The sequence below is a fragment of the Strigops habroptila genome, chromosome 5, assembly GCF_004027225.2.
Source record: "Strigops habroptila isolate Jane chromosome 5, bStrHab1.2.pri, whole genome shotgun sequence".
Taxonomy (NCBI): domain Eukaryota; kingdom Metazoa; phylum Chordata; class Aves; order Psittaciformes; family Psittacidae; genus Strigops; species Strigops habroptila.
This window is the reverse complement of record NC_044281.2, coordinates 21685973-22227981: the sequence shown is the minus strand read 5'-3', so window position 1 is coordinate 22227981 and position 542009 is coordinate 21685973. Positions and strand designations below refer to the sequence as shown.

At 36.8% G+C, this 542009-nt stretch overlaps 7 protein-coding genes and 1 long non-coding RNA gene across 27 annotated transcripts; 3 read left to right on the top strand and 5 right to left on the bottom strand.

Moving 5' to 3' along the window:
- Positions 1 to 26362: 26362 nt before the first annotated feature.
- On the bottom strand, positions 26363 to 51710 carry SLC38A11 (solute carrier family 38 member 11). 2 transcript variants are annotated; one of them, XM_030488142.1, is made up of 12 exons: positions 51437 to 51710; positions 48725 to 48836; positions 48232 to 48306; positions 45859 to 45993; positions 43580 to 43645; positions 41719 to 41825; positions 41097 to 41176; positions 33119 to 33189; positions 32060 to 32221; positions 30232 to 30344; positions 29447 to 29578; positions 26363 to 26808 (listed from the first exon to the last, which is right to left on the bottom strand). In XM_030488142.1, the coding sequence occupies exons 1-12, from the start codon at positions 51479 to 51481 to the stop codon at positions 26563 to 26565; spliced, it is 1344 nt and encodes a 447-aa protein (XP_030344002.1). In that variant the 5' UTR covers positions 51482 to 51710; the 3' UTR covers positions 26363 to 26562. The 2 variants fall into 2 exon arrangements, with proteins under 2 accessions (XP_030344002.1, XP_030344003.1); XM_030488143.1 differs by lacking the exon at positions 32060 to 32221.
- A 50444-nt stretch (positions 51711 to 102154) lies between these two features.
- On the bottom strand, positions 102155 to 174650 carry LOC115609097 (sodium channel protein type 2 subunit alpha-like). Of its 4 annotated transcripts, none has more exons than XM_030488824.1 (29): positions 174419 to 174650; positions 165921 to 166164; positions 165093 to 165346; positions 159111 to 159427; positions 155518 to 155636; positions 154546 to 154635; positions 152808 to 152936; positions 152023 to 152114; positions 150893 to 151165; positions 150537 to 150600; positions 149513 to 149654; positions 149156 to 149362; positions 148487 to 148786; positions 144316 to 144663; positions 142272 to 142404; positions 139531 to 139769; positions 136442 to 136615; positions 134799 to 135155; positions 133254 to 133739; positions 122990 to 123110; positions 122244 to 122398; positions 121108 to 121281; positions 115558 to 115680; positions 113358 to 113639; positions 110503 to 110556; positions 109436 to 109573; positions 107630 to 107734; positions 106276 to 106546; positions 102155 to 105427 (listed from the first exon to the last, which is right to left on the bottom strand). In XM_030488824.1, the coding sequence occupies exons 4-29, from the start codon at positions 159375 to 159377 to the stop codon at positions 104235 to 104237; spliced, it is 6036 nt and encodes a 2011-aa protein (XP_030344684.1). In that variant the 5' UTR covers positions 159378 to 159427; positions 165093 to 165346; positions 165921 to 166164; positions 174419 to 174650; the 3' UTR covers positions 102155 to 104234. The 4 variants fall into 4 exon arrangements, with proteins under 4 accessions (XP_030344684.1, XP_030344685.1, XP_030344686.1 ...); XM_030488825.1 differs by lacking the exon at positions 152023 to 152114 and adding an exon at positions 152211 to 152302 and having other exon boundaries at positions 102162 to 105427; XM_030488826.1 differs by having other exon boundaries at positions 102162 to 105427; positions 159111 to 159386.
- Positions 174651 to 183712: 9062 nt separating this feature from the next.
- SCN2A (sodium voltage-gated channel alpha subunit 2) lies at positions 183713 to 262900 on the top strand. Of its 6 annotated transcripts, none has more exons than XM_030488813.1 (27): positions 183713 to 183976; positions 205039 to 205357; positions 208316 to 208434; positions 210969 to 211058; positions 212769 to 212897; positions 213383 to 213474; positions 214560 to 214832; positions 218346 to 218409; positions 218979 to 219120; positions 219945 to 220151; positions 221563 to 221853; positions 225044 to 225424; positions 226438 to 226570; positions 228230 to 228468; positions 229388 to 229561; positions 231239 to 231595; positions 233608 to 234087; positions 244819 to 244939; positions 245213 to 245367; positions 246350 to 246523; positions 248894 to 249016; positions 253680 to 253961; positions 254502 to 254555; positions 255610 to 255747; positions 256841 to 256945; positions 257987 to 258257; positions 259572 to 262900. In XM_030488813.1, the coding sequence occupies exons 2-27, from the start codon at positions 205091 to 205093 to the stop codon at positions 260765 to 260767; spliced, it is 6057 nt and encodes a 2018-aa protein (XP_030344673.1). In that variant the 5' UTR covers positions 183713 to 183976; positions 205039 to 205090; the 3' UTR covers positions 260768 to 262900. The 6 variants fall into 6 exon arrangements, with proteins under 6 accessions (XP_030344673.1, XP_030344676.1, XP_030344674.1 ...); XM_030488816.1 differs by lacking the exon at positions 213383 to 213474 and adding an exon at positions 213571 to 213662 and having other exon boundaries at positions 225044 to 225391; positions 259572 to 262867; XM_030488814.1 differs by lacking the exon at positions 213383 to 213474 and adding an exon at positions 213571 to 213662 and having other exon boundaries at positions 259572 to 262867.
- Positions 262901 to 265132: 2232 nt separating this feature from the next.
- On the top strand, positions 265133 to 372714 carry CSRNP3 (cysteine and serine rich nuclear protein 3). 6 transcript variants are annotated; one of them, XM_030488835.1, is made up of 7 exons: positions 265133 to 265240; positions 295915 to 296085; positions 307575 to 307658; positions 339609 to 339779; positions 354866 to 355125; positions 360870 to 361166; positions 362613 to 372714. In XM_030488835.1, the coding sequence occupies exons 4-7, from the start codon at positions 339632 to 339634 to the stop codon at positions 363654 to 363656; spliced, it is 1749 nt and encodes a 582-aa protein (XP_030344695.1). In that variant the 5' UTR covers positions 265133 to 265240; positions 295915 to 296085; positions 307575 to 307658; positions 339609 to 339631; the 3' UTR covers positions 363657 to 372714. The 6 variants fall into 6 exon arrangements, with proteins under 6 accessions (XP_030344695.1, XP_030344692.1, XP_030344693.1 ...); XM_030488832.1 differs by lacking the exon at positions 307575 to 307658 and having other exon boundaries at positions 265148 to 265240; XM_030488833.1 differs by lacking the exons at positions 265133 to 265240; positions 307575 to 307658 and adding an exon at positions 265468 to 265530.
- Positions 372715 to 380237: 7523 nt separating this feature from the next.
- Positions 380238 to 401019, bottom strand: GALNT3 (polypeptide N-acetylgalactosaminyltransferase 3). 2 transcript variants are annotated; one of them, XR_003991745.1, is made up of 12 exons: positions 400548 to 401019; positions 391033 to 391626; positions 389499 to 389671; positions 388150 to 388299; positions 387650 to 387884; positions 387148 to 387265; positions 386556 to 386756; positions 385376 to 385507; positions 384337 to 384438; positions 383602 to 383955; positions 381595 to 381747; positions 380238 to 381132 (listed from the first exon to the last, which is right to left on the bottom strand). XR_003991745.1 is itself a non-coding variant. In XM_030488837.1 (11 exons), exons 2-11 carry the CDS (start codon positions 391542 to 391544, stop codon positions 381010 to 381012), a joined length of 1899 nt encoding a protein of 632 aa, XP_030344697.1. In that variant the 5' UTR covers positions 391545 to 391626; positions 400548 to 400614; the 3' UTR covers positions 380238 to 381009. The 2 variants fall into 2 exon arrangements, 1 of the variants encoding a protein (XP_030344697.1); XM_030488837.1 differs by lacking the exon at positions 383602 to 383955 and having other exon boundaries at positions 400548 to 400614.
- Positions 401020 to 404038: 3019 nt separating this feature from the next.
- On the bottom strand, positions 404039 to 446240 carry TTC21B (tetratricopeptide repeat domain 21B). Of its 2 annotated transcripts, XM_030488829.1 has the most exons (29): positions 446171 to 446240; positions 445833 to 445962; positions 444864 to 444974; positions 442780 to 442946; positions 440659 to 440781; positions 438524 to 438681; positions 438051 to 438135; positions 436711 to 436809; positions 435925 to 436117; positions 435114 to 435211; positions 434414 to 434614; positions 432414 to 432543; positions 431817 to 431974; positions 431187 to 431411; positions 430165 to 430403; positions 429771 to 429843; positions 428621 to 428731; positions 425363 to 425501; positions 423355 to 423461; positions 420827 to 421015; positions 417716 to 417826; positions 416606 to 416687; positions 415672 to 415822; positions 415025 to 415186; positions 414426 to 414621; positions 412393 to 412617; positions 410285 to 410405; positions 406448 to 406515; positions 404039 to 405477 (listed from the first exon to the last, which is right to left on the bottom strand). In XM_030488829.1, the coding sequence occupies exons 1-29, from the start codon at positions 446189 to 446191 to the stop codon at positions 405400 to 405402; spliced, it is 3951 nt and encodes a 1316-aa protein (XP_030344689.1). In that variant the 5' UTR covers positions 446192 to 446240; the 3' UTR covers positions 404039 to 405399. The 2 variants fall into 2 exon arrangements, with proteins under 2 accessions (XP_030344689.1, XP_030344690.1); XM_030488830.1 differs by lacking the exon at positions 420827 to 421015 and having other exon boundaries at positions 404822 to 405477.
- Positions 446241 to 448474: 2234 nt separating this feature from the next.
- SCN1A (sodium voltage-gated channel alpha subunit 1) lies at positions 448475 to 541453 on the bottom strand. 4 transcript variants are annotated; one of them, XM_030488820.1, is made up of 28 exons: positions 541049 to 541453; positions 508504 to 508819; positions 501876 to 501994; positions 496952 to 497041; positions 496052 to 496180; positions 495449 to 495540; positions 494085 to 494357; positions 489439 to 489502; positions 488691 to 488832; positions 488335 to 488541; positions 487564 to 487869; positions 486505 to 486852; positions 485166 to 485298; positions 484193 to 484431; positions 481481 to 481654; positions 480520 to 480876; positions 479332 to 479814; positions 477768 to 477885; positions 476275 to 476429; positions 473378 to 473551; positions 472480 to 472602; positions 461370 to 461651; positions 457249 to 457284; positions 454335 to 454388; positions 453868 to 454005; positions 452733 to 452837; positions 452077 to 452347; positions 448475 to 451709 (listed from the first exon to the last, which is right to left on the bottom strand). In XM_030488820.1, exons 2-28 carry the CDS (start codon positions 508765 to 508767, stop codon positions 450544 to 450546), a joined length of 6042 nt encoding a protein of 2013 aa, XP_030344680.1. In that variant the 5' UTR covers positions 508768 to 508819; positions 541049 to 541453; the 3' UTR covers positions 448475 to 450543. The 4 variants fall into 4 exon arrangements, with proteins under 4 accessions (XP_030344680.1, XP_030344681.1, XP_030344682.1 ...); XM_030488821.2 differs by lacking the exon at positions 541049 to 541453 and adding an exon at positions 534027 to 534099 and having other exon boundaries at positions 448477 to 451709; XM_030488822.2 differs by lacking the exon at positions 457249 to 457284 and having other exon boundaries at positions 448477 to 451709; positions 541049 to 541452.
- On the top strand, positions 523137 to 530472 carry LOC115609101. Its single transcript, XR_003991746.1, has 3 exons — positions 523137 to 523224; positions 527682 to 527854; positions 530141 to 530472. It is a non-coding gene; the product is annotated as an uncharacterized LOC115609101 (long non-coding RNA).
- Positions 541454 to 542009: the final 556 nt, after the last annotated feature.

Here is a 542009-nt window from a genome sequence, read left to right as displayed (position 1 = left end):
GTCTTTAAAATCTCATTTGAAAACCAGTATATACTATAGTCTAATTCTTTTGGCAAGTGCTAATGCCATGAAGATTGCAATCTATTGAATAGCTCGCATGGGCTAATAAAAGAAACTCAGTAAAGCCACGGAGGAAAGTGATAGCAGGGAAATAACCTAAAAAATTGTTAGTGGTGGCAATTTCCAAGAGACTGGGGAATTATCTGAAAAAGCAGTTCACTGAATAATGCCAACTTCGCTTAACAAGGGGGAGGTTATGCTTGTTTAATTACACTACCACTTCTCTTATTCAAATCTCGGTTGTTAACTAAGCATGTCTGAAATACTAATCACTAGAAACACTGTAGGCTCTAAACTTGAGTGCCTGCAGGCCATGTTCTGCAGTGACAGTTTTATGATGACTAGACTTAAAATCGTTTGGTTTTATGAGATACTGGAGACAACATTTGTCCTAGGGATCTGTTTTAAAAAACAAGTTCTGGATGGCTATGGCACTTTGGTTTTTTAACAACAGAAAATCAGTTCTGTGTTCCAGTTTCAACAGATGTTGACAGTCAGATACTCTTTTTTTTTTCTTTATTTTCTATTTTTATAAAGTTCCCAACTTTGTCCTGAACTCAGAATGTTGCTCATATAGAGCAAATGTAACTCTCATACACAAAGAATACCAAGTGGGTTATTAACACACTATTCATGTGTCTCTTGAATTTTCAAAAAAAACCCCAAACATTTAAAGAAAAGTTCCCTAGCTTTTTCACGCTGATCTATGAAGATATCGTTGTAGCAGTTAATGAAGTGACAGGTTATTAATTGCACAGCTGCAACAATGTAATCCTTTGTCTATGGTTTCAGCTAAAACAATCATTTATCTGGAGGCATTAATCCCCGTGACAAGTAGCCATGCACTGCACTTGGGGAACATATTTGGTGCCATTGTATATTCAGTATAAATGTTTGCAGATTAATACCTAGTTCTGATAACTGTTAGTATAACCTTCAAGTCATGCTTCTAGTGACAACTGGTAATTGCAATTGCTATTTGAAGGAGAACCTCTATCTTAGGTATAGATGCAGAGTTCCAGGCAGCTTACTAACTGTGGGGTTTTCATACAAGTTAAATTACTAAAAACAAAGTCCTGCCTACTCTGAAAAAGCAGTAATATCCCATGGCGTTTTTTGTGACAGTCAGGAGTTGTCCTAGGTGGCTTTGGGAAAATCTCCATGCCTTCACCCACACAGTAGGATAGTGCTGCTAGTTGCTCTCCTCTGTTCAAGAGGTTGCCAGAAATGTGGAATACAAATATTTTGGGATGAAAGTTGCTGTAGAAATGTAATAGATTTTCAAACAAGTATGCCTATTATTGCCTGTGGTGAAAGCCATTAGAAATGTTAAACAGACCACAGGAGCCTTACAGTACTTTTCACTGTTGTAAAGGTCTGGTTACAAGGTATTTATTTTTAAATTTATTAATATATAACTACATATTAGCAGCCTATGAAGATTTAAGGATGTAATCTGAATGCTCTCTTAATGTAGTTTTGTACATAGAAAAACATTACTGTAGCACAAAGTACTTGTTTTGAATAATATTGTGCAAAATAGGTGTGAAATAGAATATGGAACTGAAGGGTGTTTTCCTTGTTAAATTAATTTTATGATGCGTAATTAAAATGTATTAGAAAGCTGAGCTGGTTTATTCTGTATAGCAGATAGGATGAAAATCAGGTTTTTCACCCTTATGGTATAATGATAAAACAAGGAATTTATATGATTCTTGGTTTTGTTTAAATGAAAACTAAACCTGTATATAATTTTTTTCTACAGCGCAGACAATCAACTTACATTGCATGCTGTTGAACTTTTCTGTGTTTGCATTCCAGCCTGTGGGTGAGGTTTTGGGAAGCATGCACACACATGCATATAGCCACTGAAAGTATTGCTGCAGGCACAGAGACAGGTTTTTGTGCCCCTCTAAACTATGTGCTTAATTGAAGAACACTATCCCCCTGTACTCAGCGCTGATGAGGCCGCACCTCTAATACTGTGTTCAGTTTTGGGCCCCTCACTACAAGAAAGACATCTCTGAGATGCTGGAGCATGTCTAAAGAGCAACAAAGCTGGGGAAGGGTCTAGAGAACAAGTGTGATGAGGAACTGAGGTTGTTTAGCCTAGAGAAAAGGAGGCTCAGGGGAGACCTTACCACTCTCTACAACTACCCAAAAGGAGGTTGTAGCTAGGAGGGTGTCTGTCTCTTCTCCCAAGTAGCAAGTGATAGGACAAAAGGAAATGGCCTCAAGTTGTGCCAGGGGAGGTTCAGATTGGATATTAGGAAAAAAGTCTTCACGGAAAGGGTTATCAGGCATTTGAACAGACTGCCCAGGGAAGCATTTGAGTCACCATCCCTGGAGGTGGCACCTAAGGACATGTTTTAGTGGTGGACTTGGAAATGCTAGGTTAACATTGGACTCAATGATCTGAAAGGTCTTTTCCAACCTAAATGATTCTATGATCTCATCTATAAATACACAAAAGGAATAGTAAGCATTTTGTTAACACATTTTTTGTAAGGAGGTTAGGGAGCATTTCTAAATAGTGAAATGTTACAGCCATAAAGAAGTTAAAATTTTTATTTCTATTTCTCATGTTAAATAACCTCAGTGCCTAGAGATGATGCAATTTGCTAAAATCTCAGCTAGTTAACAGCACAATTGGGATAGCGCTATTTTATATCACAACTAGTTGTATTCTCTACTTTCATCAGCAGATGATCTAAAAGAAAATTTGATTACAATAATAAAAGGCACCTGCCTAGGTGGATGCTATATTTTTAAGTACATGGGAAATTATAGAACTTGTTTTATAATGAGTAGGCTCAATATTTGCATCAGTGATTTACTAAGTAGGGCACTGATACATGGATTTGATAAACATCTGAGCATAAAGACATCCTATGCAATATGTTGATGGATATGTCTCACTGTACAATAACACAAGAAACATAATCTCCTTTTTCTATTAGAAAAATAGACTTAAATCCGAAAGAGATGTGGAAATTTCTTTATCAGAGATACAGAAAATGTAGCACTAGTAAGCTGTCACAGAGGATATCTTAGGTCCTGAAACCTATATAGTTATGGTTATACTGCATCATGAAAGCAAGGTGTATTAGCCCAGGAGTAGCTTTATGCTGCACAAATTTGTATCTCTTGGTATTTCAGCTAGCCTGCTCAGAACTAGCCTGGGTAACTACAGGGCTCATGCTTTCTGGACTTCCTTTGAGGCACTGCATACATTTACATGGAATCTAGTGCCATATGTTAAGATGCTTTTCAAGCATGGAGAGGGAGTTAGTTAACTCAGATGTTATGAACTGCATGCTCTGATTAAACAACTGAATAAGTGGGGAGGAAAGAGGGAAGAGGTGCTCCTCTCCTGGAATGCTAACAAGAAAGAGATGCTGCCCTGTGTACAGCACTCATTCAGGTATGCTCTAGGGACCTACCATTGGAATGGGCCCCACAACATTGCTCCAGAGGAAAGTATTTATCATGTCTATTTTAAACAAAGGATGGTACTGCAGTTTTCAGCACAGACAAATCCAGGATAATTCTGGTCACATATGTGCATACACTAAATTCTGGGGACCTGGAAAAAATCTATTTGTCGAAGAAGAAAGGCTCATCCCACCTTCAGATGGTGGCAGTTTCAAGAATACAATACTGCACTATTTATGTTACACTGTAGGCACATATGCCATTTCACAAATCCAGAAATTATTAGTGGTCTAAGCTTTTAGAAAGCTGGATTATATTTTTTTTCCTCAATAAACATTTGAATAAAAGTCATGAAGAGGTACTTACATAAAGGTTTCAGCCACAGTATCTGGCAGAGTTTACCAACTGTGACAATTCCCACAACCTTTTCAAACACATTTTCCAACTATATCACTTATCACTATGATTCTAAGAAGCAAGAATGAACACAGACATGTTTTTACACAGCTCAAGGCTGTGTACAGGCTAAATATGGCTTTATGCCTAGTATTTCCCTCATCAGAGGGAAGTGAAATATCGGTTGCAGAAATTCTTTGAGGTCTTCAGCTGAAAATTATTACTGATCTGAGTTTGAGAGTTTGCATAAATAATTTCAAGTCATTTCAAAGCCCAGCTCTGACTCGTGTTCCTTTTCTGCAGTTTGCCAGTGTCTCCATACAGAATTACCTCAGTAGTGAGCATCTATGTATAGTTAACGCAGCTTGTGCAGGCATGTCAAAGACAATTTGAAACTAGCAGCTGCTTGAAGCTCAGCACGGGCTAACAACTACTTTTCAGAGCCAGGTTTCCTGGAGAAGCAAAATTCTTTATTTCTTTGGCCATTCTTAGTAGCAGTACACAGGACAGGTTAGCTCAAGGATAGCACAAGTATATATTCTCTGATATGTATGCACCAGTATATATATCACTGCATTTGCCCTGTAAACAGAAAATGGTAATTAAGCAGCAAAGTAGTCTCACAAATAACAATAAACTCATGGCAACATGGACTGAGAAAGCTGTCTAGCCTTTGTGTGTGTTGCATAAAAAATGTAACTTGTAGGCATACCTGTTTGCTATTGATTTACCAAACCACAGTGTATATATTTAGCACATCAAAATGCTTCTAATTTAAGCAGCTAATTTTTAGCTGAGTTTAATTTTTTTTTGAGAAATGTATGGAGCACTTTCTAGCACTAGTTTTCCCATTTTTTTCAATCGAGGGGATTGTGTATATACACCATAGGAAGCACTCTTCCTGACATGAGAGCTGATTAGAGGAGCTTTCGTTCTTCCCTCTAAACTGCTATGCTAAAGTCATTGCTTACTATCCAATGAGTATGGCATGGCTTGGAAAGTTTCATTCATCTCTTGACCCAGTCAGGATGGAAAAAAAGTTTAACAATCTAGTTTGGGTTTTTTCTGTTTACTATGGCATAAAATCAAATATAATGATGCTTAGAATTCTCACGTTAATTACTATGTATACATGCATAGTTTACATTGGTTATTACTGTACATTAATATCTATTAATTCACTCTAGCTAAGTACTGTATACTAATCAGAGACAAAGGTTGCATTAAATTGTCCAGATAGTTCTATTAAAGTAAAAAAATAAACAAGCTGGGCTAAAGCTTTAAATGCTCCACATGAAACCAGTCAACAGAAATGCCCTTACCTCAACCAATTTGACTTGGGCATTAGACCAGATTTAGAAGACTGTGCAATGTTTTATGCACAGCAGTACCACTGCACAATTAAAAGATCCGAAGAGTCAACTTTTAAGTAGCTCATTAGAGGTATTGTTAACCTTCTCCTTTGAAAAGAAAATAAACAACTAAACACAGCAGAAAGATTTTGAATACATCAGCCAGTCCCACTCCACGCCCAACGTGCAGCTCCACTGACACACATTTATGCCAGATGTGACATTGCCATCATCATTCTATTCTAAGCCGTAGGCCACTTAGCTGCTGTAAGAGCACTACAGCTATTTCTGACTTTGTGGAATGGGGCCAATATTTTCCCCAGAAATAAAAGTTAGAAAATGAAAAGGGCACCAGCTTTATCTCTCCTATCTCTTCCTGGAGAAGACTGGGCAAGTTAATGGGAAAGAAATCCATCAAGAGTTATTAAATACAAAGCACTGTCTCTGGCTCAGGAAGTTCCTGAACCACAGATTGCTTGATGATAGGAATATTTGTGGACGTATATAGTGTTCCATCAACATCCATTTTTGGACATTGTCTGAGATACTGGGCTAGATAAGGCATTCAATCTGACACAGAGAGGCCATTCTTATGCTCTGAGGTTCTTGAGATATATTTGGAGGTCTGACTTTGAAATAGAAAGGCCTGATTTTTAATAAAGGTAAAGGAGTGCTATAGATGTCTGTGGTTTCTTTGAACCTACTATAATTATTATTTCAGGATTTTGCCTTCAGTCTTATTTTTTACATTGTAATGCACCACACCTTCCAAATATTAGGCATTCAAGGAGCTGGTAAAGGCAGTTTGGTGGTGTTAGAAGGTAAGCTACAGCTCTGCTGAATGGTTTGCTCGGGTATTGACTTTAGAAGCTCTATGTAAAGCAGTGATGCTGAATGGCCTTATTAACAACTCTGAGGCCAGTGTGTGTGAAAGTGACAGCACTGGGACAAGGAGATGTTTTATCTCTCCCTAGCAGTGAATGAAATGCTTGTTGACCTGGTTGAACCTTAAAAGTCAGCTCATTATAGTCAAATACAAGTTCTTGGGCTTCATTCCAGGTTAAAGATGCACAAAGATAAGCATGTATATGCTATTTAAATGCATCGGAGTCTATTTAGGCCAAACAGTTAAAGAGCAAAGTTTGAAACAGGGTTGAGCTGCCCAGATGCAAAAGCAGAAGAAAACAGGCAAAACAGTCACCCTAAATGGTTTGTACTCTTTTTTATTTTCCTACTTATGAAACTGCATTTGAGAAATAAGCAGCTGTACACTCTGGCCAACATGGCATCAATTTGGATTGAGTCACACTAACATCTTTCAAGTGAACTAACTCTTGTCTCTTGATTTTACAGACGGAACCCCGCTGCATAACCTGTTTTAAGCAATTCAAGATGCACCTCAGAAAATCCTTGGCCCAAGGGCAGAAAATTTTTAAAACATTTAAAGTGAATGAAAAAAACAGGGAGATAAAGCTGCACAGTGGCTTAGGAGATAAATTCCTGGAAGGGCAAAAGGAAATTGTTTTAAAACATCGACTGTGATTATCAACGTTAAAAGGAAACATGACATTTTTCAGCGTAAGACTGAGATGACAGGAAGAGAACCAAGAGGTAAAAATGTCCAGCAAGGCCAGACTACATGTTAAGGAACATGAAAGTACGGGAACAGATTCATGGCACAAGTAAAAATAATGTCCTTGGGCTGGACAGATGGTTAACCATGCATACTAAGGCTTTAATCTCCAACTCACTCTGTCCTCTCTACATCAGAGTGACTATTAGGCTAGGCTGTGTAACTATTCATCATCATTTCTAGCAAATAAAATATCCCTATAAAATATTATTTTCTTTTTTCTTTTCAAGCCACCTTTTTTCCACGTCACATGCCACTGATGAAGAAAAAAATAAAAATGCAGAGTGCATAAAGAAAAGTGCAGTACAAATTTTGCCACAATTTCATCCTTGGTTAAGACAGAGAGAGTTTAATGCTGGTACTCTTCAAGGTCTGTGCTCCAATGACTCTGATCAACTGTTTAAGCCTGAGTCAGGAAATCAAATTTGTTACTGTGTTAATGTATTTTAAGAACCAAAGCAGGATGCAGCTTCATCAAGCAGCTATCATTCACATATAAACCTAAAAAGTAGTGAATGTGAATCTGAATTTAGGTCTTTCAAACTGAGATGGCAGAGACAACTATATCTAATTATCTAGACTACTGCAATTTTTGGTTGGAATTACTGAATACAAAACGACATCATTTTTGCCCATAATTTTCAATGAAATACCAGATTTTTAATCCTTTTTATGATCCAGAATAAAAGTGTAGCTGACAAGTAAACTCTAGTTCATGAAGATTTAAATCACCAATAATTAACCTGAATACATCTTTATTCAGTTAATAGGATGCTTATGAATTGCAAATCAGGCTAAATATATGTTCTGTTGAAAGCAGAACAAACAATAAAAGTGAATCTGTTGTATTCTAAGAGTCAAGGAGGCACAGAAACATGTATTGCTTCTCCAGTAAAACAAAGTATTACTTCTACAAAGAAGAAAACGTACTGATTCACCAATGCAGAACACAAAGACACGCTGGATGAACTCCAACCAAGGGCAATATCCTTTGTGATCCTTAAACGTTCAAATGTATGTGATGTTTCAAGGTTCAAGCATAGGTGTTTTCAAGGTTTACCTTCTTCCTACCATTCAGGCTAAGAAGTCTAATTTTTCAAAGGTCACATTTAAGTCCACATTTCTAATTAAATTAGTGCACAAAAGGAAGTAAAAGACAGGACTTTTAGACAGAGATCACTTATATGGGGAATAATGAGGAAGGGGGAATTGTCTTAAACTATTTTAAATATATGAGGAAACTTTTGGCTTTTTTCCCCTTTCTTTTTCCTAATAAATTTTATTATTGTGGACAACATTACTGTGCTTTATACATCATATAATGCTACCTTGCACACTTTTTCTTTTATTAAGACTTTTAGTCCTGATGCTGCTTACAGCAGGTTTTTTGTGTGTAGTTTATGATGGAGACTTTAATCATAAGCCTGTTCACCTGCATGAGGCAGACAGCTGGAAACTGCCGTGCTATCTTCTGAGAGAATTTGTACTAGGATTTCCATCTGTGCTATATACGTGCCTGGAAGGGTACCAATAACAATTACTGATCATTGCAAAGATCATCCCTAACTGATGGCTCTTTCAGTGTCATTTTTGAACACATTCCAGTTTTCTCTAAGTTCAGAGAGAGACTTGAACCACAGTGCTGGGGGAGAAAAAAAGCCAGGAGGCAGATTTCAGACGAACAGCTTTGTAATATATTGAAGTTCTATCCTTACACATGTCCATTTTTGTAGTTTTAACTGAGTCTCTCTCTTAACTCCAAATCAAATCACGAGATATATTCTGAAAGTGAATATATATTCACTTCAGTGAAAGAATCCTAGACATCTGGGGCCTATGATAAGAAAAGAAGCACTTTGCAATCTTCAGCAAAATAGAACATGGGGGAGATAGTGAGGGCAGTGTTCAGAATTCATTATCACAGTCACTGTGAAGAGAATCTTCTCTTAAGCGCTGTAGCAATTATGTGTAGCTGTTACAAACAGGAATCTGAGTTGTATACAGTTCCTTAAAAAAAGACTGAAATCTGAAAGCTTGTCTGATGACTGTGCAAGTCAAATATCATCCAGGTAAAAAACAAAAGTACAGCACAGAAAAGGTATCTGAGGTCAGTATGATATGACAAAGAATACCAGCAATCTGAAATGTGTTTAAGTCATGGCAACTTCAACCTGATGCCGGGAAGAAAAAAGTGAAATAATATTTCTCAAGCCCTTCCATGCCACACAGCTTACTCCTTGTGTTTATCCAGCAAACCTGCTTTTCCAGAGATCTCTCCAGGTTGCACCAGATAGCAGCAAGTATCACACATTGCAAAATGCCATAGTAGACAGCAATCTGATTAGAATTGTAGCATTTCTTTTGCAAACAGTCTACTTCAGTTACAGATTAACAGAAAGGATTTAATTTATTAAAGGAGAAAATTAGTAGCTGGTACAAGCGAGGTACAAAAAAAAGCATGACGGAAATTACAGGAAAACCTCAGGACTTGATTTCAGTATATGTTTTAGCTTTTGCATACAGCTTATCATTTTTAGGTGAGAAGTCTCATCAAGGCCAAATAAACTTTCCAGAGATTATTAAAGGTTTCACCTTGTCCAGTGGAAAACCACAGTGATTTTACTGAATTGTAAAAGTCAGCTCAACACCCCTGAAGTCAGGCCTCAAATTTACATAGTAAGCATAACAAAAAAAGGACCTAGTTGGAAGAGTGGAATTATAAACTAATCTATTAAACTTTTCATGACTGCCACGTTGGAACATGGTGGTAAAGGAATGGGGTGGTAATGCCTTTTCCCACTTCTGCTAGAAATCTCACTTATCTGCTTCAGCAGATCCTGCTTGATCCTGCAGATCCAGCAGATCCTGTGTGAATAGTATTCGTGTTTAATCTGCAGTACAGGAAACAGAAAAGAGGAATAATAAAATGGGTAGAATTCCCTGCCAAACTCATAACAAACAACAAGTTCCAACAACTCCTCCTGTCCTCCCTTTCACTACCCAGAGGCATACGAAAGTCAGGTAACTTGCAATTTAATCTCTTTAGCAACATCTGACCCAGCAGACTTAAGAGTATTTTTTGTATTCCCATACACAGACAAATTCACTAGGCATCATAAGCCTAATTTACTAGAATGTTATAGAGCCCATTGTAAGGATGGGGGGATTCTATAGAAAGAGATCTCTGTGTCAGCCAGCAAGAAAAGCTTTCCTGAATTTCTTTCACCTGGCAATCACTGTAACCCTAGTCACTTTTCAAATCGTTAAGGCTCATAAACTATTTTACTGGAAGTGTGAATAAGCAGAAAGGGCTCTGTATTAAAAACATGATTGGCAGCAACAAGTCTTAGCACACCATCTGCAGTGATTGCACTCAAATATTTATTATGTAAGTTCCACTACGGAATAGTCAATAAGCTTTGTCAGAGAGCTGATGAGAGTTCAGAGGAGAATGCTGTGTGTCAAGCAGCTTGTGACAGTATAAAGAGACTACAGAAATATATGCATCCAAGGGGAGAGCTGTCAGGCACTTAGAAGTTGGAATATAGCATTCAGTCACTCTCAGTTTCATGAATACGCACTGGATTATTACATGAAAGGAAACTGCAGTTCTAGCGATACTGTGGTCTGCAATACAGGTGCGTGTGCTGCCAAGGATGACCTTCCTGACAAGCACCTTATCCTCATCTCAATGCCCTGGATTCTCAGTGACATACTTCATGGTCACTTTGACATAATGAATACAGACTTCCTCAGAATATTGTCTTAAACCTTGAACGTCCAAAAGTAGAATGACTAGTCTCAAAAAGAGGCAGAAACTCCTCTTGTTCCTCTCTTTTTCTATTTCTTAAAGCTCTGTTCTGAACTGTTATAGACTGCTAACTTTATAACAGCCTCATTTTCTCTTCCTGAGGCATCTAAGGATCAACAACTATCTCATGAATAGGATCTGGAGTGTTCTGTGCTTCAGGTTGTCTCTTGTGCAGACTAATACTGCCCTGTCAGTGTTTGTTCAGCAGCCGCCATTGTCTAATACAATAGGCCTGGGTTACCATTTATCAGACCTGTTCTTCCAGCTAGTCTACATTCTGTGCCCTGGCCACTTCCAGGATGGGAAGATTCTTTATGAAGATACTTCCTGAGCCTCCCAAAGGGACATGTTCCTTTTTCAAGAAAATGACAATAATCACATTCATAATAAATTTAAAACTGAAACAGATGCTCTGAAAAGTGTTTTGATTAATAGCCCTGATATAATGACTTTTTTTTTCCTTTTAAGCTTCTTGGTTCCAAGAAAATAAAATACCATCTTTCTTTTTATCTTTTCCAAAATTTTCATATTTGCAACTTCAGCTGCTCTCTGCAAGTTCAGAGCAAGCTCTGTGGAGTAGCTTTATTGAAAAAGAGTTAAAAACTCTAGCACTATGCACAAGTTAAGTGTAAAAGTTCATTAAAATGGAAAGGGGTAAAAATTAGTAATAAAAAGAATTTTTAAAACTTCATAATTAAAATTAAAAAGTTCAGCAAGCAAAATAGTGTTTTTGCTTAGGAAAATATCTGACCAGCTCTTATAACTCTTCTCATAGAATCACAGAATTGCTCATGAGCGCATTTTTCAGCTCTTTCATATATGCCCAGCTATAGGTTCTTAGATTCTGTGCAGAAGGCAGGTATGCTCAGTAAACCAAGTACCACAAAGCTCCTGATTCATGTACCCTTAACTGAGATGACCATAAATAATCCCTTGAATTCACTGTGAACTGGAGAGAAATGATGTACTGAATAGTATGAATGCCCTCTGCAGGTAGAACAAGAAACCACTGTAATTCTGGGATTGATTTCAGTTGTTCTATTTATGAAGCAGGTTCTAAATAAACAAGTCTATATTAGTCCTTATTAGCCTCTTCTGACATTGTCTGAAAATTGTAAACGGTACAGTGGTATCTCCTGATAGCATTGATAGACTGTTGATAATCTACCACAGACTTTTCAAGTCATAAAAACAGGCTGTGTCTCTAGTGCTGAATTACATAGGAACATGGAGCAAGATTGAACTCTGCACCCTTGTTAATCAATGCTGCTTAATTGTTACAACACTCCTGGCATGGTGTAACTGTATCAGCTAGTATTCTTTCCTATACCCTCTGTGTAATGCTATCTGTGAGTCCCATGAGCTGCTGCACATCCTTCACATCATTCTAAATATTTTGAGCTGAAAAAAAGTCTCACACACAGACATGCATGCACGCACAAATTATGCCTAAAGCCAGAGCAGTACTCTATTTTGTCCAGGGGACATACAGGGCCAGCTGATACATATTTGTACTGCAGATATAACCAGTTCTGTGCCATTTGGCCTCTGATCAGGAGACCAGTCCCCTCTCTCTAAAGCCTCTAAAACCTACTGCGAGAGCCAGGTTTTGAGGTAATCAATACTGCATTTCCCTGAAGGGTCAATTTAGTGTGGGGGACACCATATGTTAGGTAGCCCACAAGCATCAGATGAAAATAGCTTCCTGTTGAAGCAGTTATCAAAACGCATGCTAAACCACCAGGCTTATATAGGCCTGCTCTGATCCTACTGCTACATGTTGCCAGAGATTTCAGAGCCTCTGTCATAGTAGCAATCCCCTATTCTTCACAGGAAAATAGCAGTCAGCAACTATTGCATGCCTGAACTCTGTGACATTCAGCCCCATGACCTCCATCTCAGCATATCCATGCTGGTTTTCCGATTGGCCAAGCTTACTGTGGATGAGATCAACAAAAATAAAAATATATGCACTCAATTTAAGAGAAGAATGATCTCATCCCCTAGCCAAAGATGAATGTGAATAAAACTGTTTGAAGACTATTATGAATTCAGAGCAGGAAACAAGACCTTTAAACACAGTTGTTACTGGAATAAGAGGACTGATGGACACCATGTGGAGTGCAGTAAATGTCATCTGCAACAAGAGTAAAAAAGCAACAAAATTACTAAAAATCAAAACCAAAAAGGATGGTGGTGTGACAAAGAAACATCTATGGCCATACTTAATTTCAGTAGTTGCCATCATCCTTGTTATTCCCAAAGGAGCTCCTGACCACTTCCATGAGAACATGCCCCAAACATCTTGCTACGGGGTAGATTCACTCAAACAAATGGCCTTGATTTCAAGCTGCACATAAGCTGCGGTTCTAAATTCACATGCAGTACAGAGTAAGAGCTGCATTCAAAGACTCCAGCTGTATGGACTTGCTTGTATTTGTCCCTATCTCTGCCATGGAAGTTCAGGTAATGCATACAGTCCACAAAATCAATATACACCATTACGGTGCTTGTCTTTTCACTAAAAACAAGAACAAATGACTTCATTCCTGTATTTCGGAAAGCAATGAGAGGTGTTCTACATACAGGATCCTAAGCTCCCAGCAGAGTAAGAACTGAGGAGCGGAGAACTGTTTGATCAGCTTTGAGTTCAAAGACGTGTCACAGCATATGTAACTTACAAACTGGATTATTCTGACAGTGGCAGTTATAAAAATACCTTTCTTTTCCTGTTCATAACTACAGCATACTTGAAAGTCAGTCTCCATATATACGGCTTTGGACTTGCTGGGTAGTCTGATTCATTCTCAGTCCACCAAAGATTTTAAGTCATATTTAAGGTCCATGAAAAACACATTGTATGAATGCTTATACAGTTTTGAATCCTAGTTTACATTTTAGTTGGGTTTTTTTTTGTTTGTTTTTTCCTGCTGGAAATGCAGCAATCTCAGTAGCTTACAGCAGAAAACCTAGTGCAGAGACATGCTTCTCATGGATGCTACAGGTGTGCCAAGCACTGAGGAGTATACAGAGCACCTATAAGAGCTCTGATTATTTGAAAATGCTTTTTTGAAGGTCCTGTATTAATGCCCCTCCTTTTATGTGCAACCTAACAGACAGCAGATAAAGCTTTACTTTTTTTTCCTGATCCATCTGTTAAAACACTAATGGAAAGTTTATTTTTAAGAGTAAAAGTCTGTAACAATGAGCTTAGCAGCAAGAGATCGGTTCCTTGGTTTATTTGCATGCTGTGTAACTTATCTGTTTTGCAAGTTTGTCCTGTTTCTAAATTGTATTTTCTCCTTTCCAAAGAATGCACGGGTGGTTTTGGGGTTTTTTTGTATGTTTGGTTGTGAGTGGGGTTTTTTTTGTGTGTGTATGCACACATATCATGTCTACTTCGTAAATGCCACTATAGTTCAAACTCTATTTGATTTTCCTGGAATTTATGTAACCCAAAATTTGATACTTACCATAAACTTCTTACATTAATTGTGAGTTCTGTAGCTGTCTCCACTGATATGCAAGCTAGCACTGTCTACATCCCTGTCCTGCTGAAGACTAGTCTAATTCATCTTTCCTTCACAAAATGCCATCACCACTATACCATTTGTCACTTTTTTGATTCTTTGTCAAATCTTTTCTTTCCAGTACAGCTACCTCAAGGCAGTTACTGCCAATGTTAAGCTTTTACTATTCAAACAAACCAGCTTAATTAACTTGCCAATACATTTAATTAAAACCAGACTATACACCTTGGGTGGGTTTTGGCAAAGCTCCCGAGCTAGGCTCCTTTTCACACCCTGTTGCATTAACTGAAGTGGACATTTATCGAGGTGTCTGCAAGTGAAATATCCAAGAAAGCAGGGACTGTAAAGCTGCCAGTTTTCGAAGTACCTGGGCATATCATTCAGAGTATCTAGAATGTAACATGTCAACAGGTTGTCACAGCCACAGACTGAGACTTAACAGGATGGCAGAGCATGGTAACTTTACTGCATTTTTAACATAGGCCAATGCTTACTTTGTGAATATGAAATTAACATTGAATTTTCTGATTTGCAGGAGGTTTTATGATTAATACAGTGTGCATAAGATTCTCAAGACTCTTAAGATTCCTGGTGTATCTTTGCAGCTTAACTTAATTTCAAGCTGGGATTTTTTTTTTTTTTTTTCATTTTTATTATTTAAGAACTATCATCTGCAGCTCCCATCACCCCTCCAAATATCATTACAATTATTCTTAAACCTACAAGGCAAACCATCTCAGTCTGATTAGGAGGAAGACTAAAGTTTTAGCATAAAACTGTTAACATCTGAATTGAAAGTAAGTAATATAAATGATGAAATTAAACCCAACAATGATTATTGCTAGAAGAAAACTAGTAAGGATTCAGAGACTGATTTCCAAGAACTGTTGGGTATTCTGTTCCTCCATACTTATTCACATTTCCATGCAATTAAGAAATGTGTGTAATAACTATTCTGTAAAGAACAAAAAAGAAAAATAAATGAATTGACAATGCACTATCACAACTCAGATATGCTGCAATTAATTTTTGAGCACCATCTGCTGGTTTGCTTCTAAAACAACAACTACATTCCTCAACTGCTGGTAACACTTGTATACTTATCAGGTCTCTACTGACCTAATACTTATTTTGTTGCATATTTACTAAAAGTTCCTACGAGTCATGCATTATCATCATACTAGTGGAAATAACAGAACTCATGGAATAATGGATGGATATAGAGGAGATGTGTTGCAAAAGTTAAAATCGCTTCTCTGTTGTTAACATAGGTTGAAGCCTGTCACAGTCATGTTTTTAAGCTGAAAAGGTTTCTAAAGTACACTGAAAATGAAAGCAACTTGCCCACTGTTTTTGTCTTAACATACTGTATGTCACCACTACCACAACTCTTCTCAGCAAGGAAAGAAGAGGTATCACTGCCATCTTTTATTTCTTGCAGATTCTCAGACACTACTGGAAAGAGTTACAGAGAAATCCACAAAGACAGAACCTCACCTTCAAATATATTATTATGATTACTTCTTGCTCACCTCTTGCTCCTAGCAATACAGTGCCATCTGCTTTTTTTTTTGGTCTTTCTCTTTACTCCTTTCCAGTAAGAGAAAGATCTACCATTTCCTTTAGGACAGGTTGACAAGGTCCTATGTTAGGAGCCTGGATTCTGACAGGGTTAACTATTAGCAAATCTGGAGTCTTATTCTTTTCTCCTTCTCCCTGAACACTAAATAAATATTTGCTTAGGTTGCATTTACCAAAATATTTTGTAATAGAACAAATTTTTACTTGCTTTCTGTTAAAGATAATTTGTTTCCAGTTTGAATTGACTTGTAACGTCCAGTTTCGAAGACGGAATTTGAATCTTGCCACTTTCTTCCTATGCTTCCAACAAATATACTTAAATACCAGAAACACATATAATGAACTGAAGTATTTTTAAAATATCAAATAATTTAAATAAAAATTAGTTTCAGTATCAAACTGAAGGTATAACCTGCAAGGCCTAGATATAAAATGCTAGTCTGTGGATATGCTGAACAGCTATTTACTCAATTTGAATACTAAATTATTGAATAGTCACTAACAATTTTCAATTGAAATATTAATTTATTTATATCCCACAATTGCTTTGTCTAGTGCCCAGAATATTGTAGTCAGTCTGGGTATATTCTGTGTAATGGTCAATATTTCACTATAGACTGTTGTCAAGAGTAAAATCATGCTTCCTACAATATGCCAACAAATACTTAAACCTTTTTTCTTTTTTCATGTTAAGTAAATAGGACTGCTTCTGCATTTTTAGTTAACCATACATGTTCAGAACTGAGACTTTGGATCCCTGTGGAGGCTCACAAAAATTCAAATCCAAGTAAAATAGCATGCAGACTGCTACTGTTCATGAATGGAGTCTTTTCAGAATTAAAATATGCTTCATACTTCAAGGAACACTAACACTTTTTACAGGAGAAAAAAAACCCACCCAAGTTGTTAGTCTGTATCAAAACGGTTCTAAAAAGAGAAAAAGCAGAGAATTCTTAATGCCCATTAGTAATTTGCAGGAATCCCAAGGGCATCGATAAGAGTTTAATTTACAAGAATACTGATAGTAGAGTTAGTCCAAAAGTGAAGATCCTGGAATAAACATACATAGAAATGTTTCTGCAATTCTTTTACATTCCAATTAAGACATTATTTTTGCATCTGCAAAACAGCAGTTTAAAGGTTTGTTTTGTGCTCTCTCGTTTTTTCTAAAAGGGGTAGGTCTACTATGATGAAACTATGTAAACCACTTTTTATTTATCATAGTTCTATAGAGAAAGTTAACTAAAAATTTTAACACAACAGTTTATCTAGTTGCCTGGTTGTATCCAGTTCACTTCATCTTTTCCCACTAACAACTTTTTTCTCTTGGGTCACAGCGATATTCTTCATAAACCTGTACCAGTCCCATGATACTCTGCCTAGCACCTAGTGACATCCTGATGCATGGGATCTGTTTTAGAATACAACACTGGCACCATTCCATTTGTAGGAAATGGCTAGGAGCTGTTGCACAAGTTACGAACTATCACCATAAACCATCATTACTTGTAAAACATTCTCAAGTTTAAAAATACAGTCCAATAAAATGTGATTTACATTGTTAAAGTACTGATGTTACAAATGAGTTCCCAGTGAATTCCCAGCTTATAGCTAACTATAGAACCAACAAACACAATGTTGGGTTTTTTTGGCTCTAGTTTTGGAAGCATTCACCATCAGTTGGGAATGTCTGCAAATTTTCAACAAAGTTCCTTCCTCAGTTCTAGGAGGCTCCTCTTTTGATGCCCTACTAAAGGTTCAGGATGTTTTTTTCTGTTGCATCCTGCTTTAGGTCCAAGACAAAAGCTCTCTTGGAAGCCCCCTACAAGTTTCACATTCTTCCAAGGGAAAAAATTACAATAGAATGTCCATCTAAGGAAGAGCTGCATCCTAATAAAAGAAGGTGGGAACAGACTGCCAGCAATTAATAATATAAAGTAGCATGCAACAGAACTTGGAAGAATCTTTTAGAGCTAATTTTGCTCCAAGAAGTCCACAGTTCTTTATTGTCACAGATTGAGTGAATGTGTGTATTAGAATTTTCCTCTCTATTAAAGAAGACTTGCATTTTAAATGTTTACATTGATTTCCTGATTCAGCTGTTGTTTAATAACAGCAGATATCAGAAAGACTAGTTTCAAGTCTCCTTGCATATTTCTGCATTGCCCTGACCTTTTTAGTCAATAGTTACAGTCGACTTCAGAATAGACATAGATGACTAAATCAATTCCAAAAGTTTGCATTTGTTTACAGCAAGTAGAATTGTTAGTATCTTTACCATTGGTATTCTTAGGCAATACAAGATTGGATATTTGCAGAAAGCAGATAAAAGTATCAGTTCTTAATTTAAAACAACAAACTTCCTGTGCCACATTATCTGTGTTTTGCACGTGCAAGAAATGAAACAGGGTCTCTTGTCTCACAGCTACTCAGTTTCATAACGAGTAACTTGAAGTATAATGGCATGTCTTCAGTGCACCTGCAGATTCACAGGACCAACAGCTACACCATTCCACTCTTGTCTCTACCTACAAGGTTAGAATACCATTCCAGCTCACTCACTCTAACGGTCTTTTCCTATTACAGTGCTTTGTAAATCACTTAATGCAACAGACTGGAAACACATGGTTAAAGGAGGAAATATATATTATGCCATTGATTCCCACTGCTTTTGTAGCTAAACTCAAATTAAGAAAATTGGCAGTGCTTCACACCTCTAGGGTCCAGCTCCCCTTCCTCTCTCCAACATGCTGATTTAAGACTGCTGCATCCACATGCTTCTCCCACAGTTTGGACAAGTACAACAGAGCCTACCAGCAATGATTTGATATGCCATCAATTACACATTTGCATTTCACCATTGAGGCCTATCATTCTTTTATAAAACCTGAATTAAATTACATCTCATTTCTGAATGACTTAAAATGTCAATTATGCTATGGTAACTTGTCCCAGCTCTCCAGGCAGGCTTCATGATGGCTTATGAAGTCTCTGGAAGGACAAGCACACTATAATCTGTTCTTTCATAATCATAATTGCAGAAATCTTTAGGATTCCTGCACAAAATAGAATCATAGAATCAGCTAGGTTGGAAAAGACCTTTAAGATCATCAAGTTCAACCATTACCCTAGGGCTGCCAAGACCACCACTAAACCATGTCACCGAGGGTCTCATCTACACATTTTTTTAAACACTTCCAGGGACAGTGATTCAACCGGTTCCCTGGGCAGCCTGTTCCAATGCCTGACCAGCCTTTCTGTGGAGAAATTTTTCCTAATATCCAATCTAAACCTCCACAATGCAGCTTAAGGCTGTTACCTCTTCACTTGTTACTTGGGAGAAGAGACCAACCCCGACCTTGCTATAAACTCCTTTCAGGTAGGAGTAGAGAATGATAAGGTCCCCCCTGAGCCTTCTCCAGACTAAATAACCCCAGTTCCCTCAGCCATTCCTCATCAGACTTGTGCTCCAGACCCTTCTCCAGCTTTGTTGCTCTTTTCTGGACCCACTCCAGCACCTCAATGCCTCTCTTGTAGTGAAGGGCCCAGAACTGAACACAGTACTCGAGGCGCAGCCTCACCAGTGCCCAGTACAGGGGGATGATCACTGCCCTGGCCTTGCTAGATACACTATTGCTGATACAGGCCAGGACGCTGTTGGCCTTCTTGGCTGCCTGGGCACAAGCTGGCTCATGTTCAGCAGCTGTTAATCAGCACCCCCAGGTCCTTTTCCATGAGCAGATTTCCAGCCACTCTTCCCCAAGCCTGTAGCATTCCATGGGGTTGTTATGGCCCAAATGCAGGACCCAGCACATTGCCTTGTTGAACCGCATACCACTGGCTGCAGCCTGTCAATCTAGCCTGTCCAGATCCCTCTGCAGAGCACTTCTACCCTCCAGCAGATCAACACTCCCAGCCAACTTGGTGTTGTCCGCAAATTTGCTGAGGGTGCACCCAATCCCCTCATCCAGATCATCAGTGAAGATATTAAACAACACTGGCCCTAACACCGAGCCCTGAGGGACAGCACTAGTGACCGGTCATCAACTAGATATGATACAATATACCACCACTATTTGGGCTCTGCCATCCAGCCAGTTTCCAACCCAGCAAAGAATCCACCTATCCAGGGCACGAGCAGCTAGTTTCTCCAGGAGAACACTGTGGGAGTCAGTGTCAAATGCTTTACTTAAGTCCAAATAGACAATGTCAACAGCCTTTCCCTCATAAACCATGCGGGACACCTTATCATAGAAGATCGGTTTGGTTAAGCAGGACCTGCCCTTCATGACCCCATGCTGACTAGGCCTGATCCCCCCCTTTTCCCACATGTGCTTTGTGATCCCACTTAGGACCATCTGCTCCATGACCTTCCCCAGCTCTGAGGTCAGGCTGGCAGGCTTGTAGTTTCTGGGGTCCTCCTTCCTGCCTTTTTTATAGAGAGGCAAAAATGGGCTATACCATAATCTTTTTGTACAGTTTAAAAAATACTGTCTTATTAGAAGAAACAATCTTTTTTTTTTTCATCCCACTGCCCGGTCATTGGATGGGAACAGATTTAATATATGCTTTTAAATACACGAATGGAGTCCAAGAGCATCATTTGTCTCACACTGTAGGCAGACTAGCACTGTTACAAATGTTTAGTGTCAGTATACAGCATGCCACTAATTTAAAATGTTGTAAAACACTCTGTTATGGTATTGTTTTATATCCTACCTCCCTCAAAATTTAATTTTAGGGATTTATCTCTTCTCTGGAAGACAGCTAGCTACATAGTCCTGGGAAAGCAATAATCCTTCTGTGAAAACTCATGTTATTTTAAGACATCTATTATTCTGTAGTAGGCCGGTGCCAAGAATTTTAAGGTAAAGAAAAATAGATGGAAGAGAAAAGACTTTGTGCTTCGTACATGAGAAAACTATGCTGGGCTCAGATTCAAAAGACAGACAATGCTTTCCATGAAAAAAATGAAACAGAAAGACGGAAAGAGAAGTAGTAAATGAGCAGAAGTGAATTTATGTAACCTGAACATTGTTTAAATAGGCTCACATTTCATCATCTCTTCTCAATTTTTTTGGTGGTGTTTTTGTTTGTTTTGGTTTTTGTTTTGGTTTTGTTTGGTTTTTTTATTTGTTTTGGGGTTTTTTTTTGTGTGTGTGTGGTTTGGTTGGCATTTTTTTGAGGGGGAAGGCAGGTGTTGTATGTTAGTGCCTAGCCAAGTGACTTCTTCAGTCAAACAGTGTAGGAAGATACTTTTATTTGCCTCTTCTCAGTTAACATACCTCTTGCAGTAGGACAGAAAAGAGCCTGAAACCTACTTGCTGAAGTTCATTAGAAATATTCCTTTTCTATGATATATAAAAGTGGGATGAAAGGAAAAAGCTAGTGCTCAGTATAAGGGAAACAGTTTTAAATACAGCTCTGTAATCATGCAACTTTTTTCCCCCTAGGGTCTTAATCATTTACATTTAATCCAAGCAGTTTAGGCTTTAAAAGAAAATATATGTCTTTTGCCCTCAAAATTATCTTTCAAAATGAGTTGATAGGAAAGAAGGCCAAAATTAGACAGCTATCACTTCATCAAATGTTACATGACCCCAGCCATGCCTCCTTTGATGAGTTAATTAGCATTCCAAGAGGGCTATGCCTGCCCTGTATTAGAACATATTCTGTATAATAGGCAGGGTGCTGCTTTTTCACAAGAGTTCTCATAAGCACTACAAAAACTAGAATAAGTACTAAACATTTTGGCTACATAAATAAGATATTTGACACTTGTGTCCTTTTCAGAAGAGCCACGAAATGCAATGAACCAGGTATGGAGACATCTTCTAAGTGTTTTTTCCCCAAAAAATATTTGACCCAAAAATAAAAGCAAAGGGACTCTCTGTTACCCAGTGATGTATTTATGTTACTCATTCATGATGGAGACAAAGTATAACAATAGCGAAACAGTACAATATGGCCAAGGTATAATGATTGCTGTTTATATTACTACAACACATAAGAGGCCTTGTGATCAATCAGAAGCCACTGTACTAAGAAGTATATGAACATACACACACGAAAAGATACTCCCTGCGTCTAGAAACAAAAGTCACGAAAGACGTGTACAACATACCACCACAAAATCTCAGTCAGTCAGTCTTGGCAGGGCAGCAATATCACCACTGTCAGTTTTCCCTGCCACCACCGAGACAAAGAGCACTGCTGAAGAGTCAGAGGAAAACAGGGGATAACTGGAGCAGGCTGTGTGGAATTATTTTAGTATAAAGCTTTTTACTTGCCACAGCTGAGCCTGCTAAGTGAACTGCTTGAACATAAGCTTCCCACTTAAAGCTAATTTGCATGATCCCTCCTAATGCAGATTTTACAGAATGACATCTACAATTCATTCCTACAGTGTCTAATAGTAATTTTCACTTAGTTTCCAACTTTCTTTTTATCTTCAGCTCATTACTTCAGTACTTGTATTAATTCAGTAAGTCCATGAATTTTATTGGGAATTTCCAGGGTTTAGTGGCCATTGCCTCCTTTAGGAAACCACATATGAAAAACAAGACCTTCCTGAAGTTTTCTTGGATACCCCACTGCACGTGATTTTGGAATTCTATATGGCAACTATAGCTTTTCCATACATTGTCTTATGAAGCATCTAGAATCAACATTTAGCTAGGAGGGAACAGCAAAATAAGCAGAAAGAGGAATAAGCAAATAATCTAATTTATCTCCATAAAGAGTTTTGAGTCATGTTGAATTTGTACTAAGCCTGTACCTGAATCTCATCTTCAATAGCACTGGATGACAGAAACTGGAAAGCTTCTGCTTATTTCCTTCACCAGCCTGAATTCAAATCCTTTACATTGTAGAATTTATGCCAACTCTAAGAAAAATCCAAACCACAAATGTTGCAACACAGTTTCTAGGCTGAAACTCAAGAATTGCTTTTTAAAATTATATCTCCATGTTACAGAACAACTATAAAATTATAAACCTCTGTGCGTTATGTTTGTGGTTTTTTGTTTTCTCCTTTCTTCCTGCTATGTAAATGTGTCCAATTTCATGTTTTGCACACAATACATTTGTTTAGTCTGTCACTTTTTTGTCTTTCTCCCTAACTTCTATTCAGTGCTCACACTAGAGAGAGTCCAAATAAATCCTAACCCTACATTTAATTTTTTTTGCTACTGAGTCACAAATACTAAATAGTTTATCTAATAAACAGAAAAATATCCTTCCTGTATCAGATCCAGATAACATATGTGATATGAGATATAAAGATTTTGTGTGTGAAAATATATAGGATTATGGCCATTTAGCAAACCTGAGCCATTCTGCTCCCCCACCATAGAGAAACTTGAGGAGGGAGGAAGGAAGATTCTCCAGGAAGTCTATGGTAGTACATGTGGTTTGCTCATCTGACAAACTTTCAGGACAAAGTATTTTGTGAATGTGCAAGTCTCTGACTGGTAAAAAGCACACTGCTCAAGAAAGTCAGAAACTGTCTGCTCAGCTTCTGTAAGAATGGTAATTGTACATCTGGTGTCCTGAAATGCCTTCTCAGCCAGAGCGGAACTTGGAAGAAATAGTGAGTCACACTACCAGCTTTTGATGTGAAAAAACTGCCAGTAAGTGCTTGGGGAATATTGCTGCTCTCCTTCTGCCTGGATTCCATTAAGTCCTGTCACCACAGAACATTTGGAGTCAGCGATATCACTACTTCCAGCACTCCTTCCACTTTTGTGCACAGCACACCTCTGCTTGAAGTGCTACGGATCCTTCACATACTGAGGCCAGTGAGAGCATCCCAACGAATTTTATGAAGCTAGAACAAACTCCAGTTTGCACAGTTAACAAGCCAAAACAAGATAAAATTTGAAAAGATATGGAGATGAAAAAGAAAACTTTATCATACTGAAATACCAAGAGCCAGAGGGTGGGATTTGTTCAGTAGTTAAGCAATGCTAAATCCCTCTAGTTTACCAACCAAATCTGCTTTATAACTACAAATCTAAAGTATACTCTTCAGTGCAAAAGTCTATTCAGTAATATAAAACAGGTAGTAACTACTTTTCATTAATTCTCAATGAGCTCCATTAAAACTACGAGATTGTAAATTGCTGCTTTTGCCTCTTTTTTTTAGTCACAGAAAGATGTTTGTTTGAAGTTTAAAGTATATTCACTAGTAATTCTTTGGTGCAGTTGTAATTTCTTTGCTGTAATATTTCCTTTTAAGTTTTCATATGTTTACTATTGCAACAAGATTCATCTACTGTCATATTTATACCAGCTTTATTTTTATATCTTTAAATGATTTCTGTATTGCTTTAGTGATACGTACAACTCTATTTTGGGGGAGTCTTAACTGCTTCCAAAAAACATCGACTATCACAGTTTTTATTATGAAATAAAAAGGTGCTTCTTTCTGTATTCAGACCTCCTAGCTCCTAAGAAAGCATATAGCAGGTTATTGTTACTTACCACTTCAATAAAAGTAAGCTACACTATTTAATATTGGAAAGGAAGAAACCATAGCTCCTATAAAGCCATTAGCCAAATAGCAGTTAACTTTAAATTCTAGCATCCATGACGTCTGACCTCCCTTTTTCAGTATACTTATGGTTGAGACAGCCCCATCATCACCTGGCAAATTCACGAATGATAATCACTGAGAATATGATTACATGAATGCAATTAGTTTTGGCAAAAGAAACTTTTAAGAGCAAAAGAAGCTTTATCATCAGTTAAAACACTTAACTGAACATTACTACCTGAGACTTTATACTTTTCAAATTACAAAGCATCATGAAACAAATTTTCTTTAAATCTGCAGTTATAAAGTACAAAGTCATAGAAAGACTTGCCCTTCATAAAGTTCAGGTAAATGTGTTTTAATATTGACACAGAATCTTCAAGTTGAACAGGCAATACTACAATGCATCCTATAAATTATTCCATTGACCCTCTAAAGCAGGGATAGCTTACAATTAATACTTGAAACAGGGGTAACATATTTAAAAACAAAAAAGCTTATTAGATCAGAAGGATCTAATTAACCTTCTCAAGGAAATATTTAATTCTATTTGGCACAGAAGGAGATGAATCTATCCAGTGACTACTCACCCACAGCTAAGACAAAATCAGTTATTGCTGGATCTACTGTGGTAGGTCTATCTACTGGCGAAAAATATTCTCTGTCAACAGTACCATGTACCTGGACAACAGATAAATTATCACCCTTAAAGCTGACTCTGTGTAGAGAAATTAAAGCAGAATAACACTTCCAGGTCTCTCTTTATGACTTAAAAAGGAACAAAAAAACCCCACCACCCCAAAAACTCCAACAATACTTAAAACAAGCTTTCAGAAGAAGTGTGTTATTCTTATGAGTATTATCACCATCTAGCAACCCTTGCTTAAAGATCTATTTAGCTACCAGCTTGAAAAAAATGTCTTTGTCATGCAGGACAAACTGAAGACAAAAACTATCACCACCTCATTTAGCACCATAAAAATGAAGCAGCATTACACATGTAGTTGTCAAGGAATGGTGGGCAAAAGGAACCACAATGATCACAATAAAGCAAAAACTAACTGAAAGTACACAGTTTGATTTGATAACAAAACATTTTCAAAATCTCAGCACTGATACTGAGGATACTAATATTACTCATTCTCAACTTTAAATTACTCATATTCTATAGACATATCTGTGTGTGCATTTGTATATATATGTATATTTGTACATATATATGCATATATATACACACACATGAATCCTTAATGTTGAATGAACTTTGGAGAACATAAAAAAAAAAAATCACCAAAATTTAACAAACCATGACAAAATCAATCGCCATATAACGAAAAGAAACAGAGGACTAGAATGATAACCAAGTTCAGAATGTTTTCTTACAGATTTTGTTCAAGCTGCACAGGCCTAGCACATAGCAATGGTTCAATCAACCTTCAGAAATAAACAATAGGGTTATAAATGTAAGAACCAAGCTCTGTTTCTTACACACATTTTCTTCTCTGTCAATCCTGAAATTTTTACAAAGACTGTTTACTTGAATCTTTTAAAATTCACCTGTGTATATTTTTTCATGCAGTATCTTTTAATTAGAAGACAAGTTGCAACAATTACAGTTGAATTGTATCAGTTACAGTTCAGTCAGAATACAAAATTGCTCTTGATTCAAGAGCCAGTACAAAGGATGCTTTCAGCACTACAGGACAGTTATGGCAAAATCAAAGACACAATTAATAGGGCTCTTCCAACTGAAGAGCAGAAGTTTAATACACAGAGAGAGACCCAGGCATACTTTTTTTTTCAGGACTTCAAAAGAACCCCATACTATAGTGTGCTAATAAATATACATTAAAAGATTTTAAAATTAGTAAAAACCAAACTACAGCGATGAAACATTTGAGATGTCTACATTCCTAAACGTTTCATTTACAGTTTTTAAACAGCTGTAAGATTAAGTTAAAAAAAAAAGATGCAGCCTTTTTTGACAGGTTTGCAAGTTATTCAAGTAATGTCTACTGAAAGGCACCTCTGAGAATTTCTGTTTCAACAGCTAAAACTTACCTGGAAAAAGATGGCAGCATAAAACCAAGTATGTAATTACAGTTACACAGTTTAAAATTCTTAGTGCATATCAAAACATAAAAGCTCTTTGTTCCACTCTCATTTAAACTGGCATGTATAGCTTGCTGTGAGGTGTACCTGACCTAGTCTGCAGATTGGTGTGCTACCTATGGTGGAAGTGTACTGTTGTGAGAAGAAATATTACTAGGGAAGCAGTAGAACATTTCTTTTCCATGGCTACACTCCTGGGGATGCAATATAGTCAAAACAAACCCAACTGTCATCACTAGCACACCGACAGCAAGAATCACGCAGGATATGAGGTTATCTGAATGATTCCATCGCTCTTCGGACAACCTTAGGTAACACGCTGCTGGGATGATAAAAACAAGTGGGGTAGCACTCAGAACTCCCTGTGTGTGGGAAACAACAATAGAAAAAACCCTCATAAGCATATATATTTAGATGCGAAGAACAAACCCCTAAATTTTTAAATGGTTGTGATTAGACTGATAACAACGGTAAAGTCAGAGAATAGAGGCCTTTGCCACTGTTGCTATACGCAAACCTTTCTTTTCAAAGTAAAAAGTTACTTGCAGGAATATCTGTAAAATGATTTGAAATAATTCAAATTCATTTAAATGCTTTTTCTTTGCTGATACAGAGTAATATTTTCTGCTGCAAGTACTATTAATTCTGGTTATCAGAAGTTTCTCGGCTTCAAAAGTACAGTAAAAGTCCAAACATACTGGCTCTGCAATACTATAACTGACTTAAAATATTTAAGATCACTCCATGTAGGAGATATAATACACCTTAAAAAAAAAAAAAAAAGTGGAAACATCATGTAGCAGTTCAAAGAATTCTGATCAATTTCTACATTTATGACCTGATTTGGGTTGACTTCCCTAGGAAAGCAAAGCTCCCTTTGAGAGAATTAAAAATTCAACTCCTCTTTAAATGCTCTCTTAGATAGGGACAGATAAAAAGCACCTGCTTAAATACTTTTTATGGTAAAGCTACTGCAAAGTAACATACGAATTACATGCCAAAAGAGAGCATTTTAATGCAGAAATTCCAAATGTTTACTTTGTCACATACTTAACGAACACTATGTTTCAACTTAATTATGGTGAGGTAGCAATCCAGCTTACTGAATATCTTTGCATCATTGTTTGTACAAACATTTGTGTTACAGGTAGAACGTGTTAAAAGTGATCAGTACAGATAACAAAAATCTTGTGGAGAAGAGAAGGCTGTGCGGAGACCTCATAGCAGCCTTCCAGTATCTGAAGGGGGCCTACAAAGATGCTGGGGAGGGACTCTTCATTAGGGACTGTAGCGATAAGACAAGGGGTAATGGGTTTAAACATAAACAGGGGAAGTTTAGGTAAGATATAAGGAAGAAGTTCTTTACCGTGAGGGTGGTGAGGCACTGGAATGGGTTGCCCAAGGAAGCTGTGAATGCTCCATCCCCGGCAGTGTTCAAGACCAGGTTGGATGGAGTCTTGGGTGACATGGTCTAGTGTGAGGTGTCCCTGCCCATGGCAGGGGGGTAGGAACTACATGATCTTAAGGTCCTTTCCAACCCTAACTATTCTAGCATTCTATGATTCTATATCTATTCATGCTAGAAAGACTCACTGGCAGTTCTCTGGCATAAATTTATTCTTAATATAGTATACCATATCATAAATGTAAAACATATGTATATTATATGGGCACACGAATTTAATTAGGTTCATTATACCAGTATTGAGATATTTGCCCAGAATATGCATGTATGTATGCACACATTTAAATACTTTTATTGGTGTGTATATATACACACACAGGTGAATTTTCCACACTTGTAATGTAAAAACAGAAGGGAAAAAGATGGAAAAGAAATTACCAACAGATGCCATGAGTGAGAAAATTTTAATGGAAACATGCATCCTGACCAAACCAATAGGAACAGTGTTTATTTTGAACTAGTTATGATCTGTTATGTAGGTAATTATTTAAAAATTGAGGGTAATTAGATAACATCTGAATATTCAGACCTGTTCTATAATATTAGTACAAACAAAACCCGTTAAAATCACAGCTACAAAATCACTCATTACTGTTCAGTTAGCAGATAAACTGCACTGTGGATCAAAACAGTGTACTTGTACCATAATGTACATACAAGTACGTGTATCACATAGCATAAATAACTCCCTCTATTTCGTTCCATCAATAAGCATGCAATATATGGCTTGAAAATATCAATGAATGCATGGACAGGGACGTAAGAAAGCAATTCCAAAATACTTCTATAAAGAAGTAAAGGCTGTCCTTAAAAAGTTTTCTCCATGTTCTAACTTTCATATCCTGGAGTATATTTCCACATCTTCTTTATTTATTAGTAATAACTGAGTACTGTGTACAGTTCTGGTGTCCCCAACATAATAAGGAGATAGAACTGTTGGAGCAAGTCCAGAGGAGGGCCACGATAAGGGGGCTTGAGCACCTCCCATACGAAGACAGTCTAAGAAAATTGGGCCTGTTCGGGCTGGAGAAGAGAAGGCTGCATGGAGACCTCAGGGAAAAATTCCAGTTACTAATTCTGTGGTCTCACTACTACTGGTTCTTTCTTTATCCCTCTGTTTGTTTGTTGTCTCTTTGGCACAAGGCAATCTTTAGGATCTCATCCAGTGTTTAGTAATTTGCCAACTTCATCAGAAGCAGAGACAAACATGCTAGATTCAGTCCTGCAATACAGTTAGGATGAGTATTTTAGTGACTTCCACTGCACTTAAGATACATTTGGTAAGTCACAGCCATTTGCCGTATCTCCAGAACCACTCTGAAAGCCCTCCCCAACTATATGAACTTTACTTCTGACCTCTCTTTCTCCTGTAATTATCCAATTTTGAAGAAATGAATAATTCCCTTTTTTCCTACTAACATTTCTACTGACCAGTATGGTGAATTACATAAGATTTTCAGTAGAGCTGTGGATTTTTCATAGTTCTGTTTTATAAAAAAGTGATTTATTAAACAAGAGTATACAAGTTCACTTACATTGAGCTCTAAAACTATTCCGAGGCAATCATACACTAATGAAACACCAGTCGCCACAGCAATGATTACTACTGTCACAACAATATGGAAAACTGTGGAGAGGTTCCCATGGAAAAACACATTGGCAATCACCTGAAATAGAACCACAATTTTAAACCTTGGTTTTGCTCTTTATGTTAACAAACAGCCTATTCCAAATCTTCCAACATTAGGAAACTAAATGAATAGGTGAGAATACACTGACCAAACTCTACCTATTTTGCTTCAAGAAATCATCTTCATCCACTTCCAAAAATAACTCATAAAAAGCATTACTACAATTGCAGAACACATGCAAGGCTGACTTAGTTATACCTGCAGGATTTAGGGTATACTTACTTTCTTCTCATTTGCCCACTACAGAATAAAAAATTACCATTACTTACTGAATAGATGGATTTCCTAGATGGAGATACCTTCACAAATCAAAACTATTAAGCACGATAAATATACTATTTTTGGCTACTCTCAACATAATAACAACAGTGGTATTTATGTCAACCTTCGAATTTTAAGCAGTCTTGCTATTAATATTGGATAATATTATAATAAACGTAATACAGCATTATGTTAGCAGAATCCAAACAGTACAATTTGTACCTCATACTCATTGTATGTAACAGAATAGGATATGATGACATTTATTACAGATCGACACTGACTTCAGCTACAATATGTATTAATAATGTGAGAATAATATTGATATATCTCAACATTGTTAATGGGGGAATGTAGCAAATTCTTACCTCTCTGGTCACAAAACATTCAAGGGGGAAGGTCAGAATTACAGTAACTCCATAACAAAATCTTCCAAATGTAGCAAGACTGTCATCTCTACAGTAGTTTTCAAATAGATCTCCTGAGGCATAGTAAAACATCAGTTAGTTTCAACTTCATGTCACTGGCCTATTTGCAACTTGAAGTGTAAGCTACTGGAGTAATCGAGACTCTCTGATCCTCTTTCCTGACTCACCTCTAAAAACTGTGTTTACAGTCACAAATTACATCCAGGAGGAACCATCACCTTATCCTGCTAGTAGTAGTGTTTTTATTTCAAGTAGCATTTATCTTTCAAAAATATTTTAACATATACACCCTAGAGTTTGTCATCTGTTATTTTCCCCTTAACACAGATTTTGTATGAGATGCTGGTGTTTGTTTAAGTAAATATGTGACAGATTCAGAAAGAAAGCTTGTATGTGAAAGATATATTTCCTTTAAAAATGTAATTCCTATAACAACAATTACACAAAGACAACCAGAGAGTTACCTCTGGAGAAATGCTTTTTTTGGTAGTATCTAATCACAGCTGGTAAGCTGCAGTAAAGAATTTCAAATATTCTAACCCCGAAAGGCCATTATAAACATATAGATTATTACTTAGCAAATGTTCTTACATCTAACAACAAAAGCATTGCTAGAGAATTCAGATCATCATCTTCCTTAGAGGTTACAAAGACTCTGGAATAATGATCTCTGAAGCACAACAGACACTGCAAGACAGTGATCAGATGATCTATCTGGTCTTTTCTACCTGATTACTATAATGTCTTATGATTTACTACTTTTAGAATCAAAACAGCACTGAAGAAGCAATAAGGTGTACTTCAGAGAAAACAGACAAAAGATTTTGACAGGGGAAACAGAAAGTAAGATGGAACCTGATTGCAGTAGAGTCATATGCTGAGGGACAGCTGTAGTCAGAGCTTTCTATGCTTGAAATACCTCAGCCAGTTTGCACTTAGTCTAGTTACAGGTGCATGTAGGACAGCAAGTTATTCAGCATAAACAGTACAAGAGGCAGGAAAAAAAGGACAGATCAACCAGTAACCTATACCCTACAATTCCTGTTCTCAACTAGATGCTGCTGCTTGTCAGGAAAGGAAAAGCTTGGAAGCCGCCTATGATTTGAAACAGCACTATTAAATAACAGAAAATCTGCTTGCTTATGAAATGTGTATTTTTCCTGAAGAAGCTAATGCATTGAACAAATTTACATGCCTTGTTCTTCTGAAAGCACTTTTTCTACTTCAACAAAATGATGTTAAATAATATGATGTAACATTGATTAGATATATTTGTACATATATGTATATTCATATACCCATAGAAGTGACAGTAGGATTAGTTACACCAAAACAGCTGTTGTAAAGATAGGAAATATCTCGAAGTCAGAGGTAGGATGCTGTATTAGCACAGACAGGGAAAAAATACAGAATGTACAGAAATATATGCCAGGCACCCTGTAGAAAAATCAAAGCAATTTTTGTTCTTACTGCTCTCTGCTAAATTATATGGCTAAATTATAGATGCTTAGTCCTCAGAAGTATTCTGATTATGGAAGTATTCAAAGACTTACACTTGGGAATCTGACACCTATTAGCATGCAGCTAACATCTTTGTATCCTGTTTTGGTTGTTGGGGAACTACAAGGAATGTCCTAACTATTTCTCTCCAAACAGTATGATTTTGGCATTTTTAGAATCACTAAGATATTAGCAGCAAAAGTCAGACAAAAAGGCAGAAATGTAAGGATTACAGAAAGCACCAAAATTGAGGTATCAAGCAGTTTACCTTCTGTGTATCCTGTAAAAGTCACATATCCACATGCAGAAAACACTACACTGATAATAACAGCAAGTGAAACAGACACATGTGTGACTCGAGACCAGTTCTTTAATGTGGGTTCTTCCAGAGACCCATATATTAAAAAGCTGTTATGGTTGCAGATGAACACTGAAACACACGACAGTTGAAGCAAATGTATGAATTCATGCATATAAAATAAATTCCAAGGTAGGGGAGAGACAGCACAGTTTGAATCCACTCATTATTAAATACAAACATTAATCCTGCAATGAGTGGCAAAGATAAATGGCTTGAACTTCTACTTATTTGATTTGATGAGCCTTATATTCATCCTGCAATGATTCTGATTTCATTACCCTAAAATGCCATGCTGTTTCCCACCCTCCACACCTCCATTCCACCTCTATTTCCTCTTCTTGCTCTTTGCTTAAGAACCCAACAGCAGTTTTGTTTTTTTTTTAAACCACAGACCCATTTGCTACTTTCAGACTTCCTATGACATCCATTTTAGGCGTCAGATTATCACAGCATTAACAAGTAGTAATAGACTGGATCCTGCAGACAGGAACAGATTTTACAATGAGGATAACGGAAGCGAGTTGAGATTCACCTGAATGTTTCACTGTGAGAGACAGGAAGTAACAGGCACTCTCTAGTGAACGGATGAATTGCAGTCTAAGATTTTTTTTGTTAGCGGTTATCCAAGAGAACACAGAATGATGACTTCCTCTTCAGTTTATCGGTTATACTAACCCTGTTGGTGCAGGTGTTTTAGGATGACCTGGACAGTTGAGCTGGATTCACATGCCACACCACTGTCTGTGCTACATTGGCAATAGCCTCTAGGGAATTATGGGAATAATGGGAATAATGTCTTAAATCTTAACAATTAAATTCATATGGATGTCTCAAAGCCAATTTCATTTTTTTCTAAACCATCTTAGCACGAATACATTAAAAAAAAAAGCAATTTCTAGGTCCAAAATATTAAAGACTTTGTTAAGAGTTGATCTGAATATTGAAAATATAAAAAAAATTACTTACCAAATGACATCACCCCAACAGCTTGTACTGCATTTGATTTTGCAAATATCCATGCATTTTCTGATTTGGGTCTAAAACAGACATTTGTTTTAACAGATTATCCCCTCTTCAAGTATCAGTTATTAAAAATAACTCAAAATACCATGTTGTAATACAGAACTGCTAGTCAGATCTCCAGAACTCTCTCAAGTAGGCCAGTGTGTGCATCAACAATAAGTTGAAACTAGGGAGATCCCTTCTCACCTCCCTTGTTTTGACTAAAGTATTTCTGTAACCAGTTTTTACAGCCAAAATGTCAGCTTGTTTCAGTTTTGTAAATAAAACTCTTCAAGTCATCATATACCAAGCAACAGGGAAGGTTAAAGCTGTTACTGATTCTGACTAAGGTTATCTCAACCCAAAATCTCTTCTAGCTACTTAGAGGCAATTTCTTCCTTTGAATTTGCACATGTAATCCATGCAGTCTAGATGCTTTTTTTCCTAGTCTACTAATCAAGTAAGGCAGTTTGCCTTTCTTTACACTTGTTCCAAATATTCCTCATAGTAAAGGGATTCTGCTAGTTCCCAAAGGAGTGATACATCAGGCAAGAATGTAATATCACTCACATCTACTCTTATAAGTTATGCTCACAATTTTGGACCTGTGGTAATTGTAATTCTTAGAGGAGGACCACACAAAACCATCAGCAAACTTTGTTAAAACCCATTTGATATACAAACTTCCTCTCTGAATAAAGAGCAAAAATGAAGGAAAGGAGGACACAAGACATCATTTTCCAGAACTGCAATTTGCTAAAAATATGAAATGAAATTCACAAGCCAGTTGAACATTGTGTTTGTAATTAATAAAAAAACACAGACAAAAGGAATAGCACAGAGAACTTGCTCTTAAAAAGTTGGCTGCTGCTAACTTTGCTCTGTTTTTATTTAGAGGGAAAGCTGCTGCCACCTGAGGCCTTAGCTGCTACTTTCCTACTGCCCTAGAAAGCAGTATGGCACTCATGCCAGTTCTGTGATGGCAACAAAGGCAGCTTTGTCTCTCCCTCTATCTGGTGGCATAGTGGCATATGCTATGCTAGGTTTCATTGCTTTCAAATGTTTAAAATCCACTCCCAATCCCTAAAAAACAAAAAAAAAAGAGACAAAAAAATGTTGCTCTTGCCTCTTTCAGAACTCGTATCTTACTGTTTCTAGAGAGCTCAGTCAATCCTTCCTTTTCCATATTAAAAAAAACCCCAAAACATATTCAATGCACATTCAGTTAAGACTTAGAGCATCTTTTCGGCTCTTAAGCGGTGGTTGCTAAGCTTAACTTTGAAGTGGACAGAACCTGAGCATCAAAATGAAGTTCAGTTTTTTGCCCTCAGATGCAGCATGTTGTCTTGACTACCGTAACGCACTGCTTCTAGTTTTAAGCAGCTGAATATGGCCCTTCTAAAACATTCTCAGACTCGGCATGTAGATGTAATAAATGCTATAGATGAAATAGAGATATCTGGCATTTGTCTGGTGAAATAGGAGCTCCAAATTGCTCTAGCTGCTGTAGTTCCTTGTATAGAGTAGCCTTCCTTAACTTGATGCCACTGATATCAAATCACTAGAGATGTCTGTGGACAATTCATATCCACAATTCTGAATGTATTATTTTTCAGGAAAACATTCACACCTGATTCGAAGAAAACCAATAATATCTCGAAATAAAAACAGAATATAGAAAGCCAACATTACAACTGTTCCGATCGTTAACCACTAGAGGTCATCTTTGATATCAAACATACAGAATGAAAATTTCTTTTATATTATCCTTTGACAACAGAATTTGTGAAAGTCTCCTTATCCCCTTTTCTATCAATAATTAACATTTATGTTATGTAATGCCCTATAAATCAATCCACAGAAATAAAGAATGCTTTTGTCTGAAGCACATAATTTCTGTGAAAATGGTACCTCCCATGTAACAGCATAGCTATATTATGAGCTTCTACAAATAGGGATTTAAAAGAAATAAATGTAGAAAGCATGTGAATTTCAGTCTAAACATTTTCAATAAATTGGCCAAATAATCAATTAAAAAAATAAAAACACATCACAGGAGCTAGTTCTCCCCCTGCACAATGTTACTTTATGCACTAGCAATACGCAACAGAACAAAATACAGCTTTGCTTTACAGCTAAATGACAAATCAGATTAGGAGCATTATTTGGGGGGGAAAAAATATACAAAAGAACAAAATCCTCCTTATTTAGAAGCCTAAGAAGATAAATTCCTTCCATTCTAGTTGCGGAACTGAGGAAGAGTATCAGATCCACGATTTGAATACTACCAGCAGATTGCAATGGCGTACAATGCATGGTGGTACAGATTACATATGCAACAGCACATGACTCTTTCTTACAGTAAATCATATACTGCTGCATGCATCTAGAAAAACATTTTCATACCCTAGGAACACAGGGATCTCACACAGATGTGATACATAAACTAAGAGAAAGCAACACAGTAAGAAATTCAATTTCTGAGTGATTAGAACTAAGAGTCAACAACTCTAGAGTTCTAACCATATCAACAACAAATCAGCCCCAAGTCCAGTCTGCAGGACGTACAAACTTATGCAAAGCTCATGGAAAGGGGCGCAGCTGACATGAAAGTGTCTATATAAAATAAGACTTCTGACTGTGAAAGACAAAATTGTGTCAATAAACTACCTGTTAGTTATGGAAGAGCCACACAGTGAGTAATTACATAAAATTACTCACAAGACAAAGGGCACCTAATGGCAATATCAAGTATCAAGTGTCAAGGTGAACATGCACACATTCACATATAATATGTGTGTCTGTAGGGAGATGCATACACAGGCTGAAAGTGTCTTATGACAAGAATACCAGGTAATACTATGCCTGTTCGGCGTTTTCAATCCTGCTGCTACTGTTCAAGATTGAATTTTGGTTTGTTTGGGTTTTTTTGTTTGGTTTGCTTGGGTTTTTTTTATTGTTTAGTTTTTTGAGAAGGACCTTTGTTCTGACCAGTTTGACCTACATTCTTCTTAAGAATTGTTAGGGGAAGATTTTAACTGCTGCTTATACATTAATAGAATAGCTATGAACGTTCATGAATAACAAAACCAGCTAACTTACTGATCCTCAGTTGGTATATAAAAGCTGGAGAAGAAGTAGTTAGATAAAACACAGTAAAAGTTACAGAGTAAATACATTTGTGATACTAAATGCACTTGTTGAGAGCTGTACTGCCTATCATACGGCAGAAGTTGTAACACAACATAAAAACTGAGAGGTAATGTAACTGCGATTCTTGGAACGAAAATAGTAAAAGATTGAACAAAAGACATTCCAAAGGAGACCCCAGACAGGAAAAAGTCTTAGCTGAAAGTAAAACAACAGCAAGATAGACTGACAATAAGAACTGCCCGTAAGAAGGTGATAAAGCCTAGCGATGAAGAAAGCCTAGAGGTTAAGAAAATTACTCGGTCTTCAGTGTACCTAATGGAAAGTATAGCATATAAACGTGCTAACGAGTTTAAAAAAGTTTTGAAAATATTCGTGTTTATCTACATAAGAACAAGGGAAAATGAAAAGAACAAATGAACCAGGCAAAGTTAAGACTTTCTAACACGGTAAAACAGGGCATTTCACATCCAGATTACAAGTAAGATTTTGTAATCTTTTTGCAAATTTGTTTGGCAGTTTAAACAGCATATCTTCTACTTCTTGTAAAACATTTACAATATAACTTTCCTTAAGATCCATGCTATGCAAAAATCTTTTCTGTCATTTATGTAGAAATGCTGTGAAATGCAGTGCAGCAGCAGAGTGCACCTGAAGCAAAATACCTTTACAGAGAGCAAGAGAAACATGGGTCTCTGATCTCAACCCAGCTTGCAGGTATGAAACATTGACTGGAAAAAAAAAAAAAAAAGGTAATTTGTGTAGAGAGGAAGCAAAGTTCTATGTTTGACAGGGGAGCTACATGTTGAATGAGCAAAAGACTTCCATTGTTTTGGATTGAACATCAGTGACAAACCTCCAAGTTTAGGTGCAAACTGGCGGTTATCAAAATAATCCAGGAACAGATGGCAGATTAATTCAGGTTTAAGACAACGATTTAGACATTTAGGAAATTAAGTGTAAAATTTCAGTTCAGTTCTAAGGTAAAATACGTTTTTAGTTTTTCTTTAAACTTCAAAAGTTGAAAGATACTGAAAAAATTTATACATGTTGAATATAACTTTCATCAATATAATGGAAAGAAAATGAGTAATGCTCACATCAGCCTGGAATTTTATGTTAATCAAAGTAATCTTGGTTGTTAAAGAACACATACAAGGCAAAGCTACAGGTCAGCCCCACTTAGTTACAGCTGCTTTAATGCCTCTTTTTTCCTTAATGAACTACTTAGCAGTTCTGTAAATATATGGTAGTTTAGTTTTATTTTTTAATTTCATCACACATTAAAGTTTCTTTACTTACTATTGGATTATTTATATGAAGGAAAGAATCAACTTTCTACTTTCAAGTTATTTTCCTGAACACTTGGTGTTTCATCCCTGTGATCGGCTGCCAGCTGAGTAATTCTCACATCTTATTTATGTGTAGCAGATGCTCTTGAAGTTTTTCCTAGAGATTTATGTATTATGCAGACACTGACATCATGGCATTCTTTCCAAAAGAACACAAAATTAAAATGATCCATCTTTATAAGCTACATAAAATATTGCTTTTTACAGCAATGGATGTTAGTTTCACCTTTGAAGCATGAAGTTTTATACTGTATTAACATACAGCACGTTTACAGTCCGAGACAATTCTAACCCATTGTTTTTGATCACAGTAGAAAAAAACCCATCTAGAAGCAGGTGGAAATAAAGAATAGATTATCAAAATGTGGTTTTATCCAGCATCTTAAGCTATTGAGAGTAAACTCTGGGTCCAGAACATGGGATTTTATCTGCAGGTTCATATGTCCTTCAGGCAAACAACAACTATATGGATGATATTAATCAAAAGCAAAACTGGGCAGGAAGTACCTCAGTTTCATATTTGTCATACAAGGAAATGAGTTAAATCAAGTAATCCTTCATCACAAATATATAGGGTTTTTTCATGAGAACTAATTAGAAAATAACATTCCTAAAATGTTCCTGGACAACTCACTCCATTCCCAAAGCAACTAAAAAAAACCCAAAAAACGAACACTCAAAAGACTTATAATTGCTCTTTTTCAGCCTACAGTTTCAAGCTCATCAAATCATTAAAAATAATAATAATGTTGTTTTGCTGATGGACTAACACATTGCAGAAAGTTTCTAGAAAATATAATATTCTCTGTTGTCCATATAATAGATAAAATTTTCAACTAGAGCATGGATTGCATCTAAGAAAAAAGACAGTTTTATCATCCCCAGATGATCTTGTTGTACCTCTTCAAAGGGAAACAATCTTCACTTTGAAAAATCTAAAGGTAAGTGAAAACTGATTACTACTCAGAGAGTAATTATCAAAGTGAGAATCCACAGGATTGCAGTGGAACCTGACCAGAGTCCAGTACTTTTGAATATGCAGTAACTTGAATGATGGAACATTTAAGCAGTAACTTGAAGGATGGAACAAAACGTAAGAAGCATCCTTAATAGAAAGCATCTACAGAGAAGGCCTTGCTGCTTCTATTAGACTGCAAACTTAAGGCATGCCCACAGTGTCATGCTACTTTTCAAAGAGGCAAACATCAAACTAGTTTACATAAACATAAGTGTGGTGGTCCCCAAAAGATACAGTTGAAAGAGACCTCAGAACGCTTTGCATGTAAGATACATGAATCTTTCTTCTCTGCTCGTCAACGGCAGTTGGGGTACCATAATCTAACCTTAATTTGCAGAGAGTTAAGGCAGCTGTTCAGAATGATCAGTAGCACAGGAAATGATGAGAAACACTAAAGGAACCGTGTTTTAGTCTATAGAAAAGATCACCAAAGGCGAACAAGTTACAGCTCTTTACAGGTGTTTTTTAAACATTTGAAAAAGAATGAACAGTTTCCTGTACGTACCCACTGTGGTTAGGCCAAGAGGAAATCAACATGAAATGCAGTAAGAGAGACATATAATACACATTTAGGAAGAATTCAGAAGAAAAGGCTAGTTAAGAGCTGGAATGGGACATCGTATTGGAATTGCTAAGAACAAACTAGACAATCATTTGTCATCAATGACAAGCATACAATCAGTTCTGCTGTGTAATAATGGGATTAAGCATTCCCTTTTGGCCCCATCAAGCCTTTATCTCAGATTGTACAAATTCTTTTCCTATATGACAAATCTGAGAACTATGTTTCATAATCATGATTTTTAAAAAATCTCTTTTAAAACTCTAGCTTCTACTGTATTTTAATAAAGATTCACAGTAAGTACATCATCTACTTGTTTCACTTGTTATAATATTATGATGGGACCCATATTAAAATATATTCATGTTCCTCATTCTCACTGGGAAAAAAAAAAAAGAAAGAGATGGTATAGCATTATACCATTAATAAATATTAGGAGAGGGTTTTAATAATTAAAGCATAGGTCTAATTCCCACTGTAAAATATAAATAGTGAAAATAGACATTGATAGAATGTTTGCGATGCAAACGATTCTGATTAACAGTTTATCAACTTGCTAGATGCATTTCTGAAAACAAGATGAGGACAGGCAAAAATGGAAGTCTCTCAAGAATTAAAAAGTGAAACTTCAAGAACCCAACATTAGTTACTGTAAGAAAAAATAAACCCATTCCATATTTTTCAGTGCATCACAACTGTTGAGAAGAAATGTTACCATAGTAACAAGGTCATCGGTAATCATTACATGTAGCTTCTTCCTTTTTTGGCAAAGGATTTTGATATTACCCTTTCAAATACCCCTTTAACACATAGTATGAAAAACCTGCTTTCTTTTTCAAGGCGGGGGGGAAGGGAGGGAGAGAGAGGGAGAGTCCCACACAGTTCCAAGTGCATCATTTTATGGAAAATAGACAATATCATCTGGTACAATTTTAGAAACTGCTATTCCAGTTATCTTCCTAGCATTAAACACAAATACCCTGCAACTAACCCACATATCGCAGCAGTAAAACAAATTAATAACTATGCATAACACTGCTGAAACAATCATGGTGGAAAAATACAATTCTTCTTAGAGAAACACTAGAAATACCATTAAAACTGTTCTAATAAATAAAAAAGCACTTTCAGAAACAGTTTGTTGTCTTTATTAATACATCTTCACATTTAAAGGACAAGGAAAAGGCAGACCTTCTAGGCCATAAAGGAAAAACAATAGATTCATAACACTTTCTTGCAATGTAATTAGAAAAATATTGCCACAACACATATTCATGTGTACTAAATTGTCTAGAATACTCTGATGTCCAATGTTAAATACTACTTTCAGAGTATGAGTACTGCTGCAAAAGTTTTGCACACTTATATTGCTGTTTTCTCAAATGACAGAATAAAGTTTTTATTATTGTATTATCTTTTTTCTTTCCATTATCTGTATTGTTTTTATTATGAAATCACTATATTAACATAAAAAGAAGTATCACTAAGATGTTATGTATTTTAAGATTGTAAATAAAGGCCATCTGACCGTAATGGACAAAATTCAAGATTTTGTCAGACAATCTCACATGCCCATCATAAGCCACCTGCTATTAGCAATATCCCCCAGTTTCCAACTAATACGTAGCTTTTTTTAGGCTTTTCCTAAGTTTGCTTATGTGCAAAAGAGAGGCGAAAAAAAGGGATAACATACGTTTTAGCAGTTCATTTTATATTACTGTTAATACAAATTTATTTTTTAAATTATCTATCTCTCCCAAAACAGCCATAGTCCAAAACTACGCAGATATAACGCAATAGTGAAATAACAAATTACATACGATCAGAAATTCACTTTGTGGCAAGTGTAAGAATACTCACACTTGTGGACTGAATGTTACTGTTCTCACCATCACAATAATCAGGATGATAATGGTTAAAATCAGAGAAATAAGAGATACCTGTAAAGGTAAAAACACTACTTTAGTCAGAAAGCTGCTGAAAGGCTTTTCTTCAACAGTATAATGTGCTTTTTTTTCCCCCCCCTAAGAATAATAACCAAGTAAAGTTTTAAATATCACGTCAAATATTTATAATTAGAAAGCTTGTCCTATATCGTAATATTTTAATTTGTTATTCTTTTAAAGTAACTAGCCAATTACAACTACTTGTCTAATTTTAACTGGTATTTCCATTTAAACGTTTCTAATCAAGGGTGCTCAGCATTTCAAGATCAGGCCCATACCACCCAGTGCTTTGCAAGATTTGAGTTCTACTACTAGTAGATGGAAAAATTCCAACAATTCATGGAGACCAAAATTTTTCTTAAACTATTCCAAGTTTGCCAATATTTCTGGGGACAGAAGATAACCTGAACTTCTAAAACATTCAACATTCTTTAGACAGATATAATTAATTTCAAATACATTAAATTATGACTAGCACTTATTTTCTAATTGCATACAGAAAAGCAAACCAAAAATCAACTGCTATTATGATTTACCTTTCCTAGTTTTGCTATGTCTCGATATAATGATATAGGCAAGGTAAAGATGATGGTGGTAAGAAGGATTATGAAGTGACGGTCGGTAAGCACGTTATCTGGTCCAACTAAAGCAAAAAAGAAAATAATTTATTTCCCTAAGAGGCTGACATGAGAAACTGTCCAGTTACATTTGAAAGTCTAGAAGTAACAAACTCTGATATTAACCATGCTTTTATCCCCTTTACTCAAGCTAAGTAATACTGAAATAATGACTAGGCATTAGCTAACCTTGAGGAAGCCATTCACAGCATGTGCATAATCACAAGAATTCTACAAATTCAAAACAAATGTATAACATATGGGATATATTATACCAAACTTTGTGAGTCTGGCATTTCTACATATAGATTAGTAATAATTTCTTTCATCATGCCTGGGTCAGTGTTGGCAGACTGCAAGTAAAACATTCCACTACTTCTTTCTGCCATTTACTCTTGAGGATTTTTTGACACTGTGTGTTGACTTCAATCACTGTGCTGTTGAAAAGAAGCAAATTCTTAAAAAGAATTATCCTAAAATAAGTTAATTTTTAGATTTCTTTTGAGCACCTCCTTTCTTGCTGTCAGCTGGCTTACATTGCAAAATACAGATTACCATGTGAAGGCAAAAATAATGTTATGATATTCCCAGCAATCAGTGGGATTTATTTGTACAACTGGTGGGTTTTCTTTTTAAAAGCTAATGACAACTTAAAATAAAACATAATTCAGTTTCAGTCAGGCTACCATGAATCATGGGCTTGAATGAAAGCCTGCTGAATAATTATGGTTGAAAAGTGATTGGCAATTGACATGGAAGCATGTGTTCAGTTCCCTCTAATCTTTGGGAGATTATAATGCTTTCCCACCTCTTTCTAGGCAGGCATTCTACCAGTCAGGTGAAAAGATGTGCCGGGGGTTCCTCTTATTACAGAAGTCATATTGCATATAAATTATTAGATATTCACTGTCACTATCAACCCAATCAGGTATTCACAGAACAACAGTGTGACAGTTAAAACTGCATCCACACTTTGCAGGCTTCACCTGTTGAAATTTATAGTCCTGAGGTGGAAATCAAACATTTTATACAAATACTAATTTCCACTTCATAGCAGACATGTTCTTTTCAGTTTAATCTCCCAGTGAAAAATCCTTTAACTTAGCTGGCTTTGTGCTGAAGTAGATGGCAAACATGCAAACAAATTGTTCCACTGCTTCTGCTGTGAAAATTTACAGCAGAAGGGTAACAAGTGCATGAGTTAAATAGTTCAAATTGCCACATTTGGTTTTGCAGTGAATATCTAATAGAACTGAAAGTTACATATGCAGTTCATGACCAACTATTAAAACACGCTCTCAAGTAAGGATTAAATCCATTATATTATTTGCAAGTCATCCAGAACTATTCAATAGACAAAGTGCAGCTTTGGTATTCAAAACATTGTTATTAATATAGGAAATATGTAAAAAAAGATAGCAAAATATGATGACCTTGTAAATATATTACTGTGGAAGACGACTCCTATTTGCTTAGTATTCCACGGAAGCATGTGGTCTCCCACTGACACTGCGTCCAATAATAACCAAGGACTAGGATTCATAGTTTTTATTTGAGAAAGACTTATTAACAACAACAAGAAACCCCAAACAAACCCCCCCCAAAAAAAACAAACCCGAAACAACACAAAAAACCTACTTGCACAAATATGCTTCAAGTTCTTAACTCGAACTATATTTAAGAGTAATTCAGAAGCAATGTAACAGGTAATCCTTAACTATTTGTTCTGTATTCCTATCGAATACATTTTTCCCATCCGAATTTTTAAAATGCATCTTACCTCCAGGAATTCTCTGAAAAACTTTAGTTAAAGTGTCTCCTGTTATTATGTTGTAACTGATCATAGCTTAAAGAAAATACAATTTTTTTGTTAGTACAAGTCAAATATGAAATATCTGATAAACATTTAATACACATTTTGTAGATTTCAGGATTATATGCCACTCTCCCTCTTGGATGAATTCTGGCTAGCATCAACATCTTCTAAGGGTTTTTTTTTTTGGGGGGGGGCGGGTGTATTTTTTTTTAAACAGGTACAACCTAAGCAAGAATCCAGCTGATCAGCAAGGCAGTTGTGCTAATTTGCCATATAAGCTTACTGCAGAAGAGCGAAAAAAGGCTTTTTAAATTGTTTGTTTCTAGCAGCAATTCTTTGTCAGTTTATTTTCAAACTTGTTTCTAATTAGTAAATTTCCTGTGTTAGTCTACTGATCAGCCCTACAATCAAAAGCTCATGTAAAAAGTTAGCAAAATCTTTAAACCAGAAGAAAAGAGGAGGAAATAGATAAAGGTATCAGATATAGACTTCCATTCCTTCCTCTCATTAATAAGAATTGTAGCCTCAACATTCACATTTCATTCTTACCTTATTCTACACTAGAAGTGTGCATATGTGTACATGGATGTGTACACACAAAATATATTTATTTATTTTGAAGACTCATGGGGTTTTCACCATTTACACGGCATACATATAGGTACCTTTGTTAGTGACAGTAGGATTGAGTGCATCCTCAGTAAGTCTGCAGATGACACCAAGCTGTGTGGTGCAGTTGACAAGCTAGAGGGAAGGGATGCCATCCAGAGGTGGGCCAGTGCAAACCTCATGAAGTTCAACAAGGCCAAGTGCAAGGGCCCCCAACACAAGAAGGATGTGGAGTCCAGAGGAGGGCCAGGAAGATGATCAGACTGAGACAGTTGGGGTTGTTCAACCTAAAGAAAAGGCTCTGGGGAGACCTGATAGCAGCCTTCCAGTACCTAAAGGAGGCCTTCCAGAAAGCTGGAGAGGTACTTTTTACGAAGGCCTGTAGTGATGGAACAAGGGGGAATGGCTTTAAACCGAAAAAGGGTAGATTTATGTTAAATATTAGAAACAAGTTCTTTACCATGAGGGGGGTGAGGCACTGGAACAGCTTGCCCAGAGAAGTTGTGGCTGCTCCATCCCTGGGTGTTCAAGGCCAGGCTGGATGAAGCTTTGAGTGACCTGGTCTAGTGGAAGGTGTCCCTGCCCATAGCAGGGGGTTGGAACTAGATGGTCTTTAAGGATTCTAGGTACTGACCTCAACTAATGTATAAATATTCACTATTGTGAAACTGTAAGTCACTAGCACTACTTAGAGAAACAAATTGAAGCACATACACATGCATCACTAGTCCATGGTAAGGACTGAGATCTTTACGATTCTCTTCCATGTTCTCTATGAAGTAGTAATTACACTCTTTAAGTCAACATGTATAGCATCGTTGCCTGCAGTGACAGTAACTTGACTCCCTGAAAAATCTCAGCGACCTGTAATAAGTTCAGACTGATTATTCCCAAAGTAGGAATTTTGATCTGGGACTTTTCAGTCACAAAAGTCTTGCTATCTCAAGTCACCAACTCTTATAGGCCCATGTGTGAAAACAACAAGCTTATTTAGGACTTGATTGAATTGTAGGTGACAGATTCAGAATATCCCTTTATTTTAAACTTATGGTCTAATTAATTCCTGCCCAGATTATAGCTGTTTGTTTTTTTACTATTTCTTCTTCAAAGGGGTCTTGACTGCCCAATTTCCTAGTAGCTCATTGGGCATGAGGCTGTTGAAGAGCAATGATAGCACATATTACTCAAGCGAGATCTGATAAGCAGTTTCTCCAATGAGAAAAATACTACATCTTTGGAAAAATATTAATTCAATATACTCCTAAAGTTATCTTTTCCTTTTGTTTCAGGCACATCAACTTTGTGCTCTGTTATTCATTGTAGAACAGAATCTCTTGTTTGCTATTTCTCATAGCTACCTTTGTCATTAATTTTTAAGTGTGTGATCACGAATTTCTCTGCTATTGCATTTCAGTTAATTTCTATTATTCTGGTCCTCCAATTCATTGAATCCTTCCTTAGTGGTTCTTCAGAACACGCTAAGTAATTACTATTTTTTTTTTTTTAATCGGAAAGAGGCATATATAGTATATTCTTTTCAGAGTTCTTAATATTTAACCAGTGAAATAATGAGCTAATGTAAAAAAGTTTGGTTTTTATAAAACTTTAACATTTATATTTTTATGTAATCTTACCAATAAATGGATATAAAAATTGAAGAGTTGAAAGAATTAGATAACCTACAAGCCCATATGTTTTTCTGACCAGGTCTTGATAGGTGTTGGCACTGGAGAGGTTTCCCCCTTTGATCAGTAATATAATAGAATAATCTGTTAAAATAGAAAATTAGTGTTAAAAATATGAACCAACTTGTGGTTGCTGTTCATCTTTTTCACTCCTTAAAAAAAATTTTAAAAAGGGTCTGTAAAAAGAAGAACAGTGGCACTGGGAAGAGCAGGGATGAAAAATCTCAAAGGATCTCAATATACCAAACCCAGGAATTCAGGCTTATAGTAGAAGTTCCAGCTTTCTCTATTAGGGACAGCAGAAAGTCTCATTTTCACTGGTTTCCAGCATGGTCAAATGGAATGAGAACTGTCACAAGCACCAAAAAAGGAAAATTCAACTAACACCACAGAGGTCTCCTGAATGAATGGAGCATTTGATTATAGCCTGAAAGGGGGTAAAATGCAAGAACTGTGCCATGGTGCTAGGACTCTCAATCACTTTACTCAGTTATTTATCTAAGTTTATGAAAGATAAAGCCTGGTTAGTATTTTGCATCTTCTCCATTGTTTAGAATAAAATACTCTATAAACATTTTTCTTGGATGCATAAAATATAACACATGCAAAGTGATTTTTCTAGAAACCCACGAAGCAACATGCCTTGACACAGAGCTGATGTCTCAAGCAGAATTACTCCCACATTGAACCTCAACTTTTTATGAGGAACTACAAAATATTGTAGTTATGTCAAGCTATGCTTTTGAATTTATTTGAGCACCATGGGATTTTCCAGTCCAGCACAAAATTTATTACCTTAGTACAGATGTCTTGACAGACAGTAGCTAGACCTCGTCTATTCCTCATCTGTCTTTCACTTAGTTTGTAATTTGTGCTGCGATAGGAACAGTTCCTTTCTGTGAACAGTATCAGTTTTTATTATCTTCTAGGAATAACTAAAATTTATGAAGGAGATTTCTACCATGTGTTAAAGTGAAAGCCAATCCAGAGATTCACATGAGCATATGCAATTCTTACACAATATATACTCACACTATAATCGGGAGCAGAGAAAAAGAGAAGTACAGAATTGTTCATTATCAATTATGTTGCATGCTGAGCTGATCTTGCACAAGAAATATTAAGTCTTTGTAGCAAGGGATCTTAGACCCACAAAACTTTGAAACAGATTTACCATATCATATCATTTGTATTTGTCTGTCAAACTAGGACTACACTCAATATAATTAAAAAACATCCCCCAAAATGAAATACAATGAGAATTGCTCAATAACAGCTACTCACCAATTATTTAGTAAAATCTATGGAAAATAAATGCTAATGTTAGATATTTAGCCGGTATTTTAAACGCTACAAGTTGAAAAGTTGTAACTCTAGTTATAATTTGCTTGTGCAAGATATATTGAGCCAAATCTTCAACATAATAAAATGCTAAGTTTAATTCACAGGTTCTGGGCCTATGGCTATAAAGCCTTCAAAATACTTAGAAATACAATGGACAAATCAGATTTTCTACAGAAAAGTAACTGAATTTTCTCAGCTATGTTTATTATATGATTTCATTAATGTATTTTGCCATCAGCAATAGAGAAAATTCGCCATTCATAAGGAACATATTTCTTATGTTATATTGCTCTCCAGTCAAACCTCAGTCATTTATGCAGACCCTTACATGATATTTTAAGCAATGAAAAACATTAACTGCTGCTCAGCACACAAGTTACAGGGTCTGTAACATTCATGTTGACCTAGTTCATAATTTTAAGACTTGAATCCACAGTCTTTACAGAAATTTGCCTTTGATGTAAGTGGATTTATCTATGTTTATTTACCATGTGATTTCAAACTCTGTCCCTTTTTGAAGATAAATCCATTATCTTTTTTATGAATGATAACTAAATAAAATATTCAAAATCATAGTACAACCAAAGGTTTTCATTCTGTGGTATATTTTTAAAAAACATATATATTTTTTAAAATATACAACCCCCTCAAGGATCAGTCTCTTAATTAGGGTAAAAGCAGTGGACTAAACCAGGTGATTATGAGGCACAAATAAGAGTTATTCTTCCAAAAATCACCTTGACCTAGTCTAAGAAACTATGCTTTACGAAAACAAAATGCACACAAAAAGCAGCTTTATATGTTGTACAGTATAATTCTCTACTTTTACTAATCTGCTCAAGAGATTAGTGAGGTAAGGAAAAAATCTGTCATTTTAATTATTATACATATACTTGTTTAAGGTATTATTAAGCTCAAGATAAGCTAAATGTTGCAAGGCTAATTTTCACTTTACAACAGAAACTGCTTTTAAAGTACCTGTGATATAGGCAACCCCAAATAAAAGCAGTACTCCTAGTGGAAAACCAGCTTCCTTCATTGAATATGGCAATCCTGTAAATAACAAGAGGAGAGATTATAGAAAAACCTTCCCAAATACTTATTTGTGATAACCAAAATAAAGAAATATTCAGATTAAAAAAAATAATTCTATCAATCGCCCAAAATGGACCAGAATGCTTAATAACCTCAGAAAGATCATTTTTAGTGAACAAAGTGTTGCCCAGGTGTGAAGTTCAGTTAGCACTTGCCCAACCCATTCTCTTATTATGGCAAAGAGGCTGTAGGGTATTTATCACTGAGAGACATGAGCTCAGCTGACACCTCTGCATTTTTGCATAGTAAGCAAATAAAAACAGAGAAAAACTCTTTAGGAACAACAGAAGACAGTAAGATGACAGTGTTATTCTCCAAACTGGATAGTCATGCATGTATAAAGAAGGCTGAACACAGAATAGCGAAGCATACTTACCTATTATTCCTGATCCTATGATAGAGTTGATAATGTTAAATCCAGCTGATGCCAGATCACCTTTTCCTCCTTTCTTCCTGGGTTTACTAACAAGGGTTGTTTGGTCATCTGCCTATTTCAGAAAGACAATAATAACATTATACATGAGAAAAATAGGTGAGAACAGGGATTTTACAGATAGTCTATTCAAGATTAAAAAAAAAAATAAATAAATGTCAGACTCAGATTTGTAGAGGTATTTTGATACCTAAATCCCATTTTTTTCAGTGAGAAATCAAAGGGATGTTAGGCATCTAATTCCTGTATAAGTCTGACCCAGAATCCTCTAATTAATGCTCCTCTGGAAAAAAAAAAAAAAAAAAAAAAAAAAAGAAAAAGTGAAAGGACAGAAATGTATAAAAACTCAGAGGCACGTTGTTAAACAAACAGCTTTTTAGTCACTTTCCAAAGGCAGAAGTGTGAATCAACTAGTTTTGAAAGTATCTTGGCTAATAAGACTGGTTAGTAAAAATGGGCCACTGAATCAGGGGAATTAAATGTCAAGAGTTACTAGTAAAGTATGCCAACATCTGAAGATGCTCTAATTCAAGGTTTTATCCAGCATTTTAAATATTCCTGCATCATCCAATGGTTTCGTTCATTATGAACTATAAATGACATCATAAAATTGGCTAGCACCAGAAAATTTCTGTGGGAAGGTCTGGTACAAACCAAAGCACAATTTGTAGCCAATAGCTTCAAAAATGAAAACTTTTATCTTCAAAAAGCATTTCTTCATAAGCATGTAGTGGTCCTCTCCTCAGATCACCACTCTGCTGCCAGAGAACAGTTGAGAGTCATTCATTAGAAGGCCAGTATTTTAAATGAAGTTGTGTAACTCAAAAGAGGAACCTGCATTTAATGAAGAAAATCCTCATCTGTGTGCTGCAAAAGCAAAACATTGTGCACTTTCCATGAAAATAAAACCACTATTTCATGGATGCAGGAGCCTATTTAACATATATAGCTGGTAGTACAAACTCAGATGCTTGTCACTAATACTCCTGGAAAAAAAATTAAATTACTGACAAAGCTAACTCATCTGTAGATAGTGGTATAAGCTGACAAACATGGGTGCCTCAAAGCGGGCTACATATTAAAGTGAAACTTGTAATCCTTAAGCAGTACTAAAAGTACTAACTAGAAAAGTCATACTGGCTGACATCAAAAGCTAGTATAGCCTAGCATCCTGTATCTGAGAGTGGCCATAGAAAACACTTAGACAAGAAAAAACCATACCAAACACCTTCCCTGTCCCAGCTTTCATCAGGTTTCATATCCCAGACTTCCTCAAAGCAGATATGTTCACAGTGCATCACATCCCTTAATGGATTGCTCCTTGAATTTGCCCCTTTTCTGAAGCCATGTACATTTTTTAGCATCTACAACATCATAGAATCATGGAATGGTTAAAGTTGGAAAGGACCTTAAGATCATCTAGTTCCAACCACCCTGCCATAGGCAGGGATACCTCACTAGACCATGCCACCCAAGGCTCTGTCCAACCTGGCCTTGAACACTGCCAGGGATAGAGCATATCATGGGGCAATGAATGCCACATCTTAACTATGCATCACATGAAGAGACAGCCACTCTTCTTTATTAAATATTTCCACTTGAGTTTCCCAAAATTTTTTATATCATCACAGACAACCCAACCCCTATTTCCTACTTACCTTCTCCATATCACATGTAGTTTTATTGGTAGCATTCTCCCTCAGCATTTCTCATCCAGACTTACAGGTGCTACATTTTACTTCACCACTGATTTAAGCAACAAAACCATCACTCTCATTCTCTCTTACAATTTTAATGCTCTCTGCTACTTATAGAACAATGCACATGAAATTGCACTGAACTAGAACGGTCCAGTTGCCACTCTCCAGTTGTTACAAGAAAAGGTGCATTGTACAGCTCAAAGACTCTTATCATGGACACTGGTCCCCTCCCCAACAGGAAGAGACACATCTGAATGGGCAAAAAAGACAGGAAAGGGCAACCGAAATTGTGCCACAGGTGAAATGGTTCCTGTGTGAAGACTAGCAGTGCTCTTGAAGGTGCACCTGCACTCCAGAGGGGGGACGAAATGCCTGTTAGGAGGCAAGCTATGACATGTGGAAGGCTATTGAAGAGGTGAATGGAATGTATTGGTCCTCTCCCACAGACGAGTTGCAAGCCAGGAGACAGCCAGGGCCACTCACTATCGCACTGTTAGCAGCAGGCCCACCAGGAGGTAGGGTGCTCAAGTTCTAGTCCTCAAGCAACATGGAATTTTAGCTGTGCTGAGCAGCCACAATTCCCCCACCTCACACAAATAAGGTTCATCAGATCGTAGTGGGTTTTTTTTTTTTCCTGCATGGCACCTGTAAGTCTGTCTTCCTCATCCAAATTAGGAGGGAACTACACAGAGATAAATAAGCCGTAAGTGTCGTGACCTCGTCCGCACAGCCAGGCTGAAGCGCCGACCCGCCCGAGCTACTTCACGCAGCTGGTCGCTATAAAGCCCTTCATAACCGGCCACGGTGCCCCTCAAACGTTCCTACCCCACTAATGTCCCGCAACTAGGGACTGAGGAAAGTAAAGAGAAACCAGGTGAATGCCGCTGGGCTTGCTGAGCTGCGGGGAGCCTGCCACCTCGCCTATCCCCGTCGACACTGATCTCGGTCCCGGTACCTGTTGAGCAGCGGCCGGCAGCGGCTCCGGCCAGCCGCGCTCCATCGCTGTTGCCGCGGGGGAGGAGTGTCGCTTCCGAGCTGCTGCCTGAACCCTGCGGGGCCCGGAGGAGGGAGCGGAGTGACGCGGCGGGCAGCGGCGCGGGCCGCTTGTCAGGCGGGCTCTGGAGGGTGCCGCGGCACCTCCATGGGTTTGGGAAAACTGAGAGCTGCCGCGGCTGGCCCGCCCGCCCGCGCCCTGCCTGGACCGGCGCCAGGGGCTGGGCGGAGTGCCGGCGCCCCGCGCGGGAGGGCGCGCGCTGCGTCAGGGCGGTGAGGCGGCGGCCGGGAGGCTCTGGCGCTAGGGTTCGGTGCTGCGTCTGAAACTGGGCGGAAAAGTAAGCACCTTGTGTTCGGCAGGCACCGGGTTTACAAAGTGCTCGTTTATTCTGAATGCACGAGGGCTGCTCTCTGTGCAGGGAAACCCGGCTCCAATGTCTTAAGTTACTCATTTGTAGTTGCTTTTCAATGCTGGTGTTATTTATGAGGCTGCGCTACTGCAGTCATCGTTTTCCCCTGGGAGGGCAAGCTAGTGTAAAGAGTGCTAAGCCAGCAAAACGGGGATAAGGCGGATGAAGATCATACTGGGGTTACGGTGAAAGTATAGGAAGAGGCCAAACTAATTAAAAGATGCAAAATGACAGCGCTGGAAGTTTGTAGATAGCTCAGTTACCTTGAGCGGAGACCAGGCAGTCTCCAGCAGAAAGGCGTTCTCTAAGCGTAGAACATTGCACATAAACAAATGTACATCTTAAATGAAAACATGTAGGAAGTAGTAAGCGATAGTAAAAACATTGGAGACAGTAATTAATGTTATGAAGTATTACTGGATGTAAAATTTAGGCCCTCTAAGAGTAAAAAAATAACTTTGGGAACTTAATCCAGTTACTGGAGGGCCCCATCAGTAGAATGTGGACCCAAAATTTTCAACAAGATTAAATCATTATGGGAAAATAAAGACCCTGAGAGATGACAACTAAATAGCAAAAGAAAATAAGGTATGCTAATTTGCTTTCTATAGTCTTAAGAACATTCAGTAATACTTTGCTAGGGTAAACTGCAGTGGTTAAAGGAGTGCATGTGGTGTGCATCAGTAATTTTGTCCTTAAAGATCTATGCTGCATATGATTTAATACAGAGAATGAAGTGCACATAAAGAGCATATATGACATTTTTGTCCAATAGCGTAAGCGTATTAGCTTCAGCTCCTTGAAAAATAATCTCTAATCAGCTCCATGACAAGCTACAAACTGGCATATATTCTTGTGTGACCAGTCAGGTGACATGACTGGGCAGAGAAAATTTGAGAGGCCTGAGGTACAGGGAAAGTTATTGTGATTTAGTAGCAACATTTTTTTTTCTTGGACTGTACAAAGGGTTCTGTGTAAAAACATGGAATTAAGCTGTTTTAAAGCAGTGTGTAAAAAAGTGTGTAGTAGGTTTTCATAACAGTATTCTACCAGACTCTATGTTTAAGTACTGTAGCAAGTTCCCCACAAAGCCTTTTTAGCTAACACCTACATGCTCTACAGTAGTCCCTCTGAGTTACGTGATTTTGTTTCAATTTCAGTTTGGAGTGTGCATTTGTTACCTTAGAAAAGAATTTGTTTTGTGCAAATGCTCTCTCCTGTATGTCCTTGTTATTAATATTTCTTATTAATAATTCTTTAGGCGTTTATTTGACTCAAATTAAGTCAAGCCCCATGATGCAGCTCTTATTGTATGAGGGGGCTGGTGCCTGAATGTGGCACCCACCTACTTAAGAGTCCTAGAATTTTACTTGTGTCCTTCATACTGGCGTGATTCTGAGCAGTGTTAGTAAACTAAAGTTTTAATTCAGTATAGCAACACTGAACTAGGGAAAGGAATTGGCAATTCCTAGAAGATTGTGTAGAGGGTCTTTCTCCTGTGCTGTGAGAGTACTCTTTGATCATTTGGATTGCTCTGTGCTCATTCATGTGCTTTGGGATGTGGTTGTATGAAAAGCTTACTACTGGTTTTCATCTTAGCAATGAGACTGGTAGTACATTGTGAAATAAAATTACAGGGTGCACTGAAAACTCATAATTCAGTGTTTGCATTATGTTCCTTGGTAGTTTGCAGAAGGACGGTTTGTGCGATGGTTTACTCCTGTGGTTGCAGGAGTGGAGGGCCAAGCTCTGAAGGGTGCCAACACAATTGAAACATAGGGGTAGGGCAATTATTTAAAAAAAAAAAAAAGGGGGGGTGTCATTTTCCAAAAAGGACACAAAGGAAGCTGTGTCCAAAAAGGAAACAGAAAGGATCATAGGTCTTTGTGAAATGTGGAAGCACATTAAAGCAGGCTAAAATGGGTTAGAACAACAACCCAGCAAAAAGGAATCAAAACTAGTAACTTTGGTGTTTATGAGCAGAAATCCCGATAAAGAATCCTGAGGATCTGCAGAGAGTTAAGGTTGGGTGGGAACAGCAATCGTAATAGAACCAGAACATAGAAAATAAGTTGTGGGCTTTTTTGGGGGAAGATTTCCACAGCAGAACTCTTCCTGTATGGAAGACCAGGGAATATGCCTTAAACTGAATTATCAATAGAGTGAACAGAAAAGATAAGCAAAAATGATTTGGGATGATGAGATATATTAATTGTGGAATCATAAGTTAATTTGTAGCTGGCGAAAAGAGACTGCTATGTTTTTGCTTACTATCCATGATACTAAGTGGTATTGGAAAATAGCAAATGTGACACAAATATGACTGCCTAGAAGGACTCCAGGAATGAGCCAGGAAACTACATACCAATATGAATATGCCTGACATCTCCACTGGCCAAGGTAGTAGAAATTATAATAAATAATAGGATGAGATGGCATTAAGCTGTGTTGGCAGAGCTTTGTGGAGATGCCTGCACTGTTACAGCTTTTGCTTTGCAAGTGTTACTGCTGGAGAACTAAATTTTTAAAAGCCAATAAACCCACTGTTATCTTTCACAAGCATTATGTATATTAAAGCAAACAAGGCATTAAAAAGACAGAAAATTCGATACTGTAAGCTCTTTGTGCACTCCAAGGATGTGGTCTAGATCATCTGAAAACATATGAGAGAAAAGCTGTAAGAAACATCAGACTCAAAGCAGGCCTGGAAAAATAAAGCCATGTGATGTGAACTGACAAACATGAGAGAGGTTCGATTTCCTTTTATCTCTTTCTTTAAACGAATGAATTAAAAAAAAAAAGTGCTCCCTTTTTTTTTTTTTTTGGTAGAGAATGGTTGTTATAATCAGAGGACACTTTAATGTCAGACTTATCAGACTGATTAGTCCTTCCTGAAAAGGTCAGTAACCTTTTACTTTCTAATAGTGTCTTTGTCCATGAAGCAAACATATTAAAAAAGAACTACTGTTTTCAACAGTAAATTTAATTTAGCTGAGATACCTAATAGTCTGTAAGTAAGAGTTGTTATGGATCACTTTTAAAAATCTTTTAAAAATGATTTTATGGAGAAATTAGCTTTTGTGATGTGTCTGAGGAAAATGGAATGAAATCTACCTAGCTTAATCAACCTCCCCTGCAAGGATGGTCAGGACTACAGGGGAATGTAACCTCCTGATTACACACAGCTGTAAGCTGTCTGCTTGTGTTGCTTAGTTGACAAGCTTAATAAACACCAAACACCAGCTCTCCAGAAGCAGTAAATATAGCATTACAGAAGCTGCTTAAAAGAATTATGTTTTCAGGAAATTGTTTATGCTCTAAAAATTCTAATGTGGCCTTCATAAGAACCTCTAGTCTTTGTGAAGTTAGTGGACAAATGCTAGAAGTCATCAGTACAGGTTTTCCTCTCCTGTTAGTTGTAGCTACTGTTATCTGTTTTGGAGATTTTTGGAGTCTTTAAGCTTATAGGTGATAAATCTTGTGTAGGCAATGTTTGTAACCTTTTGATGATGGCTTTTATTGTGGATCTTGGGTCTTTTGTGACAATGATAATTTTCTGCATCATGTATAACGTGTCCTGCACAGTTGTTGTCAAAAGAAGGATCTGGAGGGAAAAAATGTTGAACTGCAACTGGATATGCCTTACTAGTTGGTTGTGACAAATTATATAATATTTATTTTATTTAAATCTGACACCCAGCTAAATAAGAGAATAGATGGTTGCTTCATATTCAGATGAGTTTAGGTGAACAGCATGTGAGTGCAGCTAACTGTGCTTGTGCTTACCTAGGGGTTTAGGATTGAAGTTAGTATCGCACTTTTACCTGCTGGACTACCTACATTTGAGGGGTGGGGAAAGAGAAGCTGTGAAAACAGATGCCAGTTATGTCTGCTTGATTGTTTACCTGGGTATGAATTTGAATGTGAGTGAGGAGAAAGTTGTGATAATTGGGATTTGCTTGAGGTGTTGCTCTAGCAAGTCTGGGTATCTCTGTTTGTGCTGTTTGAACAGGTTTGAAAGGGTAGGAGAAAGGCCAAGTGTGGCCCCCACCACAAGATGAAAAATCTTTCATCCTTAGTCTGATTCAGAACAAATATGACTTTCTTACAAATCATAACAATAGTAGTGAAATTGTTATGTCATGTGCCTGAAACTTGTTGCCTATTTAAAGATACAATGTAATATGGTCATCAAAGGTATTAATGTAGCTGTGAATCTTTCTCATGGATTGTTGCATCTGGCTAATTCCCTCTCCATCTGAGTGTTGGATACATAGATATCTGTAAATTGTGAGACAGATTAAAGGTATTGCCTGGTTTACAAGAAATTTGATTTCAGTATCCTTACACTGTGGTCCTGAATGTGCGGAGGAGGGTGTTGAGGGCACAGATTTAACAGTTCAAAGAAGTCTGCAAGCTTTATTTAGTAGGGTTCTTGGGTTATAGGAAAGTTTTCTATTTTTCTATTTGTCGTGGTTTGAGCCCAGCCGGTAACTCAGAACCACACAGCCGCTCGCTCACTCCCCCCTCCCCCCTTCTTCCTCCCCCCGCTCCCGGAGGGATGGGGAGGAGAATGGGAAGAATGCAACTCCCACGGGTTGAGATAAGAGCAGTCCCGCAACTAAGGTATAACACAAAACCACTACTGCTACCACCAATGATAATAACGATTAGTGAAATAACAAGGGGAGAGGATACAATTGCTCACCACCCGCCGACCGATACCCAGCCCGACCCGAGCAGTGATCTGGGCCTTCCGGGTAACTCCCCCCGGTTTATATACTGGGCATGACGTGCTGTGGCATGGAATACCCCTTTGGCTAGTTTGGGTCAGGTGTCCTGTCTCTGCTTCCTCCCGGCTTCCCCTCCTCCCTGGCAAAGCATGAGACTGAGAAAGTCCTTGGTTGGAATAAACATTACTTAGCAACAACTAAAAACATCGGTGTTATCAGCGTTGTTCCCAGGCTGAAAGTTAAAAAACACAGCACTGCACCAGCTACTAAGCAGGAGAAAAATGACTGCTATAGCTGAACCCAGGACAGTATCCACCCCTTATTCCATACCATTCACGTCATGCTCAGATCCCACATCTCTCAGCACACCATCACCCCTGTCCCATATATACACATATATATACACCCACACCCACACACAGAGAAAGATATCGTTCCCTAGTCCATGGACCAATCCCTGTAAAATTGCTGAACTCATCCAGTCCATGATGTCAGGTTCCATCTCTTGTAATAGTCTTTCAGGGCAGGAGGGACGGTACATAGTGTTGGGTTGTTGCCTGCTGATGATACCGCCAAACTCATCTGGTCACTGCTGAGCTCGTCTGGTTTCCTCAAAATTCATTCTTTGTTGAGGTGATGATCGGAGGGAAGTCAGGGTCAATGGCTGGTGACCTGAAGATATCTAGCTGGTGGGCTATAAAAGTGTTATAGAGCAGGCAACAGCGTACAATTGAGTTCATTGGCTGTTTTCCCCCAAAATCAAATCCCCTTGAGGTACACATCGGACTTCCCCATCTTCCCGCATTACCCACCAAGTATATCCAGGTCCCTGAGCAAAAGCAACCCCACGAGTGGGTTTGCCTTTACCTGAAGCAGGAATAACCCAGACTGTCTTCCCCAACAAATTCTTTATGTGCACCACAGGAACTTTATCCCCCTCTACAGTACGTAAAAGTTCTGATTGGGCTGGGCCAGCCCTGTTGGCAGATCCCCTACTGTTGACCAACCAGGTGGCTTTTGGTAAATGTGTATCCCAGTGTTTGAAAGTCCCACCACCCATTGCTCTCAGTGTAGTTTTTAACAGCCCATTGTACCGTTCGATTTTCCCAGAGGCTGGTGCATGGTAGGGGATGTGGTATACCCACTCAATGCCATGCTCTTTGGCCCAAGTGTCTATGAGGTTGTTCCGGAAATGAGTCCCATTGTCTGACTCAATTCTCTCTGGGGTGCCGTGTCGCCACAAGACTTGTTTCTCAAGGCCCAGGATAGTGTTCCGGGCAGTGGCATGGGACACAGCGTATGTTTCCAGCCAGCCGGTGGTTGCTTCCACCATGGTAAGCACATAGCGCTTGCCCTGGCGGGTTGGTGGGAGTGTGATATAGTCAATCTGCCAGGCCTCCCCATATTTGTACTTCAGCCATCGTCCTCCATACCAGAGAGGCTTTAACCGCTTGGCTTGCTTAATTGCAGCACATGTTTCACATTCGTGAATAACCTGGGCAATAGTGTCCATCGTTAAGTCCACCCCTCGATGACGAGCCCATCTATATGTTGCATCTCTGCCTTGATGGCCTGAGGTGTCATGGGCCCACCGGGCTAAAAATAATTCACCTTTATGTTGCCAATCCAAGTCCATCTGAGCCACTTTAATCTTAGCAGCTTTATCCACTTGCTGGTTATTCTGGTGTTCCTCAGTGGCCCGACTCTTGGGTACATGAGCATCTACGTGGCGTACCTTCACCACCAGGTTCTGCACCCGAGCAGCGATATCTTGCCACAATGCAGCAGCCCAGATGGGTTTACTTCTGCGTTGCCAGTTGCTCTGCTTCCATTGCTGCAACCACCCCCACAAGGCATTTGCCACCATCCATGAGTCAGTATAGAGATAAAGTACTGGCCATTTTTCTCGTTCAGCAATGTCCAAGGCCAGCTGGATGGCTTTCACCTCTGCAAATTGACTCGATTCACCCTCTCCCTCAGCAGTTTCTGCAACTTGTCGCAGGGGACTCCACACAGCTGCCTTCCATCTCCGATGCTTTCCCACAATACGGCAGGACCCATCAGTAAACAAGGCATATTGCTTTTCACTCTCTGACAGTTCATTATATGGTGGGGCCTCTTCAGCACGCGTCACCTCCTCTTCTGGTGACATCCCAAAATCTTTGCCCTCTGGCCAGTCCATGATGACTTCTAGAATTCCTGGACGACTGGGATTTCCTATTCGAGCTCGTTGTGTAATTAGTGCGGCCCACTTACTCCATGTAGCATCAGTTGCATGATGTGTAGAGGAGACCCTGCCTTTGAACATCCAGCCCAGCACAGGCAACCGGGGTGCCAGGAGGAGCTGCGCTTCAGTTCCAATCACTTCTGAGGCAGCTCGAACCCCTTCATAGGCTGCCAGTATCTCTTTTTCAGTGGGAGTGTAGCTGGCCTCGGATCCTTTATATCCCCGACTCCAAAAGCCAAGGGGTCGACCTCGAGTCTCCCCTGGAGCTTTCTGCCAGAGGCTCCAGGTAGGACCATTCTCCCCAGCTGCGGTATAGAGCACATTTTTCACATCTGGCCCGGCCCGGACTGGTCCAAGGGCTACTGCATGAACTATTTCTCGTTTAATTTGTTCAAAGGCTTGTTGTTGCTCAGGGCCCCATTTGAAATCATTCTTCTTCCGGGTCACGTGGTAGAGAGGGCTTACAATCAGACTGTAATTTGGGATGTGCATTCTCCAGAACCCCACAACACCTAAGAAAGCTTGTGTTTCTTTCTTGTTAGTTGGTGGAGACATTGCTGTTATCTTGTTGATCACGTCTGTGGGGATCTGGCGGCGTCCATCTTGCCATTTTATTCCCAAAAATTGAATCTCCTGTGCAGGTCCCTTGACCTTATTCCGTTTTATGGCAAAACCGGCCTTCAGCAGGATTTGGATTATTTTCCTCCCTTTCTCAAAAACTTCTTCCGCTGTATCACCCCACACGATGATGTCATCAATGTATTGCAGGTGTTCTGGAGCTTGCCCCTGTTCCAGTGCAGTCTGGATCAATCCATGGCAGATGGTAGGGCTGTGTTTCCACCCCTGGGGCAGTCGGTTCCAAGTGTACTGGACGCCCCTCCAAGTGAAAGCAAACTGTGGCCTGCATTCTGCTGCCAAAGGGATTGAGAAAAATGCATTGGCAATGTCAATTGTGGCATACCACTTGGCTGCCTTTGACTCCAGTTCATACTGAAGTTCTAACATGTCCGGTACGGCAGCACTCAATGGTGGTGTGACTTCGTTCAGGCCACGATAGTCTACTGTTAATCTCCACTCTCCATTAGACTTTTGCACTGGCCATATGGGGCTATTACAGGGTGAGCGGGTCCTGCTGATCACTCCTTGGCTCTCCAGTCTGCGGATCAGCTTATGGATGGGAATCAAGGAGTCTCGGTTGGTGCGATATTGCCGCCGGTGCACTGTTGTGGTCGCAATTGGCACTTGTTGTTCTTCGACCTTCAGCAACCCCACAACAGAAGGATCCTCTGAGAGACCGGGTAAGGTGGACAGCTGCTTAATTTCCTCTGTCTCCAAGGCAGCGATACCAAAAGCCCATCTATACCCTTTTGGGTCTTTGAAATACCCTCTCCTGAGATAGTCTATGCCAAGGATGCATGGAGCCCCTGGGCCAGTTACAATGGGGTGCTTTTGCCACTTCCTCCCAGTCAGGCTGATTTCAGCTTCCAGCATAGTTAACGCTTGGGATCCTCCTGTCACTCCAGAAATAGAAATGGGTTTCACCCCTTGATAGCTTGATGGCATCAGAGTACACTGTGCACCGGTATCTACTAGAGCCTTATACTTCTGTGGGACTGATGTGCCAGGCCATCTGATCCACACAGTCCAGTAAACCCGATTATCCCTCTCCTCCACCTGGCTGGAGGCAGGGCCCCTCTAATAGTGATCACAAAATTCTCCACTTCTGTCTTGTAGAAAGGGATTAGTATTCCTTATCACAGGAGCTGGAGTAAAATCAGCTCTTTCGCTCCATCTGGGAAACTGCTCGCCAGAGACTGGAGCAGCAGCTTTCCTGGGAGGATCATCCTTGACCATTGTTCTCCTCTTCAGTTCACGCACCCGTTGCTCCAGAGCTGAAGTAGGTTTTCCATCCCACTTTCTCATGTCTTCTCCATGATCCCGCAGGTAAAACCATAGGGTGGCCCGTGGCGTGTACCTCCTATATTTTCTTTCTCGAGCAGTAGGGCGCCTTCTGTTGATAGCTGAGACATGGGTTGGTACGCGTGGAGAGCTGGATAGATCGGATAAATCGTCTCTCAATTGTTTGAACTCCTGGGACAGTTTTTCCACAGCTGAAATGATGGAAGGGGTGAGATTGTCTTCGAACTCTCGGAGTTGACGAATCAGGAAATCCACTGTTGGTGATACTCCGTCATTCCAGGTCATTGATGCCAATGTGTGGGCATATGATGATGGCGCACTCCGTGTAAGTTTCCGCCACATGGGTCGTGTACATTCGACTTCATCTGGGTCTACGGATGTGTTCCTGGAATCCGGCCTACGATAGATCATCTCTATAATGGCTGATTCCCTCAGGGACTGGATGCCTTTCTCTATCGTGGTCCAGTTGGCTGAGCGATTCGTAATATCGTCTTTGTAGGGAAACCTTTCCTTCACAGCTGCCAGGAGCCGCCTCCAAAGACTGAGGGCTCGCTTCTCTCTTGCAATCGCTTTGTCAATTCCTCCTTCCTTAGCAAGTGATCCCAGCTGCTTGGCTTCCCTACCTTCTAGTTCATGACCGTCGGCCCCATTGTCCCAGCACCGGAGCAACCAGGTGACAATGTGCTCCCCTGGAAGACGGGTGAAATCTTTTCGCATATTCCGTAGTTCGGTTGAGGTCCGGGGTCGAGAAGTGACCTCTTCTTCTTCTTCCTCTTCCTCTGACCCACGTAGTAGTAACTCTTGTTCAGGTGCTGTTGCATATAGTAATGGCACTGGGTCTTCATCTTTCTTCGCTTCGCGGGTTGCTCTTTGTGCCTTTCGTTTGCTTTTGCTTACAGGGGCAACAGACATTGTCACAAACTGGACATTTGGTTTAGCTGCAGTGTTTGTCACTGTGGTTGGAGTGGCTGCAGTGTCTGCCACTAGGATTGGAGTGGTTGCAATGTCTATTGCTGGGGTTGGTGCAGCTGTTGTGCTTGGGAGTTGAGTAACACCAACAGCTGCATTATCTGTTGCTGTCGGGGTTTGAGTAGCTACTGTGCTTGTCACTGGGGTTGGTGTAGCTGCAGTGCTTGGAGTAGCCATATTGTCTGTTGCTGTCGGGGTTTGAATAGCTACTGTGCATGTCACTGGGGTTGGTGTAGCTGTGGTGCTTGGAGTAGCTATATTGTCTGTTGCTGTCGGGGTTTGAGTAGCTACTGTGCTTGTCACTGGGGTTGGTGTGGCTGTGGTGCTTGGAGTAGCCACATTGTCTGTTGCTGTGCCATCAGATCCAGAGACATTTTTTTCCCTTTGAAGGTGCTGGATAGCGTTGAGCAGGGCTCTGTAGGCATAGGCCAAGCCCCAGCACGTTGCCAAAATTTGTCCCTCTCTGGTATAACCAGGACGACAGCACACCTCGTTTAAGTGTTTTACTAGTTTTTCCGGATGTTGCACTTGTTCAGTGGTGAAGTTCCAAAGCACTGGAGGGGCCCACTGGCCTAGGTACTTGCCCATACTATCCCACACACCCTGCCACTCATAACTGTCCAGCCTCAGGGAAAATCTCCTGGTGGTCCTCCTATATCGTCGTCTAACCCTAGACCAGATTCGAACCTGATACTGCTGAATTTTTGACATTAAACGAAATAGGATGTTCCTACGACGGGATGGCCATGGGTAAAACACACTCCGTATGTTTGCCAACATGCTGATCCCCAGCACAATCAGCAGGCAGGTTTCAAGGGTACTCAAAGGCCATCTAAAACCTTCAGAACTCTCAATTGCTGTTGCAAATAGGCTGGTGGGGGAACGGGGGGTGAAAGAGAATGCTTCCTTCGTAAGTTTACCCCCCGAGGAGAAAAAAAAAGATATGCAATTGCTAAAATATTTCATTATATACCTCCCAATGTATAGTGGTGATGGCCACGCTGGAAGCACAAACCAGACCAGTTTCATGATCAATGAGTCTATTGTATTACAAGTCATTACCATGAAGTACAGTGAAACAAGAACCTTAGCCCAGGCCCCCCAGCCGATAAACGCTAAAACAGCAAATAGTGGCTGTAAGTAAGGTACAACATGCTGAAACTCTGAGATCAAGCGCAACACGTCTGAGAGCCAAATAATCACCATTGTGATGAGTAGTAACAATGAATGCTTATCACAAATATGATTAAACACACTCTGGTCAGATCTGTCGTTATCTCAACCTTTCGAGCCCCACGTTGGGCGCCAAAAAGAACTGTCGTGGTTTGAGCCCAGCCGGTAACTCAGAACCACACAGCCGCTCGCTCACTCCCCCCTCCCCCCTTCTTCCTCCCCCCGCTCCCGGAGGGATGGGGAGGAGAATGGGAAGAATGCAACTCCCACGGGTTGAGATAAGAGCAGTCCCGCAACTAAGGTATAACACAAAACCACTACTGCTACCACCAATGATAATAACGATTAGTGAAATAACAAGGGGAGAGGATACAATTGCTCACCACCCGCCGACCGATACCCAGCCCGACCCGAGCAGTGATCTGGGCCTTCCGGGTAACTCCCCCCGGTTTATATACTGGGCATGACGTGCTGTGGCATGGAATACCCCTTTGGCTAGTTTGGGTCAGGTGTCCTGTCTCTGCTTCCTCCCGGCTTCCCCTCCTCCCTGGCAAAGCATGAGACTGAGAAAGTCCTTGGTTGGAATAAACATTACTTAGCAACAACTAAAAACATCGGTGTTATCAGCGTTGTTCCCAGGCTGAAAGTTAAAAAACACAGCACTGCACCAGCTACTAAGCAGGAGAAAAATGACTGCTATAGCTGAACCCAGGACACTATTTCTATATTTCTAATATAAAACTTTATACAAAATCTGCAACTGGGGGGGGAAAAACCACCCTAAAAGGGCACTGTGAACTGATTGTGTTCATAAACGTAGTTGGGTATTAGTGAGGAAGGCAAGAGAGAGAAACAGGGCCTGTCCATATCACTGAGGACTTTATAAATGGGTGTGAAGTTGTGAACCATTTGGAACAGTTGGGAACCTTTGGGACTGGTGAGTTACATTCTGCCAAGACAAAGTAATGAGGCAAAATGTCAGACAGGTTAGATTTTTTTTTTTCCCCTCCAATTTTACTTTGCTATTTCACACTAAAATTGTCAGTTTTATCTGGAGCTGAAAGTAAATGGTAGCAGGCACTGGTTCCTACAAACCAGACAGGATTTTAGAAAGCTAATGTTCTTGAGAAGACTTTTACAATTTTTTGTAATTTTTTTTTTTTTTTATGCAGTGGTTTTGGTCTCTCAAAAGCCAGGTCTACAAAAAAAGTATAAAAAACCCTATCTAAATAGCTCATATTCTGTGGATAAGTTTTTATGCTTGTGGCTGGTGAGGGAAGTTGACTAGTTGTCAGGAAAAAAATATTAAAGCAATTCTAATTCATGAAGACATATAAGAACTGATTTAGGTAGCTGCCTGAAGCTGTCACCATAATAAAACTAGCTTACACAGTTATGTCACTCTGTGCGCCTTCAGTGTTGACTAAATGAAGACAATGCTATTTAGCTACAGCCTTGTCTTATTAAATAGGCTGGCTCATCCTGCTTCTCCACTGAAGGCTTCAGCTTTTAGTATCACTATCTTTTTCCTCTTATCCTGGATCTTACAGTTTTGTTTTATAATAATCTGTGGTGTTCTTCATACATGTTTATGTTACTTGAAGCTGTTAATGTCAGATTTTTTTTTTCCTGGATGGTAGATATTGGTACGCTGATCATGTTTAAAGAAATTATAATGTGCAGTCTATATCATAGGTTGCTTACTGAATGTGCAATAGCAGATGAATTGGTGTTGTCATGAGGAGTCAAAATGTGGGACCTTCAGGCTTTTTGTTTAAATTTCTTTTCTGACTACAGGATTATAGACATAAAAAAATAATACTACAGAATTATTTTAGATGAAAGAATATAGACATGATAAAGACAAGTAGGAGATCTGGAGGCAAGAGAGTAAGGTGTGACTGATAAGATGCCAGCCAGCAGCTAGCCTGGAGGCATTCAGCATTCAGAGAATGAAAGGTAAGGACACAGAGACATCTGTGGCAGGCATATATATTTGTGTATAAAGGGTGTTTTTGTGAAGTGTGTTAGGTTTCTTTGCCACATTCATAGATTGGATATATGCTGAGTGTAACAGCATTGTGCTTACCAGTTGGTTAGCTTAATTGGTTCAATTCTCTTTTTGAACTGTATCAGAAGATGGTGATACTGCAAGTGCTGATATTCTGCTGGAAAACTTTCTGTTCATGATTCACTGATGACATGAAACCAAGTGCAATCCTAGAGCTTTTACTATAATATTTCTCCAGTGCCTTAACATATCCTATACAGAAATAAAGCAAGTTGCTTTGATTACTATATATGTGCTTTTGTTTTCAAAGGATTAAACTTGTGTTATTGTATTAATTTCTGTTACTAGTGCTTGCTTTTTTGGCGCTGCTTTTCTGTGCTTTAATCCTTGAATGTCTTCAGAATGAATGCTAATCAATGGCGAGATTCGCTAGCTTTTTAGGGAATCTCTCCTGTATTTTCTGAAGTGGATGGTGAACTAAATGTATACTTGCAGTAGCTTGATACTGCCTCTAATATGATAAGCTATGGGCTCATTTGGAAGGCTAAGGTCAATTTACTCAGTACTTCTAGTACAATATACTTTGAGTAGAAAAAGACCCTTATTCCTCATATTTTGATATGCATATCCCTTGTATCCATAAGATATGATAGTAATTCTTTCCTAAAGTTCTTTGCTAATGTTTTTCATTCCTCTTTGCAGAATTAAGGGTTCTTACCAGGTATATACTGATGCAGCTCATTCTTAAGCTATATTGTGAGGAACTCACCCAGCAAGGGTTAAGGAGCACAGCTTTTTGCTGGGTGTTGGAGTTAGTGCGTATTACCACAATCCTCTATGCTTCCGCTGCAAATTCCCATCAAAAGACTATTGTTAAGGTGTAATGTACAAAGTCAGTTGTTCATAAACGACGTGCTTGGTCCCGCAGGCACTAGGGGGCAATATTTGACTTCTTTTAGGTGTGTACTGCAAAGTGCTAACGAACCCTTATGGCCTATCGAGATGTATAGCTTCATATAGGCGATACCTTGTAAGCACTGAAATCAGTGTCAGGATTCTCACTTCATTTACTGCTTATAGAGGCCCCAGGGGAAAAGTTTTCTACAAACACAATGACAGTTGAAAACAAATGGTGAGGAAAACAGCATCTGAACTTAAGATCCATTGTGGGCATTTTGACATGCTTGAAGATTTGTCAGGGATGGAAAATAAAAATAAAATCAAGTGATACTGTTTGAATTCTTTTTCTCAAAAGAGTGTCATATTAGAAATATGACAAAAGTACAGAAAGTGATACTTGTGTCCTTTTGTCTTCTGTTTGTTTGTTCATGACAGCCTCAGTAATGACATTCTTTGTAACTGTTTGTCCGTTTATGAGTCCTAATCATAGAATGGTTTGGGTTGGAAGGGACCTTAAAGATCATTTAGTTCCAACCCCACTGCTGCAGGCAGAGACATCTTCCACTAGATCAAGTTGCTCAAAGCCCCGTCCAACCTGGCCTTGAACACTTCCAGGATGGGGCAGCCACAGCTTCTCTTAATCATGTTCAGTCTCTTGTTCCTCTTTGTTTCTATGCAGAGGGTGGGGACATACAGTGTTGCAAATATGATAAAGGAAGTTGGTATTTGAATCATGCTACATAGGTATTTAAGATATTTACAGTGTAAAATATTAGAGGCAATAAACATTATAGTTATTTATGATCATAGAATCATAGAATAGGTAGGGTTGGAAAGGACCTTAAGATCATCTAGTTCCAACTCCCTTGCATGAGCAGGAACACCTCACACTAGACCATGCTGCTCAAGGCTCTGTTCAACCTGGCCTTGAACACTGCCAGGGATGGAGCATTCACCACTTCTTTGCACAACCTGTTCCAGTGCCTCGCCACCCTCACAGTAAAGAGCTGCTTCCTTATATTTAACCTGAACTTCACCTGTTTAAACCCATTACTTCTTATTCTATCACTACAGTCCCTGATGAAGAGTCCCTCTCTGGCATCCTTGTAGGCCCCCTTCAGATATTGGAGGGCTGCTCTGAGGTCTCCACGCAACCTTCTCTTCTCCAGTCTGAACAGCCCCAACTTTCTCAGCCTGTCTTGATAAGGGTGCTGGAGCACCTCCCATATGATCCTTGTGGCCCTCCTCTAGGCTTGCTCCAACAGCTCCATGTCCTTCTTATGTTGAGGACACCAGAACTGTGCACAATACTCCAAGTGAGGTCTCAGGAGAGCAGAGTAGAGGGGCAGGATCACCTCCTTCGGCCTGTTGGTCACACTTCTTTTGATGCTGCCCGGTATATGATGTACCAAGAGACTGAACATTTTTGCTATGCTTTGGGAAACTGTGAAATCCCCACAAGTTTTTGTTTGTTATTTTAAAATCTGAGTCATGGATAGAATATTGATAATAAAATCTTGGGGAAGTCAATGCTGTAACTCCTAAACGCTCTGTGGTATTGTATGAATATAGCATAAGAGCTAACCAATTACATACATCTGGAGGGTATAATGGATTATTTTGTTATGCTTCTTGTGTGTTTTTGTTTCTGGTATATCTGACAGACTTGTTTGTATGTGTGAAGTCCTGTAGAAGGTTCTACAGTAATACAGGTTTGGAGTGGTTAGTAAGTGAAAGGAGTAGAAGAACAGGTAGTTTTTGTTTTGTCAAAAGGACTAGCAAGGGGAAGGAGGAAAGAAGGGAAAAACTAGAAGTGGCCTGTTGGAAGTGACAATTTTAAAATGATAGGACAAAAATAAGTAGGAGGTTCTCAGGCTTGTCAAATGCTGTTTTGCTAATGATTTCCCTACCATTTAGTTTCTCTTTTGATTGTGTTTGCAGCCCCTCAGATTTTTCTTTCCAGAAGTATTTTTTGATTTGCCACTCCTAATGTTTTATCTTAGTTAAGCGATTAAGTGCTTCCCAATCACCATTCCATTTGTAATCACATCTGATTGCTCATTTTAACCCTAAATTAATACATCTCATTGTGAAAAGCAGCCAAGAAGTTTTTGGCAACAGTTTCTGATTTTATTTCAGAGTGAGGAGGAAGAGCTACATGCAAATATGGTTTCCTTATTTTTTCATTATTATAAATTGAAAAGTGAAGAAAGAGGAAGGGTCTCTAAAGGAAAGAAACAAGAAAAGTCTAGCAGATTTCCAGTGTGTTGTCAATACGTCCATTTAAAATTCAGTGAAACAGTAAATCTCCTTAAAAGTATTTACTTGATATGATCCAAGGGGTTTGATAAACATAGAGAAAGCAATGTTTAATCAAATATACCCCTACTGCTCTGTAGGAGCTCCATATAATCAAATATAGAAATTTTTCCATTAGCAGTAGGATGTGGATGTGCCTTACAAGTTTCTCTTCTGTGTCAAAGCATAAATGGCAGATGGTATCAGTGACACCTTAGTTCTGTCTCCCGCTTCAAAATAGACTTGCTGTCAATTAATTTGGACTAGAGGTGAGTTAAATTTGGTTATGTATTTTCATTTGGTTACTTAATACTTACTATTTTTACCATTTCCAACTTGTTCTTTTGTTAATGTTTGGCAGAATGAATCCTGACCCATTATGTGGGCTCCTAGCCATAAAGGTAGTGTGATGATGAAGATCAAATAACAAAGTTGCATTTAGCATTCCATTTAATTGGTGTCATGCAACAGCAGTAAGAATATGTAGCAGTATTTTCCAAAACACTGAAAGAATTAGGAATGAGAAATATTGTACTTTCAGAAAACTATTCCTGATTTCAGCATTATTTCTTGTGATGTTGAACATGCAGTACACTTTCTTGTGCCTGAGTTCCCTATTGCTAAAATGAGGATAACGATATTTTCTGCTTTACAGAATTGTGAAGAAAATGCCAGTAATATTTTTCACAGATATCAATGTGATAGATACTATAGAAAATGATAGAAACAAAGAACAACCACAGAAACCTATTAGCTTTATTTGAATTTTAAAAAAGTGTGTTTTCAGCAAGAAGTTGAAGAATAAATTTCCTTGTAGCAGTGAGCTGAATTTATTTCACTTTTGATCCATTTGGAGAGTGACTTATGTAGGAAGAAATCTGAGAGAAGTTAGAAGTTGCTAATGTGGAGCCTGCATGAAGTTGCTAAAAAGGAAAGCTATGTAGGAAGAGCCTATAATTTTCATTCCTATCTTTGGACTTGGATTAATGCCCAGAATAGTGACAAATCTGACGTCACTGAGGAAGGACTAAGGATCATCTCTGCTGGCAATAACAACTAACTAAAGGAATGGATAACTGCATGCAATTATAATAAAGTATTTGCTAATAAAAACAATCTTTTTCTATTTTCAGTACAGATAACTGACAAGAGACTTTTTTAACACTCAAAGTAGCATTTTCAAGGGGGGAAGAAAAAGAAATGTTGATAACTGTATGTACAACTGTGAGCATATATGCATGATATATATACATATGTCTATGTTCAACAGACAAATTCAGCTGAAGGTATTACAAAATATAGTTTCCTTCTCAAGGCCAAACCCATACTTTCTCTAGGAGAGTTATTGAAGAGGCACCTTTTTGAAGAGTTTGGCATACAAGATGCATAATTTACCTGAGAATGCCTTTTTGATAGAAATAGGGTTGGCATGTAATGCAATTGTATTTATTTAATTTATCCCCTCTGTCATTTAATCTTCTTAAAAAAAAAAAAAAGGCACATACAGTACACTCTGGTGTAAGTACTTCTCCACGTACTTAGTCCCATGTTGCTATCCCTTGCTCAGCCTGACTTTACCCTCTGCTTCTCAAGAACAACTGCCTTACCTACCTCCCCAATTCTGCCTTCTTTCCAAAGGCCTACAGAAAACCTCCTTGTGCTGAGCTGATAATATCCTTGGAGAAAATGGGTAATGGGCTTTTCTGGCTGTCTTTGGAGCCTGACGGAATAACAGTGGTCCTGTAGTTCTCACCTCCCTTATTCAAGATTCAAGTCATTATTTCTGTCTGGTTTCATAGAATCACAGAATGGTTTGGGTTGGAAGGGACCTCAAAGCTCATTTATTTTCAACCCCACAGTCAAAGGCAGAGGCACCTTCCACTAGACCAGGTTGCGCAAAGCTCCATCCAAACTGGCCTTGAACATTTTCAGGGATGGGGCAGCTACAGCTTCTCTGGGCAACCTGTGCCAGGTTTGGGAGTAAAGTATTTGTGACTGTAAGATGCAGTGGTTATGTCATTTGGAAGGGTTTAAGAAACCGAGGCTCTGGCAGAAGAATAACAAAAAGAGAGCCAAATGGAGCAAAATAGTAGTATTTTGTAATGAATAGATGCATAAATGATTTTTTTTTAAGTGTGTTTTGTTGTTGTTGTTTTTGTTGGGTTTGTTTTGGTTTTGCGGGAGGTTTTGTTGTTTGGTGGGTGTTTTTTTGGTTTGGTTTGGTTTTTTTATTTTTTTTTTTTTAGCATGGTTGTATATATAGAAAAGGGAAGCAGGTCATACCAGCTAGGTTTGTGTATGAAACAAGATGTTGCCATAGTACTGCATGAACAGAAGTTCCCCTTGTGTGCTGAGATATTAGTTGTATTAAGTTTGGGGTTTTTTGGCTTCCTTGCAGTGCTTTTTAAGCATGCTCAATCTAAAAGGAATTGTAAGAAGTCTGCTGCTAATATTGGCCAAATAACATTCAGAAACAAGATGTGTATTTGAACAATAGACATATTTTTCTCATTGAATAGAGAATTTACTTACAGAGATGTCAGCTTTTCAGTATTCCTGATGCTGTAGTATTCTCTAGCCTCATGTCTTTCCTCATTTCTGAACGTGGTTACTGTTTTTAGGACAGGAATAAATTATAGATGATAGAGTGTCTATTTAGATTGGGTCTATGCTGAGAGACCAGCTGACTTCACTGAATCTGCTTCATGCTTAGTATAACAAAAGTAGTCTTTCAACACCTCTTTCTTTATTATACAAAAGTATGCTAATGCAAACATGTATCTAAAGTTAGATACATTCTTTTTTAAAATCATTGCATATCCTGCACTTCTTTCCTAGTGAATATAAAATTTGAGTGTGACTATTAAACAATGTCATTTTCTACAAAGAATTTCAGTCTTGACTCTTCTATTTGGGGCACTCCCAAATAGAGGGCACATGGAGTAAAATTGAGTAAAATATAGTAAATACAAAGTTTTAAAATAAAAACCATCATTTATGTTTATAGGAGTAATTTTCCATATGTGATCAAATATTTTAGGCAGTGTGACATATCTGCCACGCTTTTACATATAAAGAGGCACTATTATTTAAAGCAAGCCTATATATATATATGCATATGTATATTTTTCTACTGGAACTGAGGTTTAATAGGTACCTGGCTTAGTACTGGCTGGCAGTGATCTACTTTTGGGTTGAAAGACTGCAGTGACTCATACTGGTGACACTGCTTGGGAAGTAAAGACATGTTTTAAATATTAACTGATATGAAATATCTTGTTGAAGGCTGTTGACACACATTATTCAACAACAACAAGAGTCTGTTTGCAAGCAGAAATAGGAACATGTGACGATACAGCTGAGGAAAATAGTTCTCCATATTATGTGCAGTTACTAAGGACATAAACCTATCAGTGATATGTCATTTTAGGAGTTCAGAGAATGAATAATAGCTCTATGACTAACTATTAATGATATGGGCTGAAAAAGAAGAACTGTTGGGTAACAGAAGGTAGAATGATTTTACTATATGCAGTGATGAACATTACCTTGCACAAGCAGTACAGACTTGCAGTAGGGTGGGTGGAGGTGCAGTTGGGTGGGAGGCAGAAAAGAGGATTGAGAGAATATGATTTATGGGTGAGAAATATAATCCTGTAAATAAAATTTAACATTAGAAATTTAACACTAGAGATGCTGCAGACTGGGCTTTGAGCTTCCAGATGCTCATTGCTTGCAGTTTTGGATTAATGACATTGTTATTTCCACAGCAACCATTAGTGACATTGCAGAAAGGACTGCAGCTAGAGTTTCCGTTAATATAGTTATGGATTACTGCTATTGTAGTTCTAACTATTTAAAATTATCTTCTATCAATTCCTTTTCTCTTTTCCTCACTACATTTTTTTACTAGCATAACATATGCAAATAAACATCTAGTTTGTGTAACTGAAAACTAGCCTAACAGCCTTGCCCAGGCTTTCCAAATGTTGATTTCCTGGCATAGCAGTAGAAATATCATATTATTTAAATGCCTTTAAAGATGATTTAAAGATTATCGGTCCTACCTTAAAAACATAAACACAACTAATTATAAAATTGGAAATGTCTGCATGATCCAGGTAATGTGCAGCAGATTATTAGTACAGTTTACCACATTTGGTTAAGTGCACTAATGTGGTCACAATCATTGTAGGCAGGATAAGCATAGAGCTGCTTAAAGTGAGGAAATGCACATTACTGTAAAGGAGTTGAATACCTTGATTCCTGTTACAGCCAAGAGACCGGATTGCATAATGAGTTATTTCAGGTTATTTCCACTTAAAATGGGAATACTCTTTTTCATGATCATTCTATGAATAATTATTATTGAACCATAATATGATATTTAAAGCTTGTCTGTCTGACTGCTTTCTCTTGTCTGTTTTATTTGCAAAATAAATATATAGTAGTCCTGATCTACAGTGCTGGTTCAGAAAAGAAAGCTTGCAGGTGTATTAAATCTGTTTTTCTTGCTGACTTCTCCAGCAGCAGCAAATTAAGGCCAAGGAGTGCTCTCCCATGCATGCAGCTGCTATGTCACTCCTTTCCCATTGTGCATCTCTGTTGAAGAACCCGCATACTATTGAGTCATCTTGAACTATTGCATTACCATACTAGCTCACAAGAGTGCAGCGTAGGGGTGGCTGAAAGGATGTCGCAGCCAAGAATTGAAACATAACTGATAGAGTAAGTCTAATTTTAGGTGCAAAAGTCTCAACAGTTTCTGTACAAATAATGAGAAACAGACTTAAAATTATCTCAGTAGATACACATGAGAAATGTTCTTTTCAGTGTCATTTTTTTATCTAATTTTTATTTTGTACATGTATTTGTATACTTTTTTTAAAAAAAAAAAGTTACTTCATTTTTTCTTCTCAAATTGTAAGATATTTCAGTCATGATACCCATAGATATTTTGCAGCTATCTGGATGTTTTAATACATTCCACTGTGTTATATTTTTTTTAACTGATATTTAATAATGTATTTATTTTGCTGAAGATTCACATAATCTGCCAAGCAGATATCTAACATGATACATTTTAAAAATGTTGTCTTGTGGGCTTTGTTTTGAATAGCTAATTCTGAGAATTTTATTTCATTTAAAATAACAGCAGCTGTTGTATGTACAGCATTTTTAAGGTGTTAAGTCATTTAATGAAGTACTGCAGCAGATCTAGTACATACAGAGATATAAATACTCTGAGTGGGAAGAGAATAACACCCAGCTAGATACAAGTGCAAAATGCATGCTACAGTACTGATCAAATCCCTTAACATCTACAAATAGCAAGGAATCAATTTATTATACAGTATGAATCTAGTTATTGGGCTGGGCAGCCTTGGCTCTAGAAATGTAGCTTACACACTACTTTTACCCTGCTGATTGCATACATTGGACTCAGCAAAGTGAAATTCTCTATGCCTTGAGCTAGATGAAGGACCTTGTGAATCCTTGACAGCAGAACTCTGGTTAGTATTGTAGAAGCTGACCTAGCATAATCCAGTTTCTGACTTTGATCCTTCCAGAGCTGCCTGACATCACTTAGGGCATGGAGGAATTTTAAAAAAAAAAAAAATCTATATTTTTACAAGGATATTTCTTGGCTGTTACTTCATTTCTCCCTCACATCCCCAAGCTGAAAGACCAGTGAATGGTGTTGGTGATTGTTTGTGGTGTTTTTTGGTTTTTTTTGGTGTTTTTGGGTTTTTGGGGTTTTTGTGTGTGTGTGGTTGTTTTTTGGTGTGGGATTTTTTTTTTATTTTTTATTTTATTTCTTTATTCTTTATTTATTTTTTAAAATTGAGTTTACCTTTAGATCTGTTTAGTCTAAAGGGCACTTGATGCAGTTAAGAGTCTAGTGACATAGACCTTGATGGTGTTGGAGCACCTGAATTTACCTGCAGAAAATCTTGATACCAGGAATGTGGTATCAGTAACTTTAAGTATTCCTCTGGATCATGGTCTTAAAAAATACTTAATAAATATCAGGGACTGCATAAACTAAATGAATTAAAATGTCGGATTATGAATAGTAAGACTCTTTGGTCTTATGACAAAGGTCCTATAGCCTATAAAGTCAGAATTCAAGCATGTTCCCACATGCTTTACTAGCAGGTCTAAGTGGAAAAAGGGGTTTGTGACAGCAAAACGGCAGCTTTGCTTTCAAAAGTAAAGGGTCTTACAAATTTTGGCTTCTTCTGGTGTTACTAATATCAAAAAGAAAATCCAGTGTAATGTCCTTATGTAATTCAAGGCCAATAATGGTAAAAACAATGATAAAGTTTTAGCTTGTATATGCTGCCCAACATTTCAGATGTTTGTTTTCAAGCACTTTCAGTCTGCTTCCAGATCTGTATGTGTTTATGGAGACCCAGTTCTGTCAAAAGGGAAATGGTGATAAAATATGCATAGTATTGTTAATAGTACAAAGATAACACAGTATAAAAACATCTTTAGGAATTAGTGCCACAGATAGAGGACACAATAACTTCAACCTGTGTTTAGGTAGTCTCTACTTTAAATCCATGTGCTCTTGGGCTTTGTAGTGCTTGGATTTCCTCTCCATTTTGCTTCAGAAAGTTGTTTTGAGTGCAGATTGTCAAATAGGAAAACATTACTCAAAAGTTATTTAATTGATAGTTGTGTATTAATATTTATGGAATTTGTTGAACCAAGGAAAAAAAAAAATAAATAATAAATTTGAAGCAAGCAAACAGAAGTTCTTTTGTTACTTGCGGAAGAATAATGTTATAGCACAAAGTTCAGCTGAAGGCAAGTCACTATTGGTGTGTACCCCAGGGACTGATACTGAGGCCAGTACTGTTCAACCTCTTCATTTATATCCTGGTGATGGGATAGAGTGCACCCTCAGCAAATTTGCAGAATGATGAGGAGCTACTACACAATACCATACACCAAGTGGTTGAGCTGCCATTCACATGGATCTGAACAGGCTGGAGAATTGAGCAGAGAGGAATCTCATGGTGTTCACCAAAGGGCAGTGCCAAGTCCTGCCAGTACCTGTTGAGGCCAAATGGCTGGAAAGCAGCCCTGCAGAGTGGGATTTTGGGGATTTTCTGGTGGATAGTAAGTTGAACATGAACCAGCAATGTGCTCGCACGCAAAGGAAGCCAACATCCTGCGCTGCACTAGGAAGAGCACTGACAGCCGGCTGAGGCAGGTGATCTTTTTCCTCTGTATTTAGCATTGGTGAGGTCATATCTGGGGTACCATGGCTGCTTCTGGGCTTCCAAGTATAAGAAATATGTGGACTTCCAGGAATGAGTCCATAAAAGGACCACAACAATCATCAAGGGATTGGAGCATCTGTCATCAGAAGAGAGGCTGAGAGAACTGGGACTTTCAGTTTGGAGAAGAGAAGGCTCAGTGGAGGTCTTAGATACCTCCAGGGAGAGAATGAAGCAGAGGGAGCTAGTCTCTTGTCGGCAGTGCCTACTTGTAGGACAAGAGGTGATGGGCACAAATTAAAACACTTGAAATTCCTTCTGAACAAAAGAAAAACCTTTTTTGCTGTGACAGTGGTCAAACTTTGGAACAGGCTGCTTGGAGAGCTTGTGGAGTCTCCATCTGTGGAGATACCGAAAAGCTGTCTGGACACAGTCCTGCACAACCTAGTCTGGGTGATCCTGCTTGCACGGGGGGGTTGAACTAGATGATCTCAAGAGGTCCCTTTTAACCTAAGTGATTCTGCAATTTCTCTTACCTTCAGATAATATAGTGGGAAAAAAATTATCACAATGGCTGAGTATGTACATAAATAGCAGGCAGCTGTTCTTATTGAAATTGCAGTGGAATCCATCATTGCAGCAGCAATGCATCCTGTGCTCATGTGCTTCCCCATAAACTGATAGAATTGTGCTTAGACCAGTGGATTCTGGTATCTTTCCTACTGCTCTGTAGAGATCCAGGAAATTAATTTTCCAATTTCAGCTTTCATAGGTCCAGTCTGTCAGCAGGTGATGGGAAATGTTCATCTGGCACTGCAGTGTGATGGTAAAAAGAATGGCCTAATAAAATGTGTGCACAGCACAATTTTCACTTAATATAAGCAGGTTTGATGGAAACACAGACAATCCGAGATACTTAATGCTTTGAGAAATTATAAACTGAGAACTAAACTAGTCATAACAGCTAGGTGGCCACTGTAACACGTTTTTTTGCTGTCAAGCCTACAGATCTCAGGTTGTCCCTTTTTCAGATTTTAAAGACCTATTTGTACAGATAGGTAAAATCCTCTAGTAAGGATTTTCGTTAAATGTTTTTATTCATCAGCACCATCCAAGTGAGATAAGATTTTGTGGTGTATGAAAATTCGTATCTAAAACCTGATTTTTATTGTATTTATTAAAAATGCTTTTATTCTTTTTGCTAGGCATTTCTGCCTAGTTGCAAGCATGTATAAAGTGTCGGTTTTCTGCTATAGTAGCTAGAAATTTTCTGCGCTTGTAATCTACTGCCAGTGGTGCAGCTACTGGCAGTAGATAATGTTTTAAGCATTTGCATCAGTGAGCACATTTTACAGGCACTTGGAGCTATCCTACCATGCATTTGAAGGAAACTGTGTCTCTTTTGACCACAAATTGAATTTACTTGCAGGTCTCCATTTTCTAAAATATAAAAAGATGGGGACAGAGTAGGGGAGGTGGGAATAAGGGGAGAGAGCAGGGCTAGAGCTGTAGAATTGTTTTTAAGTAAAACCATGATATGCTTTAAAAACTAAGAAATCTACTCCATTTATGCAAGCATCTGCAAACAATCATTGATACTGCAATGGAATGTCCCCCTCTGCAGACATAAAGAGGGGATTCTATGTGTATCAAATTCCCTGTGTTTCTGTATTGGGATCAAAGTTCTAGTTGATTCTAGTTTCTAAATTTGCCAGCAGTGATTAGCATAACTTTCAGATACTTAGTGCACAGCTGACTAATAAGTTCATATGTGTAATTTTGATCAATATGGAATTTAACTAGATTCAAATCTTTCTAATATTAGTAAACTATTCCATAACCTTAGTAAGATTTCAGTCATCTAATTTACCCTTCAATAGTTGTGTCCCATTTCAGTACAGTTAATTGTGAAATGTGTAGTGAATGAATCTTGCAGTTTCACCAGAAATAGTCTGTATTCACAAACATGTAGAATTCAAACCTAAAAGCTGGTGGGAAAATCCTCCTCCCTGTTCTCCCCTCTCTCTCGTTTTCGTTTTTTTTTTTTTTTTTTTTTTTTTTCCCCCCTGATTATTCAAACCAACTCTTTTCTATTGTCCCATTAGGTGCTGTGTCATGAAGAGTGAAGTTCTGGTGGGTCCAGTGCTGAGTGCCATTCACCAACAACTCCCATTAAAACCGACAAGGAACAAATATACTGAGGAAGGAGGAGTTTCAGGATCTGTAGAAGTGATGCAGCTCATTATGTGCTTCAGCAAAGTAAGTTAGTTTTGGTGTATTTTTAGAGGATATCACAAATAACTTTTACAGAGACTTTTTTAACTGTGTGCAAGCAGTACTTGTTCAAGTCTAAGAAACGTTAAAAAGGCAATGTTAGCCTAGAAGGGAGGATGTGCACAGGATGGAATTCTGTGAATTCCTGGAGTATATCAAAGTTTAGGGAGCGATTAGGATGCTGCAGAACATCTTGGTTTGCAACTATCCTTGTTTATGATGATTTATTCTTTGAAAAAAAAACCAAAACCAAAAAATCCCCAATGTATTTCTTTAAGCATTGATTTGTTTTTCACTGTAAAATGGCCTAGCTGATCCTTCCGTAGGTCAGGAGAGTGAGTATGCTTCCTGTGGGTATTGATAGGTATGTAAAATCTTAAAATGGTTGGCTGTATATTCATGTAAATAAAATGGAGGAAAAAGGCACTTACTCTGGAGGAGATCAAGTATATAACCAGTCAGAAAATTTCATGAAGAAACTGTTCCCCTTTCTAGGATTGAGTTAATTTAAATACATTGTCTGAATACATACTGTGAACCTATTTACAGTGGAAAGCATCCTTCTTTCAGGAAACAGAATTTAGATATAACAGGAATGAAACACTGGTAACTTTGTTCTCCTTGCTAAGCTAGAATAACTAACTAGGAAGGTAAGGGTATACTGGGACAATACAAATTGTAAGGACTTTTCAACATTTAATTCTGTTAATTTCTTTCCTTGTTAGTTCAATCATTTTGTAGATGGTGTCATATGAAAGCATTTTCAGATAGGTTATTGTTTAATTCAGTAATTCAGCTAAATGTTTTCTTACTATAAATTACTAAATTTGCTTACCCTTCTAGAAGGGTTATCTGTTTCTTAAAGGCGAGTAGTGTTTTTTGATTCACAATATCATAAACATAAAAATGCAGACTAAAAATGTAACAGAATGTTTTATTTTTACAGATGTCCCCCAGAATACTAGAATTTAATTTTTTTAGAGGTACTAAAATGCATTTTAAATAGTTGCCAAATAACATAAGTCTTTTATAAAATATCAGAACAACTATAAAGTTGTATTTGATGGTAATATATGTTACAAAAAGTGCATTGTTTGTGTTGAAGTTGGAGAGGAAACAATTAAACTTGAAATCTCTGTACAACTTCTGTACTTACTTGATCCAAATTATTTTAAGCCCATAGGGTATCAATGTAGATTTTGAATTGTGTTTTGGTTTTATTTTCTCATCTTCCAATGAAGTAAATTAGCCTAACAGGAGAGGGGGGGAGGGGGAAAAATCCCTTTTTTCCCAGTGTGATTTAGGAATATTGGGAGGAAATACTCAACAGAAGCTATGAAAACTTTCTTCACAGACTGATTATTCGCGTTTATCATTCGGAGATGCAATAATAATAATAATAATAATAAAAAACATAGCTTTTTTGAAATCATTATGTCAGATTTTTTTTCCCTTATACTAAGTCAATCAGACTTCTCACATTTCCCCTGTAATGCTAAACCATGGGCGATTAGATGGAGAAATCCTTCAAACTTTTGTCCTGGGTTCAGCTCAAACGACGACACTTTCTTTATAGTTCTCCATTATAGGATAGAATATTTATTCCAGCTTCTTCATGATGGCAAAGGAGAATACACTTCTAATAAGTTTATAATACTCTTCCGGTTCATTCAGGGACTCTAATTCAGATCTTGCAAAACTTGAATCTCTTTATAGATTTTTCCACAGGTCCATCTTCCCATACACTGTATTTACAATAGTATAGGTCGAACTCAACTCATGTCCTTGAGTCACACTGATTTATCTGAACCTACCTTGCCAAATGTATTGCATCTAAAGTGGTTTTCAAGGGAAACTTATAAAAAATACTCTTTTCTGCTGTATGAAAAGCAATACATGATAAAACCAAAAGCCTCGACAGATAAATGAGTCTTCCTTGCAAGACTTTTCTCTTTTGGGGGCTGTAAAGGTAATATCTAGCTGTTTGTTTAGTTGACATCTTTTTAGAAATGTTCTATAAGTCATTAAAAGTAAACACATACCTGATGTTTTACTGCTCTGAGGCTGTTCTATTGTGCTGGTATATTGAGCACTGTTGTTACTTTTTAATTCCTTTAACAGTGCACTTTTTCTAACACTAATTTCTGTGTTTATAAACCTGAGGCATCCTACCTATTTTGAATATTTCCTGTCCTACAGAATTTGAAAAGAAAGATTTCCCTTTTAGATGTTCCCCATCTGTTTAGTGAGTTCTACATTATTGTCAGGAAACTGGGTGGAAGAGAGGCAAATTTTTATCGTTGCTCTTATCACTGAAAACAAGCTATAAGAATTATTTCCTTTCACTGTTATGATTATCTGAAGAGATTTTTTTTCTTGTTTCTTAGAAACTTCAGAAACTAGTAGGTGATGTAAATCATTAATAGTGAATAGGAGAAGGGTGTTTGAAATGGGCCATATTTGAATTGTTTCTTTTGTAACTTTGGACTCTTGAATTAAGAGAAAAAAAACTGTCTAAAGTATCATTTAAAGGCGCAAGAAATGCTTGATGAATGTTGATACAGTAAGGAATTATTTGTATAGTCTATTTTCTTATTTATATGCTAAAAATAAAATACTTGGAGATTTGGAATCCAGTGAATTTTTTTTTTCCTGTTTCTTAAGAATTTTTTCTTCTTTATCAGGTTGATTACAGGTACCAATGAAATCCAAAATACAGGCATTAGAATTAGTTGCATGTATTTTGAAATTATTCAGCAGATATATTATAGTAGTAAGCACCCCAGAGGCTGGGGAATGTGACCAAACAGTTATTCAGTCTTAGAGGTACTTAGTGTTTATTTCTACATATAAATTTTCCAGATTAACATTTTTAAAGCAGCACACCCCATCAACATTAAAAAACAAAGTGGGAGCTGATTCTGAAACAGAGGCAACAACAAAAAAGCAGTGGGCAGAGATCAAAATATAGCTGGCGATGGTTGAGGGCAAACAAGGGAAATCTAAAAATCCTGTCAGCTTGTATCTTGCTAATATGTCCTAATGACTTAGAAATAATACAATCATGATGCAAAACTCTAGGTGTTGGTTTTTTTCTTGAGTACTAAAACATAATCACAATTTAGTGAGTTTTTAGTAAAGAGCAGCTAAACAAATGGCTTTCCGCTCTTTTGATTACCATGTAATGTAGTCCAGTGGCGTTGGAAGTTTATGGGTCCTGTCTTAGAGCACTTAGTTATTGCTTTCCCTGCTTCTTAGAGCACTAGTGGTCTATATTTATTCTGCTAACCCTGTATCTAAGCCTGTCCTCCCTCTCTCCATATCCTGTAGGGCTTGTAAGGTTCCAGTCCTAGGAAGATTTATTTGTGTGATGCTATATATAATAAGTTTTTTGTGTGTTGTACAGTTGAGCAACCTCAAGAGTAACTTGCTTAAAATTTATGGATCTGCCAAATATCATTAAAATTTATAATATATCCTTTATTTAAACCTAGATAGAACTTTTGGATCTGAATCTTATGCTCCCAAAGTTACTTAAGTCACTTTTTTGCCTTAGAAAAGGTGCATTTCCTTTTGAAATTACAAATTTAAAATGCTTTAGCTTATAGAACTTAACTACTTGTCATTGAAGTTAAAAAAGAGGTCTAATTTAATATTTTTTTTATGGAGCAAGATCTGTTCATAAGTCTCTTTTCAGTGCCTTAAGAAATCTTTGCAAAGTCATTTGCTCTCCTTCATAAAAAACATCCATATGTGAAATTAATATGTATCTCATGACTTGTGATGCCTTTTTCCTCAGGGCATTCTAATTTTTTGTCAAACTGAATTTTACAATGTAGATTTTTAATACACATGCTTAACTTTTACGCTCTGAAAATGAAACTACTACTAAAGTTGATTCTATGGGGTAGCAGAGTGTAGCGGAAAGTGAGTGTTCACCTGCTAAAAGTTCCCAGCTCTAATGTAAAGTGAACAGGGAGAAAATAAAAGGATCATGTCAACAATCTGTCAGCTAACCCAGTAAACGGAGATGAAATGTCAGCAGCTTATCTGCCAGGAGGGATGAATCACTTGTCTCCCTGTCTGGGGAGAATCAGGATGGAGTGAACTGGCTTGCCAGACCATCTGCCCAGAGGTGCTGCTCTAGAAGGGAAATGGTCTGCTGGCTAATAGGTTCCAGAATGCTAACCTGTAATCTTTTCTTAGGTACCATAAGCAAATGAATTACGTAAGAGAATAAGGGAATGGTAAAAAAGAGAAATCCAAACATAATTTACACTAAGGCAGAATTCTTTGGTAACAAGATGAATGTGATTTAAAGAAATATCTTTTAGGATATAAAGCTGTGCTAATGGTGAGAAGCATACTGGAATCAGGCAATTTTAATTCCAATGTATGTAATCTCAGGTGCATGATAATATAATGAATCTGAGAAGTTTGTAAGATTTATTTTTTTTTTTAACCTTTTAATTCTTCTTGTTTTCTATTTCTCAAGGGGGTTTTGATGCTAGTATTTTGTCTAGTATTCTAGTAATAATTCTAGTAAATCCTCCACATAAAAGTAGGTATAAAAATCATATTTAAAGAAGAGAGGTGACTTTACAGAGCTGTAGTTAAAACTTTTTGTATGCACATGTTCTACAAGAATTCCAAGATTCTGTCTTAGGCTGTGCATCCATTCCTAGATTACGATACTAAAGTGAATAGTGTGCAAACCATATTATCTCATAACACTTCGCATCTTAAAAAGTAAACTGAATCTCTTCATGTAAGAATTTGTAGATGACAATCACATTGCTTCAGTATTCAGGTGGATAAAATAATTTACTCAGAACAGTTTGTCACTATAACATACAAGTTCTGGCACCTTTGTCTTCCAGAACATTTTTCAGGACACTGGGATGTATAAATTACTGGGGTTCTTTAGCTTCCTTGAAAAATGGGTGCCCTTTGGTTCTTTGACAGTTTTTCCTGTGTTTCCCTGTGTTTGCCTGGCTACGAGCTCTTCGGAACAGAAATTGTTTGGGTTTGTGTATCACTTTTCAGCTTGTAATAAGTAACACGTACAATAAATAGCAGTGAATACATCCAGAAATGCATAGCTAAATAATAACAGATGCAGATGCAATGAGAAAAAATTACAAATAGAAGAAAACAAGAATAAGTTTGCCTAGGTAAATACTGATGTTTAAAAGTCAGTTTTCATGTGAAGTGTTTGTCTTCTGCAAGTTGAGTGGCTGGATTTTTAATTAATTCCATACAAAAATATATAGGTTGCTTTTTTCATGAGCTCAGAGCTTATTACTTGAAGGATGTTCTGTGGAATTACACTTCCTTTACATGGTTTATGATTGAAAAGAATTATCCAAGCAAGTCTGCTCAGATGTTTACCTCTATTGTTCTTGTATATTTCTGCATATATTTTAATGTTGGTTTGTGATTTGTTTGAATCTCAAAGAATATGACTGTTAATTATCCTCTGTTATTGTGAATTCTGATGTGGCTTTTAATTGAATATTAGTTAATGCATAACTGTTTTTTTTTCCACAGAAATTCAAGGAAAATAAGAGTCTGTTTCACACTTGTTTAAATTTTAATTGCCTTTTCAAGTAACAAACAAGCTTCAAGCTAAGACTTGCAGATGTTGAAAACTAGGTCATCTTGTTTATACACAAACTCTGCTTGCTGTACTGCAGAGTGATGGTCTATAAAAACAAATTAAAGGATTTTCCTAGGATTAGGCGAGTCGATAAGAATGTTAGAGTATCCTTATTGCATCCTGCCATGAACTAACCATTATTTTTTATTAGTTATTCACCTATTATAATTCTCGTTTTTACTTACTTGGATTTACCTTAACTATCAGACTCTGGGTGAGTCATTTTTGAGGAGATTCTTCACTGAAAATCTAACCCACGGAATCTAAGACTGGTATTTCATCAGGATTGATCCAGTGCTTTCTATAATTTGGTCTCCTTTGCATGGTAACTTTACACACGACTGGTCACCATGAAGAGAACAGAATTGTGCCAGATTATAGTCATACCATCTTTTTAACCACAAGATTAATTTGAAATGTAGTGACATAAATCTGTTTCCTTCCTTCACCTCATGTTAGTCATACCATATCCCATGTAAGCCATTCAGTTTGCTGAAGTGGAGCATATAAACAGGCTAATAGTTCTTGTCTTCACTGCAAAACCTTATTATATCAAGTCCATGGGACCTGATGAAATCCATCCGTGGGTCCTGAAGCAGCTGGCGAATGAAGTTGCTAAACCACTGTCCATCATATTCGAAAAATCCTGGCAGTCAGGTGAAGTTCCCAATGACTGGAAGAAGGGTAATATAACCCCCATTTTCAAGAAGGGGAAGGTGGAAGACCCGGGGAACTACAGACCAGTCAGTCTCACCTCTGTGCCTGGCAAAATCTTGGAACAGTTTCTCCTGGAAAACATGCTAAGGCACATGAAAAACAATGAGGTGGTTGGTGACAGCCAACATGGCTTCACTAAGGGGAAATCCTGCCTGACCAATTTGGTGGCCTTCTATGATGGAGCCACGGAACTGATGGACAGAGGCAGAGCAGTTGACGTCATTTACCTGGACTTGTGCAAAGCGTTCGACACTGTCCCGCACGACATCCTTGTCTCTAAATTGGAGAGACATCAATTTGATAGATGGACCACTCGGTGGATCAAAAACTGGCTCGATGGCCGCACGCAAAGAGTTGTGGTAAATGGCTTGATGTCCAGTTGGAAACCTGTAATGAGTGGTGAGCCTCAGGGATTGGTGTTGGGACCGGTCCTGTTCAACATCTTTGTCGGCGACATGGACAGTGGGATTGAGTGCGCCCTCAGCAAGTTTGCCGACGACACCAAGCTGTGTGGTTCGGTTGATACGCTGGAGGGAAGGGATGCCATCCAGAGGGACCTTGACACGCTTGTGAGGTGGGCCGATGCCAACCTTATGAAGTTTAACCAAGCCAAGTGTAAGGTCCTACACCTGGGTAGGGGCAATCCCAGGCACTGCTACAGGTTGAGCGGAGAATTGATTCAGAGCAGCCCTGCAGAGAAGGACTTGGGGGTGTTGGTTGACGAGAAGCTTAACATGAGCCTGCAGTGTGCGCTTGCAGCCCAGAAAGCCAACCGTATCCTGGGCTGCATCAAAAGAAGCGTGACCAGCAGGTCAAAGGAGGTGATCCTGCCCCTCTAACTCTGCTCTTTGAGACCTCACTTGGAGTACTGCGTACAGTTCTGGCGTCCTCAACATAAAAAGGACATGGAGCTGTTGGAGCGAGTCCAGAGGAGGGCCACGAGGATGATAAGAGGGCTGGAGCACCTCCCGTATGAAGACAGGCTGAGAGAGTTGGGGCTGTTCAGCCTGGAGAAGAGAAGGCTGCGTGGTGACCTCATAGCAGCCTTCCAGTATCTGAAGGGGGTCTATAAGCATGCTGGGGAAGGACTCTTCCTTAGGGACTGTAGTGGTAGGACGAGGGGTAATAGGTTCAAACTTAAACAGGGGAAGTTTAGACTAGATATAAGGAAGAAGTTCTTTACAGTGAGGGTGGTGAAGCACTGGAATGGGTTGCCCAGGGAGGTTGTGGATGCTCCATCCCTGGCGGTGTTCAAGGCCAGGTTGGACAGAGCCTTGGACCACATGGTTTAGGGCAAGGTGTCCCTGCCCATGGCAGGAGGATTGGAACTAGATGATCTTAAGGTCCTTTCCAACCCTTACTATTCTATGATTCTATGATTATTTAACTATTAGTCAGGACTATGAGGGTAAGTGTAAAATGCTGACATCACAACTGGTTATATGGACACTACATAGGAAAATGATGTTTAGTGTCATGGTAACAGGTCATACTTAGCTTGTACTGGTTTTAAGATTTAATCTCTCATTTGTTGAGAGAGAGTAGAAATTTCGGGATCACATGTGGTAAACTAGGGTTAACACTCAAAAGGCACGGTGAGAGTTCTGAAAATTTTGGTCCACCTTATCTATGCTGCCTGTTCACAGCCAGTATTTTCAGTGAGGTGATTTTACTGAGTTAAAATTCAACCTGGTTTCCTAATGAAGACCTACTTACAGTTCGGTTTTGTTTACTTTTTCTGAATCTCTTACGTCTTTACGGCAGTAATAAGAAAGATATCAAATTTCAGAAAATTTTGAGATTTCAGTGCTTTTCATGTCAGCTCAATAAATAGCACAAGATGAGCACTTTGTTTACCCCCGCTAGTTTTCAGTCTTCTTCAGAACAAAAATGCAGTTTCATGATACCTGAAAATTGTTAATATTTATTAATCTGAAGTTTTCCATATTAATTTCAGACTCTGTAAATGATTAGAGTGCTCATGCAAAAGTCTGTATTAATGCCAACCTAAGAGACTGAGCATTTGTCTCTGTGAGATATCTTTCTTTTGCATTTTTCACCTACTTATTACTCAGAAATTGTATAGGAATAGATATAATAGAATCTTACTGCAGTGCTTGGTAGGTTGAGTAGCTTGTCCACATGAAAGGCTTATTATCTCTTTCGGTTTCCCTGCCTCCTCCTGTTCTGCCTGTTCTCTTGTCTACTTCTATTTTAGAAACACATGAATATATGTAAATAGACGATCTTGTACAATTTGTGATTTATTTAGCAAGTCCTTCACTTTCCAATAGTGTGTGGGGTTTACTCAAAACATTAGCACTTTAAACTCACTGGGGTGATATAGAACAGAAATGGAAGAAGTTTGCTTTGTTATTTAGAGCATTGCTTCACTTGGAAAATTCATTTAAGAGAGAATTTGCAAAAATTACTAGGCTAGGTTGATAGTGTCCTGTTTTTCGCTGGATGATTGGATTTTTAACAAAGCCTGTATGGCAAATGGCTAGCTCTTTTAAACCTAAATAACTAAAACCTGAAAAGGGTCCAGTTTTCATCTGAAATTTTCAGTGCTTCAATATAATAAGTAAATAATTATCAATTTTGATGCCACTGCTGTAATTTTCCTTTGTACACTTGGTTCTTTGACTCCACTACATATGCAAACTGAATCTTACTCTCCCTTCTTTCCCCCACCATGAGTGAAGAAATAATATTTTCTAGTTATTTTATACATTGCTCGTTTACAGATCAAAACATATTACAAAGAAAAGCTTAAGGCTTGAGGCAAAGACCACATTCAATAGCAGCCATGTGACTCAACTGTCCAAGGATTAAAACAGAATTTAACTCTTGCTAGCATTTTATTGAAGTTTTAACCTGTGATGTCTTTTATTCATTTATGCACAAATCTCAGTTGCAGCACTTGAGCAGCTATGCAACGCAATCTGTACAAATGCCATAAAATAATTTGAGAGGATGTATAAAGTGGGGCAGTAATGTCTTCATCTCTGTCTCATTCTGAATTATTAAAACAGCTACAGAAGTTGTTGATAAAACTGGCTGCATATATCTTACCAAATGCTAGGTTGGAATTGTAGGTAGAGGTGATTGTTTTCTTGGAACAATTAGTACAGTTGGCGAAGTGGCATTTGGTCACAGAAATGCCTCTTTTTTGGATCTGAAAGAGAAACAACGAACTTCAAATTTAGATACCATTGAGAATAATTGGTCTCGGCTTCTATGAGAAAAGAGATAGCTGCTTGCTATGGAGTGAAGTGTAAGAGGGAGGATATAAGCAGGAAGAGAGGTGCCAAGGTGATCTTTTACTTGGGGAGAGTGATAGGTAAATTATAGCCTGTGGGACATGAACATGTTTCAATTGGAGTCAGTAGAGAAGCCAGAAATAACTTAGCTTGACCTTTAAATTCTGTTTCCAGAATTTGAATTTGGAAATGAAGGGAAACAAACAAAAGAACACAACTTAGCGAATGATTTAAGCTTACTTGATTTGCAATCTGAGTAAATGTAATATACATCAGAAGCACTGAAGCAACAATATTATTTTAGTGCAATTTTAAAGGCATTTTCATCAGAGGAGGTTTGCCGTTGATCAAATTGATCTGAAACATATTTCATGTATTGTCTGTTAATTTTTTGCAAATAAAATACGAGGCTGTTGAATGGGCTGGAATTTTTTGTTTTGGTGTGTTTGGGGGTTTTAGTTTTGGGGTGGGTTTTTTTTTTTTCCTGACAGAAATATTCTTGACTGCATTTGTCCTCTTATAATACTGTTGCCTTGCTTTAGAGATTACGTATCTTGAGTATGTGTATCACACATAGACCCCCTGAAGTGTCTTGAAATCAAAGTAGTTAATAGTTAATGACAGTGTATTATGCATTGTACTGTAATACTGGCTGCTGATTCTATTTGCAGAATATCTGTTTTGGGCTAAAAGTAGCTAAGTGCATGAACTGTCTTGTTTTTTCCTTTACAGCTGTAGTGGTGGTATTTATTAATTTTCTCAGATATTCATGACGTGTTGTAAAAGGCATTGAATTAGAGTAATTTACACTGTTGTGTTTTGATACTGTTGTTCAGATTTTACTAGTGGTGTTACATGTTCTTGTTCATGGATGATTTGGTTTAAAAATTTTTTTGGCATCAGTTTAATATCTTTTCTTAAAAAAAATTAAATAATTTTTTTTTCTACATAGTTTGCTGTTTCTGTGTGCCAGATGTTGTCATGCACATTGCCTCTAGAATATGCTTACAATATTTAAGAAAAGTGTTTGGGAGAGGGATGTGGTATTTTCATAGCTCATCAATATTAGAACTTACTAAAATTACTATATCTCTTGATCCAAATGAATCTGAAGTACACAGTATGACTCGGTGATTTGGATAGCACTGGCTCATTAGTATTTGCAGAAGAAAAATCCCACATAATGTACTGCAGATAGGGCGTAACTATTTTGGAGGTTATTTCTCTTCTTTTGATTCATACAAAACTGAACTCACTACCTGTTTGCCATGGCAACTATCTCTTGATAAACCTGTTGCCTTATCTGTGTGAGTCATTCTTGACAGGAGTGATCTGACTTGTCCTAAATAGTGTAGAAGCATCCTTAAGCTCGGTAATGGTCAGGCACGAGGCATGCTCACATGTAAAGTGGTAAGGAAAACAGAATCCCTATATTCAGGTTACAGATTCAGATGTAACGTCTGTTTTGACCGTGGGCAGATATCCATATATTCTCTACTACCTATGAATGAGACATTGTTGTCACCTTTGTGAAACACGCTGAATCCTGGTATATGAAATTCTGAACTGCATTTTGTATATATAATAAATGCACATAATAAGGAAAGACAAAGTTATCTATAACTAAGGAAATTGATCTCATTTGATATTCAGTGTCATTGTGGGAAGCATTTTTAGAATATATTTATATTCAGGTATCACATCAAAATCGGTGTAGGATGCCATGATTGGTGCAGGGAAATGGTGAGAATTTATATTCAAAATCACATCCCATATACAGAGTTCAGATTTGCAAACAATACTTCATTTTAAAATGAACTGAACCAAAGTCTTGGCAGTAATTCTCCCAGGAGATTTGTAGCTCAAAATCAATGTCTTTTTTAGTGTCTCTTTTTCTTTTCCATTTCTGATGATATTTAACTGAAATTAGGCAATGCCCCATGTTGTAACTGATAGAACACTCATGAAGTGTAGTGGAAACAAGCCAGGGAGATTGTACAAATAAATTATCCATTTTCTGCTGCATCTGTCATATCTGAATTTGTATATCTCATAGCATTTTCTTCTTCAAAAGTGAGAAAAGGCATTCTTGTCTTTGACCTGACATGTATAATCCTTTTTTGCATGGGTAAGGAAGAATTTTGACTCAACAGTCTACCAAGCTACTCTGCCATGGAAATATTTACTATCATCATTAAATCAAGCTTATCCTATTTGCCTGTCCCACTGCCTCCAAATCAGCTACACTGGAGGTGAGAGGTTACCAAAATGAGGTCTTCTGCTGATCTTGTCTTCCCTTTTACATAGTTTTTATACCCAGCCCAATTAATTCAAGGATTCAAAACCAACAACATACCTGCCGTGCTGTCTTGTCTACCTACTGCTAGGATTGTTATCTTTGGGTAAACAGCCAAAAGCTCTGTAGACTTTTTTCTCAGCCTGAAAATATATCCCAAATGTTCACTACAAAGCCCTTTCCCTTTCCCTTTCCCTTTCCCTTTCCCTTTCCCTTTCCCTTTCCCTTTCCCTTTCCCTTTCCCTTTCCCTTTCCCTTTCCCTTTCCTCTTCTCCTCCGTTCTCCTCCGTTCTCCTCCGTTCTCCTCCGTTCTCCTCCGTTCTCCTCCGTTCTCCTTTCTTTTTTCTTTTCTTCTCTTTTCATCGCTTTTTTTGTTTGTTTGTTTGGAAGGACATAATAAACTATTGAGCCATACTTTGTATTGCTGTTTCTTCAGTCTTTTTCTCACTTCCTTGAGTGAAGCTGGCTATTTTGCTTTAGCCTATAATGATTCAAGGTTTTTAACCCAAGAATGAAGCTAATTCCTCAATCCAGTGTAAGAAAAAAGTGAGTCTCTTCCGCAATACTTACATCAGTGACACACATCATGGCTCTAACCATTGTGGTTTAAAGTGCTGTTTGCTCATGCTTTGAGTAATGGATTCATAGAATGCCAGCTTGGAAGGGACCTCACGGATCATCTGGTCCAACCTTTCTAGGCAAAGCATGACCTAGACTAGATGTCCCAGCACTCCGTCCAGCTGAATCTTAAATGTGTCTAGTGCTGGGGAATGCACCACTTCCCTGGGGAGATTCTTCCAATGGCTGATTCTTCTCATTGTGAAATATTTTCCTCTAGTGTCCAACTGGAATCTTCCTGGGATTAGATTGTACCCATTACCCTTTGTCTTTTCCATGTAACTCCTTGTAAAAAGGGAGTCTCCACCTTCTTTGTAGCCACCCTTTAAATACTGGAATATGGCGATGTGGTCTCCCCTAAGCTTTCACTTCTCAACGCTGAATGAGTCCATCTTATTGTTTTAATTTAAGCACCCTAGCTACTTTTTTAAGACATAATCATAATTTTGATTTCTAATTGTTCAAAAAGTGAAAGGTATTAGACATGCGACATCTCTATACCAAGAGTATTACTTCTGTCACTCCTATGAAAGCATCACAGAAGACTTATAGCTTTTCAAATAGTAATTATGATCAGAGATGAGGAAAAGTGTCTTAATGAAAGATTACATTGAAATACCTTATCTGTATTTAAAGTAGAATCAAGTTCTACTGTTATTTTTGTAAAGAGTTTCCACAAGTTACAACTGGAGAGATTTTTCATTAGAATTAAAACAAATAATGCATGTGAAGCATGATAGCAGTTTGGGAGTTCCTGCCAGGGACCAAGATTTCACAACACTGTTGAAACTAGTCACCAATAGAACAAATGCAATTTAATGACGTTGTTATGTACTAGTGTAACAATATTCCACACAGGAAAGAAAGAAGGGTTGTTTGCATTTTAGAGCAGTATTTAAGCACATCTGAGAATTTATCTTTTTCTTCGGTCATAATTTTCTGACAGTTGTATATCTCTGGACAAATCCTTCTGATGTTTGTGGTGTTGCGGGTGTCATTTGGGCTCTACTTTTGCACTGATGCTTGTTCTATTCTACACCCAATTTAACTGTCAGCCAAAGCAATAACGAAGTTGTTACTCAGCAACTCATGAAAATGTACTTTACAACTTGTGTTAAGACCAAATGCAATAGTAGTTCCAGGTAGATTTAATTTATTAATGGATAAGTTTATTAGCCAAAAATAAACCCAGAGTCTTATTTACAGCTAGATAAAATTCACTGCTAGGTTTTGATTCCATTTCACAATGAAGACATGACAAGGTTTCTTGACTGATCTTTTTACCTGTGTTTGGAAGAAGTCTGACTTGATTTTTTCTTTTTTTTTCTTTTTTCTTTTTTCCTTTTTTTCTTTTTCCTTTCCCCCCCTTTCCCCCCCTTTACCCCCCTTTCCCCCCCTTTCCCCCCCTTTCCCCCCCTTTCCCCCCCTTCCCCCCTTTCCCCCCTTTCCCCCCTTTCCCCCCTTTCCCCCCTTCCCCCCCCTTCCCCCCCTTTCCCCCCCTTCCCCCCACTTTCCCCCCTTCCCCCCCCTTTTCCCCCCTCCTTTCCCTCCTTTCCCCCCTTTCCCCCCTTTTTTTCTGTTTTTTTTCTTTTTCTATTATGCTAATTTATGATGTTGTTAAATCATTGTTTTTAACTGTATTGTTCAGAGTTACCAAGAGTGTAGCCTAGAGTGTCTGCCCAGCTAGAATTAGTACTGTATCTTGGGCAATGTAGCTCTGCGGTTACTTCTTTAGGGTGTATAATACTCATTCTGTATGTCTTAGCTACCAGATGGTAGATTGTGTTTGCATCTCCCATTTTTCTTCCAGAAATCTTTTACTGTCTATTCTTAGGCAGTTAATATATAAATACAAGATACTAATTTGTCTGTAAGAAACAGTATAGTAGATAGATAATAAAAAAAAGGTGTGTTGTGGTATATACCCACAAGATGGCAGATTAACTTTAGTATATGTGACCTTCAGCATTTGCTGAATTTTGGTTTTAGATATGAAGCTTTAATGTTTTATTGGTTCCAGAAAGCTTCTGCCTGCCTGTTAAAGGGGTATATGCTGGAAATGGAGTGGCAATAGCCAGAGTGCATAGCACCTCCCCTTTGTGCAATGGTATTAGTCAAAATTGAACCAATAACATATCTTGAGAGCACAGAACAACTCTTTTTTTCCTAGCTTCATCAAAACTCTGACTTCTCTGCTAATCATTTAAAAAAAAAAAAGTGCTTACAAACCATGTAGTAAAGGATGGAAGAATATCTAACCTGATTTCCCTTTATGACAAGGTGACCTGCTTAGTGGATGCGGGAAAGGCTGTGGGTGTTTCCCACCTAGACTTTAGTAAAGCCTTTGACACTGTCTCATCCTCCTGGAGAAACTGGCTGCTTATGCCCTGGAAGGGCATATACTTTGCTAGGTAAAAAACCAGCTGGATGGCCAAGCCCAAAGAGTTGTGGTGGATAGAATTAAATCCAGTTGGTGGCCAGTCACAAGTGGTGTCCCTCAGGGCTCAGTACTGGTACCTGTTCTGTTTAAGAACTTTATCAGCTACCAGGATGAGGGGATTGAGAGCACCCTCAGTAAATTTGCAGATGACATCAAGCTGGGTGGGATTGCTGATCTGCTTGAGTGTAGGAATGCTCTGCTGAGGGATCTGGGCTGGCCTCAGCACATTGATCCAGTCTACTGTGTGAGGTTCAACAAGGCTCATCGCTGGGTTGTGTCACAACAACCCCATATAATGCTACAGGCTTGGGGAAGAGTAGCTGGAAAGCTGCCCTGTGGAAAAGGACCGGGAGGTGCTGGTTGACAGCCAGTTAATATGAGCCAGCTTGTGCCCAGGTAGCCAAGGCCAACATCATCCTGGCTTGTATCAGAAATAGTGTGGCTAGCAGGTCTAGGGAAGTGATTGTCCTCCTGTACTCAGCACTGATGAGGCTGCACCTTGAATACTGTGTTCAGTTTTGGGTCCCTCACTAACAAGAAAGACGTGAAGGTGCTGGAGCATGTCCAGTGAAGGGCAATGAAGCTGGTGAAGGGCCTAGAGCACATGTCTGATGAGGAGCAACTAAAGGAACTAGGGTTGTTTAGCCTGGAGAAAAGGAGACTTGGGGGAGATCTTATTGCTCACTACAACTGCCTGAAAGAAGGTTGTAGTGAGGTGGCTGTCAGTCTTCTCCCAAATAATAACCGATAGGACAAGTGGCCTCAAGTTGTGCCAGGGGAGGTTTAGATTGGGTATTGGGAAAAATTTCTTTACAGGAAGGATTGTGAAACATTGGAACAGGCTGCCTAGGGAGTGACAGAACCTCCATTCCTGGAGGTGTTTGAAAGATGTCTAGGTGCAGTGCTTTTAGTGGTGGATTTGACAGTATTAGGTTAATAGTTGGACTTGATGATCTTACAGGTGTTTTACAACCTTAATTCTATGGACTTCCACACTGAAAAAAGTAATCTGCAGTCTTGGGAAAGCTAGTGCATATGAATGGATCCACAGGAGCTCTAGGTGTCCAGTAGCTCCTGCCCATTCAGGGAAATAGAGTTCCAACGCATTTCAGCAGCACAGCCTTTGGAAGATCCATGTATTTTCTCTGACATAGATACATCTAAATCACAAGACGGAGATTTCTGCAACTTGCTGTTTAGTCCTCACCTTCCAGTCATCCATTTTAGGGAACCTATTGAACACTAAAAATCCCTAGCAGCCTGCATTTCTTTCCTTGGGAAACAAAGTGTACTGGGAAGAGAAGAGAAAGGAGATAATCACTGTGTCTTGCCCAGTGTAAGGTCAAGCTAAGGCAGGGTCATACTTCCACATCTGAAAGCTATAAGGTACTGCTTAATTCCACAATGTATGCATAACCTGAGGGATAGCCTAGATATACAGGATAAGGAGGAGGAGTTCTGTTTAGGCTGTCTCCTGTCTGTGCTGGGATGCATTTTGCCTGCTTATTTCATTATTTATACTGTTTACTTCTTCACTTCACTGCGTGGTACCATGATAGTAGTTTAGCCAGTTTCTCTGTGATTTTTGGTCAGCTGATGTTTAGAGTCTCATAAACTGGCAAAATGCTGCAAGCTGGACACTGTTAACTGCAGGTGAACAGTATATAATCTTTGTGGGTTTCCCCTGCAATAAAAGCAATGTGTAATAACAATTGCAGCCCATCATAAAATCTGTTTCTGTAATGCCTGCATTTTAGATGTTTGGACATAAAGCATTCCTTTTATGATTTTTATGCTCAAAATTGCATTTTGAAGAATATGAAACATGTCCATAAAACACTGGGGGGTTTTATTCATTTTCATAAGCCTTATTAATTAATCTGGAACTTTCTGCAGATTTATACCTTGAAAACTGTTTTCCTTTTCTTTGGTTTCTGTTGGGATCAGACAATTTGGAAATGTGCTGTATGCATTCAGCAGCAGCAGCATAACAAAGCTTTGTATTCTGGCTCATCGCCTCCATTGCAGGGGCAGACAGGTGGTGATGTCCTGTCACCATGACTACATGCAGCCCTTAGGGAAAGCTCTTGTAAGATGATAGTAATTCCTGGATGGGGGAAGGGCGTCAAGATATACTCCTTCTAGCTGTGGGCTCTTTTGTATGGGTTGCACTTGAAGACACGCCTGCCCCTGTCGCATGCGTGTCTGCTCCCTGAAATGCAGGAATTGGAAAGAATGCATCACTGCAGACAGTGCATCAGGGGCTGCTTACATTTACCATTTACACTAAAAGTCTTCACATGGATTAGAAAGGCAAAAGAACAATTACAATCAGACTGCCTGAGCTTCTGCATTTTATTGACCATAGGCTTTCCCAGAGTTAGGCATTTCAGAAGGAAAGGTATACCTGTGCTGAGGTGAAAGCAGGTTAAATCTAGCAGTGGTTTAGGGCATTGGTCTAAATGGGAAGGGGGACTCTGTGGCTGTGGCCACATCTAGTGAAAGAAAGTAGACATGCCGTAGTGGGAAGTGTTAGTGAGGGTAAATGGAAAAAGACCTTCAGCTCTGTCCTCTATAGCAGCAATTTAGGTAAGTAGAACTAAGAAGCTGTGTCTAGCACGACAGACCACCAGCTTTCTCTTGTAAAAGAGGTCTAATAGTATTTGCAGTGATTACATGTGGTTTGACCTTGTTGATGTCATAGCTGAAAAATGGGATTGCCTCATCTTTGGCTTCAGATTCGAATGGCTTAAAAAGTAATTTTTAAGTGAATTGCCAGTATTGTCCTTCTACATGTTTTTATGTGGCCTGGCCTGGCACGGCCTTACTGAAAATTCGGGGATCTGCCAAGACCGCAGCTGGAGTTGGTGTTGCTGCAGGATACTTGTCATTTCAGTTCCACTGTTCCCCTGCAGGAGCGCAGGTAAACGTCTCTGCTACTGGAGTGTTTGAGTAATGTGACAGAAACTTGAGAGGGATGTAAGAGAGTTAAATAACATAAACCAAAAAATCATTACAGTCATAGTTTGGGTTGGAAGGGACCTTAAAGATCACCTAGTTTTAACCCTTTTAACCCACCTGTCATGGGAAGGAACACCTTCCACTAGACCAGGTTGCTCAAAGCCCCATCCAACCTGGCCATCAGACTTGAAGGGACAGAACAAGCAAAATGAGAGCTGGCCTTGTGGTTCAGAAGGAATTTTTTTTTTGTTGTTTTTTACATGACTGAAATTTTACTTTAAGGAAAACACAGCTGTCACTGTGTATGTCTACATGTAATAACTGGTCAAGAAGAGTTCTGGAAAAGAGTTTGTAATCTGTGATGTTACTAATACTATTCAGCATTGGGATTTTCAGTCAGAAGTTCAGCCAAGAATGCTGTACACAGAAAATGAGAAGGTCTCACTGATTCAAATTTAACGTGGGCTGACAGAAAGAATGAGAATTTAGTGAATGAGGAGTGTAAAGAAGGAAAGAAACCCTGCCTTTTTAATGGAAATTACATAGAACTGGCTAAATAGAAGAAAAGACTAGTTAATACTTCCTTCAAGTGTTTAGGTAAGTCCCCATAGTGAATGGATAAGAGTTACCACCTGGATTTTAATTTCACAAGGGAAGAGACTCTGTGTATGTTTCCAGTGCTGTGGAGGAGTGCAGGAGCAGTGGTGAGCTGCGGAGAATGATTGGTCTCCTTTGTACTCCATCTTCAGATGCAGCAGTTCCTTCAGCCTGCTGTTTGCTCCTAATGATTCAAGAACAGAAAGAAGCAGTGACCTAGAAAATATAGAAATATAATTTTACTGTAAAATATTTACAGTCTCTAGCTTCAGCTAGGCAAATTCTGCAGAATGATGAATTGGGAGCAGCCTTGCTAGTAAAGTGTCTTCTAAAATTATCAGGTACATATTTTAATCTGAAGTACAACAAGGAGCATTCTTGTATATGCATACAGTCTGAAAAATAGAAGTAGAATGGTTAGAACAAAAAATACAGGCTTGCCAAATAGCTTTGAAAATTTACTAGCTCAGCCACCAAATTGCCCTGCCTGCTCCATTGACAATTAAATAGCATAAATCACCTATCTAAAAACCATTACTTGTTCTGGGCAAGTATTCTGAAACGAACAAAACAACAGCGGGCTTTGTATTTTAGTTACCTCCTAAGTTTTAGGACTTGTTCTTGCATGTCAATCATGAAGACATACAAGATGTTCACATCAGAGTTCTGATGAACTCGGATCACGGTATGCAAAAATGCTATAGTCATGCTGGGTCTGAGCACAAGCATGGGGAATTCCGCTATAGGGCTGCCCAATGAAGGCCAAGTACCAATAGAGGCAAGGCTCTTTGCACTCAGTATGTATTTCTATGTATATGGCCAGCAAGTGAGATGTTGCTTCATGTCCCCATTCGGAACTCTTGAAATTCTTCGCTGTGTATCAGAAACCTGAAGGGCACGGGCAGAGGATGCAGGTAATTTAAATACCACTGCTTCCCTTCTGTATTTCCTATTGCACAGCTTGGATGAACCAGTTAATTTGTTCTCTTTCCTTGGAAGAAAAGAAAAATAAAACGAGGGAAACAAAATTGTGCTAAATGGACCAGTTACAGGTTTTTGTCTAAAACATGTAATTGAAAATACATGTGAAAATGTTTAAAAAATTAAGCATTTAAAAATATAGACTCTGGGTTAAAATGCTGCATTATAAAATGAAGATAACAGTAACATAAAAATAATTGCTTGTCCTCATTTCTGCATAAACTCTGCAACACATGAATTAAGGATGTGCCTGGTGCAGATGGGAGATGTTAGTAACATCATTTCTACACAGCACACATTCATGGAAGTAGCATATGCTCTGCCAGTTTTGTCCCTTGTCACTTTCAGAGTTTGAAAAGAATGTGCTGTTCCCTGGTGCTTGGAGTTGCAGCAGCAAAATCCCATCCAAAAAATGAATGATACCTAGGATATGTCCCCCACATGTTAGGATCTGATTATGCCAATTAAAGCCACCATCCCTTTTCTCTTCTAAATCTTTTTGTACTGACATATTTTTTTTTTTCAATGTTTCTCAGTTAAGAGAGAGAATTTATACAGCTTTCCTGTTGCAGACTTTCACAAGCTTCTCAGATCTTTCTCTGCTTATTTGCATGAAGGGGTAGGATAAGGCCTTTGGTATTCAGCAGAGACAAAAAGCTGGTGTTTTTTTTTTTTCTGGGTCAATCAATTTCCTTCCTTAGATCAGAGCTCTCTTAAGTGTATACTAGAACTGAGCTTCCTGCTGTTGTAAAATTAGACCCATCACTGTCATCCCCCTGTAATAGCAACAAGAGAGAAAAATGTGAACAAGTGTATGTTTTTGTGACTGATAAACTCAGTCAATCAGTTCCAGTTCTCTGGGAAAGAAACTCATAATACAACCACTTACAGTGTGTGTATGACATAATTAAAACACCTGTGCATGTTATCTTTGAATATAGCTGCTGTTATATGGCATGTTGTTAAACTGCTTCTTTTGGTTTGCTGGATTTGATATCACTGCATTAGACCGAGGGACAAAACAGCATGACCCACTTTGATTTAGGATGGCCGACTTCACTCATTAAGACCATACTTTGCTTGTGCTTTGCTGTAAGCACGTACCTGGGGCTATGCATTCTGAAAGCAAACCCAACACTGCTACTTCAGAAGACTGGTGGGACAGAGTGTTTGTGATTCATGTACAGGCTATATGGGGTTTAAAATAAAGAGTAAATAACCCTCTGATACTGAAATTCTCAGGAGGCTTACAGTCTTACAAAAAAAAACAAACCAAAAAACCAACAAAAACAAAACAGGCGTGCCATGTAAGGTCTGGTAAATGCATTTTGTATTTGTAATATGTGTTTACTATAACAAGGAAGGATACCTTTTAGGGCTGATACCATTTTTCCCCTTACCCCTTAATATAGGTTATGAGAAAAAACATTAAATGGCTTTTGTTATACAGGAATTCTACTTGAAGTGTAGAATGCTTGGGAATGGATGCCTGCTTTACTGCTATAAATTGTTCATGATATGTCTTTTCTTATATGCATCAAACATAGCAGTTGCTGCAGAGATGCATGTGGTCCATCTTCTGGGAGATGGTAATTTGCTTCAGTCTGCCTAGGCTACTGCTGTACAATTTGTTTTCTTAGCTTAGCTGAGGCTCATGTTGCATCATGTTTTCTTCTATGGGGGTGAAGTATTTAATTTGTAAAGTGGTGGAGAGTATGTGTTGCATTACAAAGCACATCCCTGCACTGTGGTGTTTAGTGGAAACAGATCACAGCACTCCACCATCCCGCTTTACCTTATCCTCTCTAAGTTATTAAATTGTACATGAACTAATCATGATCTTTTAGAAAGCATCCGTTGTAACTAGCTCAGTAATTTGAGCACATGAGTAATGAACTGTGGTTACTATTTGCTTTGTCTATTTATAATGAATTATTTCTGAGGTTTCCAGCTTCAGTCACATGGTGTTATTTCTGTTTTGTCTATGCTTGGATAACCAAACATTCTTCAAAGAGGCAACAAATAAAAATAATGAAAACATTTTAAGTATCAGGTTTTGTTGTTATTTCAGTGATTTTTTTTTTTTTCCTGCTCAGATTTCTTTATGTTTTTTTTTAATTTACCTATCTAGATGAAGAACTAAAGAGATGAACATAAAATATCACAACAAATGGCACTCTTCAATATAGAAGTACTCAGACAATTGTAACAATTCATGTGGCAATAATAATGATGTACCATGCAAGTCATATACTGGAGATGAACCCCCTGAGTGAGGGCTTTCTTGATTTTATTAATTCCTTTCATAATTGTACTGTCTAAATGATTGATTTGTTTTTTCTTTTTTCAATAAAGCAATTTATAATTGGCTAAGAAGTGCTGAGTACTTACAATTTCCTTTAATAGACTAATGAATTTCACGGTAAATACATTTGACTGTTGGGGATCTTAACTTGTCATAATGGCAGTCCTGTTTATTATAACTGTAGCCAATCCGCTCCTTCTTGGAGGAAGTGTTGGGGGTGGGGGTTGATGTGTGTGACTGTTTTTTGGATGGGTTTTTGGTTTTGGTGGGTGGGTGGTTTTTTGGGGTTTTTTTGTATGTTTTTTGTTTGGTTTTGCTACCATATACTGAGCGTTCCTCCTTTGTTAATATTTTCAGTGCTGAAATAGCTTCAGTTAATTCTGCAGGCTCGTTACTCTTTTATGACTGTGCACATGTTAGTACTGCTCATGTGAGGCACTAGGACTTCTGGGAACACTTGCTTGGGAACACATTAAGCTGTGCTGCCCTGTGAATTAATTTGCAATGTACTGAACAGAAATATGTCTCATTTCTGGGCATCCACGTGGAAATTTTTTCATCAAAAAACTCGTTAAATAAAAGCAGCAAGTAATGAACTTATACTATGAGAGTGACCCAGCTCTACTGTGAGCATTGCTAATACTCTCATTATGGCAATACACGACAGATAAGAGGTTTAATACAGAGTAGAAGGCATTTTGTCTGTGGTTGGACACATTGAAAATTCAACTGTTCATGGACATGGACCAATACAGTCATGAGGATTAAGTCATGAGGAATTTAGGGGCCAAGAAAGGGATACTCCTTTGACTGGAAACTGTGGAGAAGGGGCTACATGCACAATGGTAGCGGTAATGTGGAATATAAACCCACGCTTGAGTGGGATAACCGTCACTACTAGATTGCCGAGTAGCATGCAGGGAGTTCTTTCAAATAGCATTTCTGTTCAAATGGTCTGGAAGCACAGGAGAGGAGTATGTAATGTGGGATTTAAATTATACAAACTATTTAAATGATAAAACCCCTATTAATATATTTCTGTGGAAAAGGGAATAGGTTAGAAGGCAAGAAGTTCACAAAAGCAGCAAAGCATAATTAGACAGACATGCCCTCAAAGCAGCGAGCCTATTTATAGTTTAGGTTAAACCAAGACCCTCAGCTCTTCCTGCTGGTCCAGGCCAAAAGCATTGTTAATGTTTTCCCACATACAGTTCTTGGTAGTGAAGTTGGGTACAGTAATCTTATTTCTACAGAGTACTGTAAGAGACTTCAGGTTCCTGAAAGTCAATGATGAACTGTCATGCCTCATCAGAACACTTGCCAACGTGTTCACAGAGCAAAAGTTCTGCAAATTTTAGGTGATTTTTTGAACAGTAATATGAATAGGTATGAGTAAAATGGAATTGCTAATTGTGAAGTCAGGGACCAAAGAAGCAGAAGAGCTCTAAAAGTCTCTGGAAGTAAATTGAATCATTTATGAGGTTAGATAAGGTAGGTAGAGGAGTGCTGGAATAAATAATGGACGTAACTTTGACTTAAAAGATTTTCATATTGACATTAACAGGATGTGATTAGATGATTCTCTAATTTCAGCCTGGAGGACAGGTACTTGTAAGGATGCCTGTGGAAGACAGTGTCTTGAGCTTTAACCCTGTATTCTTACAAGGCCAGGGACCAGGTCCAGGAACTAATCGTATGAGCAGGCTAGACAATTCCATGTGTTCTTGGTAAGGCATTTTTTCTGGTGTAGGTAAAGCCATTCATGTAAGCAAATATGGGTTCCCTATTTCATGGTGTACCAACTCGGAGACTCGGCTGCAGCGATTGTTGATGCTTATCATATCAGAGATCTTAATAGATTTAATATTTAGCCAAAGTATGGCTTATATGGTATAAGATGATGAAATGCTGAAAATATGGCAGTAAGCAAACTCCAGGAATATTCTACTTATTGCTAATTTTAAAATATGATATTTTAAATCAGATAATGTGTTTCAATGTACTACATCTTTCTGCCCTTGAACAGCATGAAGTCAAAAGTTCTAGTGCCAAAAAAAAAGTTATGAGTCAAAAGTTATGGTATAACATCTGGGTATTATGACTATGCACACTACTTAACACAGCTGAGTTTCAGTGCAGTCCCTTTCTTGGGAGATCAAGTGACATGGTATTTATTACTTTTGAGAATTACTGGAATAAAAAGAATCATGGTACAATTAAAACCAATTTTCATGTCTTTATGATGAGCCCTTTGGTTGAATGTTATACAGGACCTAACAGAGGAACTTTGTTGGAGAGTTTGTTTGCATATTTAAGACTCATAAAGTGTGAGCAGCTTTGGTAGCAGCAATCTGGCAAACTAAAACAATACCGACCTTAGATACCGACCAGTGCCTTTATGCTTCAGAAGGGCTCTTGCGGGTTGTCAGAAAGGCTGCTGGGGCAGAATGTGTAGGTGTCCTGTGTTATCCCCAGACAGCATGCTGGTGACAAAGAAGTAGAAATCAATGCGGTGGGGTCAAAATTATCAGATTTTTTGTTTTAAATTGTTTTACATAAAAATTAAAATGTGAAGAATAACGTATTTGGTTCTCGTGATAAAGAAAACATTCTTTATTTGTACCAAAGCCAGTTTTTGTCTTGCTTTAACCAAGAAAAGGACAAAGAGGAAAAAAAAAAACCCTAAACCAAAACCAAACAATAAAAAAATGAAATCTTTATTTTTTGGCTCATTTGTAATATTGTTTACGCTGTTCATGATAATAGCAATTTCCTGCATGCATTTCACCAACACATTACAAGTCAAAAACATTTGTAAAAGAAAGATTCTACATTTAATGTTAGCTTGTGTATGAAACACAAAATGTCCTGATGTCCTTGATTATACAAATGTGCCATTTTGTTCTTGGGAAATATTGTGGATCCTAGTTTTACAAGTCTAGTGCAGCGTGATTCAAAAAGAATAAGAATAGGCTATGTAAACAGACACTGCAAGATAGCAAGGATTTAATGAACAATGAGACTATCTTGGAACTTCTGATTCAAACCCCTAGAAATTTGCACATTCCTCTAATACTTTCCTTGCTATGTCCTGTTACCAGATATAACTATTTGGAAACAAGCTGGGTTCCAGATTTACACAATTTACTTCACATTTAAACATATTCAAATATAATATTAAAACAAGATAGTCTATGAATACTCTTTTTTTTTTTTCTGAGTGTGATGATGCCAGTTTGAAATAACTGTGGTTAAAAAGTAAGCCAAGTGAATGAGGAAAGAAATATAAGAAACAGTGATCTAAACTTGAAGACACTTTTCTTATATACAAAACGGTTGCCAAATGGTATTTCTTTACATTATTTATATATGTTAACCACATTTTCAACAGGTTAAACAGTTTATAATATGGCCTGTACAGTCTGATTCTACACCACTTCAATTTTAAAATGCAAAACTAAAGCAGCTCATAAATATCTGCAAACTATTGCTTAATGATATGAAAGAATGAGGTCTGCTTGGACAATTTGATTCACTTAACCACTGACACATGGTTTCCTATAGTGGAGACTGTCGACAGTGGAAGGAGCAAGATACAGCAGCAAAAGCATTGACATGCATCAGTGATACTCTCCAAACTAACTATAATGACACAGAAGACAACATGTCCTGTTGAGCTCTTGCAAATTATCCATACTGTGGTACATATCTGATGGAATTCAATGTGGCAAAGCCATTTAATTCTATGCTCAAATATGCACAACAGTATACCATTAATATTTACATGGAAAAGGGTATTATTGATTCATTGGATGTTGGCTATAATGAGAGAAGGCAGTAACTAAAGAGCAATCCAGGAAAAAACTCGAGCTGTTTAAAAAAAAAAGAAAACAGAAGAACTTTCAGGTATATTTTGGCAAAGCTATTTTTCCAGTGCAGAAACCATACAATATTTTTTAACAAAACCAAGAACTTGTGCATGTTTAATGATTTGCATAAAAATAAGTCATTGCAGATTCCTGTAAATTAGAGGAGACTTTTCAGGCACATTAATCTGGATGCAGTCATACAAGTAGTTAAAACGCCTCAAGTTTAAGAGCAACCCTGAAACGTGGAAGTTCTTAAAATCTTTAGCTTTGTGCAATGTCATATTTTCATTTATGCATGATTGACAAGTGCAGCATGCCTATGCAAATCACTTCTCTCTGTACATTATAGAGAATCTGAGAGTAGAACACCTGATCCTCATACCTCTTTCCCCAACATAAAACCTACTACAAAAATAGTCACATGTAATAGTAAACAACTTGTGAATTAAAAAATAATAAATATGCTAACACTGTTTTGTAAAAATCTGACAAATGTAGCAGCTACATTACAAACAGTGAAGAGAATTACTATTCTATGTGTTTTGCAGAATGTGAAGCAAAAAAGTATTGTTTTGCACTCATTTCATGCTCCATGTTCTCTGTGGAGCCACTTTTTCCCTTATTCTCAGCAGTGTCAGCTGTAGTGAAAACAGTAACCTCTTGTCAAGTTTGTTACCCTGATTCACAGAGTCACAGTTTGATGATGAAGGTTCACTGCTTTGTTATAGGCACTGACCTTAAGTATATATATAATGTATATATATGCACACACACGCGCGCGCACACACACACACATATATATGTGTAAAAACTGTCAGTTTGGCATAAATCTCCTGCAGGAGTCCAGTTGATGCTTCATTCTCAAAGACTGTAAACAAGTTGTCCAACAAGCAGAATTCATAGATCTTTATTTTTTATGTTCCCTGACATCTTTACCTTTGTAGTTCTTTTCTGCTTTATCTTTTTCATATTTTTCTTTCTCTGGCTTTGTTACACTGTCATAAGAAGGTGGGGAAGTTGTAGAGGAACTCTCATCTGTCTTTTCTGGAGTGGAGTTCCCATTTAGTTTATCAATAATTATCTCTTTTATAACTGGTCCATCTCCTTCTTTGTTTTTGTTTCTGTTATATATACTAGACACCTGTTTAACTTTTTGCCTTAAAAGGTAATGCCTGTAAGCACGCTGAATAATGACAGCAGATACCTCCTCCTGTTTTCGTTTTAATGTGGTTGTAATTGGTTCATATGAGACTTTAGAAGGATTGGCTGCCATAAACCGATCTTCCATCTGTATTCTGAGGGCGTCCATCTCCCCACTTTCCCCCAAAACACGCTTTGTGAAAGCAAATAAGATGTCAAGGCAGTGAATTCTGTCGCCGCTTACCATGGGCAGATCCATTGCAATAAGCTGGACTTTGTTTGGTTTTGCTATGAGAAGAGGAGGATCTAACGAAGCTGCAAAATCTGACAGCTTACTGTATTCTATGAATTGTGTGGCATCGGGATCAAACTTCTCCCAGACTTCATAGAACATCTCAAAGTCATCCTCACTCAAGGGTTCAGCGCTTTCTTCAGTAGCAACACTGAAGTTCTCCAAAATCACAGCAATGTACATGTTCACCACTACCAGAAATGATATGATAATGTAGCTGACAAAGAAGAAAATCCCAACAGAAGGGTTGCCACAGTCACCTTTAACGGAGCTCCCTGGATGGTCTTTATGGGGATCACAGTCTGGTTCCCCACTGTTAAGAATTGGAGCTAGCAAACCATCCCAGCCTGCAGATGTAGTAATTTGAAAAAGGCAGATCATGCTGTTGCCAAACGTTTCAAAGTTGAACATATCATCAATCCCAACTTCCCTCTTAACATAGGCAAAGTTGGACATGCCAAATATCGCATAGATAAACATGACCAGGAACAGCAGCAGACCAATGTTGAACAAAGCAGGAAGAGACATCATCAAAGCAAAAAGCAGAGTGCGGATTCCCTTAGCGCCTTTAATGAGACGCAGGATTCGGCCAATTCTGGCAAGTCGGATGACTCTGAATAGCGTTGGGGACACAAAATATTTCTCAATCATCTCAGCTAAGAACATACCTAGAGAAAAAAAGTGAATATTTAAAATGTAATTTTAAATTTATTAATTCACTGCCCATATAAAGATTTATTTATTGCTGTCTAAAACAATCAGTATAGGGAGCCTATAGTTATAGCAAAACAATAATACAAATTATTCCATTTTATTGAAAGCACCTTCCTGATGTTGGAATGTTATCTAGGAGAAGGAAAATAAGTAAAAGTTGACTCGCTTGTGGCAAGGTAGATGGGGTCTGCCTAAGGTTTCAGTTATTCCTAAAGCAGCCTGGAAAGAAAAGTTTCTGTCTTAGGTATAATTAGTTCTTGGAGCCAAGCCTATTACTACTGTCTTTTGTGAACAATTATATTACTTAATTTCTGCAAATTAGTAATTTATCTTTTTTTTTTTAACCTGAGGATCTACACTGTATCAGCACAGCCTCGCTCAGGTGAATGACTCTTTAAGGTTTGTCACACAACTCATTTGCATTTTGGAGAGTCATTAGCTTTTAGTTGACAGAAATCTAAATATTCACCAAGTCCTTAGTTATCAAAAGCAATTAAAAATCTCACCCCCTTCACATACTTTTCAGTTTTAGTACTGAAAACAAATTTGTGGTTAGTTCACATACACCACTAAACATTCCCTGTTAATCTAATGTGCCAAATAGTTCCTTTATATCTTCTGATGTGGAAGATGACAGCAAATCTAATGGAAGAGATAAAAATCTTACATGCAACATTTCATCTGAATCAACATTTAAGTCATACAGGAAACAGAAAATTTCATATTCATTATTATAACATTCCTGTAACAAATGTTCCCTTTCCCTTCCACTAGTTATTTCTTGAAAGGGAATTGCTCTTACCTACTATGGAGAGAATCACAACCACAAAATCAAAAATATTCCAGCCTAGAGTGAAGTAGTAATGGCGAAGTGAAATCAATTTCAGGACACATTCTCCAGTGAAAAGGATAATGAACACAAGGTTAATCCGGGATAAAATTGTTTCCATTTCTTTACTCTGGTCGTCTGTTTCTACCATCATTGTGACCATGTTAAGGCAGATGAGTATCATGATGCTGATGTCAAATACTTGTTTGGTTACAAAATCAAAGACCATGCCTTGGAATTTGTTCTGCAAAACCAGAGATGGGATACAGTTTATAGTCTGAAAACATTTGTCTTTACAAATGCCAAATGGGAAAGCAAGTCCCTACAAGATTTAGGAGTGCAGAGCAAGACCCATTCATGACACATCTGTTAAGACATACTAAACGCATGCTGGTTTGTGTCTCACTCTGTGAGATCATTTTGAGAGCAGATCAAGAAGTGTACCACTGTTGGCTGAAGTGATAGGAAGGGAAACAATGCAATAATAACAGAAATAACATTGACGATTGATTCCATTGGTGTAAAAAAGGTGGTATAACTTGACAGCCAGCAAAAGCACTAGCCAAATAGAAACTGATTATTCTTAGGTGGTTTGTAATACTAATCCCCAGAGAGGCCTCTCTCTTTCTTAACCTAATTGTGCTTGGTGAGATCGTTGACATGCTGAAGTTACATGTCTCCAACACAGCATGACTGCAATATCCTAGTTTTTCTTTAGTACTTAGCTAAATGTTTCTTGCCATATGTCTCTACTCAGAAAGACTATTTTTAACCACTTGGTGCATAAGGTGCAACAAGTATTTTATTTTTTCCAAACACTGTAAGAGTACAGTAAATAGCAGCTTCTTATCTTAGAGACAGATTTATCCTAGTTTATGCTCCCTACGGCATCCTTTTATCCTGTAAGATTATCTGCATCTTTCTCATTAAGTGACCACTGCTCCCTTCTGTCTTCAGCAAGGGCTAGTGCCTCCCCATTTCCTACACATTATCTGGGAGGAGAAAACAGAAAATTAAGTTTATCTGGGGGTAACAAGAACCAATAAATGATACAATCAACTGTACTTTTCTAGGACTTAAGGAATTATGAAATTTATCACATTAACCTTATTAAAACCTGCAGTTCATACTTAAGAGTGTATGTTTTTAAATGAAACATGAACAATCTAGTCCACTGAATGAAGAAAAAAAGGGACAAATTCTACCTTTACAATAAAATAAATAGAAAGAATATTTTCTTTCCAGACATATAGCCTTTTCTTGTTGGCTAAAATAATATTCCCCAATGAATATTTAATATTAGGGGGTTTAAAATCAAATCACTTACCACTGGCCTTGGTATAGGTTTCTGTGGCTTTTTGGATCCCAGTTTCTTCATCGCATTGTAGTATTTCTTCTGTTCTTCTGTCATAAATATATCCTGACCTCCAAAGTAAACAAATAGTATCAAAACTAATTACTGTCATGTCCATGCATACATCATTTAACTACAGTATGTCTCTCTGTAATACAATATCACAGTATGTCTCTTTGTAATATATTTGATTTAGATAACAAAAGTGATGTTTTTCAGGTATTTATAGTGTGGATGCTCATATGCATTCCTAACACACAAAACCTCCCCTTTGTCAGGCTGAGAGTTGAGTTTTTCTTCATGCTCACTTTTGCTGACAAGGCTAAAATGTCTATTTTACTATAAAATTACTATACTGATGCTGTTAAATAACTTGCTGATTTAGTACATATGAGCGTGATTGGTGCCGCATGTGTCCTAAATTCTAGACAGACTTTTAGGATTACAGATAGGATACAGATCTAAAATGAGTAACTTTGAGGCACAGGTTGTGTCAAGGGAGAGTATTTGGGTCTAACCTGAGGAGTTTAATCACCTATGATACAAATTTAGGAAAAGTAGTCCAAAACATGCCACAGCAAATTATTAATCAAAACATCACTGGAACCTTGTCTAACTCAAATTAGCCTTTGTTTGCAGAGGCAAATGCTGCCAGTCAGATGTGCAACTGACCGACTGAATTTCAGTATAAAGTAAATTGTGCTTATTGGTGAATGAACTAAGTTAGATAGATAGAAACATAATGATAAAGTCTCTGTCTGCTAAACTGGATATCAAAGTCCAAAGCATAGCATAACTGATATAAATGGAGGAAGTAGCCTCAGGTGTATTTATGGCTCTTATAAGAACATTTTCACAAGGAAAAATTTCTGTAGTTCGCAATTGATTTTAACCATAGATTCTGTTTAGTACTGCTGCTTTTTACTTGGTGACCGGATAAACCCAAATCATATAAAACTGCTTTTTCACAGCATACAGAGATTTAAAATGATCCTGAGGTTCTAGTTCTTTTTGGCAGCTGAAGGCTGAGAATCATGAGGCTTCAAAATATTTTAAATGTGATTATTTGTATTTTTTTATTTTTAAAATTATTAAAAACCTATGTGCATTATCAATATAATTTTTTAAAGACTTGTATGTCAAATGTATAGAAATAGATCTCCTTCCTTTTATACCTTTGCTTTATTATTGCTAATAAATTATAGATTGTATTTGTGTCTAACAAGTTCATCTAATTTCTCACAAAATTGTTAGAAAAATAGAGTTCTTTTGTACACATTTTTACTTGTATCTTTAAGCCTATTCATATGAAGTCTACCAAACTTACTTTTAACCCACTATTTAATCAATTTGCAGAACTATTATCTATTGTATGAAAACAATGCCATATTATATTATCATTAAGTGCCAAGAGTCTATAAGTTTAATTAAAATTATCTTGATTTTCAAAAGTTAATTAAAAGATTAATATGGCAGATATTGTTACATCTAATCAAAAGAATAATGCACATTCCCTTTTTGCATTTTCATTTTAGCTCTTACACAATTTTCAAACTATTATGAATCAGCTCCTGATTTCTCCCTTTTCACTTGTCAAAATGATGAAGTGCAAAGGTCAAAATCACGCGCACAGATTCAACATAGATTGTGTTAAAAAAAGAGACATTTTTATTCAAGGAATCAAAATTACTTTTGATTTTTATTAGCTTTACATAAATAAGTTATTAATTCATTATAGTTAATAATTTATAGAACTATGGAAACATTTTAAATACTTATCTTCTTTTTTTGTTGGTTGAAGTTGTCTATAATGACACCAATGAAAAGGTTCAAGGTAAAGAATGATCCAAATATGATAAAGATGACAAAATAAAGATACATATACAAGTTGTCCTCATACTTAGGTTGATCTTTTACCTGCAAAACATTATAAATTTTATTAACCATGAGAATACTAGATGTAAAAACACAATGCATAGAATTTATGAATAGGTATATGCTATCTTAGCTAGAAAATCTATAAACTGTACTCAGTTATTAAAAAAACTAAACATGTCCATTCCACTCAATATTTGGAAAACTGGAGGTTGTCAGAATGATTAGTCATATGGAATTTTAGACTACATATGCACACAGATATGTTTACGTATGTACATATACACAAAGTTCCTCGTGTAGAAGAACCAATGTGGGACTGAGAGCAGTCATTAATACTTAAAGTTTTAACAGCACAAATCTAAATATTTTATATTATGTTCGGTATATTTTCATGCAACAGAATCAATCAATTTTACTATCACCTAAATCTCCCTGGAATTCTTTTGGGCTTACATATTTAGTTCTGTAGCCAACTTAAAATTCTAATTCCTAGAAAACAAACAGGTGTTCTGCAACCTTAGAATCTAATTGAACTTAAATATATAGATAAAGGAAGTGCTCATACCTAAACAAACAATGAAATGCAGTTATACATTATAAAACAAGATTAATATGTTCAATATGTAAAAATGACATTATATAATCTTAAATTAATTCATACTGAGGATTACCAAAGGAAGTGGTTAAAAACCCTCTTTTTTTTTTTTTAAATTAACATTAGCTTTTTAAAGAAAGTCCCATTATGTTAACTTCTCTTATTTGCCTAAACAGAAGGAAGTGGGATTAATCCTTTCTACTACAAATTCTAAGATTCATGAAATTAGATAAAAGTTCCTTTCTAGACTAAATGTATCTAGAAAAATATGTACTAGTGCTGATTATAATTCTTAATGTTATTGTATGTGTAGCTGTTTATACTCTATATCAGAACATGGCCAACAGATGATCTTTGAAAGTCTTACACTTACATCTCGTGAATCAACAGCAGCATACATAATATCCATCCATCCTTTGAAAGTAGCCTAGAAATAAAATACAGTTGTTTGTCTTCCTTATAAAAATTCATAATGTGGAAAATAACTAGGTCACAGCATTTGGGCCTTAACTTTTAGTAAAATAATATCTAAATATATAAACCACATTTAATAACACGGGTATATTTTTATAATAATACTATATTTTTTTTGAGAAGTTATTTTTCAGTTATTAAAAATCAGTCTCTGAAGGTCTCCACAGGGGCAAAGTGTGTTTGGAGCTGCAGATTCTTGCTTTGCAGGTCAAGAATGGTAGGTTTGGATAAACATTAATGCTGGAGATCTTCAAGTAAAATTTACTAGAATCACTCATGCTAACAAACATTTTATCAAATGCACAGTATGAATTGATGGACTCAGCAATACAACTTCTGAACAGATATGAACATGCATCTGAATTTTTTTGCTATGGCTAAACTACCATGGTATTTTTAGAAATGTTTTAATCCCACATAACTAAAAGGAATAGACTCCATTAAAAAAAAAAAAAAGAAAAAAAAGAAAAAGAAAAAAGAAGATATATATATATACACACACATTGTTCCTTGAGGAATAAGATTTCCAGAAGACCAAAAAGTGAACTGTGATAGAACTGAGATTAACTTCTACAAAACTCTGGGCTGAGTTCCTATAGAGACTTCGAGTAGAATAGAGGAAAATAAGATCTGCCATCATTGCTCTAAGGTGGTGATTTTCATGGACATGCAGTGTCCACTTTCTGAGGAACACCAAAAGGTTGGTGTGACATTCTAGTTGAAAGCATGAGTGCCCACTCATATTAGCCAGGGTTTCCAAGCTTATTCACAATAAAGAAAAAAAGAGCTAAAAGGCCTGTTAAATGAACAGATAAAAAGGATCTCTCCTTAGGAGATTCAGGAGAGGAACCACCCCAAGGGGTATATTTGCATCTGTGCTTTCCAGAAGTAGCTCTGGTCCTTTGGTACGGCTGCTACTTTCCCCAGCGGAAAACTTGCATTCTTGGAGTTTTCGTGTCCTGAATCTTGCAGTACAATACAGATATATATTAAGAAGGTATGCTTGGAACCAGGTTTCATAGATCTTTGTGGCTCAGTTGACAATTGGCAGCCATTTGGTGCACTTTTGCATAGCAATATTAGAAGAGGATTAGAGTTTGGTAAGAGCAATAAACACAGAAGAGTGGAGGGAGAATGTTAATGGGAACAATCAACTGAAGAGGTGACATGATACACGCTCAAGGATCCTTTAATCTCTGCAGGAAAAGTAAAGGGCAGAAGGGAATATGTGAAAAGGAAAAGAATCAGAATAAAAAGAATTAAAGAGAAGCAGAATGAAAGGTCCATGGTAGTGATGTAGTAATTAAAGACCAACACTGTCTGCATGAATGACACAGATGACATTCAGACACAGTTTCAAGAGACTAGAAGTTTTCTTTGTACATCTTCAGAGTCAAGTATCAGTAATAAGACGGTTTAATCTTTAGTGCAAGGGTAGCAATGAGATCTGGTCAGAGAATTAGGATCATCATTCAGTACTACTATTCACGACATGAGAGTGCTGACTTTACAGACTTTGAATATGTAGCAGTAATTAATAGAATATGCCATGCAATACAGTAACATCCAATACTTCACAAGGAGAATAGTATAAATAACATAATTAAGTATATTATAATGACTCTTTAACATGCATTAATGGAATATAATAGTTATAAATCATGAGTATTTTTTGTCATAAAAGTATTTTACATTTTCCTGTTTTAGGCACAGTTCAATGTCTTTGTAGTTTCATGTATTTCTTAATGAAAAATATTTATTTTAGTAGCAAGTACTGTTTATCTGCCAACATCAAAAGAAAGCGTTATATGATTAATCAGACCTAATACTCAATCAGAATCTGTCTGTCTATTATTCTTCCCATGGGCGGCTTCTACTTCTCTTAGAGGATTTCAGACCTCTTACACAAGTATTATGATAATAGATAATGGCTCCATGGTACATGAAACATTGGGTGCCCCAATCTCAGATCTTGCATCGTTTATGATTTCTTTCCCCAAACCCACTTCCAGGTCTTGAAACTCAAGGCTCTATTAAACAAATATTTTCACTGGAGACACTGGGTTGGTATATTTTTATTTTTACCATCTAACTTATATACTGGTTCCTTAGATGACTATAAACATGAAGGAAAATCCACTTTACCTTGATCACGCTGTTGACAAAAGAAAAATTATTTTGCAATGCCAAAGTGCCTAGATTAATGGATTTTGACTGTGAAAGCATTTTGCTGTGGATGTGTAATGATCACAATCACAGAATCATTAGGGTTGGAAGCAACCTCTGGAACGTAGGAGGCATTGGCAGTAATTTCTCACTTCAGACCAGACAGTTAGTTGTCTGCCCACTTTTAAGCTGCTATCTGCCTTCCTGTCTTACAAGGTAACTGTGCTTATAAAGGAGGGGAGAGACCTTTTTAATAATTAGAGGGACCTCTGAGCTTGCCCACCATGGCAGGACTCAAGAGATGCATTCCTGAAGTTTATATTGTGCAGCACTAAAAATATTCTTGTACCTTTTACACTTATTATTTTCACATTGTTATCATCATCATGACACTGTATTCCCTAGCCTTGGAATGGAAAGTTACTTTACTATCATTAATACAAAAAATATAGGTAACAATGCAGTAGAGTTATGTAAGCTGTACATCATTGCTATGAAGAAATTATTCCACTACTTAACAGTCTTAACCTGCCCACTTTTGTAGACTTCTTTAAAAAGATCAAAAAGAAATTATATAAATTTACTTACTACTTGAAGAAGAGCAAGGTATCCAGCTCCTACATTATCAAAGTTAACTTTCACATTTTTCCATCGGGCACTTTGATTGTTTTTTATGAGTTCCTCACACTGAGTATAATTGTTGACATCACTGACATCAAACATCTCACCAGTTGTGGTGTTGACACAGTGATAGAATTTGCCAGCAAACAGATTCACTCCCATGATGCTGAAGATGAGCCAGAATATAAGACAAACCAGCAATACATTCATGATAGATGGAATTGCTCCTACAAGGGCATTTACAACCACCTAGTGTACAAATTAGACAAAATAGCCATTTAGTTTGTGAGCAGAAAAATAAAAATACTTTAAAAATGTTAAAACAGTATTAATATGGAATGGACAGTTAAAATGTTACACTAAAATTTATGGGGAAACGTTATTTAAGATTCAATAAAAACACTAATGAGATTGCAAAAAGCAAGAAATAAAATAATATGGAAACCAATACAATGCAAAAGTCTGAAAAAAAAAATCAAAAAGCAAAAGAAAACCTGTTAGTAGCAAGATGGATTCTTAGAATTTGTGTGCTCTAGAGAAAAAGAGAGAAATAAATGTTAAATTCCAACAATACAAATCAAAATCTATAAATAGAAAATAAACCAGAAAAAGATCATAGAATGATGATGTGGAAGACTGAATAAAAATGTCTACATGTAAAAATATCATTATTAATGATTTTATTCTCAGAAACTCTAAGAATATATTGGCACCAGTGTATTTTAGCATCTACATACAATATAACATAATTAAGCATGTCTAAGTTAGTTTTTATTAACAGCATCTGCTATAAGTCTTGGGTTTAAATTGCCTGGCTCACTAATCTTACACTTAGATTTTTTTTTACTTGGTTGCATTTAATACAGTTGAGCCAATCTATATGGGCAAGGGCAGTAAAAGATAGATGAAATCCCTTAACAAAAATTTCCTCTTACTTCTTGTGATTGAACTAAAAGAAAGCTGCAGATATTCACATGGTAATTTTCTACCAAATCAGTAGAGGCAGTTGTTTGTAGTTTTTTGTGTATGGTTTTGAAAATAGCAGTATTTTTCAATACACTAATTTGACTGGAAGTAGTCTAATATCAATAGAGGTTTTGCCTGTTTATTAGATAGAAACTTATGTGTAGTTTGCAATGCAAATCACACCCTACCCTGGCTAGTTTGGCCACCTCTAGAATATCAGCAGCCTCAACCTAGACAGGAACCATGCTATTTCTTTGGAACCTTTAGACCCACAACCAAACTGTAAGTTTGTGTTGCAGCGTCTGGGTGTTTCGAGGTAAAAGATTAAAAGGAGATTTCTTAGTAACATTACCATGTTAAATTTTTATGCATCAATTTTTCCAGGAGATAGCATAGTCTGCATTTTCAGCAGACAGCTTGCAATAGTTTGGGAGTTTGGGGATTTTTGTCAGATTGGCAGAATATGAAGATACTTTCCTCAACAGGAAGGATTTAAGCTGTGTAGGAGGAGAGGTAAGATGGCAGCAGATACATTCATACGAAGTAAAGGACATTAGCTGAGAAAATTATTTCCCATCTCTCCTTTTCTATACTTCCAACCCCACAGTTATCAGAGAACCTTTCCCTAACAATATAGCATTTATTATGGGATTTTTTTCCCCAGGAAGGTAGACAGGGAGCCACAGGGAGGCTATAGGAGGCTATAGGGAGGCTATATAGATGTGTCACTGTTGTCAGTTTCTTCACCTTTTGTTTTGTTTTGTTTTGCTTTGCTTTGTTTTATTTTGCTTTGCTTTATTTTGTTTTGTTTTCCAGGTAATCCTGTTCCACCTAAACCACTGACAAACTGACAGAGAAGTGAGCTACAGAAATGTGTAACATAAAGTTCCCAGCTAAACTGGAGGAAACCCCTCCTACCCTCTGTTCTAAAATCTCTCATGTCCTACTTTTCTATATAGATCTACAAATCAATGGAAAACACAACTATGCAGCAGTCAGCAGACAAATTTAATGAGCTCAAAGTCTCATCTCCAAATGTAAGCTGTACACATCTTGTGTATAAGGACATGTTGGAAGGCTTTTTCCATACATTTTTGCATGCATTCCCATTCTGGAGTTCTTTGCAGAAGGCATGAGTGTCAAACTTCTACATTACTTTTTGTATGCATGTATTCATTTACACTTTTTCATTTTATCTCACCCTCATTCCTTCAAATCGTGACAAGGCTCTTAAAGGTCTTAAAGCTCGTAATGTCCGAAGCGATTTAATGGCACCAAGTTCAGAATAGCCCAAAGCATTGGCTATTAAACTAACCAATGAGACCTATAAAAAACACAGAAAAAAAATTATTATGAAATTTGTTCTACACTGTTTATTTAAAAAGAATACAGATTCAATCAACAGAAATATCAACAGTGACATCATTCTTGCTTATAGTGACTTTGGACGCCCAATCCCACAATTTTCATACTTGCTGGAAGGTCAAGAAGTCATATGAAGGCATGTTTGAAAAAGGAATATATGCTGTTAAATGCGTGTTATAGCTGGATAGGATTTAACAGTCAGATGGAAGCTCGCTGTTGGTGAAGGATATAAAATTTTCAGTAGTACTTAAAGATAAAATAGCCATATTTTCAGTAACTTCATTAAGGTTCAACCTTTCAAGCAATTTAAAATTCCAAATACATTAGGATAGTTTATTAACTACTGACAATATTATTAATATCTATAATCACTAATAAGATGCTACATAATGTAGTGGTTAATTAGCTTTTCTTATAAATATTAATTCTAAGTCACTCTGTTCATACCAACAATAACCAGGGTATCTATGGAGCATATAGACAGGACTTTTACTTTCTCACTTGCCTGACAACTATCTTTTTTTTTTCCCCCCTCTCTTCTAAATATAGGAAAATATTATGAGATATATATTAACAGGTGCTAGCATTATAACAGTAAGTGCTTTGTTATCAACAACAGTAGTGAGCTCCTGATTCATGTGACTGGGATTTTATCATAAACGAATCCACTTGAGGAAAGAGCAATTAATTCGCTTCTTAAATAGTATGGTATTTTAAACAGTGTTTAAATTTATTTCAATTTAATTGAATTTACTTTGAGCAGTTTTGCAGACAGGAGTAAGGAAATATACCCTACTTATTCAGTTCTACCACCAAAACCATAGAATACACATAAATGAACATAGGCATATTTCAGTTCTTGAGAAAATCCTTCAAATATTCATTGCAAAGTACCTGGATCTAGAGAGTTCTTCAAATAATTGGCTGTACAGAAATAGGCATTCACTGATAATGGTGGTAAGATTTTGCCCATTATATGAAAAGTTAGTTTCCTATGTTACTTGTACCCATAAAGAACAATTAGATGAATCAGAAACACAAGAGTTAGTTACAAAATCGTGTCTCAAAAGGACAATCTGAGAGCAGATAGAAATCAATTATTCATTACTATGATGCTATGTATATTAGTCTAACAAAAATTGTGTTTTAGTGAATTCATATCACTGTACCTTTCAACTGGATTACATGTAAGGATGTAATTCTTTTTATCAAAGGAAAGGCTTATTGCCGTAATGGATAAGTTTAAAGGAACTTGCTATGATTTATAAACGTAATAAGAAGAAAATCTTATTGACTTTCTGTAGCCTGTAACTTAAGTCTGTTCACTTACAAGAGATAACATTACTGTTTCTGCCATTACATTAATTATTGTCATTGATATTAATAATGATCATTAATACAATTTATTTGTCCTGTGATTCTACAGTGAAAGGGGTTTTTTAATCCATTTTTAATATATTCCAGAGATAACAAGACATTAAATTCTCTGTATTATTCATAGAATGTTCATCATGATTCACGCACATCAACAAGATACCCAGACATGACAATAAACTTTGGTGTAAAGACAGCACATTGTATGTATTAAAATGCATGCAGATACCGTAATTTTAAGAAATGAAAAGGAACTCAAATTTTTACATTAATCTCCTAAAAATGGAGGGTCATATGTCCATATTTTTGTGTATGGATCTTCTAAGGTTGCAAAAAAAGTTTTGAAACTTAGCAGTCATAATTAGTTCTGCTCAAGATCTTCAGTTAGGGTTGTCATCCAAGCCAGATCATTGGTCATACACTCCACACTGACTTTATTTCTATTTAAGTGCACGTTTTTACTCAATATGAATTCTGTGCTACTTGGTGAGGTAGCTTATATATGTGATTTTATTACAGCTCCTCAGTTCCAACACTGCTTATTGTACCTTTCTTGTAGTTTAAGTGTTCAGGTATTACACTTTACTAGGAATAAAAGTAAACTGCAAGATGTAAGGAAACAAAAAAAACCCCAAACCAAACAACAACAACAACAAAAAAAAAAAAAACCCAACTAAAGATTTTTCTTTCTATTGAGAAGTTAATGCTTTTTCTTGTTTTTTGGAAGATAGATACTATATTATTGGCTTTCCAGGTACGCATTTTTGACACTCTCAGAGAGAGGATACTGGACCCAGTGTAGCCTTTCTTATGCTTTATGTAGCCTTTCTTATGTTATTGTCCTATGCTAAATAATATATTTTTTCAATATGTACTTGGTGAATAACTCTTAATTTATGTTATTTTACTGGAAAGTATTCAAAATTAATTTTGTTTAGATGCATAATTACAAGCTATGATTCTGTTCCCTAACTCACAGAACAAGAGCACTAGGTTTCATACATATATCATCTCAATATCCCTTTGAATTAATTAACTAATTTCATTAATTTTTGGATTATCCAATGTTATCATAGAGTACAATGTTAGGATACACATAAAGACATATAAGACTATCTAGGAAGACAAAGTGACGTCTCTTTCTGTATCTGGTCCCCCAACACATCAATATGCTCATCTTATTTACTCTTATTTTGATTATGAAGTTGTCAAGGCAGCAGTTGCCTCTTACTCTGTGCATACAGCATTTAGCATATTAGTATAATGCGACCCTGATCTTTTTCAGAATTTTGTTGCTGAGTTAATTGCGCTGAAAAACTAATAAAAAGTTTGACAGCATGGTTGAATTAAATGAACTGTTTTTACAAAAAGCATGAAATGTTTTTAGCTATATGAAGAAATATTATATAAGCCATCAACACGACCAATTTTAATGTACTATACAATAGGCCAAATTGGAGGGTTTTCTTGCTACATTTAAATGTTCAAAAATTGTACCCACTGGAATTTTATCAGGCATGAGCAATTTCAGGAAGGTCAAAGTTTTCCTTCCACTTACACATTCATTACTGCTCCACAGTATTTGGCAAATACATGTTTTGTTTTAAACATTATTTCCATTTGATTCAAGTGCAATTTATTAACACAATAATTTAGAAATAAAGTGTCTATACCAAAATATAGGACTAGCTTATAAAGTTTAAAAATACACAGCATAAACTATATCCACTTAACACTAAGATTACATATCCTAGCAGAAAACTACACAAACAAATTTAATAACTGACAAACTCATTGGGTGTTCCCAGATTCCTTATCTCCTTCCCTGATGTCCCATCTCCTAGCTTCGTATGTGGCAAAGACAACTTAGGGTCATTACAGCTATACATCAAAACCTAGACAAAATAAACTTATGACAGATGGCTTCTAGAAAAAGTAGTAAGAGCAAAAACCAAGGCACAAGATGACATGTTCTATAGCATCTAGTTGTACTGTGTTAAGATATTCTTGTCTCAAGCCTTTACTGTATATCTCTGCCAGAATTAGTCTCCCCTAAAAAAGTGAGTTTGTCCCTGCCTGTCAGCTGCTTGACCAAAATTCAGTCTCTTTGCTTAAACCACTGAACTAATTTACCAGCCTGTGAGTTTGGGTAGATAAGGCACTCCATGCAAATATCTGCTCCTTGCTACAGACATTGTTGGATGTAGCATAAGAGTGGGGCAGAGAGATGGCATGATAAGGTCTTAAACTGAGGTAGCCAAATGTACCAAGAGTCATCTGTCATGGCTGTAAACTGACAGAGCTGAAAATTGCCATTTCTTTGTGTAATTCTTAAAACTAATTTGGTCAAAATCACAGAGCGCAACTATGGCTGTTTCTCACAATGAGGGACTTAGGTATATAAGATATTAAAGGTCAAAGCCATGAAGGACTATCAATGTTTACGCTTGAATAATTTTAGAGGATGGAATTAAACAATTTGATTAACTGGAGTCACTTCTAGTGAAGAAGGGCTCACTGGCATTCTCACTGGGAGAATGCCACTGAATCATACCTGTTTAAACTGCCTGTTAAAGCAGTGTAGATTCTCTGCTTTTCTCTGGAAAGATAACATGAGTTAATGTATTTCTTTTAAGTGCTGCCTGGTGGTGTTGAAAGAAATGCTGCATTAGCCTTAGGCACATTTTTTACCACCTTCTGGAACACTGAATATAATTCTTCAAAAGTAGAAGGTACCAATCTCATTTAGTCATGATTTTGTTTATAAAATTAAAAATTATGGGTAAAAAGTTAGCAAAATAAGCTGCTTTACTTACAGTGATGTTCTTAATAATCCCGAGAGCTCGCTCCCATAACAGCATCTCTAAGCCTAAACTATTATTAAGAAACCATGAAGTATGTCTTAGAATAATCTGTTTAGCTTTATGTTACAAAAAGAATAATTGAAACATGAGTTGTAGTTTATCTAAAAACACTCTTAACATCATCTTGGAAGGGACATCTCTTCTGCATTAACATCCTCTTAAGGAAACTATTCCAGAGTAGGTCTTCGTTACTGAGATAGAGATTAACAGTATAACAAAACTAACTTGGGCAATTTAAAAAACTGAGGTCTTCCATTTTGAGTTATGGGCCAATCTAAATAGGTGTTTTTCTCTCTGGGAGTCAAAAATCTGATACATTTATATATTTTTAAAGAATAAGTATTTATGGAACCAGGATTTATGCAAACTTCCCAATTAATACAGTAGCTTAGGCAGAAATAACTATAAAGCCACATTTGCCGTGAAATGCCATCTCTCAGTTCCACACTGTGGACACGTATAGCCAGTGAACTGGGTCACATAATGTGTGAAGGCAAGAGACCAAAATATTCTGGGAGTAAAACCAGCTTTGATCCCTAAGCAAGGCCTTTGCACAGAGTGTATCACAGCTGGGAAGGCAGCCAAGAAACCTTGTATTCTCTTCTGTCATAAACCCTGCCAAGTTACATTTTAACTATTGCAGATTGGCAGCCCTTTAAAACTAATGAATTTTTAGACCAAATAGCCACCATGTTTCTGTTTTACTAAAAATTATAAAAGAATAGTTTTGGGGGACAAAGTACTGAGAAATTGGATGAAATCTGGACCAAGTGTATTGTTTCACTTGCAAAGTTGCAGTGTTTGTAAGAAGAAACTTACACAATGTAGTGTCTTATTTGCTAAGTAATAAGGTAGTATGACCAGAGTCCATTAAAAATAGCATGTTTCAAAATTAGGTTTTGTCCTCGTAAAAATCTCAAGTTTGATACATCCTATGTATGAAATTATTAACCATGAGGAATGAACAAACTGATGGCCAGCCATCCTTTTCCTTCTGGCATATAAATCTGCTTTAAATAACACATCTGGATCACTGTAGGCTGTGAATTGTTTTTGCATGTTTATAAGACTGCTTGGTAGTAAAAAGTTTTACAACATAAAGGACTTAACTACAGTGAATTTTACAATATTAAAGTCTGTGTACTTACATCAACAATCAGGAAGTCCAGCCAGCACCAGGCATTAGTAAAATATATTTGAAAACCATATGCTACCCATTTTAAAAGCATTTCCAAAATGAAAATATACGTAAAAACTTTGTCAGCATATTCCAGCATTGTCTTGATAGTTTTGCGCTGTTCAATATATATATCTTCAAAAGCCTATAAAAAAATACATTCAGGTATTACTAATGTTTCACAGAATGCACATGATAAAAATAAGCTAATTTTTCCCCTTATTCTTCTTCATATTTCCCATCTTTAACTGTACTACAAATTGGAGCAACTTGCCCTGTGTGAAGTTGGATATATGTATATGTATATATACTATTTTACTAATGAATGAAGAAATAAACTCAAAACACAAATTTTCATCCAATGTGGTATTAAGAAACTTTCACATACACACAAAAACCCTCTCCATTCTTAAACAAAATCTGTTCCAGATATGTATATTCCATTCTAGAAAGCAATTAGGCAGATTACATTTCTATCCTCCATCAATCAAACTTATGTCTAACAGTCAAACTAAAGAGCAATGTATTTGCTAGAATGTACACTTTGATACCGTAGCAAATATTAAGTAAAGCTGGAGAGGTGGGTAATGTAAATCTTGTTGGAAAGAAGTTGTTAGGTTTAATTTGTTATCACACTCTTCCCTATCTTCTGTGTCCAAAAAGGAACAGAATGAAGTAATTATTTCATTTTTTGTATGGTCTTTCATAAGCAAAATCCAAGAAGCCACTGAGCCTAGAAGGAACTAAGAACTTAAAATCATGCATTTAGCTATATATTCAGTTTACAACGGTCCTTTGTACTCAAATCTCTTGACGAACATGATGAAAGTTGGCAGGCAATTTAAATCTGGAGTAGCTATGCTGGCTTAAATAAAACTGTTCCAGCTTTACAGTGGTAAATCAAAAGTATGACTAAAAAAGTGCATGTGAAATTTAACAAATTTCTCAAGTTTGGGCCAAGTTTCATTCCATCTTGAAATGATGGAATGCAGGTAGTTTTATTCAGCTCGAAGTAAAACGAGTCTTTCTGAAGCAAATCTGAAGTTTGCTGTTGCTTCTAAGGAGATATGTAAATATTTCAGCATCTGCAATTTTTTTTCTACTTACTAGTGCTCCACTGCTGAGGAGAATCATGAAGACAATGAAAGTCTCAAACCAGTTGTGCTCAACGATGCTGTAGCAAGTTTTTCTGAGATTCCACCAAATTTTTCCTTTGCCATCCTCTATACTTACTTGACAACATGGAAATTTCTTTACGCAACCTGCATTAGATTAAGAGACATTAAGATCCAAAAGCAAATTATTTCAAAGTCAATATTTACTGTGGTATCAACATTGTTAGAAGCTTTAACAAACTTTATAATAATTTTCTAAATTAAAGACTGGAATCCTCTTTTATAGGATGCTGAATATCCAAATTTAGATAAGTAATTTGAAGAGAAACCACACAACAGTGAACATACAGTATGAGTAAGCAATCAAAAAAACCCCACTGATATTTTTGACTGCTGGCATGTAAACTGTTCCATTTGTTGACGGACTACGACAAAGATGAATTTGTTCCAAATTTCAGGGGCCCTTCCAAATCAGTGTAAAGTGTTTTAAAAGTAGAAAAGTTAATAAAGGTTCTTAGTTACAAGATGTACACAGTGGCCAGGCAGATAAAGTTTCTCAAAGCCTAGGGAAACCGTGTTTTGATTTCCATCTGATTTCCACCATTCTAGGTTGAGTATTTTCTTTCAGTTGTTGAGAACATGAAGGTCCACCAGATTTGAAAGCCCCAAGAACTTAAATATACCCAGTAATAATGCCATTTTACTAATACGTCTGTTAAAGCACAGTTATTCTACAACCTTCTGTAAAACAGGCTTCTGGTTCAAGAGCTTCTTCACTTTCAATTTCTGCTTGCTCGCCCTCTCCAGGAGGAGCAATATCAACTGTGCTGCCTTCTGATGAACTGGATGCATTTAGTTTCTGAAATAAAATTCCACAGAACAATTTTTTCTCATTAGATAGATATTCTGTAAAAAATTTTACTGAATCAAATCATGCCAGTCTGACTTTTGAAGAATGCTAGATTTATACTGATAAATGTGCATCACCATAAGTAAAAGTATAGTAATGACACGTGCATTGTATAGTTCTGTTTCCCAGTTTATCTTCTCATAGGGAACAATTAAATATAACTTGTCTACTAACCTGGTCCACGTATAAGTCTTCTGAAGAATTCTCAGTAGTATTAAAACTGGAGAGCTTGCATGTACCACACTCTCGAGTTATTTCATTTTACTGGATTACACTGAAAATGTGTCTTAATTTTCCCAGCGAAATGAACTAACAGAAAGCTCCACATATATCTTCATGTCCTCTACAGATGGTGTTTTCATAAACATACACCATATCTGGATTAAAAATTTGTAAATTTAATGGCATTTAATGGCAAATTTCTCCACAATTTAATTTTTGCAGAAAGCACAAATTACCAGATCCTAAATACCGTCTTTGCATTCCAGTCTCCTGTGCATACTGAGAGACCCCCTGAGGTCCTTTCCTCAGGTCCTTTCAATCCTGAATTTTTCTATCATTCTACTACTTTTTTGTTCAGTAAAATACTACATTGCTTACTACGGTAAAAGCTTAGTGATATAAAGCAACTGAAATTAGGTAACCTTTTACCAAGTACATTGAAATTTGGATCAGGTCAAGCTGTTTATCAGACATGCAAGACTGCCCATAATTTTGTCCTTTTAAGAAAGCATATTTTGAAAGGACAGACTTGCCAAAGATGCACACAACTAATGCAATAATCAGACATAGAGTTGTAACTTGTATTCAGTTGTCAGTACTGTGTGTCTTTAATTGCTTTCATCCAAAATATGTTGTCTTTTACTGTGAAGTAAGTCTTGTAATCAGAAAGCAACATTAAAAAAAACACGTCAGTGAAATACTTCTGTTTCATACCATGTAGCAGTAATGCACAGGAATTTCAAGGGGGATAGAGAATGCACCTCTAAGTAGTTCAAATTGTACAGGCATTGATGTAACAAATGGGCATTTGGTCACAGACTAGATTTATTGTTTCAGCTAAGCAGACCTGGTCATGCCCTTTGACCTATATGAAGAACTTTCAATAAAAATTTTTTGAGAGAATGCTTAATACAAGTTACTTTTCATATTTAGTTTTCAAGATAGTGACCTTTTAGGAATATATATAAAGAAATAGTGTTCAGATGATTTGAATGATTTTGCAACAAATAATAAAGAATAACTTTTTATAGAGCATTTCCATGTATTCTCTTCTTCAGAGACACTGCTGCAAATTAAAACTAGTTATTTAACTCTTCAGTCCCTTCAGGAAAATGCATCAGGAACTAAGGGCTTTTTTTCTGCCAGAAATTAAGTAAATGGCACATATATCTTTATATAGTTTGGTAAGCAATTCTTTCCTCATATTCAACTCTTACATGACATGAATGAAGTTTAAAAAAATATTAATGTTGGGTGATGGATAATTTCAGGGTTAAGTTTCAAGAAGCTGCCCTTCACACACATGTGCAAATGCAGTCAGTACAGGGTCACTCACACTCAGACTGCATGGCTGTTACTGCATTGTGACCAAAAATAAAGGACTTGTTGCGTAATAGACAAGATTTCTGACAAGCACACAGGTATGAGTTTGAAAAACATTCTTTCCCCTCCTAAATATTGTGATGTCATACATGGAAAATCATGCTGACAAATGTGAAAAGATTTGGATAAATACATTGAGATTTGGACGTTGGTTATTTTTTTCTTAGTAAACTTGTAAAAAATATCATGTTTTCCTTTTCATACTGCACTTCCTCTATAATTTCCAAAACTTATGTAAGTAAAATAATTACAGCCATATTGTCTCTAAATAGAATTTTATTACTTGTCATGGAGATCAATAACTTTGAAATATTATGTACCTCTCATTGTGAGAGTATTTTAAACTTTGCTTTCTGTATTACATTTACAGACCAAAATACACATTCATGTACACTATATTAAGTATTAATAGCACACCACCTTATTATACACACATAACGCTCTCTTTTATAAAGGAAATAAGATTTGTGAATTAACTTTATTGTTATATATCATTGTAATACAAAGAAATAAGAAGTCTTAAACCTGTCACTGAAATTATAGGCAGTTTCTTCATTAAATAAAAACCAAATATTGTGAAAATAAGAATCTGTCACATTCAAGTTAGGAAAATTAAAACTAATTCATGGCCTGATCCATCATTACTAAATCAATTACTGACTTCATAGTAGCAGGATAGAGGTTCATAGTAGGCATCAATTATTAATCTATATGAGTGCCAATTACAGAATTAAAAGGCACTAAATTTTTTAACTGCATCTTCCCATGTAAACTCTGTTGCAGATAGTCTTGTCAGCATAGTTGCTAAAAAACAAATGACAGAAGTGCAGTTTATAATCAGTACAAACAAAACCTACTATAATTCTCTTCACTTTTTTTTCACATAAAGCATTCTATTCATTTTTTTTCCAAATCATTTTAAACAATCATGTTATAAAAAGAAACTCATAAAGTTAATAAAACTTCTCTTTGCTTCAAGATCCAAAATTAGAAAAGAATCATTACATTTTAAATAAGGTGACTTTAATGATGTTTTTTTTTCTAGCAATAAAACCAATAAAGCTAATTGGAAACTCAAGATACATGATGGATTAACACAGTCTTCTTTTCACCTCATAAATGTGATTATCAGCCTCTTGAACATGCCATGCCCTATAAATACTTATTTGCAACTTCAGTGATATCACATTTTCCTCTACAAGGATACATTTGAAAGCAATTGCTTATGATGCAGCATTCTCAAGGCCTGAATCAGCAAAACAACATGCTTGACTACAGCAGAAGCCTGAGCAATACTGTGGAAATAACACACAAAAATAAAATAGAAAATAAGACTACCTCAGTGGGATTGTTTGGTTTTTTTCTGAAAATAGTATTGTGTATTAATATTATTGCATAGGATATTAAAAAAAAAAAAAAAGCTTCATCACCAACCCAAATACTTGGTTAATATATGTATAATCAGCCTCCATTCTGTCCTTTCAGAGCAGTGCATCTCTTTTAGCTTTGATCATTAAAACAAGCTTTGACCAACAGCATGTTAATGTGCCCATTTACAGGAAAATGCATTCACCTAAGACCTGGTCTTGCTCTCATTTGATTTTATTCTAGATTTCAATAAGAGCAAGAGCAGGATACTAAAATTTTAAGCTTTACAAACGGCTTCATGATTCAAGTGACAATAAAATAAAGGGATTCAGCCATTATAAATTGCCTTTAATAATTCAGCCATGTGGTTTTATCCTTTGGGTCTTGAAAGCTGCACTGTAATTGAATGACAAAATATAAAACAATGGGGATCAATGATTCCAAAGTGATTCTAAACTGACTTTCAATCTCAGATATTATGATATTTAACTTTTATATAATATTAAGGAAGCCACTTTAAAAATCTATTTCCTTAGAGTTTTATTTAATGTTCAAAGCATATCTTGGTTTAAAATTTGATCAGTAAAATCTGAGAATTTTCAGAATAGGCATCAATATTAATTTCTTTTGGCATATCTGGAAAATTTATACAACAGTATAGTATAGGTAGATCATACTAAACTATAATCAGTAGTACAAAATGAACTATTTGGTTATCCTTTTGAAGCCAGCGAGACTCTGCCTGATGGAAACAGCTTTGCATCTTGCTGTAGGACTGAAATCTCAATCCCAACAAAATTTTGACACCTAGCTTTACTAGGATAACTTGGCCTCCTTTGTTTCATATAACTTTAGCTCCTATGCAATATTTGCTGTCCCTGTTCCTGAAAGCTCTGCCAGTTATGCATCATGGAGATTATACTTGCCTATAATTAAAAAAACCCCAAAACAAAACCAAAACCAAACCCCTAAAAACCTAGGGTAAATATACATGGAATTTTATAAAATATTATGCTGGCTACTTCATAGTCTTTGTAATTTACACCAAGTGAAGTCCTCCAACTCAGTCACAGACTGCTATCACGAAACACCGCTGTTTATGAAGGAGTTTAAGAAAAGGAGTTTAAGAAAAGAGCATTTGTAAAATGCTTTGCTTTGACAGATTTTTAAGGAGGGTTATTTACTAAGTATAATTTTAGCAATTATGAAACTATTTACTCTGCTTACAGTTCATAAAACTCAAGATATGCACTGCCCAAATGAATATAGAATGTAGTTTGTAGCATCTTTAAGATTTGCATTACAGTGCGTCGTAGATTTAAAAGTATAATTTGCAGGCAAGTAGCTACTGCAATAATTTAAATGTTATTCATGAAGGAGCTGAAGTTGTGGCAGTAATCATTACAAAAACCACTTAACACATTTCATTAAATATTTACATTTATAAGGGCTGAATCAAAAAGGGCTGTTTTTATTTTTTAAAAACTATGCATGCTCCCTTTTTCTTTGGCCTCTTTAACGTATAACATTCCAGTACTATTATGATCCATACTTCAAAACCTGTAGAGCATGCAGTTATTGCTAAAGACTGTATTAAAATATTCAGAAAAATCATTAGCAGGTTAAAAAATGTATGTTGGGGTTGCCAATCCCACCTGACCATGCTGTGATGTGAGTCCCATGACTCAGCAGAGAGCAGCTGTGCATTTTTGTACTGTCTTGCAATGGATAGGGAAGGTACATAGCTGAATAGCATGCAGGCCAGTCAAAATCCATTATAAAGTGATTATATATATATATACATATATATGTATAACTTGCTTAGGTAACCTGTGTGAAAGTGGTGACACGTTGCTCTACCTGGTTAAAAAGCACCAGAGCTGCATTCTTGATTGCTCCAGCTTGGTTTTACCCCTGTGAGAAGTAAGAATGGTAGGTAGTGAAGTTCAAGACATAGGATCTCTAGTTTTCCTCTTTTTGGAATCTCTAATTCATACATGGCTTTAACACAATTAAAACAGAATTATTAATTATTTTATGATCAGTTGGCAAAAAGGGAAATACATACCACCTGAAATGTTCAACAAACTTTTTCTACAGAACTTGTTTATTTTGGAGAAATAAATGCAGAAGCTATACCTAATAAACCACACTCTGAAATTGTGATTCATAAATAAAAATAGAATGAATTCAATTAATAAAGACATGGTTAGCAGATTTGTAAAGTATTCCAGTATTTATGTAGTACTTAATACATATTAATAAAATTTTAAGGTTTTTTTTTTTTGGTTTAATGTTGTAGTCTTCATTTAAGTGACTATGTGATTATATCTTTTATTTGAAAAAAATGTACATGCAGTAAGCAAAATACATTGAAGATGTATGTCTTCCCATTCCTCCTTCATCCCCTAATAATAGTGATAGAATTTTTGGGTCTGAATGGAAATAAACCTCCTTAATTTCTGTTTAAATGAAATGTCCTGAAGTATCATATTGTATAAGTTTAGATTGAGTATGCTGTATACTTCCAACTCTATAATCTCTCTCTAATTCTCAAAAGAGGATTGGATTGGTGTCTGGATGGAGGCCCATCGGTGTGTCCAGAGATGTGGTCTCATTCATTAAGTATCCACAGCTAGTCCATATCTTAAAGAATCTGTGACTTTTGAAGACATCATCCCAGAACTGGTCAGTTATAGAAAAGAGAAATTTAGATTGTTGGATATTTTAAAGAAATGTTTTAAAAGTAATCCAACGAACTGATCAAATCACTGCAGGGTATGTTTTGGCTAAGAAATTTATTGAAGCCCAATGACAATGCTTAACTTTGGGGAATGCAGTAGGTATGTTCCTGTCTTCACCTAGTCACAAAAGCACTAATGAAGCCAATCAGAAAACTGAACTTATTCCTTGTTTTGAAAATTTAGTGGATTAGGTGATGAAGGATATTTTTAATTTTATTAAAAGCACCTGGTGCAATTTCAGAAGTTAATTGAGCAGTCTTACTTCTCCAATCTGAATTTGTACTTACTGTACATATACTGTAGACAGAAAGGCTTTTGGAATTCTGAATGATAGAGGCCTGTAGGTGTATGTATTTCTTTAGTTGTGAAATAAGCTTTCCATTACTGATGAATATCTTTGAAATTACTTTTCCATGTTGAAATCCAAACCTTATTCATAAAGTTGTGATTCAGATAGAATGAACAGTTGTTAAGCGGTACAGAAATACAAGTAGGTACGGAGTTTTATGTTTGGTAAGATTAACAGAGTCTATTAATTTCACTGATTAGCAGGCATATTTTATAATAGAAACAGCAGCCCCAATGCTAAATTTACAACCACCAAATTATCCTCTTTAGTTATTTCTAATTTTCTTACTATCTTCATAGTTAAGTATCTTGAGTATCTTCTTTTCAGAGCAGAAATCAGTTATTTCTGATGGTTATTTCACTGGGTATCACCTCTATTTTCTGTAGCAGATATTAAAAAAAATCCTCCTTCAAAGTATCAATGAAATATTCGCTTCTTTCGGGTACTTTCTGCCAACTATTATTATAAAGCAGTGGGTAACTTAGAAATCTAATAAATGTTATTGTTCTGTTTCATCCAAATGGAGACTTCCCAAAATTTCTAGTGATACATGTGAGAAAGATCTTCTTTAGGTCTGGAACATGCAATCAGGCTCCAGAATAAATTCTGGCAGATTTGGCAAGTTACTAACTAGCAAATTAATTAGAAAGTGTTTTGATGAAGGGAGGAAGGGAGTAGAAAAAATTACAATTTGTTCCTCACTTGCCTTGCTCTTGGCATATTCCTCATCGAGGAATATGCCCTGTTCTTGGCATATTCCTCAGGGGCACACAGACTCTGCCTCACCTCTAGCATGACCTGTTATTGCTGACAGATTTTAAATAATCATTCTGCTCTTAGCATTAGTGACAGTCAGTAGGACACAAGAAAATGGGTCATTTTACAGTTCCTGTGCAGATCTAGTTTCCAACAACTCTGTTGTTAAATAAAAAGTTACTAAAGAGGATACCTCCTGAGGGTATTTTAAGTGCTAAGTACTGCCACAGTTAAGGCAGGGAAAGTTCTGCCTTATCTCTTACACCTCCTTTTGAAGACTAGGCCTTCTCCTAGCAGGAATGTTGTCTCAGTGGTACCCCTTGAGAGGCAAAATAAAGTAAATGATGGTGTGCTGTTCTAGAGAGGTAACTTAAACACTGCACCAATATACTCCTCCAAAGACAATCAGGAGGCAGCAAAAGATTCAACAGTACTGTTGACTTGGTAGGAGAAGATTGGGAATCTTCACAAATTCCTGTCACACACCAGAACATTTGTTCATATATTATCAAAGTGGATTTTTATGCACACAATTAAAAAAAAGAGCATACAATCCTTCCCCTAAAAATCATCCAGGAGGAATAGAATAAGGAAACCAAAACAGAAACTGCAATACAGAATTAACAATTTACAGGGTAGTGGTAGTAAATTCCTGTCTTATTACACACCATTCACAACATTCACACTTGTACTGTACAAATACCTGTCAAACAGTTAAATGCTAAACAGCTGTGTGTGAGCAGAACTTGCGAGAAGCACTATTGCTCCTGCTTCGCAATGGTAGTGATTATTACATTCTACAGAAACCTTGAGGCTCCATGGAAATCCTAAATTTATCCTATACCCATTGAAAATTTCTGCACAAGTTCTTAAGATAAACACCATCATCATTTACTGTGAGACTTCCCACAGTCACCTGAAATTTTCACCTTCAAATTCTTTATAGAGACTTCTGGATTTGGTTTCTCTTCCTGAAGACATACAGATATATCTAAAGTCTGTAAAACAAGGCAAAATCCCTCTTGGTTTATTATAGTCCTGAAACTTCAGGATGGTCATAGAAGAAAAAGCATGATGCCTGAACCTAGCAAAGATGGGAATGAACAGAGAAATTCACTTGTGATGTCACCTTGAAACTGGTATAATTCAGAACTTCTCAGCACAGCAAGGGCTTTTACTCCATTTTCTTAGGGTGTATTTACATCATATATTCACTTGAAAAGCAGAGGAGTTTCTGCCTTTGCACTGCATTTTGTTTTGTCCTCAGCTGTTCTGATAGAATATATGGCAATACGCTGTAAACTGAATCATTCAATCTCTCTTAAAGAAGAAATAAACAAATAACACCTATGGGATGATGTTATTTAATTTACACCGCTCCAGTGACATGCCTGATAGAACAGACACACAAGCACTGCAGCAGTGAAAGTGCTAAAGACTGCCAGGGGAACAGGACCCAGGTGTGGATGGGAACTTCCCAAGCCAGCTCTGCTGCTGACGCTAACATATCACGTAACTGCACATTTAGCATCTGCACAGCTTATAAGCATACCAACTTCCTGATGCATATTACAAACACTTTTTAAAGTAACATATTCAGGAAACGTTTAGGCATGTAACTTCATAAGATGGAGTTACTCGGAAGGCACTCATCACTGTATTTATCGAAAATACTCAGAAGGAAAGCAGAAAAAAGTTAGTAAAATGTCATTTTAAAGAACATCAGAATACATGAAAATACTTAGAAGTCTTTGCTAAGTCTTTTGCTAATGGAAAAGACAACTTTTATTAGAACAGTTTATGTCAAAAATACTTAATTTTCAGACACAGTCATTCTGAAAACTTTTTTTCTATATTAGTTGATCACATAAATTATATCACTTTACACTTCCTGTATCTCTTATATTCTTAAATTGTCATGGAAAAGCACTACTGCTATACTATCTTATACGTCTGCATTAAAAATATTTGTCTCATAACTGAGCAGCTCAGTCTGGTGATAGAATATCTTGCTCTTAATCTTACAGTTGTTATGCAGAATAACCTTCTTTGCAGTTGCAAGTAAACACACACTTTGTATGTTTCTTTATGTTCTTTAGCAAAAAAAAAAAAAAACATACTATGATTAACTGGATCATGGTTATCCATTAATGTTATGTGATGTAGCTTGCTATTGCTGAGGAATACAGCATTATTTGCAAATACGGTAGCTCTACAGCTATCATAGAGTCATGAACACGGGGCTTCTTTATAGAAGAGCTTTCTTTATGGTAAACAAACCCTTTTGTATTAATGAGTTAACCACATAACATCATAGCTTCTCATCTAGTTGAAAACATTTACCAACGGTCCTTATCCCTTAGACCTCACAGTTCCTATATTTCTAATGGCATTGAATATAGTTATATTCTGCTATATGCATTTATTAGCTAAATGTTAAATTAGCTAAATCTAATGCATTTATTAGCTTGTCATTGATCATTATTCCAATATACAGAGTTTTCCTTGAATACCATTACAACCTGTTCATGATCACTTCTGGTATTTGAGCCCCTTATATTTTGAGGCACATGGCTTCTGGGGTTTTTTTGTCTCTTTGCACAATAATAATATCGTAAGGCTTTCCCATAAACTGTTTCCAAATGCATCTATATTACAAGATCATTCTGCACTCACGGATATTTTGAGATACTGCTTTACCATGACACTGGTTGGTATCTGGATTACTTCAGTTAATCCAGCCATAGTCTATGAACCCAAAATCTGTAAGAATTACAGACCTAAGAAAGATTACTCACAAAACTTATTAGATAATCCAGAATACATCACTGATGTCTTAGGGTTCATTTTTAGAACTGCTCTATATATATAATTTTTTTCTCCACTTACATCTCATTGAGTATGCAAAGCTGTATACATTTAATTTTTCTTTAGCCTTCTACAGTAGTCTGATTCCATAAATCCTGATCGCATTATAGGTACTACAGAAAGAATGCTTTATGAAAAGTGCGCTAGTCCTAAAACCTCATAAAGTTGTTAAAGGAACAATCATATTTAAAGTTATACATCTGCTAAATGCTAATAGAGTACTAAAAATGTAAACTCTAAGGATCCACTAGTATACCATCACACAGGGTAATATTTTTTACAATTAACATTACATAAAATACTAAAATATAAAATGTATTTACATGGGATAAGACAGTTTTAAAACAATTCTAAATATATAAATGCATAACAACGTAATTGTTAAGATCCAAAAAATCCTACCTGTTTGCTTTCTTCCATATCAGATTCACTGCTAAATTCTTCTGTATTTAAATTTTCAAAATCTGATTCTCCAACTGCAATGGGCACTGTCACAGTGAGACCTGGGTTGTTTATGAATGACATGTAATCGTTTTCATCAATTACGCATTTTTCCACACTGCTGCCTGTTCCTACACCACTGGTGGTTCCATTCCCATCTTTAAGATAATTCATATCTTTGCTTATTTCAACAGCAGTATGATTGGAAATGCAGCTGCCTTTCTTGTTGTTTAACTCTTCAAGTGCTTTGATTTCCTCTAAAGCTTTCTGCTTTCTAATGAAGGCTTTTTGGATGAATTCCTGTATCTTTTTTTTAACATAATCTATTCCCTTCTGAATCCTTGCCACAGCAATCTGGAGATTGTTCATTTCATTATCATCATCGGTAGCAGCAAGGTTGTCTGAACTAAATGAGCTCAGCAGCAAGGCCAGAAATAGGTTCAATACCTAAAAGATGAGAAAATACAGCTGTAGAGTAAATACATACATGTAAGAAGTGGTGGACTTAGCAGTGCCAGGTTAACAGTTGGACCTAATGATCTTAAAGGTCTTTTCCAATTTAAATGACTCTATGATTCTAAAAAAATAGTAGAGCAGGTTACTGATCATAAATAACTGCCTGGGGCTCTGCACATTTCTGCTGAGATAATGTCAAGATTGCAACGTCATGCAGACAACTAGGATAAGAACATTTTTAATTCTATTTTATAAAAAATTAAATTGTGTTAAAATATATCACTAAAGAAAAATAATTTTGACAGTTAATGAAATGTAGTTTTTAGGCATATCAGAATTAACTGCAAGGATTAACAGTAAACAACACTTTAAAGTAAAATTGTAAATGGTATGTTCCAGTTATAATCCTGATTTCTAAGAAGTTCTCACTAATTCAATATTTACTAATTGAACCTTTGGCATTTTAACTTGTTGGCTTGAATTAAAATTTTTCTAGAAAGGTTTCTTCTATAATTTAGAGTTAGAAGCTGTATTTTGGTTTTGGTTTTTATACCTAAACAGGCCCAAAAGTTCAATACTTACATTCAAGATATTCTGTATAAGAGCAGCTACATTATACTTAATTATTAAGTAGAAGTATTAGTGCTGGAATCAGCTGTAATGGGTGTAAGAAAGCTAGATTTTTTTTCTCTGAAGATGCAGCTGCCCAAAAGCTGATGCAGCATAAGCTTTATTATTTCAAGAGTAGTTAGGAAGACATTTGGATTTAAACAGCACCTCTAAAATAGCTGCAGCTATTTTATGATAGGGTGTTTGATTTGACATTTTGGTATATTCCTAAACTCTTGAACCCATACTGAGAGTACTCCACTATATCAAAATGAGTGAAAAGGGGGAAAACACAATCATTCTGTGTTTTTATCCAAAATCTAGCACATTCAGATTTATTTTTTAATTATAAACAGAATTATGACATTCTCATTCCCTAGCTGTAACTTATGTACAGTTTTGCATCAGATGATTGAATGCTCAAAAACATTCATCACGTACCACAAGGTTTCCAATCACCATGACCAGCATGAAAACAATAAGGCACATGGTTTGGCCTGCAACTTCCATGCAGTCCCACATTGTTTCTATCCATTCTCCACACAGCACACGGAATACAATCAGGAAAGAGTGGAAAAAATCATGCATGTGCCAGCGTGGAAGTTCACAGTCACTGGAGATCTTGCAGACACATTCCTTGTAGCTTTTCCCAAACAGCTGCATCCCAACCACAGCGAAAATGAACACAATGATGGCCAGCACCAGGGTCAGATTCCCCAGAGCACCCACTGAGTTGCCAATAATCTTAATCAGCATATTTAGAGTGGGCCAAGATTTTGCCAATTTGAAAACTCGCAACTGAAAAACAAAAACGCAGAGGAATAAATAGTGTTACCTATGCAACAGAAGCTAGGTCCAAACTGTTTAGCAGAGCATATCAGTTTCTGTAGATTAATTTGTTCTTCAGTAGGAACATGTTATTATTTTAATAGAAAGGAGGGAGCATGGAGTATTTGCCTAAACTGCAGTGTTCAGCATTTCATCTTAGTGGTGTGCATAGAAGAAAACCCATAATTTGTTTTGTACCACATTTGATTTGAATATTTTTAAACATCCGCTTACAGATGATTACTGAACAATTCTTAAAGACATTTTAGAAGTTTTTACTCTTTTCATCACCTTCAGTACACTCTCTTTTCTGGCTTGGTTCCATGTTTCCCTCAGTGCCACATCAGGTCTTCCAGGCTTAGAGAACGATTTTTTTAAGCAACAATTTGGTGCTGATATTGTGATGTCCATTCAAATCATAAATACTAACTTAAAAATAATATTCAGTAACCAAACTGTGGTATGTTAAGTTGGGTACCATTGCAACTGGTCCTAATAAACTAAGTCACAAACTAAGTCACTACTTCCTGCTCTCTATATTAAGAATTAACCTAGTTTTTCAAGTAATGTGATAACTATTAGTAATACAGACTTCTAAATCATGAATGTTGTGCCTCCAGTAAACATACCTATAAATTAGCTTCTGTATGGTGCTAACTGCTATAAAAAAGACATTTCTAGTAGAAGCTCAATATTTCAATTTAAGCGTTATGCTTAAAGTCAATCTGACTTTATTCAGCTTGACTCTGTTATATGCAATGGACTTACTAAATGTTTATTCTCGGTGCCCATTAAAATAAATGTTGTGAAGAGAGGATCTGCTTAGGAGCTTTATGAGTAACACACAGCAATGTTCACAATAAAAAGACTAAATATGTTATGATTCTTTATGCTGGTGGCAATACATATATTTTCAGAGATATTCAGCTTGGATGAATCTTGATGAAATCAGTATAATGAAGATTTACAAAATTCTCAAAAAGGTAGCATTTAGTCTTATGCTGGCAAAGGATATCAGTAGGATAGGATATCAATAGGATAATTTGATACCAAAACATATCAAAGGACATAAATTGACAAACACCTTAAACTTGTCCTTACCAAAAATGGCTTGCAAATTAGGTATATATGAAAAATAGTGTGAGCCATACAAGTATATATCTTTACAATACTGGCAATTGTTACAGAAATCAGCACTTTTTTTTTTTTTCCCCTGAGACTATTGCATGCAGATATTTAATTATCAAGGTATTTACCAATCTGAATGACCGAAGAACAGATAATCCTTCAACATTTGCAAGACCAAGCTCCATTAAACTAAGGCTAACAATAATACCATCAAAAATATTCCAGCCTTCTTGGAAATAATAATAAGGGTCCATGGCAATTATCTTTAGTACCATTTCTGCTGTGAATATCCCGGTGAATACCTAAAACAAAATGTAATTAATTAGTTGAGTTGTTATGAGAAATTTATATACCTGAGTAAATATTTCTAATCAAGCTTGAGTTGTCATACCTCTTACTTTTACCTGTCACTATAAAAAGCAGCTGACTGCTATCTCCAAATGGCATTGAAGTATTTCTAAACACTGAAAACTGATCATTAAAAACAAATTACTAAATCAGATCAGCTAAAGGAAGGCAAGGGTTTGATAAACCTATAAAAAGCTATTCACCAGTCAGAAACTTAGCTCTGATTCATATTTGACTGAAATGTGCTGGACTGTCCATCCAGAAGATGATGTGGTATGATCCGGTGTTTTCAGTTCTGTTTCTGGAGAATAGTCCAAGTAAAGCAAAAAAAAAGACTGGACAGTATTTTTTTTCCTTGCTCATAGTCTAAGCAGAAGTGCTAGAAGAAACTCTCTAAAGTTAGACTCTCAAAGTACAGACTCTCTAAGGTCTGTCTTTTAGGTCAGAGTTGAAAAGTATAAGTGGAATAGACAGGGGAAGTTGGAGTTTCTTGCACTGAGCTTTTTGTAAGGACATAGAGGTTTCACACACAGCTACTCTTCTGTGTGACAGCTATTTCCTTTTGGGAAAAATAGCTTGATGATGATAACGTGCCTTGAAATATCTCAAAGTGCCAAATGTGAAATTATCAATGCTCCTTAGAATTTTAATGTCCAGAATTTAACCCATTTAAATTTCTTGCAATGACTATTGATCAGTGGATTGTGCAGCATAAAAGAAAGTTTTGGAGCATAATACAAAACCACTAAAAACATGCCAGTATTTTGCACAACACTCAAAGGATATCCTAGATAATCCAAAAGCCTACTAAAGTACTCCAACATACTCTGCCATCGTGATAGTTTTTTACCCAGCTTGTCCTCAGTCTTCCTACAGTGAGCTTTATGGAAGCAAAGCTGACTTTTTACAACACTATATAACTACACTCATGATTACCTTTTAATTTAAGATTAGGAGGTGGATATAATGTTGTGGAAACATTCACCATTGTCAAAGTGTAAAAGCTGTATACTTTTCAAAAAATGGAAGTACAGCAGGAAACACTTTACTTTTTAAAATTGAGATATAAGAGATGTTACCATATATTCAGAAGAATGTAACAGATATTGCTATGTGTGGTAAAGAGACTGAAACAAAGCAGATTATTCTGGACAAAACTGTCATATTTGTCAAAGAAATTTGGAAAAAGGCAATGAAAAACATTTCATTTTAAAATAGTTCCTTCACAAAATAACCCATTCCATCCACAAACTACTTTTTCTTGAGCATATAATTGCAACCCCAAATACACAAATATACATTTTAACAGAAGTAAACTCAAGTTTTCTTATAATTACTTAGGACTTTTGAATACTGAGTGGATTTTAGTATTATGAAAATGAATCATTGTGTTTTAGAACTATTTCTTCCTTCTCATTAAAATGCTACAGAAAAGGCAGAGTCGTATTTGTCATATTTAATTTATCCTCAAACAGACCATGATGTCACAAGCAAAGAGTAAATGAACATATTTTTGAATGGAAATCACAAAATCAAGGCTAATAGATTAGTACAGTGAGGAACAGAGAATTTGAATTAAACGAGCAGGAATAATATTCACTGCATATGTATAATAGTCATATTTAAGGATACTGGTTTGTTACAAAGATAGTTAAATACATGACTGCTGCTAGCTTAGAGTAGAAGAAATAAACATGAGATGGGAAAAGGCAGACGAAGTTGAAAGTGTAAATGTTTGGAGAGAAATACTTCTAACAATATGGCAGAGCCACATTTTAAAAAACAATATTTTGTAATCTGTGATGAATATAAGAATATCCCTGTAATTAGATCTTTGTGCAGGAGAAAGAAAACCATAATGCACACAAGAACACGTAGGTAGTAAGTGCAATTTTAGTTCTATTTTTTTAAAAAGTCAGAAGGCTATAAGGAAAGTGTTTAGACTTTAGAGCATACTCTGACCGAGAAATCTATTGCTTCATTTAAACATTAGCAGATTTTAAAAAACTAATCTTTTTGAGTGATTAGTTCAGAACACTTGATTGGTTTTGATTTTCAGGACTGCATGCTGTGTCAGTCAATCCAGACCTCTCCTGTCTAAACTATTGGTACTTATGTGTGCTGGCAAAAGATTAAAAATGTATGAGTCTTCTGAAACAGTTGCAAGGTTCTGTCTTCTGCTTCCTGAACATTAGAAGCAAATGGAGAGAAACAGACAAGGATATTTGAGTGTTATGCCACATTTAGGTATCTGCTCAGAAAAGGAATTGCATGTAACCCTAAATCTCTGGATCAGCTTAAAATCAGGAAAGGCATAACTAATAAACTTACAGATACAAGGTGCTTTTTGTTAGAGAATAAATAATAATCTTCCAGTTTATTAAGTACTTTTTAGTTACCTAAAAAGGCAAGGACTACTGGTAACAAGAAATGTACTTTCCTTTCTTGGAAAAGTAGTGTAACTGAAAATAAATCAAAGAGAAATTCTGACATCTGAATATTTCATCAAATTCTCACAGAAGAAAAATATTTTCTGTGATGAAATATCAGTACTTTGGTAAAAATTAGATAATCTACCATAACATTTTAAAGAAAAAGCCCAAGGTAGACCTCAAGAAATCTGACAATCCAGTGAAGATTGCACTTCTAGACAGGTTCAGTTATACCATTATAGTAGTTAGAAAATAGATTAATGAAATTTAAAGGCTCCAGCAAAAATCACTTTATCTATGAAAATCATATACACAGTTTCTAAACTGATTATAAAAAACAACCTGGAATAAATTTAAAACCAATGCAATGCATTTATGCATTATTTCTTTTAGGAAAGGGTACTTTTACACCAAGTAGTGCATAACAAACCACTTACCAGGTTCCCCACAGAAAGGACACTGCTAAACTGTTCTGTCATTGGGTGATGTTCCATGGCCATAAACAATGTGTTTAAAACAATGCAAATAGTTATAGCAAGATCAACAAATGGATCCATCACAACTAAATTGACAACATGTTTTACTTTTAACCAGGGACTCCAGCAATCCCAGATCAAGAAAGTGTTCGCAAATCTGTACCAGCATGGTGGGCACTTCTGTCTGGATTCTTCAAGCTCTGAAAAAGAAAAACAACAGAAAAACATTAACAAATAATGAATATCCCAATTACATCCTCTGAAAGTTCTTGTTTAAAATATGTAAAAAGATTAAATCATTCAAATAAACAGCTCACATTAACGTGCCATTTCCTTCACCTATGTTTAGCCATCTTAAAGTTAAGCATCTAATTTATTTAAGCTTCTCTACAATCAGTAGACAGTGAAATTATCTCTAAGGAGTGAATCACCTCAGACATCTATGTGAAGAGAGAAATGTGTTTGTCTCTTTCCCATGAAAGTAGGGAGAGTCTAGACATTTAGTTTAGGTTAGTTGACTTGCTTACAGCAGATGTCTTTTGGATATTAAAAGTTAACATGACTCAATCGTTAGCTGATGTATATAAATTGTATAAGCTTCATAAAATATAAAATTTTTGTGTTACGTATATGCATACATATCTTGATTTGAGCTACTAAAAGCATTATATTTGCTACTACACTAATCCACTACAGTATCATAACAGAGACATAATTTGGTATGCATACCTATCATTGATTATCTGAGTCAATATTTTTAATATACAGAATGCCTGTTTTGCTATTTTAAAAATTATCACTTGATTTGTACAGATGTGGTGTCTATCAATTGAGAAACAGAACAATGTTAGTATTAGCAGAACAACTCTGCCCTCAATTAGAATCTTTACAAACTATGTTTTCTTCCATTTCACTGTCAATATTGTCAAGGTTACAGAGGAACAGTATCTTCTACTGAGTTAATAATAGAAAGGATGGATCTCTAATGTGATGGGATGTTTGAGGGCAGCCCAGAAAGAAGACTGATATTTGCCTAAGTGAGAAATACTTAAACTGTAAAATACATAAGAAATGGACACAACTGTTTCAATAAAACTTCTGCATAGTGGCATCAACCCAAATCTGAAATTTGTCAGTTTTCAGGCATCATTTAGAGCACAGGGAAATCTCCATCATCATGACACTTCTAGATGATTTTGCTAAAATAGCAAACATAGAATCATAGAATCATAGAATGGTTAGGGTTAGAAAGGACCTTAAGATCATCTAGTTCCAACCCCACTGCCATGGGCAAGGACACCTCACATTAGACCATGTTGCCCAAGGCCCTATCCAACCTGGCCTTGAAAACATGCTGAAATAGAGTATTTGCTAATAAGGATCTAGTGCTAAGTTCTACACTTTGAGGACAGTGGATTGATTTTTGCTTCTAATATTGTCCTGTATGGGTGGAATTACAGGAAGTTAAAAGCTCAGTTCCCACAGCTCTCGAATTCATCGAAACTAGCAAGCTCTCCCCTTACATCAGACTGTAGCCTCGAGGCAGAAAAGGGTGTCGTCAGTAGAAAAAGTCTTTTATAATATTGACGTGTTTTTTTTCTGGCCAGAAGAATGGAGGACAAAGTATTCACCTGGAAGAAGAGAGTAGCACCCTCTAAGGAGATATCCTTCCTACCTGAGAGGAGAGCTAAGAATTGCGCACCAAGAATCAAGAGGTACCAACAGTTCCTGCTTGCACTAAAGTAAAAAGATATACTCAGAAAGATACATGTTTGTGAGAATGGTTTGCGAATACTTTTAGAAGAAAATAGGTGATATAAACCTTATATTTCTGACTACAATTGGTTTGGTGTCTCTTTATTTATCTGAGAGCAAAGGGCTTCAGAACTCACTTTCAAAGGTATATTTCAATTATGGCTTAAATTAATCTTAAGAACACTGTAAATTTTATTGGCAATTTCTTGTCCTTTTAGAATATGTGTTGTAGGACATCCTCAGGGTTTGTGTGACTGCAGCAGCTGTCACACTGTGCCAGTATCCAGTGGATAGATCCTTTAAGTTTATAAAAGTACTTTAATGGCATATGTTTGCAATGTGAGTGTACTCAGTTTCCATTATGTAAGCAAAACAATTCTTACAATGCATGCTTTTTTGTATAGGAAATATTTTTTTTATCTTTGATATACTTACCTGTGAAAGTTTAAGCAATGCTTGAGGAAGGCAGTTCATGTGCATTGCCATGGGCTGATTATAGTTGATTGTTTTCTTTAAAACTATCTTTTTCATTCCAATTTCCTATTGTCTATGGTTAGATATTAAATCTAAGGAAAATGGCTGTTCTAGAACATCACTGCCTTTATCATAGCAATTTCTGTGTATCTTGATTGATCTTTCCTGCTGATACCTTATAGGAAGAAAATCCCTGTATTCTCTGTTTGAGGATCTGGCAGTCCCCTAGCTATAATTATTTTGGGTCTGTTAGTCCACTCAATAGAGTAATAATTTGGAAGATGCCACAAAAAAATAAATGACTAACCATTTAGAATGTGTGAACGGTCTTAGAAATGCTCAAAAGCCTTCTATATCTGATGTACAGTGATTTCACTTGTCCATTTACAAAGGAAATTATGTAAATAATTGCTCTGTACATATATTTAGCTGAAATTCACTGAATTGCCTGTCAGATAAAATGCATCAAATACCTTCCATTGTATTTGTAAGTATGCTGGCTATACTCATTGCTCTTTGTCTTGCAGCAGAATCTTCTAGCATTTCCATGGAAATTTGATAAGAACTCAGTCGTCTTTTTCTTATCTCTGTTTCTGTAGTGGTGCCCTGTAAATGAAATACTGAGGAATTAAACCATCCTTTTCAACAAAAATTAACAGTATTTACTGTATAAGTATTGTAGTCATAATCAAAATCAAGTTTGTGCAGCACACTATACTTTTGTTACATACTGCAGTTTTCTGTTCATGTAGGAATTATTTTGTTCTTTATTGAGGAACTCAGTGGGAATTTTGTACAGTTCTGCAAATAATCAACTGGGGGACAACATATCAAGGCAATGTCGGACCAAAGGTGATGCTTATTTAAATCATAGAATCGTAGAACAGTTTGTGTTGGAAGGGATCTTAAAGATCATCTAGTTCCAACACTCCTGCCATGGGCAGGGACACCTGCCACCAGACCAGGTTGCATGAATAAAAATTATGCTAGGTATCTTTTTGCTAATGATGATTATTCAGTTAAGAAAAAATGATCAAAATTGGAACCTGTCACCTTAATTTCCAACAGCTAGACATATTAAATAATTAAAGTGCAAGCACAGAAAGAAGTTAACCATTATTTAAGAGAGTAATTTTCCTACAAGAAACATGAATATAATTCTAGGAATTCATTATCTCTTTAATACTATGCACTGCTTTCCTAACCTGATAAGCGTGCTTGGAATTTTTTTTAGGAGGGGAAAAAAAAAAATCACATCTTATTTAATAATTCTTCTACCTAATTCTCACCCACTGCAATGTTCATACAGAATTTGTGATATGTTCTTGCAATAGATCTGCAAGTCCTTTCTGTTTTGTATGGCTTCTAATTATCTTTTCAAAGCAATAATGCCTGGTTCTGATTTCGATGTGTCTAATGTGTCACTACTTTGTGGCATGTAGCTGTCTTTGCTTTGCTTTTCTTCTGGAGTGTGGCCTAGGGATCTAAACACAGGAGTGGGATTAAAAAGTTCCTAAATCTTAGTGGCTGGTCTACCACTAATTCTGTGATTCACAGAAATCACTCTTTTCCTCGTTACTCTGTTCCTACCCAGAAAAAGAATAAAAAAGCCTGCAGAACTCCTAAGGGATTTCAAGGTTATCTTAGTAGGAAGATGAAAAACCATTTTCAAGCATTCACTAGTACTGTTTCTTTACTGAAGACTCTTGAGTTAAATGGCTAATTTCAAGTGAAAGTATTTCTGAAATAGAAATATATGCACATAACCTCTGCAGTAATCTGACTGATTTCTGGTATGAAGGTCTATATCAAGATAGCAGAGAAACAAAAAAGTAAAAAGAAATGTGTAATAGAAGTAGTGAAATCTCAATACTTATTTATGATGAAAATATTTTTCAGGGTAATTACAGTGGTATTATAGCTACCAAAATGCCATAGTGAATCCATACTAAAATACTATCAAATGAAAAAGTTTGCTTTTTTGAAAGTTTGAAAGAACATCTTAGCTTACAGCAGTCTGAAACTAGGACTGAAATGTAAAGTAATTGCAAAGATACATAGAAATTATATGTATTTTTCTCATGAAAGTTAGGAGAAAAATTTCTTCAAAATAAATTCAGTAAGGGGTATTTCTACAAATTGTCATGGGAGTAGTAAATGCATTCTGCTTAATTTTGCAGGTGTTTTCCTATGCATATTTCCATTATATCCTTAGTTCTATATCAAATGTCTGCCTTTGTTGATGAGGTGAAACTATATAGAAATTGTCAAATTCAGTTTATGGGGTTTTTTTCTTTTTATGTGCAGATCTCTTGCTGAAGGCAGGGAGAATATAATACTTTACTGAAGCTCGTACAGCAGGTTGAGGACTTTTTTTCTTTATATTCTATTGTTTAGAAACTATTGCAAGTTATTTCTCACAGCTGTAAGAAATGATAAAGCATGCAGAGGTGAGCAGTAAGAGAAAAAACCATGCCTGAACAAAACTATAATAATTACTGATCTACTTCTAATTACCTCTGGTACAAGCTGACCAGCAGGTGAAGTTAAAGGTGAAGGTCCTCCAACTAAGGAAACTACTCCATTGCAATCCACAGTGCTGTGCATCTTTCCATTTACTGGAAGAGCTGGTACCATTCTAGATGATACACTGGCTTGACTAATGTTGCTGTTGCGCCGTTCTCCGTGTCGATTTGGAACAAAGAGTGAATCTCTTCTGCTCTCATTGTCTTCAAGAGTGCTATGCTCATCATCAGCAAAGTCATTTTCTGATCCTACATCCTTTGCATGACCTCTGAAACTGAAAATGCTTGTTTTGCTGTTGCGCCTTGGAGAAAACAGGGAACCACGTATGCTTAGCAAAGACTGTAAAAGATTAAAACCAAAACAAAACAGCATTAGAATTGAAGTTCTAAGTTTGTGACTTTTCGAGGAAAAGTTACAGTGCTGGAGGAAGGATAGTCACTTTTTTCTTCAATAGTATCAGTGTGCTCAAATAGGGCAATGTGCTCATTAGGGGACCTAAAGTGGAGGTGAAAAATTCTTTTTAAGGACTGAGGAAAAGTTGTGCAGAAGGCATAAGTAAGGTTGGACAGTTTTGAGCAAAGAAGGCAGGCTGAATTGGCATGGATCCATGACTCTGCTGGAAACAGTTCTCAACTTCACTATCAAGGCTTTGCAGGTATTTGTCTTTTATTCCTTCTATTAGAGGACAGAACTAAAAATCTTTACTTCCCTTCTTCATCACCTGGATTCCCCTGGGTAACAACTGATAATGCTCACTGATCATTGCTTTCTAGTTTATTTATTTGGTCTTAAGTTTGGCACTAAATTCAGCCTAAGTTGATGTAAAGAACTTTTCTCCCCTCTTCATAGTAGGCTCAATAGCATGGGAACAACATACGCAGTACTCTAAAACTAGAAGGCAGAAGCAACAGCTTGGGCAAGCTCTGGAGGTAGAGTGTGAACATGACTAGTAGTACTCTTGGGCATAGCACTCTGGGGGCTGTGCCCACTGGCACACCTACCAGAAGATATCACTTGGCCATCAAGCGGCTCAATTCAAGCATTCATCAGGGACACAGTTACATAAAGATATCCTCTTACAAATGCGAAAAATAAATCAGTGGTTGTTGGTAATTCATCTTTTAATTACAGTAGAAGCTCATTAATGGAATGTTCTCTCCCTTGCTACATATTTTATTAACAGCATTCATGAATAAATAAAACGAGTACTAATTGTGGAAAAGAGAAACCTTGCATTATGCTTTCTTCAATTCCACATTTGTACAAATGTTCACATCTTAGTACATCAAAAACCTGGTTTCAGATGATTCTCAATTTTTCACTAGTTTTGCAGGTGGAAAGTGCTCATTTGTAATAGCAGTGGTTTTTATCCCAGATTAATTAAAGTGAAAGCAAAAACTGCATTATAATATATAAGCCTATATTAATACTCTGAAAACCAATCACTGAATACATATATATATGGATCCATATATATCTTGGGATGTATGTACTCAGATTTATATGTACGTGTGCTGAACTGGTAGTACTGCCTGTTATAAAGGCTGGCAGGAGTTCACCATTATGAGATTTTTTTTTCTGCTTTTACAGCTACCCCAAATTTTAATAATTTGGGATGAAATTTTCTATGCTGGCTGTCAGCGTAAGGCTGAGTTACTTGAAGAATATCAGCCAAATGGTTTTGCTAACCCATTTATGTAAACTTGGAGAAAAAGTGCTGTTCTGCTTATGCTGAAAGATAATTTTATCCAAAAAGAAGCTCTAGCTGCTAGAGAGCATGACACTGAATTCTGACAAAGTGGTAAATTAATTACTGCACCCTTTTTACATTTCTTTGTAAATGTATTTGGTCAACCTACAGTCCTTTGAAAAATCACATGCTCGCTAGGTTTCCTCTGACTACCACTGTTACCTTTGTTTTTTTAGAGAATGTTTCCATGGCTGCTATGTATATTTGTAGCCCAATCTTTCAAATACACGTTATCATGCTCTGAGCACAGCTGAATGGATCAGGCCCCTCAGGGATTTGGGAGGAGTACTGCTCTGCAGGTCCCAGCTGGATTGAGATAAAAGAGATAAGCCAGAATGTCTGCAATTCCAACACATATAGAGGCAGAGATACATGTGTCTACGTGCTCCTGGAAAGTAAAGTCTGAAAGGGAAGCTTGGCTCTTCTTGTAGGCTGCATCATTTATTTGCATGTGGAATATTGTGTCAAAGGACAAAACCTTTACAGGGGCCAATTGGGCAGATCATCTCCATTTACCATTCTACTGCACTGTTTCACTGTCTGCCACCCTGTTTCACCATCTGCCACCCTGTTTCACCAGGGAGCTCACTGCATGGTTGTGGTGGTGCATCCCCCCGCCTCCTCCCTCCCAGATCCCTCTGTTTCCCCAAGAATTCCTGTTAGGCCCTAGCTTTTGCACAGGAAGCACAGCTGGGTGCTTCCTGGCCATACCATGAATAATAATTGCCTAACAAAGGTGGGAAGAGGCACACAGCTATCAGGAAGGTTGGATACTCCCTGATCATATCAGGAGCTCTTTTGGGATGATAAATCTGACAACCTGAAACAAAAAACACAGAACTGAGGCCAGGATGAAAATTTGCTAATGAATAAAGCCAATCACCTTATGACCCTATAAATAGTGATCCCGAGAGAGAGCCTGTGAGCTCTCCTCAACTGCAGCAGGCTGCGACTGGTATCTCCCTCTGAGTGGGATGCCCCTCGGAGCCTGTAAACTCTCAAGTTCACGAAATGGGGGAATTATCTGCCTGGGCTGTTACTTCTGCTCACTGACACTCAACCCTTCACCCGTTGAGGAATGCTGAGAAAGCTGATGTGGTATGGACACTTACATAGATATCTAAGTGAGGCAGAACTGTAGAGTCTAAGATGAGATCTTTGGCTGCAGCTCCTTTGTATAAGGCCGACTCAAAGCCCATTCCAATTAATGAAAGATTTTTTGGAGCAGTGTTGGCCGGCCAAAACTGATAGTACATTTTATTAGACTGGAGAGACACCTTTACAATATTACTCAAAGAAGTTGAGATAGATTTAATAATTTGCTTTTCTTACATTTGATTTATTTCTTATCCAGAGAACCTGGTCATTCTTCTTAATTATAATAAACATCACTTTCTTAGAAATGCAAATGTATCCTTTCCAGACCAGGCATCATCCTTTATACTTGACTAATTACTGAGACTTTGTCTCAAATTAAGCTTTCCTCCTCTCTGTGCATGTATTTCTGTGTGAAGTATTTCTGTCACTGAATCTCATGTTTTATATGAGTCTGTAAACTAGCACATTGGAGATGTACATTAAATAGGATAAACATTGGTCATTAAAGGTGGGTAGTATTGGTAGGTACATGTCATCTATTGGCTCAGACCAATGATCATGTTGAAGAATGCATTTGAGTGACTTTTCTGCAAATACCATAACTGTGTGTAGACTTGAAATAAGCAAGTTACCCTCAAGTGATGGAAGAAATCCTTTGATTTAAGGGAACTTTGAAGTTTGGACTAAGTGATTTCCGGAGGTCCTTCCTAAACTACTTTTCTGTCATTGCATGATTCTCCATCTTGTGTAATGAATTTCTAATGAAAAAGAACAGTATAACTAAATTCTTATAAGCCCAAATGATCCCTATGTAGTGTGTCTTTATCATGGAGTACTGGAGTTACTTTTCTCATTATCTGCCATTTAAAGAAGCTAATTAAGGAAAACAATAGCAAGTAATGGTAATGTGGAATTTCCTATGCAGGGTATTCTGATCACGTGGTCTGCTAAACCCCCCCACATATTTGTATAGTTTTGAAATGAATGCAGTACAGAGAACTTATCATTAATGCAAATATATGAGTACTAATCAAAGAGTCTTTGATTCTTCCTCCAATCTACCAGATACATCTTTAGAAATACATTTTCAGAAATTTTTTAATTTAGTTTACAATTATCTGTGCTATGTTCTTTTTGTGGATTTGCTAATACAACGGATCAAACTGTATCAAACTTAACACTGTTAACAGTACTAACACTGTTCTTTTCCTTCACTCACCTTTTACATAACTTCCAATATGTAAAGCTGTTGTAATGTCAGTCAAAACCAAATTAGAGTAGACATACATGATTTAATAAAAAAGAGTCCTGTACCTGGTGAGGAGATGTGAACCTTTTTTCATATGTCAGTTGATTTCCTTCTGTGGAGAAGCGGAAACTCTTCCTTCTGATACTGTCTTCTGACTCGGACTTGGGGAACTTATCAATATCTCCTTTGTCCTCTGCTTCAGACATTTCTTTCTGTCGTCTTTTCTTCCTTCTGTTTCTTCTTTCCTTAGCACTCTTTGAGCTCAACTTTGATGCTTCTGAAGAACTTTCCAAGAGTTCTCCTAATCCCCCTACACCACTGAAATCTCTTGATGCAACTGATGCTGCTGCTACTGCTGCTGTTGCCTGTCAGGTTACAAAGCAAGTATTCTTAGTAGGCCAAAAATGAGCAGTTTTACAGCCTTTACCGACTGTTTTTATTATCACTGTGGTAATACTGCTGGTTGTACACACCTGAGTATGCAAATATACACAAATAAATTGAACTGAAGATAAATTGAGTTGTATAGCTCCTCATTGTTTAGTAGCATGAGCTACTTGAAGCATCGACTTCATGATAACAATGATATCACTGTTCCTTACAGACCTGCTGCACAAGACACTGGTCTAAAATTCTGTAATTCATTGCACAATTTATACATGTTCTAATTCATAAAAGATTATTATCCTTGCCTTAAAAGCAAGGCTGTTCAGAAAGTAAATTTCTGTCATTACCTGAGCTTCTTCTTGTTGCTTCTTCAGTTGTTCTAACATCTGTTGAAATTCTGCTTCTTTCTGCTCTGCTTCTTCCATGGTCGCTTGATTCTGTTCTTCGTAGGCCATGGCAACCACAGCCAGGATCAAGTTGATCAGATAGAAAGACCCCAGAAAAATCACCAGAACAAAAAATATCATGTATGTTTTCCCAGCAGCACGTAGTGTCTAAGGAGTAGAAAGAATATCTAAATATTATTCTGCCACTTGTCTTTGTTAGTACAACAGCATTATGCTTTCAACTCATGTATAAATAAGCCTATTTATATAATTTTGTATGTTACCTACAGTTCACTTTTTGTCATAAAAATTTCTTACCAGCTGATACAGGTTTTCCCAGAAGTCCTGAGTCATTAGACGAAAGAGTGACAAAAAAGCCCAACTGAAGGTGTCAAAACTTGTGTAGCCATAGTTGGGGTTTCTACCAGCTTTCACACAGATATATCCCTCTGGACACTGCCTATGTGAAAACCAAACAACAGGTACTTAGTCATAACTTTTATTTCTTCTAGAACAGATTTATTATCTTCTGGAACAATATGCATTATTTTTTCTACAAGAAAGCCATGAATTACAGTTAAATTAATTCAGAAAACAAGTCCTAAGAAACTAACTAATAAGATAGTAAATGAAAGATATCCTTTCCATCCGTTCACTGGTTGAAATGACCTAAATATCTAAATTCTCCTCAGTCACATTTTGCAAATAGATTCCTTATTCCAAATGAATTTCCTGGTAGAAATAATTGCTAAAATGCTGTTAAGGTTACAGACAGATTAAACAATATTATTAGCTAAATCCAATTGTACTGTTAAGGATCTCCCACATAATGCTGAGATTATTATTATTTTTAATAAGCTTTTTCACTGTTGCCAGTTAGGTATTGGAATTCAGCTAACAATTCCAGGCTCATAATTGGGCACATATGTATGGCAAAATTTGCCAGTAACGAAGAAGAGCTAGGCTTGAAGAAAAAGATTCCATCTGGAACTATGAAGTCACTACTCTGCTTTCTAAATATTTTGTGTATTCTCTTTCTCGGTTCTGACCTTTGCTTTCATCCTACTTTCTTCAACCAGTACATCTCCAAAACAGATTTTACGAGAGTTCAGATTTCATCATTAACGCCAACATCACTTTCCAATCGAGCAGGAAGAAAGGCTGTTACTGCGTATTTTGTTTAGCCAGAGAGTAAAATATTTTGACTTAAGTAAGAAATCATTGCTTAGCAGCAAAACTGTGTAAATTCTGTAACACTACTAAATATGGAGTTGAAACTGCTATGGGTAGGTTTCATATTGCTTTTTCTACGAACATGAGAGGATTTTTGAATGGGTCTTACCCTGCATCAGAGCTATTACCACAAAGTAGGGCATCTCTTTGTCCTTCCAAAGTGTAAAAATGAGCTGTGTAGAAAGCATTAGAAATACATGTGAATAAATCAAATGTACCTGAAAGTACTACAAAGTAAAATAACAATAAATTGTAATAAAATCAAAGTGGGCAGCTGCTGGTCACTTTGTAGTTTGATTAGGAACTCTTCTGCTCATTGTATTTTTTATTGTATGTATTTGATCTCAGTGACTGTAAGCCTTTTTACATAAGGCAGAAATATAACTGTTCAATGTTCTTTGATCACAAATAGTTACATACTATAACCACAAATATATTAAGAATAGTTATATCAGAAATTCTTACTTTCATCCTCAATGTAATCCTTCCAGTTAAATGTGCTCACTGTCATATTAATAAGTGTACCATTTTCATTTATTGTGCTGTTGAAGTAGGAAATAACGTTTATTTCAAAAGTAGAATTGTCTGGAGGCCACTGCAGGCATTTATTCCTCAAGTTGCCCATGAACAGCTGCAGCCCTATTAGTGCAAATACACTCAGACAAAACACAGTCAGGATCATTACGTCCGAGAGCTTCTTCACAGACTGAATTAGGGCTCCTACAATAGTCTTTAGGCCTGCAAAGAGAAAAGATCCATAGATTTGTCAAAGAGTATCTTTGCCCTTCCCATGTAATTAAGATGTCATGCAGGCACTTACTTAAAAAGAAATTATTTTTTATTTTTCAAAAAGTAAAGCTTCATGAGCAGCCTCAGAGCTTGTGAAGATGAATGAAAGAAAAAGATTCTTTTTTATGAATATGCAATGTACATATATTCCACTAAATTGGATATATAATGTTATTCTCAAGCAGGAAATTTTATCAATAATGCTTTCTTGTTATAGATTTAATTTTTTTTTTTATTTTTCTCTGCATTTAATATTCTGCCAATAATTCAGTTTGCAGTTAATATTAACTATGACTTCACAACAGTATGAAGATAGTATGAGATAGATAGAAATTAAAGAATTTTGAGAAAAAAAAATCATTTGCATTTGATAAATTTTCCTGTGCAATATTTATCTCCTTTTTGGTAGCTGCTTTTGTTGTTACTTGGTTGTCTTTAAGGCTAAAGTTCATTTTAAGTGGAAAATAAAGGAAAAGATTCAAAATCAAGAAAGCCATAGCACTAAAGCTTTTTTAATGTATAGGCAACTTCTTGTGATAAAATGCAGAAAACCAAAGCAAAATAACCCATAGGCCTCATATTTTATGTTTCATGCAAGAATCTGTTAAACTCAAAGGCTGATTTTGCAAAACAAAAGAAGCTAATTCTGAAAAGGCAAAGCATCATAATCCAGGCTGATGATCCATGCCTTCTTTTTTTTTTCCCTTTGGCAACACAAGCAGTGAACAGCAAGACTTATGCTCAAAAGAGGTGAATTCAACTTCAATGGAACGAAAGTCAGCCTCTGTGTTTAACCTCACTCTCACCTGGAATGACTGATATTGTTTTCAAAGCTCGGAGAACTCTGAATGTTCTCAACGCTGAGACATTGCCCAGGTCCACAAACTCTGTCACATATCTGTAATAGGGGAGTTCACACACAAACACAATGACAGCACACAAATAACAGTTGGAGATATGAGGGGCCTAACACCTTACACCAACTACTTCTTACCTGGAATTACAGAAATAGTTTTCAAAGCTCTCAATACTCTGAAAGTTCGAAGAGCTGAAACATTGCCTAGGTTTACAAATTCTGTTACATACCTGTAGGATTAAATCACAGTTATTCAGAATTGAGGCAGAGCTTATACTAATTATGTGGGTCTTCAAAACCTCTGTGGCAATATTAGCACTCATACTTCAAAATTTGCCTGTGTCTTCAGTACACCTCACTTTTATAAATTTTCATCATTCTGCTTAAATTTCATTGAAGTGAAACTCACTGATTTGTATTTGAACAGCTAATTAAACTAATTAGCTTGTCATAGGATGGTGACATGAAGTCAAAGGGATGGCTTCCATTCTTGTGAGCAGAAAAATGTAGGACATGAAATTAGTGTCCCTCAGCAGTATTTACACTAGTGGCTAACATTCTATACTAGCTCCTGCCATATATTACTTTGATTTATAAGTACTAAAATGTGTGATATGGTGTCTAAACTTCACAGGTTTCAGAATATAAATACTTTTAAATAAATATATTTTATTATTATAGTATTTGCCACTAATTTCATGCCCTAAAAGCTTTAAAAATTCTTGAGCCACTTACGCCATTAAAATGACACTGAAGTCAAGCCAGTTCCATGGGTCTCGCAGAAAAGTAAAACCTTCTAAGCAGAAGCCCCTTGCAAGAATTTTGATAAGTGATTCAAAGGTATAAATTCCAGTGAAAGTGTACCTGAAAAGCATCAGAGCAGGAATAATGGATTTTTGCATATTTATGTTTATAGACAGTGCCATTCTTTATCACATACGTTTTGCAAGAAAAGCATTTAGAAGTAAAAGGAGGAAATCATTAACTTTACTTGACCCAAACACGTAAGAATGTAATTGAAATTTGAACCTAACACATATATACTATTAATTTTCTAAAACATAGATTTAATCACAGTTTTTGTGCTTGCAAATTATTTCAGACTCTAGATACATTTCAGGCTTTGATTTTTATATATACATTCTCTGGCACTCACAGGGCTGCCTCTTGGCTTGCATTCACAAATCAGGTGTCTAAATATTACAAAGAAAGAACTACAACAAAATAATCTTTTTCAAGTCAAAATCAGAGTTTTGTCAAAATCAGTTCTGGATAATAACTACATTCATGCTTATAATACAGGTTTATTTCATAAATAATCATTAAATATAACAAAGTATGCCCAGACTGTTATTCTTGAAGATGTGGAGTGTGATTACCAATTCACCTGGTGTGGCAACTACTATTCATTTAAAAACATAGAATAGTCAGTTATAACCAGTGTAATGCAGGGACTTCCTGAGATCCATGTGGATCTGTGAGGACCTCTACAATAAAGGAAATCTATCTACAGATGCTACTGGTCTCCTTTCAGACTCTCAGCCATTGTCACTGTTGAGCATACTGGGAAAAGGTGAATATTAGTGCAGTTCCTAAATATAGTATTCAAAGTAAGATTTCTTAATGCAGTGAAACAAATAAATATAAATCAATAATGGCTTTTGGAGAACAAGAGGGAATGAAGTGGTTAGAGCCAGGTTTTTCATGAGTAGTATTATTTCAAAGAAAAATATAATCTTCAAAGGAAAATGCACATCTGTTTGAGAATATGTATAACAATGAAGAAAAAGAAACAGAGATACTTTATGGTTTCCTCACTTCTGTCAGCTCTTTGTTACTCCTTCATAGGTAAGGCCCTTTCCTCAGCAGTTTGAGTTTCTTGTGATTTGGGCGTTGTATGTGTTTGCTGCAGCTGGCACTTGTAAGCACACATCAGTGAGCCACAATAGATCATAGAATCGTATCGTAGAATGGTTTGGGTTGGAAGGGACCTTAATGATCATCTAATTCCAACACCCCTGTCCCAAGGCAGAGACACCTTCCACTAGACCAGGTTACTCAAAGCTCTATCCAACCCAGACTTGAACGCTTCCAGGAAAGGGTCATCCACTGTGCTAAGATCATGGATACTCAAGCAATATATGGCTGGCCTCACCTATGGCATGCAACAATTTTACACAGACATTTGTAGTTCTGCAGCTCCTTTTTCAATTTACAGCTCAGAACACCCAAGGATGAGAGCTCGTGTTCATACTTTGCAGTAGAACTTCTGATATTCCTTAGACATAAAGAACAAGGTATTACTCTTAAACCATTTATTCAGAGGAAACCAGAAAGATATTGATAGCGTGGCATCTGATTCTTCATAACTCTGGAAAGCCTATTCTGGCATGTAACTTCCCATAAATGCTTCTTGTTTGGAATCACACGAAAACAAAGACATAAAAAAAGAGAATAAAAATGTGTAACTTACTCTACATTCTTTGTCCAGTCTGGAGGGTTACTCATGGTCATAAATACACAGTTGGTCAAAATAGTGCACATGATAAGCATGCTGAATAATGTAGGTTGTAGTCAAGGCATGTAAGTCACATAAGTTTGACAGTTTTATAACACTGAAATAGTTTAAAATATTAAGTGTATAAAAATATGTACAAATAATGAGACATTCTAAATCAAATCTAAAATTAAAGCTTTGCACATGATTTTATCTGTTTTAAATGGTAAGCCATCTGGCATGTTATGATGCAGTTACTGTAAAACAATGCATTACTTTTATAATTCTGGCAGGTTTAGGATTTAAATGAAATTTAAACACATCCTTAAGTCTGTAAAAATATGAAATGAGTCCCCAAGCATAATTACTCATTGGAGCCAGGCAGATCATTCTAAGAGATCTTTAGGCAGAGGTTGGTTGTTTACGCCCAAGTTGTTCTTTGGACATGATTGAAACATATTTGAAAATATACTCCTTTATTCTGACCTGGATCTTTTATGGGACACCTACCCCAGTGCTGAAAACACAATGCTGAAAAAGTATGTCTAAAAAGCAGCTCTTTTCTCATGTTCTTTTGTCCTTGCTAAGTGAGTCTAGTTCATGACTAGTGCTACTGGTCTTGGTAGAAGTTTGACCTTAGATATGTTCAAGTGCAATGGTTTGTTACTAATTTGGACTTCGCTGCAGGGCTTAGTATGGGATCAGGTCTCCTTTTGTATGTAAAGCCTGATATTTAAACTCTGACAGCTTAAGAGGTTCAGTAGAAAATTCCCTCAGTAGGAATGAAGATCATATTGCAATTCACATGTGATATTTCTGCTTTTAAAGTGTGACCAGCATAGTATACCACATGGACATAATATGTTCATCAATATGTAAAGTATTATTTCAGTAATTAAATAGTTTTAAATGGCAACCCTTAAATCAACATGAAGAAAAAAAGGATATGAATGTACCAAAATCTTGATGGCAATTTTTCTGATGGGATTGAAGGGAGTTAAAATGTACAAGGCAGATGTGGCACTGAATCGGAAAATTGCCTTTCCTTTATTCAATACTATGAAAGTCTGAAAGAAAGAAATACAAAATTAAAATGCAGTGTTGACTACATAAATGTCTTTACTTCCTTCTAAAGGATTCCATTCTCTATGCCTCCATTCTACTGTCTACCTGTGGTAGGAAAATAACTTATTTCTATGAATACAGTGGATTAAGTCTTCCACAGCCAATTCTCCAACTTGCTAAATTCCCCAGCATGTGGACTGAACTCTGATGTTATTAAAATTGGTGTGAATTATCAACATCAATGTCAGTTTATCAGTAACTGAAAATTTGGCATTTCATCACTAAAATATTTTCAATTTTATTTCTAACGAAGTCTCTGATTAAATTCAGAGTTTCAAGCTAATCAAATACATTCTACCTCGTGAGTAAACATGCAACAAAACCAGCAAAAGGGCAATTCAAAGCACCAGTTTGTATTTGGAACAAACACTTGACAGAATTATATACCGCATATATATGGTGACAAGGACAAACATCTGTTACTAAACAATTAACCTTAACTTTAAAATAGTTTTGCTTTCATTTTAGATTTTTAAATACTACCAATATCAATTATATGACTTAAAAAAATATATCTGTGAAAAAAAAATAAAAAGGATTAATACATTTCCAGCTGACATCATTCTGAGCAGTCAGACAAACATACGCCAGAATTTGGCATCCTGTAACAACAAATCCTTTCTTCAAAAAAATGCTGATTTCATTTTTAATAATATTCTCTTATTTTTCCCTACATGTGAGCACGAAATTTAGGTAGTTATTATCTCTTAAAATTTGACCTGATAAACGTACAGATTGTGTTCATTTCATTCTGTCCCTGTTGGCAGTCATCGCCTAAGTGTTTTCATTTTTATTCCAAGTGTATTTGTGCGTGAAGTTTACTTGCATCTTTGGTGCTGTTTGAAATTTCTTCGGGACATGACTATTCTTCATTCCTTTTGCTCTTTGTCAATGGTAATGGCTCTCCTTTGTGTTACCATAATAGACTCTGTTATGCTCTCAGCAGAGCTATACAGTATCACTGCTCTCCATGTTGATTTCCATTATCTGTAAAAACTTGGCTGTGATCAGAAAAATGCTGCCCTCTCTGCAGTCTTTATTGCCTATCTGGTCTGCCATCTCTGGTAGAGAAAGCAAACCTCTCTACAGTGGGAAAGGAATGTTGACAGTGCCTGTTCACAGAATAACATCAAGCATAGCACTGAGGATGACAGAGAATGGACTCTCACTCATTGGCATTTCTCTCTGCCCTAAACTCCTTCAGCCAGCCAGAAATGCTAGAAAGATGTTGCCTGTCCCAAGCTCACTGCTGCAGCAGATCCTGAAGACAGACTACGATTCACATATGATTTTCCCTTCATTGACAAGTCTATGATTAAGAGTAGTTTCCATTGTATACTGGAGGAGGGATGACTAATTCTAGTTCATCATTTAAGATGTCCACTTGTTTTCTGTTGAGCACATTAGGTTGGTATGTAACATAAATACAGATGTCCTGTGACAAAAGATTCTACAGTTTACTAATTACTCTCATAGACTAGCAAGTCCATCAATAGTCTGAGTTTTTACACTTTTGTTCAAAAAAATCTGACTACTTTTTCTGATCGTTGGAGGCTAGAAAATATACTTCAGTACTTCAGGCTTTCTGATACTTCATTTGTAGAAGACTCGTTTAGAAAACCCTATTCCTGAACTTATTTATGCAACTTTATTCCTGATTTTTTTACAGCTAGTGGAGAAAAGGGCTCAGTGCACACAATTATATTGTGTATTAGAATCTGCATGGATACAACCAAAAACATATAAATGAAAATAACCCTTGGCAACTCTTCTTCTCTGAGCTTTCATTTCTTTAAATTTCCTTAATAATGCTAATATTTGTATTATCTACAGCACTGTTACACAAATATTAATGTAGGCTATACAGTTACATATGGATTCTGCTTAATTTTCTATTCCTATTACTGAAGTCATAATTTTAAAGACAATTTTGTGAAACAAAGTCAACTACAAACTTAGCCACAAAATTGAGAGTACTATTAGCATGACTTTTTCCTAACAAACAGAATGAGGTTTTTTACAGTTTAAAAGATTTTATGTCTTCATTTTTTTATAGTTGCTCGGTGTCAAGTTTCTTATCTCAATTGCAGCCTGGAATGCTTCAAACTGTCATCAGAGCAACTGTGTCTGTTTCCTTCTCTGAGAGAGACAGGAAAAGATAATCCCAAGCACTTGTCCATAAAACACTTTCTGCGTTTTTGAATTTAGGGGTATTATCCTGCTTCATCTTCATCTTTCTTCACTCTCCTTACCCACAATATTTTGCAGGTTTATCAGGAACCGAGAGAACATCTTGATGCTGCTGAAGGAGCATGCAAAACTAAGCAGATAAGGAGTACAGACAAGAGAGAACCTGCTGTCAGCTGTACCTTTTACTAATCTGTAAAGGATACAAGGTATTTTTAACTATCCCCAGGCCGCACTATTTCAGATCCTGGAGGAGTTTAGCACAGTTCACAACTAATCCCAGCTACAGTGATATACTTGTTTGTCAAGGGGCAAATATTTTAGTTGAATTGATCTGTTTGAACTAGCTTTTCTATTTCCAAGTCCCTAGCTTGTGGGTCATGTGAAAATAAGGACTTTGTATGACTGTGCAAATCAGAAGGGGAAGTACGTCTCTTTTAGGAATTTGCATTCTTCAGGGAGCACAACCATGCTATTAGAGGTCCAGCTGTGTTATAGCCTCGCACATGTAACTCAGGAGCATAACTTTTCTCTCACGACATGCAACTCTTCACTCTGCTGTTTCTGTATGAAAACTCTCAACCAGTCTTCAGAACAACAAAACTGTCTTTTTTTGATTCTTTCCTCAAAACCCAGCTTTCCTGTGGTGTCTGCCACAGACTTCTAATTGACAGCTGTGCAGCAGAGATCTGTCATAGCAATCCCAAGCACCTAAACAACAGTGTTCATTGTGGTAGTTTTATATGACCCAAAATTTACACAGAGTCTCTATATGCTACCTATATAGGGATATATATATTTTATATGTACATATATAGATATATGTTTACATACTTTATACAGCTATAACAGAGGAATACAGCTACAGTTCTTTATTTCACTAACATGAATGGATGCTACCTGGTTATCTACAACCATCTCCACTGCAAAACCTTTCTTGGAACACCTCACTTGTCATATCCAGTCTTATTACTACATTGAAATCAGGAAAAATTCAGCCATGTTCTCAAATTCAGGCAAACTCAAGGAACCTATATCTTCCTTACAATGATGTAAATAACAAGTAACCGTTGAAGGAATCACGATATAGAAGAGCATAAATCAGTTCTGTTAAACAAAAGGATGTTTCTGCATATTTAGGGGCTTGATGGGTCCAACCATATTTTGTGATTAAACTTTTCTAGTGCAGAAAATTATCTTCTATTTTGTGCAAAAGATTGTTCACTCACTTTTTTATTGATATAATATGGGTCCAGGTCTTCCAAAGGTTCAGACACCATTCCTGGAGGTATGTCACCGTAAATAAATGGCAGTGTCTTTCCTGCCTCCAAGTCACTGTTTGGTTTTGGACCATTTTCGTCATCATCATCTGTGTGTTCTTGCTTGGGCTTTTTAGCTTTCTCTTCTGCACAACGCTTCTCAATAGCTGTGAGAGAATCTCTAGTAAAATAGCGGAAACTTTCAGGTCCTGGTGGTACCAGCAGTGCCTGTGCCATGTTTTCATCCTGCAAATTTAATTACTTTTAGCCTCTTGCATAAGAATGACCTATAAAAGAAAATTGGGTAATTTAGGTAAGCTAGTTGTACCAAGAGAAAAGAAAAAAAATTTGCTCAGAAACCCTTTCCAGGCCTGAAATAGAAGCAGCATATTTCAAGGCTGAATGAAAGAAAGAAACAATTGCTCAGAATTTATTTAGATATTTTATAAATTATTTTTCAGCTTTTTCCTGCTGATCTAGAAAAATACACTACTTCTGCCCACAAACACTACTTTGCCTATGTCCGTAGACTTGCCCAGTTAGAGCAAAATACGGATACGAGTGTTTTAAAAGTGTATCTTTTTTTAACAGCAAGTATAAACGCATATTCTATGAGGTACTCTTGAAAATTGTAAACCTGTATTTTACTAATCAATACGCTTTATCTTTCCATCTTTTTTCAAGTATTAATTAAACTTTACAAATATAAATATTTTCATTACATGAAAAAGAAGTTTTTATGATTAGTGCTGTTTAAATGACAGCAACTGAATTATGGAAGCAACAAGCATAAGTCCATCTTACTGACAGTTTACCACAATGAAGGGTAATGTTAGATACCAAAGCAGGTTAGGTTGCATTTATTGACTGACTGTGAGCTGTGAATCAAACCTACAGGCCTTTCAAGTAAAAGGAAATAGGATGTACGATCAAGACTAGGCAGAAAAGAATCCTGCTTCTAATTCTTTGCAAGGCAAGTGTCATAATATTATTTCAGACTAAAACTAGCTTGAAATCTAAGTCTCTGGTTCCCTATGAATGTCTTTGGTGCCAATGCTGGATGATGTAGTCCCTGCTGCTACAACAACCCGGTAGAGTTCCCGCTCTCTGCACCAAACTATGCATTGCAGAACAGGTCTCTTTATGAAGCCCTGCAGTGCATCAGCTGAAAGTAATGTTCTTTTCTCTCTTCCAAGTCCTTCTGCAGCAGGATCAGTTGCTTAAACTTATGCACAGTGTAGAGGTTTGAATGGCTGGAGGGAGAGGATGGCAGAAGGAAGGCAGATCTTGTTATGGAGCAGTGCCACCGAGTAAGAAATGATAGCCTAATTTGATGTCCACTTTGCAATAGTTTGTGACCTAGTGTAGTAACAATTTTAATTATGAAACCCAATTTTTAAGAGTGAGTTTCAGTGCCTTCAATGAGTTCTAATTGTGTTTTCTGTACATGAAGCCATGTAGCCTTCCTTACATTACTTCCTGAATGTGCAAAATCTGTATTCTGGAGTTGCCACATCTGGATTTGAGACATAATATTGTATTCATTTGCACATTCATTCAACAGTCTTTCTCCTAAACCTTCTTGCCTGTCTGGAGCAGTTTGCAGAAATCATGCACATGTACAGACACACAAAAAGTGCTACAGTAATGATCTTATGAAATAATGGATTCCTTTTCAAATGACCCCCCAAACCCAAAATCCTGTGTGAAGGTAGAGGGGAATGTTAAAAAGTGCTGGAAGAATCTACAGAAAACTGGAGGAAAGAAATTAAACTGCATATTCCTAAATCTGAATTACCTGTTGACCTAGGTGGCTTTTCTATGAAACTAGTGTTAAAAGGTACACCCCCCGAGAGTCATCATGGGTCTGCCTTTATGTTCAGTGCATTTGTGTAGGCTGCTTTTCATCTGTTAACAGTTATAATTACAAATGCTGTAACAAAATACATTGTCCTCACTAGAAATATATGTGTTTGTATTGCTAGAAGTCCACAAAGGGGCTAATGAATGACTAGGAAAAGTAATATTAGCAGACTTGGGGTTTCATGGTATTTCTCAGACAGTCATAAAACATCCTTTAAAAAAGTGTTCTTCTTCACAAGTTGGAAACAACACTTCAGTCCTGCCTCCACTACTGTCTAGTGCAGTTACATCTTTCCTGTGTGCTGCTATTACACAAGAAGGTTTTTCCTGTACTAAATATGCTTCAAGTATTTTCATTCATATTACAAAGCTTAAAAGAACAACCACAAATATGTATTTGATTACTGTTGCTATATGGCAATTTAACAGAACAAAGAAACAAAAGTAATTCTGTTCCCTGCACTGAGCCCTGAACAAGCTCTTAGCAATCCTTGAACTATAAACCACTCATTTGTTAGTGATAGCTTCTCTCTTCTTCCTTCACTGGTTTTACAATTCCTTGTTACCTAGTAACTAAATGGCCAGGACATGAATGATACTGGGCAGAATTCAGATAAAGAATTCTGTAGATCTAATAATTTCAGAATAACTTTCGTTAAAACCCAGTCTTTAAAAGAATAGTCTCAAAAATGCATGTGGTCCAGGCCCCTCAGAACCAGATAGTGTTCAACAAAAAGGATTTCAAGTTTTGAAATATAATTTGGGCCTAGATATTGTATGTATAAAGATTTACAAGTCTATAGATTTCATTAGAAAAAAGTAAGGTCTGATTTATTAAAGACATAGTTTTGCCAAATAAATCCATTTAATTATATTTGAGCACTGCATTCCATAAATCTTTCTCCAGTTTTTCTTCAGTCTCTTCCTTTGAATAATAATACTGAGCAATAAACAGTACCCATATGTTCTTAATTTTACGCATATTTCAGTTAATTATATTATGTCCATGGATAACTTGTTAAATTTGATTTTTGGCTATAATTATCTTCTCACCATTTACACAGAAGATGACTCAGAAAGTGAAATATCTGTGCTAACGATGTCAAATTAGTTTTGTGTGTTTCTGAAAAAGCCAGAAGAAGTGGCCTGAAGGTACCTATTTTTATGATATCTTAAATCAGACAAATAGTAAAAGTGCAAGTATCAGTGTAAGAACCAGGTGGATACTGTGATTACTTAGTAAAATCATCAGGTTATCTAACAGGTTATTTGCATTCTGCATGAGACGGTCCACATGCATACTTTTCAAGGCAGAGAAATAGCAAACCTTGCAGTTTTTCTTATGGATTTTTTTTTTCTTTTTTTTTTTTTCTTTTAGAACATTGGATTAGAATTATCTTCATGCTAAAACCTAGAAAAAGCTGACTACTGAGATTTTCATTCCATAAAACTGAAACACTGGCACACAAACATGCATTTGATTAGAGTTGGAATAAATGCAAGGATAGCAAATGGAATCTGTAAAATGACCAACCATCATATTTTTCTTATGCTAATCTTTTATTCGAGAGGCTGTAATTTGGGAATAATATCTACTTCTGCGCCAAGCACAGCAATAGCCTCTCAGATGCTAAAACCTGGATTAAAACCTCTGCTCTAAATCACTAATGTTAATAAGACTAGCTGGCTCATATTAGGCCAGTAAAGATATTTGTCCAAATCAAAAAGGTGGGGCTCCCATGCTAGGAGAGAACAGGGCTAATGGCACTTCACAAGTAAAAAGTGTAGCTGTTGTGTGCTGATGTTGTGAGAAAATTACCCCAAGTCAAACTACCACTGTCCCAAGGAGGAAAGGACTACAGAGGGTGGGTATGCCGGAAGAGTCTAAAGAAGCGAGTCATCTTAACTCCCTCTCTTAGTATTTGGGAAGCTGCTTTGCAAAATTCAGGTACTAGTTTTCTGGAAGTGAATATAAATTATGTTTAAGTTACTATACAATAATCGAATTCCAAATTGGGTAATACTGCACTCAATTTTTCCTAAAAACAAAAGGATGGGTAAATACAATTTCATTGTGAAAATGATCTAAAATAAAATATTTTTATTTAAATTTCTCATGGTATTTGTGCACAGAGGCTAATGTCACAAAGAAAAACCCATCTCCTTACGTGCTGAAGTGCTTTAAAGTATTTTTTTACAGTTACAGATTATTATCTTTTCATAACTGACATTTGCCTTGTTTTTCCTGGCATCCTTGCACTATTTTTTAATGCTTTAAAAATATTTGAATAAGAAACGGAACTCCAAAAAGAATAAATGAGCCCAAACTGTCACTGCTGTAATTCAAAATGGTAAATGTAAAATGCAATGCACAGTTAATTCAGATATCTAAAGAGATATCAAGTGAAAAATATCCATGTGTCCTAAGCCAAGGAATCCTTGAATGTTCGTTCCACAAAAGTTGGTATTTTCAAGGAAATGAGTGAACTTCCTCAAAGCTGAAAATAGCCTCCAGCATTTAGCACCTGCTCAGAACCTGCCTCTTTAAACCGTAATCTACTAATTTAAACTATGATAATTTTTGTTTACAGATCCTAACTGACTAATATGTAGGGTTTGTTGTCTTTTTTTCCATTCTTTCCAACATTTATCACTCATCTATTGTGTCATTTTCCTTAGACTGTAATTTATCTGTAGCAATGACTATAATTTTTGTCTAGATTTGTACACTCAGCTTCAGTAGCCTATAGGCATTAGTGGTATGTAACTATGCAAAATAAAAATAACAAAATCACCACCAGGTATTTATTAGTAAAATTAATAAATCATGGAAGACAAAAATACTTACTTGTTATGAGAGTATGAAATCAACTAAAGGATATGTAACAGAAATATTATTTCCTTAATAAAAAATTACTTAAAAGGATTTAGAATGGGGTAGTGATAAGTGGCCGAATATGAATTGTAGTTCACGGTGGATGAAACCTGGCCAAAGAAGAGTAAATACAGCAAATATTAATGAACTGATACTAATGTGGTGCTTCAGGGATGTTACATGCAATTTTATTGAATGTCCTCAGTAATGACTTGCAATAAGGTGTCAAAACACATTAACTAAATCTTAAGAACCTAAACCTAAACAAAAGAAAGTACTGTAAGAGTCTGGAGATCTGGGTAGAATATAATGCATGAGGTTCAATCTGACTGGTGAAAGACTAGGCAAATGGGAAAACACTCAAAGCAGAGACTGGAAAGCAAACTCAGACCTGCCTGAAAGATCCAGAAGCTGCTTCTTGGGAGGGTATCTTTGGACACTGCTCTCTTCCTCACCAAGACATTGCTATGGATAGTCTTTCCCTCTGCTTATTTGCCTGTTTGTGACCACTGCTGTTCCACAATCATCTATTCCCTCTCTACCTCATTGCTACATTCACTTTTGAATTAATTTGTTCCTATTTCTTCTTTCCCCCTGTTTAGGAGAGGAAATAGTGGATTAAGAATCTTACATCAAGGCCAACATGTGCTGTACGTAGTAAAATGGAGCAATAAAAAATAGATATGTAAAGAAATGAACCTGGATTTCTCAGATACATACCTGCAAGTTTTTGACCCCCCCCCCCCCCCCAAAATCGTTTGACCCATTTATTTATGAAAACTGATCAAAACCTCTAGGAATTCTTTACATGCAGGCCCACCTTATATTTTCTTTAACACCATAAGTTGCCCCTGAGAAGGTGTGAAAAGAGATCAAGTCTGAATACTTAAGTATTGGAGAAACCTGAACGTGGCCAAATGAAAACCATATGCAGTTTAAGAGGAAGAGAAAGGGTCTCTTTCTTAGCCCATCAACCCAGTTGTAATACAGTATTTGCTTAATATTTTGCAAATACCTTCCAGCATTAAGGATCCTTACATTCTAATGAAAAATAGATACAATACCTGTAACACAAATTTCTGCAGCTAGACTTCACTAAAGATGATCACTCCATTTTCTCACTGGTATTTTAGTGAAGATACATAGTGCTATATTTAGTAGCCATCTTATGAAGTGAAACATTATTTCTGGCTGAGAAGAAAAGATAGTCTTACCTTTCTTTTTCTAAGAAATGCCAAATCTCAGAAAGTAGCCACTGGATCTTTTGCTATCATGAAAATAAAAAGGCTGCATTTCTAGCAGAAAATGGAAATGGTAATAAAAGTTTCTCCCTGGAAGCTGAAGCTTCTTCAAGACTGGAGTTTCTTCAAGAATCTCTCATTCTTTGTTTCTGTGTCCAAAGCTTCTCAAAAGTAGTTGTGGTAGACAAAGATAAGTCTACATATTCATGGAGGTACATTTTTCCAACCTAAGAGCAAAGAGATATAGGAAAAGCAGGATGAAACATGGGTTAGTCCACAAAACCTAACACAGACCAAAAGTGCATTAAAGAATATTCTTTAAACTATATGAGTTAAAAAATTCAATTTATTCTTTTACATGCATGCTTTAATTAAAAGGGAAAAATGGGTCTTGTTGAGATTTCTATATGACTAATGCAGTCTTTAGTAGATACGGAATAACAGTGCCCAGGCTAATGGGAGTGTTCTCATTTGTCACTTGCGGAACTGCACAATATATCATTACTCCCCACTGGATTTACTGTCTTTAATCAGGAACAGCGGTTAATTCAGTCTATATTCGCATGAAAATATGGATACTTCTTCATGTCATTTATCTTAGAGAATGTCAGTATAAATGTTTGTCTTTGTGGACAAAATTTTTCATCCACCTCAAGCAATCTGTAGCAGAAAAAGTCAATTTCTTCAATTTAAATCTTGCATCATTACAAGAGCTCACCAAAGGTTGGTGTTGGCTTCCTCAGTCTTTAAAGCTTTAATAAACTGAGTATTTAGTTCACTAAATTTAAATAGTCTACTTACAGATTGCAAACTTTAGTCTTCAGCCATTGAGATAGAGATGAGATGTCTTTGAGACATTTATTCTTGATTGAACTAAATACTCTGGCTCTTTTAGTACTTCTTTATGTTATTGTTATTTTGTTCTTACTCCTAGAGAAGAAAAGAAAAAGAAGACATCCCTCTCTTTTAGGTCTCCGCTCCTGCCATAGCAGCCCTTAATATTTTCCTCCAAATATAGTGAGAATGAGCAGCCACTGTAGAAACCCTGTAGATAAAATAAAGAAAAATCTGTGTAGACACAGAAAGGGTCAAAGAGTACACAGAAGGTGGGAAAACAGAAAGCAAAAGCTTTTCACTAGACCACTGCTTCTCTTGTTTATAAAGATAGAAGATCTCCAAGAACTCCTACAGAAAATGCATTACAAAAACTAACCTAGAATTTACCTACTAACAGTTACTATTAATCTAGAATTACATTTTTCCAAAGATGAAGTAAGTGGTACCACCATTAGAGCTTCTATTTGCTTAATAACGTAACATAAGGTCATGCCAACAATTGCTAACAGCAAACTCTTTCAAAGTCCTGGTCATTTTGAGTAAGACACTGATTCAGCACAACTTACTGTGGTGAGTCACTACTGGAGAGGCTCCACTGAAGACATCTGAAAGCTGTGTCTCCAGCACTAACCTCAGGGGATCATGACTCTCATACTGCCACCAATGATACTTATTTACCAATGCATATTTTACAATGAATGTAGCTTTCCCTGGGGGTATGTAGAGGATTTCCCCATCCCTTTGCCTATTGGGTGCATCTGGATTCTGCCTCTGCAGTTGCACTGTGGCTGAAATCTGATCTCATGGTCAGATACAGCGCAAATAAGCAAAATCTGTAAGCGCTGTTGCTTGCAAGTTTTAAAATAACATGAAAGGGATACTATAACTTTCTAATAAAAGAGTAATCTTTTAATTTTAATTTAACTTATATTAAGCATTCATATGCATTTGTTTTTCAAAAGGGGAGTGTAACTTCTATCCAGCTGTTAAAATATTGCCAGTTTACAAAATGTAAAATGAGGAATTCATCTTTAATGTGAAAATTGTTATTAACACTACCAGTGCAGAGTATTTCAATAAATCTGTATTTTGAATTATAGCACAATGCAAAGTACCTTTTTTCACATGTAAGCTTATCACCTAGACTCCACCTCCCTATTTGTTATATTTTATGTCTCTTTGTACTGGCCATATCTCCAATACATAGGAGATACAGCTTTGTATCTACTAATGCTATACATCATGGTAGTATAGTAGTTATCAAGGTAGTTACAGCAAAGGAATGAGGTTAGCAGAATTGCAAGGCCTTTGTCCTGAATTTATAATAGGCCTAGGCCATAGCAGAGTAATTTAATTACAGAATTTCAATTAATAACTCATGTCATATGGTTTTTAGCATTTTTTTCTGTATAATGCAGATATTTGCAATACTCTAAAAAAAATACTTTGGGGGTTTTTTAATGTCTTTTTTTCTCACCCCAACACTAGAAATTTTCATAGGCAGGTTTATGGATTATAGAGTTTTACTATAGTTGAAGGTGATGATAGAGAATTATTTGGCTGATATCATGTTGACCAAAGTAATTTTTATTTGGGTAGATTATTCCAATTCAGCTTTCAAGAGTGAATCATAGGTAAAATCTCAGGTCTAGTCAGAGGTGTTTCCTGATGGACAGACTGTATATATTCTTTCCTGTGGGACTCCTGCCTGAACTCTTCCTCCTCTATGGCATTCTTCCTCTATCAGCATTTATTTTAAAACTGGTTAGAATATCCTTCAAACTCTGAGACATGATATTGCTTCAAAAAAATTTACAGACTATATCCTCATGCACTTGAAATCCCTTTCAGTGTAATGATGAGCTGGAAAAGATAGTTGCATATTATTGTCACATTGACCTGTGGCAAAATGTGTGATTCCATCTGAAATGTGATTTAGAAATGAAATGGCATCATTTGAAATTAGATACTCTTAAAAAGACCCTTATAGAACAATATGCCAGTGATGGATTCAGCTAAGTGAAATACCATGGCAGAGACAAAAGCCAGACAATGAACAGAAATTGTGGGCAACCATATGGACATCTAAAGTGTTACGTGATTATAAAAATGTTAACCCAGTCTTAGATTAACAAGAGACAGAGCTATCCACAAAATTAATTGTCCAGATTCAGAATTATTTGTTGCATGTTCTCCATTATCTAGATTCAACTAATTCTTAATGTTTTTTTGTACTCAAATTAAAATGTAAATGTGCTATCAAGTGAAATATTGGAACACACACCAGTATCCACTGGTGCGGAGGTATTAAAGAAGTTACAATAAAACATCACTTAGCAATACCTAAGTACACCACAGTATCTATTTTGCTTTGAAAAAAAAAAGCAAGCTCTGTAAAGTAATACTCTTTTCTAAATTTTTCTATGGAAACTTAAGAAAATGCATTTGTAACAGAAAATATTGCTTATAAACCTAAAAAGAAATAACAAATTGAACTCAGAAAATTAACTGAATCATTAAGAACCATGCAGCTGGAACACTTACTTTCCTAGTCTTACTAAGCCGCAGAAACTAATCAATACAAAACATGAAAGAACAAACTTTGTATAGCACGAGATTAATGGACTGTATTTAGACTTTGACAGTTGTCTAGGAAACCAAAAGGGAAAAATTGGAACTTCTGGCTGAGAGGCTTACATACAATTCTCAACTGCATATGATCGTTACTACACAAGGAGCAAAATGCACAGAAAGTCAGCATGAAAATAGAGTGCTTTATACCTGTGGTTTAACACAGCATATGAAAAATGTATATGATTTCTTCAAGGCGTTCATTCAGGCATCATGGTAGTACCTAATAAAACTTAACCAAGCCCTCAATTTGGAATGTTTTCCAAATGGATTATGGAAGTATGACTTTGATCTAGTCACTATCTGCATGTAATAAATCCAAAGGAGGAAAGCCTATGAGTTACAAGTTCTACCACCCTTTAAAAGGTGTCTCTTGTAATGCTGAAATTTAAGTATATTAATGAAATATTGTACTAATTAGAGACCTATGACTTTAAGTAATATACACTAGAGAATGATAGCTAGTGTTATAGCAGCTACTAGAATTTTAGTATTCTTCCTATTATAACACAAACTAAAGCAAGTTGATATGTAGGAAATACATGGCAAGCAACTTAAACAGCTGTTAGTAAAAACCTTTCAGGAAGTCTCCTTTAATACTCAGTTACAGATTCACCCAGTAGGAGGAAATTCCTCCCTAACACAGGTTGAATTTTTTTTATATCGTTTTTGGTCAGAACTTGTGTCTCAGGCCTGGCTTCTTCATATGAACTTTTTGGCCTTAAATTTAGTGACAGGCTTTTCTTTAGACACTTCATCTGAATGAACGTAAACATGAGGATTGCCCTCTTTCAGTTAAATCTGACATTGGACTACTGGGGCCTTTTGAGATTAACTACTTATTTCTGCCATGAAGTTTATTCTGCTCAGACCTAAAATAACACCATAAATAGATTGTCTTTCCTACCATAAACCCTAGCACTTTTGCTTTCATCTGTCATACACCAGTTTTACAGATGATTGGGCATTAAAATAAAGTTAAACAGAATTTTTGAAAAAGATTCAAAGCTGTTTGTGATGAGTGGAATGTGTCTTGCTCCTTGATAGGGTACATTAACGCATACACCTTCACTCATTTGAAAGGGCTCTCTCTCTCTAACATAGAAGTTAGCACAGGAAACTCGAATTTTTTGAAACAGTTTAAATTTAGGGAATTCCTTCCCTCTAAAGAGTGCTTTTCAATAGAAAACACATTCAAATATATAGTAAAATAACTATTTATCTGTGGTGAAAAATATCTTGCTTTGACTGTCACTGTGGAGTTAGGTTAACTTTTCTAAAATATACAGGGCTTCTTAATTCCCATGGCTTACTATCCTAATCAGGTAGTCTACCAGCTTGATCCTTCTTACTTAACCATTGCACAATCACATACACATTCAAAGTAAATGCTCTTAACAATAGTAACTGCAGAGAAATTTCAGTACTCAAGGAAATCAAGTTGGTATCACGTTACCTGCATCTGAGAAAAAAAAATCCTCTGTGGAACAGAAGCAAATTCACCTTCAGGTTTCCAAGATGGCCACACATATATTTCAGATATGAATAAGACATAAAAATGCTTTTGAGAAGGGCTTTTGAGAAGGCAGTGAGAGTTGTTAAGACAGTGCATCAACAGTGCATTCATTTCAACATCTGAAAACTTCTTATTTGGACATACTTAAAATTAGACCAAGAACTTTGGTTTTCTGAGAGTATATTTTTAACCAACATAAATCTGGAATTCCTTAGTGTGTCTAAATATTAAAAGATAATAGTTACACAAAAGAAAGGGCAGACTTTAAGGAAACTTGAACCAATGTAGGCAAAAATCTGGAACATGTTGGCCCAAATTCAGACTCCATGGGTTCAGGTAATTTCTACTCCCATCCCAGGACTACCAGCCAGAGAAAGGTCATGATTTCTGAGAAATGATGGCAGTTTTTTCCTCAATGAATAGGTAGCCAGGCCGCATAGTGCTATGTTGCCCTATATAAAAGGAACTATTTTTCCTGTGAACAAATAATTTCCTTTTATTCCTTGCTCATTTTAATTCTTCATAATTCTTCTTCCTGTTAAGTGATTATACTGGGGAATACTAAAGGGCATCACAAAGCCAATAGTACCGATACTCTTCTCAGCCATTTTCCATACTGGCATTTGTGATATCCTTTCAGATTTACTAGTGTCCCTCATACTTTCATTCAGGAAATCCTGCACAGCTCTATGTGCTGTTCGGATGGTCTATACATATGTAGCAACTTCAACACATGTGAAACATCAGCTTTGCTGAGCAGGTAGTTCAACAATACAGCATGTATGCAATTGATATGTCTGGAATGTGCCAGACTTGCTGCATACGGACTACACAGTCAACATATACATTTTCAAAACATGATCAGTTGATAAGGATATCTGACATCCAGCAAACCGATAGATCAAGTCAGGAACCCAGAGAAGCATCAGGAAAAACAATTCCAGGTTGAAAAAGGGACCTGTGCGCATGGTAGCTCTATGATTATACTCGCCTAAGTAAAACTAGTTAGTAGAGAAGAAATCAATAGCAATAAAGAATTAATAACTAGACAAATAATTAATCTGAGCATAAATAACCTTTTCCTTAAGGTTTTTACATGTGAAAGAGCCTCATAGAAGCTTAAGTTCTTTAATTAAACTTTAACATTTTGGTTGCATTTTTAACTGTAAAACATATTCCATTATTTGTCTTAGTTGTTAGAGTAAATGAACAGTATTTTATTTGTAGGTAAACCTTACAAAGATTGGTGACCACTTTAAAGTTTAGCAATAATTTGAAATTAGTTTTGGGATAGGTCGGCTGGTGCTTCTGGCTTTTTTTTCTTTTTTTTTTTTCCTTTTTTGTGGAAAGAAATAGTTTTGGGATGGATAATGAACAAATGAGAGAACACATACTACTGTGACCTAGTATTTAACTTGCTTACTCCTGTTTAGGATTACAGTGATAGTACGCTCACATTATGGTTACTCAAGAGCATATGGTGCTCCTACTCTATATTTTTATTTTGAAGTAATAGAGTCCCTGCCTGAGCTGCTCTTACCCGTACTCCCTCTGTCATAAAACATATCACAGTATATACTAGGGATTCCAGTTGTTCATTAGGAAAATTTTGATGAAAGCAGATGAACTGGTTGTAAGATATCTGTTCCAATTTCAAGGTCCTATGGGAGAGCAGTTAATACCAAATTTAGAGATGCCACTGGCAATGTGCTTCAGAGCTTTTAATCAGGAGTAGTAGCTGTAATGAGTATCAGCAGCTTTCCAGTGAAGGGGATGCAGTTTCCTATAGATGGATTTTATGGTCGTTGACGCATGATTTGATGGACTCACTAAAGCCACAGCTCAGAATGTGTACATTTGTTCTGTAAGCAGTCTGAGCTAGTGAGCATCAATTTTATTATGATATTTTAAACCTTTCATTTATTCATGTGAGGATGAAAAAAACATTCCCTGCAAATGGTAACAGTATATATTACTGATTAACAGTTATAAGGTAAAAAAAAAATATAGAAGAGTTACACTGAATGGCAAATAAGCTAATTAGACTTTTGAAAGTTAAGTTTCTAACTTCTAACTAGAATTTCTTGATAAAGAACAGAGTAACTGTAACTTCCTGAAACTTATTTTCAACAGTAATTTTCAGAGTTCAACAAACATATCTTAACAAATAAAAGTACTAAATATCAGAAAGTTGCATTTATTTCCCTAATAGGTTTAAATCAGGCAGAGTTCAACCAATTTTTTCATTTGTCACCTTTTGGCAAGAATAACATATAGGCAAAAAGGGCGAGGATTTGCACTTTAGAGAACAACGTCATACCTTTCTTGCCTTCTACAAAGAACTCTCTTAGTATCTGCTAGTCTCTGATCCATTAAAAGTTGTGGGACTCCAGCAATGTAATTAATACATAGCATACACATAACAAATTGTATAGGGCTGAGAATATGAGCAGCAGAAGGAAATGGACCAGTCAGACCACCAGTTAGAAAGTTCCATCTTACATCCCACCATCCTTTTTGCTTCTAAAATCCTTATTCTTCTGAAGGCAAAAAAATTTATCTCCATGTCTAATCTTTATAAGGTACAAATTAACTAATGTAATGCTATCTGATGAAGAAAAAGAGGTGAAAACACAAGATGTGTCATCAGGATATTGATTTAAACCCCCATACTTTCTACATTTTCTCCTTTCCCTTCATCCCTCCCCACTCCAGGTTACCTGATAATAAATGGAAATGACCAAACTACCACTCCAACAGACTCTGAGAGAGCACAGGGGAATTGTTTAATGTTCTCCAATGAAAATGTTAAAAGTCTTTACCTCTGCTTGCATCTAGTATTAGCTAAACAGAACTTTACAATGCAGAGCTTAATTGGCACAGCGAAGAAAATCAGTATGGGCTCTTCTGCTCATTAGAGGGAAAAAACATAGGCTAACAACACAAGCATAATTTCTATAAATATCAAGGCTAAACAACATATCTGTTTAACAGGTGCCATAAAGCTTCAAATTACAGCAGCAGCTCACATTCTAGACTTTAACAATCTTTCCTCCCAAAATGGAGATGTGCAAGAGAGCAAAAATTAAATATTAAACTGTTAGAATTAAAAAGCCTGAAACTGTTTTCTTGACAAATCAATTAGGAAAGCACAAACATGGTATGTTTTAAAAACAAACATGATAATTATTATTATTTATTTATTTTGAAGTTATACAAGGACATCACAGACACATTGATTTGGCACCATAAAAAATACAAATTAAAAACTTTATCTTTTCATATCACTACTTCAGGTACAGGCCTCACTTGCTACTCTAAGTACCACCTGAGACCAAATCCTGCTTTCTTTTTCTTATATGCACCGAGATGGTGATTTGTAAATAGTGGACTCCCTATTTTTTGGCATTTTTTTATTTCTACTGTTTTCTCTTAGAAATAATTCCTAAACTGATACTATGGTAACACATAGTTTTAATGTTAATGTGTGCCTGTATAATCGCTACTGAAAACAGAATTCACATAGCAAAAAGTGATCTTCAATTGATATTTTCCTTTTACCTTCAATAACTGACAGCTTTAATAATTACTGACAACAATGAATGAGACAATAGGTAAATGGACAATAACATGAAGAATTATAATAAGTCTTGTGATTTCTTCAAACAGTCCTATTAAGAAGCATATATTAATTAAGACAGTAATATTACAGACAAAATTTTAACTGTATCATCAGTGTGGACCTTTGATTAATTAACAGTTGGTGAGCCCATTCTCTCATACACGCAGACATGCAGCCATGCAAAAAAATGGCACAGAAAGAAAAAATTTCCTTATAGATCTTTTATAAAATCCAGCCAATAAGGGAATTTCTTCAAATACAATATGTATATTGAAAATACAGTAACAAACCACATAGATTTTATTCCTGGATCATCAGAATCTTATGAGACCTGCTGTTCCTGAGCCTGAATATTACCAGATTTTTCTTCTTAGGAAACAAGGTCACTTCTATAAAATGCTAGGAATTAATTTAGTATACCTTCATTATAAAATGATCTGATTTTACAAGTGAGACTACTGCATCACAGCATCACATTAAGAGTCTGAGGCCAGATATCAGATTTAATGAGGTTAAATGAAAAAAATCACACCATCATCACAACCAGACAGTACAAAATGGCTTTGAATTCCCCATTTCATCTTTTGCTCTTCCTTAACAGCAAACCAGAGGGTACAATCTGATTCCAAAATGTGGAAAAGATCATATTGCTAAGATTTATTATGGGTACAATGAAATGTTTTGCCAGCTTACCTGATTGAAAGAGAATGACAAATCACTGCATAGCCCAGCATCCAAAAATGATGTGATAATATATGTCTCCTCCTGAAATAGTCCAGATTTCCATCCACAAAGCTTTACTAATTATTTATAATTTCTGTATTCTCAGTGAAAAAGAAAACACAGAGACCTTTCCAGAATCCTCTCTGATTCTGCCTCCGCTTCCTGTTCTCAGTCTCACTCTATGGTACCCAACATATACCAGAAAACAGCTTATTAGGAGAAGGAGGGGGTGAAGGGTGGGGGAATGGAGGGGGAGCAGAAGTGAAAAAAATGCAGCACCTAACGTGGCAGCTCCACCTACTGGTAAAGATAATGAATCAAAACGTACAAAGCATCAGTTTATGAGGCGTCTTTATCCCAGTTTGTTCTGACCTACACATCCGAGAGTTCCTGTGTAGTAAGTTCCTCCAGGCAAGAAGCAGAACAGACCAACAAACCCACACGGATTATTGAATCACCATTTTAAAGATTTTTTCTTAAAATGATTAAATTTAAAGCCAGATATCTATATATATTCAGCAGAGAATTAGTTTGAAATGTGCTCTTTCCTTTAAAAAGCCATGGGAAGATTCCAGAGCATGGACACTGACTTCACCCCTAACTTGTGTATGCTGAATTTGTATCATGAACCTGTGTTATTCATTAAATACTACCATGCATTTTTGGCATCATGTTAATTTCTTTTATGTGTGTAAAATGTACAATACATATGTAAAAAGCACAGCTCAAAGTCTTTCCTTAGACAGCATTCCTGGGCATGTGCAAATTTACATCCGCTTACTGAGGATTCCTCTGGCCATCCTGAGAAGAATTATGAGGACAGTGGCTCCAGCATCACCTGGTCCATGGACAACAGCATTGAGTGAATAATGTGCTTCAGGCAACATATTTTGTCCTGCATGTCAATACACTGTGTATGTAGAAATGCTGAGCAATGTCAGCAAGTGTGTGTAATGTATTGACTCATAGCCTTGGGTTAGAGCTCACTACAGTTCCCAACTAATTTAAAATCAACCTACTGGCTTTGTTCAGTCAGGTGGGATTTAATGAACAAACATTATTCCACAAAACAAGAAAAAAGAGTATAGGAAACAACGAAAATTTTGCTCTCTGGTAGCTTCTGTATTTTCTTTCAGTAGCTCTTCAGTAGTGTCTAGAGACAGCCCCATTCTCTATCCCACCAGTCACATACGTTGTTCTGGATGCAAGGACACCAGGGCAGCCAGCACATATCCAGCCTGATGGCCACTACGAAATCACAACTACACAAAGCAGCAGCAGTGGTGACAACTGCATACAACTGATGTCCCTTTTCTCTAACATCATACAAATATCCCTATTTAAATTAGCATACTTAAAACACAATCCTTAAACATTTCTATCAATCTGTGAGTAGTCCTTTTAATTTCAGTTAAGCTTGCTGCATGCTTGACAAATATAAATACCGAATTCCTGAATTTGGCTAATAAAGCAAAGAGAAATAAATTTTCAGATGTATGCATTTTGTATGTACAGAATAATCTCTGTATACTAAGAAAAAGAGATGTGCCCCCAGCTTGCAAATGCAGCCGCATTACTTTCCTTGTTTGTTTTTGTAGAACCAGATCACACTGTTCAAGCAAATCCCCCCTTTTATTTCAGAGACTTTGTGGCTGTGAACATATAGCACAGTTTTTCTAAGGGGAAAAAGAAAGATTTGTTCTCCCTTTGATTTTAATATTTACATTTTCAAACTTGCAGAAGTTAAGAAGGAATGTATTTTTAATAAAAAAATGTTCATTGTCCCTAGAGCATTGGGTTTGCTTTCATAGGATTATGTTAATTTAGCAAACCAAAGAATAAAGAGAAGCTGGTGCCTTGATTTTAAACTGCTTAGGAACACTGTTTTGCAAACGTATTGTGTTTTGAAAATCAAACCAGTCCTTGGATAGGACTTTCACTTGCTTATATGCTGCATTTTTTTTTTTTTATTATTATTATTTTAATCTTAAAAATTTTTCTTAGTGGTCTTTGGAAGTTTTCTTTAGAAAGTCTTTATGTCATAGTCCAAATGTAATCATCATCTCATAACACTGTAGTTAGGAGTGGGTTATACATGTCGAGTCTGTTTCTTCTGGAAATATAAGAAAGATATATGCGGTACCTACCATGCATATCAAATGCGTACATGCTCATGTGTAAAAAATCTCTCTCCCTCCTTTCCTCTGCCTCACTAGATGCCACAGAACAGTCGACTGCCAGATATGAAAATCAGAAGAGGTCATTCAAAAGACAACCACAAATAGACTGCTTTGACAAAAGTAATTTATAACAATGCCAGCCTGGCACTTGTTTCCATCCAAATTATTAGTATAACTTTTAATGAATCATCACTGAAAGTTCATTTCTGAAATTACATTTAAAAGTATAACTTGACAAGCTCTGACATTTCTAAATAATCCGATTGTCTGGGAATCCTGCCCCAGGTGCAGTTATGCTCTCAGTAATGAGTGAATAAATGCAAAGCTATTCAGTCACTTTTAACTAAACAGCTGAAACAGAAATGCTGAAGTATCTTAGTTGCAAAGAGAAAAATGATTTTGAAGTGTTAAACATGAATGAATGCAGGCCTTGTATGAGGTTTCATAACATAAAGGCAAGCCTTGTACATAGCTCACATGTAACTTCTCAGCAATGCTAGTTTTAACATCAAGTATTTTGTTTGGTTAATACCATTATTTTTGGACAATAATTCTCTTTAGTGATTCTCAGGCGCTTTTGTGAACATTAACATGTACTTAAAGGCACCAAAATATAAGACATGCTGTCATATCTATTCCTTCAACCATTTACCTGTATTAGCCTTTGCAAGTGACCTAACTTGCAGTATTTAGCTAAGTGTGATGGATCTGACTTTAATTCAAGTTCAAGACTGGCTGATACCAGTGTATAAACCTTTGGTTTCTTTCTTTTTTCCTCCCTTTTATCTCTAGAGTGAGGAATCAAAAAATTGCTTGTAATAAATTTTGTACCAATGTTACTAATGCATATTTACAAGCCATGGACCTGACGTAGTGGCTTTTTGGCTTATAATCTGCACTTTTACTTGGGAATCTATTTTTATTTAACTGCTGCGTAGTGTGGTAAGCAAAATTTAGGGAAGGCAATACACTCAACTGCAATAGAACAATCTGGTCTAACATTTAAGGAAGATCAGTGGCAGACTCAACTTGCAAAGGAGTTTCTACAGTTCTTTTTATTCAAAAACTTGTGGGTTACACGTGGAATTTCAAAGCTGGGAAAGAAAATACAAATGTGGCAAGCAGTCAAATGCTATAGAACAGAACTGCAGAATTTCTTGGGATAAAGAGGGGCCTGAGGATATGCCTCAAGTCCATGTCTTCCCTGTATCACCAGTAATAACACAAAATTTTCTCTGTATATGGCCACTTAAAAGTATAACGACTTCACAATAAGTGAAGCCTTTGATGGTTAGATATTTTAACAGGCCACAGAGCATACTATCTGAAAAATTATTTGCTTTAAGATATACATAATAATGTCATGAAAAAGATATGTGATCAGCAGTCTGTACTTTAACGGTTGTAGCTTTCAGCTATAACAAAATTATTTTAACATTAACATTACTAAATAATAGTTAGACCCCTCCTAGTCTTGTTGAAAACAATATGAAGGACATACACAAATGGCCTCTGTCCCAGTAATTCCAAATTTTTAGTAAAAATTAATTAAAATACATCTCAAAGTATAAACCACTCCAACCACCTTCTATATGTGCCTAAGTGCTTCTAAAATACTGACCTCTAGTTACAACTTTCCTGTCGTTCAGATGACTACAATCACAATTATAAATTAGGAGTGGAGCAAAATGTACACAACAATCACAGCTTAGGGATGTCAAAAAATACTCACATGATATATAAAGTATATATATGCACACACTTTGTGTATATATATAGAAAGAGTAAGGATCTTGTGTATCTACGTTTTGAATAAATCAGATCATCATGTGAGACTGATACCTGTTTAGTCAGTGGTCTAACAGTGCTCAGTTTCACAGGTTTCTAAGTTTAAGATCATTAGCAGCAGACGATGATAAAATAAATGATCAATAAAAAGATTTTTTCTTATGCCAGTGATCCTGGAGCAAGAGGTGGGCCTAGCTGGCACACCAGTTGGTTGCAGGAGCTCCATAATCAACTTCATCTGGCATTGTTAACTACTTAGTGAGAGAGTTGGTGAAAAGTTCCATAGGTTATTGGGAAAGATGTAGCTTTCCCCCCATATATGTGCTAGATGTTTCCACTCTCTAGCATGTAGCAGGCACAGCATCTGCTGCCACTACAGAAGTTTAGGAATTTCTGAGTGCTAGAAGAAACATTCCTTCTGATCTTGTTAATCTTGCTTGATAAGAATTTTTATTTTATGTCTATTTCAGCACAATAAAGGAGAGTCATAGAAGGCAACTAATTCATAAGGAAATACTTTTTTGCATGACATACAATATACCTTAAAAGCTTACAGATATACAAGCCAACAGCTTAGGAGGATCCTGAAAAACACTAGATATTTATGTGAGTAATAAGAGTTAGAACAGGGAGCAGGTGCTGAATCAGATAATAAGGATTCAGTATCTAAGGCTTGCAAGCTTCTTGTGTAACTTCCTGAACATAACATATGTTCGTATCTCAGTTCCTCACTATGGAATGGAGATACTAATTCCTGACTTCAGAAAGGGCTATACAATAAACTAATTTTGTTAGCCAAACATGCTGTAAAGAACAAAACTGAAGAAGTATTTTAACATTCCTTGTAATGTTCAAAGAGGCCAGCCAGGCCTGGGAAGCTATTATTTTAGGCATTGTATATTCACAGGACACAGACTATGTTCAAAAGAAGCTACTGTACGTATATGACCAGACCAATAAACAAAGAGGAAATGCAAGCAAGCAATTTCAGAGTGAACAAATACAATTTCAGATAGACAGATTTTAAGAGGTGGACAAATGAATTAAATGATACCTCAGCAACAAGTGCAGTAGTGCTCTCAGAGCTAGTAACAAAATCTAATAATGTTCTCCCAGGACACCTATAAACGGAGAGATTGCATTCATATGTTTTCATTCCATTTATTGCTACTGAGTCATGTGGTTTAATTGGTCAGATGAAAGGTAATCATCACTTGGAGAGAGGGGAGGTTTTGTTAAGCAAACCTCAAGTTATGATTTATTTATTTGCTAGTCTTTAAAAGCTAGAATGCCTAGAAGAATTGGTCTGTTTAATAACATATGCTTGCCAAGTTGATTTTGCATTAGAAAGTTTCTCTGCATCTCACAGTATGCCTAGCAGTTATCTGCACTAAAAATTGTACCTTTATAATCAAAGCGTGAAAATGCAATACACTGAGAGAGATGATACAAAATTTCAAACAACAGACTCTAATATGTTAAGGAAAAATAACTTTACCTTGATCTGCTTTCAGCCAAGGATGATAAAGATACAGAACATTTAAACTGTTTGGTGCACTGAATCGTGAAGTAAGCACCAGTTAATGACTTAATGGTTCTGGCTATAGGCATACTAATGTCTCAGAGCAAAGATGGAAGGGATAGATCCTTTCAAAAACTTTTGTACACATTCTTTTTCAAATCTGTCTTCCCCATTGGTCATTAAAAGTGACTTCAGGGTTAGCACGAGGCAGCCAAGAAATGACTGGCTTTACATTTTGAAAATATTATGAACATGATTTAAAATATCCTCTTCTTCTAAAGTAATTATCAAGACCAAATAGTTTTCATTATGTAGAAAAATGTTCAGAAATCTTTTAAATTCCAAAGCTATCTTCCTTCTTAGGTGGAGGTAAAAAACTGGTAATACAGCTCGGATGCAAAGATTTTAGACATGAAAGAAATGTAACAAAATTAAAAGATTGCTGATGTTTAGTAGTCACCAGGGTAATTTCTGTTAAACTAATTCTGGAGCAGGGAGAAAAATATGCTTTATATTTAGAATCATCCCAAAGTTCATTTTCACTTCAATGAGTAATTTGCAAAGGTGACTTTCAGACTTTGAAGGCAAGAACGACAGACTTTATGATTTCATCAGAACTAAATAATAAAGGCTGTTAACTTCTGATTGAGATTAATTTATGACTTTTAATTTATGACACATCAAGGAACCATGAACCTGTTCACTCTTCAGACCTGTCTTTTTCCATAGCAATTTACAGATTTGGGTCTAGAGTTTGAGAGTTAAGAGATTTATGGATAGACAAGACAAAAAAAGAAAAGTAAGGGTTCTAAATATGTGAAATAGCTGTTTCTTTGAGGCATGTAAAGGACAGGCGTAGATAAGTGTCAGTTGGCCAGAATAGCTACTGGCATTGCTCCTTAGGCTTAACATCCCATGCGCTGTGGAAACTGGAGTTTGACCTTTTGCTCCATCTCTTCTGGGTAAATGTTTTTGCATGATTTAATAGAATGGTTATTTTTTATGCAGATAACTGTTCGCCGTGCTCTGAGAGGCAAAGAGAAATTTCTGGTAGAAACGAGCTCTATCAGCAATGGTTGAATAAGCAGAAAGATTCTTCCAGCTATCCTAGTTTTAAGACACTTGAAAAAAAATCAGAAAATGAAATTTGTTCAAGGGATATTTGTTTTCATTCCTATGTAGTTACTACTAATATGATTAATAAAACCCAGAATAAACCATGTTTGTAGCTGTTGCTGGAGAGCTTTAATGGATTTACAATCAGTTCCGAGAGATTTATCAGAATTTGTGATTCTCACAGTGCTTTTCTGAATTTTTCATAGAGAAAAAACCTTTATTTTCTCACATACATGTAACTGGGCAAGTTTGTACCACTGGCAAATTCAGGTTTTATAAGAAAATATAAACTTAGAAAATTCCTGTGAATTTCAACAGTTAATTTTTTATTGTCTTTGAGTTCTTGTGGCATTTTATTATGGTGTATGCGAGATACTATTATCTTTCATTTTCATTGTACTCTTCACAGAGGATACAGAAAAGCAAAGCTGTCTTTGCCAACGATTTTTGCCATTCAGATGTAATTGTCACAAATTACAAAAAGTGAGAAAGTGATAGACTGTAGAAGGATTAAGATTACAGAATATAAAAAAGAATAAAAGTTTCTCAGAGTTTGGGAGAGAGAAAATAGTGTTTATAATGAAGATGAAATGCATGCTTCTTCCCAGTATTCCTTTAATTAAATGGTTATTCGACAGCTAAGAATTAAATATTAATGTTATTAAAAGTAATAAAGATTCATGCAATCTCCATATCTCTTCTATCTCACTTTTAATATTTCAGATTTTATTAATTCAAATGATCTTTTTTTTTTTTAGAAAGCATAGAAATTCTTGTTTGGTTTCTGAAGTAGTTTAAATTAATATTCAAAACTTTAATGTTACATATTCCAGTGAAAAGATCATTTTGTGAAAAGTAAATTCAGTAAGTGCCTTAGTGAAAGTAGGCTTTAGAATATCAGCTTCACCAGTTTAGGCTGATAGTAGGCCTATATTCATCCATGGTGCATTTCCATATGTATACAAATTTGTCAAAGTATATCCAAAAGTACTTCACTTTACACGCACATTGCACTCCGGGCATTTTGAAGTGCCAAGTCTCCGCGGAACGCCAAGATGCGCTCCAGCACCACGGACAGAGCCGACACCCCGCTGCAGTGTGAAAACTGGCTGTAGAACGATAGAATCATAGAATGGTTTGGGTTGGAAGGGGCATTAAAGATCATCTGGTTCCAACCCCCTGCCATGGGCCGGGATGCTTTCCACTAGACCAGGCTGCTCAACGCTGCATCCAACCATATTATTTTTTAAAATATAAAATAGTATTTTATAACAAAATATCATTAAACCAAGTTCAAATTAGAATATATTTTTTGTGACAATACGATTTCTAAAACACTCAGCCCATGCTTACACAATAGGTATTTTGATCTATTACTATCTTTACTTGAACTACTTTAGTACTTTGGAGTTCTTTCATGGTCAAAGATCCTATTGTAGGGATTGAACAAGCATAGAAATTTATCTTTTTCCTGAAAAACAGACACTCCAAGGGTTTGTGATAACTGTAATGAATGGTTTAAACTGATACAAATAGAAGTTGCTACTGAAAGGGACAGTCTCCCCAGCAATTTCCTTATGTTGATGTTATTGATTTTTGTGATGCGTTAGATTATGGATCCTAATTAAAAATTCCATGGCTTTCATCTAGATCCATTCCTAGATAACTCTTGCACTTTTTCCTCCCCAAACCCTATGGTTTAGTGTGATGAAATTTTCCTCCACAGCAAATAATTTTTGAGGCAGTCCTGCATGCAGGTGGCTGGTAGCTATTTGATGTGACAGAGCAGGTATACGTGACAGAAAACTTTCAAGGAAATAGAGAGATAAAGGTAGACACACTCAACTATACAGCGTTCCAGTATAAGGGATCCTTTAGTAAATCAAGCATTGCTATCATGGGAATCATGGCTAGAGACACCTGGGATCAGGCAGTCAACTTGCATATTAGTCTTTTACAACTACTAATATCCAGAGTATCGAAGACAGTTTCAAGATGCTACAAAATACAGAAGAGCGCCTTGGATGAAAATAAGTAAAAGAGATCACCATAAAAGCTCTTTATTGGGCAATAATCTAACAGTCCTGGCTAAACTCCAGCATCCATTCCTTTTTTCTTATGTAACTTTTTTTCTTTTTTCCCCCTCAGGCTTTCAATGAAGCTACAAATGTAATTTATATTTTGCAGAATCAATAATCAAAGAGGAAAAAAGCAGGCACACATTTTCTACTACTTCATAGTGGTGGGTTCTGAATAGAGAATGACTTATTATTAAACATACTGCATTATTACATAGTAAAATACAGATATCTGGCAGAACCAAGAGCTTTCTGCAATTATTTGTATATGGACTTATCCAAATGCTTCATTATTAAAACAAGAAAAAAAAAAAAAAAAAAAGAAAAAGTTGTGCAGACTAAATCTCAAACCAACTTTGAAAAATTTAGGCATTCATTAGTCCTAACCTACTTACTTCATTTTAAAGCTGTATAATCAAGGGCTAATACGCAATTTAAAACTAAAATACAGTTGTTTTGGTAGGGTAAGGATCCAGCCGAGACCACTTTCTTGCCAGTAGGTGGAGCCAGCACGTAATATGCTGCCTCCTTGTTTCCTCCCCCTTATCTTTCCCCCCTCCCCTTTTTTCCCCCCCTCACAACCAATTTTCTGATCGATGCTGGGATTCAAAGAGTGAATCTCAGAACAGGAAGCAGGCGAAGACACTACAGACTACTGCAGAGGTTCCTTTGTTGCTTTGATGGGGAGGTTCTTTCTTTATTTCTTTCCTTTTTCATTTCAGTGAAATTAAGAGTTTACAAGATTCTTTGCCCAGGAGTGTGAACCTGCAGTAAGAAGGAGCCTCATCATCTATAAGTGTTTGGATATTCCTTATGCCATGATTTGTAATTCTCTTTTAATCAGGTAAGACAACATGATATTTAACAAAAATGCTTAGGCAACAAATTCCTGTTGTTTTGTATGAAGAATCTTCTCTTGTGGTGCCACACCTAGTTTTCAATTAATATTAATAGACCAAGAGGAGAGGAAATAATAGCCATCTTTGCCACTGCATGGATTTTTCATAGTATGTAATTAGATCTCAGCACAATAACAAAAAATGTTGTTCTTTGAAGTTCTCTGCCCCTGTTTTTTTAAGATTGTATGTTTATCATGAAAATTACTTTGGGGCTTGTATTTTTCATCCTAATTGTGGTAATTTGGTGCTGTTGTTTTGAGGTGGCCATCCACAAGTGTTTTTTTTTTTACTGGAGGTTATATTGGTGCTGTATCCAGAATACAAATTGGAGTGTATTTTAAAGCATACAAATACCTCCCTGGGATTGCCCAGTTTTAATGCAGAAATGTGCTGTTGCTTCTTTATACCACCTTCAGTCAGAGGCTTTCTTTACTTCCTAAATTCATCATTTTGTTTCTGTGAGGTACAGGGAATTTACAGGATTCTCCCCTCCCTCATCTCCCAAAACAGCCTCTCCCTGTTCTGGAAGACAGAATGGAGGACTTGTCTGTGACTAAACATGGGTTTGCACTGCTGCAAATATCATAGGAAACACATGTGCTTTGTGAACCATTTTATATATAGAAAAATGATTTTTTTTTTCTTATTGTGAAAAAAATCATTCCATGTTGCATGAGAAAGGAAAAAAATATTCCTTTTTTTTTTTTTTCTTTTTTTGATACATGATACACACTGGGAGAGACAGCAGAATGACTCAGGAGGTGGGAAGCTCATGCAGCACCCCCTGACTCTTCTTTCAAACCTTCTGGTTTGTTTTTTATTTTGGGTTTTGTTTTGTTTGGGGTTTTTTTACCTTAATTACAGCAATAATTTATTTAGTTGGGAAAAAGAACATAGAAATGCATTGACTTACACAGTCACAGATTAGAGAAAGGTCTCAGTAGCCAGTATGTGAGGAAAAAAGAATGTGTGATTAGTTTAAATGCATTTTGCTTTCTATTGTAAGGTGGTAAGTAGGAAAGCACTTAATCAGAATTTTCACACCTGTGTAAAGGTAAACTTTTTTTTTAGTGTGATTAGGGAAGGAACAGCAAATTGCCTGTTGAGATTTGAATGCTAGATGCTATCTTGACTTAACATGACTCCTTAGATATATGTGAAATGTTAAGAAGGTTCACATGCATCCTTGCCATCTATGCATGTTGCCTGCTTAGTTGTATTTTTCTGATCGATGTTTACAATATGTATATATGGGTCTAGCTCAGGCATTATAGTATCTGAAGATCTCTTCACTAGATGGTAAAGGATCATCCATTCTTGAACAGATCTGGAGAAAAGATGAATAATCGTGTCCAAATGATCTGCAGTTTCCTCCAGAGACAAGTGCATTAAATAAATGATGCTCTCATGTCTATAGGCCCCAATTCAACAACAAAAAGGCATGTCAATGGAATGACTCACATTCTTAATATCAGACAAGTAGATAAGCACCTGGCTATGTTCTCTTGGTTTTTAAACTGCACCAATGTTCAGGGAGAGAGTAACTTTTTCTTAATCAGAGAAATTTTGCAGTGTTCATAAAATGCAGTTAGTAGGCCAAATGAGCATACAGCTTCAAAGACAAGCTACAGGTTTAGTTTTACATTTAAAAAAATGAAAATCCATCGAGTTGTTACAAGCCTTAAAAGAAAATCTGAAGCTGAATTCTTACAGATTTTGAGTACATTAATTGTGAACATCAGTCTTTGTGAAATACAAGCACATAAATGGCCATATCATATCAAAGCATGATCCAGTTACCTTTCAGTAGCAATGAAGTCGATGTTTCTAGAGGAGTTCAAAAGAAAGTTGACCCTAAGAGAAAGCTGGCCATCCCTACCTCCTGTGAAACTTAATTTTGAGGGATATGTAAGCCTTCTTATTTTTGTTCATCTGAATTATTCTACTTGAAGTATACTCTGTGCACATCTAAGCATCAGATCTCTGCAGCAGAGACCAGCAGACCCAATCTGCAGCGAAAGCAAGAACCCAGCAGCCATCATGCTGCCAGCACTGCTTGCTCAGTTTTTTCATCACAGACCTTGATGAATGGATTTGCTAGGTCACTACCTGTATCCCTGCTCTACCCCTGAGTAGCCCCTAAACTCTCCTGCCAAGGGGATAGAGAGGACACAGAAATCTAATATACCCTACTATGCTTGAATCATACTAGGCATGAACAAATGCAACTGTAATTCCTTTTTATGCATGCAGCTCTCAGCTGGAGCACAAGAATCACAAACAAGCTTTTTACTGTGTTGCTTCCATTTTTTAAGGCCACGCACACTCATGCTGACTCCTCCAAAGGACAGTGTGGATCAGCAGCAGACCCTCATTCTGTACTCTCTCAGAGCAGGGGCAGCCTCTCCTCCAACAAAGCCCCCTTGTTCTTTGCCTTTCCTCTCAGCCCCAGCTTGCTGAGCAGGCATCGGGGATCCCAGAGGCCTCCTTTCTAGAGGCTTCCTGAAGTCACTTGAAAGAATCCATTTGTTGTGCCTCCTCTCCTCTCGCTGACACCTACCAGTCTCAGAAATGCTGAGTTAAAAGACATTTCTGACAATGGTGGCTGAATCTCTTGTTCTTCTGTTACTGTCTTTGAAAGACAAATAATGTACCTGATTTCAAAGATGTGTTAATGAGGAGAAGAAAATGGTGTTGTGAATCACTAAATACCATTAGGATAAGAATCATAAATAAGGCTAAGGAGAATATTAGTAATTCTGTAATCACTGCATGTATGGGAAGATAGGTAGTAAAGACTGCTTGGGACCAAAATACTGAAAGAGGACCATTTATAGAAACATTGAACAACTATATTCATGTTACTGAGTTCAAATTCCTATTTGTTTCCAAGCTTGCAACTTAACCTCTCTTATTTCTGCTCCTAAACCTATGAATATTCCTATTTCTACCCTTATGTTCAATTTAAGTTAGGCTGCTTCCTCTTCCTGCCTCTAACTGGTTTGGGACCAGCAGGAGGGCTTTTCCTCTGCTCCTGGTCTCAGCATTTCATGCCTCAGCAGCTACCGCTATCAATTGCACTGAAAGGGCTTTTAACGCTAGGCAGAAACACAGTCAACAAGTGGCAGCTCTGTAGGTATTTAGTGCAAGCCACTAAGAAGCTTTTTCTGAGCATATTTAGAAATTATTTTAGAGAAGTGCTGACTGGCCAGATTTCAATAAATTTAAACAGGAGCAACGCAAACTCTTACATTGCCTGAGCAGCCTACTTGACAAAATTCAGAGTAAAGAGATTGTAGCAAAAGTTCTCCAAAAAAACGGCTGGAAATATATTTTAGTGCTGCAGTATTACCAATATACTCATTAAATAATTGCAAAAATGGTTTTTAATCTTCCTATTTAAAAAAAACCCAACAACATAGATTCACTGTTCTTGTCTTTTGTTTTTGAAACTTGCAGGTTAGTGAAACAATACTTTCAAACTTTTCCCAATAAGCAGATTAAAAATGTACTTTTTCTATTAAATGGTGAAGTTTTTGCTGTTACAAGTGTTCAAGCTGAAAGAAAAAAGAAGCATCATGAGAACACATGGATCTTGCATTGTCAAGTTTTTCTAACTTCATTGAAAGAAGTATCTCACCATTTACAGTGTCATTAACGAAAGAAATCAGCATGAGGCCAGCAGCATAAATAAACAACAATTAATATTTGGCAAAGCAGAAAGCATAAGGAAGAGAGTCTCATGATGGAAACTCTTAAGGAAACTCTTAATTCTTAGGATTCAAAACTCTGTAAGCTCTGTTCATACTGTACAGAAAACAGTTCAAAAATTACTTCAAAATCAGCAATAACTTATTTTTTTACATCTCTAAGTTCAGTGATTGTTTCTATATGAAGTTTTCTTAGGTTTTATCTAACTGTGATTGCAGTTGCTTCTTAATTTTTAGCTCAGCTTCCCTTAAATGTGAGCAGAATCTGATTTTGGCCAGATGAATTGTTCTTGAACTGCTATGCTAGCCGGTTCTCACCCATCTTTCTGGAGATCCCCACAGGTACTTCCTATTATGCAGTGAAAATGCAGGCTTCCCCCATCAAGAAAGATTATCATGCTCAATAAGATAATGATTGCTCTATGCAGTGTATAGTTACCTTATTTGTACAAACTGATAACACATAACATTAGCACACATGCATTTTAAGATGATGGATGTCCAGGTTTCTTGTGGTCTAACATGGAACTTGGCATATGACAGGAGATCCCTGGGTTTTATGCCATATGGTACTGCTTGTCTGGTCTTAAATGGAGTTGTAAGGTACAGCTTTTGTGTACAGTTGGAAGATGTCAAATGACCCATTCTACCAAAAAAAAATTGGGTACCATTCAACCCTGCAGTAAAAAGCATGACTGCAGTAGGTTTAGCCCGCTCTCAGCTTAGTCCTTGGGTTTCAAAGGTAGTGTATGTGCTTTATGGAACAGTACAAACCCACCTGATTATTTTGGCTACTCATTTGGCCTTCTAACCTGTCACTCCGTAGCTTTCTGGTTACTGATACTCAGCTAACTAAATTAAAACTACAATATTTCTGCATCTACCGCTGTCATTGCTCCGCTGGCAGTGCAAATTTTCCTTTAGATAAAATATTAACAGCAGGCTTTCAGAGTGGGGCAGAAACTGTCTTCCTGTTTGAATGGGTGTCATTTATACATTTTCTTTTCTGTACCATCCTCACCATATCTCACCATCCTCAGTGTAACTGCAAAATTCTCAGCCGACTTTGACCCCAGTGTAGTTTCGTTTGATGATGAATGTAAATGACTCACTCTGAAATTAGGAATCTGACTCACGTTCTCTAAAGCCATACACTGTGTTCTAGACTCACCAACTTGTCTCGGTAGGATCACAGATATATTAGGAGTCAGATTCCACATATGTATACAAAATGGAGCGAGATGCATGCAGAAAAATTTGTCAGTCTGTGATTTCAGGAATAATAGTGGCCAGGGTTTAATGCATCGTAAACCACATACAGATAGAGCATGGTCAGAAAGAACTGACCTTTCCCTAGACACAGTGGTCTGAATTTGCTGTTTAAAAATGAGTTCCATAAACAGGTAACAATAAAAAGAAGGTTGAAGTAGCACCCAAGTATCTAAACAGACCATGTGCTTACAGGGAAGTGTATGGCAAATTTCTATACAACCACAACTATTATGAAAAAAGTACTCTGCCCAGGATATCTGAAATTTGACGGCCTATCTCTGAGTATACTTACTGTATTTTGCTTATTAATAAATATTTGTACTAAATCCAAAACAGTGGGAAATCCCACCTCTTGGGCTGCAAAGCAAGCTTTGTTAGATCAGTTTTCCCCACTAGAAATCTCTGATGTGGTTATTCTAACGGGGACTGTGGCATGCAAGGTCATATTGCAAAGTATAACAGGTGTACTTGCAGAGCATGTGAGCTCCATGTGTTTTCTCTTTACTGAGAGTCAATAATGAAACCATGGAAACTAAAAGATAAGTACTGGTACCAGGCAGAATGAAAAAAATCTTCCATCTGTAATGATGCTAACCTGAAAACAGACACAGGCCAAACACTGCGAGACTGTTTCCAGGTTGAGGCATCAGTGATGGCTGCACAAACATCCTGATGGCAAATGCATTCACACAGGTTAGATTCTGCAGTGCAGGGGCAGGTTTCCATTTTGTAGAATGGGAAGTACCACAGAAGTGCTGATGGTAGACAGCCTCCTAGGTACCACGGTAATACTACTGTAAAATTCTACTAGTGAAGCAATGAGGCTATGCTTTGAAAATACTGGGGTGTGGGATGAGCTAACTTTTTTAATTTGGCTTCTGGAAAATACTAATAGAGAAAATAAAAATCACCCAATTTTACTGTCAGTAGCAATGGTAGACTGCAAATCTTTAAAGTTATTAAGGAAATCAATTTGATTAGGAAGCAATAGACTGTTACTGTGCCACGTTTGTGAGAGTCACTTTTCAATAGAATAACATTTCACATCTTGCAAACAGTTTGCTTTTGTAATTTTGTTGGCTAAACACATGCAACAGTCGGAACATTTTTCAAGAGTTATTGTTTCCAATGATTTTTTTTACAATATTTTCAGTTAGAGTTAACATTTAAAGCGCTCCACAGCCTTTACAACATTTGTGACTGTAAAAAGATGTCTGTGCTTTTGCCAGCTGTAGTTTTTATGAATTACATGATCTTTGATCTGAAGCAAAGCTTCAGCCCTCTAAGCCAAGCTGAAGGCAAGCTAGTCTTTGCACAGAGAGAAATCTGTTACTCTGCTCCACCAGTATCCTTCGGGGGGAGAAGAGCGGGGAATTGTTAAATCTGAATGTAAGCCTCACGGTATGAAAATGGTGACCTTTAATATTATATAGGACACTTGGGTGCTGTTACTCAGGCTGATATCTTGTGCTGTGGAGCAGCAGAGGCTGGGAACACAGAAGCATTCTCCATTTCTGGGAAAGGGATTATACAGCTTTTCTCAGTATTGACCTCACTTCCAAATTAGTTTAAGGATTCACACATTCTCAAAATAATCTGTCCTTAGTGAGAAAGACGATGGATATGATGCAGAAATTGAGTGCGCTGATATAAATATTGTGAAGATGGGCAAGCAGATCTGAAACTGTGATAAGGAAAGGAAATATCCCCTGAGAATCTAGAGAACAGTGATTCATGGAGGGGAAAGCAATCAAAGGAGGAGGAGGGGGAAGAGAAATTTTAGGAGGGTGCGCAAATTCATACAAGGAAAAGTTCATACAAGGAAAAAAGTAGACTCCATTGTAAAGCAAATATTGAAATGCGTATCTGTATGGAGGGGAGCAGCATGGTGTGCATGGCTCCAGTGGGAAGATCTCTTTACAGTGGTACAGTACTAGGTCACAGGTGACGCTGCGTGCAAGGAATGCTTGTAAGAACTCTTTGGGGAGCTCCTGTATTCCCTCTAATCAGAACCCATTTTGCTGGCTCAAACATAGTGGGAAAGGAAAAACTCTCCTGAGGAGGTTTTCAACATCTGCTCCCTTGCTTTATTCACATGTACCAACAAATGCAAATGGAATATACTAAAGAAAATTTACAGTTAGTAAATTATTTCGACCTGGAGTAGATTGTCAAACTCCACTGAACAAATCTCAGTTCCAAATCACCCACCTATAATGGGCTGCAGTTGTATTTTAGCCCAGGTTTTTGTAGATTATCCTGAGCGATCCTTTTTTTCCCCATAGTTATGATACTATCATGAACAAGCCCCCCCCCCGGGTTTTTTTTTTAAAGTTACCTTGAAACGGAATCTGCTTTTTTAAAGAAAGACAGTGACTGAACTTCACAGCTGTTGGTTCTCTGTGGTTTCTTTCATGATGTATTTCCCCTCTTATGAAAAAATTCAGGAGCTAAGATAGATTAATTTGGGGCAGATATATGGTGTAACTGTTCAGCTTTCCATTTCCGGGACATTCCTTTAGTTAAAAGGACAAGTGGCACAGAAGTTTTCTTAACTTCACTAGCCAGGAAAGTGATGTCTAAGTATAAAACAAGGCACCCATTTTATTGCAATAATACTATGCCACCAGGTAACTTACAATGGGATTCTCATGAATTCAGTGTGTTCCAGTTGAGGTTCATGTTAAATCAGGGGACTGTTATAAGCCATACCATGCAGAATTTCAGAATAAACACTCATAACAATCTCCTCTGATCCTACATTTATGAATATGTGTTGCTCCCTTAGGCCTTTCAACTTTCTTGATGGAATAGTGATATTATCTTTCTGCTCTTACTTAACTGCACATCTGCCATATGCACTTTGTCTCTCAGGATAACCTGATCCGTAAAGATGTTCTTACAGTGTTCAGAAGATTCTCAATTAATGTCTTGATATGGCAGTTAGGTTATCAGGACACTATAAAAGGCAAGCAGAAACTGGGCCTGGCAAGCTGTTTTGGGGGCAGGGGGTTTAATGGCATTTCTATTTAATTGTGGGCCAATTAACTACTTGGTTTTTTCTTTCAGATTAAAAAAAAAAATCTTCTGAATTTAATAGAGAGTTGTTTAATGCTTCCTAATGTCATATATCTGACTGAGCTTTTCATTACCCAGAGAAACAAACATGCTGGTCATGTCACCAGGGAGTAGCGGTGATGTTGCTGTCTTCCTTTGCATGGGAGGCTGGGGGGATGAAGCTGTAGCACTTGTTTTCTGATGGTTCCTGCATGATGGTCTGGGAAATGCTATATAACCACTCGGCTGTGTTCTGCACCTCACCAACCATATTATTCATCATGGAATCTAATTTTATGCTGTTTGGTTTAATATTTCCTTTTTGGTTGCCAAACTTTGAATATACAACCAGCCTTATGTGCCTCACACTGTGACATCTTCATTTAAAAGACGTACTCAATTACAGAGATACCTGTAGTGTGAAGTTCTGGACAGTTGGCAGAACTGTAAACATAACTATTAAAATTACAGTAACTAATATGTATGCTAAGTACTGTAACAGGAATATTCAATTCTCACCCTGTCTCTGTTAATGTGTATCAGTATGCAAACTACATATATTTTACTATGTCATTCTGTTTCCGAAACCACAGATGGTTCTGTTTCTCAAAATGTAAAGTGAGAATAATGTTAATAGGTGCAAAATAGGTGCCTGATATTTAATGAAGATGTTTGGAAGTACAGGATTCCACTAAATAGTTTACATTTACAAAACTGCATTAAAAATATGTAAGTGGCAGAGCTGAGCAGTCATTTGTGGGACACTGAATTAAGACTGTCTTTACGTTCTGCAAATCAGACATACCATTCGTAGCCACCTACAAATTTCAGTGAATTGAGCGACTAAATTGAGTGAATTGCCTGCCATCATACTGGAGTACTGAGTAGGAGTCATCTCATCTCTCTGCCTTTATTGTCAGTGGAGAGAAACAGGCACTTCGAGGGCACAATTTGCCTCATCTTAAGCTAGGTACCTAAAATAGGTCAGAGGAATTGACTTTTAAAGGACCCATTTTTCTCCAGTGAATATGAAAGGAGCTCAGACTAGCTCAGATGTGGATGCCTACAGATACAGACATCTGACGCCAGGAAAGGTGAATCCTACTCATGACACAGGCAGAGGTGACATCCAGTTCTCCAAAATAGAATTCTGGCCTTACACAGAGGAAAGTATGCTTTACCCAAGTAGTTATTGTACTTTTTCCTCTTCCCACTAGTCACTTCTCCCAATCCATGTGCAGCACCAACGAATCAGCAAAGTCTCCTCCAAAACAAATCTCAGTGCTTCAAAGAGCTCATTGATACTGTGTACCTCAGAAGGCAGTAAATGCCGGATTATAGTATCTGCTGACAAATGGACCAAAAGTAAGGCAGATCTCAATTCTAGCATGTGCTGCCATTCGAGTCCTCCTTCTTGAAGTAATAGGTGGGGTTTTTTATTGGAGTATTTGTACACAATTTTAGGGTGACCATACTGATACCCATACGAACAATCTGGAGTTACTGAAGGTGTGTTTACATATATGTCAGACCTTGAACTTGTCATCTTTATAGTTCTCTATAAACTCATTTTCAGATCTTATTGTCCATCCTTCCGATTAATTCCAGTCCAGTTATCTCAGCTTTTTATTCCTCTCTTGCCCACTTAAGTCCAAGCTTTTTTGCTTTGTCCTGTCTCAGCTTCTGCCATTATACTGGCTCCCTCCCACCCCTCTTCCCTTTTCCTTCACTTTTTCCCAGCCTGGTCTCCTGTGAGGTCAAACAGATCAACCTAGATGATTTTCTTGGTCATAAGAATCTACAAGTCTTTCAGCTTTTTGCGTCTCTCCACACAGCCTCCAGCACTACTACAGCTAACTTTGAGTCATTCTCGTTATCCAAGTAGACAGTTCTTTCACATATAATTTCCCTGGAGGTTTTTTCTTCAATCCCAGATATGTCTCCCTTTCTTCCTACCTCCCCCCTTTTCCTTCTGTATTTCCTTCTGTAGTTTTGGGGGGGTTTTTTTAAACCAATGTATAAGATCATTAAGAACACAAAGCCGAAATCATTCCCACTCTTAGGTCAGCACAGTCCACAAAGACACAGACTTCAGCACAGGAAGATGTCGGCTGGACACTGAAACATTAACAGGAAAGGCATTATCTCGGGAATTCACACCTTTAAACCTCTGGGGTGTTCTTCTGAGTATGTGAAAACTGACTTTTCAAAATCTTCCAACTCTAGGCAAGAATCACAGATACCACTCCAACAGAAAAGTCCAAAATTCAGAATGCTGTTCCGCAAAAAAGTTCTGCAGGACTTCATGCTTTGAAAAATGGCAGCTATAAAATTTTAAAGACAAATACATATACATAGCTTTTTCTTGGAAATGGTTGCATCATTTGAGCTGAAGCTTCCCTGCAAAAATCAGCCTGAGGCAAAAATGGAAAATTTTAGCCCTGGTACTTCAAGTTTGGCATAAGTAAGCAAGGGAAGGGGAGGAGGTGGGGATAGAAATAAAAGGAAAAGAGGACAGGTCAGGCATGTCAGTAATAAACAGTACTGCCAGCCCCATCTGTAATTATCACAAAACATGACAACCTGTAACTAGTAGCTGGCTTGGACCCATCTGCACTCTATCCCTAAGGATATAGTAACAACTGCTAACCCATAAATCATCATAAGACTAGAAGAATTATTTAAAAGCAAATATGGGACCTCATCCATGACTTTAATTTCCAGAATCACTCAAATCACTTTGCTTTTGGCTTGACTGCAGTGGAACTTCCCTGGAAAAAAGCCAGCTCTTCCAGTCCAGTGGCAAAGTGAATCTGGTGGAGACCATGCATGGGGGAGTGGCGCTTTTTAGTTGCCTTTTTGCTATTTCTATCTGTTTTGGAGACCTTGATACGTTTCCAGATGCAGCTACGTAGTAGGATAGTCAGGTAGGGGCATGAGTAGTGCTCATGAGGAAACACAGTCTGTGGCATCCTGCCCTTGGAGGCTGATGGATATCCAGGGAGTTAATGCTTCTTTCAAGCTGCATTAACTCCTGCAGGATCCCCTCAGCAGCTGGTGCTGGGCAGCTGCAAGGGAGCTTGTCAGCAACAGTGCAGTTCCCAGGGGGGAAATTCTCATATGTTATCAATGGAGATGTTTGTTCCCCCATGTGGGATGGTCCTCACGCCTTCTGCGTCTATTGTGTTTTGGTTTTAGAAATAAGTTCCTCAAGCGGCAGTTGTGTTTGTCACTAATAAAGTACCTTTGCAATTGCAGGCCTATTTAGAGAATACTCCATTTAGATTCAGATTCTCTTTGTTTATTTTGCAGAATTACAAATTAGATACGTACCTCCTGATGCTCTCTCACATATACCAAACCTTGGTTTATTTGGCATGTGGTAGAGATTATTTTTTCTTAAAAACATACCTACAGCTTGAAATAAGGGCTACATCTTTTAAAAGCGGAGATGATGGAAAAACTGCCCCAGCACCTCACTCCCCATGTTTCTATGCTTTTACAGTCCCCATTTCCTATTTAAAAACCCCAACAAACTAACAATAAATAACCCCAAACCAGCAAAACCCCCACATGAAAAAGGGAATGGGCTGCCTGTAGACAGTAAGCAGCATGGCTGACTGTATCCCATACAGACAGTAAACAAATGCAACAGAAGGGAGGAATGATGAGCCCCCGTTCCTTCCGGCCTTGGTGTAAAGCTTGGATGCAGCACCATTCCTGCTCAGCTCCAAGGTCAGGGGGGACCTCCCTCGGGGCTGGCCCAGGGCCTCAGCTGTTCCTCGCTGGTGACGGAAAGGCGGATTCACCTCATCCCCACGGAGTGAGGCCCCCCTTCTCCACAGCAAGCCCCCCTCCCACTGCTGCTTGTCTGTAACCCCGCTGCTATCTACCCTACGCTAAATGCCTGCTCTTTCCCGTCACTCCTGCTCCTCCCGTTTGATCAGGTCCTGCTGAAGCAGGCGGGGGAACATTTTTCCTTCTGGAAAAAGAGATCTGCTAGAGGCAGGTTTTCGCGGGGAGTCTCGGGCGCTGCCGCTGCGCCGCGCCGCGCTGTGCTGTCTGCCAGGCCGCAGCGCGGGTGCCGCAGCCGCCGGGCCGGTTGCTAGGCAACCTCCCACCACCACCACCCCCGCTCCCCTCGGCGCCGCTCCGTGCCGGCGTGCCCCGCCGCCATTGCAGAGCCGCGTCCCTTCGCAGCTCAGCAGCTCCCCGTCCGTCTCCGCACCCGCCTTTTCACTCGGTGTTGTCGTTTCGAGCGACATCGGGCTGTCCGTCTCCCCTCGCTGCACCGGTGCGGCAAGGGGAGGTGTCGAGCCCCAAGGCGGGAATCCCCTGCCGTACCTGAGGCGAGCGGGGGAGGTGGCACCGCGGGCGGGCTGGGCTCAGCAGCGCGGCCGGCGCTCCGCCCTGCCGTCCCCCGCGGCTGTCCGCAACGCCCATGCTACCTGCTTGTTGGCTTCGCGGGCTTAAAAGGAGCCCGTGGAAGTGGTTCGGGGTTGGAGGGGGAGCTGGTTGCGGTAGTTTACTGAGGTGGAGGGGTCCTTGCCCCTTTTTCCTCGACTTGAGGGGAGTTTGGGCTCAGCTTTGCTGTCAGAGCCCGACCTGGGCTTATGTAAGCGATAAGTGGAGGGGAAAAAAAAAAAAAAAAGGCAGTTTTGTTCATAGGTTGTGTTTGCAATAGAGGACAGTAAGAGGCTACAAAAGTGGAAATGCACAGTATTTTCCACAATCACTTGTCAGTAGGGTCAGAATCATGATTTATGTTCTTCATCTTTAGTTGCTAGGCAGTTGTTAGAGATATATTAACATCTCCTATATACCTGGTGTCTTTTATTCAAAAGGATATAAATTATATATGATTGAATTTGCTGTAGCTATGCTGTGGTTAAGATTAATGGAGATTTCATTCTAAGCATCTTTATATAATGCCCATACTGGGAATGTTAGACTCAGGGTTCTGGTTTGTCAGGAAAGAAATCACAGCATGTTTTATTAACAGCATAAGTAGTCAGCACATTCTCCTATTCAGGCATCTGGAAATATCTAGCTCATCCCATACATATGGCACTTCTGTTATCATTACATCTTTGAATTGTATAGTCACTCTCCCCACACAAACACACTAAAAATGGGTACATCTGAGCCTGACACTCACTTAAACAAGAATGTACTTGTGGGGATACATTTCTTACAACGGATATTAGGGCAGAGATTGATTTGATGAAAAGCCCACCTCGGCTAGATGGCTGAAAGGCCTTAATCACTTAACCAGCTTCATTAGGGGTTTACTGAATGCTCTTCTCGTATTACTTTGTCTCCCACGTTGCTGTTTGCTTTGGAGACAGTATATTTCTAATTTTGTAAAGGGAAACTTGAACTGTTGTTTTGAATCTTTCTCAGGTGTGAATTGTCCTTTGTTTTTCCCTCTGGTCATGAAGCACCAGAGAAGCTCATCAGAGTCTGGCAGAAAGCTTATTTCACGGTATACAAAAAAAGTCAAGAGTGGTACTTTCATCAAGTGAAAAAACCAAATTGTCTCATGCTAGAAAGGAGGACTTAAGGGCCTCTCATCGGAAAAAAACGCCTTTTTGTTCACTCACTGGCATTTGATTGAAAATCAGCAATTGTTCAAACACCATTTCTGATGAAAGAGGAAAACAAAGTATGTAACTATGACCAAATGCAAGTCATTGCCAGTTATTGGATAACGATAAGTAAAGATAACGATCAACTGATTTTTACCAATGTATTTTTCATACTTCCTTGGAGTACATCCTGGCATAGCCCTGTGGGCAGCACCCTGAAATAAGTTTTAGAGTGATAAAATTTACCTGAAGGAAACCGCAAACTTTCCCAACAGATGTCTTTGTATGTCTATTTTCACATTCGATGATCCTTGCCACACATTTTGCATAAAATGCTGTCATGATGTCCATGCTGAAAGGCAGAGTGTGATCCTGGTCGCCTCCTGATCTTGGCAGAACAGTCCTGAGGCTGCTGTAACTGAATGCTAGCTCAGTTTGATCCCGAGATTTGCTAGTGTTTGGGCGTTTTAATAAACCTTTTTGCTTTTTTATCCTACCTGTACTGGGTTCCACACCAGGTACAGGATGTCAACTGCACAATCGTTCAGCCCAGCATTCAAGCACCAAAAATCTGTTTATTTATACTCTGGTGCCGTAAGCCTTATTGAGCTTTGCACTTGGGAGAAGCACTAAAATTTGGAAGACACTGCAAGTAGTCAGCTAATCCTTTGCACTCTAAAAGTAAGGGACATATTAAGCTTCTTAATTTCTGTAGTGTGATGGATCAGCTCTTTCATCTGTCTGAAATCCAGCCACTTATTTGTACTTTTCAGCCAGACCAGTGAGCTGTTGCAGAAGTGCTCAAGCCAGCATAGTGGGAAATGACCAGGATAAGAGTCATGGAGAATGGGGCTGTCCCTTCTGACAGCACCATCTCATATTGGCTTAAGATTTTCAGAAACTGCATTTTCAAAGGTGACTTGCTAGTTATACATCCATTTAAAATGTTAGAAAATGTGTAGGAAGCTGCATTTTTATATAGCTCTTCTAAGAGCCATTTGGGAAAAAATGTTGTGTAGAAACACCTACTGTTCAAATCTTTCAGCGCATAGATACTGTATGAAGAGCCCCCCGTCAGAGCTCTGACTACTGAATATACAATGCAGAGTAGTATGAAACACACAAACCTCAAGCACAAGAAAACTGTTTTTTATTTGCTGTCTACTGATTTCAGCAGTGGAGCAGTGAGACCATAAATCTTAACAGAGATACTACTCCAGCTGTAAACCTTCCACCTTCAGACAAGGCAATCGCATGTTACACAATCTTTCATGCAGTGCCGTGAGGTGCCAACACATCCAGAAGGGCTGTACCCCTTTGACACAAACAAGGCTTTTTCCAGCGTTTATTTCACCCATGTATAGGAATAGCAGTGATGCGAGGTGCAAGTAAGAGAATGGACTATGAAATAGCTTTTCTAAACTTGGTTGTTTTAATTTCTTTTTGTCACGCTAGAGGGAAAGAAAAATACTGGAAGGAGAGAGGTGAGTAAAGAAAAACTGCGGGCAGATCTCTCCTATTCCACACCAATGCTTCCTTAGGCACTCTTGTCCTTTGGGACTTCCCTGCATGTGATGTCACTTTTTTCTATCCTACACCCCGGTGGGTCTTCAAGAACTTTCTCAGCCAACAGTGACTGAAACCCAACCCCCTTTCTTTTATGCTTCTCTGGTATATAAACAATAAGCTTTTGCTCCCTCGAGGCCTGGGGAGAAACATAACAGATGGAGCAGCACAAAACAATGAGAAACTTACACTTGTTAAGACCCTAAAACAGTGAGGGTCTGTTACAACTTTCTTGATTCTCATCCTGATTAGTTTTGCTGCAAATCTCACACTCATCACTGATCTTTCTTTTTACAAGGCCTAACCTTTCTTAAAGCCCTCGAATGATTGCAGTGTATCTACTCTGTTCATTCTCTATTTTCACTGTTAAGAGGTTTTTCTAAAAATCCCTCTTGCTGCAGTTTAACCCAACCTGTTTGCGTACATGCCAGATAAACAAAAACAGATTCCTCCTTTTCCTTGGAGGAGCTTTCTAAACCTATAAAGACTGTCACCGTGTCTTCCATCAATCTTTTCAATGTAGAATTAAGACAGAAAGCACTCAAATCCCACAATTCCTTGGATATTTTCTCCCGAGTTACGTTTATATTGCTGTGGTCTGAATTCTTTCCAGGTGGCCCTCATATTTTTGGAAATGTAGTACTCAAGTTCGATGCACTGCTCCAACTAGAGGCGTAGAAGATCATTCCACAAGTTTATAAATCCAAGTACTTTTTGGTTTTTTGCAAGACTGACAGTTTTCACTCACTTGGTTTGTGATGCAGCAAGTACTCTAGATCTTCTCCTGCAGAGCTATTGGTGGGGTTTTGTGCCTCGTGCTGTAATTTTTCAATTATTCTTGCCTCAATATAAAATGTAGGACTGTAGGATTTGTATCTCTTGGATTGCATTATTTTTTGAGACCATTTGTTATTTGTCAGGACATTATAAATTCTAATACTGTCCTCCTGTTTACCTGTAGCCCTCCCAGTTTCATGTCATCTGCAAAGCTAGCAAACATGTTTTTCAGTCATCTGAATCACCATGAATAATTTAGTAGTATAGTAAGTGTTTTAAGTGGCATGGGGAGAAGAGGTGATAGGTATTTCTTTAGATTCAGTATATTTGATTAAGTGTGTACTATTTGAAAGATTAAGCATATAATATTTATAAGAAGAAAAAGCTCCCTTTTCTCTCTCCTACCTCTTTTGCCCTTTAAATTAAAAAAAATACTAATTAATTTTAGAGCATAAACTTCAGATTTTTTTAAGATTAAAGTTTTTGCAGTAGTATCAACATATCTACAGCAAATACCACAGTAACCTACACTTTGGTCCAAGTTGCCCGTCACTGTTATAATTTTGGGACAGATCTTATTTAAAATATAATTAATTGTTTCAGCAAAGAAAGGGGAGATATGCCAATGTAATTTGCTCCTATCACAAAGTTGGGAGGCGTTGTCAAAGAACAAGCAAGCTATTACAGAGGAAGAACTAGATGAGCTTGATGACTGGTGTTACTGGAACGAGATGAAATTCAGAACCATAAATGAAAAGTCATGCACTTAGGGACAATTTAATACAGTACAGGAACACACAGCTGGAGAGTGAAAGGATCACAGAACCACAGAATGACAGCAAGTTGCCACTTGTGCATTTTAGTGCTCTGCTTTAACATTGAACAAAGACAGTTAATTTTTACAGATTTCTGAGGAGAAGCTGGTAATCTGTTTTCCTTCTGATTTTATTAATCAGGATTGTCTGTAGATGAAGGGCTCGTAGACAGCCAGGAAAAGACTCTCAAGTTTTTCTCAGCTCTGTCCTGTCAAAAATCATTCACCCTCATGTAGAGTTTCTTTACATATGACACTGTGCACTTCTCCAACTGTACCCTTTATATGGGCCATGAGTGTTTTGCAAAATGATTAAAAGACAAAGTCCACTTCAAGCTTTCAGATGTGCCATAATAGTGGGAAGGTGGATACCACTGAGGATAAAATTATTCATAAAATGTGCCCATGGCTATAGGTAAGAAGCTAGACAACAGTTGAAAGTTACCTGCTACCAGAATTATTCTTATTCTTAAAAATTCTTATTATTCTTAAAAAATACCATGTTTATATTTTAGTTAAATTGTGACCACGTTTGATCAGTGGTTTTTAATAGTAGGTTATGTTGGATTGGTTTCTGATTGCTATTTACTATTTGATTTGATCTCCTATCTCTTCTAATTTTATCTGTTACATTTGCTATGTAGCATCTAATTATTTGACTATGTTTTAAGAATTATTACTAGCTTTTCTGGATGTACTACAGCAGTCTCCTCTTTAGAAGTATATATATTTCTCTTATAGACTGCAAAGATTTCCTGCATTTCCTGTCCATTCTGTGTCTCTAAAACACTTGTTCTTTTCAACTTACAGCCTCATAAGTCTGTAGAACCAAGCATCTAAGGCAATGGGATATAATGTCCCACTGGCTGTTTCCATTTTGTCTTTACTTTGCACTGTCCTTCCTAACACTATGAATATAACTGTAAAGCACTGTTGGAAATCAGTTTGGGATCTCAGGTAATTTTAGACCCATGCAATAAGAAACAAATAATCAGACATTTTAATTTACTATGCTATTAACAGCAGCATCAGGCTGCTTTTCCATATTGTGTGAATTAGCCCAGTTTTTCAGGTACTTGGTTTACTGTAACTTCCGTAAGCAGCTGCATAAGCACATATGTATATATTCACACATATAAATAATCAAAATAGTTTGTAGTTAGACTCTCCTTTCCTTCTGTGAATCTGTGCTCTCATCATTTTCTTATTTTGAGACTGCAGAGCAGCTCCAAGTAAACCACAGCCCTAATGAGAGCCAGCCAGAAGCTTTCATCCAAAGCTATGTAACACCAACAGAAAAAGAGGTTACATGGAATTGTTTTCAAAATTTTTATTGATTTCATTGAATCATTGGTGAAATTAGAAAAACCTGTCAACTAAAAGACTTTTCTAGAAAGGCTTTTAGAATGATTTTAAAATATTGTGTAATGTTTAAGTGGTTAAAACTCACATCAATACTTCTCATGTGGTTAAATTATAGTTCTCATTCAACATATTTTTTCTTAGTTGTTGAAAATTTCAAAACCACTACTTTGATGCAGACTGTTCATTCTCTCACCCCTATTACCAAAGAACCAAATTATCAATATTTGTCCCTCTCTTCATTGTCTTTTTTTCAAAGCCACAGTGGCATTCCTTCAGCTGCTGTGTTCTTTCCTTCTCCAACCTTTTTCACTTTGGAATGACCCTTTGCTTTTTATTACTTTTCACAGCTTCTTTAGTCCCCTTCACAGCTGAAAGAAAGGATATGGCAGAGGGACTGCCTGAACAGCTGAATCTATAGATTGGAATGTGTTGCTTGAAAAGTTTGAAAGAGATTGTGTATGCATGAGTGAAGAAGGGAAGAGCAGAAGGCCAGTGGTGGGGAAAGAGGCTAAAAAGCTTTATTAGTGCAGCAAGAGAAAAAGTAGGAAAATCAATAAGCATAGAAAATATGGAGAAAGCAGGAGAGTGGAAGGAAGTAGGATGGCATTTCAGTGGAGTGGTGCCAAAAGGTGATGTCTTATTGATTTGCCACAAAGGAGGGGCTTACGGCACTCCTGATCATCTAGTCTTGCTCCCTGCTACTTGTGGGTGATTTCTGTACAGGAATTCACTGCAGTGAACACTCCAAACTGACACCCTTGCTGCTCATCGCTAGCTTTCCCAGATTGGGGAAGAATACACATCAGGTATATTGTAAAATTTATTTTAGAAAACTGATACAAAATGTAATTTAAAATAATCCAGGCTGCTGATAAACCAGTCTCAGCAACTGCTGTGGTTGTACACTGCCTGTGCAACCTCCATTTTTCTATTTCTCTTACTTTGCTGCCCCTCCTACTTTCTTTCTGTGTGACCTTCACAGTTTTAACAGCTATGGTCTCATCAGCAGTAGCTGCTATATATTCAAAAGAATCTTTGAGAATCCTGAGACCTGGCTGGTTATATAAAATCGTGTATTTTCGTCCCAGAGTCTCAGTTTAAGTGCTTCAGCATGCAAAAATTCTTTACCGACAAGAATTTATGGATGTATATTAGTACCATCTAGTGTTAGTAAGAATTACAGCACTTTTAGGTTCTCACAGGAAACGCCAGTTTTGACTTCAATAACCAGGATCCTTCAGCAGGAAGTTAGGTGTGGTCTGTAGAAGGAGAATTTTTTTTTCGGGGGGGGGGGGGGGGGGGATGGGGAAGAAAAGGAAAAGACATGATGGAATTTTAGCTGCAGTCTTCCTTGGTGCCATTCCAAACCCACCTAAGTGCAAGATTCTTCACTGGTAATGAATTTTTAATTGTTTCATGCAGTATTAAAATAGGATTATGCCTTTTTCCTTCACCCCTCCTGTAGTTAACAATAAAATGTAACAGGATTCTGCTACAGGACCACTTTCATGTTGCTAATTAACCCTTCTGCTGCTCCTAGTCAGTGCAGCTTCCAGCAGCAGTTTGCTACGGACCGCCCATGGCGGAATGCACCAGGTGCATTTGCCCGCAATGGAAGAGCATGCTCACAGGGAGACCTGCAGGAGTTGGGATGCATGTGGGTGTCTGTGTAGGTGTAAATGACTGTGTGCATAGGGTGGGAAAGGAGGAGAAAGCATTGTGTTGCTGTTTATTTAGCACGCCTCAGAAATATGCATTTGTTGCAGCTGTGCTGGAGTATGTGTATTTAGCAGACAGTAAAATAGGATCATGCTGATTATATTCTAACTATTGTATCATTTTAATTTGATAACTGTTTCTAGGTATATTTTCATAGAAGTTGTTACTTTTTTATTGCATTTGCTGAATTTTTAATGTGCTTACTCAAGAAGAAAATTCTTAGGCTATGTTTGAGATCTCATTTATGATTCCAGATCAAAGTATTTATACTGGGAATATTTTCCACCTCTTTTTTTTTAACTCAACTGTCTGGAGACATGTAGAAGAGGTGTTTCTGTTCTTGTTTGTGAAAATTGTGAAAAATATATATATACAACTGTATATAGATTCATATGTAAAAGATCTAAGTGCAGTATGTAACGATCTCAAGAGCATTTTTGTTTAATTCAGCAATTCTTCCAGCGCACAGTGTGTTGCCAGGCAGGAGATCTGAATGCAGGTGCTTATACCTGAATCTTGTTTCCTGAGCTGGCAGCTCTGCAAAGACAGCATATTTGTACCCGAGGAGAAGCACCTTACATTGCTTTCAACTGATCCCTCCAGCCTTACATGGCAGTAGTGGATTCTAGGAGTCATTTCTGGCCCTTATAGCTAGAGGGAGGATTGATCCAAGGTGCAGCTTTCAGGATTATAAGGAGGTGAACTGTCTGGAGTCTCACTTCTCAACACCAAACTAGAAATATTTCAGAACTGTTGATTCCTTATACTGAACGTGGTGGAAAAGATCTGCTACTTTATTCAGTGGAATGGATACATTACCCTTGATAAAGGCAAGATGTTACTGTATTGTATGTGACATTTTTTTAATACAGTCTGTACAATTGCCAGTCTATCATCACAAGCACTAAGTAAATTTTAAATGAAATGTTTTAAGAATTGATACCTTCAAGACAACTCTAAGAGACCAGTTGCAAAGGAAAATGGTTTGTCTTGAAATAAAACAAAAAAATCTGTTTCACTGCAGCTCCTCTTGGATGATAATTACTGAATAACAAGATGTCCCACAGAAAATTCTGTGAAGGTATATTGTAGCTATTTGTGTTGCTCTGATTTCTTTCTTTGTTTTTTTATATTTTTAGCACTTTTTTATGAGAGAGGCTAAACAGTAATTAAGAGGTACAGGATGAAAAGATGGCACAATCAGTGCTGGTACCACCAGGACCTGACAGCTTCCGCTATTTCACAAGAGAATCACTTGCAGCTATTGAGCAGCGTGTCAATGAGGAAAAAGCTAAAAAATCCAAACAAGAACGCAAAGATGATGATGATGAAGATGGCCCAAAGCCAAATAGCGACTTGGAGGCAGGAAAGACACTGCCATTTATTTACGGCGACATACCTCCAGGGATGGTGTCTGAGCCCTTGGAAGACCTGGACCCATATTATATCAATAAAAAAGTGAGTGTGTTGTATATTTCTACCAGACTTTAAGAAGATTAAAATACAAGGAGCCCTCTCACAGATATAGTATTTCTAGTGTTTTGGCCCCATTGTTTATGTATAATACATTCCCCCTGCAGCTGATTTCATTGGCAGAAATCTCAATTGTAAGAACAGAAGTTAGTAATGAAAGTTACTAACTGGTCTGTGGGTAGAGATGCATTTAGATTTATTTTAATATATCTGGCATTTTACTAAAGCTTGTAACTTACAGTGTTTTACACACAAGAGAACTGAAGAGGTAGCAGAGGGGTTGTCTTTAGAATTAGTATTTTATTAATTGCCCTATTACAGATTTGAAACAAGCAGCTTTTCACTATGAAACCCATCTCAAAGGTAGCTAGACACCTCCCTAGCTTTCTTCACTGTCACATGGTTGCATTCTCTTGTTGCTGGGAAGGATAGGGAAGTAGGTAAAGGTATTTCTCACGATATGCTGAAGATCATTCTTTTTCATTTTATACTCTGTAGAGGTATCATATCTCTGACTTAGTCTGGGTGAAAAATTTTTCATATCCAGATTTATATTATTCTATGACTGTTATCAAAGAGGAGGTGTTTAAAAGATGGACATAAATAAGGAGGAGGTAGGAATTCCTCTTGGAGTGTTGACAGAATGTTATGTAATTTTGAAATTATTTTATAGAGATGTTATTTAAAAAAAAACCCCACATATTTTCTTTTTGCTTAAAGTAACAGCAAAGATTTTTGTGGCCAAGAATAAAAGTGCTGAAGTTAAGACTTTTGACCAGATGGCCTTGGGTTTCCTCCAGAATTCCAGTCCCTCAGGTTTTGGCATCATATATATCGCACCCTCATTATTCTGCCAGTAAAGAAGAAATTACCGATATTTTATTTATTTTTCTGTCTTCATTTTTTTTTATGTGCTTTCTTTTATTTTCTGAGGAAATTAACTAGCAAATTTAAAACAAACAAACAAATAAACCCCCCCCCCCCCAAACCAAACTAAAAAACCCAAAAGAACATGAAAGCAAAAAAACTACTTCAAAGAAAAAGGGCGGAAACCCCCAAGAATTGCTGGGAATAAAACTCGAACTAAGTAAAAAAAAAAAAAGAAAAAAAGATATATCCTGCAGGAATTAGGGGTATTCCTCATCACTAATATGTTGAAACAATAACAATACAGGCATCCCATGATAAACGGGCAGAACAGCTTTAAAAAAATCAGCTATACCTTAAATGCCCATTGCAGAATTTCTAACACTCAATTCATGATATGGAGAATCATGAGTTAAATTTGAAAACAAGGTTTCCAATTAAATGCAATGTTCTGCTCCTGTTACTCAAGTGATTTACCCAGTTGAAGTCTGGATATAAGGCAAATGGAATTTGGGTCAAAGTGCTGATCCCTTTCCTTCCTTCTTTCCCAGTTCTGCAGTAGTAAAAATCTAAATTCAGTGCTGGGAATTCTAAAGTTAGCACATGTATTATCATGCTTTGGAAAGTGGAAAAGCAATTCTGAAACTAACTGTGGACATGAAGTAAAATCCTGCTGAATTGTGTGTTCCTGACTGAGAAATGCTCAGCTTTTGTCTTGATCTTTTCCAAAAGCATAGTAGTTTCTAGTAGGGGATATAAGACTCCAAACTATACATGCATTGCAGTCACAATTTTTGCTTTTCTTTTTCTTGGTGTTCTCCGCATATCTTTGAACATCCAGGTTTAGGTCAGCTCTATTTTAATTTTTTAATATGTCTTGATGAGTCAGCATCGCACAAATGATGCTTCATCAGATGTTTTGTCAGGGTAAAGGGAACAGAAAAGATTTGGAAAACTCTGATTTGAGGGCATGTTTATTTGAACTCCTGGAAGAATAGTAATAGAGTTGAAAAGCAATGGTAGCAAAGCATACCTTACAGACCAGTCCTTTCTCCTCTGTAATATGGCATACAATAAAGTATGGCTTGAGAATCAATGAGTTTCTGGGAAAGCAAGTATATTCAGTTTGGAAGCGCTGAAATTTATGATTTCAGTCAGGGGGAGGCATTGTGTTTTCAGGATTTCAGCTGCTGTATTTGGCACACCTGCTCAGAAAGTAGAGAATAATCTTTACAAATGCTGCCCTCTGGTTCCAGCTGAGGCAGATCATGACTACTGGCTGTGCTACAGGTTTGCACGGCTTATGTTCCCTTGGGCTTGTTAGGGCTGCCACAGTGCTAGCTGGATCCACTTACCTTCAATGAGCATGAACTTTCACCCATGTGTGGAAAGCAGAGATGACAGAAATAGATAGGAATTTCCACAAATGCATGGAAATCTGATTTTAAAACTTACTCCATGTTAAATTCTTCTTTATTTCTCAGCTTTAAAGAAAAATATTACATCCAGTAATGCTTTTTTAAACACTGGTAGTACTCATGAGTTATTGCTGAAACTACGGACATTGAAAATATATCAACTATTGAATTCTGTATAAGGTAAAAGTAAAGCATCATAATAAGAAAAATAGAATTGCAGATGTGAAACTCACAAGAAATAGCTGAAAAGAGAAGCAATGTGTTACTCAGAGTACAGCAGAAATTCAGTGCATTAGTGTTAAACTGGTTATTGAACACAGTTTCTTTATTTTCACGAAAATCACTCTTGAAATTTAGATCACTTTGTAGTACTGTTGTCTTAGTACTTTGATGTGATAATTAATGCTGCTTATTTGATTCAGGGAATGTTGAAGCTTTAATGGCTCTCATTGCAATTATATTTATAATAGTTTGGCTGGACTCTACAATGTGTGAACCAGACAAGGGGATTATGATCCTGAGGGAGGTGTAAATGGAAGAAGAGTTTGACCAAATATGATTAATGATGAAATTAAAATGATTCTGGGTTTGAACTTGTAACTTGTTTGTAACTTGGTTATCTTTTAAATGCTATTTTTCATTCTCTGTTTTTTTCCAGACCTTTATAGTATTGAATAAAGGGAAGGCAATATTCCGTTTCAGTGCCACCTCTGCCCTGTACATGTTAACTCCTTTCAACCCTCTTAGAAAAATAGCTATTAAGATTTTGGTACATTCATATCCTTTTCAAGTGGCTAGTCTAAAACTTTAGTAAATGAGATGTTACTTAGTATTTAAATGATTCTCTGGCATGTGTCCCAGGATTAATATGATCTATAGTACTTTGTTCCTCTTCTCTCTATTATTTCTGTCTTCTGTTCTTTTTCTGATTCGCTTTTTACATTTGTATTCATTGCTGGATCTTAATATAGTAGTATCAGAAACCAGACAACCAGTCATGGTCCTTTACAGTTTTTTCTTGTGTCTTTTTTCTTTCCCCACTGTTTTGTTTTTTTTTTCTTTCCCTCCTATTTCTCCTGTAATCATCACATCTTTTTTTCATTTTTCCCTTCCTCCATGTTTTTCATAAACTGCAGATATAGTCCTCAAAATATTTCCAGTTCTTAACTGACACTTTGTGTTAAAAATCAAATCTTTGATCCCAGGTTTCTGCTTGCATGAATATTTAGTGAAAATATGGTTTCATTATTCTTTTTCATTTTCTGATTCAGATCACGGTTGCAGAAGGATAGGTTGATAAAAGAGCTTAGGTTTCTTGTTTTATTATACATTCGCAGTGCTCTGTGTATCTTACCTATTTTCTTTCTTGATCATTATTGCATTATGCACTTGTAATCCTGTAGATGTTTTAATTTCAGTCTTCAAGTAGGTCATGAGATTTCCATATTGCAGGTAGGTATTTGCCAAGCTAAATGATCATGATGACTTATCTATTATTTTGGTTTTTTCAGTGTTTTGATAGCTGACTATAGTAAGCATCCCACTGGTCTGATCCCGAATGCTGATATGAGCAATCAGGGCATTGACTTCAGCAAGTCTACTTACTTGAGGAGCAAATGCAGATGTTTGCACAATTAGATTTTACAAGTCTAACATAAGCACACTGAAAGTAGTTTTGTGTGTAGCATTACATATAGTGATCCTAAGATAATGCAGAATGAATATTGAAAGGAATTTTTTCAATCTTGGTATGGTAGAAGTCTGATAATTACAATGGTTGTTATGTGTTGGATGTTGTTATCTATGGCTAGCTTGAAAATGACTTCAGAATCAATCATGACACTACATAGGCTATTTTATATCTTGCTACAGGTGTCACTACACATAATTATTTGTCAATTGTACGACAGTCCTGAGCATGTTATAGAGCATGATTACATGGAATAAATGGAAAATCATGGGACTGAGATGGCAATGAAGAGCTAGATTGGCTGAAGTCAGAGTGTTAGAAAACATTTAAAATTGTGGGAGAGGATATTCAAGTTATTTCTCTGCTGATGAAAGAATAGTGAGGATTTGCAACTCTGAGAGGACATTTAATCAAGAGGATTTTGAAAGCCTGTGTAAAACACAGGATTGTGAAACACTCTCATAAGACATTATTTATTATGGTCTTAAAAATACCTTTCATTCTCTTCTGCTCCATTCATATATAAATTACATAGTGAGAAGCTAGATTACGAGTAATGGATGTGAAATATATTTACTGAGCAGAAAAGCCGAAGAATTGATGAACGTAATGCCACAATTGTTTCACAGTTCCAAAGGCAGAGGTATTTACTATCGCTTGAGGTTTTTCCAGTTGATGTAGACATGCATAGAAAACTTCGTGAGGGAAACCTCACAGTACTTCCCACCCCATTATAGTCGGATTTCTATTTAGGAGCACCATGTGAGCCTAGTTACAGAAGCTAGAGGTCTTCTCAAAATCGAGTATTGCCGTCTTTCTAGTTTTGGGTGATAGTGCCATCATGTGGACATTTTGGGCATCATCTGTGTGGTTTTCATTTGAGTGTTTATTGCCATTTTCTACGAGGAAAGTCATCAGTCCTGAGTGAAAGGTTTTAGATACAGAGCAATTCTGTTAAAAATCAGTGAAATATTTTTGACGTGTACCTGTTTTGGAATTCTTTTTAGATTTCTTTTTTTTTTTTTTTTTGAGAATATGCCCTCTGCTCCGTTGGCATTCATATTACTAAAGCCATACAAAGCGATACTTTTCTCCCTAAAATTTCCCTATGCTCTCCCCTGCTACATGATAACTAGCTTTCAAAATGTGTATTATAATAAGCAAAAATGTTGATATATGCCAAATTCTACGGTGAAACATAAAATGAGAAAAGTGAAGAAAATTTATTTTTCACTGGTTTGTATGCATGCAGTAGATCAGATTTGTCTAGATTATCCAAAACAAATTCTTTTTGTGTTATTCCACTAAATTGGAAGTTACTACTTCAAACATTCACATTTTTATTCAAAAGAAAAAAAAACATCTAAGGTCTTCTTAAAATTAAGGGTTGGGGTTTTTATATACCTTTAAGAGTTTTTTTTAATTTTTAGTATGTGATTGTTCTCTTTTAGCTATAAAGCAGTGACTGTGACATCTTTAACATATTCATGTCTTTTCTTTGAGTGTTACCAGAGCAGTGGAGGGATAAATAGGTCCTGATAGTGGAAATCTGCCAAAGCAGTGTTATTTGATACTCTTTTAATGAGATTTTCTGGCTTACATTCCTTAACTCTTAACCTACATTATTCAGCATGCTTATCATGTGCACTATTTTGACCAACTGTGTATTTATGACCATGAGTAACCCTCCAGACTGGACAAAGAATGTAGAGTAAGTTAAATGGATTTTCTTTGAATAATATTCAGTAATCTGAAATAAACTGCTGTAAATGATTTTGTATTAGGATGACATGCACTGGCAGCAGCTACCTTGTTGGGATATGCTTTCAACAGCTATTCTGATGGTAGTTTCTTCTGTGTAATATTAAATACATATATTTTGCAACACTTGCCTCATTGCAAGTTGTTCAATGTCCATCCTCTGTTTGCAGTACTAGATGGGGAATATAAGATTAGAAGCTAGTGTTCTGACCAAGCAAAAAATAGATTATAAATATTTTCCACTGCATTTGATGTTATATCTGTGCAAGAATGTGGAGAAATACACTCTTCCATCTCTACTGCATTAACCATTGCAGGTAAAAGGATTGTCTAATGGATGCCTGTGTTCACCATAGTGCAGCTTTCCGTCACCAAAGACAATCTAACAATGGAAAGCTTGTATGAAAAATAAGCTATTAGAAAAGTGTTTAAGTGGTTGGCTGATCTTCCTATAGGAAGAGAAAAGGTCAAATATGATCAACAACTTGATGCTGATATACATTTGGTGCATGTTTTTTGATAGTTCCAAGGCTGTAGACCACAGTGTTAAACAGTTCATGGTTAAACAGCTTCATTTTTGCAATAGCATTTTATGCTTCTGCTTCTTCTTCATTCCCCACTGCTTTGGATGATATGTAACTCTTTAATCTTTAGTAATCAAAAGTGAAATCATAGGAGTTTGGAGTCAGTGGAGGCATTCTCATTCTGAGTTCAGTATGAACATATATAGTAAATATTCATGAGTAAAGATAGCTAGCCTGAATATTTCTTCATATCATCATATTGTGCCATTTAGATGTGCAACAGAAGTCCTTCTCGTCTGATGAGTAAAGTTGTGCAGGAAAGAAAATTTTTAGTAATTGAACTGAAAAAATTTTGGAAAACTGGTTTCAGGTTGGCTCAAATCTGAAAAACAGTTCAAGCTTTTTAAGCAATTTAATCTGGATTCTTTTCCATTAAAAATAGAAATGAAATGAAATTTCAAGATGACATAATTTAGAGAAAGAAAATTGAAATTACTCAGAATGCCCAAATTAAATAATTTTACATTTCAACAAGAGTTTTTTCTCAAAGTGAGTACCTGTATTTTAGTGGTAGTTGTAAATATTTCTGGTGGTTCTTGCACAGGATTTTGCATCTGAAAACACTGGTTTCATTCCAGTACCATGCCTGTCTTGCTGAAGGTGAAGTACTGGGTACACCTACTCTGTAACCAAGTCAGTGAGGACTGATGATGGTTGGCGTATTGCCAGCTCATGGTACTAAGCAACATTTCAGCATAAAAATAACACTGAAGAAATAAATTTTTAGTCTGGAAGCAACTTCTGAAATCCTGACATAATCCGTGTACTTTGTTATAACATGGATTCAGATTGGACATAAACATGCACTAATGTAATTGGGAATTTTGCAACTGTTTTACTGATATAGATTATAGAATTTGAACTTAAGCTAGGGGTTGTCATTTAGTCTTTTATTCATAATTTCATTCCTCCGTCCTTATGGTACAAATTTTGCAGATGTTTAAATTTGCTTGTAACTTCCATTAAATTCTTATGTCACTTAAAGAGAAGAAAATGAGAATAAAGCAATTTGGGAGCAAAATGTGTAAAGATAATGCCTGTGTTTCTATAAACTCTGTCTTGCATATTTTCCTCAGATACACATTCACTGGAATTTATACCTTTGAATCACTTATTAAAATTCTTGCAAGGGGCTTCTGTTTAGAAGATTTTACATTTCTTCGAGACCCATGGAACTGGCTAGATTTCACTGTCATTACATTTGCGTAAGTCTCCTACCTTTTTTTTGATAGAAAAAGTGTTCCTGCTAGCATGAAATTAGTGACTAAAAATTGCCTCATATTTTGTCAGCCAGAACATTTGGAGCCTGGACTTCCTGCGGTTTCAATATGTTTCTTCTACCTCTTTTACACATTTTAGTATTTCTAACTAAGCATGTGCTGCAGAGGCCAGCATAGTGTGCCAGCCCATTAGGATTGTGAATGCCATCAGCCTGAACTGTTCATATTCTGTCTCCTTTCTGCATACCAGAATAAAAGGAATCCTTTTGACTTCCTGATATAAGATGACCAAATTTCAAACATCAAGTCAATGTGGTTTATTTTGATAAAACTTAATTTAAATTTATGGTCAGAAGCATATTTATAACACAGGCAAAATACAGTGAACGGTGAAGAGGTCTTTATCAAAGACCCAAGCAAATAGGATAAAATCTGCCTCAATTCTGAGTAACTGTGGTTTAATCCTACAGGTATGTAACAGAATTTGTAAACCTAGGCAATGTTTCAGCTCTTCGAACTTTCAGAGTATTGAGAGCTTTGAAAACTATTTCTGTAATTCCAGGTAAGAAGTAGTTGGTGTAAGGTGTTAGGCCCCTCATATCTCCAACTGTTATTTGTGTGCTGTCATTGTGTTTGTGTGTGAACTCCCCTATTACAGATATGTGACAGAGTTTGTGGACCTGGGCAATGTCTCAGCGTTGAGAACATTCAGAGTTCTCCGAGCTTTGAAAACAATATCAGTCATTCCAGGTGAGAGCTAGGTTAAACACTGAGGCTGACTTTTGTTCTACAAAGGCTATACTGATGTTTTTAAAGCATAAGCCTTGTTTGCTACACATTTTTGACGAAATAAAAAAGCAGGAATCAAGACATGTAATTTTACTTCAACTGATTCTTGCTTATATTAGTGGTATTTTTCTTTCAAAAAAAAAAATCAGCCTTTGAGTTTAACAAATTCTTGCATGAGATACTTGCAGTAAACAGCCTATGTGATTTGCATCTGATGACATCAAGCTTTCCTTTACATGTTTTAAATGTTAATTTTAAGCTTTCATACTGATGCAAATTTTATCATTTATTGCAGGCACTTGATATAGTGACTTAATTCAGTTTTAAGTCATGTATAAAAAATTAAACTCTAAAGGATAGCATGGGCCATGCATGGGGTATTGTTTTAAAGATGTCTTTCTTCTCCAAACCATCACCCCTCTTATACTGTAAGATTATTATTATATCATTCAAATATGCACTTATAATGTCTTTATAATGGGTTTACTAATGCAGAATATTTAAAAGGTTCATTTAAGAAAGGTTTGGGCAAGAAGCATCAGCAAAAGCAAATGATGCTTTTCTATGTAGGGTTGAGATATAGCATGAATAATAAAATCACTTATTTTGGCATAAACATAAATGTGGTATTATCTACTTTTTATTTCTGTACACTATAAAATAAGCATAAACTTACAGCTTTTCATTCATCTTCACAAGTAATAAGGCTTTTCGTGAAAATTATTGTATCACAAATACTCAACTCAGTTGTCATTTTGCATGAAATCTTTATCTTGTCAGGAAAAACCACATGATTGTTTTTTGTTTTGGTGTTTTATATCTGTTTAATGCCATAATAAAAATCTTTTCTCTTTGCAGGCTTGAAGACAATCGTGGGCGCCCTAATTCAGTCTGTGAAGAAGCTCTCAGATGTTATGATCCTGACTGTATTTTGTCTGAGTGTATTTGCACTAATAGGGCTGCAGCTGTTCATGGGCAACTTGAGGAATAAATGCCTGCAGTGGCCTCCAGACAATTCTACATTTGAAACAACTGTTATTTCCTACTTTAATAGCTCTATAGGTGAAAATGGCACATTTATTAATATGACAATGACAACATTTAACTGGGATGAGTACATCGAAGACAGAAGTAAGAGTTAATTATATCACCTACTGCATTGATTTTCTGAATTTTTTTTTTTAACAGAAACATAAGCATCAGTATCTTTTCATGACATTTTAAATGGTGTAATCTGGCCAAGAGACATAAAAATACTTTTGTTGTATAGTAAATAAAAGAACAGTCATAATGCAGTTTAACATGCTTATAATATTGTACTGGGTACCAAAACATCTTTTTACTTTTTACTGAATATGACTTTTAGAGTAAAACCACATTGCAGCACAAAGCAGAAATTTCTGTGCTAGCTTCAAGCCTCCTGAAATAGTGTGACTGTCCTAATGTGGGATCTGAAATCGTATAGCTAATTTGTGCAAGATAATGTCCAATATCATAAATCCCCATTTGAACATCAATTAGCTCATGAATCCTGCCATAGCATGTAGATGGAGCTGCATTGCTTCTTTTGGAACTTGGTCACCACACCACGTTCCCATGCACAGCACAGACGTACCTTTATGAGAATACTAGTGATTTATCTCATGCTTCTTATTCTAGTAAAATAAGAACTATATTCCATATTATGTATCTTTTACTTTGCTTCTTATCTGTGGAAAATCAAGAAATTAGCATTTTGGTCTGTTATGTTACCTCATAATACAGTATTTTCACCATTTTAGGCAGTTAATGTCAATACTGTGTTAAAAGAAATTACTCTAAAATATAGATACTGAAAGTATCTATAGTAGATTGCTGTTCTGTCTTTCATAATGGTAAATAGCTTCAGAAGCTCCTATTTATCTATTCAGTCCCTCCTATTTATTTTAGTGTAATTAGGGTTTTAACTTCATAATTAGGCATGATCTTAGTTTTTCCTAAAGGCTTTATAAATCTCATAACTAATATCTGTACCACTGAAAGTTAGGGAACCTCAGTTTAACAACTAAATGCTTTTTGATCCAAGTCTCATTGCCTTATAATCTTTTAATATACTTATCATCTCAGCATACTTGTAGTATCATAGAAATGTCATCTTGGAGATTTGGATGATAACATATTCTTAAAAACATCCGAAAACAGATTCCATTCCCTTTTAGCTGCTTCTATTTAGAAGCATACAAATAGGAAGTTTTTTCTAAATATCTGACCTAAATTTTCCGAATTTCAGATTTGATATGTTACTGCTTCTCCTGTGGATTTAGAAATAAGATAAATCATAGACTATATTAGTCTTTATGATACTTTAAAACCATTATCTTCTTTATTTCTGGTCTTTTCTAAGCCAAGCAATCCTATTTTGTTTTGCATTTTCTACACATCTTTTCACTTTTTTTTTTTGCCTCTTTTGGAATCTTTCCAATTAGTCTGGGATTTTGGGTATGTTGGGAGGTTTTTTCTTATGGTCCTTGTTTGTTCGGGGTTTTTTTATGAGATACTCAAATCATACTTACTCCTCTAGCAAAGGCACAAATTAGAAGTAATTACCTTATGTGCCATATATACAACATTCCTATTAAAATATCTCAAAATTGAATATTTTTTTATATCAGCACTGTATTGTTGATTCACAGTCAATTTGTGGTTTGTGACAGTCACTGCATCTTTTTGTACAGCACAGGCTGTGGCCAGATCCTGTCTATTTTGCATTTACGTATTTGATTTTGCCTTGTCAACTGTAGCATTTTCTACTTGTCTCTGTTGAAATAAATCCAATTGCTTTTGGACCAGCCTGTCAGTTTGTAAAGGTCATTCTAAATTTCAATCATCTTCTCTCCTAGCTTGATGTCTTCAGAATACTTGATGCATTTTTTTCTATTATTTCATGTCTTGAGTTGGTAATGAAAATTGTTATGAAAACCGTGTATAGCACAGATCCCTGAAGGATCTTCAAAAAGATGCCCTTATGAACTGACATTGAGCCACTGGCAACTGCCCTCCAAGAATCTTTTTTCAAGTATTTTGTGATGATTCCAATCAGAACATATGTATGTCCTTTATTTGCTTATGAAAGTGTACAGCTTGTACCTATGACTGTTGTCCTGTTATTAAGTTGGCAGGAGACAGGAATAGTTTTAATACATGGCATATTTTTTACAAACACATATTGACTATTTTTATTACTTTATCATTATCATCTTTGTATTGAAAAATTTATTATTTAAATGTTTTCTAAAACAGTGGGCTGAGAGTTGAGTTGACTGGATGGTTTAACTGGATCCTCTGCTTACCAGAGGAGGAACTGTGTCACATAAGAATGTGAATTAGGCGTACAGACAATTTTGAAAATCCAGCTTGGAGCCTATCTACATCTGTATGCTTTTTAAGTAGGGTTTAGATCTCTCACAGGGTTTGACTATGTGAGTTCCAGAATGTCTGAAAATCTACTGTTTTCTTATATGATACCTAAGAATATATTGCAGATGCATAAGTTATGCACATAATCTCTCTCTCTCTCTCTTTAAAATAAGCAGATTTTATGCTGTCTCTATCGTATGCTGGTGGTGACAGAGTAGAAGCAGTCAATAGGAACTGGTTGCAATTCCCTGCTTGTCTCTTCAGCATTAGCCCTCAGTTAGTTCATGCCAGCTAAGCTAGTCCATGCCAGCTGGCAGTGAATCTCAAGGAACCATCTGCTTCCTGGGAACAGCCAGAACATACCTAATTCTGGCAACGTTAGCTTAATATGCCACCTGACCCAAAAATCTCCACTAGAGATTCCCATTTTACCACAAGAATCCCAAACTGGGAATTGATGGCAAATTGGTTTTCCCTTTCTGCCTCAAAGCAGAACAAAGAAAAGAATGTGCCAGAGGCTTTTAAGACTTCAATCTCTTTAAATTATGTTTTACTTAATTTTAATAGTTAGCCTATTAACAAAATACATATAGACACTTCAAGTACATTCCTCTGCTATAGAACTTTGTGTAGTAAATTTTTGTAATGTACAATAAAAGCTTGGTTTCTTCCTCAGCTGCTCAAATCAAGATGCAGTTAGCAATTTCTTGTGCATGCTGTGTTATCTTTCCATGCTGAAAAAATTTCAGTAGTTTTTGAGGTAATATTTGGATAAAATAGCATGTAATTAATAGTTCTAAATGAAGAAATGGCATATATCAAAATGCATGAGCAAAGACAGGGTATCGACCTTATCCTTTGTCTTGTTTTCCTGGTATTCACTCATTTGCTGATATACACAATTCTGTATTCTACTCATTGTATCTTATTCATTTGGGTAGGTTACTGAGAATTAGCTGTACAACTACCTTGCTATTTTCTAAAGGCCAACTTCAGGGCTGTACAGGAAGTAATTTTCCTGTCAAAACAGTATTTTCCATGCTTTTTTTCATTCCTAATCATTATATATTGTGGTTAAACTGTTTGTTAGCTCCGCTTATTTCTTTGAAGTGTTGTATCATGGCTCAGTTTTCATTATGTATAAATGATGTCTTTCTCATCACCTTTTCTTTTTTTCTTTTTTTTTTTTTTTTTTTTTTTTTTGTTTTTGTTTTTGTTTGGGGGTTTTGTGGTTTTTTTTTTAAACAGGTCATTTCTACTTCTTGGAAGGCCAAAATGATGCTTTGCTGTGTGGCAATAGCTCAGATGCAGGGTAAGAAAACCATCGTCATTTTTCATTATACATCAAGAAAAAACATTTAACTACTTAGAATAGCTCAGGTGGTCAACTCTAGTATCAACTGTACTTGAGAGTTGCAAATTACTGATGTTTTGCAATCGAAGCTATAATGAAATATAACTATCTATGTATGTGATTTGATTTTACACAGGCACTTTTGTCAGCATCTTAGGGTAATTTTGTAAAGGTAACCACATGAATGCTATGTGCATGAATGTTGCTGCCAGCTTGCTGGCAACTGTGTATCATGAGCCATGCTAGTTGACATTCTTTTGTCCTAGTGGAGATATGTTGATATGACAAATTGTGGGGAAGGGTAGATTACTATTAGTTATTTATTAAAGCATTGAAATATCATTAGGAAGTGGAATTAAAAATTGAAAAGCAATAAGATACATAGTTTTATTTTAGATATTTAGAATAAAATTTTACTTGTTCATAATTTCATTACCAACTGGTACTCCTGAACAATTTTGTGATTTACTATAGCATATCGTAATTTAGAGTAGTTGTTAAAAATAGCATTTCCTCTTCTTTTGTAGTCAATGTCCAGAAGGATATATATGTGTGAAAGCTGGTAGAAACCCCAACTATGGCTACACAAGTTTTGATACATTCAGTTGGGCATTCTTGTCACTGTTTCGATTGATGACTCAGGACTTTTGGGAGAATCTTTACCAGCTGGTGAGGACTTATTAAAATAAACAGCACCATCACCAATACCATTACTACATAGTACTTGTATAGTTATTTTCATTCATGTATCCCTAAGGCCTTTAGGACAGAAATCATCTTTTATCTCATATATGTAAGCGGTCTAAAACAACAGGGCCCTTATTAATGATTTAGGTTCCCGTGTGCTACTCAAATATATAGTAAGAAATAGCAGCTATTTCATTAAGGTGGTTAATCATTATGGTTTCTTTTCACAAATGAGTAAATGAAGTTAAGTTGTTAAAGCTTCTTACCCAGACATGCACTAAATAGATGCTAGCTAAATTGATTTGTAGTCTAATACAAGTATGTTGTCGTTGAAAAGGTTAAATCTTGTCTCTGAACTACACATATCCTTAAGCTGAAGGACAGTGATGGTGTACAGCGTGACATTTTGTATACTGCACTGTCTTTGTGGCATTGTAGTTTGGGACTGATGAGACAAGAAGGTAAGATGCTGATTAGTGGCCCCACTACTGTTAGATTTAAAGTTATAATACAAAGATCTAAAGTGGGGGCAGCAACTACTAGTACAGATTCTCATTGGTAGAAGTTCTGAGGTATTCAAGCTACAGAATCTTATTTACCTTGGCCATACCAGACACAAAACTTGGATTTTTGCACGTGTAGCCAGGATATAGTACTATTCATATATGGAAAAAGTAACTAAATAACCTTGTTCTAACAGAAAGCAATCTTATAATGTATTTCTAGATTATAAAACAGATATTGTGATATTATGCAACAGTATTTAAAAGTCTGCTAAAAAATGTGCATTTTCTCTTTTCCTCCAGACACTACGTGCTGCTGGGAAAACATACATGATATTTTTTGTTTTGGTCATTTTCCTGGGTTCTTTCTACCTGATTAACTTGATCCTGGCTGTGGTTGCCATGGCCTACGAAGAACAGAATCAAGCAACCATGGAAGAAGCAGAACAGAAAGAAGCAGAATTTCAGCAAATGCTGGAACAACTGAAAAAGCAACAGGAAGAAGCTCAGGTATCCCTGTAAAATAAAATTCCTTTTTCCATTCATGATTGTGATCGGATGCTTTATGTCCACATATGAGAATACTTCTATTCCCCTACTCCTAGCAAGACATTACCTTCAGTCTTACAAATTCCTTCACTTTGCAAGCAATCTTTAAAGTTTTCCATTGGTCCGTTTCTGCTGGCTTGAGTGAACCTGTTAATTTATGGCGAAAATTATAACCACTAAGCTAAAATACTGGATTATTAAATTGGAGATGGAAATTAACATTTTGCTGAGCCCTTGAACAAGTTGCTCAGAGTGCTTGTGGAATCACCATCCTTGGAGATAATAAAAAAACCATCTGAACATGGTCCTGGGAAACCTGCTTTAGGTGACCCTGTCTGTGCTGGGGAGTTGGACATAATAACCTCCAGAGGTTCGTTTCCAACATCAACCATTCTGTGATTCTGTGAAATGAAGATGGAGATGTGGGGAAAAAAGCCCCAGGAATTCTGCTTATTTAAATAACAGAAGCAAAACTATTATAGGGAGAAATATTTTGCTTCAGCAACATTTGGCTTTTTCTGCTCCTTCCCCAGCTCTCACAGCAAAAAGCCACAGTGTTCCAATTTTAAAGAAAACTAGAAAAAGTGGAGAAACTGGAGAAAACGCTTCTGTGGTACAGGCATCGTGATTGCATACTGCTTTGAAATTCCTTTTCATTTTTTGAAGACTCTGAAATCTTTAATAGGATAATTGATAATGTCTGCTTGGCATGTGGCCACATAGAGCAGAAGTTGAACTATGTCTTCCATGTAAGCACATGACTAGTCAGCAATAGGAGTTTCTTGTTTGGTTGATTAGTTGATATCTGGGAATTTTTTACCAAAACTTGTAAATCAATGTTAATCAAGTGCTCCACAAATGTCTGAAACTTCAAAAAGCGACAGGTCTCTAATGGCCTGCAGTTTAACTCAAATTGCTGATTATGGTTTGCAAAACTGAGATTAAAAATGTTACACCAGAGCTTTAATAGACTAGAGAGTATTCAAAATCCAGAAAAATGGTGTAAGCAAGTGTAGCTTCCTGTTAATAGGGATTTTTTCTGTTTGAGCCTTGATTCCTTACTTTTACATAGTATTTCAGGTGAAAAATCCATTACAACATATTGCTCCAATCTAAAACAGATGTTTGTTAGCTTGGTTCTCTGACAGCACAGTTTTCCCTTGGGTTGCTCTAACTCCTGGCTTATAGAGCAGTGTAAAATTATGGGTCCTGTGGTATTTCACAAATTCTACTTCTTATGGTATGCTGGGTTTAGTAAAGTGGGATCATTGCTTTTACTTAAAAATCATTATTTTTTTAAGCATGGCAATAAATTTTAAATAGTGTATGTTTGTATAAATGTTGTAAATTGCATATGTGCTTGTACGTATAGGCAGCAGCAGCAGCTGCAGCAGCTGACTCAAGAGATTATAGTGGAGTAGGTGGAATAGGTGGATTCTCCGAAAGTTCTTCAGAGGCATCAAAACTGAGCTCAAAAAGTGCTAAAGAGAGAAGGAATAGAAGAAAGAAAAAAAAGCAAAAAGAACAATCTGAAGGCGAGGAGAAGGATGGGGAAGAATTTCACAAATCTGAATCAGAGGACAGCATCAAAAGGAAAGGTTTCCGATTTTCCATTGAGGGGAATAGACTGACATACGAAAAGAGATTCTCTTCCCCACACCAGGTACCATAGTATTATTACCTCTTAAACACCTTTATTTTCGACTCATCATATAAACAAAACCTTGTAAAGTACTTTAGTCAATTCTTGCAAAAGGTTTCACAGATTCTTTAATATCTTGAATCAAGTATGACCAAGTTAATACTTGCAGACAAAGATGAAACTGTAAGAATTTGAGAGGTTTTGTTTTTGTTCTGAATTTATGTGTAAAGAATCAAAATAATGTGTATTAATTAAAATCAGTCGTATTTCAAGTTTCCTAATGAAAATGGACCTATTTCCCCATCAGGATCAGTGTATTCAGCATGATCAGTGACTTCAAAATTTGGTGCACACATAAAAAGGAATTTCATGTTTTAAATGAGAAAAGTATCAAAATTTGAGATGCAAAAACTCCAGTAGAAATTGTGTAAATGTTCATGTGAAATTTGACAAATTAATTGATGTGAGACCATGAATCGTGTTATCTTAAAGAAGGTGGAACTATGTGTGGCAATGTGTCCTTGCATGTGTTCTTTTACATTGAAACACCAGTGACTCAGAGTGCCATCTGCATCTCCCATCCAGACGTTTATTTCATTTGATAGTTTTATGTCATCCCTTTTACAGTTTTCAGAGCTCCTCTTCATTTGCCCACCTCTGACTCTCCCCTCAGCACTTCATGTCCAGGTCTCACATCCATCCTGTCCTTTTTCTGCCCCTTTGTGTGCCTCAATATGCTTCTTCCTTTTGTCCCCACCTTCTTGATTCTCCCTCGTCTTTGACTTGCTTTCACCCTCTTTTTAGTCACTATTACTAAACTCTTCCTTCCTTTTTAATCCTCTTCTGTTAGAGTCTCTGGAAAGCCTGTTTTGTCCCTAAATAGGTCATGAACACTCATATTCTCTTCATGTATCACTTTCTCCAACTCCCATTCTCAAAGAAGCTCAGACCCCTTCATCCAATATTTTCTTACTAAGAACTGTCCTCCTTAGATCTGACTGTGGTGGGAATAAAATTTTTCTAGCTTCCTATTTCTGCCAAGTTAACTCCTCCTTCTACTTACTTCCTAACATACTTCCTTTTTTTAGTAGTACTGCATCCTTCCCTCCTCCCCATCCCCTGCCCTTGGTCTGCCACCGATTTACATTGCTAACTGTCTAACTAACCTCTGTAAGATTTCATTGCTGAATTTAGTTAGTTCATGATTCATTCTGCTCCATATACAGATTTTCACACCTATATCCATTGACTGTGTTGAAGACCCATGTGATCCCTGGGGTGCATATCCTTGCTTGTGTCTTCATTCAAACTGCAGCCTTTTTCAACTGCAGCTCAACTCATCCATCTTGTAATAAACGAAGCATTCCTCATACAATTTGCTTCTCTTTTACCTTTTCATCTCCAAGTTCATTTACAGCTGTTTACTATGACAGTCTAGCAATCACCTCCCCTCTGTTTTCCCAACTCTAGCTCCTTTTCACTCTAGATTCTAGCCACTAATCAGAAATACCACTTGCCAGTTCTTAATAACCTTTTCCTAGACAAAACTCAGATTTAGATCTCATCTTTGACTTTTTCCTTGACATTTCATTTGCCTTCAGTGTCCTTGAACTGTTATGTTCTCTTGAAAACTTATGCTTCCTAACATTCATAGTTTCATCTCCTACCAATTCTCCTGATTTAGTTGCGCTTTAGAAGACTCTTTTTTCCCTTTGGCAGTTTTCTAAGGGATTTCCACAAGGCCTTTTGCTAGTTCAGTTCTCTCCCCCTCTCTCTCTTTTTTTCTTTTTTTTCTTTTCTTTTTTTTTCTTTACTCGACTCTGGACCCACAACTGTGAATCATTTTTTAACTTGGACCTCTTTCCATGTCACAGTTACTGCTGTATTCGTCAAGAATGTGGTTGCAAGGAACACTAACCTATCTCATTGCTTTACCTAATCTGCTAGTAAACATATCTACCAAAAGATATTTTTTAATACCATAAAACATACCGTGCCTAAAATTCCTCCCAACTCACCTTGTCTACTTAGAGTAAACAAGTCCCAGCTTTGACTGACCCATCCATAACCTCCTGTTAAATTTTCAAACTAGTTTCTTTGAGCTCTTTCTGTTATGCTGCCCCTCATGCTTGGAAGAAGCTCCCATGAGTTTCCACAGAACACTTCATTGCTTTCCTCAAATCCCTCTTTAAAACTCTCTTTTACCATGCTGCCTACAGAAAGCTTGACAGGGAAGTGACTTCAGGTGAGCTAAGACCACTGTTTATCATACCCATCAATTTTACCTCCTTGTATTCCCTCTCTTTTTGTATCCATCTGTTGTGTTACACTTAGATGATAAATTCTTTGCAGAGTGCCTTTTTGTTCTGCATTTCGCAGTGCCTAGAACAATGGGGTTCAGGTCCATAAAGATAAGTTGCAGAAGAGAAACAAAGACACTGCTTTGTTACGTATCATCTCTGCTGTTCATAGAGGTCTTGGTTGAAATCAGGTGTTAATCAATCAAGTCAAGAGAATCACTTGAATTAAAGTTAAGAACATGTATAATTATTTGCGAGCTTAGAGCATTATTGTGTCTCTTATCCTGAAAAGATCCTTTCATAACAGAACATTTACTTACATGAGTAAACTGATGAAGATTAGTGAGACTTCATACAAAATTACAGACATAACTTTTCATATTTAGGATAGCTGAAACTTTAAAAAAAAGAAATAAAACCTTATTGTGGCCTACTTGACTAGTATCTGAAAAAATATGGTTTTTAAAATCAGGCAGTATTTGGGAGCCACCTCTGTGCGCAGACTGAGTCATGGGAAATTTGCCTAAAATTTTATTTGCTCAGCCTGACAGACTAATGCCAACCTGAGGTAAACAGTGTCTAGATTTGCTTCCTCAGTTTATGAACAGTTGGTAATAAAACAGGCAGAATGGCAGAGGAAACAATTCTGTCAAGCAGTTTCTTTTACTCTAATTAAACCAATTGATTTCATATATCCAAAGTAGTAAAATAACTAGTCTTTGTCTGTCACTTACGTGCTCTTTGTTTACTACCCAAAAGGGAGTGTATTTGGGGGTGGATGTGCCAGTTCATTTCTTTGTAGATAACCTTACCCTATAAGACATATTAACACTGTGTTTTTTTCCTCTGTATGAAAACATTATATTTGAAAGAATTTTCATTGGATACTCATTGTTTTTATTTGCCTGCAGTCTTTGCTGAGCATTCGAGGCTCCCTGTTTTCTCCAAGGCGCAACAGCAGAACAAGCCTTTTCAGCTTCAGAGGTCGAGCAAAGGACGTAGGATCAGAAAATGACTTTGCTGATGATGAGCACAGCACTTTTGAAGACAATGAGAGCAGAAGAGATTCTCTCTTTGTTCCTCATAGACATGGTGAACGGCGCAACAGTAACATTAGCCAGGCCAGCAGGTCATCCAGGACAGTAGCTCCACTTCCAGCGAATGGGAAGATGCACAGCACTGTGGATTGCAATGGAGTAGTTTCTTTAGTCGGTGGGCCACCAGCTTTGACGTCACCTACTGGACAGCTTCTGCCAGAGGTGATGATTGATAAAGCAGCCACTGCTAGCAATGTAAGGAAGTCTGCAATAGTTTAGGCATGATGTCTTCTCCCTGTATGATCAGCTACTGTTTTAAAAAAATGTAGTCACTTGGGAATGATTCCCGTTCTGGCTAAGCTGTGAATGCTCCTTTCATATATTCCAGTTATAAGCTAAAGTAAAAACTGAAGTTGTCTAGCTCTCATTACCTAAATATGTGAAAATATATGCTAATTTACTGGGAATTAAAAGAATAAAATAATAAACCATTTCATAAATGTACCATTACACCCATTGATTCATTATGCTAACTGAAGACTTAACTGGAAGGTTCTGTATTTGTAGATCAGACAGGATATCAAAATGAAAAAATATAAAAAATATAAAAAATAATTATATTTAATTAATGGAATATATTAAATGAGTATTCAACTTCACACTGACTATGTATGAAACTTTTGATGTAACACTGATAGTACGTCTTACGCGGGTTGCGATAGTGTTCCTGTAACATAGTTAATTTTTGTAGGGATTTTTTTCTTTTTAAAAGTCAACATTATTAAATATTTTTTTTCTTTTATTTTGTTTGAAAGCATGTGCTAGGAAATTGATAATTTATTCTAAATTAAGAGTTATCTTAAGAAAATACACTTACTCTTTGTGCTTTTACTGCTAGCTGTGTGGGCTGTACTTTTCTGTGTTTAGAAAAAGACTTCACTGCCTAATTAGAAAGATATTTATGGCAGACCACATTGACAAGCATTGTGGAACTTTTTATAGTGTAAAATCTGTTTTAATGGCTCAGCCCAGTTTCAGCAAAATACTTGAAAACATATTCTTTAAGCACAAGAGCAATGCTACTGATGTATTGACCATTTGCTATATACAAAATTAGGCAAACATTAGGTTATTGCAAAACTGCAACATAAATAGAGGATGGTGCAGAAAAGCAGTGTTTTAAAATATTATATTTCTATAACAATTTGCAGTACTATTATTATTAAATGAACAATCAATAGGCTATTTTATCAGTGTTTTATTTTCAGGGCACGACTACAGAAACTGATTTAAGAAAGAGACGGTCTAGTTCTTATCATGCTCCTATGGACTACTTAACAGATCCTAGTGCAAGGCAAAGAGCCATGAGTATAGCCAGCATGCTTACAAACACAATGGAAGGTATGTAACACAGAATTTTTTATGACAATACCATAAAATGCTATTAAATGTATGCTACATTAAGTAGTAGTGGTATTTTATGACAGCTATTTAAGCCTAAAAGGTACAGGTAAAATGAGATTTGTATACAGTGGTAGTAGGTTGGTTTTTTTTTTTTTCCCAAAGATGGAATGATATATTTGGAAAAGCAGGCAAGCTTTCAAAATACTAATAGGTTTGAGGAGGAAGCAGCAAACTTCCAAGGTAAATGCAAGCAGAAGGTGATTGGTCAATGGAGAGTTTCTCTAGAAATGTTATGTTTTGCTGAAAAAGCTCTTTTTAGATTACTGAAATGGCTATGCTTCTTGCAGTAGAACAATCCCCTTCTGCCAGTTGAACAGACATGCTGTTTCACAAAGGAAGGATCACGTCGTTCTTTCCATAAGGCTAAATACAATGAATCTGAATCATGGAAGTAAGCAACTAGTTGTAAGAAAGGGCAAACATTACTTTGAGGCTTAAACAACTATGCCAAAAATAGCAAATAGGAAGGAAATAATGAGCAGTTTTGCACATGTGGACCATAACACTGTCTAAATAGTTGTCTGAGTTCAGGTTTGTTCTAGCTATTTATCTTTCAGAAGGAAACTTTTAAATATTTTTTTCATTCTAGGTATAGAATCATAGAAGGTTTTGAGTTGGAATGGACCAACTAGATCATCTAGCTCCAACCCCCCTTCCACAGCCAGGAACACCTTCCACTAGATCAGCTTGCTCTAAGCCCCATCCAACCTGACCTTGAACACTACAAGGGTTGGGGAACCCACAACTTCTCTGGGCAGCTGCTTCTGGTTGCAACCTCAGCATAAAGAATTTCTTCCTAATATCTAATCTAAATCTACCCTCTTTCAGTTTAAAACTGTTACCCCTCATACTATCCCTATCCTACCTGATATAAAGTCCCTGCCCATCTTCCCTATAGTCCCCCTTTAAGTACCGGAAGGCATCTCTAAGCCTTCTCTTCTCCAGGCTGAACAAGCCCAACTCTCCCAGCCTGTCTTCATAGGAGAGGTGCTCCAGCCCTCTGAGCATCTTCATGGCCCTCCTCTGGACTTGCTCTAACAAGTCCACGTCCTTCTTATGCTGGGGACCCAAGAGCTGCATGCAGTATTCCAGGTGGGGTCTCACCAGAGCAGAGCAGAGGGGAAGAATCACCCCACTCAACCTAATGGCTTCTTGTGATGCAGCCCAGGATGAGATTGGCTTTCATGGCTGCACGTGCATATTGCCAGGTCATATTCAGTTTTTCATCCACCAATACTCCCAAGTCTTTCTCTGCAGGGGTGCTCTCAATCCACTCATTGCCTATCCTGTATGACAGATTTCTAAGACAAATTTCTATTTTGCATCCTATGTAGCGTTTTCTTGTGAATAGTTATTTTATTTATTTGTGAATATGTAGTATTCTTTTTACATCAAATTTAAAACATAGTGGGGCAGATTGGTTTTAACTGTAATTTATTTTGCCTGGCAGTACCCTTCGTTTCAAAAGATCTATAATGTCAACATGGTTTATCAACAGTACCATGGAAAACAGTATTTAGGCCTCAAAGAAATACCCAGATTATACTGGAATAGAGAAATATGTTTAAAATCTTATATTCTTTTTTTTCTTTCTAGAATTGGAAGAATCCAGACAGAAATGCCCACCATGCTGGTATAAATTTGCTAACACTTGCTTGATTTGGGACTGCTGTACTCCCTGGCTGAAAGTGAAACATATTGTAAATTTGATTGTGATGGACCCATTTGTTGATCTGGCTATTACTATCTGCATTGTCCTAAACACCCTATTCATGGCAATGGAGCACTATCCAATGACAGAACAATTTAGTGGTGTGCTTTCAGTAGGAAACCTTGTAAGTCTTTCATTATGTGCCATGTATGTAAAATGCATTTTTCTTAAATAATTCTTCTGTGACTTATGTACATATATTTAAAGAAAATGTTGACTAGTCCTTTATATGCTTGGGATCATTGAATTTATATTTAAGCTGTACTGAATCCCACTTTGTTGACATTTGTGAGTTTTGCAACTCTTGCTTTATGGAGCAAAAGATATTAAGATCTATTAAGTCAATATACATTTTGGCTTTTAAAACCTTCAGCTTCTGTCATTGAAGCTGTTTAAAGGAATTTATCTTTTTTTTTTTTTTTTTCTTGGATGGATACTTTCAAATCCTAAGAACTTCCAGTTCCATTCTCACGCCTGTTCTGCTCCTCATAAGGTCCTGGGTGTTCAGGGAATTGTAGAGGGGAAAGACCCCGTAAGCATGGCAGATTCACTGCAGCTCCACAGGAAACGGTGAAATGGCATGACAGTGTCTTCTGCAGGTCATCCTGAAGAAAAGCAGTTCTGCTCAACTTTCAGTAGAAATTTTTTTCTTGATAAAATAATTGTCCCTCTCATAAACATATCTTTGTCCCTAGAAGCAAAAAGATGTCCCAAGGGCAAAGATGAGATCTAAGGAGGAAAAACTAAGCATTAAAATCAGAAGAGATTCAGTATTAATACATGCATATTAGCAGGCTAGATAAAAAACATATTTTTCCCAATTACCTCTTTTCCTTTGGAAACTAAACATTGTGATGCATATGTAAGCTTCAAATCTGAATTTAATTCCTAACTCCAACGTATGTCAATATAAAGAAGCTATTAAGATTTATCATGGATTGCTTGCTGAAGATGTAACTCACCAGAAGTTGATACTATTAGTTTGGGGGAGGGGGTAATATTTTCTCATTGAACTGGAGTAAGAAACTGTATTTTCCTTGCAGGTGTTTACTGGAATTTTCACAGCAGAAATGTTTCTCAAGATAATTGCCATGGATCCTTATTATTATTTCCAGGAGGGCTGGAATATTTTTGATGGTTTTATTGTGAGTCTTAGTTTAATGGAGCTTGGCCTTGCAAATGTAGAAGGATTATCTGTCCTTCGATCATTCCGATTGGTAAATATACTAAACAAACTATGTTGATATGTTGTATTTTTGTATTTCTGCATGTATGTTGCGCATTTTTAATTTGTACATTTTATATTTGGTTAAGACAGAAGATCATTTCAGAGGAAATTACAAAATACTAAATTTCATACTCACTAAATGGCATGTATCTATTGTGTTAAATTTGTTTTACGTATTATCTTAGTAATATCTGTTTCTTCTTCAAGACATTGTCAGCATCAGTTCTGTTCTTGCAGTGAATGTGCTTTAAGGATTACCTCTTTTTTAATAGTTGTATCTCAGACTCTTTTTCTCATTAGGTGAGGGAATAAAAAATTCACAGTCACACTACCTGTGACTGAAGATTATTAAATTGCTTAGTAAATAATGGATTAGCTAATGAAAGTTTATTAACAGTTTTATCTGATAGACTTCCATTACCAGTTGGCTTACATGGTTAGTTTTAGAAGAGAGTAGTGTTAAGATTTTTCTTTGGATAAAGATTTTTCATCACTACCAGCCTTCTCCTTATCATCCTCTGCAAGGGTCCATCTGTCTAACAGGTTTTCTGTTCAGAAGTCACTACATTATCTCTATCTGTATGAAATATCTCTGTCATGAATAGGAACCTGAAAAACTGGTCTTGCCAAAGACTAGGCTAGCATGCAAGTTGATGTTCACATTCTCTTCTGAAAAGACCTACACAGTAAGAGACAAGAAGTTAGAGCTCCTATTCATCAAGCTCAACTTTTCCCGAAATAAAGCAAAAAAACATGTTACTTTCATTTAGTTACATAAACCCCTTTAAAAAAAAAAAGAGGACATTTAAATTCACCCGTTTGCTGGTTCTGTACATAGCTTTACATTGTATTTTGCCTGAAGTCTAATATCTGTCTGGATTGACTTCTCCCTCAGTAATAGAATTCTCTTTTTAACTTCGCACGTATACATTTTATTTACATCATCCCGTGAAATAATGTTTAGATTTAGATTCATTTTATATTCTCCTCTTTCAATTGTCTGAACTCTTGCTGTGTATTTCCAAATAATTTCATTTTTGTCTGTTTTGTTTAATATAATGCTTTCCTTTGGTTTTTTCAGTGTTGTATGAAAAACTTTTTCAGACACTTTTTTTTGCTTATATTAAATGACAGAAAACACATTGTTAGATACTTGTGAGTAACTTCTACGCCTGTCATTAACAACTCCAGCTTGTTTCTCTTTCTAGGAAAGCTATTTCTTCCATCTCTCTGCCACTGAAGATGAAAGAGATCTGGAAGTGTCTATACACGTACAGTCCTGTTAAACTGATCACATTTCATATGTGCTGGTTTATTTTTAGTAATATTCTCTTAGAGTTAACTAAAGGAGAAATACTGTTTTGTCCAACAAGTACAACTTGTTTATAGGTATCTACAGTCACCAAAAGAGGCAAAGTCTGAATAGGAGACTTCGTGATAATTACAATGTAATTGAAATGAGCATACAGACAATATTTTTGATTTCTTATAACTGCTGATGTCTAGTATTGTGCAAAAAACCTAGAAACAAATTTTGTAACTGAAGTTTCTAAAGGTTACATGCGACATGATTTAGACACAGGGTAACTGAAGTATGAAATGTATAGCAATGATTTCATTACAATTAGTAACATGAATAACTGTATACTATTCTTCTGTTTTGCAGCTTCGAGTTTTCAAATTGGCAAAATCTTGGCCCACTCTAAATATGCTGATTAAGATTATTGGCAACTCAGTGGGGGCTCTGGGGAATCTGACGCTGGTGCTGGCCATCATTGTGTTCATTTTTGCTGTGGTTGGGATGCAGCTGTTTGGGAAAAGCTACAAGGAATGTGTCTGCAAGATCTCCAGTGACTGTGAACTTCCACGCTGGCACATGCATGATTTTTTCCACTCTTTCCTGATTGTATTCCGAGTGCTGTGTGGAGAATGGATAGAAACGATGTGGGACTGCATGGAGGTTGCAGGCCAAACTATGTGCCTTACTGTCTTCATGATGGTCATGGTGATTGGAAATCTTGTGGTATGTAATCAGTGGATTTTTTTAAAAAGTATTAGAATGTATTTCCTATTTTTCATGATTTAGAAATCAGAGATGGAGACTGGAGAAGAAATTCAGGAAATCATGTAATTCATTTGCCCTTTCTCTAAACCAGGTTCAAATCATAGAATCATAGAATGGTTTGGGTTGGAAGGGACCATAAAGATCATCTAGTTTCAACCCCCCTGCCGCAGGCAGGGAGACCTTCCACTAGACCAGGTTGCTCAAAGCCCCATCCAACCTGGTCTTGAACACTACCAGGGAAGGAGCAGCCACAACTTCTTGGGGCAACTTGTTCCAGTCTTGCCACACTCACAGTGAAGAATTTCTGCCTTATATTTTATCTAAATCTACCCTCCTTCAGTTTAAAGCCATTACCCCTTGTCCTATCCTACATGCCCTTGTAAAAAGTCCCTCTCTAGCTTTCTTTTAGTCTCCCTTTAGGTACTGGAAGGCTGCTATCAGGTCTCTCCTGAGCCTTCTCTTCTCCAGGCTGAACAACCCCAACAACCTTGATCATTCGTGAAAAATGTTTGTCTATTTTTTCTTTTACATCTTCAGTAAGGTTATAACCTCTTTAAGATCAGTGCTGAATTATGCTTATAGTTAAAAATGCCTTTCAAAAAACCATCTAACTTCAATCACCTATTACAGCCAATTAAACTGGTCTCAATAGGGATGAAAAATAGTTGGTCTTCATGACATTTGTAATACTTAAAGGCTGAAAGTTTCTACTTTCAGTCTTTTCTTTCTGAAACAAAGTAAGTCCAGCTGTTCAATTTTTTCTCATAGGTGCTGATTTCTAAACTACTTACCCCTTTTGCTACTGGCCTCTGAATTCCTCTCATGCAGCATATTAGATAGAGATACAAGTACCAGATAATGTGGAATAATTATACTCCCACGGCTTACACCCAACATTCCTTATGGTACATCCCTAAATGACACATGACATTTCTGTACCAGCGTTGTTTTTTGATGCAGCCTATATGCCCTTTTCTGCACTGCTTCCACCTTGCCAGTTTTCACACCTTCTGTATATGTAGTTTTCATTTTTTGCAGCCAACATTTTCCACTCCAGTACTTCAGAATTAAATGCCATACTAATTTTGAATCATTTCACCAATTTACATGCTTATGCCTAATTACAGTTTTTTCTTGTCAAGTGCTAGCACCCCTTCTCTTTTTAGTATCATCCACAAATTTTCTAAATGTGCTTATTCATAGACATACATACAAAGTTTAACTGGACTAATGTGACACTCCTGTGGTACACCTTCCAAAATATTCCACAATTTTGAACAGGAAGAATTGAGAAATATAATTGAAATATTATTATTGATCGGTTTTGCATATAGTCTGTCATAATTACATGTAGTCTAAATTTCTCTTGTATGTTTGTAAAATGTCATGCAAGAAAATCTGAAATAGTTTCCTAAAACTGAGGTGTATCACATCTGTGGACTTTTTATCTCTTCCCTAGTTCACCTGCCCAAAACAAAAATAGACTAATATATTTTTGGCAAATACAGAAGTTTGTTATATTCTGAATTAAAGACACTGAAACTATGGTCTGTTGAACTGGATTCTGCCTGTATACCCCTCACCTATGAACACTACAGCAAATGTAGCTTCCATAAATTACTATGTAATGTTGTGTCCTGCTTCCTTATGTCATTCTCCATTTTGAGGAGCAAACCTGTGCTACTTGCAGTGTGGAGGAGAAAGTCAAGGAACAGCTCAGATTTTCACAAATATTAGTCAAGCTAAAAATGTTTTTGGCAACTTATAATGAAATATGGGGGACAGGGATTATGGACTGGAAACAACAACAACAGAAAGGTGGGTTGAAATAAAGTGCTAGCTGTAAAACAAAAACCATTGTCTTATTAAACAATCTATAGTGGATTGTCTTATTAAACAATCTATAGTGGAATTATTTTTATGACCTAAGAATAAGAGATCCAGTATATTTTCTCCTTACTGTCTTGTAGGTACTCAACCTCTTTTTGGCCTTGCTGCTGAGCTCATTTAGTTCAGACAACCTTGCTGCTACAGATGATGATAACGAAATGAACAATCTACAGATTGCTGTGGCAAGGATACAGAAAGGCATAGATTATGTGAAGAGAAAAGTGCGTGAATTTATCCAAAAAGCCTTTGTTAGAAAGCAGAAAGTTTTAGATGAAATCAAGCCTCTTGAAGACCTAAACAACAAAAAAGACAGCTGTATTTCCAACCACACAATAGTAGAAATAGGTAAAAACCTTGCCTATCTTAAAGAGGGGAATGGAACTACCAGTGGCATAGGCAGCAGCGTGGAAAAATATGTTGTTGATGAAAGTGATTACATGTCATTCATAAACAACCCAAGCCTCACTGTGACAGTGCCAATTGCTGTCGGGGAATCAGATTTTGAAAATTTAAATACAGAGGAGTTCAGCAGCGAGTCAGACCTGGAAGAAAGCAAAGAGGTAAGCCTATTTCTATATTTTAAATATTCTGATGCTTTTCTTTATTTCCTAAGGTTACTACTGTTGAATTCAAATCTCTGTTGAATTCCTGTATAACAGCGTATACAAGCTTGTAATGGTATTTAAGGTAAATTGATGTAAGATTGTGAGAACTGAATGAGATGGTAGTACAGTATTGCATTTACTGTAATAAGCAAGATGCATGTGACAATTTTTTAGAAAATTCATACTTTTTTTTCTATTTTATTTAGTTAAATCGTTAACAAGAAAATGAACCAATTTAATAGCCAAGGATACCAGAAGTCTTACAAAATGTGTGTGGGTTGTGCAAGTTTCTGCATGCTTATTTCATCAGTGCATTTTATTTACTCTTTTGTCTGCTTTCTGGAGTGCCTCCTGTCAAATTAGTAGTTCATTCTGATGCTTTTAACCTTTTTGATATAGTCAAAATGCATCTAGATACATTATAAGTACCTTTGAATACTGGACCAGTGTCACTAGATGATTTCATATAAATCACTAATAATCCATCTGATAGTAGCAGAACCACTGAAGAAGTGAAGTAATGGCCTTATGGTAAAAAAGTTATGAAGCTTTATTTCTCAGTGTTAGGTCCTTTCCTATGGCGATCCATTGTCATTTTCAAAGCTTTAAGATACTTGAATCTGTTACCTATTGTGACTGTAGTAGAATGTACCTTTTTCTGGCACAATGTGGTGCCAAATGGGCAAATCCAAGCTAGCAGTTAGTGAGTTACAGTGGATGCTGAAGCCATTATTATCATGTTAACCCAATGCCCTGTCCTGCGCAATTGTACATGGTGGAGGCACACTCCCTTAAGTGCAGTAAATCTATGGTCTGCTTCGTACCAATGCGAGTTCGTTCAGCATTAGCATTGATATTTTTTTAACAGTATTGCACGCTACAGTGTAGACATAAACTAACATAAAGGTTTTCATAAGTGATTTCCTCATGCTTGAGGGTATAAATATGGATAAGATTCTAGTAATTCTCACCCTGAAATCCTTTTCTGTACAGACTGCTATACTCAGTCATATTTTCTTGTTTCTATTAAAAATATCTTTATCGTTCTTTAAAATATTTATTTTTGCAGATTGTGTTAGTATTTATCTTACTCTTCAAAAGCATGATTTGAGTGTAGAACAAAGCGGAAGTTATTGTAGTTTAACTTTTAATTGTTGTATGTAATGAAGAGGGTGACTATATGAAAGTTTCTTGGTCTGAATATAGTATTTTTGTTGATTCTATTCTATCTTTGTACACAGGATATAAAAAGGAATCTTCTTCAGGCAATTTTACACCACATAGGGCTACTGCATTGTTCTGTTCTTCCATTGTTCTGCTGTTCTCTTGTTCTATTGTCCCATTGTTAACTGTTTCAAAATTTACTGCTGCCAAAGAAGTAGCAAATTCTACTGCTAATCTCGTCAAATTCCACCTATTAGTGAGATCATCCATAATGATTGCATATGACAGCAATGGCACAGGTTATTTTTCTTTCTGTATATCATGTAGTTTCTTGGCATAAGTATGGTCCTTCAGGGTTTGTTCTTTTTTCCTGCAAACCATCTTCAGGTCTATCTATCACTTTCAGCCTTCTCTCTGTTTAGCAACTAGTGATAGCCAGATGATGTACTGAAAGTTGGGGCATAAAGTATCTTAAGTTGCAGAATAAAGTGTCTTAAGTTAAAGTTCAGTACTAGGAAACAGAATACTTCATATTTCTTCATCACAAAATATTTATTGCTATCTTGCTGGAGTAACAAATACGTATCTGTCATTCCATATTTGCTTGTAAATTTAGTATAGTACTTTCTGTTTCAAGGGTGCTGTCAACCTAAACCTGTAATTTTTCATAAAACATTCTAAATGGCTCAATTGAAAAGTGTGAAGAAAATACTGTTAGTTTATTCTGCAGATACTGTAACTAGCAATGATGCTTCAGATGATATTACTGTATGAATGACACTAAAAGAACATCTTCTGATGCAGATACAGTCTGGGATGTTGAACGTGAAGTCCCAATACGATGAGAAGGATGCACTCAGGAAAACTCTATTCACTTCTTCTTTGGCGATCCCACCTATATCAGATTAATTTTGATAATTACTGATTCTGATACCACCACTACTCATGGTTAGCAGTAGACCATGTTTTAAATTGAACTATATACTTTTCCTGTACTTGTTCTTTTTTAAAAGTTATGAAGTTATGTACGTATTAACTGAAGTTATATCAAAATAGATGATATCTCTTTCTTACAATTTTTAATTGACAACTTCTCTGCAAAAAGTAATTTGGAAGTGTAATTGGATCTACTAATTTAAATACTATATGTCATTAACATTACTGAGAAAGAAGTAATTTAAAATTTTCATTAGCGATTATTAGATTAATTAGCTGCTGAAGTCTGTTTTTAAATGTAATCACAGGACTTATGTACTAGTGCAATATTCTCCATTTCTTGTGCTGAAGATACAATTGTGCAGAAAATAATTTGTGATTCACTGTACAGTGGTAGCAAGAAGGAATGTGACTTTTGGTAGTGCCTAATGATTTAGGCATCTGTTTTGAGAAAGAAATCTTTCCTTGCTACAAAATCTGTTCATAATTTTTTAAGTCAATAGTCAGCGGCTAAAATGTAGAAATTGCCTTGAAATAGGGCACCGGAACCTGAATTTCCCATATGAATTCCCTGATAACCAACATTCTCGCTTTTTTGCTTCTTTTTGTAGCTTGCACAATCTTTAACTATTTACTACACAAGAGCATTACGTCAGTAAAAGAGATGGAGGATGCACCTGAATGCTCACCACTCAAATCTATAGGCTGCTGGTGAGCAGGACTGAGTATGATCACAGCGATAATGGTGCATCTATTCTTTATTGTATAACAGGATGGTATAACTGCTGACTATCTTTAGTAGCCAAATCTTTCTTTTTCCCATTGGAAGGGCCCCAATTGCGTTATTCTACAAGGTGAACAAAATACTGGTTTGAATTCCTATAGGGAAAATTTTAAAGTGGATTATCCCACATTTGAGGCATAAGCAACAGTCATTAAGCTTCCACCATAAAAGAAAGGCTTTCTCCTCTAGATACAGTATTTAAAAGAAAACAGTGTCCTCATTGCATTTTTGGAGGCACTTAATCCTGTAAATGTCTGTGTTAATCATGGTTCAGGAAACCTGCAAAGTGAGCTGGTGATAAGACAAAGAAATTGCATTATCAGGAATGAGCTAGTGCCAAACAGTTTTGACTGGTCAAGCCTGAAACTATTCTGAGCATACTCGGGACCAAAATTCCTTACTTTTCCAGAAGTTAAAGGTGAAAAATTGAAGGGAAATGTTTACAAATTTCAGGCACCCTCAAGAGAGACACAGTAGTTAAGCAAAGACATTGCAAGCATATTTCTTATGTAAGTGCCTAAATTTCAAATAGATTTTAATCGCAAAAGTGTGTATCTTTATCTTAATCCTACTTCCTACTCTTCACTTAACTGGTGTTATCCTCTGTGGTTTTTATGTAGAGAAGACTGATGGCTTGTTATTCATAGGACCAACAGTCTTGTCATCAAAATGATCCATGGCAAAAGAAAGCACTTTTTAAATTAAAAAAATGACTGCAAATGGCTTTTTGTTTGAGGCCTCCTCTTATTTGTCATGCCATAATGTGCCTTGCATTTCTGCCCTCTCATGTTTTCTCATTTATATGATTCTGCTGTTGCTGAGTGTTGATCTGCCAGTTACTTCATAGCTTATACTACAAATTGAAAGAACTGAAGTTAGAAACTGCCACCAAACCATGTTCAATTAGCAGTATTCCAAATGAAAGGCAGCTTAGGCATCCAGGTACTGTGAGAACACTCTGCACAAGATAGCCAGATGCTAATGTGTGTGTGTCTGTGTGCTTTTGCTTTTCTCTTTGTATACACATGCATACACGTATTCACTGTGGTACAGGGCAATAAGCTGAATTTCTACACAGTAATTATCATTTATTAGCAATTTTAAATTAAGTTATTAATGTTTAGTGGATAACATACATCTTTTGCTTTATTTTGATGGAAATGTTATCTAGATTATGCCTCTCTATAAACAATACATAGTAGTACGTGCTAGTAAGTGTGAATTTACAAGGAATTTTCTAGGAAATTGACCAAAACCTAAGATAGTGTTAGTTATGAGAACATTGTGTCTGTAAGAATGGTAGTGGGGGAAAACAATGTAGTAAGGGAATTAGAGAACAAATCCTAAATAAAACTTTATCTTGGAAGTAAGGCCATTAACTAATATGGGGCCACTGTGCTGAGTCTGTTGTCCTATATGTAAAGGTCCGTGGACCTGAGCCACGTTAGTGCTATCCAGTACAGAAACTATAAAAATAATTTTTCCTTTTTAGGTCCTTAAGTACTACAGGAATGGTTTATATAGAAAATTTTATAGTGCATGTATAGCTGTGTAATAATCAGTTACAATAATAATAACTGTGTAATAACTAATTTATGCAAAGTGTAACTTCTAGGCTAGTAATTACATCCAGATATACCAAATTACAGGACATTTTTAAATGCCTTGAAACGTATGAGATCTCCTAATGCTGTTGCAGACACCTTAATAATGTGTATTTTACTTTAATCAGTATTCAGTGCAAAAAAGCAGAGGTGCTGTGTCGTGAACTTCATTTCCTACCATTCTTACTTCTCACAGGAGTAGAACCAAGCTGGATCAGTCAAGCGGGCAGCTCTGGTGCCTTTTAGCGAGGCAGAGCATCGTGTCACCAATTTTACCCAGGTTACCTAAGCAAGTTATACATCTATATGTATATACTATATAATCACTTTTTAATGGATATTGACTGGCCTGCATGCTCTTCAGCTATGATCCTGTCCCATTCGTTGCAATAAAGTACAAACATGCACAGCTGCTCTCTGCTGAGTCACAGGACTCCCATCACAGCATGGTCAGGCGAGATCAGCAGCCCCAATATTTCTGTGGTTCAGATGCTATACTTTCCATGATATTTTAATAATTTTTTGCAGTGCATGCTATGTGCCTTTCCCGGTCTTGATGGTAAAGTTTCAGGATTCTCTTTTTGAAGGGTTTTCCTTCATTTTGAAGGAAGACAGAATATGTAACACATAAGCTATATTTCTCATCAGAAGCTTACATAAGTCCATCTGTAAATTGTGCTAATAATGAAAAGCTGCTAGCTGTTTTGGAATATGTTCCTACTACTGTATTTTAGCTTACAATGGAGGTAACTTGCAAACTCATGATAGTCACTTCTTTATTTTTCACATTTCTTTTTAGAAGTGCTTTTCTTCAGTACTTATATAAGCATTTAGTTATTTTGGAGATTAACATGCAGAACATGAAGAACCATTAAGCATGAAATTCATTTAATTTCCAGTCTAAGCATGTGACCATCATCTGGTTTAAAAAGTTCATACAAAATTGGTATTTGGCTGGTCAAACATTCAGAGATCAGTTCTGCTCTTCCTTACACCCACACTTACAAGTGTAGAGGTGCAAAGAGAAAACTGATAGCAAGATCTGGCCCAATTCAGTCTTACCATAGCTCTTCAATTTATGCTTACAAATTGTCATACCTCCCCAAGCATCTAAAGTTGTCTGCCCTGACAAATTTATTCTCATCAGTAATAAATAAAGTTCCACACTCAAGTGAATAAGTTACTGATGTTGGACCAAAAGGTTCTGAGCTTTAGTACTAATTACATCTCACCTATTAAACATTGCCATAATATTTACGACACCATAGTTCTATGATGCTGCTTTCAGTTTGGTAAATCAGTGGAGTTAAAATATTATTATTGCATAGCTTTTTGTCTTACGCTTTATGAGGAATAATTTATGTTCTAAGTCATATTTTTATTTTAAAATAATAATTATTCAGAATCCTTTGATACTCTGAAGAATTTAGGTTTGGGATTGTTTGTGAATTGGTCACATCGTATTGGCATATTGTGATTTACAGTGGATGATATTGTTAATATTAGAGTTAATTGGAGTTAGCTTAATTGATCCTTACAAACAGCAGTCCCTTGCTCTGTGTCAGAAATATCCTTTCACAATTGCTTGTGTGAATCAAAGAGCCTTTTTAAGTAGCTTCCAGTGGGAGTGCTTTTGCAAATATTTCCACTGCTATTTATGATGCTTTTGCTTTCATCCAACATTCTTGCAAATATTTTCATTTATGAAATGCTCATAAATAAGTAGATCAAAGGAATTATAAATAGCAACAAAGTACAGAGTGTACTATAATTTAGTGAACCTGTTTTTCTGCAGTATTTGCAAACAATAATCATCACAGAATTGTTTTGCTTTGATTTAAAATGTTCTGGTTTTTTGAACTGATAAAGTTATTATGCCTGGCTGTATAAACACTAGAAAGAGTGATATCCAGATTCCACGAATTATACCAGTGGAACTATGATGATATTTACCACTTGGTCAATTTTATAGGTGATATACCTGTACTGAAAAAAGACTGGGTAAGTTTGTCTATAGTATTGCCATTTATATTACAGAACATCTCATTTTCATACTGACATCCACACAGCACTGACAAAATAAAACCAATACCATTTCCATTATTTAACATTTTCACAGGCATTTGTGAGGAAAGGAAATTAAAAGCAAAACCAAAATGGTGGTTTCTCTTGGCATCATCTTCCTGCTTATGTCTGTTCTGCTCTTTGCTCCTTCAGTCACTTAAATTACAATTTCAACAGCTATTAGTGGCATCCTGGGCAATCATGAAATTTCAGGCTTTGTCAAAAATCTTAACCTAAGAGCTGTTCAGCTACTCTCAGATAATCATCTTTGAAAGAAAGAAAGAAATGTTAGAAGCTATAAGTGTCCTGGCTGTAAGTGAAGCAGAATTGTATGAATCTATGAGATGTTGCCGTGGTTCAGAAAGTAATTATGTCAAAAACTTCCTGACCTAATCTTGGCCGCTGCTTTTGCAATGCTGCTCTGATAGGCAAGCTGCTTTCCACTTTCAGTTTCTATCTTGAACCTAAACCAAAATCTGTATCTCATACTATACTGGATTGCTGACTAAAGCATGACTGGCGAGGCTGTTGGTAGATGTGACAAAAAAGATATCTTTCAGCATTAATCAGTATACTGCTGCTTTAGAACCATGTAAGTACTTTTGTCCCCTTACTGTTTTCTGTGGAAAGGAGATGGAATATGTACATTTTGAGGTTTTGCCAAGTAGATTTCTCAGAATAATTTCCTTAGCATACTTTTCAGAAAGAATCTAGCATCCTAACTGTGAGAGTGTCTAATACTTGGCCCTCTAAATATCTTTTAATCTGAGTGACTCAATACTTTTGAAACCTAAAACCATGGCATAAAAAAGGCTTAAAAAGGACTTACAATTATATTACTATTACTATTATATTAAAGAGAACTTTTGGATCTGATGATTCTCTTGTTTCTGCAGGCTTATTTTTTTAAAAAGCTGTATACATGTTAAGTATATAGCAATGCCTAAATGCAGTTTTTGTAATGCTGGTGAGCAGAGAAGAATTTACCAAGTACAAAGGTAACTTTGAGATATGCTAAGGTAAAGAACTGCAACATACGGTATATACTTAACATATCAGAGTCTGCAATTAGGGATAGTCTAGCTATCCAGCTGGATCCCATATGTATGAACACTGGCAAGACATACTAAGTGGTAGAAAAAGTCTTCCTATATATTAAAGCATATGGAAAAAACATAATCAGCAATAACATGGTCCATTCCCATATGGTGTTGTGTTGAATACGTAGAAATCAGTACAACATCCCTGTGTCAGTTGCTTTATACCAGAGCAGAAGTTTGCTGTGGAAATAGTGATTGTTCTTGAAAAGTTCTACTAGTATACTGAACTTAACTGATTTGCTAAAATCTTAAGGTTTTGTATCATAAAACCTTCCTAGCTGTTTCTAATACATACTAAATTTTATAAATATTGTATAGAATGCCATATAATAAATTCAATGTTAAAAATAAAAGAGAAACAAACAAACAGAAAAAGTAACTATGTTGAAAATTCTTAATTTTTCTTCCCCAAATGATACTGAATTATTACAGATTGAGTTTGTTGAATAATTTTTATAATATGCATCTTCATATACTGATCAGATTGGAGCTAAATTCAGGTATAGCAGAAGAGCATGCTAAGGAAATACTCCATCACATCAACGACAGAAGAGTAACGGAATTCTCAGCGGGCTAAGTTATTTAATTATTGTGTTTCAAGTATCAGTTGCTGTTGATTCATTTTAGGATTTTTCTGTTTAGCTTAACTCCTGTGATTATTATTACAGCTCTTTAAAAGAAGCATACCTGATTTTCAGTGAGAAGAGACTTGTAAGCTACAACTCACCATACATACTACCCCCCATAAATAGGTGGCTTTCTGATGTTCCTATAATTGACTGTTCTACTGATAATTTTCTACTTTTTCTACCTGATCTTATTGATCTCTTCTTATAGTGGATATCTCTAATCTTCCATCTTGAGCTGACTGTTAGTCTTATGCCATTCCAATAATAGGAATTCACTCCCCCTTCTTAACTTTTGCTGATTAAACTAACTGCGTAATATCTGAGCTACTGAAATCTTCATTTTCCTATAAAATAATGGGCAGTAGGTTGTTCAAAATTGTGGTTTAACCAGTTCATAATTTTCCTTTGCTCTGCTACTATACAGCATTCTGCTAGAAATGCTGTCCAGATTGGAATGATGCAAGCAACATTTTAAGAAAACTCTACATAATGCAAACAGATAATCACTTCTCGGTTTAAAATATATTTACAGTATTGTATTGATAAACGTTGATTTTTAACACCATATATAAATTTCTTTGGAATGTACCTTGTGTTTATGGTATTTCTGGCCTCTCCTCAAACTGATGACTGATTTCCACTGATGTTTAAATTCTGTGGTACTTGAGAACTACAGTATTTATCTTATAGGTTCCAGTTTCTCCATTTTAGAGGCAGTATTCCACAATGACCAAACTGCCATGCATTATCTATAATTTGGATATGTTACAATGAGGAGTTTGTAAATAATAATCTCCAGAAAAGTATGCATCCATGTTTCTGTATGTTGGACCTAACCTCGTAGATGCTAAAGCTTATGCACAAACATAAGACATGAATGTGTAAGCTGGGATTTTCAAAGAAACAAAGGAAGTAGGTGCGCAGATATCACTGAAATTGCGTGCATAATACACTATACAATAAATGTTTCCATTTGTTTGGTATTCCTCTAAAATGTGGGCTATAGCGTACCATAGAACACAAAAATTAAAGTTAAGCCTATGTCAAAATGACAACACAATATATTGTCAGTGTGATTCAATAAAATCAGAGTGGGGGAGAAAGGAATTAATCTTTTTTGTTTGAGGAACATTCTTAATATTGTCTGCAATGTAAAATTCCATTAAATCTTATGGTACTTTCTGTATTCACATACTAATATTGTTTACATTTTCTTAAAAAAAAAAAAAGAAATGTATACAATTTGGAGCTTCTCAAACATGTTTTAAAGGAATAATGCCTCTAACTGAAGTTTTAAGTGTCAGCAAAGATATATCTTTAATTTTATCATGGACTCTCTCTGTGTCTAATATTACTTCTCTATAGACTGTATTCTAAATCTGCTTACATCATTCCCTTTATAAAATTAGCTACTTATCAATGCAGCCATTTTACTGATGTTATACTCCACATAGTGATAACATTAGAAGAGTCATAGAATGCCGTGATCAAACTACTTTTACTTACTATAGTACTCATACTTGTTTGTTGCCAATATAATGTGACAGTGTGAAAGAATCATTTTGAAGATTTGATTATCAGCATGATTCATTGGTGTAGTATTGTTTTATGACAGTACTGTTTTAAAAGCACTTTTTTTTTTTTTTAAATTTAGTCTTCCAAAAATAATAAAAAAAAGTAGGGGCTTTTATAGGGATTGGACATGTATGTGTACTGTCCCAAAGTAATAAGTAGTTTCAAAATGCACAATAAATTCAGAAAATGCATTGGCAAGTGAGAATGCAAAATATCAGCTACTGCTCTTAAAGTAATATGCTGCTCTTTTGGAAATAAAGAGAATCAAATTATCCTATGCAACTCATAATATGTGTTTTCATGTCAATGATAATGAAAAGCTTGTATTTGAACTTTTTAGATTTTACAGACTTGACAGCATAACATTTACTTGAGACATGAAAATACATCTGTGCAGCTTGCTGTTGGTTTGGTCATGATGTTGGAAAATTATTTGTATTAACACATGCTATCTGAAGTGTAATCTAAAATGCAGCCACATGATTGGAATAATTAAACAGTACAAAGTGTGGAAGGCACCCATTCCTAACTTACTGAAATTTCATTTCAGAATTCTTATGTGTGGCTCAGAATAGTAGTCTAATGTCAGCAATTCCTTGTATGAAAATATCAACATATTTTCAATAGGGAAAATGCACATGAGGTAGTTTCTAATCTTGTGACCTCACCTGTAGTAGAGCAATTTGGCATTATAGACTATAGATAAGAAATTATTTTAATGTCAAAGCACGGAATAGTTGCAAAATATTTTGGTATGCATTTCAAACATGAACTTCTATTCAAAATAGATAAAATTAAAAAAAAAAAAAAATGTGGGGTTTCATTCACAGAAATTAAATGCATCCAGTTCATCAGAAGGCAGCACAGTTGATATCGGACTACCTCCAGAAGGGGAACAGCCAGAAGCAGAACCCGAAGAAGTTCTGGAGCCAGAGGCTTGTTTTACAGAAGGTAGGCAAAGCAAAAAACATGCAAGGTTGATTACTCCTAACTGTGTTGGTTTGGGCTGGATTCCATTTTTATTCAAAATCAAGGAGAAGCTTTATTTTGGAAGATGTTATATGAGTTACAAAACTTCAAATATTGAAACGAAAATCCTCAAATAGGAGATACTTATTTACAAGCATCTATTGCAGTAGCACTGAAATAAACCAAATTAATTTGGTTCATTGTGATTCCTAATAAATACTTACCTTATTCTGATAAATGTATTATTGCACTTAGGCTGTGTGCGGAGATTCAAATGCTGTCAAGTCAGTGTAGAAGATGGGAAAGGGAAAATCTGGTGGAATCTTAGGAAAACCTGCTATAAGATTGTTGAACACAACTGGTTTGAGACCTTCATTGTCTTCATGATTCTTCTCAGCAGCGGTGCTCTGGTAAATTCTATGTGAAACTATTGTGTCAATTTTAATCAGTAAGCATTTAGAATTACAGTTAATTATACAGCTGCATGCAACATATCAGAATTTAATATCCAGTTCATAAATGTTCTAAGATCAACATACATCAAAAAATATTTGGCATGTTTTGTAGGATATGTAAGAATTTGCTCACAGGCTATGAAACAAATTGTTTCGCAAGTTCAAAATGTAGTGTTGACGGAAATAAGACATTAGTTATATCAGATTGGTATTCACATGTATTCATATTGATGATATTATATTTTTTTGTTGTTGTCTTATACGCAGTTAAAGTAAAGCATAGCTGAGCTAGGAACTTATGAACAGTAACTTAAATTGTCAAACTGAGATGTAAGGTGCCAATGGGATTCCGTCAGGTATTGAACCAGATTGATGTTAAATCAGGTGCGCTCAGCAGTTCCTCATAGCAGCAGCAAAATACAGTGTACTTGCTACACCTGGGACAATGCACGGTGATTTACTGACAATGTAGTCAGTTGTGGGTTTTTTTTAAGAGAGTTATTAATCTCTGTTCAGGATTGCTTTATGGGTTAGTGTGTATAGTTTGGTTTCAATTATTAATTCCTCAAAAAATTCTGTATCACAGAGTAATTTTTAAATACCTCATATATTTTTGATATAAAGTTATAGCTACCACAAATAAATCCATATGTCAATAAGCCATCGCTATCCATGGAAATTACTAAATGAGATTTGAAGGTATTACAGAAGTTTTGTGGATCACTGTTCAGCTACACTGAAAGCTGGATACTATGTTTGGACCCAGCTTTATGAAAAGACTACAGTAAGGAGTGAAGGCAAAAGCTGTGCTTGAGGGAAAGATATATGTCTTATCATCCCATATAACTTTCCAATTCAATTTTTTTCTTGGCTACTATATGCCACATTGCAAATTGTGAAAACATTTAATTACATCTTCAAAAATCTTTTTTCACAGGCATTTGAAGATATATACATAGAGCAACGTAAAACTATCAAAACCATGCTGGAATATGCTGACAAAGTTTTTACTTACATCTTCATTCTGGAAATGCTTTTAAAGTGGGTGGCTTATGGCTTTCAAACCTATTTCACTAATGCGTGGTGCTGGCTGGACTTCCTGATTGTTGATGTATGTATTCTTTCTCATGTCCTATAAGACAGGCTCTAAAAATCACAATATTATGGTTTCAGGATAAGCCTTCTGTTCTATTCAATGGAAACTATTTTAAAACTATTGCTGTGGTATGGTTTATAACTCTGTTCAGAAAAGTAAAACTATTTATATATACTTATTACTCTAGAGATGTTTTGTTAATATTCTCTAGTTTTATGAAGTTGTAATGCTTATTGAAATAATTTACTGAAATAATGCTTTTATTATTTTTTTTCCTGGTATGGAAAGGATGCTGTTCATCCTTTTCATTTTTTTGCTGTATAGGGAATTTACATATTTCAAAGCAATTTCTTTAGAGCTTTGTAACATTCTAATGAATTACTATAAGTGTCCTGTCACTTACTCTGTGTAATACGAAAGGAAAATACTGCTAGGAACTCTCACATCCATTATACTATTCAGTGCTATTAACACTTTTCACTGCATCGCATGGGTGACCTTAAAGAGACATTTGGAGAACTGTAGATGAGCTCCCTTAGAATGGGCTTTCAAAATGATTGATTGATTTTCAAAAGGCTGCACCACCAATGGGCAGATGCACATTGTCTTTAGGAGATGCAGTGAGAAGCACCCTGTAATTTCAAGTTTACATGCTCAACTATGTATGCACAGTACTGGGTAGCATAAATGGAAGTCTACAGATCTTTAATCATATAGCAGACATTCATTTCCCTTCCACCCCCAATAGCCTGACTACATCTGTCTGTGCTAGTAGGGTATCTCTCAGTTCCACATATGTAATTCCCATAGAATGCAAGGTAAGAATATGTCTTGAATCACTTGTTCCCTCATTCCAAAAGCAGCAGAAGCCTATAGAAACCTCTATGTATCTCCCTAAAACTATAATGATATGATAGACCATGAAGTCTTTACTATACAGAGGTTGGAAAACATTAAACTTTTAAATCCATACCAACATTAGAGATCCTACGATAAAACATGACTGTATGCACACATAGTATTCTGTGGTTGAGTCTGTACCCTTGTAAAAGATTTAATTTTGAGGCTCAATCATCCCATGTGTAAATTACCACAACTAGCAGAACTTTAGAGACACTGTGGACAATATATTACAGTCATTATGTTTATTGTATCTATCAAAAAATATTTAATTCTTATTTGATAATCTGTGCTTTAGTTGCTTCTGTGAACTTTGTAAATAACTTTATTAGACTTCCATGGCACCCTCACCCTGGTGCAATTTTTTTCATGCAAAAAAATTTGATCTCTGAAGCATTTTGAATTTCTGGATTTTGAATGCCCCATCCCCGGCAGTGTTTGAGGCCAGGTTGGATGGGACTTTGAGCAACCTGGTCTAGTGGAAGGTGTCCCTGCTTAGGGCAGGGGTTGGAACTAGATGATCTTTACAGTCACTTCCAACCCAAACCACTCTATGATTCTCTGGTTTTTGTTTTTTTTTTTTTTACTCTTTAGTGAGAGAATTGAGGTAACAAAGTGAAAAGTTTAATATGGTAATGAATGAACTAAGAGAAGAGGAAGAATGGAAGGGAAGGGCATTAAACAGAAGGAAATAGAAGATGGTTTATTTTGGTTTGGTTTGTTTGTTTGTTTTCTTTACTAGGGCCACTCCTTCCCAATGGTTTACTATAAATACATTTCTAAGAATTATTGAAAGATAATTGTATTATTTATTTTACAGCTATTCTAGTTTACTTATTCATCTGCCTGCAGACCAGACCAGCGTTATGTGAGCCAGAATTGATGAAGTGGTTAAAGGAGTCACAGGGAGTTTAATGAAATGTGGATATGCCTAACAAGGAAGCATCTACCACTGTCTAACAAACAGTTGATTATCAGTCTTGATTATCTGGTTAAATATAAACAGATCTGGTAGATATGGCTGTTGAATAAGTTTTTTCTTGACACCAGAAAGTTACATTTGACCAAAGGCCAGGTCTGGATATGGTTTTTGAGAGCTTTTACATGCTCATCAAGTTCTGAAGATACTACGGGAAATCCTGACCTAAATTGACGATTCTAATGCACCCAACTTTTGCGAGTTTTCTTTTTGCATGTGACTTCATTTTTCTTTAAATACCACCAAGTGTTGACTGGTTTATATGAATTTAGAAGGCCTTTTTTTATACCATTCTACCAACATGATTTCATCAACAGGTACTTAGAATATACCTTTATTCTACTTTGTCTGACTTGAAAGTTCTTTCTGCATTATAGAGGGATTCCTGGAGAAAGAGGTCCAGCCTTGAATCTTCTTGAGAAGTTCAGGGCACACATCATTCCCGCCATATGTTCGAAAGGATATATAAGCTAAATGAGCAATATTGCCTTTCTGTTTTTGTGTAGGTCTCTTTGGTTAGCTTAACAGCTAATGCCTTGGGCTACTCAGAACTTGGTGCGATTAAATCCCTTAGGACACTAAGAGCTTTGAGACCTCTAAGAGCCTTGTCGCGATTTGAAGGGATGAGGGTAAGACAAAATGAAAGAATCTGAAACTATGCATGCATAGAAAGAATACATGCATGCAGAATAATCAGTGACAAATCCATGCAGAAATGCTACACTATCATTGTATATATTTTACATTTATCACTAACATATAAGCAAAAGGCTTCATCTGCTTATATGAATTCATGTGTTATTGCGCACATTGTTACACTTATGTAGGCTCCTTGGCCTTTCACCCTATTTCGTATTTTCATGGAGGGCCCAAGGATCAACTGCATGGATCTATGCAATGTTACTACAAAACTGAATTTATCCCACACAAATAAATCCTGCTGTAGTCAGAACAGTTTTAAAAAAACAATACTTCCTCATAAAAGTGTGTGCACATATACACACATACATATGCACGTCTTCCTTACTAGTATAGAATATCATGCAGTCTATCAAATATCTTTTAACCCACTATACTGTAAATATTAACTGGGAAATTCTGTTACAATTTAAAAGTTTTGTAACAATTTCCTATGTTAATAAGTAAATTGGCAGTGTTAAAATACCTCCTCTTTCAGAATAGAGCTATTGCATTCTATTTAAAACAACTTTTCTAGTATATCAAAGATGGAGCTGGCTTTGTTTCTGGCCTAAATTGGTGGCTTACTGCTTTCCCTATTGATTTTAAATTGTTGATTATAATCTATAGACCACTAAGCAGCCTGCAAACATATCAGAAGACTTTTGCTGACACAGTTGGGTATATTTGAGAAGTTACTGTCCCCAGCTGTTTGTTATATCAGTTATCTGCTGCCCAACTAGGCTTTCTCAGTCTATTCCAGTGCAAAGTCAAACTGATTAGTTTAGATCACTTCCTTAGTGCACTGAAATGGACAAAGACCTTATGTACTCTGCTATGACATGAAAACTCAAAAATAGTTCTCTTAAGGGCAGTAGTCAACAACTGGAGATGGTATATAACTCTAGCTCCAGACAAAAGAAGTTGTCTGACTTATACCTTCAGGGTCCATCTGTCTGCCTTGGACATAGATCTAATCAGCAGATGTACCTGAGCTGAAACCCTATTGCTGTAATTAAAAAGGATCCTTGTGTGAGCTCCCTACTGTAATCACTGGTTTTTGGGCACCCCAGGTTATAAACTGATAATCAAATTTCTAAGTCAACTACAAATTGGTGAGCTTCTGAAGAAAATGTGCTGCTCTGTGTGTGTGGAAAGTAAAAGACTTCAACAGGCTTTGATGGAAGGTTATAAATTCAAATAGAAAATACCACTTCCTTGCCTCCAACAAATGGCTGGAACTTTGCTAAAGCAAATTTGAACATTTGAGATGCTTATATCAGACATAAGGGCTGTCTAAAACATCAGTAGTCTCTTGCTAAAGAGCACATTAGCTGTTGGAGTTTTTTATGCGAATGATTATCAAAGAAAAAAAAATCCTAAATGCAAAATATTACAAATTTTATATGCACAGTAAATTGCTTAAGTGGCAATCTAATGTGGCAAGCTAAAAACAATCACTTTGTCATGAAGGCTTATGGGTAATTGTCAATCCCATAACTTCCGTGTTGGTCTAAACTTTACCTACTGATTTGACATGATCTGCTGCATCTCTTTGTAAAATACCCAGATAAGAAGGAGATACATGCCTTCAGCAAAAGATATAATAAAAAGTAATGGCTGAAGTTAGATAACTTTTATTAATCAGATAATTAACCACTGAATTTGAAATTTTCCTATGGATATAATGCATTTGCTTTATTTAAACTAATTAAATTCAGGCTTAATGTCTTTAAAGATACAGTAGCTCAGGCTGGTGAAGAAATTAGTGTGAGATGATTTTAAGATCTGGTACACGGAATTCAAGATGTCTGTTCCTAACATAGTAATTTCACTAGTGTTTAACATCTGTTAACTGAAAATATGACAATATAGTATGGTGCACATTTTTGCACAGACACTTAAAATTACTTCCAGTGAGCATTATACTTCCTATATACAAAGAAGAAATTCCATTCTACACATCTAAAATTTTTAATCCACTATACTATTCTCTAGGTTCAGGAGTTGTGGCTGCCCAGACTAATACTAGATAAAAACCATTGCCCCTATGGAAAACATTATGTTTCCCCTGCATCTTCCCACCACTATTGCTAGGGGAAATACACTTTGCACTTGAGACTTCATGAAAGTAACCTGTGGGAGCATAATTAATCTGTCTGTGCTCCGTACCAAGCAGTATCACTCACTGCTGTATGGTGCTAGGGCCATACTACCTTTTTTTTTTTTTTGAAACAATATTTTTAATGTCTTTCTAATGCTTTCCCTACTTTCACTTGCTGTCAGGCCTTGCCGTCTTTTCTTACGCCCCTGCTGCCAATGGATCAGTGTTTCCAGTGATGCTCAACAGGATGTTTTGAGTGTCTTCAAATGATCCATATTAAACACTGGTCCTGCTGTAGCTTCAGGACTCAGACTAAATACAGAGAAAGTAGGTCAGCTGTAGAAATCCAGCAATTAAAGAAAGAAGAACATGACTGGACCTGCAGCTATAGCAGAAAGAGGAACAAAATTCTCGGGTGTAATGAGACTGAAAGCTTGAGGACACATATTTTCACTTCATTAACTATCCCTTTATCTCTCAAGAATTATTCCTGATGGATTCTATTATTAAATTTAAGAAACCTACTTACATTTTTAAGTAGAAGAATTGAGATACCTTTAAATAGAAATAATGTGAAAATAATAACTAATAATGTGAAAATAATAACTAATATTTGGAAAATATTCCCAAACTGGGAAAAAAATGATGTTGCCATTTATTATTCCAGTCAAACTTCCCACTAAAACCAGTGAGTTAATGGATTTCCAATTTAAGCTAATTCAGCATTATTATGAAACTATTCATTTGTTCAGGTCAAACTACTCCTCATGGCCTTCCACTGTCATGTCATTGACAAAGCTGAGAGTATAGGTCTGTCAGTGTAAGACAGCACTGTTGAAATAGTCAGAATAGATTTATCCATTAGTCAGGAAATCCTCTCTGCCTGGCTGATGAGTGATAAAATGCTATATTGTTTTTGTTTATTGATTTATAATAGGTATTGATAAGGAGATTATTAGTATAAGAAACAATTCTTTTTTTTTTTACTTTCCCTGTAAGAAATAAACACTTATTACAACATTTGATTTAAAATATGTGGCAAAGAAAAGCATGGAAGCTTTGGACTCCATCCACCATTCTGTGCTTTTATAGAGTCAGAGAGTAATTTACACTGAAAGGGACTTCGTTTGGTCCAGCTCCTAAATTTAACATAACAAGAATTTAATCGAGGTCCTATTGTCCAAAGTGTGTATCACCCTAAAGAGGTATTGTTTTGGCAGGAATAGTGCCCTGAGAGTAAAACAAGTATTTCTCCTTTCCTTCAGCCCAAGTCTACTATGTTGTATATATGGTGGTGGTTCATCACCTACTCTTAACATTCAAAGGTTTTATTTTCTATTCTGTAAAATGGCAAGGAATGGCTATTTTTTACAAGTAATTGATTCTATGGAACCTATTAATTGTAGATACAAATGTAACGCCAAAATATTTTACAGGCTTAAGCTACATATTTGTATTTCAAATAGAAATAAATGCCATAGTGTGCTAAGGGATCTGCTTAGTGCCTACATCATATACACTAAATGAATTATAAACAATTACAGCTACATAATACCTAATGTCCTGCATTTTTAAAACAAAATCTTCATTAGGTTCTAAGGATCTGATTCAGTTGTTTTGGCAAAATTGACAGTGGTGCTCCATAGCTATTAAATTCTATATTGTTAGACTTACAATCAGATTTAAAATAGGAGTTAGCTAATTTAGCAGTTCATCAATTCCATCATTATAATTAAATCACTCTCATTCAGAATGGACCTACTTTCTCCCTAATTTTATTTTCTTTACTATTTTATTTTTATTCTGGCATGGATTTTATCATTGTTTATCATCATACATGAACTCATTTTCCTATATTTCTTCCCTGATTTTCCCAAAAATTCATTTCGGAATTACATCAAGTCTCTTCCTTCTTTAAGTCTTATCTGCCGCTTGCCTGAACACTACCAGCAATTCTGTGTTCAGATGAACATGCCTGCTTTTCTGATTTTATACATAACCTTTCAAATGAACATGCATATATCCCTCAGTTTTATTTAAAGGAAATCTTAAAATGACTTTCAAATAAAAACCTGCTCAGTAGTAATAATGATTTGGACTGTTTATGCAGTAAACATGTAATAGAAAAAATTTTGTTGTTTTTGTTGCAGTCATTAGAAATATTATGGGTATGGTTTTGCAGACATACATTAAGTAAATATTTTATAAAAAACAGTATATGATGATTTTTGTTTGTGAGGTGATATTTTTTTTTAGTTAATTTTTCCTGTTTGTTCTTTTTCCCATTCTTTAAAGCCACCACTTGCTACTGTTTGTATGGTTTTCCTTCTAACTACGTTGACATTTTGTCTTTCCTCTATACTGCTTTTCTTACTTGTTACTCTCAACAATTAAAAAAGTGTAACACAGCTTTTAGAGTTAAAATAAAGTGTTACATTTAAGAAAGGCTGATGAAGCATTTGTAAGATACTGGTACCTGGGTTCTTACGCTGTCTCTCTTTGTACTGTAGGTGGTTGTAAATGCCCTGTTAGGAGCAATTCCATCCATTATGAATGTGCTTCTTGTTTGCCTTATATTCTGGCTGATCTTCAGTATCATGGGAGTAAATCTATTTGCTGGAAAATTTTACTACTGTGTTAACACTACAACTGATGAGAGGTTCGATATCAGCCAAATCAACAATTATAGTCAATGTGAGGAGCTCATAAAAAACAATGAAACTGCCCGATGGAAGAATGTGAAGGTTAACTTTGATAATGTAGGCCTTGGTTATCTTTCTCTGCTTCAAGTGGTAAGTCACCATTCCTTAATTTCTATTTCTCTTTCTATATCAGTATTGCTTACTTGTAGAGTAAAAAATAATTTTTCATTGTTTCTTTCATTTGGAAATCTTGTCTCTCACTTCTTGGTTTGGAATTATATTGTGTGAGATAAATCCGTGACTCTACAAAAATAATGCAAAGCATAGAGGCTATGCTGACCATGAGAAAAAATACATACTTCAAAACTAATTTGCCTGCATTGAATCTATATCAAGTGCACCTGCTTTTCTCATACACAGAAAAATAACTTTCATATCAGATATTATTCATAGTTGATAAAAGTTCTTAATAAATGCTCTGTTGTCTATAGTCAGGTATTAGAATTTGCTTGCAATTCTTGTATATGAGTAAAATATACAATAGTAGGGAAGAGTCACCTGTTAACATTGCACTGTGTTGGTGTTTATGATGAGCACTTAAAGAAACTTAGTCTTTAGCTCTCAAACAATGTTTCTGACAAGCCATTTTCCAGGAAAAGCATGAGGTAAATACCAGTGTTCTGTTTATAGGCTACATTTAAAGGATGGATGGATATCATGTACGCAGCTGTGGATTCTCGTAATGTAAGTATAGTCCTTTGAGTCCATTTGTTTTGACTGTACGAGCTCCAAGATTTAAGAATATGATTTTAACATCTTTCAGAAATAACAGTAAAGATGAGAGAACAAGGAGTTTTTATAGTTTTGTAGTTAAAAAAAATGGAAACAGAGGAAAAATACAAGAGACAAAGAAAGCAGAGGAGCAGTCCTAAAGGATTCCATGTTCTCTATGGTGCAGTTGGACCAAAATTCCTCATTTCCACAGTAGACTTATCTATTGCCATGAAATGCTTTTTCCTCCTTTCATTATGTGCATTGGGGCATCATTTACATTTGGAAACAGGCACTGATACCCAGCTTAGAGAAGATTTTTTGTAGCACTGATCTTTTTTTAAAGTTGAGACTTTCACTGTCTGCAAACTGCCCAACTCCTTTCTTCAGGGCATAGGTCCTGTCCTTAACTTGGTCTGCCTGTTACTTTCTTACCCTTTTGCCTTCCTCTTGCTCTCTTGGTGCAAGTTGTCATCTAATTCTAAGTGGACAACTGAATATACTGGCAAAGCTCCAGGTTTTCTGACAAGCTACACTCACAGTGGGAGGCCTGTTGTAGTAATAGTAAATATGCATAGCTGTACCAAGAAAATACGCTTACTCTAAACACGGCTTGGATGCCTCTCTTCCATAATTCGGGACAGTTCCTGAGTACCTATACCAGTGAAAGCTCCACAAGCCCACATCAGGGGCTTCCCATGAGATATACAGAAATTTTGCAGCTTTATAGGCTGGTGTTTCATGTTGTCTGTAGACTTTGACAGATGGTACTGTACTAGTTTAAACCATTGTGTCTTTGGTATTTATTCTGTGCTCATACAGGCCAGTTACATTTTTTAAAATGAATTATCAAGTTTGATAGCAAAGTTCTTTGTCAAGAATGTAACATTGAAGATCAGTGGGATAGATATGTGAGAACTTGACCATAAGAGGCAAAGATCAGAGTGACAAAGCCCTAAATTCTATCCAGATATTGATTCTGTGCTCACAGTTAAACTAAGGCTTAGTTTTTATGCCTTTTTTGCAGGTTTTGGATCAGCCTAAGTATGAAGATAACCTGTACATGTATCTTTACTTTGTTATCTTTATCATCTTTGGATCATTCTTTACCTTGAACCTTTTCATTGGTGTCATCATAGACAATTTCAACCAGCAGAAAAAGAAGATAAGTACTTCCTCGTTATTCTGAAAAGAAAGCTAAAAAATTGCTTATTTTTAGTCCACACACAATAACTTCATTCATATTTTTTTTAATTTATAATAAATTAATATGGGCTCTGCATATTGAATATGTTAAATTATTAAAGCTTATGATTTGGCTTGATGTGGGTTTAAGGGACAAGTGACAACATATGTCTGTCCATGGTTAGTGAAATACTCAATGTCACGTTTGTAAAAATGTGGATTTGGGGCTGGAGTCATAAAAAGACTAACCACTGAAATAGCTAAATGTAGCTATAAAAACTCTTAGCTATACTACCTTTATGTGTCAGAGCTCAGCAGTGTAGATTTCTGAACACTAGCAATAAACATTTTATTACCTTTATTTGTACTTTTTTTAGTATGTGTTTTGTCAACATCGCCTTAAAAGGTATCAGTGTTTCAGCTGCAGAACTTAAGTAAAGTACCTGGCTACACAAAGTGTTATTAGAGTGGTGGAAGCTGGAGTATTATTGGAGCTGTTGGATTCATGTGCTTAAATAGGTTGAGATGGAGAGAAATTGATTTTTTTTCTACTTGTTCCATATATTAGTTCCAGGATCTCCTACTTCAAGTCCTGCCCCAGTGGAGGGAGAAGAGATTGTGAAATATGACTGTCTAGATACTTTGTAATTGTCCTTTGCTATCATAGATGTCAGTTCTGAAATTTTGCCAAAAAATTGGAAAAACAAGAGAAGGGGATTAGAATATTTTATTAGTTTGTGCCTCTGTAATAACCGATGAAACTTAGTAGAATAAAGAAAAAGCACCTCTCCTTCCTCTATATCTCCCTGTCCCCAAAGAAAAGCAGAGGTTTATCACAAACAATGCAAGTTCAAAAGCCTCTCAGAAAAACATCCTAAACATTAAAAGTGGAATATGTAAAGCAATTTTTCTGTTGCGAAAGTACTAATAATCATAACAGGGGATTTTTATGTCTGTCTGAACTTTTCCCACAGATGAAAACGTGAACAAGAGTGATTATTACTATTCAGTATCGTTTATAAATAATCAATAGAAATATGTGATTGTAACCAGTTTTTGTCTCTTCGGTTTACTTTGGAGGTCAAGACATTTTTATGACAGAAGAACAGAAGAAATACTACAATGCAATGAAAAAATTGGGTTCAAAGAAACCACAAAAGCCAATACCTCGACCAGCAGTAAGAATAATAATAGTTTCTGATATTTTTACATTTATTTAAAATTGGGATTGTTTCAGTTATGCCTTAGGCTGAATTAAGTTGTAAGCTAAAAAGTCATATAAGAAAAGCCTTATTCATATGAAATCCAGTTTTTTTTTTCCCTCTTTGTCTGAATATGGCAGACTCTTCCCTTTCTTTTTTTTTTTTTCCTTATTCTTTCTCTGCTGATAGCAATGACATTTTATGTGGCATTTTTTCAAAATACTGGTTTGATTAGAACAATTAAATGTGGCAGTGTATTTGTCAAAAATATGTGAAAACCTTAGGGTACAGGCTTTTTCAGTCACCAAGGAAGACTCTGAAACTGCTGTATGAGGGCAGGTTACTGTATCATTGCCTCAAAAATAAGCCCTTTTGCCCTTCACACTCCTGTTGCACAATCCATATAATGGTTCGCTCTCCTCAGCAGGCCTAACCTAGCACTACAGAGCAGGGTTTGGCTGAAGCAGAGTGATTCCAGCTCTGCAGTTCTACTTTGGATTGTGGAACCTGCTCAGTGGCCAGTCCATCCATCAATAAATTCTCTATAGCTGAAAAATGGAAGATATTGTTTTGAAGGTCATTTTGGTAGCATGAAGAGCACTGAACTCAGGGCTCGAAAACTCAGTGAATTTTCTGGCAAATTAAATGTTACTAACTCGCAGCCTGCTTACACTTACCCACCTTAGGTTTTTTTGCCAAGCTAAGCATTCAGTTAATAGTCTGTGTCACAAAAGGTTACAGTGCACTGCTTCAGGGTGGCAAAGTCTCCTTTGCAGCTTCAGAAAAATGCACCATGCATGTTTTGAAATCATCCCTTTAATGCTTATAAACACAGTAGTTGTATTTCTATTTAATTTGTGTTTACATGTATGATCTAGAAAATTCATAGAAATGGAGGACTTCATGGGAGACAGGCTATCCCCTTCATACTAGATTTGGGTAATTTGTAGCAATTTCAAAGAAAAGAAATTTTACCCAATGCGTTTTGTAATGAATCTTATTTGTTTCCCTCCCCAGAACAAATTCCAAGGCATGGTCTTTGATTTTGTAACAAAACAAGCGTTTGATATCAGTATCATGATACTTATCTGCCTTAACATGGTCACAATGATGGTAGAAACAGATGATCAGAGTGAAGACATGGAAAACATTCTATATTGGATTAACCTGGTGTTTATTGTACTTTTCACTGGAGAATTTGTCCTGAAATTGATTTCACTTCGCCATTACTACTTTACTGTAGGCTGGAATATTTTTGATTTTGTGGTTGTCATTCTCTCGATAGTAGGTAAGAATAATTCTTTTTTATGAAATGGCTAATTCTGTGGAAACTGAAACATTTTTGGCGTGTAAAGTCTATTTATATTTTGGTTCAATATTGTCACTAGAAAGTCTGACCACAGTTTTAATTTCTTCTGATTTCATGTTATCCATAAGATAACTGAACAGTATGGTAAGACATTTTTTAGCAATAGGTTTCACAACTCTCACTTTTCTATTAGTTGAAATTAGATGTTTATTCTGAATGTAGTAGAAATTCCTCAGCATAGAAACAAACCCATACATGAAAGCTAATTTTGATATAAACTAACAGTGGCAGTTGCAGGAAGAGTCCAACAATCAAAAATCCAGGAGAAAAACCTCTGTGGGACTGCTGCTAGGCTAGCATGCAAGCAGCCCAGAAAGCAGGGTAAAACCCTCAGCTTGCTTCAGAGTTTTGTTTGATCCTGAGAGGTTTTATGTCTGAGCTAGAGTGAGCGACTGGAGAAGCAGAGCTGAAACCAATGTAGTAATAAATACACGGCTCCACTAATCTTTGCTTTATCTAAAGCAGAAAACCTGAAAGAACTTGAGTAAAAATTCTGTCATTTTAACTTCTCAGAACTTTTAAATATGCAAATAGGTTTGCCATTTTTGTATGGAAACAGGATGTAATTATTTTTTTCTGCTTTGAGGTACATAATATAATGCTCAATTCTTCTGCTCCTCAGTGAGTTCCAAGCAACCTTTTTATCATCAGTTTCTTTATGTTTGGAATTGCTGTGTCATTAATACTAGACTTGCAGTCACACCATTTCATGTGTGATTAAGTTGTTATCTTCAAACATACATATTTTCTTTGAATACCATAACTTGATTATGTGGAACTTTAATATTATTATAAGTATGATCTTCAGATTAACTGAGATTATTTTTGTTACAGTTCAACAGAAAGCTGTTCTGATCTCAGCATTCGCTACTCCAAATACATTAGTCATAAGTTTGTCCTAAAAAATATTGATTTTGTGTATTTGTGCATCTTTTTGCATACTCAGTCCTACAATTAATACTTAAAAACATAATTGATGCAGTTTTTTGTTATCCGGCAAATTACTTCAGAATTTCTCTTGGGATTTATGGGTTTCTAAAGCATACCAAACTTACAAGTTTTTGTAAGGTTTTACAAGGGTTTTGTAAAAATAACTGAATGGCTAATTTCTAAACTCTGTTCAAATATCCTAGTCTTCTTAAAGTTACACAGTGTTTGTAGGATAAGTCTTTATAAGTGGTTTTTAAATGTAATAATAATATTATTTACTAATTTAACTTGTTTTTTCAACAGGTATGTTCTTAGCTGAGATGATTGAAAAGTATTTTGTGTCCCCAACGCTATTCAGAGTCATCCGACTTGCCAGAATTGGCCGAATCCTGCGTCTCATTAAAGGCGCTAAGGGAATCCGCACTCTGCTTTTTGCTTTGATGATGTCTCTTCCTGCTTTGTTCAACATTGGTCTGCTGCTGTTCCTGGTCATGTTTATCTATGCGATATTTGGAATGTCCAACTTTGCCTATGTTAAGAGGGAAGTTGGGATTGATGATATGTTCAACTTTGAAACGTTTGGCAACAGCATGATCTGCCTGTTTCAAATTACTACATCTGCAGGCTGGGATGGTTTGCTAGCTCCAATTCTTAACAGTGGGGAACCAGACTGTGATCCCTATAAAGACCATCCAGGGAGCTCCGTTAAGGGTGACTGTGGCAACCCTTCTGTTGGGATTTTCTTCTTTGTCAGCTACATTATCATATCATTTCTGGTAGTGGTGAACATGTACATTGCTGTGATTTTGGAGAACTTCAGTGTTGCTACTGAAGAAAGCGCTGAACCCTTGAGTGAGGATGACTTTGAGATGTTCTACGAAGTCTGGGAGAAGTTTGATCCCGATGCCACACAATTCATAGAGTTCAGTAAGCTGTCAGATTTTGCAGCTTCGTTAGATCCTCCTCTTCTCATAGCAAAGCCAAACAAAGTCCAGCTTATTGCAATGGATCTGCCCATGGTAAGCGGCGACAGAATTCACTGCCTTGACATCTTGTTTGCTTTCACGAAGCGTGTTTTGGGGGAAAGTGGGGAGATGGACGCCCTCAGAATACAGATGGAAGATCGGTTTATGGCAGCCAATCCTTCTAAAGTCTCATATGAACCAATTACAACCACATTAAAACGAAAACAGGAGGAGGTATCTGCTGTCATTATTCAGCGTGCTTACAGACGTCATCTTTTAAGGCAAAAAGTCAAAAAGGTTTCATGTATATTTAATCAGGATAAAGGTAAAGATGAGGACAATCTGCCCATGAAAGGAGATATGATTATGGATAAACTAAATGAGAACTCTACTCCAGAAAAAACAGATATGACCCCATCCACAACCTCCCCACCATCCTATGATAGTGTAACAAAGCCAGACAAGGATAAATATGAAAAAGACAAATCAGAAAAAGAAGATAAAGGTAAAGACAGCAGGGAAAATAAAAAGTAACACAGAATTCTGTTTGTGATAAACTGTTTACAGCCTGAGAAAGTATGTATTTGTGTCAACAGGACTCCTGTAGGAGGTACATGCCAAACTGACAGTTTTTACATATATAAATATATATATAATTATATATATATATAAAAGGTCAGTGCCTATAACAAGACAGTGACCCCTCGTCATCAAACTGCAACTCTGTAAAACAGGGTAACATCTTGACAGGAGGTTGTTGTTTTTATTACCAGCTGACACTGCTGAAGAGAAGATAAAATGGCCAATCAGATTGTAGGGACCAGTTAAAAAAACAAAGGTGCGAACCTATGAATCTCTGTGTTTCACATGAAACACGCAGTACAAAAATTGTATCCACTGTTTGCATTTCAACAGCCACATTTGCCATATTTTTACAAAAATCAGTGTTGGTGAACTTATCATTTTTTAATTCACAGGTTGTTTACTATTATATGTGACTATTTTTGTAAATGGGTTTTATGTTGGGGAAGGGGGTATGAGAACCAGGTGTTCTACTCTCGGATTCTCTATAATGTACAGACAGAAGTGATTTGCATGAAGGCATGCTGCACTTGTAGTTCATGCATGGGAAAACATGACGTCGCACAAAGCAGCAGAGTCTGACTACTTCCATGTTTCAGGGTGGCTCTATATTTTGAGGTGCTTAATAACAGTATCCATTTAGTATCTCATCCAGACAAATCTTAATGTGCCTGTAAAGTCCCATAGAGTCTACAATAATAGAACAGATGTTTTATTTTTTCATAAGTCATTTAACTGTAGTTGAACAAACTCTGCATAGATAATTTACTGAGGGACATAGAGTCCATTTTTCTTCTGTAGAAAACGGCTTACCTGAACTTGGGAAATTGAATTTACCAAAAACCTGCAAAACTTAAGGATTATGAAGTTGTTCTGCTTCACCCTGCAGTATCGTTTAGCCATCTTCTGCTCTCAGCAAGGTTGACATCATATGTGTTGATTAAAAAAGTACCGTCTATGTAAATAGTTATTTTATCCCGTGGTGCATGTTTGAGCAAAGAAATAATGACCTGTGCACAATATTTATTGCATCAAATATGTACCACAGTAAGTGTAGTTTGCAAGCTTTCAACAGCTAATATGAAGTATTCCGTACCATTATAGATAGTTTGGAAGCTATCACTGATGCATGTTTATCTTGCCTTTGCTGCTGTAATTTTACTCCTTCCACTGTTAAAAGTCTAATATGGGAAGCCATATCTCAGTGGTTAAGTGAAACAAATTGTTCAATCGGTTGTCATTCTTTCATGACATCAAGCAATAGTTTGCAGCTATTTAAAAGCTTCTTGCTTTGCATTCTAAAATTTTAAGTGACTCCTGTACGGTGTATAGTCAGACTGTACAGGATATGTTGCAAACGGCTTAATCTGTTGAAACATACATGGATAGAATTTTCTAAGAAAATATAAATATTGTAAAAAATACCATTTTATTTTATTTTTCAGCGTTTTGTACATAAAATAAGAAATGAGAATTATCTCCAGGTTCATGTCACTGTCACTTTTGTTACTTTCTATCCATAGCACTTTTTAATTCAAAACTTCACAAAATAAGAAACAAAGGAAAGAATGGAGTAGCTTTAGGTTTCTGCTTTTTTATTAGTACTGTATTTTTGCACACATTTTAATGTGAAATATAAGTTTCAAACTGAGTCCAAAATGCACTTGCTTCCAAATAGATATAACTCGTAATTGAAATGTGTTGGGGAAGACTTGTTTAAAATTCTAGCACTGCCTGCATCAGAAGTTTCAAGGTAGTCTTTTTATTCATGAAATCTTTACCAGTGTTTGTTTACATAGACTATTCTTCTTGTTGATTCATGCTGCACTAGAACTGTTCTAAATATAATATGGGATCCACAATGTATTTTTTTCCACAGGAATTAAATAGCAAACTTGTATAATTGATCACATCAGGACATTTTGTGTTTCTTACACAAGCAAAAATTCGATGTTGACTCCTCCTTTTACAAAAATATTGACTTGTGTGTCGGTGAACTGCATGCAGGAAAATGCTATTACCATAAAGAACAGTAAATCACATTACAGTTGAGCCAAAAGAATAAAGAGTTCATTTTTTATTGTATTTAATTGTTCTGTCTTTGTTTTCATCGCTAAAAACTGTTGGCTATCAAGAGGTGTTATGAAAATAAAATATGAATATATAAAGTGTTAGAAATAAGGAATAGCAATTAAAACTTACTTATAATACTAGGTATGTTAAAGTAATAAATTGAAGCTGTATGCTTTTACAAAGATCTTTAACGTGAATTGGATTTACACTCTTCAGCTTGTTAATCCTACTTAAAAGTAGTATTCTGTAGGATAATGTTTATGTGTACATGATGATTAAACCCCTTTTTCATGTCAGGCATTCTGAGACAACTAGAAAAAACAGAAAACTATAGTTAAAGAAACTATCTAGCTCTCAAGGCTGAAAACCAGTATGTATAATTTCAATGACATTTTACATTTGAAGTGAAAAGTTATCTTTGTGTTATAACAAAAATTTTGTTTACTATATAATTTGTAAAATACTTATCATCTGTTATTTTGCTTTAAGACATGAGGGGTAGAAGTCAGCAGAAACTTTGCTGGAAGTTTTGGTAAAGTATCAAATTTGGTTTTTTTTTTTTGGGGGGGTGTTTTTGGTTTTTTTTAACGTTAGGGTGTTGAATGCAATTATAATGTGAAAAATACTATAATTTTAAACTTCTGTGGTGAATCTACAGAGTACTCTCCACTGTCAGGTTGCTGGCATACATAGGGCAATGCATACATACCCATGGAAGGGCTGATACCAGAATCCAGGAGGTAGATGTAGAACAGTCATTGCAAGAGTGTTGGCAGTGGAACTGAGAATTTTGAGGGAATTACTATAAATAAGTATTTATTGTGTCAGTCTTGTCATGCAAATTACCTAATCTGTCTCCACTTTACAGAGTTCCTCATGAGATGCTTACAAGTATGTTGGAAAAATGCCAGGTATCGAAGTATTTCTTTTTCCCCTAACAGGGCTTCCTATGAGACACAAATCAGTTTCCTGAAAAACTGAGGGACAAGAAATTGTCACTAGGCTTTATTTTAACTATGTCATATGACTGTCTTCTCAACGCATTAAAATTACATTTCACTTACATCGTTGCAAAGTCATCTCTGATCCTGTAAAACATGCTAAAATTGGTTCTGAATAAAATAGCATTTGCCAAACTGAAAGCAAGAAAGTTGATTTTTTAGGTAGCAATCACATTTGAGTGCTATTTCTAAAAAGGATTTTTCTCTGTTGTAAATGTAAAGTAATGCCCTGAAGGTACAAATTAAAAGCTAAGGAAAACACGCACTCGTCACAGGTGTGCAGACATGTATCTCTGTAGAGCATCAGGAAAACCAGATACACCCAAAGCTGTACATGATGTGCAAGTCTTGGCTTTGAGGACCCCAGGACAAACACTTCCAAATGGAGCAGTCGGATGGCGCCCGTCATCTCCCCACAGTTTTCAACCATTAATGGTCTGTCAAGATTGTTTGCACCAAAAATGACGATTACTATACTAATGTGGCAAGCTCTCAGGCTGCAGTGTTGCAATTTGATTTTCTACCTCTGCCTATGAAAAAACCCAGTTCTTAGGGTAGGGTCTAAGGTAAGAAAAGATGAGAGAATCTGAAATTCTGTAATTTAAGGACCAGAGCTATGGCTGTTTGGTCCTTTGGAGGGAGAGGTATTGAAAAAAATGCAGTTACATATAGTTGTATGAATTCGACCATTCAGAAAATAATCATCATTTTTCTTGCAGGGATTTATACTTAACAGGCGGCTAGTGCAAATGAGAAAAATAATTAAATAGCTCAAAACTGACACAAGCAGGTATAGTTTTGCTTGGGCCTCCTTGCCACTTCTCTTTTTACGTGTCTGTAGGTTTACTGAAAACACCTGCTAACCGGCTGAAAACCAATTACGCACAGGCTTGTTCACCGCAGCCACCTCCTGCATTTCACCCATTCTGTTACGGAAGGACCCCACTCTCCGTGGCGGTGGTCTGAGACACGCAGAGGCTGGACGCTCGAGTAGCACCATGAGCCCACCCCTTCATGCGGGTTATGTAGCCGCGTTGGTCTCCCTATCTGCCCCCTCCCCCCTCCGGGAGCGGAGCGGCCCGGGCCGGGCGGAGGCCGCTGGGCTGCCCTCGCCGCCTGCCGGCACGCAGCTCCCGCGGGCCCCCACTCTCTCCACCCGGCCGCAGCACAGCGCCGCCTGTCGGCCGCTCAGCGCGGTGCGCCTCGGCCAGCACCGCCCATCCTCCGCCCGGACCGCAGGCGCGGCGGATGGGGGCCGCCTCCCGGGCGGGTGGGTAACGAGCGCCCGCTCCGAAGCCGGCGGACGTCGGGTGCCTCGGGAGTTGTCCGCGCCTGCAGCCGCCGGGGGCAGGTACGGGCAGCGCGGGGCGGGGGGGGGCGCGGCGTGTGATGCGCGCGGCTGCGGGCCGGGGGCTGCCGCTGCCGGGGAGAGCGCGAGCCCCGAGCGGCACCTCTGCGCACGGCCCGGGGAGGGCGCGCGGCGGCCCCGGCCCAACGGGTGGTGAAGCGGCTCGCGGGTGCCGCGCGGCGCGGGGCTCCCCGCCGGCGCCGGAGAGCAGGGGCCAGGCGCGCCCGTTACCTGCTATTCCTGGCTGAGCAGCCCGGGCGGCGGCAGGATTAGCTGGAGTACCGGTTTTTCAGGTGAGGGCTCGTAAACGCGCTGGGTGTTCCTGACCGCAGGGGAGGCTGCGGAGCAAGGATGCACCCGTGGTTAGCCCGGGAGCTGGGGGTTCTTCCTGAGGAGGAGAACGAGTTTGCGGTTGTTGCCTGGAGAGAGCAGCTGTCTGCACTAGATCCTCGCCGGTAAAACCATTTGCCCCTCCTGGCGTTCCTGACACCAAGGGCTGAGGCGAGGTGGCCTGCGGCACCCCCCAGCGCTCGGGGTTTCCGCTGTCCCCAGGCGCTGCAGGTGCCCCAGCCCCTTGGCTCCCGGCTGCGCGGGGCGGCTCGGGTCTGCCGTGCCGTGCCAGGCCGGGTAACGGGAGCGCTGGAGTGCCGGTGGGCATCCAGGCCGGCCGGCCCCCCTGCACGGGTGGCGGCGGAGCGCTGCGAGGGCAGCCGGGTAGCCTGTGTAGCCAGAGCTGTCCGTTGGGGTAGCGAATAAATGGGAACCATTTCAAAAGGTTTCTGTGGTTCTGGATAAATCCTGTGCTGCTACAAGAGTGTGCTAGTCCTGTGTGAGAAACTGTTCTGAATCTGCTCAGCACAGCAAACTCCGGAGCAACAGATAGAACCCATTCTTTCTTTGCCTGAGTAGGTAGGAAAGGCAAACTGTTCGGCAGTGGCTGACGCAGACTAGTAGAGCTACAGAATAAACAGGTTGCTTCAGGAGGAAAGTCATGCTCCGTTCCCCATGTCTTTCACTCATATTAGTGAATTGTACCCATCTGATTTTGCAGTGCTTTGAATGAGGATGTGTTTTACTGGAGGAAGGTTTCTTAACTGAAGTCCACCACAAATGACTGCACATCCATGTTTGTTGCCTTTGTTTCACTAGTGTGCAAGTTTGAGAATCAAGTTTTTATGTAGTATGCGTGGGGGGAAAATGAAGCTCTAAGAAGTTTGTAAATTTGAATATATTTACTCTGGGAGGTGGTAAAGTAAATATAGACACAAGAGCAAAGGTGCCAGAGTGGCATACCCTAGGGTGGCTCCAGGACAACTGCTGTGCTCTTTAGTCTTGTCACAGGGAAGCAAGCCATAGTAATCTCTTAAATAGCACTTTTAATAATGGACTATGAGGAGAGGTCTGCCCTTTCTGTACGCCTGTCCTTTTCTGTGGGGTTTTTTTGTTGTTGTTGTTCTAATATGTTACTGTTGTGTTTATTGTATGAAGCATAATTCAGGTTAGCCTCACTAGTTGAGGGTGACTCACTAAAAATCTCATCTAGCATTTCTTTTAGAGAATGCAATAAATAGAAGGAAAACCAGGGAACTCAGAGAGAATGTGTCTATTTAGCTTTGCAACTAAGCAGCCTTTATTTTAAAGTGATCTTGTATATCTTCGATGGAGCTCTTCAGATCTGTCCAGCTTTTGTCATGAAATAAACACAACTTTCTGCAGTATGTGGTGTAGGTTTGGTCAAATGTAGAGAAATCTACTTGTAATTTGAGGTAGGTAGTCTCAGATTTCTGGATTATGAAGCTTTTCATTGTAGGCTGGCTTCTTCCGTCTGTGGGGACCCTTACTTGCATTTGCAGCATGCAGTGTTACCTTACTGTGAATTAATCCTTGTTCTAGGTCTTGTGCCTTTCTGTTTAGATTTTGGATTCTGTCAGGTCATTCTAATGACAATTTAATATCATTTCCTGCCTCTGTGATTGCATAGCAACAACAGCTTGGAAAGAAATAAGCAATAAGCTACTGCAGGAGGTTGTAATTGTGTTGTTACAACATATCTGCTATTGTAATTTGTTGTACTTTGGAAACAAATAGCCTTGTAGAGAGGTTGCAGATCGGAATACAGCCCAGTTTGGTGTTTGTCACACTGATAGTGCAGCAGTAGAAGTAGCAGCTTGCTTTAACCACAGACAGATGTTGCAGCACTGATGTAATACATTGATCCACTTGTTCAAAGAGGAGAGGGGGCGAATGGGGTTGAACGGGGGTTTGTTTTCTTTTCTAAATAGCCAAGTATAAATAGGGCAATCTTCTACAGGTGGTTGATGGTGACTAATTTAGAGAAACAGTGAGCCAGAGGACAAGGGGAGTTGGATGTCCCTGGCAGTGAAGACATCTGCCTAACATTTGTATGAATTGAGAAATGCAGAGCATCCACATTACTGAAATAATGACTTGGCAAATAGAAGTAGTGTTAAGTGAAGGACTGGTATATGCAGATAAAATGAACTAGGAGATTAAATATTTTCCTGTGGTTTTTACTGTTTGTAGTATACTTTGTTGTACTAGTTACTTTCTTACTGGACAGCCCCTTTTTCCTCACGAGTCACCACTGAGGAAAAGACACTGGTATTTTTGCTAATTCTAAAAACTTGTCAAATGAACAATGTCACACCATTCTCAGTATAAAATTTTACCATTAGAAGCTTTGCATACTTAACTGTTTCACTTTGTTGTAAACTGCTTGGCTTCTTGAGCCCAATTTAAATGCTTTTGCAAGCCAATAATAAAGATGCAGGTGTCATCTCACTTCCCCCATCCATCATCCTGTTTATCTATGGCTTTGTCAGGCAAAAAAGAAAAAGCCTGTTGCATTTCCCAGGTGTGAACACACTCTCCATTGGAAGTGCCTTCCATTACTCTCAATGTCCTCAGTTATTTGATGAGTTGTCCAAGCATTTCACCAGACCTGTGCAGTTCTGTGCCAGGGCATGCAGGCTAGGTCAAAAAGGAGAGTGGGCATGTCTAAATTGTAGGCAGCTGCTCTAATCTGCACTCTGGGGCAGGGGATGAAATGAAGAGTTAATCAAAAGTAATTGGTTTCAGTGTTGCTATGTTCTGTGTAATGTGCTGTCTGATAAGCAAGTGTTAGAACAGATAAAAAAGTGTGTGTTGAAGAACAGATAAAAAAGAATGTATTTCCTTATTAATGGTTCCGCAGAGCCATCTGGAACCATGAACTGCAGATAGGACTTGTACTCCGTTTCCAAGGTTTCTTTTTAAAGTAGTTTTTCATAATCTGATACTTAAGTGGTTATAATGTTAAAATAAAAATGTATTTCCATTATATATTGAGACTGCTTGGATGTGCAAAGGCAATTTTTGCAAATACTTTTCTGCAAAACTGTTTTCTCCAGGGATCTTCCCAGCTTTGTGGTTGCATTACAAATCAGCATATGGCCTAGAGATCACATCATTTCAACGCAGCACTTCTCATCTGGCATTCTCGAGACATTTTATATCATACACATTTGACAGGAAAATAAATCTAGCACCTCTGTAAGATTTATAATGGGGTGCTGAAAAGGGTATGTTTGTAGTATGAATTCCATGTTATTACACGGATCCTTTGATCAGCGTGTTGGTTTTTTTACTCACACTTCTGGGAACTGTTTGTGTTCAAGTGGGAATTGCATGACTCTAGATTTGACACTGATTTTTCACTTTGCTTTGAAGTGCCAACAGCCTTCTCAAAAGGCTTGATATCCTATTTTAATAATCAAACGTTAATTTTTGTTACCTGGTGAGAACACAGATGCAAAGGGCAAATTGCATGATAACTAACCTTGAAATATTGTTTTAAACAATTGCATTGTAAATCTTGCTTTATACATCCTGTCTTATGCAATATTGTTTTTCTGTGTGCCTATCAGCAAGTGCTTTAGGGTTTTTTTTTGTTGTTATTTTTAAGGATCTGTTTATTGTCTTGTGCGTAGATGAACTAAGCAATATCATTAGTGTACGCTTTATACCAAGTAGATCTGGAAAAGACATACGTACAAGTTGGTATTCTTGAATTGTATATAGTAAATCTTAACCACTAATTTGCTTACCTTCCTTTGTATAAACAATAGATTTATATAGGAGCAGCTTTTAGTGAAAATTTGCAAAATACCTGTGGAAGGAGAGTTTGGAAGTAAGAGTTGAGGTTTGTTTTCAGGTTGCAAATACCCAAGCATTTTTGACACAAAAACCTGGACTACTGGTAATTTCCCAGCAGACATGTTTCTGTTGTGGCCTTGCTATGACATGACTGGCTTTTTTTGCAGTTCCCATGGCAACGAGGATTTTTGATCTGCAAAGCAGAATAATGTGTATGGTTTGAGGAGGTATAAATTTTTTTTTATTGCAGAGGAAATCTTGATCCATGAAAGCTGATCAGGCACCCTGCTTCCCCCACTTCCCCCCCGTCTCACCCCTTAATAATCTGTGTTTTGCCCATAAGATTACATTTAAATGTGAAATCCTAACAAGAATACAGTTACTTGTTCTATTTTTTGACACAGCACAAGAGATGGTGGAAAATCTGTAAAGGCTTACTGTAGTGATAGCATGGAAAACATGTCATCTTCCAGGTGGAGTCTTGGCAAACTGGAGGCCATTGTACATGCATATAAATTTTAATGTGTATGTGTTTGTGAGCATTGTGTATGCGTATAAGGGGGGAATGAGAGTTCAAGTTGCTCAGGATTTGCGTTGGCTTCTGCTGATGTTTTCTTTGGCTTGGACTCATGTCCAGGGTGTATTCATAAAATACTTTTTAAATGGACTTACACATTTTAACTAAAGAACCTCAAAATACTGTGTCTGATTCACAAACAAAAAATTAACAGTGGTAATAATTTTGTGCGTGTGTGAGCTCTATCCTTCACATTCTCAAATGAACGCAAGGGTAGTATGGGAACAAAATAATTACAGGAGAGGCCTCGACAGAGTAACTATGCTTAGGGCATGGGTTGTTTTTTCTAGAGTTTTCTTTGTTACTATGTTTCTTTTTGAACACTCTTTCCAAAAAGAAGCCAGTTCAAATTTGTCAAGTTCCCTCCAAATCCACTTTCTTTGTTTTTATTTGTTTGGTTTTTTGTGGGTTTTCTTGTTAATTGGTAAAAAAGAAAATGGGACTGATGTGGTTATTGAAACAAACAGCATAGGCAAAGAAGGTAATTACTGTTTATGTTGTAAAAGCCTCTCAATAGTTAGTACATCTAAGAAAGATATCTTTGTAACACCTGAAAGGCAATTTAGAGATGCATTAAAAATAAATTTGGAAAGTCAAGCCTGCTGCCACTGGCCTGCTGGTCTTCATGTGGTTTGTGCTGCAAGACCTCTCTCCCACAGCCACCATCACCACACACACAGGTAGGATAATTCTGAAATCATGAAAAGGAAAAAAAAAACCACTGCACTGATCTCTGCAAGTGAAGCTACTCATCCAAAGAAGTACAGTTATGCCAGAGAAGTATTGTACAGGTGTACGGCAACCTAGTATTTAGGTAATAACTTCATCCAAACACCTGCTTGTGAAAGATTTTTTCACTAGTGCTATCACCTGTGTATGTTGTAGCTGTGACAAAATAACTTGCATATACAAGAGACAGAAATTGAGCTCAACACCCATACCCAGACATACATACCTTGAATGAATATCAGGCTTCTTTCAAGTGAAGCTACAAGTTCTGAAATTACTATTTTATTTTTCCTCTCACTCCCCCAGCTTCTAAGGGATAGATTGAACAGGGGAGGTGAATGTAACTTAGACCTCTGTCACTCTTCTCATGAAGAACATCTTTCAAGTCCGTTCAGTCCTAATGCTGGAAAAAAAGCTTAGAGCCTGCAGTAGTGTGTCATTCATAATGCTGTAGGTGATTCTGGAGCATCCTTATGTTGGGAATTCAAGAAAATTGAGATAAGAAAACTGGAATTTTGAACCAGGTCTGCAAAGATTTATGGCAACTGATAGCATCTGGCAATGTATTGCGTAACGCCCCGTCCCCTGCCTCCCACCACAACCTCAGCTTATTTGTAAGAGCTTGAAGGTTTATTTTAATATTTGTTTTTCTGGCTTTGCTTGTAATCCTAGGCAGTGCAGTGTTTCACTGACTAATTTCATAGAATTGTAGAATATCAGGTTGGAAGAGACCTCAAGGATCATCTGGTCCAACCTTTCTTGGGTAGGCATAACCTAGACTAAATGTCCCAGCACCCTGTCCAGCTGAATCTTAAAAGTATCCAGTGTTGGGGAATTCATCACTTCCCTGGGGAGATCATTCCAGTAGCTAATTGTTCTCATTATGAAAAATTTTCCTCTGTGTCCAGTCAGAATCTCCCCAGGATTAACTTGTGCCCATTATCCCTCATCTTTTCCATGTGACTCCTTGTAAGAAGAGAGTATCCGTCTTTGTAGCCACCCTTTAAATACAGTATTTTGTCCAGTGCTCCCCAAGAATTCAAGAGAAACGATGGTTTCCAGCTTGGACTTTATGCTTGAGGAACGTGCAAAGTTTCGGAGAAGGGATCCCTTAAATGCAATTAAAGAATAAGAAGAGTTGTGAATTGCCGTGTCAGGTATTTTCTATTATTTATGGAGAGGATGTGGGGCTGGTGATCCTGCGTGAAGCTGGCTGAATAGGTCAAACAGCCAGCTTCTACATCTCTGTTGAGACACATTAGGAGGAGTGACAATACGATGACATAATCACTGACCCCAGATTGTTCTCAGCTATAAATCCTCTGGTTGCAGTCTCCACTGTTCCTCAGCATGTGCCGTTCACGTTTAAGGGCTTTTCAGATCATCTCCACCACCATCTGCTACATAATGGAAACAAAACAATTGTGCTGCGTGTGGAGCCAGCTGACTCCCTGAGCGGGGATGGAGGTTTGCAAAATACATCTCGGCTCTGAGAACTTGTTTGTCTGATTGGTCTCATTGACAAACTGTGCACTAGTCACTAGGCTGTTGTGATGGATGAAAAACCAAGGTAGTGACTCTCAGGGACATACATGTTTTTCAAGCAGGTCAGATACTGCATAATATATTGTGTGTTCTCGTGCTTGTGTGCAAGAAATACTGCATTTCCTAATGTATCTCTAATTAGAAGAAGGGAAAGGCAGTCTGTGTGTGAAGCATCTTATCAGCGTGAATATATTGGTAACAGTTGTCCTTCATGGGCAGAAAAGATAAGCAACAGATTTCTTAACTGCAAGTATTCACTAGGTGTCAGTGCATGATCACACTGAACTGATGTTCTCAATGAGAAGTTCTTTGAGGATTGTGGTGCCTTCCTTATGAACAGGGATTTTAAAGAAAATAACTACGTTTGTCTACGGAATGCAGTGTGGATTAAATTTAAGAACAACTAATGATTAAAAGTCTTGTTTTTTTAGGAGCAGTCTGATAAAAATGCTGATTTAAAAACAAATCCCACCATGTTTTGTGCTTAAGAAACGTAATTTAAAGACTTCAAATAAGCTGCTGTGTTGACCATTATCTAGCTTTCTTGTCAATATCTGGCGTATTACTGATCAAACACTCTGTGTGATAATGATGCTGCTCCCAGGTGTGACTAAAATTCCTATAAGGAAAAATTACAGTTTTCATAGTGATATGTTATCTGTATCACAACACATTCATGTAATTATTTGCAAAGCTGTTGTTTTCCTTAAGAGATGTAAGAGATTGAGTCTGTAAATGTCAGTTGAAGTGGAGGAAAACCCAGTGAATATAGCTAAAATTTCCTGGATTTCTGGAAGAAAATGTTCTCTTACCATGTCATGTCACTGGAATGGAATATCATGTTTATTAGAATATCTCGTATTACTTGCATCACAGTATTACATTTTTAAAAATTATTTTTAAACTCATTTGAATTCATAATATTTAGTCTAGTTTTAGAGATATATGACTAGGGAATGTATCTTTTCAATAGAGTGAACAGCATTCATCTAGAACTTTAAATTGTTACAAAACGGGTATTTTCCGTCTTGTATGTGAAAGTATTCAGCGAGAACTATATATTAGTAGGTCCAAATAGCAAAAATAGTCATACACTTGATAAATACAAATATTTGAAATGGCTTTTGTGTACCTTCTAGTTAGTACTGAAGTTTTGCTATTATATTGTAATATGTAGCACTTGGTGAATGGCAAAAATATTTACATGTTACTCTTTTATATCTGATTTACAAGTGAGGCCTTTTTTAGCACTATTCCCTGGTACTCTAAGGAAAATGTTAATACTTGTGCTAATAGTTAAGTGAAGTTAGCTTGATTACAAATATACATTTTTTGATTTAGGATTAACACTATATTGGTACATATTCAGTGTTCAGCTGAAATACTGATGTGATTGTTCAATGGCCAACCTTCAGTATTTTCCCTATAGTTACAGCCGTACAAGAGGACCATCTTTGGTGCCATCTTTGTTTATTCATACCACTTAACTGTCAGATAGAAACTATCTGATTGTCAGACAAAGGCATATTTCTTCCACCCTGGTGTCCCTACAGTTACATCATGCAGTGGCATTTAAGCACTGCATCTTTCATCATGGGACACAGCTACCTGCCTGGCCAGATTTTAAGACAAGTTACGATCAAGCTTGTTTAAGGTCCATAAGACATATGGTAGGAAGACCATAGAGATTAAAATAGACCATTGTTCAACATACACTTCTCCCTTACACAGACATACTGAATATTAACACATTTAACAAGTTCTAAATAAAGGAGAGCTTGAGTGGCTTCTTGTTACATATGGCTCTCTGTGTCTCTGAGCATCAAATGAAGGCACATTCTCCATCTTTAGTTGCTCCTTAACTTCACCAGAATTATTACCTATTCACAATGATGCAAAATAAAGCAGATTCTGTCACTTTCTTAAAAAATGTTCCTAGCCAAGGTGTAACAATTTATTTATATGAAATGCTGATTTTTGCTTTTAATGACAACTTTGGGATTCTTGCAGGACCTCTCTTCTGAAGCTGGTCTATCTGAAAAGAGATCTCTGCCAAGTGACAAAATTTTTATCTTCCCTTGTTTGACATGTCTTGAGAAATTTATTTAAAATAACTTGAGATGCTTGCTTTCTACAGTCCTGCTTTCCATTGCTAACCATGACATTCTGTTGGTATGGTTCCTCTGAAGTTCATGATGCTACAAAGCATTTTCTTGCAGGCCTCCTGCTGCACTAAAGGTGATTAAAAAGGCATTTGCAACTCAGGAAATCAATTTGATGGTTCTCTGCAGCTGCAACTTTTAAAGTAATACATACTGTGTTTTTAGCATAGAAAATAGAGGTTGTCTCTCTGCAAAATACGCAAAGAGAAATTTGGTCATCCTGCATTTCACTGGGGTTTCTACCTTGCTGAAATGGACGTACTAGCACAGTAGGGTGTCTGAATTTCTGAGCTTCTTTAGAGTAGCTGTGTGCACTGGGAATCAAAAGCATGGAACGCTCTTCTGTGGACTGTTAATGTAATAGATTTTCTCTTTACCAATGATAGACATGTGCTTGTTTAAAATAATTGAGAGCATTTCCTAGCAAAGTGAGAGACTTGGTTACTGTTCTTTCCTCTGCCTGAAGGTGTTCAAATCCACGCCTGCATCTTACAGAAGTGTACCATAAGTGACAAGCTATAAAATAATCTGGGGAAGACAGTGCTAAACAGGGGTCTGTCTTTTTTATTTTGGGTGATACTGGATGAAAAGGGGAATAACACTCTAACTTAATATTGGGCCATTCATTTGTGTGGAGGGATAGCATCAGCAGCACTAGGGAAGGAGAGTGAGTACTATCAATAGCAACAGTGATGCATAGTGTAAAGAAGGAGCTCATTCAGTGACTTCTGCAATTGAATTTTACAGAAGTGCAGTTTAAAATTTAGTACTTGCATTGGTAAAAATGTAAAACAATGGGGATTTTGTTTGTTTGTTTTTTAACCAGAAATTAATGAAAAAAATACATGTTTTGTGCTTGTATAATGTACTCGAGGACCAGATTCACGATTTGGTCCCTTCTCTTTGATCACTGGTTGGCATATGGATATGCTGGAAATCCAGCATCTGATACAGAAGAAAGGTGACTTTCAAATACTAGCGTAGCCCCGTAAGCCCTCTGGTAATGTATGTGGACTGATCGTGGGCAATCCCCCAATATTAACTGTGCCAGGGTATAAAGCTGCTTTTAAGTGAATGCAACCAACATATGAGGCTGAGGACAGGATAACTAGAGAGTTATGCATGAAGCTGGACTGGATGGAGAGAGCAGAAGGTTGTGGGGAAAAACAAATTAAGAGGGCTAGAACACTGCATGTGGTTGGAATCGGGATGGTAGCACACAGGGCATAATTGATCCAATATACATTTAGTTGATTTTTAATTTTATTCTTTGAAAGTTGAGAGATGCCCACAATGCTAACTCGGGATCATCATCCAGTGTTCAGAGGAAATGTATTTTGATATTATCTCTGTTCTTAATATTTTTCCACCTTTCCTATCTGAATTAGATGTTTGTAACTAAGAGTATAGGTGCTTAGGTTCAGAATATTTGGCTTCACACATTTATGTTTCTGGACTTTTTCTGCAATACAGATATCTGAAAGAACTACTAAACCCTGTCAAAAAAGAAAAAATATTTATAGTATCTGTTATTTAACAAACTTCCAAGGACATTTCAATACACACATGTGCGCATATGATCTCCTCAGTCAAATGTCAGTTGTTTCCTCTAAATGCAGGTTTGGTAATAACATCTGTGAGAATCAATTACCATGAGCATTCCGTGTAAACCATGCTTGCATTTGAATAGGAACTTCGATCCCATGATAGAAATAAAGATATTAAAGACTGATTTTTGTAGTTTCTTCATCAATAAAATTCCTTATTAATGGTCCTAATGGGGGGATATTTTATACTTTGTATGTATGGTCTTTGGTATTTATTAATTATTAATAAAAGAATTAAAGTCTCCAGGCAACCTGGGACGCATGGCAGCATATTTTTTTAGTCGTCTTTATGCGTAATTGCCAGCTAGGTCAGAACTGGATCGACTTAAAATCAGCTTAAAGTTTTCATCAAGTCAGTGCATTAGGAGAAGAAAAAGGAATATAAATAAAAGAAGAACCTAGTCTGACCTGCAAAATAAGCAGAAAGAAAAAGAGCCCTTATTAATCTTCCAGGTACTCAGCTGTGGTGACTAAGTAAAAATCTCATAAGGTGCCTGTCATAGCAGTGAAAAGTGTTATTCCTCCCTGATCTAGTTGTCAGTCTGTGTCTGTGTTCCTTCCAAAAGGGGTAGTACCTCATCTTTTTTCTTACTGTGCCGTGTCAGCATTATGCTCCTCACTGAAGCAGATATGGCTGAAAAGCAATAATTATTTTTTTTTTAACAGCTAATAAAAACTGGGTTAGTAAACTTGTTCAGGTTTGCTTAATTTTCCCTTTCAGTCATGAAGCTTAGATTATGGTTCAAAAGAAACTTGTTTTTAAAGTCTGATGTTTCAGGCTTGTGTACTGTTACTTACTTGTGAGAAGACGATTCCTGATTCTGTGAGAAGTCGATTCATGATTTTTGGGAAGAACTTACCTGACTTAGTTGTTGGTATGTAAATAAGCAAAATTGGAAATACTTTCCATGAAGGTAGTCACAGATGAATTAATGGAAATCCACGTATACTTTTGTGCTTTGCTTACCTTTTTCTGTCATTTATTATACCACTTGTGATTTCACTGAAGGCAGATGATTGTACTCTTGGGCTGATTGAAGAAATATAAATTGATCTTGGTAAGTGGGTGGGAGTCTGAGGAAGTCGAAATTTATGTAACTTGCATTTCTAAGGGGTGAAAATTACTCTGCCTTGAATATGTTACTCTATTTTGCCCTGAGATTTGTTCCCACCTGGTCCTATTTTCATGGAAGTTTCCGGTTTTGTTGTGGTAGGGTGTGGGTTTTTTTGTATGGTGTTGGGGTTTTTTGGGGGTGGGTTGGTTGGTTGGTTGGGGGTTTTTTTGTTTGGTTTTGTTGTTGTTTGTTTTTCACAAGCTATTATTTTGGGGTTTTTTTAAGTGGAAAGGAGATTTTGTTTTGCTTGGGTTAGTTTATCAAAGAGTAAAGAAACACTCGCTTGTTGTAACAGAGGTACTGCAGTACTGTTTCTCTTAGAACTAAGGAAGGAACTAACTGCATTTGGCCTGCGCAAGAAGCGTAGTCTCTCCCCCACCTCAAGCCCCCCCTTTGAATAGTTTTTACAGCTCCTTGATAGATAATTCCTACTAAACTAACGTGTCAGATCCCCACTAACCAGCATAGTCACTTTCTAGAATCCTCGTGTGCCATATAAAAAGGGCTTTGTTTGTTACTGTTCTGAACTGGCACAGCTGCTTCAGAGATGGCACAGCATTCTAGGTTCTATTAAAGAGTAAAAACATATGAATGCTGTGGTAAAGTATTCCTATTCTTCTTTCCTGAAGCAGTTTCGATTTTCAAACTAAAGGGTGATGTGTTTTCACTGTGCATCGCCCGTAATTATCCAGCTGCTTCTCCAACCTAACAGTCATCCCTTTAGGCTTCATTAAATGTAGTCAGTAGGGCATTGAAGCCAATATAGCTTGTTGTATGGCTTCTGCATTTTAATATGTTGCTATTTTGGACTGTGCAGTCCTGTTTCTCTAAGACTCATGGAAGCTGTATCACGCACATCCTATTTGATAGCTTCTCCCTAATTAAACCTCAGACTACTGGAATCCTACATGCTTTGAGAGATTTCTGAGGCTAGTAGGTGATGGCATCTGTCCACCATTTGTGAGAAAGAAATGTCAGTTATCCGTTTGTTTTCAGTCATATATCATAAGTAATTTCCTTGCAATGGCAGCAACTTCAAATTAAGGAAATCTTGGCCTGGATTTCATAGTCAAGGATCAGTGGGTTCCAGTTCTTTTGACCACACAGGAATTTTCTAGTCAGCCACCCTCAGTGCACGCCAGTAAGTCATGCATAGTTCATTTGTCACTTTCTTATTTTTCCCTCTGTCAGTGTTTACTGTGCTTGGGGACCATGTTTTCACATGTCTTAATGACACTGGATCCTGAGTTGCCACATGGAATTGGCAGTGGCAGTGAAATGTTGATGCCTTACAAGCTTGGTCACTCCTTCAAGGATCTTTCCACAGAAATGGATGTAAGATGCTGAGAAACAAGGTGTTGCAATGTCTCTTTCCATTCAGGAAATCTAGTAGATCTAACCTGTAGAATGTGACATACCTTCCTGGGATCTTGCTAGTAGAACAGTAAATAAGATCCTTATTTCTAGACCATGTGTGAAAAAATTGTTCCGATGTCCTAGTTACAGTCTTTCAGGAGAGTGATTATGCTGTAGGAGGTCTGAGCTCTTCGAGCATTAACAGGTGATGTGACAACTCTTTTGCTCTGGAGCTGGGCAGTAGCCACCATTTTTCTTAGGCAAATGCCTGATCCTGCAATCGGTAGGCTGGTGAACAAATGGGTAAGTCTCAAATGTCTGCCTGTAGCTTTCACTAAATATCAAGCTCCACCTATGTCGTCTTCATTAAGCAGAATATTAGAGCTGATCTCGCACTTGACAGATCTACCATAGTTGGCTTCTAATGAAGGACTGTGATCAATTATCACAGTTACACAACCTGAGGATACCTACTGGCAGCCATGTGCTGTAAGAATGCCTGCATGGGTGAGGGAGTGGAGATCAAGAGAGGGGTTATTACCAGTAATCCGAGTTCTTTGAGATATGTAAATCTACAAGGACCCTTTGCCCCTTGCCATTGTTTCCTTCTTTCTCTCCTACTTGCGAAGATTTGCATTTCGGAAGAAACTAAAATGTTGCAGAAGGTGCTACCCAGTATCCTGAACATGAGAGCAGGCAGAAATCAGCGCATCCTGTACTCAATGGCAGAAAGAAAAGGTGGTCTAGTCTTGAAGTAAATATACGTGAACCATAGGAAACTACAGTTACTGGTGAGCTCTTATCCCCATCTCACTATGTACCTTTTTTTTCTTTTTCAAAATTTGAAATAAAGGGCATTAGTGGAAAACTGGATGCAGAATTTAACAAATTAAGGATCTTTAATATATGCAAGCAATTTTTAGTATTGATTCAGCTTTAAAGAATTTTAACTCCTCTGTCCTTAAGTAAATCCTTCATGGTTCTAGAAAAGAAACTGGTATGTGCACTAAGAAAGCAATCCCATGGACCAGATGTGGGATACAATAAAAGAGAGAGAGGAGAATAATCGGATAAACCAGAACAGCTGCAAATATTTTTCATTACAAAAAAAAAAAAAAGGATGTAAAAAAAACCATAAGGCCTAAAGAGAAAGATAAATGGACTACTAAGAGAGCCTACCAAGGGAGGGAAGTGGGCCCAATTAGCTCTGCTAAAGGAAGTGGATGAAAGCAGATACCATGTTTAGTTTTAGCAGTGTATGTTATGAAATATGAGAGATTTGTTTGAGGTTCTTGTTATTTACTAAGCTGTGTCAGTTCACCTTTACAATAAGGGTTGTCTAAAGCCTTAAGATAAACACAGGTTCTGTTTGTTTTTTCCAGTATCCCTGAGTGTGGAAGTGAGCATTGTTTAATCATCATCATAAATAACTTGTACTGTATATATTTGTGTGATATATACGATATATGTGATATACACACTACATCACTGTATATGTCATACATACTAAAGTGTCATTTTGCTTGTCTCCCATGGGTGTGTGCAGCACCTCTCAGCTTTCTGTCCACCTTAGCTTATCAATAACTCTGGAGTGGGAAGAAAAATCTTGACTGATAAGCCTGGATGTCACAAAAAACTGTGAGTTGCAAGTGAAGCCTGAACTGGGATCCATGAATGGTTTGTAGTGAACCAAACCAAGCCAGGAACTGGTGGCATAGCTATATAGATTTAGTCAAAGGACCCTGGCAGCCTTGCAGTTTCTGATTTCAACTTACTTATATTCTTTTAATTTACTCGATCAGTACCATTATCTGGTATGGCAGAGTGGATTACTGAGGTGTGATTTATATATAGTTTCTAAATTTTTTCTTTGAAGCTTTTGTCAGAAAGAAGTGATCCTGTAGCATGTTATCCTTTCATAAAGGGATTGCCAAAGAAGCTTCTTTCTTGCATTGAAGGAAATACTTTAGTAGCAATAGACATAATCGGGGAAAGGAGAAGTGAAGAATCATCAGGAATCTGCTTCCTGATAAAGTCTTCCTTTTGTCCAGTGTAATAGCTCTGGAGAGAGAAAAAAACCAAAACCAACCAACCAAACAAAAAACCCCATATGTTGTAAAGGTGCATTAAGTATAGAGAAGTTAAAAAAAGCTGTAATGGCCAAACAGATACAAGCACACCGACTCATCTCTTGGGTCACATCAGGGACTAGGTGCAAACGTGAATTCAAAAAGGATCCAATTTCCCTTTTTCCATCTCAGTGTGTATGTGATTAATTAGTCCAATAATGGCACTTTGGAGCCGGAAAGCACTGTTAAGACTTTGCAGGTGGTGTCTCTGGAAAGGGATAGTCAGGTTCAGGTGCCGTGCTGGGGAGCAGCCAGGGCAGCAGGCAGCTTGGAAAGGGCAGGCGAGCCAGAAGCCGAGAGCAGCCCAACAGTACTGAGTGGGTGAGGCGGAGGGGTGGCTGCCAGGCTGAGACAGGAGCCCAGTGGCCGGTCTGCAGTGGAGAGGCAGGTCTATGGTCAGCCTCTTGGGGTCTGGGTCAAGTGGGTGCCTGGCCAGGTCCAGGCATGGCTGTAGCCGAGTGGTAGCATTGCTTGGGCAGGGGCCAAGGGCAAGAGGCTGAATTTCAGCACTGTGCTGTCTGTAAGTTGGCCTTCTGCCCAGGCTGCCAAACCCCTCACCCCGCACAGGGGAATGTCTTCAGCACCCTGATCAATTAGATGAAGTGAATTTCATATATTTAAAATTCATTTATCAGGCCAATGACTTAATTTTTGATGTGCAAGTTGGGGCAGATTTCACAAGGACTGATGTTATGTAAAATTCGGAAGAAACTGGCAAGTGTAGGTTACAGATTGCACAGAAACTGCTCTGCTGGGGAGGCTTGTGTGTGCAGCACTTGTAAAGTGAGGGGGAAACATCAGCCTGTTTAATGATGGTAATTTTTTGTAGCAAGGCTATTTGTGTTTTATTTAGAAACACTGACTGTATTAGAGTTGATTCATTCTCAGACTATTTTAGGGATGTTGGGTTTTTGGTTGTTAATAACCTCCTTTTTTTTCATAGTAGATTTTGCAGGGCATTCTGATTTACTTGTTTGTACTGCCCATTTCTGTGTGATTATTTATTCTGATAGTGCTTCAGGGCTGGAACAGTGTTGCACCTTCCATCTGTACTGAAAAGATTTCTATTTAATCCTGTTCTGACACTACAGTTCAGTATGTCTGTGCGTTTCCTTCAGTAGTCAGGCTGGTTGAGAGGTGGAGCCTTAGTGCTCAACTCCCAGATTTCTTTCTACAGATAAAAAAGAAAATAAAGTTGAAGATGTCTTCCAGCCAATTGCTTATCAGGGCAAAATGTCTGGTTAGGTTTTCCTCGGTGCTCCCCACAGTTCCTTTCCACTAAAGAAAATTGTATTATCACAGAATCATAGAATAGTTAGGGTCGGAAAGGACCTGGATCTGAAACCTAATCGTTATTTTAGGTTTTTAATGCTTGCAGGAATGGATTTAAATTTTTCCAGGCATCTAAGAAGAGGTTTTATATTAAACTGAGGTAATTTGATTAAAAAGACACCCCCTTTACTTGTTAAGACAGAATCTGAATGTTATACACGGGATCCACTGGCAGTTTGTTATAAGACTAACAGCTAATTTTTTCAGAAGCTAAACCAGCTATTACTTCATAGTGAAAGTATGCTGATTGCTATAATCTTGCTGTGGTTAAAGACTGATAATTCAGTGAAGAGGATAGATGCTCTTATTTAAAGGAATTCACAGTTAATTTTATTGGAAAGCTATAGCTGAAGATTGAAATTTGTAAACACAAAGGTATTTGTCAGCTTCTGCTGCTTAACATTTTCCCTTCAAGGGGAAATCCTGGACTACAAATGCTTTGATGTGGCAGTAAACATTACCTTAGCTAAGACTGAAGACTCATTACTGATTTTAATTTTAATTAAACTGTCATAAAGTAAACCTGATGCTGTTGTTTTCAACTAAGTGGAAACCTGATTTATATGGATATATACAAAATAAAAATTCCCTAATCTTGGAAATATTTTTTTTTTTTACTAGATTTAAGGGGCTACAAATAATAGCACATTTAAAGTGCACAAATTGAAAATTGTTCACCCAGTCATTTTTTGCATTTGAATTCTTATTTAGGTAGAAAGTTTTACATGGACAAAGTTCATGCAGTACATTGGATTTTGGCTACTGTATTATAAATTCAGTAAAATAAATGCATACACACCAATTATACAGGTAGAGCTTTACATTGATAAAACTTCAAGAAAAAGTACCTTGGAATTATTCTCTTTCAGGTATTTTATCAATAATGCCTCAAACAGAAAATTTATATAGTAGGAAATTATTGGCATCCATCTCTGATTTATTCTAATTTACACTAATATTTCAGAGTCTTGCATTCTATAAAAGCACCACTGTTATTTTGATAATCACAAAATTTCCTAAAGACACAGCAGCACTTTTCAGTAAAGATCTGGATGGCTGAGTCAGGCTCAAAGAATGTATACAGGCAATAACTGTGTTCCTACAGCTGTTTGCCTTTTTTTCCTTACAAAGAGGAGCTGAAAGGGAGAATTGCTATTCACTAGTGGAGCTGAAGGTTATTAATAGAGAGACTTATTTTTTTTCTTGTCTTTAAATTTTGTCATTACCTTCCAGTGCAGAGCATCCTTACTGATTACTAAGTAGCTCATTAAAGCTGTTTTTCAGATGTGCTTTTTTGTTCTGTTTTCTTCTTGCTGTTTTCCGATTTTGTTAGCATGCAAATGGGGGTGGGGAGTGGGAAATAAGGGAGAGAGCATGTTCCAGAGGATGCCAGGATGACTTCAGTTATTGGATGACTGCTGTCTGATGGATGGAAAAAGGAGGAGTAAGCCTTTCAGTCTGCACTGACGGAGCTGAAACACAGAAACCCGATTTACAGGTAAGGGTGAAAAAAATTCCTGATCTGAATAGCTATTCTTGATCCAACATTTTTTGGGTATAAAAAATGTGCAAGCTTCCTCTTTGCTCCTCATTAATGACTTTGAAGCAGCTTTTTAGGTTATTGTTTCTCCTGCCTAGGAGGCTTCAGCCGCTGTGAGATCCATAGACAGTGAAATCATAGGCATGCCTGATGCTATCTGACAACTTTCTCATGTGAGGGTATAGGCATTGCACCTCATTGATGCTGAAGTTGTGCAGTAAGCTGTAGGGAAATAAGGGAGAGAGCATGTTTTTTGTGATGGAAATACTTGCTTTTGAAAATAGTATATGCTACCAGCAGGAAAATAGTGCTGGAAGATCTAAAAATGTTTTCTTTGAGTTTGGATAGGAAAAGGTCTTACAAATGAACTGCTTCTGAAACTGGATGTGTCTTCTTTAGTGTTGAATATACAGTAAGAATGGCTTATCAGAGCAACACTTAAAAGGTTTTTGTGGATTTTTGCATTATTTTCAGGTTTGGAATTTCATTTATAATTCAGTCATAAAATGATCTTTGTCATAAAGAAAAAACATGATGCATATAATTGTGTGTACAAGACAGATAAATCTTGTGTATCTACAGCAGTTACATACCAGTTCTAATAAGCTATTGTAACAGCTTGTATGAAACATGTTCTGCTGAGTTTATGTGTTATTAGCAGCTATTAGTTCACAGGCCCTGGAGATGGCAATTGGCAAATAACTTACTTGGTACAGAAAATAGATTTGTTTATGTCCTCAAATAATGTGACTTGATAGGACTACAGGCAGAAGTCCTGGCCTCACTGAAAGAACTGGAGATTTTGATGTTGGCCTCACTGGGGCAAGGATTTCAACACGTCAGCTCTCTATTGACTTATTTATGCATTTTAGCATGTAGCAAATAATTGTACTGTATACAGGACCCTGTTTTGCTGGTTTGAAGCAGAAATCTTCATTGAAATACATGAATTGTGATTATCATTGGTGTGAGAGTATATAGTCATAAAATATATTTATAATTCTAAAATGTTGGAATTTAGTTTTAATCAAGTTCAGAGATTAAAATCAGTAAATGCTTGTATCCATTTTTGTTGTATTCATTGAGTGAATTTGCTTAAAGAAGACCCAAAATTATTAAAAGATGATGTTATTAAAGAAAAACTGGACAAAGTCAACAGAACTCTTACTGAGTATTAGGACTGGAAGAAGCTTTGCCCTCTGTCCAGTTATTTATACACCTTACCAGCTGCAAGTGTCTGCTGTGATGTCCTTTTTTCCTAGCTAGTTTTTTCAGAGAATGGAGCCCGGTATGTTTGCTAAACAAACAATCAAAAAAAAAAAGTAAATAATGTGCAGCAAATGTCAGTGATTCACAAAAATATTCTGTAAGACCGATCTCTCTCTCTTTTTAATACTGGAATGTGAACACTGACCAAATAATACTGACTGAAAAATAGATTAGTTGCATCTTCCATTTGTTATTTGTAGGGAATGGATATGTATCGGAAAGCATAGGCACAACTGTTGAATTACAATCTCAGATCTATATATTCCAATCACTTTTCTTTTTCCTCCCACAAATGAGAAATCCAACTTGAAGCAGATCCATGTTGATGAAAAGGAGTTGATGAAAACAGAGATGTAGTTCCACATGTATTTAAATTATTCTGTCTCCTTGGAAACGCTGCTGCTGCAGATGGATTTGGCTTTTGGTAGCTAAAAATATCTACCACTTAATAATGACAGCATGAAAGATACTGGATAAAACTACTGTGTTGTCACTAGTTTTCAAGTTCCCTAATGATTCAGGTATTCTACATGAACTACAGATTTGCATTTTCTGTTCTGTATTCTCTATCAGCTGTTGCCAGCACTCACCAGCATGGTGGAAATGAGATAAGCTCATTAGCCTTGGTTGGAGACACTACTGAGAAAGGAGCGTGTTTATGGCAGGTAGGCTAGCCAGACAGTTTGAAAGCAGGTAGAAAGTTTGAGGCAGGGGGGCGGGTGGAGTTATGGTGGTAGTTTGGGTATGTGTTGTGTAATATTTGAGGCTTATTCTCAGGGAAGTCTATGATAGGAAAAGTATGCTTACGCCCTGCATTTGTAAATTAACAATTTGTAAATAAAAGAATGTCTTTTTTATTTATTGCAGGGTCATTAGTGATAATTTCCTTCTCAGTTGTATGTGGAGGTGAACGAAATATCACACAAACCATTAAAAGTCAAATATTAAATTACCTTAAACAAAAGCCAAAATCTAGCTTACTAAAGAACTTGTAAGAAAGAAATAGTATTACATGAAGAAATTTCATCCTTCAAAGAATTAATTCTTTTCAATTACGAAAATGTAGCCACTACTTCTTTTTCATCCAGTTCTTTATTTTTTATTCCTTCCATAAATCACAACTACTTTTGCTGCTAGCTGTTATTCAGTACATATGAAAAATACCATTTCTTTTTTTTTGATCTATCCTTCATTTCCATTGGATGCCTTCCTGCTTGTGCCTGGAAAATGGAACGAATGACAAATATTTACCTCAGTGCTGCATGGTGGGCTAAATATGCCTCTCTTATTATTTTGTTTAGCATAGATCAAAATTGCTGATTATTTTTGATTACTGAATGAGGTATTTTTTCCTGTTCTGCAGTGTCTTAGAGACAACACTAAAATATTACGAAGTATTATTACAGATATGAATAAGTAGTCCTCTGTAAATTAATACCAAAACGCATTTTTAGCTGATAACACAAATACCAAAGGTCATTTAAAGTAAAAGTTGAATACTTGGCTTTGATTAATTGAAATAAGTAGGAAAGGATCTGGTATCTTTTATTCTGTAGGAGACTATTGACATATTAATAAGGCAGATTATTAAATGGATTATAGAAACTTTTCTGTGAGCACAATAAAATTTAATCATAGCCACCTTATTGAGAATAATTTGTTTTGTATTAAGATGAGCAAGGTCTAGTTGCTTTAATTTTAACCCCCCTTTCCTATAGTATGTGATTTAAGATTCCATAGAAATAAGTAAATCTAAACATTGTTTGAGGAAGTAAAGGTGTGATAAGATGCTGGAAGTAACATCTGTGTGTTTTGCAGCAGTAGTCAAGTTGTGACAATTTGATATGAATCTTTCGATTTCAGGATATAGAAGCAGGAGTTCTCATCCACTGAAAATAGTAATGAGAAGGTTTGTTACGCATTTCCTATCATTATGTCTAGGTTGTGGAAGATACTGATGATAACACAGAAAGTACTGCTTTTTCAAAAAACCCCAAACTATCCATTAGTCTTGTTTCTAAACTCTAATCTCCTAAAGTTAGACATTTTGACCTTGTCACTCATAATTAGTGCCATTATTGTCAATGATTACGGCAAGAGCAAGGTATGAAGGATTTGGTCAGTTATCTAAAATTTGCATCTACCCTCTGTGCTCTCCCTGAAATATGCGCACACACCCCTCCATACATAAACCATTAAGCTGGAAGAGTTTTCTCCTGTCGTTTTAAATAAAAGAGGTAAACCTAGTTCAGAGTTGCTGTTGCAAGTATGTTCCAGTACATTTTTGTGTCAAAAGTTCATACTGCACTTTTCAGAGCTCAGATGTTCTGATTTTGGGGGTGTTCAGGGTTTTTGTGTGTATTTTTTTTTTTCTGTTTGTTTGTTGGTTGGTTTTTGTTCTTGTTTTGAAACTCTGTTAACACTACAGATTTTGGAGGAGAGTGGCTAATCTTATATCAAGATGTAGAGATCATGGAGCAGAAGGGGAGAGCTGCTGAATTCATGCTCTCTCTGCTGGCTTTGGCAACAGTGAATGAACAGCCAGGCTGCGTGTTAAATAGGGAGCTAAGTATCATGCATCAGGGCTGCAGAGGTGTGAAGGCCCTTTTGGTCTGTACCAGTCTTGACCATGCTGTGCTTTGGCAGGAGCAGACTGAGATACACAAGAGAGCCTACCATGTTGTGTAGTTCCTCTGTAGGCAGTGCGCAAGATTGATGTTCATGAAAGAACAATGTGGAAGATCAGTACTGAAATAGTACACAGACATGTCACAGTGCCAATTAGAATTACTATCTGGGCTAATCTGGGCAATACTTATATTACGTACCTCTTATTTCCAGCACTCTGTAAGATGATGGCATTTCCAATCTCTACTACAGAGCTGAACCCTACTGCCATTCTTCTGGCTGGGAGCAGAATAATGCAAAGCCACTGTACCAGAAACATGCAGAAAACACTACTGCAAGTCTCAGAACCTCACTCCAGTTATTGAGGAGGGGCTAAGCAAGCCAAACGTTGTCTGTTCTTTTGCAAAGAGGTATAGTAAGGATGTATTGTTAGTATGCCATCTCCCATATTGCAGACAGACGGGTTCTTTCCATCACCTGCATGCACTCTTCTCTAAAAGGCTGTGTATCTGTAGAAGTCAGTAGGACTGGTGGCACTGTTCTTCTGTTTTTACATTTCAATTTCTATGAAGAGTTTTGATTTCTCCTGGCCAGAGCTGTGCTGCAAGCAGTTATGCAAGACAGTCTAAGAAGCAGTAAGTCTTTTCTGGGAGCCCACATACAAACTTAAAAATTTCTTCTGGGATACAGATACTTCTGTTGTGGATGTCAAATACATTGCACTGTATTTATTTTTTTTTTTTTTTTTTTCCTTCAAACAGAAGCAAGAGAAAATCTTCCACAGATATTTGGGATTAAGACATTTTAATTGATGAAATTTGATCATCAAAGCTTAAAACCTAGAAGTGGCCAATACAAGGTCTTCAGCAGTTTTACCCAAAGACTTTGGGAAGGACTTTATGACAGGCCCTGCCAAAAGTGTCCTAGATTTAGGCAGAGTTTAGGCATTATGAACCTGAGTTTGTGACCCAGCTTCAGCATGGCTTTTCTCCTGAATCTTCTGTTTATCTCTAGGACTCAGTGTCATTTATGCATCTTCCACTCTTGTAGAAGTGTGTCTTGCTGCAGCAAGCTTAGAAAATTGTTATAAATGAAACATAAGCTCAAACTAAACAGCTTTTGTGGGCAAATCCTGTCTTGACAGGAAAGCTCTCTTGCTGAATGCCTCTGAATTCCCTTCTACAAGGTTGCGCCTTTGTCATTGGAGACCTAAATTTTAAGCTCCTTGATGCCTGGTTGAATTATTACTGCCTCTTACTCATCTCATTTTGCTCTCTGGGGAGCATGCTGAGAGGCTTAGGAGAACTAGGCTAGAATTTTCTTCTGTTGGCTGAATTATACAAGCATTTCGTTTAACAGTTGGTATCGATTGATGTAGCTAAGAATTGAACTTGGGCATCAGAAGGCCATTTCACTGCCACTGATACATGGGAGTCTTGTATTCGAATGGTGGAGAGGGGGATATTTACATGCTTGATGCATGTAGGACCTTGTGAGATACTTCTGGAGGACTAAGGGAGCTAGATCTACCACCATTGCATCTGTAGTGCATGTAGAGACAGTAGGCGAGCATATGCCAACATCCTTTTTGCATTCAAAATTCATTGCCAGTGGAGCTAGTTGGCATGTATTAGAGTGTAGAACAATGTGTAGGCAGTCTAGAAGGTTAGTGGATTAGTACTCAAGTGTGAAATCAGGAGTGGTGTAGAGTAATGGTATAGAAACCCTGCAAAGAGCAGACTTGGCAGGATTTGGCTTGCAATACCAGAACAGATTCCCCAAGTTGAACTGTGCAGCCTTATCCTGCAGGATTTACTTAGAGCTATGGATTTAGCTAGACTGAAGCAAGCAAGCAAAGAAAGACTTTTCCTAGTTTATGTCTGTGTAACTTGACCACTGCTGTAGGCACAAATTTATGAGTAAGATTATACTACTGGTATTCCCTGTGCCTATACAGAACAGTCTCTTAAGTGAAATTAGCTTGCTATGTGCTTTTAATTTTTACAGACTGTAGTAGTGAAACTGTCTACAGCCTACCTCTGGCAACTGGTGCTTGTGATTAGAGCTGCCAAATACAGCAAAACATGTATTGCAAACATTAATTTGAATTCTGAACAGCTGTTTGATTCATGTTCATGTACCTCTGTTGTTCACTGTTTGCAAGCATTCATGCAAATGGATTTTTGTCTGCATTAATGCAGTCCTTTACATGAATAGTCATTTTCACAAGCAAATAATATTCTTTGTGTGAGTGATGTTGTCACTGTAGGTGCTTTTGGTTTTGAGTCTTCCCACCCTTCCCCCCCTTTAAAACTGTCTGTTACACAAAGAGCAAAATAATTGAGTGCAATATGTGGAACTAAGCAAACACCTTGATTAATTCACAACCGTCTCTGCTGCTGACGTTTATTCAGCAGGTAAGAAAAATGTCTTTGAAAAAATCAAGCTTTGTTTGCAAGCTAAGAAAAAGACCTAAATTCAAAAAGAATATTAATCACAACAAATAACCCAAACATCTCTGCTTGTGAGCATCAATATTCATGATTTCACTGGGAAATTATTTGCCAAGTCTCCCTAGCATGTTATAGTACATGCTGACTGGCCAGTGGGTGGGAGTTGTTTGTGATGAGTACTTTGCAGTAATGTTTTATGTGTAACATCTGTTTTCTGCATCCTCCTGTTCAGTTTGCAGTCATCTGCATAGAAGTGTTTTTTTGTTTGGAAGCAAATCTGTATTGCTACTACATACTTTGTCAAAATTTTTCCATGCTTTCAGCTGATACATTTGAGACAATGTAAAATGCAGCGTGACTCATAGGTCAAATCTTTGTTTGATGCCTGCCTTTTATTTTTGTCTTTATTTTCAGATCAGAATTTTTATGCAGGTAGCTTTATCATGGTATATGATCAGCTCTCAAGAAGGAATTAATGCAAAACAAGGTTTCATAAATGATTGAAAGGAGCAATTAATTGTTGTTGGTCTGTCCCGCGTTACTTCCCCCCTAGCTCCCCCCCCTTCCCCATGCTAGTGTGTTCTTGGACTTTTTCTCTTTTTTTTTCCCTAGCTTTAGTCAGTAACTGATTCCTATAGTGAGACTTTTCTCTAAATCATGCGGATCTATAATCTGAGGCAGGGTCCTATTTTATTATTTCGGATCTGTTTTATGCTTACTGCATATGGTACACACTTGATGTTTATGTCTTCATAGGTCTGTTCCATACTTGTTCAATTTCTCATGTGATTTGTATGAGCTATATACTATAGTGCTGAACTTTACAAAAGAGTCATTTATTTTAAGATTTTGACTAGGATGAAAATGTCTTTGGAGCTTTCTTTGTCTCTCCACAAAGATTTTGTTGATTCCCCATTTCCATATTACAGCTTGTTGTCTGTTTTATTAGTATCTTTTTGCACATTTCAAAGCAATGACTGAAGTGCAAGTTGGGAGAAATGGTTTTTACCTCTTCCTGTAGTGCCCGTTTACTGTGATCCTGTCACTTTCGTTGTGTGGACTATTTTTCTGTTTTACTGTTTTCTGTCCGTGGGTGTCAGTGATACACTGAGGATATGGCAACTTAAAGTTGCATTTTGTAGAGCAAGTTTAGCAGTGTACATTATGGGGATAACATCATAAGAAGCTTCTCCTGGAAGCACAAGTAATGCACTGTCACCCCTTCCCTCCACTCAGTAACTCTTTTTGGGCTTTTCACTGGGATTTGGAGATACGTGCTTTCTAAAGGACTGCTGCAATGAGACTGTTACCATGGTTTTCTAAGACTTCCAGCCTTTTCAGGTACAAGAGAAAATCAATCCAACCAGGCTTTTACATTATTTTACTTTGTAGGTTCCAGGTAGTATTGTGACTGTGTTAAATATATCCCCCACGTTTACATGGGATTTTTGTCTTCTGGTAATAACATGTTGCCTCTGAACTCTTTAAATGGATGGTGCCTGCCAATTGTTTGGCGTTGTAGCAAGGCAAAGCCTGTTGCCATGGAGCTTTGAGGACTTGCTTCACTAGTCAGCATACCTGCAGCTAGAGAACTGGTTAAATGATCTCTTTGTAGGAGTAGTTTCTTCAGGGTGGATTAAAACTAGGAAAGAAGGGAGGAAAGAATGGATGGGGGTGTCTAAGAAAGATATATCCTTCTCACAGCCCACATCCATCATGTTTCTGCTGTGTCAAGTTGCCGTTTCCTTGAAGAATCCTTAATTGTGTCAGGCAATTGGTGTTTGACTTAAAGCTCACAACACTGTGTGTAGCTGATTTTCCTTACGTTAATACTGCTCCCCCTGTTTCAAATTTGTTTTGCTTTGCTGTGGATTAATGCCATGTTAGCATGGTGAGGAGCATGGCAGAGGATGGTGTATCACATCCTGTGCAAGGATTTTTTTGTGAAGGATATATCAACAGGAAAGCTTCCAGTGCTTGCTTGTTACTCAGTTGTGTGCATCAGCAGGATGCTGCTCCAAATCAATCTCAGCTACTAGGCAGCTATTTAATAATTATCTGGAAAGGTCTGTTTCTCATTGAACTTTTCAAGCCAACTTTCTCCGTTTTTCACCTAGACTGACAAGTTTGATGTAGCAGATCTCTAGCTGTAGCTGGTGGTTGATTTTCTGGAGGCTGGACCTTACTGGTGTCTTACTGGAAGTCCAAAAATACTGACACTGTGTTTGTTTTTCTTAGTCAAGTGATGTAGTTTGGTTCCTATAATTAGTCGTGGACTTCTGTGTACTGGATTTTATACAGAAATACATACATTTTCTCATTTTTCTGCAGAATATACACATTGCTGTAGTACTTATGTGTGTCTGAGATCATTCCCATCCTATATGATGTATTGTCTTGCATGCCATAAATGACTTTTGTGTTAGCAAGATTGTACCACTGTGTAGTTATATTACCCTTATAACTCCTGTTACCAAATAATGGGGTGTATTTCTAGTTTTACTTTCCATTCACATATTGAAAATTTGACTTGTGTAAGTCTTCGGTGTGTTGTTCCCTAAACCTGGAGATTCTTCAGTTCAAATGAGGTTGGATTCAGATTTCTGTGTGACTGCAGTTGCTTCCATTCGATTCCCCAAAACCTGAAATTACTGATTCAGTCATAGCTTGGGTGCAGGAAAAAGAACAATTCAATATGAATTTCCTGTCCTGGTTCCCTCATTCAGGACGTAGGGAATCTGTTGACTTATCACAAACTTTATGGCCTCATTGCTATTATAAGTTTGGCTGTTGCTTATTCCTGTTGTTTTCTGTTTTCCACTAGAATATATCACATGTGTCACTGTATTTATTATCTCCTAGTTCCTGGAGATGTGGCTCTTGCTCAGGTACTACAGGATGCCCATGTAAATGGGGCATGGGTTAAACATATCAGCCTTATACACTGCTCTGCAGATGTGCCTCCTTCTGAAGAATATTGGCTTATGGTGTGGCAGCTGTTTATACAGATGTTATTCTAAAGGGATCTCCTGCTGGTACATAGTGTGTACAAACAGTTTCAGATACTCTTTAATCTATCTCTCTGATAGCCAAGCTCTTGAGTAATGGAAGTATCTCTTTTCCCCAGTGTAGTGTTTTCCTGGGGAGACCTGATAGCAGAGAGACTAGAACCAACAGATCTCAGGGAAGTGGCAACACCTAAAGTTTATCACGACGACTGCTTCGTCAAACAACCTTCTTGATAATCTTCCTGGAAGAGATTCATGACAAAAATCAGGCAACAGTGATACTAAATATATATAATGGATAGCTACGCCCTCTTTATGTGTTGTGGTGATATTCAGGCAGTATTCCCATACTCCTGGCTTATCTTAATCAGCTAGCTGGGCATGGAGCTAACCTGTATGTCACTTCCAAGGATCCTGGGAATCATTTCTTATGGTTCATTTCATACACATTCCTAATAAAATGGATTTGCTTCTACCAGGTCATGACACTTGGTACAAACGTAAGCTACGCTAAATGCAAGCAAATTTAAAACCCTTTGATGTGAAAAATACTTGTTTCTGCTACTAACTGTGAACTTTTCTGGCTATTGAGACTGTCACTATCTGCAACGACTTTACTAATGTGCAAGATGCCTGTTAGTCATCCAGTCCTGATATACTTGCAGAAGACAATGTCTGACAAAAGGGCTGCTGTTTGTTGTCTGGAAATCATCTCAAGCTATGAGAGTTGTTGCTTTCTGACAGTCTGCACACTAGTGATGATTGCAGTTATTAGGCTTGCCTTGCAGTGCAGTTATGACTGAGGTTCTTTGAACATAGAACTTCGTGATTCCTGTAGCCACAATTTCAAAGGGCTTGGACATGGGTTTGGCCCAGGTCTCACTTGTACAACAAACTCTTTGTCAGCCCATTTCTCTCTCCCTTTACTGAGATGTTTGAGTGTAAGCATTTTCTTTCTTGCACTCCAGCTGCTTCTTCACCCTCTTCTGCAGTCAAGCTATAATCCTGTGGATTTGATATTGCAGGCTGTTGCCATGGAAATAATGGTGATTTCACAATTTCAGTGCTGTAAGCACTGCGGGAGGCAATGGAAAAGGTGGTTGGCAACAGATATAGTGAGGATGTGGCGGACAGTTCAGGGGAGTTGTTTATGAACCTTATTTGGGGGGGGGGGGGGGGTGTTCTTCCCATCTCTATTATTGTGATTTTTTCAGTGTTTGTTCTTTTTTTTTTTTTCCTTTTTTTTTTTTTTTTTTTTAAATGGGATTTTATTAAAGGTTGATGCTTAACAATTTCATGTATTCTTACTTTTTTTTTTGCAGAGGTTATTGCTAAATGTTCTTTCCTTTTCCTCAGAATAAAATACAATGCTTTCTTTGCAGCTGATAATAACTCATTTCTGGACAAAGGCTAAAGGTTGATATGTAAGCACATTCTGTTTAAGTCACATCTTTAGCCTGAAGAAGTCCCTATCAGGAAAACTGGAGTGGGTTTTTTTTGGGCGTTGGTTGGTTTGTTTGGTTTGTTTGGTTTTTGGTGGTTTTTTCTGTGGGGTTTGTTTTTTTTTTTTTTCATAAACAGTAAATCAAGCCGAGAACATCATGTCAGGCACATGCATTTAAAGCTCTCTGTGTGACTGACAGTATTCAAACCTAATACATTCATTATTTAATTTTTAGTGTGCTCTGCATACAAAAAAGTTCGGTGCTGAAAATCATCTTATGCAGCATCTGTTCTTAGCATTATGTTGTGATTCCACATCTATACTGAAATCTTTTCTCTAAATTAGTCACATCCATAAAGGTAGTATGCAACTTACTGCAGAAATCAACTTTGTTACAAAATGAATCAGCAACTTAATAAGCTGAAGGCAAATGGCATTCAGAAGAATGAGAATTTTTGGTACTATATGCTTGAAAGCATCAAGCAGCAGCCTTTTTTCCCCAGCAACTTACAACAATGTTCTACTGATTAGCATAGTCAGAGAGTAGACATTATCTGTAACTTTTAATTTAAGATCTTAGAATTAATTTTCAGTCTTCAGTAGGATGTCATCAGTAACGATGGTGACAGTAAACTTTAAGATCTTTTTTTAATTAAATTGAGAAAAAATGTTTCAGCCTATCAGATGCATTAAAATGATCTAGGAATTGCTTTAAAAATATTTTTGATCTTTTTCTGCTTGGTATTCCATAAATGGAGAGAAGAAGATCAGCTGTTACGTATGAAAGGGAAACAATAAGGAATGTTCAACATGACTCTGGCTTTGTTGGGCAGTGTTATTAGGAAGCCCACAGGAAGTTCATAAGGATAGATTAGGAAGTCCATTAGGAACTTCATAAGGATAGATTCAGTCCCTTGATACTTTGTGTGAATGGAAATAGAATACATGTGTGCCAGTACTCATATCTGAAATTCACAAATGCCTTGCAAGAAACTTGTGCATAAATTAAAATGACAAAATGAGCCAGAAATATGGTTACAGGGCCTGGCCTAAAAAGATGCTAACTATTTCATGCTCTTAAATCTAACTGAGAATGTGAGCATTCGATAGTACCGAGTATTACATAAACCAGACCTTTAAAATAAATCAAGAGAGAGAACATTTCCTCTCTGAACTATATTTTTTAGTGAACGCTGATTTATCATGTAATGTCTCCTGGTGCCAACTAAGTTTTTAAGTGTTGTATAAAGGCGCATTTCTGCTGAATTGTACTGGATTATATATACTTTATGCTTGGCCCAAATTTGTTGCATAACTGAAAAATTTGCATTTTTTCATGCATGAGATTGGTTATAAAATTTTGCCTGTGTTGGTATAATACAGGTAGCATTTACCTTCTGTCTTAAGAACAGAAGCCTGCCTGTAAGAAAGTCAGCGAGGTAATGAATATACTGACCATGACTATTTTTTTAGTTCTTCATGGAAAAGTTATTTAAAACTCTTGGTAAGGAGCCGTTTAGCTACAGGTGGTATCTGATTGATATATGAACTCCTCCGTGGTAAAGGAATTTGAAGACCTGGACAACAGGCAGGTGTTTCGTGCCTCATTGCCTCTGTTCCTGTTACAGGTGCATGTGACAGCATTGCAGCAATGAGTGGAATTTTAAAGAGGAAGTTTGAAGAAGTTGATGGCACTTCACCTTGTTCCTGTGTGTGGGAATCAGATGATGACATTTCTAGCAGTGAAAGTGCTGACAGTGGGAGTAATGTCCATCCATCCACTTCTAATCATTTTACGCGTAAGTACTAAAGTGATGTGTAGGCCATGATACGCCTTTTTATACCAGCTAAGAAAGGTTCATCTTATGTGGAAGAAATACAGTGTAGACTATCTGATTCTATTTTGAAGCATTTTTCTGTTTTATTACATTTAAATGTTGACACTGTATGGAAGTACTTATTTTTGAAAAATAACTATTTCCTCTTGTTCATGTAAAAAAATTTGTATATCAGAGTGAGTTTCAGAGGAAACTCCACTTATACTGTATCACTTACATCTAGATAGTGTAAAATGTTTTAAGTATAGAGGAGAACATCTTCCATTTTGGGTGATGATTTGGGGGAAACAGGAAAATCAGCAGTAACGATGTTTGAACACCAGTGCTTCTGCATAACCCAATCTGTTCAGAGTTGAGTAGTGTGCACGATCTGTGACAGAAAAGCTGATTCCTCAGATCATTCATTCTGCTGCTTAAGCCAATGCAACCACACAGCCCTCAGTCCTTTCATTGCATGCATTACAGGAGTAAACAGAGGAAATGTGTAATTCTCCCTGAGAAGATGTTAGATTCATATTTGATGTCTCCAGGATACACTTGAACAGAAATCTTGTTCCCACTCAACCAACTGAACAGGAATAGTTAATTTACAGAATATTTTTCTTTTGACTTCTCAGGTTGAGGTTACCAGTTACTAAACTTGCATAATTTGTGGAATCTACATAAAGCCTCATATCTTCAGTAAACTATGTGTGTAAATGAGTAGCAGTAAGTGATCTGGACTTTATCTTGCAATTCGTATGTAGCAGCCAGAAGGCTTTCTTCATTTCTGGGTTTTTATTTTTTGGTTTTTTTTAATTGCCTAATAAGCCTAGGCTAGAGCTGTTTATGAATTACAGCTGGCAATAGGGTCAGTGTAGTTCCTTATCTAAAAACACATAAGGAAGAGCCGAAAACTCCCCCAGCAGCACACACAGAAGGGAGGGGGACCAATAATGCGGAAGAATGGAAGCTTGCAATGGTAAGGACCAGCAGAAGGAAGAGACTTCCCACAAAGCCTGAGGTGCCTTAGCAAAACTGCTGTGCCACTCTGCAGGCTGAAGAGGAAAGATCCATCATATCAGGAGACATGCTGGAGCTGAGTCTGATCTGCTCTGGTACAGAAACATAGAATGGGTTGGGTTGGAAAAGACCTTAAGATCATCTAGTTTCAGCCCCCCTGCCATAGGCAGGGACACCTCCACACTAGACCGTGTCGCCCAAGACCTTGTCCATCCTGGCCTTGAACACTGCCAGGGACCATTGCAACTAAAAAAAGGCACCATGATAGTAGTAGACAGCTCTCTTCTGAGGACCACAGAGGCACCCATTTTCTAGCCTGATGCATGCTCTAGAGAAGTGTGCTGCTTCTCATACTAGAGAAGGGTGCTTGTATCAGGGATGTTATTCAGAGACTACCAAGCCTCACTAAGCCCACTTACTGCTATCTGCGTCTGTTGTTTCATATGGGCACCAGTGATACAGCCAGGAGCAGTCTCAGGAGTATCAAGGATTACAGAGCTCTGGGATCTATTTGCCACTTCCTACTGCCAAATCTCTGTGTACATCCGGTGTTCTGATTTGATACTTTGAGTACTGCTGCCTCACCTCTGAGTGCAGATGGCAGCCCAGTTCTGAGTGGTTTTGCAATGCCCAGGTTTTCTGTAGGCTTCTTGCTGAATTTAGAGTGCTAGTGGAAAGAGACTGGGATTATTTGAGACACAAGTAGATGAGATATGTCCTACTCCTTCCCCCTCCCCAACTCATTACCCTGCTTTGATTGTGTTTGAGGCTCTTGCTGTTGGAACTTGGACTCTCCAAATTTAGCGATGGAATTTTCAGCCTGGAATTTCTTCCACTTGGAAGTCTGCCAGTGCTTTTGTCTACTGAATAGGCTTCAGGGCACGACGCATATACATTTATTTTGCTTAGCTGTCATTTGTTTTCCATTTGAATTTGTTTTTTTGGTTTGGTGGTGGGGGGTTTTTTGTGTGTGTGTGTATTTGCGTTTTGGTTTTTGGTTTTGTTTTTTTTTTTTCATATTCATTATTTCATCCTTGACAAAGCCACAATCCATTTGCTCATGTTTCTGTAGGCAATGGCAGTACTTTTCTAATGCAACTGTCTCGGTAAGTATTTTGTGTGATTTTTTTTCTTTTTTTTTTTTTTTTTTTTTTTTTCTGTGGGGGTAAAAAACCCAAAACATCCTGGCTGCTGTGACAGCAGACTTTATAAATCACAAAATAACTAAACCAGTTCAAGTGTTTTTGTAAAGCAGAAATAAACAATAAAGATTGAATTTAAAGTGCTTGGCTCTCCATAGCTGAATTTTGTACAATTTAGTGGCATCAAAATAGAAGCCACATCGACTTCTTTTTACAGTGGTGTTTCTATAGGGTGGTGAAGAATTAGACCTGTAGCCTAAGAAAACATAGTATTTCATGTAAATTAGCTGAGGAACTTCTGGTTATTTTTCTGTTTGTTACCTCAAAGAAAATTTGGCAATTCCTATATAAGAGTTTTATTTTCCCAATTTTGCTAGCCTCTGTTGGTTTCGGAAGTATACTTTTATATTTTTCAGGGGAGAATGGGTTTATTGGAGTGATTACTGCAACAGATTACTAAAGGTTTTTTAGAGAATCTGGAGTTGCATATACTGTATCAGAACTTAGTTGTTTTCAATCAGATTCTGGTAGTAGTGGTTTTCAGATTCCTCTGTTGGTGCTGTTTTCTATTAGTTATCAGCTTCTGCAAAACCCAAATGACAAATCTATTAAAAATCCAAAATCTCTAGATACAAAATGGAAATCAATAAGAATATTTGCAAAGAAAGATTATGCGTTTGAGAAAGTTGCAGGATTGGGCTGTGTAGTGTTTGAATAGAGGGCAGAACAAGCAAACACGCCTTGCTGCTGCAGACGACTATCCTCACAAGCATATGTTACACGCATAACAGCAGGCTTTTAGAATATGTAAGACATGTCTCCTCTAGCTTCATCTGAGATCAGTGTAAAATTTTTCCCCCCTCATACCACTTTATGCAGTAATGTGTTTATTCTAGACACATGTTTCCTAAGTCTGGGCTCCTACTGTGTGCCCAAAGCTATTCTGCTGTTCAGAAAAATCTAAAAATATTCATATAAATTCTTCTCACTCTTCTTTATCAATACATGTGCAGATTCATTGCTTCTCCAAGGGACTGCTGAGACACACAACAGAAATCTAAAATATCCTCTTCTATGCCATGAGCTCCAGTAATCCCTGTCAGCAGACAGTAATTCTTTGATAGTGGAATGTAATATTATAACAATATTTTATAAGCTGCATATAGATTAAGACTTAATAATTAATAGTCAACACTTTAATCTTTATATTTCTTTTCCTGTGGCAGCATGTTTTATTCAAAAATAAATGTTGGGTGTATCCAAATCAGTTAAATGATTACAGTAGCATTATATTGCTTTTCATTTCCTCAGTGGCATCCATGGAAATGAATGTGACTTTTTCAGTAAGTAAAGATATAAGTCTGTGTGTTTTTTGTACACGTGTTTATACATGTAGCTTAAACCAAACATAACTATGTATGTGTGTAAATATAATTTTTGTGTAAACGTAATTTGAGAAAGCATATATATGTGTTTGTGTACATATATATGTACAGGTGCGGTAAATGTGGTAATGGCATACGGAAATATTGAGTGGTATTTTAAATGTAAAGCTTGTGACAGAGCGCCACAGAACTGAAGAGTGAGAAGCCACAGGGTTTTATGCATATTGTTGACTGTGGTCCCAATCATTGTAGCTGAAGAAATCTCTCTCACTCATAGATTGTTTGCTAGTCATTTTACACGAATCAGGATTTCACGTTGTTTTAAATCAGAACATCTCTTCTAAACTCATGGTTAGGGAGGTTGACAGGTGAATTTGTGCTGGCCCAAACTTTATCTCAGGTGCAACTGGAAAGTTTCTCTAATTTATTTCATTTAACCTTCTGTGGAAGCATGTTACAGACCAACTATGCTCACCATGCTTTCCAGGCTGACCAAACTATTAAAAACAATAATCATACCTATTGCTATACGATCCTTGTTAGATTTGGGGAACTGCTTGACCCCCTGGTTCAATTCACTGAAGAATTTCCAGCATGAAACCCTGAGCCAGCAGACATTTTCCATTTTTTTTTTTTTTTTTTTTGTTGTTGTTACGTCATCACTGACTTCAGTTTTTACTGTTTCTATGACAACCATATTTTTTGATTGGTAAAGAGTAAAGTGCTAAAAGATTTATTATTTTTTGACTGTACAGTATTTTTCCATCAAAGGAGTAGAGTGAAAACATCATGATGCTTTTTGCTAATCAGTATTACAATTGAATTGCTGCCTAAATGTGCATACCTGTTTGTGGCAGACTCCACATATGCTAATTTTTCAGATAGAACATATGAGAAAATATCCCTATTACAGTTGCCAAATAACCCTCTGAAAAATTAATGATAATTTGTACTTCCAATTTAGGACATCCTTATTTTTCAAATTGTGTAGATATTTAAATTCCCATGTTAACCCTTAAAGAAATGGTTATCAGGACACTTATCAGGACATGGCTCAAAGCAACACACTGGCATGTTTTCTGAGATTCTTTAGCAATTTTTGCAAGTCAGCAGCAACGTGGTACTTGGGAACTAATGATGGAATTTCATCAGGTGGGAGTCAAAAAATAAGGGGTGGGGAGAGTAGCAAGAACATGACTTGCGAGATTATAAAAGAACAGAGAGAGGGGTCAGAATGCACAGGTGAACAATTAGTGGTTACTGGGGAAATAGAGAGAGGAGCTAATAAAGAGCTGATCAGGGTGGGAAGAGGGCTTATTGACTATGTCTTTATGAAGGAAAAGAGAGAAGGAGGTTTCCTGAGAGAAGGAGGTTTCCTGAGATAAGAGGAGCTTGATAAGCAACAGGGTGTTTTTCAGTAAGAACAAGAAAGCAGTGGTAACAGATTTTACTTGGTAAATATGTCAGTTTGCAGAAAGGGCTACAGATTGGCTGGCTCATAACTGGGAAAAGAGGGAGGGCTAATGAACAGCATGAGAATGAGCCATCTTATCAAGATCAAAGGAATTTAATGCTCCAGCAGTTTGCATATTCTTAGTCAGTGAAAGTGACTCATACTCTTTCACTACATTGATGTGTGTGGAACATATTTCAAAAGCGCATTTAGAAAATCACTGCGAAATGTTGATTGGGATTCTGTAGCGCTTCTGGATCTGTTCTGCTTATATTAGAGAAAAGCACCTTGCACTAAGAATATATGTATAAATCCTGGTCCATATTCAGGAATATGTACTGTCAGCAGGTCTGGAACCATCTTTTGCAGGCAAATCTGTGGTCACTAATTCAGAATGATGCTAGTGTGATGTATGAAATTATATTTACTGATTGGCTCTTGATTAGCTAAAAATTAAACATAATGGTTGGATTTTGCCCTTGATTTGTGATGCAGAATAAAAATCAGATTCACAATTGGTGTAGCACATCAAGTCTTAGCCACTAGTTTTTATAGTTCTTATAGCAGTTGATGTCTCTAGATGCTATTAGAATATGAAAGATAAATTTAATAACTTTACAATCTAATTTGTAGACACTAAATGTGAAGTTTCTTTTTTTTCACCTGTGACGTGCATGAAATTTTAGAAACACAAAATCAAGATGACTATTGCTTTCTTAACAAAGAGTAATGTACCTACACCCAAAATCTTTAAAATTCTTTCAGAAGTTCTTTTCAGCTGACTTCTAGCTTGGATCTGAACTAGTCTTACCCAGCATACTTTTCTGGAGAATCCATAAAGCTGAGATGCAGATGGGCTTTATTTTAGTTAAGACTTGCTTTGTGGTCTTTGCAAATAATACCAGTACTTTTAAACGTGTTTCTAAGGGTAAAAACCTTAAGATGTCTTGGATACTAAAAGTAGCTGTCCTGCTCCTCAGACATGAAGAAGCATTATGACAACATTTGAATACCAGTGAAAGCTGTGGGTGGCCTCATACCATTACATGAGCTTTTGCAGGGAAATCATTAATGGTCAAATCTTATTCCTAGTGAGTCCCAGTGGCCCCTTAGCAGCTTTCTTTGAATTTGCAAATTAAGCTTCAGAAAGACTATTACAATATCTTCTCATCTACTGCCATGTTTTGTTTCATATATTTAGTATGTATTCTGTGTTTTATACTGGTTCGCAGCTTTTACTACCAGTCTTTAAGGATGGCTTTAAAGATGTTTAGAAATTTAAAGTCAGGTTAGAATTAGTGCTTTTGACAAATTATACTGTCTTATTCTCCATTACTGTAAACTTTATAACTAATGTCAGTATATACCACCCCTCAAAACATGAGCCATTGGGTAGTGTTTTCTCCTCGTTGAATGCTGCTCTGCTGTTCTTTGCCCACACTAGCAATTGATTCAGCAGAAGGCTTGACTGAGGGGAGCGACAGAACATAAGGACAGCGACATAAAAGCACAGTTTCTGCTGATGGTGGATCTTCTTCTAGAGGTTCCTTCCATCCTGTGGCTTGTTCCTGCTCAAAGGTTTTTTTTCCCTATCAGTTGATACAGCTCCCAAATATGTTGTGTGACCATTCTGTAAGAGGTCTTAAGTCTCTTAACAGTGAGTTGAGAATAGCCTCCTGTGCGTTTTCTGTTTGGTTTGGCTTTGTTTGTTTGGGGGTTTTGGTTGTTTGTGGGGTTTCTTGTTTGTTTTTTTAAATGGACTAGCAGTTGTTCTTGTAAAGCAGAATTAACAAGCAGATGAATTTAGGAGGTTTATCTTTTCCTGGTACTTCATGATGCAACTGTTCTAATGCTTACAAGAAAGATGCAACTGTATCTTGTCTCTGTTATCAGCCTTGAGTGATCAAGTGTTTTCTATTCTGGTTTTTGTCATCTGTATTGCGCTAGGGCTTCTTGGCCCTGTTGGGCCTAGACTGGACTTGCTTAAGATGAAGGCCTCTATCTGGATACAGACTTCCCTCCTTCCTCAGATAATTTAGTTTTATAAGACAACAAGCATATAGAGTAAATGTAGGGAGGAATAGATCCATGGAAATTACTGACTTGTGAGTAAAAAATTAAAGACGTTTGAAACATTAGGGAAAAGTATTCTGCCTGCTGGAGGCTGTATTGTCTTCATGCTTTCTTCTTCTTCTGTAGACCAGCCTCATCTCCCACATGTCTTACTGTTTGCTGAGATGTCCTGGTGCTCATGGCAGTCCACTGGTGTGCACCAAACACAAAGTGTATTAAAGAAACTGAATATCAACCCCCCACGCCCAAAATACCATGGTGACATTTTGAGCAGCTCCAGTTAGGAGAATATGTGCAAACTATTGTGTCTGTGGAATTTGCCAATTCAATGAAGTAAAAACAGTTACATGGAGCATGGAGTTTGTTTTGGGTTTGTGCTTGTTTTTTGTTTTGGTTTTGGGGGGGGGGGGAGAGAGGCTGTTTCTTTCCCCCTTCCTTTCCTTTCCTTTCCCCCTTCCTTTCCTTTCCTTTCCCCCTTCCTTTCCTTTCCTTTCCCCCTTCCTTTCCTTTCCTTTCCCCCTTCCTTTCCTTTCCTTTCCCCCTTCCTTTCCTTTCCTTCTTTCTTTTTCTTAAAGCTGTGATGGAAACCACACAGCTTTCTCAAACTTTCTTTTTTCCATGACAGTTTGTCTGCTTGGCCTCCCAGCAATGATGCTGTGGTGTCTTGTGTTCATCTACCAGTGGTTTTGAGCTTGCAAGAGTTTAAAGCAAGTGAGAGGGTATGATTCTTCATTGGTGCTGTTCAACACCATCGATTACCATTCTTCTGCTCACTAAATATGAGGCATTTTTGTTGCTTTGATTGTGTATGTGAATACTGGTATTACCCAACTGCTATGTGTTTGTAAGCACTGATATCATTAAGGCACATGGGTAGCATCCAGGTAAGGAGCTGGTTTAGTCTAAACTCACATAATAATGAAATGACTCTGTTCTAAAGGGGAAAAACAGTTAGCAGTTGCTGAGGATATTGACTTGTCCTGTTTCTTCCCAGTTCGCTATCAAAGCCAGTTAGAGTCTTTTTGTTACGTGGAGTCTTTTGTATTTTAATGAATTCATCATCTACTATGTATTCCGCAGGCTAACAGTGGTGAGAAAGGGATTTTCGCCATCAGATTGGCTGAAGACTATACCACTTCCTCCCAAGTGAGGCTTTAGCTGTTAGTATCCCTGGCTCCAGCCTTGTTACATGACTGGGTTTCACTTTGTGCTTGTGTGCAAAGTACTAGCGTGTGAAGCCATTATCTCCAATTTGCAACAAATATACTGAATACACCATCGCAGACCTTGCTGTGTGCTTATCAAAGACAGCTTAACCTGTGCGCTTTCTGAACTTCTGTATTACCGATGTTTAGTGGGTTGCTCTGTATAAATGTTTTTCTTATTTGCAACTTCTTGTAAAGTTGGTTGTCTCCATCTTGGAGACTCCAGGCTTGAGGTGCAGACAAAGAGTAAATTTTTTAGTACTGAAAATCACTTACTGTGTGTTTCCAACTGGTTAGTCAATTAGTTTAACTACACAAGGATATTAAGGGATGCTTTTGAAAATGTTGAAGGAGCAATTATGTTTGGAAGTAAACTAATGACAATTCCAGGCACTTCTTTATCTGTTTCTTATGTTAACTGAGGCATGTCTGTATTTGTACATCACCTACTAGCAAGAAAGTGGCCATAGGCAGTGGTCATCTTTAGAGCTATAGTTCAGCATTGGTTACTATGGAAACTGTAGGTGACCTACATTTTACTAAAAAGTGATAAAGTTTCTGTGATTTCTTTTTTTTTTTCTTTAATGAAGGACACCTATTGATTTCTACTACTGTTTTTCATCTTTTACATGTTGTTTTAGTCAAGTAGTATTCTTAGGTTTTACTGATTAGTTTGGAATGGACACAAAAATCTGGAGCAGAGATGCCATTTCATTGTTACGCCACTATTTAAAATTAGTAGAAACTGTTACCTTTGCTGTCATGTTTAATTGTAGGTTCTTAGGAAGAAGGTAATACAATTTCATTAATTACAGTGTGCATTATAATAACATGTAGCTACCAGTGTATGGTTTATAATGGCTTGCAGGGGAAAAACTCATTCTTATCAATGTATCTATTTGACTAACATTACAAGTCAGTTGGCTACTGTATGATAAAGTTACTCAAACTATTGGACTTTGAGTAAGCTTCAAAAATGCTTTGGGGTTTAGTAAATTAAGCTTGTGTTGCTTTTGAAGAAATTAGAATTTTTTCAAAAAATGAGAATATACTGCAGACACTGTTAAGAGAAAACAGCAGCCAGAAGAGAGGACAATGTGTGACATTTGAAATAAAGCTTGAGTTGACATTTTAAATATACATTTCTCACAATGAGATTAACAGAGGAGCGTAAATGTTGGGCTAGAGCATGTGTCTAATGAAGCCAGTAAATGTTGTGGTTTGTCTAGAACTTTGGCTTGTAGATGAGCCGAAGTGTGGCTCATCTGTGAATTGTTTATTGTACTTTGTAGTGTGAAGGAGTCTTTAGTTTCACAGAAATTAAAGGCAGAAAAAAGCTAAAGCATAGACTTATTTGGGACCAACCATATTTTCTGTCATTACTTTATGAACCACCCACAAATTACTGAAACCCTCTCTCACAGCTATCAGTCTTAACATTACATTAGGTGGGACTACTAGCGGCTGAGATGGGATTATATAGATCCATAACTGCCCATATTTTGCAGTCCTTCCTCACTGTACGTGTGTACAAGATCACAGGCATCCTGCTGCAGCTGATAATGGAACCACCTTCTGATTTCTCCTGTATTTCCCACTTCTCTGCCCACACTTCTTTTGCAGCCCTCTTTATTGCACTGAAGTTCATACAGCCTGCTGTTTGATCCATAGTGCATGGCACACTATGCTCCATCGCATCAGTCATGTTACTAGATTACCAACCATCTCATCTGTTTCCATACCTCAAAATATAAAACATTTTATGTTTGTTACCTTCTTTCTTGCTCCAGAAAGCTCAAGTTGGTTGCATTGTGTCCATCTGCCTACACTGTGATACATTCAAACAGCACCAGTATTATTGGCAAGAAATATTACTTGTGTAAAACAGCCAGTACTAAATGTTTTTGGGAGTTGATCTAGTTTGCCTTTATGATGCAGTTTTTAATTATCACCTAAAGTTCCTGTATCATGATCAAAACCTTTGTTTTCCCCAGATTATTTTGATCCTAAAAAATCTTAAGCATGCCTTAAATAGAGAATGACTCAATAGCAAGCACTGAACCACTGATGCTCAAGATGATAGCAAAAGCAGTGTGTAGGAGTTGTATGCCCAGAGTCATGGCCTGTGCTGAAGGAGGATATGAAAGTCACCAGAGGTCTAACTGGAATCTGTACCAAAGTTTCTTCATAACCATGCCATTGTGAATAGCTGCAAGCACAAAATACCTTCCAGGCATATCTGAAGTGTGTCCCTACCGCTTCTGGCCATAAGCCTGTCTCCAACTGTGCTCAATTTTCAGTGCCACAGAAGAAAGTGAAAAATGATCAGTCAAACCGTAGAAACCAGATTCTGCATTCACAAACGTTGAAATGAATATTCCTTTCTGATCCTCTGCAAGTTGAGCAGAAATACTGAACCAACATAAGATTCTGACTTTATGTTAAAGCAGGATCGCAAGTGTTAGGGGCCAGAATGGAAAGTGACACAAACGGACATCTGTAACTGCAAAGACAGAACTGCTGCTGGCTTGTGCTATGAGTCACTTTCCCCTTTACCACAGCCATGTCTACAAGTGTTCAATATGGATCAAATGTTTTTTTGTTTTGTTTTGGGTTTTGGTTTTTTTTTCCCCCTAAAAACTATATCCAAAAATGCCTGTTAGATATCAAACCTTGCTTTAAGGACTTCAACAGATGGCAAGTCTGTCACCTCTTGGTAAGCAGGATTAATGTTTAATTGTCCTTGAAGTTACTGAATTTTGTTCTGTTCAGTGAAATACAGGGAGGTTTTCAGAATCCCTGTAGTGTCAGGGCTGAAGTAGCTCGTGTGTACCAGAAACCAAATGTGCATACTGGCTATGTGCTCAAAGGTTGTATGATCATTCAGACTAAAAAGTCAGGTCTGCTCTTCTGAAATATAAAATATTTCATAAGTTAGTCAATAATTGTTTGCAATAATTAAATATTTTGGTAAAATAACTTCTGTGGCTTATTCATACATGTGACTCACATGCTGTTATGACTTTCCCCCCCCCCAATATGGTAATTGGTCTCATTTCAGACAAACTGAATTCTCTGTTTATTCTGTGAGTGTGCATTAGGCATTGCTAATACTTTGATAGAAATTCTAAAAGTTTGTTGGTATCATTTTAACAGTAATGAGACATGAATTTCATTTTTTTAAGGACAGATTAAGGAAATGGCTACAGACTGAAAACATGGTTTCAGAGGTCTAAAAATCTCCTGAGAAACTGGCGTTCTTTGAGATCACAAGGTCAGTAGTACAGTAGCAGTTATTCATGTGCATATATCTATAGAATTATACAGGCCAAATTTCAATTTTGTGCCATTTGATGGTACAAAACAAGATTTTATATTTTACATCTCTGCAGATATTATTAGCAATTTTAGTACATTAGTAAAAAAATCCAGTTTCCAACTGCAACTTTATGTTTAAAAATGCTTAAAATTCATGCTAAAAGCTATTGGATTAGTATACATCAGCAGCTTCCAATGTAACTAGAATTATACAGGAAAAATGTTCCTGACTTGTTGCCTGTGTTTGTAAATGAATTAATGATTGCATATTTGCATCTTCCTTCACTTTCTTGCAGAAGTATAAGCTGTTTAATATTTTGGAAAAGGAAACACAAAGTTATCTGAAGAGGTACTTTCAAAGATTCTATTTTAATTCGTCACATCATGATGTGATTTATTTTTTCCGAAGACTGGAAGTAATGGATATGATTTATTCAGCCACAAAGAGCTAGCCAGGACATCTCACGTAGTAAATGTGTTGAGAGAACTGTGTGTAATCAGTATAATATTTTAATAACATCACAAAGTAATTTAAAATGCTTGATAAACAGCAAGAAATGGTGATAGAATCTTTGCTTGGATAATGTGTTCATAATTTGTGGCAAGTTTTACTCAGATACTGGAAAACGTGTATAATTGCTATCTTTAGGTGTTTGTTATTAGAATGTTATTTTTAAACGCTACATATACTGATGAAAGAAAAATGAGAAAGCATGAGTGTGGATAACCCTTATCCTGAAGGGTCTGTTTGGATTATAGATAAACTGTGATATGAATGCAGACATTAAACTGGCTTTTCATGAATGACCATGGATCTAAATGTAGTAGTATGCTGCTTATGTCCACAGCATCACGTGGACATGCACATCTAGGGCTACAGTCCATAATCAAAGAGTTACTGATCTCTTTTCCTGCTTACCTTGTTGAATGTTTGAACTTCTTATATTATTTCGTTTATCCGTATCACACGTTACTGAAGGCAGTTGGCAGTTGATTCTGTTTCTCTAGCTTACACCGTATATTGTATGCAACTTTGAGTATCTGATGATTTTCTACAAGAGAGGATGCACGCTGCTTAATGAAGGCTCACTTGGCCCAATTTTCTTCATCTTCAGCGCATAAGTGAAGATGAATTCAATAGAATTTTCACATAATACTCATTTAAGAAAGAAGTTACTGAAATATTTTTCTTTTGCTATACTTAAGTTTTGTGAAGTGTGTTCCTCCTATTTGTGTGCTTAGTATGCAGTAAGGTGGAACTAGAATGGAAAAAAACCCTCCAGAAAACAGTACTGCTGACTTAAGAGGTGCTCCATTAAGTTAGATTGGTAAATGCTGCAGGAAAACTTCCCAAATGGTCCTTAGTGTTACTGTTGTTCCACTGCTGGGTGCAATTAAAAATGTGATTTAGAAAGGTAATAGACCAATATTCCTTTGGTGGCTGCATCAGAGAAGGGGGGCTGTGGGGAATTTTCAGGTACCAAGTAATTTATGTTAAGGCAGGCTGGATAGTTTACTGTTATTTTCTGCCGTTCTCTAGACAGCTGGAATGTATTTGTGAAATTTTGGGGAAATCTTCAGAAGCGTGTTGTGTTTGTGTTGTAGTATAACAACTTTGACTAGTTTTGAATTATGGTATGTAAATAATTCTTGCAACACAAGGCCTAATCATACAGTCATTAGTGAAGTAAAATTTTTGAAAGTAAGGCTTACTATCGACATGATTTTTAAATTTTATTTTATTTTTTTTAACCCCTCCTTGTCTTCATTAATTCTTGATGGGTTTTAGAGACCAGAGGAGGATTGGCCAGGACTCACTGCATCATTCCTCCAGAGCATAACGCTGGTGATCCCCAAAAACAGTGCATTAAGTTCTGTTCTGTCAACAAACTGTAACATAATTTTATATTAAAAATAATTTTAATTCAAATTTTAATATTTACATAAAAGGAAAAACATATTAGGATTTCTTAAAAGTATAGCATTTAGGAATCTAAGCCTAATTTTTAATAGCGTGAATGTCTGTTGTGTACTTCTGTCAAATTTCTATAAAATAGTGGAGTGTTACATTGTTCAATCTTTTCTTGGTAAGAGTAATATTTTAGAGCTCAAAGGTACAGTAGAGGAACCAGTGTCTAACATAACCTGTTTACTAGGTAATACTTGCCCATCATATTTTAGCATTTATTGTTCTGTTGAAAATGGGAATAAGAAAAAGAATCCTGAAAAGCAACCTAGATCAAATACAAGCAATAAAATTGTTTGTGAAATGCAACTGCACAGGATAGGTAGGCCCCATTTTACAGAGAAAATCTGTGTGGCAGACTCAGTGAGTTGAACTTCTGGAGTCACTCACAAAACATTCACAAAGAAGAAAGATTGTTCTCTCCTTTTGTACAGGTAATATCCAGGAGAGCTTTTCACTCATTGCCAAATTGATGGATAAAGAAAAGGACCTTAAGCAGCCCCCGTAGAGAAGTCCCTGATTCTTGTAGGAGTCTGGACTCCTAGTCCTCCTACCTGCTAATAACAATAGCCATTGTGTATAGCAGTTTGTGTTCTCATTCATTGCCATGAATAAACATTAGATAAGAAGACGTCTTTCTCCCTCCTGATTTTCTAATTCACACTAATACATAGCAGGGGAGAGCACGTGATTCTTAACTGACCATGTGATTTGATGAGAATCTCAGACTTGTTTAAAAATTGCCTTTTTAATAAACAAAATGTTTAATTTATTTTGGTAAGCATGAAAACGTGTCAGATTTCTGGGATTAATTTCTTAGATTCCTAAATGTTACTGAACTTGCAAAACTTGTTGATAAAATTGTACCTAAATTTCTGGGTCACCATTAGACGCTAGAAGACACTGCCTACTGCTAATTCCTGGTTATATCTGCTATCGTAAGCCTGCAGTGTGAAGCCAAGCTTTTGTCATGTTGTTCTGATTTAAGATGTGGAGGAAACATAAGAGTTACCACCCCTTTCCTGCTTCTCCCTCTCGTACTTGGAATTCAGTTTCTGGAGCATGTAAGAACGCAGTTGAAAGGGGTTTCTTTTTTAGGCTTCATTTAGTAAATAGCATAAGTAACCTATCTAATACCTGAGATAATAACATAAATAACAGAAGTTATCTATTTTTCTGGATGTTTTTCTCCTTGCCCGTCCTTTTGCAAAGGAGAATTTCATCCTATGTGCTTTTTAAACAGCAGATTAACTGCTGTAGCTAATTCACAGGAATAAACAAATTCCAAAACAATGGCAAGCTGGGAAAATTAATAATTTAACCTCAGATAGGTGGGACCTGCACAGAATTACAATTAAATTTTTTGCAAAGGCTTTTGTGTTAACCTCTAGTTAAGTTTTAAAGTAGCTTTAGAACTGCTTATTCTGTAGCTGTTTTCTGACAAAACTAGTCTGCCAGTTCAAGCGTCTTGTCACTTGGGTGCTTTCTTTTCGGGCAGTAACCTATCTTTTCCACACTTTGTGGACATTTATTCTACACTTCCCACACAGTGTCACAACAGCCTCCACTTAATTCCTCCCTGTGAATCAACCTTCCTCAGACTTGTCAACTGTCATCACAGCCTCAAAAGTGCAAGTGTATTAAGGTATATGCTTTGATGCATCAAGCAAAGCCATTTTTCCATTTCTGGAGTGATTTCCTCTCTCTCTATCTTACTGGATTTGAATTTCTCTTTCAGTTACAGGACACACAAATGATGGAAATGTCTTCGTACCTGTAAGATGACAAATACAATATTGATGAAACAGGTTTTGTCTCTACCATATATAAGAGGGGAGGAATTGCTAGCTGATAAAAATTCAGTTTTTGATTATGGTTGTTTTTCTTCATGTCCAAGCACAAGATTCCTGTCCACACCCCAACCCTGGCTAACAACAAAGGGAGACACACCCCCTCCCCCCAAACCAAAAGTAAAACCAACCAAACAAAAAACTCAACCAAAACCAACCAAAACCAAAAACAAACAAACCAACCAACAAAAAAAAAAACCTCACAACAAAACAAACCCCAAAACAAAAGCCAAAGTAAAACACATCTACAGCTCTTGAAATGACTGCATTCACAAGGTTTGATGGTGGTGGGGATGGGGATGAAAAATGTACACATTCAAATCTCCATCCACTGTCTGAAATGGGGGGACCAGAGAGATAACATAAATCACTAATCTGATTGTGCTAGAACAGCTGCCCAGATACAGCGACTGTGAAATCTGTAGTAGAAATCTGATAAAGTTGGTTTTTAACCACTGTGCCATCTAACTTAGCTCTACATGCTGTATCATAGTATCTAGATCCAGTGGCTGCTTTAAGACATTTAGCTGGTGGGGATAAATCCTGATGAGAGTTACTGCACAAATGCAGTATGTATATCCTCTTCAGTGGTGCTGGCATGGTGCTAGCACGTGGACGGACTCACTTAGCGCAGGAGAGATGCGAGACATGCAGAGATTTACCAAAGGCTATAAATTTCTGAAGGGGATGATCCCTGCTATCACAAATGCAACAGTTTTCCCATGCCAGGATCTGTAAAACTGCAGAACAATTGAAGAGAGGATATTTTGGGAACAAATGGCATAGTCTTATTTTTGAAAGGGACATAATTTAATTTCATGTGACAGTGCCTGCCTTTTAATGCATAGCATAATAAAGCCTGAACCCTTTGGTTGAGGTCAGCCTATCTACTAGTGTCTTCTTTAGGCATATAAAGAAAAATTCTTCCCTTAAACATTTTCCAGTGTTTCAGTACAAGAGTTTTTAATCAGAAATCACAATATGGGAACTTAGAAGGTTTATGTGACTATAAACTCACTCATAGCACTTTTCTCCCTAGAAGTTAGAAATACAAAATAAAAAGATAAAAGGCAGGTGTCCTGTGTTCTAACTCAGAGGACAATTGATGCAAAAATTCTCTCATAGTACTAGGTGCTTGTATGTTAAGTTGTGTGGCTGTGGTTTCATTTTTGAGAGTTTTGCTCAGATACCATTACTGGGTATGGCAAACCCCAGTATTTAGAGAGCAACATAAATTTCTACATTATTTCTACTTCTTTCTATGTGAAATGTGTAAGTTGTCCATTTCAGGGCTGACAGCCAGTTTAAAAATCCTAAGTAATTCCACTGGAGAAGGTGTGTATTATGTAAAGAATAAGCACTTTCATAGTATCTCTACCCTTTTGTCTGTGAAGATACAGATTTTGTTGATAATATGATGTAGTTCACTTGTATTTTTGTATAATTCACTTGTATTCTAGGCTCTAGAGTTTCCTTCCTCTGGGAATTTGAAGAATTCATTAAATAAATCTGGCCGGGGAGATTAAAGCCCTTTCAGCAAGGTGCTTAAGTTATACTCATGCTTAATGAGAAGTGTTCTGGGACCACTGTTTTTTAATATCTGTTCTTATTCAAATGGGGCCTTAAAAACCCAGCTATCTAAAATTAAAGCAGAATAAATAGTTAAGGATGCTGATGAACAACCTAAACCCCATATTATTCACACTTACATATTTTAACGATCTGTTTCTTCATCATCCCTATTATCATTTTGATTGTTTGAAAAGCATTATAATTCAGTGGTCCAGGTTAGTACTAAAGTCTTAGACACATTCTTGTTATTTCTGATCCATCAAGACTACCCAACAGCTCTTTTATTTTCTTTATAGCAGCCTAATGAGGTCAGAAAGGTCAGAAGAAACTAGCAAGAAAGGTCAGAATGGCTTAGGCATGGGTCCTTTTCTGTCGGCTGATATTCAGCGTGCTGGGAATGGGTCAGGCTATGCTGTTTGGATTGTGCAGTGAAATAATGACATGACCAATTTGACAAGTAGTCTTCATTATCCTTTCCCACAAGATGTATTTTCACAACTAGAGCAATTAGTAGGGATTATCTTTGAGAAGATAAATTCATGGCTTTTAACTGCTTTGTGTGTACTAAAATAATGCTAGATGGTTAAAATTTTTCCCATCTGAGGATTTTTTTTTTTTTTTTTGTAAATTCAGGTGACAGGATATCACCCTATGTCAGAAGAAACAGACTTTCCCATCCACTTACTGCTACTGGCTTAAAGTTTCAAACTTGCCACTGTAATTCCTCTCCTCCCCTCCCTTTTTTTCTTTTTTACTTTGTTATTGATGAAAGTGCAAAATAACTCCTGATTGATTTTCTTCCTGTAATTATTTTTTACTTGTTCAATGAGACAGATTTTCTCTAGCTGGTGATACTGAAGCATAGCTTTTATTTTTCATCACTAAGAGTGCAACTGTGGGATAAGTAACAATAAGATGTTTGGTTTTCTTTTTGTTGTTTTCATATGGAGAAGCTAGGTATCAAATAGTTAAAGTGCTCAAAGTCTCACAAATTTATTAATTAAAAATGGCTTTCAGGGTTTTAACTGTTCATGCAAACTTACTTCAGGTCTCTGCTGCCAGTCCAGTGCTAGCAGTTGGGTTCTCCATTTCACAATCCAGAGAAAAGTTTTGAAATATTACCATTAGTTAAAGCATTAATAACACCCGTATTGTGAAAGTAACAGTTGTGCAGCAATTAAGTGCTTGGCAGTTTCTTTGTAATATTTCTCTAATAAGAATGCTTGCTATTTGTTGCTAGTTGTTATTCCTACTGTTGAATGGCACACAACCAAGCTATGGCTTGAGAGTCCTCATTGCTTACTCAGTGTCTAGCAAAAATTCCCCCACGTTGTATTTGACATTTAATGTATATGTGGGCCTCTGAATTTTTAGCTTTGTTTCCTGAAGATTTGGCTTTGGCTGATGCCTGGGTGTTGGACAGAGGGCTCCAGTGCTCCTCTGACTAGCAAAGTCATACCTTGTTTGTATGCTTAGATTCAATAAAACAATGGGTGTGTGGACAAGCAGGAGTTTTCACTCCAGTTCTGGTTCAGGCTAGATTTGATTCGGCTGTCAGCCTGTCTAGTATTTTGGGGTTTGGCTTTCCCCACCCCCACACACAGTAGTCTGAGGTCATTGGTGTATTTTCACCAAATTCTCTGATTTTGTGTAGTAAAGTGATACCTTTCATACCTTCCTTTTTTTTTTTTTTTTTGCTCTGCACATGTTACACTTGGTGAATATTGCTTCTTGAATTTGTTGGAGGCTCTGGATGCAAGGAAATTGTTTATTACTTTTTTAATGGGTAGAATTATGTTCTTAGCATAAGTTGGCAGTCAGTGTCACAGTATGAGATTTCTGCTATTCTCATTCATTTACTCTGTCATTCAGCTACTTTAGGACCCGTGTGCCTTGGTTTCTGCATATATACATCAGATACAAATGTTATTTCCTAGATCTCAAAATAAACATTTCATCTTCCAGAGTGTACCGTACTTCACCTTCTGAAATGTTGGCTTGCTTGTGCTTTTTTCCACTCCTGGTTCTTCTGCTCCTTAATTGCTACTCAGTGTATTTTTGAAAAGGCACTTTTTTTTTTCCTTCCCTATCCTACAACTTTCTATGCAGTTACATTTTTAGTGGCCTTTTCATTTCCATCTGTGCTTTTTCTGGCTAATGTAAAAAAAAAAAAAAAGTTCATCTGTGATGCCTATGCTAACAATAGATGTATCCCTCTCAGACCTTTACTGTAAGATCATTTTCCAGTAAGCAGTTTGTTTCTCCTCCAAGATAGCTAACTGAACTCATCTGTGAAGCAAAAAAAAAATCTTATGCAGACTTTTTAGCATTTTCCATCTAGAGTATCACAAGACCCTGGCCTTAGAAAAATGCTTTCTTACTGTGTTCTCATGTGTATCTAACACTGCTTCAAAAGTGATGTTACTTTGACCTGCTCATGCATCTCTTTGTATCCCCTTTAGCATCACCACTTTTTTTTTTACTATCATAAATGTATATTCCTTGCCTCTGCTCTTGAAATAGAGGCAAGTTCTTCCTGGTCTTTTCCTTTCCACTTACCTGTCAGGGTTCATTAATATTGGTAACTATTAAAATTTTCAGCTCCCATGCTGCTTCTAATGTTTTGGAGCAGTTCTTGAAAATGTATTTAATTGTTTTAAAAATTCTTTTGTAAAACTCACCTTTGTCATTATGTGTATAAAATTTTCAGTCGGCATGTAAAAATAACTTAGGAGATGACAAGTGATCTCTCTTTGTTTTCTCTGCAATCCTGGGGCTTTGAATTCACCTTTGTATTCTGCTTGACATTTAAGATATTTAGCTTCTGAAGGTATATATTAGCCTTGTAAGGCTGTATATGAGGTTGTATGTAGCTTTTAAGGCTGTTAATGCTGTCATTACCGTGGTATGATAATCTAAGGATAACCATCAGGCAAGATTTGTGGGGGAATCAGTATTTTTTTAAATTAGATTAACTTCTACAGTTAGAAAAATAGGTAGGCTTTTATGTGTATGACCTCTTTCTGATGTCCTCAAATGGTTGTTTCCCTAGTCATCTCAGCTTGTCTCCTTAAAGATACTGATTTTCTCTGCAAACTCTGCCTATGTGACGGCTTGACACACTGAATGTCATGACAAGGCTAGCAATTGTTAATCTGGGGTCTGTTCCAGTATGATTATGAATGTAATTTTTTGAAGAGTTGTTTGTTCAATATTCAATACTGTGAACAAAAAAAATCTAACTGGAACATTAAGTCCTGCAGCTGGTAGGTATCAAGCAGTTTTATGAAAAAACAAAACAAAGCACATTCATGAATGTTTCTGAAATGATGCAATCTTGAAAGACAGTTGGGCTATAAAAATGCTTTAATAAAAGCCGTTAGTCCTGATGCATTTTAGGAAGATCTCTTACTTAAACAGTCACTTAATAATCTCTTCTACAAAAGAACTTGGGCACGTTGCAGAGATGTTGATCCCTGCACAGTTTCAGTGCATTAGATTCCCACAGTTATCCTAGACCAAGAAATCTAGACCAAGCCCACAGTGTGTCTTTGAACACCAGTTGAATACTGTGTCATCAGATTGTAAATCAGCAGTCCATTTTGATCATTGAAGTAAGATTTATACCAGTGCATCCTAGAACTGTCCACTGATTTGCTAATAGGAATGTGGTTATTTAAATATTGCTAATCAATCTTCTACCTTTACAAAAGAAATGGCAGTCAGTGTTCCTTGGAAAGCATATTTCTGGATTGGAGGGGCTTGCTTTCTGAAGCTTCAGAACATTAGAATGATGTAGTAGAAAGTTTGCTGTAAGAGTATAGTGGTTCAGGTTTTAACTTGATATGTATATCAAGTTAAATATCTTGTATATATACTATGAAGTTTATTTTGGATGCTAAAATATATGATGGGATCTTTAATTTCTTTAACATTGATTTCAGGGGAAGTGAAATCATTATACTGTTTTTAGGGTGCAAAATACTTTTACTTTCTTAATGTAGTCTGCTGTTGTGGAACATACAAGGGAAAAATGTGCTGTGCTCTGCTGGTAGAGAAGACTCAGCATAGGCAGTAAAATTCCCAGCGCTGTGCTGATGTTACCAGTGATGCTGGTACATGAAGAAAGAAGTAAATAATAATTATTTTCAAGCTCTGCTGGATACACGTACGGGAAAGAAATCAGTGCTGGCCAAATGGAAATGGACAGAATTATTAAAGGAGAATAATTTTCTACGCTTTAAAGGTTATTTGAAACAGTAAAAAGTTACCATGCGGCCTAGAATTCAGGGTCCTTTTAAGCTTTAAATGACAGATCTAAAGTGGGATGTACAAAGGTGGAAAGAAGTGTTGCAGCAGGTTCACTTCCTGTGGAATCAAAACCTTAACTGATGTTCAGCAGTTCAAAGCAGAAACCTTATTTTAGATTTTAGGTATCTTCTTGTCTGTAAGATTAAAAGTCCGCTATGTATTTTAGCAGTGCATTGAAAATGTCTTGTGTTGCGAGTTGGGATGCTTCATAAACTAACTGCTCTAAAATGTAAAAAAAAGTGGACGTTGCTGCCTAGATCTGTGTCTATTATATTTGTATTTCTGTGTCTGCTTAAATTAAAATACCTGTGTTTACAGTAGACACGAACAAATTTCAAGGTTGTAAAATGAAAGATTAATCTTCCACTATGGAAACTAAAAGTTTCCGTATGGAAATGAGGCAGTGGTTTAGCAACAGTGGTACTTTAGAAAGTTCTGCTGATGACAAGTCCAGTAAGGAAAGATGGTCTGCTTCCTCCTGACTGGATTTTATTCCTGTTTTAACTGTGGTGATTCAGTAACCTTTTTGGTTTACTGTGGTGTAAGGGGGACTGAAAGAACCAAACAGTTGGAGAAGAAGAGAAAGAGAAAATACTAGCTATCATGCTTGCTTCAAATAGCTCTTACTTATTTTTAACTTTTTACTGGTGAACAGCCAAGTGGAATTTGTAAGTTGGGAAATGATATTACAAGGAAAGGTGTGCTTAGTAACCAAGCAAGAGAAATGAGATGAAGTAAGGAGTATTACAGTTAATTAAAAATGAAACCGGACCTCAGTTTCTTCTGTTTATGTCTTGCAATTTCTAATTGCACCAAGCACAGCTCTGTGTAGATCTGAATTACTCCCTGGCATGGATCATGTTGCTATGTCTGAGCTGTCATGGAAACTGGCTGGACCAAAGCTGGCTTAGGAAGCACATACAAGACAACACAGACAATCTCTCAAAGTGTTTGCTGCCTTCTAAGTTTTTTGGGGGGTTTTGTTTGTGTTTTATTTTTGTTTGTGTTTTGGTGGGGTTTTTTGGTGGGGTTTTTTTTGTGTTTTTTTTTTAAACAAGATAACATTCTTTAAAATAGAACTTACTTTGCTTTATTTTTAAAACTCCGTGCTCTGCTGGCATTTTGGCCGATGGCTGTATCAAGCATTACAGAAACACAAAATTAATTGCTTTGATTATTCACATCATCTAATGCAACTGCAATGAAGAGATTCTTTCGCCACTTGTGTATACACCTTTCAGTACACCTCTTTTAATTTGCCTGCCAAAGTCAGTATGTTCTTTGATTTTGGTAGTTAAACAGCAGTTTCAAGAAAGGTTGTGAAAGAAGAGAGAAACCCTGTATGTTTACTACAGAGGAGTATTTTTGTTTGCAAAATAGTAGTTCCTTCTAATGCATAGTTCTTCAGTGGTCGTTTCTGAAAGGAAGTGCATTTTCCTCTGAGATATCACCCTGGTGAGGTGGTTTTTTTTCTCTTAGAAAAATGCAAGTATTGTAGGATGTACGAAGTTGTTTTCAAGAGCTGTTGTGTTAAAAATCATGAGGAAGTGGTATGCTACTGTATAGCTCACAGTGTATGTGCAGAGAATAAGAGTCAGAAAGAAACTGTACATGGTGTCCTTCCAGTTGACATGATAGGGTAAAGGTGCCAGAGGTAGTAGCGAACGGTGGCAGTGGCAGACTTACCTTGACATGCTAGGGGTCACTGTGTGAAGTTTGGAGATGAGATTGCTAAGGGGCCAGAAATCAGAACAGCTTCTCACAGGGCTGTCCTTCAGTTATAAGCTGCTTTCTTCATCCATCTGTTGAGCTGAGGCTGTCTTGTTACCTTTCAAATAGATTTTGTCTGTTTTCCTGCATTTTACTGACTAGACTCTTATTTCAAAATATGGTTCTTTGTTGAAAATGTCATTTAGGAATGAGTAAGTCTTTCATATTTGTGTAACTCAGGAACCCACAGTATGTTGCTCTTTCTGGCAGGCTACTGAAACCCATCAACCCCTAATATTTGGAACAGAGTAGTTAATGTGGCACTACCTGAAGATAGTTTAGCTATGACTGTGATGTATCCAGGGAAAGCAAGACATTTGGGGCCAGGGTGGGGAAATTTGATTAAATTATATTTGGTCTGGAAAGAAATATGCAGAATTTAGACTTCAAATTATCTTACTCCAGTGCTACTGACAGTAACTTCAGATGGAGAGCTTTAATTGATATTACACCATTTTCTCTCATTTCTCTGCATTTTGTAATTCTGTAGAACTTCTGTAATGGCAGAGTTCCATGGGAAGTTTGCAGCCATGCCTCATCCTTAGCTCAAATGAGAGGAGTTTGCGTGGGCAAGGTTTATAGATCTTACCAGAAAAGTGATCACAAACTATCTACTTCCAAACCTGAAAGCCAATGCTGAGGCATTCGGAGTTGCTGCTGCAGCAGCTTATAAAATGCAAACCATGCTGTTTGCAAGAGCTGGAGTAGAGCATGTATGGTCCACTGGACATGCTTCATAAATCCTTGACTTCAGATTTTTTTTTTGGTACGAGACTGTAAAAAAGAGTTTTGGTAAGCCCCTATTTTTCTAAGCTGGTGTAGAAATTGGTGCATTTCTGGTGTATTTAGAGAAACAGCAGCTCTTGCAAGGTACAAGATTCAGCCCTTCAGAATAACAAGGCATTGAGTGCAAGTTGCCCCTTTTTGTTTCATGAAATTGAAATTATTACTGTCCCAATAATTGTTTTGACTCATATCTGATTCATCCAACTGTGATACAGGATACTGAACAGCAGATTAAGCTCAATACCTGGCAAATAATTTAGTTGTATAAGGAGGGAATGACTCGAAGTTCAATCATGGGCTTAGCCTGTTCTGTGGTACATGGCTGATTTTTGGGTGGCAGTTGTGGTTTGGATGGGGGCGGGGGGTGGTGGTGGTGGTGGTGGTGTTTGGTTTGTTTTGGTTTTTTTGTTTTTTTTTTTTTTTTTTTTTTTTAATCTTGTGCAAATCTGTATTGCAGTGAATACAACCTGTGTAAAAGTACTTAAGTTTAAATGCATATAGGGTACAATAAACCAGGCCTTATGTAGTTATTCCTTACTAATGATAGAGGTGATTCAGAGTCTGAATTTCCTTAGCAGTTCCCTTTAGCTGTAGCTTCTGTGGAATGGGAAAACATAATAATGTTCCTGTGAACTGCTTTTCCTGCAAAGCAGATGTGGGATCTGACAGTCTACCCTTATTTACAGTTTTTCAGCAGGTTCTTTATTTTGTTTTCATTTGGATTCATAAGGAACCTTTTATTTGAGGACTGTCTGTCCTTGCTTACCTTGACTCCCATGGGAGACCTTGGGTGGATGGGACTGCTAAGCATTTGCATATCATTCTCCCACTGTTGTTTTAGAGAGGTGAATTTAGATTCTCCTGAAGAAGTCCTGTCTGTTACAGGAAAGATTCCAGAAAGTAGTGTCTCATTTGGAGTTCTTTCTACTATGGAGTCACAAGGGAGGCCTGGGTTCTGGCTACTGTGAAACTCTTACTTGATCTTTAACTCCTTTCATGGTGGCAAAAGCACACTTCCTCAATAGTATGTTTGGGCAGAAATTCAACAAAATGGTTCTGACAAAGACTTCCTTCTATTTAGTAAACCTCTAAGAAGAGAGTATGGCATGGAATGTAATTTAGCTACCTAAAAATGTCAAGTTAGAATTAAGAAATCCCTAATTCCACTATGGAAGGTTGAAGCTTCCCTCCTCCTCCCTTGTCGTCCCCCCCCCGCCCCCCCCCCGCCTCCAGTCCTGAAGAACTGATTAACTGAGGCTGCCTTTCGTACAGCACTAAGACTGCTTGCTGCTATTGTCTCCTGCAGAAACAACACTTTCCTGCTAACTGGTTTAACTGTATCATGTCCTTGAATGCGTTTTCCTCTAACATCCTTTCAGGATTTCAGAAGTGCTCCATATTGTGTATAACAACACCCACAAAATGTGACAATAGTATTCTTTTCCTGATGAGTTTTTTGTTCTTTCCATTTGTCAAACGTTTGGGTTTTCTTTTTTCCCCCTAGTGCTACTGCAGCAGAAATGCTTGCCTTTTGTTTATGTCTTCCTCCACTGGCATCGTGACATCATCAGTCATATCGCCAGGGGAAAAAAATATGCATAGCTGTAGCTAAGCCAGCTGTTTGTTAGCAACCCATCTAGTCTGCTTTCGTTTCTTCTCATTAGTGTATACGCGGCAGTGTTTCCTGCTTAAGAGATGTAGAAGGTTCTCAGCCACGAACCATCTGCTCGGTCTGTGTCTTTGGGTAGATAAAAATGGTGGCACTTTAAAATACACTCATTCTTGACAATGGAATTTTTTATTAAACACAATGAATGTGAAAGCCTATAAGATATTCATTGCAGGATTTAGTTCTGGGTAATTCTGAATCCTTTACTACCCATCTTTTATAATTCGGTGTAATCATAGAGACTGCATATCAACTGTTAGAAAATAATACACAATGAGCAAGATACAGAGAACAATAAAGAAACAGGGAGTTTGGTCACTGGTTTGCATGACGACACAGTAAAGCCCATGAATCCGTGTTCGTCACGCTTGTCCCTTCTTCCATGCAAATCAGCAGCAAAACTTCCACTGACTTTTATAGGACCAGAATAATGCCAACAATGAGCAACAAGCTGTCATTTATTCTTAGGAGGGAGATCACAGATAGAGTAAGTAGGTATTTCATTTGCGGAATGTTAATGAGAGCACAGTTTCTCTTTGCCGTCTTATATTTTCAAAATGCTTATGAATTATTCCAGAGATAATTGACTATTCCATAGAATAGCTGCATCTTTGCAATGTTAATATTATGGTTAATTATGTGTTCAGTACCAGTTTTCAGGGTGGAGAAAAGCTGTTCATTTGTCATCACTAGCAGCATGTTAAGAGTTTTAAATTAGGATATTCTGGGAACTCACTGTGCAATAGGAGTTAAGCTGTCTCCAAATATTCAAAAAACCAATTCCTGGTACTAATAAATGTATCAGTGAAAAAAAAACATTAAGTATTTATCTTTTTATGCAAGTGCTTTTGTAGTTTTGAATATAGATATTCACTTATTCCAGTGTAAAATGCTTAGGTAAATATTAAGTTATTAACCAATATGTTATTTAAATGCTTAATTTTGTGTTTAAAAAATACCAACAAAAACCAAACAACCCACCTCCTCCCCAAAGCCCCCACCGTATCAGCAATTCCCAAGAAGAGTTTAGATTTCATCGTACTAAATGATTTGGCATTGGGATTTGAGACTAATTCTTGATCAAATGGCCAATTTTTATTCACCTGAGTAGTCTCCCTGAAACCAGCAAAACTAATTTTATGACCAAAGATTACAGGCTAATGCCCCTGACTGATGAAAGATATTTAAATCAAGGGGCTTCTTTTTAGGAACAGTTTTTCATTCAGAAGCTCATCCTCTACGTAAAGGATAAACACTGGCAGATGAAGTGTTGGCAAAATATTACCTCTTCAGAATATTAATTTCAGTGTGTGCTATGTGTGGAGCAATGCAGACAATGCACGGGTTTTGCCACTCCCCACGAGAAAAAATTACTTTTAACAACTCTCCTAATTTCTACTTGAACCCATGTTACCATGGGAGTAGTAATAATAATAAAAGTTGAGGGGATTTCCGTAAAGACTGCTGCCTTAATGAGGTAAAGGAGCCTTAGAATTTGTTGTTCTTTCCTGATAGTAGACCTCAGCTGATAAAAATATCCCCAGCCGGTGAAATCAGTGGCATGCCTGGCTTTCTGAGACAAAACTCCCATGTGATCAGGCAGGCAGCCTCAGTGAGCCTGAAGCTGCTCAGCAAGCAGTAGGTAATGAGTCTTTGTGCAGAGCGAAGCTCTTGTGGCTGAACAATAAAGCATATGGTACCAGCAATAAAACACAGGGCTGGGAAATTTAAGAAGATACCGCTGGAACTAGGAAGACAGTGAATATGTCAGATGTTATAAAATGATGATCAATCTGGTTTGGTTCCTAATTAATAAAAACAGTGCATGGACTGGAAAAACAGCAGTTTGAACAGGTCAGTTGTTTTATAGATTCTTCACACACTTCAGTATTTTAAATATAAGTGGGGGTTTTGCTATTTCCTTATTACTAGTAAATCCAGGGTTTTTTTTCATTTTGGTTTGTTTCATTTTATAAGGTGGGATCGGAAGGGTGCACATCAGTGTGATACCAAGCTAATTAAATTGTCTAAGTTCTGGGATCAGATTCTTTGTAAAAATGTTTTTACTATTATTCCTAAGCAATTCAAGCTTAAAATGTGCATGAAAAAAAGCATAGTGAGTAATATTAAATTTATGCTAGATGGATCATTTACCAATATCATAAAATATTTAGTAACAACAGTCTATTATTCTGCTATGTATTTGAGACTAGTTTTTTCTCAGTAGGAAATCTGTACTCTGTGTGTTTGGTTAAAAATAATGTAACACTGGAGCGTATCTAACAGGGCTTACATTTGTTTCTCTGCTCCACATTTTTCTTGAATAATTTTGAAAGTGGTGTTTTGTGTTGTTTGTAATGCCATTGTATACACATGGGAATGACACGTTATAACCCTTTGCATTTATTTTGCTCCACTATTGATGCAAAAGATGTTATTTCTCAAGCTGGTATTTATGTCTCATGGTAGTTCCTAGTTAATTATACATGATATTTCCTTTTTGAAAACTGCCCCCCCGAGATTTTAGTGGCCTGTGTTTGTCTTCCAGGGGGAAGACATGTAATTTCTCCATTATATCACACTGCGTAGGAATTAACCGTGTAAAAGTTTTTTATCCCCAAATCTCTGTAGTAATGTCTGTCTGTTTTCTACAGCACTCGGAAATCATAAACTAGATACGCTGGCACTGCCTTAAAGAAATATATCTGTTGATTTGAGGATAATATTTCGGCAGGAGGGAGACTGAATCCTTGAAATGGGATTGGGAAAATAAAGGAGCAAAAAACTAAAACAGGATCTGATTTTGATGTGAGCGTGTCACTTGCGGTGAGAAGCGTTCTTTATGAACGCGCCTCTGCCTGGCTGAGAGGAACATTGTGTAAATACCCTCGGCCCCGGGGCCGGGGCTCGCAATGCTGCTGCGCGAGCACCGCGCGCCGGCTGCGCAGCCGCGCTCGCCTTGCGTCCGCGCGGGTTTACTATTGTGTCTGTGCGTGATGCTAATTCACGTGGGTGCCTTGAAACGAGCCGCGCGCGCATCGGGCCCGCCGCTGCCCCGCGCTCCCTGCCCGCTCCCATTGGAAAAGGGGGAAAAGGAAAGGAAGGCGCGCTCCGGCTGCGGAGTGGGGAAGGGGCGGGGTGCGGGTGTCCGCGCAAGCCGCCGGGTGTGCGGGCGGGCTGTCGCCTGTTCCCGGTCGATCCCCGCGGGCGCTGTCGCCGGGATTCAGTGGGTGCCCGCGGCCGCGGTGCGATTCGCGATTGTCGGTGTGTGTGTCTGTGTGTGTGCCTGTGTGTGTGCCCGGCGTGCCCTGTGGCGGGGCGGGGCCATGCAAATGACGGGGCGGGGCAGCGGGGATTGTTCGGTGCCGGGGGCGTCGCGGTGTGAGCGCGGCGCCCCGTGGCGGTCCCCCCGCTGCGGTGCCGCCGGGTGTAGCGGCTCGGACCTCGCGTGTTCCCCTCGGGCTCCCCGCGGATCTGCACGACAGTGCGCCGTGCAAATACCTGGCTATGGCTCCGGCTTGGGAGGGGGCCCTGCAGCCCACGGCCTCGTAGGTTATAGATTTGGGGTGTCTTTAAGTGCAGAATTTTCCAGCTATAAATATTACTAAAGCTTAAGCGAAGGTGTTTTGCAATAGCTGCATTAAAACATTTCTCCTGTAAAATGTAATTCTATATCAAAAAATCAGCATCTCTGAAAACAGGCTCCTCCATGGTTTAGGCTAGATCTGAAAGGCTGTGGTAAAGTATTTGTTTCATCATACTTGTATGCAGCTGGCAACGGAGAACACTGGTAAAATCATAGCAACACCTGCAGTATTTACCATTGTATTGGATGAGATACGCTGAACATGTCACTCCTTGCCAATTTAAATGGAGAAAATAAAGCAGCACGTAGTCATGCGCTTTGTGTAATTGCCATATTTGTCTAAAATGAGTACAGCAGGTTTTACGTTTAGATTTAAGAGGCATTTAGGTACTTACAGTAAATACATATGTAGATAAGATGAACAGTGAGTGCTAAAATAAGAATAGGAACTTCCCTACGGAACAGCATTCCCACTGTTATAATGGAATCACACTTGGAAATGCACCTGCCTCTTCCATACATGCATGCAGGAAACGAAAAACCAAAGGTTTTTCCTGTGGATCAGGCACTTTATGTTCTAAAACACTCCCAATATTAAGTTATTTAAAGAACTTTAAATAAAAAGATTCAGAGGATTCTTAAAGCAAACAGGTGTTCTGTGTTGCTGCCAAATTATGGTAATTCTGAAATAAACTTATTTCTCCTACCTAAACTCTATTGAAACATTGGTTTATATAAACAATTTGTGCTGTAATTTGAATGCTGGATGCTGAGCTCTTTTATACATCATAAATAGAACCAAATCTTTCTGCATGTATCAGACAGTTTGGAGACAGAGGCACAATTCTTTTCTGTATTACTGAAATTCAGTGTTAATTCCACTGGTTTGAATTTACTTCTAGATCTGAGAAGCCACAATCTGGCGTGTAATGTTTTGATTTGAGCATGGACAGTGCTTACTGTGTATCTTTGAATTTGGGCCTCATTTGTTTATTGGAAAAAGGAATTTATTTTTATTGTAAAACACATTGATTTGGATAGATGCAATAATTGAATGTATAATAAAATTGAAGTTTAATATTAATTGAAGACACAGAAGTCATAGTTTAGGCTACATAATGGCAAATATTTGGAAATAAATTCCAAAGCTTAAGTATTTTCCCTGAATTAGGAACAGATGATTCTGCTTTCTAAAACTCTTGCTTGCTCTTAAAATGTACTTCTAGTAACTGAACCTTGAAGTTTAAGGGTTTTTTTTCCCCCTGAACAAGCAGATGGAAGGTCAGGCTGTAGCAGGGCAGGTATAATCTATTGCAGGATTGGAAAGCTGTCTGAAAGATAAATTTACACGTAGCCTGTCAGTGCCTGTCTTTGCCCTTGCTCTGAACCAGTTATGGTGCTGAGGAAAAACTGGATTATAAACGTGTCATTCCCTTGGTAAAACATCACCAAACACCCTGACATCTTTAAAATGTTGATGCCATTTGAAGTTCTACCAGTGAGTTTTGATCACTTTTGCTTTGTTGCTCTTTTGTAGGGTTTTTTGACCCTGAAGAAGGGATTGAATGTTGATAAAAGATATGACTTGTTTACAAATGCACACAAGCCACAAATATTTACTAGGTTAAACCAGCTCTAGAATAAATAGCATGGCTTTAATTTCCCCATCTCTACAAAGACGGATACAGTATTTAGTGAAAGCTGTGATAAATGGGAGTTGTGAATAATTGCTAACATAAAAAATCTGGAAAATTGTAGGCTTTTTCCTCATTCAAGATTGCATATATGTCTCACCAACAACTCCAGTTCCTCTAGTCTTGTCCCCCACCCTCCAAAAAAGTTTTCATTTCTAGGATCTCTGCTTCAGTACTCCATCACTTCCTATCTTTTTTTTACCACATGAAATAGGGAACATGGGAAAAGGAGCATAAATGTGTATCACCATAAATGTTTGATAGAAAATCCAATTGATGTGTAAGTTGTCTAAAAGTGAAATAAGGGATAAAAGGAAGAGGAGCTGATGAAGTTTTTTTTTTTTTTTTTTTTTTAATGTTTAAATGCAAAAATTGGAGCAAGGATACTTCTTAAAAATTAACATCAAAATGCATTGGACCACTTGCAGTTAGGCTTTCAAATGAAAAGATAGATGGCTTTTGGTTACTACTTCATCAGTCACTTCATGAAATATTTAACTTGATGTCCTGATTCAGTTTGGAGCTGGTTAGCATCCTGCTCTTTCATAAGCAATAGGGATTTGCATATTTATTTTATTGTCTAGTGTGAAGTAGGAAATACGGGCTATATGGTATTGGAGCCCGGCCCTCATCAGTCTTTATGAAGGATGCGGGCAGGAACTAGAACATCATTTACCGACTGTAGCTTCACCATCCCATGTAGTCCTTGGATTTTGATGAGGAAATGCAATCAAGTGATACTGTTATGTATGGTAAGGTTACAGAGTAAATAAGCTTCTGTAGTAATTGTAGCTTTCATTAGCATGCTGCCCCTTCGAGGGTAGTGAGAGGAATTTGGGGTCATGTTACATTTATTTATTTCCTACTGGTAAATCATTTCTGTGCTTGCCTATAAATAAGCCATGTTTTTCATCTGCTGCAAATCAGGATAAATTGGTCAGTGCCGAGCTCTGTGCTGCTGCAGCTATTCTGGTGCCAGCACCTCAGCTGGCTGGTCCAAAGCTGGCCTGGGGATCTGTAGCCTCTGCAGTAAAAGCGCTATCTGCGTAAAGCAGCAGACACTGCTGTTGAACGACCATGCGAGCTGTGGAAGGAAAAGCTAGTGGACCAGCACCAGGGCTTACATTTCCCTGCTGGGCGTCTCGGCTGGTGAAAGAGGGCTGTTTTTCAAACCCATTTCCCTGGGCTGCCTGTGAGAGCGGCCAGGGCTCCTCCAGTGCCTGTTTGCATCTCCCACCTGAGGAGCAGTTGGCTGGTGTAGCTGGGAGGATGAAATAGTCTGATGTTGCGGTGGCTTCAGGAGGAGGTTGGGTTTTTTGAACAAGGTTCTGAATTTATTATTGTTGAACAAAGTCTCCTTTTAATGTAGTATGAATATGTTAAAAAAAAAAGTGAGCTGGATTGCTGTTGTTTTCAGTTGTACTTCCTAAGCGACAGCAGTCTCTAGTAAATGCCATTTGTCTGGGGGTGAAAGGGTAAATAAAAAAAATGTTGAAAGCCACAAAATGTATTTATTCATTGTTTTTAGTGTGCACAACATAAACTGTGACAGCTGAGCAGGCTATTCTCAAGCAAATATTTTTGCCTTCAAGTATTTTATTATGGGGGTGGAGGGAAACCCCATGACTCTGGGGGGAGTTGGAGTGCTTGCAGAGCTGCCATTGTTTTGCTCTCTTGTAGTACCAGAGTATTGAACCATTCACTTTCAGAGTAGCTCAAGGTTTAACTTGGTAGCTTTCAATTAAGTCACTCTGTTGTTTACCGTTCTGCCCTCCTCACTCACTATTATTTCTAAACAAACATCTTTTAACAGTAAAGTGGAAAAGTGATAATTGCAAGAAATTAACTTTCTCATCTCAGCTCCCCTGGAAAAGACAGAATAATCAGGGATTTGATAAACAAAAATATAAATAAATATCTAAAAATATAAAAAACCCCAACTCTCTCAGGTTGAAAGTGTAAGTCACATACCTTCACAGCAGTGCTTTTCAGGAGAGCGTAAGGCAGGTAATTAATTTTGTCCCAGTAGAGTCCTCTGGCTGAGGTGTCATTGAATGGTCATAAGGTGCTTACAAGTCAGGCAGAGCTATGGGAATGGGCTAGCTGCTTACTTCCTATTCATCACTGTCTCAGTGACAAGAATGCCTTGGGAATTGGATGGGTACATACTTATTATTAGACCTGCAGCTCTTCTGTCAGCCTTCTGGAAGAGTTTTCAGCTTTGAATTATAAAGTGAACTGAAACGGATTTTTAGACATGTTTATTATGATGCCAAGTTGCTACAGCCGTGAACTCCAGTTTTTCTTTACTATTACAAAAAAGTGAAGAGAATCAGTGTTCAGTTCTAACACCGTCGGGATCTAATTTTAGGTCAGCCTTACTGTGGTCTCTAACTTTGCACATTCATGTTGTGTTAATACCATATACCCTTCCTTCATGTGCCTTTATGTTGAGAATACGAAGGTACACACACAGATATGTAAGGACCCTCGTGTAATGTTTGCTGGACAAAAGTATGAAGCTACTAATGGAAAAATTGGCTGTAATTGAATGTGCATTTTAGAAATCCTACCTTTTTGACATTGTCAGTGAAATTACTGAGAAGACTACTGGCTTACAGAGAAATATTTTTGTTTGTTGATTGCGCATGTTTTGTCCCCATAAAAGTCAGCCATCTCATTCTGTGATGCTCTGATGACTAAACTTGGGAATTTGAAATCTTAGTGTTGCTGATCTTTTTGACTGATTTCTTAAGGACATTAGGCTTAGACAGTTATGCTTTTTCTAGGCCTATCATATTGTTCGATATGTCTATCATATTTTCTTTACTAGTTTTTTTTTAACCTATTACCTCATTTTAGCTGAGCTTGAAAGGGAAGTAGTAGGTTTCCAAGTATCATGCAAACAGGTGGTGAGATGGAAAAGAGAGAAACTGTTAGTTCACATCAGTGAAAAAGTATTTGCACTATGACTAAATCCCTGATTATCAAAGTAACCACATAGAGGAACACTTAAACACCATGACGCTGGGGAAGAGCATCAGTGAACCAAACCCCCTACTATGCATCCGGTGATCCACCCACAAGAGGCAAATCCATAAAGGATCAAGTTCCATTGGTTTCTCAGAATATATTTTTTTTCTCATAAACTTGAAATTAAATTTTGCTTGTATGTTCTAGCTGATAACTGAGTAGCTTATTTTTACCTTGTGCTGTGAATTATCAACACTTTACATATGTGTCAGTGGCAGGAGGAATCTTATCAGTTGTATAAGTTCACTATTTCTTGCATTCAGTAATTCGTTGTGCATGTTATGGCAATTTTGGGGTGAATTTCCCCAACAATAAATATTTCAACAATAAACAATGTTTATTGTTGAAATAATATCATTGCTAAAAATGTATTAGTTCTCCTGGCTGAATAGATACATCATGTGTGGTGAAAAGTCAAAAAAGCAAATAATAGAAACAAATCTTAATTTTACATCTTATTTTTAAGTGTCTTGTTTTGTGGGCCTGAATGCCTGCCTAGGAATGTCTTGGGTGTGTGTTAAACCTCTACGTTGTAACAGTAAATGTTGGTTGTGCATTGTCCTTGATTTAGATAGAAAGCTTGAATTATTATAGCCATAAAGCTATTTTTAAAGGTAGTAGTTTCAAAACATCACAGCCTTCCAGTAGATATTAATAATTTATATTTTCCAGTACAGATAGTTTTATTGACTCCATTCTCCAGAGAGAAAGATGCACTTAAACATCTTTTTACTAATTTTGGCTGCGCTTGAGGCCAAACCTTGAATGAAGTCAGGATTTTGCTTTCATGCCATGGAGCTATATTCATTTCATGGGTGGCAATTGAATGTTAGCTCCTGCTGACCAAAATTGTTTGTGTTTATAGGGGCCTGTTTCATACACTCTTCCTCAAATATTTCTGCTAAAGAAAATAATAGGTTTTCTGGTATTTTTGAGCTGCTGGTTTTACCATTTTATTTCAGCTTCCCAGTAGAAAAAAGATACAGAGTAACCTCTTCAAGAAGTGTTTTGGGCTATGAGAGATGCCGATCTGTCACGAAGTTGCTACTAATAGCTGTGCCAAATATTTATTTGGTGTCTTAAAAGTGCACACAGCCCTGTGAGGTTAGCAGAGAATTGGGTTAATGATGTTCTTTCTAATTTTAACATTTATTACAAAAATAAAAGAGCTTATGGGAGCTTTTTATGGTTTTCATGTTTAGGGAAAAAAAAAAAAAAAGAGAAAAGAAAAAGGAAAAAACCAAAAAACCCATAAACCCCAAATCTTTTGATTTGTTGTTTGTAAGTTGTCAGATGCAAAGAACCAACCTTATACCATAAGTTTTAAATTACTTGTTATTGAAGTTGGAAGACCATGATCTGACTATTGTAGTATCAGGGGCTCCACACCAGCTTCCATGTTCTCCTTCACTGAAAACCTGGAGGCTCCTGGAGCTCCCATATCTGTGTCAGTGCTTGCATAAGCATAAGAGAAAGTATTTCTGCAGCTGTGCCTTTTCTTGGGTGGACATGACAAGACAAAGGCATCGGGTTGGACAAAATCATCTGCCAAGCTGGAATTTGAACGCTGAATTAAGGAGAGGGAAGTTGAAACAGTCTCCATTAGGGAACGTGCTGAGCATGCCTATTGTACAATGCTGCAGCAATACTAAACCGCAAATGGCTGCTGGCTGTGCACAGGCAGTTCTTTAATATCTCAAGATTTGCTGCATAATAAGCTAAGACCATTTTTCATGCTACCTATGCAATGAATTCTTGTTAACAATATTTGTTAAGGCATATTAAACATCCATATTAAACGTGTATACATAATTAAATTCTGCCAGTGTATGACAAAAGAAAACCTTTGTTAGAAGAGCAACAAAATTTGCACAGCTAAACAATGAATAGCAAATTGGCAAATAGCATAATTTTTGCCATCATACGACCCTACAGTGTAGTTATGTTTATATCCAAAGCAATGTATATTTACACTTCAGAGATGCCTGTTGAAGCTAAAAATATATTTCACAAGGGTACTGTAAATTGTCTAGCTGCGTTAGGGCAGCATTCTGTTTCACACAGTGTTTCTGCTGAGAAGCTGCATTTATCAGTACAACTGATCTACTTCTGCTGATTGTGCTGGCTTGTTCAAAGTAGCTGAGCTAATAATGCAAGTCCTTAGCTATATGTGTTCAGATACACTGTAGAGGTGAATACCTGCTGCATGGTAATGCTCAGCTTCGAGGGCACCCTTTTTTGTATCTGCTTTGTTTACATTCTTTATAACTGGCCTCCAGTGATCGTGACAGCACATGGCTTTCCTATTTAATGTATGTTTCTCTTAAACAGTGAATGAAACTTGAAACTTTTGGCTCAGAGGCCACCTTCTGTAGGAAAGGTATTTCTTCTATAACCTTTAACATCAACCCTTTCTCATCTCTTTCTCTCCCTCTAGTTTTACTTCTTCCATTGTGCTCCTATTCAGTCAGTATTGTCAATCTCAAAAACTGACTCGTTTAGGCATATTTTCATGTGTTTATGCATCTTTGGCATTGAGACATGTCCGCGCTAAAAATGTCTAGTGTTTTCCTAAAAGTCCTTGGGAGTGAGAGAGCTTTTCAACCACTGTAGTTGCAGGAGGGGGTTTATTATTATTTATTATCATTATTTTTTAGCACAGATAAAACAGTTTATCACTTTTCACTTTGTAAATACTTTAGACAAGTTTAACTTGCAAAGACGATGAGAGAAAATGGGCAAAAATGGAGAGGATAAGAGTAAGCTCTTCATGTTCCCCTTTCCAGAAGAATGTAGAGGTCAGAATAGGCAATATAATTGATTCCTGCCAGAGGCAGTGTGAATTTGTGTCTTTACCCTTGACTTGACTTTTAGCCTATATTTATTTAGCCATATAAATTGTTGTAGCCATTTCTTTTGACCATCCCTTTGGCAGTCTCATTGTTGACACTTCCACTTCATTTCCTCTGCATTTGAAGTCATAATGACTGGAAATATTTTTGAAAGAAAGCTCTGTCACTCGAATTCCAAGTGCTAATGCTTTCTCAGTTAATGCAAACATTGTATAGAAGAAGATCTATTTCTTCATAGGGAAGTTTGAACTAAATATTTACATTGTAATCTTGAGGGTTACATCAGCTGTGATATACAAACTTAATGTTTTAAAGATGTAATCAAGGGTGTTAAGAGAGTCGATTTTAAGGTGGCCATAAGATAAATTAAAAGAATGCAATGGCCTTTTATTGAAGAGGGATTAATGTTCAGAAAAAGAATTTGGAAAGCGAATAGGCCAAGCTATCACTCCCCTGGAGATCCTATTATTTAGTACATCTGCTTTGTTTTTCAAACTTTTCCTGCTAAAGTGGCTTAGAATTGATCAGAATCCCATTGTGTTTGAAGACAATGCAAAATTACAGAGCTTGTTTACTGATGCAGAGGTCCAATAGTGTGCTGTAGGGAGGAGGGAGTCTTTCCTAGCAGAGTTGAGATGGCTGTAAAATACACTGTCCTACCAACAACTGGTTCGCTTTGAGCAGAAATACAGTGTTTCTTGTGGTAAGGATAGGCTGTGGTCATTGAATACCACAGATCTTTTGCTTCTGAGTAAGATTTCAGGATTCCTCCTTAACTCACGTTCTCTTAATGAAATAAGAAGGAAAGCAATTAGAGGTTAGATGCTTGAGAGTTAAATGTTTTAATTCTCAATATCTGGGTCGTTACCCTTCAGCATGGAACCACAGCTCAGCTGTTGGCTATTGAAGCTCCCTATCTCCACAGTCACAGTCCAGTGCCCGCTCCTGAAGGTAGGCGCATAAACCTTCCCTTCAAGAACAGGGTGTAGGTCACTCTTCTTCTTAAAACATATTTCTTGTAAAGATCTGCTGCTGAATGGGTTTCCCATTAATTTACGCAGAAGTTCAACAGCTAAGAAACTCACCAGGATGTCGGAGAGCTGAATCTCTTGTTCAGTGATTGCTGCTTCTTAAGTTATAGCTTAGCAGAGAGCACCCTAATTCCTATACTTAGGTGGACACCATTTCACTGTATAGAAAATAATGCCAAAGAGAGTGTGCACAGGTAGTTTGCAAAGTACTGTACTGTATTTACCAGCCTTCAGGTACATAAATAATCACTCGTGGATTTGGGCCTGGCCCAACCTTTCTGTCCCTTCTTCTCAACACACTCTGCAGTCATACTACGTTTCTGTTTTGTTCTTAGACACCTTGCTTGGAAGAACACCAAGTTTCAGTTTCCCAGGGAAACCTGGGCATGAAGTTATGCAGTCATCTCAAATCCCTGTAACTTCTGGCTATGTGCAGAAGCAGCATTTATGCTGCGGGAACTTGAAAGTGAGATCCTGAAAAAGCTGATGTGCCTTTGAAGATGGCATTTTGGTGACAGATGGGCAGAGCCTTCTAGGAAGGGGGGTTTGGTCTGAGGACTGGTCAAAGACAAGGGCACTGGAGTAATTTAAAAATTCTTGGTTTCTCAATTGAAAGCAGCTATTTCTCAGTCAACAGGCAGTAATCAACCATTTGTATGCCCCTGTGCACCTGCAGGGGGTAGACTGAGCAGGTGTAACAGCGATGTGCAATTTATACCTGTTGAGGTTGCACATCACTCCCCCTGCTTTTGTTTTCTGGCCCTAGGGAATGTGGCACCAGTTCTTAGACTCAAGATGGCTGCATCAGGGACCAGTGCTCCCTGTACATTCCTCTCAAGAGTTGGATTCTTTCTGATGGGAATCCATGTCTTGTTCTGGGAAAGATAACAGGAAAGGATTCTATAGATACGTAGCAAATAAAAGACAGGCTAGGGACAATGTAGGCCCTCTCCAGAAGCTATCAGGAGAACTGGCTACCATGGATTTGGAGAAGGCTGAGGTTCTTAATGACTTCTTTGCCTCAGTCTTCACCAGCAAATGCTCTGACCACACAACCCAAGTCTTGGAAAGCAAATGCAGGGACTGTGAGAACGAAGACCTTAGGCCCACTGTAGGAGAGGATCAGGTTCGAGACCATCTTAAGAACCTGAACGTGCACAAGTCCATGGGACCTGATGAAATCCATCCACGGGTCCTGAAGGAGCTGGCGAATGAAGTTGCTAAGCCACTGTCCATCATATTCGAAAAATCCTGGCAGTCAGGTGAAGTTCCCGATGACTGGAAGAAGGGTAATATAACCCCCATTTTCAAGAAGGGGAAGGTGGAAGACCCGGGGAACTACAGACCAGTCAGCCTCACCTCTGTGCCTGGCAAAATCTTGGAACAGTTTCTCCTGGAAAACATGCTAAGGCACATGAAAAACAACGAGGTGGTTGGTGACAGCCAACATGGCTTCACTAAGGGGAAATCCTGCCTGACCAATTTGGTGGCCTTCTATGATGGAGCCACGGAACTGATGGACAGCGGCAGAGCAGTTGATGTCATCTACCTGGACTTGTGCAAAGCATTCGACACTGTCCCACATGACATCCTTGTCTCTAAATTGGAGAGACATCAATTTGATAGATGGACCACTCGGTGGATAAAAAACTGGCTCGATGGCCGCACGCAAAGAGTTGTGGTAAATGGCTCGATGTCCAGTTGGAAACCTGTAACGAGTGGTGTCCCTCAGGGATCGGTGTTGGGACCGGTCCTGTTCAACATCTTTGTCGGTGACATGGACAGTGGGATTGAGTGCGCCCTCAGCAAGTTTGCCGATGACACCAAGCTGTGTGGTTCGGTTGATACGCTGGAGGGAAGGGATGCCATCCAGAGGGACCTTGACACGCTTGTGAGGTGGGCCGATGCCAACCTTATGAAGTTTAACCAAGGCAAGTGCAAGGTCCTACATCTGGGTCGGGGCAACCCCAGGCACTGCTACAGGCTGGGCAGAGAAGAGATTCAGAGCAGCCCTGCAGAAAAGGACTTGGGGGTGTTGGTTGACGAGAAGCTTAACATGAGCCGGCAGTGTGCGCTTGCAGCCCAGAAAGCCAACCGTATCCTGGGCTGCATCAAAAGAAGCGTGGCCAGCAGGTCGAAGGAGGTGATCCTGCCCCTCTACTCTGCTCTTGTGAGACCCCACTTGGAGTACTGCGTACAGTTCTGGTGTCCTCAACATAAAAAGGACATGGAGCTGTTGGAGCGAGTCCAGAGGAGGGCCACGAGGATGATAAGAGGGCTGGAGCACCTCCCATATGAAGACAGGCTGAGAAAGTTGGGGCTGTTCAGCCTGGAGAAGAGAAGGCTGCGTGGTGACCTCATAGCAGCCTTCCAGTATCTGAAGGGGGTCTACAAGGATGCTGGGGAGGGACTCTTCCTTAGGGACTGTAGTGGTAGGACAAGGGGTAATGGGTTCAAACTTAAACAGAGGAAGTTTAGATTAGATATAAGGAAGAAGTTCTTTACAGTGAGGGTGGTGAAGCACTGGAATGGGTTGCCCAGGGAGGTTGTGGATGCTCCATCCCTGGCGGTGTTCAAGGCCAGGTTGGACAGAGCCTTGAGCCACATGGTTTAGGGCAAGGTGTCCCTGCCCATGGCAGGGGGGTTGGAACTAGATGATCTTAAGGTCCTTTCCAACCCTTACGATTCTATGATTCTATGATAATCATTAACTCAGAATTGGGAGGAATCTGATCAGTAACTGAGAACACAAGTGTTTTCAGACCTGCACAGTTTTTTGCTCCCTTTTTCTTGCTTGTTCTAGCTGATGAACACTGTAGTTACCACATTAGAAGTCAGGAATAGTGTCAGCAAGAGGCTACGCTGCTTTGGGGAGTTCCCCAGAGGCAGGCTGGTACGCGTTGCACAGCTGTGAGTGTAGGCAGTAGCACACCGGGTGCTTTGTGGCAACTGCAGCAGTTGGGCAGACTCCTCAGCTTTGCTATGAGTAACTTGATGCTGCAAGCCCGTTTGTCTCCCCATCACCATTCCCACCCGGCACACCCCCCAAGTATAAAGGCATTTCCTAATTCCTTAGAGGATTAGCAGATGCACTGTACCTCTCTTGCACTGTAATCACTATTGGCGATAGAAACGGAAATACCACTATAAAACAGCAAGAAGACCTCGGTGACTTCTCTTCAGCTATTTCCACTTTGTGGGGAGTACCTGTGTGCATGGAGTTCTGTCTAGTACAGCATGCTGCAAGACACGTGCGTGGTTTTACTGCTGTTTACTGTCCAAAATATCATAAAGACTGAAACTGCTGTGATTTTGAGTTTTGGGAGATGTGTTTTGTCATGGATTTCTTCCCCAGTAAACTAATATGAAACTTGTTGCCTCAGGAGTGTAAGTCAAATGAATTTATAAGAGGCTGTGCGCTGTCATATAGCAACATTTCAGCCTTATGCTTAAGGGAAATTGACTGCAAGGATGAGGAAGCAGAGCCATGTGTCTGCAGTGGTTGTGGCTGGATTTCTCATCCCATTGCGTTCCACTGAAGTGTTAAATAGTGACTACTGCTGGAGACAGGATATTAAACTTGGTCCAGTCATGTACGTGCTTCTCAGAGCTTTTGCTTTCTAAGAGGTGAATGAAATCCCTTATTATAAGACTTCTGTTCTTGTCCTTGTAATTAAATATAAAAATGTAGAATGTATCCATAATTTCTAGCTTTGACTTACAAAGGCGAGTTTAAACCTGCTTATAACTCCCTCCTGCTGTGCTTAGGTGCTGGCAGACAATGTAAAATGCTTTGTCAGCAAAGCAAAACAAGTAATTAGAACGAACTTTTGTTGCACTGGCATGAAACTGTGATATTCTTGCCACCTCAGACCAGGATTTCCTACACAGACTGTAGTGTTGGCTGAATTATGATTTTGAATTAGTCCTACAGCCTTTGTAATATGGTAACCCATTGATTTTTAATTTTTATCTCTCTCCTTTTTTTTTTTTTTTTTTTTTTTTGAGCTCTCAGCTTCATATACTGACCCCTATCCTGTTCTAGCTTCATATCAGGCCAACAGTTGGTTGCAGATCTCTTCACACTGTTGCTTTGTTTTTTCCAGGAAGGAAACTGGTGTTGGGGCTTGAAGGGAGCTATAGGATGCATAGGAGACATTGAAACTACTTGGTACTAGACCAGGTGTGAGCAAAGATACCAGAGGATCTACTGAAGTGCTGTGCTCACAAGGTCAGAATATGGCAGCTACATCACTGGGACTACCTCTATATTAATTAAAAAGATAAAAAAGATTCAGGCTAAGGACAGTGTTCTCTGGCTTCTGCTGCCAGGTGGCAGGGTACGGTTCTTGTCCACAGCGGCTAAGCTGTCAGCCCTCTGCCAAGAGCTGGCTGCCCTCATCCAGCCTGCCTGCTGGGAACAGTTCTGGCACCTGCTTCATCCTGCGTTATCCAGGAGAGTGTGAGGTGGCCTGAGCCAAAACTCTGAAACGTGCTAATTGTTCAACAGTATGGACAGTACTGGAGTCTCTGCCTTAACCTTGTCTTCTTTCCTAGTAGTCATTTAGCCAGCATATGTTTGCTTCCTAACAGATTTACTGGTTTTTTTTAAATGTGTAACCAGAGAAATGTTTATTGGAAGGGGGCTTTGGAAGTTATCTAGTCCAGCTTCCTGGATGGAGCAGAATGCAGCTGGCTTGGAGTTAATGAGTCCTAAAGGTGGCTGCAGGGATTAAAAAAGTTTGGTGAGGAATGCAAATTTCTTTTTTTTTTTTTTTTTTTCTTCCTCGCTTTCAGTGGGATTTGGCAGAACCCTGTGGTAGGCTCATAGCACTAGGCTGTGTGTCCTCCTCAGCAAGTCTAGTGTGTCCTTAATCCTAGACAGACTTTTTGCCTAGGTAAGGGTCAGCACTGCTTGCCTCTGCAGTGCTGCGAGCGCTGTGCTGGCAGCTGTGTGTCCTCAGAGCAGGCTCCAGCTGTTCTTGATCTCTCCTTAGTTAGTTAAGGGTACACTTTCTCCTTAATTACATGCAGTGCATGTTTTATTTCTACCTCTGCTGCTAAACTTCTGCTTGAATACTTTGCTTTATAGTCTTCTGCTCAACCTCAGGAATATATTAGGCATCTCATTTCTTAATATGGGAAGGAGAGAGTTTGGGAGGCAATTGGTATGTCTAATTGGAGTGGGGAATTTCTGAATTCCAGGCATTTATTGAGGACTAAATTGATATATGGTCTTTGTGACTTCATTGTCTTTTATCTGTCTGTAAATTAGAATTATCAAATGGATTTCTCATAGGGGTGATGTGAACACTGATTGGATGACAACTGTGGTGTACAGGATAATTTCTTCTTATTTAATTTCATCCCTGTTTGTGAATATTCCTTCCTCCTGTGTTATCCAAGAGAGGAACCAAGTGAGGGTATTTGAAGAGAAGCTTCCATTTTTCCCTTGTTTGAAATTTCACAACATAACCTAGAAATCGGGCATACTGTTGACATCAAAATGGGGAAAATACTCCCTGAAAGCAATCTGTTACACATTATTCTAGCAAAATAACCATCTCCATACATGTCAAGTTAGAGTATGACTCATGATGGGTTTTTTTAATTTCTTATGGCTTCACTGTCTCCTAATTAATTATATCTAATTTCATATTAAGTGGTTGTTCAAGACTACAAGTGGCAACTACTGATACTTCTAAGTAAAAATGACTTTGGAGGTTATGACTGCATGTTCTGCAGTTGGACATTTCAGTGCCTCATTGCCTCTGTTCCTGTTACAGGTGCGTGTGACAGCATTGCAGCAATGAGTGGAATTTTAAAGAGGAAGTTTGAAGAAGTTGATGGCTCCTCACCTTGTTCCTCTGTGCGGGAATCAGATGATGACATTTCTAGCAGTGAAAGCGCTGACAGTGGTGATAGCGTCAATCCATCCACTTCTAGTCATTTTACCCGTAAGTACTAACGTTGTGTATCTAAAGAATTCTTCCTGTTCCTCAAAATAAAATCTATTTTATGGTTAGATAAACATGATGATTTTAAATGGAACAGATGATAAAATGGACTCGCTGTTCAGTTTGTGACTTGCTCAAAATGACTTGGCCAAATTGCACCCATTTGCCTTCTTGTTAACTATATAAAACTATTTGTCACTGTAAAAGTTTGAAGTCACTTGGAAGCCCCTACCTATTTGCTATTTGAATTATGTAGCTGTTTGTAGTTAACATTGGGAGTTGGGGTTAAGGTACTGTAGGGAAGGCGTTTTAGGTAAGTTTGTTTATTTTCCTTAGATAAGTGTACTACAGCCATCAGCTGTCTGCAGGATTGTATTGGTAAGAGTTCTTCTCCAGAGAAAATAATAAGCTTTGTTTCATTTGGAATTGAGGAATATTGTGTATTGGACACATTATTGTGACAGTTTCTATTCTTCGTGCAGGGGAGGGTATCTCTGTACTAGGCAACAGTATTGCATACAGATCAGAATTTGGTTTTAAGCTGGCAAAGTTACGTGTGCAGCATATTTATCTAGGAAGAATGAATTTACAGTTTATATTTGTAGTTTCCAACATTTTTTTTAGGTGTTTATACTGTTTTATAGTGAACTGCATGTTTTAAAAAGCAGAGGTTTACCTCCCTCAACTCTGTTGCGTATAGATCTCCCTGCTGAAGTTAGCGGCTATAAAGCTGTTTTCTTAAGACTATGGGCCAGGGAAGAGGCAAGACTCCTCATCAGCGCCCATATACAGTGTGATCCTTCTAACTATGTGTTAGAGTGTGCCTGGATATCATGTCTGTGGCATGTGTTACGAATATTCTTATAACTGATTTGTCTACTGAATGCTGCTGTGCAGTTTGAGCTAAGGCTTTGGACGTGAGGGTCTAAATGCTCTTTGCTCTAGTATGGAACACTCCTGTGCAAAGGGTTGCACAGGCACAACTTTTGGGATGTGTTTCCATGTAACAGTCTTGATGTGGTGTATTATATTTAAGACACAGTGCTAGTAGGGGTCCTATTTTATTGAAGTGCCACAAAGGGGTGAGTGACCCAGTAAATCTCTTTGATAGTATTAGGAAATAGCTTGGTGATAATGTTATCTGCATGCTAATGTTTTAACTTTTGCATCTGTTTAAGAACTTAAATGATTATTCATCATAGGCTGAAAGCAGCCCTTTTACATCAAACAGTCATTGCCACCTACATGGAAGACAGCAGTTTTATTGTGAATACGCAGATAGTACAAAGAAGGCTCGCAGTTCACGAGAGAAACTTGGAAGTTGTAATACATCTGTGTAACAATAAGCTTTAATTGTAGTTGACAGAATACATAATTCAATTTCTGAATAAAATCGGTAACGGAAACTATAGCATTTCAGTGTTATGATTAATGATCCATATAACTGAGGTATTTGTGGCCAGAGTAATAAATGTTTAGCTGTGCGCACACACACACACACACACACACACACACACATAGAAATCATACATATTACATTTTTTTTAAATACATATATATCAGTTGGTGATATAGAAATAAATTGTTTGCATGTGCATTGATACTACTTTAAAAAAGTGTTATTGAATATAGATGCAGCACCCTAAATTCCAAGGAATCAATACAGAATAATCCCAGTATTATATAAGGCTGGTTTGGCAAGAAAAGAATTGAAGAGCTGGCCTCAGTGCTACATTTGAATAGGCAAATCTCAAGGTCCTTAAGAAAAAGGAGACTTATTTCTATGCCACTGAATGTGGCATCTTTCAGTGTCTGACATTCTGCTTTGCTCTTCCTGTCGTGCAGTGTACTTGCAGGAGCTTGATAAAGTTGATAGATTTTCATTTTATAGAGGATGTTGATGCTCATATGAAGTATAGAATGGAAAGGGGAAAGGTTGTTTTATCCCTACCTAATTACTTGCATCTTGCGTCCATTCTCTTTCTGTATGCATCACTATTTTGTAACTTTATCAAGGACATTCCATGTTGCATCTGATGGGAAAGTCAGGCTTTGTTAATTTATTGTTGAAATGCTGCAAGTGAGATTTTGCATCTTCTTCTTAATAGTAAAGCATATCAGTTACTTACATGTTTACACAATCAACATCTACCAATTGAGCAGTCTTAGAAAAATCCCTTAGCTAACCTTAGGCACATCTGCTATGTATAAGAGCGGCACTAAAAAGGTGAATCTTAGCGACGATGTATGATAGTTAAAGTTAATATGTGTTTGCAATAAAAATTAATCACGTTTTATATTTAAAACAAAAGGAGTAAAGATACTTGGGGAATGCTGAAAGATATTTTTCACTTGATAACTGACTACCTCTAGAAAAAACAGGTTTCTGTTGAGGTTGCATTTTATTTTTTATTCTCACATTTTCTTGAGTTTTCATGTGCTGTGCTTTGATTCGGGAAAGAATGTTTTAATTGGATAATTGGTGACATTTTTATAGGCACAGGATTTGTTTTCATTTTGGTTTGTGTCAGTTATGTGTGTGATGCTGGATGCTCTTCAGGGTAGGAGCGCTTTTCTTTGTGTGTAGTTAGATTTTTTTATTTTTTAATTCTAGATTTTAATACCAGTATTATTTGAAAAAGCATATTTTGAGTTCGAGGAAGTGATATAAAATGAATTGATTCTTCTGAAGTACTTGGCTCTGTCTTGTCAGAGCAGAATATGTGGAAATTGTCAGTGTTCATATCTCATGAATGCAAGTGTCTTACAGAGCTACTGAGTGATGCTCACTTGAAAACCACATGCAGATGTGTTGTAAGTAATGAAATTGTTAACGGTGTACCTTGAAAGGTGTTTTGTTTGTTCTTTAAACACATTCATCTCCCCAGATAAAAGATGAGTGCTTTTCTAGGTGGAATATTTGAATCTGTACTTTTAAGGGTATATGGAAAGAAAGAGTTCTGTGAGACTTTTTCAGTAAACAGACCAAAAAAAGCCAGTGCCGAAGAAAGGCTGGCCAGATTCCTTGCCTCTTTTACATGCCTCAGTACCTCCTTGGTAGAGGTTATCTTTCTAAGCCATTTCCTGACATTTTTTCCATGGCTTTTTCTTGTTTTTGAGACACCGTCAGATCCTGTGTTCTGTCTTCCTTCTGGTCCTTTTTCGTATAAGTAAATCTGAAGTTCAGTATAAACTCTTCTACTGACTGGAAACATGGCGGTTGTAGGTGACCTGTAGTCAACACAAAGTTCTATATACGAATTCTTTAACTTAGCTTTTTTAAAAAAGCACCTGATGTGGCCCTCTGAGTCTTACTTTTCCTCTCCAATTCACCTGACAGATAACTTTTTAATCATGTGTAGCTATACACCTTTCAGTGCTTCAGCAAGCAGGCAGTTTGTGTATAAATCTATCTAGAATAGCAGATGCATCTTCAGTGTTTATACAACCCTTGAAACAATATGTATTGGGTCAAATAAACAAGAACCTTTCAGCTATCCTGCCCCATTAGCCTTAAGGTCAGTTTAACCTGTCAGCTAAATGAGGCACGCAGCTGCTGTGGGTCACTCAGCTGGAGCAGAACCACCAGAAGATAGCTTTGGCCTCAGCAGTTAACCCTGTAGTGTGATGGCAGAAAATATATGACTGACGATCCCCTAAGTGCTGTCTGTTGTGACAACTACACAGGGGTGAGTACATTTTCTTTAACAATATATACATTTAAACAAATCAAGACAGCAACAAAAATATATATATATATATCCCTAGCCTAAGTTACAGGCATCTTTTTCTGAGTCAGGAAATGAAATTACAGTCCATAAGGCATAGACAACTATTGCCAGGTTCCAACAAATAAATAAATGTAGTACTTTCCTGGACATGTATATGTGTATATACATCTGCATATTATTCATTCTCTTACCCAAATGGTGATGGAGTGCCTTCATTACCACTGGCGGATATAATCCCTGCTGTCTTTATTACTTACTTTTCTCAGTCTATTGAGGTCATTTGAGTTTGATTCAGCAGGCCATTAGTCACACAGCTGATTTACCTCAGTGGATGCCAGAGTATATTACTAATCAGTCCACATACCTTTCCCATTTCACGGCTCCTCCTCCGTATCAGAAAGAGGATGTTCATCCTCAAGTTGCAGTCCAAGCATGCATATACACTATTAGTCAGGACTGAGAGTATTTGTTCCCTTTTTCCTTAGCGGTACATGGAATACAGGACCCAAGCACACCCAATGCCATTTCAGTTCCTTTAAATTGCCATGATGAGCTAGGGCACCCCACCACTGTGTTTCATCAGCTCCACAGCAAGTTGTCTTCAAAATTGAATATTAAATGCTTGATCTGTTTTTCTGATAAAGAACCAAATTTAAGTTGCAGAATTTCATGCAGTTGAATGACCTGGGAAGACCTTAAGTCCTTTTTTTGCTGATAAAAACTCCCCATACACGATTAATCACAGATGCATCTCTCGAGAAACATACTTTGAGGAGCTGCTGCTTTCCTCTGGCATTTCAGCTAGGCATTTCTGGCCTAGCTGAAACTTTCAGAGTAATGCCTTTATTACATATGGTTCCCTTCTTCACCTGCATGAGCAGGTGAAATCTCTAGCGCCAACTCATCTGGTAACATGATCTTCACTAACAGGAGGTAGAACCATTGCCGTTTAGTTCCTATCCTCCATAAATTATCTGTATCTTGCCATTATCACTGTCATTAGCAAGATTATCCTGCAGCCAGCCATAATCATAGGTCCTGTCATTCTGCTAATTAGGGTACTGTCTTTTAAGAGTGTTGGATATCTAGGTTCATTATAGAATCATAGAATGGTTTGGGTTGGAAGGGACTTTAAAGATCATCTAGTTCCAACCCTCTGCCATGGGCAGGGACACCTTCCACTAGACCAGATTGCTCAAAGCACCATCCAGTCTGGCCTTGAACACTGCCAGGCATCCACAACTTCTCTGGGCAACCAGTTCCAGTGCCTCACCACCCTCACAGTAAGGAGTTTCTTCCTTATATCTAATCTATATCTACCCTCTTTCAGGTTAAAGCCATTACACCTTGTCCTATCCCTAGATGCTAGAGTAGCTAACATATTGAGATTGCCTCATCTGTGTGGCCATGCAGAACTTGTAAGGTATCCAGTCTTTTGAAATCTTTAGGAAGGTTTAACTTATCGTAAATTTTCTCTGTGTGAAGGGTAAAGTTTTATTTGGTCTGAGGTCAATAGCACAAAGCATTACTTGAGCTTTGAGCTTCAGGTGTGTGATTAATTGCTGGTTAATGATAGAAATCTAAATGAGTTAAAAGTAGTGATGATGACATTATGGGAAAACACTTAAAAGGTGTAGCTAAATGCAGGCATTCCTTTTTCATGGCATCTTGAAATTATTTATATTGCTTGCAAACAGGCTTGGAATTTCCTTGTTAATGAGAAATATGTTCTTACTGTTATTTGTTGACTCATGTTATGAAATCCAGACAAGTTGAGAGATTCTTGGGTTTGATTTTAAAATAAGTCAGCTGGGCAGTAAGAAACAAGAAATGCAAAGAAATACAGTGAAATGTAGTGCAATGTCTTTGCCCAAATACTCATACAGCATGACAGGACAGGGTATGCCATGACAGGATCTTGCCTGCTGTCTTTCCTCTGGAATAACAGCTACTGTGGAAGCAGTGTTTTAAAAAAGCAAAGAGGCATTGGGAGGCAAGATCCCATGGCTTTTACAAGGATTTGTGCAAGTAGTTCTATTTCTACAGTTTCAAAAATTTCTTTCCTATAAATTAGTGCATTTCATATGCTAGACAAACAGAGGGATGGTTTTTGCCTTATATGACATTTTTGTTGGCTTAGATAACATATAGACTTTTTTTGTTGAAGATGTTCATGACAGATATGCAAAATATGTTTGCAAATGCGGAGTCACAAGCAGCTGATGGGCAGTTGTATTTGTATCAAATGACTGTTCACAGAAGTCACCCATAAGGTGGGACAAAGGATTGCCTGTAGCGTCTTAGGAGAGTTCAGCAAATACAGTTGCTATGCATGGGTGGTCCTGCAAGGATCCATGGTAGCAGCTTTCCTCTTTACACTGTTCAGAGCTGGGGCCAAGGTCAGAAATAATCATCTGCGAAACAGCAGCTGGCATTTAGAGTAAATGGTGAAGCTGAGCACATTTAACTGTCTCCACTTCTCCCCACAGGCTGGTTATATTTGCAGAATGGAGAAACTGGACTAGTATGATGAATGTCACAGAAAAGCATTCTAGAGATAGAGAGTGCTGAGGAAATAAAGCAGTAAAATTCCAGCTTTTAGCACACATCCCAAGAATTTAACATTTCTGTGAGATTTTAGACAAAATTCTGAGGTAAAATGTTCAACTAAATTACAAATGCAGATCTCTCCTATTCATGTCAAAGTTGTCTGTGAGCTAGTATTTTTCAAAAACCTTTTCAAATGTAACATACATAAATCTGGCATTTAGCAAGAATTTCCATTGAGCCCCTCCTGTGAGGTAAACTTAGCTTTGGCTTTACCCAAGAGGAAGGTACCAGAAGGATGGAGCAGTGAAATGCTGCTAGGGTAGGTGATGCACACACCTTAAGTTCAAAACTCAAGTAATGCTTTGTGCTATTGACCTCACACTAAAGGTCAAAACTTTACCCTTCACAAAGAAAATTCAAGAGAAGCTAGACCTTCCAAAGGATTTCAAAGGATTTGATACCTTCCAAATTCTGCACTCTAAAAATAAAACTTTGTACCTGTCCTGTTCAATTTTCATGCCTCAATTCATGCCTTCCTGAGCATGCATTTCCTTTCAAGACTTCCAGGTTCAAATTTATTTCAGTAAATACCTTCCTGCCCCCAAGCCCACACTTCTTTTGAGTGTATATTGTATGTCACAGCATTTCCTTCTAATGTGGATTTCTGCCACGTAGGAAAAGTGTTTCATCATTTCCTTTAATGTGGATTTCTGCCATGTAGGAAAAGTGTTTCATCATTAAGTGTTTAAAATTTGTAAATTTAGTGTATGGAAACTCTTAGAAAAATGTCTTTTGGGAGGCAGTGGGATAGAAAGAGAGATAGGAGATAGAGGTAGAAGCAGTTTCTGGAATATGACCTTTTCCCATGTTTGTTTTCTGTGAAACTTGCAGAGCAAGATGGCTTTTGTAAGTGATGCTCTGACCTGGATTACAGTGATGGGTTAGGCTTTGCAGTTCTGTGATGATAGACTCGATGAAATATGGCATGGGAAAGTCATGGAGCAGGTGGAGAATAGTGTTAATCCTTCTTGCCATTGTGGTTTATATGGCACTAAGAGTGTGTAAAAAGCAGACAAAAAAGAAAAGCAGCATTTCCTCCAGTCTAAGACAGGGCTTTAATCCAGAAAGCTGCTTCATACATGTTTTTTCCAGCCTTTTGAATTTTTCATGTGCCTAAGATATTTCTGCGCTGGTGACAATGAATTGCTTTGCCCTCATTGATTCAAGAGTGCTAGTAATCTGCCGGGTAGCCATATGGTTCACATTTATTTTAATGTGTCTTTGACATCAGGAGAATAGCTGAGACAGCAGAAGAAAGTGCTTATGTCTTGGAGTTCAGCCAGAACTGAGATCATTTATGTTTCATAATCAAAGAACTACCAGTTTTCTCAGTAAAAAATGTTTGAAAAACACGATGGGCTTAAAATGCCATTCCTATCAGGATTTTGTAAAATTAGGAAGCAAGCTTTCATAGACAAATACAGCTGCAGTGGGATCTCTTCCGGAGTGGGAGATTTTGGGTTCTGTTTTGGCTTCTAAACACACAGAAGGGACCTCTCTGTCTTACACGGGTTTCCCAGTGCTGTAGCTCCACTGCCCAGAGAGGAAAATGAGGATGTTCAAAGGCAAACAAAAAGTGGAGCTGTACAGTGCATTATATGCATGTGGGAGCAATTCAGGAAAACTTTGTTTCAGACTGCCAGCACATTATTACTGTTGCTTACCTATTTCATTAGTTATAATTTATTCATATACAAATGAGATTTGGATGATTGTCATAAGGAAACCCTGGACTGCTAGTATAAATATTGTTAATATTGATTTTCCGCTCTGGAAAATTACTTTTATTGGGGTTTGGGAGTTGGATGGGCCCGTGATGACATCTCTTACCAAAACACAAGAAATGTATTACAGATACAGCTCACCCCCATGTGCAGAGGTCAGTAGGAATCTCCTCTGCTTCTAGCATCCCACTCTGTGCTTTGAAAATACCTTGGTGGGTATTTTCAGGGAGAGGAACGAAGGGTGCACAGTTTCAGAAGTTAGAGAGCTGCTGCTATATAGCTTTGAATAAGCTGTGGAAAATGAGCTACAAATAAAATTCTTCAGTCTCCCAATAATGCAGAAAAAAAATTATTTGCAATACAGAAAGTAAGTGCAAAAATTCTTGTAAATATGAGCCTGTTGGTAGAAATAAGGTGATGGCAACGATTGTTTGAAACTAACTCAGCAGCAGGACTTTGTGATTTCTTCCATATACCTACAACACTATGGAGACAGTCTCTAACCACAGTGTTCTAGTTACATTTAAATATATTACGAAAATATTGACAGTGATTTGTTACAAATCTGTGCATTTCTATGTCTTCACCTTTGTCTATTCACACATTCCTCTAGACATACGTTTAAACTTTTTTGCCATATATATTGCTTTATTCTCTTTTGTTAGCTCTTGATGAACAAAGGCCTTTCTTCATTCTCTCACCTCATGTGACTTGAATGGCTCTCATTTTTCTTGCCACCTTCACTGAGGAGTCTTTTTCCAACCCCAGGAAGTTTGTTTGGTGACAGAATTCCAGCACAGATCAGTGCTTTGTACAACATACTTTAACCAGGATGAATTTGACAGGGAAGTTTTATTGTCAAACCTCTACTTGTTGTACTTGCCCTTCTCCTATTAATTGTCGTTGTGACAGAGATGTATGAGAGACAGCAGCCTAAGCGAGAAAGAACAACAGCCATGGAAGCTATTTTACAGGACAGTTTTATTTTTTAAGGCTATTGTTATTTTCATGATAGCTGTATATATATATATTTTTATTTTTTACATTGATACTTTCTTCAGTTTTGACTTTAAAATTTTATTTTTAGACTATCTCTGAAAAAAGAGTTAGTGTGGCCACACATACATAGTGTGCATGTGTTTCTTGCACACATGTGGGACACCCTGTCTGGAAAAATACATTTAATGCACTTAATCAAGTACCTTTAGGCTTAGAAAAAAATAAATCTGAGGAACACTCTGTCTTTCTGGTAAACCATCTTGTGTGCCATTATTGTTAGCCACTGGGTGATAGAAATTGTACTTTTAGATAGGTAAAATGTTGCCATTTTAAATTACAACCATTTAAATAAGAATGTTGGTAATAACAGTTATGACTTAGTATCACAGTGTAGGAGATGGTGCATAATTTATCACCAATGGGAACAACCATAATGATGTTTGTGTGTATTCTGTTTTTAATCTTTTGATGGTTGGTGTTCTGTGTCAAATAAACCACAGGTTGGGTAAGACAGCCTTAGAGTCAAGCCTTAGTCTGTGCAATCTGGATGGGTGGTGGTGTGGCAGAGTGGTAATGTGTGGAAAAAGGTTGTGTTGAATTAGACAAAGCTTGTTCCATGGCGCTGTGCAGCCTTATGAATAAATCACTGAAATATTAATTTCTCAAATGACTGCTGAACAGTTCTTTCTATTGTGTACTACAGTCAGTGACTGAAAAAGGACCTTACAAAAATACTGAAAGCTGAAGGGCTATGATAAAAGCCCTTGGTATGTAGTGTTTAGGCATTGTGCCATTCTGCAAGTCTCTTAAATTCTGGAAACCTTAGAGATTCCTTGTATGTGCAATATCCAAAGAAGTACATAAGCCAGGTGTTTCCAAGATGGGTTAGCCATGCTTGGGTTAAACAATTGTTTGCTGTTCAGAGTTTTCCTTTGATTCTTTTGGCCCCATGTGTAGGAATTTTGTTTAGAGATACTTGCAGTTTTGCCATAAATGGTGTGTGGTGCAGATGACCTGTGCTGCGGCTGTTAGCTCAGGTTGAGTGCTGCACTGATGGGGCTGTGCGGCATCTGCAGCAGCTGGTTTTGCATGCAGCTGATCAGCCTACAGGACCTGACATGGCCCACGAGGAGGCAGGCCAGTTGCCAGCAGGTCATTAACTTGGGCTCTGCTCTGCTAAACCCAGAAGCTGAGACATTTGGATGTCAAATGCCAAAAATCAAAATTTCAGCAGTTGATGTTATTTCAAGATGAGGAATTTCGACAGTTTGTTTGCAGGTATCTATGTCTGAAGACCTTGTTCAGATATAGTGACCTTTTCTGAGAGAGAGTTCTGTAGTGGTAATTGTTATCAGTATCATCCTTCCCTCTGATAATTGGTAAATTTTATGCATTACAGTACTTATGTATCTGTCAAAAATACTTAATTCCATATAATCTTGAAACATAGAACTAAAAATTATATTAATTGTTTAAATACACGAGAATGGTGCATGTTCCACCACCACCACCATCCCCCTCCCCATGGAATTTATCAGTCTTGTAGCATATAAATCTGCTAAAGATCATGTGTGATCCATAGGACAGTTTTTGGTGATGATGAATATTTCTGTTCCCTCTGGCATCCGCACTCGCCTTGAACTGCTAGAACGAGACGGTGGCATCTAGTTCCTCTTGACAGCGTGTCCAAGAGCTGCTAAAAAACCTCATCTCTGCAGCACACTCTGCCTGTCACCCTTTTTGTGCAGAACAGCTGACAGTGGCATCCCCTGATACCACTTGTTACACAGGCAGATGGCATGTAAATACTTTTTTGAGACTGGCCAAGCAGGGAAGCTGTTACTAGATCTCTTCTGGAAAAGTGTGGTGTTTACATTCTCTATAACCTAAAGTTTTAGGTTTTGGGCTTTTGCTTCCCTGCAAAACCTTTGAAACTGACTCTCAGGAGGCATGTAAGCCTTGCACAATCTCCATCCCTCATTCTGAAGGGAGCTTAGTAACTGATTAAAGTCAGTAAATTTTGTCTGGGCATATGTTCATGCTTTCCACTATATCAGAAAATATGTATTTTGTATGTCCTTCTGCTCTCTCTTGAGTTAAGCAGTGTCTTTAGCAGGAATTACAACTGATTTGAATGTAGTATGTAAGGTACAGTGCATGCAAAATAGCATATGCCCCAACTCTTGATAACATGAGCTGAGAATCTCAGTTCCGGTTGGCTTGAAGCAGTAGGAATGAATAAGTTATAGCACACTTTGTCCCTGATGTTGGAAAATTGTTCAATATTTCCATTCAATATCTAGTAATAATTTTTTTGAGGTCACTTTAAGGCAGCCCTCTGCTCAGAGACTTTAGGAAGTGTAGTAGAGCAAGAATATAGCAGCTCTGTGGTGCTTCCTTTCGCATCCTTGGTTACTGAGGTAGTCACAGTTGTCCAGTCCTCTCACTGACATCTCTAACCTATGCTTTTGCATAATCATATAAAATCCTGTAATATTTTGCAGTTCCTGCCTGATCTGTTCTTGTAAACAACATTCTCATAAATATGAATATATTCTGACTACTTCCTAGCAGTAACACAGAAGAGATGACTGTAGCCTTAGCTCTTCCCTTTAATGAGCTCTTAGGTGAGACAGAAGCAAACCCAAAAGATAGGTTGTGTCTCAGAAAAAAACAGTCATGCAGTCTGAGGGCTCTGAGTGTTTACATGCTTGTTCGCTTACACAGATTATAATATAATTTGTCTGACTCAGAACTATCATATTAATAAATAAAGCCATGAACTTTGATGTAATTTATAACAACTGCATGTCTGCTCTTATGCTGTCTTCATTACAGTTGTATAGTGCTGGATTTATAGCACTGGTGGTGTTGCAGTTACAATATGACAGCATTTTCTTCAGCTTAATTCTATTTAACATTTTTGTCAGTGATCTATTAAAAAAAACCAAACAAGCAACTTTGATGGTGTGGCACTGATATCATAATTACTAAAAGTGGTAAGAATTATAAAAGTTGAAGAAATGTGTTAATGGGTTTTTGAAAGAGAGCTCATGACAGTCCTACTGAGAGAGACTGCTGACCAAACTTTCAGGCATAAACATACAGTAATATATGAAATTCACATTCTAAATTTTGACAGCATGCACATGGGCATCCCCACTACACCCCAAAAATCCATATAGTGGAAAAGCTCATTCATGTAATCTGGTTTTTATCATAGATTACATTCTTTTTTTTTTTTTCCAGCTAGGCAGAGTCTTCTGCCTAGGTTCATTTAACTCTTAATATTAGTGTGTAGCCTGTGAATAAAACTTACAGGTTGATTTCTTCATGTATAAAAAGTAGTATGAAAGTAGTATCTCTTCCATAAAGAGATTGGCAGACTTAAATGGAAGCACGTTTATTGCAGCACTTGGTATTCCTGCCAGTAAGCAGCCATGTCAGGAGTTCCATAGCTAAGGTCTAAAACAAATTGCTATAAATGTAGACTTTATGTGGTAGATACTGAAGTTTACAGATGACGATTCAAAGGCATTCACAACTTGTGCAATTTGCAGGCACAAATACCTTCTATTTCCTCATGAAGCATATATATATATTTAAGATTAACCTTCTATCTTTCCTTTAATATTTTACTGCAGTTTTAACTCATTCCATTTGTGGCTGGTTCTTTTTTCTTAGTAAAACAGCTGTTTGCCCTTCAATAGCTGTCAATATTTCTTCTGAAATAGGGGCAAGATCCAGTTGAGAGCCAAATAACATCAATACTGTTGTATCAGAAATTGGATACCTCCCAGCAGATGTATCTGCTGCTTCAGCAGAAGTAGGATTTTTTTAATATGCACTTTCCTGTGCATAAGAGCATATAGGCAGTGAAGGTTCTGATTCAGAGTATTTGCTTTCATGCTAAATTGAAAGAGAATGACACAACATCAAAATTACCCCATCCTCCAAACTCTAAAAAATTGGTTTTATTAAGGTAGTTTTGTTTCGAAACTGTGGCATATATGAAAAAGATCAATACATTAAAACCATATTTAATATAGGGCAAAACTGACACACCCCTATGAACTAGACCCCTATGAACTAGTTTCTTCTGACAAAATAAACCTCTTCCTCCTCTAAAAGCTTCTGGTAAATATTTTTAACGGGCTCTTTTGATATGAGATTTGCTAAAACTTGGATGTAAGTTTTAATGTGCCTAATGTAACAGAGTTTGTCTTTTGATTCCTCTGTGTACATCCTGTGCCTTTTTTGGAGCACCCTTCACTGAGAGCATGTAAGTGGGTATAGGACCTGAGCTTATTTATCTGTTTCATATTTTTCTTCTAATATACCTGCAGCATATCTGAAGAAGTGCATGTTATTTATACAATAACCCATACTTTTAGCTGCTTCTCAGTATTTAGGAAAAATAATGCTATTTTAACGTCTTACTGAACCCCAAATAGTTTTATGATTATGTCAGCAGGGTATACTGTCTGAAATTTGGTTTTAGGACTGTATTTTATAATATACTTGGTTTTCATATTGTTAGGTAGATTATACTGTTAGATTAAATTAATCATAGAATATAGAAGTTTGAAGTTTTCACATTTGTGGTGATTAACATTTCACTACATAATAATATTGGAGAATGAAGTCTGTTTTAACTGTGACAATAAACCAGACCTGTTATGAAACCAAGGCTGAAGGCCAAGTGCTCCCAATCTCTAGATTGGAAGTTTTAGATTAGCATCTAAACCAAGTGTACATCTTGTTGCTCTTACTGCTCTTACAGAATGGTTCCAAGTCCTTCTGGAGTGGTCAGGCACCTTTTAATTCATTTTACTGCCTGAATCCTAGCAGATAGCTCACACCTGCTAAAGATATAAAAGGATAATTCACACCTGCCCAATTGTTGCTTGTAAACTGCAAAGGAATGACTTACCTATCTACATTCTCAACATCCTGTTGCCATTTTGCAATAAATCAAATCAGGCTGGTCATCTTAAAAATCAAGGGGTCTCTCTTATCTGTCTTGAATATTTGTGTCTTTTTTTCTTTTTCCTTCTCTAAAGGCTCACCACTGTTACCAGTGAGAAACAATAGATCAGCATTGTTGGAAGGAGCTACTAAGTGTCTGTAGAAAAAAAGACAATATTTAACAACTAAAATTTGGCATTTGTTGGAAAAAAGTCCATTTTCTATGATACTGCATATGTGTATAAGAAAACTCCCCCTGAACGTGAGGGGAATCAGAAAAGAATTAGAAAAGACTAGATTTAATTTTTTGTCAAACTTCTACACATAAAATATATATACACATGTGTATTCAGTGAATAGCAGCAGAAAGAGGATAAAAGAAAAAGTGGATCTCATTGTTAATCAGTATTATTCCTATATTATTCTGTGGTGATGATGGTACTAATTTCTGAGTCTGAAACACTAAACATACTGCCTTTATAATTTTTCTAACACTAATTTCTAACATTTTGGATTGTAAGAGATAGGAATCTTTTCTGCCAATGTGATCCAATGCTTTAAAGATGTAGTTGCAGATCTCTACAGCTAATCCTTGCTGACAGAATAGTAACGGTGTACGTAGACCTGTGAGAGATTGGGTCTGCTGTTCTCCTCACTGCTGTCACATGCAACATTGCTTTGTTTGCAGAGGTTTGAAAAGGAGCAAGTCAGTGGATCTTTGAGGTGACACTGTGAAAGAAGTTCTTTTTCCTGTGATTTATTTTCTTCTTTGGTAAAATGATAAAACATGTTCATAATGCTATGGAACAACTGCCCTGGCCAAGAATTTCTGATCTGAAGTAGGTAATAGTGTTCATGATTGTAGCAATTTGTAAGGGCTTCTAGGTTTGCAGGTACAGCAAGTATTTCTAATGTTATCTCATTTAAACTGCACGTGTCAGAACTTTATTGTGTACAGAGTCAGGTATTGCTAAGGTAGGTGGAACTACACAAGTGACAAATTGGCTATATGACTGCAAGTGATCACTTATACTGTGATCTCCATCTGTTCTAGCTTCTTCAATCCTGAAGAGAGAGAAGCGGAAGAGAGCAAAAAATGTCCATTTTAACTGTGTTACTGTGTATTACTTCACGAGAAGGCAAGGATTCACCAGTGTTCCCAGCCAAGGGGGAAGCACACTGGGAATGTCTACTCGCCACAACAGTGTGCGCCAATACACACTTGGAGAATTTGCGATGGAACAGGAGAGGCTTCACCGGGAGATGTTAAGAGAGCACCTAAGGGAGGAAAAACTCAATTCTCTAAAATTAAAGGTAAAAATTGTTCAAGACTTTGATCCCTGCCTTATTTGTTTAAATGAATAGTGTCAGGGCCATATGGCCCCAATACATGTGTGTTAAACAAAACCATTTCCTTTTTGTCAACTCCATTTTCAGTCAAAACAATGGCATTTTTCTTTTTTTAAATTTTATTTTATTTTCCTATAAATTTTTGTTCAATATATTTTGTTCTATATTTTTGTTCAATATTACAAGCGCTGTTGTAGCTCTTATTGATGTGTGTCTCGGAGTGCTTTACAGGGAGATTGTTATTTACTTCCTATTTTCTACAGAGAGGAAAATAAAGGCAGAGAGTGGTGGAGGTGAGCCTTGAATAGGGTGTCCAGCAGAAGTGTGGAAGTGGCAGAGGGAGAATGAGTCTTCTGAGCCCTTGCACAGTGCCCTGTTAGACAAGGGAACGGTAGCATTCTCAGTATGGAAAGTGAAAGAGCTTATTTTCTTGGCCAACTTGAGCGAATTCGGCTAACAGTAAGAAACAGTAATACTCAAAATGCTTATTTTTTCAGTGTACCAATTTATATGGTTGTGTGTATAATGCTTCACCAGAGGATGTCTGTGTTGAAGAAGGAACATGTCAGACAAATTAACTGGCTCTATCAGTTTAGCCAGAACAAATCTTGGCTACAATTTTGAAGCTCTTTTTTTAAATGTAGCATAGGAGAGGGAAGAAACTGTATTTGAGTAGAGGAGAATAGAGAAGAGGATTGTGTTAGTGGAAGTGGCACTTCTGCCTCTTTAAAACTGGTAGCAGAACTTCTGGGTTTGTTGTTTTTGTAGTGGATGAAACACTTCCTGTGTAATGACTTCTGCTGTATGTATTTTAGGCTCTTTTTCAGATGAATCCTGTAATTAAGTGAACAATATTTAGAATCGTAGCCAAACTGCTGTGCTCCATAGCCCCTTTTGTGATACGGTATCTGTTTCAGATACTACTGCAGTTGCCCAGAGCAAACTGGTACCCTCCAAGTTTAAGAAATGCCTTTCAGTATTTTTCCCATAGAAGGAACTATGTTCATGAGGTGTGTGTCTGAACTCCTGAAAAAGTGTGTATGACCCTTACTATTGTAATTATTTTCTTTTCTCAATCTCTTAATTGTTTGGGGGTTTTTTTTTTGGTTTTTTGTTTTGTTTTGTTTTTGGGGGTTTTTTATTATTCGAATAGCTAAATAGATTCTTGAATAGTTCATAAAATGTGAACTGTCATAATGAAAACAAACAAACATAAAACCACTCAGGATAAAGGCAAATTAAAGATGGATATTTGGACAGGTTAGAAACCAAAGGCTGAAGTGTGACTTATCACTAGTAGAGATTATACCTCTAAACATCTCATATCACAGGATCTTTAGAGCACCAAGTGTGAACTGAGCTCTGTCAGTGTAACCAATGACTCTGTGTAGATCCCTTGGCTGGCTTCCAGAAATCCCAGTGGAGTGGGTAAAGAATAGTAAGGCATGCAAATCTTTCACTTTTCTTTTTTATAGCTAGAAAGTAAATTAAGAAAAATCACAGGTCCTATTTACCTCTAAAGATTGGATAAGGCCTTTTAGTCTTCATCTGTATGGAGCAGCGCTTGGCTCTGTGTGCTTTCATAAGCCTTGTCTTGGGTGGGATGAGTCTCCTTTCTTTATTAACTTCACACCAGCCCACTCCCTTTTCTGGGACATGGACTCTACTTCCTGCTCCTCTTCCAAATACAGTATGTTCTTCCATCTCTCCAGTTACTTGTTTAAGTGGATGATAATCTTTACTGTGACTGTTAAGTTCCTGCAAAATTTCTTCATAAGTATTCAGTAAGTAAGGAAAGCCTGATTTGCATTCCTCTCTCTGTCCCAATTTTAATTATTTCCTTTTACCAAATATAAAAGTCCTTTTCCCTACACTTGATTCAGGAGTGGTGGGATTCTTTCTTCATTGATCCTCAGCAGTTGAAGTGACAATACTTTACTAGCACGTTCTGAGACTGGTACGCTGACTCCAAAGTTTAAATTCAAATATTGAGAAATTGCGTTTAGGTCTTCAGAATTCTGAGACTGGCTTAAAACGGTTAACATCTTACTAATGTTAAATCTTTTACGAGAGTAAAAGATTTCTCTTCGCTCTACAGCATGTATAAAAACATGGGGAACAGAAAACTTCCTTTTTGAAGTAGTCCATTAAACTCAGCTTAGTTACATCTCTAGTTATACAACTGGGTTAAAAAAATGAAATAAAAACTACTTTCCCTCCCCAAACTAAATCCAGGACTCACTGAATTAGTGAAGAGTCACAGTAAATTACTTAGCATGTTCTATTTGCTTAAGACAACTTGGCCTTGCTGATTTCCTGTTGTAGAGATAGAAGAGCCACATGATCATTCACATGGTTTCTGGATTAACACGAAAATGAAGTGCTATAGCATTCTAAGGTGACAATGCCAGCAATTATGATCTTTAAGGAAAATGTACTAACCAGGATTTGCATCGGAATTACTGTACAGCACAGAAAAACAAAGAAAATGAGAAAATTAAGTAGGGCAAAGTTTGCTCAAAAAGGTTTTTCTTTGTGGTTTTAAATTTCAGTTCCCTGTTTGGGTTTTTGGTTTGGTTTGTTTAATTTTTTTTGCACCAGATTAAAATATGCAAGTCTGTTGGTAAAAAGCATTTAAAATATGCCAAGAAAAAATAGAAATACAGGAATATATTGAAATTGTGTCTTCATAATATTAGGTACAGTTTATTATTTTACTTGCTCAAAGTGAAGAGCCAAATAAGAAACTTCTCTTAATTAAAAGCAGATAAAGACTTTAAAATCGTTGTCAAGTCACTTTAGCCATTTAGCACCAGCACTTTGGTGTAAACATTGCTGACAGTGGCATAAACAAACACTTGTCAACAGCAGTGTGAAGAATCTAATGCCAATCTGGACATAAAAGCCATCTTGTCAAGATGAAAGGTACAAGGTAGGCTTTAATACATTGTCATTTGAGAAAACATTATGAGTAAGCACAATAAATTAGGTGGAATAGTCCTTTTTGCTTGCTCATAATATCTCCTCAAATTAAGATCTACTAAAATCATTAGCATGACACTAGTGATGTTAAGGCTCCCAGGTCTATGGACAGAGTTGGTTTCCTTTGTGGGAAATTGTAAGGAATAATTTCCAGCTAGGGCAGGCAAAGGTGTCTAACCTGCATTTTTCACATTTTACAGTTGAAGTGAATTTCACCCAAAGGCTTCACGTAGTCATTGCCCCTTGCCCTGTTCTGTTGTTATGACATTAACCTTGAGCTTTATGAGAGAAATTTAATCCATCTACATATCAAGTTTAATTCAGATGAGCAATATTATGACAATCAAGAAAACTTAATGTTCCCCTGAAGTTCTGTATTGGAAAATGTATTTGATGGTTCTTGGTAATCTTTCTCCCTCTGTAGTTACCCAGTTACTTGTTCGAGAAGTGTTCAAATCTTCCCTTTCATTAATTCATTTGTTCTGTGTGTGACAAAGCAGTTTAGATTTGCAGGAGAAGGAGGAGAAATATATGAACCATACAGGTTTGGTATGGTTCTATAGGTGCCTTTGTAAGCTGAGCAGTTACAACATTCACCTCATGGGTAAGAGCCCTGAAACTGAATTTTATTCAATACTAATTGAATAAAATACTAAAATAATTATAGAAGCAGGGAGTAGAATTCTTCCCCAGTTTCAAACTTAAATTCTGATACGCAATTAAATAACAGTGATCTGCTTAAGGAGTGGTATGAACCTTGTGTATTTAAAACTAGAGAATTCAGAATTCTTAGGTAGGTCATTCTCCTATTACACATTACCTAGCTAACAAAAAACAGAAAATATAAAAAAAAAATCAAGGATGATACCATTCTGGATTTGAACATTCAAGCTGAGTGGAATATTCCCTCCCACTGGTTTAAGGCAGCTAATTCAAGATGCAGTTAATCATTCTGTGAATTTACCTGTCTCTCACTGTAGATTATGCAGAAAAAGGATGACTTCTAATGTTGTCTTTCCTACCTTACTGAACTAATACGTTGAAATACCTGCTGTAAATAATCTCTCCATTGTGCCAGGGCCAGGCAGGCCAATTAAGTAACGGCTCCAATGAGGGAGCTCTTGCCCCAACTTTTCCTAGCTACTGTAAAGGGAAATGAATAATAGGAAATAGAATAAGAAAATAATTTGAGGGAGGTTTGAGAGGACATTTTGCAAATGGCTGCATTGAAGACAAAGAGGTAGAACTGTACACACATAAAGAAATTTGAATGTTATAGGGATAACAGACATGGTAAACAAACTGAAACATGAAATAAAATGATGGCAGCTCTGGAGGCTACAGTTACAAAGAAAGATTGAGAATACATTGAAAAGCAAAGGAAACAGTAATGCCTGTAAAGCAGGGTTGTGGAAGTGGCAGAACACCTCTGCATGAACTAAATACAGTGCTGAATTGCTAAGAAGGGATGATTACTGCTCTCAGGAGAATTTTCCTTTGTGCAGCATGGTTGCGTACATGTATGCTGTATGTAAGGACTACCAGTTGTGACACTGACACTCCTCTCCTTCAAAGGGAAGAGTATTGCTTTTAACCTGACTTTACAAGTCAGGAATAAATAGTTGGGAGTTTCTTCTGTGATTGCCTTACACAGTTGTTATAAACACAAAACTGCAATTACAAAGAAGAGCAGGAGTCACTAGGAGTTCACTGTCAAGTAACTCAGTAATGCCATAAATGACAGTTACAATCCAAAAGGTTGTGGAAAGGACAAATTGTTGTTAATGGGAAAACGAAACAGCTGGGAATAGAATAAAAGCAGAAATAGTGAAATGGGTAAGATTCAGGACTGCTTTCTTACACAGTAAAGCATAGCTAGGCGGAGATGACAGGATTTAGTAGCAGAAAAAGCAGGAGTTACCTTTACAGTGATAATTGTTAAATGTCTAAGCAATGAAATATACAAAAGAAAATAATGACTTCAGTATTTTATCTGTATTTAAAACTGGTGCCTAAAATATTATTTGGGGTAACAGGGCAAGCTAAAACTTTCTGCCAGTAAATAAGGCAAAATAGAGAAAGAATTAGAATGGCAATTTTTTCTATAGGTAAGAAACATTCAAATTACATTCACTGGGACTGTTTTTCTGAGGTCATGGTGGTGCCCATAATGAAACTGTTAAGGCAAATGAGACTTGAGACTTCACCAGTGTATAATTATCATATAGTTGCACCATGTTTTCTCCACAAAAGTATGAGACCAGGTGCTTGGCTAGTGTAAATCAGCAACCTCATCCACTGAGAACATTATATAGAGCAGGCAGTACATTGGGAATCTGTGGGGTTTTGGTTGTTTTTCCATTTTAAGGAAAATTATTATTTCATAGAACAATAATAAAAGAAAAAGGATTTATTATATGACAGAATAAATAATATTTCTCCACTTGCTTCACATTTGCTGTGTAATACCATGCTTAATCTGAGTAACCTGAGACTGAGAATGTATATTTTTTGTAGTGAATGTCATCTGTCTGCACGTTAACATTTGATATTCTCCTGATTCTTAAGCAATTTTCTCTGTAGAAGAACTTTTATGAACTGTGTAGTTGTGTTACATACAGTTGTGCACATTCATAATGCATTACATGTATTAGCATCTGTTTGCATATATGGCACATGTGTGTGAGTATAGTTAAAGGACTTTGTTAAATTGTTCTATGCAACAGATGACAAAGAATGGTACAGTGGAATCTGAAGAAGCTAATACGCTGACACTGGATGACATTTCTGATGATGATATTGATTTAGACAACACTGAAGTAGATGAGTACTTCTTTCTACAACCCCTGCCAACAAAAAAGCGAAGGGCATTGCTGAGAGCTTCTGGAGTGAAGAAGATTGATGTGGAAGAAAAACACGAGCTGCGGGCCATCCGCCTGTCCAGAGAGGATTGTGGCTGCGACTGCCGTGTGTTCTGTGATCCAGAAACTTGCACTTGCAGTCTTGCAGGCATAAAGTGTCAGGTAAATGTCTCTATCTTATTTAACAATCAAAGGGCTGGGTAGGTGTGCATGCTAATTATTAGACGATAACACTTGTGGATCTTAAACCAGTTATTTTAGGCCTAGCTTTATGAGTATATAATGTGCAATACCAACAATCTCTTTTATGATTGTTTATGATTGGTTTAGGCACATACGCTGTTTAGGGTTTGAGGTTTTTTTTGTTCTTATACAAATATTCTGCTCCTCATATTCCTCTTTGGTCTTTATCTAAATAGGCAGATGCAGACAACAGAAGAATCAGTAGCCTGCAGACTTCAGAAGGGATATTACCTTTCATTTTAGAGACAATTCACATACTTTCCAAATGTGAATTATAGTCTAAACTCAGTGAGAAACAATAAATGACACTTTATTTAACATGCATGATACTTAAAATGTGTGCATGACAAATTTGCATGTAGGCAATGAAAGATTCATCTGCTAATATCGCAGGTAGTTTTTCCTCTGCAGACTGAAAAGGTATTTTGTATTGTACATTTACACAGTGTCCTATGTATGGCTGTAAATGTCCCTAACTGATGTTCCCACTAATTCTCCTGGGTCACCGTTATGCAGCTGAGTTGATTTCTTCCTGAATGCATTTTTCATCTTCTCTTAAATCCAAGCTAAACTTTCTCTGCAATTTTAAATAATACATTCTCTTTGCTGTTCCTGTTTTCATCTGCACATGTGAGGAAGATGTACTAGATTGTGTTATATGGTTTTCCTCTGCATTCATATTTGATGTTTGGGTATTGCAATGTAGATGAAAATCACAGACCTCAAACTATGTAATTGAACTATCCAAAATGTGGATTCAGTCACATTTTTAGGAATTTAAGATGGCTATTATTAGATATATAAGTTCTGCCCACAGTCTATTGAGCTTACAATATTGCATCTGCAATTGACTGGAATATCTTGTAAAATGTACTTCAGCTTTTATTCCTACTTTCTGTGGTCAGGTGTCCCTACTGGCAACTTTATAAAGGTTTTTATATATAATACATTTTCTTTAAATAGGTTTCTATTTTCCATGATTTTTACCAAATTTTAATATGCTTTCTGGTAATGCTTTTGCCAGGATTTGAGCACAACATGAAGTAAAGCTGTAGCAGATCCATAAATAGAAAAACTACCTATTTTTTTGGTTCCACTGTGTAATGCTTTCACCTATGGAACAGAAACATATTTTTCTTACTCTGCAACACTGCTGCATGTACGCGTCCCCTACTGTTCATGTGGGTAGTGCTGAATTCCAAGGCTAATAACTCTTCTGCATTAGAGTTAGCTTCAGCTGTGCTTACAAGCATTTCTTGAGGTGAATTCCACTTCACTATTGTACTTCTCTAGGCTGTCTAGGTTCTGTCATATCACCAGGCTTATGCTGCATATTGTTAATGTGTATTCTTTTTTTTCCACAAGGTGGATCGTATGTCTTTTCCATGCGGTTGCACTAAAGAAGGCTGTAGCAATACAGCAGGTAGAATTGAATTTAACCCTATCCGTGTACGGACTCACTTTTTGCACACAATAATGAAACTTGAATTGGAGAAAAATAGAGAGCAGCAAGTTCCGACACTAAATGGCTGCCACAGTGAGATAAGTGCACACACTAGTTCTATGAGTCCAGGACCCCATCCGGTTGAATATTCAATTGCAGAAAATTTTGAGATTGAAACCGAACCTCCGGCTGCGGTTATGCATTCTCAGTCAGCCGAGGACTTGGACTGCCCAGGGGAAGAGGAGGAAGAGGAAGATGGGAGTAGCTTTTGTAGTGGAGTTACAGATTCTAGCACCCAGAGTTTAGCCCCTAGTGAATCAGATGATGATGAAGAGGAAGAGGAAGATGAGGAGGAAGATGAGGAGGAAGAAAAAGCAGATGATTTTGTAGAAGGCATGGGCTCCCATGCTGATATGGTGCCTCTTCCTTCTGTCCTTTGCTACTCTGATGGAACTGCTGTGCATGAAAACCACTCTAAAAATGCCTCATACTATACTAACTCTTCAAATCTGTATTACCAAATAGAGAACCATGTTGCTGGCACTGCTAGCCAGATCAGTGAGACTTACTCAGAAAGGGATGCTGTCAAGAATGGTAGTCTTTCTCTGGTGCCTTACAACATGACTTCAGAACAGTTTGTTGACTACACACGGCAATCAGAGGAAACTTTTAGCAGCCCTCACTACCCTTCTGCAAACCCCTCAGTGATTGTTTGCTGCTCATCTTCTGAAGGTGATGGTAGTGCTCCCTGTAACAGTTTATACACTGAGCATAGGCCAAGTCACCCTCAAGTGGAATTTCACTCATACTTGAAAGGTCCTTCTCAAGATGGCTTTGTTTCAGCTTTGAATGGCGACAGTCGTGTACAGGAGCACCCTGCTGAGAATTCACTAAACCTCCCGGAAAAGAGCAGACTGCACGAAGAATGCATCAAATCACCAGTGGTAGAAACGGTACCTGTTTAATATTAAATTTATTCTAGGACTGACTTCCTGTATCAAAAAGTGCACTCACGCTGGATTTCCTAGAATCTTAATTTTTTAAGAGGTAGACAACACTTGGACTATAGTCAATGTTCCAGACACATTTTGTTTTCTCAAGCTACAATGGCAGTGGTATTGCACAAAACCAGTTCATGTAAAGATTTAAATAAGAATAATCAAACTGTCTTTTGATAAAAATAAAACATGTAAGTAAAAACACACCCAACATATTTCAAAGTAGCCTACCTATCAAAGTATGTGAAACCTGCCAAGCTATCTGAATCAAAGCTTCATGTTTTTGATTGTCGGGCCTGTGCAAGATTGTTAAAAATGATACTTTGAAATAATCATGTTTAGAGTCCTAATTTTCAACATATCTGAAAAGATGGTAAGTTTAATGTAAAAGTAACTACTGTACAAAAAAGTTTTAATTGTTCTGTACTGTATATTTTATTTATGGTAGTTTAGTAGTCATGTTTTGATAAAAATGAACAACATGTTCATTTGAGCAGATGATCCATAGCTAGTTACAAAGAGCATGTCCACTTTTCATCTGGAGTACCTTGTATTCTTCTATTTTGGTTTTTTAATTTTTTTAAATACCATTTCTGGTAAATTATTTTAAAGCGCATTTTTAGAGTGTACTATTTTCTCTTTTGCTATATTTGACAGACAGTAGAGTCAGAAAGGGGGCATTTACATCTTCTAGAAAGATGAAAGGTAGACAATCCTCCATTTAAATTAAAATCAGTGGCATTCCAGAACTAGTACCCCCTCCCCAAAGAAAAATGATTTTGTATATACAGGCAAAGCAGTAGCTTCAGCTTGCACAGCACCTTTTAGCTCAACAAACATTCAGCTATTTATGCACTTTAGTGCCATTTTGCAGTACTGTATTAACTGCGGGAACTGTGAACTATTATTTTGGAGAAATGCCATAGCTCCAGACTCTGAGGTGTATGTAAGATCTTAAAATTCATTGTGATAAAATCTATACGTTTTTCCCAAGCCAGTTTATGAATGTAGCAGCAGGCAATGTGAAAAAGCAGATTCTTGCTGGTCAGAATTTAAATGAAGCATGGAAAAAATGAAGTGTGAAGTGTCTAGATTTCATAAATATTTAGCAGTTTTTATGAAATGAGACTCGCTTTTGTGGACTTCTAATTGTATCTCAAATTTACAGTCATTTCGTCTAATTAACCAGTAGATTCAATGAAGAAAAATAGCTTCAAAAATTTTATATTTGCTAAAGTTTGCAAGCAAAATAGCATGTGCATCATGGGGGGCTGTCCCTTAACCTGTACTCCATTTGTTTTTAAATTAAATGGGAATTAAAATACCTGCTGTATCTCAACCTTTAGTCTATTAATCAACCTTGCTTTCCGCTAGAAAAAGAGGTATAGAAACATTCTTTTCTCTATACTGGTAATTCTGCACTGCCTTATTTTGATTTCAAAATCTATTTTAAAAATTTCGTTCTTCTAATACTGAAAATTTATTTATTATACATCAAGTGGGTTGCAATATAGACCTGGCTTGTTTGTCAAAATAAGGATCAGCATCTTAGTTTTTATCTGTGTCAAATCTAGATGGTTAACAGTATGCATGTAAACACAGTGTAAATTTTGGCTGTGTAACAGTGACTCTTCTGGTTAGAAGCTCTTTAAAACACCATGTACAGTACTCCACTAGAAAACTGCCACGTTTAAAATATGCTTTTTTGAAAAATAAGCTGACTTAATTGTTTTTATATGAAATCTGGGCAAAACGATTTCTCATTTTTATGCTAAATTAGCAAAATATTTTTACTCTGTGTAGTAGCTGGAAAGGTTTCTTTATTTACTTGTTTCCACAAGAAGTCCTACATGTTTTATATGAACTGCATTGAAGAGTCCTAGGTCTCTAGGGATTGGATTCCACACTTGCAATGTATTCCATCTCCTGGGAAAGTGCAGGCATGTTGGTTATCTGGCTCAGCAATTCCTTAGCCTCGGTTCCCCTTTAAGGAAACTCTGGTCTCTTTCTCTAATGGTTGAGTAGCCGGGTAAGCACATGTATTCTCCAGTTCCACACAGCAAATACCCATCTTTATTTTTAATGAGAAGCTTGTTAGTTCTGCATCTAAGAATAATATTATTCTGCTCAAGATAGATAGTCTATGGGCAAATGCAGCAAGTCTCTGTATATCCAGGCATCTTGCATTAATAGCAGGCTTAAATCCCGCACTCTCACTCAACACCAGCACCAAAAGCACAAATCCCTTTTTTCTTGAGCTGGGACAGTAGCTATGAATCAGTAGCAGCTTTTAACCTCAGAGTGTGTTGGAGGATCATGCACACTTTTACCAGGGTATTTCTCTCAGGGGAAAGTTAAATGAAATATTTTGTTTCATTATTCACCCCCTTCCTGAGCAATAAGAAATTATTTTCTTTCCCCTGTTCTTTCACATGAAAAATATCTTTAATAATATGAGCAAGCACAGTAAGTGATTAACTTAATAAAATACATCTCAGCAAGCTTTAAAATACTGAGATGATAGTTATTTGAAATTTCCATTGGCACTTGCTTCAGACCCCAGGCCTCCTTAAATTTGCCTCTGTATAAACTTCTAAGTACTTAGATGTGCATGTTCTGTGCCATCCAGGCATCAGGGGTGATTACAGCTAAATTCTCTAACGCTTGCCCCATTAGATAACAAGCAGTAATATATAGGGTAGAGAAGGCAGTGACTATATAAAGAACTCGTTGTGCTACACTATTTTCCCTTGTTTAAAGCAGATCATTCCTGGGACTCACAAAGTAAAATGTGCAGAATAAAGATTTATGTTGAAAAAAAATTCTTAACTACCTGGTGATAATGTAGCTAGTAATATCTTTCTTTTGATCTGACCTGATGTTTTTTGATCAAGATTTGATCTAGGGATACAAAGCAAACAAATCTTGTTTAGTTCTTGCAACAAGTTACAAAGTCAAATCTGTTTATAATTCATGGAGATTTCATGGTAGCTATACTAATAATATCAACAAGCCTTCTAACAGAGATAAACTCATACTGAGATGGAAAAAAAACCAACAAAACCAACAAAGCCAAAACAAAACAAAAACAACCAAACCCAAAACCGACAGAAACCTCTTGTTTTGATATAGGCTAACCCTGTTCCCCAACCAATTCCATTCCAGCAAATAACAAAGCTAAGGCCTTATACATAAGCATGTATAAGTAAGTTGACTAATGTGAAAAAACAAGTCACACCCTTGACCAAAACAGACAAGGTAATTTAACTGTGAAATCTAGAGTAGGCTGTAGAAATCAGTGAGAGTCAAGATTCCCAGCCCTTGATTAGGCTTTGATGTTTTATTTAGAAGAAGATAAGGAAGTACTCCTCCTATAAGAAAAAATAAATCATGGGATGGGAAATGTTGTAATGTTATTTTCTGGGCTAGTATATGGTAATATATGATGTGTTCCGTTTCCCAGTTGGTTAATATTTATGTTGATGAGTCCTTTCATTTTGAGTAAGCTTATTTCTGTGTGATAAAAATATTATGTTACAAAATGACAAACAGCAGTATTTGCTTCTGTATTGACACAATATATCATTTGTGAAAATGTTTACTTTACTAATAGTTGTATCAGCTTTATTTATTTCCCAACATCTTTGGCTACTGCTAATCACTCCTGAGAAGCCAGGTAATAAAGTGGTAGATAGTTTACTCTTACTCTACCAGTTCAGAAAAATGAGCCCTAAAAAAGCGTTTTCCTCTGTTAAATTACAACAGAATTTTCACACAGAATATCTCTGAACAGCACCTAAAACTGAATGTCTTTTTGCATATAACGTGAACTTCAACTCTCTTGGAAAAAACGCTTTGCGAAAATTTATTTATAGAACTTTAACTGAGGTTAGACGTGAAAGTAGAACTTTCCTGACAAAACTGCAACAATTGCAATTGTTTCCTAAGAGCTCTAACCCATGCCCACTGGACCATCCTTTAATAAATTAAAAGCTGCTCAGTAGAAGTTTCTAATATGTCTTCTCCACCCCTTTTTTTAAAAAAAGAAAAAAATAATTCTAATAATTCTTTGATGTATGCCATTTAGATCAGAAAGTTCCAGATTCATGAAGTTTTACTATTTTTCATTTACGTAAGTTCCTGCTAGTGAATCATAATTTTGGTTGACATTTATTTAAGACCACTGATTACACTACGATAATAATCATCACTTGCTATAAATACAGTTCAGCCTCCTCACTGATAGTTAACTGAGTCAGTCAACAATGCGATCCTGCCTTTTGTGTAAGCTCTGCAGAAATGGTATGTAGTATTCATGGTAGTGTTACTCACTAGATTGCTAACTGATCCAGATTCACTTTCTAATCATATCTGGTTGTTGCATTTCAGTAAACGTGCTATCAAACTGATCATGTAGCATTCCCTGCCTCACCATGAGGAAGATATCTTCACAAAACAGAGCTGGTTTGTTACAGATTGCATACATACATTTGTATGCAAAACAGAATGTGATGTTTTTTCTTATTTCAGATGTTCCTGACTCTTTGATAGAAATGTGATATACTGGATAGAGAGTGTTAGGCTCAGAGAGAGGAGACCTGGGTTCTGTTGGTTTTGCCTTTGTCCTGCTGTGTCACTTCCATTCCCTATGTTCTGGTTTGTAAGGTACTTGGAGATACAGTGATAAAATAATAATTCTGCACAACTGGCAAAATACACCTTTTTCCTCCTTTTTTGGCGTAACTAAATTTTTGTACTGCAAACTGAGTCACTTTCCCAATAAAGCCCAATCCAGCTCAGAAGTGACTAGAAATTTTATCACTAATGTGAAACACAGCAAAAGCAAGCTCTCTTTTCCATGGACAGGGTTAACGAGCAAAAGTAAACAATAAATTTCATAGTGAAAATAGGAACAGAAGCTGTGTTGAATATACATTTACCTGTTGAGGGCTTAACATCTGAGCAGCAAGATTGTAGTTTGCCTGCAACACCATAGTTGGCAGCAACAGGCAATCTTATTGCCCTGCATGTTGTTGTCTTTTGCCAGCTGAACTCTCTCAGTGAAACTCCTTGTGTAGCTGCTTCTGTAGCAAAGCAAGTGCCCTTATTCAAAGCAAAAGCAAGAGACACCCAAGTTACTGTTTTAAAAGGCATTTGATAAATAAGCAGCTCCCATGTGTTGTATAAGCTCATGTTCATTGTGCCAGTTGTTTAATTTTCTGAAGCAGTCAGGAACAGGGACAGGAGAGGACGATATGGTAAGTCCTTAAGTGTTTTGGGGTGTTAATGCCTTCCCCCTAAGGCTAAAGAGTAATTCTGTCATCTACTTTTATTATGGTTGCAGAACATTTGTAAAATACTTCAAAAAACTATAATTAAGTCAGAGAATATATTCTATAGAATTTATTTCAAAAATACTAAATCTGATTACTATTTTTTTAAAATGGTAGAAAGCTGCTGTTTTTTCAAAACAGAGTCTAGTTCATTAACATGTTCTTTGGTATAAAAAAAACTCAGTATTTGCCTTTTCAATGTTCCCATTTTTTTTTTAATCCTTAATTTTGCTGTTCTCTGTAATGACTGTCCATGTGCAAATTATTAATTGTCCATTTTCTCCAGAAGTGTGAAATCCAAAGCACAAACATTGTGAAGTGATGAACAAGTGCAATTTAGTTGTAAAGAGATCTGAGTGAGCACAGGCTCAAGTTCTTTGTAAGTGCTTCTTGTTCACCATCTCTTCCCACTCATCAGAGGCAGCTTTTAATTTTGTTGCTAATAAACATGCCAGAGTATTGTTTTCACGTAAGGAGGAAATTTATAATATCCTTGAGAACTTTCTGCTAGCCTAATGGCTGATACCAATAATTTTACTTTTTGTAAGAATATCCAATTCATGAAACATCTGTTTTGCAGCCTTAGTCTTTTCTTTTTAATTCCTTCCTCCCTTAATCTTAGTGTCTGGGAAAAGTCTGTTGTACAGTAAGGCTTTTCATTAAAATTGAACACGAGGCAACTCTCACGTCCTCTGTGCTATCTATCATTTATGTTACATTAGCATGTAGATAGATTGGAACTGTGGTGAAAAATAGTCCCCCATTGACTGAATATGAGAGGCATGATGGAGCAATCCCACTGGGGGGGTCAATAGACTCTCCCTTTCCATATACACAAACAAACAAGAAGGAAACCTACCCCACTGACTGCAAACATGTGGTAGGAGATCCTTGTTGTCTCTCGGGGCCTGTAGATCCAGGGGAAGAATGACATTCATGATACAGCACAACCCAGTACTGGATGAAAATCCAAGATTATTAAAAGCAGAAAAACATCACTTAGGAGAACAAAAAGTTTCCTTCAAACTACTGTTATGATTATTTTTTTCCAATATAAGAAATAATAAATTAAAAACACCCTTTTATAAAACAGAAGTGAGTTAGATCTTAAAACGTAAAATGCGTATTGCTCTACTGCTGTGTAGTCCTTAAGGTTAGGACAATACCTGCTATAGGTAGAAGGTCCCAACTGACTGGAGAGCCATATTCATGATGCTCTTTACTGCTGCTTCTCAGTTGAGAAGATCATAGTCCTTCATCCAAGGCTGGGGCAGGGGGATTAAAAAAAAAAAAGTCAGAAGGCAAACTTAATGAATTTAGTCAATTATCTTAATTTGAATCTTAGCAATGACACTTTACTGAGGTATTTTGTGAATTAATGTCAACTAGGACTGTCAAATAGAACCAAGTCAAAAGAAGTTAGCCTCATATATATGTTCTTCTCTAATTGTGCACTTTTCTAACAAGCTGTGAAGACTGGATTAGCTTTTCTTGATGGACAGGAAAAATGGTGGAAGATAACGGAACACCATTGTTCTAACACAAGAATCAAGATAATCCTTTGTCTTGAGGCATGCGTGGATACACCCTGGAGTGGGTAAGGGAAGGATGAGAAAGGGCAATTTAGAGGAAAAGAAGGCTGACGGCAAGAGGTAGATTGATGAGGACAATTTTATTCTTCTAGAGGGCAAAAGAAAATATTATATATGGAAAAAAAAAAAAAAGGAAGGAAAAAAGGAAATTCAGATATCCCCAGAGCAAGGATAGAAAAGTATATGCATGTTCACTACAAGCTTGGCCATATTAGATCGTAATAGTAATTTTGTTATTTAATATGTTTAAACTAGTCACAAACTCAGTGCAAACGCAAAGTGTCATTTTTCCATACCAGCTTTATACAGGCAAAATTAAATAAAAGACTTATCCAAAAGCATGGGGTAAAAACTATAAAGCAAGCAATACTCTAGAAGCATTGCTACCGTGTCTTTTCTTTGCCTGTGTCAACTGTGAAGTCACATTCAATATAATTTTATTTTATATATATCTACTCCCAGGCACATAATTCTAATATAACCTCTTTCTCAGATAAAAAGAGACACTAAAAGCAAAGAAGAAATAGATGTCCTTCTTAGAATTTTAGCTTGGGATTTTCAAACGAGACTTAGTACATTATAGCATCTAATACCTTGCTGGGGTACTGGGAGATCACTGTAAAGAACCAGCCATCCATTTGTGAGTCTCTGATACACAGATTGAGCACGAGTTTTCAGCTTCTTGAAAAGATTGCATCATTGTGTGCACTGGCAGCTGGTTCTCTTAAAACAAAACCAGAAGTAAGCATGCTGTTTTTTCAGACCATTTCACACAAATACCACCACTTCAGTTCTCACATAACACCACCCGTGTAAACAATGCTTAGCAACTGGGCCCTTCTTTTAATTGACTGACTGTAGGCACTTCTATGGAAATGCGTCTGAAGTATAGTTTGTGAAACATGTTAAAAAGTGTTTGATGTAAAATAAACGCTAGACATTTAACAGTGCAAAAATAGTTAAAATCTGTAGATTACAAATTTGTTCCTAAGAGCCTCAGCCTGTAATATTGTCTTAGTAAAGTCGATCTTTTAAGTTAAGTTGCATTCTGGTGTAATAACCTTTTACAAATAAAATGATTAATACAAATGTACTGATTAATACCTGTTGACATAAGACATGGCAATTGGTTGACTTGTTTTCATCTACAGCTAATACACATAGCAATTCTGGTAAAAAACACAAACATAAACCAACACTACTTCCTTTTTTTTTTTTTTTTTTTTTGATGTTTAAAGTGCTTTCATTGTTTTAACAAATACAAAGTACGTAACATTTAGACTGTCTAGTCCAGCCCTGTCTTTTAGGAGGTTCATTTCTCGGTATATATATTTTTTCCCATAAGAATATAAAATTGCTTTTGAAATTTTTGTTGGCAAGTGGTAAATAATACACCACAGTATGGATTCAAAAGCATTTAAATTGATGGTCTTTCAGACATGTAATCCATTCAGATGAAACTAGTAAAATTGTGGTGTAATTGCAGCCATTTGTTTAAAATTTGTACATTACTTCTAACTTCACTAATTTTTAAGAAAAGTAATTATGTTAAAAGTACTTAACATTTGCCATTACAGATGATCTTGCATACTAAAATTATGGAGATCTCAACACTAAAGCAACATATTTAATTGGACTGCTGCTTTTAAACTGTTAAGGAGCAAAAGGAAAGAAAGTTCATCTTAAAATCTTAAAATGTACATGGAAATAATTTTAAGCTTCATGAACTACTCATTTCTTTAATTTCCTTTTTTTTTTTTTTTAACAAGTTGTAACATCAAAGATGCCAAAGGGTAATATAAGCTACAATAATATTCAACAGAACTTAACCTAGACCTTATGTTGTAATAATTTATTCAAATTAACTGTATTATTATTCTGTATTTATATTTTCGGTATTTATTATGAATGATATGGAATTTGATGTATTTATTGTGGCTTATTACTGCAGTGTATATATTACAAAAATGAGCATTTTTAAGTCTTAACATTAGTTTCTTTGTTAATTAGTGGCACTTGTATCGGCTGTATTTTTATTATATATTGTACAATATATATTGTCCATTTGTTTGCAATGAAGTAAAACAGGTTTCTACGTTACATCATGGCTGCCAGTGCATTGTGCATCTTATTTCTACTATGCAGTCATGAGACATTCCTCTCATCTAACAGGGCCAGAATCAGTACTGCACCACCTCTCCCAGGCCTGCAGAGCCTCTGAAGACACTCTGAAATTGCAAATATTTCTCCCGTTCCTGATAGTCTGACAGGATAAGGAGAAACAGTTTTGGTTTGGCTTGTTTTCTTACTATTTTTTATTATTTAATCAGCATATACATATTTAAGAAATGAACAGAAATGCTTTGTTAGGTGTATCTGTTGCCCTTTAATGATACTACCTACACTTTTCTTTGGCCAGTGGAATAAACTACATAATTCATCTGCACCTGTCATGGTGAATTTAATAATTTTGGTTATAAGTTGATGACAATCATTTTCAACAGCTCTTGGAAAAAACTTTGCAACAGCTCTCTCTGGTGGACAATTGAAGTAATTTCATACAACAAATCATTTCAATGGCTATAATGGCATATACAGAATACTGTTACATTCCAGGACAACTGCTTAATTATTTTGAAAACTGCTGATCAACATTGCTTTGTTATGAAAATAATTAACAATCACAGGTCTCATCTTTTTATTCTAATATTTAGTAAATGTAAGCTGTACATTTGTAAAAGATAAAGATCAGACATTGTTCTCTAGAGTATAAAAAAAGTTGTCACAGGATTTAAGGTAGCATTTGTTTTTAATTTGTTAGGAGTTACGCAGAATGAAATAGATTAGCATCTGCCATCAGACTGCTTTTTGCATTGCTGTGAACTATGGTTAATAGAACTGCTCCCCAGGCCATGCTTAAGCCATGCTGAAGCCAAAAATTTTGTACAACAACTTTCAACATTAGTGTTCTAATTCAAGACATCAGGATGCCAGTTCAGAAGGAGACTTAACACTAAGGTTCAGTTGTAAGTTGATCTGTTAATAGTAATCATGTAATCCTTTACTCACGCTAGTGTAAATCAGTGATTATTCCCAGGGTATCAAAACAAAATCCTCAGGTATGGCGAGCTGGTGAAGTCCCACTGCAGTTAATGGAGTCATAACCAGGTAGGGCCTCGAACGACCAGTGTGGCCTCTTGTTCATGGGTGGGAGCCAGAGCCCCTGAAGTCCCAGAGCATTTAGCACCTGCTTTGTCCTGGTCAGAGCTAGGCTGAGCTGTCCTTGCCTAAAATCAAGCCTTCTTCAGCACTTGTGATTGCTCTCCTGGATGTATAAGACAGTGTGATGAGATGAGGGTTAACACGCTAGCTTTACTGGTAACCTTCATTAGTTTACATAGCTGATTGATGTATAATTTTTTACATGCTGTATATGTAATAGTATTTCTTTTTCCCCTCCATGGGGTAATAGAAGAGCTTAATATCATAGCTAAAAGTGCATTAAATTAAAAAAAGGCAGTAAAAAAGCCAGAGAACCCCCTGCAATAAACTGATTTTCAGCATACCACTTGGGTGAACATTAACATCATGCAGAAGAGCCCTAGATAATGCAATGCACTTGAAGAGATTTTAGTTAGGTTTTAGATATGTAATCCACCATTTAAAAAAAAAAAAAAAAAGCCAAAACCAACAAAACCAAACCAACCAACTAACCAAACAAAACCCCCCCAAAAAGCAAACCAAACCAAAAAACTCAGCCTCTTCAATTTGATTTATTCACTTAGAGCAGAGTTTATGATTTACATGTTTCAATGTGTACTATGACTAAGATGTCTGGAGGACAAATGAAGATGTTTGTTTGCTGAAGAAACAAAGCTAGATATTTTCAACAGCCATTTCAGCAGAAATTCCCCACTAACAAGACAGAAAGGAGTCCTAGAAGGAGGGTGACATGATACAAAGTGGAGTATAGCCCAAGGGAAAATACAACTGATTTTCAAGCTGGTTAAGGTACAGTGATATAGCACCCTAGATTTTAACTATGAATTAATTATTTCTCTATTATGTAATTACTAAAGTGTGTTTTGGATTATGCAACAAATATTTATTGGTTTCTGATACTAAAATGGCATTTAGCTTACATGAGCTTTTGTTAGTAAGGCTTAGTTTTATATGCATATCACAAAATACACAATGTTGACAAGAGTGCAGAAACCCTTTGCAAGAGATCTTCCACTTTTACTAGAAATCGCCATGCATAAAGTATTTTTAGTTCTACTTTTTCTAGCATTTCCCTTGGGCTTTTGACTCCAGTCCCAAGCAAGTATTTGAAATGTACACTGGAGCTGCTGCACGTTACCTTTTTGGCCACACCTCTGCCTCTTCCTTCCCTTTCACATCAAAGGCACAGGCAGCCCCTCATCCCTCTTGGCCTTTGCCTGGCTCCATTTTTCCCCAAACCCCATCTTCCTTGCTCCTAGTTGCTGCCAGCAATTAGGCTCTGCTCCTGGCAGAGCTAAAGCAGAAGTCCAGCTTTTATGCCGACCCACAGAAACCAGTTTTTGTCCCACAGCCAGCAAAAACATTGCAAGTCTGCACTTTAACCACAGGCCTTGAATAAGTCAATAGGTGGCCTTCAGCTCTTAATTTCCAGTTATCTAGACAGGGAGGTAGCAGCGTTGATTTGCCCTGAGCTTGCTAGCTTGCTTTCCTTTATTCTTTTTTCCTCTCTCTTTACACATTCCAGTCCATTTTGAAAATATACACAGGAGCTCTAGGATTAACAGTCAGGCAAGCATGTTTCCTGGCCCTAGAGTAGTAGCTCAGTTCAACGTTTTAGGTAAGTATGCTGTGTCATTATGAACTGCTGTATCCTGTTAAATTACAAATCTTATTATCTCATAGATAATGATTTAATATCAAAGTAAGGGTTAATACTAAAGCAAAGTTTGTTTTTTTTTTTTTTTTTTAGATGGAAGGTAATATATGTGGACAAATGTTATGCTACTGGGCAGCTTCTAGAACCAATTATACCAACAAGTGACAAAAAAATTATGTAATTGTTTTCCTTGGCAACAGACATAGTAGCTAGCAGCCTGTCAACTGAGGAGTTATCAGCTACAAAGCATGTAATGATTTCTCTGATTGTATGCCCACTGTTAACCACTCAGCTTTTTTCTGACAGCACTGCATGTTTGAAGTATAGGTTTAGCCAAGTGGAGAAGAAAGCATATACACTTCTCAGACCTACATAATCTGTGCAGAACTGAGGCACTCCAGAAGAATCAATTCAGTGAACTTTGGTGAAAGTTGTCATTAAGAAACATCAACACTTTATGTTTCTAACATTGGAGCTCTTTAAAGTGTCCACATACATTTCCTGTGCGGATGCTGTTTCTGACAATATTCTTCCCACCACACTTTAGTAACATAAACATTATTCATTAAACAATTCTTATTCCTTCCCCCCAAGCTTTTTTATTCCTGAAACTCCTCTATCCTATGTTACAGATGCAGTACCTGTCAGAAAATACAGCATTCCTATTTTTTATTTTGCACAAAGAGATGAATTCTCATTTCCTAGCTTTTCAGTGTATTATGTTGATCTGATTCTAAATCACTTTGAAATGCAACGTCCCATCATAAAACTGATCACCAGAACCTCCATCATGTAAAACTATTTCATGAGAAAGAGGGTTGGGCAGAAGTATGACGTTCGCTTTTTAAGAGATTTTACTTTTGTTCACTGAGCCCATGATTTCAGTGACTGTATAGAATGCTGAAAAGTTTTAAATCATTGTATCCATTCCCCCCAGAAAAACAAAGGTGCAGTCTAGATAGAACCCAGTCTAGTCAGTGGTTTTTGCAATACAGCTCTTTTCCCATCCACCTACCTCCTTCCTGATTTTCTTCTTTTCTTCTGGTTTCCAACCCTACTTTTGAAAGGTTTTTTCTTCCTTCAAAAAAATAGTAAACTTGTATTAATTTTTCCCTCAGACTGGGAGAAACTGAGCAAAACATGCTAAAGTTGTTACTTATAAAGTCAGGCTAACGTTTACACTATAAAGGACAGAATCAGATATTGTAGATTTAACTTTACAAATACACTTTTCCAAAACTTTTAAAGAGGGCAACCTAAAGTGAAGGGTTAATGTTTATAATGCTGAAAAGCCTTTAAATAATTTTTTTTTTTTTTTTTTTAACATCGTAATATTAAACTACTACTTGGAATATTACTGTCCTTTTGACACAAGTGCAGTTGTGGAGAGAATGTTTTAGCAATTAAATCCCTACTTGAAAAATTAAGGAGATACATTAAAATACCAAAAAAAGACTACATGTCTCTTCCTTGAAACATTTGATAGAAAGTACAACTCTAAAGATTTGTGCACAAGAAGTTCAAAGGACTGGCTATACTTCTGACAACTCAGCCACTGAAATCAAGCCCCCAGCATCTCAATCTAATATTATAATCTTGGTCAGATACATAAGATTAAACAAGGTTAATTCCTGAAATGCAGGAGATTATTCTTTAAATGGAAGCAGTGTCCACAATTTCTTTCAATTTCATGTATTTCTCAGAATTCAACATATTTAAAGAAATGTATACAGCAAAACAAAGTACAAAAAAGTTAGTACTGCATTGTAAAACATACTATAATTACTCTCAAGAGAATCACGCTGGAGGAATAAATAATGCTAAGGAGAACATCTGCTTCTAAAAAACCCCCTGTGAAATAGTTTACTTTTCAGGAAAGATTGAGACTGCTGCTAGAAAAGCACAGAGAAGATGCGCAATAGCTAATACTTGAACTGCTTGCTATTTTTCTTCCTGCTGCTCACTACTTTCGAAAAAGTAATTTTTTAAAAAAATTACTTAAAAAATATTTTCTAAATCTCCAATGATATTTACAGATCGCCTATTGCTCTTCTAAAATTGCATTCTATCAATCTATACACACACACATACGTATACGTGCGTATTTGGAAGCGCAGTCCTTAATGTAGACACAGAAGTTTCAGATCTCCAACCAGAATAGAACAAAAAAAGTCAATACCTTCCTCTGCTTACTTCTTTTCTGGTAGGTATTAGGGAGTCCAAGTAAGACTGAGTTGCTGTTGTACCAAGTACTGCAAAAATACAGACTAAAATGTCACTCATACCTTAAAGACAGTAAACATGTATTTAAAAAAGTGTTTGCAATAGTAGCAAAACTCTAGTAAAACTAGTAAAAAACACCAAGTTATTGTATATATAATATATATATACTGCTATATCTAATTTTTGCAGAAAACAGTCACAAGTGCACATATTGCTACCAACTAGAAAAAAAATATAACAAACAACCCAAAAAAGGCAAAGTGGAGCTCCTCTAGTAGTGCTCATAAAGAAATTCCTACCTCCATGTGCAACAGGACACTTGCTTCCTTGCAATTTAAATTCTATCCTGGTTTGGAATGTTACCTCTAAAAAGAAAAAAAGCTGGTAATGAGTAGACAAATGATGTTTCATATATGCAAATTCCAACCTGACAAGTTCGTCAGAAGAAATTATGCTTAAAAATTGTATAATGCATTTGTGTTTAAAACCAACTAGGAACTAAAAGAACTCAAGTCCTTTTAAACAGTTATGCTAAATACCTTGCTTTCTAGAACAGTTCGTCGAACACTCAGTTTCCACTTCATACCTGGGGGTCAACACAGCACAGCTGTTATCTATGTTCTCTCCCATGCTCTATTCATATTTCTTGAACATTTTTTTCATTGACCTGCATCCTATTTTTCCTCAACTCCTCCAGTTTGTGAAGAGCATTTGTTGCCTTTTCAATATTGGTTTGATCTTCAAAAGCAGTAAGAATACTTTGTATTCCGTTACTGAATTATGTAAATATTTATCAGAGGACATAGGCAGCTCTTGGTGCAATGCCATTTCATACAGTCTTCCAGTTTCACAGTGGCATGAATAACCTTTCCCAGTACAGCCCTTTCAGCAACTTATGTTCACACCATAGCAAGTTATTCTAAGTCATGTAGCTTTAGCTTCATAGGATATTCTCACAGGTGTCACGAAGAGCCTTGCAGAAGCCAAGATGTGACTCAAAGGCATGATTATCAAGCCAAAAAAAAGAAACATTAATACTTCTTACAAACTCTTGCTGGTTCTTGCTTATTCACTTGTCTTTCAGATGACTTAAAACTACTGAAAGGATTTCCTCTTGCTTTTCTTCAGGAGCTGAATTCATTAATCAGATGATGTTAAATTAACCAAAGCCAGTCTCCCTCCCCCAATTAGAAATAAAAATCCAAAACCAGTATCCATCCATTCACTTGCCCAACTCTACAGATAAATTAGCATTTATATGCAATGATATTATTTATTTACCAGGACAAAGGGACAAATTTAATATGTGTATTTTGTCCTGTTCAATCTTTAATACCCACCCCTTCAAATTTATTCTCAGCTTTATATTTGGTGGGAAAAAAAAAATAAAAAAAAAAAAAAAAAGTGTCTTCAATCTAAAAATTTGATTTTTCTTTCCTTTTGGCAGCCATGACTTTTTCCTTAATCTCCCTCCTCTTACTTAAAGAAAATACTAAACAGCTCCTAAAATAGTTACTGGCTGCATCTAACTAGGCTTGATCTTATTGCTCAACTTTCCACTGTCATGTGCACTTTTCTTGAGATTCAGATTATTAAAAAGTTCATTATTAAGCTGGTTGCTACTACACATCCTATTTTATTCCATTTGAAGATACTACAGATGTTCAACACAATTCTTTCAAGCTGCAAAGCTTAAATACCTTCCTACCATTGATGTTTCCCATCCCTACTTAACATTGGCACTCCTAGACAACAGTAAGCCTTTTCCTTGTCTTTATTCTGCTACTTTCTTCCCTTCCTAGAAGTTTATTATTTTAATGTCATAGCCACTTTCCTCCCATATCATAATACATGCAAATTTAAGGTTATTTTTAAACCTCCACGATTTGCATAAACCAATTAAGTCCTCTCCAAATCATAATATAAAATTTTATTCTCAAATAGAGCTTACCATACTAAAGTGTAATCTTATATGACCTTAGATGCTTTAAGGGTGGGATGCTCAATAGTCTCATGTTCATACCCTGAAGCAGACATTTTCAAGTAAGCGTACATCTCTGTTCCTAAAAAGCACATTTTTGTGCAGAAAAGTTGCCTCTTTCTGGCCTGAGATAATCACAGTCAGAAAATAGGCATGATTGGTGATTGCAATGGAAGACTAACTGGAGGGTGTTTAACACCTACGCATGCAGTAGAATATACAAATATATATAAAATACTTAATCAAAGGAAGGCTATTTATGAAGTCATAGCTCTAAATGATCTAGTGAAGTCTAGCTGTGGACGTTTACAAGAATACAATATTTCATGAAAGGCTACGGTCTCGCCTGGACTGATGATACTGAGGTCAATCCTTTGTAAAAGAGGAAACAGCAACAAGAAGAAAAATAAAATCAACATGCAAGTTTTTACACAAGAAATTATGTACAGGTAATATTAGAAACCTCTTGGGTAAACATTGTGTAAATGGAAAAAAGTGGGTTTACCAGATAACGTGATTTAAAATCAATAATAAACAAAATGCTGAGAAAATGTGTTTATCTTAAGCAGCTCAGAAATCTATTACAATATAACTTTTTCATAAATTTTAAAGTTTATGAAATACAAAAGGACCTATACAAAACATTTTGGCTAAACAAAAAGAGATTAATATCAGAATAAGCAAATTCTCCATGAAAATAATCATACATATTTCATTGAGAATTGTTATTTTCTTCTACAAATGAAGAATTGACTTGCTAAAAGCTGAGCACAGTGTGGTAGCCTATTTGGCTTTAACCTGAAGGTGAAATATTTAATTTTCAAGTGAAGGAGCATAAAAAACACTGAGAAAGGTTCACTGAGTAAATGATTAAAGGGGAAAAAAAAAAAAAGTTAATCAATTAAGCATAAAAATATACATAAAGTGTCTTGGTTTTTAAGCAGTATTCAATAATTTCTCATAACTCTACAGAGAAAACTAGTCTTCCTCAGAAGTACTCACAATATGTAGAAAAACAATATACCTATGGTCCCAAGGGTGAAAAAGGACTAATAGAATCCATAATCAGTGGTCAATATATAAAGTCTTATCATAGAAATATTGTAAACATTTTTCTTAATTGGGATCTCATCATCTTTGGTATAACAGACTCCTGGGGAATCTGTGATGACACATTTCATATCCAACTTAAATAAGAGGGAAAAGAAACTGTTTAAACATTTTGCATCACTTAAAAATGCAGTATACATATATGAATCACAGTTTAGAACGGATCTTTTAATAAAATGCTCCTGCCCATAAATATCAAGTCTTAATTGGTCTGGCCAAAGATCCATTTCTGGAAGGGGTCTGATGGATTACAGGATGCCAAACTCGGATGCTCTCCATTTCCTGTAAGGCACATATGTAGTGCTGCATTGTACAGAGTTTGATCCTAAAGCAAAAAAGGAGGAAAAAAGATATAAATGAAGTGAACAAACATCAAGCATGCTTTTTCCTACCACTCTTCATTTTTTCCCCAAATTCATCGTTGTTAAAGAGTAAGGCCCTGAACACATACAGAGGGGGGCTAGCAAACAAATACGAGTACTGTGCAAGTGACACGTTATTTTGTTAGCAAAAAAAAAAAAAAAAAAAAAATTAAAAAATACTAAAGGATATCAGCTGGTTTTCTAAGTGACATTTCTACTTTACGTTTAAAATAGTGATATCATCAAGTTTTGATCTGGTAACTGAAAGGCTGGAATTATCTACATTTTCCTCCCAGAAATAAACTTACTGCTTTTTGGCTTCAGAGTTTTGCATTGCTGGGGTTCTCTCTTTTATTGGAAATCAAAAATTAACTCATACAAAAGATCACTGATAAAAACAGAGATTCACTGCACAGTCTAAATACCTTTTGATGCAGCCATTGCTCTTCTCCAACAGCAAAGGTTTTCTGGCCTTTGTAGTTACATTCATGAAGCTGCACAGGTCCTTTAGAAGCATATAGGCAAAGCTCCTTCTGAATGTTATGTCGAATTTCATGGTGTGCAGAATATTCAAAGTACTGTTTAAATAATTAAAAAATAACTCAGTAAATAAACACTAACAAGAATATTAAACTAAATTAACCCTTTGAAATTAAATACACAAAATAATAGATTTTTTTGTTATTCGACAATTTGAGACTACAGAATAATTTCTTTTATTTCTCACATACACACTTTAGAAGTGTTTACAGAACTAAAAGCATTTTTTAATACTAATGCAATAGAACATATTTAGAAGTACTTAAAGGTATAAATTACAAATAAGTATTATGATGCAAGATCTCATCGATTCCTCTCCCAGGAATCGTATATAATTCAAGGAGACAAACTGAAGAGTGAAGATAGTTGCACAGATAACTTAAATATTCGCATTTCTTAAAAATTTTTATTCAATTTTTGTTGCTGGATTTTGTTTTTTTTTCTTAGAGCAAACAAAAAAAAAATTGTCACACAGAACAACACTGATTACTGCATGTCAAATTTTGCTACTAAACCATAAATGCTAACATAAATGCTAACAATAGTGAGCTAGCCTTAGAAAAGCAATATAATGTATTTCGTGAGTGAACTTCAAATTATTTCCTGAAAGCAAAGTACTTTTAAGGCTCAGGAATCCTAGGCCGTAATTCTGGTCTTAACAGGGATTTAATTCTAAACAGCTGTCCACTTATACCTCTAGTTCTATCATACCATCCTGTTCTCTTCCTTCTCTCCCTCATTAAACATCAGAGTTCCTATTATTACATCCCACTACCACTGTTCCTCGGCTCTGTACATCAGCCTTCCTCAGCGTATCTTTCCTTTGACTATTAAGACCAGGCTCAGCTATCCCTCTGTAGCTTTCAGCTATCTGTCCAACTGGCTAGCTTCTGCCTTCTCCCTGCCTTGGCATCAATGGAAATAACACTGAGGAACAAACAGGCATCTCGCTCTGAAGTCTCTGCACTCAAAATTACTCCCTGAAGCAGGTGTTGATAAGAGTGACCTGCTTAGTCACTTAGCTCTCAGACATAACTTACTGTTAATCTGACTTAATCTGTTCCAATTTCTCTTTTGAACTAAAAAAATCTCTGTAAGCCCTCAAAACAAGACTTGAAAGCTAGGTTTAAGTCTTGATTAATTTTTTATATTGAGATGAATATGTTCCCAGCCCCAGAATAGTCTACAAAGGAAGAATAATAAACAGTTCATGTACAACTCTGAAAACTAGATTCTCTAGGTTCTACTCCATTCTCCTGTCTCAAATATATGGACAAAGACAACAGGTAGCATGGAAAATTTCAGCCTGCACTGCTAAAGTCTGGTAAAGCACATAAACAAACTAGAAACAGAAAAATTGTAATAAGAAGGGTTAAGTAAGCAAATATGCACATCTCTCGAACATTATCAGCAAAACCTATATTAAAACGCTCTGAAAGTTGGCATTTAAAGGGATTTAGACTGTTATTTTATGGCAGGAGGAAAAACATAGTTTTAGTACACTCCCAAGATAACTTAGGGAGAGCTGACAATAGAAGCACATGGCAGACCTCTTACTATAATGTCTGCGCTCCTGCATTAATGACTGTGACAATATGAAAAGGCTAATATTGTACTAATTCACATCAGAATAAACAAAAAAAAAAGTTCAATACCGTAAGAAGCTATCATAACGGGGTAGTAGTTAATCTAAACAGTATTCCATCTCCCACAAAATTTGTTTAGGAAAGTATCAACCAGGTGTCTGAGTTTTCACAGTGTCATCAATGGAGGGCATGAAAATTGAGATTTTATTAAAAATAATAAAAATTACAACTATGTTCTAACAAAACCTTTTAAACATTTTTTGACCTTTAGTTATTAAGGATTTACAGTTAATAAATTTTATTCACCAAATAACTCTTTAAGGCAACAGAGAAGCATTCATTTCTGGGCAAGGAAGGAGATGAGATGTTACTTTTACTACTGTTACAGTAGTGACTGAAGGATTCAGTATCTGATATTTATTGCAAGTCATACTGTAGAAGAAACAGAGCACCATTGCTGCCTCCAAGAGCTATGCATCAAAGAGAGCTCTTCTCGGACAAATTCAATCATATTATTCACTTGCATTAGCCAGTACAGGATAGGCCACTTTGACCTCCCACTATGAGGCTGCAAGCGTGACAGGGAAGGTGGCTCAGGCCTGGCCACTTGATCTCCCATTGGCTGGATTCCCACCAACATCTTCTTTGACAGTGCGAGTCCTGGTGGCAGAGAAAGAAGCAATAGGAGGAAGCATAAGGAAAGGAAAAATTAAGAAGCCAACACTTAAAGTAGTAAGGGTAGGAGGAAAGGTTTAGCACAGAAAGGAGATATCAAGTGAAGCAGTGCAATTGTGTTAAAAATCTGAATCGGTATGCCGAACATAAAATGTTAGAAGTGGGACACAACATGAAAAGCAGAATGAAATTTTTCTTAAACAATAGGAATTAACTCTTAAAAAAAAAATCAAAAAAATTAAAAAAAAGCGGAAGAGAGAAATTGCATATTAAAAATTAGTCCATTGCTCTAAAATAAATTAAAAGCCTTAATATGGTAAAGTCACAGCTGAACAGATCATAAAAATCAGGTATCAAATATTTTACCTGATTTCCTCCAAGTCCATGACAAGAATACATAATCAATGGTTTGCCACCATGGTTATTTTCACCAACATCCAGACACATGCGGTTACCTAGATTTTTTAACTAAAGAAAGGGTGTTGTGAGAAAAATAAAAACAATGAAGCTCATTCAGTGGGGATGGCAAAAAATTAAACTGTCTCATGTATACAAAACTAACCTTTGGCTTAACAACAATTACGGCTGTTAGTCCATTTTACTTTCTGCTCTGCTCAAGTCTAAAAATCCTTGTCTCTTCATTAATCTTTTCTAACTAAAAGCCTAATAACTACATTATGGTTGTCGACAACCACATACTGTGAATTATTGGGCTACTGGTGTACAAGGTTATTGTTATTCAAATTACAATTTGAACAGATACACAGAAAATATTCAAAATTGGAAGAAGGGGAAGTTTTATTTGTAAAAAAAGCATGCTAAACATTTGCATTCACCTCAAACTAAGAATTATTAATTGTTTAATACTTTTTGACATTAGCAATGCAATATCTAAGGTCATTTGGCAGAGGAAATGCAATGGTCTTTAAAAAACCCATACATATAATGTATAAACATACATTTTCCTCAGCATAAGCTTAACTCTGACAAGCAAGCAGCTATCCAGTTTTCCTTATTAACATGAACTAAAAATTCTCTTAGACTTTCCACTATATAAACCTAAATTTACCTTGATAACTCAGGAAATCTCTCATCATTGGCTTATTACTTTTGTGTCATTTTAACTGTTAGTGATAGGCAGAATGTTGTTTATCTTAGCAGGCTGTAAGATACTGTTAAGCAAGGTTACTGTTAGTTATTAAGAAGCTTTGCTTACATTAACAAAGCTATAAAATATTCAAATAGCAAGGTACGCAGGAGAGATTCCTTGTCCAGAGTAGTGACAGAAAACCCTAGAGCAGTTAATGACAGATAAAATGCAAGTGCTACGGGTAAGGTAGCACAAAAGACTAGCAAACTTCCTGGATTACAGAAGACTATAGAAAATAATTAATATTCAACTTACATATCCAGAAAACAAAGGATTCAGGTCTGGCACATATGCTTCTGGATAAATATTACTGAGATACCAGGTAAAATTTTTACACTGTAGACGCTGCCTTAAGTCAAGTCTTTTTGAGATGTCTCCAAATGTTTTCTGTTAGAGGAAGGGAAGTAAGGAAGGATGGAAGAGAAACATACCAATGTTACTAATACCAGGTTTGTACATATGCATCTATGATTGTATTGTAGCCTTAAACTAGCTTTAAGCTTAATTTGCTGATTTTTAATTATTTTTTAAAATACTGTACTACTATGGTTGCTGCTGTTTGTTTTTCAGTGTCATAACACCACTGACATCCTGCCTGCAGCATTTCAAAGCATGTGCAAGAAAAGCACATTGCAATGTGGAAACAGTAAAGTATCCTTAGTTCCAAGAGAGGTTTAACACAGTGCCATGAAATGGGAAAGTACGAACAAGGCCATACTGATGGCAGCTATAAAGCTAACTGATCTTACTAAAAAGAGTGATCTGAAATAATGAATTGGAGTAGCTAAATAATTAGCATAATAGTACAATGCAAAATTTCCCAGGCAAAACTCAGTTGCCTAGCTGCTAAATATGCTTAGGAAATCTAATTCTATTAGTGATACAATAGTCACAAAATTTATCATACAAAGAGAGAAAAAAATCTCTTTGAAGAAAACTCTAGATTTCATCTGATGAAAGACCAAAGTTCCAGAAAACTTACAAAAATAAATCAACACCCAAACCCCCTGAATTTAACAATTTTTGAAGCAGATAGAGAAAGGATGGATAGCTATCATTGAATAAGCTTTATTCTGCAGCTAAAGAACATCAAAACTCAAAAAAAAAAAAAAAAAAGAGTTTGCATATTCTATGCTCAGTAGCTTTTCTCATGTTTTTCTGGTAGTTCCAGTAGTGCTCAGTGCAAACAACCCAGGATTTTAGAGAATGTATGAAAAATAACCCTACCCATCAAAAAACCCACCACACAAAACAACACTATTACCACCCACTCAGTGAAGTTTTTCGATGTTTGTTGGGCTACACATTAAGCAAACTGAACTGTCTTTTCATTAAACTATCTAGAATCTTTACATACTTTGTCAATAAATAACTTTTGCTCACCAAAACTTTCAATGCAGCAAGCGTGATTTCTAATACCACCACCACCACCTACTTGTTTCACAATTTTTGCTGCCTCTGTGTTTCTTCGGTAAAATATTTCTTTATATTCATCCATCCACACTTCTGCAAGGCGGACTTGATTACGTGTGATCACTTGAGTACCTTTTGGGAAAGTATGGGGACTCTTGCTGCGAAAGACATGGCCAACAACAGAGCAAGGCATGATCTCCAACTGTCCACCACATTGCCATACCTAATAATAACATTTTTTGTGTAAGTGCACTGCAATTAGAATTAAGGGAGTGGAAAAAAGAAAATAAATCAGCAATGTTATCATTCGCCAGAAAAAAATCCCAAACCACTAACAAGAGTGCATATATCAGGCATACCATAAGTGATTTTCCTAATCAGGTAAACCCTGGAAATGTACGTTTCAGTTATCAACCCTAAACGCATTAAAAAAAAAAAAACTCAAACAAAAACAGTCCAGTGAGCATGTTTCTATTTTATATCATAGGTCATTAGTAATTCATTTCCCTTGTCCTGGTTGGCCAATTCAGCAGAGAAGTCAAGATCTAAGAACAATTTGTCCTCAAAAATCCTGTCAGTGTAGAGATCACTGCTAATTAAGTAGCTAAACTTACTCTGAAAGACATTTCTATATTTTCACCTCCCCATATTTCCATTTCTTCATCATAGCTTCCAATGTGCTCGAAGTAGTCTTTTGATATTGAAAAGAGACCTCCAGCAAAAGTAGGTGTTCTGTAAAAAGAGAAATTTACTGAGGAAGACAGGGTTCAAATAGATTACCCACGTTGAGTCTCATTTGACAGTTTTATTGTCATTTATTAACAGCTGATTTAGAGTAACTGCTGGTATAAAAGACAGCATCAGCAAAAATAACATATTTTCCCTGTATGGAGGATATCAAGCAAAGTTATTACTCCTCCATACCAGTAATCTCTCAGTGGCCAAAGCACATACAATTATCACCAAATACACTGCTGTAACACTCTAGTATTTTGGTGTTCTGAACCTTTGTTGTCATCCTTTCAAACATGATGAATGAGAAGCCAGAATCTGTGGTATAACAAAAAAACCTCATGAAAACTGAAGTATTTAAAATATTATTCAAATTATGTTTACCTAATTGGATAGGTTTCATCTTTTCTTCTTTTATTTTCATGTTTAGGAAGAGACTCCCATCCAAATGACAAGCTCCAATCAAAATTTCCTCTGTTGTGGCTATGCCCGTAAGGAGATGGTTTACTGAATTCGAAAGTGTTGAGATCTATAGAAGCAATATCAGGGCTTACAACAGCTACAGGGTTCTCAGCTATTCTTGCCAGTAATGGCTCCAACCAGCCATAGAAGCATTCACCTATTGAGAGAATGGGGACAAGCACTAAATTTTTATTTGGCTATAAAGTAGCACACACAGAATATTTTAACATGCCAGCAGCAAGCCAATATGCACTGCTTTTAAATAGCATTGCTAAATATACTTTCAATAATATAAAATAGCAATAGGAAAGATGATACATTGCTAATGTTAATAATTTATAAAAAAATCTGTAACATTAAATCAAAGACAACAGCATTATAAACCAGAGCTGCAGACCTGGCACAGTTACAGATTTACTCACAATGAGCATCCAGAAAGGTAAGGGTCTCTCCTGTTGCTACCGAAGCTCCCAACAACCGTGCAGTGATTAGACCTTTTCTTTCCTTTTGACGGACTACTTTAACTATTTGAAATTGTTTCACATATTCATCTAGTTTATCATGCAAGTATTCTAGAAAGAGAAATTGGTTTCAGGATATTCAGTGTATATACATGCCACTGCCTAAAACTTTACATTATTAAACTATCAGGATAAACAATTCACACTAGTCCCGGAAGTGACCTCACATTAGAGCAGTAAAAAATTCCTGACTGTTGAATGTTATTTTTAGGGACTGAGTTTTGTTGGGGGTGAGGGCATAGGAAGACATGACTGGTCAAGAACAGAACACGGAGCACTAAAAATATTCTAAACAAGAAAGGACGTGCTAGTGTATCTCTTCTGTAGTACTAACAGTTTGAATATCAATTCAAAATCCATTTTCAGAGTAAAAAGACTGCATACTTAGTTACTCAAGTTATCTCCAGAACATGCAAATTTTTTCCTGAATGATAGCATACATTACACAGTTTTCAAAGGCTACAACATTTACATCAGCAACAGAAACTACATAAAACACTCTTTGGACATGCAAAATTTGAGAAACAACCCCACATCCCTCATTAAACATCCCACATCATCTTCCTTCTTCTGCCCATCCTTAGTATTAAACTGTGTCAGTATACTAAATATGCAAATGTAAATGCATTAATACAACCATGCATGTATAGACATGTTCATCTAAGGTTGAGCATATACAGGTTTTTTAACTTGTATTTGTGATCATAGTCAGCATGCTTTCAAATTTTTTTTGCAGTCAGCTTAAGTATTGAAGATTAATCTTAATACTTTTAAAATTTGTTAATTTTTTTCAATTTTAGTTTCTAGGTAAGACATTGCCCTTCATATTAATGAAATTAATTTGCATAAAGAAAATCAGTATGATAAAATGCAAATTGCTACAAGTATTGGCCAATTTATCCTTGGATACTTTGTTCTATAAATTGTAATTGGTTTGAAGCACAGATTACAGAACTTCCTGTCATGCAACCAGTTATGTGGTTTAAGCAGCACTAGAATTGGAATAATCAGAAATGGGGTTTAAAAACCTTCAGAGGACAAGAATTTCATATTTAACTACCTTATGAAAAACAGATGGGGAGAACTATTTTGTGTTTTATAGAAAAAGAAAGGACAAAATCACTTAAAATACTATTATACATGTCAATGGTAGTAAAGAGAGATGCTTTTCAACCAATTTTTCTGCAATCCTAACATGTCTTAAATAAAAAAAAAAGGGGGGGGGGGAGAAAATAGAAATGACTTCTTACCATCTACGCTGGCATCATCCACCAAAATAATCTCCTTTAGCAGTATTGCAGGAGATGTATACATCACACTGTGAACAGTTCTGAGAAGAGTGGACCATGCCTCATTATGAAAAACTATTACAATACTTGTGGTTGGCAACGGTGGGCAGCGCTTAAACTTTTGTTCAATACATCTACAGATCAGAAAGCATCAAATGTTACAAAATGGACAAAAAGTTTTGACTCAAACTCTTAAAATAAACCCCTCTCTAGTACAAATCTTTACAAGTATGGACACTGAGTATTTCAGCTTCTCCACTTTCTATCCCAGTTTTGGAGCACAAAAGCAGGTGCTCCAACTGGTGAAGATGTACAAAATATTTTTTAAAAACATGATGAATAAGAATTCAACTTAACAACTGACTCACAACAACTGACTCAGTTCTGCTTCTGTCTTTCAAACATTTGAGAACTTTTCATACAGCACCCAGATCTTCTTCAGAAAAAAAACGTTATTCTATTGAGACCAGCCGATACTGAGCTGCAAAAAATCAGACTTTAAGTCACCGTTACTGTTGAAAATGCAAACTACAAAGATGACTGTTTATTAGGAGAATGCAGAGTTTGAAAGAAAAAAAGTAGAGCAGATCTAATTCAGAACTTCAAGATTTTGTAGAAATACCATAAAATCCTTAGGGCAGCATATCCCATTCAAGGAAAACAATTTTAAATGCACAGTTTTTCCGTGACTGACATATTCTGAACATAACTTTAAATCCAGTTGCAAGTCAAGATGACAACACTTCTGTATTCATGAGCCGTACACTTACTGTTTATTGTCTGTCAGCTTTAGAGACTGCAAGACTCCCCGAGGTAATTATCACAGCCACTGCCTCAGAAAATACACATGCAGAAACTCACCAGTTATGCTCTAGCAAAAGTTATCGTGAGCTGCACCACATGTAACAGGATATTCATACTGCCAGCAGCATCTTAGTAAGATTAGTCACTTCTGACACAGCTGAGAACATAATCTGACACTGATAGACACCTCATAACCAAAACCCGCTCTACCAAGTCCTAGAGATTTCATTAATACAAGATTGCTGAGATGTTCCATAGCCTTGTTCAACAATTTACAATTCCTAATTTGTTAAATTATGCTGGTAGTTTTACTAAAACACTGAATACTTAAAAAAAGTGGGGGGAGGGAAATAACGTTTAACTTGGAAAAAAGCTTAAACTACAATTTTAGTTTTCTTCTAAGTAAAAGTTAGCAGGCTTCCAGAAAGTCACTAAGAAATTGTAGCTTAAAGGCAAAAATCTGAAAACTTCATTTAAATATGGTTACTTCAAATTCAAAACCATGAAAGTGAGCCTTTCTAAACATTCTTGGCTTCGGCACTGTGGATCATTATGTACAGCCAATCATTATGTATAGCTAGGAAACTTTCCTAAACCATCACCTAACGCTGAACTCAAATCACTTTGCACTTTGCAATCTGTATTTCTGACAAGTTTTTTCAACTAACAGGATATACATATTTCAACATACTCAGGAGGTCGAGTGTCTGGTCCAAGATCTCGGTGCAAAGAAATCCTATCACTTGCAAATGCATTAAAACAGTGTTTTTCTTCTCCACGCTGTTTTTCTTTCTGTTCTTCTGAATTTAAGCTGATGGTTTTAAATGCTTTACCAGAAGCTCCAGGTGCATTAGGATCTTGAAGGGGCCGATCTAGAAAGGGTTTTAGTTCCACTGCAGTGTAGTATCCTGGCAAACAGTGTCTCTCTCCAGGAATCTTAGTTTGCCTAACAGGTGCTTTTATCTGCATTTTTGGCTTTGCACCTTTGATATTGTTCATAGCATTTAACACAAGACCTAACACGTGACTTTTCTTTCCAACAACTGGCTCAATCCCTGCTTCATCTTTAAAATCTTGAACACCCACTTCTTTTTGTAATAAAAATAAAAATACCAGAAAGACAAATACAATGATGCTAAACTTCCAAAGTTTCCAGTGAAAAAAAAATTTCTTGAATAGTTTAGGTGTTTTTTTCAAAGCCATTCTAGTTTTAAATAATTATCACAAAAGTTCCTGTGAATGATGTTCTTCAAGTAGGTCACAGCATTTCTTGAAATTATAATACCTGTAAATTAAAACAAAAAGTAGTAATTTAGACATCTAGTATATTCAACAGTGTAAAAAAACAAGAAATCAATGGGCAACTAATTCATAATTCCCAACTGTCAAATGTTATATGTCCATCACTTAAAGATACTTCAAAACTATGTCTAAGATGCCCCAAATGCACTTTCCATGTTTTTTGTTCTGTTTTGGTTTTTTAAATACAAGAACCAGAACGCAGGAATACCACTGAGAATAAACCACTATTTCTACACAATGCCACTACATGTTCATTTTCTTCCAAATCTTGAAAATTAAGTTGTTTAACATTTGAGAAAAGTGTTGGTTTAAGTCTCCTAAAAGCAGGGAATTTTAGTTCAATGATAGGATAGAAGGAAAACAGATGGAATCAATAAAATAATTTAAAGTTGCATGTAAGAAAGATCCACATAAAAGGTGAAATATAAAGACGGGAAGGACTTCTCAATAAACCTATTTTGACATTTGGAAATTTCCAATATTAAAAAAAAAATACATTTGAAGATCAGACTTAACTAATCGGACTTCAAGTTGGAAACGTTTAGATTAGTTATCTAGGATACATGGCCAATGCAGACTTAATACATGTAATTTGGAGTAGGTTTATTAGCCTAAGGATCCAGTAATCATTCTGTATACTTTTTTCATTCACTTGTACTGCATTTTCTGGCATGTGCTGCTGCAACTCATCAAGAGAACATGTCAAAAAGCTCCTCTTTCAGGAACTCTGCCACTATTTTTTTCTCAGACAAGCAATTATTCAGCAACTTTCAAAGATGGGGAAGTATGGAAAACATTTGAGGACTACTAGAATCCAAGTGATTTGAATTAAATTCTCTCTGCAAAATTGGCACTTTACAAGGACAAAAATAGCAACCAGCCTTAATTCAAAGCACAGCTTTATTTTTCTGTAAGTTTCATGTATGTGAACTGAGAAAAGAAATAAGCAGCATCTAGATAAAAGCCAGTTGGTTCCCACTTGCTAACTGCTAACTACTAACCATAGAATTGCAAAAGCTACTTTACTATTTCAACCTTTGAAAAACAAATAGATTCTGCACTTCTTAATTGGAATAACATATACTCGGGAAGAGATAAACTTACAGAAAGCAAAAAAAGCTCACCTGGTTTCCTTCAAGAATTTCCAGGATAAGGTAAGCATCCAGACTTGTGCACGTTATAGCTTATTTCAAAGCTTTTGTCAGTTTTTTTAATAAACCCATACATTCAAACCACAGTGGATTTATCATAGGCCCATTATTATAAGAATGCAGAGGGGAAGGTCATTACACCACTGCCATATAGATACTAAAAGGTATAAAAATGTGCTTCACAAGGTTCACAAAGTTTCCAAGAAAACACATTAAAAGGTCCACTTCTGTCTCACACCTTATTTTCCCATTTCTCTTCAGTGCTGAAAATTTGTACTACAGTACTGATACCTGTACACTGCAAGACTAAGAATAAAAACTTTCTTTCCTGGTGAAAGAACTGTGATCCATTTACCAAACCGACAGGTTAAAAAATGCCTTGTTTTCTCACAATGTCTGGGGAGTTGATCTTGTCTGGCTGCCAGACACCCAGCCATTCTCTCATTCCCCCTCCTCAACATGACAGTAGGGAGAAAATAAGATGGAAAAGCACATGGGACAGTGTGATCACTTACTGTCATGAGGAAAACAGACCCGAGGATGACAAATTTAATTTACTGCCAATTAAAAATAGAGCAGGATGGTGAGAAACAAAGACAAAAATAAAATCACCTCCCCAGGCTCAACTTCACTCCTTCGTTCCCAACTCTTCTATCTCCTCTCTCCCAAGTGTTATAGAGGGAATGGAAAATGAGGGTTCTGGTCAGCTCGTAATGCTTCATCTCTGTCGCTCCTTCCTCTTTGCACTTTTCCCCTGCTCCAACAAAGGCCCTCTTCATGGAGCACAGTACTTCAGCAAAAAATGCTCCAACATGGGTTGTCTGCAGGTTCCTGCCAGGATCTTGCTCCTGCATGGGCTCTCCATGGACTCCAGATTCCTTCAGGGCATATCCACCTGCTCCATCACGGGGCCCTGCATGGGCTGCAGAGAAATACCTTCTTCACTGTGGTCTTCTCCATGGGCTGCAGCAGGACAACCTGCCTCATCATAGATTTCTCCATGGGCTACAGGGGAGTATCTGTCCCACTGCCTGGAATACCTCCTCCCTTCTTTCTTCACTGATCCTGGTACCTCTGCAGGGTTGTTTCTCCCACATTTTTCTCCTTCCTCTCTCACAGCTACTGTACAGCATTTTTTACCCTTTCTTAAATACCTTATCACAAAGGCACCACCTGCCACACTGGGTGGCTCAGCCTTGGCCAGCAGTGGGTCCATTTTAGAGCCAACTGGAACCAGCTGCGTCCAGCACAAAGGCAGCCCCTGATCTTTTCTCACAGAGGCCACCCCTGCAGTCATCCCACACCTCCCAACCTTACCACGTAAATGCAATACACAATGTAAACCACCAAGCATAAATACAGATCACCACGCAGCAAGAAGACTGTAACTTGTAAAACTACCATTGCTAACTCTGCAAGGGCTCTCCCTGAGCCTACAACCACTGTGACCAGTTAATCATGAATGTTTTTGTAACACTCGAAAAAAATAAAATCACATTACTGTTTCTCAGTGCACCACATATGATACTGTGCTTGTGAGTCTTAAAGTTTAGGAATCAATAATGAATATAACTTCCTCAAACTAAAAAAAAAAAAAAAAGAAAACCAAACAGAAAAACAAATCAAAAAGACATCTTTTTTTGCATTTGAAGTACTTAATTTTATAAGAGAGGTCTGTCAACTTCTTTATCTCACAAGTAGTCATTTGGCACAGTCAACCAAGCAAAACCCTGTGGGGGCAGGGTGGGGTGTGTGTGCACTAGCATTGGTTGGCTGATTGGTTTGTTTCCAAATGTTGATCTCAAATTTCTTTTGTATCACTAAAAGATTATCTGTTATCTGCCTTAGTACCAGAGAAATCTTTTAACTAATTAAACAATTACTTTATAGATTTAAAGTTGCAGTTGTCAGATTTCCATTGTGAATCTTCAGCATTTCGATTAATGCAACCATATTTACTTATGCTACTCTCACCATGTCATTCTAGTTTTATGTTTACTACATAAACTCTGGCTTAATTGTCCCCAGCGACAAAAATTAAAAATGGACTAGAAAACACCAAAGATTTCTTCCACAGATTTTTAGCACATACTTCAGACTTCTGCTGCTGCTGGCTTTGATGCTGACACACTACTCTTTACAAAACACCAAATGCACATATGTACATTTTACAAAAAACTTCAACTGAATTTCTGTTATTTGTATTTGGGATTATTTCCTGCACAAATTGGGCATATATAATTTCTTAGAATGCGCATGATAAACAACACAATTGCTAAAATATGTGTGAATCAAAATAACCAAAATCTAAAAAAAAAAAAAAAAAAAAAAAACCACCCACAAAAAACCCCCAAAAAACAAAACCACCACTAAAAAAAAAAAAAAAAAACCCAAAAAACCACCAAAGAAAAACCAAACATCCAGAATATTTCTTGCACTACCTTGTGTTCTGTATACACATGTCTGTGACTTCAGACAAGTCAGTCATTAAAGACTAGAATGAGCAGGCCTAACAAGCAATCAAGAACACAGAGCAATTTGTTTAGCATTTATTTTCCTATGCAACTATATTCACTTTAATCTGCATACATTTTGACTTCTCTTTGACAATGTATTTCCTTGTATTAGATACATTTGTCTCAGCTGCTCAGATCTAACTACACACAGCAGGCTGCCATAACACACAGGTGAAATATGTCTGTCCCTAGAAATGCAACTCACCTGAGCCAAGTGGGTTGTGCAAGAGAGCATCACAACTTAACCCTTTCAATGTGGCTTACCCTTTCCAGTAGCTTCCATTGCAGCACGTTCACAGAAACAAATGCAAGTTATGTTTCTTTTTTAAAGACAAGATCTTTACAGGTCCATTTGCCATGAGCATACAGCAAGATGTTTGATGTACACAAATGCTGAGTGTGGTTTTATTGACAAAATATCTGATAGGGATATCGCTTACAATAGGAGAAGAGCTATTCATTGCACAAAATAGTAGCAGTTTCCAGAACACACACTACGCTGTCCAAAGAACTTTTGCCATGAAAGCTGTATCTTCCTAAGGGTTTTTACCAGGATAATTTTGTAGTGAGAAATACAATCTTCATTCCCCACAAATGCCTCACACATTTTTATGGCATAGCAATGTCAATAAGCACAGACCAAGCTACTGTTCCATCCTCCAGGACATGCTGAGGAAATATGTGGCATGATTAAACTCCCTGAGGTGACTGTTCAGCAAAGTGTTTAATCTTCTATTCATTAGTGTTATTTTCACTAATAGTAGTCTGTATTTTTACAGCACTTGGAAATAATTAGCCCTATACATCAGAAGATGGATTTTAAGGATTTTTTCTTTTTTTAAGAAGAAAATAACCAGAAAACTAATACGTACTGCAGAAATCTTCCAAAAGTGCCAAAAAGCAGCTGCCACACTTCTTCAAACCACATCACATGGGTAGTGTGTGAATTCAATACAGTCTATGTTACATTATGCCACCCACTAACTCTGATGTCAGCCTGTCTGCAAAAACTCTGGCTTACAAGAAAGCCTCACTACAGTAGCCAGCATGTAGGCAACTCTTGTTGTTCGCTTGGTCTGAACAACACGGTCGACAATCATTATTTCTTTTTTAAATTAAAATGTCAGTATAACCCAGAAGAGCAGACTTTCTTTTAGACCATGCCAGTGAGGAGAAATTTACTAGGTTAGTATCAATATACTTGACCTCAATTTTTTTTAATAAAACTGTTTTAAAATCTACTTTTATCTGAATGTTATATAGGGTTCTAACGTTTCCAGAGAATGTTGCTTATGGAACATCAAAAAAAAAAAAAAAAAAAAAAAAAAGAGAGAGAGAAAAAAAATTAAGTAAAAAAAAAAAAAAATTAAAAAAAAAAAAAAGAGAGAAAAATGGGGGGAGGGGGATCCTTCAGAATTATTCTGATCACAGCTATTTAACTACACAACTTGGCTTCACCCATAATCTAATTTCTGCTGCAACTCCAGAAGCACAGGCTCATTAAAACGCTTCTCTATTTTTTATAAGTATACAACCTCCTCATCAAGACCTTAATGTCCCCTTAACCAGAAAGTGGGGGTGTGAGTAGAAACACTAAACAAATTCTCACAATCAACTCTTCACATCAAATTAGCAAAAGTCTGCCAGAGATACATATTATGCTTTACCTGTATAAAGTGCTACTTTCACAACTGGTATTTCTGAATCCAAAATTCTAGAAAGGGCTTTTGGGTTTTTTTGCATGAATACCAATGTAGATGCTACTAAAACAGTAGTTACTGAAATACTCAGTTTGGTAAGCGATATTGTCATCTTCTACCACCATAGAAATAGAGTTTTTTCTTCCAGCAAAATAAATAAGTCACTGAACAAAACTGTTTACACTTCCTAGAAGTGCATCCCAGAAGAACATCTACTCACATTACCACCTCTTGTGACAGACTAAGAAACATCCAATCTGGAGTGAACTTTTTATACAGGTTTAGCTGCATATGGAATACAAAGACGCTCCGTTCCCGTTCAACCAAAACCATTCAAAAGCACTTCAGCATTTGGGGAAAATGAAAACAGTTGCTTAAGTTTACCAAACTACGCTACTGTTTACAAGAATATTAGCTCTCAGCTTAAATACAGGAACAAACTATAAAAGTAAATGAACAGAAGTTAAAGGCTTCATGTAAAAAGGAGAAACAGAATCAGCTTCCGAGTTTCTATCTCTACACTTGCAACAAAAGACACTTGGCTATCTGTTTCACTAAGAATTCCTACTGATTATACTCCTGGATAGGGCACATATACCTAAAAGAATTAGAGATTCACGAACCCCAGATACTGTTCCTCTGGTACATTCTTTGAAGCTCAGCCAGTGGAAATGTGGTTCTACTCCTGAAAAAAGTAAGTTTAAGAGGAATACTGAACATACTCAATTCCTGAGTCTTAGTTTTAGAAACACTAAAGGCACAGATTGTTCTAGCAAAGACCAGACATAATCTGCCTCAGTAATTATTACAGAAAAATCAGAAGCTGTAACTGGATGATAACACAATAGTCTAAAGGAATTCAGAGCAGCAGCAGCAGCCCAAAACACCTAGCTAGAATAGAACTTTGTAAACTATCTTCTTCAGCAGTTTCTTTGAGATTAAAAAAATAAAAAAAAAAAACCCCAAACCCTCCTTCTAGGTATTCTGAGGAAGTGCTTCCAAAACCACTTTCAAAATGAGCACTACTACTATTTTTCTATAGCTAAGTACTGTACATGATAGGCAGAGATAAATAGTTCCCTGTGACAACAGATAGTATGTTAAAAGTATACAGTAATCATGTATTATAAACAATATTTATGCATTATTTTTATAAGTCTGGGACTGTAAACATGAACTGAACTCAATTTAGATTTCACTCAACTCTGCAGCTTCCTTTTTTTTTTCTAGGCCAGTGTGGTTTGGGCTTCTGTTAAAATCATTTTAGGCTGTCCTTAAAAATGCCATGATAAGAAGGAAATACCATAGCAGCTGTAAGCAATGTTTTAGCTTAGAAGGATTACTGTCTGATTTTCACTTAAACACCAGAAAATAATCTCTGGATCATAACCAAGGGATTTTTTATTTTTTATTTTTTCCCTGATTGTAGTAATGCTTCTAAGATGACAAAAGCATCTGAGTATTAAGTGCAAAGCTTGAAATGACATTTTTACACCCTAATTTGCCTTAAACTTTTTGCTATTTAAATTGTAAGTGCAAAGCAAAGCAAGTCTCTGTATGGATTTTTTGAGATTTACTGAGGTTTATTGAGTCAGTGACTGTTAAACTAATCTCCGTCAGAATCTCCCAAAGGTGTCTGCATTTTCCTCTTCGCACCACTTGGTTCTTTTCCAGTTATGCTTCACTGCTGAATAATCACACCTAACAACAAATAGCCATTTGACCACAGAATTTGATTATTAAGTCACCATCAGTAGTTTTGTGATGCAATTTCTGTGTAAACAGAACTGTTTCCTATGGTACCAGCAAATCTTAAGTAAAATCAGACAACGGTAAGACAGACCACAAGTGAATAAAACCATGCTTTACACGAGTGAACAAAATCTAGCACTTTATGGTCTAGAAACTTGAGGCACTTTCAAATCTTCTAGAAGATAAGCACAGAAATACACAGATTAGGAGGAGAAACTCATCAGTTCCGGCAGGTGCCTGATCAGTGATTAATATGAAAGTGATTCTCTACAAGGAGTCCAAAGAAAGGGGAAGCCCTGCACCAGGTATCAGCTCTCAGAACAGACCGTCAAGGCAACAAATTTATGCAAAGCAAAAAGGAATATCTCAAAGCAACGCAGTTTGTCACCCAGAACCACAGACTTTGGGGAAACGTCACAGAGAGGGCAACTGTATCTCGTTTCTATTTTAACGCAAGTCAAGATATCCAGGCTGTCACTGGTATTACCCCACCCAAGAAGAGAGGCAAAATTAGATGGCAATAGCAGTTACAAGGAGGGAAACTGGCCTTCTGCTCCTTCCCACAGTGCAACTAAAATAGTAATTTGGGCTCTCTGAAACTAATTTGATTTTTACTCTGCTATGTTATTGAGGAGCCTTGAGATGATAGTATGAGATGCCAAACTTACCAGGCCACTGAGCAAACCTAGCTAAAAAAAGAAACCAAAAGCCATAAGTTGGCTGTTCTGACTCAGTCTTTAACTCTGTCACTCAGCTCCGCAGCACGACACTGGCTTTAGTCAAGACTGAATAGATCAATATAACTTTTTAAACAAAAGATGTTGTTTTGTAAGAGAAGACTAACATGTAAAACACTACAGAGATGCACACATAAAATTCATATTTCCAGTAAGATATTTTTATTTAACCAATAAGAACGTTTATTAATAAATACTTCTCTGTCACCATATTTTACAAGTTAAAAAAAATAAATCCGTGACACTAAGGTTATCCATGTTACAATTCGCTTTTCCTGTCAGTTCTCCAGAGCCAAGAAAATATTCATAAGTACTGTCAACTGCTGTGTAGAAGGGAAACTAACAAACTGCCTGAGAAAAGAGACCATCTAGTAGCTTCAAAGCACTCGGACGGGATGAAATATACCAGAGGAAGCTGGCAACGTACACAGTGAAACTACCACCCTGCTGTTATCAAATCAGTGCGGTGCTGCGGGAAAATACTTGGGCGGGATCAGTGCTCGGTAAGAGACACCTCCCTCAGTCAATACTTTTGGTTTGGACAGTGCATCCGGCTGGTGGCCAGCACTTCCCGGAGACCTGTTTGCCCAGCTGCCGGGCAGCAGCGCCCTTTCCCGCAGACCGAGCTCCTCACCCCGTGTCACGTTTGCCCGGAGCGGGGCGCGGCCCCCGGCGCCGGCTGCCTCGGCGGGATGCGAGGGGGCTGCGTGCAGGGCGTACGAGAGCGAGCATGGATGGGGGGGTGGGGGGAATGTGTGCGAAGGGGTGTCGGGGGGGACCTTCCGGGCAGGCCCAGCCCCACGCCTGCCCCAGCACCTCTCTCCCTCATGCCACGACTTCCCCCAGCCCGTTGTGTCCCGTGCCGCGCCGCGCGCACCCGGACGGTTGGCGGTGAACGGGCACCGGCCGCTGCCCCTCGCCAAAGTAGTAGCGGAGCCGCGCGGAGGGGCTCCAAGGCTGGGGGCTCCCCCCGCCCCGCGGTTCCCCCCGCCCCGGGGGTACTCCATGGCCGGGACCTCCCCCCGCCCCGCGCTTCCCCCCAACTCACCTTGTCCGGCGGGAGGCAGATGCTGCGCGGCTGCCGGTGAGGGGAGCACGCGACGCTCCGCTCCACACCGCGCCCGCCCGGCCGGAGGCCGCCCACGGCGCGAGGAGGTTGCAGCGGCAGCTGGGGCTGAGGCTGCTGGGGCTGAGGCTGCAGCGGCGGCGGCGCCTTCCGCTCGGCGGCAGCCAGGTGCGCGCGGGCGGGTGGCCCTGCGCCTGCGCGCGGCCCCGCCCTCACCTGGCGCCCAGGTGCGCGAGGCGAGGCAGCTGCCGCCGGCGGGCTGCGGGGGCCGCGCGCGGCGGAGGGGGAACGAGGGGGCCCCGCGCCGGGGAGCGAGGCCTGGCCGAGGAGGGGGGTGGGAAGGGGGGCAGAGGGGCGAGGGCAGCCCCTCAGCGGTGAGGGGCGCCGGGGCTGCGGGCCGCTGCTGGAGCGGAACGCGCCGCGCTGCCCCGTTCGCCTCCTGCATCCGCAGGACAGTGTGATTTTTAGACAATTACATAATGCGCACCGCAGCAGGGCACGGCCGTCGGTGCGTGCTTTAGCGTCCAAACTACGGAGTGCTCTGTAAGCATCGCGGCGGGGTGCTGCGATTTCTGTTCCAGTCACCTAAGTGTTATGTCGTGCAAGACGTGGTTGACCAAGCGCTCCCGGTGCACGTTGCTGGAAAACAGAACGCAAAATCCCTTAGAGGCGAGATCACAGTTTGAGGGAAAGGCTATCGCACCGGGCGCCGAGGAATAACTTCACAAAGCTTGCTCCTAACTTCCCTTAGCAGAGCACACAGTCTCTCTTTCTTCCTGCTTTCAAATAAAAGTTACAATTGCAGTCTCAGCCCAGCCCTCCGAAGCTGATTTGCTTCAGCTAGCTCAGCTGCAGGTAGCTAAATCTGCTCAGCAAACACACGGTGAGTTGGCAGTAGTTATACTGATTCCACAGCACTGGCAGAAATGTTAATACCAGTACTTTGTGACTGAATTCATCTTCCCCAGGAACATCTAATGAAGATTTAGACAGGAATTAATCAGACTTAGTGTGTTCTGGTATTTCTAGCATGGTAAAATCCTTCCTTATGCATTGGAAAGTCGAGGCCTGAACTGCAGCAAGTATTACATCACCTCAGATGTGCACAGCCAACATTCAGCTTTTCGTAGCACAAAATTCAAGTAAGGCAAATTTCTAGTATGCAAATTTAAAAAGCTGCTGTTCTCCAGAATAAAACCTTCATTAACAGGCATACTCACTCCTTAAATAAAGGTTCTTCAGAACAAGATTTAGACCATTCGCTTAGCTCCACTTTCAGCAAGTACCGGGTCACATAATTAGCACAGATAAAGCATGTGATTTTTGCAGTGACGGCCCATTTTAAGACAGGTCAATGGTTAAAAAAGAATTGGTTCTGATTTCATTGCAAGACAAAGGAAGAAATAAAACCAGAGAGTAAATAAAGCCAGAAATCTAAAATAGCAGTTGTAAGGAGCCTAAACAGACAAACAGTGATGATCTTCCTTTAACAAGTGGCATAATCACAAACTGATGGAGAAGCACTTGCTAGTGAAAGTTTTTCCTTAATTTCTTTTCCTATTTTTCCTGTTCAGCACTGTATAGAGGACACACTAATGAGTTCTTTATGATCAATTTCCAAAGAGCCAGAATCCACCCCCACTATCGAGACTTCCCCTGCAATGTATCCTGGACCACTTTCAAAGATAATTAGTTCAGAAGATTTTCCACAAATTCTCTAACACTATAAACTCTGTTTAAACTATCATGTTTATAAAGCTACCCACTCATCTAATTGGTAACAAGATTAAGGTTTAGGTTACTAAGGCAGAGTTGCCTGATTTACGAGCCTTTCTGAAAATTGCTGTAGCCACGTTTGAGAAATGACCTGCCATTAGTCAAACCTAGTCCAAAAACAGGGAGGACAAAAAAGCAAATTACTTCTATTTTTCAGTAAGAGTCTTGCTAGCTTGGTTATTTTAAGCTAATTATACTAATTACCTAATGATACTTTCTAGACCATCTTTCTAGTATTGGTACAAATCTGAAAAAAGCCGTAGGGAATTAAACCAGAAGCATTATTTAGTACACTGTTACCAAAAACACTTACACATCCTCTAGAAAATATTCTAGGCATTCTGTACCTGCAGAGGAGAGGGAGAGGAGAAGAAGAGACACCTATGGCTTATGTTGCTATAGCTACAAGATGCTTAGATTTCCAGTTTCAGTGAATGAATCAATAGAAACCACAGCTTCACTCTCCTCTTTTATTCACCAAAGGAAAAACTGGAAGATGGGTTGCTAAGCAACACCACACTAAAGACTGCAGCTCTTTGAAATCAGCATTACTGACTCCCCTCCATCCCAGGAGCCTCTTCCATTCAAAACCATTTATTAAGAAAGGAGTCAAGAAATACCCAAGCTATTAGGACACGCATTTTTAAAATAAGAAATTGTAAAAGCAGGAAGAAAGCTGAAATCAACACTTTCAATTAGTTGGAGTAAAGAGAAATGAAACAAAGTCATTCTTTGTGCCCAGAAAGTAATTTAAAAAAAAAAAAAAAAAGCAAGATTTTCTCTAAAGGACTACTTATAGCCACCATTTTTAAAAAAATTGAAATCTAAAGATGTGCCTCATTTGCAATCTTCTTTTAAAGACCTCATCTATAAAAAGACGCTACTGGCTAGATATGCTCAAGACGGCTAATGGGAATTCAGAAATCTTTTACCTGCATGATGTATACATAAAGTTCTTCACCAAAAGTTAGCCATGAAAGCTCAAAGTCTCAGTTCAATTTCTATCAACTAATTTCTATATTTTACCATTGTCATGACCTAATCTTTTGCCCATCTTATGAAAGGGTAGTGTCTATCTCATGCTCATAATAAAACCAAACTAAAGTACATGTAGATGCTGATTAGTCTTGTCTTTTTTGAAAACATCTTGCATGTATTGATATAAAACCACCTATTTTTATTCTAAATTTCAGCTAAATGTTATTCCAGTGCTACTGAGGAAGCAAAACCACATTGATCCTGTATGAATAGGGCTGTGCACAAAGAAATGCTGTTTTTTTCTAGAAACGGTCTTGATGAGGCCTGCGTATTTACTCTTTTAGCAGTGGGAAAAAACCCACCGAAACACCATAGTTTAATAATTCATAGTGTACTCACTCCCACAGCCCAGCTCCCTTATATTTCCCCCTAGCCTCAGCATTTTCCAGATCCTTCCATGTTCCTCATTCCACTCTCATGCTATGAGTTTTTCTCCAGTCTCTTAACTTCTCTCTCAGACCTCTATCACACTGCACAACTTGCAGGCAAAAAACCAGGGAGCCTGTACTGTGCCTGGTACAGTAACGTACACATTCATTGCTAGTGCTCAAACAGAAGGGATAAGGCTACAGCATTAAGTTTCAAGGTTTCCTAGGGAAGGCGAGGCCACTTATTTGGGTCTTTTCTCAATTCTGATATTCACACAAATCTCGTAGAAATGTTACAGTCCTGGTACGCATCTATTAATTTCAGTTTGGCTGACCAACAGCTCAAAAAGCACTGGAATGCAGAGCCTGGAAACCACCAGTAGGTAGGATCATTGCGTAAGTGAGGCATATCAACCTATTTAGGAAACGAGGCTATAAAATTACCCAAGATACAGCACCCTGTTATTGATAAGCAAGATTAGATACAATTGTAAATAGGCTCCCTTTTGTAGCCTTAACATTGAGTTGTCATAAAAAAGAAACTCCAAAATCAAATGAAAATTACCTTATACAATGTCAACATGAAAAGCTGAAATTACCTAAGGAGGAAATTGAAATTGATTAAGAAACTTAAACACTAGCATCAAGTATTCTCTTTTCATACCAAAACATGACTTTTCTAGTCAAATACATACCAGACCAAGTGCTGTTTGAAAACCAAATACAGCAGTATGAACAAAAGGTTTTGTCAGGCATCTGGTTTTTTTCAAAAATTCCACACCACTGAAAACAACCAAACTACTCTTCTCATTCATTCATGACACGCTATTGCTCCCTTAAAGATCCACAGGTATATTCTGTACGTCAGACAAGATCACAGTCCCCTGCAATCAGAATGGTTTCTCCAGAGAGGTGTTCTATATGGATTAAATGAGTGCTAACTTCTGCACATATGACTGTACTGTCTAGACATACAATGTTGAAAGACTAAACACTCCAAATTAAGGATTTCAAACATTTCTCTTTATGGAATAGAAAGCATGATAAGAAAATAAATTCTGTGTAAGACTTGCATGATCTATAAAAGCCTTTACTGAATATTTACATAAGGTCTTAATTTTAAATATTAGCTGTTCATTAAAAATGTAAGTTTCATTGAGAACAATGTATATAGCTGGTTTTCAAGATTAAAAAAATAAAATGTGCTTATAATATATGAAAAATAAACCCCTATACTTTAGAAATACAGTTGTAGTAATAAAGATTACACTATAATTATCAATAAATGGTTTACACAAACTGATATCCAGCATCTCAACAACGCACCTGCATTAGATAGAACTCAGAACAATAACCTATCCTATTTCAAACAGACAAAATAATGAGTTATATGCTTTAAAACATTTTTACAATGCTGGATGACACTTTACATAGCACACATGTAAGCAGTGTTCCCTCCTGAATGAAAATAAATACAGTTTCTTTCAGGGTTACAGATTTTTCCTGGAAATCATCCAGATCTCTAGTGTCATTAAGTTAATCATATTCACAATGCTTTTGTGCAGATACAGTCTCTGTCACTGCAGTATTTCATTCATAGTTCCTGAAGTCAGATTAAACAAATCCATAAACCACAAAAAAAAAAAACCAACTCATGTTCTTAGTGATGCACGGGCCTTGTCAAGTATTTCCTTTCTGATCTTCGGATAGTTTGGATGTGCTTCAAGGACCTGTCAAAAGACAAAACAACCCAAAAGTTCTGTGTCTAAAAGGAAAGAATACTGTTTGGTTATCCCACTCATCACTGAGCTTACACATTCTAAAACTAAAATAACAGTGTAACAAGTTTGTTTTAAGAATCCATAAATACTTAACTGTAGCTAGAGACTCCCATATATGGAGGTCAAGAACAGCTTTATCAAAGATGCCTTGCTTCCCTTTCACGCTGCCCTGTCACCTCGGTGTGAAAGACATGAGCCACGGGATAAAGCCTCTGGGTGGCTTGAAATGCATACATTCAGAACAGTGACCTCTGGAGACATTTCCAAGGTTTTAAGTATACTTTCTCTGCAGAGATAAACTGCTCTTATGTCTTCACTCCCTCAGGCTCTTCCACTATATTCTACCCACTTCATCTTCTTGCCCTTCAATTCCCCCTTCTCCCTTATCCTTCCTTCCAATTTGTCCTTTCTAGTTATCTTCATTCTCCCTCAAAGAGCAAATATAATTTATTTCATTATTAATACTAATAATTATTAATCCAGAATGTTCATTCTTCTGTAATAGTAACCCTTTCTCTTACTCTGCATCTGCTCTATTTATGTTTGTACCATACAAACATAATACTGGAAGTCTCTTGCTAACAGTGTCTTCTGAGGTTAACATTTGATTAACATCTTCAGCTATAATTCTGTATGGATTTACCAAATTGCAAGCAGAGGGCCAAATGAAGGTGCTACCATTTGAACATGCTTTCGCATATGATAGCCAGCCACTTTATCTCTTATTTACCTGGTGGCCAGGGAGCTCAGGATCAAGCAGATTATGTAGAGGATATTTAATTTAATCCAACTTAATGAATTAGGTGTTTCTTTGACATTGTCATATATTTTAGAAATTTAAACTCAACAAAATAAGGACCAATGAGTAAAAGAATGTTGCTACAGTAGATAGAGTATCAAGTACGTATACAAATTCTACCTTATGACAAATATCGATTGCATCAACATATCTCTTTCCTTTCAGGTAATTGAAAGCCAGCTTGTATCCTGTAAGTAAAAAGAGGGAAAGAAAAGAGGTGACAATTCTGTACTGAATAATGGAAAGATCACATGCAAATCAATTTTGGTTACTGTGTGTTTCTCAGGTTAGTATGTTTGTTTTCTACTATTCTCTCTTCTAAGCTTGTAAAGATCAAAATTTCTACTGAAAGTTGCTTCAAGTTGTACGTAAGAGTCCTTTACACACTGATAGCTATGTCTGAATCAAAAGGAGACATTATTCCGGACAGCATGTGTTACTACAGACAACACATAATGGTTGCCCTCTCTTAATTACTATGGTACCCCACAGGGTTTCTCACTGTGACCTATAATACACTGTCTCTCTGCAAAGGCAATTCCATTATTAGAGGACAAAAGAAAAAAAAAAATCAGGATAGCAATAACAAACTAGGGAATTAAAATGCTATTCTGTTCCACTGCCAGCAGACCACTCAAAAAAAGTCATATAGCTAAGTTGCATAGCAACATGTCAGGCTGATACTTCCAACATAAAAGATACAGCTCAAGTATATCAGCCTGGACAGAGATCAGGACTGAGGAAAAAATGGTTATAAGCATGCAATTTCCAAAACTTGAAATTTTAAATATTTCATTTATGAACTTATCCTCACTAGCAAGTGATTATGGGGGGATCTGATACCAGTTTATACAGTTTTACTTGCCAGATGCAGTTTGTGCTGCTTTAACCATTTTAGTTTTTATGCATGACAATTCTCACAATACTGTACGTAAACTAGAAAACAATGTGTATGTAGTACCTTCAATATCACACTCTTATCTTTCTGTATGCAAGATTGTTCACAGTTTAACTTCATTAAGGCATTCTCCTGTCTAGACACCAAATGATTTTGTAATTTGTTCAATTCCTACCTCCTAGGGGGTTTCAAAGTCTTTATATATGTTCTTTACAAACTCAAAAAAAAAACCCAAACCACACCTTTTTACTATTAAAACTTCTTCTTTCTAATACATTTTACTTGATCAACAACTGTAATATCTAAACCAAGACATTCATGCATCAGTCTACGGGAGCAGGAGCAACTAGTAAAAATCACTGCATCCAAACTCATAGTTAGATATCTAGAGATTTTCCTATATAACCTAAGTCAGATTTCCATCAGTTATTTTTATTACTGAGATCTGAGTCTTTATTCTGCTTTGACCCTCCTAGTTTTTTGACTCACAGTACACAGGGTAACACGTTTTGGCAATTCATCCTTGCATATGCATTTTTATATCTTTAACTGTGTTATAAAAGCAGGAGCCAAACCACAAAACATTTAGTTACATTAATAAAACACTACTTTTTATCTAATATGAGGTATAGATTAATCATGAACCAAACCACTGCGGCATTCAGGAGTTACAGTTAAAGAAACAAAATGTGTATTTCACATACATAACACTTAACAAGCTTGTTAAAAAACCACTGGTTTTCCAGTTCATGCCAAAGGCTATCTCATCCTAACACTAAAAAACTTACAGGCACAAAAAAAGACCACAGATTAAGGACTATAAGAAACATGCATTTTTGAGGGGCCATAAACATAGGCCAAAACCTGGAGCAGAATTTTTGTAAACCACCAGCACTGGGACCTACAGACAGACTATAGGTGTTGAGTAAGAAAAGGCATTTCATCCTATGTATGTATTTCATAAAGGGCTTCCTATATTAAAATAATTCTAAAAATGTCACAGTTTAGTGTAGACTTGAATTAACCATCCAAAGTGGAACTTTAATAGTATCTCAAGTTTTCGGTTAACCACCTTTTTTAAACCAGACATATTTAAAAACATTTAAATATTTAATTTTTAAAGTCATAGAATCATAGAATCATAGAATCGTAAGGGTTGGAAAGGACCTTAAGATCATCTAGTTCCAACCCCCCTGCCATGGGCAGGGACACCTTGCCCTAAACCATGTGGCTCAAGGCTCTGTCCAACCTGGCCTTGAACACCGCCAGGGATGGAGCATCCACAACCTCCCTGGGCAACCCATTCCAGTGCTTCACCACCCTCACTGTAAAGAACTTCTTCCTTATATCTAATCTAAACTTCCTCTGTTTAAGTTTGAACCCATTACCCCTTGTCCTACCACTACAGTCCCTAAGGAAGAGTCCCTCCCCAGCATCCTTGTAGACCCCCTTCAGATACTGGAAGGCTGCTATGAGGTCACCACGCAGCCTTCTCTTCTCCAGGCTGAACAGCCCCAACTTTCTCAGCCTGTCTTCATATGGGAGGTGCTCCAGCCCTCTTATCATCCTCGTGGCCCTCCTCTGGACTCGCTCCAACAGCTCCATGTCCTTTTTATGTTGAGGACACCAGAACTGTACGCAGTACTCCAAGTGGGGTCTCACAAGAGCAGAGTAGAGGGGCAGGATCACCTCCTTCGACCTGCTGGCCACGCTTCTTTTGATGCAGCCCAGGATACGGTTGGCTTTCTGGGCTGCAAGTGCACACTGCCGGCTCATGTTAAGCTTTTCGTCAACCAACACCCCCAAGTCCTTTTCTGCAGGGCTTGCTCTGAATCTCTTTGCCCAGCCTGTAGCAGTGCCTGGGGTTGCCCCTACCCAGGTGTAGGACCTTGCACTTGGCTTGGTTAAACTTCATAAGGTTGGCATCGGCCCACCTCACAAGCGTGTCAAGGTCCCTCTGGATGGCATCCCTTCCCTCCAGCGTATCAACCGAACCACACAGCTTGGTGTCATCGGCAAACTTGCTGAGGGCGCACTCAATCCCACTGTCCATGTCACCGACAAAGATGTTGAACAGGACCGGTCCCAACACCGATCCCTGAGGGACACCACTCGTTACAGGTTTCCAACTGGACATCGAGCCATTTACCACAACTCTTTGCGTGCGGCCATCGAGCCAGTTTTTTATCCACCGAGTGGTCCATCTATCAAATTGATGTCTCTCCAATTTAGAGACAAGGATGTCATGTGGGACAGTGTCGAATGCTTTGCACAAGTCCAGGTAGATGACATCAACTGCTCTGCCGCTGTCCATCAGTTCCGTGGCTCCATCATAGAAGGCCACCAAATTGGTCAGGCAGGATTTCCCCTTAGTGAAGCCATGTTGGCTGTCACCAACCACCTCGTTGTTTTTCATGTGCCTTAGCATGTTTTCCAGGAGAAACTGTTCCAAGATTTTGCCAGGCACAGAGGTGAGACTGACTGGTCTGTAGTTCCCCGGGTCTTCCACCTTCCCCTTCTTGAAAATGGGGGTTATATTACCCTTCTTCCAGTCATTGGGAACTTCACCTGACTGCCAGGATTTTTCGAATATGATGGACAGTGGCTTAGCACTTACTTATGCATCTAAAACTTACCCATATAAATAGATAATTTGTCTGATTATCAAAATGAAGTAAATAAATTGATGATCTGCCACTATCAGATATATATTGGGTTATATATAAAAGGTTCACTATAGTAGACAGTACATAGTGCATTACTATAAATACATTATTAAAATTTAATGCTGTATTTATAGATAAAGTTGTTCACAAAAAGCAAACTAAAACTCTTTCAGACCAAACCTTGTACAAAACCAGAAACTTTTGAAGTATCACAAAGCTGCTACCTCTTGCCATGGGGCCTTTCCAAATGACTGTTACCTACGCCTTTAAACATCTGTGGGTTTTATGTGAGGAAAACCAGTGATACTCTATGGAAAATTAAAAGCAGTCTTTCCAGTAAAGGGTAATGTACTGTAATCCCTGAAATCATGCTTATAGGTTATGTATACATACCTATTGTTGGATTCATTTGATTTCCATATTTCCAGGCCATCTCGTAATTCATTGCTGCATCCTTATATGCTTGTTCCTTTTCCATTATGTATCCCATGTATTCATAAGCCTTGCAGCATGACTGCAAAATATAAATATTCACTCCGAATTTTATTTAGGTAAGCTTACCTGTAGCAACACTGATTGGTTAAATACTTCAAATCTGTACAACTGGAAAGCGTAAGTGATACTCGTACTAACTTTGATGACAACATAGTCTTGATTTAAAACATCTGTAATACAATTCAGTTGTATAGAATTATGCACGGTGACTTCCTACGTTACACCAAGTCAAGTACAGAGTTCATCACAGAGGACACTGCAACTATTCCTTCAAAGATGTTCAGACCCTGTAGATACCTCTCTCAGTTAATAATAACCCTATGGCAGCCACATTTCAAGTCCAAGTTGTTTCTTCCACAAATATTGTTTCACTTTTTCTTAAAAGGATATTTTCATGGCCTTATTTTTGAAAACTGTTCCATATTATGATTTTCCACTTAAAGGAAAGGGAATGCCTGTAAGATAAGGATGAAAATATACTCCCCCTCTCATTTGTGACAAACAAAAAGTACAAAAGTCAAGAGAAGCTATAAGATAGATACCCCAATTTCACAGAAACAGTTTACTCACTAGGATCTCACTAACCAAACCTAAGTCTTCTAAAATAAAAACAAACTCATATTATAAGATACTAGGCTTTTATGAAAAATTTTTCACTCAATCTATTTACTTAAATTGTGTGTGTATATACATATCCACATCATCCAATTCTGACTGCTAAAAGCAATCCTAAAAACTAATTCATCATAATAATGTGTTTCCTCAATCAAATAATATCTTCCACATTGGACAATACCATGCAAAATATTGTTTTGTGAATTAACAAGATATTTTAAGATCTAAAATATTAAATATCTATTTGTATAGTACAATTCCTGCATAGCTGCTTTGCATGCAAGTTGGAGAAAAGTATTTTTACTGTGCTGTTTTGCTAAGGAACTGGAGTTGCAGACTTCTATTTTGCCATCCTCCTTCCTATCAAACAGAGCTTGTTTATCTAGGTTCCTCCTGGGACTCAAACTTTTTAGAGGAAAACAAATTCCTTGGTAGGCTGTGTTTTTAGAGCAGCTTGGAAATTTCTGCAACAAAGTGTCATTTGTGCCATATACCTGCTCAACAGACCATCTATTTCAAATGTGTCTTATTTTGGAGATGACTCATGTTTATCCTCCAGTAGTACAGACTTTGCAACATCCCTTGGCGATCTGGGATGAGTGTGTAACAGAACTTAAGGTAGAGTTTTTTCTTAATTATAATTCAAACTCATTTTCTGTAAAAATGAAATGGAGAACATTCTATTTTAAGGGGCATCTGCAGAAGTACATCATATCTTTATATCAAGAACTGTTGTAGCTGCCTCTTAATTTTATATTTAGAAATAAAAAGAAGAAAGGTTCAAAAAAGTCTAGCTCTCAAGGAGGTTGTGGAAATGTGACAGAATAACAAACATTACCTTCTATCCTAATGAATTCAAACAAGAAATATACAGAATCAGATCCTTCTCCAAACCAAATCTGTGCACTATAAATACCATCCTGAACCTACAGCATCTATGGAACTACTAGATGTGCCTCATGTGAGGGAAAGCAAAGTGTATCGATGAAAAAATGCGATTATGACAAATCAGCACAAAAGCTGAGACCTGAGTTTGTTCCTATAGTCTCCAAAATTTATACAGCTATATCTTTCTTTATCAGCTTTGCGGGGCTTAGTAAAGTGCATCTCTGACATACCATAAACACCTTAAGCTTCTAGTGTTCCCACAGCTAAAACCTGCAGAAGTTATTACAGAATATGAATAAAAATGACTAAGCAGCATTAATAGGTTTGTTTACTATCCTCCAGTGTGAAGTTGCTGTTTTCCTGGCTTGTTTTGGTCTACTTCTCCTTAATAAATAAAATACCAGGCAATTGGACAAAGAAATACATTTTGGAATCATGTTTCAAGGGAAAAATAGCTGAATTAAAATAGAAGGTTACTAAGGTTACTTTAAATGTGCACGTACCCTGTTATGACGAAGGCATCGCTTTAGTAATTCACCTGCCATATCGTATTTTGCAGATTGAATATATATATCTGCAAGCAGAAGCCAACTCTTTTCAAACTCCTCTGCATCAATGGGATTCCAGCTCATTTTTGAAATTCGTTTTAACTGATTTCTGGCTCGTGGAGTCTGTTTCAAGATCATGTAGGCTGTGGCCATTCCCAGAAGTGCTGGTATATGATCCTTCTGCAATAAAAAACAGTGACTGCTTGGTGCTTTTATTTGCTTATAACATTTATTATTTGTTTTAGTAAGACTTTCACCTGCTATCTGAAAACTAAACTAAAAGCTAAATCTCAGGAAATAAAGATAGAACATCCAACTGTACAAACATGTTTTCCATCTAGTTCTATGATTATTTCTGTAAGACTAACCATAATAACCACCACATTAAATAATTAAGATGCCGAATATAATTTGGGCTCAAAATCATCTTCTTAAGGCTCAGGAAATGTTGAAAGCATCCACAGGTGCTTCATCTCAACAAGAAACATTCTGATACCACTAAGACCTATCCTTTTGATACATAAATAAATACATCAGATAGAAACACACTTGAACTTACAATACAAATGGTATTTTCTACTTTTAGAAGTGCCCATCAAATGTCAATAACAGGGACACTAATTCCTATTACTAGGTCTACAGCGTCTAAAATTGTAAGTCTAAACTGCCTGTATCCAAAAGCTATGTATAACAAACAGGAATTTTAAAAGCCACTGTTCTATGCAAGAGCCACAAGCAAGCAGTAAGAAGTGCGGGAGCAAGCGTGATTTTTAAAATCCTGCCTTTATTAGCATGCGGTATAGAGGAGAATGGGGCTTGCATCCCAATACTACCTCCTCAATGTGGAGAGTAGCTCTATCAGCAGCTAACTTAAAAGCTGTCTTTCTTTTTCTCTGCCTTCCTGGCTCACTGTTGGATTCTGCATCTACACCTCTTTGTAGGGTTGTGCTGTAAAATGGCTTGCCATAACAGGTTAAATAAAATAAAATGATTAAACAAAAAAGACCCCACCAAAAGCCCCTCTTCCACATAATGATCAGCTCATCTCCCCTCTCCCTCAAGCATCACACCTAGCATGGATCAATAACCTCTGAAATCTGAGAAGATTAAAACTGTGTGTTTTATGTGACCCTGGAGAGAAGACTGAATAGACTAGAGCATTCTTCTTGCTGGAACTGTGTCACCATGTGAAAACCATTCAATATTCAACGAACCTCACATCAATACTGAGCAGGACTTGGAAGCCAGTACTGGAGGCAGACGGACATCTTGTGATTGTCACATCTTGTGATTGTCAGAACTGCCTTATACACAAAATAACCATCAGTATGCTCCCCTCAGCCAAGGAGCAGTTTAGCACACGGTCAATGGATAGTAGTAACGTAAGTATTTCTTGGCATTCCTATAGACTAAATGTGTCTAAATATGCTTAAATAAAATCTGTTGAAAGGTGCTGGTAACAAGAGCATCTGTTATTAATCCTAGAGGTAATGACTCAACTAGCTATAAAATAATGAAGATTTCCATCACAAGGAGGAATTTTAAGCAGATAGATAATCTTGGCCTGGAATCTCAATTTTGTCAAGTTGCCATGAATTACATAAAGGCAGCTTATATTTAATTGTTTCTGGTTACAAAATGAAGGTACTGTATCGAGTTACATCGTCAGACACACTGTTGTCAAGACTGGGAATTAAAAAGCAAACCCAGCACCTCAAACCAAATAGCCTATTCACATTTTAGTAACTGGCAATAGTGGCATTGAGTTATAAATTTGCAATTCAATGGAAACTTCTAAAAGGCATTGTTATTTCAGCATGGGTGTTTTTTTCCAAATTTTATATAAAATATTCTTTAATAGGGAAAAAAAATCCTTAACATTAATTGCACTAACACGTGCCACCACTCCTGAATGTAAATCGCAAGACTAGTCAAAAAAACCCTGTAGTGCGAGAGAGAAGACTGCGGAAATGATACAGGTTACTAACCTCAGCCACTACTACTTCAGTGAAAGTGTTCAGTGCTCGTTCAACATTCGATTTCTGCTTGGTTGCCATGAGACAGTAGTTTTCCATGATTCGCAGTTGAATGTGACCCTGAACGGTCTGAGGCTTGAGTTCCTTCAGAAGATTTTCTGCTGTTCTTACAGCCAACTGCACAGACTCCTGCTTCTCTGTTGAATTACTGTTATAAGAAAGAAAGTGTTTGTAAAAGCTTATTTTTTTAATAATCACCAAATTAATTGCAAGCTAGTACTGATTCCATGCTAAAGGCATGCCATTTTGTACAAGATGGTTTTGTTACACAGGCATTCTACATTGATTCTCTTCTGTAACCACTGCAGTTCCAACCTAACAAGCTGGTTTTCACACTGCAAGTGACCAGGATTCCAGATAAAAATCTGTATTTTCGGCTTGAGACTTACTTATTACAGTCTAGAATGGGCTCTCACAATATGGTAAGTAGAACATTTGAAGCATTAGTTAAGCTCAAACTTCTAGCAACTTAATTTAAGGCACATTATTAAGGAGCAGCAGAGAAAAGGGATAACGGAAGAACCCAAGCAATATTTATTGTATTCACTTACCCTATGTCAGCATCCAGATTTTCAAAGACTTCACCACCCACAGTTTCATTATCTGGGTTCAAACAAATTTCAATCATGTTGTAGACTGCATTCTGACCCCAGTCACTGTCCTTTCGAGCTTTATTAAAATGCCGGAGTGCATCATTTGGTTCACCCGTATACCTACATAGATAATTAAAATATTTAAAGATGGGCAAGTAAAATTTGCTGCCTCAAATCCCAACCAAATCCCATGAAGAAACCCAAGTATTTTTAAAACAAATTACACACTTGCACACACCGATAATGCAAGGTTCAAACAGCACACATATTATTGCGAGGAGCTTGGTTTTGCGGGCAAAAACCAGTCTGATACATTCTAAAATTTGAAAATAAGTAATATTATATTATTGAGCCAGCCAGAATATCCTCTCTTTTAATAAACAGGAAATATGAAAGATGCATGTGAGACAGATAAGATAGCTTCATTTTAAAGAGGAGCTAACTGGAAAGTATTTCAGAGGAGAAAAGGAGACTTTCCTGAAGTCCTAGCACCTTAAGTAATTAGGAAAGTAGTGCTGTACTAATCATTTACTTATCACACTATATATAGCACCTCTGAATGATAATGGGTAAATAAACTTTATCTTAATTATAATTGCGAGTACCAAAGATACAGCCCTTTGCAGTAGTGAAATCCTGGTTCAAGCTTTGTTCTGGAAGAATGTTTTTCAGCCATTAAAAGAAATCTTGGGACTTCTTCTAGTTTCCCAGCTCTTCTTAAGAGATCAATTAATCGTGAGAGGGTTGCATAGTTATCTAAATATACAAATAATTAGGACATTGTAATTCTAGTTATTCGCTGTATGAATAGCTTAAGAAATAAAGAGCCTGCCTTCACATACAAAAATGATATATGGTGTAATACATAAGGCATATTACATAGCAACCACAGATACAAGAATGAAGATATCAAGTGATACTTGAGATATTTCTATATATATTTCTATATATATTTATATTTTATAAAGATAATTGTACTTCACATTCAAAAGCACTCAAACAAAAACATTTGCTGCGCTCTCATGACTTCTTTCACAAAGTTCTCTAGAAAGGTTTACATTCATTATAGTACTGTTTTAATAGATTTTAGTAGCTTTCTCTCTAGTCATAATTTGCAAATTGCTAAGAGCAACTTTATTATAGGAATTCCAAATTCATATAACAAAGTTTCCTTTATTCATTTTGAAATAAAAGGCTAGCTTTGCATTCATGCACTTGGTATCTTAAACACAAGAGCAAGTGATTTACAGTTACAAGTATATAACACCCTAGCTATATTTGGCTTGAGGTAAACAATGGACATCACATTGCAGCAAAGTAAATTACTGTACATACAATAAATAATTTTCTCAGCTTCCCCTAAAATAGCTTTATGTTTTTAAAGCTATTGGCATAAAGTAATGGTCTTTGTTTATAGGATCCATTACATTATAAATAGCACACTTCTTTTTAATCAAAGTATTTTTTAGATATTTATTCTTCTATCTCATTAGAACTATGTATCAGAAAGAATTAAAAATACCACTGCTAAATATTCACCTGGCTTGCGTTCTAGGAGCTGCTGGAAATGAAAGACAGCTTGTTCATAATCTTGCTTCCTGAACATGAGATCAGCCATCATCTACAATATGGACGAATTTAGAGAAAACAAACCAAAATATTATCAATTGTCATTTATAATGAACTTCAGTTCTGCAAAAGTGGGGAGCTGAAACTATAGCTTTGAAGTGCTACGGAATTATGCAAGAAGTAAACTGAGTTGGATTTTTCATTACTCTCTGGAAAATAAACACTCTAGATAGAGAGGATAACAATGAGCAGGTACAGGCTCATATCTCAAATTTTCACTTAAGGCAGAAATCAAAAGAGAATTAAACATTTTGGTGTAACTTCCAAGTATGTTTGGTTTTACTTGTATAGTTTTACTCTTATTTCCTTATAATAATACTAATAATAATTTCCTTATTATTATGTGTAGATTAAGCACATAGAAAAGCAAAATTAGTTTAAAGTTAGGGAGAAAGAAACACGATAACTACTTCAGCAGTGGAAGTAAAACAAATTATTTTGGTTTTTTCTCCACTGAGAGGTAATAAAGAGTAGCTTTAATAACAAATATTGAGTGTTATTACCCCTGTTCTTTCACCATACTGGGATAAATTCCAGATGTTAGACTGCTGTAAGAAAATAAATTATTCCCATCTTAAAATAATTTTGCTCCTAATGTATTAAAGCAAAAGTTGCTCAGTCTATTGAACAGTCTCTTAAGCAGACAAGTATGCAAATCCTGTACAGAGAATCTGCAGCTGAGATTAAAAATGCTTAAGAAGGAATATGATTATCTATGATTGTATAAGAATGTAAAACCACCTTAAGTACACAGTTCTTGTTTTTTGGAAGGTTTTTTTTAGACACTTGGTTTAGTATTACTTTGCGATCAAGATAGAACAAGGGCTGTGATTGTTAGAAACTTCATACTGGATGATTAACCAGCATAAACAGAAAAACATTTTGTTGTAATGGATTTTTCATGTTGAAATTAGAAGCTGCAGCTTTTCTTAAAAGTAGCATTTTATGGATCCATCACATTGCAGACACACAAACTTTAAAATTCAACTCCTGATACAGGATTAGTATAATAGCACATACCATTGTTGCTGCTTCATTATCCTGGTCGTTCTTCAGTAGTAAGGAACACTGATGTTGACAGGCATCAGTATCATCTTGTGCAAGATATAAACGTGCAAGTTCCAACATTGCCTGTATATTAAAATATTCAATTATAAGTAATTCAAAGATGAAGGAAGCTGGTTTGGTTCTACGAGTATTAACCTGAGACTTCAGAGCCTCAGGGAAAACTTATTTCTCTTCTAAAGTGAGAGCTTTCTCTATTGCTCTGTGGGGGCTCTTGGTCAAGTACATTCATTTCCAGTCCCTCACCTTTAAAACAGATAAAACTTTTCTTCTTCAGATGGAAGTTCTGGAGGTACATTGAATAGAGAGCTGCCCAGATAGAATTGCTCTGAAGACCACATTATTTCGGTAAGAATAATTTTCTTGGAAAAAAATGTAAATGTCAGTAGTTTTCAATTCCCTGACAGAAGCAAATACCTCATCAACATTCACCAATTAGTTTTGGAGTACAAGCAAATTCTAGCAGAAACTGTTTTCTCATTTGCATTTCATTTTCTCATTTGCATTAAGACTGTGTGTGGATCCATTTCTGAAGCAACCTCAGAATAAATATTAACAACCTGAAATGTACATAAGCATGCATCCTTAAGGCTAAAGTTCCACCGTAGACTATTCTGAATAAATTGCCACAGAAAAGTTTATAAACACAAGAGTTACCACAAATTTAATCAAGTTCCTATTGAAGCAAATAGGAGTTAAACCAATCACAAAGCAAAATTAGCATTAGACAAACAGTAAGCAATGTCACTCCTGCTTAATTTTACATGGTGTTTTGATTTTGTTTTCAAAAATGAGGCACTTATAATTGCATTGCAATTCTTTCTCTGGTTACACTTGCAAACAGCACATCTGAATCGAAACAGTAATTTGAACATCCTACTCAGGATATGAAGGCTACTTGCATAATATTTTAACATCTGTTTTCTTCCTACTTCCCATTCTTCACATATTCAAACATATACTATATAATTCTGAAACAGAAAGGTAGGTGGGTAAGCACTGAAGTGATATGGAGCATTCTTGCAGCACGCACGTAAGAATTTTAATCATGAATATTTTCTTCGAGCCACTGTTGTTCTGTGCACAACAGTGGAAGACTGAAAAGCAGTGTGCTGGTCAAGGAACCCTTCCTGCCTTAGGCAAGTCAGAGAAGAATGCCAGTTACACTGGTCTTCTATACTAGATTCTAGTGACTGGAAGCAGTCTCTAAATTTTCAACTCCAACCAACAATGATACTGTGAAATGATGTCCTTGATGCAGTCTGTGATCCACTTCAAATTTGCATCTAGAAACTGCATTGCCTCTTATCTGGTCAGAGAAATGAGGTAGGGTATTACCTACCAAATTTAACTATGCAAATCTAAACAACACAACACAAAACCTTTATGACATGGACTACAATCTCTTCACATTTAGCAGAATAATTTTTTTAACGCAACGTTTCAAATCTGGTATGAGTTTCTTCAGCTAGAACATAAAAGATTTTGTTCTGATGAAACAAGGTATAGACAGCTTCATAGGAATTTCCAATACTTCCATATGTAATTTTAAAGAAAGTAAACTCTGTGAAGACATCAAGAAATAGGTGGGTGTTTAACAGATCAAATTTATGTTTAGTAATCTAAAAGAATTCAATTAAACCCTGTACCAGCAATGCTTTTAAAAATGAAGGGAAGAAAACAAGTTCAACCCTACTGAACCTACAGAAATACAATGAGATGACAGAGCCTTGGGCGACATGGTCTAGTGTGGAGGTGCCCCTGCCCGTGCAGGGGGCTTGGAAGTAGGTGATCTTAAGGTCCTTTTCAACCCTATTATATGATTCTATGATTTAAACTAGTTGTGGGTAACCCAAAGTATTTTGCTTTCAATACTCTGAGCAGGGAACAAGTTCTTAATCAGAAATTCACTCCTAGATTTACTAAGATGTCATTGTATCCTGTGTTGCTAGCAAAGCAGAAATAAAGCAAAAATCTCCACTAACTGCATCTAGCAGATATTCAGTACAAATGTCAGTGCACAGCATATCTTGTAACAATGGGACTCTCTCAATAGTATGATTTTAGCAAGAATGAAAGAAAGTGTTATACTGGCATTTCAGTACCAGTGTGAAAGAGAAAACTAGATTAAAGGCTTCAATACTGAATTAGTGGGATGGCATACAACAGAAGCCATAGCTGTAGCTACACTATGACAGGCAGTCTCCTCACTTTTTTAATGGTAGAACAGGGAAATCACCTTCCTTTTAAGACTTTCAGGATATTTTTATTCCTGTCCCAATTTATTTTTCCATTTCTTCCTCATTCTTACAAGTTGCCTTGAGGAAAGCCTGTCTTAAAGATGCTGAAGTTGTGGTTTCAAGAATCTAAGTCCTTCCCAAAGCTACAACATGAGTTCAAGTATTGAAACCAGGTGATATGCTGATAGTTTAGCAGCTGGTGAATCTGACAGCTGTGCAATAAGGAGCAGCAAAATAAGAAGTCTTCACATACACCTAAATATACAACAGACTTATACTAGAAAATCATGGAAATTTGACAAAAATTATATTAATATATTTATTTTTAATCTAAAAAAAACCCACTAAACATTTTGTGACTAAAAAGGGAATCCTACCAAATCCAGATAAAAGTCTAAAGCTTCTCAAACAGATAAAGAAGAGAGAGAAATTGTCTCAATTGGCCATAATCACTAATGCCTCATTCCAGAGGACAGGCAAAAAGCAACACTGAAACAATCTCCATTAACACTGTGCGTACGTTACATGTCCTCAACTGGTATGTGAAGACAAGCCCAATATATATTCTAATGGACAACTCAGAGTGCATGCAGACCACCACTTGAATCAGGAGTTTGTATAAGAGACAGAAATTAGCAGAACATACAATTACTTTATCATGATAAGCAATGCAGGTGAGAAAGTATATGCAGGCTCTATGTATATCACAAAGAAGAAATAATTGCAAATACACTTCTACATTGTGGGTAATTAGAAATTACAATGTATTGCTAGATATCATAACTGAATGGGAAAACAATGCAAAATAGTCAGAGGGAGAACTGACCTTGTTATCAGTTTCACAGTGAACAAGAGCTTCTTTGTAAAATTTAATTGCTTTTTCATAGTTTCGCTGGGCTGTGGAATGTTTTGCAATCTCAGCACAAATTTCAGCCGCTAACTGCTTCTGTGCAGGAACTGCATCCAGCTGTTCTATCTGAGCCCGTTTAAGCACTCTGGCTTGTAATTCCCGAGCCTGGTGTGGGGAAAGGGCTGAACAGTCAAAAACTTTCAAAGGAATTAATTTTATATTATCTACTTTAAAGGGATGTTATTAAATTTTTAAAAGGTCCTACAAGCACACTATGTATTCTATAGATGAACCCCCCAAATAATAAAGTGGGCAAAAATGTCTCTGTTGTAAGAGATATCAATGAAAGCAAGCAAAACACCCTCCCCCAAATCTCTCTCCCTCGATAACCTGTCTCAAACTGCCTTGCTTCCCCAAAACCCACATTAAAAACATGCTGAAAAGCAGCCTATTTTTCAACACTTCCAAGATGAAATCCCAGTACACTTCTTAGAAAATACTCTTTATGACAAGTGCATGCCGATCCAGTAATGTACAATCTACACTTTAGAAAATGTAATTTTGAGATAATCATAGATACAGTATTTTGTGAAATGTAATGAACAGGACATTAAAGCAAAAAGCTGGGAAGGGATCCAGTTTACCCCTTGTGTACTTGGAGAGTAAAAGAGGTATGGACAAGCTTATTTAATAGTCCATCTAAGGAATATTTAGGTCAAATACACTCACTTGAATAAAGATGACAATTTTGATTGGTCTAAATTTTCTCTGTATTTCTGTTCCTTGCATTATTTATAACTAACTTTTTCCTCAATCCAAATGGTTGTATTCCAATCGATAACTACTAGCAGAGTTGTAATCACAAAAAATGCTGGTACAGGACATCACTGAACAAATCCTCTTTATTAAAGGGAAAAGCAATGCTTTTGCTCACAAACCCTACAGTTCTGCTTAGAGAAATTTTATCATCCCCATGGGTTCCTGTTAAGAACTTCTTTTAAATCTCCAAGCTACATTCCTACATCAAAAATATTCAATGGAAGTGTTACATGCTTTTTTCTGGTTTTTTTATTCTCTTAAAATTAAGCTTTTGGTAAGGTAGATAAACAAGACCTCAAACTCAAAAACCAAACCCCAGAAGGTGTATGTACTTAACCCCTTAAGTACAGAAAACTCAGGCAAAAAGAAAAAACAAAAACAAAAAAAAAGGCAAAAACCCCTTCAAATTTCATTTTGAGAGTTTTCATTTAGGAGTGATTAAGAAAAGTCCATCAGAAGCATGGTTCTGATTATGCCTGATCAGTTTTCTTTGACTTCAACTGCAATTCTAACCAATTAACATACAAGAGATTTCCTCTTTGTGCTCAAGCAGTTTTGCAACTATCTTAACATTGAAATAAAATCTCAGAAGAGCTGTTTTGCTCATTTAAAAAGTTCACAAGTTGAAGAGAAGGAAGCACTAATATTCCTCTGCTTCTTATCCCCGTACCTTTTTGCCTAGCAGGGAAGGAGAATTAAAACACAAAGTAAAATACGGGAGGAACTTCTAACATCACTGTGAAAACCAAAGGGAATAAACTCTTTAAGAGGTAGCAATAACATGACCGAGCAGCTAAGTCTTGCTGAAATAATCAAAATATAGGTGGTTTTGTGTAAATGAATGTGGCAGGAAACCTGAAAGAACTAAAGAAGTAAAGAGTAAGAGAAGTAGACTGCTTTGGGGGAGATTTACTGCAGGAGAATGGGGCAGGGGGGAAAGTCAAAATGTGGAAAAGCAAAGGAAGATTTTAACAATAGATTAAATAGTAATACCAGTAGGATTTTAACTCTTATGTACAATTATCATTCTAATCAATCTACATAATTTCTTGCTGATCAGAAGATGGTACCAAGGCTTACTGTGTCTGTAACAGACTGGAGATGTAATGGAAAAGCATGTGTTGATCCAACCTCTTGCTTGAGAAAGTGTCTTCTAAAAGGAGTACATTACCTCTAGCTTCCAACTTACAGTGCTTTCAAGCCTCAGTCTGAGTGCTAATACTGAGGTCCAAAATGAACAGGTCTTATCATTGCTTTTTAAAATAAAGAGCAGTACAAGAAGATGACAGGTAGCCACTGAAAGCTGTTCCAGATTGTTCTATGAGTGTTCAATGCTGAGCTAAAGATATGTAACCTAGCTATGTCCCCATAGCTAAAGATATGTCCCCATAGCCAGCTTTGTTTTCACCTGCTTTGCTAATACTATGCTCCATGCACAAATAAAGGCATAGTAAAAATATGCAGTAAAAGCCTGCATTCTGAGCTAAAATTCAGATAACAGAACACTGCTCACAAAAAGCTTAGGGTTTCTAATGACTTATGTTCTTTACATTTCACACCAGTTACTGGTGCTTTATCCCTACTATGTATGCGTTTTCCTCATTCACAGAAATATTATGGTTAGAATCTGGGTTAAAAGTGAGGACATTGCAAGCCTTGTTAGGGTTTTTTGTTTTCCTCTTTACCTGTTGTAATGAAACAATGGCTTCATCAATCTTCTCCATTTTGCTGTAAATCTTTGCCAGAAGCACCTGGTAACGCACATCTTCCACCAGAGAAGACAATTCATTAACTGTAAGAATTACATTAAACAAGCATTATTCTTGTAACAACTGATGATCCTGATAAAGTCAAAGAAAGATGAAGATCTCCACATATTCCAGGCAAGACCGTGTAAAAAATTCACAACTCAATCTTACATATTTAGGATTGTGATTTGGCTTGGTGTGGTGTTAGTGGGCAGAGTAAACATTACAACCTACAGAGTGAGATTTAAGGCCAAAGACATTGAAAGATTCAAAATGAATGAAAAAAATTGACTGTATAGCCTATTTGCATTCTCGGAAATATGAGAGAAAAGCCTTTGATTTAAATGGACAGGAAATAAATCCTCCTTAATGAAAAATGTCCAGATTGATTCAATGAGTGCTACTGTTCACCTAAAAAGCGTAACATCGATGAAATTTCTATTCAGACCTCAAGCTATGTTTCTTTTGCTAGAAACTGCAACAGACATAAGCAGAAACAGTTATTTTTAACTAAATATTTCAGCATCTCCTCAAAAAGCAGCAATCTACTTTTGAATAATGGTTAAAACATATTCACATAAAATACTATTTGAAGAATACAAGTTCTCCTGGGCTTGCATTCATTTTAATATATTGACAAAGTGGTATCTTAAGCACAGGTCCACATTAAAACATAAAAGCCACCAAAACCCATGTTTTATTTTTATTAAAACAAACAAACATACAAATAAAAGCATATTGAGCTATACTCTATTAGTAAACTGTCTTCAAAGTGCTGTAATTGTGACAAGCTATTCTAAATCAGAGATTAGGCCATGTAGCCAACCATGTAAGATCATTCCTTCTGGTACTTTTCCTATATTTCATTTTTCTTTCAGAAATGAAGGATATTCTAACATTTCTAAAAATAAATAAATATTAAACTTCAATAATTTTCCCAATCAGCCAATGAGATACATATATACACATTTTATTATTTTTCTTTGTATAGAGAATGTGTTTATATCAAAGATGTACAAAAAGGATATTGATTTACATAGTTTTTTGCTTCATTGTAAGACAGAAGTTTAAAGTACACAGGGCAAATGTATTTACTGCCAATTTATCTTTCCACACAAGAAGATCAAACTGTCTTGAACATGATTATTAAATTAGCCAGACCCTCAAAGGCTTAACTAAGGCAGGAATATAACATTACATCAGATTTTTTCAGTAAGTAGTAAACAAGACAGAAAATCAACACTCCCCTGCACAGTATGAAAGACCAGTAAAATAGTGTCATAAGAGAAACTTACAGAAGGGACTAGGAATAAGACTTAATACTACTAACTATTTCTGTATTCAGATAGCCACAAAAGTTAACAAATGTAATTAAACCATTACAAGATTTCCTTAATTAAGCGTATAGCTCACATTAACCACCTTAAAACTTCTTAATTGCCTTTTAACAAAAACAAGGGGAAAAAAACCCCAAGTTTTATCTTTGTAAGTGCATATTCCTAATGTGTAAAAGAAGTTCCCAAAAGGCATCTTCAACCAGTTTAACCTCTTTTCTCTGAAAGATACTGGGTAGTATTTACCACCTAAACAACCATTCCCTAACAGTAGGAATGACTCGTATACTCAATCAATTCAGAATCACAACATTTGTCAGCACAGAAGAGAAAGAACTTTGCACATGTGCAGCTCTGCTATTGTATTTACTGACTCCATCTATCAGAGATGTTGCACCTTTAAAAGTCCTGGCACAAGCACCTTTAAAGGTAAATGAAGTTTATTTTAGAGCGCATTTCTCATTTATCACTTAATAGCTTTCTGTGTTTTACACACACACACACACACACACAAAAAAAGGTTGTATGGAACTTGTTTACTCCTTGGAATCATGCAGAAAACACAAACACTAGAAATTGTATGCTTTGTTGCAAATTAATAACATTCCTACCAGGATCATGATCTAAAGCTTGCTGAAGTACTCTTTCTGCCTTTTCATACTGCTTCAGTTTCATTAAAAGCTCAGCCAAGTCATAGCGAAGGAAATTCTGTTGACCACTTCTCAATGCAGCCTCATAGTAACTGATTGCCTAAAAGGGAAAAATAAAAATCTGAGTGTTATTTACAGATAATTTTTAAAGACAACAACCTTGCTACTTAGGTATGTAACGACATGCTGCTTAAAAGTTTTTTTTCTTTTCTTTCTTTGCTGCTCTTGTAACCAAGTCATTTTTAATAAACACTGTATTAAAAAACCACAAACGTTATTTAGTTGCAAGTTCAGGCTTCCAAAAAGGTAATGCCACATTAAAGATAAATAGAATAACTAGAGCCCACATTTTCATATTAGGCATGCATTTACATAGTCTAACCACGTTATCACAGTCTATCTTTGACAGGATCACTTCCAATTAAACTACATTTTTAGTAGTTGCTGAAGTTGTATAATTCCAGCCAAACTGGAGTTACAAAGTTCTGTTTTACTGTATACAAAGGACTAATATTTTCCCAAAATCTACCTGCAACACATGATGATAAAAGAAGTAAGGAAAAGTTTAAAAATACCACTGAAGCATAATCTAATAGAAAGGAATTTTCACTCAGCGTTTTTAAACATAAAAACTGATAATCATATCAGTTAAAAAAAGTCAAATATTTACTCAAGAAAAAACAAAAGCAATGTTCTGGATTAATAAACTATTATTCCATAAGTTTTAAAAAAATCCATTTCAATATAACAACTTAAATAGTCTTGAAATAGGATGTTACTTCTCTAAGGAAAAAAAAAAAAGAGAACTGCTACTATGTTGAAAAGGTACATTTCCAAAATAAATTTGAAATATTTTATTAATTTTTGTTGTTTTAAAATAGAACACATTTAAACATGCATAATAATGCACACATCACGCAGGTTATCTATTTAGGCTTAAGCAGCCTAAGGATGACATAGCTGAAGCCTCAGAATAAAAAAATAAAATCCATGAAATACTCATCACCATATAGATGACAAGTTTTTCTATAGCAGCTCTAGGAATTGTCACAGTACATTAGGTTATTACATACACAAAAAAGGTTTGAAGTATCATGGAGCAAGATAGGAATCATATATTGAGCTGCTTGTAGTACTGACCTAAACAGAAGCAAGGGAAAATTCTAACATTGCAAACACAGAACACAATTTGGACACACCCACCAGCAGTTTGAGGTTGCCCAAATAAAATTATTTGTTCCTGCAAGTTTTCCTCAAACATTTTCTTCTGGTTTTCCTACAGTAAGAAGTTAAAGCCTTTATTAGCACTCTTCTAGCCAACATTAAGGCTAGGAGATGTAGCAAGTCTGGGCCAATGAAGAAATAATTGAACATGGATTTGAGTGCACATAATCACATAAACTGCAAGTTACCAGACCTATAATTCACCAGATTTGTATCCACCAATGTACAGCTGTGCACTTTGCCAGATATTTTGAAGGGGACCTACAAACTTACTTTCAGGATAAAAAGGCTGTTTAGTGCTTTAAAGTGAAAGGCTTCCTTCTATCTGACCTGACGACAGCATAAATGTAGTTAACTAATTACATTGCACATACACAATAACCAGCTTATATGTCACAAATACAAAAACTATATATTCCCTGGAACAACACACTAAAAATTTCACATCAATGTGAAATGTACAGAAAGAAATCTGTAGTGGGATTTCTATGCAAGAGACATCCCCAGTCACTCCTTGCTAACTTACTTGATTGTTAATTGTCTTTCTGAAAAAAAGTAATCTATTAAATAGACATTCCCAGAAGATGGAGAACCTTTGGGTTTATTCCATGGAGCTAAATCCATGTTTCTCCTTCGACACCATCCTGGCACAATGGTAATAAACATGCAACTTTAAACAAGTAAGATGATGGCATATTAGTACAGTGTTTGAAATACAGAGATTCAAATCAGTATTAAGCCTGACAAGAAGTGATGATGGGAGCTAGCAGTCCTGTCCTGAATCCAAGGTAGAAAGTAGATTTCACAGAATCGTATAATGGTTTGGGCTGGAAGGGACATTAAAGATCATCTAGTTCCAACTCCCATAGGCAGGGTCACCTTCCACTAGATCAGGTTGCTCAAAGCACCATTCAACCTGGCCTTGAACACTTCCAGGGATAAGGCATCCACAACTTCCCTGGGCAACCTGTTCCACTATCTCACCACCACCACAGTGAAGAATTTCTTCCTAATACCTAATCTAAATCTACTCTCTTTCAGATTAAAACCATCACCTCTTGTCTCATCACTGCACTCCCTTGTAAAGAGTCCCTAATGATCTTTCCTGTAGGTCCCCTTTAAGTACTGAAAGGCTGCTATCAGGTCTCCCTGGAGCCTCCTCTTCTCCAGGCTGAACATCCCCAACTCTTTCACCCTGTTTTCACAGAAGAGTTGCTGCAGCCCCTTCATCATCTTCGTGTCCCTCCTCCTAACTTATTCCAGGTTCAATAAAGATAGAGACACCGTTATGTGAAATAAGTTCAATAAGTACATTGGAAGATTGTACTAAGCGTCTTTGAAAGAGATGCTGCTGAAACAAAACACAGAGCCATTTCTTGTACTTGGTCTCTCAGGCACTTTCTGTACCCATTTACTGTTTCCTATTTCAATACAAGTGGCTAGAAAAAAAGAGATGATTGGCACTGGTTTCTCTGCAACTACCAATCCATGTCAAAGCCGCCTGTCAGAACGTACATGCCAGCTTGGGATGATAGTGGCTTCCTCCAAAATTAAATGAGAAACTCCCAGCTTCTTTCAGAGCACATATGCAGAAGAATACTGCATTAAAAGTCTTTTACAACATGGAGACTATTCAAGAACATTGTACTAAAAGTCTCAGTGAGATGTAAATAAAACCTAAGAAACCCAAGTTCAAGATTCCTGTATGTAAGCACTAAGGGTACAATCACACCATTTCCCCAACATTACAGCCCTGCTTGCTTCCTTCCAGGCTGTCCTAAAATGCTTTCTTCCCTTCCCTGTGCTATGAAGGGTCACAGAGGGCTGAACACGTATTTTGAAGGGCATCTACAAACTTACATTCAGGATAAAAAAATCTGTTACGCACCTAAAGTGAAATGCTGCTTCTACCCAACCTGGAAATCAGGCACAGCCCACGTGTTGACAATAACGGACGTAATATTTAACTAGCCTAATACAGTACTTATAGAATACCTTGGAATAGTTATGTGTTTTGATTAGTGCTTTTCCAATTTTACTTGCTAAAGCTGGATCTTTTGGATTTTTCTTCAAGGCCTGCTCGTAGACTTCTATGGCTTCGTCAGGCTTCAGACAGTAAAAGATAAAAACACAGAAGTCAAGGATTAACATAAAAAGTGTATGAAGAAAACAAAATCTGGTAACCCCTCCAGGAATGACCGCCAAGTACTACTGGTTCATAAGCGACATACTTCTGAGAGAAGAATGGTCACTATAAAACTGCAGGAAGTGTAAAGCCCATGTAAATTTAAATTTCCATGCTAAAACAGAATGTGGAGAGAACTTTGCAAACAAACAAGTCTGATTTAACCTGATCCTTTTTCCACTGAAATTTCTCTACTAATATTTTCACTAGTTAACAAACTTATACAAACTTATTACCGTGTCAGTCAATCATCCATTCCTCTCCTCTAGCCACGTTACAGCAGATCTAAACAGTTTCCCTTTTGCTTTATAATTCTTCATTAAGGAGAAAACTATATGCAAACATTAATAAGTAAGCAACCCTTAATGATCTACAGCTCCCCAAACTAGTAATCTGAACTATAGTTGTGTGTCCTAATCCAATATATTCTTTCAACATCTGAATTTAAATGTGTATCCTTCAAAATCCTATGTCCACTTGACTACACTGTCTTCTAAAAATACTGAGTAATATTTCAAGTTCATCAAGAAAGCAAAGAATATAAAAAATGTACAGGAATTCAGTAATTTAAAATTTCAAAATAGAACTTTCAGTATGAGAACTAAGTTACCTAGAATTATTCTAAACTTCAGAACTCTTCTAAGCATCTTCAACTTCCTTCTGAATTTAATTTAGCTCTCGCTTTCAATTTTTGTTAGTCTTATGGGTCAGTAATCTTCTAGATAAAATTCCCACCTTGGCTTTCACCCAGTCAGTTATTAGAGGAAATGCATTTTCAACAGCTTTTTCTTTGAACTCAGAACAGTTACATTTGTAGCCAGTAATTATGGGGGTTTTTTACATCCTAAAGCAGTTTCTCTTTGCCAACTACCAATCAATAAGTCAACATGCTACATTGTCTCAACTTGCCAAAGTCAACAAATGACTCAATAGTTCTATTCATCCCTAGCAGGCACTTACCTCTTGAATATTCATGTATGCATCACCAAGAAGAAGCAAAGTATGAGCATTTGGCAGTTTTTCTACTAGGTCTCTGGAAACAGAAGACAGAACTTTGCTCAGAATTTAACATGTCAATGCTGGTAACTAAAAAACAATAAACAGGACACAACAATTTTCTACTCTGCAGATTTTAGTTTTTCTTTATTTCTGAAAATAAAACAAAAAAATCTGAGGTATCTTTCCCAACCAGGACTCTCAATTACTGTTTCAAATGGCACAACACTCACTTAAATGAATTCATTATGTCACTAAATATTTCTGACTTATTACAGTAGGAAGAGAAAAAAATGAGCTCACCACACTACCATTAAACGTCTTGGAAAATATATATACACACACCAGAAACTTTTACCTGTAGCAGCCAGCATATAACCTCTTATCTTTCCTATGATGAAGATAAATATCTGCCATTTTTTCTTTAGCTTGTACAAAGTAAGGCTGTTCAGGTGTAATATTTCGGAGCATAGTCAAGGCTTGTTCAACATCTCCTTGAGCAATTGCCAGATCTGCATTTGCAATCACAACTCTTAGTTCCTCAGAAGTTCCAGAAAATTCATTAATGGCTTCTTGCAGTATTATAACGGCTTCATGCTGCAAATAATAAAACCAATAGAATTAATGTATTCCCTGTTGTTGAACTGCCAAAAGTAAAGACATCATAAGCAAACGTATGTCTGGGGGCATTATACAGACCAATCAAAAAAGCCCCACAAAAGTCCCCAAGCCATAGTATCCATCTGTTTTGCTAAAACATTTAGTTCTTTTCCCTCTTGATTTCTTTTAAATAAAATGTATGTGGTACAAACCACCAGAAAAAGTTTTAGTAAAGAAAATAACATCTGCATTGCATATATATAAGGAGATGCTCAAAACTGATCTGGACAATGCCTTTAGCACCTTGTTCTAACAGGTCCTGCTCGAGCAGGATGACCTCTAAAGGCCGCTTCCAACTACACGATTGCGTATAGCTTCTCTCATATTCTTACACGTATGTAGTGTCCTACTGTTTATTAAGAGAGTAAGGATGCTGCTACAGAAAGACATGATCCAAAAATATTTCTAATACCAGTCTGACAGCAAAACAGTAATCTACATGCCAGCAGATGACCATCAACGTTATCTCCTCCTCAAAATTAAAAGAGGATTTGTAGACTTAAAATTGAGCACCTGCAAGTAGGGTTTCTTTTTTTCTCTGTACAATTTCAGGTACAAGCTGTCAAGTCAGGTATTAACATCTTGGGATTTCAACAACCAAATCTTCTGGTAAAAAAAAGTGTTGGTTTTCTATTTTGAACTAATATAGACACTTCTGTTAACAGGAAGAAGAAATTGTTTTCAGGTATGTACTACATCTTAACGAGTTTGCTGTCTTACCGGTTCTCCATTCAAACGGTGAACTTCTACTAACTCTAGGAAGACGGACACACGATCGCTTGTGTCAATTTCAATTCTTTTCCCTTTAGTTTTTGAGGAAGCTGTAGGTTTTCTCATTCCAGGCAAATTCTTTGCCATCTGTAAGGTCTTAATAGCTTCTGATAATTCTCCCATCTTCTTCTGAGTTTGGGCCTTAATTAAGTGATAAATGGGATGTTCTCTCACCTAAAAAATACGAGATAAGGAGTTGCACTGTATTCAAAACCTTTGAAAGAAGATTTTTTTTTTAAATAGTGACCTTAGTTCCTTCTTTCCCTCAAATATATCTGATTTCAACTTCAGTAATTTACTTATGAAAACATTAGAATTTTCAATAACACAAACTAGTAATCAAGTAAGTTAATTACTACATCCCCAAGTCCTTCTTCTCAGGGCTGCTCTCAATCCATTCTCCTCCCAGCCTGTATTCGTGCTTGGGATTGCCCCAATTCAGGTGCAGGACCTTGCATTTGGCTTTGTTGAACTTCATGAGGTTCATGAAAAGTTCAGTTTAAAAATTACTACATACAAAAACATACAACTTCAGATAACTGACAGAATAAAATTGTCTCATTCTTTTGTCCAACTCACCTCAAAATTGTAGCTCAGACAAAGTTCCAAGGACTGAGAACATAGCTTAGTATTGTTTTGAGCCAAGTACACCTGGGCCATCAGTAAGTGTGCATCTGCATAGGAAGGATTCCTTTCAAGACAGTAACGTAGATTACTATGGGCTGCTTCAATATCCCCTAGGAAGTTAAAAAAGGGAAAGTGAAAAACCAGTTTATATGAAATGCAGAGGTTAAATAGAGAGCATTTCTTAATGATTCACTTTTTTTTTTTTTTAATGTGAGCATTTTGTGAATAAACTCATATGCCAAGTATTACGTGGCTATGAAATGAAACCAAAAGCAGATCAAAGGTAAGATATTCTCCCATTGTTCCATCTCAATAAGTGATCTTTTTTGGAAGCAATAGATTAAAAAATACCATATTTATGCATCTGTACAATTAAGATGCACTCATACAAATCACAAAAAAAGACAGGGCAAATGTTCTTCACATTAGCTGTAATGCAGTGATCTGCAGTGAAAGAAAAAACTCATTATGATTTAAAAGTGTGAAATTAATTTTTTTGTATTAAAGAAACTAAAGAGGTGGATAGCTATCCATTCCCATAACCATTACCTGACAAGTATTTCACTTTTGCAATTAAAAAGACAGCTTGTTGAAGACCAGGCACAGTTTTTACCACAGTTTCAAGAACAGAAGCACAGTGCTTGAGAAGTGGTGAAGGAGACTGCCCAGGACTTGCAGGCTAAGAATAAAAAAACCAAACAAACAAAATCAACAACATAACAAACAAAACGCACACACAAAAAAAACCCCAAACCAACCAAACAAACAAAACAACACTTCAGTGACTGGTTTTGGACTTGCTTTTCATTTCAAGTCTGAGCTTCATTTTAAACTCAAATGAGTCATAGCAAAGCACCATTAGTTTATTCAGCCCTAAAAGCTAAAAGCTGTCATTGTGAAGGAATATAAAAATACATTTTAAATTTAAGGGGGCAACTTCTTGCTATCAGCAGGAACACAAGAGAGCCTCATGGACTTCAAGGATGATCAAACACTTCAGACTTGACATAAGCTGAGGATTCAGTCCATAAACATTTGGTGACATACTCTGAAATACCATGCCAACTCATCCAACACAATGGTGACATGAACTAAATTTCAAGAGAAGTTGGAATGAATGACCACAATGATGAGAAGAAAAGGTTCTGGTCCTGTCCCTCCTACCCACATTCCACACCACAGAACATATCCATACTGCTAGCAACAAACTGAAAATAGCAGCTGAGAAATAGCTACTTTCCTGTAAACTGCTAGTACAGTGTACATTTTAGCTTCTCATTGTCAGAAACATTGTTCATTTCCCTCTATCACTTTAGCTAGTTGCTAACTGTTACATATAAAAAAGCAAAAGGCAACCTAAAGATCCTTCTGTTCACAGCTTGTATTTCCACAGGACCGATGCCCTGGGGAAGCAGCAATCGTCCACCGCCAAACTGGAAGCTTCCACCACCTGGCTCCCGGCGAATACCTGACTTTCTGATAACACAAACCTCTTTTTGCAATAAGGAGATAATGAAACTTCAGGAAAAGCCTATCTTTTCTTTTACAGTTTTTTTCTACAAACAACAGTTCAGGAAATACAGTTTTCATTCCAAATTAAAAACCATCATTGCCACTAAGTACTTCCGGAATACACCTCAGGGAAATCTTCAGACAAGACACTACCTCACTGAATGACACTTCTTATTTATCTCCATCTGTGACACGAAATTGTCTTTGCTACTGATGCTTTAGACTTTAAAACATTACCATTTCATTATAGATGGTGGGATTGATCACAACAATGGAAAACTCCTTGTCTGCCTGTTAGATTTTAAAACTGTTCATGAATAAATATTTACAGGAAGGTTCTATAATTAAACTAGAAATCTGCTAATGACAGGATAACAAAAATCAGCTCCCACCTATTTCAGAAGAATAATCTATTTCAGGAAGACACCATTTTAAAGAAACTTTAACTATTTTTCTTCTGCTTTAGCAATCTAACACCCCCATTCAATTTCTTAAGTTCTACATGCGTTTGTTGCCAAAACTAACACAAGCAAATTCAGGCACAGAAAATTAGCCATCTAAATTATATCTTTCTTTGGAATTACTAATAACAATTATGATACAAGTAGTATTCTACTGATTTTTACCAACATAAAAAAGAAACTGAAATGAAGAAAGAACATAGGTATACTAAAAAAATACCCTGAGCTGACAAAAATATTTCAAGAATAGGATCGTCACGGCGAACATCCTACTTCCATATTGAGATAGCTCTATTCACTGTACTGTTACAGTTTTCTGATCAAGAGATACTAAAAAAGTATAAATGCACACACTGTGCATTAAACAAATATTCCAGGTTTCCACAGGTGTCATTATTCCAACTTGCTCACTTCACAGAAGATGTATTTTCATAGATATTTTGATTAAACACACTTTTACTTCAAATGAATTCACAATTTAAGAGGGAAATTTTTCTAAATTTTTGCTTCATGATCTCAAAATAAAATCCAAGAATAATTTCCATTTTCAGGCAGATGTCATCTACAGCTGCTTACCTGTGCTGGGCAAAAATTAAGATACTCCCTAATGATTTCTAGCAAGAAATCAGGGTTTAGTTTTTCAAAATATTCCACACCAAGAGGAAAACCACACAGAGATGAAAAGTGAGTGTCCAGAACATCATTCAGTAAGGCAATAACTTCTTCTTGTCTCTTCTGTTTTTTCATTGCTAGGACCGCACGCAAGAAAGATAATTCCTACAGGTAAAAAAAGGAATAAAACATTCTCCATATTCCAGATACATGCATCTGTTACTCATACAATAGTACATAATTATTAATGTTAGACATTTCTTCTTTACATTTAGGGACACTGGAAGACATTTAGTAAGTTCACCATAAATTACACTGATGATTATTGTATCAATGCATTGCTTTAATTTGTGCTGGAAACTCTAAACGTTTCCGAGCCCAAAATCCTGATGATAATTAATATCCCTCCCTTCCTGACATTTCAAACTTCAGGTAAGTTTGCACTGCAGGAAGGCAATGATGTTTTTGCTCTGCAAGCAAACAGCCTTGCGTTGCAAAGTTAGACAACACATTAACTTAGACAGATAGCAAGAAAAACCGAAACTTGGATTGAACGGTATTCCATTAAGAATGCTCTGCTCAAGTGACTGAAATACAGAAGTAGCTAGTAGACCAGAATACAGATTTTAATCAAAGTATTTTAATGAAGGAAGATGTCTCCTACCCCAGATTTCCCAATGGACTGTTGAATTTCATTAAGAAACTCCAACTGCTGCTCTGCATCTTCTAATTGTCCTTGTATTAGCTGACAACGGATAATTCCTGTAACATATTCAAACATTTTATTGCAGATTTGCCTCCTAGTCAAGCACATGCTTTGTTTTCCAGAATTAACTGGAATTCATTTCCACAAACCACTCCTACCCTCTGAATTTTTTATACTGTTTAAGGCAATGCCATAGTCAGGGAGAAAAATGCGGGGAGGGGGGGAGGAGGGGGAAAATCTGTGAAGCAAGTATGCCATATTTACTCTCCATTGTCTTGACAGCAATTGAACTTTATCATAAGTAATTTATTTTTTTCCAAAGAATACAATATGTACACAAAAAGTATCAGATGTTTTGATTATTTCAATCTAATTTGGACACCTATGTAGCCATGGAAAGCTTGTTCTATCAACTGCCCTTGAATTCTTTTATTTTTGTAGCCCCTAAGAATTCTCTAGTTCTCAGGTACTACAGAAATAAGATAATAAAAAAAAAAATTGAGCCACATCTCTGTCCTTAGCATTACTTTGAGAGTTCTAATTTAAAAGTTACACTTTCCAAAAGGAAGACCAAGACACATATTCAGTGAGGAGAAACTCTTGCTACAAAGAAGACTGCATAACATGAATCAGGAAGTACTGCCCAGTAATCCTGTTCTAATAGTTCTAGATTTTCCTAGCAGCAGTAGTAGGAAAACTTGATCAGAAAAAAAAAGTATTGCCTGTGCCTTAAGAACAGCAAAAACCAAAAGAAAGTGTAAGACCTTACCAGTTAGTGCAGGAACACTTGTTTCATCAAGTCTCATAGCAGTCTTGTACCATTTTAAAGCTTCTTTCACCTTTCCTTGTAAAATCATTTGGTAGCCAAGTTCAGTAGCAAATTCTGCGTTGTCAGATGCCAAATCAAATGCTCTTTCAACTAAGGTTTGTGTATGTTGAAGGATGAGCTGGTCTCGGCCACACTAATGGTAAGAATAATCTTTAAACCTTAAATTTTCCTTATTTTTCAGATTCACTTAGATAAATACACTGAATATTGCTGTAGCAGTTGAGACAACATCTTCTCATATAAAACTAATATAATCTGTAGTAGCTGTAAAAATTGTGACATTAAAGAGTGTTGGATTCCAACATAAATCTACGGTACTATACAATAAGGAATAGTCGACAGTTGCTTTGAATGCCTCCTTAAAACAGTTCTGATAAATACAAAGGTTAAAGAAACCTTCCATTTCAAGGCTATGTGATTAACCTTGTCACTTTCCTATGTTAAGAATATGGTTGGTAGATGTGAGTGTATTTTCACTGGAAACTTGTTTCTTATCTAAAAGCAAGTAGTAAAAACATTTTTTGAATGAGATAGCTTAAGTGTGGTAATTCATACTGAATGTAAAACTTTAAAAATGTAGTTACCAAAGGCTACACAAGGATACCTATTTAAATTGTCTGCAATCTTCTACTTTTTGGTAGATATTTAACATCTGTTTACCAGAAAATAAAACAAAAACCAGAATATACAGATAGTTGTATGATGGTTAAGAAAAGGCATACTCACTGTTCTACTGAAAGCTAAAGCCATTTTACAGAAGAGCTGTGAATTATGTGGTTCTAATCTGTCCAGAGCTTTGATTAGGTCTCTCAGTCTTGTTGAAGCCTTAGAGAAAAAGAAGTAAAATAACAAGTAATAGAAACAATGAACAGATTAGGACAATTGAACAGTTTTCATTAAAAAGTAGTCACATGCTTTACTATTCAGTACTATCTTGAAATGTAAACTTGGAACTTTTGAGGGGTAGCAGTTAGATTTCTTTTGGAATTCTTAAATCCAAAATCTGAAACATGTTTAAACCTCATCAGTTTTTTTACTGTTTTCCTAGACATGGGTCTTAGTCACATGTGACATTTCACCCCAGAATCTTTTATTTATACACTACCATGTCCAGCAATTTTCATTCCTGGGCGGCTTTACTGAATTGAAGTCTGCAATTGTTAGTTTCTCCATATTTCCTATGATTGTGCACAGGTAATACTTAAATTTGATTTTAAATACACTAAAGAGTTTTTTGTAATAACTAAAAATGTGTTATACAACCTAAAACACCTTTTCCTTTATAACCTGAAAATAAACCTACAAAACGCTAAAAGCACTTTACATTTTTGCTAAATTTCCACTTAAATTATACCAGCATTTTTGCATAATGGAAAAGATATTTTTAAAAAATATTTAAAAATATATCTTAAAATATATAATGATTTTTCATGACAACGTATTTTAACATTTCCTGAAAAATGGCACAAGCACCATCTCTACAAAACACATGCATATATTTACTGTGCAGAAAAGGGATCTTGGGAGTAGAAGAAAAAGTTAAAGAGAATTCTTAGACCTAAAAAACCCCACAGTAATTGTCAAAAATGGGTGAACAAAGCACAGGTTATACAACCTAACATCACAGATAGATGTAAAGTGACTGTGACCCCGTTCCAAAAATTTATAGTTACAAAACTCATTACTTCCCCTATTTCAATTAATAAAATACTTAAAATTAATGGAAGGCTTACAATAACTTATGAAATTAACAAAAGAGCATTTAAACAATAAAAGTTTGCTTTGATGATTGAAATGAAGGTGATTCAATCAACTGTCCAAAGGACACTTCTCTTTGGTTTGATTCCTGTTGTCTAGAAAGACGGAGGTAAAAAATTATGTTTCCCTTGGCTTCCAACAAAAAGCTAGAGCAACCATTTGAGTCAGAATAAGTGAATATACCTTTTCTGCAGATAAGTAGTGTAGTACAGGAACGAACTATGTGAGAAGACAAAGAAAACAGTGCTTGTGGCATCTAGTCCCTACAAAGGCTGTGTTGTGCTCAGTCTGCTAATTAAAAGACTCACCTCAGATATATTTCCTTCCCTGCACAGATAATGCAGGGCCTCCATTCTTATGGCTTCTAAATTGAGGGCATCTTTCTGCAATAGTCTAAAGCCAAACAAAAGGTGAATGTAAAGAGACCAAAACAAAACCTTTACTCAATCATCTGTTTTGCCCTAAAAGGGGAATAAAATAACTTATATTGCAGTCACTGTAAGTCATAGCTCTCAATTGAAAGCATAGCTTTGTTACTTATTCCTATCCTTCAGAAAACATCCTCTTCCATTCAAAATGGTTTCACATATTGATGCAGTATCCTCACAGAATTGCAAGGCTGGGTTCTAGCAAAACTTAATTTAGTTTAAGCTTTTTTTTCTTTTTTAATTAACTAGTTCAAATTAATTAAAATCAATGGAAACCTACCTACTTTTGTTTCAAAGTGTTCTTACAGTGTAAACATGGCAAGAACACAACAGTGTGCTACTTCATACTCAACCTATGTGCTGTTTCAACTGTCTGCTCCCAGTCCTGCAAGGCTAGTTGTAGCTTCATTTTCTTTATGAAAGCAGGAATGAAGTTTGGAAAGTTTGCAATTATCTGGTTCACAGTTTCCAGAGCTCCTGAAAAATTCTGTCGGACCTCAAAATACTGTGCCTAAAGGAAGGAAGAGAAGTCACATCTAAAGCCTGTATACTCACATAGGTGAGAAGATTCAGAAGTTCTTTCATACAGAAACCAGCAAAAAGAGCCAGTGAGAGAAAAATCTTTAAATAATAGTTTTACTTCAGCATCAACCACAACTAGAGATACTGCAACAATCAGATAGCAAAAGATGCCATGTAAAACCTAGTGTGTTGTAAGCATTCTACAACAAAAGGTAATTACAGCATTTACAAGTAACTCAGCATTTACAAGCAACAAAAACAGAGATGTACCTGAAAAGTAAAATTGTCTTACTAGGTTTCAAGTAAGTTTGTATAAAGCATCTCACAGTTTTAGCATTCTAAACACAACCACGGATTTAACATTTTTTCAAGCCCTGAGGTACGTACCATCTAAAGCCTGTGGTCAGTAGGTCACTATTGTTGACAGAATTAACATTTTTTGTTAATTTTAAAGCAATTTACAGGGTATTCCAAATACAAAACTACTTCAGAAGTATCAAGCATCACAGTTTTAAATAAAAATCAACTTAGAGCTTAAATCCTGTTTTGCTTTGATACTGTGTGCATGCCATTTTATTTCATATTTTTGATATAGAAATGGTGCAAACGTAGAGTTTGAGAGTTAATTTCTTAAGCCATACCAAGATAGCTGTCTGTCTAAAATCTAATTCAGTAACTAAATTTGAGATATACTGGTAGTTGAATTCAACAGTCTGCATATAGCCAAGCACACGTGGTTAACCAAATACCATTGTGCATGCTCTCCTGAAGTTTAGTCTTCTTATTTTCATTGAACAATTTTTTCTGCATTTAGCTTTAGAATATTAAACATTATATTAAAAAGTAACAATGCTTGTGATATGAACAATTAGCATACTCTGAACCAGACATGTAAAACCTATTGCGTGGTAAGCATTCTGTAACAAAAAAACAGAAAAATGTGTAAAGAAAACAATTCATGCCACTCTTTTAATGAAATATAACCAAAACAAGCACTTGAAATTAAAAAGAACCAATGTTCCTAGATGATCACACTACAGTGTTTAAATACTATTTGTTTTTGTCATGGTACAGCAATTCTGCAATGTGGATAGGTATCCCATGCCAAAAGGAAGAGACCACACATACTTTTATATTTTCGGATGATTTGAAACCTCATTTCTTACATACATAAACATGAATAAAAACAGTTTTTCTTGTGTACATAGTAAAATCATAACCTCAGTATACAGTTAGGCTGACTGTATTTAATCTATACCTTTCTTTCTTACATTGGTATCTAATGCACCCCAAAGTATCACCTTGTAGGTATTTTTATTCCAAGAAAAAAAGGAGGAGAACGAGGGGAAGAAAGCACATCTTTTTAACATAATTAAAAGAAATATAGATGTGCAAGAAGAATCAGTTACCAGCTTCAGTTCATCAACAAAAAGCCAAAAACCAAATAAACCACCAGGTGGAAACCGTTTTTAGTGCAGCAGTATCCCACTGCAGCAATGTTTTATACTACAGAATTACAGAAATGTAATAATGCAAGAACACCCCAGAAATTCATAATCACGTATATGGTAATAGACATAGCGTACCATTACCATGTACCAGTACCATTACCCAGGCACACCCCTTTGCCTTAACCTACAAAGAAAGTGAGAAGTCTTACGAACTACAAACTACTTGAAATGGGCTGTCTACTGCAGGAAACAGAAGTGTCAGTATATTTTTACTGTGCTAGTGATCAATTTCTGTGACAACTGTCCTATATTCCTTAAACAATTTTATAGATTGATTCAAACTTCATTTCTGCTAAGACCCAGTTTTTTTCTCTAAACAAAACCAGTGTGACTGACACTGTATTTCTATTCCTTGGACAAGGTCATTTATAGACAACTCTTCTCAGCATCCCTCTAATCACTCTACAAGACTAACATGACATTTAGGAAGTGTTAAAATCATGATGCAAACTTACTTTACCAAGCAGAGCAAAGACATCATTGCCTTCCTGCAGTGCTTCATCGAAGTATTTCAGAGTTTTTTTAATGTGAGTTTCTTTTCCACAGGTGAGATCAAGCCATGCTTTCAAAATCAACCCCTATAAACAAAATATAAATTAGAATTCTTCACTAGCTAGGTAGTAAAAAAAGTATACTTGATATATTAATAAAAAGAAATAACTTAAAAATAAAAATAGGACTTAAATTATCTATTTTAAATCATTTTAAATACATATTTGAATTATAACCAGTCTACAGCGTAACCTAAAATATTAATAATTTATTACAGCGTTAAACAAATAGTATATTTACTTACATCATTAAAAACAACAAAAAACAAGGCCACTGAACTAGTCTAACATACTCAGCAAACAGAACAAAACCACACAGAAATAACAACATAAACCAGAATATTTTCTGCAAACACTGCTGCGGAATTTTTTCTTAAGATATTGTTTATATGAGACACTGAGAAACAAATGGAGCGCTGAAAAAGGAGAGACACTTGTTTTTTTTTCTTTCACAGTCTGATTAAAAAGAAAAACCTGTGTGCAAAGGGCAAAGATCTGATATTTCCTGAATCTCCAACAGTATTACACTGTTATATATATGTTATATATATAACATATTATATACGGTTTTTTAGAACATTATAGTACTTAGAACTTTTAAAAGTTGAAAGGTGTCTCAAGTTTTTTTTGTTTTTTTTTTTTTTAAAAAGAGGTATTTTACTTCTATAGAAGGCGTACATAAAGTATCTTATCAAAGTAAATTGCATATACTAAGCAAATCATATTTCACAAAGTTTAAGCACCCTTTACCTCCTCCCAAAAAACCTGAAGTACACATAACTTCATATTGTCAAACTAGGAACAGGGATAAGCATAAGTAAACTTAGAAAAAAGGAAAAATATTTTTTTCCTATATATTTAAATGCCAATGTACATTTTTACACATGTGCATGTCCCTCTGTATAGAAAAACATACACAATATTTCAAATCCATTAAATACCTCTGCTGAAAGTATTTCCTACTAAGCAACATTCCCAAATAATCTTTTGAAAACAAAAACAAGCAAACAAACCACAATTACTATGGCTTTAATAAGCAAAGTCATAAATACCGCTGTTTTTAAAAATGGCATACCCTTAGTCTTTTTAGAAATAAACATATTAATGCTTTGTGATGTCCTTAATTATTTCTTCATGAGTAAAAGTTAAGCAGTAATTAAAAATAACTACCAATTTTAATTAAAAATGAGTGATAGTTCAAAAGCTATTACTCAAATTCATAATGTAATTCAGAAATTAACGTTTAGAACAGTTGCAGATTTCTAACTCACATAATATCGTACAAACCATTAAACTGTAGGATATAAATTGAGCAACGTACTGAACCACACAGAGGTACAATTCAGAAACAACATTGTGTTTAATACTAGTGTCATAAGAGAACAATCATGCATTCAATTTTAACAGCTCTGCCTCAAAGACGTCTGATAAAAAAAAAAAGACTTATCTCTCCTTGAATCGAAGCTGATACATGCTTTAAAAAACCCCAAACAGTAAGTTTTCCCAAACCTCTTTAAAGATTCTAGTGAATTTTGATGTCTGTATACAAATGCAGAAGACATTGCTACATACAACACTTACCTCAACTTTAAAATAAATTACATAAAGTAAAACCCTAAGCAAATTTTGCCTTTAATAACTGCTGAAAATTTAAATCCCCGACCCTCTGGGTATTTTTGAGACTTCAGATTCAAAATAGATGTGTCCCTCTAGTGAGACTATCACACTTAGGTTTTTTTCTAGAAATTATGATGCTCAGTATCAAGTAGCAAAATTGGCATAACTACACATTATTTCCATTGGTCAATGCAGACTTGTTATTTCTTACGTGAAAATGAATATTTAGCAGACAAGAGAATCATTATGGGAAGTCTACTTGGCCCTGTCAAATGAATTTATGACATTAAGAAGAATTAGAACACAAAACAGTTAAAGGAAACCTCCAAATAACATTGGTGCAGTAAGTCTAGCTGCACAGTGTACATGATCCTATTACTATTTCACATAGGAAAGGAAAGAAGTTACCTCTTTACCACCACCAGAAACTTTTATCATTCTATCAACATATTCACGGGCTTTGTCTTCACGACCAAGATGCCACAAAAATATGCCAGCAAAGTACAGAGCCTGCTGTCCTGCTGTTTTACGTTGCTCCTTCAGTTTTGCATCCAACTCTAGAATAGCATCTCGATCTGAAAAGGTTTTGTTCACAGATTTTGTTGATAGCATCTCAAAATATTACAAGAGAGCAGCACATAAGTCAAGAGCTTCCAAAGCAAACCTTGTTTTCTGTATTGTATATTGATAAACAGAAGCAATCCCTTGCAATCCAATATCTTAATCAGGTACAGAGGCAAAAGACAGGATTCTCATCAACACGGTCATTTGTGCAAGAACACCACTACTTGTTAAACCTTAAATTTGCAGCTGAGACTTCTGCCAGATAAATGGATATTTGACAATTAGGTTCACCAGTATTTGCCAAATAAGTAAACAGTTAAATATAAAGCAGCCCTACAACGCTGAACATGAGATGACTTAGCTTCAGAATCCCTGGAAAACACATGATGTGTTTCTTAAAACTGAAACTCATTTTCTCACATCCTCATTGTTACTGCCAGTTGCTCTCATCAGGTTAATCCCACACAGAAATTTCATTTGGTATGGGGGGCTTACTGTCAAATATTTTCTTTTACCCACATTAACTTCTGATACATTTTTAGGAGCCATTAAAATCAAATGTCTGACTCGTGAAATGCATGATAATTTTGCTGCCTTACAGTATTAATCCTCAGGGACTCAAATAAGAGCGATGTCATTAGTCAGAGCTGTTTCACATCCATACTGCTTAACAAAATTGTCAGTAACAGTTATAAATCTGCAGAGTCAGGAAGATACCAGGGCGATAGTTTAATGACAACTTGGATTACCTGATAAACCAACTGTGGTTTTGAGAATATAACTTAGCAAAATAACCTCTGTTTTTAGACTGGGGAAAGGAATACCAGTGTTCACAAAATTCTTTTCTCCATTTGTAAGGTCAGGGTAACTTGCAAGATAGAAATGGTGTGGCTTTAATGACTTCTTAAATTGCAATTCTGCTTGTCCTGGGTTCAGCAGTAGCAGTCATTTTTCTCCTTCCTAGTAGCTAGTTGCAGTGCTGTGGTTTCAACTTTAGTCTGAGAACAATGCTGATAACACACCGATGTTTTTAGTTGTTGCTAAGTAATGCTTACTCCAATCAAGGACTTTTCAGTCTTATGCGCTGCCAGTGAGGAAGGGGACAAGAAGCCAGGAGGAAGCAGAGACAGGACACCTGACCCAAACTAGCCGAAGGGGTATTCCATAGCATTCCATTCCACAGCACATCATACCCAGTATATAAAATGGGGGGAGTTACCTGGAAGGCCCAGATCACTGCTCAAGTCGGGCTGGGTATCAGTCGGCAGGTGGTGAGCAATTGTATTGTGCATCACTTGTGTTTATTGTTTTCTCTTTCTTTTCCCCTTTTGGTCTTCTAGTCTCTCCCCTCGCCATTTCCCTTATCATTATTATTATTGGTGGTAGTAGTAGTGGTTTTGTATTATACTTTAGTTACTGGACTGTTCTTATCTCAACCCATGGGAGTTACATTCTTTGGATTCTCCTCCCCATCCCTCCAGGAGTGGGGAGGAAGAAGAAAGGAGAGAGTGAGCGAGCGGCTGCATGGTTCCGAGTTACCGGCTGGGCTTAAACCACAACACTGCTCAAAAGCACCAGTATCAGACAAGAGTGAACAACAGTCACAAGAAACTTGATTAATTTATATTTTTTTCCCCATGAAAGATTTTTCATCATGGTGGATAAGTCAGAGATTTTTTTTTTTTTTTTTTTTTTTTTTTTTTTTTTTTTTTTAAGTATTTTGTTTTAACATTCAGTCTTACTCTTTGCAGTTTTGTGTTTTGTTATTTTTGTTTGCAATCTTGGTAAGTGTCACTTTAGTACTATATAGTATGTCAAATGCAAAGCTGGAGCACACCTTTTTGTATTAGGCAGAATTAGTCTACGACTCTCAGATCTTCACACAGAGCTGTCTAAAACATGACGCAGTATTGTCTTAATGAGCATACCTGGCTTAGGGCTCTTTTTATGGGCATAAATCAAAGCCATCATTGTACAAAGTGACACCTCCTGTTTGTTTTTAATAGACTCCAACTGTCGAATCCCCTCTTGGATGTCACCTAGTGAAACAAGCACAGAATAGGCTATAACATTTTTCAAGACAGAGAATATCAACATCGAACATCAATCTCACTTAAATTTTCCCCTCTATTCTTTTCTTCTGTATTTCTGATAACAGCTTCTTCACAACTTCATTATTCACATATCCACTTTCACCTTCTGCGCAAGTCTTTCAAACAGACACAAGAAAGAAAAAAGCATCTCAATGCAGAGAACTTGAAAGGAGTTACATGCTAGTTCTGTCAACTGCCATAAAGATAAAAATCATCTTTATTATTTGTTTTATACAGGCATTGAACAGCTATTCTTGCTCCTGTTTCTTTATATATCCAGATATATTGCCTTGCTTGCGTGAAACTTTTGAACATCAGTAGAAAACACAGCATCATAAAAAATATAAACTTGTGATTGTAAAGCAAACAAAAAAGTCAGGGAGTTTGGGATTAGATACATCACCTCAAAATCTTTTGAATCCTTCCTCTCCCCACTCTGGGTTACCTTTAGTATTTTGTGACATCTTTGAAATACATATTTAGGAAAATAAAACTTCTCAAAACAGTTTAATGTACGCAGTGACCCTCCCAAGAGGTATTAGCTGTCAGCTCCTCTGAGGCAAATGCATACAACAAAGTTAGATACAGCTGCATTGAAGGGAACAGCTCAAACCGGGGTGTGTATGGGGAGGTGGCGGCGATCATGAAACACTGGCAATCTTCTCAGCATGGAAAACATTCAAACCTCATGACATTGTTTTCTTTCTGTGCTAAACATTGAACTTTGCGACGTAAGGATGCCCAGCGCTTGGGAGGGCGGCGGAGGGACGGGACACAACAACCAGCTCCCCAGCCCCTCATTACCTTCCCTCAGGGCACCGTAGGCTCGGTAGAACAGCAACACCGGATCGCTGCCCAGCCGCCCCAGCGCCTCATCCGCCGCAGCCCGGACGTGGTGGAAGTAGCCTTCTCGGCAGTAATAATTGAGCAGGGCCTGCAGGAGAGGCGGCCGCGGTTCACTCGTGCAAACGCTTCACCCCGGGACTGCAGCAGACGGCGCCGACCGGCCGCTCGCCCTCCGGCCCCAGGCTCCACCGCCCCTCCCGCGGATCGCCGCCCTCCCACCCGCCAGCCCGGCCGCTGCACAGCCCCACACCCGCGGAGGGTGCCGGGGCAGGACGGCGCCCGGCAGCGGCGCTCACCTGCTGCACCTCCGCGTCCATCTTTGCTACCCAGCGCCGCCGGAGCCGGGGGGGAGGCTCTGGAAAGGTGAGGGAGGGCGTGGCAGCACGCTGCCATTGGCTCGCTAGTAGGAGCGCTCACTGCCATTGGCTGGTTTAGCAGGAGCGCCCACTGCCATTGGCTGGTTTAGCTGGAGCGCCCACTGCCATTGGCTTGGAGGGAACGGAGGCGGGAGAGACACGGGAAGAAAAACTGGCGGAAAAGGCCGGCACGCGGCGCGTGCCCGGCGGCCTATTGGGCTCTCGGGAGGCGGGGGCGGGAGCACGCGGAAGGGAGGGCCCGTGCCATTGGGTGCCAGGCGGAGAGGGCAGGGTTTGAACACACCTTGGCGGGCGGCGCTGGTTGCGGCGTGCGGCGCCCCCTGTCGGCGGCTCTCCCGCGGGTTGGTCGGAGCGGTGGGGGCTGTCACTGGCTGAATCTGCATGGAAAGCCTAGGGAACTGGTTTGTTTTCTTGCTTTTTTGGCTGGACATACGACTAAGTGGCCCACATTCCCTATGTTTCATAATGTGTCTGAGTACTGAACACTTCAAACTAGGTGAAGCTCCTCTGTAGAAATTAAATATCAGTGTGGTAAAATCAAATACAAAAAGTTCTTCTCCCCTCTTTTTTCCCTCGTAGGGAATTACAGAGTGGCAAAGATTAGGAAAACTCAGGTTTTCCGCTGGAGGTGAAAGCACCCCCAGTCATCGTTTCTAGACACCAGAAACAACCCACCATTGCTAAATAACACTCTTTTAGAGTGGCTGTGTTGTCTGAAAACCACCCAAAATGCCATTTAGTACCAGGAGGCAAACCCATCTTGCACTGAATTAGCAGATGAAGCCAGTTCTTCCAGCAGAGAGCACTCCGAGTAAGCTTTCCTAAGTCCATCACAGACAGCACTACTCCGTTACACACTTCTCATTCCCAGTGTCAAGAAGGTGCCAAAGAAGTAATATAAAAGAATATTTGTTTTTTCTTGTTGGCCAAGATGATCTTCAAAATTTCCTGTTGTAAGTGATGCTCTACTTGTTTTGAAGTAACATTTCAGCTTCTGTAACATTGCAAAACTAAAATAGGTATGAGAAAAAACTGGTTTTGCATGGACACGACCTGTGATCTGCAGTGACAGTGGCACAGTTCTCATTTACCTTAAAACTATTTCCTTAAGAAAAGCTAAGATTAAAAAGCTATTAATAGAATATCAAAAAATATTATTCAATTTACTACTTTATTTTTGAAGCAGTGTATTCATTCTGTCAATTTTTTTGTAATTTGCATACTTTTTAAGGTAACCTTTTAAGACGTATTTTTGTCTACATATTAATCTGAAAATACTTATATTTTTATTTTGATACTTGTGCATTCCACCAAAGTTTTAGACTTTTTTTTTTCATAATGCATTTCAGAACAATTTGAAGGAGAAACATTTTCCTCCCCCAAAAGATTTGTGATGAATTTCAGGAAAGGTGCTATGAAATTTTGTTACTGCATTAGCAACTGAGCAAGTATATAGAATACAATTGCTCATAAACTGGCTTTAGTTCAGTATTAGTTCAGTATTCACTTCTGAGTGTTTTCATTTTAAGTTGTAAGGGAATGCAATATAAAATCATGCAAGCACGTAAATTGAACACTTAATAAGTTCACTGAAGCAATTAGTAAAGAATAACCAACATGCCTACTTTCTAGTGGCATTTGCATTTTTTCATATAAGTATCCACACGTGTGGTACTTCCAGAGAGATTCTTAAAAATTCCTGAGGAAAAGAAGAATGGTTATTCATTCTGATTCTCATGCACATTTTTCAGAAATGCACTTGCATATGAGATGATCTGTAGCCTATTTGTGAATAGTAACTAGGCAGAATAAACTTGTTCTAATAATCCAAGTTGTGGAATGTCATGTATTTAGTACTATGTTCAATCCTCATTTTATCTTCGTAAACTCATGAATGCTCTCTTGTCATTCCTGTAAAAGCTCAGAACCTCGTGATACACACTACCAGGACAGCTGTGGTATTTGATGGTTGAATACCCCACTGGATGGAGCTGTGGCATGAACTCAGGGCAGTACTACGGGTACATGTGGAATCATCATGCTCAGTGTCTAACATATATTGAATTAGAAATTCCTAGTTGGACTAACAAGCAAGTCCCACGGATTTGCTCACATGGAAGAACAGTGTAGCTGCCTGTAAAGGTTTTCAATATCCTCTTATTCTCTGGTTTTAGAAGCATACCTTTTTTATATTAATGTCAGATAGTAAAGACAAAAGGAACATACAATAAAAAAATGTAATATTTATTATTTTGGTGCGTTAATAATGTTCTTTAGCATCAGTTAGGGTAATAGTAGCATTTTCCTGCATGCAGTTCACTAATACAGTATTAGTCAATAATTTTAATAAAAGTAATCTATATTTAATTTTCCCGTGTAAGAAACATAAAATGTCCTGATGTGTTGGATTATACAATTTTGCTGCTTTGCCATTGTGAAAAAATATTGTGGACCCAAGATAACATTTAGAACTGTTCTAGTGCAACATGAATAAAAAAAAAAAAAAATCTGTAAGTAAACATAAGAAAAGATTAAGGATTCTGTGAAAGAAAGGGTGTATCTGAAAACTTATGATGCAGGCACTGCTTAGACATTCAATTTGAGCTTTACACCATTTCCCAACTGCAAAAAAACTTAGATTTTTAAAAGAAGATTATGAGCTTATTTTGCAGAAAGTATTGACATGTTTGCAAATATTGCAAAAAGTAAGAACCTACAGCTATCCATTCTCTCATTTATATCTTGTTCTCTGGAGTTCTGTGAAAAAGTGCTATGGACAGAAAGTAATAAAAGTGGTGTGACATCAACCTGAAGATAAAATTCCCTTCTTGTTTTATGTACATAATGCTGAAAAATAAAATAAAATGATTTTTACAGTATTTATATTTGCTTATAAAATCCTAACATTATTTTCAACAGGTTTAGTAGTTTTCAATGTCTGTACAGTTTGGATATACACTATATGCTTCAAAAATGTAAAACAAATAAGCTCCTAAGTAGCTGCAAAATATTGCTTAATGGTATGAAAGAATGAGGTCTTGTAGAGTAGTTTATTTCATTTAGCTCTGATGTATGGCTTCCCATATTTAAGAATCCTGGACAGTCAAAGGAACAGCAGCATAGGCAATATAAACATGCACTGATAGCATCCAAACTATCTATAATGGTAGATAATACATAATTTTACCTGTTGAATGCTTGTACACTACACTTATTGTGGTACATATTTGATGCAAGAAGTGTGCTAAGGTCATTATCTGTTTGCTCAAACATGCACCACAGGTTAAAAATTATTATTTACATAGCAGAGGGCTTTTCCTTAATGTGTACACCAACATCAATCTTACCGAGAGCTGAAGATGGCTAAACAATACTGCAGGATAAAGCAGGACAACTTTATAAAGGGCTCTTTTTGATAAATTTGGAGGGCTGAGGCAGATTCATTTATTATTTGTATGCAGAAAGACATTTGGCAAAGACAAAATCTGTGACTTCACACCCAGAAAGAAGTTTGCGCTTTCTGAAACTTGATGGTTTGTGCAAAAATTGATCCATCTTTACTGCTCTTATGAGTTATAGGGGATTTTACAGGCGTACCAAGACTTGTTTGGATGTGATACAACATGAGTACATTAATTAAGCACCTCAAAATCTATTATTCCTTCCCAGAAACACTGTGCTAAAAAAAATCTGTAGTTCTTTGTGACTTAATGTTATTTTCATGCATGATCTATAAGTGCAGCATGCCTTCATGCAAATCGTTTCTGCGTGTATATTAGTCATATAATAGAACACCTGGCCCTTGTACCTGTAACGGTGTACTTAATCCCCTTTCCCAACATAAGCCCCATTTACAAAAATAGTCACGTATCATAAACAATATATGAATAAAAATAAGATGAATCCACCAACACAGATTTTGTAAAAATACGACATATGTGGCAGTTGAAATGCGAACAGTGGATACAGTTACCATATTGTTTTATGCTACACACACAAATACTTGGTTTGCAACCCTTTAACTTGTCCCTACAGTCTGAGTAGCCATTTTTTCTCTCCTCTTCAGCAGTGTCAGCTGGTAATGAGAACAGTAACTTCCTGTCAAGGTTGTTTCCCCATGTCACAGTCACAGCCACTGTCTTTTAATAGGCACTGACCTTTAATGTACAGTATATTTGTAAAAATTGTCAGTTTGGCATAGACCTCCAGCAGGAGTCCTGTTGACACGAACACATGATCCTTACAGGGTATGAACTATTTTGCACATAGATGATTTTGCTTGCTATTTGCTTTTATTTCTGACCAGCTTTATCTTCCTTTTCATACTTTTCTTTGACTGGCCTTGTTACACGGTCATACGAAGGTGGGCAAACTGCAGTTGATGCAGTTACAGTTTTCTCTGTAAATGAGTTTTCATTTAACTTGTCAATAAGGATTTCATCTTTTATGCCCTGACCAGCCCCTCCTTCAGTTTTGTTTTTGTTATAGATAAAGGAAGCTTGTTTTACTGTTCGTTTTAAAAGGTGACGTCTATAAGCCCGCTGGATAATGACAGCAGATACTTCCTCCTGTTTTCTCTTTAATGTGGTTGTAATTGGTTCATAGGAAGCCTTTGAAGGATTGGATGCCATAAACCGATCTTCCATCTGTATTCTGAGGGCGTCCATCTCCCCACTTTCCCCCAAAACACGCTTCGTGAAAGCAAACAAGATGTCAAGGCAGTGAATTCTGTCACCACTTACCATGGGCAGATCCATTGCAATAAGCTGGACTTTGTTTGGTTTGGGTAGATGAAGAGGAGGCTCAAGTGCTGCTGCAAAATCAGACAATTTCTCAAATTCCATGAATTGTGTTGCATCTGGATCAAACTTCTCCCAGACTTCATAGAACATCTCAAAGTCATCCTCGCTCAAGGGTTCAGCGCTTTCTTCAGTAGCAACACCAAAGTTCTCCAAAATCACAGCAATGTACATGTTCACCACTACCAGAAATGATATGATAATGTAGCTGACAAAGAAGAAAATCCCAACAGAAGGGTTGCCACAGTCGCCTTTCACCGAGCTCCCTGGATGAGCTTTGTTTGGGTCACAGTCTGGTTCCCCACTGTTAAGAATTGGGGCTAGCAAACCATCCCAGCCTGCAGATGTGGTAATTTGAAACAGGCAGATCATGCTGTTGCCAAACGTCTCAAAGTTGAACATGTCATCTATACCAGCTTCCCTCTTAACGTAGGCAAAGTTGGACATGCCAAATATCGCATAGATAAACATGACCAGGAACAGCAGCAGACCAATATTGAACAAAGCAGGAAGAGACATCATCAAAGCAAAAAGCAGAGTACGGATTCCCTTAGCGCCTTTAATGAGACGCAGGATTCGGCCAATTCTGGCAAGTCGGATGACTCTGAATAGCGTTGGGGACACAAAATACTTTTCAATCATCTCGGCTAAAAACATACCTGAAACAGAAAGAAATAAACCCAAGATACATTACTCCATGTCAGAGTAGAAATTTAGAAAAATAGTTTTAAGATTGGTTGTTCTATGTGGCTGTTAAAGATACTCTGTAGATTCCACTTGCATAATTTCTGTTGTACCAGTTATACTTAATATTTGCAGGAGCAATATATGTTGAAAGATTATAAGTTTCAATGGTTGGAATAGGTAAATTATTAATTACAATTAAAAGTTGCATGACGAACTAATCTATTATTCTATGATTCTATGACTTAGTTGTAAACTTTGCAATGGCAGAAGCCAACCATATTCAAATAGAAGTTCACCTTATATTCATTTTTCCTTCTTTTTAGTTTAATAAAAACTTACCTACTATTGAGAGAATGACGACTACAAAATCAAAAATGTTCCAGCCTATAGTGAAATAGTAATGACGAAGTGAAATTAATTTCAGGACACATTCTCCAGTGAAAAGAACAATGAACACCAGGTTTATCCAGTATAAAATATTTTCCATTTCTTTACTCTGGTCATCAGTTTCTACCATCATGGTAACCATGTTAAGACAAATAAGAATCATGATGCTGATGTCGAATACTTGCTGTGTCACAAAATCAAAGACCATGCCTTGGAATTTGTTCTGAGGAGAAAAGAAAAAAAAAAACAACCCATCCAATACAAACTGTAATTGTTTTTCTTTTCCCATTAGAAGAAAGCAGAAAAATACATGCAGTAAGGCCTACAAGACCTCAATAAAAACATAACTAGTGATTTTAAGCAGTCTAGTCAAATTAAAGTGAGTACAACAGCTTAGTTCAGCCTCCTTTGTTTGTATATTCATACATAAACTGGTTGCAAGGGAAAATATTTTTTTTTTTACTGTGTTTTATTTTTCCATTTTTGCTGACTGATACACTAATTGATGCTAATTTTCACATGGGCATATTTCTGTTCTCTGTATATCAATAAAAAACCCCAAGCTGTTAATAAATAGCTATTGGTCTGATGTGTATAAATAGTTTTACCCCTGGTCTTGGTATAGGTTTTTGTGGTTTTTTGGATCCCAGCTTTTTCATTGCATTGTAGTATTTCTTCTGCTCTTCTGTCATAAATATGTCTTGACCTCCAAAGTAAAAACATGAAATCAAAACTGGTTATAATCACATTTATATGCAGCATTGAAAAAGAATGTGATTTACTTACTTATTTCATGAAAATCAAGACGACTGAATTGGGAAAAGTCTCTTAGCTATCAAATGCAGCTGGATAAAAGATACTTGCAGATATCTAATTCCAGGAATGTTTATGAACATGTAGGACTGGATGCAGCCCTTTTGTGGATGAATGTTTGGGAAGCCTGAAGACATGGGATTTTATGAACTGTACACTAGACAGGCTCCCTACCTATATACCTCTGGAGCTCTAGCACGGGCAGTTCCCAAAAATCTTACTAGCATCTCTCATTAGCAACATAAACCCAAAGAAAGTGGTGAAGACCATTAAGGTAAAATTAAACTAGTAGTTCATAGCTGCTTTTGTCTTTTAGTTTTCATTACCTTGTCTATTTACAGAAAATAATTTTAAAGATGAGCATCTGATATTCAGACCACCTATGTTCATGAGATTACCTACATCTGTACTATGAAACAATAAAAAAAGGCCCTGAGATAGTTACAAACCACTCCTGTATCTTTTCAGATAATTCAGAACTTGAATACTTGGGATCATTTAAACAGTAGTCTGTACTAGCGTGATGAAATAATGCTTTATTTTCACAACCAGGTAGCTATAATTTTTGTGCTGATAGAATACCTACAAATCAAGAAGAAAAAAAAATCAAGAAATTATGAGTGCTTCAATGTACAGGCCTAAATCAGGGGCTTGGTCATGTAAAGAGATTTCGTGAAGTTTAGGCATTGAAAAACAGATGACTTGAGGAAGACTAAACTGGACATTGAAACCAGAAGGGTCTGCCCCATTCACTAGAATGTTAAATCTTACGACATTAATGCATACTACATCTTGCTAAGATTTTATATCCTAATATAATTCAGCTTTTTCAATTCTGAACAAACCTTGTGTGTACATTCCATATAGCATGCACTTGCAAAAATGCAGTATTTTAGAATATCTTCAGAAGAGAAATAAAACAATACTTATCTTCTTTTTTTGCTGATTGAAGTTATCGATAATGACACCAATGAACAGGTTCAGGGTGAAAAAAGACCCAAAAATGATAAAGATGACAAAATACAAATACATATACAGGTTGTCTTCATACTTGGGTTGTTGTGATACCTAAGAAAAAAACACAAAATATAATTCCTAAGATTTCATGTGAAAATTTCAGCTGAACGAGTGGCAAAATATGCTTAATATTTTGTGTTTGGACAACACTCTTGTCACTTATGTCAATGTATTTTATCCATTCCATCGATTACTGACAGCATCTGGCAGTTTGTATTCAGTTTTCTACAATTTGTTACAGCAGAATCTCGTATTAGTTAATTTAATTTTGTTTCATTCTGTTATATGGATATTAATTGCTTTTAGAAGATATATAAAGACACAGTTGTTGATAGACAGACCTCAAGAAAAAGTCAATTTAAAATATTTGCAGTACTTACTTCTCTTGAGTCAATAGCTGCATACATAATATCCATCCAGCCTTTAAATGTAGCCTGTAAACAGTACACACCTGTTTAAGCATAGAGCTTGAAGACAATTCATATAATTATTTCCAGCAACTGAGTACAGCACTAGGAATAATTAGCATGACATGAGATTTCTAGATAATTTTGTCTCTTGGCCTTCTTCACAGCTGCTCATTCGATGCACTGCTGTGTATCCCCCTATTTTGTCTCCATATTAACATTTTAAGCAGTAAGACTAATTAACTTATTTCTAATTAATTATCACAAATGATAGAATGCAGTGTCATTTTAGCAGACTAAATTCATCAGATCATGTCAACTGCAAAGGCTATGTATGACTGAGAAATAGCCTTATGTAACTGAGTTGCCACCAATGAAGACTGATGTGTAGTTCCTTGTTCTCAAATCAGTCATGAAGGTGGCAACCGAAGGGAACCAAAAATTTGATCAGCTCAGAAAAGCTATTTTCCTATCAATCAGAATTTTTATTTTTCTCTACTTTGAAAGACTTTACATGATACTGTAACTCCATTTTCACTTTAAATGTATTGTGGTTATAGGGGCTAGATCCCTCCAATATGTTCCAAGATTAACTGGTAAGAAGATGTGTTTAATGTGCATCAAAGACTGAATATGCCTCATACGTGGCAGTATTTAGTGAACTTTTATAGCTATTTCCTCTGCCCCAAATCTGTAACTTTGTACATTTGACAGTGAGGTGTAGATTGGTTCATCTGAGTGTTCAAAACAGAGAGTAATTTTCTCTGTTGTAGAAATTAGTTCTCTTTTGACAAAGCAACAACTCCAAGTAGAAATCACTCAGGTTTTAATCCAGTTGTGCTCCAAATAAAACAATATGAGATAGCTTTCTGTTATTTAGTCCCTATTATATTTTTGCTAAACAAAGCTGCAAATCATTGGTTCCTTCATATTCCTTGCCATGGAGACTAGTTGCAGAAATAAGTTGGAACTCTTCATTCATCCAGAATAACCATCTTCATGGTTATTGCGCCATCATCTTGAGGTTTCATTTCCCGTGGAGGTTTCAAAAAGGCTTGGCTTATGCAGCATACAAAACAGCTGGTGAACTTAAAATCAAAAGGAATTCTTTTCTTAAAAGGAAAAGATGTCCCTTACATTTCTGAAACAGTGGAATACTAAAAGATCATGATCACATCTTGGGGCCAACCGAGAAAATATGTTCAGGCAACTTACAGTTAAGATGATGAAATCAAAGTGTAGTATCAGAAGACCAATAAATCTGAAATAAGTAGAAGTCTCAGCTGAAGAATTTAAAGTCCTTGTGGAATATTTGGACTGCAATGGATTAGGAGAGGTAAGGTCAGCTTTATTTATGTAATTCCCATTCTCAGACTTTCAATGATGGACACTTCACAGCCTCATAAAAAATATTTATTCCAGCACTAGTCTTTTTTGTTTCCTAATATCAAAATCCTTCTGTTGCCATTTAAGACTGTCACTTGTCGTAATCGTTACATATCGTGAACAGAGTACTAATCATCCTTTGTGCAGCACCTTTTACTCATTTGCAAACTGATTGTTGCTGCCTTTCCTCTTTAGGCTGTGATTCTGGTTCCTTCAATCTTTCCATGTAGATCTTGTTTTCCAGAACTCTGATAATTCTCGTTATTTTCCTCTGAGCTCTCTTCCACTAGTTCATCTCTTGAAATGTAACCAAAACTGGATTCAGTATTTCAGCTGAGGTCTTACAAGGGCTAAATAGGGCAGGATGATTACTTCATGTCTTACAGGCACTACTTTTGTTTCTCTCTTGGTACATTGTTTGCATTCTTAGAATTTCATACCTTAGGATGAGATCAGCACTTCAACCTGAAACATTAAATGCAAATAACCTGCCTACTTTTACATCAGAAAGGTGATGTAAATGACAGGGTGGCTCTTCTGCAAAGTGTGTGCTGTTGCCTCAGATTCAGACACATTATGATCTTTGCATATCATCCTCCAGGCAAAGTGAACTTATTGTTTTTTGTAAATTTGTTGGTGTAGCCTAGACTAACTAGAGTGAATGGAAAAAAATAGACTAATTTTAAAATACTAAGCTTCACAATCATCAGTAAAGTACTCCATTATAGTGAGAGTACCTTTCAGTTAGTGCTAGGAAGAAGAGCTGAAGAACTGAGCTGTTGTATGATTATTATTATTAATATTAAAAAGGCAACTTAAAGAGAGTGTGGGGGTGGACAAATATAACATTACTATCTTGAAGTTCAAAATATCTAAAGTGTGCATTTTTCACAATGAGTTTCACGAAACCGTATTACCATTACTGAAGAAATTAAGAACCCCAAAACTTATTAAAATTAAGTGATTTTAATAATAAAACATACTGCTTCATCATGTTATTTGTTTTAGTCTAAATCCCTCCTGAAAATCAGTAGGAATCAGTGAATATAATTGTCATTACGCAAAAATGTTTATACTAGTTGAGAACTTAGCTGTGAGAAAACAGATTCTTAATTCCCAAAGCAGAAGTGTCAGTTCAGCAGGAGAATTTGTAATTTTTAAATATGTTGCTGAAGAATAGCAAAAAATAGAACTGGAGGTTCAGTGTCAAGGCATCTGTATAGTGAGAGAATGTTATTTCTACTGCATTCAGTAGAAGCTAGTTTATGTTAGGCTCAAATTTATCTATCTGCAACACATTTTCTTTAACACAAATAAGGTATTATTTGGGCATATGTGCATACTGAATGGAATATAACACAGAAATATGACTAAGAGATCAAATTCTTAGTTTCCTTTTTGTATTTTCCAAAATAAAAATATATTGTATATGTTCAGTGACACTAAATAAGGAGTAATTCATTGATTTCAAAGTTTACAGCAGTGTAACTGAAATCAGCACCTGTTCCAAATGTTTGTTTCTTCCCCTCAAGGAAATCTGAAAAACATATATTCAAATGCAGATTCAAATGTCGTTACAAGAACCAACAAAACAAAAATCCACCAATTTACTATTGTTAGAAGTAGGTAGACTTTTTCCCTGATGAAGAATTTTAATGAAGTTATAAATAATGCTGGAATTTCACCACTCCATTTCTTTACCAGAAATAATGACCAGGAAGATTCACATTACCTTTTGGACATACAATAGCATTTTTCTTTAAAAATACTAACCTGCTGGAACTTTGAAGTTCTCCCAGTCTTATAGCCCTAATTCAGATTCCGATTTTTTTTACCCTACAATTCACAAGATGTGTTTTTTAATTTATATTAGTAACAGCAGAAAAATATAACATTGTGCTTTGAGACCCGCTGGTTTGCCACATTTTATCCTTGTAAGCAGGATATAAGCTTACCAGCAGGATAAAAGCAGGCCTCCAGGAGATTTACTTACCAAAGAATCCGAACACTAGGTTCAAGTTAAATAGGCATAAGGCCATACAATTGTCAGGGCAGATGCCACATCTCTTTGTGTACACCAACCTCTTCCTCTTCACTCATTGATACATGAAAATTGTGAAAGGAATTTCTCCAGCAGATCTGTCTCTGCTTTGATGCTTTTCTTTAGGGACAGAGAAATACTCAAGCAAGTTCAGAGCAAGATATGAAAAAAATTTGCAGATCCACATAAACCAACGTGAGCTATGCTGCGTCGTAGAAGCCAAAAATTCTTACAGAGAGACTATGTACTTATGTGACTGATGGCAGGAATATTTACACTCCAACTTCAAATTATGTAAGAATTTTAGAAAATAGTCTTTGACTCACAACGTCTATAAAATTTGGTTATATCAGCTGCACATATTGATAGCCTGTATCTTGGGGCACAAAGAATTATAACATTGCTATCATTACAGTAGATTTTCCTTGCACACTCCTCTCCCAAAAGAAAAATATGCAATATGCAAACCAAAAATAAGTTTATGTTCTTTTTCACTATCACTGCCAAGGAAACTCTAGAGAGAGCTTGTCAGAGAGTTCTTTTCAATTAAAAAGACACTGCCACACATTTCCAATCCATTTTCTTTGAGCCTAGAATATTTCTTTCTGAAATTACCCCACTTCTACTGAGTGAAATATCTGTTTCTTTCATATATTACTCTGAAAAAAGAGTCTTTGGGGGTTTTTTTCTGCAATGAACAGACTCATATACTACCATAAAAGGCTTTTCATGATCGAAAACAAAAATTTTTCAGGGGAATCATTTGTTTCTTTCCCAGAATAATACAGTTCTCAGTGCCAGGGTTCTTTTGGCTTGTTTTGATTTGTAGTTTTTTTGGTCATGAAAATAGTACTACTTCCAGCAGTATTCATACCAGATAGAAAACCTCAGTGATGCAGCAAATAAAGATTTATGTTGTATTACCTATAACCCAGAAAAGCTGAAGGGATTTAAAATATTCTTCTTTGGCTCAAAGGGCATGAGTTAGAAGGTAGAAGGGAAATAATACAAGATTGTAAGAGGCAGCTTTTGGTAGTTTGTTTCCAGCTTCCTGAAAAAGGGACCTTGTTTCAGTAATTCATGCATTGATACTTATCACTCAGTTTGTCATTAGAAAAATGACGTTGACCTCTATGGGGTTATTTTCTCAGGTCCATTACAACCTAAATAAAAGTCTGTGCTGGAGGTTGTTAAGTTGGAGAACCAAATTACTTCAGTAGACTTTTCAACTAATCATTAAGATGTTAAAAAAAGGCTATTAATGTTCACATTGGGTGCACAGAAAGCAAATTCACTTGCAACCATGATTTTTCAATCAGATTTTTCAGGCTTAATACCTTATTTGGGCCAAATACTCAAGTCCCAGTAGCTTTATTTTTGTTTCTGACATCATAATGGATACCTGTAATTGAGTGATACCTTAGTATTTACTCTTTACCATTCCTAGAAGCTGATCAGGAAGGGTAGGGAAATGTAGGGTTCTGACGTATCTATTCACTTCTCATATTTCTTCTGAACATGATGGCTTTCTATCATGTTCATCCAAATTACTTTATGTATCAAATAGAAAATCACCTTATAAATATATTCTTTGATTGAGAAGATAATATAAGAGTCTCAAATATTTATAATCTGTAGCCTTTCTTGTGTTCATGAAGGTGAAAAAAACCAAACCATAGATTCTGTACATTTTAAAGCATTAATTGAATATCAAGCTAGTATTTTCCTTCCTCTACCCCAGGGCTTTTATCATTCCATAACTGCAAAATCACTACTAGTGGCTTACTTACCAAACCCTATAAAGATGCAGAGACAAGTGTCTGTTTTGTGCAATGACAGAAGTGCCCCATTTTTTTTTTTTTTTTGGTATGTTATACAAAAAAATCTCTTCATGCTTTTACAAGCATTTTAGTAATACAGAAAAAATAAGTAGTGTTGTCACTGACATTCTACTCGCACACATACAGAAAAATCCATCCGTTAGGCAAGCCTTTGATATTGGAGCAAACTCTCTGTATTGTAGATACTGAAAAAACAACTGGCTTGTCCTCCCGCAAAAGTTAGGTCCCTCTGTGGTGGTCTAGATTAATTTTTCCTTTGGAAACATGGGAACAAATGGCAAATTTCTCCCAATTTGCCTGCCAGAACAATCCAATAATTTAAGAATCTAAGTCTTCATTTAAGAAATATTTGTTGCTTTTCAATGAAGAGAAGATGGAATAAGCTATGCATAGCTGGGACACTGGAATATATATAACTGCAAGTGGCTGAGGAGTGGTGACTGTGGCCACAAAGCCAGGAAAAAATATACCTGGTGTTATCCCTCTCCCACTACTGAAAGAATAGTTGCAAACCACTTGCAAAGGGTTTTCTTGATGTCTTGTTTCTCCTGAATGTGTGTAATAAAGCATTCTTTCCCCCTGACCCCCAAAGGGGATTCTAGGCCAGTGGATTTCAAAAATAAGACAGAGAAAATAAATATTTAAAGTCTTCCTATTATAATCCAATTTTGTTATCAAAATCAAATTGTATTCAGTAGTTTATTTCTTTAGTGCTGGTGGTCCCTCTCTGCTATTTCCTGATGTGATGGTAAAGTAAATAATAAAACATAGTGTAATTTAAATTGTCAGAGTTACCAGTCACACAGTTGAGATGCTGTATTAGCTGGGAGAGGCAGATCACAGAGCTCAGAAATATAGTTTTAGATCTCCTGCAGGACAATGTTGATACCACTGCACCATGTTGATGATTTGTATTATTGAGTTTTCTTATGTCAACATAAAAGCTAGAAACTTATTTAAAACCTATAAAAATTAAAACTAAGATTCAGCAGAATTAGACAGTAACCTCAAAAAAACATAGAGGTTGCTGAATGCACACAATATAAGTTAAAGTCCTGCATTTTCTTGATTAAGGCTGGATCGTATTATTAGCTGCTCCAAAATACAAAGATAGATAGTTGTGAGGACGCACTTTTTGGTAGTGAAGGCATACTCTTATAGTATTTTACAGCATATATTTTCTTCCTTCTTCCCTCAGTTTTTGCTAAATAAACTCCACTAGATGCTTATACACAGAAATAGCAGGGAAAATATTTCATAGATTATAGTATCTAATGATATTTTTCTTATTTCTCTTCTGAATGAGAAATTACTTAGATCACATGAGTCAGCACTGGTGGCAGCCACATCACTGAGATGCGATCTACCTGGAATTCTTCTCTGTGACTTAATCACACCAATGCCAATTTTGATTTTCAGCAACAGTAAAATTTAAAGTATTCAGATAGCTGAATGCCATTCCTAGGTACTTCTAGAAATTTAAAGTTAGAAGGGGCTGGAGGACTAAGTGAGCTATAAATAGGAAAAATATTCCTTGTTCTGTCAGATATCCTAAAAATTATTCATCTTAGTAGGCTCTGCTTGCTGCTTACTATGAAAGGAGTAATCAGTTATCAGGGCAGTGGCATTACTAAGTCACAGATAAAAATCATCAGGTAAATGGTTTTTGTCTTTGTTGTTAGAATTGCTTTTCACTATTACATATAACCAGAAAGATGTATATAAAGAGTGATCACTTACTACTTGAAGTAAAGATAGATACCCAAATCCTACATTATCAAAGTTTACTTTCACGTTTTTCCATCGGGCACTTTGATTGTTTTTTATGAGCTCCTCGCACTGACTAAAATTGTTGATTTGGTCGACTTCAAACCTTTCATCAGTTGTGGTGTTAACACAGTAGTAGAACTTCCCAGCAAACAGATTTACTCCCATGATGCTGAAAATTAGCCAGAATATAAGACAAACGAGAAGCACGTTCATGATGGATGGAATTGCTCCTAAAAGGGCATTCACAACCACCTAATACACAAATACAGGGGGAAAAAGAAAAGAGTGTAAGAATATTTACAGCAACAGTTTTGTATACTGTTTTACCAAAGCTTAATAAATTCTTATTCAGAGACTAATGCTATAAACGTTAAAGCAGTACATTAATACCTGTAGTATTGCACTGTTCTTTTAAATACATAACATTAGTACATGTAATGAAAGGAAAATAAGTGAGAAAAATTAAAATAATTAAAAGAAAAACAAAAGAGAACACCTGGTGGTAGTATGATGAAGCCTGACACTGATGTGTTCTATATAAAACAACCCAAACATTGACTATAAATACAGACATAATAAAATTCTAAAAATGCATCAAATTATAGTTTAAAAATGCTTAAAGAAAAATGGCAACCTGTAGATTTGATCCACATAGCTTTGAAATTTAAGCTGAAAACTTAAATGCCATGAATCTAGAAACTAAGCTCTACATTAAAAGGATTATGCAGGAATTGAATACATATCTTTTTTGCCTTATCATTCCATGCAAGATTATAACAAAGATTAATTTCTTTGTATAGAAAAGCAAGACAGTTTGCAATATGTGTCTACTTGAATCAACATAGTTTATTTCAAGCTCCAGTCTTATTGTTCCATGTATTGAGTTTTAGTCAGTAATACCCTTCATTTATCTAAAGAAGAACATATATCAAGGACATATTTAGGGGGGTTGATTTTGCATTTTACATTACTTTTGACCACTTGCCTTCTAAGCCCCCACTAATTACGTATGTAGGTAAAACCTGTATTTTTTTTCTGATAGATACAGTAATTAATCACATGTGTCTGTCAGAGCTATCAAAGCTTTTGTGATTTTTTTTTTTTGGCTAATATTTGAGCAATCATTTCTCCTCAAGTATCCAATACCAGATCTCATTTATAAGTTACATTTTATTTTAAATGTTACTTTTTTTTTCCTGTTAAAATTTTAGGACCTTGTAGGAAGGTAAACCAAAATATTCCGATTCTCAGTAATCCAGTTCCTGCAGTAAGGCAGGCAAGGACTGGCATGGATACTTGGGGTATATGAAGGCATCTTAGTCCATCTTTGTTCCCTGATTTCTGCAACATAGAGGGATCTTCCCCACTACCAACATAATTCTGAGCAATCTCAGAGCTGCTCAATCTCACTACCTGTATTTCACAGCCTCTTGAAGGCTTTTGGAAGCGGAGTATTGTGGTTGTGTTACTCGTCACTCAGCAACCTCCTCCTCCCAAATGTTATGGCCAGGAATTGGGACCTGTTTAGAGATCTTGGGTAGAAATGTTATTTTCAGGGCATATTTTCTTCTCATTTTAAGGGCCTCCTTCATTGCCAGAGAGTAGAAATGGGACCTTTCTGTAACTGAGAATTACTCTTATTTTTTATAAAACTATGAATTTTTTAGAATTTAGCTTTTCTTGGCAGCTTCTGGTTTTGATGAGAACTTTATAGGAAGCATGCTTGCTTCTTGAGATTTCTCTTATAGAAAATGTGAAGTATCTAGGTGATGTATGCATAAGCTAGCCATTTTAAGAAGTATTTAAAAAGGCTAACAAGGTCCCAGTAATATTCTGAACACAAGAAATTGTTTTCAAAGGAGTGAGGGAAATGTTTTTTTACTATCCTGTCAGGAGAAGAAATCTGTTGCTACTTAGCTTGACGGAACCGAGAACAACATAAAAATTAGGAATGCAATGATCCTGGAATTTATTCCAAGTCTGACCTGACCTATGACACTGTATTATGCTATTGCAGCTTTGAAATTCTAGGCCGGCTATTGCTTTTCTTATGTTTTTCTGGGTTTTGTTTTTTTTTTTTTCTTCATCTGTAAACATGTTCTGGATGTGTTACACTGATGGAATTCCTTTTTTAAATCTTGGTGAGAAACCCAAAACCAAAGATGTCAAGAAAGAAAGATGGGGATTTAGTCCTGCAACTTAAATACATTAAGGTTACCTGTGCTTACAGGAAGAATGGTTTTGTATGAATTAAGTGCCTGTAGCAGTTACCTTTTTAACAACCCTGAGATCCACTGGACTACAGCACAGATCCAGAACAGGCAGCAGAATACAAACAGCTACAGTAATTGTTACAACAATTATGAATTGATGATAGTCTTAGAAAGAAAGATTTCTACAAAATGTCATCTCGCATCTTTAGGTGATCGGGTAATGCAGTCTCCCTACTGAGACTGCCAAAAGGTCAGCCACATTTTCTTGAATTAGTGAACAGCTTCCAGCAACTGTTCCAACAGTGGTTCCAACAACTTATTTCATATAGGTCACTGAAAACCCATCAAGTGGTAACAATTTTTGGTCACTACTGACCTGGCCTGGATGCGAACTGGTGACCTAGAGATGAAAGGCTCTGTATCCTATTACCAACCCCTTGAGCTATCCAGTCCCCCTAGAAGGTTTTTTAAGAAAAGAAGAAAAGAAAATTAAAACTTTTAGAAGTCGTTTTTGTTTCTGTTTTGTTTTTGTTTGATTTTTTTTTTTCCCCTCCACCAATGTTGAGCCTTTGCCCTATCATATTTATAACATAAAACTACATTTTCACATGCTGGTCAGATGCTCAGCTGATTGCAAAGTCCACCTTAGGAAGAAGTCTTTAATTTCTTCAGTACATACAGTTGGAGGTAATTGCTTTATCAGTGTTTTTTTCCCATTTACTTTTTTGTTGTTTGACTTGGGGATAGCTGAGGTATATCAGGATAACCAGGACAGGACATTTGCTTACATAATATATATCCAAGATAGCACCCATACATACACACACGACACCTATGCACATAAGTTACAGCAAATGGGCAGAAAAAAGTGAGAACCAATTGAAAAGTGAACTGAATGCAGAAAAGAGATCAATTAGCATTTCTTAATTAAAATTTAATTAACAATGTGGCAAATAAAATTTGTCAGTCTTGTCTTGTAGAAAAGAGTCTGTAGTGGGTAAGAAAATGATGGCAACTACAGTTCTTATTTCTTCGTGTTCTTCAAATCTAAATCAGATGTGTGTGATTCTAAATGTCTTTTTTATTTTAAAAGGTGCTGTTCTTTTGGTCCTGTTTCCTGTTATTTCTTGATACAGAATATAGCGCCAACAAACTGGAAAAAGATGTTTGCAGAGTTGCTTGCTTGCTTGCTTGCTTGCTTGCTTGTTTGTTAGTTTAAATTACCTATGCATTTCCTCAAAGCTAGGATGCTGTTGGTCAAGCTGACTCTAGTGAGCAAACTGCAAAAGCCCTAGCTGATTTTATAGCTTCAGGTAGGTGGAACAGCATTAAGTGCAAATGAGAAGCAACACCTGACACCTGCAAAGACAAATGGGCTCTAGACTATTTCACATCTCAGGTGATATCCAGTGGAAAAAAAAAAAAAAAAAAATCATTGTGAGAAAGCATGTCTCCTCTAGAAGAAAGCAGTATTTCATATAAACAGAAGTAAAGTGTAAACAATCTGTAACAAAATAGGCCTAATTCTTTCTCACAGGCAGAGGTTTTTAACTGGGTAGGAGATGGGTTTGAACTTGTGAAATACTGAATTGTAGCTGTTAAAATCAAGATTTCTGCTGATATTTTACTCCAAATATGATGGTTTATACATAAGTATACACATGCCTGCACAAACTGCCATATTTTTTCCTCTTACAGCCGAACATCTACCATCTAAAAATCAAATATTCTATAATGCCTTTTCATCCTAAAATATTTTTAACAAGTTATAAAGTTGAAGGGACTGGCACCTGAATGGCAAAACAGGGATTTCATCTGAATTTATACTGTTTTGAAATTTCCCAAGGTGGCAGGGGGCTCAGTGCGACTGAAGTGGTTGGGACAGTCCCTTTCTTCTGACAAATAATAACAAAAATGCTGTAATAATGGCTTCCTGTTCTCCCGGGCACTACAAAACAGATCATGAAAAATGCCTTTCTCTGAAGTTAGAGAAGCCACTTCTACAAGTCTAACACAGCAGAGTCAGTGGGATCAGAGGAAATGGGTATGGAGTTTAAATTAGGAGAAGCTACGTCAGTTGGAAATGACCTGTGGGCCAGCAAACAGAATTCAAATGCTGTCCAGTGCAGAGGATTAAGACTGATCCTCAGTGGAGGCGTTGTGATCTTTGCCACAGTTGCTTTGTGTGAGGTTTGGAGGTGCCCAGATGATGCAGTACAGGAAAAATATTCTCACACAAGATACCGTCTCTCCTCTGAGTGTCTCTATAGAGTTTGGTGGAAAAGGGATGACACGGATATATAAGGATTAAAAGTTCTTTATGTTGAAGGGATAAAGTGTATGTACATTGCCACAGCAGTGATGTAGATGGGAACTTTTATTCAACGGTAATAAAGAAAATGTAGCAAATTTTCCCAACATTTATATCAGATAGTAAAATATATCTGACAATACAACCTAGCAGATGAGGACAGAGTGGGGAAGGGGGAAAGGGAGAGAAAGAAGAGAGAGAGAGATTACAGTAATTCTTTTGCTTGCTAACGAGACACCTCAAAACTACATATTTTCTCATTCAGTAGCTTGGAATGGGTACACTGGGAAGAAGCATGCTGTGTATGCTTGATGATGAGCTATGAATTGGCTTTAGAGACAAGAGAGGATGATAATTAAATATTTCTGTGAGAGAAAGTGCAACCTACTTGACATGATCCAAATAATGGTTCTAGGGAGGAACTATGCTGAATCTAAAAATGTACATTCACCTAAGGTATTCAAACCTTTTAATTTTAAATTATTTACTCCTCTCTATTTTATCTTAATGGACTTCCTGTGGAAAAACTCTCAGAACTTTGTCCCACAAAGGGTGGTACACCATATTCCTGTGAATGTGTGAGCTGTAATCCACTAATTATGTTCCACTGTTCCAGTATTTACCTCACTGTAAAAAAATCCACAACCCAACAAAAAAACCCCAAACCCAAAATCAGAATCAAATAACCCTCCCCAAAAAACTTCAAAAAGAAAAAACACAAACCTTCTCAAACCCCTTTATATCAAATAAGAATTTCCCATAACCCAGCTTGTGTCCGTTGCCTCTCATTACCACTTTGCACATCTGAGAAGACATCTGGCTTTGTTTGTTTTCTATCCTCTAACCAAAATTAGTGGCATCTTGTGGAATTTGCCTTTAGGAAGTGCATAGTTAAAGAACACCTTTGCTACACAGTTTGCTTTAATGCCATGTACGTTTAACTACATGACCCATGATTACGTAAGCCTAGAATTAAATAAAATTTAGAAAAATATTTAGAAACATTAGAAGCAAGGGAAAAAATACAACTGGAGTCTTCTTCTAGCAAACTAATACTTACCCTTAATTTAGGATCACTACAAAGTAGTGGAAGTATGTAAAAGTAGATTATGATAGTGAGACTGGATTATTATTTAAATCAAGAAAAAAAGCACAAAAGTTTGTTTCATGGAAGAAATTAATGCATTTTGTCAGTTTTAGAACTGGCATGAGAAGCACCTTGTGTGAAATAATCAAAAAAATGTGCCTATTTATGACAAGATTTATTGCAAGATTTTTGAATAAAATGAAGACTGCATTGGGAATTCAGGGTGAAGATTATTAGAAAATGATGATTTAAAGTGGTAAGTGTAAAGAAAAATTTGGATTTAAATGAGCATATGGAAAGAAAAGACAGGCAGATGGAAAGAATCAGAGACACCTGAGAAGGAGGTACAACTAAATCTTAATATTTACAGTAATGAACAAATAATGTTGAAGCAAGAGATGAAAGATCCTAGAGGAAAAGAAAATCATTCCCTTAATAAGCTAATTGCAGTCTTTTCTACTTTTCCTTAATTGTTACTGTGTAAGTGCAGCTGACTGAAGAATGCTTTTCTCAGTGAATTTTAACTCCAAAGAAAGCAAAATACTTTCTCACTTAACCCACAAACTATTTTTATAACACTTTGTGCTGGAAAAATTTCATGTTATTGGGTAGTGAGTTTATGTAGAACTGTTTAGGGAACCGTTAGGGAGGTTCAACTAGATGGTCTCAGAAGGTCCCTTGAAACCTCAATGATTCTGCAGTTCTGTCCTAGCTTTTAAAAAATTTAACTTGGTCAAAGTAGCAACAGAAGCATTTCTTATTCACAAAACAGCCTATTAAAAGTAAGCTACACTGTTGAATTTAACAAAATACTGGAGTTCCTGGAGCAGTTTTCATTCTGTTTCTCATCAGAAATCAAGTATACGACAACATACTTTTGAAGACAACATGGAAGAAAAGACATTATTTAACATACTGTATGATGAAATACAATAATTATTTGCCAAGCAATAGATTACATAGCTGCATTTGTTTGAGAAGACCTGGTAAATATTGTAAATGCACACGAGCATGAAAATAGAATAATTAGTTAAGATGGAACAATATCTTTGAATTTCACCAGACGCAGTGAAAAAATTTTTTTGTTGTTCCTCCTGTTGCATAAATGAGATGTTATTGACCTTTATGTATTCTTTAACATTTTTAATTACAATGTAAAATATAGTATGTATCTCATTCAAATTTCATTAAATTTTGATCCTAAAAGTAAGGATTTTCTTCAAGACACAACAAATCTGGATAAAAATCATATCCGTTTCAATTATGTAAGAAATTCCTTCAAAAATTCTCTTCTAATTATAGAATTACAGTCTAAGAAAAATTTCAAAATACTAAGACATTTCCTGTATGATTTATGAACATCTATGCAGAGAGTCTTCTTACATCAAAGTCTGTAAGTTTTTTAATTGTTTTCCAGGAGACATAACAACTAGTTTCCAACACAGGCCAAAGAAGACTGAATTCAGATTCCAAGGATGGATTATATTTCTTAGACAATATCTTCTGTTATCTATGTACACTTGGAATAATTCATTTAATGTAACATATAAGGGTATAAAAATGATGCAAAAGTTTAAATTGGAATTATATAAATATTTGTAGTTGTGACTATTCAGATCATAGTGCTTTGGTGTGTGCTTAATGTATTACAAGTAATGTTCAAAACTTTATGGGATATTTCTGAATGTATATAGCTATAAACTGAGTAACAGAGTAGAGCACAGTTTTTTCCAAAACAATGTAAAAGCCAAATTCAAATTTTAAAAGATAGTAATTTTTAATCTCATTTTAAAAAAGCACCTAAAAATAGCTGAGGCACCTGCCTTCTGCAAAAAGGACTCGCATAACTCTAAATAACCATACTGATTTTCTCAGAAGTTTTCATGTCTTTTCTGTAACATTTCAAAGGATAATTTCCAAATATTTAAAGCAATTAAGAAGAGGCTGCAGGGTGAATATTTACAAACTAGTTTTGCTGCTACTGGGATTCTCAAACGAGATTGTCTCTCCTTCTGACCCTAAATAGACAATGTAGTGATTAGTATGTAGTGATTAGTCACACTGTAATCATTAAGGGTAATAAAGGGGGAAATACTGTACCCATAATACAGATAAGGGGAGGAACCAGTGGTCCACCCCATCCAAGCTGAAGAAAGGTTATCCTATATGAAATAGAAATATATAGCCTGTTATTAGTTGTGAATCTGTAATGACAGACACTTGATGTTATATTTTATAACTCAATCATATGAGAAATGTCTCTTTCCTACTAATGAAGTTTGGAATACTCATTATTGCTTTCCTGGTAAAGGAATCTAAGGAATAGCCTTTGAATTTTAGAGGACATCAAATACTCTAATTTAGTTTTACAAGTTAAGAAATTGGACTGGAAATTTGAAATACAGTAAATGTTTAAAGCCATCAGCCAGAAATATGCATAAGGCATGCAAAACTGAAAGTGCAAGTGTATTTCAGATTGTTTGCTGCCTTCTACTATTTCTCTAATAAATCAATCAAGCACGGCATGACATGCTTTATTTTGTGAAATTAGACACAAATGCATGCTTTATTGTCACTTAATTCTCTAACTCAGCAAAGCAATGTATACTTAATATTCTACATTTACAAGTAGCATATCAATTCAGAACTAGCGCAAAAGCATTATATTGCAAGTACTAAAAAGCTAAACAAAAAGCAATGGGTATATTCAAATCTCAGATTGCAGATACCTCTGCTTAGAACGTACACTAATTGAGATGAGAATATAAACCCTAAGACAGAAATTTAAATCAAATTAAAGCAATTCTTTACTTTCCTTCCAGCATCTGGGTGGAGTTGGTTTTGAGGTTCACTATAGGAAGTATTAAAATTTCTCAGAATTCAGTATACTAGCAGATATTTTAAATGCCTTTAATATGTCAAAATTAACTTCTGTGCTCAAAGCACGCACAAACTATGGACCATTTGTACCCTACTTTGGTGCAAATGATTCATATATCTTATATTCACTTTGGGAAGAGAATTTATCCCATTTATGAAACAGTTGTAACTATGGAATAAAAGTAAGTTGTAACTACAGAGTAAAACTGTAGACTTGTAAGAATAGAACTTAAAAAGTGATGTTTCACATTTAGGGATAATAGAACAGTTATCACTATTTACTATGTAAAATGCTGTACTCTTCCAATTCGCCAGAACGCTAAGCTTATTTAAGAAAAAGGTTGATTTAAAGTAGCTGAAAACTTAGCAGATTGTTTTACAAAATGATACAGAGCTTGTTACATGGAGGACTTCTATGGAATACATATGATCTCTTATATTTTCAAGGCAAAATTTGAACAGAGGGGTAAACATTAAAATGATAAATACATGCTGAATAAAAACTCATCTTGTTTTGCCACAGCTCAGCATAGGTATAGGCTATATAAGAAAGCAAAGAGGGTTGATTTATTTTTACTTTTTGCTGGCAGGTAAAAGAATCTGGTTTTATGGATTTTTATGAAATGAGCTCAGTTTCTGAGAAGACTGTAATTTTACTATAATCTTATCATGAGCTGGTCAATTATTTATTATTTGAATCTTTTTACTGTTCGTGAGTCATTCATAAAGTAATGTTACTATCTGGCAATAAGCTGTTGTGAATACTTGACCAGTGCTTTGGAAAAAAAAAATTTTCAGAAGTGCATGTAACTAATAGTAAAGATAAGGCCTATAGAGTTGGCCAGTCAAATTTTCTAAGTGACTGGAATCAGGTACTTCATTGATTAACATTAATATTGGAGAACAGCTGAAACCTTTTTTGCTTTTCCAGGCTTGTCTGTGATTCCTACACAGTAAGTTGCTCATGAATTATTCATGTTGCATATCTGAATTTCTACCATATGATTGGGCTTCTGGCATAGCTTTATAGTTATTTAGTGAGAAATAAGGGAAAGCAGTAAATAGATTTTAAACTGCAGGTACTTTTCTTTGAGCATAAATATTCTAAATCTTTTAAGTGGAATATTTACTAAGGCAACCATGTAAGGATACAGAAAAATGGAATAAAACATTTGGCAGTCAATTTTGACATCTTTCTGTAAATGATCTTTTTTTTCTCAATGTCATCTAAAAAGCTGCATTTCTTGTCCCTTGTCTGGGACTCCAGTCTGGTCTGGGAGTCCTCCTGCAACTGACCAGAACATTATTAATAAAGGAAAGTTGACAGCAATTTCCTGACATTCCTTTGCAGAGAACCACATTTATCTGAATGTTCATGAACAGTAAGTATAAAGAAAAATAGAAAATGCCCAAATCAAATAGTCATTCCAAAATCAAATCAAAATTTGCACATACTGTAGTACTTGACCAGCTCTTACCCTGCTGAATATCAATTCATGAATTTCAAATTCTGAGAAAGCTGATAAAAGTCAGTTTGCTATATGAAATTGAAATTTATTATCTAGTAATAATTGGTTAGCAATATTTTTTTTCCGATGCATTCTGAAGTAGAGATATATAGCTTGATGAATACTATTTAAGGCCTCAGTTTGGCTTGATTAAACTGAGATTTGTATCTAAATATTGTTCAGACAATATATTCCAGGCTATTCCACTGGTATACAATTGATTTCAAATTCACTAGCACATTGTTTCCTCTTATATTTTTATGAAGTAGCAAAAAGCATTCTCTTGAAACATATTTCAATGACATGCATATAGAGTTAGTTTGTATTCAGTGGCTTTAAGGAACAGAAGGTATAAACAAATGAAAAAATAAGTTAAAATGCTTTCTTGAGTGAGATGAATAATAAGCAGAGCCGCTAAGTTACTCAGAATAAGTAAGAATAACCTTATTTACATTGTATTGAATATTAAATGGAGATCTGTTGAAATAAGAAAAGCATTTACCTTACAAAATGAAGAATTTAATAGAGAAATCAAATAACTTAATTGGTTTTTAAAGTCAGCCAAACTCAGAAATAGATTTAAACCACTAAGAGGTATGAATATATCTCTGGTACCATCTGGTAAAATTCAGCCAGGTTTGACCCAAGGTGGTTTCTCAAATGAAAAGAAAAATGAAGGGAAAAGAAAGAAAATATCTTTATTAACTAATGCTAGATTAGATTCCTGTATAAAAACTGTGATATATTTATCAGTGAAATATTACTAAAATCTTGTTAAATTTTATTCATTGTTAAGAGTCTGTTAAGAGAGTTCATAGTTGGTAATTTCAATGCCTGAGATTGGCTAGAACACTCCTGAGATTGGCTAGAAAGTAAAGTAACCTTAATGAATGTAACTTCTATGTGATACTGCATATGGATTTAGGTGAATTGATGAAGCTTTTTGCGTATCTGTTAGTAAAAGATATGCAATAGGTAAAAAGATAGTGCAGCCTTTCTGCATGGACTTGTCATTCCTTATTCTGCATGCATGTATTCTTTCTATGCATGCATAGTTTCAGATTCTTTCATGTTGTCTTACCCTCATGCCTTCAAATCGTGACAAAGCTCTTAGAGGTCTCAAAGCTCTTAGTGTCCTAAGGGACTTAATGGCACCAAGTTCAGAGTAACCCAATGCATTTGCTGTTAAGCTAACCAAAGAGACCTATATGAAAACAGGAAAGTAAAAATTATTATACTGTACATACTACTTTACATACCATAGATGTGAGATATAAACTTCTTTAGAAGAATCTAATTTTGGACCAGTTTCTTCAGGAATAGGAAGTCTTTTAAATAAAAAAAAAAAAAAGGTAATATGAAAGAAGAGTAGAAAGGTAAACAAGCAAACAAAAATATCATAAGGTAACAATATCTGTAAAAATTAATACTTCTGAATTTCTTATTTTGGTAGTGATTTGAGGGCATTTAAAAACACAGAAAGCAAATTAAATTAATCTCTCCTTTTTACTAATTTAGGTATTACTCTCACTTCTTTTTCATTTTACAATGCTGTTGAGATCAGTAATTATAGCTGGTAATGAGCATTTGATTGCCCACAACTGCAATGGAAATGATTGAAGCCTGTTCTGAATTAACAGATAGGTCACAGAGCAACATTGCTCTTTTGGAAATTGGTAGAAAGGACTAATTTGTCTATATTGACTTACACTAATGCTTTTACCTGACTGCTGAGCTTATGTGCTTTACAGGCTGACATTAACCTTGGTTATGCTGTTTCTTAAAGACCTTGCAAGAACAGTTACATAGGTGGCAGAACTCCACAGGCCTTCATATATTCTATGTCCCCACATTACCTCAGTGGAAATACCGTATTCTCTGTATTTGCATAGACACTATGGTTGTAGAGCAAGTAATTAAAAATAAAAAAATCAGATTAAAAAAATATAAAAGTCACATCTAGTAAATATACTACATACATCGACAATCAGGAAGTCCAGCCAGCACCAGGCATTAGTAAAGTATGTTTGATAGCCATAGGCCACCCACTTCAACAGCATTTCCAGAATGAAGATGTAAGTGAAGACCTTGTCAGCATATTCCAGCATGGTCTTGATAGTTTTACGCTGTTCAATATATATGTCTTCAAAAGCCTGTAAATAAAAACATTCAAAAATATTTGTTATTCCCTTTTTCTACTGTACATACTTCAGGTTGCAACAACAACAACAACAACAACAAAAAAAAAAAAAAAAAAACCCAAACGAAAAAACAAAAAAAACCAAAGGAAACAATATTTCTTCAAGAAAAGAGAGAGTCACTTTTATCTGATGGGTTTTTTTCTGCTAACTCATTCTATACCTGTTTTTCCCTGACAGAACTATATTTTCCAGCTTGCAGGAGGAAGAAGCAGATATTGCAGAGCAACCACTCCCCTGAACAGAGAGTTTTATCTATTTAATTTTTGCTGACTATGAATTATTTTTCTCAAGATCATGTTCCGTACTTACAAATAGCACTGATTCTGCAGAGTGGTGTGCCAAAACTGAATTCTACAGAGATCATTTGGTTTGTATGTAGGTAGATCCCGTTTAAAAATCCAGGGCCATAGCTTTAAAGTTCTCAGGACAATGTAAACGTAAATACAATTGACCATTCATTTTTTAAGTCCTGTTGCTGTTTGAAAATTTTAAGTTATAAATCATAAAAAAGTACTTCCTTTCTTTAAAAAATATTTATTTATCTAACTCAAATACCCGCTTCACTGTATAATCCACATTTTATGAGATACATAAAATTTCTGAGCCCCTTGCAATGTTATTTACACTTTTTGTGCGATTTCGATTTTGTACATTTGAAAAAAAATAGAGCTTCTGTGTTTCAGAAATTCTTCCTGTCCTCCAAGAAATTTTCCCTTTAATTTCTTGTAAATTTTAATTATGCTATTATTTCTTATGGAGAACAATAGATTTTATCAGATGGAAAGAACTGTAATGATCTGCTTGTTTGCAAAGATTTGTATATATGTTGCTGTTAACATTTGTTTTTACCCAGCCTGTTTCTGAATCACTTTACATGTATCAGTTCAAATAATTAGTGTTTGTCTATCAGTCATGAAATTGACATCTGTGTATAAGTAATTTTGGATACTTAGTTCAGGCACTAAGTATCTTGCACAAGTACTTGACACAAGGCACAAGGCACAAGTACTCGACACTCCTAGTAATCACTTACAACCTTATCTCACAAAACTGGAAAGAGCACACACAGAGGCTAAGCTAGCAGTGCTCTTGGCGGCTACAAGTGTGTCTGCCTTCTGCCTGAATGCCCCTAGGGGAAGGGTTTGCAGGCAGCCTGCAATGAGCCTGTCCATGCCAGATTTCCTGGCTGTAATGACAGTGAGAATTGCCTGGAGTGTGGCCTTGGGGTTAACATTAGGATACAATATTTGCAGGTCCAAAGAGACCTTTGCACTATCACAAAGGAAGGTGAAGGCAGAGCAGAGTTTCACATCTCTTGGGCTAATTAATCCCTCGTCTCTGAAACATTTTCACAAAATAAATATTCTGTGGATGACACACACCTTAGGTTCACAAGCACAAGATGCAAACATTGTGGGATCTCATCTCAACCTTTCTTTAAATACAGTGATGGAAATTCACCTATATCAGATCTCTTGCCAGTACTTTTCCCTCATTTAAATTCTTGTCACTAAAGGTTTTCTCCACTTGGTAGCATCAACCAAAATTCAATAGTGTAGATATGAGTCTTTTGTTATTTCAAGGGTTTTAGATCACACGTAAGGTGTCACATGGCTTTAAATGAAAGTTGCTTATTTGATGATTGTGTTGATATTAGACCAAACAAAGCAGAATGATTCTTAAAGATTTAACCAAAACTAATGATATATAAAATCATAAACTGCTAACCACTAAGATATTTTAAAGTGTTGGGAATGGTCTAAAGAGTTGGGAATAGAATTTTGCAACACAATTTTTTTATGATGTAGGAACTTGAGTAGTTTACCAAAGGGCAATCGCTAGATGCTGGATATACTCTACATTATCTCAGGGCAAGTAGTTTGCTTAATAAACTTCAGCTGAGTACATATCCAGGCTCACCTTTATTTTACAATTAATCTCAGATTTCCTTATTCTTTGTCATTATTTGCATTTGTGACAGAAATTGTTGATATTTTTTTTCTTTTATTATTATAGCTTTATACTATGGTTGGCTTTTTTTTTTTATTATTCTGCCCTCACATACTTGTTAAACTTAAAGCAAATTAATGTTTGTACAGATATCCCTTTAGTCTGCATGAGTATGAGTCAGTAGAAGCTGAATTTGAAGCATAAATAATAAATACCTATTCTTAGAATGGAATAATTATAAACACACAGTCTTAATCTTTCTTAGCATTCTAGCACATAATATTTGTAAGCCAGCTCTGGCTCTTGCAAGGTATTGTGAGCTGTTTATGTCATTACAGTTACTTTCAAACTCTTCTTTTTTCATTAGTGACAGTACTTTTCCCTGAGTTCAATCAGTAACTAGGGAGCAAACTAAAAAACCAAAGTTAAATATATTCTCTTCTTCACATGTTGTCCCTCTCCCTGCTTCAAGTGTATCACCATCACTTCCAGCAACAGAGTCAAGCTCTCTCTAACCAGTTATGTCTATACTTTTTTCAACGTATTGTTGAGAAGAAACTTTTTTCTACCATTTTTCAAAGGCATGACTAAAATTTAGCCCTGTCACTTGAAGACATGGAATTGTGTGTTCTTTCTGGTGGAGAAAAATAAGTTCAAACAATGTTTGAAGAGCCAACTTTTAAGAAGTTTTCTAACAACATTATGACTGTTCATGTTTTACTTACCAGAGCTCCGCTACTGAGGAGAATCATAAACACAATGAAGGTCTCAAACCAGTTGTGTTCAACAATCCTGAAGCAGGTTTTTCTAAGGTTCCACCACTGCTTTCCTCTTCCTTCTTCTATACTTACTTGACAGCACTTGAACCTTCGTACACAGCCTTTACAACAGTGTATATATTGAGGGGAAAAAAGAGAAATAGATTTTGTTGAATTGCGTTGATTTTGGTTATGCATTCTGTTAACAATATGATGCTACCTTCCAAGAAGCTGTGCTATTTAGTAAAAACCCAATAGATTTTCACCTAGATGACCTTCTTTTATTCCAAATGAAAAAAAAAAAACCAAAAAAAACCAAACCAAAATCCCCCCAAAACCCAAAATACTGAGAAAATTGGAATTTACTATTAATTGAACAAGTGAGAAGAAAGTATTTCTCCTTTATCAAGAACTAAGTGCTCAGTACAGTGCACACAATAAGGTAAAAATCCATGGAACATGAAGCCAAATTACAAAATACCAAGTATGAGTTAAAATATACAATCTCATCCAAATGTATACTAGGTTTATGTTGTAAGACATGGGCAAGTGTTATTAAATTGTACTTTCTTTTTTGGGGGGTACTAAATTCAGACAATGTTGCATTTATTATATGAAAAAATCTAAGCGTCTAAGTTCTGAGCTTTTCAGTACCAGCAAATTCTCTAGTTTGTGCCCTTAATTTATTTAAGCTTTTATGATTTAGCTGCTGACTTGATTTTTGACAGTAACATTTATTTTCCAATTTCTAAATCTAACTTCTGTTTACAGATACCAAAAATAGCACTTGTATCCTTACATCGCTTCTTTATACCTATTCCTTTCCCCACCTCCTTCACATGCATACATGCATAAGGTTTCTTGCAAGAAAATGCCTTTGTAAATAAAGTTTATGATGAGATTGATGTTTTATTCGTTTTTGTAAAAGGGCCAATAGGAGGCATCATTACAGGTGAATGAGTCTACCAGTTGAGATTGTTCTTGCTCCAGGTGGCACATGAAGGCTCTGCCTTCTCTTTTTGCCAATTTGTAGGAGGTTCACTTAGCATTTTGCACAAGATCATCCAGGTGCAGTTTTTATTTATCACTCAACAGCTTTTTCAGTAATGTGTACTTTATAAACACTTTTATAGATATCTATGAAAAATGTTATATAGAGAGACTGTAACTAAACCCAAAAGTACAGTAGTTCATACTAAAATAAATCTTTCAGTAATATATTTTTCTTATTTAAAAACAATGATAAATTTCTGATAAAATATTTTCTTAATTGCTTATCTGATATATAGTATAATTGTGGTACCATCATCTATATAACAAATTATGGTCTAAAAGTACTACTCCTGACAATCATAGTTTAAACAGTAACAACTCAATACATAAATATTAATACTTAGTTTAAGCAGATAATTAATCTATATTTCATGAATAAGTATTATTAGTATTTTTGTTCCAAACACCTTCTGTGAAGCAGGCCTCTGGCTCCTGGGCATCTTCAGGTTCAGCTTCTGGTTGCTCTTCTGCAGGAAGTCCTATATCAACTGTGCTGCCCTCAGAAGAACTAGATGAATTTAACTTCTGTTAAAAAAAAAGAAGATTAAAAAAAAAAAACAAAAAACAAACAAACAAAAAAATCACAAATGCACAGTAAATATTTTTAAGGCAAATATTAGTTGTTTTCAGAATAAGTAAATAATTCTGCCATGTTTTTGAATGGTTTAATACTTAACATAACTAAATTGCTGATAATCATGTATGAAATGTGTACAATCTTTGGTTTTACTTTTGCATTGTATGGATCCATTAAATAAAAAGTGTATCAGTGATAGATAAGGCTTTAAAAAAAATATTCTTAAACTGGAAAATACGAATGATAATGCTAAGCCTGCAAAGATCTATGACCACAACTAGCCATATTAATATATTAATATATTTTGGCTAATATTTATCAGGGAAAGAAATATTAATGCTTCAGACATTATTTGGGAAATGGGAACAACACTGTCTCTGAAATAGGTTGCCATGGGAGAGGTTGTTTTTTACAGGTCTCCTTTCTCGGGGGGGATCCAAAGATTGCACTTAGTTTGAGGTTTTGTTGAGAACACTAAAGGGCTTATGCACACTGAACTGACAGCAATACAGAATTCAGCTAGCCTAAAATGGGGTGTCTTATGTACTGCTAACACAAGAGAGGCAGGGGAATATGAGCTATCCCACAAAGAAACTGGGTGGCTACCAGAATGGAAACTAGCTAGTTTAAGGTTGAGGTTCCTGAAGTCAGAAAACTAATTTTGGTGTCTGGGAAGGTAATTTTCTGATTTGAATAAAATGTCAACAAACTAAGTCACTGAGGGTGTAGTTGTTTTGCAAATTATGTTATCAAATAAAGTTAAATTATTTTGTTAGAAGAGCCACAGAAAAAATGTCATATAAAGGAAGAGTTATAGCTTTAATATATTTTTTCTGAACAACCCACAGTTCTCAGAAAAGCTATCTATAGCCTGCTTTGGCTACATATTTTCACAACTAAGTGAATTTGAAGTATATGTAAGAGTCTATGGTTCAAACTTCTTTTTATAAGAATCTAGGTGTAGAAGAGCTGACGGTTTTAAAATCTAAAAGAATTCTGGTGTCTAAAGGAGTGGCAGAGAGATGTATGACACTCCCAGTGGGACCCTTGTTATAGGAGGCAAACAAAAGTTTCTGGTGGAATAAGACTGTAGCTAAGGCATTGTCCTGCTCTACCAGCAACTACCATATGGACCATAAACAGTTCTTATGGATTACTTCTGTTTCCCATTGGCTGGCCTCTCCTCTTGGAGACTGTGATTTTAAACCCTTACTCACACTTTTGTTCATCAAGAATTAAATCCTCCTTTCTACACTCATTTATGTACAAAAGAAGTGTCAAAATAACATGCATGCATTGGGATATGAAAAAAAAAGAAAAAAGAAAAAAAGGGGGAAGAAAAAAAAAGAAAAATACTCAAAGATCAGAGAGAAATGCACAAAATATCTCAATACCTCTTTACTTTCTTCCAGGTCTGATTCACTGCTAAATTCCTCCGTGTTTAGATTTTCAAAGTCAGATTCACCCACAGCAATGGGCACTGTCACAGTGAGACTTGGGTTGTTGATGAATGACATGTAATCAGTTTCGTCAATTATGTATTTTTCCACACTGCTACCTGTGCCTATGCCACTAGTTGTTCCATTCACATCTTTAATGTAGTCATGGTCCTTGCTTAGTTCCACAGTTGTGTGGTTAGAAATACAGCTATTTTTGTTGTTCAAATCTTCAAGTGGTTTGGTTTCATCTAAAGCTTTTTGTTTTTTAACAAAAGCTTTTTGGATGAATTCGCGTGCTTTTCTTTTCACATAATCTATGCCCTTCTGCATTCTTGCTACAGCAATTTGGAGATTATTCATTTCATTGTCATCATCTGTTACGGCAAGGTTGTCTGCACTAAATGAGCTCAAAAGCAAGGCCAAAAATAGGTTCAGTACCTGCAGAAAGATAAAAAAAAGGATGTTCTAGACTATCCCAACAAAGAATGTTTATTTTATTAAAAATTGTGATATTAGTGACATCGAAGACTGAAATGCCGATAATTCACCATAACCAAAGAAAAACACCCTAAAACCTTTTTCTCTTCTTCACAAAAAATACAGCTTTTAAAATTTTGCGTATGTCCTGTTCACTATTCCAAAATATTCCCACAACTGACTAATACCTGTAAATGCGTCTTTAAATCCCCACAGTACATAATATTCTGGTGCTAAATCTTATAATCTAAAAATGGAGATAACAGATTTACTATTCAGCATCATTAAAAGATTTAGTTTATCCTATCACACAGCAGAAATTAGATTATTTAGGTGACTAATCATATAGGATAAATAATAAAAAATTCACAGCAAATTGTTTATAAAGAGCCCATAAACTAAAAGCATTTGAAGCACAAAATATTTACAAAGAGCCAAAAGACAAATCAAGAATGTAACTAAGTGCTCACTCTAACATTCTTAGGATTTTGATATTGCAAAATACTTTGTTCTCAATCCAAAATAGCTCTTAAGCTTAACTTTAAGCATCACTTGAAACCACCTGCTTAATTGCTTTGTTGAAGTAGAGCCAGAGCACTTAGTTTCCTTCAGGACTGAGCCCACTCTATTGCCAAATAATTTTTTGCTAATGCTTTGATTACATACCACAAGATTTCCAATCACCATGACCATCATGAAGACAGTAAGGCACATGGCTTGGCCTGCAACCTCCATGCAGTCCCACATTGTTTCTATCCATTCTCCACACAGCACTCGGAATACAATCAGGAAAGAGTGAAAAAAATCCTGCATGTGCCAGCGTGGAAGTTCACAGTCACTGGAGATCTTGCAGACACATTCCTTGTAGCTTTTCCCAAACAGCTGCATCCCAACCACAGCGAAAATGAACACAATGATGGCCAGCACCAGGGTCAGATTCCCCAGAGCTCCCACTGAGTTGCCAATAATCTTAATCAGCATATTTAGAGTGGGCCAAGATTTTGCCAATTTGAAAACTCGCAACTGGAAGAAAACAAAAATATTGTTAGGACAATGAGCAAAAAAGACATGAAGATATTTTAAAGCTAATTTGCGGAAGGATATTACTGCAAAATACACCCTAAATATGACTGTTCAGAGGATATCCTCTTGTCTAGAAGCATTAAGGTTCAGTCAATGAAATTCTTTGAAGTTAGAGCTTGATATCCTCAAAGCATAGTTTTTGCTGAAGGCCAAAGAAGCTACCAGACATATTAGGTGGAATTTAAAATCTAGGGTTTATCTGTTAAAATCACCTGTGCCACTTTTCTACAGGTATTTGTAGGGCCAATCTATTCCTGTGGTGCCAATCAGAGCACAATTCACCCAATGAGCCTGTTTCTGCACAACAGGATGTTTAACGCATGTATATACAATACACTGGAAATAGGCCCAGTACACCCATTGCTATCTATTTCTCTGGATCTCTATCAATTCTTATTGATGACAGCAAAATACCGCAAGTAGTAAGAGCTTGCACTAATGCAAGAGATATCAGGATCAGTAGCATAGCAAACATCAATCAAATATGTAAGGAAAAAAAAATTAAAGTCTTATTGAAAAATCAGTGCAATTGATGTATATTTACCAATCTGAATGATCGAAGAACTGAGAGTCCTTCCACATCTGCAAGACCAAGCTCAACCAAGCTAAGAGTTACAATAAAACCATCAAAAATATTCCAGCCTTCCTGAAAATAATAGTAAGGATCCATTGCAATTATCTTGAGAAACATTTCTGCTGTGAAGATTCCAGTGAAGACCTGAATTCAAAATGCAGTTTGTTACTCATTATGAGATACAATATTACAGATTTAGCTGCTGCTTGTTTTTAATTCAAGTTACATATCTGCAACATCTTATCCAAAACTGACACTTTAAAATAGTTCAGTGTACTGTAGTGATTTATTATGCCCACCTTCCCTTAACAAGTGCTACAGAAACCAAGTATTTTTTTCAATTAATTAAATTTCATACTAAACAAATTACATAAATTTCTGTTTCATAACATTTATAATCCAATTTCAACCCTATTAGGATATGAACTTTCTCGTGTACTGTACAAACAATATCCCAAATTTGATTTTCACAACATAAACCAGAATGCTTTCCAAGAAATTAGATGGTACAACATCTTCCTTGGTATACTAATTACAGTATACAGCAGCACAAATGAGGCTAAATCTAAGAGTCCAGAGAGGCAGCTCCTTTGCTGGTATAACCTGCCATGATCCCATTCAGTTCAACAGAGATACAATTATTTATACCAGATGGGGATCAACTGAGATACAATGATGTATTGAAGGAAAACTGAGGAACTTCTACCTGGGTGTTACCAGTAAGTTCAGTGAAGTTGATTGGCTCTATCATTTTGATCTCAGGATGGAAAGAGCATTTAAGAATGCATTTTAAACATGATATTGCTGGTAATGGTTTCCCATCATGGGATGCTATGCTGAATAAATAGGAATCATATTTAGGAGCCACCAAGGTAGTGCCCTGAGAAGCTTTGACAGAAGTCTTAGGAGAATTTCTAGTAGGATAGGAATGTACTAAAGCCATTGTTAAAAGCCTGTCAGAGCCCTGGTCTGACAGAAATGCTTTCTTTTTTGGTTTTGATAACCCCTTTTCAGGCAAACTGAACAGAAAATGGGGTAGCGAAATAGAATAATCTAACTGGGATAATCAGGAGTTGGACAAGAAGAGTCCAACTTCATCTGCCTAAGAACACCAATGGTATGTAACCTATATAATAATAAAACAGTGTTTAAATATATTCCAGATATAAACACTGGAAAGGGAAAGGTTACTTTTTTTTAAGCTAAAGGATTGGGACCACAGAGAAAGAGGTAGGAATGAATAAATACAGCTTGAAAAACTGACTTAGGTTCCTAATGATCAGGGCAGTAAGGTTCTCAAGGAGCTTTAAAATGGAACCACTGGAATAGACAAACCCTGAATGCCTCTATATTGCAGAAGGAGTTTATGTCTTAGGCTAAACTCCAGCTCAAGACTGGAAGACTATGGTGCTTATAGCCAGGTTCTCTTGCACTGCCTTCATAGTCAGATGTACGCCAAGATTTATATGGCATTTTCTTGGTTGGAAAACAAACCTATGAAATGCTACAATACAAGTTTTTACATTTTACTACTAAATTCAGATTCAGAGCTATTTTAAGTATTTGAAAACCAGCTATACATTTATCTATTATTTCTCCCTTTAAACCCTGTAGTTATTTACATGATCTGACATGTTTTTTCCTTATTAGAAAACAAGGATTATTAAAAATCCTGTTATAAGAAATGAATTCTTAAAATAAGACACAAAGTAGGACTGCAGCTGTAGATACTTCTATGTGATCAAAGCTGTCAGTTCAAAAGCATCAGAGCTACAAAAAATTAACTAACTCTTGAATTTTTTAGTAATTTATCTTTTTGAATTAGAAGGAAGAAAATATAGTTGACAACATGAGGAAAAGTTACCTTACTAATTATCTGATGACAAAAAATACAAAAAATTTAAGAGGAAAAAGCAATGCAGGATATTTTTCACAGTTTTACATGGAGTATATAAAGAAAAAAAATCCGCATAAAAAGTTCTAGAAATGCTCTTAAATGGCTCTTTTAACTATTAAACCTGTGCTTAGGAAACAGGGTAATAAAAGACACATTCATAATTTAAAGATTTGTATTGATTAAAAACTAACACTACATTTATTTGCAAAGTGTCTTTTTCATGGAACTAATGCAGTTCCTGGTCTATGAGTTAGACAAATCAACTTCTGTTTAAGATGGAATTTACTTAATGTAGCATTGGTATCATTTTCTAAGTTTTTAATTTGGCTTTGTAGAACACTGCAATATATTGATTTTGCAGTATCCTAAGTTACATGAGCCAGGGTTGACAGTGAAATTTCCAAAAATGTTCTGATAGGTTTAGATTGGATATTAGGAAAAACTTTTTCACCAAAAGGGTGATCAGATATTGGAAGAGGCTTCCCAGGGAAGTGGTGGAATCACTGTCCCTGGAAGTGTTCAAAAAACGTGTAGATGAGGCCTTTAGTGACATGGTTTAGTGGTGAACTTGGCAATCCTGCGGTAATGGTTGGACTTGATGATCTTAAAGGACTTTTCCAACCTAGCTGATTGTATGATTCTATGGTTCCTATCCTGAGGCCAATAAATGTCCAATAAATCTACTTTCTAAAGAGTGGAAAAAAGAAAGCTGTTAAAACCCTTTCTTTCAGTTCTTTCAAAAATATTTTCTTCAAATCATGAACATAAAACCCCAACAGACTTACCAGATTTCCAACTGAAAGTACATTATTGAATTCCTCGGTCATCGGATAATGTTCCATAGCCATGAAGAGTGTATTTAAAACAATGCAAATTGTAATAGCCAGGTCAACAAATGGGTCCATTACAACTAAGTTGACAATATGTTTTACTTTTAACCAATGTGGACTGCAGTCCCAGATCAAAAAAATATTTGCAAATTTATACCAACATGGTGGGCATTTCTGTCTTGATTCTTCAAGTTCTGTGGGAAAAGAAAGTTCACACAGGTAACTATGTGATTGCTCTACCATTCCTCAATCCTACATGAATTGTACCGCTCAAATTGTCAATCCGTACTGGTACTAATTAACCCTCTTTTTACAGGGCTTTTGTAGAAAGTCTGTATTCCAATCATTATGCTGATCAGTATCAATTTGTGTTACGTATTTAATTGTTCCTTGATTACACTTCAGCATATTCCTCTCACTTACTGTTCTATCATATCAGCATTTTTATTTTAAATTTGTGGTGTTAAGGTAAAAATTTTCAATACAATTTTCTTTCACTGTTCAAGAAAAAACCACACGTTTAGCAACAAGAATAGCACTTCTTTAAAGAGTAACTGAATAAATATAACTGCTAAAAATACATATATATTTTAACAATGGTTGCATATCTTTGAAAAATGTTCAGTGGTCTTTTTGTGTCCAATAATATAACTACATAGGCAGCTGCTCAGTTATGACCATCAAACATAACTCTGTAGTCCTGATGACCACATAAGATAGATGGTTTCAAAACAATGAGATGGAAATGCTTACTTATGTAATAACCTTAACGAATAAAGAGCTTTGAGTTTGCCAATAGATGTGTGTCAGTTTGTGGGATGGTGTCTGTTAAATAAGATATTTTATGTCAGTTTTAAAGTTTCAACTGAAATTTACAGAAATCCATTGGAAAAACAGGTATTAAATATCAAGCTTGCATAGCACACACCTTCCACAGTGTTTGTGAGGATGCTAGCGATACTCATGGCTCTTTCCCTTAAAGCTGGATCTTCCAGGTAATCCATAGAAACATGAAAAGAGCTTGATATTCTCTTCCTCATTTCTGTTTCTGTAGTGGTACCCTAAACAGAGAACAATAGTATGTGAGACCATGTTGGAGAAATGAGATAAGCAAATACTATATATAACCCTGTTATTAATGTCTTAGCTTGGATACATGCTTCATGCACTTCAACTTTTATCATGTCGGACTTTTATTACTTTTTAGTACCTTTGAAATAATTTTAAAGAGGTATGAGGCAATAGTTACCTAATGTTCAAGAGTAAGCGGGAGCTTATGTACTTAACTTGCATTTCTTTCCTTAACCTATGAAAAATAATTTTTAAATAGTGTCAAAATATTGTATAGTTTTTTTTTACAAACTAGTTTTTTTTCTTGCTCCTGCTGACAGAAAATTCTGGTTTGTAACATAATAGTCTTTTCCTCTAGGCAAACTGTAGCAAGTAAGAAAAGTCTGACTTCCTTATGCTTCCTCATGCTAGTATTTTTTTAGTAATGCGTGTAGACAGCTTTAAACTAAGCAAGGATTTTTTTTGAGACATATTCGCTTCACTTGTATTTGGTAAGAGAATGGCAGCCATATGTGCTGCACATATGTTCACATAGACATTTGTATTTTTGGAAGTATGTATTGATATTTGATCTTCCAATGAATTATTTGTTATCTACACTACAGAACTCCATCATCAATAGATGGAAAATATATAGGAATAAGAAATACATGATAATAAAGAATTGACAGCTTCCTTACATTTTTAACTGGGATGATAATGAAGAATGATATCAAAATTAACTGATAATGCTAATTTTGATAAAGCGGCAATAGCAGCATCATATTGATTGCAGTTATCTGATAAAATTTTTATATACTCTTTTCAATGGTATGGTAACTATGATTTCGAAGACCGCAGTCAGATGCACCTTTAGATCAGTGAAAGTAAAGCGTAGCACAGTAATACAGTAAAACATACCGGTTTTGTAAATGTGTAAGTTAATATTTTATTACTTGGAAACTGCAAATTGCATTCATTTGAGAATATTTGTAAGTAAGTAAGTAAATGCTTAGGTTGCCAACCTATCTTAGCTGTTTTATTTATTAAAGATTTTACAAGATGCAGGAGCGTTCACAGCTTGACCAACCAGGAAGCATTGCCAAGGGTTCCATTCTGTAGAAAATGCTGGCTGGTGCAGTAAGAAAAGGCCACGATGCCTGAGCTATTTAAAACTTTCTTACATTGTCATCAGTAGCTGGTTTATCTATTATCACCTCTGGCAGAAGCTGTCCAACAGGCGATGTAGGAACAGATGGTCCACCAACCAGGGAAACCACCCCATTGCAATCCACAGTGCTGTGCATCTTCCCATTCACTGGAAACACTGCCAGCATCCTGGATGACCTACTGGCCTGACTAATGTTACTGTTGCGCCGTTCACCATGTCTGCGTGGTACAAAGAGAGAATCTCTTCTGCTATCATTGTCTTCAAAAGTGCTGTGCTCATCATCAGCAAAGTCATTTTCAGATCCTATATCCTTTGCTCTACCTCTGAAGCTGAAAAGACTTGTTCTGCTGTTGCGCCTTGGAGAAAATAGGGAGCCTCGAATGCTCAGCAAAGACTGCAAGCAAACAAAATTTGTGATTATTATGTGAAACCTTCATATTTAGCATTAGTTTTAGTATAGAATAGGGGTTTGGGGTTTTTTTTAGAAAAGCTAAATGCTGCTGTGAAATTTCTGTATGTATTTCATTACATATATATATATTGCAGATAGAAATACCACTGCTCGTGGATTCTTAAGACAAAAACAATTTTGAGCACTGTTTTCTCCTAATGTCAATTAGAATTACAAAGTAAAGTAGTTGCACAATACCCATCGTGAAAAAAAGGGAGTTTATACATGCACTTTCTTTCATGTATGCAGCTTCCTGGACATACGGCACCACCCTCCAAGCATCATTGGAAAAGGAGGAAAATATGAGGCTATCATAATGGAAATATACTGTTAACATTTTAGTAAGTCTAGATAATATATATTCACTCTAAAAAAACCCGCAGAAGCAATCAGAGAATATTTTAGTATGACTTTTACACAGTAATAGAGATATGAGGTACATTTAATTCTCTGTGGTTTTTTACAAGACAATCTAGTACCTACAACACTTTATCTCAAGCATTAGCAACAATAATAAAGTTTAATGAAAATCTTAGGGTTTCTTTTCTTTAGGCATTAGGATGATATTACAGTACCAGGAAGACTTGAGTAGTTTTGTAACAGTCTGTGATGCTTTAAGTGTATGCTTCTATTAAAAATAACCATATGCAATACCTGATGTGGAGAAGAATACTTCTTTTCATATGTCAGTCTATTGCCTTCAATAGATAATCGGAAACCTTTCCGTCTGATGCTGTCTTCTGATTCAGACTTGTGAAATTCATCTTCATCTTTTTCCTCTCCTCCGGACTGTTCTTTCTGTTTTCTTTTTTTCCTTCTGTTTCTCCTCTCTTTCGCACTCTTTGAGCTCAATTTTGATGCTGCTGAGGAGCTTTCTGAGAGCCCTCCTGCTTCTCCTCCAGCGCTGGGCTCCCTGGACTCCGCGGATGCTGTTACTGCTGCTGCTGCCACCGCTGCTGCCTGCCACGTTGCAGAATGAATGTATGTCACTAAGCGAACCATGACATCGTGGTTTTTTTAAATTTACTTATCAGAATTTCTGGATCTCAACATTTTCCATAGGATATCCTCTCCCTATTTTTTTCTAATTTTTGTTACTCAGTTGACTCAAGATACGTATTGATCACAGCCTGCTTCCATCTTTCATGAGCAGTTTTTAAATGCAGAAGACTAACAGACTCAATGACACTAGACTAAGAAAAACATAATGAATAATGTATATCTGGTTTTGAGTGTTCCTTCTTGATTATAGCCAAATAGCTCACAGTACAACATCTTTAGTGCAGAATAGAATATCTATGAGTTAGCTCTGTTATTGAAAGCCTGTCAAGGTGTTTTATAACTTCAAATTCAAAAAGAAGAGGGTGACTATCTCTAGTAAAGTTACTTCCATATACTTCTGCATTACTACACTATAAATTATACCTGAGCTGCTTCTTGTTGTTTCTTCAGTTGTTCTAGCATCTGTTGAAATTCTGCCTCTTTCTGTTCTGCTTCTTCCATGGTCGCTTGATTCTGTTCTTCATAGGCCATGGCGACCACAGCCAGGATCAAGTTGATCAGATAGAAAGACCCCAGAAAAATCACCAGAACAAAAAATATCATGTATGTTTTCCCAGCAGCACGTAGTGTCTGGAAATAAGAATACATTTATAAGCAAGAATAGGTTAACAAAAGTTTTGGTTTTCCTATCATCAAGATAATATAAGAAAATTGATGTTAGGCTTCTTGCATTATTGGTACAAAAATATTTAGTTTGTATTACATTAAAAAATTCTCACCAATTGATAAAGGTTTTCCCAGAAGTCTTGAGTCATCAAGCGAAATAGTGACAAGAATGCCCAGCTGAAGGTGTCAAAACTTGTGTAGCCATAATTGGGGTTTCTACCAGCTTTCACACATGTATATCCTTCTGGGCACTGCCTATAAAGACAAACTGGTTGTTAACATATATAGTTATTTTAATATTTATTTTTAATATTTAATATCACCTGGAATGTCCAGGAGAAGATTACGATTAAAAAGAGGATTTTTCTGTAGAAATAGTAAGTCATGATTTTAATAGCAAACTATTTTAAAGGACACTAGAAAAATTATGTAGGAATGGCACATAAAAATTAGCATCAAAAGTTTACTCTAAACTTCTAAAACATAATATTCCAAATAATTTTTTAATTATTTATCTTGTAACATTAATGTCAATGTCACTGTTTTCTACTGTCTGAGCCTGTTAGTACTCGTGTGCAGCTGGAACTGCAAAATAACATGTGTTTTCCAGCAGCTGTGTCTGTTACTTCTCATCCAGCTACACTAATACCAAATTACTGATTCATTCATGCAAACACTAAGTTCATCTAACCAACACACTGAGCTCTGACCAGGAACTCAAATCCTTAGTGCAGCATAAAATGTGCAGCATTTCTTACATGAAAGAAAGTGATCACTCAAAATATAGCTCCCTCCTCCAAGTGTTTATCTAAAACACCTAATTTGTACACAGTGCAATAATATGATGAAATTTGGTCTTACCCAGCATCAGAACTATTTCCACAAAGCAGAGCATCATTTTGCCCTTCCAGAAAATAAAAATGACCTGTTTAGAAAAGAATTTTTAAAAAAATTATAAAATTCTGAATATGAAACTTTTCTTACAGCTCTATGAAAGAAATAGTCCTGCTCTAAAAGTGTTAAGGTGAATACAGATGCAATTTTATCAAGCAGTATTATTTTTTTAGCAGGACCATATCTTTAGAGTAAATGGCAGTATGAATTGCAGTAAGTACTGTCACTCACAGCACTTACTGTAAAAACGCCAAAAGGTACTGAAAATCCTGTCAAATGCTGCTGGATGTAGATTAAATGTACAATTCTCCCTTCAGTCTGATTGCTGAACTAAATCACACTTTGGGAAATTGTATTGTACAGTTCTTTATTGTCATAATTAAATTGTATATGAAAAAAACCATAGTGATAATGTATTTCAAACTTTCTGATCACTATTGCCATGGGTTCCAGTCTGTCGCCTAAAACCACTAGGACCCTGTTCAGCTGCATCTCTCCATCCCATCATCAAAATTCACCATTTGGAAAAAATCAGGTTTTAAACTCTATGTAGACCTTGTTCAGACACTCTGTGAAGGACTCAGTTTCAGTGCCTAGTGATACATCTGTGTCTTGCAGGGTGCAATCTTCTGTACTGTGCAACACGCACAACCCTTTGTGCGGCCACTGTCATTTCAGGCTGGTATGCATTGCAGATATGCACTGTGCTGAAACACAAGCTGAAACCAGTAAAGTTAGCTGACATGATGCTGACCACAGCTGACCCTTATGAAGCAAATCTTATTCTGCATTATGTCAGCTATTCATGATTAAAATATACTGGAACATAACAGCTGGTTAGGAAGAACGCAAACCTAACTTGATATAGTTTACATTGAGCAGTCAGTTGTGATCAGTACTGCATCAGCTGAGCTGTACCACTGAAACAGGGTCTGTATTCAAGTTCTGTGGTTCAGAGATGTCCCTTGCAAACATGCTGTACTTGCCAGCTTCACAGGAAAGAATAGCCACCCAGGCTTTCTCTGAGTGCACTGGTACAACCATGACAAATGCTCAAATCATTATCATGATGGGAAAATTTTTATAACACCACAAACTGAGCAGTATAAGCATGTGTCTCTAACTAGATGCAAGCCTCTGAATTGTATTTTACCAAAGTAATGTGAAAAGTCCCTCACTACATCAATGGTATATGTTTACTCCCCATTATATGACTGGGAAATGGGAAAAAGACCCTGGTAGGTGAACACTTTACAACAAGGGAATTTACAGTTGCTTGGGTAAACATAGGGCAATGACTGAGAAAAATTGCTACAAAATAGGTTGTGAGATATTATTTCCCAGGCAAAAAATTGTTTATGGCAAGCTTGCCAAGACAAACTTGTCTAGCATTGAATTTATCTTGGAAAAAGAAGGAAAAAAAAAAAAAGTGTTGACTGACTGATGCCAGGAGTGTTTACATAAAGTCTCTCTAAATGGTATTTCCAAAAATGAGCTCAGTGGCAAAATTAGGTCTTACATGCCTTTTTTACATAGGGTACACAACTACTGGCATAAAACCTCTTAATTCCTACAAAACACAGCACCATCACATTGCTCTGAGCTCCATGTGAGTCCCTTCTTATTCCCCTGTGACACAGGTAGTTTAAGATCCATTTCTGTATCCTGTCTGCCCACCTGCAAAAAGAGAGCAGGAAGCTGTGAGAAGATAATTTTTCTCTTTGAAACTGATGGTAAGCAAGGAAAACCTTAGTAACTTCATAACAAGACTCATAATTTCATTATAAATTTCATAATACATATGAAATTCTGTGTAAATATACCAGAGGTTCAAGTAGCCATTCAATAAAGTATTTTCTGCAACTAATTCAATTCTGGGTTTCTTTTAGGGGACTTCAGGTTATCTTTAAATTAAAAGAAATCAGAGCTTGAGTTTATAGATTCTTTGTTAATAAGCCAGGAAATTTAGTAATGAAATTTGACCTTGAAGTCTAAGTCTTCATTAAGAGACTTTGCTTAGACTTTGTTATACCCTGTGGCATGGGATCTCCATGAATTCACATGTTCAAGTAGAAAGATAGCATGTTGATTTAAGAAATTCAGATGGAAATCCATCATAGTCATTGTTCAGCTATGTGATCACACTTAGAATCTGTCTAACTCTATTTGAAATTTGCCTGGCTTTAACTTGCAGCTATTGAACCTCTTATATCTTTGCCTGCTAGATCAAAGATATGTCTATGATGAAATTTCTGTTCCCCATGAGGTCTTTCTCAACTGTGATCAAGTCGCCCTCTAAACCTTCCCTTTGATATGCTAAGTAGGTTGAGCTCCTGGTCTATCTTGGTATAAAGCATGTTTTCCAACCCTTTAATCATTCTGTTCTGTTCTGAACATCCTCCATTTTTTCAACATTCTATCTAAATTGAATTTTATATACTATTCCAGTAGCGACTGCAGTAGTGCTAAGTACAGAAGTAATAATGCCTTCCTGGTCAATTATTTATGTGAACAGGACACGATTTAGCTTTTTGGCTGCAGAATTTTAGTCTTTATTTGTCAGAGTTCTGGCTGCTCCGCAGTGCCTTAGATGCCTTAGCTGCTCTGTTGCTAAGGGCTTTCCAACTGCATTTCTATACCCTGCTTCTCAGTTGCAGCTCTGCAACCTTTCACGTAAGCTGCTGTTGCAGTGTTTCCCAGACCCTCTATGGCATTATTTTTCTTTTGCTCTCATGCTTTTTTTCATGTTGCTTTTATTCTAATGACATTACACCTACAAACACATCGTTGTTGCAGCAGGTACTCATAGGAAGCAATTTTCTCTAGTGCTAGACTCACTCCTCTTTCTCCCCCCTTTTCCTACTTCTTTCTTGTACCTTTTGGCTTATATTAGGTGACCTAATAACACGGATGTATGAGCTTAAAAACCAACCAGCCATGCAGCACCCACCCTGATCAAAGTGCATTCCAGTTAATGCTAATAGCACTGTAAGCAGGAACAACCTGTAGGGAGTTTAAGGAGGTGCTAATGAAAAACACATGGTTGCTGTGGGAAAAGTATTATGGAGTGATCACTGCTGCATTGGAAAGGATGCTCAGGGGAGGAGACACACTTGGGGACCCCACCACTTCTCTTCACAGTTAGCCACTGCGGTCAGTTTTCCCATTCCCCTTCCCTTTTCTTTCTCTCTTTCCCCTTTAGCTCCTATTTTTCTCCAAAAGTAACTTTCATCGTTAGAGATGATACATGCCATCAGCTACACCCTTTATGCATGTGAATCTGTCTCAACATGAATTGTGCAGCATTGATTTTTAGGGTAAGGAGTTTAGGCTTGCAACCTCACACTTAACTGCACTGAAACACATTTCTTTATCTATTCTCAGTTTGTCAGACCGCTCTGTATCAGCAAAACTGATTGGAAGGTCATACTTTGGGCAATTATCAAAACGGAAAAATGCATCAAAACATCTTCTGAAGAGGTTTGTCTGAGATTGCTGCTGTTCAAGGTTTTAACTAGTCTAGATGATAGATTAATCTAGATGGGTTTATCAAATTTGCAAATGATACTGATCTGATAAGGATGGTGATGAGTTTGTGAGGAAACAATTACAAAGACGCAGGACAGTTGAAAAAATGGTTTGAAAACATAGGATGCTGTTCAGGCTGGAACATTGAACTGTGCAAATACAAAGTGAGAACTCAGTGAGATCAAAATCTGTAAAAGATTCAGGAGCAGGTAGACCACAAGCTGAACAGGATTTAATGATGTTTACAATTGTAAATAATGGCAAGCCCCAGCCTAGGATATAAAACCCAGAAGTATAAGTTACTATGCTGCCACATAATCCTTCTTCTCTGCTTAGTACGCCTCACGTGAAGGAGAAATGTTTAGATGTGAGTACTGCACTTTAAGAAGGATATTTACAAACAAGAAAGGATCCAGATAAGAGCTCAAGATCTAGAAAATAAATTGGAGGACAAAATGGTTAATGATGTGTGCTGCTTAGCATCCAAAAGGAAGACTGAAAGAGGAGAGAACAGGGCATGTCAACATGAGAATAGCAGCTAAATATCTCAGAGAGAGTAATTCATGATAGGGAATAATTTTGTTTTGATGCCTGTGGTGAAGTTAATAAGAACAATGAGCTTAAATTACAGCAGGAAAATTTGTTAGACCCTGAAAAAAACCTTTATAATAATGACAGTGAAGCACAAGAATGGATAGATGGTGAAAAACTATTGACTCCATCACTGGACTGAATGTCAGAAATCTCTGATATGTCACTTCTGTCAGAAGTGACATAGCATTCTGTTTCTGATCTTGCTTTGGAGTATTAGAATGGAAAATGTGTAAAACTTCAGTAATTATAAGAACTCCTTTGGATCTCTTTCTGTCTCAGGGGAGATGTGAATTTGTCAGAGGGAGCTGGGAAAAAGAGCTCTATCAAGTAGAGACACCACGTTCCTTGCTCCCTCTTCAGTGCCAGCCTTTGAGAGAGAGAAAACACTTCTGCTCTGCCTTGACTAAATGTATCATCCCTTCCCCTCCCAATTTCTAAGAACTGGGTCAGCCACAAATCACTTCTATAAGAATTATGCTGTCAATACTTACTTTGATCTTCAATGTACCCCTTCCAGTCAAATGGAGTCACTGTTGAATTAACCAAGGTACCATTTTCACCTAGAGTGCTGTTTAGCTGGGAGGTAATATTTGTTTCCAAAGTAAAATTTTCTGGAGGCCACTGCAGGCATTTATTCCTCAAGTTGCCCATGAACAGCTGCAGCCCTATTAGTGCAAATACACTCAGACAAAACACAGTCAGGATCATAACGTCCGAGAGCTTCTTCACAGACTGAATTAGGGCTCCCACAATAGTCTTCAAGCCTGCAAATGCAAAGAAATTTTTATTCCGATGTTCAAAACTGTTTTGAAAGCATAAAAATGACAGTGTCTCCCAGTAAAGTTATAGATTTCATGCAGAAGCCCAAATAAATGATTGTAATGTCTGTGAAATAACATTTCTGTGAAGAGCTTTTTCAGTTGTGAAAATGAATAAATAGCTGAAATTTATGTTCATTTGAAACTGTGAATGGAATGAGTTGCATATATTTCAAAACACTTGTTTTAATGTTAAAACAAGTGACTTTTTTATTCATGTTGTACATGAATCTCACATAAAAGTCTTCTTTTTATTTGTCAATACTTCTTGCCCCAAACCTTTGCTACTATCAGTTTTATAACATACTAGATTTAGAAGACAGTAGTAAAAAGCCTGTTCAACAATAAATACAATTAAAATTTAATGCTATAAAACTGGAGATGGTTTGGAAAATCATTGAATTTTAAGATAATAAATCCCCCATGCAATGCCCATGCTATTCTTTATTATCTTATTCCTTCATCTTCTTACTAAGTCAACAGTTCTATTTTTTAGACACAAATATTCACAACAAATACCACATAACGTCATGTAGGTAAGTACACGTGGGTAAGAAAACTTCAGGGTTACTGGTAGTCATTGAATGTGGAGAAGAAAGCTTGACATCATACGATGCGAACCACACACACTGTGTACTGCAATGTCTCATGCAAGAATCTGTTAAACTCAAAGGCTGATTTCAAAAGGCAAGAGCTCATGTTAAAAAGCAATGAATCAGAGATTTCAGTGAATTCTAGTATCTTCCGATTCCTGCTTTTTTGTGAAAGAAATAAGACTCATGTTTAAAAAATATGAATTCCATTTTAGTGAAGTAAAGTCAGCCTCCGTGTTTAACCTAGCTCTCACCTGGGATGACTGATATTGTTTTCAAAGCTCGGAGAACTCTGAATGTTCTCAACGCTGAGACATTGCCCAGGTCCACAAACTCTGTCACATATCTGTAATAGGGGAGTTCACACACAAACACAATGACAGGATAAAAAGGAACAGTTGGGAGGTACAAGGGGCCTAACACCTTACACCAACTACTTCTTACCTGGAATTACAGAAATAGTTTTCAAAGCTCTCAATACTCTGAAAGTTCGAAGAGCTGAAACATTGCCTAGGTTTACAAATTCTGTTACATACCTGTAGGATTAAATCACAGTTATTCAGAATTTAGGCAAAGTTTATGCTACTTACTTGGGTCTTTCATCAAGACCACTTTGGCGTTTTTAGCAAAAAATTAAATAGCAATAGTCAGAAGTTTACCTTTCACTGCAGTGTGCCTTGCATTAATATGCTTTCAGAGCCTTCAGTTAAATTAAGTGTCTCTGAAGTGAATCACAGTGATTTAATTTTGAAAGCCTAAAATTTATCTAGACTAGATTGGTAAGTTTGGAGAATGAAGTAAAGGGATGCTCCTTTTCTGCTCAGAGAAAAAAATGCAGGACATGAAATTAGTCCCTCTAATACTAGCTGTATTACTGGCTTCTGCAGTGTTTATGTTTATATCAAGATATACATATTAGAATATGAAAATAGTTTTAGACCAAAGTAAATCCACATTTCCATTTAATGAAATTGATATGTATGGATACTAATTTCATGCCCTTTTTGCCCTTCACTTTCAAAGAAAAAGCAAAAAACAAAAACTTACGCAAATGTAATGACAGTGAAATCTAGCCAGTTCCATGGATCTCGAAGAAACGTAAAATCTTCTAAGCAAAAGCCCCTTGCAATGATTTTTATGAGTGACTCAAATGTGTAAATTCCAGTGAATGTATACCTGGAAAATTAATATATATGAAAGTTTAAGCAAAATAAGAAGCAATATTTTACAATGGTATTCTGATAGAAAACCGATGATCAAATGAAAGAGTTTTTTATTTAAAAACTGGAAAAGAAATACAGTAAACAAGCAATTTCTTCTAAAATGCATTATATTCATCACATATACCTGGGTATTAACATGCATTAGTTGTGACATACTGCTGAAGCACAACTCTCCTGATCTTGTACGTAACTAAAAATAAAAAAATCCATCAAATAAATTTATTTTTGATGCTCAGTTTCAAAGTGTACAACACTAGATCTGCTACGAATAAAGTTATGAGTGTGACTGGATGCTGTCTGTATTACCAACATCTAAAGTATTTGGTATGAACTCTAAAAAAGGAGGAATGCAAGCATGCACTGAATTCTCACTTTAGTAATACTTTTGCTTATATGCATTCCTTAACTGAGGTGTACAAATAGATGCTATTAATGCAGTGGCATAAAGAAGGCATAGAAAAATTGGGCAGATGCTAAACCATGAAGATAAGAGAAAACTAGTGGAATCTCAGTAGAATACTATCTGTAAACAACTTTCATTTTTTCTACCCATTCATTCTACTAGAAGGAGATTTAAATAATTATTCAACATTTCTACATAGTTTAGACAGGAAATGGCAGTAGTGTCTCATGACAGTTCCCGCCAGCACACAACTGCTGTTACTGGCACGCTGACTTCTAGAAGAACAATCAAGGATTGCTTTAAATAACATAGGCAACTTACTCTACATTCTTTGTCCAGTCTGGAGGGTTACTCATGGTCATAAATACACAGTTGGTCAAAATAGTGCACATGATAAGCATGCTGAATAATGTAGATATAGTTAAGGAAAACACAGTAGTAAGTCATACAAGATCACATCAGCCATACATCTTAAGTACAGTAAAATAATGCCACTTAACACAAATCTTTAAAACTTGCTAAACATTTCACATATATTTTGCTTAACCTGGTAGTTTTCACTTTTAGACAATAAACTTTAATATTATTCTTGATTTGGTCATGTTCTGATGTTGATTTGTTGATGTGCTCATGTTTTGTTTTCAGCTGGTACAGAAAGGTGAAGGAGGTGGCTCTCACAGGCCTGGGAGGTAACGTGAGCTAGTAACAGCCAAAACCAAAAGAGCTAACAGGAGAGTACTGTTTTACTTAAGCACCTCACATGACTAAATAAGCAGTCTTTCACTTCTACAGTTTATGGTACTAAATTCAACCGCTGGCATATGCAAGGTAAAAAAAGTTTATCTTGTTTACAATGAGTCAGAGCTGTGGAGAAAGCACACACCACCCCAGCACCCAGCACAGCCAGCCTGTCAAAGACATGGTTCAGTTAGTGAAACAGAAATCCATAGAGAGTTCACAGATTAAGGAGAATAATTTTCCAACATTACTTTGGGGCTGTCTCGAAACACGTGTCAGTAGCAACAGAAGTATCTCTTATTCTACCAGTGCTATAATTTGTAGTCAATTGTTTGAAAAACATGGAAAACTGGTGAAGATTAGAATGAAAATTAATTTTCATTAATGTTCCAGCTAGGAACAATTAGTTATTCTGGGACTATGAAATCCAGACTAACAGCTCAGAGGAGCTTGTGGTAGGGACGTGGGACAGTCTACCATGGCTTTGTCACATCCAGTGTGATATTCTTGGTTTACAAGATCAGTGGCTCTACAAACAGTGTGGTCCTTCTCTTTTCGTGGCAATTAAGTAAACTCGAATATTCAAACATTTGAATATTTATATATATTGATACTGAAGTAATCAAACTAGACCGAAACCTGATTTAAAACGGCCACATGATGGCAGCAAAAAATAAGAACCACTATGCCTGTATGTTAAATGTTTAACTCAACTCTAATTTTCCCTCTGGTCATCGCTCTAACTGAACTGTTCCTTAAAAATAGTTGCACAAACATAACTGGCAAAGAAGCTAGCTTAAAATCAAGAACATACACAAACTTATATATGTTGCCATACAAGCTCTGTACGATAAAAATTATTGTTCAGTAGCTTAGAATAAATTATTAGAATGCCTTACAATGCTTATCCTCACGGTCCACAGCCAGGTCTAAAGAGTCTGTCTTAATGTAAGTGGGAAATTCCTTTAAATAAAGATAATGCCTTTTGGTAGTTGAAAAACTTGGAGATACCTGGCTGCAGTGTCAGTAGTCTCATAAAACAGTTAAAGTAGTGGACTGTCCTCCTAGGAGAGCTGAGGGTTACACTATGCAGTGTAGTATGTGTCCACAGCTAGATATCATTCATAACAAAGGCCACAGGTAGGTCTTCGCACGTTCCTCACTCCGTAGATAACTCACCACTTCTGTGAGCTGCATGGCCAAAGTGCTGTTCACTCTCAAAGGGAGCAGATGTTCAAAAGGCGCTAACTCACTTTGAAATACAAACTCTGGCCATGCTGTCCCGATGGGGATCTCAGTCATAACTGACACATTCAATATCTGTGCCTCTCTTCTCCCACATTTGAAGTGTTTGATTTACAACCTAAACATCCCCTTAATTTACTATTTTATGTTCTAGAATAATTCAATTGTACACATAGGTAAATGATTCTTTTATGTGATGACTTCTTCATGGAAACATACTGTCTTTTTCATGCTCTCCCATATAGATAATCAGAAGGTTTAGGCACTATACAGCCTCATGCTAATCAATTATTTGATCAGCTGAAGTCTCTTATCGCCTGTGTGGACTTGTTGGAAGATGAAGACTGTAAAAAACAAAGGTTGCCAATTGGTTTCACAGATACCTGCTGGCAGTCAGGCTACACTGAGTACCACTATAATTTCGGCTTCAAAGGCTAGCACAGGGGTACTTAGCAGGTACCATATTTTCTCTAGAGCATTTCTCTGTTCCTTTCTAACACTCCTTGTGCTCTGCATCTCCAGCCACTGCCACCTCCCTTTTTTTGTCTGCTCAACCCATTAGCTATTCTTACCGTTTCATCCTTTCCTACTAATTGCCAAAGTCTGGCCATCTCCCATGACTCTTGTGTTCCCCCCTCAGTTCCACACTCTAACTCAAGTCAGACAGGAAAAAAAACCCCACAACAACCCCAAACCAGAATACCAGGAGGTGAGTCAGCAGAGCATGAAGGGCATAAGAGAAAAATTCATGCTGTTACCAGTTCTTGTAGCTGGTATTACAATAGGAACCAGCAGTGAGGAAAAATCATTGCAGAGGCACACTGTTTCTTTACAGAGGGAGCAACATCTGACCATGTGTCCAAACGCACGTGAGCAGAGCACCCTATACAGAGGCTCAGAGAATTTGGAGGATGTACAGATGAAGGTTTATCAACCAATGTGCCAATTTCATTGTGCTTAACACACATCTTTCACAATGAAAGTGAAAGGCACATTTCTGTTACAAAGGCCAAAATGCCAAAGACTCACCTCAAAACATGAGGGGAGTAGAGTTTATCAATAAAAGTCAGAAGATTATAAAAAATAATAACCAACATTGCTCCCTAATCTTTTCCTTATAGGTGGCTAACCTTGTATAAGCAGTTGAAACCTAAATTACATTATGGAACATATTATGCGGTTCTTAGTTAAACACATACGTATTTGCAGTTTGTACTATACTGAAAAAAAAAAGAAAAAAAGAAAGCTGTGCATCTATTCATATGTTTAAGATTAAATAAATAAATAAATAAAACTCCTTGTCGTAGTTTAAGCCCAGCTGGTAACTCAGAACCTTCGCTCGCTCACTCCCCCCCTTCCTCCCCCCGCTCCTGGAGGGATGGGGAGGAGAATCAAAAGAATGTAACTCCCACGGGTTAAGATAAGAACAGTCCAGTGACTAAGGTATAATACAAAACCACTACTGCTACCACCAATAATAATAATGATAAGGGAAATAACAAGTGATGCACAATACAATTGCTCACCACCCACCAACCAATACCCAGCCCGAACCCAGCAGAGGTCTGGGCCTTCCAGGTAACTCCCCCCAGTTTATATACTGGGCATGACATGCTGTGGTCTAGAATACCCTTTTGGCTAGTCTGGGTCAGGTGTCCTATCTCTGCTTCCTCCTGGCTTCCCGTGCCCCTCCTCACTGGCAGAGCATGAGACTGAAGTCGTTGATCGGGGTAAGCGGTACTTAGCAACAACTGTAAACATCGGTGTGTTATCAGCATTGTTCTCAGGCTAAAGTTGAAAACACAGCACTGCACCAGCTACTAAGAAGGAGAAAAATGACTGCTACTGCTGAACCCAGGACACCCCTACATCTATACCTAAGATAAAAATAGTCCATCCTGTACTTGGGTGGTTGGAAAAGAAGTCAGTCCATATAGTGAAAGGAAACCTCCTCCTATAACAGAGCTAAATTACACGATCACACACAGTAATCAGTTAATAGAAGGAAAAAATATTGGAACTGCAGATTGTTTATTAGAATTGCTTTTGTTCTGACTGCCACCAAGACCAGCTGGATACTCTTTGAATACAAATAGGAGGAACTTAAAACCAAAACCAAACTCAGCAATCAGTACACCAGTAAAAAACATTACCCACAACTAGCACAGATGCAGCCATGAGTGTTCATTAGAGGCTTCAATCTGGCAATCTTTGGCTGCCTTTTCTCACCACCACCAATATCATGTCTCCAGGTCTCTGTCAGATCCCTTAGCTGCTGTCCCCGAATGCTCCCTTACTCCACTCCAGACACCTTTCTCCCCTTCTCTCACTGCTTTTATCGGCCAGGAAGCTCAGAGGAAAAGGTCTTCTGAGTCAGCGTCAATTGGCCTTGATTCTTCCTTCTTCCAAAGACCTAGAAGATTGTGCCAGCTGTCTCTAATAATAGGCTTCTGATTTTGACTAACTGTTCAATATTTAAAGTCTTACCGTCACACTGAAATTTTCATTTGGTGACTACTTTTCCCAGTCCTGGGATTTTGCAAAAAAACTGCACCAAACCCTCACCTGCCAGAAATTCCTATCAACCTGTTACGAACGTCAGGGACTAATCCCACATGCCAGTCTAAAACTTTACCTTGCACACCATCCTATCAGTTATGGTCCCCCAGTCTGTCCACCATGTGGACATACAGCCTGCAGGGCAGCTGCCTATGCTTTCTGGCAATGTATTAAATTTGGCAGATTTTTATGGTGCAACTGGAAGGTTTGGTAATGTGAGATTGAACATGCACGAACCAGGCTTCCAGGCACGCTGCTGCAATAGACTATAAAGCTGGTCTTGAGGATGACCTCAGAAGGACCCCTAAAAGACAATATAACCATATCCCTGAGCTAGCTGTTCATGAGCAATTGCATATACACATAATTGCTTGCAAAACTCAAAAAAGAATCTGGAACATAAAAAGAAAAATCAATGTTCAAATAAAACTGAAGAAACTTTTCTGAAAAATGTATCAAAATTCTTAAAACCATCTGCAATTTTGTACAGCAGAAATATTGAAATTGAACAGAATAGCTAAAATGCACCTATATGATATACACATATTTTCTAGTCTTCATAAAACCTTAGCATGTCTTCCACTGTAAAATAAAAATAAAATTATCAGCCTAATAAAAACTTTATTTACAATGAAATAGAAAGGGTGATGAGTTTTCTTAATTTCAGTGCGCAACATTTTGAACAACCATTGAAAAAGGATATGAATGTACCAAGATTTTAATAGCTATTTTTCTAAGAGGATTGAAGGGAGTTAAAATGTACAGAGCAGAGGTGGCACTGAATCGGAAGATTGCCTTCCCTTTATTCAATACTATAAAGGTCTGAAAAAGAGAAAGAAAAGACATTTTATAAGTCTGTATTCACTGCAGATGCTGATTTTAAAACTGTTCCTAGTGACCAATCACCAAAATTGACACTTTTTGAATAGTTAAAACACGAAAACCATTTTTTAAATAGAGTTTGTTTCCAGTACTTACCTGATGTACCTGACATATGAAAATATAATTTTAAATATAGAACATTCAATTCATTAATGTTTTTATACTACTTCTTCATTTAAGAACCTCAGTATATTAATACAATACATTTACATGTGTTTCTTGTAAAAAAAGTGGTGCAGAAATTACTAAAATCATAGTTTTATTTTTCCCATAGAAAACTCCCTCTTCCTATTTGAAATACCATAAGCAGAGAAACCTTACCTGTGGATGTTAATGATATGTTAGTAAGAGAAATCCTTCTAGAAACTGATTTCATAGACTACCCGTTTGTTAATATTTTTTTTTAATTCTAGTCTGTTTCTTGGTATTTGTGCTAAGGAGAGAGAAAATAGCATTAACGCATATAGCCATGATTAGGTAGATCTCTGAGGACTGCGGTCATCTGAATACACCTTACGAGAGGACAGCAAGAGATGCATCCCAGATGACCTCCCCGTACAACTGTGGCTTGAAGATGTGAAACTTTCCCAGAACATACATATTTGTTAAATTTAAATTTTAACAGCTAAAGAGCCTATCAGATTTAGAGAAACTTAGAGGCATGCAAGCTGTACTTCAGCTTACTTCAGTATGCTGCATGCAAGCTTACTTCAGTAGAAAACTCTGTATGCTGAAAGCTTGTCGTTTTTTCTCAAATAGATCTGTGAACCCTACAAACATTGCTTTGCTTCCACTGTAGGCCATCACGGCTGCAACAGCATTAACACTACAGCATGGGAAATGTGGACTGTAAAGTTCAAGCAGAAAAAGAAATCAAAAACACTGCAGAAGGAAGGCTTAGTACCTCAGAAGAAAGCTGCATGTAATGGAAGGGATGATGCAAGGTTTATAGCCTAAATTAGAATGAATTATAGGTACTAATAAGAAGAATCTGCCCAAGAGAAATGTCCAAAATTGTTTTTCTTGTTATGTCAGAATTGTATATTCCATAAATAAGTTGGATGAAGCCTCCTTGTTTTTCATTACATTGCTGACAAAGTGAGTTATAAACTAGAATGCCAGTGGAAGTGTGGGAAAGGGTATGTTGGTCTCTTCTGGTGTCCATGAGACCAAGCAGCACTTGAAGACTGTAAGCAAGTAAGTATTTCTGGCAAGGCTGGCAGAGAGAAAATATGGCAAGGAAGTTTGAGAAGGATGATTCTTCAGTTTGCTTAGATTTGGGAAGCTTAGTACGTACGGACCATGAAAGGGGGGTTGGAACTAGATGATCTTTAAGGGTCCCTTCCAACCCAAACCATTCTATGATTCTATGTGTAGTAATCATATAAAATATGTATTTGATTTCCCCACTTCTGCACAGAAATAGAGAAACTGCGTATGATACTGAAGACAGAGGGATGAAGACTGAGCTAATTTTTCCAAATTACACTTCCAGTTACAGATTACAGACGATAGCAACCTTCAAAGTGTAACTGAAGATGACCTGACCTTAAATGAAGCATTCATTTTAAACACTGAAGGAACCAAGCAGGTGAATGATTTTTTTGGCACAATGTTTTAAAACCTCACATCCCAAGGGGGAAGGTGAATTTCCCCTCCCAGGTCTGTTCCCAGCCCTAGGACTTACAGCTAAGAAGCCTCCAGCTCCCGCTCTTGGCTCTTGTAGCTATGAGGTAGTTGACAAAATACATTAAAAATCACACTCCCTACTAACTTTGTATTTAAGACTACACCACCTACATTTAGTCAACCTACATTTAAAAAAAAAAATCTTTAGACACAAGCATATTAAACGTACATCTCTTTTCTAACCTGCCTTCTGGAAAATAACAGCATGCTGGCACAGCTCCAGTTTCAGTTGGAAGCTGCTGCTATTTTAGCTGTTCTACTTTCTGCTGCCCTGCATAAGTAGAACCAACAAGACATAAATTAACTACCTCAGTTTTAATTTTTCACTCAAAGCATCTTCGTGATCGGAGCCTTCAGAATGACTTTGTTGATCCTCTGACTTGTAGCCTTAAACATGAACTAAAATTGTGGTTTACATCTGGAGAAGAATTTTCATAAAAAATACAGATAACAGCTGATATCCAATCCCTGTGTAACCTTCCCTCCCTGGTAAGTGTGCTATGTCTCACTCCAGTCTCAACCCAGATGCAAGCCAATGTGTAGGCAGTGTGGATGAACATGAAGTATTGTACCCAAAGCTGTCAGGACAAAGTAGACATACACTGAGAAAAGCTAAATAAATTCTAAACAATTTGTAAGATTAGTATTTTTATATGAAGGATTATGTATATTTTTCTAGGCTTAGGTTTTACAAAGTGCTTCAATCATTGTATAAAGGCAGGAAACCTGCTCACATTTGAAGAATTCGAGTGTGAATATAAATTCAAAGAAATCCCCAATGAGAAGTCCCTGATTTGCTGTTTTTGCATCTGTAACCTAACAGAATCCAGTTCTGTAACTTCTGCCATATTATATATAAACCCAGAAACTGTATTCTTAGCAGGGCATAGAAGGAGGAGTAAAGAAGAGTCTATGCTGAACACATGGTCTCCAAGAACCTTTTGGGACAAAGAGTTCCCAAAACCTCATTTCTCCTCTCCTTCCTCCCAGTTAGCTTTAAATGTAGTTTCTGGGAGGCTACATTTAGCAGGCTGACTACTACTCCATTGCATTTCCACTTCCTACAGTTGAATAAACACCATCTAAAACCTCAAAGGGCCTTCTGAAATGCAAGAGGTGACACATTAGTTTCCTGGGAAAAGCCCCAGAGGCAGCTAGAACAAAAGACTCGTGGCATATTGGAAGTTGTAATTTCTTGGTTTCATGGTTATCTTTCGAAACCAACCTTTTTTCTAGCAAGACCTTAATTTTCTGTTTTGCTAAAACTTTTCACTTAGAAATTCTTTCACTTACAACTATACAAAATATCTAAAATCACTAGTGCATTCACCTGTTCTGATGTAACAGTTAAGTAAAGCAATTTTAAAGAATCTTTTTGTTTCTGTAACCCCAAAATCTAGGAGTCCCAGGAGCTAGTGGTTCAATCAGATTAGGGACTGATATTACCAAGTGCCAGGACAAAAGGATGTACCTTTTCTGACAGACATGATTCAACATCCTTCTGGCAAGATGCAGGGCATGGAATGGTAGTCAACAATACTATATCTATATTGTAGCAGGAGAAATGTGAAGTAAGACCCATTTAGTTCCTCATATTCTTTCTCTCCTCTTTAATGTAGCAGCCTAGGTTCAACAGAAAATAGCCAGCCCTCAAAGTATGAAACCAACTGGACCAGATTTTTATGCATGCCTGTAGGTCAGGATCTTAAGGGGGTCCAGCTGATCATTTCTCTACAGACAGTGATGTGAACTTCCTTGATCCTTTGTACAGCAGCTTGAGCACAAACAGGCAGTCACTGTTATACTGGGAACACACTGATTTGCACTTACACAGAAGTGGTAGATGAAAAATTTGTAAGGTCCAAGTTCATTTTTTACTAAATTTTAGATTTACAAAGAGCATTGCAACCATTTAGGATGCTAAACTTCACAGTTCTAAAGACTACTGACAACCACAGACAACATTTCATTATAATAAAATCATAAGAACATAAGGTCAGGTATTGTAACGTATTGTATTATATTCTAATAAAATAATTATGTTCCAAGGGTACTGTTGCTGGCATTAAGGCTATCTGTGATATAGAGTAAATCAATAATGCTATCATGTGTGTAAATTTGCTACAATGGGTTGGTCTATTGTCAAACAGCAGTTGTCAATTTTTTCTTTTTCCTTTCACCCTCAGATTAATATTGGGCTTGAATATGTCCTCTTTAGTTGTAGATTTTGCATAGAAGAGCAGTTACAAAACCATAAAACTAGCACATCTATCTGGTTTTGTTTCTCTTAGAAGGTTTTCCCATTTTTAACTTTTCATCTCAGAGCTACCTTATCCAGAAATTAAGGCTCTTACCAGCTCAACACATTTTTTTATTCCTGTCTTATTCTGTATTAAACTGTATGAGGTCATGGCACGCACATGCATGACACTATTGCTTAGAAAACGGGACCCAAAGAGGAAATGCAAAACACTCCAGGTGATGTTTCAGTATTCAATGAATGCAAAAATACAGTGAATTTGTTCAATATTGCTATAATAAAATAGGAAAACAAGCAAACAAAAAATCCCCCCAAAACCTCAATGGGCTGCAATACTTGCATATGAGGCAAATAATGGATGATTTCATTTATGACCCAAATTTGGAATAGAAAAGATATTCCTAAAATTCTTGTACAGGTTTCCTGAATAAATAGTGTGACCATGCTCATTAGTATAATTTGATCAGTGCTGTGGGTAATCATTTCTATTTCCTATTTGAAAGTTTGGAAGCCAAACTGATATATTTCTGTTGATAAATCAGTTTATGCAGATATCTAAATAGAGTTCTGAACCAACATACCGTCTGCTGTTCCTAACCCTTTCTTGCAAATAAGTATTTTCCTTCATTCTAGTGTTTTCTGTTAGATCCATATAATTTCAGATAGATGATTCCCCAGGCAAAGATGTAAAATCTCTAACCATCATGCACCCTCACTGGGTGAGGGTGTGCTGATTGACTCCTTGGCTTTACAAGGTAAAGTTCAGAGAGGGATAAAGAGAAAGCTAAATGGTACAGAGGTAAATGCATTGAGCATTAAGAGTCCTTCACATCTTCCAGAGATGTTAACTTTTTCTTCAGGCTTTTCTCAAACAATTTTTCCTTCTGAGACTTGCAGGAGAATCAGCTACTACCAATACTCTCAAAAGACAAAACAAGATAAAAGCCTTTCCAGAATTCACATACAGCTAGATAAAAAAAATACAGGAATTAGATATTTTAAAGTAACTTTGACTGTAAAATTGAAATAGACATTGAATTTCTCTTAGGAAAGTCTATTTTCCTTATACTGAAGGAAGAAAAACTGGAGAGAATTGTAGTGTGTGAAAAATTTTTTCTTGTATTTGACTGACAGGGCTGTTTCTATTTCTGTCCTGTAGAACATTAAAGCATGCACATAGAGAAGATTTGTGGACTTCAGCACAAAGAAGAGAATACCAGAGGGTATGTGACAAACCCACAAAAGTTATTTAGTGTGCAAATGAAAAGATTCTTCCTTCAAATAGTGCAGGAGCTTGGCTGAATATGTTCAGCTGGTTCCATTCCATTTCTTCCAGCTCTATCATCAGACCTGGCTGATGTCGTAAGTTTTCAGCTCTATCTGTGAAGGGACTGAAAAGGTCTTCTGTTTCTAAGGGCTCCCAGAGGCTTACCTGTAAATCATACCTATTATATGTCTGTTTTCACTGTAAGACGCACAAGACAGACTGATTTGACTATAAAGATCCAAGATGAGCTGTGGGCAGGTAGGGATATAATTATAGGTGATCTTCTACCACAAACAGACACAATCAGTACAGAACTATACAAGGCCAGCTTTCATAGAAACGCATCTTTTATCTTTGTAAAAGTAGCGTTAGGATTTAAAGATAAATCTTCATACTCCGTGAATGGCAGATAAAGGCTCTTTCAGAGGCATCAAATAATAAAGACAAAAATATTGTTCTTTTACATAGTATTTTCTCTCTTGTCAAAAAAAGATTCCTAAATCACATAAAATTTAGCGAGGTAAGACACTTAGAACACAGCACTTTTGGAAAATCAAAATAACTCCTGTCTTGATATTGATTTTCATAATCACAGTATCTGATAATTAACGTATCACCCAAGCTAGCTACCACAATAAACCATGAGCCTTTTCTGCTATATATGGGCTGCGTGACATAATCATCCTGAAAGGATTCCAGGGCTTTTCAAGGCCAGTTCCACCAGAAATTTTTAAATAAGTTTTACACTCTCTTTATGGCATTTTCTGCTTATCTGTATGTTTCTCTACTGATTCCATAAATTTCTTAGGAATTTGCTATCAAAGCAGATTTCTGGGAAGAAAATGTGCTTTGATAAAATGAAAATAAAAATAATAAAACAACCCATTTATTTTTAAGTGCTTTCATTTATGCTATGTTGGAATGTTCATGTACACAGTGTTGATATAAATTCAATTATATCAAAGGAATAAATTTTTATGTAAATGAAAAGGATGCTTTCTGGAAAGCAGAAAGTATATGCATTGCTGGCATCAAACATTTTCTGCTCTTGTTATACATCTATTCCTTTAGCAATGCTCAAGTATTTCCACATTATTAGAATGACATTTTCCTACATGGTTGTGAATTGACAGACTGAAGCAACAAGTTATATGACCCACTCCACGAAAATGAAATGAACATGATGAAGCGCTCCAAACACTGACATATGAACAGGATCAATACCAGACTCACTTTTTTATTGATGTAATATGGGTCCATGTCTTCCAAGGGCTCAGACACCATTCCTGGAGGTATGTCCCCATAGATAAATGGAAGTGTTTTTCCTGCCTCCAAATCACTGTTTGGCTTCGGCCCATTTTCATCATCATCTTTACGATCTTGTTTAGGATTCTTAGCTTTTTCTGCAGCAATGCGTTGTTCAATAGCTGCAAGAGACTCTCTAGTGAAGTATTGGAAGCTGTCTGGTCCTGGTGGTACAAGCACTGACTGCTCCATCTTTTCATCCTGCACATTTTAATTACCATTTATTCTTCTGCATAGGAAAATACTAAAAGAAAGCAGAAAAAAAAAAAAAAAACAAACGTTAAAATCACCAAGTAAGAAAGAGAAAACATTTAAGTGCTTTCATTTATGCTATGTTGGAATGTTCATGTAGAGAGTGTTGAAAATTATGTAAAAAAGATAAAATAAGCAGTTGGTAATTTGACCTTTGTAAGAGGCATTTATATGGCTCTTATGCTAGTTACATAAACTGCAAGAATTTCTCAACTCTAGGATTAAAATGGGGTTTTTTTACTCCAAATAAACAAAACCATGATACTTAAAAGCAGTCAAATACATTCTTTCCTCATAACCCTAATTATTTTAAAATCACCTCCCACTCCTCAGGAATCAATCAGGATTATATTGGTAACTATAAACAGCACAATTCATCAGACCTAATGCAGAAATTTCCACTGAGTTCAGCAAGAGTATCAGAAAACAAGCACTGCAGAATCAGAATTTTTTAAAAACAAATAAAAATAACCTCTGAGTATTATGAAGTAGTAAAGTAGTGGTTCCAAGTAAGTCTTTGCACAGGTAGTTATTCTAGATAATAGGAAGAATAATTGCCTATTTTAATTTCAATTTAACTGCTACTATATATTTGGTTCTTTATTCAATAGCTGTAACTGGATAAATCTGAAAGTCCTTGAATATACATATTTATTTATATATTGAACTGAGAAAATAAACTCAGCAGGGTATCTTTCATGCTACTGAATAATTTTCTAATGACATGAAACATACAGATGAAATGTATACTTGGACACACAATGGTGCATATATCCCTTATGCCTGAATGTAAAGAGATATTTTCAGTCCCTACCCGTTACTGGGGTCCTTGCGGAATGATCAGTCAGCCTTTCAGGAGGCTTAAGGGTCAATGCAGGTCAGTACTCATTTAAATTAGCTAGAGATATGGAATGACAGAGAAATAAGAATATAAAAGATAGTTGGGGAAAAACATATTAAACGAAGCAAAAGGTGACAAACAAAACCAGGTCTTATGGAAAGAAGCAGAAAAAAATAAGGAAAATAGAGTAAGAAATGGAAACAAGAGACTGTAAGTGAATGTAGAAAGAATATGAGGTGAAAGTGAAGAATGAGAGAAGGAAAAAATAGGAAGACTGGAAGATTAGTTGTATAAAAATGCAGAGGTGAAAATAAAGAATAATAAAAAAGTAGGTGGAAGAATGGAATACTGGGAAAGGAGCTGGAAGGGAAGCAGGAAGGGTTAAAATTTTTTCTAAGGAGAAGTCAATAAGGAAAATAAAAAATTAGATGAGAAATAAATGGAGAAGAAAGAAAATCATAGCTGGGAAATTAAAAAGAAGGTCACTAAAACATATTAAGTAATAAACCTCTAATCCTCTAGATCATTAATTCCAGGGTAATCACACATATATATTCAGTAGTGGAATATAGTGGAGAAAAAAAAGAAAGAGGGTTCAAAGTGCTTACGGGCACTATAACCCCAATTTCTTTTATTTCTCAGAAAAATTAAAAAAACATATTTCATTCAGGTGTATAGAATCATCACTCACAATCAGAGGAATGACTTCTGAAGAATTGAGGTGGCAGATTTCTCACTGAAAAAAAATTAAAGGAGCTCATCTCCTTTAACTGCGAAAAACGCAGTTTTCATCCATGCAGAGTGTAGACTCATGCCAGAAACAGTTATCTAAATCCTTCCCTTCTTTTTAATCCTGAAACGAAATGGAATCATCCTGTTCTCTCTCCCTTAGGGGGGGGGAAAGAATATAAGAAAGTGTAGCTCAACCACCAAGGATTTAAAATCTTGTCATACTCCACACAGAAAGTATCCTGCAGACATCCCCCAGCTTCATGGGTCTGTTTACTTCTGCGGATGGACTTTTCAGTCTCTTAACTACTGAACAGTTAGAAACTCAGTTTGTACACTCTGACATTATTTCTTAATGTTCAATTCCACCTTATGGATTTTTGGAAAGGAGAAAAAACTACTAGTCACACCACTGACCTTGCTGATCCCCAAACCGATCCCTGTAAGTGGCACTGTAGTTTGGGAAACAGATCTCATACTAAGCCACTATTCAAATATTATGGGAGCCACAGCTGTAGGTGGATACTACTTGCTCTGTGGGCTTCAGGGAGATACACATATTCAAGACAGACAGTCAGGCTCTCTTCTCTGCTCAGCTTATTTGGCAAAGGAAGGGACAAAGACCTCTTCTCTTCTCTTCTCTTCTCTTCTCTTCTCTTCTCTTCTCTTCTCTTCTCTTCTCTTCTCTTCTCTTCTCTTCTCTTCTCTTCTCTTCTCTTCTCTTCTCTTCTCTTCTCTTCTCTTCTCTTCTCTTCTCTTCTCTTCTGTTCTTTCTCTTCTCCTCTCCTCTCCTCTCCTCTCCTCTCCTCTCCTCTCCTCTCCTCTCCTCTCCTCTCCTCTCCTCTCCTCTCCTCTCCTCTCCTCTCCTCTCCTCTCCTCTCCTCTCCTCTCCTCTCCTCTCCTCTCCTCTCCTCTCCTCTCCGGCACTAGCAAATGAAGCTATGCAGCCACATTTGCCTTTCTTTCTCCTTGTGAGACCCAGGAGGTTGGTTTTCCCCTTTGCCATTTTTTCTGTGAAAGTTCCCTTTGTTGTCCAAAACCCCCATGGTATATGGCACTCAGTGTTCCCTGCCACAGTGGACAGTGAGGGCACAGCAAGCCAAACAAGTTCTTGCACAGTGGAAAGGAGTTACTGGACAGTAGCAAGGGCAATCTCATGTTTTGAAGAGGATGAAAATGGACAACTAGCAAGCTGTCAACAAAGATGAGCTCTGAAACCCTATGGTGCTCCATTAGGATTACCTTCTAGTTCAGCTGAGTGTCCCCAGTTGACATGCAGAACAAGAAGGTAAGCCTGCGGGATTTGCCTGCAGATGCACAGAAGCAAGCTACTTCATAGCCATTAATTACTCTGCAAAAACATTTGGTTCAGCTACTGTGTTTACATTCCGAATTTAAAACCAACAAATGCTGTGGTCTTTTCTGATAACATCCATGTTTTTTCCTCTAGAAAGGAACTTCACTTTTTTTTCCTATAATTAATCCTAGAATATTCTCAGGTCTGTCAAATGTACATAGAGCTAAGCTAGATATACACTCGTAGATGTATCTAAATCTAAGTAGGCTGTACTTAACAAAATGTTTCAGGAAAATTTATGGAAGTTAAATACTTTTAATCCTCTATTTAGCAGATTAAAGGATGATATTCCAGATACTTTTTCCTTTTCTTCATGCATTTCCATAAGTCTTCAGAATTGCAAATAGCAGTCTTCTAAAAATGTAAAAGTCAATTTGAAATACATACTATATTCACTACAGACTTAACGCCAAATCACTTACATCTCCCATATCACAGTGGTTAATGGAAACGTTTGTATTTCCTTTATTATGGTTGAAGAATTTATTCTTACTTATCTGTGTAGGGTATGGACAAAAATTGATACCAGGCCAGTTAATCAACTGATATCCTGTTTTCTATCAAGTGATTTTTAAAATATTAATTGAATAACTACACATTGCTTACACAATCCAAATGGACTTCTTTTTATTACTTTAGTGTAGCACTGGTAATTCAACAGAGGAAAGAATATAAGAATACAGAAAATATAAATTTCTTACGAAGTTCTTTCCTACTCTCCTTCTGGAGTGAATGAAATTTTTCTTTCCTTTATCTCCAACCGTGTCTGAGTGACTTTCTTATGAGCAGTGTATCAGTAGGCAAAACATTTCAAATTCTGGAAAAAAAGGTACTCAGAATATTTGAGAATAGAATCATTCTGTTTCTTCTGAAATTACCCAGGCAAAGAATATTCATATATACCTTGTAGTATACATTGTTGTAAGCCAGGTAATTCCTGAGCACACTCAGTGTACTTTGTGTGCATGGACAACCTGTAAACCGTATGCAGAATAAGCCTGAATAAATTTTGCAGGTGAAATAAAGGGACATGTCAGCAAATGATGGAGAGATATTGCCTTATCTAACAATGATTCCAAACCAGTTGCCTTTGAAGAAGTCAATTAGACAATACATAATTCTGAAAAAGCAACAGGTTTGAACAAGAAGATTTCCTAACCTGATAAGCATTTGGTTTACTGTTACCTTTCATGTTCTTCATCCCTTTTTAACAAATAGTGACAAGAGTTTCTGGAGAGTTTGGTGAGGAGAACCTTAGCATACAGGTAGAACTACAGTACTGCAAATGCCTAGATTTCAGCAAGCTAATTTCTTTATATCATCCATACACTTAAATTTAAAACTGTAACTTGCTTTAATGTTTGATCTTCTGTGATGACACCCACAAACTAAAATTTAGCTTCTGTTTGCCACAGAATATACTGAATGTTGGACCCTATGTTCTAGAAATGTAGGAATTTGTTTGTAACAGATCAGTTCCAACTTTGCAGTACAGGTCTGGTTCAGCTTTTTACTTGCATCTATACAAACACTTCTATAAAGCCTTCCATGATCACCTTTATATCCACATGCTGAAATCAAACCTGATCTCTAAAAAATTACTTTTTTCCTACCTCTCCCTCCATGCTTCTGGCACCAAATTTCTCAATGTAATTTTCAGCCAGCATTTAATTTTACTCAATTACCATGGCAATATGATTAACTTCAAAAAAGCTATAGCTTCCCAGATTTACCATATAGCAATGTGTCATGTACGCCAAGTGAGGTCTCACAAGAGCAGAATAGAAGGGCAGGATCACCTCGTTCGACCTGCTGGTCACACTTCTTTTGATGCGGCCCAGGATCCAGTTGGCTTTCTGGGCTGCAAGTGCACACTGAAGCTGGCTCATGTTCAGTTTCTGACCAACCAACACCCCCAAGTCCTCCTCCACAGGGCTGCTCTGAATCTCTTCTCTGCCCAGCCTGTAGCTGTGCCTGGGATTGCCTCGACCCAGGTGTAGGACCTTGCACTTCGCTATGTTGAACTTCATGAGGCTGGCATTGGCCCACCTCTCAAGCGTGTCAAGGTCCCTCTGGATGGCATCCCTTCCCTCCAGCGTATCAACCGAACCACACAGCTTAGTGTCATCGGCAAACTTACTGAGAGCACACTCAATTCCACTGTTCACGTCACCGACAAAGATGTTGAACAAGATCAGTCCCAACTCTAACCCCTGAGGGACACCACTCATTACCAGTCTCCAGTTGGACGTTGAGCCATTGACCACAACTCTTTGCGTGCGGCCATCCAGCCAATTCTTTATCCACTGAGTGGTCCACCCATCAAATTGATGCCTCTCCAGTTTAGAGACAAGGATGTCGTGTGGGACAGTGTCAAATGCTTTGCACAAGTCCAGGTAGATGACATCAACTGCTTTGCCCCCAGTTCTGTAGCCCCATCATAGAAGGCCACCAAATCGGTCAGGCAGGATTTCCCCGTAGTGAAACCATGTTGGCTGTCACCAACCAACTCATTGTTTTTCATGTGCCCTAGCCTGGTTTCCAGGAGAATTTGCTCCATGATCCTGCCAGGCACAGAAGTGAGATTGACTGGTCTATAGTTTCCCGGGTCTTCCATTTTCCCTTTCTTAAAAATGGGAGTTATATTTCCCTTTTTCCAGTCATCGAGAGCTCCACCTGACCACCATGACTTTTCAAATATGATGGACAGTGGCTTAGCAACTTCATTCAGCAGCTCCTTCAGGACCTGTGGGTGGATTTCATCAGGTCCCATGGACTTGTGCACGTTCAGGTTCTTAAGATTGATCTCAAACCTGATCCTCTCCTACAGTGGGCCTCATTCTCACAGTCCCTGCCTCTGCCTTCCAAGACTTGCCAGTGAAGACTGAGGTAAAGAAGTCATTGAGAACCTCAGCCTTCTCCAAATCCAGGGTAGCCAGTTATCCTGTTTCCTTCTGGAGAGGGCCAACATTACCCCTAGTTTGTCTTTTGTTTGCTACATACGTATAGAAGCCCTTCCTGTTGTCTTTCACATCCCTTGCCAGACTCAATTCTAACTGGGCCTCAGCTTTCCTGACCTGATCCCTAGATTCCCAGACAACATCTCTGTATTCTTCCCAGGCCACCTGTCCTTGTCGCTTCCACCTTCTATAAGCTTCCTTTTTCCTTCTGAGTTTTCACAGCAGCTCCTTATCCATCCATGGAGGCCTCCTGGCATTCTTGCCCCTTTTCTTTCTTGTTGGGATGCAAAGCTCCTGAGCTTGGAGCAGGTGATCCTTGAATATCTGCCAGCATTCTGGCTCTCTAGGGCTTTATCCCATGGAACCTCACTGAGCTTGTTCCTGAAGATGCCAAAGTCTGCTCTCTTGAAGTCCAGGGCAGTGAGCTTGCTGCGTGCCCTTCTCGCTGTCCTGAGGATCTTGAACTCCACCATCTCACGATCACTGCAGCCAAGGCTGCCTTGGAGCATCACATTCCCCACCAGCCCCTCCCTGTTGGTGAGCATGAGGTCAGGCATGACACCTCTCCTTGTCAGCCCCTCTATCACTTGCAAGAGCAAGTTGCCTTCCACACAATTGAGGAACCTCCTGGATTGCTTGTGCTGGGCCGTACCGTCCCTCTAATAGATATCGGGGTGGGTGAAGGTTGAAGACTCCCATGAGGACAAGGGCCAAAATTTTGCATGCACTGGAAGTAGTGGTGAATTAATACTTATGCTTCCCGTGACCCACTGGTTTTTTTTGGGTTTTTTATTCCCCAATTTCTCAATTTGATTAAAGACTAGTAAGACTAGATTTGTACACTGCCACATGATGCAATCTGAGATGCAATGCTAGTGCAGCTGTGGTTTGCTGGGTGTGAATGTGTGTCCAAAATGAAGTGGAAAGATGAGTGCAAAAGGGAACGTGCATGAATCTTTCAACAAATACATTGCACATTCTTTTTTCTACTACTTGCAGAATTAATGACTCACAGGACTCTTCATTATATACATCAAAAATGTGATATGTCATGCTTGGAGATGTAAGAAATAAGTCATCTCTCAACATGAATAGAAAGTAAAAATGACACTAAATAGAATCAAGTATTAAGATACTAGCAAATGAAACTGGACTGTTTTTGCTGCCTCGTTAATCTCCCTTTGAATTTCAGGATGGCAACCTTAAATGTCTCTACAGACTGCTGCTTCGTTGTACTTTTCAGCATTGTGAAACTGATTGGTAAGGGAAAACTCAGGCAAAAGAATTCTGCTAGAGTTAGCAGAATTTAATCTTTGCCCTTCACTTTGCCCTTGCCTTGTGACACATATTATGGTTTTGCTTTTGGCATAAACTAACAAATCAGTTCTGTTAAAAATCATGCATCTCACTATTTTGAGAAGGATTATCAGAGTAGTAAACAGTAGCATTAATATTTTGAAGTGCTGTAGATGCAATGATGTAACATTGGTCACTGCATTTTTTATAAAAAGACTAACTAGGTATTAGCGAGGTTATCAGTGATAAGCCCTGGAAAAGGCACCTGGCTCATTTAAGGCACAGCTAACAGATCACAGCTACTGCAAAATAAAGATAAATCAGTGAATGTACATGTAAACTCACAGAGCCCAAATCTCTGTGTTATATTACTTTTTATTGTTTATTGGCACAGTTTATCATAATTTTTGATTTATCAACTACTCATTATGATTCTCAACTTCAAAATATAAAATAATTATTACCTTTGTCAAAGTGTGGTTTGTGGGAAGAAAGGAAGTTGCAGTATGGCAAACTACTGCAATTTTTTATGAGGCCTTAGCTAAGGAGAAACCCCTGTTCCTTTCTTCACAGAATTGAGCCTGTATCTGGCCTGTTTATCTCCATTTTAGGGCTACTACAACTAGAAAAGGTAGGTAGGATATCCAAAGCAACATACTTGGCAGAGAGACAGAAATCAGATTAGAATATTTGAACTATGCAGCTTTTTATGTCTCTGTGTAGCTCATATATAAAATTAAATTCAATTCTCACAGACAGCTGTATGAGGGAAACATGCATATTATAGACTGATAATAGGATTCTCCCACATATTTCGTCACCATCATTTTGATGTTCCCTCTCAGCATGGATAGTGCAGATCTGGGCACAAGGACCTGCTTGCATTAGATTACTTGGACTTGGCTAACTATATTTAATGCATATTAATTTTAAATAAAGGGTAGGTAAATTAATACTGCAAGCATCAGAATAGGGTGCATACCTATGCACTGAGATATAAATGAATTATCTGAAATATTGGAAGCAATCAAATAGTATACACTAACTCAAGTGACAGCCTGTGTTTTGCAGGTAGGTATTTCCATTACCTAACCTGATACACAGCAAGGTTATTGGCATAGGCCAAGAGTCACAGAAGAGGTGAGATGAGGAAAGAGGATGACTATTTAGCTGCAAAGAGCCACGAGTAGCTATGTGGTTTAGGAAGGCAGTTTAATGCCCCCAGTCTAGGTTGCCCAACAGCCAGAAAGCAAAATGGTGAGAGACAGGAAATATAGCTAATATCTATGATATCCATGCTGTTGTATAATCTCGTTACATGAGTATCTATGCTCAACTCCCTGTCAGCTCCAGGGAATTCAAAAACACATTTTCCACCAATCAGCAAAATTCTTACACTACCATGGGCAACAGACCATCTGATCTCTCTTTGTAGTGTTCTGCCATTCACTGTTACAGGAATGAAATCAAGATTAATGGGATAGAAAGAAAGACCATAAGAAAACATAAGCTTGACATCTTAAAGGTAAGCTTTCATTTGGGAAGGCAATCATGTCTTCTGGTCCCTTCTCCTAGAGCTATTTCTCTATTACATCTAATAAATTCACTTGAGAATAGCCAGTTGAAATTTGCCAGAGGTGTATTCATAGTTGTGAAGAAAAAGATTAGGAGTACCTATGGGAAAATAGGGTTTAGTTCTAGTTTTCACTCTCAGTGTCCTCAATTCAGGAAGAAAATACAGACCTCAGTTTTGAAAAACAAAACAAACAAACAAACCCCAAGTCAGCCTTCTCCGAACAAAATAACTAAGCAAGCAAAACCCCCATGGTGGGAAAACAAGAATGCACCCTGTGAGCTACCTGTGCTACGAACTGTTGTCCACTGCAGTCAAAGCAGACTATTGTGCAGCTGCAACCCCTTTTTTCCCCTCTAAACCTATATTTTCAGTACTATCCTTGCTTCTTGATTAAAAGAAATCAAAAAACCACATGATGCAGACACAGCATATTATTCATCACTGTTAGTTACACATATATGCATTGTTGACATTGATATTCTTCTTAAATTTTTAAATTTAACTAATGTATTTCTAAACCAAAATATAGCTGCCAGACTTTGCTTTAGATTAAAAATAAATAGCTGGCTTCTGCTTACTGCTTTGCTTGTTTAATTCCATTAACTGCAACCAAGTAATTTCTGTTTTAGAAAGCTGAAAAAACCAAAATTAGTTATGCAGTTCTTTAGAAAGAAGAAAGTATTTTAATGGGACAAGTCATAATGCATCTGCATTACTACTCCATCTAAGCAAATACATTTAATAGGTTAGAACTACTGGACTGCTACCAAGCTGAATGAATTCCATGTTTGCTATGTTCCTGCGGTGTATCTTGTGCAGCAAATGACTGCAGTACAGAGTAGCAACTTTTCTGCTTTCTTTCATTCGATCAGAGCAGGGACTCATTCTATTTTCAATTACAAATTCAAGATTAACTTTCTCAAGCAATGGCTGAAACATCTGTTTCCATTTACCTTAGCAAACATAATAGCACCTTTCTTAGGTTTAAAAAATAAACAAAGCAATGCAGGATATGCATTATGCTATATATTATATAATGCTACCAATTGATTTTACATTAAGGTAAAATCGAATGTAAAACAAGATTGAAGTTCTGCTTTTGGTATATTATCACACTTGGGAAACAAGAAGTAAAAGCTGATGGAGAACAGACTGCTCCATACCCTGGAATGATGTCAAATTTGTAGAACTATCAAACCCAAAGACATCTTCATACTCAAAAAGTTACTAAATCTTGACTTTTGTGTATTGCTTAACCCCATTAACAGCATTCTGGTACTTGCTATCTTATATGGTCAGTAGAAGGACCACAAGACTTAGAGATGTAATGACAAAAGTCTCTCTGGCATGTGTCCAAGGAAAAGACTACCTTCCCAAAAAATGGCACCTATTGTTCAGCAGCCTTCCTAAAATCTCAGAGCCCGTGCATATTCCCACACTCATCATGTATGAACAGATATATCCCAAAGCTTCTGACACTGATGTGCAGCTCACTACTTAGAAAAGCAGCAGCTGAAGCATGTGATTCAGAAAAGCAGCGTTTAAAGCAACACAGAGACTTTGGAGAAGTCCTCAATACAGTTATGATTTACTCTGAACAGAGTAAAAGAGAGAAAACCAAAAGCAAAAATACTAAAACATTCTCCATTACTACTTTTATGAATTTCCTAGTAAGTCTTAGCTCAATCTTTGGGTTTTGGTCTGAGTCATTTAAGCTGTGTCTCACACTGAGACTTTTCTCAAAATGGTCAAAGAGAACCTCTTGCTTTTACTACTTCCAGCTCCTGCACTAGATCACCTGGTCATTCCCTGCAACTTATTAAAATCCATCCACTAATTTGCTGTTTAGTTATCATTCCACTTACCAGAACGAATTTTCTTGGTCAGCTCCCACTTACAAACATGTCAATTGTAATCCCGTGATTACATCTCAATTGTTTTACTGAAGCGATACTAAGACTAAGGCTAAAGGTCAGGTTTGCTTTCTGCTTGCCCTGCGACCCTGTAGAGCAGCCTGGAAGCTGGCTGTGCAGTGACCCAGCTGGGAAGTCCACAGAGAGAATTGCTAAATATGAATTAAAACTAGATAACATTAAAAGGCACGTTGATTTCCTGTGTGAGTGGGTTACAGGCATATTCACCTGCCCCATCCTCGTGATAAACCACACAGCTGATGCCAGGCAGACATAAGGTCCTGTGTTCACTGCCAGAAGATATTTAGGGATTTGCAAGAAGCCTGAATTCAGATCAATATTCTTGGTGAGCACTAGCGTCCACCTAGAGTTTCACGTACATACTTCATAACTTGTAAGAGCATTTTGTGTAGACATGGAACATTTTAGCCCAGAAAGCATGAATTCAAACATGATATGGGTAATTATAAGGGTTTAGGCATAAAAAGAAAGAAGTATCTCAGAATAATAAACCGTAATGCATAATTCCAAATGATCCCAGTTGGATTTAAGATACCCAGCTGAACTCGGCTTTGTATGTTAAAGATTCCCCACTCATTATTTGTTTCAAGTTTTTGTTCTTGTTTGGGTTTTTTTTTTTTTAAATCCTCATTTGTTTCCTTCAATGTTAAGCTTGTTTTGAGAGGTAAAAAGGTCCTACATGATACTCATGATATTTTTCAGCTGCATAAAGTGGAAAAAAGCCCCTTGACACTTCCTAGAAACAATGCAATAGTTTTTGCTACTAAGTGGTTAACTACAAAGAGCAGCAACAGCATCTGCTGCCTCTGCCACACCCTTTGAGCAATGCCTTATTGTAAAAAGCTTTAGATCTGAAAAGAAAGGCAAAGCCTGAGAGTTAGTATTTCTGCAGAAGCAGTGGCTTGAAAGCCACTGAATGAGGACTGTTAGCTATGCTTTTATTTAAAAGCAAAGATTTCACTTTTTTTTTTTTTTGAGGTGTTAGTGAGTTTCCAGTCATTTCATATTTTATATTCTAACCCTACAATAAATGTTCAGTATGTTAATTTTATTTTTGAAAATACAGGAATGTAAGGGTATAATAAGTAATTGTCCTGGGTTCAGTTATAGCAGTCATTTTTCTCCTTCTTAGTAGCTGGTGCAGTGCTGTGTTTTTTAACTTTCAGCCTGGGAACAACGCTGATAACACTGATGTTTTTAGTTGTTGCTAAGTAATGTTTATTCCAACCAAGGACTTTCTCAGTCTCATGCTTTGCCAGGGAGGAAGGGAAGCCGGGCGGAAGCAGAGACAGGACACCTGACCCAAACTAGCCAAAGGGGTATTCCATACCACAGCACGTCATGCCCAGTATATAAACCGGGGGGAGTTACCCGGAAGGCCTGATCACTGCTCGGGTCGGGCTGGGTATTGGTCGGCGGGTGGTGAGCAATTGTATCCTCTCCCCTTGTTTTTTCACTAATCGTTATTATCATTGGTGGTAGCAGTAGTGGTTTTGTATTATACCTTAGTTGCGGGACTGCTCTTATCTCAACCCGTGGGAGTTACATTCTTCCCATTCTCCTCCCCATCCCTCCGGGAGCGGGGGGAGGAAGAAGGCGGGGGGGGAGTGAGCGAGCGGCTGTGTGGTTCTGAGTTACCGGCTGGGCTCAAACCACGACAGTAATACACTCAAAATCCAGAAGTGACAAAATTGTAGACTATTAATTCTAGTGCTTTGGGACTTTTCAGTTTGTTTTTTTTTATACTATGGTTGCTCAAGAATTAAAATTAGAGAAATGTGCTTCATTAAAATAAATAAGAACATATGCACAGAGACTTTAAATTCTTAGCAGCCCAGAGCATTTAATAATTAATGAACTTAATGCTATTAAGTGTATTAAGAAAACAGACAGAATGTATATTGCATGTGCAAACAAAGTTAAAACATAACAGAACTATGGCAATATCACTGGATACCATGTGATATTTAAAAATGGAAAACCATTAATCAGAAATCTCTGAAATATAGCTATATACTTTAAATAGATTAAATTATACCAAATTTTGCAGGAACAAAATCATTCATTTTGAACCAGTTCTGGTACTTTCCTGAAGACCAGATCCTCTACTAAAAAGCAACCAACATTTACTTTATGAAATACAGTTATGAACTGTGTGGTTAAAAGTATAATTGCAGTGCACATTTAGTGATTATTTTGCAAAGAAACCATTCTAAACTATAGGTACAGAAATATAAAAAGGAAAGAGATTTGACATCTTCAGTTCCTATAAATATCATTCTGTACACATCATATGTGCAGTTAAACTATGTTAACGAAGCTAATGATGTAATAAACTATTTAATAATTTTAAAGGTTTCTATCTTGCATTCTATCTTGAATTGAAAGTGATAGATTACAAGGTCTGTATCATGTGAATTTGTTCATGTGGCTTCACCTATAAGATTAGAACTCAAATAGGAGAAGCAACATGATACAGGGAAGACCACAGCAAATAATGGCAGATCTGACTATCAGTAAACCACATTTCTTTCAACCTCGGCTTTTCTGATGGGGAAACAACAGTTTACCCATTTTAAAGGATTTGTGATTGGTGATTAAAATACTTTCAGCTATTCTCACTCCCACACATTTGTCTTTTTAATGGCTGAAAGTACTCTTACATTTGTGATTAGAACTTCTTATCACTGTTGTAAAATTGTCATTTTAAATGTTGTAATTGATGAAGTATTTTGGAATGCTTTTTCCAAAGAGTAATTTTTAGTTTATAGCAGCAAGTTATAATGTTTTCTGGTATTTTGGCATTGAATGTCCAGGGAAATATCTTAAATAGTCTCAAAACAAATGATAAGATTAATTGTTGTTGTCCCATAATTCTTTACTCTGCTATTAGCAGACCCAGTGTGAAAGCTAATTCTTGCCCTAGAGAGATGAGCAAAAGCTTCAGCCACTCAAACTCCCAGGGTCAGTTATTGATTTACAATACACAACGCATAGAGGCACTCCTCAGCACATCACTCTTCTTGTCCGATCAATGCATCTGAAGTCAGCGCACCATTTCCCACCAGACTGAGAGCTGAAAAATATTTCTGCAAGCGTCATATGTACAGCCTAAATGTCTTTGTATAAAAAAGCTTAAAGAGAAAACAAAGTAGGAAACCACACTTTCTAAAACCATTCATCAACACGCTGAGAGAGGGCATTACAATGGAAGTGCGTGCACTACATAAAGACAAGAATATCCAGTTACGAAAAGCAAGTCTTCAGTATGTGAACAATGAACATTGTAAGAGAATAGATCAATGCAATGTGTAGGTCATAGCTCTAAGGAATTGAAGGACATTTAAGACTGAGGGAACCATGCACAATTAAGGAGCTTAGAAATGATTGTGTCACACTGAATATGAGGCAAGGACAATTTGGGACTTTATATTTGTAAGTGGAAGTGACATCAAACAAATCTTAATTTGTTTTTGAGGAAAAGCCTATGAAAAGTATAGATACAAAAGAATTTTCAGGACTTAGCAATTTCAAGTAGGAGTTGGTTTGTTATGCCGTTTTATCCAATTTTCCATATTTATTACTCTTAAAATTCTTGATTTTGTCTATGATTTAAAATTGTACCAGGATGTACGACTGTAATATATCTGATGAACTTTTGATCCTATTGAAGCTGTTCTCGTGAATTGACTTCATTCATGCAGGTGAGTTTTATTACCTAATTGATATATTTGATTTATATCTTGAAGGAGAATTCTGATTTGTGCTAGGTATAAATGTAATTTAAACTCAAACTCTTTTGTCTTACCTTAAAGTAAAGGCACATGAATACTTCCCTTTAGTTTTCTTTTACATACTGAAATTTTACCAGCTGACTTTCGTATATGCTAAAAAGATGCAGTTTCTTTTTCTGAACATATTTTGGTATTTTAGTGCTGTAGGACTAATACATAAAAAAGAAATATGAGTAAGAGGTATCTGTATTAATAAATTAATAGAAGTACTATCACAAATTATGTAAATATACACATATAATCCACAATTCAATAATTACTTATTAAAAATTTTGTAGACTGTTTATAAAATCGTTATGATGGAGGTCATCTTTTGTCACTTAGTGTAAATTATTTTTCATACTTTAAGTTATGGGATGGTAAAATGCTTTTTACATTACGACATTTAATGTCATACAACATACACTCTCATTGTAAATAACTGCTATAAAACAGTGATTCTCAAAGTGGGAAAGTTTGAGGAGAGGAGCAGGGATTTAGCCTGGAGAAAGTCATAAAAATAAGGTATGAAAATGCAATAAAAATTTTTGCTCTTCCATCCTCTCTTCTTACTTCTCTTGCTTAAACTTTTTTCCTCCATGAAATCTTTTCACCTTTCTGGCAAGCCCATGGGGGACTTAAACTTAACACTGTCCTAAAGTAAATGGGTCCTAGGGAGTGAGATGCCCTCCCTCCATGACTGCTCCAGCCTTCACAGGCAGCCGAGATTGCTGGAAACTGAGTGCTACATGGCGTGTTTTGGGTTCAATAGGACTGGGGCTGGGTTTTCAGGTATGTGACTGTGAAGTTAGGCTTTCTGCTGGGCTTGATGATGAGGGAGTTCTTGGATGAACTACAGGTTGACCACAGAAGCTTGGAGCAAGCCAGCAGAGGTGAATGTATCCAAAACATTGCAAAACCAAAAACGGTCAAGATCAAAACTGTTACCACCATAAAATATAGTTAAAGGCAGAAGAGAGTGTAGACCAAGAGGCATTTTTTCAGTGAGAATATGATGATCTGATACATAACAGATGATCAAAGCCTAAGACTGTGAATCGGTACCTTACACGGCCAGCAGCATCAGCAGATACCTGAGCTTTTCTAGGAAGATATCTCTCTTGAGTTACATTTGGTTTTGTGCCCTGAACATCAGACAGCCAAGATGTGTTCATGCTGCAGGTAAATGGGTTTACACACTTGTGAAGATTACCTTTTCAGAATAGCATCATGGCTGTGCAAACCACCTGGCCCTGCTGAAAGTAGGCAGAATGCTATTTTGGTCTCCAAGCTCCCTTCGGAAACATCCTATCAGTACTATATTAGCTTCAACTGACCCAAGTTTTAATTATTTCAGACTTCCTTCTGCTGCCATTGCTGGTGTGTTTTCAGTTTCTAGGTGGAGTGATTAATCTCAGTCTATGTGTACTTAACACAGCAGCTTGGCACATGAAAAACTAGCAACCAAGCCTAAAGGCTGCTGAGGTTAGTGGTGTCTGTGCTACTAGCAGTCATCATAAGTCTGACTCTTACTCATGTGTCAAAAGTTCCCATCGAAATTTTAGAGCCAGACTATGATTAAATTTTACTGTACTTCCCCCCTTCCCCCCCCATACATGCCTAAGATACAGTCTTTCTTAGCCATCCATAAGGTTATTACTGTCAAACAGTCTGTTACCTATTATGCTTATAAAGAAACAAGAAAGTTTCTTTGGCCTAATCAAACAAAACCTGCCCGTATCCAGGGTGATTTTCTAACTAGTAGCTTAGGCTATGTTGTCCTGCTGTATAAATGCTCAGAAAATAAATTACTAGTTTCCTCTCAGAGCATCTTTGCAGCTTTTCTTCATTATCACAAATTGCATTTTTTAGATGTTAACTCTAATGTTCAAATTTTCAATTTACATCGATTGTGCTGTCACAGAAGATCCCCAGTCACATTTAGGTGACACAAATATCTGCAAATCTCCCTCATTATCCTCTTTTTTAACCTCTTGTTTTTCAAGATACTTTCCAAAACTCTTGAGTGGTTATACTCCTCAGTTACTAAAGCTACTCTTTCACCATAAAGGTCATCTTTCTTTCTGTGCTATCTGAGAATTTTTCCTTACACTTAGATTGTGTGTTGGTTGGAACAGTGATTCCATTTCTCTGTGTATTTGAATAGCGCATACAGATTGGGGTCATAGATTCCATATAAGAAAGCCTGCCTATTACAGGCAAATATCCATATGTATACATGGTAACAGGTAATGTTGGACACAAACTGACATAGAACACTTAGCGGTAAGAATCTGGATTTTAAGAAGTATTCAAGATTGTGTACTTTAAGAGGAGTAATATGAAGGAATGCATTCAGAAGTAGAGTGTGACAGAGCCAGAAAACAGGAGGTTTTCAAGAACAAAGTTCCCAAATCTTCCAGAAGTAAAAATACACCCTACAACACTGCAGTACAGTATTTTAACTGAGCTAACACATCAATGTCTCAAAAAAACCCAAACCTATCTTATTTTAATACTCCAAAGCAGTTAATAATAGTTGCTTCAGGAAAGACGCCTGAATTAGAAGAATTACACAGAGAAAAACAGACCTGCAGACCTCTAAACAGAAGGGAAAACTGCTTGCTGCATGGACTTCAGAATAATGCTAATCACAGTTGCACTACCCACAGCCATTATTTAGCCATCTTCACAATCTTTTCTCCCATGGAGGGAAAATGGCTCATATTTCATATCTGGAATTTATCCGAAAAGACAGCTGAAGGCACAAAGGCGTCCTTTTCCAAAGTGCTAAGCAAACGAGAATCCCCACAAAAGTCAATATGAAATTCTTGTCAGTCTGTCTTGAGAAATTGTATTCTTTGCCTAAGCACCTAAATACAGACTTAAATACAAAAGCTTAGAGCTACCTTGTGAAATTTCAGCCTTATATCATAGGCAATCTTACTTTAATTACAGGAGGAAAAAAAGCTATTGCCAAACCCCACCAGTTTCCTGCATTTCAGAACGCCAAAGTGTATATCCCTCAGAAATAAAAGTCACTGCTGAGACACCATAGAAATATTACGTGCAAAGAGGTCAAAGAAAAAGGGAGAGAAATTTTTGAATAAAAGTGTTATTACTATTAGACAGTTAGACAGTATTTAATGTACTGAAGACAGATCTCTTTTGGAACAGAGAAATAGCTTTAAAAGTAAAATTGAACACTTACTACTTCCCTGCATTTTTTAAAATTAATTAATTCATATTTCTCCAGCCTTTTTTTTTTCTTACTTATTTTTTTCTTTTTCCCCAGCAAACTCAGTGCTAGCTATCATCAAGGAATTAGGCATGCAAGCATAAGAGAGGGGGTACTGTAGCAGCTACTTTGCTTTCTCTTGTTAGCATGTCTTGTAACTTATCTCTACTCCTGAGCAGTATACATTTTTTGTTTCTCTCAGCAGAGACATTAAATATTATTTAGTGCTGGTTCAGGATTAGTCTGAACTTAGAGTTCACAGATGTATAGAAATGTATCTTGAGGGAAAAGTAGAGGGCAAGTCTGAGGTCAGTGCCCATAAGTGACAGTCACAGCCAGCCTGCGCAGCAGCAGCATGTAACCTGGGGTCAAAACCACCAGATGTACTGTCTAAAAGATATGAGAATTTCTTTTGCCACACTGCAGCCTTAGAACTCTCATAAACTGTAAGAATCCTTGGGATTGGCATAACATAGAACAATTATTGATTAAAACAAAACCACCACCACCAACAACAAAAAAAACCCACAACCAAAACAAGCAAACAAAAAAAAAAACCAAACCCAAACCAAAATGTGTATGGTCTGCTAAGCTGTTGCTCATTTGCAACACATTGTAGTGATAACCTAAGCAAATGTGGTTGTTAGCAAACCAAATGAGGCAATGGTTCTTTCTAGGTTGGATGGAATTTTGTATGTGAAACAAAATGGTAGCACCACTGCCACTAGTGTTGCAAAAAAAAAACCTAAAACAACCAAAAACAAACAAAAAACCCCCAAACAAACAAAATAAAACCCCACCTAAAAATATTATTTGAATAAAAGCAGTCATCAATTGGAATTCTATTTAAAAGGTACTCAAAGTAATGAAGATCTTTTTTCTAACCTCATTGAACATGTATATAAATAAAGCTGTAAACTTTATGTCTATTATATGTGCCACTCATGAAATTTGAAAACTTTTTAACTGCAGAGCAGGTACAGTCCTCTTACCTGGTGATGCAAGACTGTGTCTACATTAACATTTCCAAATGTTCTATTTATACTTCTACTAATAGAAATAATTTGTAATTTTATATATTTAATATATATTAGATAAATTTTATAATTTATATTTCTATGTTTCTAATTTTTTGTATTTTGCTGCACAGTTTCTCCTTATTACAGATGCAAAGGCTAGTGACATCCTTTACCCTGGACTCGTAGAATGTGGTTTTGAATTACAGACTCACAGATAGGCTGAGATGGAAAGGCACCTCTGGAGATCAGCTTTTGTTTTAGAACAAAGATATTTTTCAAAATATTCTCACATGTTATAGCCCAGGTGGGTATAAATCCTGCTTCTATAAAATGTTACAGGCAGTTTTATGTTTGCCCATCAAAAAGCAGACAGCAAAACAGACAGAAATATCCTGAAATAACATCTGGCAAGCCTTCCTCATCTAGGTGTGTATGTAAATACAGTTTTACAAAGCTCCCTGGTCCCAGAAAACAGTGCTATGGAGTAAACTATACTATTTTTCAGCAGATTTTAAGTATATGCAATGTATCTTCCTTTTCTCAGCCTCTACATGTGTCTTACTCATCACTCATTAAACAAAATAAATTTAGTCTGCCATTAAATTGGGATGTATTTTTAATGATTCATCATATTCAGAATTATTAAAAAGAAATAAAACAAGTTTTGGTTTGAATTAAGTCCAGTTTGGCATCTGATTTAGCAAGATACTTCCTAAATTGGCTTTGCATTTCTTGTAAGTATTGATTAGTAATGTTCTACATGATGATTTAAATATTTTAATTGGTGTTTAATTTAAATGATTTACCCGAAGATGTGTCCCTCCATAACATCGACTTTCATGGAAGAAAAAGAAGCTATACATTTCAAATTTGTTCTTTTCCAACTCTAAATTTTTCGTAAAAGACACTGAAGACAGTGCTGTGCTTTTTCCTTTGCAATTGTTAATGCAGAAGGTAAAATAATTCGTGTTTACTTGATTAACATGTTATTCCAGTTTGTGAATTTATTAGCTTATTCTAAAGCCATACTCTAAAAAAACCCTGTGCACAATAAAATGTTACTACCTCTTTCTAGGTAAATATATTCATGTTTCACAAAATAAATTTATATGAGCAATATTTATTTTTTCTGTAGCTTAGAAGCCAATGCATTAATCAATCTCCTGGACCTGGGGACACAATCACTTCTCTTGTTAGAAAGAGCTGACCCTGGTACAATTTTCACTTGTTTTGATTTATAGTTTCCCAAGGATTTTGGGGGCATGACTCAAGAGAGCACTTTGCAGGCACAGAGTATCTCCATGCCAGTTAGGAGGCCTAGAAGGAGCGAAAATGAACAAGAAAAAAATTATTGTAATATATAGATGATTTCTTTGTAGTGATTTTTGTTTGTTTGTTTCAGATATAAAATTTTATTAATGCACAGTAGTAGATCTGTAATAAATTTTATTTTGAGACAATATGAAGACGTGAAAACATGGTAAAAGGTCATCTTTTCTGGTCTATCTCCCCCAGTTTGTGTGTAAGAGTAAAGAGAAAAATGAAGGAAAAAATATTCAGATTGAGGTCTCTAGATAACATTTGGAACACATAGTTAATGTTTAAGGAAAAAAAAACCAACATTGACGGAAAATTTTTTTTCAATTAAGCATTGTGAATGTAGCCAGTATGGAACTCTGAAAAGTTCTTTGCCTTTATCCCTCATGCACAGTTCAGGTGATATATTTGGCATTATTTAGGCTTTCATTTCAGAAAAAAAATGTATTGGATTGGTTTCTCAGCTGTGAAAAACACCAAACATTAACATAAAATATAAAATGTTGAAATAGCTCTGGTACACTCACTTCATTTAATCAGCTTTTGAAGTGTCCTAGTTCTCTCTACTAAACTGTCAATTTAAATATATTTTTAATTAAATGTATAGTATTCTTCTGACAATAAGCAAAAATTGATCAGATTTGCCAAATATCCTTTTTCTGCCCCTTTTATTCGCATATTCGTTATGGTTAAACAGTAAAGCTTATTTAATCTAAAAGAAACACTAAGAAATTAAATAATGTTTTAGAAAATATTTTTGTTCTTTCTAGATCTATCTGAAGTGTTGCAGAGTGTATATTCCATAGAATAAATGTTTTGAGGGGATGCTTATGTGCTTTAAGAAAATCCTAAGCAGATAGCTTTCACAAGGTCTACTTTGGAACCTGCATGATTTATGATATATATACTTTTCTTTAAGTCTGTTGTACTTCAGATATCCACTTTTTTTTGTAGACTTACAGAAAAACATGGGTTGGAAAAGATCAGAGGCCACCTAGTTCATCTCCCTGTCCAACAAGATTGCTATACCTATTTCCCAACAGATGTTTCATCTAACCTCTTCTACAAACCTTCATGATAAATTTCACAGATTCCTCTGACACTCTATTGCAGCTCTTCATTATCCACTCAATTAGAAAGTTCCTTCCCACATCTCATCTGAAAGCGCCCATTTCTTTAGTCTTCACTTCTTGTCCCACCCACTATAAAGAACAGAATTCATCTTCACCATTCAGCTTCTAATGACCGTCTTCCCTTCTGTTTTCATCTGTAGACCTACTCCAGGCATCTTGCAAAGCTACTGAAAGAGCCCTTTCTGAGACATTTCTAGGAAGAGCAACCATCCTCTGCCTCAGAAATATCCCAAGTATGATTTCCTCTTGGCAAATAAATTCAACAATAATCTGAAACAAATAAGACAACACTTTAAATCACTAAAGAAAATGAAAGATCTCACTCTGAAGGGAACACCATTAAAGAGTAAGTAGAAAATGGAGTCCCAGGTGGGATGAGAGGATGGAAACGTTGCAGGCAAATACATCTGGAACACAGTCAAGTCATTGGCTTCAAATGCACTTAAATAACCAAGCATTTGAAAGCTTCTCCTTCAGATACATCACTTCAGTTAAAAAGTAGTGTAGTTGCTGCTTAATTTTGTCATCTTTGACCAATAACACTATTAAATAAAGCTTATTTGAGTGACATGAGTCTCTACCTTTCTTCCTAATATTTTCTTTCTGACCTTGACAGGATTTGGGGTTTTGTTTGTTTGTGATTTGTTTAATCAGGAGGATGATCTTAAGTGTTCTCAATTGTATTATGAAGTAATTTAAAAAAGCCAATTCTGGAAGTGTTTAAGGAGTAGGAGAAAGATGAAAATATTGATCTGCATGTTTACAAGGTACTGAAATAAATTACCAAGATAGAGGGCATAAGATGGGATAAAGCTTGAAAGCACAAACTGAGCTGGTTGTTTCTGAGACCAAAAATAGAGAGGTTATGCCCTTTTTTTTTCCTCAGACACTTGTGAAAAAATAAGAAATGAATAAAAAGAAGGATGGTAACACTTTAAAATAGAGCTCTGGAAAGATGGTCAGAGATGCACTGGGTATTGCTGAGACAGTGAGCTATGGAAACTTGTGTTCAGAAAAAGCAACATAATGAGAATTTCCTAGGACAAAGAGGAAGGCGAGAGAGAGAGTTTCTGGAGCTGATAAATGGAAATGATGCATAGCATGATGGCTGATTCAGAAATGTGCTTTTTCAAATGATATTTAAAATGGCAGGAAAGGGTGTTACCCAGAATTTTGGTAATAAGGGCAAAATAAAACCAATTCTTTTTGCCCAAGCTAAATAGCACATTAGAAAAGTGCGAACAAGGGCTAGAACCACACATGCTAGTGGAAACAGAAAACAGAAATGATGGCACAACAATCAGTAAAAGCCAGGAAGCCTGAAAACAGGCATGTATTCAAGTAAGACATCACAGTCATTCTTTAAATAAATATCATTAACACTGAATAAAAAAGATCAGTAAATTTTACAGAAATAGGACTAAAGCCTCTATGAAAAGTGTGATGATTTCTGAGCCTACATTTGTCATTTAACTAATTACTTCCCCATACCAAACTTTCTTTTTTTTTTTTCATCCAACTCTTATATGTTTTCATGGATAAGAATCTACAAAGAATAAGCCTACAACCAGAAAATGGAAGCAACATGCCAGAACTACTGAGTTTTGAGAATAGCATTTGGAGAACTTGCATGATACTCCCCATCTCCCTACAATAATAGGTTCAGTCAGAAATATCAGTTGTAGTTTTTAATGGTTAAAATTTTCCCCAAAGTTCCTATTTTTCCATTTTAAAATATTTCAGCATTATGATTTTTTTCTCTTTGAGCAATTTGATCCCTTAAGTGCTCTAAAACATTATGCTAAAAAAAGCCTAATGGTATTCCTCATCTACTATGTCTTACTGATGGCATGACATTATTTTTCTCAGTTTACAAGTGTGAATATATATTGTTCAATTTTTAATTTAGTTTGTCTTCTGCTGTATTCATTTTGGCATCCATAGAAAGTCTACAGGTCAAATAAAGGAATCCCACTGCCTGCTATACATATCAGCTGTCTTCAAAGGAGAAAAAGAAGGTAGAACATGTTCCTGTTATTAAAAGAGAGTCAACAAATCTCTTCATGATGTTTAGCCCAAAATTACCTAATGTGTTTTCCCACAGGTAAGTTGGTACTGGAGTTCATAAAACTAATAAAATGAAAGAAAATACATTCATCCAGGAGAGTATCACAGTTCTAAACACATACACACAAATTACAGCAAGTTTTCTGCCCTTTTCAAAATAAATTAGCAAAGTACCCACTTCTGATTACTGCCCAACTGTCTCAGTTGTTGACATACACAACTTCTGAAACTTCAAAGCAAGTTTAGGTTATAATATGACAATTTCAAAGTCCATTTCAGTGATCAATAATAAACTACCCTTGCCCCGAATAAGGTATTGTTTCAAGCAGTTGATAGGATATATGATTCCATGATATACATTCATCTATATAATTTTCCTGTAAGTCGTTAGAAGTCAGACTTATTTGTATCAGGTACAAGATACTATGCAAACTGCTATTGTTTTCTTAGAATTTCCCTAGAAATGCCTTTCCCAATAAAGGCATAGCATAATTGATAATCCCTCCCTCCCCTCATTGATGCTTTCTTTAAAATAATGAAAACTTTCTGGTTTTTATCTGGCAAACTGAGGACAATCAGTTTAAGGCTGCCTGTCTCTAACTTGCTCTCCTGTGTCTAAATACTTCATCAAATATTCAAGATCACACAAACCAGGCTTAACAGAATAAGCTAACAGGGTGTCAGTCTTGACAGTAATCATCCTGTTATTGTTTCACACTAGATTCTCAGAGTAATTTTTAGCGCAATCTTTTTTCCTTTGTTCTTTATATTAATACATCGGTCAAGCCTGAAAAACACAACAGGAAAGTAGGCGCACTTCAAGAATGCAACACTAACATCAGCCAGTACAGCTCAGGAATTTGATGCTGTAACCTCAAAATAAGCATTTTGGGAATAAGTACAATTGATCAAGTTTTCAGCATCAACAGAAAACACCTATCAATTTTCAAGTACTGCAGAATGAGCAACAACTTTTTCGAAGTGGGGATGAAGGGCGGGTGGGTTAAACAGAAATCCCAATCCCAGATAAAGTAGTTCAGTGGGAGTCTTTCGTGCACATACCTCAACAAACAGTGGAGAAGAAATCCGTTTTAGAAACAATGCTGAAAGAGCTTGATGTTCACCTGGCAAATTTCTAGTGCTGTTTGAAAAAGCAAGACGGTTCAGAATATGAACCGAGTTATACCTACAGCATTACAACCAGTATGTAAATGATAACGGCTTCTAGCAGTGTACCTTCTCAGAAAGACTAGGGGCAGATGGAGATGAAGAGAGAGAAAAAACAGGAGGAAGCCCTTTTTTCCTTTGGTAAACCTCAAACATTTGTGTGAAGAAATTAGTCTTAAAGCAGAGCATCTCTATGGGAAGGAAAACTGTACAGTCCTGCAATGCTAGGATTTTGACTACACCATTGATTGCTTTAGCCCTTAATATGTTTTCTATGACCTCTGTTAACTTCTAAATAGTTCAGGGGAAAAATCTTGTATAATAATTTAAACACTCCAACCCCCAACAAACTGGCAAACACCCAAAAATATAAGGCCAGTAAAATTGTAACAAAATGCAGTGCTGCCAAAAGACCTGACTGCAGCTCTTGAATCACTTTTGAAACACTAAAATGGGATTTTTCTCCTTAAGTATATGCTTAACAATAACTACAAAGCAAGCATTCAGAAATGATAATAAAAAAAGAGGGGGAAACCCCCATGCAGAGAGTTCATATAAATGTACTAAGGTTAAGGATTTAACATTCTGCTGTCTTTCCTGATAAGATATGAATTTCAAATGTATTATTAGGAAAACAAAAATAAAACCCACAAGAGACAGTGATAATATGCCTGAAATGCACTCTAATAAACTTGTTCAGATTCCCAGTTCCAAAAGATTACCAAGTATTTATAAATTGCTGCATTCTCATTGGGAAGGGAGGGGAGGGAAAAAAAAAAAGAAAAAAAGGACCTCTGCAGTATCCTCTCTGCTTCATTCTCAGCTTCCTGTTCTCAGGCTTCACTCTATGGTACCGAACACAGACCAGCAAATAGCAGGAAATACAAAAAACAAATAAGGAAAAACAAGAAGAGGGGGGGCTGGGAGGGGATGAGATGGGAGGAGGATGAAGAGAGACAGAGAAGAGGGTGAAGAAAGAAAAAAAAGGGGGGGGGGGGGCGGGAAGATACCAAGCCATCTCCTTAAAGGACAGCCCCATCTACCGGCAAAAGACATGAACCGGCTGTAAAAGATTGCTTTTAAATATGTTTTCTGATTTAAAGGAGTCTGAAAATCTACAGCCCCGGTAGCACCAAGAAGCAGATTTCTTTATCCAGTGTTAAGTAAAAATCTCCATCAATTTTAATTTCTTTTCTGTTAATTATTTGTCTCTGAAGTGTGAGACGGAAATAGTTTGGGTAAGGATGTTCTGTTACGAAAGCACCAGAAACGTTTCCAGGTCAGCCCCTGGCATACTCCAAGCTAAACGCTAACAGTCACCTGTATCATTCTGCACCTCCCCACTAAATAGTGGTGGTAGATTTAACATCTTCAACCATGGGTTCAATCCCCCTCCAAAAATAAAAAAAAGTTCCGGTGCCAGAGTTATATGATATGTCCATCTATTCCAGACTGCATTGCCAATCATGCAGCCTGCTACTTGACTGTCACATCGGATCTATACATTCCCATGTATTCAGATGACAGCTGCACAGCCAAATCTGGAACCTAGACAAAAAACTGCTCTCTTTTTCAAATTCAGACTGCTAAGTAAGAGTAACTGTTAATACAACACACTCCAGCTGCACTGGATCAGCCTCAGTTTGAGCTAAATCAGGCAGCATTATATATTTCTCATTTTGCTTTCTTGACAAAAGGAGTGGAACTGGGATGGCCATCAGCCAACACTTTGGAAAACCCTAGTTTCAGCCATGCTGGAGGGGGGTGCGTGCACCTTGGTAGAAAAGGAAGGGGCAGTGACTAGAAAGGTGAAAGGTGCACAAAAAGAGGGCCAAAAATAATACTGTATTTCATTGTGTAATACAATTTTGGCATGTAAAGATAGAATAAACCTAATTAATACACCGTGCAATAAGGCTGTCATCTATGATATAACACATACGTAACATGTTAACCTGTAATTCAGTGACCCCAGGCAGCTATTATGAATTTGATCCCCTAGAGTCAATTCCAGTACTGCTCTGATACGTTCAGTTTTAATATTGTTACATCCTGAGGTTTTAACTGCTTGAATTTTGCTTGAATCCAAGCTATATGAAGCTGAATTTCTCCATCTTCCCGTGGTGGCCTGACATGCTTGGCCATTCACAGCAAGCACTTGGAATATCTCAGTATAACACCTAATTTTCAAGCATTTATCAATACATAACATTATGAACAATTGTTCTAAAAATGAAATCTAATCTCATAAATCTTAAAATATTTTCTCTGCAAATATCACTGTGTTTAAAAGAACACAGCAAGCAACCTTAGGACAATAAATATTTAGTTAAAACACACCATAATATATCCAAATACTAATACTCAAATGCTGACATACAAAGGGCAAGACCAACCTGCATACAACAATGCAACCTGTCTCTTTTGAATGTGCCTGAGCACTGTTTTAGAAAGACTTTACATGCTTTCATGTTTCACTGCTTTCATGATCACCAGTTTTGAATTTAGCTTTTCTGCCGGCACTACTGGTGGTATGCTAAATAGTTCAGGCAGGTCCCTACTACCCAAATGCAGTTAAATTTTATAACCTTGATGTATAAAAATCTATAACCGTGATCACATTATTATTATTTGGTAACACTTTCCAACTATCTGATTTTTATTTAGGTATAATTGTAAAATTATACTGTTGCTGATGCGAATTAATCATTCCCAGAAATCTATCTGTTAATGGAGGATGTTTCTGGAAATGATGAATTGCCTAGTGTTTATAAATGCAGATTTATCACTGGGTTAAAAGGCAGAATATTTACTCCCCAGCTTGAAGTTTTAATATTAATTCCTCCAATCTTTGCTACAGTCTGGGCATGTTTGACATTTTACAGGCATATCTCCTTTAAATTGTTGTATTTTGAAATGAGATAAACACCACAAAAGAAAACAATAAAACAGGAATCTGTATAGGTTAAACAATAAATGCCTGATGGTAAAAAAAAAAATCTTTGAGATACCTCAGATGCCTACAGTTTTGGTCCTGAACATAACACTGAACACACAAAATTTACCCCTAGATTTTATGTAATTTTGATGTATTATGAAAATATACAGTTTTCAGTAGTCCAAAAACATCCTTCTTTAAGGATCAGCAGAGGTTCAATATAGGATGCTTAATATGACCACTGACTTCTCCAAGTATCATTAACAGCATACTGAAAGGTTGGGTTGGTTTTTTTTAAGCAGCATTTCTCATGGGTCAGATTTCACTGGTCATACTGATATAACCAGGTGCCCAAGTTCAGCTCCACCAGCTAAGTGTCAGGAAAATCGATAGGGTTTGTGGTTAACAGGCTCTTTTGGTAGCTCCTTGAACCAGACTGCTATCTGATACGGTGTTTGAGAGAGAAGACTTTATCAACACAATAGCAACTTCTTTCAAACTGCTAAAGAGCTAAATCCCTTGAATTTGCTTATTTCTAATGTTTTAAAATTATACATTGCACCACAATTGCAGAAAACAAAAAGCTGCTCCAACTCTAAGATAAATGGCAAGTTAGGTAACAAAACATGGTCTCAGTTCCCTCTCCCCCCAAAAATCCAACTTGCCTTTTTTACTGTCTCTAAACAAAAAGGACACTGCTAATAGCTAGTAAATTAATTTTCCAAACCAAGTCTAGGATAATCGTTGGTTTTAATTTGGAAATTTTTACCACTTCTTCCTGCGGGTACGGTCACAACTACTCAGATCCCATGCTGAGTGCCTGAGGAGCAACCATCTTAATGGGCATTGGCTGAAGCAACCACCCAACAGGCCCAATGGAGAACACCTCCATGCCCTGCACAGCAGGGACACAGCTGCCAGGCAAACTTCCATTACAGCCTTGAGCTTGCAGTCTTTCAGATTTCAGATTCTGCAGACCTGGTAACTTTGCATTAATGGAGATTTGTGGTTCACTTGTCCTCATAAAAATTTTGACCAGTCCTATTCTTGGCTCTGCTTCAGCAGTACTGTGCAAATATTTAAAAGCACTGGTGAAGAACAGCCCAGTAAGTTATTGACTCAAGTGCCACAAAATGCCCACACTTCGTGATTACCAGGCACTGGGAGATTCTGTTTTTCTTCAGCACATGAAAGGATTCATCTGGAAGTCCTTCTCTGGTGATCCTCTGCAGTGTCCCTTTCTGAAAGAGACCTATAACGAACTTCAGCTGAAGAAAAAGAGAATTTAGTTCTTTTTGTCACTATAATGTTTCAGTATTTGTGATGCAAACATTATAGTTCTGTACAATCTAGAGAAACCTTTAAAATTAACATACGTGTTCAGCCATGGCAGTAAACAATGCAGAAGAGTGTGTTCTACATACACAACTAAGAATGTTTAGATATGTATATATATTTAACGACAGTATCTGAGGTACATTTTATTTATCAAACATTAAGAAATTGCACTTGATTCTTTACAGTATGTCTTTCTAGTATTCTAGGAATGAATTCTCTGAATTGCAGTGGGAGTTGAAAACAGATGATGGAGTAATTAATCTAGAATATAAGCAATGTGCCATCCAAGATCCTCCATGGACAGGCAGGCGAACATGACAATCCAAGGGTTTTTTCTCTTTCTAAACTTGTGAACCAATTGTACTGCAGTCACAGAAGAGCTCTATGGGAAACAAGGATGGAACAGCATCATCATGAAAGTCAGGACCTGGAAAAATTACATGGACTGTAGCAACATAGAATAGAAGATTGCATCGAACCAGTTTCAATGAAAAGTGAGGAAAACCTCTAAATAAAAAAAAAAAAAAGAAGTAACTTTTCATATATGAACAGAGCACACCTGTCAGCTTCCAAACAGGTATTTTTAGAACAGATATAGCCCATTTCTACAACAATAGACTTTTGTCACATTTGCAATGCTTCTTTTGTACTTGATGCAAATAAAACTTGGCAGTTCTGGCCAGTGAAAGATCCAAATTGTGAGTTCAAACTTACCTGGAAAGTTTGTGAATTATACTATAACAATCTTACCTTTAGATGTTACATGAGACAAAATAAAACACAGATGTTTGTAGTCTTAGCACTAAACACATGATTGTCATCACAATGTATTTCTCAATTTTGCTGACATTATAGATTACAAAAACTGGTCTCACCATTGTTTATGCTAAACACATTATTCTAAAATAATTTAATTCACAAGCTTTGATATTGTTTCCATGCTCCTGTTTTAGTGACATTTCCATGCCTATGAAGAGAGCACAGAAACTCCCTTGCATGACAGAAATCTCTAGTACTCTGAAGAAAAGTTAAGAGAAAGTTTGTCAGAAACTCAAGCTGCTTATTGTGATGTGAGGGAATATACAGAATATTGAAAACAAGCTACTGATAGAGCCATGGATTGGACAATTCCAATAAACCACCGGAAAATACCAGGAGGAGGCAACAACCACTAATGGCCCATAACCTGCATTGTAGGGAGTTCAAAACATACCTTACAGGTCAGATCCAATTACTTAGACCTAAAGTGATATTCCAAAATATAGGATATATAAATACACAGAGGAAACACCTTTTTCTAACATGTTGTATCCTACTGAAGTATCTGCAGCTTGCTGTGCTGAGAAGTACTGTGTGTGCCCTGCTCTGAACCATGATGCAAAAGATAAAAATAACACTTCCAGAAAATCACCATACATTTAAGGACAATAAGGGGGTTTTTTTTCTTCTAACTGAATAGATAGGTTATTGATACTCCTTAAGCCTGTAAGAAAATACCTCTAGCACCCACACTTGAAATGGGATGGAACACAGTGTATTCATGTACAATAGCATTATTATTTTAGAACTCTTCAGGCAGAAGAAAAAAAGAATCTGAAGTACATCATTACAGTAATGTGCTGCACCTAGCAGTTTTGTTCTAAGTTCCTCTACTATGTTATTATCTTATGAATGTGTTTGCTAGACATACTTCTGTATTTTGAAGTACAAAATAGTATTTATAAAATATGCTACACTGTAATATACTGCATTGCAACAGAGGTGTTTTTAAGATATCAAAAATGAATTACATTTTCTTGAACCTAACTTCTTTCACAGTGTAATTAATGAAGGCACCAGCTTGGTATTCCTACTCAATCATAGCACAGATCTACATGAAAAAAACCAAAACAAGTAATTTAGTAACTGGTAAGGTAAGACCATCCTGAAGAGACACCTGACTGCTTGGCAGCTCTTTTACAGAGGAAGATAGCTTTTAAAGATGATAATAAAATGACAAAACAATTCACTTCACTTACAAACAAGTGTTGAAATTAAATTCTATCAGTTATTTCTAGAACAGTGTGAAGAACCACTAGTTTTGGGGGAGGGAAGGGAGAGTGGAGGGGAACCCATTTAAAGGACTTCTACTCTTGCCATCAAAATTAGTTTTAATCTGATATTAATACATAATTTTATATTAATATTCAATCTTATTTTGATTTAAGAAAGGGACTTTGGCATTTGTTCTTTGAGTGAGCCTATCAGACATAAAAATTCTGTAAATGCCATATTGTCAGTAATTTTTAACTTTTAATTTTCTGGTTTGACACTCATTAGCATAATTTAATATAAACATCACTATTTTTAAGTCGATACATTAAATAAAATCTTGGTAATAAGCTGTTAAATATAACTCCTTGACACAATGCCAACCGAAGTTTTTCTCGGGTATTTTTACTATAAATTCACCTATATTTTGGAATTCATTTATGTATCTTAAATTTGTATTATTTAATTTTTATATATTGCTAACTCCCATGGAGCAGAGGCTGCAGCACCACCAAAGGAAAAGTTGCTGTCCAAGGTACTGCACAGAAACGAGTTTTCTAACGATTCTCTGAAATCCATTAAAAATATTTTCAATTTTATTATGTAGTAAATGTCTCTAGCAAGCAAGCTAGGCTGGTTGAAATTCCCTACATGATGTTGCAGTACCAGTGTTATGCTGTTACTTTCCAGGGCCACTTCTGCTGCATTCCAGTATAATCAGACGTTCCGGCACCTGACAATATTCACTATGTATAATCCTTTTAAGGACAAACCTGTTCTATGTTTTGTCACAAACTGACTTTCACCAGGATGTAAATACAAAAAAAAAAAAAGGACAAAAAACAAAAAACTTTGAATTCTACATGGTGCATGAAAAAAGCTATCCTCTAAAATAAATCTAGCTAATAGGTACCGTTCTGGCATTCTGCAGAGCAACCACCAAATGTGATTTTACCTGCAGTATTCACTTTAAAAATTTCAGAAGCATATCGAGTCACACATTTATACAGTAAATAGCAAATAACATACTGGATTTAGTCGCTACTTCAAAATATAACCAAAGAGTGCAAAAGAATTATATACCTTTTTTTTCCCCCCACTTTGTTTTGTTTAATAGAAGCAGCATATTTGTAATTTGCAAGGCTAAAACAATGCAACAGCCAGGAACTGCAGTAAACCTCTCAGAGCTAATAGCTATACCCAATAATGCTTTCCCACACCACCTTCAAGCAAATGGGTTTAATTCACTGCTTAATCAGCCAAATTAACAATAATCCCCATATGGTTAGAAAAGATGCTTGTAAAACAAACCCAATTTAAGATTTATTTATTTATAGAGTGTCTTAATGCTGAGATGCCTAGAAGAACTACTACTCTGTTAATTCAATCATGCTGACAGAGCTGTTTTCACCTAGCAAATTCTCTCTGCAATTCACAGCATGGCTGACAGCTATATCTGCATAGAAAAAGAGCACAGTAACCATTTAAGTCATGCAAAAACATTTACCTGAGAAGATGTAGCAAAGATCAGGATCCAGCTTCCAGACCCCATGAAGCATGAAGCTGGGGGAGCAACCCACTAGCCTGCTCAGGCCAGCAGTCTCTCTCCTACACTTGACCTAGACTGCCTTACATAATGAGGAATCAGTGCTGTGTCTTGTGTGGAGGAGCAAGCTGAATGTCATCACTGGCAGAAGTAGGGAGAACTGGCAGCAGGCAGGCTGGTAGTTAGCATGGAGATCACGAAGTCTGCTTTCTCTGAGTGTTCTGGGAGAAAACACAAGAACAGCTCAGAAATGCTGGTGTCATTCCTCCCCTGGAACAAATGACCGGAAGGAGCGAGGGTGTTACAAACGTGAAACAGACTGCTAGTGCTAAAGCTGCATCTGTACCTACTGTCAAGGTAACAGAGTTCCTGCCACGCTGTGTCTAGAGGACTGCGTAGCTACAGCTAATAGAAGAGCAACAGCAAGGCAAATGAGAATGAGAGACACAGACTGCTTCTGCATTCATTTGTCTATATATTACTCATTGTGGTGAGTAGAAGAAAAGCAATGGTATAAGATAAAATACTGTGATTGATTTCCAAAGCGAAGTGCTATTCCCTTAAATAAATCTTATTGCATGCAAGTTAGTTTCTGAAAAAATAACCATTTGTTACCTGTTTTAGCTGCTGTTACAGAGGTTAAAGTGCTTGTATTGGAGAGATTTTGATATTTTCAGGAAAATTATGGGTAAGAAATATTCCTGGTTGTGAATATGTTTACAGTCACTTTTGGTATTTTTTTTTTTTTTTTGCTATTTTTTGAAGATATTTGGGATCTTTCTTACTTTATTATTGTTTGAGTCATATCAGCACTTTCAGTGTGGATGGCACAAGAGAAGAAACAAGTATCCAGGCTTAGCCAGCAGTTAGAAACCTACACAACCTTATTGTTTACAAAAGGCAGCTTTATATTAATTAAAAG

What these genes read in the sequence shown, in the direction of transcription:
- SLC38A11 (XM_030488142.1), bottom strand. Translation starts at nt 51,481, where the DNA reads ATGGAGCGCGGCTGGCCGGAGCCGCTGCCGGCCGCTGCTCAACAG. An exon ending in TGCCGGCCGCTGCTCAACAG is followed by an intron (nt 48,837 to 51,436) that starts GTACCGGGACCG and finishes TTTCTGAAATAG; the next exon opens with GCAGATGACCAAACAACCCT. An exon ending in TGGGGTTGCCTATATCACAG is followed by an intron (nt 45,994 to 48,231) that starts GTACTTTAAAAG and finishes CTATTTTAACAG; the next exon opens with ATTATTCTATTATATTACTG.
- LOC115609097 (XM_030488824.1), bottom strand. Translation starts at nt 159,377, where the DNA reads ATGGCACAGGCACTGCTGGTACCACCAGGACCTGAAAGTTTCCGCTAT. An exon ending in CACGATTTGAAGGAATGAGG is followed by an intron (nt 113,640 to 115,557) that starts GTGAGATAAAAT and finishes TTTGTACACTAG; the next exon opens with GTGGTTGTAAATGCCCTTGT. An exon ending in CTGCTGTTGATTCACGAGAT is followed by an intron (nt 109,574 to 110,502) that starts GTAAGTGTAAGA and finishes AATGTTTTGCAG; the next exon opens with GTAAAAGATCAACCTAAGTA.
- SCN2A (XM_030488813.1), top strand. Translation starts at nt 205,091, where the DNA reads ATGGCACAATCAGTGCTGGTACCACCAGGACCTGACAGCTTCCGCTAT. An exon ending in GACTGGACAAAGAATGTAGA is followed by an intron (nt 211,059 to 212,768) that starts GTAAGTTAAATG and finishes TATTTTCCTCAG; the next exon opens with ATACACATTCACTGGAATTT. An exon ending in TTCTCAGCAGCGGTGCTCTG is followed by an intron (nt 245,368 to 246,349) that starts GTAAATTCTATG and finishes CTTTTTTCACAG; the next exon opens with GCATTTGAAGATATATACAT.
- CSRNP3 (XM_030488832.1), top strand. Translation starts at nt 295,938, where the DNA reads ATGAGTGGAATTTTAAAGAGGAAGTTTGAAGAAGTTGATGGCACTTCA. An exon ending in TCAATTCTCTAAAATTAAAG is followed by an intron (nt 355,126 to 360,869) that starts GTAAAAATTGTT and finishes TCTATGCAACAG; the next exon opens with ATGACAAAGAATGGTACAGT. An exon ending in TTGCAGGCATAAAGTGTCAG is followed by an intron (nt 361,167 to 362,612) that starts GTAAATGTCTCT and finishes TTTTTCCACAAG; the next exon opens with GTGGATCGTATGTCTTTTCC.
- GALNT3 (XM_030488837.1), bottom strand. Translation starts at nt 391,544, where the DNA reads ATGGCTTTGAAAAAAACACCTAAACTATTCAAGAAATTTTTTTTTCAC. An exon ending in GGATGATGCCAGCGTAGATG is followed by an intron (nt 388,300 to 389,498) that starts GTAAGAAGTCAT and finishes TTCTCTTTCTAG; the next exon opens with AATACTTGCATGATAAACTA. An exon ending in ATGGACTTGGAGGAAATCAG is followed by an intron (nt 381,748 to 384,336) that starts GTAAAATATTTG and finishes TTATTTAAACAG; the next exon opens with TACTTTGAATATTCTGCACA.
- TTC21B (XM_030488829.1), bottom strand. Translation starts at nt 446,191, where the DNA reads ATGGACGCGGAGGTGCAGCAG. An exon ending in CTACGGTGCCCTGAGGGAAG is followed by an intron (nt 444,975 to 445,832) that starts GTAATGAGGGGC and finishes TTGTTTCACTAG; the next exon opens with GTGACATCCAAGAGGGGATT. An exon ending in TTATATGCTGGCTGCTACAG is followed by an intron (nt 429,844 to 430,164) that starts GTAAAAGTTTCT and finishes TTCTGTTTCCAG; the next exon opens with AGACCTAGTAGAAAAACTGC.
- SCN1A (XM_030488820.1), bottom strand. Translation starts at nt 508,767, where the DNA reads ATGGAGCAGTCAGTGCTTGTACCACCAGGACCAGACAGCTTCCAATAC. An exon ending in GACTGGACAAAGAATGTAGA is followed by an intron (nt 496,181 to 496,951) that starts GTAAGTTGCCTA and finishes TTAATTTTCCAG; the next exon opens with GTATACATTCACTGGAATTT. An exon ending in GGAAATAGTTCTGATGCTGG is followed by an intron (nt 488,833 to 489,438) that starts GTAAGACCAAAT and finishes TTGTCTTTATAG; the next exon opens with GCAGTGCCCAGAAGGATATA.